The sequence below is a fragment of the Desmodus rotundus genome, chromosome 12, assembly GCF_022682495.2.
Source record: "Desmodus rotundus isolate HL8 chromosome 12, HLdesRot8A.1, whole genome shotgun sequence".
Lineage (NCBI taxonomy): Eukaryota > Metazoa > Chordata > Mammalia > Chiroptera > Phyllostomidae > Desmodus > Desmodus rotundus.
The window spans coordinates 23,686,570-24,263,285 of NC_071398.1; the positions used below are offsets into that span (position 1 = coordinate 23,686,570).

The 576,716-nt window shown below is 43.0% G+C and overlaps 1 protein-coding gene, 1 long non-coding RNA gene and 1 pseudogene across 4 annotated transcripts; 1 reads left to right on the forward strand and 2 right to left on the reverse strand.

Moving 5' to 3' along the window:
• Nucleotides 1-106,416: 106,416 nt before the first annotated feature.
• On the reverse strand, nucleotides 106,417-112,731 carry MAF (MAF bZIP transcription factor). 2 transcript variants are annotated; one of them, XM_053915459.2, is made up of 2 exons: nucleotides 110,787-112,731; nucleotides 106,417-106,672 (listed from the first exon to the last, which is right to left on the reverse strand). In XM_053915459.2, exons 1-2 carry the CDS (start codon nucleotides 111,905-111,907, stop codon nucleotides 106,579-106,581), a joined length of 1,215 nt encoding a protein of 404 aa, XP_053771434.1. In that variant the 5' UTR covers nucleotides 111,908-112,731; the 3' UTR covers nucleotides 106,417-106,578. The 2 variants fall into 2 exon arrangements, with proteins under 2 accessions (XP_053771434.1, XP_053771435.1); XM_053915460.2 differs by lacking the exon at nucleotides 106,417-106,672 and adding an exon at nucleotides 108,540-110,400 and having other exon boundaries at nucleotides 110,787-112,730.
• A 7,329-nt stretch (nucleotides 112,732-120,060) lies between these two features.
• LOC123479337 (uncharacterized) lies at nucleotides 120,061-123,703 on the forward strand. Of its 2 annotated transcripts, none has more exons than XR_006654926.2 (4): nucleotides 120,061-120,136; nucleotides 121,575-121,795; nucleotides 122,100-123,227; nucleotides 123,324-123,703. It is a non-coding gene; the product is annotated as an uncharacterized lncRNA (long non-coding RNA). The 2 variants fall into 2 exon arrangements; XR_006654925.2 differs by having other exon boundaries at nucleotides 122,100-122,281.
• A 253,466-nt stretch (nucleotides 123,704-377,169) lies between these two features.
• On the reverse strand, nucleotides 377,170-377,681 carry LOC112300558 (large ribosomal subunit protein eL8 pseudogene; annotated as a pseudogene).
• Nucleotides 377,682-576,716: the final 199,035 nt, after the last annotated feature.

Here is a 576,716-nt window from a genome sequence, read left to right on the forward strand (position 1 = left end):
TCAACTCCCATGCTCTCCTTCAAATTTCAGCTCCATTTCATCAGGGGCTCTCTCTGACTCCCTGATTAGGAAGACATCCCAATCAGAGCCTCTCAGCACTTTGATCATAATATCATCCTTACATTCGTACACCCCTCCAGGTAGAAGCTCCAAGCTGGCAGAAACATAGCTGCTTTCCTCTCCCTTACAAAAAAAGAGACAATATTGCATGTTTATTGCACACTAGGCCCTGTGCAGGATGCTTTAGAGGCATAGACTCTAAAGCATTATCTTTAATATTATCCCCATTATCCCCGGTTATTATCCCCATTTCATGGATGAGGAAGCTGAAGCAAAGAAAAGAGAAGTCACTTGCCTGAAGCCATACAGCTTGTCAGTGGGACCTGAACCAAGAGCTTAAGCCCTTAACTTTTAAGCCAGTGGATCTCAGAGTCCCTGGACCAGCAGCCTCAGCCTTTCCTGGGTTCTGTTAGAAATGCAGATTCCTGGGCCCACCCCAGATCTACCAGATCAGAAACTCTGGAGGTGGGGCCTGGGGGTCTGTGTCCTCATGGCCCTCCCAGGGACTGTGAGGCACACTCAGGTTTGCAAACCACTGCTCTGAGCCATATTTCTATCTTCTTAAGTCTCCACCTCATAGGCACTTAATACACATTTAAATATGGAAGGAAGACACAGAGGGAGGTAGGAAGGCAAGCAGGGAAACCTCCTCCTAAAGAACATTTTAAAGTAAGACGATGATGCTGAGGGTTGCTGTGGCTTGGCCATACTTTAATCTCCAAATTGCAAAAACATTAACATTATTGATTGATCAGACATCAATCCAACAGAAATTTAATTAAATTAGAATGTGTCACCGAGCAGACATGGCTGCATCACGCATAAATCTCAGGTAATAAGTTGACAAAGAGACAGTCTCTACTGATGCCTGGGTCTGGCTGAGCTTATCTTCTGCCATTTTCCTCCCCGGGCTGCATGGCAGAAACAGGTAAAATGGGGTGAGCTCCTGATTTACGATACCCACGGAGTCCCCAGCAGCCCTGGCATCCAAGGAATGCCTTCTCCTGTGTGATTTACTGCTGCCGTGGGCTGGCCAGACAGCTGGGGGGGATGCCCCTGCCTGCATCCAGCCCTCAGCTAAAATGCTGACCCACGCTCAGATCTCCTGGGTGAGAGGATTAACACTGGGGGTGTCCTCACAGCAAATGTGTCCTCTGGAGGAAGCTGAGTCCCCAGAGCGGGGGGAGAGCTGCTCTGGTTGGCCTGTCTGCCCTTGCCCTGAGAATGTATTTTGGTGTCAGTGATCGGCTGCACCTGCTGTCCCAGAAACAGGTCTGGAGCAGGCCCAGGGTGCTCCAGCCTCAAGGAAAAAGTATCCTTGCTTTGCACACCCCAGCTCACCCTGGGTAGGCAAGGGGCATTGGCACTGAGGTGTGGGCAGAGTGCACTGGGAGGTGCAGACAGTGGTAATGTGGCCTCCATGCCTGGAGAGGTCCAAATTCTTTGGGATAGGGGAAGGGGGTGACTGAGGACAAGATAATCCAGGGGACAGAAAAGAAACCAGAGAAGCAAGTGCTCTGGGGAGCATTACAAATCACACAGGCTATTCTAGTCCTTGGTCAGAAAGGCTACATGGAAGAGACCCTTCTAATGGAGATCTCTTATACTTAATCCTCCTACTTTCTTTGATTGCCTTCAATCAATCACAGGCTCACACCTTTTTAATAGCCATCTTCCATAGGAAGAGTGATGCCATAGGGACAAACAGATGTTCTGGAGAGGCTACAGGCTATCCTCACTTATTCCTGAATGCCTTTCACGATGTAACCCCAATACCCAGGTTCTGCTCTATGGCAGAGGTCAGAAAACTACCTCCCTGCAGGCCCACACTGGCCCACCACCTGTTTTTGTAAATAAAGTTTTATTGAAATACAGCCAATGCTCATTAGTTTACATATTGTCTATGGTTGCATCTATGCTACAAAGGCAGTGTTGGGTGGTTGCAACAAAGACCAGCTGAACCACAAAGCTAAAAATATTTATTATCTGTCCCTTTATAGAAAAGATTTGCTGACACTTATACTAATGAAATGGTGATTGGTTAAGAACAGAGCGCACAGAGCATTGGACATAACTCAGGATGCAGAAAGATCTGGGCTTGAAGACTGGCTCTCCCACCTATTTATTAGCTGTGAGGTCTTAGGTGAATAAAGTTACCTTTCTCAGATTCGATTTCCTTTCTGTATACGGGGATAATAAAGTTGTCTACTTTACTGAATGGTATGAAGATAAAAATAAGTTACAGCATAAAAAAGTGGTTGGAGTCAGGTGCTTTGAAATACAGGGTTTTATTTAAACTCACATATCCCCTCCTAATTGGAATTCATATTATTCCCATTACACAATACAGGTTAGCTTAGATTTCAAAGAGTGACTGATACAAATATAGCATCTCTACCCTGCTCACAAATGTGGAGTCTGCTCCTTCCTTCCCCACCCCATCCTCTCAGGCAACACCAGTAAATTTATAAAGAAAGACATCACATGACTGGCCAACTGGCAATTTTCTGGAACGTGCTTACATTTGGAACATGAAGGATGTCCCAATACATCATGTGAGCAAAGGAGATAGGAACACTGGTTCTAAGGAAGTAGGAACTTCCTTGCAATGTCCCTTTCCTTTGTTCTCTGAACCCCAACACTTGGCCTGGTTGGGATCTTGCCAACAGGGACGCCCATCCGCCCTTTCCTGGCAGAGCTGGCCAGTGGATATAGGGTGAGCCATGGTGCTGAGCCCGTAGGAGCTCAGAGGGACCTGGGGCCAGAACTGCAGCTGGGGGCATGGCAGCAAGGGCATCCCACTCCACTGGGGCTAGAGAAAGCGTGAGGGAAGCAGAGGGGTGACATCAGCCCTCACTGAGACTTCCCAGAGGGCAGAGTCCATGCCTTCCCATGCAACACAAATATTATTACTGACAGCAACAACAGCCAACATTTATTCATTCACTCTTGCCAGGGACTGTGTTAAGTAGATTTTATTTCTCACAACAATCCAATGGTATAAATATTATTATTCTCCCCATTTTCCAACTGAGGTTAGATGATTTGTTTAATGTATTACAGGATGGGGAGCCAGGATTTTATTGTCCAATATGGTGCCTGGCCCATAGAAGGCACTCAATACAGAGTGGGGCAAAAGTAAGTTTACAAGCCATTTGTATGGAAAATAATTAAAACACAATAATATTCACAACCCCAAACCACCCTGTATGTATTTTTTCAATGAATGAAGAGATGGATAGATGGATGGATGGATAGAGGGTAAATGAGTGATACGAGTTTGTCTGGCTCCAGAACTTATGCTCTTTGCCACTACACACCACGGTCTCTTATTTATCTTTGAACCCTGAGAAACCTACACAGCGAGAGGCACTCACACTGTTTAGCTTACTGAGAAAGGACAAGAGATTGGAAACACCACAGACCAGGGTTTTCCCCAGTCCGCCGTCAGCTGTGTGAGATGTGTCGTCTGTAATATGGAGATAATAAAATCTCTACCACATGGGGTTGCCATGAGGAATGGAGATGATAGCTAGATTAATAGGCAGATAAAAGAAACTGGGTGGGTGGAAGGATGGATGGATGGACGGGTAGACAAAGTACACCACTGAATGCCTGGAAGATAGTAGGTGGTCAGTAAATGGAAGCAACTGTCATGATTGTGTTTATTAATGTCATCCTTCTGGACCCTAATCATCACCATTCCTCTCCTAGGTGCTTGTTGAACAAATTGTCAGATAGGGGACACTTTATAGGTCCATATTTTGGTCTTCATTCCTGGCCTGCCTTCCTGCTAATCATTCTCATTCTGCTGAGGGAGATGGAGGTGACAAACTCAGGGTGGTGAGACAGAAGTGGCGGGTATCTTTCTATGTTGCACAACAGAGCTTCTCTGCCTATCAATCCACAAACTTTTTCTTTCTTCCCCCTTATTTCACAGACCCTCTAATATGCAAAGAAATCACAGAGAGCTTGACAGAATTCTCAGCTCCAAATGTTCAACATACCCTGGGTCACGAGCAGAGGGTTAAGAATGCTGAGCAAATATAAACAAGGACTTTCAGGCACTTTTACCCAGGCTGTCATGTGTAACCCTCACTCTAGACTTCAGAGGTCACCAGGGCATTTGTTATTTTTCCCACTAAACACATGCAAAACCTAAACATAAAGGCAGCTATGCATTCCTGCACGCCCCTCGTCACCCATGCCCCTCCTTCAGAGCATACACTACACTGTCACATCTTGGAGGGATAAAAACCTATGGAATGTCATTTCTTCTTTCTAACTTCCTTCTCAGGAGGGGCAAAGAGGCCTCATTTCTCTTTGCAGTCCCTGGATATCTACATGCCAACAAGATGAATGAATACAGGAGTAGTCCCAGGATGTGGAAATCCAAGGTGGGACACAGGGATGTTGAACGTGAAAATGACTGTTTGTGAACTTGGCTCCTCCCACCACCCAGGGGTAGCTCTGGAGACAGGGAGTCACAGCAGGCCTCTTAGGGCAGGAAGGACACAATCACATCCTCTCCTTGGCTCCTGCCCTGGTGCAAATGGCTAGTGGACATTTCCCTTCACAAGGGGTTGGGGAAACAGTAGAGAGGACCCATAGCCTTTTGCCCAACAATGTCAGACAAAATAACAAGCAGAGAGAAGGCATCAACAGGCCTTGTAAACCCCAGATGACTCAGGGCATACAGACCTGAGCCACTCTCCTGAGCTTGGGCTTGGGGAAAGGGCACGGGGTGAGCGTGTCGTTATGACATTATCGATCAGTTCTCCACCTGCAGTTAAAAACTATGCCCAGACAGACAATAAAAATAAGTACTTAACCATATCACAAGCTCTGTGGACTAAAATGGATTTTACACTTAAAGATATAGGTGATCCGGGCGAGAGTTTTAATGGCATTTTTGAGTTTTAAATTTTAAAAAATCAAATCTTTGAAAGAATTAAATGAGAAATCACCAGTGTTGCTCTTGCTGGGGTTCTACTCATAACATCTACAGACCCAGGGGAGCTAGGGTTATGGTTTATGAAACACTGGGCAGGAGGAAGCAACACAGAGAGTGTATTTAGTACAGATGAGTACTCCCATCCTATAAGGACTGGAGAATGAGTGAGAAAAAGGGAACAGGACAGAAGAAGCCAGAGAGAGTATCTCCTTGAAGGAGAGAGCAGGAAGAGAGGAGGAAATAGGAGAAAGGAGGACATAGGAGAAGAAGGAAGAAAGTAGGGGCAGGATGGGCTGGAATTGTCTGTGGTCCTTAGGTTAGAGATCAGTGGCTAGCCCCTCCTCCAAAGCATTGCAAGTAGTGAGGAAGAACAGAATCCTACTGGAAACCTTAATGCATTTTGTTATTTACTTCTTTGGGGGAATTACCCCTGCCTAGTTTATACTATTGGTATTTATAAAAATACCTGTTTGCCTTGATAAGGGCAGGAATTATATCCAATTAACCCATATGTGTCTACTACTCACATATTGGTGAAAGATGGTTGAGAGAGTGGCTGGCTGGACACACTATCAAGCAAAGGAAAGAGCTACATTCACAGGCAAAGGGAGGGACCAAGGCTTCTCAGGCACTTTCTGTGAAAAGTGCCATTGTATTTGCAGTTGATCCCCGTAAGGGCCCAATGAGGTTGAGCGGAGAGACACAGAGAGAGGTGCTCAGATGTGAAAATAAATTGGCTCAAATCACAAAGTCGCAGTTTGTCTATCTCATTCCATGTCTCTCTCTCTTTTTTTTTTTGCCACATGCCATGCTCTCTCTTATTATTTATTGTTTTGCCAGTGAGGGGAGAAAACCCTGAGCACAGTGATTACCCAGATGTACCTTTTGGAGGCAAGAAGGGCCCATCCACTATCAGGAAGTCAGGGGTAAGATTCCTCCCCACCTGCAGAGCTTGTTGCCATATGGGTAGAGCTCTGAAAGAGAAGGGGTGTGACGGACCATCATCTAAATCTAACATATGCCCTAGAGTTAGACATGTGTGGATTAATGCAAGGGGCATCAAAGTACTTGCCACGCTTCCCACACTCCATGCTGGTAGCACAGCTGATAGTGGTAACACACCTACGCCCAAGACCAGCAGTGCACAAGATGGCTTCACCAGGATCGTGACCAAAGCATTTCCAAGGTCTCCTCCCAAGGCCATGTGCAGCTCAGCTGAGTCCCTTCTCTTCGCCTTTGTGGCATCTCATGAAGAACTTGGACTCAAAATTAAAAGAATTGGAAGGAAGCTCACATTGCTCAATGGCCTACATACTGTTGGGTATGATATTAGGTATTTCTTATAACTATCAGCTTTTTTAAAATTCATATACGTAAGTGTGTCTGACTAGGCAGGAACTTTCCGGGGTGAGGGAGATATTCTAAGTTGTCATAGGGTGTGGGTTGTGCAGGGCTATATCCATTTGTCAAAATGGTAGAGGGAAGATTTGTGCATTTCAATGGATATGGTTTTTCTTAAGAAACTGTGAAAATGAATAATGATTAAGTGGGAGTGGGGAGTGAAACAAGAATGGCAGAATGTTAATTATTATTGAAGCTGAGTGGTGAGGATGTGAGGGCTATAACTGTAGGCAGCATTCTAAGGTGACCCCCAGTGACCCATGTCTTTGTATAAGCCCCTTCCACTGAATGGGGGTGGGACCTGTAAACACGGTGGATTGTCAGTCCTGTGATTATGTTACACTGTGTGGCAAAGGCAAAGGGGTTTTGCAGATGTAATTAAGGTCTCTAATCAGTTTGACTTTGAGTTCCTCGAGAGGGAGATGAGCCCAGAAGGGCCAGACCTAATCAGATATGCCCTTGGAAGTTGATTTAGTTTTGCCCTGAGTTCAGACTCAAAGCAGCAGAGCCTCCCTCTTGCTGGCCTTGACAAGAGAAAAAAAAAAAAAATCCTCCATGAGTTCTATAGCTGGAAAGAAATAAATCCCACCAACAACCACGTGAACTTGGCAAAGGACCGCCAACTTCAGACAAGACCCCCTTGAAGATAGTCTTGTGAGACCCTGAACACAGGACCCAGGTAAGCCACGCCCAGACTCCTGACCCATGGAAACTGAGATAGTAAACAGGAGTTGTTTCCAGCTGCTAAGTTTGTGGTGACAGAGCAATAGGCAACTAATGCAACACTATGTTCACTTTGTGTGTGTTGAATATTTTCCATAACAAAAAGCTACAAGCAAAAATGTGTGCATGGACATTCGAGATAGTGCAGAGCAGTGTTTAATAAGAGTATGGCCTTGGATTCGTGTCCCAACTCTACTCCCTCCTCACACTGCCTTAGCCACTTTACTTGTCCTCTCTGGCCCTCAGTTTTTTCATCTTCAAAACTCCCAGGATAGTTTTAGGGTAAAATAGGAGAATGTGGGGATTTGAAGTGCAAGACAGTATCAGGTGAGAGGAGGGACCCCACTGTGGTGAGAAGGATGACAAGATGACAGTGAGTGAGTAGATTTGGAGACACATGACAGAGAGCTCCTGTCACCGATTTCCTGTCTAACCTTAGGCAAGGAAGTATGTCATCTCTGTGCCTTGGTGTCTCCATGATTGGAATTTCAAAAAAATGTGATTCCTTATATGTGCTTGTATGTGAAGACCTGAGAAGAGCTGCCATAGAGATTCACATTACCGTCCACTGCCATCTTGAAGGCCTTTTCAGGGCTTGTTTCTCCAAAGGATCAAGTGCAGTTCACACCTGTCACAGGTGATCATCCCCACCTCAAGGATATCAAGCATTTCTGACAAGGCCAACAGAAGTTCCCAGAGCACTGCAGGGCAAGAAGAGAACAGGGACACTAGCAAAGGCTGAAAGAACTCAGAGATGGAGCTGCTGTAATTATTTTAATTTGAACTTGGCAATGACCACGGCTGTCAACGACACTCCTCTTCTTGGGAAAAAGGTGCCACAGTGTCATTTTAATGACCACAAGGGCCTCTGTTGTGCTATGTAGCTGAAAGATGCCACTTCTAGAGCCACAGGACCCAGGAGCATGGACTCAGGGTGGGCAAAGAAAAAAGTCAAATGTGATTTGCTGGACCTGGAACTCCCTGTGGTTGACCCATCACTGAGCAGGCCAGGACCAGTGTGATCGGGTTCAGACAGTAGAAATGTGTTCAGCTTCTGTGAGCCTGGCTCTCTTGGTTGGAAATATCATTTGCTATCTATCCTCTTCCAGCATAAGAAAACTTCCTTGAAACCCTTGTGTTTATACAGGGTGGGGGACCAAAGACATGTGAGTTCCTACTGTGTGCCAAGCATGGCCTGTCGAGCTACGTGCACTCAACTCCCTAAGATTCCTGCGACTGGACTTATCTTCTTATTCTATCTGAGTTGTCCCTTCACCTTGAATTCTTTATTTATTTGTATCCATTTGTTGTATGAATTTTAACGTGCTGTCTACAATTCATTGTGGAGGAAAATAATTTATTCAAAAAATGAACAAGTATTCAGAGCTAGTCATTATTAACCCCCTTTTATAGATAACAAGATTAAAGCTTATAGAATAACTTGCCTGAGGCTGCAGAATGGCTGAGTGATAAAGCTCAAATTTCAAAGGTTGTGCATCAAAACATCCAAGCTTTCTTCACCTCATTCTTGCACTACAGATCCTAATAGCCAATAATAATCACAGCTCATGCCAAATGAGGACTTACTATGTGTTTTTTACATATTATTCCAGTTGTATTTTACTGCAAGTCCACGAAGAAGGTGTTTTATTTCTCTATCTTACAGATGAGAGAATGAGCCAAAGCCTAGGAGGCTCAGGAACCTTCTCAGGATCACACAACCCAGACTGGTGGGACCAGACCTTGATACTGGGCAGTTTGTTCCCAAAGCCTGCACTGTATACAGCTACAGAGTTCTATAAGAGAAATAAATGCAAAGCCAGCACCCTCAACTACAGAAACAAGCAGTGGGGTGAGTTTCAGAAGTGCCAACAGTAGGGTGCTTTCCAGAATCCATTTAGCCTCTTTGTTTACAGAATCTTGCAGTGTACCATCCCACCATGACTCTGTACCATTCTGTGTACTGTCCCAGGGTACCCATGTGCCATCTCTGCATACCACATCCAGGAAACATCCATGTATACAGCCCAGCATGCCTATGTAACAGCCCAGTGTACCACACCAGCATACATGTGTACCATCCCTCACCATCCCAACTGTCCATCCTAGTGTACCTGTGTACCATCAAGCATACATGTGTACCACCCCTACGTACCAATGTTACATCTCAGTTTACCATCCAACTGTACCATCCCACTGTCCATATATCATATCACAGTATAACAGTGTACAATTTCAGTGTTCCCTCCCAGTATACCTGGGTACCCTCCTAGTTTACCATCACAGCATACCTGTGTTCTATCCAAACCTGCCAATCTATCTTCCCTATGAGTGCGCCATGAAACCAAGAACTGTAACTACGTATGGTTATATATGTGCTGGATAGGTATGTGTTGCAGGAACTAATGAATGGTTCATTTCAATGCTTGAATCAGCATTCATTTTAAGACCTACCTTGGCTCTCCAGTTCCTTTCTGTGGTGCCTACTTGAATGGAATTTGCCAGGGAGGGACCATCATTACAGATTTCAATAGCTGCACTTGCAAGGGATCAGCATCCTGCTGACAGTGGGAGTCCTCGGTCTCTCTGCACAGAGCCCAGCCAGCTTGCCTAAGGAGAGGGAGGCAAGCCAGTGGTGCAGACCATGGTACTGAGTGTTTGAGCACTCAGTCTACCGTACACTCTAGGAAGGATTTCCTACTTCCTTCACAGGAAAGAAAGGAAGGAAAAACACTACTCTATACTAAGGCCTGTGCTGGTCCTTTATATCAATGATTTCATTTTGTTGTCTCCTGGTAGTGCTGACCCAGTTTTAGAGATGAGAAAACTGATGGTCAAAGCAATTGTCAGTTGGCTGAAATCACAGGGCTAGTTATTGGCAGGGCTGGGATTTGAACCAGGTCTTTGTGGCTCATATGCCCACAGACCTACACTCCTTCCCACAGGTTTCTGATGGACAGAGTGATTAGGAGAGTGGCTGCTAGGGAGAATGGCCACTGGCACCCCAGCAATGGGAGGCTGCCATGGAAGCCCACACTAACTCTCTCCCTTGGGTCAAACTCCAGAGTGTAAGATTAATACAATCCTTGGCCTCTCCCCAAATACACCTTGACTGCATGCTTGGTCTGCCTGAGACACCAGCTCTGAGAAACTCTATTTCAGATGCGGTAAACTTGTGAATATCTACACGCTGGAGTGAGTATGTTGAAAACCCATGCCACACAGAAGGACTGCTCAAATTCCCCAATTAGTAACCTGTTGTCGGTTTCAATTCTTTTCCAGGTGAATGTGGGCAGGCACAATTCTCCACTGTGGTGAAAGACATTTTTTTCCCACTCTTTTACAAAATACGTTTTTAATTGGTTTGGATTAAAATTAAAAAAGCCAACTCCAAGCACAAACTGACATGACCCAGATTGGGACAAGCAGGGGAGAAAATAGCAAGGAAGGGGGAGAAGGTTCCTCCTGCAGGCCATAGGTCAAAAGTGTGGACATAATTATGCAGGAGAAAAAGGTGTCCAAAGTCAGGCAATGTGCTCTATTTTACCTGGCATCCCAGTGTTCTGTCAGATTTCACTATAGGGAGAGCACAGGAGGACTGGGGGAAAGCAGCTCTTTATAAAATGGCATCTCAGGAGCCAGGGACAGAGCTGGAATTGGATGGGGCTGGCTTGGAGTCTCAGTGTACCACGAAGGAAAGGCTGTGTCTCAGCCAAGACTGGACGTGGAAATCAGGTTTAACAGAAGCCACTAGGTGTTTACCAAATACATTTCCCTTTCTTTCTGGGAGAACAACTAGACTACATTTCCCATCATCCTTTGCAGTTAAGACAGGGTCATGCAACTTGATCTGACCAATAGAATGTGAATAAGGTAAAGGATGCTATTTCCATCCTGGTCCATAAACATTTAGCACTCGATGCATTTCCTTCTCTTTCTCCATCTGCCAGCTAAATATAGAGGAAAGTAGGGATCTAGGGAAATCATAGACTTATACTACTGAGTCCCTGAAATACCACTTGAAGGAGATCCACCCAACCAGGAACACCCTCTTTGAATTTGTGTCATAAAATGTTGAATGTTGTCTGCATAAGAACTATACGGGTTTTTTTTTTTCACTTTTCACAGCTACTTACCTACCTTAATCAATGTAAACAAGATAAGTAATGCCACATGCAAGGTATCATACTGAGAGCAAAAACTGACCTGGGGTGATTTGGGGTGTTGAACAAGATAAGGCAATATGAAGTGGTGAGGTTGTAGGGACAAACCATGTAAGAGCTCTGAAGACAGGCACAGAAGACAGAGTGCCCCTTCAGAGTGCCTGGGCACAGCCAGAGGCCCCACACACATACTCTTCTCCATGAGGACCTAGTCTGCTTCCCATTTCTCCCCCTCCCCTCCTCCTTCCCTTCTTCATCAGCATCAGGAATGTCTCTCCCTAACCCCAAGCACGTTCCATGATTTATCTCACTCATTCCTCACAGCTGCCCTCTGAAGGAGGCACTGCTACCAATCCCGTTGTGCAGAGGAGAAAGGCTGGCCTTAGATCACTCTAAATGATTTGCCCAAATTCTTCAGAACACAAACTCTGCCAGTCTGAATCTAGAGTCTGACTCTTGACCACCTTGATCTGTCCCAGTGTACCCACTGTGAATGCTGCCCCATCTCAGCACACACACCCAGGTCACTTTACATCTTCCTGCCCCTAACAATCCCATCCATTTATCCATCCATCCATCCATCCATCCATTTATTCATAAACATGCCCTGAGTTACTCCTGCATCCCAGAACCTGTGCCTGCCCTGGCACTTGAATGGTGAGCACTGGAATGAGCTCTTTGAGAAGAACCCATCTGGGCAGGAGGGACAGTCAATGAAGGTGCCACCATGGGAACAGGGTGTGACCTGCTCAGACTTTGGGGAAGTTATCCTGACACAAGACAGAAGGTTGGCCTGGAACCAGGAGAAACTGAAGACAAAGAAGGGACAGTGAAGGCAGAAACTGCTGGGTCATGGAATTGGGTCTGTGAAGGGCCATGGAAAGAAAAGGAGACATGAAAAGTGTTTAACTACAAACAGACAAGATTCTTATTAAAGGGACTCACTCGACTGGCTCCAGTTTTGAGGTGGACCCATCCTGGTTTCTAGGAGCTCCTCCTCTTAATAAGGGAAGACCACAGTCATTTGACAGTTTCATTTCCCTCAGGACATTCTTGGCACTTTCCTTCTTCTCTTTTTCCTCCTCTGTGTGGGGGGTTCATTTCCTTCTGCAGGGGAAGTGTGGAATGCAAAACATTGGCTCCTCTCCAACATTCCAGGAGGAGCCTCGTAGCAGCCTTCTGCCCCAAATCTCTGTGAGGTTGGAGAGACTGGAAAATCAGCAACCTGGGCTTTTACAAAACCCGAGCTGGCTGCTGGATGCCAAGTGATGCTATCAATTGATTAAAATACAGCCTGCCAGCTTCCTGCTTGCTAAGAGTAAGCACAGTCTGCTGGGGAAGTCTCCAGTCTATCTCCTGGGTCACCACTTGCTCCTTCCCATGCATCATCAGACTGCATGTGCTCACTTCCACACAGCAGCCAGTGCAGCAGTGAGCATACACACAGGGAAGCCCTTCCCCAGGACAGGGTGATGAGGAGGACATCCCCAGGCTGCCAGCACCCTGCTGGGCCAAGCTGCCTCTCACTGTGGACCAAGTGAGGGGTATAAGGAATGGGCTATAGACTTCTCATAGCACATGCCAGGCCCCACAGGGCACATATCATTCCTTCTTCCTGCCTCGATCAATAAACACACATCAGGATTTGTGTGTACAAACATTGTGGGTGATAACAGAGATACAAAGGGGCTGAGAAGGGGCAGGAAGGGAGAGAAGAGGAGGAGAGAGACAAATCTGTGGTCCCTGCTTTCACAGAGGAGCGTCCATCTGGTAGGGAAGCAACATTAAATTAATGTGAAGTTTTGAGAGGAAAAGGTGCATAGTGTTATGAAAGCATCTAATGGACAGGAGTGATCAGGACATGAAACTTTTCAGAGGAAGTGACAAGTGAGAACAAAAATAAGTGTTTTCTCTGTTCTAGCAAAGGTAACAGCAATGCAAAGGTCCTTCTAGAAGAGGGAGGTTATGGGTTCACTTAACTCAAAGAGGGACAGTCGGGCTGGGGCAGAGAGAAAGGGGCTGAGCCCAGCAGGAACTAGGACAGGAGAGCTGGAAGGGCTTGAGGGCAAGGAGGGAGGATCAGATCTCCATCCTAGCAGTCATGTTGTCAGACAAGCAGAGCGACATGGCTGTCATCCCCTTTTGTGCCCTCTCTTGACTGGCCCCCAGGTGGCAAGGCAGGAATGTGGTCTGGTGACCCTAGGGATGGGGGCAGGGGGTTGCTGTTGTGAAAAAAAGGCTCAGGAAAGAAACAGCAGCCCTCAGGAACCAGACATCCCCCTGGGTAGTTTCCTATCTCATCAAACCATCTGGCATCCATTTATAAGGCTTGTTGTTAACCCTCATTGTTCCACTGGGGGACACTGGGGGTTAAGGGGGATACTGAGGATTAAGGGTCCTGCCCATTGTCACATAACAAGCAAGCAACAGAACCAGGGTGAGACTCTAGGGCCCCTGAAAGCCAGGTGAATCCCTTCCTCATTAGGCAAGGGGTGGGGGGCAGGGAGTGTGTTTGTAATTCCTCTGAACTTGTGTCTCTGTTACCTACTTTCTCTGCCAAATGACCTCTCTCTTCTCCCTCTGCAGGAGCCAGAGCACTCAAGTGACCCAGGCCCACAGCGGCTGAGAAAGGAGAGAGCCGGCTGAGGATGACCTCAGAGGTGACTCAGCCCTTTTGGCCATAAACACGTCCACTGGGCATTCCCTGGGGCCAAGGCCTCACCAAGGGTCAGCCAGGTTCACTGTCTTTTCTCTCAGTCCCTGCTGTGGTAGGAAGTGAAGGGGCCACCTTCAACTTCAGGACAGAGTGCTGGACACACACTCCCATGGAAAATTCCCCATGGCACAGTCCCCAAGGCAGCCTGGGCCAGGCGTCTGCCATGAAGGAAAGCAGTGATGACATGCCCTGATGGCTGCAGCTCTGGGCTAAGTTCTGATACAGGGTGAGGCTACTACCATTGGCCCCTTTGTGAGGACATTCCATAGCCAGAGTAAATAGAGCAGCCAGTGGCTAGGGAAGAGGAGTGTGTGTGTGTGTGTGTGTGTGTGTGTGTTTATAAAAAAACTACTTAGCTAGAGAAAGAACCTATAGATTTGGCCTACCAGAGTCATGGTGCGACTGAAAAGAATCCAGAATCAGGCAGACCTGCTTTGGAACCTTGGCTCTGTAACCTATAAGCTCTATGATTCCGGGCAAGTTACTCAACTTTCCTGAGCCTCAATTTATTATCTATAAAAATGAATATATACTTGTTTGCCTCGAGAGCTTTTATGAAAATTAAACCAAATTATACATGAAAGAACTTAGTATGAACCTAGTATATGGTAAACACTCAGTAAAAGCCAGTGTCCTCCAGAACAGTGATCTTTTCTTCAAAGCCTATAAACGCCACTGACTAGCGGTGTGACCTTGGGCAAGTGCCTTAACCTCTCTGTGCCTCAGTCCCCTCAGACTTAAACAAAAATAATAAGAATATCTGCCTCCTAGGGTTGAGGAGTAAAAGAGTTAGTATAGTTAGAGTGCTAAGGACAGTGATAGGTACATAACAAGCATGGCCCTTTCCATCTGTACTGCCCATGTATTGTTATTTTGTGACAAGTTATTATTTTTTTGAATAGATGGGCTGCGTAGTCCTTCAGAACCAGGACCAACATTTATCTTCTGAGAATCCCTCTCAGAATCTAGCACACAAAAAAAGTGCTAGATATGTGTGTTGATATTGAATCTAGTTGAATATAGTCCATGCCACAAGCTGACTATCCAAGACAATAAGACTTTGTAAAAGCCAGGCTTATTTTTAATCTCTAGTGAAATTTTTTAGATAAATGATTCAAGAGCATCATTAAACTGGCCATGTGTCTCCTGGAAGCAGTGAGGCGTGTAGGTCCCTCCTGAACCTTCCCTCTCTCCAAAGGTCTTCATACAACAAAGAGCAGCACACAGACCTGGTCCGGCCAAACAGCCGTGAGCTGAAAACGGTCCATGATGCCCAGAGGCCGGCAGAGAGCATATGAATGAATGAATTAGCAAATTAGCAGAAACGACTGCTGCTGAAAAACTAATAAAATGCCATCTGAAAACGGGATAGATTCTTGACTGATGAAACTCGATGGATTCTTGCAGACAGAAAATCCAGACTTCTGTGGAGAAGAGGAGGAATTTTGGAAGCCCTTACTGATCGCTCCAACACACATCACAGAGAAAAGAAAAGGTCAAAAGAGATAATAAACCCTGATTACATAGTGTCTCGTATGACTCTCTGGTAACTACCACTTCCCTGCTCACCCATGACACTCCCTGGCCACCTCAGAGGCCTCTAGTTCCATTTTGGGATCATCTCTCTTAATTTTTAGAGAGAGCAGTGCAGTTATGAGAAAGAGAAGTATCGCTGGTCCCTTGCGATTCAAAATAATTAACTGCAGAATAAGAAAAGTGAAGTTTACATAAGACAAATAAAATAAACTCTTCCAAAATTAACATTTCCACCTCATGTCTTAAAGTTTTGAAGGTGATAGTATATTCACTTTGATAATTTAAATAATGTTTTAAAACCTCAGGACCATCTGAGAATAGACAGATGGAGGCCATATGTTTATCAGAATGAAAATGTAAACATAAAATTCTTCCACCCAAAGACTGATTTCCTTTCTGTGGGCTCTCAGTCCCTAAGTTATAGGAAACAGGGGCTCCGGGACATGCAGCAACATTCTCCACAATGGTGAGAGGGTTCTGTGGACAAAGCTGTTTAGTTAACGCTGATTCAACCGAGTTCAACAGCTATCCTTACAGCAGGACTCACCAGGGCCTTTAACATGCTAATTGCAGATGAGCACTACAAATCTCCAAGATGGAGGTAGAGCCAGAAATACTTCTTAAAATTAATTTGTCCACCAGATGTCCTCTACAGTATTTAGAAGAATCATCAACTATCCTAAAAGAAATAAATTCTTATTGCTACTCACCCTGGGTGGGCTAGAGCTGCTTCTGTGAGAAACAAGCTTTATCGCAAATCAATGCTTATAGCCGCTCCCGGGTCATCTAAGTCTTGGAGAGACCTCCACACCTTCCTACAAAGTAGATTTCGAATACACCAGGTACCATGTTTTAAGCAATCCCTTCTAAATATGTTTCCCCAATTTGGTGCAGATTAATACAGTGCTTTTCATTTGGGTGGGGGATGGGGGCGGAAGTCTTAAAGTTATTCTTCTTTTTGCAAAGGACATTTATTAAAATCTCCCACCACTGTTTCATATACGTCCATTAAGATCTTTTAACCAGGGACATTTGATCAAATGCGGTTGTGTATTTGGTGACAGAACACCCAGCTTTCAGTGCTAAGTACGCGTTTAATGAAGAGTTAGCACAAAAAAGTACATCCTGTGTGATTTTACGAAGTTCAAATCACACAAAACTGATCTGTGCTGATAGAAGTCAGAACAATGGTTACTTAGAAGAGGTATCAGCTGGGAAGGGACATTCCTGGGTACTTGACATAGTTTATATTTTGATCTGGGTGGTGGACACATGGGTGTACTCGAAGGTAAAAATTCATCAAGCTGTTGTGCATTTAAAATTGTACATTCACTGCATTGTAAACCTCAATAAAAAAATTAACGATGAAGAACTGAAATGACTGAAAGGAGGCATTCTTTCTTTTTGGGGAAACCCTGAAGTTATTTTAAATGAAGAAAAAGAAAAGTAGAAGCCCTTTTATCTATTTGAACTTACTCCAAATATATGATAATTCTCAATGCACCCTTTGGTGAAGGGGCGTTGGGAGGGGAATCCTTTTTTATTACCCAAGAGGCAAAATGTTAATGTGAAGGGAATGCAAAAAAGAACAAAAGGTAAAAAAAAAGAATCTGACTGTTTACATTGGACTAATATTTCTTAGATTCAGAAAACTTAATCAGCTGTGCCTGCTGTGGCTCAGTAGATTGAGCACCGGCCTGCTAACCAAAGAGTCACCAGTTCCATTCCCAGGCTAGGGCACATGCCTGGGTTATGGGCCAGGTCCCCACATGTGAGAGGCAACCACACGTTGATGTTTCTCTTCTTCTCTTTCTCCCTCCCTTCTCCTTTGTCTAAAAATAAGTAAATAAAATCTTTAAAAAGAAAGAAAAAGAAAACTTAATCATTGGAGAGAACTCTGGGGGGCTCCAGAGCACCCTTGGGTCACTGGGGAATCCTTGCTGGCTCCAAGAGCCCCGCTCCCTTGTTCCTGATGGTGAACAGCTCTGCTTTTGTCTTTGCACACGGAAGGAACTCTGCAGCCTGCATTTTAAATGAGGCCTTGCCATTCAGAGGACAAGGCCCTGTGTTCACCACACCCACTTGCTCACTCAGATTTAGAAGATGCAAGGAAATTCGAAAGCCTGTCAATCCACTTGCTGGAGAGGAAAGTGGTAACAAATCAGCAAGAGAATTATTTGCATTGAGAATCAAAAAGAAATCTCAGGACTTTAAAAGTCTGTCCCTGGAGACCCAGAGGGGCACCCTGGTGTGCCTGGCACTGCTACCATGGATCATTCACTCTCCCCATCCCCATTTGGAAGAGCAGGCAGAGAGAGAGCTGGGCTCCGACTCGGCTCTGACACTTCCCAGCCACCTGGGGGCCTCTTCTCAACCTGCTTCTTTTTCAGTTAGTGAAGAAAATTAAACTGGCTGTGAGGACTTTGGGAGACCAGCCTGAGAAAAACACCTTGCACAGGGTACCCAGAAATACTAGATCCTCCTACCTCCTCACTCCCTTTCCCTTTGGGTGCAGCTGAGACAGAAGGCCAGACTGCTTGGGGTTGAAGCCTGATCTTGCCGCCTGTACCCGAGTGATCTTGGGTAAGTGGCAGAGCCCCCAGAACTCTCCCTATAAATGGGAGGCTGTATGTTCCGTTGTACTAACTCCTAGGGTTACCCTGAGGGTGGCACTGACAATCTCTGGAACAGGCTGAACATATGTCTGGAACACAGGTTGTGCTCCTGAAACTGTAGACTTTTATTATTATTTTATTGTTAATGTTATCGTATTGTAGCGACTGAAAGAGACAGCCTTCAAGGGGAAAATTCATCTTGGCCATGTGTTAGTTAACTTGCACTTTGTGTCTGGCTGAGGTGTCTTTGAACTGATCCCAGAAGCCCCCACCTTTCACTTATCAGCCTCCCCTCAGCATTTGGGAGAATCAGTCTTCCCTCAAACACTGCAGAACAGGCTCCTGGTGTGGTGCCCGAGGAAAGGTGAAGACAAGATAGATTCTCCTTCCAGACCTGTTGGTCTTCCAGGGCAGAGGACATTGTGCTGTGAACCAAAGGGAGCGATGAGCTGTATCAAACTGCCCAGCTTCATCCCACTGATACCCAGAACCGGAGTAGTATTGGCAGCTCTTCAGACTCTCCCATCCTTCTTTCCATCCATCCATCCATCCATCCCATGCACACTGAACATGTGTTATGCATCAGTTCCTATAATAACAGCAAGGGCTACAAAGGTGTGTAAGGCAAGGTGTCCCCTTAGAGAATTTACATGGAGGGTGCATATGGATGTTTTCACTGCACGACATAAGGTCAACAGTTGAATGAGGGGCCATCCTATTGGAGAACAGAAGTACCTAATCTGATCTAGGTGATCAGAGGATGCTCCTTAGAGGAAGAAACCATGTTCTTAGACTTAGAGAAAGAGATGGAGAGAATGATCGAGAGAGGAGCCAGCATAGCCAGAGGGAAGGCAGTGAGAAGCCGAATGTTAAATACCTGTACAGAGAGAAGATGGGGGTGGGAAAAAGGCTCGGAGTCAGAGTATGGAAGGGGCCCTGTGCGTGTGCTTTACTTCACAGGAAGAGGAGAGCCAGATGGGAGCAGTCTGTGGGGGAATGTGGTCCCATGGGATCTTTTTCTAACAGTGACCCTGGGTTGGTTGGAGAGAGACAAGAGTGATCAGGGGCTCTGTAGTGACCGGAATCAGAAAAGTAATGATAGGCCTGGAGAGGAGGGCAGGTTCCTAGAAATGTTTGGGAGGTAGGGCATGAAGTAGGCAGAAGTCAACAAGGATGAAAGCCAATTTCCTGAGGGTCCAACTAGGTGGAAGTGCTGGAGAAGGAAGAGGAGCTTGAAGGAAAAACAAAACCAGTTTTGAACGTGCTGAGTCCATGTGTCTACTCCTGTGTGTGGCAAAGTAGACAGGCAAGTTATATTTCAAGTCCAAAGCAGATATGAAAGTCAAGAGAGTAAATGAGGTTATATAGAGTGAAAAGATAAAAGGGCCAAGGATGAACCATTGGGGAGCCCTAATGTCTACATGGCCATGATTCTACAGGTTATCTACCAGAACTGCTGCCCATCTTTCAAATATCTTGGACATCAGCATAGCTGGAAATTTCCCTTAGTTTTGATAGAATCACCAGCCATTCAAATGAGGCAGTAATAAAGACATCACCCCAGAGACTTGGATCCATCAAAACTTTCTGTACCCGAGGAAACCCAAGACCTGTGTGGGCTGGTTTAGCATCCCGCAGAGATGCTGTGGAGGGAATTCCTCTGTCTGAAAGCACTAGCTGGGTTTTAAGATTCTCTGGTTTTAATTGGATAAATAAATTATGGCATGCTCACACAGTACAACTCACTGTAGCCATTAAAAGCAATGAGACAGATCTCTATGGGCTGACATGGAAAGATATCTCAGATGGATGGTTAAATGAACACAGAAATACATAAACACATATACACATGTACACACACATACTATAGATTTGGAGGAACACATGCCAAACTGTTGGAGGTTGGAAGAGATCACAAACTAATTTCCCCTCCTTAGGTATGTTCATTAAGATATACACATAAATATGTCTTTGGTAATGAAAACAACACCCGATTTTGGGTATTTCTAACTGTCTGGGCCCAGCTCCTGGGCTGTCCTATCCCCCAGCAGTGGTCGGCACTCAGGGCTCTCTGACAAGGGGAGGAGGGGAAAGGAGCAGGCACAGCGATTTAGTGCAGGTGTTTGATTGCACTATCGGTAGGAGTCCAAATGGCGATAACGAGGGGAACTACCGGCACATTGGAGAAATTGTGTTAGGAATCAGAGAAAGTGGTAATGAGAGTCTACAAATGGGACATGCCACATGTAGTCCAAATTCAGACAGGAACAGAATATGAAGGTGAGGTGAGGAGGACTAGAAATTTAATTAGACTTAGGATGGGCTGGTCTGGGAGCCCACCAGCTTGACAGTATGTGGAACTGATATGTGCTTAGTGGGCAGGCCTGACAGTTTAAAGCACCCGGGAGGACCAGTCCTGTAGGCATAGCCCATACCACAAATGAGGCAGACCCCAAACTAGTCAGGTGGCTGGGGGAGCCCAGCCCAGTGACTGGGACACAGTAGCTGCCTCATGAAAAGAACCAGCATACAGATGTCAGCCAAACAAGCAAGCAAACAAAATCTTTCCCTGCAGGGTAATTACATTCTTAGGGCAGATTCCTCCTAGCAGGGATATAATGCAGTCCCAGCTTTATAGCTCCAGGTCCCAGTCAATTCTGAAATCACCTTTCCATGGCCCATCCCCCCCATCCCCAGTGGAATCCATCAACATCATTCCACTTAGAACCTCAGTTTCCAAGCCCAGCTCCCCTCTGCCTCCCAGCACAAGGTGGGCTGGATCTGCATGGACCACTGCTCTGCCCAGGACACCCAACCACTCGCACGTAGCAAAATAAAAAACATTCTGCTGCAGACGAGTAAATTAGGCCAATTAATGAATGATTTTGCTTCAGAAGATTGGCTTACCTAAACCCAATAAACCAAGCCTTGGAAAGTCTCATCCCATCAGGCTCTGGATATCTCCTTGTGTAAGACTTGGGCTACAGACAGCTAAGAGATAGGAGATGTGCTATTGAGAAGTTCTTCCTGTTAAAGAAATGGAGGAATGGGGAATTTCAGTGAGGAGCACTGGGGCCCAATGGGGCTGTGGGTGCAGCCCCTCCACCCAGCCAGACCTTTATAAACGGCAACCTTCCTCAACCCTTTAAAAAATTATTACTATTATTTTTTACATAGTCTAGAACAGAGAATGAGGGCCTAAGAGGCCAGCCGGGTCACACCGACACAATTAATTAACTAATTAACAACATGTCAAACTTGAAATAGTTCCCCCTAGGCCAACAACTCTCAAACCACATTGCACAGGACTTTGTGAATAACAAAGAGCCTACCTGAAAAGAAAAAATGATGCCCTCATGAGATGGTGTGGGCACAGGCATATGCTTTGAAAACCAGGTGTTCCATGTACTGTTGAAGCCAATATGGCCTCCATGGACCTTCTGGGACCAAACATGGAGACTGTAGACAGGAGGCATCTCTTACATTTCTTAGACCTGCTCAGGGCTGGAATCAGGGTGAGGAGAACGAGGCCTTCATGCAGTGTGTAAGATTTAAAGGAGCACCAAACATCAAAGTTAAGGTTAATACAAAAAATCAAAATGAATGCCCAATAATCTAGGATGAGGAATTATCAGAGTTTGGAATAGAATAAGATCTGACCCTGTATTTGCACAACTCACATCTTTCATGTTATCCAGAATGAATTCCTTATAATTAGCAGAATCCAAAAGGGTGCTTTTGACCCAGGAATTGCCTCATCTCTGGTATCCATACCCAAGAGAAGTGTGTTCATGTAAGAGAACTTCACAGCAGCACCACTCACAATAGACCCAGAGCAGAAAGAACTGAAATGTCCATCAATAGGAAAAAGGTAAGGTAAAGTATAGTCTGTTCATCCAATTACCATTCAGCAATGAGAATAAACCATTACTACATGAACAAGAAATGAATCTCACGTGGGTGTTTTCATGAAGTGTGCATACTATTGCACACTTTGCATACTAGTCATACTTCCATAAGATTACGTTAAAAAATTTAAAAGTGGGAAGCTAAGGACAGCCTACACACGCCTCTTACATTAATGTCCATTTCTCATGGCAAAGCGCTCCTTAGGTTAAAGAAGATATCAGGACTTCTGAGACAACAAGAGAAGACTTTCTTGTCCCGTTATCAGTATCAAGGCGCCGAGCCCAAGTCTCCAATCCTATGTAGATGGGTAGTAATAAAAACTGGAATGTGTTTTCCCTGAGGCCTACCATCTCTGGTCCTATCAGGATTTCCCTGAAAATGGGGCTTTTTCAAAAGGCCTAGGATTTATGGTCCTGGGGCCATTTGACAGCTAATGCTAGATGTCACCACTGCTATTTCCAAAGCCTCCGTCATGCTTAGCTTAGCCAGGTGCTCAGAGAGGTCAACCATAGTTGTATTTGCTTTCTATTGCTGCCATAACAAATGACCACACATGTAGCAGATGAAAACAACACAAATTTATTCCATTACAATTTTGGAGATCAGAAGTCCATTTGGGTCTCAGAGAACTAGAACTGAGGGGTCAGTAAGCTATGTTTGTTTCTGGGGGCTCTATGGGAGAGTCAGCTGTGCCCATTAGGGGTGTGGCAAAATTAAGTTTCAGGTGTTTTAGTCCTGTGGTCCCTCTTTCCCTGTGGGCTGTTATCAGGTGTGGCTCTCAGCTCCCAGAGGACTTTCTCCTCTGGGAGAAAAGATTCTTCTTCTTTTTTTTTTAATCCTCACCTGAGGATTCTTTTTTTTTCTTTTTTTTAAGATTTTATTTATTTATTTTTAGACAGAGGGCTAGGGAGGGAGAAAGAGAGGGAGGCAAACATCAGTGTGTAGTTGCCTCTCATGTGCCCCCTACTGGGGACCTGGCCTGCAACCCCAGGCATGTGCCCTGACTGGGAATCGAACCAGTGACTCTTTGGTTCGTAAGCCTGCGCTCAATTCACTGAGCTACACCAGCCGGGGCACTTTCTTTTAGGTCTTAAACATATCCCCCTACACCTCAGAACTGCCCATGGGTATTAAATCCTTCTGGAGCTTCCATTTGGGAACCTCCTTATGTCATCAGATCTCTCTCTCTGAGCCCACCTAGGAAAGCTTCTCCTTTTTAAAGAATTCAGGTGATGAGATGAGACCCCCCCATATAATCCAAAATAATCCCTTTATCACAAGGCCAATCACAGCTGCAAAATCCTTTTTTGCCATCCTCCTAGGTAACACATTTGCAGGTTCCAGAGATGAGAGCACAGACATCTTTGGAGAGACATTGTTCTTACCTTCACAACTGTTAAAATATACCTTTCCTCCTAAATAGCTTTTACACTATCTCAAACTTTTGAAGCTCAAAAAATCGCCAGGTTTATTTACCCTGAAGAAAAGATAAATAAGACACACAAAAAACTTCTTGGAGGGTGCTGGTGACACAAAAGCAGTCTTTCCATTAATTCATTCATTCCACAAATATCTGAATTCATTCATTCAGCAAATACCTGGCACCGTGAATGTAGTTAAGAACAAACCAGAAAAATATTTGCTCTTATCTAGTTTTATTTTAGTGGGATAGAGATGATGTACAAATAAATAAATAAATAAAATATGTGGTTTATTATGCAGCTTTGAAAATGGCTCCCAATGATTCCCACTGGATCCTCCCCTGTTTGAGTCTTGAAATAACCAGAGTCCTAGCCAACACCTTGGTTGCAGCCTTATAAGATACCATGAGCTAGAGGATCCAGCTAAGCCATACCCAGGTTTCTGATCCACAAGCAGTGTGCAGTAAGGTTGTTTTTTAAAGCCACTGAGTGTTGGGGTATTTGTTAGGCAGCATTAGCTAACTATTGGCAATACACAGTTGTATTGTCTGACATGTTATGTCAGATGGGGATAGGTCTTAGTAGAAAAAAATAAAACAAGGAAGGAGAATAGGGAATTCTAGATGAGAGTTCAACCACATGTGGAAAAGAGTTATCTGGGAAGATTTTATATGATGTCATAACAAATACTGGAATTCAAGAATGGGTTCTAGGTTGCTAATTTCTGGCTAGGGTGGGGTTCAGGCACTGACGGGTGCAGTGAGCAGGCTTAGAACTGTCATACAGAGTGAGTTTCAAAGACACAACCTGAATTCTTTCACGGAACTTGATTATTCTCCCTGTGTGACACTCCCTGGGCTCTGTTATCACAGCTGCTACTGGAAGTTACCAGAGTTTTATTAACAGAGCACTTTCTTACTGTGGTATTCTATAGCATACCTTGTATCTCTGCCTTCATCTATGTAGACTGAGGATTCCATATGGACTTAGTTTTCAATGGAGGGGATCACATGAGCAGGGTCTTCTCTTTGAAATGCAGAGGATAGTGTCTAGAGATGCCTTAAAGGCAGGGATACTTAATAAGCAACGGGGCTATGAAAATAAGCACTCCAGCGGAGAGAGAAGCAGGTCTTGCCTATGACATCCACAGTTGTTCTAATATATAAACCTCCACACATGCACGTTCATCCCTATAGCAATGTGTTTTGATTTTCTGGATCTGATTTTCCAATTATGATAAATTCCTCTGATTATTTCTTTTTCTTGAAAGTTACAATTTAAGGTTCTAGATGATAGCAGTGGGCCTGAGAATATTGGTAGATGTAATTCTTGGTCTTGGTTGAGGCAGAAACTTAAGTGTAATGATTCATATCATCAAATAAAAGCTACTGAATAATAATAATAATAATAATAATAATAAAATAATAATAAAGCATCTTTCCCAGGACTCCCAACTCTCTTAAGTCATTTAGTGCCTTCACCAAAACGCAATGCCAGTGACTATATTGAAAAAACCTAAATGGGGATATATAAATTCTCTTTCTCTTTTTCAAAGGAAGTTTCAGAAACAGGCAAAGAAAAATCGAACGCTCTGTCTCAGAATCCCCATGTTTAAAAGAAACAATAGTGGGGGTGGGGGCAGGGAAGGCCTATTGTATGGCTGTTTTCACTGCTGTAGCGACCCTCCGGGAGATGCCTGTTTGGGCCCACCCCAGGCTGAGTTGGATGCTGCCTTGTATGCTCTTCAACCTCCCCCAACCCCCAACTCCCACGTCTCCCCATCCCTGTTGGCTATCAGTGCCCCCAGCAGACTCGGAGCCATGTGCAGGTATGTCAGTTGGGCACTGCACAAGGTAAGGGCTTAGAAGGTGACTTGGGTTGATATCCAATCCTTGTGCTAAGCCATGCATTCTGTCCAGAAGAATGGGTATCTTTACCTAATTCACCCCAAGGCCCAGTATGGGTCTGCACTGGCCCAGACACAAGGAGTTTAGTGAGGTCTGGTCCAGAGGGTTCATTTTGTTCAGTGTTTGAACCTCAGCACCTGGCACAATGCTTGGGATATAATGAGTACTCAATAAATATGTGTTCATGAATTAGTGGATGGATTAATTCATTAACTGGAAGGGATAGCGAAGCAGAAAAGAGGAAGCCTCTGAATTTTCACAGTAAACCAGAGAAAGCTGACACTGACGTAAATATGTAACCCCTGAATCCTGTTATGTTTATCTGTTATGTTTGGTTCCTATGTACTCGTTTCCTGTTACCTAAGGCACAACATTCTGACAGTAATGAAGGATGTGCACAGATGACAAAAATCAAGGGAGAAGAGATGAAGAAGATGTGAATTTCCACTTCCTGTAGTCCCTGCTCTGGATGAAATCAACAGCACTGTTATCCTGTGGTCATTTTTGCAGAAATCATCCTCAGACTGGCCGACTGAAGCAGAGTCAGAGAGTGTGGTCAAGTGGAGAGGCAGTGTTGCCTGGCCTCTGAGCTCCAGGCCTTGGGCACATTTGCTAAGACAGTTGTAAGAGCTGAGATCAAGAGCCAAAGAACTTTATCAGTGAGGGACCAGATGGTAAATACTCTGGGGTTTGTGGGCCATGTGGCCTCTGTCGCAGCTACTTGCCTCTGCCACTGCAGCACAAAAACAGCCATAGACAGTATGTCAACAAGTGAACGGGGCTGTGTTCCAAAACCTTTACATTTGGACACTAAAATTTGAATTTCATATAACTTTCATGTGTCTTGAAATATTACCCTTTTAAGAAATTTGTTTTCAACAATTTAAGAGTGCAGAAGCCAATCTTAGCTGGCAGGCCATATAGCAACAGGCAGTGGGCCAGATTTGGCCCGTGGGCCAAAGTTTGCGGAGCCCTGGCTAAGACAGTGCTTACCTGGTGCCAGCCCCTCTTCCAAGTGCTTATTCATTCTCAACTCACACCAGCCCTGTGAGTTGGTGGCTATTCGTATTTCAGTTCTGCACATGGGGACAGAAACAGAGATGTTAAGGAACTAATTCAAGTTCCCATGCCTACTTAGTGGATGATTGGGATTCAAACCCAGGCAATCTAGTTGCAGGACCCTTGCAAGTAAGGGCTATGCACCCTAGCCCAGTGCAAAATTGCTTGTTATTCTTAGAGCCCTTAGAAGTTGTGGCTGCTCCTGTCATTCACTCATTTGTATTCTTATACATTTATACAGGTATACAGAGACACCTCAGCACTGTCCCTGACTCTCTAGACACACCAGCTAGATACATGTGTGGAGGTAAAGCATTATAGGAATATACTTGCAAGGCCCTCTATCTAGATTTTTAAAGTCTTTATAGAGGAAGGAAAGTAGGAAGCAGTCTCCAGATGGGTAACGTGTCAGGCATTTCAGGGGGATCATCACGCTCAAAGTCCTAAAATTATTAGAGTCTACTTACAACCAACATGCAGTCTCCATTGTATCACTCAGCTTTTGCTGCAGTAACAAGCAGCCCCTGGATCTATGTGGTGTACAATAAACATTTATTACTAGCTCCCTAGTTTTTGGCGGTGGCTCCCCGAAAACATGTGCCCATGATTCAATCCCCAGAATCCGTGAATGTTACTTTGTATGGAGAAAGGTGTGTTTAAGTTAACATATCTTGAGAAGAAGAATTTATCCTGGATTATCTAGGTTGACCCTAAATGTAATCTCACATATCCCTATGAGAGAGAGAGAGGAGTTTAAAGACAGGCACAGAGGAGAAAACAATATGAAGACAGAGAAGAGAGAGATGCAGCCCCAAGCCTAGGAATGTCAATAGTGGCCAGAAGTTGAAAAGAACAAGGCACAGATTCTTCTCTCGGGCCTCCAGAGGGAGTGTGGCCCTGCCAACCCCTGCATTTCAGACTTCTGGCTTTCTAAACTGCAGGAAAATAAATTACTGTTGTTTTAAGCCACCCAGTTTGTGGTATTTATTATAGTAGTCACTGGAAATTAATACAGAAGCTGAATCCTCTTAGAGAGGGGAATGGAGTGCTGAAGAGCTGTGAACAATAATCCCATCTGACACCAACACTAAACTTCTTCATGAAACAGTGTCATCTACTAGGTGGTATGTGCGCTGTGGGATTAGACCAACCTCCGTCTGCACAATAGGCTTCCAGGCTAGGGTAACCTAGAGGTGAGTCTCAGCAAGATCCCTCTCTGCAGAAGGGCAGACTTCATGTGTAATACCCCAGTGGTTGCTTGCCATGTGAGCTCCCCCTGCCCCCAGCAACTCCTTCTCACTTGGCTCTAAGCCACTGTCTCTTCTCACGAGGTTGGAGGTTATGAACCCAACAGGTCTCCTTGAGAAGCTGGTGGTTCCAGGCAAAAAAGAGACCCAGGGGCTCTTCATTCGAGCTCTCCTGTGCTCAGAGCATGCTTTCTGGGAAGCCATTCGGGGCTTGTCTTCTGGTAGAGGTGTACTGTGTCAGCATCACTACGGCTTTTTACTACAAGAGCAGAACAAGCATCAGCAGGAATGCAGATTGGCTTCCTGCTGGAAGCTTTAGGGTTCACTGAGGCTTCTGCTTCCCATTCACTGGAGGGGAGAAGTAGCTAGAACTTCTCAGAGGGTATCTGGAAGAATTTCAAATGCTGACTCAGAATACCACGAACCCAGTTTCTCCGCTAGAAAAAGTCACCTCCTAGATTCCTTTGTGCCTCAAGTTTGTGAACTGGTTCTCGTTGCTAGAAAGAGGGTTCGGACACAGCACCAGTGTATGGGTCAGTCATGGCAGCATAAAGGGCACACTTATAGGCTGGCTTAAAACAATAGAAATGCATTCTGTTGTCGTTCTGGAGGCCTGAAGTCCTAAGTTAAGGTGTCAGCAAGGCCACACTCCCACTGATGGTTAAGAAAAGATTCTTCCATGCCTCTTCCAGCTTCTTGTGTCTCCTGCAGTCCTTGGTGTTCCTTGGCTTCTATCTGCAACACTCCAAAATCTATATCCACCGTCACATCCCTGTCTTCTGTGTGTGTGTTCTCTCCTCTCTTAGAGAGACACCAGTTATTGGTTTTAGGGCCCACTGTTACCCAGTATTATTTCATTTTAATTAATTACATCCACAAAGACCTATTTCCTAATACTGTTACATTCTGAGGTTCTGAATGGACATGGATTTGGGGGATGCTAGTCAACCTGCTACAAATAGGAGACAGGTCTTTTCTGGTTTTCTACTGACAGTGAATCTAGTAGAAGACTGTATATTACCCCAAACTGCAGGTCATGTTACATTCAAACTCTAATTTAGATTTTCCTTATTGGTACATTCTCCCTGCATAAATCTCAAGGAGATACCCCAAACCCCTAATTTCAGTGTTGATGCTGAAGTTATGCTGAATGTCAAAATGACATCAAACAACTGCACTTATTTCCACCAGAAAAAAAATGGAGTATTGCACTTTGATTTACATGGCATTTCCCCCTTCTCCTATAAATGCTGACTTTGAAATCCCCTTCAGCACTGGACAATGAGAAGCAGGCTGTGTTTTCGATGGGAAAGAAAGCTTTCATTATATATGGTACTGTATGTTTTCTCTCCTTGATGTGAATGTTATAATTGGATTGGTGAGACATTTATTAGGGACTCTGTATTTTTCCCCCAAGTGCTTGAAGGGCATCTCTTAATTTGCTTCTCTCCTTGGATTTCTGAGAAGTAGCTATTAGGTATTATTCCCAACAACACACATTTCTTTCAAACAATTATTTAAGGGTATTATTTTCTTAATAATTCTGAGAATAATTCAGAATAATTTCCACCACCACTGCAATTTTTAACTTCAATGAAATGTATGTCACCCACTCTCTCTGCCAGTTCCTCTCCCAAGAGACCCCCAGCCGTAAGTGCCAGAATTGTTCAAGCAGGTCATGTGGTGGAAAGAGCACAAGAGGTGTGGGTGGCTCCATCAGCTTGACTGTTGGCTAGTCTGGGACAAGCCTGCCGGCCTCAGTTTCCCCATTGTTAAAATATGGACTTAATGAGTAGTGTCAAAACTTTTGAAATTCTGCTCCATCTAAGTCCTAACTTCAGAATAACAAGAAGGAATTAAGCAAAACAAATTAAAAACACAAACTCACAGACACAGACAACAGTATGGTACAAGGGGGAAAGGAGTGTGGGGGAGGTAGAAGAGGGTGTAAGACGGGATAAATGGTGATGGGAGAAGACTCAACTGGAGGTGGTGAACACACAATACAATATACAGATGATGTGTTACAGAACTGTACCCCTAAAACATACATAATTTTATTAGCCAGTGTCACCCCAATGAAGTCAATTAAAATAAATCATGAAAAACCCATCAGCTCAGTTACTGGTTGCCTGAGAAAAGGGGTGGAGGTGCTTAATTGTAAAGAGACCCAATGGAGTGCTGTTGGGTGTTAGAAATGTTCTGTACCTTCGCTGGGTGGTCAACCACCGCCTCAAAGGGGTACCCACTCAGCAAAACTCGTCAAGCCATCCACTTAAACTGCGCACATCGTATTATATATAATTATGCCTCAATAATGTTGATTAAAAACTGCCTGCTTTTATCAGAGGAATTGAGTCAAAACATGTGGAAACCAGTAAACGAATGTTTTTTAGTTCTAGCCCTGTAAAAATGTCTGAGCACTGAAATTCAAGGCATAAAGTCTTGGGGGAGGACGACTTTGTTTAATGACAGGACACTGTTCAGAAACCAATTACGCCTCGATTTGAAGAATTTCCACTGTTTTATTAAATTCATCCTCTGTTCTCTTTGCTCAACAGCCACCTTGTTCATGTTCTATTAATTCACTCAGCAAATTTTTATTGAGTGCCTACAATGTGCCAGAAAGTATACTAAGCAGCTAAAATTCCTCATTAAATCCCCACAACAAGGCTACAAGAATTTAGATGAGTTACACATTTTATTAAAAAGAGCCTACATTTTCCAAGAGCTTTTTAAAATTTGATAATAAAAATGTTTACTGTAAAATTAAGGTAAATCAAATTCTCAAAGACTGAGGAAGTAAGCCACTGGGATCCCCAGTTTAAACTCTCTTCTCTTTCATCTAGGACACTGTTCCCCACTGGACCGGAGTGGCCGGGGCTGCCTTGATTTGATCATTCTGCAGGCGTCGTTGTGGCTGGGCGCTCTGAAGCTACCTGGCAGAGTGTGAACTTTTCTCCATCTTTACCCTTAGAGAGACTGCTTTCTCTCCTCTTCTTGGACAAGGAAGGTCACATGACTGGTTCTGTTCCGCTTCCCATTGCACTTTGTTCACCAGGAAGCTCACGGCCAAAAATGTGTGGGCGAATCAGAGCAACCCTATTTGGTCTGCACTTCTGCCCTCCAAGTTACTCCCTACTGTTGACTTCCTTTCATAATATACTATTTGCATCACTCTCTTATTTTTATTTTTTGGTTATCTCTTAAGCATTATTTTGTTTATATATCCCATGAACTACTTATGCAATTAGGCCAAGTATTCATAAATAAATAAAATCACCAAATCTACAATTGCTATCTCTAACAGACATAGCATATTATACATACATGTTATGTATGTTACATACACACACAGTGCATAGCAAAGGCTCAGTCTGTATGTCCCTCAATTTTTCAGTCCTCGAAGTTTTCCAGAAAGGGTAAGTTCTTCCAGTTACATTATTTTAGATATTGTCTATGAGAATGTTTCCTAGAATTAGACACCCAGATGTGACTGCTTACCTCCTGTTTTAAACCACTGCGACTTGGCCATCTTGCTGTAACCTGAATTTAAATACTCCTCAGTCAAGACATTTGAAACCCTTTTCTGGTGGAGGCAGGGCTGAACCAATATGCCTCTTATCCGTCTTCCCCATCCCTTCCCCTCTTAACCCTTCCAGCTGGTGGCACCCACCTGACGCCCTCCGTCCCTCCCCACTTCCTGGGAAAACATGACGTGACAGAAGCTCCGGCTCTGCAGTGAGACAGTGAGGGGCTGGGTTTCAGTTCAGCCTCTTTCAGCTGTGGGACTTGCACAAGTTACTGACTTCTCTGAAACTTTCCTTCTTACCTAGGTGAAAATGACAGTGCCTTTCCTTGTGGGGCTATTGTGAGGATTAAGGGAGGGTCCCACATAACTCATGGAGCATAATGACTGGCCCAGAACAGTTACCCAATAAGTAGTTCAGTGAAGGGAAGAAGGGATGATGGATGGATGGATAGATGATGGATGGATTAATGCATGGATGGACAGATGGATGAGTGTAGCATAGAATATGCCCCTAGGCAGGTCCATGCCATATCTTAGGATGAGGAGTCTGTTTTCTGTAATTTTTTTGCCAGAGTTTGGAGGAGACAACACTGCCTCTTCTATCCCTCCCTCCCCTGGCCCCAGGCTGAGACAATGAGTATGCACACAGGGCAGTGTGGAGTTACTACTCTGTCTCCCAGGGGAGTGTTTAATTCTGTTTGGGGTTTCTATACTTGCCCTCCTGACTTACACTCAGGTGCAAGTGCATACAGCATTGTGTGCATCTCAGAAAAACAGAACCCAAAGGGTAGCTGAGGATGGCACTGTCTCCATCTACATTTTCAAACACACCTCTTTCCAAAATAAAAGGAAAGTTATTTTATCAACTCATCTTTAAACTAAAAATTCCAAGTAGAAGGAAAACAGGTGGCAGATCTCAACAGTTAGCAAAATTTCACCTTATAGCATTGACCTTTTTGTTTTTTGAATGACAACCCAAACCCCCCACAATTCTTAAGATAATCTGGAAATTCAGCTTATGCATTTTTTTTGTCCCCATGTTTCTCATTTCTCTACAGAGTGAGGGAGCAGTAAGATAATGAGTGCCACTGGGCAGGTGACAATCTGGAGGGCTGGATCTATTCTGTAGAACTAGTTTGTCCTGTCCCTTTGTCACGGGAGAGGAGGGAAGTTTGTCAAAGGAGGAAGATTAAAATTTATAAAAAGCCCACAGAAAAAGGGACCCGTTGTTCCTAGGGGAAGAGTCTTCTGATCACCAGTTGGTCCGGAAGCTCCTGCTTCCTGTCCAAAACCATAGTGCTGGGACAAACAGCCCCTCCCAGAGACCTGAGATGGAGGAGACAGATCTGAAGAGCTATACTGCTCGGGGGACCAGACCCTGCTGCAGGGCCCAAACCACCCACCAGGGCCAGTTAACTGTTCAAGGTAGTCAGCAAGACTGTGCAGAGAGAGCACTGGGGTCCATGCCTTGCATGTCCACAGCCCAGCTCTCTGTAGAGTGCTCAAAGGCACACGGTTTGCCCTTGGGGCCTGGGAACCAGAGGACAAATGCACTTGTGAGAAAAGCAGGGAGAGCTATTCAACCAGCCAGGGGACAAAGGCGGTTACTAAGATATAGGAGAACTCAGGATACGGCAGAAAAAAACTGCACACCCAACACAAGCAACAACTGATATAAGGAAAAGAGGGAAAGAAAGAAAGGACAGGGGAAGGAGGAAAGGAGGAGAGAGAGGAGGGAAAGGGGAAATGAGAGGAGGAGGAGAAGGTAGTAGAAGGAGCCATTTTTTCCTAGGCTACAGGGAAGGACTGGTCTCCTACTTAGCTGTGGAATTCATTCCCCTAAATGAAAAACACAAAGAGAAAGAGGGAGCTTGGCATTGGACTAATGACAGGAAAGGAGGTAAAGCACTGAAGGTTCCACTCTGTAACTAGGCACTGGACTATATCCTTTCTTTGCCTTTCATTTTCAGGCATCCCCTGAAATGGATACCCGCCTTAGACTCCTTTTAACATTAAGGAAGCCAAGTCTCAGAGAAGCCAAGACCTTTAGGTTGCTGGGCCCATGGCCTTTCATTACCTGGGGGAGAGATTTAGGGCACAAACCAAGAGCAGCCCAACCTAAGAGTCTGCACACATGACTAACATCTCACAGTGCCTTGGACAAGAAAAGCAGCAATTAAAGACCCCCAGCCAATTCCCATAAGGGATGAGGGTCTTCCACCAGGGACACTGGAATCATGTGGGGGAGGCCTGAAGCCAGCAAGGACCAAAAACAAAAAAGGAAGGTGGCGAAGCATGGTACTACGAAGAGGGGCCACAGATGTCCAGGACGAGGACTCAGAGGAAGCTTCAAAGGGCAGTTCCACTGTCCCTTCAAGGAGGGGCCAGCTAGGGCTTAGCCAAGGCAATACTCGTGCTGTCTGTGCAGAGAGGGTGGGCCTGAGGTTGCTCTTGGGGGGCTGGTCAGGAAAGGTCCAAAAAAGTGGCCAACCAGACTGCAGCTGACGGGGCAAGGGGAGAGGTGGATGAGATCCAAGATGCTGCCCTGTCGTCATGACGAGTCACTGAGATTTTATTCTTGGTGCACAGGAAGCAACTGGAGGGCTGAGAGACACGGTAGCGCCAAACTCGGTAGCGCCAAACTCGGCCTTGGATTGTGGGGGACACTTTGCACTTGGTACTCAATCTTCCTGCAATCTTAAAACTGCTCTAGTAAAGAAAGTGTATACAATTATCTATTTATCTATCTCTCTATCTATCCATCCATCCATGTTATTTATATGTATCATTAGTATTTTATTTAAAAATAAATATCATACTTTAGTATCTTCTCTGCATTTTGCCTTTCTACTTAACAGTATATTTTTGGAAATCTGTAAGTCAGCTGATAAACATAAGCCATTGCATTAAGAACTGCTAAAAACCTCATTTTATTTAGGATTCATAACCATTTTCTCTTCTCAAGGCTTGTATGTTTCCATTATGAATATGTGTGCAGTACCTAATTATCACGATCTAAAAATGTTAGAGCTGGGTTTTATCAAATCTCATTCTTTTTAAATGGGGGAAAGGGTTTCTACATTTCTAAAGTAACTAAACTAAAATCCATAATTGCTGCTGCCTTCACCTTCATATTTATGTCATGTTTCCCTCGGGGCTTTTAGTGCAGACACAAAGGTGGGTCACATCGCTGAAGTCATTTGGCTGTCCGCGGCCTTGGTGACACCATCTCTGAGGCTCAGCTCAGCAGCAGGACAGCAAACCCTGGGTGTTCTAAGCAGAATCAGAATAAAAATAGGACACGACTCTGCAAAGGGGAAACGGAGCCCTGAACCACACGGTCTCGTAGAAAGCCCTCGGGGCCTGTGGTTCTGAAGGACAGTGAGGGAGGAGGAGGCACTGAGGAAGGAAGTCCACTGGAAACAGGGTGCCTTTGGCTGCATCCAGGGCTGGGAGGAGAGCCTTTGTCCACCCCTCTCTGTCACTAGCTCTGCCAGAAGAGCCCGAATGTTTAAACAGCTTGGCTGGCAAGCGACTTGGCAATGGAGGTCCTTGCTGGGTGGAACTGGAGGCCCTGCTGGGGCTCGGAGACCAGCTCCAATGAGGCCTTCTCCTGTCTTCCCACCCGTCTTCCCAGGCCTGGCTTGATGCAGCCAGGCCTAGGCCAGCGCAGGGCAGGAAAGACCTGGGGATACTGGCCAAGGCCTCTGTTACCTTGGCTCAAGCCTGTGATTCACTCACAGCGGGGTCCTGGGGCCTGGCACGGTGGATGTCCAACCTTGATTTCTCTGGGGATGAGTGCTTTTTTAGGCTCTGCTTTTGAGATCGCTGCACTGTCTTCCACAAAGGGATGAGACTTATTTTGTTTCTTAGGTTCTGGAAGGTCTCTTTCTTTTCAGTGCCTTTTCTGTGTGTACTGGTGAGAATTCACTTGGCTGGAAGATCCCCATCCAGCTTTCATGGAACGGCACAACGGAGAGAGGATATCAGATGACCCCATGCAGGAGACGGAATGCTACAGGGGAGGGGAGTGCACGTGGAGCTGGGAGTAGGAACCGGGGCCCTGGCCCTCCATTGCATTGGAAAAGACAGAGCACTTACAAAGGAGGTTTCCAGAGTCAGCTTCATAAGGCAGTCCTGCCACTTGCCAGCTAGGTGATCTTTGGAAAGCTATTGAACTTGAAGGCACCTCAGTTTCTTTTTCTCTAAAATGGGTATGATAGCTGTGCTTACTTCCTGTGTTGGTTGTGAGTTAAATACATGCAAAGTGATAGGGGTGCAGTCGAGATTCACTATTACTAGAAGTAACTCTCCCCTCTCTCCGGGCCTCAGTGTCCACACTGGGTAATGAGGCTGTTAGAAGATTTTGAGGATCCCAGGACGTTAATACAGTCTCCTGATTGATCCCTGGAGGTGGGGCACCTCCCAACAGCTTGTTGATTGCCACTGGCCACCCTTTCAAAAAAGGTTTCTTTTCTGTCCACGTCTCTGGGATACGACCACACATTGGCCACCTGCCTTTTGGGCTCCAGAAGGGAAGTTTCTGTTGTACTTTCACCAATTCTTTGTAAAGCTACCTGGGCTGTATTTACTGTCACACCCACAAGGCTTGTGACCTAAAAAGGCAGCAGCTGGGGACAGCTTCTTGAGCGTGTGACCTCTACAGACCCCAGGACCCACACTTACAAGTTCCCTGTGCATTTCATGCTCTGCTGTCACTGTCCTGAATTGTTAACATGTTGTTGAACAAGGGATCCCACTGTTTTGTTTTGTTTTTTTTTTTTGCTCTGAGCCCTACACATTGTGAGGTGGTCATTCCTGCATTAGGTACTCTCCCCAAGGCCACCACTGTCCACACTGCTCCAAGTTTGTGTGTTTGCTCATATGCGGTGTGGTGTGATGTGTTACTGGGGCCAAGAGGAAATCTTCTGAATTTTAAGTTGTCACATGTAAAGAGATGCCTCTGTTAACATCCGTGACAGAAAAGAAACACAGCTAATTATGAGAGGTCTCTAAGCCAGGCCCAGCTTCACAGAGGGGATGGAGCCAACCCCGCAGCAGCAGCAGCTGGGAGCCCAGAAAGCAGGAAAGAGCTGACTCATGGAAATCGCCCAGTTCACAACGCAGGAGGGTGATTTTTCTCTGCCTGACTCCTATGTTGCTCCCAGATGATGTATGAATTGCCTTATTTACCTTTTTCCTCCAAACCTTCTCCTTTATTATTTTTATTAATATCATGCCAACCTGAAAAGGTGTTTCCTTTGCAAAAAGAAAAAAGGAAAGAAAATACCCCCCAATACCTCTCACCTCATTCATATAGCAGAGGAAACATTAAAAAAAATAGTAGAGTTTGTGTGTGTGTGTGAGAGACAGAATTAAAATGGGTTAGCAATATGATAGTCTAAAATCTGAATGTAAATAGTAATAAACCCAGGTCTTTATTTCAGAAAGGCCAGGCTACTCAGGAAAGTTTTACCATCTTTATTGACAATAAAAACATTGCTGCCTCAACCACATGTTAATTTCAAAAAGTAAGGGGAGACACAGAACGTATTTAGAGCCAGGAGAGTTGTGCGAGGGCAGCGATATAAAGTAAGAATGCTACTGGGTTCACAACAGCTCGGGCCTAGCACTTCCTGCCCTATAAGTGTGTGTCCCTGCCATCGCCATTTACTGAGTGCCAAGCACTTGGCGTTTAGTGGGCCACTGAATCTGCAAAACTCTCTATAAGATCGGTATGTTCCAATCTACAGAGGAAAAAGCTAAGGTTCAGACACTTTCCAAGTCACAGGGCTCACGCCAGAGCCAGTGCTGGAACCCAGATCCATCCAGCCTCAGGCTCACATGCAATAGTTCTCAATGTCCCCCTTGGCTTGTGTTTGTAAACATGACCCACTTTGATTAGCTGTGGCAGACATGATAGTCATGGGCTAGAGCATAAGCTTGAGAAGACGTCTGCTCAGTTATAAACTCAACGTCTCAGGGGAGAAATAGACTCGAGAAGTCATCTTTCTAATTTGTCACCCAATGCATGAATTCCTTCTCCAATATCTCCTATCAGAGATTTTTTTTTCCTTTTGATTATTCCCCATGATGGAGAATTCACTACCTGTTGAGGCAACCTTTACCCTAATCCCACATCTCTGTGAACAAAAACATCTGTCCTTACCTTAAAAAACAGATCTTTCTCCTACAGTCTGGAATTCAATCTAGAGTCATCAAGAACAAGCAAAGTCTCATCCCCAGGATGGACGCCCCCAGCCTCGTGGGTTCCTTCCATCTCAATCACTTTTCCCACAAGCCAGTTTCCATGCAGTTTTCAAACCAGTTCATGGTACTGATCTCTGGCTGATGAAAACAAAAGGTTTAAGCTCTGGACATTTGCACATGGACCTTTGAGGTTTGAGGGTCCATTCTTGGGCCAGCAGGGCAATGGGCTCTGCATTCCATGGAGAGGACATGATCTGGGGCTCTTGAGGTAGAAGACAGCTGAGGGTTATCACAAGGGGTCCTATTGGGGGATCAATGAGGGCGCCACCTGCATTCCCAGTTCACCATCCAAGCTGTCTGTCTCCTGAGAAGGAACCTCTCTCCACCTGGCAGTGGGAAAACTCTTCGAGGATGCTGGGTGGGTGAGGGTAGGCCGTTTATGAAAACAACTGTTTAACAACTCCCAGATCATCCATATTTGAATGTGAGGAAAATAATGGTGAAAACATCATAAAGGAACAGATGTGCCTGAGCCAGGTTGCACGGCAGAAAAAAGCATGGGCTTGCTGGTATCAATTTCATTCTTGCAGCTGATGAGAAAGAGAGTTTGGGTGTTCCTGGGATGGGTTGTGTGGAGCCCAGTGCACAGTTGCCCAGTGCTGAGGGCTCTCCAAACACACCATCCACCTTTACACCCACACACACCTGGGGTGGGGGAGGGGAAGGGGGATGTGAACTTCTAGCAGCTGGAGGTAGGGGCTGACTACTGCCCAAAGGCTGCCTTTCACCTTTTCCAAACATGCCTAAAGGGGCCTGTAAGGACGAGCAGCAGCACTGCATGCATGCATGTGCCCATGTGCTTGTGCCAGCTCACATGCTCACACCAGACCACGCCAGGGTAGAGGATGGACCAGGCCCCTACAGCTTCTGCAGTAGCTCCAGGTACTGACAGTTCCCCTCAGCCGCAGCTTAGAGGTAGCATGCAGATGATAGTGTTTTGGGCCATGGAGACATGAGTTTGAATCCTCCTCTGCAACTGACTAGCTATGTGGCCAAAGAAATGTCATAAAACTTCACTGAGTATTAAGTTCTCCAGTCAGAGCATAATAAAAGATAGTACCTCATGGCACTGTCACGAGGATATGAGATAATGGACCAGCTCCCCATGCTGTTCCTGGAATGTAGCAGAGGCTCAGTTAAACTCAGCTTTGCAGAAGTTACCTTGCCGGTAAGTGTGGATGTACAGGGGGCAATCAGCAAAGTGGTTCTGGGCAGTAGTTCTGAAATCAAGCAGCTTCAGTAGGATTCCCAGTGCTTCCTTTTACCAGTTGTGGGGTCCTGGGCAAGTTAATTAACCTCCCTGTACCTCCCTTTCCTCATCTGTGAAATGGGGACAATCATAGCACTTGCTTCATGAGAGTGCTGATGGGATTAAGTGAAATAAACTATGGAAAGTGCTTCACTTAGAACCTGGGGTAGAGGGCACACTCAATATATACTAGTTAATAAAATAAAATTTAAAAAAGCAGCATAACCTCTTTCCTCCATGGGGTGGGCTGCATCTCATGCATAATGTCCTGGATGTTAGAATCCCTGTCTTTTTCAGCACTAGATATCTCCCAGGCAAGTAAAAGCACAATAAATTCCCATCAAACAAAAGAATAGAATCAATAAAAAGAACACCTCCACCCCTCCTCCCTTCAACAAAAAAGTGGGCCATTTGATATTTGTTCTTAATATCTACTCTAAACTCCCTTCCCCTTTGTTTATGTAAGTTTAATTTCTGAAATGTTTAACGGTTGTTTTCAGATAAATCACTGTCGAGTTTTCTGTCCCAATTCGCAGAACTTCTCACTGAGTGGGGAAATGAGCTCTTCTGGCTTGCTGGAGAAAAGCATGCATCTTCATTGTCTGCTCTTGGGGGGTTGCTGGGAAGGGCCCAGAACGTGCCCACTCCCTACCACTCCCATTGTCAGACCTCTCATTACCTGTCATTCAAATGTAGAGTGGAATTCTATTTACAATGAATTGTTGTTCTACTTCTTCTTCTTCTTCTTCTTCTTCTTCTTCTTCTTCTTCTTTTTTTGTGAGGGAGGGGTTTACAGGTATGGTTCCAGGAATATTAGTTTTGCTAAGATGAGCTTCGTTTGCCTAAAAATATCATGAAAGCGTTCTCAGCATGGGCGTCAATATAACACATACACATGATTTCAAAGGAGGGCATCCCGAAGTGCTTGTCAGTTGAGAACTAAACCACATCATATCATAAACTTGCTACCCAGAGCTTTGATTTTTCCCAGCATGTCACTACATGGTACCAGCACTGCCATCTTCTTCCCAGAGAATGATTAAAGATTTGGGCTCAAGTGGCAGAAAACTCGGGGTTTGAGACTTCTCACTCCTCTGGGCATTCCCATCTCCACCCTTCTCTACCTCGGAGGCTGTCAGGAGTGGTCTACATCAACCAGGGAGTCCGCTGCTCTCAGGATGCTGGCTGGATTTGGCCTACGTGGGGCGCTGTGGGATGAAAGAGAGCATGTTTGGATGTTTATTTCCCCGGCTCCCTCCTCAGTGGACTGCATGTTTGCAGAAGCTATTTTCTTTGGTGGAAGCCCTCTCCTTCCCCAGGATTGTCTCTGGATTCTGACTTGATGGTCAGAACCCTTCATTAACTTGCCACCATGACTCTGCTTGAGTGAGCATGAAAGATGACTCATACTGGTTGTGTGACATTGTGTCAATGAATTCACCCCTGCAAGGGGTTTAGTTATCTCTGTCTGAACCTCTCATTGGTCAGCTCCCAAGGCTGTATGGGGAAGTGGTTAATAACCCAAGCTTTGAGCTTAGACAAACATATCTTGTATAACTATCATGGGGAACCCTAAAACCACCAGTAGGGCTTCTTACTCAATAGATGATGTGGAATAGTGGTTGGGAATAGGGGTTATACAGCCAGCTGGCCTGGATTTGATCCTGGCACCAACTCTTACCAGCCGTCTGACTTTGGGACAGTTACGTGGTCTCTCTATGCCTCAGTTTACTCATCTACAAAATGGTGATAATAGCATTTTACATAGTAAGGTTATTGTGATGATCAAATTAATTAATACATAGAATATTGAAAACAGGGCCTGGCACATAGTAGATGATTCATAAGTCTTAGTTGGTATTATTAACCCTATTATATACATGAGAACTATAAGCTCCTTCAGGTAAAAAAAAATCTGTGTTATACATCTGGGCACTCCTGGCACCTAGTATGTAGTGAATGTTCAATAATAGTCCACTGTTATTAATTTATTACTGCTACTATCACTAATACTAAAATCAGTTGTATTCTACTTTGCAAAATTCTGCATGCATATCACCTTGGTTGATCCTCATAACTTCCCTGTGGCAAAGCCACCAAGACCATCCCCTTTGTACACATAAGGCTAGGGGAGATCAGAGAGGGTCAGTGACTTGCCTAAGACCACACAGCACAGACTAGCATATCTGGACCTGTTACCCAGAACTCATGAAACCTAGAAACAGGAATGTGACCTCCTCAGGGGCAACCAAGGACACAGGAAACCTTGGAGATGGGGTACAAAATATCCCAGGCTCTGAAAATAGTCAGGGCATGCTATTAGAATTCCCAGAGCTGGTGAGCTCTGCCTATGGTGGAGATTGTAAGGGATCTGCGGCCTGCTTTGTCTAAACTGGATGTGACGGGGCCTTCACCCCAAAGTTTCTGAGGAGACATTCCCAAGGGCCCTCAGTTCCCACCTTCAAACCACTTGTGCCAGCTGGTTTCTCTGGCACCCTGGACAGTTGTCATCTGTGAAGCGGCGTGCTTTGGCTCCCTTGCCTCTCTCTCCCTTCTTATTGGCTGCAATACAAAACCAAGTTCCTTATCACTTGTCATCACTAACTATCCCTGGGCCCTTGGGGACCAGGAGGGCCTGTAACCCGGCAGCAGGCCAAGCCCCAAGCCAGGCGACGCAGCTCTCATATACCCATATATCCTGCCTGTGGTTTGCACTGCTGAAACTATGCTGGTTCTCACGTCCTGTCCTACCCCCCGGGCTAGTGTGACGGGTGTCCTCCAGGATGCTCTGGGTCACAGGGCAGGTAGGCAGTCATGTCTTATCACCTGTCAGCAGGTGGGAAAAGAAACTAGAGCCCCGGGCCCTTGTGACCACTCCCCCATCTTGACTTGGCCCTCCCAGCTGGTCGTATGTCCCCCATCCTGAAAATGAGCCTCTTCCAGTGCACTATCTTCTCCTACTGGATGGGGTCCCTGTCTGCACAGGGTGAGCAGGGCAGGAGATGACAGTGGAGCCTATGGAGAGACAAAACTGCTTTGAACAGGTACCCCAGGAGTACACATTCATACTTTGAGCCAAAATGATCATACACGTGTTGCAAAGTGGTGGGGTTTTTCTAGGTACTGTATGCACACAGATAAAACCTTCAGCAATTGCCTAACTGTCCTGACTTCTCCTCTTGCCAATCACTCATGCCTTCCAATTCTCTTCATCTAGCAGCCAGAGTAATCTTATAATATAATTGGGATCAAGTCACACCCCTCATTCAAGTCCTCCAATGGTCTTCAACCCTTCAACGAAGGGTTGAGAGACCCTTTGGTATCTGGCCCCTGCTTCCTGGCCATCCCTGGGAGCTGGCTGAGGCATGCAGAGGGCTCCGGCAGCCCCTCCCACTCTCCCCCATGCTCTTCTCTCCCTCTGTCTTTCAATCTCTTGCCTGCAGCATTCTGAAATCTGGCTAAGTACATGAAAATAAATACCTTCTCTTATTTACTGTCTAATTAGTGCCCCACAAAACAGTGGCTAATTTGAAAGAAAAACATTGTTTCTGGTGCTAATCGAGTAGAAAAGAGCCCTGGCTTTGGACCCAATCAGATCTGGTCTAAGTCCCAACTCTGTCACTTGGGTGGTCTTGGACCACATTCACCTACATGCTGGAAGTTGTCATTGCTATTAAGTAACAATGCTTAGCATTTGGAGAGTGTTAATCATGCACCTTGGATCCTGCTAAGCACTTCACCTGCTTATCTTATTTTTGTCTTTACAGACCCCAAGGAAGTAGGAGTTATCACAGTCTCCATATTCACGATGAACAAACTGAGGCTCAGAGAGTTTAAATGCTTTATCCAACATTGTTCAGTTAGTAAAGCTGGAGCCTGGATTCAGAGAATTCTCTCCTAACCAATGTATTATACTTTCCTACAGGATTCAACAAAATTGTGTATTACAGGCAAGAATATATAGGAGATGCTTAGACATTGTTCAGGGGGATCATGAACACAGACTGTTAAAGTGTACCCCTTGAACCCCAGAGACTGGGAGTTCTAAACTCAAGCTCCATGGAGGATACCATCCTTGTTTACTTTTAGTTAATAAAATTCACAAAATATCATTGGATCTTAATGGGACCCCGAGGGGGTTAATTACATGGTAGGGAATAGTCTGTGAGCTCACACACTGTTGGTTTAATAGATGGACCTTCAGAAAAAAGAAATACAGCACATTGATCTTTAAAAAGGAAAAGTAAAGATCTCCCAAATGCAGATGAGGGAAGGGAAAAGTCCTCGCTCAGCATTTAGACCCACCATTAATCCTCAGGACACATTTCCTACAGGATCTCCAGGTTCTTCCTGTCGTGGACTCCGGAATTCTAGGGCTCAAGGCCTCCAAACAGAATGTTTCCCGGTCACTCTGAACAAGCACCTCCCACTTCTCAGTCTAAGGCTCTGGGGGAGAAAAGCAACCCTCCCGTCCTCTGTGAGCACTCGCCATCACCAACACAGCCTGTACACCGGTCAGGCGTGTTTTCCCATAGAAAACACCCACACAGGTTCATGTCTCCGAGACTCAGTTCCCCCATCTAGAAGATGGGGGTAATACCACCAATTTCAGTAGGACTGCTCATTTTGGTTACTGAATAAGTGATTACAAAAGGTTTTCTATGCTTTCTATGCGAAAAAGACACTCTATTAAGCACTTTGGTAAATATATCTCTATCTTACAAACCTATGTGATAGATTAGTTGTATCATCTCCATTTTCCAGGACCAATGCTGGGCTCCAGGTAAACAAAAATGAATAAAATATAGTCACTGCCTCCAAAGAGCTCAACTTCTAGCTGGAGAAATAGCCATGGAGTATGTACGCACAAGGAAACTGGGTCTGTGTGAAGAGAAAGGTGTCTTAGCTCAGAGTGCCGCAAGCACATAGGCAGAGAATGAGACGTGTAGGGGGCCAGAGACAGTGTCCTGGGGCTTAGGAGATTCAGGGAGGTTAAGTATCTAGCTCAGGGACACGTAGCTAGTTTAAAGGAGAGCCTGGGTTGAAATCTAGGTGGTTTCAGCCTCAAAACCATGGACCCTCCACTGATCCAGGGTTATCTGAGCTCCTCAATTCCACTCTTGCCTTCTCTGGGGTACAGGTCACATTTCTCTTTTTGCACAAGTCTCCCTATGTAGGCAAGACAGTGCCTCAGTGACTTCATTACATGGGAGAGTAATAAGCTTGTAAACGGAGACCCATCTCCCTATATAGAGCTCCTAAAGAAGCTGCGTTGGTAGTTCCACCTCCAGTTACATGCACAAATGGAGGGAGTAATCACCAAAATGAATGAATGAATGAATGAATGAATGAATGAAAGAACTTACGCAGCTCCATAGTCATATAGTGACTATTCCTGTGCCTGGTGTAGGGTGGATATATCATGGCCACCTGAACTTTGTCCTTGCACTTTGGGAGTTTACAGCCAAGCCAGGGGGAAAAAGGCATGCACGATGCTCCTATCTGAAGGCAAAGCAGAATGAATGCTGTGAACAAGGTCTCCATAAAATGTTCTGGGCGTCTAGGGAAGCCCGTGATTAAATCAATGACACCTCTTGCGTTGGGATCAGTCCAATGATGGCTTGCTTGCTGGGGCTTTGGGCAAAACCCATTTAATGTCACTGAATGTTGTAAGGCTGAATTTGATTAAGACTCTAAATGCTTGTTGCTCCTTGGAGAGTGTTGCTTCATAAATACCATGCATTTGGAGAACTCAGAGTAGCACATTGTCCTGGGAGAATCATGTTTAGATTTCCAAATTCCAAAGAGGAAACACAATGTCTTCTGCCTCAAAATGTTGCCCAGCACAGGGAGAAAGACAGAATGATGGAAAAAGAATTTTGAGGGTTCTCTGCATGATTACAGCATTGAGTGATCATAAAAATGCCACTCCCAGGGGATTTCTCTCCTGGCATCCAACTGGTTTCCTTTTCTTCTCGTGCTTTTCCTGGTCCATTGGTCAACACTGTTTGATGGTCCATCACCATGAAATTGGAGCGCATGGCTTTCTATTGGGCAAAGCCAGAGTAGCATCTATGCCATTCAATTAACTGTTCTACATTCAGCCATTGTTGTTCTGGCCGGAAATCTGCCCCACAGCTGAGGGGAGAAGATGCTTCTGTGGCCACTCCCCAGGGTCAAGTAGCATGAATTCTTCCCCTATTGGGGCCAAGGAGACTAGAGGACATTTCTATGTCCTAGACCAAACTCCAGAATAGAAAATGAGGTTATGCTGAATCTCTAAAAGTCTTATACAGCTTTGACATACCTGGCATATCTCTATTCTCACAGTGATCTCTAAGTAACAATTCGTTATACACATATTTAACAGTGAACGCCCACCGTGGCCAGACATTGCTGAGTGATGGCACTGGACTGGTCAAAAAGAGACACTAGCTGCCTGGACAGTGGAGTGAAGCTTAACGAGGGGTAAACAAAGAATTACAACATAAGCGAAGCCAATTCTTGAGACAGTGGTGACAGAGGTGGGGAGCACTGAGCTCAACAAATGTCAGAAGGAAAACTTGTTCCTCTCATTGTACAGAAGGGAAAACTGAGGTACAGGGGGGTAAATTACTTATCTGATGTTACGTTGTGCTCAAGTAATAAGCCTTCAAAGGATGCATATCCTCATCCAGCAAGGCCTCTGGACTGACTCAGCCACATGGAAACGATTTCGTTAGACCAGTAACAGCCTAAATTAAATGACTGGGTTTTTCAACTTTGAGGGGACTTAGAAGCTTACTGTGGCTTCTATAATTTTTTCTCCATCCTGGGAGAATACAGTTGTGATGATCCTGTGATCATCAGCATGAAATGGCCCCAAGCCATGTCAGGTAAATACACATACACCTGTCCCAGAGAGACGTGGATTCCCCAGATATACTCAAGCCTACTCAGGCCCTGATGCTTTCAGGGAGCTTTTGAAAGGATGCCCTGGCATCCAACTGTGCCCATCAGCATCCCCAGTGGCTTTTTCTCCTTGATAAACCTTCTGATCCCTGTTCAGGTCAGTTTCAACGGGTGAACGGGAAGCCTGGAGAGTGATCTAAATGACTTAGCCCTTCTGCAGGGGGAGTTAATTTGCTGCATTAGCTGGGGGCCATGCAATTTCTCTTTGCTCCATTTCCCACTCCACTCTGACCCATCTCTCAGAAGGATTAGGCCTTCTGTGACTGGGATTTGAGGCCAGTTTTTCAGATGAGGATTTATTTGAGACAGGCAAACGAAACGCACCTGCCATTAGCCTGTTGCAATCATTCCTGTTTGGTCAGCTAAATGAGAACTCGGTTTGAGATCCCAAAGGTTAAAGTTGGCTATCCAACAATCGTCCAGAACTTGGGAACTTCCAGAAACAACAGTAGAACAGGAATATTTTATTTGTCATCTGTTCCCCTGTAACTGCACTTGGTTGTGTTGCAGGTTTCAGTCTGATGATGGGTTTCAGTGTTTTGTTTTTTTCTTTTAGTGCTGATTTCCTCGACAGTTAAATGTCGACAGATACTTTTTTGGAGAAACATTATTTTCCACTAACCTAACATAGAAATCATTCAGTTATCATCTGGCAAAAAAAAATATGTCATTACTTTCTTTCCCCCAAATGCTTTATCCCATTGGATATGGGTTTCAGATAAGATTAAGTTCTTAGGAAACATCAACTTACGGGGCGGACAGATCCTGTGCTGCTCGACTGTGTCAGGACAACATTTCTATCTGCTCAGATAGAAGACAATGTGGCCAAACATGCCCACAGAGATAGCTGCATGAGGTTTGCTTGAAGTAGAGCAGCATTAGGTTACTTTAAGGTGACAATTTCTAAATGAGAGCAAAACTGTGTAATAAGATTTAAAAAATTGGACCCATTCTTAGTTCACCAGCTCCCCAGCCAGTGACAAAATATGCCATTAGTGGCCACAGCACAATTCTGAAAATATACCTTCCTTACGATGTAACGCTTTTTTTTTTTTTTCGCTGTGAGCTAAAAATTACAAAGCCCCGGATTTCATCGCTCTTGCAATCTATTCTTTTCCTCTGACTTCCTGTTTTCATGAAATTTTAATCAGGCACTTAAAATAAATAGCTATGCAGAGCTTCTCTGCCTCCCGCAATACCCGGGATGGATGTTTTGGGTAAAGTGATAGTCCAGAGACCTTGAGAACAGTGAATCCCATTCTGACTTGGCAAGACAACAAAAATTAAAACATAGCTGTCCACGCCGTGCGCTCAGAGGGGACAGAGTGCTGACTCCTCCGACAAAGACTCAGTGTGTTGGATTTTCTTTTTCGTTCTTCCAAATATTGACAGTAATTAGATCAATTTAGAAAGGCAAGCAAGAGAAAGCATAACTAAATTATTCCAGGAGAGATTAAAAAAATAAAACATAGTAAACTTTCAAACCCCTTTAAAGCTGAAAAATTAATCATTCAATTTAGGTTGCTACTTTTCATTGTTAATGGGTTTTGATGATATATATTAGAGTCCTCTTCATTTAAACAAAAAAGATGCCTAATTTTTTAAGCAGTTAAGATTTTTGTTTTCTATTTTTTAATATAACGATAATATCTACAAATGACAGTACAGGAAAGTGTAATACATTTGTCACAAACCCATTATGTCCAGGAGTAAAAGTCTTTCCTAGCAGTAGCTGCAGGTTTCATGATGAGTGCTACGCATTAAGAAAAGGCCCAAAATGCCAGAGAAAGAATACTGTAACTAACCTCTATACCCTCTAAGTCTGAAACCCCTGGAAGCCCGGAAAGACGGTTCTTGGACACAGGCGAGGAAATCACCTTTTTTGCCTTAAGATGCCAACCTTCCATGTGACAGTAGGTAAATAGCGTGAAAGGCCCTTACTTCATTAGTAAAAATAAAATAAAATGACGTGAGAGTTAACATCATTCAGCCCCATAAATAACATTCTTCTTGTTGTCTCTTTCATCTCGGATGTGAGTAGATTCTTACTAACTGCAGGTTCTGATGGATGGCCGCCAACAACTTGCCTTAGCACACATCTCCTTGATTCTGGAGGTCCAGCTCCTGGTTTAAAGTACAGGGTGGGGCAAAAGTAGGTTTACAGTTGTGAGTGTGCAAAACACAGAGTTTATTCTTGTATTAGCACGTATTAATTATTGTATTTTTCCATACAAACAACTGTAAACCTCCTTTCGCCCCACTCTGTATTGAGAGATAGGTCACGTAGACTAGCAGTGGGAAGGAAAAAAGGAGAAACTTGACTTGCAGCATTTGCTCATTCTTTGATGTAGATACTCCCACCGTGACTAATTTTAAGCTACCATAACATCCCCGAATATGGAGTTGGGAAGGGATGCGCAATAGCACCTCACCATATAGTACAAGAGATGCAAATCAAAACAGGAGCATAGGTAATAGTATAACACAGTAAGATAATGAGGAAGTGAGAATTTTTGTGTAGATACTACGTTTTAAAATAGAATGTATTTGATTGTAAATTTACATGGTTTAATTTTTAATAACGGCTATGTCTAACAACTGACTCACAAAATCTCTGCAAATTTAACAATAGGCCCTTGTAAGCCACTACAAGCCAACTGCAACACACCAGTGCTGGAGGAGAAGCTGGCTCCACACGGAAGCTGGCTCCACACAGTTGGAAATGGCTGTGGGTCATTTGTGGTTCAGTAAACTTGCGTGTTTCCAGGGATAGACCATATTTTTGGATCTATACCAGAGAGACTCAGTTTGGTCTTGGTTCCCCCAAAACTCCCCCCAAATTCAATTGCCCACAAAATATTGGAACTGCCTGGTTTCCCTGATATAGGATTTCATTTGCTTCACTGTCTCCAAATATAACTCTAAGCTGGCCTTCCTACCTTGCTGAAGTGGAATCTAAATAACCCCAAGAAGAGGGAAATCAACTCCTCACACAAAAGAAGTCATTCAGCTTTGTGGCCTCTTACAATGGATGATCTTAAAAATACTTCCCCTACTGCAGGCCGAGAGGATAAGATTCCACTGGGGAAAAGAAAGGAGACCGAATGTCCACCCAACTCCCTTTCTAATGCCAGTATTTGGTGACCTCATGCCACAGGAGATCTGGGGTGCTATGACCCTGGAATGTCAGTGTTTTTACCCTGATGGGGGTCCCAGCATTTCTTCTCCCAATCACAAAGATCACTTCTCAGATGGATCATGTGAGGGCACTTGTAAGAATTCTCACAGCAGCATGAAGAAGAGAATATTATCAGATGATTTGGGGGAGCGTGCTGAGAAAGGTCTCTTAATAAGATGGTGCCAGCACATATTGGTTCAAGACCAAGAGAAAAAAGACAATCATTCCCAAAGAAGATAAAGGAGAAGGAGGAGGAGGAGGAGAATTATTTGAGGACTCAGTTGTCAGGGGTCTCATATTTCAATGATTTTTCTCTGCCCCCTTCAGTTCCTTGGCCATGTCCAAGTTCAAGGTGCCAGGACTTCTTTGCTCCTGCTTAGGGCAGTCCCAGCAGCAACGGTGTGATTTTCTGGAATCTCGTTCATGGAGAAGAAAGCCAAGCTCATGCGTTTGGATGCATCTAGCTTCTGTAAACCACCCACACCATCAACAGACACTGTCCCAGTGGCCAGGAAATCATCCTGCTCTTGGCAAAAACACTGCCAGTTGGGTAGGAACTGAGCAAAATCATCCAAGCCAAGCAAAACTGAGCAAAGCAGGGCTCTTCTCTGCACTGAAAGTCAGATTCAGCATGAAAGATCTTGGCAGAACTACAGCTGGGCTTGGCCCTGGTTAATGTCACAACCATATCTCAAATAACCCATTTTCTTAATAAAATACAGTTTGACTTAAAGCTTTGAGATATCAATTTGAAGGGAGAAAAGAGGCAAGAGAAAAGCCAGTGGGGAGCTTCCTACTATATTAGTGCTATTATTGAATACATATGCTTATGTACATTTCTGACAGAATAAGCCAAAACTCTGAAAATGAAATGGGCTGTCTTTGACTTCTTTATTTACCACCACTAACTACTCAGGGATTCTCGGAAATGCAGAGATGTCTCAGAGCTGGTTGCCTGCAATAATGTGCCTTCCCTTTTAGTCCCATGGAGGTGTTGGAGGGCCTGGTGCAGGATTTCCCTGCCTTTGCATATTAAAAGGTCTCCTCCAGCTTCAGGGAAGAGAGCTTGGTGCCAACAAAAGGAAATCAAGCTGTCAGGAGTTTCTATTTTTGTTCCTACCTATAGTCTCAGTAAACCCATCCAACCTCTTCCCCAACTGAGAAGAAAACCACCCTAGGACTCAACTGCGACATAGGTGGCTTGCTGAGGCAGATAATTGACTGAAACTCCCGGTTCCAGAATAAGAGATTCCAAACTCCATCCCCGCTCTTGTTAGTCAGTTGCACCTCCCTTGCGCCCAAAGCAGGAAAGGGTTTCACTTTAGATCCAAATGAATCCACGTTTAACCCTACTCTTCACCCTTCTCTAGCTGGGTGCCAACATAAAGATGAAAACATAAAGACAAAGAAAAATGGAAGGGTGAAAATAACAATCTCTCAGTCACACTCTCAAAATAAGGGGGAAAAAACCTGATTAATGCTTTAATCTTTTTCTTTGCATCTATTTTTTGAGGCATACATAAGTACATCTGTCCATTTATATTTGTGTAAATGCCTAGAAACATACTTTATAAAATTAATAATGTCCTTAAACATTTTATTCTGCTTTTCAATTTAGGAAAACTACCTAGGTATCCTAAGCCTTGGGAAGAAAGAAGGAAGGAAGGAAGGAAGGAAGGAAGGAAGGAAGGAAGGAAGGAAAGAAAGAAAGAAAGAAAGAAAGAAAGAAAGAAAGAAAGAAAGAAAGAAAGAAAGAAAGAAAGAAAGGGAGAAAGAAAGAAAGGGAGAAAGGGAGAAAGAGAGCAAGGAGGGATGAATACACCAATGTGAAAGTTGGATGAAGGGTACTCAAAACTTATGCACTATTTTAGCAACTTTCTGTGAGTCTCTAATTATTTAAAAATAAAAATCTTAAAGGAGTATAAATAAAAATAATGTTTCGGGGGAGAGTTTGGAAGCATTAAATAGAGCCCATAAGTGCCTAGCGTAGTGCCTGGCAGGTGGTCGGCACTTACCAAACCTTGGCTAAATGTGCATAGGGATGCATGAATACTCAGTATTCAGTAAGTGTTATTTTAGCTTAACTTCAAACAAGAGATGATGCATATTATGCTCATCAAGTGTCAGAAAAGAATTTCCCTCTCAAAGAGCTAGAACAAAATGGTTGGGCTTTGAAGTGGGACCCAAATAAGCAAGACAGTAATACTATGTATTTATGGAGTGCCCAACCTTGAAGACATCCCGAAACTTTTTCTTTGAAAGTTCTGTTTATCGTCCCATTTCATCTAGCTTAAGAAGGACACAGGGCACATTCCTACTTCTCATATGGGGAAACTGGTACTGTCCAATGGGTATGTTGGCCACTTGGGGGCACAAATAGTTGGCTGGCTTCCTAAGATCTCATGAGCAGTTCCAGCAGGCCAAGGGGTGGATGCTCACCTCTAACCACCCAGAGCTTTCCCATCTGGTTGTCCCATCACATAAGGGCCCTAGAGGGCCTATTTAAAATTCGGAGTTCCCTGAGGGCACCATAGGAAACAGATATGAATACTGGTGAGTGCACTTAAGCCCTATTTTCTCAAAGAACATTTAAATGCCTTTGGAAAATGTATTTGGAGTACGCTAAATGAAAAAATCAGGATAAAATATTTCTGGACATTTTGAATTTTATAAAATGTGTTTCCAGGCATTTACACAAGTATGAATGGACATGTGTGTTTTCTATATGCCTCAAAAAATAGATGCACACAAAAAGACCAAAATGTTAATAAGGGGTTTTTTTTTTAATTGTTGAGAGTATGACTGATTATTTTCATCTTCATGTTTTTTTTCTGAATTTTGTAAACTTTCTATAACGTACTACTTTTACAGATAAAAATAAATAATAAGAATACTAAATAATAAAAAGAAATTAATGACTAACTGTGATTTGTTGTCTCCTTTCAAAATTAGTTGTGGCTCCCCCTTACTCTCCAGGACCCAGACACATAGCAGACCTGGAGAAGGAAGAAATGGCAATTGCTTACCTTGAGCCATTTCCCTGTGGCCAGAAAGGACACAAAAGCCAGCCAAATGCTGTGTCTGTTAAGGAGAGGCACTAGGTGTGGATGGGCCTAGTGAAAGGGAAACCTGGAGGCTTGCTCAAGACTTGCCCTACTAGACTTTGGGTGAAGTCACAACTCCCAATTCTGTTTCCCTAAAATTCCTGCCTCACTCATTGTTTAGAGGGTCTAACAGGGTTAAAGCATGCACTTAAACACTCTAGATGAAAAGCAGGTACCTAGATGGGACATTTTAATTCTATTGCTATAGACATATTACAATCATATCCTGCCCTGAGCATTTGGGGCCCCCGATTGCAAAAATGTCAATACAAGGAAGGAAGTGGAGTTTGGGACAAGCAGCCCCAATCTGCTGCTTCCCTTTCCTCTAATTCAGTCCTGGAAGCCATTTCCTAAGCCAAGGAATCTTTAAGTTCTCTTAAGGATAAGAAAATAGACACCAGTGGGACCTAGGTGGTAGGGTGTCCTGTCCTATTTTCTAAGGGCTGTGTGCCCTGAAAGTCAGGGGTTTGGATGGGCTGGAGCCCATGTGAATGCCCCCAAGGGAGGTGCCCCAGAACAGGGTGCAAGTAAGGTACAGGAGGCCCAGTTCAATTTGAATTTCAAATAAACGATGGAAAATTATTAGTATAAGGAGGTCCCAATATTGCATGGAACCTATTTATACTAAAAGTACCTTTGTTATTTATCTGAAATTCAAATACAAGTGGATGCCTTATGATTTTGTTTGCTAGAGCTATTAAACCTACCCCAACAGCACAGAGAGAAGAATCTTGGCTTCCTTGTCTCTCTCGCTAGCCCTGATTCTCCCATTGCCTGGATGGAGCGTGGGGTAGAAAGAGGCCTGACTCTCATTTGACAGGAGGGAAGCAGGTTGTGGACAGACAGAAGCCTGGTGCCGTGGTCTGCAGGGTCACCTGCCACAGCACCACCCCAAGCCACAGTGAGACAAGTCTCCTGAGCAAATGAGAGAGTGGAGCCCGGAGAAGCAGCTTGGGTCAGAGTTTCAGTGAATAAAGGAAAGAAAAGCAAAATCAATGTGCAGCGGGACAGAAGCCTGTGCATTTTAGGTGCAGCTTAAATTTTAGCTCGAATCACTAAAGCCGATAGATTTTCAACTGCTCGGTAGCCAAATCCAGTGTACTCTATTTCGGAGAAAAGCAGAAAATTACCTGCCTCTATAAACTCAGACAAGATCTGAATAGTTAGAAGGAGTTGAAATAAAGTACCCTAATCAGATAATTAGGAGAAATGGGCCATCCCTCCTTCATGCTCTTTCAGGCTTCTAATAAAAGTTGAACGGTACTTATGTGAGAGTTTGGGACCTCCTTTCCACTGCTGAAATAGGCCTAAGATTGGTATGATCATAGGGAGCGCGTATAACGAACTCTTCGTGTGTGTGTGTGTGTGTGTGTGTGTGTGTGCGCGCGCGTGTTAGTGTCCAGGACTAGAAGATGGACAGAAATAACACAAAAGAATCACTTAAGGCCTCAGACGTCTTTGAAGAAGCACATGAATCTTTTCTCAGTGTCCCCAAGTGGCCAGCATATCCATGTGGTCCGTACCAGCTTTGCACAGTTAAAATAAAGAAAACAAATATCCAAATATCCAATATCATTGCTGGAAGCTGCCCTCTGGGTCTTTGCCGACATCTGAACTGCTTCACGTAACCTCCCGGACTCTAAAAATAGATATTCTGTGGTACATATAATTTTTATAAGATGACTAATGCAGGAATGCCCTTTGGGATAACTTAGTATCTTAGTTTCTTTCTTTTCTCTCTATATTTATCTTCTCTTCACTGGCCTCTTTGTATCAAAGTTAGACTGTAGCCATGGACCAAGAACTTTAGCCAAGAAATTATTTAGGTATTCCCCAAAGAGCTATCATTTTTATTAACACAAGAGAAGCTTATACTTTTAAAAAGGGATAGAGCAATGGCCTTAGACTTGTCTTTTGTTTCTCTGTCTCTCAATATCCATACAAAGGACCAGTCAGAAGGCATTTCCAGCTGTCCCACTGCTTCTCTGTGTCGCGGGCAACTGAATCAAAAGTGGAAGGTAAATGTATGGACTCCGAAAAAAATTCCTTATACTAAAACTGCTCTAAACCCCCATCACAAGGGCAATAGGGCCATTCACAGCGCTGAAATCTTAGTCTGAATTTTACTTGCCCTCTCTGAATTGGGGTGGGGGGGTGGAGAGAGAGAGCTGCACATCTGTTCAGATGCCCTCAGTGCTCATGTAGTGCATAATCTGATCTCTCGTCCGGAGGTGAGGAGTCCAGAAACAGAAGGAGAAGATCTGCTGGGGGAAAAAGTAACAGTGATCCATTCCTCACTTCCTGTCACCTTTATTTCAACAGGCGTGCAGCTCCAGTGACCTCTGCACGACCTCCCGGTGATTAACTCAGCTCCTGAGGATGTAGAGAGATGAATTTTCTTATCCAGCACTGTCCTCCCTTCGGAAATAGCATTCTCCCTCCTCCCTGGCCATCAGAACAATAACTGCTAAACTCGGAGCGCTGAACAAGGCCGCCAAGATCCCCCTGCGCCCTCCCTGGAGGAGAGCACAGCAGGAAGAGAGTGAGGGCGAGGAGACAAGACAGGGTGAGGCTGGGCCTCGGGAAACGCATGCCCTCAGCTTCCCGCACCCCCTTCCAGCTCACCTGGAGGTCTCACCGCCACCAGCCTGGAGAGCTAATCTTATGAGATTGCTTTGCCTTCAAGTTCTAGTTTCAATTACAATCTACTTGGGTAGGTGACTGGCCAAAAGTTGACTATTTAGAAGTACAGCTTGGGGACAGACAATGAGATTAAAGGAAAAAAACCTCATAGAACAGACAATAGTATGGTGATTCCTAAAGGAAAACAGGGGTGGGGGGACGTAGAAGAATGTACAGGGGGAATAAACAGTGATGGAAGAAGACTAGATTTGGTGGGGCCAACACACAAAGAGATTTTATTCTTAACCTTTGAAGCTGCATGTCTGTTTGTTCTACTTCTCTCAATGAAAACAGAATTCAAATGTATTTTTTTCTTTTAGTGTAAAAAACAGGTCAGGTGTTGTATACACTTCTGATTCCCCTTTCTCCTGGATTCGATGAGAGCACAGCACGTGGGTTTGCTCTGGTGAACAAGTCAGTCATGCCAGCTGGGCACCTGGACTTAAGAGACTACCACCCTGTAGAAATGCCAAAAAGCTGCCCTGGAATGCAGTGCCACAAAACTGACTAAATGCCCATATCCATGTGGGTTTTGAAACATTACATGCAATATCCTTTATCTCTAAGGCCTGTGGTTCACAGAACACTGCCAGTGGTACCCATCTTAAAGACTAGCATAGTGCCCAGCTGCCCCACCCTTTCAGGGTGCTGTCTACAAGGAGACGAGAAGAGAGCAAAGGGGATTTGAAAAGTAACATCCAACAGTCAAGCCCAGGTTGTCCCAGGGACAGTGGACTATCCTCTTAGTCTCTGCAGGCTTCAAATTTAATCTTCTCATTCACTGGCGATGATGACTATGACAATGACGAAAATACCACTTGCTTCACAAGCTTGCTGTGAGGATTAGATGGATTTCCACTCTTGCTTCAAAGAGAGTCTGCGACTCTAACAAAAACCCTGAAACCTCAGTGACTTTAACCATCAGAAGTTTGTTTCTCTTTTGCACTACATTTCCAATACAAACCTCCAGGGGCAAGTGTAACTGTTGCTTTTCACATCACACTTTTTCAACATGTGGCTTCCTGGCTTGCCACAGCATTAGACAGGAACTTAAGACAATCGTGTCTGAACTCATAAATACTTCTGCACAGAAATGATACTAGTCACTCCTGCTAACATTTTATTGTCACATCAAGTTACACGACCGTGCCTAACATCAAGAGGTGTGTGGAAATGTCCTTAGATCCAGGAAGAGAAAAAGAGCTGGAAACATTAGTGAGTATTAACAATGTTTCTCCCACATTTACATGTAAAAGGATTGGAGACAGCATCAAGCCCTGCTTCTTCAGTTCAGTTATAGCTCTGTGTGAGATCTCACTGGGGATCATTATGACTATAAGTGGAGGCAAGACTAAAATTATGTGTTTATGATCTGCTTATATGCCTCCCTCACCCAGTTGATTCTATTTCTAGAATCAAGACCATGTCCACTTCATCCTTGGTTCAACATGCCAGGCAGGCAATAGTTGCTCAATAAAGGCTTACAGATAGAAAAGAACAGAACAGAGACATAAAGAGACGCACCCTTTTAGGTTATGTGACATCATGATCCTAGCTCTGTACTCAACACTATGTAAGGCAGCTCTTCTCAATACTGCCTTGAGTAGGCAATGTATTTTTATAAAACTTTGGCCCAGGCAGTCCATGAAATTTTAGAGCATGGGAGGCACTGCCAATTTCTGCCACTCAAGAACAACAGTAACAAAAGCCACCTGTTTCATGATGGTGTTGGGGGGAGACCTTGCGGGCATCTGCACCAGGAGTGAGTATGTGTGTGTGTGTGGCTGGGTGTGCATGTGCCCAGAGACTCGCTGCCTCTGCACAGCCATAAGGTCCTGGGAAGAACGTGCTCTCAACCTGCCAAATCAGCACATCTTATTGAATCATGAAGTGGGTCATTTGGTGACTCTATTCTCACTTCAAATCTGCTTTGAAGCAGCACAGAGCCATACTCAGACATGCTGTTTCACCTTCGGCAGTGCCTGGTTTTCCACTGTGAGGCTGTATGAGCCGGTATAGCCAAATACACATTGACACCTGATAACATCAGTGTCCTATCAGCCTCTAAAACTCATTGAACACTTACTATGCTAAGCATTCTGATGAGTGCTTCACAATCAAACTCATGGTTACTTGTCAGGAGATTTCTAGAAGGAAGACACGACTGCAGTGTTGTTCTATAGACGGGACATCAGCATTTAGAACGGCTAAATAGCGCGTCCCAGGTCACACCAAGGTAAGTCAGTGGAGCTGGTCTACAAGCTCAGTCTGTCTGACTCCAAGGAGAGACTCATTGTCCTTACATTTCTGACCAAACTGACTGTGGAATGATGTTGCTCTGGCATGGATTTTGTTCTATAGGCTCAGAACCCCATCAGTTTATTTTTTCAATTAGAAACAGGTTGTTGTTTGTGGCACATGGACTTGAGAACAGATGGCCCCTAGAAATTCTTCAAATGCCAAGAGATGTGCCACCTTGAAATGTCAAAGCAGCAAAATTCAAACCCAGGGGCCCTGGGTGCCAAGGAGACAGCTGGCATCTTCTTTACCCTAGCAGATGAGGTCAGAGATGGAATGTGAAACCTCTGAACCTGAGAACGACAGTTACCATTTATTGAGCACCTTCTATATTTTAGGCCCTGAACTCCAAGCTTCATGCAGTTTCTCAGGGCATCCATCTGACTGAATGCTCTCCCACCCATTTCACAGATGAGTAAACTGAATGCCAGGGAGAGAAAACAACTTTGGCCTACAATTAGTAATCTGAAAGTCTGAATTTGAGTCCTTATCTGTCCTGCTACAAAGTTTGAATTCTAATCTATGTCTTTACTCAGAGGCAAAAAAAATAAATAGATAAAAGGCATTATTTTTCCTTTATTAATTTCAAAGAAATTTTCCAAAAAGAAGATTGCAAAGAGTATTAACTTTAGCCAATATTAAAATTTATCATAACTACAATAAATCAATGAAGTGAGACATCCTTGAAAAAAGATTTCTCCTTTTCTGTGTGGGTGTAAATTTAAAGCACAATGAAAGATGCATCAAAACCAATGGAATAATGGAGGCTATTTTGACAATTACTGTTAAAAATTTGTTATTTATGAAAAAAATCAAGTCAGCCTCTCATGTCAAATACCAAAATAAATTCTAGATAAATGAAATGAGATATCAGAATCATAAAAATGAAGAGAGTATGGATAACGAGTTAACTAATATAGATGGTGAAACTGTCTAAGCAAATAAGAAAGAAAATGTTAAGCTTGAATACAATATGTTGTATACGTAAAAACATAAATATGATTAAAAGTCAAGAGATAAACATGGAAACATTTTGCCACAAATATATATGTAGCTCTGAGAAGTGAACGAGGAAAATGGCATCAATCACTTCAAGTGGAAAAAATATGGGGAGGAAAAGAAAAGAACAGACACTGTATAGAGGAGGAATAAAACGGCTATAAACAAAAATAAAATATCCAAGAGAAAACAAAGATATAAGTACAAGATATTACATATTATATAGCAATATGTAAATATAATATAGTATGTATTATATGTAATATATTAAAACAATAAGATGTTTTGCTTCGCTGTCAAGGACAGTTTTATAGAATTCTCCAAAGGGACAGTTACAGCGAAACTGGCTGTCTCCTATAATGGCTGTAGTAGTACAAACCAGTTCAATCATTCTGCAAAGTAACTTTATTTGATTATTGAATTTTAAAATCGTAATTTAATGAATAATTCCACGTGTTACCATTTATGCTAAAGAAAGGATCAGAGATTCCAACAAAGGTTCGCGTGTAAAGATGTTCAGGATGGTGTTATCTCTCGTAGGAAAACTATGGTTTGATGAATACCAAAAAGTACGATATTGAGCAGACTTTTACAAACAACTTTTAGGCGAAGACAATCACACGGCGCCCAGCCCTGAGTGGGAAGCTATAGAATGCACACCTGTGTGATGCCTCATGACCACACTTCTGCAAACACTCTCAAACATGGATGCATAGAAAGTTGACTGCAACAACATTCGCCAAAGGACAGTGACTTTTCTCTGATGGGATTATGAGTGATTTTTAGTTTCTCGTCTTTCCTTTTTCCTAAGCATTAGACTGTAATGTTTCTGTAATAAGAAAACTTTTAAGCAAACATGACCACATTAGTCTCTCTGGGCGCCCACCGCTCTGTGTACATACACATCGTTGCACACCTCGCCCTACCCTGGAAGCTGCTGCCACACAGGGATGGTTACGAGAAGGGAAGGTGAGGTTTGGAGCGCTGAGAGGACAGGCCCACGTTCGCACAGGGGGCGACCGGTAGGGCCCGAATTCCGAAGTTGCACTACCAGGGCTCCTGCCTTCAGCTAAGCTACGAGGGTTCTTTGTGAATAAGAAAGACGCTCAGGTGCTGGCAGTAGCCAGCATCCTCATGGCATGAGATAGATTTTGGAATAAGAAGCTGAGCCCGTTCGCCCGGTGCTCCTGATGCCAAACACTGCAGTCTCTTGGTTTCAGTTTCCTCTGCGTACTCGTGAGCACTGGCGCCAGCTGACCCCGGGTCCAGGAAAGCCTGTGCAGAAACGCAGCTGAAGAGGGACAGCAAGTGGGCCCTTAGTAGTTGAGAAAGTGGAAAGGCCAGGCCAGCGCCGCAATCCTGGAGCCAGAGGCCAGGAATGCAAACAGGAAAGCAGGTTCCTGGGCCTTTGGGGGCCTCTTGCTAGCCGGGCCTGGTGTCCCCAAGGGCCCCCTAGTGTGTGTTATTTTTGGACCAGGCCACGTGATGAGTAAGTGCCTGTTGGATTAGATAGAGTCAAGGCCAGCATCCAGATCAGTGTGTCCCAAACAACTTGGGGCAGTGCTCTAAGGATGAGGCCTATGGCGAGGTTCCAAATCACACCACCCCCACCTACCCTCAGAGGTCTCCAAGGCCCCCAGATAACAAAGGGAAGCAGTGAGCAAAAGAGGGAACTGCTCTTCCTCCCCCTGCAACCCAAACTCCCCGCTGCACACACAGGGCCAGATCTGATGACGGCGGCAAAGCTGCCCTGCGCCTGGCTGATCTTGCAAGCTTGGACTTCCTGGGGCCTGCGCTGACGGGTCCGCTGCATTTCCTGGGTGGACAGGGATTGACTTCCTTCCCCTTCGGGCCTCACACCTCAAACCCATGGCAACTCACAGCACTGCCCCTGGCCTTGGTTAATCCTCAGTGACCATGACAAGGAGATCATGATAGACTCAAGGGAGGAATGTCAGGTGGTTGGTCTCCAAATAATTGGGATTCCAACTGGCCTGTATGTCATAAGCTGGCAGAACCTTTCCTCTAAGAGAAATAATCCCATCCTGTGACCTATCAGCACTGGGTGTGTTGTGTGTGCACTCGCACACACACAGGCGCACGTGGTTGTGTTTTCTCGCCATCTCTCTGTCACAACCACATATGCGATGAAGATCTATAAAATGTTGAGATGTTTTTAAAAAGCAGAACTGTTTCATGATGAATTTTTCGTTTCACTGGACAGAGTTTTTCAGGTGATAACATCGTGAACAGTGACAACAGTAATAAAAGCAGATTCTTCTCAGGCTTTAAAAGAACAAGAGACAAAGTGCCCACCTGTACTACCTCTGCCTGTCAATATCACACCCCAGTGTCCTGTAGACAGGCAAGGGTGGACACAGAATGTGCTTGGGAGCCTCAGAGAACTGGAGGCCAGGCCTGGCACTGCGACGCGCGAGCGACATCACCGTGGTCAAGTCTCATTCTCCATTCTCACTTCCCTCAAATATAAAACGCAGATGGTACTACACTGAAGCCTTGCTGCCGGACCACAGGAGCTGTGTACACAGTGTGTATATGTCTGACACGCAGTGGGTGCTCAACCAATATTTGGGTACACTCAGGTCAGCAGCCCTTCCCCCTTTTCCACAACTTCCTTGGGCTGGGAGTTATGGAAACAGCCTCTAAGCAGTGCTCCTGTTTAATGCCCCACCATCTGGGAATTCATGACATGGGACTCCTCAAGTCTGGCCAGGTTTTGATGCCACGAGTTTAGCTGAGGAATTTCTAGGCTCTCTCTTCTCATACCAACGTAAGGAGCCATGTGGTAAGAACCTCTCCATCTTAGAATCTTAGACTAAAGTACGGGGGAAATTTTGTAAAGATAGTTTTTAAAAGCCATATAATAGGCAGTGAGATGTGGCCAGCTATGGGAAAACAAACTTGGATAGAGAATAAAGGAGCATATACAAAAATAAGAGTAATAATTGTTTGGTGTTGTAGGCACTAGCTAACATGGCTATGTAACCTTAAGTTAACTAAAATTAACAATTTGGTTCCACTGCCACACTAGTCTTATTTCAAGTATTTAATAATCACACTCTAGCTGCGGCTACCACAGTGGACAGCACAGATACACAACATTTCCATAATTTGAGAAAATTCCATCAGAAAGTGCTGATTTAGACTGATTTCAAATCTTATTTTCCTAAATGATATTCCATCATTATTTTTTCTACAAAAAACTGAAATACCAACAAAGAAAAAATACTAAAATACTGTTTTGTTTAATGTAGTAACCAGTGTTGTACATTAGTAATATTCATATTTGAAAAATGATCAATATTATATATCACATTACCTAGAAATGGCCAAACCTGAAACTACAGAAAGAGGTGCTAACCTGATGACACCAAACCGGGGGAGACTGACCCTCCCGAGTGGTTTTCCTCTCTGGCGATGGCTGAAACGAGCCCCATCAGGCCTCAGGGATGTTCTGCATGAGCTCAAGAGCACACACCACCTTGGGTCAGGGCCCTCTGAGCTGGACGACGACGGCCTTGATCGCTTCCCAAGTGTTGTTCAACATACATTTCGGTCGTTCATTTGTTTTCCTTAACTCCTAGAATACTAAATAGGTAGTCTTTGAGTCTCTCCCTCCCTGGTTTTAAATTCCATCCTTAAAATGTGGTGGGAAAAAATAAGGCCAGTAGGAGAAAGGACTACAGGACAGGCACTACAAAGTACACCGGAATATTCGAAGCCATAAGGACCTTGAAGGCTAGCAAATCGAACTGGAGGAGATAAGTATGTATTTGGCTAAAGGTAGGGAATGCAGGACTGGACAGGCTGCATACGTTACAGGGCCTACTGCAAAATGAGAATTCAGTGGAAGGAGGCAGCAAAGCGTTGAACCAAGTGTGGGAGTCTTCTCAGCACAGAGCCCTGGGTGATAGCAGCCAGCACATGCCCGAGAAGCCGACCCCAGTGTAAAATTTTAATTTTTCACCAACCACTGGAGAGAAAGTGATTCCAGTAGAAAACAGTGGACTTCCAAAATCTACCAATCTACCATATACATGTCTCCAAATCTACCAGCTTGCTCGCTCTCTCTCTCTCTACACACACATACACACACACACACACACATTATATCAACCAATATCATCAAAGGGTTAAGGAGACTGGATGAACCCTAAAACTTGATCTCTGTGGGGAAAAGGCCAAAAAGTCCTAGCAGAGGACTATAATAAAATTTGAGATATCTTAGTTTAATTTTATTGCTCAGTAATACAGATGAAAATCAAAATCAACCAGATCATTATTTTTCCTTCTCAGAGTGGGATATTATTGACTTAATCCTAAAATACACCTAGAGTATAAGCTTTCCAGTCATATACCATGATTTTTACCAGTTTATATATGGAGTGGGGTGTCTTGGGCTGAGAGAAGAGCTGGAAAGTTTCGGTGTGTTTGAAAAATGCAGGAAGTGATTAACGCTTTTTAGGTTCCCAGCAGGGGAGTCCATCTTTATAGAAGCTTCAGAAAGTTAAAACTATTCCATTTCATGTAAGACCCTGAGGGTCTTAAGAGAGGCAGCTTGTTTTACATGAGGACGCATGAACTAATTTTTGTAAGTGTGGGAAGAAGTTGGCCCTGAACTCTATCTTCCCTAGTTTATTTCCGGATTCTACCAGAAATATCATGTGGCCAGGAGTAAGATAAGGAATTGGGAACTGGCTTTCGAGGTGACACCAACATGGTCGTATTTTTAGGAAATGGAATAAATATTGTTGAATGTGGGAAGGGGGGTAAGATCTTGGTAGGAACACACGTGGCTTTAATTCCTGCCTCTACCACTTGCTAGCCGTGGGACCGTGGGCAAGTGCTCTTTCTGCCTCGGCTTCCTTGTCTACAGAGGGGGGTGGGGATAAGAGCACCTGCCTCATGTGCACACATGTGGGCCAATGACCTTAACCTGGCAACCAACCAACTATTGCTATAACCGGAAGTCACAGTGGGGAGGATGGGCTTACATGACATATTCATGAACTGGAAACTAAAGAGGAATTAATTACATGCAGAGAATATCATTTTCTAAGCCCAGATATGGGGGCATACGATTTGACAGCAGCAAGTTTTCTTATGGGGGCAATGATGTAGAAATGTTTAATTCACGCGTATGCTGGGAAATGCAGGACTTGTGGCTGGGTAGGACATGCGTGCCAGTCTACAGTTTGTCTCTTTTTCCTTTGAAAAGCAACTTTCTACAATGAGACATGTCTAGCACTATGGCTGAAGGAATGAGATACATAGTGGAGAGGGGACAGGTGACTCCGAAGTGTCCTTCACTCCCAAACACGCACACAACTTGATCTTGAAAACATACTTAAAAATGCCTTTGTGGAAAATTCCTAAGAATGAAATGAATCTGAAAGCAAGTGAAATGTCATATCCTATATGTTGCTGTACAGAAGCAAAAAGCAGCTCCCTCTGGGATTGCAGAACCTGATCCCCTGTGAAAGAGTATTTCAGAACCATCAGGTCTGCCCTGGGTCCCAAGCCATTCAGTGGCCGATGTTCTAAAGGCCAGTGTTATGGGGCTGCTTTATATACCGGGTTGGCCAAAAAGTTCATCACATTTTTTCTGTCAAATAAAAGACACATTTTTAATTTCACCAATAACTTTATTGATTTGGATATTTTGAGCATGTCGGCTCTCTCCCACTATTGCTTCTAGTGGGTAGAGGCCAGGGGTGCTGCTAACCATCTTCCAATGCATGAGACAGACCCACGGCAAAGAATTATTTGGCCAAAATGTCAATTACCGATAAACTTTGCAAACCACTTCTGCCACATTTGATCAATCGGAGCACCTTCTCCATATACTGCACAAATCTTTTTATTATGTTTCAGTTGTGTTTTTGCCTTTCTTGAAATAATAAAGCATAAAGCACCAAAAATGTTGCATATCTTCTTCCATCTTCAATATTAAAATGGCTGCACAAAAATTCACCAATTTTGATAAGGTTTTTTTTTTTTAATGCAGGCTGATATGACAGCTGTGACAACACAATCTAACAAAATTGTTTCGAATGAAGTTAAAGACAGCTAAGCACTCCTAGAGCCATTGTATGGAAAAGATATAACGGATTTTTGGCCAACCCAATACAAGGTACCATACAACATAAATCCTAGAAACCATATAAAAGTCAGGCTAGTACTGGGTGTTTGTCTACAATTGATCCTTTTGCCTCTATCTCTTCTATCCCAGTATAGACTCACTGTTTTGGTTTATAAATTATATTTGTGTTATATACATACATACAATAGCATACATCACATAAGTAACTTGTTTCCTGAATTCATTCCTAATACATGGGCTCAGGAAAGAAACATGTTCACAAATAGCTGAGATCAGTTGCTTTAATAAACATATCATGGATTTGATATGGTGGTTGTTTTCTTTTTTGGACTTGATTTATCTGTCACTTTCTTTCCAAATTTGATTTATTGGTCAATTTCTTTTCAAGGTTTGATTTATTGGCCAATTTCTCTTCAAGATTTGATTAAAACACATTACATAAGTCTCTTCAGATCTATTTCTAAATATCATATATATTTCTAAGTATGGATGTTTAAAGTCTTTATTCATAAATGTTCTTGATTGATGCCTGTTTTTTCATTAATTTTCTTTTTTTTAACTCCAGGTAGTCATTTATTCTGCAATTGGAATCAGCATAAACAAACCATAAAGTCCAATTGTGTAATGAATGACTCGTACCTTGGATTCAAGAGACAAAAGAAGCTTAATATACAACAAGGTAAAAAGAGCTTGTGGGGGATGGGGCAGGTTGGTTGGTTGATTTTTAATCCCTGGATTTATGATTATATTATAAAACACTTCCACAAGAAAGGCTTCTATCCCAATATCTCCAGTGACCATCAAGTAGTATATGCCTACATGGATGGCCTTGGAGACAGAGTCTTGCATCGTTCTGGAAGACATTTTATTTTAATGTACTCGCGGTATTCTGTTCCTTCTCTCCTCTTTGGTGCTTCTCTACTGACTTCCTGATGAACCAGTACCTTGATGGCCTGCTCATCAGACTCATGGACTCAGGCCAAGAGAGTACAGCAGGACCCTAGGCCACTGGGTGCTCCAGGGAGGGTGGTCCACACCCCAAAATTTAGGCTGCAGCATGGCAGAATGGGAAAGTCTGGAGCTGGCAGTCTGAAAGCCCAGAGCCTCATGCCTACCTTCCTGCCCAGGCCCCTTAAAGTTCTTTGGATTAAAAAGGATGTTTGCTAACTAGTTACTAGTGTGTGCCTCTGGGTAGTGAGGTTTGGGCTGATTTGATTTGTCATCTACATTAGCAAGTAATATCGTTCAGGAAACAATATCCTCCTTCCAACACACTCATAGACAAAGTCTTTTAGCCTAGTTTTTTCATCTGTAAAATAAGGGTGGTGTTACCTTCTTTGGAAGGTGGCTGTGAGGATTAAGTGAACTAATGCACGCAAAGTTCCAAGCCCAGTGCTGGGAGATAGTAGCTGTTGTGATGTATTGCAAAGGATGATGATGATAACTAACAACCAGGACAACTGAGAGGGCATCAGGTGACATTTACAGAGCATAGTGCAGGTACCTGAGGATGCATCAGCATTGAGCAGAAAGACTCTCTAAGGACCACACTACAGAGAATCCCCCATTGACAGCTGGGGAAACTGAGACAAGGCCAGTTAGCACTGGCAGAACTGGACTCCACTCCAGGCCAGGAGACCACTCCTCAGTGCAGCCTTCTCCGCTGTATGAAAACCCATGCTACACTACCTTGGAAAGCACGTTGGAGCTCTGAGTGACTCTACAACTTCAGGCCATCATGTCAAATTCAAGGTGAGGAACTTGTGTGCTTTTAGCAAAGACTGAACTTGATTCTTTGTCTGGCCCTTGGCATGGCCAGTGAAGCCCGGCTTCAATTTCACCAGCCACTTCCCTGATGTGGAAAGCTTCCTTTCAGGTTGGTACTCCTCTGACAATGATCCCCTTTGGTTCCATTTTATCTGTCCGAAGCCTGACACTGACGTGGGTCATCTTGCAGCATCTGAGAAAAGTGCCAGGGAAGAGCCCTGGCAGGACAGGCAAGATAGCCACCTCCTCTGGGCAGCCCCGATTTCCACTCACCCAGAAGGGGAAAGCCCACTGCCCTCTACACTGAATCTAGGGCTGAAATGCCATTTCCATGGCAGCACCATATAAAGTTATGATTCAAAAAATCAAGGAGAACCCCAAAGCAGCTGGAAAGGAAGCAAGCTTATAGGTGGTTCCATGTCAGGAGCATAAGTGGCAATTAGCTGAGCTCCTTCACCAGGTACACTTTCTGGCATTGGTGGCAGCATAAACCAAGGCTGGAGAAGCTCTCCCGATCACCAATGCTGCACCTCCATCTCTCCAATGCCTCCACACCAACTTTTCCCCACAAACACACAGCTCCCCCAAACCCTGAAACCCCATGAAAACAGGGCTCAGAGTTCTGCTGCCCACCACTCTATCTGCAGAGCCCAGCCCTATGCCTGGTGATTGACAACTCTGCTGGACTGATGGATTGGGGACCATTAATCAAAGTTAACTCTAATGTGATGACCAAAGACATGGTGATTAGGGAGTGAAGGGAAGGAAGAGAAGTGATAATGAAGACTTTCTGAGGAGACAGAAAAGGGGATGGACAGAAGGGGGCAACAATTCCACCCCTGCATAAAGATTAGGGGAAAGGGGAGACAGGGCTGAGGAGAGAGAGATGGACATCAACTCTCTGTTTACCATGCTTTCCTGCTGGACTCCTGCTCCTCCTCAACACTGGGTCAGCTGATTAGCCATCAATCTCCGAGTCCTGTAATAAGTAAACTCTTCGAGATCTCACTCAGAGACAGCTCACCACAGGGCCCACATGGATACTCTCTGGGTCACAACAGCAGCTAGCAGAGTATCACCAAGGCTGTAAGTAGACAGCTTAAGTGGGGGCCACACCCGGACACAAGGTTACCGTCTTCCTGTAACGAGATATGGCCTTGCACAAACCCCCACTCAGACCTTCTCCTCACCACCCTTGCCCATCTCAATGGCTGTGATCACATTGGAACTCTCCCAGCCTGGGTGTGGTAAGATTCTGTACCCTCCAAGCTGTGGCCAGAGGAGGAGTCCCCTGCTGTTTAGTTTACTGACATTTTAGGCACATAGGAGATTCTTTCTACCTTCAGGTTCCCAACCAAATTATTAGAAAGGGAAGAGGAACCCAGAGGACCCTGGGAAAGTGGCAGAGATGGCTCAGGAAATACCTCTCCAGATTGAGGACCCTCCAGAACCACAACATATAGGGCCACCACAGGTTGTTTTCCCCATGGCGGGAGCCACAGCACATTTAGAAGATTGCTGTAGCCCCACAGACAGTGGGGCTAAGGGCACAAATGCCTGTTTGTGTACAGCTCCCCCTGTCCAGAACCCCCACACTGGGGAGCCACAGAGTGGCTTCAACCAGGGACTTCAACCAGGTCCCCTCTCTTGAGGGACCTCATGAGTCACAGAGTTGCCCAAGGAAGAGATGGCTTTACGATTCCTGGATCTGTAGCCAGAATTCGTTCCCACAGGAGTGCTCTCTGACTACAGGCAGAGTCAATGGTCCTTGGGTAGGTTCTTCCTTCTCACGATCAGAATGTCCAGCAGAGTAGCAAAGTATTTCTGATTGGAAACAGGTTAAACATGGCCAGTCCCTCATTCATAGTCCCTTACCCTTCTTCCTGTTGTCATGGTGGAAGTGCACACCCTAAGGTCACTTAAGAAAGCAATAAGGGCATAATCAAGCATTGGTCAGTCCTATCACCTTTTCTTGAAATTCTCAGTGTGGCCCTGATAATGCCAAGTGAGGAGAATGTAGACCTCGCTGTCTCTAGGATCTTTTGAAACAAAGGTCCCATCCCTCACTTCCTTGCTTGAAAATTCCTCCCTGTTTTGCAGCGCTGATCACCATAACCCTCTGTCATGGGCCACCTGGTGCCCCAGAGCAGGGATTGGCAAGCTATGGTCCAAATCCCCACTGCCGATTTCTGAACAGCCTAGTAGTTGAGAATGGTTTTCACATTTTAGACAGGTTTAAACAAAATAAAATAAAAGGAGTAATATTTTATGACACAGAAATTTTATGAAGGTCAAAATTCAAGGTCAGTAAATACAATTGATTTATCACACGCCCAGTTATTCAATAGCATCTACAGATGCTTTCTCACTCCAACAGCAGAGCTGGATCGCTGTGCCAAAGCAGCTGAAAATATTTGCTATCTGGCCTTTGCAGAAAAATTCTGTGGGCTCCTGGTCTTGAGGGCTGGGCCTTGCCCTACCTAATTCTGCCTCCTGCTTCAACCCAGCTTTGCCATGGTCTTTTTTTTTTTTTTTTTTTAATACTTTGTGATTCTAAAGAAGATACAGCTTCGAAATGCTGGTAGGATAAAATGTAGACTCCTCAATTTGGTAGAAAGACCTGAGACCTACCTGCCCTAAAACTGACTGGTTCCATCCACTTGGCCATTCTGCTGCACCTGGCTATCAGAACAAAGGGAAATGCTGGCTGCTCCCAGGAGAATGTCCTGCCCCTTGAGCTTCTGAGGCTTTGCACCTGTGTTCTCTCATCTGAAACCCCTTCTCCTCTGGCTGTTTGGAGAATTCTTCATCCTCCTGTAAAACTATTTCAAGCCTCACCTCTTTGGTAACACTTTCTCAACTCCCCAGTAATTTGACCCTCCCTCCTTCTCTCTGGCTCATCCCTATTCCCCATTTTGGACAGGATCTCAGCCCTTATCATTTGGCTTCATAAACCACAGACGGCCCTGCCAGGCAGCAGGTCCTATGCTGTTCCCATCTAGATCTGCTGCCATTGGACAGATTTCTGAGAGGGCATTTTTTTTCTTCATGTGTACTCAGCTCTAGAGTGGGTACAAATGTTGGTGCAGCCAGCGTTTCCCTTTGTTCTGATAGCCAGGTGCCCCAGAATGGCCAAGTGGACGGAACCAGTCAGTTTTAGGGCAGGTAGGTCTCAGTCCTTTCTACCAAGCTGAGGAGTCTGCATTTTATCCTACCAGCATTTTGAAGCTACATCTTTAGAATCACAAAGCATTAAAGAGAGATTGAGAGAGAGAGAGAGAGAGAGAGAGAGAGAGAGACCATGGCAAAGCTGGGTTGAAGTGGGAGGCAGAATTAGGTAGGGCAAGGCCCAGCCCTCAAGACCAGGAGGCCACAGAATTTTTCTGCAAAGGCCAGCACCATTTATCTGCCCAGTGAGAGCAGAACTGTGATTCCAATGCCCCTCCAACCTCAATCTACCAGATTGTGTTCTGCCACACCAATTAGATGCGGGGGCAGTAGAAGATGTGACTAGGGCCCCACACTTCCACGAGGCAAGGTTAAAGGAACATGGAGGCTTTGGATGTGGGCAACTTGAGGTCTGAATTTTCATTCCATGTCACCTTTGATCCTCAATTTCCCCATCTGTGAAATGGGTTATTAACACTCCCAACTTGGCAGATTGGGGAGGATTAACTGTCATGAGAAAACAATGTGCCTTGCACAGAGTAGGTGCTCAAAAATGCCAGCTGTCATGCTGTACCTCTGCCTTGGCAACAGATCTAGGTCTCTGTTGAGGGAGGCACTCATTCGTCAAGCCAAAGCATCTCCAGGGTCTGTGTTGACTTTCTCCAACTCTCTATAATGTAAGAGAAGCCTGCTTTGCCCAGCAGTGGGCTGAACAGCCTCCACTGGTCCCTCTGAGCCCCAGCCCAGAGCCTGAGACATAGAAGAGGCTGGGGCAAGCCCATCCTGATGCTCCTGGAACCTTCTGCCACCCCTGTTATAGAAGCCTCCTTTTAGGAGAGACTCCAGCAGACAGTTTGGAATCAGCTTGTGCTCAGAAAGCACCTTCGTCAAAGAGATGCCTCAGCATGTTGTCTCTGCTACACAGTCTGCCGTTTTCCACTAGCCTGAGGACTGGCACAGCTGGAGTCAGCCTGGTCAGAAAGCTGCCAGGTGCCAGCACTGCTCCCAGCAGCACCTGCACCTCCAAAGAAACCCAGGGGAAGGAGGAGAGTCCTCTGTGTTCTTTTCTCTGCCTTCTTGAAGGGCATCTGATAGGGCACACAGGAAAACACCATGGTTCTCTTTGATGAGTTCTCTCAGTGACCAGACCTCCACTTCTTAGCTCTCACCACTGCTAATAATAACAACCAAAACCACCCTAACAGCTATAGCACTGTTCAGTCACCTAATGGTCACAGTTCCTCTAATGTGACCCTCTCTACAACCACATGAGGTGGGGACCAGGACCTCCAATTTACCGATGAGGAAACTGAGGACCTGAAAAGAGAAAGCGACCAGGCAAAGTATCCCATATCTGTGTCCACTAGTCTATAGTGCCCCTCTTCTTGGTTACTCTGCTCCTCACTCCTTAGGAAGGTGGAAGAATGGGTGTCACACCAAAGGTGCCGAGACTCAGGGGAATCTGTGGGCAGGTGGGGAAAGCTGAAAAAGGTCAAATCGGATCACAATTCTAGAGGTCTGATAACATTTCAGAAAGAATACGTGTCAAGATGGAGGACAGGAAGACAACAAGGGTGGATGAGGATGCTTAAAAAAGATGAGGTCCCCTTCCTCTCTCCCAGTGTTCTTCTGGGTGTTGCCCATTGACCTCTCGATAGAAAGAGCAGTTCCTGAGCCCACTCCCAGTTGTAAAGACCCAGAATTATGAAGATGGGTCCTGGAACACTGACTGTGGGACCAGCTCCCCCAAGTAAGACTCTTGTATCCCAAAGCTTTAAAACTGTAATGGACACATCTCGTGTGCTCCCTCAGTTTTTCAGGGCCTTGTCTATCTACCAGCCCATCACCTTATATTTACTTCCATCCCCCATCTTTTCCTTCCCTGTAACATTACCCAGGCTGTCCTGAGGTTGCATATCCCAGTAAAAGATCAGTGCTCAATGTACACCTCAGACTCCACTTTTTCAGGAACCTGAGCTAAGACAAGAACAATATTTTATAGGTTACACTCTGAGGTCCCTGAAATGCATTCAATGCCCTTTGATAGCCGGCCCCTTCTTACCCTGAGCAGTGGTGTGCTGGTCAATGTTTAACAACCAGCTCTCCAGTGGGAGGAAAGCCCTGATTTACAGTGTTTGCCAATTTCTGTGGTGTAAATAGTCTCACTATGGCTGATTTTAAGCCACCAATGTGGCATGAGTAACTGCACTGTTGGGAAGAGATATACATTATCACATCACTATGCAGTTTTTCTACCAAACAGGTATAACAGATATAAATAACTCAAGGGCATAAATAGTAAAATGTAGTAAAATAATTAGGAAGTATAATTTTATTTACTTATTACCTTATTATAATTTCCTTATTATGATACAATACATTTAGCTATAATTTTATATAATCTAATTTTAAATAATGGCTGTTTAACAATCAGCTCACAAAATTCCTGAAAACTTGACAATCAGCTTATGCTTCAGCACATTATGGCTAAGCTTATCATGTCATAGGGTCAGTAATATCCAATGCATTTTACTTCCTCATGCCTCCATCTTAATGGGATGTCTTTCTCTTCCTTTTGGTAGCCAGTAAATTCCCACACCATCTTTACCACTGAGCTAAAGTGCCTTCTCAAAGTCTACCCTGAGTGTCTATAAGCTTTGCCATGATCTGATCCAGCATATTGATTTTAGATAGAGAGTTATCTGGGGTTCCTGTCTTCTATGGTCCCTGGCCGTTGCCACCTGAACCCCTAAGAAAAGCCTTTAAAGGAGATATAAAACTAACAAATCTCATTTGTGGGGAATTCAGCCTTCAAGAGATTGAAGCTTAGGAATTTATTGGTGATTTGTGACCAACTCAACAATAACATATAACAGAAATTATGGAGTGAGGATTGACTACGAAGAAGAGATACTCCTCCCTGTTAGTCTTCCTTGGAGAAGTGTCTGTTCAAGTCCTTTGCCCATTTTTTAATTGGGTTGTTTGTCTGCCTGGAGTGGAGTCATGTGAGTTCTTTATATATTTTGGAGATCAGGCCCTTGTCAGAGGTATCATTGGCAAATATGTTTTCCTATACTGTTGGTTCTCTTTGTATTTTAATGCTGTTTTCTTTAGCCCTGCAGAAGCTTTTTATTTTAATGAGGTTCCATTTGTTTATTCTTTCCTTTATGTCCCTTGCTTTAGGGGACGTGTCTGTGAGGATGTTGCTGCGTGGAATGTCTGAGATCTTCCTGCCAATGTTTTCCTCTAGGACTTTTATGGTGTTACGACTTATATTTAAGTCTTTTATCCATCTTGAATTTATTTTTGTGGATGGTGTAAGTTGGTGATCGAGTTTCATTTTTTTGCATGTAGCTGTCCAGATCTCCCAACACCATTTGTTGAAGAGGCTATTTTTGCTCCATTTTATGCTCCTGCCTCCTTTGTCAAATATTAATTGACCATAAAGACTTGGGTTTATTTCTGGGCTCTCTGTTCTGTTCCATTGGTCTATGTGCCTGACATACAGAGGGCCCAGAGACATATGAAAAGATGCTCAGCATCACTAGCCATCAGAGAGATGAAAATTAAAACCACAATGAGGTACCATCTCACACCAGTTAGAGTGGCCAACATAAACAAATCAACAAATAAATGTTGGTGAGGATGCGGAGAAATGGGAACCCTAGTGCACTGTTGGTGGGAGTGCAGACTTGTGCGGCCACTGTGGAAAACAGTATGGAATTTCCTCAGAAAACTAAAAATGGAGCTGCCCTTTGACCCAGCAATTCCGCTGCTGGGATTATGCCCTAAGAACCCTGAAACACCAACCCAAAAGAACCTATGCACCCCAGTGTTCATGACAGCACAATTTATAATAACCAAGTACTGGAAGCAACCTAAGTGCCCATCAGCAAATGAGTGGATCAAAAAACTATGGTACATTTACACAATGGAATTCTAAGCAGCAGAGAGAAAGAAGGAGCTTATACCCTTTGCAATGGCATGGATGGAACTGGAGAGCATTATGCTAAGTGAAATAAGCCAGGCGGTGAGGGACAAATACCATATGATCTCACCTTTAACTGGAACATAATCAACGAAAGAAAAAAGCAAACAAAATATAACCAGAGACATTGAAATTAAGAACATTGTAACAATAGCCACAGGGGAGTGGGGAGGGGATAGTGGGGAGAGGGGTCTATAGGAGCTACTATAAAGGACACAAGGACAAAATCAAGGGGGAGGGTAGAGGTGGGGGAGGGAGGTGGGACTGGCTGGGGTGGGGTGGAGGGAAGGGGAGAAAATGCAGACAATTGTAACTGAATAAAAATAAATCAATTAATTAAAAATAATAATAAAAAAGAAAATATCTCCCTGTTATTCTTAGTCTCAAGCACAATTGGCACCTTCACATATTAACTATGTGATCTCTATGCCACGATTTACACATCTGAACAATGGGGATGACTCGTCATAACCACCCTCTAGGGCTGCTGTAAGAACTTAATATATGTGAAGCGATTAGAACAGTGCTTGACAGAAGGAGAGCACTGGAATAGTGTCAGCTAGGCTGGTGATTTTCCACTATAGGTTCTCTGCCATGCTGTTTTTGTACACATGCAAGGTCTCTTTGGCCAACACTCCATTTGAACAACTTCAGCTAGTAAGATTTTTTTTAATTCAATTCCATTGCTAGTGCCAGCTCTATCAGTGCTTGGGCTGCTGGGGAAGAGCTTGGAAAGACTTTTCTGCCAAGGTAATTTCCCAAAGTTTCCCTTTTTGGAGGAGAAAATTAGACAATGGCCAAGGTCAGCAGTTTGAGGGTGGAGAAGAAACCTGGTTCTTCTCTTTGCCAACAATCTTGTCACAGCATTTTCTAGGTCCCCAGGTGCAGGCTGAGTGAGAACAACCCTGGCTGTGAGCAGAAGCACTAGATCTACTAGTAGAGTCAGTCCAAATGCAGAACTTAATGAAGTAAGACTGTTGGGTTCTGGGCACTGACTGTGCCTATAATATGTACCCTGGTCCCTCTGTATTTGGCCTTGGGCATGTTAGAGTTTCTATGACTCAGTTTCCTCATCTGCATAAGGGAGATCCTAATAGTGGCCAACTTGTAGAGTGTTGTAAAGATTAAGAGGGATACCTCAATTTGGTCATCCTTTAGTAATGCTAGTTATTATTACAAAGACTGGGCCATGTATAATTTCTCATGTATGCAACTAACACACATTAAATGCCTGGTATGGGTGAGGATACAGGAGGAGACACACATTCATCCTAATGAGCTGAAATGCACATGGGAAAGAGATAGGCAGGTGGTATGGGGCCATAAATCTGAGACTCAAAACCTAATTCAGTCAGTAAGAGAAGACTTCTGTGGGAAGTAACCTTGAAGCCAAGGCTGATGGGTGCATCAGGGAAGAGGGCAGTAAATGCCTCATGTTGTGATGGGACCAGCTCAAGGAAAGCTCAGTGTCCTCTCTCAGCCCCTCCCACATACCAGGATGTAAAACTGTCCCAGAACCAGATGACTGCACAGAGCAAGCCAGCCAAAGACCATCCAAGCCAACATACATTACAACAGGATCGATTTCGTCTGTGGGGGTTACTTTATTAGTATGAGTGTCATAAAAAGCTGGAAATGAAAGTGTGAAAGGGAAATGTGTCCATTTATGCTTGAACTAGACTTACTGAGTGAGTGCACTGGAAGCCTTAAACTAAAAAGAGAAAGAGAAAGGGAGGAAGGAAGAAAGGGAGGAAGGGAGGGAAGAAGGGAGAAAAAGAAAAGGAAGTAAGTTTGGTTCGAGCAACCCATCTCAAGGAAATGCGGTGGTTTAAAGTCAATGTAGCTTTCTCTCTGGCTAACCTAATTACTAAGACTTGTCATTTCAAGTGACCATAGTTCATTCCTTTACTTCTTTAGGTTAAAATTAGAAAGCATTATTGGAACTGACTTTATATTATCATTTACTTTCTCACTTAAGAGGAAAGGGAAGGCTGGGGTCAAACTTTGGGGAATCAGCTCCATTATACAAAGAGAGTGAAGCACGTGGTAGCTGAGCCCCTTGAAGAAGCACAGAATGGGGGATTTTCAGTAAAAGCTGGAATACAGTCCTAGGTCCTGAGATTATACCACTGAGCCAAATAGACATTCTCTGTCCTAAATCTCACCATCCAGTGGGGGTTCCGTTCATGAGTCTGGCAGCTCTCCGTGGACAAAACCAAACCAAACCACAATCTTCCCTGTAGTTCTAGGATTTGTAACCTGGTTCTCATGTTTGTAATTCAGGCTCCCTCCTGATCCTTAGGAGGCTTTTAAATTCTCAGAGATGATCACAGGGTAACCTTCACGCTTCCTTTCTCTGAAGTCAAGCAAATTATTTACAGAATTTGTTTATTCTTGGCTGCACACATGCACTTCTCTTCTGAACCAACAGAAACACCACAAAAACCCCTGCCCCGGGTGCGTCTCTGCAATCTCTCCTGGTGGCTGTGTGTTTGGGGGCTGTTTACTTTGATCTAATTGCCATTTCTGAAACCACACTACAACTTGTCAAACACAAGCACTACGTGCTGGAGGACACTGTCCATGGCTTGAGTGGGCTTCGCTATTAACCAAGCTTGCACCGCCAAGAAGAAAGCCCACAGAGGACACCCTTTGATTCCAGCTACTGATGGTTTGTGCATGCACATAACACTCTCATTAGGATAAACCACTGTTAAAAGCAGACAGGGGTTCGGTTTACCACTTGAATCACCCTGACCATCCTCATCGAAAAAACCCAAAGGCCCTGGTCATTCTTTCTCTACAATAATGTGTGTCTCTATGCAAATCCTAAGCTCATGACAGCTGGCAAAAATAAGGCTGGGCCTTTCAGAGGGGAAACTGGCAAGTGGCAGATTTCAAAAGGCACAGCATCCACCCTGGGCGGCACACGCTCTTTACCTATTTCCCTGCCTTCCATTCAGTAGTAAAACAGGAAATAAATAACAGGTGATTGAAAAGCTTGAGCCTTCCCATGTTTTACTGACTTGTCATTGCAGATAAATTGACTGCAATTTACTTCCAGAGTAAATTACTAGATGTTCATAAAAAAAAAAAAAACCCTGTTATACATTACTGTCCCTAATTAAGATGTTAAACATGGTTCAATTTTCAAGTTGGAGGATCCAACAGAAATGAAACATGCTGATAGCTCCACATTTCACACTAGTTTTTTCCTTCCTCTCTATCACACCAGTTTATGGTTTGGATATCTGATGGGCAGATGTGGTAAAGCAGATCATGGGTCCTTGAAAGTTTTCCTACCATATCATTGTTTTGGTTTATTTATTTTCGTTTAGTTTTGTTTGATGTGTTTCCCTTATGTCTATGTCACTAATTCTATCCTTTAGAGAAATTCTGTAAGTCACATATTGCTTTGGAGACCCAGTTGATTAAATCAGAGAAATCAAAAACATTTGAGATGAGAAAGCAGAGGAGAAAACCCTAAGCAATTCTCCATCTGGGCATTTCAAATTAAGTTGAACCAACGTAGTATTGAAAATTAAAGAAACAAAAACACAGGCTGTGCAGCGAAGAATAAAAAATAACCTGAACTATGTTGTGTGTTTCTCTCCAAACATGTGCGATTGTTTGCAATGTTGTAGAGAGAGGAACAGAAAATGCTCCCCAAAGCCAAAGAAATTGGGAACAATCATCCACACAATTCAGAATGGAACTCGATGGGCTGAGAACAGAGGAGGTGGTGTGTCTGGGCGCTTGACAAGAGCTGCCCCCAAAGCTAGAGCTTCCCAGGCTATTTGCCTACATTAATTTAGAAAATATTTGTTGAGCACCTGTGGTGTGCTGGGCACCAAGTTAGGCACAAAGGAGCCAAGGATGCACACCACAGTGTCTCTGGTCTTGAAGTGAGCCATTTGTCCCCAAGTTCACACTCACTGGCCAGCTCTCAGCTCCCTCCTGTCTGTGGCCTTCTGAGAGGTTCCTTGTTCTACCTGGGAAACATCCTCCCTTTCCTTCTTCATGGCGCTAACTTCTCAAGACATAATCCTTCTCAACCTTAATTATGCAACATAAATCTTACATCTTCTAATATCTAGACCAAGTGTGGTCACAGGCCTTGGTTCTCAGCCTTCATGGAACTTACCATGACGGTAGTGTGTTTGTTTAAAGCCCAGCTACACCAACAAATTGTAAAGCTGTAGATGGGCAGGGACAGGTTTCTTTTGTCCCCATCTATACTCTCAGCATCCCACGGCCTCACACAATACTTTCTGAATAGGTGATGTGTCAGGTGAATGAATAAATGAATGGAAGGATGAATGAATGACTAAGGGAGTGGACTTTCTCTTAAAGTTCCAGGATGCAGGAGTCAGAGGTACAACTCTCAGCTCTTAAGAAAAATCTATTTCAAAAGCTTAAAGGACCATTGTCTAACCAAAGTACACAACATTTGTCCACACTATCTACACCACGGATGCCAGTTAATACTGCAGAGTGTTTCTCGGCTTTGTTCGTAAGCATAGCCCTAATAAGGAAGGTTTTCCGACCTCTGCAGACCTGGGAGAGTTTCAAGCTTTCTCTAACCCTCATTCTTTTAAGCCTCCCTGCTTTGGAGAAGGCCCCACACTCACCAGAAAGCTGCTGTTTAGGGGCCTAACTCAGGACCTACTTCTCAGAAGAGGAAATGGGAGAGGAAGAGAAAAATACCATCCCATCCAGAGAGTGGCTCTGTAGAGGAGACCTCCAAACAAGCCCTCTGGATGCAGCCCCTCCCTGGTCCAGGAAATAGAGTAGGCCCCTCCCTCCTTCTTTAGACAATACCTTCCTTTCCTGCCCCCTCCCCCTCTAACTCCCTGTAAGCTCCCTTTTGAAATTCACATGTATCTACCTGGCAGGAAGTTCTTCATTTGTCCCTTGTCCTGTCCATCCATCCATTCAGCAAATATTTATTAAGTACAGGTTCTGTGCAGGTGCTGTGCGAGGTGTTTATACTACACGGACACCTGGAGCTTAGCCTCTGGGGGATCTAACACACAGTGTTCAGGCACTGGGCTTTCTAGATATGGGTCAAAGCTAAATGTCAAACTGGTAGTAATTGACTTTCAACCAGGTAACTCCCAAACTCTAGAGCTCAGTGCGCTACCCAATGATATGGCAGCTGGCTTCATGCGGCTTCTGAGCACTTGGAATGTGGCTGTCATGTCTTAGGAATTGAATTTTTGCTTATATTTGATTCTCACTGATTTACTTTTAAATTTAAAAAGTAAAGCAGTACAAAAAACTTTTTTTTTCTATTAAGCACACCTCTGACCTTTGTTCTGGCCAGACTCTAACTCACATTAACTGTTGAACATTTAGCATCCAAATTCAGATACATGTCAAATTTGAAACTTGGCACACACACAAATTGTAAAATATCTCATGAATATATTTTTATATTGATCACATGTTGTCGTAATCATGTTTTCATGTATTGGGTTTAAAATAATAATAAAATTCCTTTCACCTGTTTATTTCTACCTTTTTAAATGTGGCTGCTAGAAAATTGAAAATTTTTAAAGTGGCTCACATTACATTTCTATTAGACAGCAATGCTCTGGATGTTTTAGTAAATAAACAGCTGGAAAAAACAAATACACCCACATAAATGGGCTTGACTGCTCAAATGGTCTGGGGACATTATATCTGATGCCATCTCTGACTGTGATTCGGGGGTGCCCTGTCCGGCAATGATGGAAAGAAGGAAGGAGAAAGCCTTTTTCCTCCCTATCGAGTTTTCCACTTTCAAGAAGCATCATCCAGACTCCTCAGAGCAGAGTCGCTTGTGGCCATCTGGGGATGTTGGGAAAAGCAGCCCCACACTATTAGGTGGAGATTGAGCTTCTGAATCTAGTTCGCAGCTCCTGGTATTTCCAAGGCAGAAAGGGAGAACCTTCCAGGTGGGTGCATGTCAAATGCAGCAAACGCTGCTTTCACCAGATTCCTCTGCTCATCTCAGCTGCCACCCCCTCAGGCCTCCTGGGACTTCCCACTGAGAGGCTTTCACTGCATAATTAAATGAAAGTCCTTCGGGGCAGCCTCTCTCCTCTCCACCTCCGCAATATTTTGCTTTTTTGGAGAGAAGGGAGGAGTATTTCTTGGTCCTCAGAAGCATGCCTGCCTTGCTGGAATACTTCTTTCTTGTATCTGTCTCTAGAAAGTTCATTTTCTGGTTGCAGGGGAAGTGGAAGAAGGAATTTGGGGGAGGAAGAGCAAGAATTCAGTCCTGAGCTGTGTAAGGTCAGTGGTGACAGAGTGGAACCCTGAGACAGGTGAGGGGAAGAAGTTCTGAACTGGTCACGCTGGGAGTCTAGTAACATCTCACTGGAGGAAGACTTCACCTTGTCAGCACTCTGAGGGGAGAACTGGGAGAGGGGTGGGAGGGGCTCCGGGTGGTGGGGAGAGGTGGCGCAGGTCAGGGGCATGGGGCCACCCTACAAGGCCTCTCACCCTGCCTGCTGTCCAACCCTGCAAGCTGATGGCCAGCTGGGGAAGGTGATGCAGTTCTTCAGTGGGGAAGAAACCCTGGAAGACTCTTGCTGACCAAGCGTGTAAGGGGGAGAGTTGCGGGGGTGGGTGGTGGGGTTAGTTGATCCTGGTCTGGCACCCTGCTCCCCACTGCATCCCGGCTACCTCACCCTCTGGCCATGCCACGGTGTGTCCCCTGTTTTCCCAATTTTCCAGAGGAGAGAACTGAGTTCTAAGAGTGACATATAGTGCCCCACTAGTTAGCAGCGCCCTGAGCTGGGGTCCAGATTGCCTGCGTCCTTGGTCCTGGTGGGTCTGAAGGGCACTGGCTGGTCCCCCCCAGTCTCAGCTCTTGGGACCTCACAAGGCCCTGGAACCTGAGGTTTCATTTCCAAACTCTTTGGCTATTGGATTGTTTGAGCGTCTGATGAAGATAGGGACCCTCTTCCAAGAAAAATGGACTTGAACAGAACCTTGAATACCTTTTTAAAGACTTTTATAGAGTCCCTGAAGGTAATCCTTGGCCTGCCTGGGGATGGATAAACTGCATATAAAGAAAGACCACCTACCATTAAAATGTAAATATTAGCTAGAAGCGGGGCTCATTCAATCTGACTTTTGATTACTACCTTAGTATGAATTATATATATGTAAAATATAAATGAATATATATAATGTCCAATCAGTGGCAGCCAAGAAATGGGACTATATAAGCCATTGGCCAATGAGTGTTGTTTTGTTTTTTGCTTTCTCTTTCAAAAAATAAAAATAAAGAAGGAAAAGGAAATTGTCATTGATACTACAAACCTGATTTTGTTCATTTCTTTTGGGGGGCTTCTTGTCCTGCTACGCGTCCTGAGGACCACTCTACCTCCCTACAGCCCTGGGGAGCAGAGGGGAGAGCTCCCTTTGGACTGGTGGAGAAACCAGGCTTGCCCAGGGTCACACAGCCAGGAAGTGACAGGGCAGGCTAGACGAGGGTCTAACTGACGCCATCGTGGTGCTCCTGGCCGTCGCGCACTCCTGCAGGCCACAGCGCCTGCCTTCCATGAGCTTTCCCTGGGACCAGCCACCCCCTCTAACCTGCTCAGTCAAATGACATTAAGAAGATGGCCATTCAGCCAGATCAGGGCAAGTCATAGAGAGCACCATTCAAATTGACGATAAGATCCCACAGGACTGGGACAAGGTTTTCAGAATGTCACCTTCCTCCCCATCATTGCCTCCATGAATAGTCTGGTCTGCTGTACGCCTCATAAAGAAATCCCATCTGTAGGTCAACAGGCCTTCCTATGTCCAGGGAGGTGTGTGCAAAATGCTGTCTCACTCACGGAAAAGGAATCTTCTAGCTGCCAGCCAATGTCTGTTTGAGCCTCCCACTTATTTTGAAAAGGCTCTAAAGGTGATTTTTTTTTTCTCTGCATTGGAGAGCTGGAAGTTAAGCTTAATGTACAAACCTTTATTTTCCAAAGAGGCAGGTTGGCTTTCCTGTATCGACAGACTCCAGCGCTTAGATTTATTACAGAATGGTAATCAGGCAGAAGAATAAATACACTGCATCTTTAATTCATTAATCACCACCGAAAGCGAAATGAACTACAGTGAAGAAGACAATATGTTTTCGAATGCTGGGGGTGGGGAAGAGGGAGTAGGTTTCTCAATAAAACCCAGTTGCTAAAATCCGTTTTGCATGCAGATTAGAGAAAGGACATTCCACCTGTGAGGCTGTCGTTCAGATGGGAGCAGGAGCTCTCTGCCTAGAAAGACTGGCAGGACCCTTGTCTGTGGATGGCCCTTGGTGGTCCTTGGGGTCCCCTGCTGGGCTCCTTTGGTAACTCACATCAGGAGCCACTAGCTGGTTGAAACCCAAGCAGTGGAGTCAAACAGACCTGGGTTCAAGTTCCTGCTCCATCTGGAAAGTGGGGAGGGCTGAGGGGGTTGGGGAGCCACCCTATGTCACTCATTGCCTTGAACCTGTCTACCTATGAAATGTGGGCACCAAAAGTGTTTTGTCTTCTAAATATCTCAGGTCACCAAATTCTCATGACAGCAGACCTGCACGAAGGCTGGAAATGTGTAAGCAAAAATTAAACAGCAGGTTTTCTGAGCAGCCGCATGCAGCGGGGCGCTCTGGAGCACCATCTGGCCTGGGAGTCTTGGGATGCTAAGAGGTCGCCCTATTCCTGCTGCTGTTCCTGAGTCCTCACAACCTGGAAACCAGAAATTGGCCAACTTCCCACCTACACCACAGACCTGCAAAGTGAGAAGCGGTGAAGTCAGCATCTTGGACGCTCTAAGGGAGAGAATCGGGTCTGTGGAAGGATGTAATGGAAAACCAAATGATAGCTAATGATTACTGAGCACTTCTGGGGCTTACATGGATTATCTCACTTAATCTTTACATCCCCCCCTTCAGGAGTTTGGTCCTACTACTGTGCCCATTTCACAGACAAGAAACCAGGTCCGTGGAGGTCAAGTTCCTCAGTCAAGTTTACAGCACTGTAACTCACAGAGACTCTGCTGGGAGGTTAAGAACTACTGCTGTTCACTGAGCTCTTCCTGCCCCTAGCAGTTTATTTACAGGACCTCATTTAGTCTTAGCCACAGTCTAGAAAAACAGGTATGACTATTCCCACTTCATTTATGAAACCAAAAGAAACACGGAGACTTTATTCCAGGGTCTCTTAATCTCAGCACGATTCACATTTTGACCTGGACCATGGGACAGTGGATCTGTCCCATGCACTGCAGGATGCGTAGCAGCATCCCTACCCTTTACCCATCAGGTGCCAGGAGCACCCAGTCCCCAAGTCATGATGAGCGAAATTGTCTCCAGATGTTGCCAAATGTTCCCTGAGGAACAATATCACCCTGGTTAAGATCCACTGCTTTAAACAAATGGGGAGGTGAAGCAGGTGAGAACTTCAGAGCCAGGAATGGGACCTGTGTGCCTGACTCCTCCACCGGACTGTTTCCCAAATGCTGCTTCGGTTACCTTCGAGCAGTGGTTCTTCTATGTGGCTCTTTCCAGCCCCACCTGGGAACTCATTAGAAATATAGATGACCCGTGCCCACCCCCAGACGGCCTGAACTGGAACTTCTGGGGGGGGGGGGGGCTAGAAATCAGAGGTTTAATGAATCCTTCAGGTGAGCTAGTGCTCACTAAAGTTGGAGGGCTGTGTGCCTAAGCCTTGGCTGGGTGCTACAGTCTCCTGTACACCTTTGAGAACAGTGTGGATGCCAATGAGGTGTTCAGTGAGAACACCTCAGGATTCTGGTTTAATTGATCTGGGCTGGGGCTTAGGCAATCGGATTTGTAAAGCCTTCCAGGTGATTCTCATGGGTAGCTGAGGTTGAGAACCACTGACCATGAGGGACCTGACCCCAGTTCTCAGGGAGGCACCAGTCAAAGACCAAGTGCTCAAATGAAAAACCATTGAGGTTGGTCCCTGACCTGTCAGCCCAAATATTGGACAGAAGCAGCAAGAATGGTGCCGCGGCTCCCTTTGCTCTCAGCCTCAAACCACAGCCCCAGACAGCCCAGCTGCTCTCATTGTGCCTTTTTTGGATCCCTCTTCCATTGATTTACCTAAATTTCTAAACACTCTGGAAGCTGTTTAGTTGGACTCTGCACAAGATCAAGAGGTTAAGGAGGCCACTAAAACTGGCAGGTTAATGTTTTGTATTAAGTCGGACATATCTGCAAAGTGAAGGAATCATTGCTGCAGGTGGAAATGAAATTCAACTTTTAACATCACCTAAGCATCCTTCAAGGTCCTCCTCTATTCCATCCCTCCAGCCATCGCCTTCCACAGCTGTCCTGCTATTCACCTACCCACTCCTAGGCCCTGGGCAAGCCAAGCTCACCCCCCTTTGCAAATTCTCAAGTCATTGCCTTACTAACTCATCCTGACCTCCATAGCCTGGAAAAGCCTTTCACTTCTTCCTACATGCCCACAAGCTCTCTGTCCCCTAAGGTCCTCTTTGATGCCTTCAGCCCGTACCAAGCTCCCCTTCTCTGCTTCTCTTGTACTTACAGTCAGAGTAGCAATGCAAGCAGAGCATTCAATACACTTGATGCTGCTCTGTTCGATTCCCACATTTCCATCTGGGCATCTAATGTGGAGGTGGGCTGCTAAGTGTTTAACAGCCTGCTCTCTCATGGATGGGGTCGGGGGGAAAGGGCTCTGACTTTGTAGCATTTGCATTCTGTGCTGCACATATTCCTACCACGGCTTATGTCATGCTACCAAGGCAAAGTCCTGAATATAGGCCTGAGAAGAGATACACACAGCTGGCTTTTGCGAGCCTGTAGGAGTGGGCACGAGTACACCCCTGAGAGGCAACCCAGCAAACATCGACTGTGTGAATCCCTGTGCTAAATGGTGGCCAGGCAGCCCCTGGATCACAGTCTAGCATGGTGTACAGGAAAAACACAGGCACGTGACAGGCCGCAGTCAACTTTTGCCAGCTAGACTATATGAGTCCCTTGAATCCTGAGGAACGAAAGTCCTCAACATTTTTGAGCAAAAAAAAAGATACGGTTGTGGCTGGTCACTCCTGCTGCCACCTGAGTTATGAGAACAGCCTGCTGGCATTGCACTTAGCAGATGTTGCCCAGCTTGCTCATTTAACCCGTTTAGGAACCCAATGGGGCTGGTTCTATCACCCCCATCTCCAGAGGGATAGAAGGGAGGGGACTTTCCCAAAGTCACAAAGGTCTGACATTGACATGACATTGACATCTGCTCCACCCTGAGGAATCTCTAAGTGTGTCCAGTGAGAGATAGGGGTCTTCCGCTACCTCAAAGACCATCTGACCTGGCGTTTCCTTAGAGAACACTTCCCCAAAGTGTTCTGAAGGTGGCTGTAGAGGTCATGGGTTCCTAGGAGGTATAGGGAGAAGAGACAAGGACCTGGAAGGCCAGCTCTACCTTCAGCAGCTTCCTATTTTTCTTTTATACAGTGATCCCACTTTCATTTTACAGGCGGGTCCTCTGCTGAAACAAAACAAAATAAACCGAGTTTGAAAACCTCTGATTCGTGACAAATCCTTGAATGTATGGAGCTGGTAACTGAAGCCTGGGGAGCTTCTATCGATCATTCCACCAACCCATATTTCTTTCTCACCTGTTACAGCGTTATCACACTACAGGAATAAAATAAATAACCTCGAGGAAGTTTTCAGAAAATACACCTACCAAGCTCAATTACCTACCCCTAAACAGAAGAACCCCTGAGGAAAATTTTGATCATATCAGTAACCACAGACCCTGGACTGAAACAGTGGGTTGAAATCTCCCTACACTGTCCCCTCTTGGGTACATTTCACATGAGGCTACAGGATTTCCAGCCTTGGCATCGACAACTTGCCTCAACACCCCGTCACATCCAGATCCCCCTTGGAAATGCTTTTCAACCACATTGGACAAAATCTTTCACACAATTTCTTTGCAGGCAGCTTTGCCCCTGAGTCAGGACCTGCCCCCCAAACACAAAAAGTTTGAAGACCTGGAGCTGCAGAATCTACCCATCTCCTACCCACCCGGCACCCGACGCACTCTCGTTTTTCTTTGCCTATGTGATGCTGAAACGGCATTGCTGTATTTTAAAATATAACTCACAAATTAAAAACCGAAAGAAGAAACACATTGTTCTGTCAGTGGCTTAAGGGGATTCCACCTCTAAGCTGCTGCTAAAGCTCCTTTAGTCTTTTTTACATTTGTAGCATTTTGGAGCAATTTGCTAGAGTCAAAGAAAGCAGTGAAATTTCCACAACCGGCTTCAAAGGCCCCAAATCCTGTAGCAGTGGAGGGGAGCCTGGTAGCAACACCAGAGGGGACGTTTTTCAAAGAGGTGCGTGGAGGGACCTGAGAGCATCTCTGCCCTGCCTCTGCGATTGATGTGAATGGCAGACACGTGACCAAATCCCCCTGTAGTTCTTTGAAAAGTGCCCCTCCCTCGCTTCCCCCCAGTACTTTGACTTCGACACCGCAGGTGATACAGTGAAGGGCTGAGATAGAGAAACCGCTGCTATTGCTCAAAGAACAATGCAGGCCTTGATGCAATTAACACCCAGAGTCTTGTATCTGGTGGGGAGCGTGGAGCTAATTCAGACTGATCAAGAGGCACAAGGACAGCTGGGTGGCTTCACAGTTGCCAAAATAAACTCTAGCCTAGGCAGAAGTGCTTCAGGGGACGCAAAAACGCAAACTGTCAGGGCACCCGCCACCCTAGTTCATTCCTCTCTCTTGTCTTTTGTCTTGGGTTTCCTTGCCCCTCCCGTGGCCTGGCCTTTCAATTTCTTCTCCATTGGATCCCTGTTTGCCCATCTCTGTCCAATCCTGCCTTCCCCACCTCACACCCATGAGCACACTATTTATTCCGGCTCAACCTAGCCTGCTATATTGAATTAAAATCCCCAACACAAAATGAGTATAAAAGGGTATTTGATCTGTGAATATTCTGTACTATAACATGTTATTAAAATTAGCCCCCTAAGAGGTTGCCCAATTTAGGGACTCACAATAGTGCATGAGACTGCCCATCACCCCGCATTTCAGCCAGAAGGAAATACTATTTTCATCATTGTTATTATTTGCTTATGAGTGACAACAAACACTGTTTCATAAGATTTTTGGTTATTTGTCCATCTTTCTGTCCATTTTCCTATCAGGTTGTTTGGCATCTTTCTTATGGATTCTTAAGGGCCTTTCCAAATAAGGGAATTAGGTCTTTGACTATCTTGTGGTTTGTAATTTTTCCCACTATGCTGTTTGTCTTTTGATCTGGTTTATGGCAGTTTTGCTACGTGTAGTTCGCTTCTGTAGCCAAATGCACCGATCCGTTTCTGGGCAGCATCTGGGTGGTGCATCAGGCTAAGGAAGGCCTTCCTTGTCCCATGTTAAAAAAAACAAAACAAACAACAAAAAAAACCTAGGTTCCTTTGGTTACCTTTGTAGCTTTTGCTTCCGCTTATGGTGCTCACAAAATGACGAAAATGACTACCCTCTTGTTAACCGCACAAACCCCCGTCTTCTGGAAAGCATTTGTCAGACAGGACCAGTATTTACTTTTTTAACTGTCTGTCTGCATCAGTCATACACCTTAGGAGCACACAGTGTGTCCTATTTGTTACTGAATCCTCCTGAACCAAATCCATATCCTAGTATTTACAGGGTATACAATGAGCGTTCATCGAATTAAAGCTTAAAATGAAGCATAATAACTTTGACACTAGACCAGCCGGAGAAAAAGGGTCTATTTTCCAATAGCTCTCCAAAAGAGGACATTAAGAAATAGGTCTGGCGCAGACTATATTTAACAAGCTGTCCAGGAAAGGAAACTTCACTCACGGATGTGTCAAGGAAATGTCAGGATACGGGTCCTTTGAAACGCTGCGAGAGGATTAAGAGAACAACCTCTAATTTTGACAGATTGCAAAGCAAAGATGTCATCTTCATCCTTTAAGAAACTTTCACTAGGTCCTGATTACCCCTTTGTTTGTTTGTTTGTTTGTTCTTGCGCCTGATTGCTGATTCAGGAACACCCTGCCACTTTGCGGAGAGGATCCGAGGCACAGACGCCGTGTGCTGCTCACCGATACAGGGCTGTGTGCTGGACACAAAAATAAATGAGGCGTGAACTCCACGCTCACGGAGTTTAGAGCCCAAGAGGAGATGAGAAATTTAAAAGGTAATTGTCTTACAAGGTAGAGTGAAGAGCGCCTTCAGAGTGGGCCATTTCTGTGTGGCTCAGTGTTATGCTTTAGTGGGCGATCAATGTGTCTGACAGTGTGTGATCGAGCACCTTGGTTCACTCCAGCTGCACCATTTTCCGCTGTCCTGTTTCTGCTGTAACCCCGACCACACAGTAAATAAGTGCCCGCTGGTAACGACGACAAATAATGCAAGTATCTCGTCAGTATCTGCGAAAGTTTGTGCAAATAATTTGAAATACATCTATTCTTGTAACTCGATAACTAAATACATTATCCTCTTTTTCATGCAGGATTAGAAGAAAAATGCCATCACATGTTTAAAATTAGCCGTTTTGCTAGCTCAAAATCCTCATTATCTTCCCTGGCTCAGGGGCTGGACCTGAGGTAACCTGTCACTTAGCTGACTGCGTAGACTCACAGAAGGCTTCTGATTCTACCTCAAATGACCTGTTTCCCAAAAGAAAAAAAGTGAGACCCAGCAAGGTCATCAAGGGATGTGGCCTGCCCAGGGCACCTGGCTGCTTAGTGGCCAAGGCAGGTCTATGATAAAGGCTTCCGGACACCAACTCCAGTTCACTTTCTCTGCCTCCATTATCTGACTGCTTCGCCTTCCTTCTAAAGAATAGACTTGATTTTAATAGAGGGCCGGGAAGGCCAGGTGAAGCAGGAAAAACACAAAGCAATTGTTCATCCCTTTTAGTTTTAAACGGAACCTGAAAAACGCTGAGTTGTAAGACATAACAATAAAATATGAGAAATATACCGGTGGATTTTTCACTTTCTGGGTTTCCATAGATAACTGTGTGCCTGGATTCTCCTACTAGGAATTCTCAATCCTGATTGTGCATTAGAATTTCTGAGAACTGTTCCAGAAAAATACTGATGTTTGCACCCAGACAGCCCCTAGATGTTCTGGTTTAAGTGGTCTGGGGCAGGGCATCATTTGAAAAGCTTGCAGGTGTATCTAGGGTTGACAACCCAGGCTCTCGGTTCAGAGACTTCTTCATGCTGTAATTCTACTCATGCCTATTTCCTAAAGGACTTACATGAGTCTTGGGTACCAGGTTCCCTCCCCCACATTCCCAACTCCCCCCACCCCTCACCCCTGCTTGTACTTCATGCCCTAATAATAATCTAACAGAAACCTGAAGGCAGGGTTTTTATGTCCAAGGCTCTAGGAAATTAGCATATCCCTTACAGGACCTCTGATTTCCTTGGAAAGCTCATCTAATCACAAATGGCCAGGTTGAATTTGACAGTGACCTTGGATTTCTGTTGGAGCAGAGGATCCCAAACCGGGGTCCTGAAACCACACAGGGAGCCCATGAACTTAGTAACAGCACCCAGGAGCCATTCTTATCATTGTGAAGACCTGCGAGATAACCCCCTGGTAAGGTCTTCTAATGCCTTTGACTGAATAAACATCAAAGGAATCATACCATTTCTCTAGGTGACCAGAAGCCCTATAGCTATTAGAGAGGGCTCTGATTAATAAAACAAACACAGAATTACAAATGAATCTTTCAGAGCATGGGTTTCAAGGGGAAATTGGTAAAGGGGTTCTTTGCTACTAAAAGAAATAGCTCAGACTTCATGTTTCCACAGCCATTTTTCCTAACTGCCCAACGTAATGCTAGTTCCATGGGGTGGTTGATTAGAAGGCGGGTTCTGTGTTGAAGTACGTTTGGAAGATATTGTGCCTCCCTGTTGGTTCTTCTCTGCCAAGGGTTACCACGCTTGCTAGCACTAAAACCTCTGGGGTGAATAATAGCAAAATTAACATCTAATTTTCTCTAATCCATAAGTTCCCTAAATTATTTGACCGCAGAACTCCCCAAGCACACTTTTTAAAAAAAACACAACTTTTTTTCAGGGGTGGTAGTGTTTCTCAAGGGAGAGCAGATAATAGTTATAAACTCCTGTTCTAGGTTCTTCTCAATCTTCCAATTTTGACATTTATTTTAAAGCAGAGAGGAAGTCCAATGTCATAATCATAAAGTTAACAGACCAAGACTTGCAATGTGTCAAGGTGAAAGTTTTATTCTGTGTCATACTGATCCAGGCCAAGCATGGTGGGTGTTTATTCCGTGCCCAGCGCTTTACATACATTATCGTATTTAATCCTTTGCACGGGCCTTGGAGGAACTCGCCCTATTTTACAGATGCAGAAACTGTGTATTCTTTTTCATGTAACCACAGATTTTGCTGACAGCTCTTTATTAAATAGGGCTTTCAATGGAGTGATTTAACGCTGATTTATCTTCACTATCCAGCAATTTCCTGAGAGTCAGTTGTGCACCTGGTGCTTTACACGTTACAGAGTATACGGAAATGCACCATCTATTATTTTTTAAATGCTCTTGAAATGACCATCTTTATCTTCGTGTCTGGAAAGGCTGCCCCGTCACCTACCAACATCAAGCCACGGAATCATTTGTTTTTAGGGCTGAAGGGGTCCTTGGAGTTAAGACCATGAGGACAACGAGCGCTGGTCTTCTAGGTACTACTCAGCTTATAATGTATTTTCTCCTGGGCCTCACTCAGCCCCACTAAGAAAAAGATGACCAAGGAGAGAGGGCAACTGAGCTCCTACTGCATGTGCTAAGATTCGACACTGGACTTTTTTAACTGGGAAGGAGGGAATGAACTGCCTGGGGTGGGGGTGTCCTGGGGTCTGCCTACAGATACTGGCATGATTATGGTATAGGGTCAAATGAAATCTTAATGGCTTTGGCCTCAGTTTCCTTATCTGCATAAATGGCATTAAGGTATCTACCTCTCGACCTGTTGTAAAGATCAGAGGATGGCATAGGTCCTAGCCCCCAAGGGGACTCTCATCCACGGTGGCCATCGTCACCATCGCCTATCTCTGGATGACCTCCCAAGGGCAGGGCTGCGTGGACCCTCATGGTCTTCAACTCCACAAAAGTTTCCTCTAACTCCTGGCTACCTGGTGTGGTTCCAGAGTGACCAGAAGAAATGCTGAATATCAACTCTTCATTAAATATTTAAAAATCTGATTCTCAGTACTCTCTATAATGGCAGAGGTGTGGGGGAGTTGCGGGGGGGCATCGTCAGCTTAAAGTCTAGCTCATTTTGGACATCCCCGAGAAGGAGGATATGAAAATAAAATCTGGCCACATGTTGAATCAGTAACCAACACTATTTGTACCTGTGGTGAAATGATCAGATATTATGTGCAGAGCCTAAGAAACTGAAGCTCTATGCCCTGCTCTTTGTCTTTGGAGCTCTGTACACACTTGAATATGCATGCACGGGCTGCTTTTTCCTACATCTTTCCCTTCATCTTCTGTGATCTTTACGGGCACGGAGCTCCAGACTCCTGCTGGCTCAGTGTTCCCGACACCCTTGACACTGGTGGCATGTGCTGGCGGCGTTCTGGTTCCAAAGTTATGTCTCTGGTACCTTTGTGAAAATATTTTCCAACTTCAGAACATAAAACTCCACTTAAAAAAAAAGAAAAGGAAAAAAACCTAGCAAATATCAAGCAGAATATCTGCTCTGGAAAAAAATTGTATTTCGATGAATTTGATAATATGGCATTCATTTACAATGAACACTTACGTTACCACAATGCATAAATGTCATTCCTTCATCAAACATTTTATTGTAGGCCTATCATGTGCTATATTCATTGTATTTGTGATGTACGGAATACATTAATTTGTTATTTTAATGGAATATTGGGGGGGGTGTTGGCTCATGTTTGTCCCAAAGGACCACCTATTTCGCCTCAGTCATCCACACTGAGCTCTCCCCATTAGCAAGGAATCCCCAGTCGAACTGCCCAGGACACAGGTGGAGGCCAATATTTATATTGATACCTATCAATTGCATCTCCATTTTCACACAATGCATCATTTTTCAAACATAAAGGTTTTATTGTGTAGTGTGCCTGGTTTCCAGATAGCATTCTATAGCCCTCTTCATTTCTCATGTTAACGACTAATATTTAAGGTTGGAAACACAGACAAGGAACTCTATAATGAGAAAACTTCAGACTCCCCAGTAAATAACTCGTGTTGCCAATTTGACAAATGGGAGTCAGGATTTGACACCTGCAGCCTTTCAAAGAGTTCAACTCCAGGTTCAAACCCAACAGCCCTGAGAAATACATGACTAATTTTTGTTTTCTATTCATCACAAATTATATTTTCTTTTAAAAATTAATTAAAAACAGGAGATGGAATAAATATTTCAAGCGACCAGCAGCAAAATGGGAAAATACCATGTGTTTGGAGTTTTAGTGCCCTCTGAGTACAGAAATTTATTTGCAGCAAGCAGAAAATAGACAGCAAGCATAAAAATACAGCAGAGTCCCCCTAGTAAAATTATTTATCAAGCTAACAAGGGAGGGACCCTTCTAGTAACAACAAGCCAGTGAGGAAAAGACATGGCTTTATATTTTACCTCTGGGTTAGCAAACCAGTAAAAATGCCAACTGACAAGCACTTCACATAAAGATTTCTTTCTAAATGAGCTTCCTTGTTAGGAGGAAAGAAAAAAAGCTCTTCCCAGCTAAGGAGCACTAGAGCCTACAGACAGGGAATTCTAGCACGTATATGCTGACTCTTTAGTGCAAAAATAATATAACTGAAAAGTAAGTTCGTGTGAATTACGCATGGCATTTAAAAACCAAATTAGAAGTTCATTAAAGACAACGTGCTTACGTTGTTCTCAGGGTATCCTCATGCTTGGGGGCTTGCAGAAGTCACAGTTTGTACGATGCTTTTTCCAGGCTAGTATTAAGAGTCTCTGGGGAAAAAAATACTTACCTACACATTCATATACACAGGTCTGTCTGTTCTGACTTTGCCTCTTTTGTACAAGCCTTATTGCTCTACTTTTTCAAATATTTATTTTATGAGCATACCCCCAAAGCCGGTTTTTACAGTTTAGTTTAACGATACCAAACTTTGATTATAACTTATAAGTCACTTAATTACAGCTTGCAATAGTAAAATGGAAAAAGAAAACGGAAGAACGGAAGGACGGTAGGACGGATGGAAGAAAGAAAGGAGAAACTATCAAGCTGAAACCATGCAGTGGCCTGATCCCAATTACATTTTACAGAAGTAGTAAAAAGATGCATTCTCAGAATAACTGCATCCTCGAGAGCTCTGGAAATAACTCCTGACAAATGTACAATAAAATCACGTACCCAGGCCTCATCTTTCCTGAAATGAAAATTTGACCAGTGACCCGAGGCAAACATGGACAGGTGCCTCTTCTATTGTGGAAGGTGATGATGCTGGAGAGGACGGATAAAATGTTGGGTAGAGGCAGACAGAAACACTTTGCAGGAGCTGCACTCTCCGGCACCTACCCCCGCTCCCTCCCCCCGCCCCACATGCCACCAATGCCTTAAAAATTTCCCCAAAACAGGGATGGGAAGTTTTTTTTACTACCAATGTCAGCCAGATAAAATAAAACAGAGGGATAAAAACAAACCCTTCCTTACTTTTTTTTGCTTCTTCTCTGGGGTGGTGGCTTTCACCTCAACACTGCAAAAGCTCTGAGCTCTGGCTGGACAAATAAGCTTCCCAATCTCAGGCAGGAAAAAAGTTGGATTTTGTGCTTTACTTCCGGGGTCAAGGGCCAAACTCTCAAACTCAAATCCCACCAGCTGAGCTGGGGGGCTGGGCCTATTATCTGCCTGCAAATCTATAGAGAGGGTTAATAGCACCATTTTCTCACTCTATTTCTGCTATTTTGTGACCACTGATCTTTTTGCCTTTAGAGTAGGATCTGGTCAGGATGCTACTAAATAAGCAAAGATCAGAACAAACAGAGGTAACATTCTAAAAAATGAAGTTCCCGAAACTGCTAACAGCATATCGGAAGGTAATATGTCCAGGAAAAGAGCAAGATGCCAAGCAGCCTCCAGTGCCCAGTTAATCTCCAGAGGCTGTGGGGAGAAGGGCAGCTGGGAGCCTCAGCCCTGGGCAGCACAGCGTCCCGGAGGCTAACAGAAAGTCTGTCTTCCTCAAAAACTGTGTCCTTCCCTGGGAGTGGGGGTGGGGGGCCTAGGGGCCAACCTCCACACACACCCGTTAAAGCTCCAGCTAGCCCACGCACTTTGCACCTTTATTCTACTAGGCAGTGGCGAGAGAGTGCTTCGAGGCTTTAAGAGGAGAAAAAGGGAAGAAAAAGGAGACAAAAAGCCTGAGAAAACCCAATGACAACTAAACAAAACAAAACAGCCTTTGAACATCAGGACAGCACTTCAAATATGTGATACCCACTGGAGCAAAGAGTGAGAAAGCAATTCTTAGCTTGGATAGAAAGGTCGACACGAGTGAGGAATTTCTGATCTGCCCTGTGCACCCTCACTGCGGAGAGGAGAGAAGAGGCAGGCTTCCGTTCGGGCAGACCTGCGTGGCTTTCTGAAATGCAGTGCGCGATTCCAAACACCGTTCCAACATTGTCACACCGGCTGTGCGCACCTTAGGTGTTTTGAAAGGGTTCTAATTGCTCCATTAAAAAGAGAGAAAGAGAGCAGGAAAATAAGAAAGACAAGGAAAGTAAACAGAACCTTTTATTCTCCCATTCAAAATTTTCAGCCCAGTAAGAGACCCCTGTCTGCTTTTCCCCCATTTCCTGTACATCAGGAATGAACCTCATTTTAAAATATAAACAAGCAAGAGGCACACCACAGCAGCAGGGATTCAAGCCCTTTAATTAACTACCATAGATAACAAAAGATATCTATTTTGATTAACTTTGGGTGGGGCGGGGCGGGGCGGGGTAGGTGGGGGTCGACTCTGGCATCAGAGTCCCTTTAAATAATTACAAACCCTAACTCAAAAACTCTGCAGCTGGCAGAACCCAGCAAAGAAAAGAAACTTTGTCTGTAGAACCCAATTTAAAGGAGGCTGACCTCAAGGTCAATTTCAAATCAATTTAATTCTTACCTCCACCGCCTACCTTGTAACAAATGAACTATACTGTGCTTTTCAATAGACCAGAATGACTAAAAAGAAACCATCACTAGCTGCACATAAGTATAGAATGTTATTAGATCGTGTTATTGAGAGAAAGGTGAACAAAAACCCAACCAGCAGTCTCCCTTCCTCTCTTGTCATTCTCACCTCACCAGTGATTAAGCAGTAGGGTGGTCAATTAGGTGTTAATATCTTCCACTAGCTTATATCCAAGGTCACTGCTCTGTAGTTGTGTTGTCTCAGGTGACAATACCTGTAATTCCCACAGCTCGAGTGATCTTCCCACTCAACACATAAAGCTGCTTCTCCCTTTCTCCCAATGGGCATTACTTCCCATCTGAAATTATATGTGTTAATAACTTTATTATATTTTCTAGAGATGCTGGAAAGAATGGGACACCGAAATTTCCCACTGGCTTAGCCTTGCCGTGGCGTTTTCCAAATATTGTAAACAAACAAACAAACAAAAAAGCAAAACCAACCCTTCTGCTTAGCTCATTTATTGCTGATAATTTCATTTAAGCGCCAGGAAAAGGAAAAAAATGTAGACACTACACAACAACTCTGTAGTGATTTTTGGATGAAGGAAATAAAAGATGCAGCAAGCGGCAGGTGAAGAGTTTCAACACTGGCATCTGAACGGGAGCTGTAAATCTGAGATTTTGGCAGGTGACTGAACGTGTGCTTTTAAAACAAAAGCTCTTTACAGAGGCATCATTTAGTTTTAAGTAATGAGTGCTGTACTTTGGCAAAAATTTCTTCCTCCTATTTGTCTCCCTACACACGCGATGTTCCTTTCTTCAAGTCATCCCCTTCAATAGTAGCCTAGAGTTGACTGAAAATAATAGGAGTTCAAATGGCATCATTGGGCTAGTCACTCTGTACCTGCTCTGCTATAATTAATTGATTAAATCAGCTCAGTAGTGGGCCAGAGCCCACAGAAAGAAAAACAGCCTTGTATGGAAAGAAGGTGCGGTGGTGATTAGGGGGAGCACAATCTAAACAAACAAACAACAACAGCAAACAATTAGGGAAGTCCCATAATAAAACACTCTAAACAGAATGATCTCCTCGTATTTTCTCTGTGCCAGCAAATACCCTGATGTCATTTGCTTAAGACGTACTCATAGAAGTTGTGATGGACTGACTGGTCCTCTCTCCAAATGGGCATGCACTACAGCGCTCTACTCTTTGCTGCTCAGAGGAGGGGATTTACTCTAAAGACTATTCAGAAACTCCAAGGGGCCTATAGTGCAAACAGAGTCAAGACTGGCCACTGTTTTCCCTTCAGCTTTTCAAACAGAGGCACCAGAAATCAAAACTCACAGTCTGTTTTCACATGTCCTTTGCATCGAGAACACCCGATTCCCCATTTCTGTTAAAACATTTTGATGGGCTCTGCAAGGGAAGCGAGGCTGTATCCTTAATTTTGTGTTTGAATTAAATAGCTGGGCTAAGGCGTCCGCGTCAACACTGGGCACCAGGAAACCATGCTTGCCTTTGGGATCTGGATGATCATGGGCAATGTAGGAAGGCAAGTTCTTCAAAAGAGAAACAAGATTTCTAAGTACTGTTACTGTTTGGGATGTGGAATGTTTTGGTTTTCATCCCAGTTTGTAAAATAATAAAGCCTTCCTTACATTTGTTTGAATTCATATCAGGATAGATATAAGCAGGATGAGACATGTCCACTCTGCTAGTTGTCAGACTAGAGAAAAAAATTGATGGGTACTCAGAACCCAAGAAGTGCTGTTTATATAAGTTCCATCAGCTTCTCCTATAGACGACAGGAAAGCTACACACAGGCCTGTCCCCTATGTCTGCATCCCACCTGCCCTGCCCGAAGCAGCTCTGTAAGGCTCGGTTGCATCCGATGCGTCTTAGCCAATGTCAGGAACATCTGAAATGGGCAGAGCATAGACATGAGCAGGCTGAGGTCCTGGCATCACCACCTTCAGAATTAGTGTTTCAGCACACAGGACGGAAGAAGGGGTTTTAAAGGCCTACTTTCAAGTTTGGTACAAACCACTGTGTTACCTCCTTTTGACAATTCAAGCTAAGAGACAGGCTTTATGATGAATTCCAAAACCACCCTTGGTATTAGGGCCAAGCAACATCGTGACTCGTTCCCGTGGCAACGATGCTACCGGCACACCTCACCCAAAGACACTACCATGGAATAATTTCCATCGAATATCAGTGTGTGATTGTCTTTGTTGATCTTCATGTTAGGAGACCTTTCTTCAGGAGGCAAAACCTTGATAAATCATGCATTTTGATAGATTTGCATATGTTAAGTTGTAACATGTGCTAATGGAAAATATTAGTCAGAAACAAGGGATGCTACAAAATGGAAAATTTAATTTTTTTGTGATACTACTTTGGATAAATATTGTGTAATATACTCGAGAACCGTAATATAATCTAAACTGTGTTTCTGAGATTAAATGAAAGGTAATCAAATGGCTTCTCCAATGGCTTGTGATTTAATTTTCATACCTCAGCCTAGAAAATTGCCAGAAATAAGCCACAAAACTGTACAGAGTGGAAATTTCCCAGAGCGCAGAAAGCTAGTGGTTTCCCATTTTTGGCTTCCACTACTGAAATCCCTTAACCAAAGTGACTTTCTGAAAATTAAAATAAGTAACCCTCCCAAGAGTATCAAGTATTGAACTTTTCATATATAGGCTTATAATATCTAATATCACAGAGTAACTTTGAGGAATTGTCTTCCTCCTTCCCCAAATTCCCCATCTGGCCAAATGCCTTTCTCTTGCGTGCTCTCACCTGTCAATCATGTTCACAGCTGAAATTTGATTTCTCTCCCACCAGTAACCTTATATGAAATATTACCAGGCAGGTCAGGACTAGTGTGAACCTTGCCTTAAAAGTTCATTAATTCTTTGTTCAAAATAGATGTAATAAAACTGGCTGGTGGACATAGATCATCATATTTAATAGATGGCTTTCAAATTTCAACTATAAAGACAAGGATAAAAGGAACACACACAAAAGAACGGAGTGAAGTATTGGTACTGCATGCACACACGTGGACACAAACCAACCCCAAAGGTATACATTGAGTTAAAATCCGTATAGGAGAACTGTTAAAGAAAACGTTAATTTTGTATAAGGCTAGGAAAAAAATCATGTTAAATATGCACAATCCAGTAACTCGAAGACACTCATAATGGCAGCGTGCGGAAGTAAGTAATCGGATACGTTTTTTGCACAGTGGGAAAAAATGGGGTTTTGTTTTGCGACACTCTAAATGCACTGGATCCTGAAAGTGTCTCCTTTGCCAAGAGTTGCAATTTAACAGTGGGAAGTTTGTCTCCTTCTCAGTTTCTCTAGAAAACAAAAACTTTGTATTTCATGCAAATGTCTCAGCAAGCAAATTTTTTAATAAAAAAAATCAAACTTCTTTCCATTAGCCAATAAGAGGTAACCGGTATACATAACAGGATGACACTCAATAGTTATTGGCGTGAGGGTGTTGGTCTAGTTCTCCGAACAAAGAGGAATCGTAATTAAATTCACACTGGAATACTTGGCATTGAAAATCCATTTAAAAAGCTTAATTTCATTTTTTTTTTAGTAGATGAAAATCAGATTTCTGCCTCCTACCCGTCTCCTCCTCTCTCTGCCTATGACCAAAGCAGAGTAGCTCCAAAGTCACATTTGAATGCAGAAGGGGAGACATACCATGCTTTGAAATTACACTAACTTTTCCAAATGTGAATATGGAGTGAATTACAAGAGACAGAATTTGGAATGCTCATGAGGCCCAGGTATGGGCACTGGCTGTTCTGATCCAACCAAATTTTCTGACTTTCACATAGAGGGAAGAGCTAGCTCTTTTTGAGTGTCAGTAGACGGAAGCCGGTTAAGACTCCAGATCTGAGATTCACTCCAGCTGGGTGAGTTACTCTGTACATCACACCTATGAAATGAAATAAATGCAGAAATCCATGCATGCTGGTCACACATATTGCATCACTTCCCTTCACCTCGTATCACCCTTTATGTTACTTGTGAAACCCAAATACTGCAACTACTGAAACAGAGGTTTTCACACCCAAGGACCGATCAGCATTCCTCGACTGCTTGCTTTCCCCATCATGGAAAACTCCGTAAAACAAGCACATGCAAATCAGAAATCAAGATGTACCTCTTTGACTTCAGGCAACAGGCTTTTTCACATCACTGATGTAGAGGATTCCCTTGGGTACCTGATTTAGTAAATATATTAAAATAAACAAAGGGTAATTAATAACCACGCAGAGGGTTTCAGGGACAGTATGTTAAAGGCAGCCTAACTATCTATGTATGAAAAGGGCAGAATGAGACCCAAAGAAGAGTGATTCAGTTCCCCTTGCTTTGGCTTCCAGGCCTCAGCCCTGCCAGAGGAGGGGTTCCTATGGAAGGGAATGGCGTGGAATGCAAGGTCACTTCCTCCGACTATGGCTCCCACCCCAGGGAGGCTGAGATTATGATACCCACTGGCCTGGCAGCCTGGATCAGCTTTGAAGCTGTCCTTCCTTCAGAGAACTGAGTGATTCTGGGTTCATAATCGGGGAGGATTTGAACGGTCTGGGCGCTGATGGGTGTCTCTCAAGGGCTCGCAGACGGCCCATCCCTCGGAGAACCACACCGGTCCATCTTTCCCTGGCACTTCACTAGGGCATATCCTCTTCCATGTCCCCCCTCCTCCTTCGTTGCTCTGGTCTATCCTGCTGGTACCGCTGACCTTCACTGCAAATGTTCTCTTAAAAAATGGAACCGTTTAGATACCACCCTTTTATTTATTAACTTCCTCTGTTTAAATTAGTAGCAGGGAATGCTTAGAACAGTAATATGAAAATGAGGTTGCTTTCAAAAAACACCCTTTTTGCTTCACAGTGAATAACAAAGCACAGTAATTCAAAGTAGTTAGCTTTCTACGGTTCAAAAACCCTTATTGCTATTAGCTGTACTAATGTAAGTGGCAAAATAATTATCATTTACTGTGCGGAGTCCAATATTTTCCAGACAGCAGTTTAATAACAAAGCAGACCTGTCATTTCTCCCTACAGTTAGTCACACTGTACAAGTTCAGACTGTCAAAATATATTTAAAGTCTAATTTTAAAAATTCAACATGGTTACAGAAAATCTGTGTACAGTAATTGCGATAAACTAGGAAGTCAATCTAATTTTTTTCCAGCACGACATTCAGTGTTTTTCTTTAATCCTCCTCACTTCAATTTGGATTGCTCTACCATTGGTGGGAACAGATACGGTACACTCAGGTACCTGCTAAAATCTGTAGGCTGCATAGCTGAACGTAGAATTGTTCTTTACTTAAATGTTCACTCGGCACACCTCTATTTCAAATGCCCTTTGTCTAAGGGCTTTGAGCCTGCATCAAAACAGATAAACAGATTTGTACTCCTGTATCTGCCAGAGTTGCCCCATTCACATTTCACATTAAAAATGCTTTTAAAATCTTACGGTACACACTACTCTTCTTCATGTAACAGGATACATTAATCTTTTGCCAAATATATTATTTCTGTGCCAAAAAGAAAAGGAAATAAGAAGTATACTGAAACTATAAAACCTGGGAGGGTTATCAGTAACAGCAGTTGTCCCCCATTTGCAGTTCAAATGGGTAATCTAAAACAAAAATAAAAACAAACTTCCTGTACAAGTTTACTCTTTTTTTTTAATCTTTAGAAACAACAGATTCTTTTAGAAACGCAAGTGAATGCTTAAAAGCTTAAGAGATTGGGGAGAGAATATTTTTGTAATTCCTTTGGGGCATCGCAAGCATATGTTAAGCTTCTGCAAGGAATATTTACATGAGATCATATACTTGTGAAGCATTTTTCAATTTTAGAAAAATGTTACAAAGCCATCACTGAACATAGACTTTGCAAAATGCCCCTTTGCCTTCCTGACCATCTCATTGACAGTCTCTGTTATTTTTGGAGAAAAAGAATCAGGCCTCATTAAATGTGATCTTTGGCATCTGGCCTGAAATCTCATAAAGTAGATGTCCTTTTTAGATCATTGGTGTCATTTTGCTCCAGATAACCTCTATTCTCTGGCTACCTGGAGAACCCATCCTGTTCTCAAGGCATTCACTTTCAAAAAGGAGGGGAGAGAGATTCTGTTTGCACACCTGAATAGAGTCCAGAAGACTGTGGTTTCTCTGTTCTCATAGCCTGCACCCAGTCTAGTCACGGGGGAAGGATGGTGGGGCACAGGGGTCTCCCGTGAAAGCGAGAGCAATTCTGGAGCTGGACCACTATGGTGCAGTCCGAGGATCTAATAGTCAGTCCCAATCTAGTCACCTAATGATTATGTATAAGATTTTTAATAGCATAGGAATGTGCAGTGATTTTCCAAGGAAGATTTTAAAAGGTCTCAGTACTGTACAGTGCAGGGAAATAAAAAGGACAGAGCACCTTAAAATGCGTGTCCCCCGGCTTGCTGCCTGGAGTCAAGCCGACTGGGGTGAAGGTTTTCTGGGAAGATCATGCTAACACCGACAGTCCAGGCTAGGTTCTGCTCACGACCACCAAATGACACTGCTGTGAGGTTATTTTTATTTCATGGTGTGGGAACTGAAGATTTATGGTTTAATAGTTTCCCCCTCTACAATGTTACTTTAAAGTGTTCTAGAGATAGATAGATAGATAGATAGATAGATGATAGATAGATGAAAAACTATGTTGGATCACTCACTGCCTGAATATGGAAAGTGTCAAATATCATTTTTTAAAATGTATTGATCACAGAGGGTTGGGGGGGGACATCAGTTTATTCCACTTATTTATGCATTCAGGGGTTGGGTTGATTCTTGTATGTGCCCTGACAGGGGATTGAACCTGCAGCCTTGGAGTATCAGGGCGGTGCTCTAACCAACTGAGCTACCCAGCCAGGCCCAAAATATCATTTTTAACAGATTTAATCTTAGAGTGATTACCACAGGTTCTGACCCGCCCCCCCATTTCATCAACAAGGATGTTAGTATAATCTGATAGTATAAAAGTGTCTTAGATACTGAGATTATTAACTTTTAGTTTCAGTATATTTATCTGAACATTAATGAGTCCTTCCCTAAGAGAAAGAAAAAGAAACAGAAAAAGGAGAGATTTATTTTAAAATCCACAGTGATACTTGCCTAACTCCTCCATACTCAAAGATCTAAAAAACTGAACATTCCTATAAGCAAAAGCCCCTACAGGGAAGGGCTCCTCTCTGAAATTAGTCCTTTTAAAGATCGTCCTCTTCGGACGGTTTCTGTAGCGCCTGGGGCCCCACTGCAACTGTGAAATTTCGGAAGGCGCGCAAGCCCGTCCTGCCGGAGCTGTTGGCACAACTCCGATAAAAGTTTGCTGGACCTGAGCGTTCCTTTGTAATGAGCTTCAAACTACACCACAGAAAACCCCAGCTATATAAAGATTTTAAAACACGCTTTCTGGATTTCCTTCTTTCCTTTCTTTTCTTTTTCTTCTTTTTCTTCCCTCCCCCTCTTTACTCCTTTCCAACCAGATGGATCTAGAAAATGGGCCGGGGAATTAATAATAGAGTAAAAATCCAGTGATCTGGAGCCACGAGCTTATTTACGGAAGGTTCCTAGGGCAGCTGGCGGGTGGTGCTGCGGGGCTGGGGGCTGGGGGCGGGGTCCCAAGGTGAAGGGCAGAGCCAGTCGGGACTGAATACTGTTCCCTCTCCCTTGCGCCTACCTAGGAGCGCAGCAGAGTAGCTAGTTTTGATGTCCCTGGGCGCTCCGCTATAGCCGGGCAGTCCTCTTGGAAAACTAAAACCAAATTCCAATACGAATCCGGGTCCCATGCTGGGGCGCGGGCGCGGCATGGCGCGGGGCCATGGGTGCGCTCTGTAAGCTTCTGTTGACGCCCCCAGGCGCTGGGCTGTGTTTGGGCATCTGCGAAGGGCGTCGCGCTGCTAGCTTAGGAGCGCACCGGCCTCCCGAGCGCAGCTGCGGCTTCGGGACTGCGGGCTGGGCAGGCAGGGACAACCGCATGACCTCAGGAGGCCGCTGGGACCCACCCCTACAACCCTGCCTCCTGTCCTTCCCGTACTTTCGAGCCCTCCAGGGAACCCCCAGGGTGAGGAGCACACCTGGCCCTACTCAAACGCAGCCACTAGGGCCCCCTGGGGGCAGTGAGGACCAGAGCTAATGGTCCCAATAGAGCCAGTACCAGTATACTTTGGGAGGCTGGTGAGTGTGTGTGTGTGTGTTTTGGAGGGGAGGATGCATGGAAACAGGGAGAGAGAAGGCATTCTCCCTGCCCTCATATCCTTCATTCCAGGCTTCAAGATCCTTCCTTGGCACCAGAAGCTCCAGCCACTGTTAAACATTCCAGGTCACATGCCCTTTCTTCTCCAAGGGCTGCTCCCAGGCCCTTCTCCCCATCCTGGCCTTTGTCTACACTGAACCTGGAGCAGGAGTGACTTAATGGGTCCAAGTCCTCAGCTTAGGTGACTGCCTTCTAAGTCTCTCTGACAGCCCTGGGTGACAGGGCATGGGAGGAAGAAGTGCCAAAAATGATAGACAGGACACTAGGGTGGGACAGTGTTCAGGCAGTAAGGGGCCAAAGACTGGGTACTAAGGACATCACTACTGTTTTTAGGAATCTGGGGGTCAACAGATCCTTCCTGGTTAAATGCAGGAGCCCTGGGACTCGCCTAAAGGTGACCCCTGGCAAACGGGGCCCTAAACCAAGGTGGGCTTCTGTTACTAGTACTCCCAGACCCGGCACACCAGCCTCTCCCGGCTCTCTGCTCCTCTGGGCCTCCTTTGGGATTGCCTATCGCACTGGGATCCTCGGGCCTGCTTTCCTTCGGAGAACCCCCAAAGAGGCCAGAAACCCACTTGTACAGGCCCCCAGAAGTGCCCAGTAGATCCAGGGCAAGTTTGTGTTGCAAAGAGGATCTGCACTACTACCTGGGTTCCCAGTCCAGGGTTCCCTTCACAAGCATCCTTGCTGGGGAGTCCCTCAGGACACTGGTTTTCACTCCTCCCCGCCCCATTCTGTAGGGTTTCCTGGCCTCTCCTATTCCCCAACTGAAAGAACCATCCACAAGGAAAAGCAGCTCTTTGGAATTTTAGCTTGGAATCACTCAAGGTTGGTGATCAGATTATTTAGAATACAGCAACTCAACCGAAATCCCCAGCGTACAGCTCACATCCAGGCCTGGGCTGGGTGAGGCGAGGGGTGTGGAGACTGAATGCAGAGCTATTTCCTCTCCTCCTCCTCCTCTTCCCAAACCTCCACAGAAACCCCTCCCTCATCCTCCCTTCTTGAATTAAGGGCCCTTTCTAATCCAACTAAAGATCCAAGAATCTGTGAAGGGAGGGATGTGATTTTGCAATCCAAAATCCTAATTATAGAAATAAAAATTGTTATTTAACAAAAAGAATGAAAAAGAAAATGAGTTTTTTGAGCAAGGCGTGTGTGCTCCGTAGATGATTGTGATGTGGGGAAGGAGCAGCGCATTCCGATCCTAGCCTCCCGGTGGAAAACGTGTCTTGTGAGTTTCTTAAAATTGTCCAACTCTGCTGCGAGTTCATATAAAGATCTGAATTCTGTAGGCTGTTAATGCATTCTTTCTGTCTCAGCCTTGTTATACTGGGCACACTTATGGGAAACGCACAAAGGGCTTTCAAACCTAAACAATAAAAGCTGTCACGAGGCCATCAAACTTATCGTAGTGACCACATAAATATTGCCATAACATGGCCGACTGGCCCAAAACATCACCACCCTGAAGTCACAGGTGGCCATGTCTATAAATGCCCCCTAAGTTAAGACATTAACAATTTCCCCAGATTTGGGTGTAATCTCTAAAATGGTTTTCAAAAAGGAAGCATGTGCGAGTGTATTTGAAAGGCATAGACGGCTGAGTCTTATTCGCACCTGGCCTGTGAGCGTGTGGATCTGACTTCAGCTGGTGAGCCAGTGCAATTCAGGCTAGCCACGGGGGCTATTCCTGGGACTCTTGCCTTTGAGGTCCTCCTCTCCATTCTCTCTCGCTCGCCTCATTTCTCACCTCCTACAGATGGTGCAGGGGACAGGGAGCCTGGGGTTTTGCTCCGCCTTCGTGCACAGCAATTTGACTTGCTTTGTTTTTTGTTTTGTCCATCTCTAAAGGGTAAAGATGTTCCCACATTGTTGCAGGACTGTACTCCTTTATGTCCCAACAATCATGAGACAGCCTGGGAGACTGAAAGCCTCTCGCCCTGGCCCCTACCCCTGCTAGAGAGAAATTGCTAGACAGAGCTGGGTTTGTTCCGGAGCCTGGGCGGAGCAAGGCTTAGAGAGAATTCCCCTTTTCTGGGGCTGTTGGATGTCTAGATGTTGAAGATTTATATCGAAAGTGACAAAAGCAATGTTATCAGAAGGTGGGTTAAGGCCCCGCTCTGTTTTGAAACCAAATGTATAAACAAACAAACGCTGATGCGGATGGCTGGGCCCTGGACCACCTCTCTGATGGCTACTGTATGCCCTGTCTTGGATTTGGGACCTTGGACTTGAGACATCTTTTAAATTTAGGATGGGCCAAAAGTGGAAACAAACTTCAGGGCTTCTCTGATTTTTCCTCAAAACAACAAGGCATTCCCTTCCAAATTACTCATTCAGAGTCCTGAGGAATAATCAGGAGTGGTAAAAAAAAAAAAAATTATAACATCACTATAGATAAAGCTTCCCTAAAAAGATGATCTTTCTTCAAAGAAAGAGGCAAAATTATTATTTAAAAATAAGCCTATAGAATGAAAAAAATTGCCTTGCAAATCAGTGATCTCAAGCTGGTGAGTCTGGCTTGCTTTTCCCTCTTATCGCCTGTTTATTTGAGGAGTACGGCCCCAGAGCTTGGCTGTGTGTTTCACTGACACGGAAATCAGACGGCTGAAGGTTGTCACTCATGTATTTCAGTCTTCCGATCTATGTCAGTTAGTCTTTACCCACTGACAGGCAACAAATAGAGATACCTGTGTGGCAAGCAGACTTTTAAATTTATTGATTGGCCTAGAACACCGGAGGAGTACATTTTATGAAGCCAAGAGTGTGTGAATCCGGAAGTAAGTTGGCTTTTACAAAACCGACAGCGACGACAGAAGCCTCCCCGATACTGTATTTGAGAACCTCTGTGTATGTCAAGCCACTTCAGTTATTTAGTTGAGGGAAATGCTAGGAATGTAGCTACTGTGACAGCTGTGCCCCATGTTTGTGAGGGTGGCTACCATTTGCCCTCTGCTCACCGCGCTGAGCAGCGAGGCTGGTGGTTTGGCAAGCGGAGATCCTGTTTAAGGACAGAAGGATCTAGAATTGAGGTTACTAAATAAAAACTACTGGGGGAAAAGTATAAGGGCGAAAACATGAAGAGCGTTAGAATCTAGCATTCAGTAATAAATACAGAGTATTCCTCCCTGCAGCGGCCTGTGTTGAAAGGGGCCCAGGTGGTTACAGCTCTGAGACAGATAAATAAATATGATATTGAGACATCATTTCCTCACCAAGATCAGGAAGTGGAATCTCTGCCTATTTGATGTCAATCTATTAATGTGTCAGATACATTGTAAAAAATTATTACATGGTTTTGAAAAAGGAGACATGCAAGGAATGGCAAGGAGGGGATGGGAATTAAAAGGAAGTGATTTTGTGAATGTTTCAGAACAGAAAAGGGAGGGAAAGAAAGCACACAGGGAAGGTGTGTATTTAACTTAACTTTGTATTTTGCCACACATTGTTTTCATTTATGGCTGTGTCTGGTAAATGAACACATTTGACATCGCTCATAAATACAGTACTACCTAGAGCCTACGAGAAAGCCAGGGTGCTGAGCTCCACTAAAGCTTCTGCCCACGGCATCTGCTTGGGGTGGGGGGAGTCAAATATATATATTTTCTTCTTAGTAAAATTATCTGCCAGAGAAACAATGAAGCGTGAAGTAGTACTATTTAGAGTGTGCATCTCTACATACACTTTACAAATGCTAGCTGTTACCTTCTGGGATACTTTCTTTCTTATCAACGTCCATGAATCTATCTTTTAAATTTCACTGGCTTTTTAAAACTAACAGGACAGGAGGAAAACAATCGCACCTATTCAGTTTCGCGCATCTTGAGCCAGAAGCACCAGTGCACTCTGTTATGGGTCTGCACAGACGACTCTCAGACAGGAGGCATAGTTCATTGGTACGGAGGTTATGTATTTAACAGCCTTCTTTAATGCAAACACTTTCTTTAAAAAGGAGACTAGACAGAAGTCAGGGGCAAGTTGTATTCTACCACTGCAGATAATGCTACTACTACTAACAATGTATTTTTAACACACAGTTCTCACATAAATTTCATTTCATGAATACACTGGGAAGTACATGTTGCTGGGGCTTCCAAAATGTGGCGTATCCCACTGATGGCTCCAACTTGCGAGTGGGCTCAGTTCTGTAATTGGAATGAAAGGAATTTTAACACTATTTAGACAAAAACTCAAATGCAGTGTAAAGGGAAAGCTAGAGTTCCTTATATGATTTTTTTTTTTTTATTTAGAGACTTATTTGTAATAGGGGCACTCACACAGGATTTAGGGTTTCTTTGTTAAAAAAAGCATATAATTGTGTTCACAACTCTACTCCCCTTCAAAGTTTTTAGTAACGATTATTTCTAAAAATGCCTTTCACTGGGCGCTAGCGTAAAGCCAGACACCAAAACCCCATTTTTTGCCAGCACCCCTCTATTTTGCCACTAATCTTTGGGGCCAAAGCCTTCTTATTATATTGAACTGCCTTGTAGGGTTCTGTAAAAAAAGGCCTAATTGTTGCCCAAATGTATTTTTCTCCCAAGTTGCATTCTTTGCTGAGATACTTGCAGTAACTCCATCCTGAAAGTCACTCTTATTTTAAAATTTGTATTTGCCTAAAAATCTGTCACCTGATGCTGAGCTTTTTGCAGCAGTGACATCTTCATTTCTGTTTCTTCAGGGGGTGACCACCTATCTGCTACTTGCCATCAGCGGGAAGAAAACAGTATCTCTGAAGCAGGGAACAACTAACGTCCAGCACAAGAAGGGGGTTTACACTTAAGACTTTTGTTAAGCAAAATTAAATGTGGATTTGGGAGATTATCTATACTGGCACCGAAAGGAAGGTCAGAATGTGCAGGGTATGTGCTGTCTGTGAAAAGAAAAAAAAAAAAAAAAAAAAGGGAAGGAAGACAAGATGATAAACTGGCCAGAACTCATCAGCGCCAAGCACAACCTGTTTTCTTCAAAATAAGACCTTCGGTCAGAGTTGCAATATTATCTTAAAAAAAAAAAGGAACGGAAAATAAAATAAAACAAAAGTCATCGTGTTTGGCTCTATTTTCAAAACAGCCTTGGCTTTCTCTAACATTCTATTAGTGTTCTAGGGGAAGTTGACCAAGAGTTGCACGAATTTGTGTCATTTTAAAATAGGTCAGTGCTGTTCATGAAGGTAGCTCAAGACTTTCCAAATGATACACAGTGCATTTTAGGGGGTAGATACCAATAAATCAAAGCACAGCCTTTATTCCATTATTTTTTGGCGTGTATTTCATGAGCGAAGGTGATCTGAAATCATTACCAGCTTGTCTCAGTGGAGAAACCTCCGCTAAGTATTCACAGGGACATAGGATTTAATAACGGAGTTTAAACCCAGATATGTACTTGGAGTTCCGTAAGTGAGGGGTGGATTTTTCTTTTTCCTACTGAGGAAAAATGACCTTCAAAGTTAAAACACAAACAACTTTGATTTGTCCAAAGTGTTGATGTTAAATCTTGTCAGGCCTTGCTAACAAGAAAATCATGGATGGCAAGGGAAGAAGGGAAAATAATCAATTTTAACCTCTGAGCAAGAATTGTTGATCTTTACCATTATTAAACGCACAGGCGCCCAAGCCACCTCCACCAAGCCTAATTTTCCTGGCTAATTTCCCACTAGATGGGCACCAGGCTGGATCAGACGCTCAGGTCAATGCTGAGAAGGTCCTGCTTCATGGCTGGGACTTCTGTTTGTTTTCACCAGAGGGCAATGATAGCTCAACTCATTTCAAAACTGAAAACTTCGGTGGTGGGGGGGGTGGATCTGAGAGGTCATCATTTACATTTATATTAAATATTGCTAATTATTAAAAGGGACTGGCCTCCCGCCTCACAAAACGGCCTGTGTTTCACTCTGAATTATGGCCTCCCTACTCCTCCATTAATCCTTCCTCTGGAGAGAAGGATGCATTTTACACTTCTAATGCGGTGTTGGGCCCAGTTAAACTGTACACTAAGAAACTGAGTACAGAATCAAAAAAAAAATGCAGTTTATTATTGTAGATTATTCTTTCTCTTGATATAACCAGAATTGAAAATGAAAGAAAAGCACATAGGAACATCACGCGTGGTTAGTTAGTAACTCAAGGTATAAAACAATTTTGCACAGCAAAATATGTAAAAGAAAAGTAACTGACAAGATTTTTTTATATTTATTGTGGTAAGATTTACTTTTCATTTTTTTTTAAGACAGGATGTCAGTCCCTGAAAATAACATTTACTGATTATTGCCTTGAAAACTGTGGATTTTTTTAAGTTACAGAAAATCCAGTTCTGCACCACAATACAACTGTAAAAAAATCTGCATCATTTTAAAACTGTGCAGTAATGCCATTTTTATAACTGCATAAATTTTATTAGCGTTCTAAACAGTTTTGCAATTTTTTTTGTATTATATGCTTGCAGGTTATATCTTAGTGCAATTCAGTCCCAAATACTTTAATTTTGAAAAAAACATACATTTTGAATGTAAAATACCCCTACAGATATAAACAGGGGTGTTTCCCCTTTTAATACTTTGGTTTTCAATACAGTCAGTGGTATAGCAAAGACTACACATACCCAACTTATATTTAAGTTGCAAGCACATGCTGTATAAGCTACTTTTTAAACAGTCCCCTTGCAAACTCTACCCCCCTTAACATCACAACAGTAAACAATTTAGTGCATCAATCTTTTAAAAAATCTACAGCTAAACAGACCTAACTCTTTCAAATTTATCTATAACATTCCTTTATCTGTAGCATACATTTTAACTGGGCTAACAGATTATAAAAACTAGAATTAAATTATATACTAGAAACCCATAGCATTCCACATTTGACAATGACCAAAAGCCAAAAAGAAAAATTAAAAATTAAAAAAAAATAAAATTAAACAAACAAAAAAACACAACGGGGCAGATTTCTTTTTTCTTAAAAAATAAATTTTAGACTGCTTTCGGCAACAGCACAATTTGAGTCCCCAAAGTGAGGTGTCATCTTATTAAAAAGAAAACATTAAGAATTCTTTAATGTGTGCCATGTCCAATTTTCACCCCATTCTGGCATCTTTGATAAGGAATGCCTTCAGTGCATTGACAATGGGAAGCTGAAGTTCTGAGTAACTCAAAGCAGTTTTGGAGCAGATGCAAACTTTCATGGGAAGAAGGCTCTAGGGTTGCACTTTTTCGTTCTGAACTCAAAGAAGTCATGAGGCAATAAAACAAAAGTATGAATGCCATGCCATACGTCTTCGAACGTCCATTTCCAAGCCAAAAGGAAAAAACAAAAAAGAAAAAATAATTATACCGTACATGTCCAGCATGCAGGCTTCTTTTTTATTAATATAATGTCTCTTTTCCATAAAGTCTTTGAAACAGTTATAGTTCATTGTTGCTAAGAGAAAGTAGCAAGCATAATAATGCATGAGATGAGAATGAGTTTTTTAATGGCAGACTAAACTCTCAGATTTGGCATCATAAGGCCAAAACTCGCAAGTCACACCCAGAAGGTTGATGCAGGCTTGACTGTGGCAGGTTCATGAGGATTTTTCTCTATTTTAGCATAACAGTGCTAAAAAAAAAACCCCGATGGAACTCAGCACGCTGCAAGTCTCTAACATTTCACATTTTTTTTTTTCTTTTGCAAGCTCAATCTCACATGAAGAACTCAGGAGGAGAAAAAAAACTTAGCTTTTTTTTTTTCTTTTATCTCAGAGGAGATGGGTGGAGAGGGAATGAGAGTGGAGGTTTGGAAAAAAGGGCAACACAGCAAGCTCCAAAAAGTAAAATAAAAAAAAAAAAAGTCCAAACAAAATGAAAACACACACAGAAAATGGAACACCAGCTCATGAACTGAAGAAGAAAAAGAAAAAAAATATGTAAATGATGCAGGCTTCAAAGGTGAGCATGAAGAACTCTGCAGAGATCTTTGAACATTGTGCAAGTGGGGGGGGGCGAGTTAAAAAAAACAAGCTACCAAGTTATGGAGAATTTCAGATTGGCAATCCATGAGCCAGACATCCATTCCCTCCCCAATTTAAAAAACAGCCACCACCACCAACCACCTAAGGAGCAGGGTTGTGTGTGTACGTGTGGGGGGCTAGTGGGGGGGGGGACTCGGTAGGGGAATGGGCGAGGTGGTGGCGAGCTTGACTCTGGAACTAGCAAGCCCACACCCGAGTCGGACCCCCACGGAGCACTTATCAAGGTGGCTAGCTGGGATCGCGTGTCAGACTCACATGAAAAACTCGGGAGAGGACGGGTTGTCGCTGCTGGAGCCGTTTTCTCGGAAGCCGCTGCTCACCAACTTCTCGTATTTCTCCTTGTACGCGTCCCTCTCGCGCACCAGCCTGGAGATCTCCTGCTTGAGGTGGTCGACCTGCTGCAGCAGCTGGTTCTTCTCGGACTCCAGGACGTGTCTCTGCTGCACCCTCTTGAAGCGGCAGGACTGGGCATAGCCGCGGTTTTTCAGGGTCCGCCTCTTCTGCTTCAGCCGGATCACCTCCTCCTTGCTGACCCCGCGCAGCTGCCGGTTCAGCTCGCGCACCGACATGGTCACCAGCTGCTCGTCGGAGAAGCGGTCGTCGAAGTGCAGGCCGCCGGCGGTGTGGTGCGGGTGCAGGGTTCCCCCCGCCCCCGCCGCGCCCCCGCCGCCGCCGCCGCCGCCACCTCCGCCGCCGCCCCCGGCGCTGGCCGGGCCCCCGCCGCCCGTGCCGCCCGCGCCACCGGCCGAGGCGGACGCGCTGCCCGCGGCGCCGGGCGCGCCGGCCGTCGGGTGGTGGTGGTGGCCGGCGGCGTGGTGGTGGTGGTGGTGGTGGTAGTGCGGGCCCGCGCCGCTCTGCGCAGCGGCCGCGGCGATCACGGCGGACACCACGGCGGCGGCGGGGCCCATCTCTTCACCGCTGCTGCCCAGGGAAGCGCCGGCGCCGGCCCCGGCCGCAGAGGCCAGCTGCTGCGCCCCGCGCGCGTAGCCATCGAAGCCGCTCTGGAGCTGGTGGCTGTTGCTGATGAGCGCCTCGACCGCGTCCTCGGGGCTGAAGCCCAGCGCCTCGGGGTTCAGCTGCTGCGGGTAGCCGGTCATCCAGTAGTAGTCTTCCAGGTGCGCCTTCTGCTCGCTGCCCGAGCCCGGGCTGGGCGCCGAGAAGCTGGGGGAAGGCGGCACCGAGCTGCACGGTGTGCTCATGGGGGTGGAGGACAGCGAGCCCCCGGCGATGAGACGGCCGCACTGGCTGATGATGCGGTCGGTCTCCACCGGTTCCTTTTTCACTTCAAACTTCATCAGATCGAAGTCATTAACATATTCCATGGCCAGGGGACTGGTGGGCAGGTCGGAGTTGCTCATTGCCAGTTCTGATGCCATTCTCCTGCCGCCGCCGCCGCCGCTCCGCCAGATGGGCTGCAGGAGAGGGGCCAGCGGGCTGTGCTGGGTGGCCAGCGGGTGAGCCAGCTTGCCGGGCTGGGGCGCTTCTAGCTAGCGCGGCGGTGGCTGGCCCGAAACCTCCGAGCGCGCACACACCCCCCGCCCTGCCCGCGCCCCCCGCGTCCGCCCTCCCTCCCCCCTGCTCACGCCAATGTGCTCGCTCGCCCCGGCCCCTCCTCGCCTGCTCGCCTTCGTGCGCGCCGAACCAGCGGCTTCAGGCTCGGGAAGGTCCTCCGCGGGCTGCGGTGGCGGCGGCGGCGGCGGCGGCGAAGCCGGAGGAGCCCGGCCCGGTGCGCGGCGTCCCCAGCTCGCCACTCCGCTGCGCGCTTTGCATAAGGAGGACTCGCCTAGCCGGCCGGGCTGCAGGCGGGGCGCGCGCGGCGGCAGCTCTGGGCTGTCGGCGCTGCGGGCGGCTGTCCCGGCGGCGCGGGCCTTGGCACGGGGGAGTTAACACTTCATGCTTCTCGCCTCTTCGTCTGCCTGGCTCTTTTTATTTTTTTCCTTTCCTCTCTTTCTCCCTCGCGCGCTCTCTCCGTGCAAAGTGCAAGACAGAGGTGCAGCCGGCTGGAGGAAAGGGAGGGGGGAGTTTAGTTCTTTCTTGCCTTTAAAAAAAAAAAAAAAAGCAAAATTGCGAAGTCCTGGGGAAAGGCGAGGCAGAGAGCAAAAGGGGGGGAGGTTGAGCCGAGGAGCAGCCCGAGCTACAGCTCGAAGATGAAAAAAGATTTTAAAGCCTCTGATCCAGCAAGAAGAGTTTAAAGCAATTGCTGAGTTTTATAGCACTTGTGACGTCAGGCCCAGATGGGAAATTGACTGCTACTCGGGGCCAATGGGAAGCAGCGAGAGCGGCCTCGATTAGCATAATAGTATAGAAACAAGGAAACTTTTCGGAGCTGTCAATCAGGGCCCAATCAGCTGACTGTCAGCTGGGACGCACAGGCTTAACCCTTCCAATGCCGCCATCTCCCCGGGAAAGAGCAAAACCAGGCGCAAAGTTTGGTGCAAGAGGGTAAAGAGTTTTCCAGAGGGGCTGCGGGAACTCGGGAGGATCGAGAGAACGGTTTGCTTTACTTCGGAGTTCGACAGAGGCCTGCCTTCCGGAGCCCCAACCGGCTCGCCATTCACCCAGCCTGACGGCCCTCCCCTGCCTGCCTCCATGCCCAGGATTCTGAATTAGCCTGGCAGCCTTCCCTTCTCGCTCCACCTTCGGCACCCAGGTGTCTGCCTCGGGGACCTTCCTTTCCCCAGCTTGTCTGTGCCCGGAGCTCAAACTTGGCCCCAACTCTTTGTCCCTCTCCCGGTGCCCGCGCGCGGAGGTGCAGGCGTCCCGATTGCGCTCAGGACACCGCTCAGCTGCCCTGCTGCCGGGTTGGTGCGGGGTCCGCGGAGCAAGTCCGTTTTAATCACCCTCTTTTATAGGAGGTGAAATAAGTTGTTCAGGGGCCATTACGCTCAGGAACAGACTGCTCGCAGACGTCGTGTACCCTAGAGGGTAGCGAACGCCCACGAGAGTTAACTCCGGGAAAGCTCAGAGTCAGGTCAGTCCGGCTCAGCCCTCCGGCTTCCGACTCTGACTCGAGTTTGACCTTTGAGATTCATATTCATCTCTCTCTCCCTCTCCCTCTCCCTCTCCTTCTCTCTCTCTCTCTCTCTCTCTCTCTCTCGCCCCCCTCCCCCCCCGGCACTCACACACACATTCTTGCACACAAATTCATACACAGGCTCAACCACCCCTATGAAATCTGACCCCTGTTTATCAGGGTCCGCGCGCCCTTTGCACTTTTACGTTTCACTAATTATCTTATATTCGATCGTGGCGAGGAACTAGGGGAAAAACAACACCCCAGCCTTTGCAGCTCCTCGCGAAGGGTTAAATTTTAAACCGCGGTTTCTCGGACAAGCCCGGAAACCCAGAGTGGGGGTGGGGTGGGGAACTGCTTCTCCCCCTCCCCGTTGCAGATGCTAATAACTGTTCAATGTTCTAGATCGATTCTTTTAAAGCTTATGCAAAAAGAAAAAGGAAAGAGAAGAAAAAGAACTAACAACTCTGTTTCTAAGATTTTAAAGCGATAGGCAAGTCGGAGAGACCGAGATTTATTTGGGGGAAAGCAAGAGCGCGCGAGCGGACCCGGCGTTTGGACGACCAACCTGCCTGCTTGTTTGGATGTTGGGACTGTTGATTCCTCCAATTAATGAAATGCACTTGGTGTTAATAATGTACATATTTTTACTGTCTGGGTGGGGGAGTCGTTAGGAGGGTGCATTAGAAAAAATTCTGAAAAGCCTGCAAAAGGATCGAAGAGTGAAAACTATTGTTGGACCGAGTTGGTTTTTACCTCAACAGCGCCACCTTTCGGCAAAGGTCAGTTGAAATTGATCCATGTCCAGTTTTGTTGAAGTGAAAAGAAGCTGGTTTCCCAAAATGGGAGGAGGAAACAGGCACCGAAAGTTAGTAGGACTGCAGTGGGAGAACCCGACCTTGTAGGAAAGGGGCTGAAGGCAGTGCGGGCAGACGTGAGAGTCATTTTTCCCCCACTGTACCCCTTGATGGTCGATCAAGGGGCCAGGGGACATGGAAGCCTTCAGAGTGTAATTCTGGCTGAGAGACTATTAGCAAGTGGATCCCCTGTAACAGGGCCGCAAACCCTTTAAAAGTGTCAGGATGGATTTCCAGCGGGCTTTATGGCAATATCAATAGAATTAAAGTTACTTGTAATTCAGTGATAAATGAGATGCCTCTAGTAAGTAAGATTAAGTGCAGTGCTATAAAGTTGTTTATCTGAAAAGTAATTCTCAGAAAACCTGACTTCTGACACTTAGTCATATATTAAGCCCGCCTCTTGAACATTGCACTTCAGAACGCTCTCACCCACCCCACAGCATGCTTTACTATTTATAACGAGAACTTGGGTGTCACTCACTGGCTTCAGACACCAGATTAGACTTGTGTTAATTTCTCTGATGCTGGCAGCCTTCAGCTTCAGCAGGCCCCCGAGTGCCTAAGAGATACCCGCCCCCCAAAAGAGGTTTGTGGGCACATCATCATCCTAAAAAGCCAGTGCTGTTGGTATGTTCCAGAAAAGCACCTTTTCTTTTCATCATCACTGCAGCGAATCTGTTTATATGGGTAGTTTAGTTTTATGGGAATACTTTGTAGGGATGGAGTGAAGTATGTCTATTACCAGTTTGGGGAAGAAAGACTGATGCCTATGTCAATATTTAGGCAACCTAACAGAATTCCTTTGCTCCTCACCTCTTAAACAGTATTTCACTGACTAACGAAGTTAAGAGATTATAGCTTATTTATTCAGAGGAAAATCTTAAACTACATAAACATATTATGTCATGTAGCATTGTTCATAGCAACAGTTTTCTAGGCTCTTTAAAAATCATTAGCCACGAATGTCTGAAGTTTATAATTTTCATGTAAAACATGAATTTAAATGCAGTTAGGAAGAACTGATTCCTTTTTGTTTATGATAACTGTTTTTTATCCTTTTGTGTCAGAGTTGTGTTAAAAGCTGTAAGAGGTGTTATTTGCCTCTCATGAAAGTATCTTTGGCCAGGAGCACTGGAACTTCTGAATTCATAAACAACGTTTATAAACAGAGTTTGCTCCTGATGAAGACCACGCGATAGCGACTCATGGCCGTGCACCTAACTGTCGCAATTATATATCATTTCTAGAAATTAAATGCCCATGTTTGGGCCGTAAATGTATTATTATCTGCACATTTTTCAGGGTTTATTTTTGTACACTGCTGTCAAGCCATGGTATTTTTCTTCCTCTTATTGCAGAGTCTCTTACAGTCTCCCCATTTTTCTTGAAAAAAAAAAGGATCAGAATTATTTTTTAGATGTGTAGTAGGAGCGCTCTCGGGCTTATCACTTAATTCTCATTTTTGTCCTTTTTACTTTATTATTTAGTGATTCACAGGGGTGTCTAAACATTTACAGTTCTCTGTGAGTGGCATTTCTTTCCCAACAATCCAGCTCTCTCATTTTAATTAGCACTATTCAGGTTTTTGATTCTGTACAATTACAGCCGGCCACGTTCCCGTCGACTTCGTCGCTCACATTGTTTGTTTCACTTCTCCCCAAGCCCGGCTAATCCAAATATGACAGCAACCGTGTTTTCGTACTGCTTAATATCCCCTTGCTATATATATGCTAGTAATCTCCGTAGAACAATACGGAGTAATTTCGAAACCATGCATTTGTCATTATTGACCGATTCCAACCAGTGCATTAAAGTTTCTGAAAGCCGTGAATATTTATAGAAGAATTTTGGGAGGAAGGAGGGCATGAGTCGAATCATGTAGATGATTGCGAAACAGTCACATCCAAAACACAGTTGTAGATTCATGTCAGTCCACACACAACTATATGCAAAAAGAAGAAAAATCCTGTTCATATCCAAGTCACAATGACTGAAAGCTAAGAAACAATATGTGTTTTTCCTAACGGTGAGTTACAGCTCCTCAGGTTTGTCAAGCTGGAATCAGACATAGATAACCTAAAAAGAACAAAATGCATCAAGTGTAGTGGCTGTGCCCTTTGTGTCTGCAGAAGCTGCTTTGATGGTGCGGAGCTAGCCAGAGTCCACTGAATTTCACTGTGAAACCGACTAAAGGGATTTGAGGAAAGTAACTGAACTATAAGGCATAGACTGTTCTTAGGTCGGATGTTAGATACATCCTTTTAACAGTCTTTAGTTAGCAGGGTAAGTAAATCACAAATCACTGTTAGCAGATTCATGGAAGAAAATTAATAGAATCAGACGAGATAATCTGATAAGGGCAAACTTGCTGAGGAAACAGCCTCGCCTCATATTGCAGAATGTGAAACAACAGTCTGATTACTAGGAGTCGTTATGAATAGGTGAATTATGTGCTAAATAATCAGCAGAGTAATTCAGCATTTATTAATTATTTTCTCTTTAAGCGATTCACAGTTGTAAGTTAAAGCCGCTCTCCCTTTGAAGACACATCTTTTATACTTTTTATTGGAGGTAATTTATTATTTGCATTACCTGTATTTACTTCATCATTGAACATTTTGCATTCAAATTTATGTAATGCATTATGCTTGAGAATATATTTCTGCCTGATTAGCATAAATAGTCACTTACCTCATGAATTACTAACAAAGTTTATCTTAAAATATAGGTCTTTTTATTAAGTGGAACACAAACATATGTACAATAAATTCTGATTTTCCGGTGCTGTTAGAGAACAACTCACATTTGATTTCGGCAAAACGGGGCTGCCAGGGCGGGGGGTGAGCTGCAGAAGGAGGCAACATCAGACAAGTGAGGTTGGTAGGTTTCTTTCAAGGGGCTGTTATTCAGAGGGGGTGCAAGCCTGGGGCCAGCTGGGGGCAAAGTGCTGAGAAAGGGCCCAGGCTCTCTCTACGCTGTTTCGATTGCTTACTGGATGATCTCGACATGGACTGCGGGTTCTGAAAACGCCTGCAACTCATCACCTATACCTTTGTGAAGGACCATGATAGCAAGTACATCTCACAGACAGAGTGTAGATTTGCTTATTTTATGTTGACTTTGTTTGTTGGTTGGTTTGTGTCTCCCCAGAGTTCCACGGAGAACACAATACACATCGTTCGTTTGTTTTGCCCCAGAGATGTGAAAAACCCAGATGTTTTCTCAAGTGAGAATTCCTGGGCAGGTCTCCCAAAATGTGCTCAGTTCCCTTCCCGTTCTTCACCTGAAAAAGACACCCAATCTTTCCAGCAGACAGGAGGTGATTAATAGTTTTGTGTGAACATGAACATTTGCATGCAAGGACTTTTATTGGTTTTAGGGCAACAGACAGAAAAACAAAAGGACAAGCCTCTTTGCCCACTCCTGCCACTCCAAATTAGCAGGTCCCCATGCTGCCTTTTTTCTCCAGTTCCCTGTTTCAATGCATAGCCCTCCCTTCAGGGACTGCCTCAATTAGGGACTGCCTATGATTCACTCCTCCATTGTCATCCCTTTTGATCCTATTCACAGTTTACACCCGTGAGGGAATTTGTCTCAAAAGCATTCAACCCTTCACAGATTTTTCCTGGGATGAAATCAGAACTGATTTAAAAAAAAAAAAGGCACGAATAAATAAAGGGACCTGATATTGGGACAGTGTTTATTAGGCTGTGTCTTTTGTGCCTGGCAACTCAGACGATGGGCTGTCGGTGGTGCTAGCTCTGAACGGTCGGGTCACTCTCCTGCCCCTGGGGATGGGGTGACTCGCAGAACCTGTTCTGGAGGCATTTAGCAGCCACTCAGCCTGGGAACTGGAAGCTGGAGTTTTAGCAAACACAGACCAAACTTAACTGCTTGTGTGATTACCAGGAGGAGTGTGTTGATGCAGATGATTGCTGAATTGGTGTGCTTCGGAGTAAGGTTGGCCGGGGCCTGAGGGAAGGGACCCCTTGTGGCTCTGTTTCATATCTCAGTTCTTGGTTGCATAATGGGTTTTGCTGAGCTTTCTCACAGGCTGTTCTCTTCGTTGTCCAGGGACACTCTCCCAGCATCATTCCTCACGATGGTGCTCCCGATCGGACAGAGAACAGAGAATTGGGCTAAATGACCCTCCTCACATTGAAACTTAAAGTCACATCTATAGACTTTTTGCTGGTGTTTTTATTTAGTTATTTTAAAGCAGTGATAAATGCAATCTGTTAAATATACACATTTGAACAAGACAGAAATAGGGAGATATCAAACAAAAGAACTACTATGTCTCATCTGCACCCCAATCTAATCCTGGTCTCAGGTGTTACCATCTGCAATCATTGAGGCCTATGCGTATACTTTTTACAGAATGGAACCACAATATACATACTACATATTACTTTGGGTTTCCTACAATACGTGTATCTACCTTAACCTCAAAAAGTGGCGCGGAGCACCCCTCTCTTTGTTGGCAGAATTCATGTAATAGTCTCTCAGACTGGGGTGGGTGGGGAGTTTAGAGATCTGGCCTTCCAATCAATGATCAGAATCTTTTTACAATATTCTGGCACAGGAGTGACCAGCATTCAGGATCAATTTTACTAGGGCCCAGCAGACATGGTGCCTAGGACCCGTGAGACTGTTCCAACCCCAGGAAAACATTTAAGTTTCTTCTAAAATCAGAGGGAAAAAAATTAATACAATGTAGTATGGATTAAATCTGTCATTTTACCAACATAGTTATATAATTAAATTTTTATGAAGAAGGGGACCACAGAAACCAAAGTGCCTAGCACCCACAAAAGTCCAAATGTGGTCCCCACAGCATGTACTCGATTGCCTCCAGTGACAGGGTGCTCACTACCTATCAATTTACCTTATATCCTGTCCATCTATCTCTCCACAGTTCTTGAAGTTGTCAGGAAAGTTTTTGTTTGGTTGCCTGTCTAGTATGAAGTGATATCCCCTTCTTCTGCACATGAGTCCTAATTTCATACACTCATGAGGCCAGGTATAACGAGTCTGGATACCCTTCAGGTTCTCTGGGGAGTAGAAAGCAACCAATGTGATGATACCTTCTCCCTGCCTTTGGTATTCCATTGTAAACATAGTCAGTGCCTTTAGCATTCCACTTATGCCTGAATTTTAAGTACCCCTGCCTCCAGGCAGCTGACTCCCAGATGGGCCCACCTGGCTATTGTCCCCTTGGACAGTTCAGGTCCTAGAACTGAACCCAGATCGCCAGGTGTGAGCCCCTCATCACAGAGCAGCCGCCAGCCTCCACCCCCTGGAGCCACAGTCTGTCTGCTGCCCCTGCAGACGGTAATTGCACCAGCCTCTCAGCAGACACACAACACCGGTGACTCATCGTGTGCGGCCTCAGGTCTTTTCTTCTCACATTTCCCCATCTTCTCTTTGTGAGCCCATGTGTTTGAGCCCAAGCTCCGAAATGCACAACCATGCCCAGTAGGCTTCCTCTCATTAGGTTCAGCCTGTTCCCTGCTTGTCTGAATCTCTATGGATCTAGAATGTGCCATCGACTGGTTTTAATTGGCTTCCCAGCTTTGTGCCAGGTGCAAATGAAATTGATGTGTGTGGGGTTTTTTTTTTTTTTTAAGTGTCTTAACTTCTCTGAAGCAGGTCCCTCACTGCAAAAGTGGATATGATTGGGATCAGAAATTGTGCCTCTGATGTGAAGCCATGGAGGAGCTCCGTAAATGGTTGGTTGCTCTTTGAATTTCCTACCACCTCCCCGAGTTGTTGATGATAGCATTGGAAGGGACAAAGCCCCCTGGCCTCTCAGTAGAGACTGTCCTTCCCGACCCTAATCATTACACAAAACCACCTGCCCGATTATTCAAGTCTCCCAGTGGACATTTTAAATTAAATGGGCTTATAGCATCGCTAATCATCAGGGGAATGCAGAGCCAAGCCACAATAAGATATCACTTCACACCTGTTATCTTGGCTGTTATCAAAAAGACAAAAGATAAGCGTTGGTGAGCATGTGGCAAAAAGGGAAGCCTTATACACTGGTGGTGAGAATGTACGTTGGTGCAGCCATTATGGAAAACAATATGAAGGTTTCTCAAAAACTAAAAATAGAACTACCATGTGGTCCAGAAATCCCACTTCTGGGTGTCCATTCACAGGAAATGAAACCAGGACCTTGAAGAGCTAGCTGCACTGCCGTGTTCACGGCAGCATTATGCGTAATGCCCAGAGCCTAAGTGGCTCCCCACAGGGAGTGGATGAAGAAAATATGGTGTGATATAAACTATGGGATACATTTCAGCCTTAAAAAATAAGGAAGTCCTGGCGTTTGTGACTACCTGGAGGAACCTGAAGGATATTATGCTAAGTGAGATAAGCCAGACACAGAAAGACAAATACTGTACGATCTCACTTCTGTGTGGAATCTAAAACAAGTCACACTCATAGAAGCAGAGAGTGGAATTGTGGTTGCCAGGGGCTGGTGGGTGGGGGAAATGGGGAGATGCTGGTCAAAGGTCCAGACTTTCAGTTACACAGGGGGAGTAAGTCCTGGAGCCCTACTGTATAGTGCAGTGACTGCAGAATGCAGTTACCGCAGCACTGGGTACTTGGACTTTGCTAAGAGGATAGATCTTGTGTTCTTGCTACACACACACACACACACAGGAAATAGTAACTATATGAGGTAATGGATATTTTAAATAGTTTGAGGTAATCGGTTCACAATGTATACATATGGCAAAACATTACATTGTACACCTTAAATATATATAATTTCTAGTTGTCAATTATACCCCAATAAAGCTGAAAAAACTGAATTGGCCTATTTGGTAATTGGGGTAATTTGAAACTAAATTACCCCATCTGAATGTCCTCCACATATCCTTCTAATTAATTCTAAAATAACTTCACTTTCTTATGGTGTAGACAAAGCTCTCTGTCAAAGAGGGCAGATTAGTTAAGTGTCTGATATGTCACCCATCCTGATCTTTACAAAGCTTTGACCTGTCAAAAATGTGTAGGAGTTGTCCAACGTTGGGACCTCGGAGACTAATAAAAAATAGATGTAACCTAGAAAAACTACGCGGAAGAGCTCTGTTTATGTTAAAAGCGTCTTTGAGATCTGTTCTTTTATCCCTGGTTTTTGTTGTTGTTGTTGTGTAGATTGCCAGCTTCCCTGTCACTTCCTGATGCCAGTTTTGAAGCTGGGAGGCTCCGAGCTGTTTTCTTGAACAGAAAGAGTTCAGCGTTTCCAGTGTCCACCTTTGAACTGCAACCGGTTCCCCCTGGTCTCTCGAATGGCTTTTGCAGAACCTGCCTTCATGGCTCTCAGCTCGCCCCCTGTCAGAGGAGCCTGGGAGTGAGAGCAGAAAGGAGCCTGTGAGGTATTTATGACCTGCCAGCTCTGGTCAGGGTCCTGCCTAAGGCCTGGGTGCTGACTGGTTCTGCACACCCAGCCCTGGCTCATCGGGGCTCTGGAGGAATGACGGAGACTCTTCAGGCAAGTGTCACTGACTGTGGACTCCAGGCTTCGTGAGGAGCTGCTGGTCAGGGATGAATGATGTGGGTGCTGGCAGATTGGGGTGGGGGGGAGGAGGGCCCTCCTGGAGACAGGCTATTAATTCACCCTGTGACCTCAGCAAAGTGCTTCACTGTCTTCCTCCAACTCATTCTTATTTTTTTTTCCAGGCTGCAAAGGGACTAAACTGCATCAAGACGTTAAAAAAAAAAAAATCAAAACTCTGGACTGCTTGGAGGGAATGTTTTCAGCCCTTGAGGTTGAACAGAGGCAGGTCAACAGGGACCCGGCACCCATACACACAGACGAAGCTGATGTGCTGGCTGTTGTAGAGCACCGCTGGGTCAGCGTGGTAAAGTCGGGACACCTTCGGGGTCGGAATAGCAGGGCTACACCCTCCCGCACCTCCAAGCCACAGGGTGCTATGGTTTCAGAGCCTCTGGTGGCAGAACAGTGGGGGAGGAAACTTAGGAGGGTCATAGGCAGGCAAGGAGACATATTCAGGAGAAGCTGTACTTGGGCACCAGGCTGGCAAGTGTGTGAATGCTTCTCCATCCCAGGAGTGAAATGTGGGCTAGTCAGTTGACCAAGCTAGGCCTCAGTCTCCTCCTCGCTCAGAGGTCAAGAGGTTTTTTATGATCACAATGAGCATGTGCATCGGGTGCTTGGCACATGTCGCCCTGGTGGGTGCTCAAATGAAAGAAATCTATCAGCATGTGCCAAAGTCTATGTTGATATTCTCACACATTAATGGTCCTAGTGCATATGAGGGACTCAGGAAATATTTTCTTTTCCTCTGTGTTTTACGCTTCTGACTGATAGTTACTCTGAACCTTAAGTAGATCTTTTCCTCTCCTCTGAGTTTTGCAGAATTTGCTCACCTGGAACTCCACTCCTCCTCTTCTTTCCTGCTTTCTGTCCTATCTCCTGACTACTTTCTACTCTTCTTCAGGCCTTGGATTTTCTCTCAAAAGGCCTACCTGAGTGCTTGTGCCCACTGGCTCCCAACAAGGCTAGGGGTCCAGTCTCCACTCACTGCCATGAAGTCCTCATTGTACCCCATTAGTTCTCCACCGACCCTGAGCCGACACCTCTCATCTCTCCATCTCCTTTGCTCACTGCAGTGCTTGGCATACAGCAGGTACTCTATACATGTTCATTAAATGAAAGTGACTAAACACACACTTAGATTGCCACCTCGTTTTTGAAGAAATAACCCACACAGAATGTGCTGCCAAGTGTCCCAGAAAAGGTGACCTCGACAGGGACAGGGCGTCTGGTTGCCGTGCCACAAGAAGGTAATCTTATAGTCACCTCTCACTAGTCCAATGGGCCCATCCCTCAATTACCAGGATGCTTATCTTGTTCAGCTAATTAGCCTGTATCTTCCTCAGGTGGAGCTGGGTGGAAAACCTGGTTCAGATGTTTGGGACCAGGGACCAAAGTGGAAATCAATACCTCTTGCTGGGAAGAAATTTTGGATGAATGAAGGGATGCAGTGAAATATCTGCGTAAGGAAGGTGTGCTGTTCCTTTTCCAGCACCAGCTGCTGCTGCTGAAGACGGCCCTTTTCAGCCTTGAGTCACAGCTGCTTCAAGGCACACGGACACTATTTTGTAATCATCAAATAAGAATGCTGGCCCATCCCCATGTTCACATGTCCAAATCTTGCTCATTCTTCAAGGCGCAGCTCATGTGCAAGGCTGCACAAGAAGTGCAGTGCAGGGACTGGCATCTAATAAGCATTTAATAAAGGTTCATTGTTAATGCAATGCCACCGCCTCCCAAAAGCCTCTCTGGCTCCTGCCTTTCATTTGTGATCCCCACGGTTATAGCTTCTGGAACCTTCTCTAGCTTTGGGGAGCAGCAAAATATAGTAGTTCAGGCAGAGAAGGACTTAGGGTGGGGTTCTGTTACTTACTTGCTGTGCTGTGTCCGAGGAGTTCTTTATAGGCTCTTTGACTCTTAGTTGTGAGCAAAGAGTGGAATCCCAATGAGCCCTCTTTGAGTTGCAGGTGAAAACATTTTGGTCTAAACTGACTTAGCAGAAAGGGAAGGTATGTGCCCACATGACCAGAAGGTGCGGGGACAAAGCTGTTTCAGAGGTGACTGGGGGACTGGATGCCATTGATGTGCCTTTTTTTACCCATGGTCCCTGTACTTTACTGATTGGACTCCAGCAGGGCTTCCTATGGGAGACGATGGTTACAGCAGCTTCAGTTCTAAATCCCCCCAGGGTAGGTCCAATGAGAGTCAATCTGAGTCCCCAAAGGGCATATCAAAGTGATGGTTTGAGTCAACAAATTGGTCTGGGTCATTTTGCTATCCAACCACCCCTGAACCAATCTCTGTGGCAAAGGATGAAATATGCTGATTGGCTCAGACTTAGAGTCCACAGTGGAGTGGGCAGGGGCCAGAGGACTTCTCTGAGCCTCTCTGAATGTGATGGTGGAGCCATCCCCCACTTCAATACCATGGAGCCCTGCCCTTAAGTGATAACATTACTAACAGCTAACACATACATGCTACTCACCCAGGTCTTGTCCTCAGTGGTAACTCGATGATCTTGACAATGGTCCTCTGAGATATGTGTTGCTGTTATTTGCATTTGACTGAGGAGGAAGCTAAGGCACAGAGATGTTACAGGGTTTTTCCAAGGTCACTCAGCGGGTGAGTGGTACAAGGTATAAATTCAGGCATGGTTGCAAAGTCCCTGCTCCCAATCGTTTCCCTTTATTACCTATCATAAGAGGGAGACAGATAATAAAGTAATGGACAAATAGAGATATAGTGTTTCAGCCCTGGCCTGTGTGGCTCAGTTGGTTGGAGCATCGTACGGTTAACTGAAAGGCTGTGGGTTCAATCCTGGTCAGGGTACATGCCTAGGTTGCAGGTTCAGACCCTAGTCAGGGCATGTGTGAAAGGCAACCAATTGATATTTCTCTGTCTCTCTCCCTCCCCTTGTCTCTGAAATCAATAAGCACATCCTTGGGTAAGGATAAAAAAATAACAGAAAAATAAAAAGAGTCATATTTAAAAAAAAGATATACTATTCCAATGATAAAGTAATGTAATGCAGTTTAGTGTAGTATAATGTAATATAATATAAGATAATATAACATAGTATTGTATATCATGTCATATCATCCTGTACCACGTCACATGGCAGGCCTTGGTAAGGGCAGCCCATCTTTGTATCCGTCTCAAGGACATCTATCACCAGCATGGAGCATTAGAGACGTTGAGCGAGTGTGGGCCAGCTGACCAAAGGAATCATTTTATGTGTGTGGTGTGAAGCCTTTGATCTAAGAATCCTGTTTCTGCCATGGCAATGTCACCATTATTACAGTCCTATATTTGTCTCAGTCACACAAGAACAAATGATTAAGAGGAGAAGACTGAAGAAAGACCAGGTGAGCTGAACTTTCTAGACCTACAGCTCCCTGGCTTCCAGTGGTGGTGGGTGCCTATAGGTGTCGGGCTGAACCTGCTCCTCTTAGACTGAATCCTGACCCTCTGGTGGAAACCACCCAGGGAAGTCAGTTCTACAGGCGGGTGGAAAAGGAGTGAAGTGGCAAAGGCGACTGATACAGGGCTTTCCCAACTTCAACTTTTCCTTTTCTTTAAAAAAAGTCTTGTTTTGAAATTTCTGTGACTATCCCTAAATCGGTGTTGGCCACACACAGACACGCATGGGTCCGCTTGCAGGTTGGTTTTGCGTGTTGAAGTTCATGGGGCGCACTGAGAAGTGAAGTTTTTTGTCTCGTTTAACCACGAGTGCGTCCCCTCTGCTGACCTCCTCACAGAGTAGATGTGAAGGCCAATAAAAACCCTTGGGTTTCCTCACTCCATTCCTCCTCCCACCTTATAGCCCCGTGTTATGTGAGGCATTTAATCAAAGCACAAAACAACTCCAATAATGCCCCTGAAATTATGTTCACATCTGCAGTCAGAATTGCTAATATCTCACCTCTCTCTACCATCCTGGTGTCATCTGATTTCAGTTCCTTGTGGTGACTAAGAGTCTAGTCATTAATATAACACCCACCAACTTCATTGAAATTTACTGTCAGAAAGGTCTGTTTCCAGAAACTCCCTGAGCCAAATGTAGCTGCTGTGCTGGTCCCTCTTGGCCACTGCACAAGTCCGTGCGTTTTCTTTGTAGTGGAATCACTTCCCCAATGTGGGCACTGACATGAGATTGCAATCCATAGTCTACGTACCAGGGAGGTAAGGCTTGGCTTAAAGTTACCTGCTGGCAGAATTCAGCTTCTAGAAGCTTGCACTCTATTGCTCACATTCTTACCTTTTCAACACCACCAGCGTAATTTAGTAGTGATGTAATAATAATAATGACAACAACAACGACGGCGAGAATAATAAAGCTACCGGTGCACAGGGAATACTGGGGAGAGACAAATAATGCAAACCCCATGAAGAAGCAGTAATTCAACTCTGGAACATGGGAAATAATGTAAGACACATGTTCCAGTTTCTTCCACAATTAAATAACCTGGAAAAGACAGGGAGGGAGGGAGGACTATTGCAATGAAAGCAGACCATCTTTTAGGAGGTGGCTCAGAGCAGAGGGGCGGCAGCAGACCAGTGAGAGCGCTGGCTTGAGGGAGAAGCAGGGGCGCATGCTGCCCACACTGCATTTCCTTTCCCACGCCTCTCTTTTCACCCTGGCTGCCTCTTACCTGTGAGATCCCCTTCATAGGGAGGCCTTCTTTGACTGACTCTCCTAATCCAAGAGGGGTGATATATTTTCACCCTCTGCTCGAAGGGCCCCCCGGCATGAATTTTGAGACTGAACATTGCAATTACATATCTTTTTAATCTTAAAAAATGGAGGTAATTGTAAATCCACATGCAGTTAAAAGGAGTAATAGATTTGTTTGACCGCCACCAGCCACCACCACCGTGGAGACACAGAACATCTCCATCACAAAGATCCCTCCTGCGGGCCTTTGCAATGGCCTTTTTCTTATCTGTTTCCCTCCCGATTCCGGGAGTACCACGAGCCAGGGTCCTATGTTTAATCTCTGTGTCCTGGTTCATGCTAACTCCAACCGGCACATGGCTTTTAGGTGGTCCCACATGACTGTTATGGAATAGATTCAAGTTGTATGACGGTAAGAGAGTAGGGAATTAAGAATGCTATCTAGAAAGGCTTTGGGAAAGAGGGAGGGAAAACACCTGAAGTAGCAAAGTACTAAAGAGATACAATAGAGGATTGTGAAGATCTCAGGGGTAACTGCCTTCATATTGCCTTAAACAATCACCTGTTCAGGTGATAACGAAGAGAGACTTACACCAGGGGAGGGATGGATTTCTCTGTGAAATGAAGCATGGACACCAGACTTTTATTATCTGGGTCTAATTTGCTTCCTTTGGCATCATCTTTCCATGAATATGGGGGCTTTGAGTTTAATGCACTCGAAAATTATGGACTGGGGACATGTTAGGCCCGGTGGGCGAGCGAACTGAGCAGGGAATTGGAGGCACCTGGCAAGAGTCTCGGGATTTGTCTCCTCTAGACTCTCTCGTTACGGACTTGGCAGAGGGCAAGTTTTCTTTCACTGGGCTTAGCCCAACTCTTATATTTCATCCTACTAGTGACAGAATTTGCAGAAAATGTCTTGGAGTAGCAGGGATCCTTAAATGATCCCCAACTACCTAGTCATGTGCCTCACTGATGCAAGAAGACGCCTGTGAGACTTCTGACTTCCTAGGTTTTATTGAATGAACAAATGCCAAAGCATGCCAAGCCCAGGAGTTGAGAGGACAGTGACCAGTTGACCCATTATTGAGATCACTAAATGTCAGGTCTTCACATATGGAAAAAGCCTATTGTATGTCAGGCTTTGCACTAGTTGTGTAGGTAAAGGGATAAAAAAAAATCCTGTCACTCACCCATACATCATTCCATCTGCCTGCCTGTCCATCCTTCCACCCATCTATCCAATCATCCATTCATCCATCCATCCATTTTTAGGTCCAGAGTGCAGAACTTTTTTAGTAGACCCAGGGGACATGTGAAAGGCCATTGAGCCAACAGTAGTTTTTTGAATTGGTTTCCAATACCTTCTAGACACAAACATAGCTTTGCTTCTTAGACACAACAAGAACACTGACCCCTCAGAATATATGTGGAAGAGCTTTTCAGTGACAAAAAGAAGCAATGTTATTTTCCTCTTGCTTTACGTAGGAAATAAACTTGAGCATCTGAACAGAGAAGGAAAATAGTGTTGTGGATGTGTTTCCCCCCTCCCCAGCTCTTAATATAGTTTATGTTTTGGTTTCCCAGAAGTGAAAACCTCATGGAACATTTTTTTTTCCTCACTGGTATGGATTCATATCTCCAGGGGAATCTACTGCACGTGGAATGCACCACGATTATTCCGTTTCACCCAGGGAAGAATAAAAATCTCCTAACAACTTCAGCAAGCCTTCCCCAGGTGTCCCTATGATGGAACACACCTCACAGACAGAAGTCCACGTCAAGAGGCCCCTTCTTATTGGTCTCCCTATTGGAAGGCCAACTGATTTGGATGGAATTGAATATTCTCTTGAAGGTTTAAAGGGGTGTGACCTTGAACCCAGTTTATGGACCCAGGTGCTCACCTGAAACAACAGAAGGAACCATATGATGAAGGCTCCCATCATTCTGCACTGTGCTGATCTTCCCCAGCTATTAGAAATAAAATATAACTGGATGGTCACCTGATTTCTTCAAATACAGTGATATATTCTCATGGCAACTGCCCTTATTACAAATTCTCATCTATACAGATTTTGCACAAATCTTTACATTATGCAGCTGGAAGTTGGACAGAGAAAAGGCACAGTGAGCCAAGGAAAGGGAAGGGGAAAAGATAAAGGGAAAATAAAGCCAGGACTTAAAATTGTACCGTCACTGGTGTCTTACAGGAGCAGAGACGCTATGACGGGTGTGAGAAAGAGGGATGTAGCTGGATCAGGGCGCTGTGCTGTTTTGAAGTTCACTGGTATGAAGTTGTTACAGCCGTATATCTTCATATAACTTACGAGGTTAAGAGAATTACTACTGACAGCATATTCAGAGACAGGACTTTTCTCATTGCTCTAAGGGAGTCGACACTTACATCTTGTCTCAACAAACCCTGATGCATGGGCTGTTCAGGATCGTTTGGGAGAGTCATTTTGGCTCTCGAGGCTCTGTTTCTTCTCTCTAAAATGTGGGAGCCATGTCAAAGGACCACATAACTGCTATCCTCCAAGTCCACACATCTATACGTGTATCCCTATTTTTCAAAACTACTTCTGTTTCAAAGCACGTGGCTGTGTTGCCACACAGTGCCTGGCACATGACAGCCAGGAGGGACACCTGCTTTCCATCTTATTTCATCTTGGGAGTCCCTGGGAGGTGTCAGTATACCTGCTGGAGTATCATCTCTGTTGCAGAAACAGTTCGTTTCAATCGAATTTTCTACCAAGACATATTTTATCATTGCAGCTAATACTCTTTTGAACAGTGCTTTGGAATTTCCATGGGAAAGAAAAGTCTTACCCAAGTCACAGTGGGGAAGGGCAAGGCCAGGACCATATCTCTCTTGACTTCTGGCCACGAGACTGCATTGCCTCTCTTCTTCGTCCTCACTGAGATGTAGCTTACTTAGGTACAAGGTGGGCTCACCTTGCTCTGGGAGCCCAGCTCTGTGAAGCCTGGCACCTGCACTCAATCAATAGGGCTGCTGCTATTACTGATCATCAGCTTATGGAGAGAATTCATAGAAATGTGTGACTTGGCTTGTTTTTGTTTCTGAGAATCAGAGGTTAGTGCTTGTTCCTTGGAGGAAGTTCTGTGGCTCAGAAAAAGAGAAAGAAAGTCACATATACCAAAGTGACCTTTTCCCCCAACTGTTGTGCAGAGCACAAAGCTAATTAGCCAGGTTCTAATTGGGCTGGGGACTGAGAGCAATGGGAACGTCACTCTGTGAAGATGACACAGTCCACAGGGTTCCCTGCTTATTCTCTTGGTGACTCCTGCATTAAATTTGTTCAGTTTGCTGGTCACAAGCTGGTTTTTCAGACGGAATGGCTTGGCAGCTCCTTCCGGGCCTCTAAGCCAGCAGCCAGGAAGTTGGGAGGGGCCCTGGGATGGTGAGGGAGACCACAGCTTGGGTTCCCCCTTGATGCACCCACCCTGGCTTTGCCCAAGCAGGAAGAAAAAAAAATCACAGACCCACTGTCGGTCAACCATGATGGGCTGCCTGCCAAGGAGGTGGGGGCAGCAGGGCCTGGGAAAGGAGGACATGTGTGAGGCAGAAGCCTGGGCACTGGAGCCTCCCCAGGCGCCGAGTCACCGGGAGGGCTGTGGGGGAGTGTTGCGGGGTGAAGAGCCTGGGCTCAGACCAGCCTGCGGTGAACATCCTCCCACACCAAGGAGCCAAGATGACTGCACAGAGCGAGGGCGGGGGCGCAGAGTGTGGGGAGGAGGTGCAGGCTTGGGAAACAAAACCCGCCTCCTCTCTGTCTCCCCTGATGGGAAGCCGGGGCCAGCAGAGGGGGCTGGCGGAGGGCACGGAGCCACCAAAACCACTTGGCTTTTAGTTGATTGGACTTGAGGTCTAACCTAAGCCTTGAGACATCGCAAGAGAATAACCCCAGGTCCTTTAATACTAGTGCAGACTTCAGAGATGATGTTTGAATATAAGAAAAGGAAATAATGATCCAAGTCTCTTGTGTTACTTTCCAAAACCCCCAATGCATGGGTTTTGAGGTACCCAACAAAAGACCACTTGCATCTTAATAACCTGCCCACCTTATAATCTTCATAATGTGCCCACCTCCATGTCACCCAGTAAATACTTCTTTTACAGAGTTTATCATGGACTATTACCTGTCATTTTCTTCATGTACCTGTGAGCTTTTCGAGAGCAGGGACGGAATCTTATCCTCACATCTCCACATGAGTACAGTAGGAAATGGTTTATTACATGAATAAAGGGATGGATGGATGAAAAGTCAATAACTTTGGGAATCAGATATTGCTAAAAATATAAGAGAGGGTGTTTCTTGGGTGGCTCCTGGGACCAGAGGGCGTTTCCTTGTCTCAGGATCCCACGAGGAAACTCGACTTCTGCTCCAGACTTGTACACTCCTGTGAAGGCAAAAGCGTGCTCGTTATTTGTCACTACAATTAAAACCAGATTAAAACGCACCCACCAAAAAAAAATACGTAAGAGGAGGACTTGCTACCTAATGTTAATGAATTATGTGTTTGTGGGTCTTTTTTTGATTTTCCTTTTTTATCTACATTTCTCATCAGTACAAAAGACTGTTCTCTTTTTTTGTTTTTGACTTTACCAGAAGTCACACTTGCATGTACACAAAAAGCTAAGCTAAGTTTCTAAGTAAAGGAAGCCATACAGTTGTTCCCTTGTGCATTGACTACAACATTGGGAAGCCATCTGCATTAATATGCACCACATCCTTTCGATGAAAAACCTGATGCATTTTCAGTGCTTTGTTGGCCTGAGCCTGTGTCCCTCACCCCGACCCAGCATCCATGGGGTCAAAGGTCTTCTGGCAATGAAGAGTAAAAATGTCACCACGAAGTGGGTGTTTTGATTTCTCTCAAGAAGCAAATCTCCTTCCCCAAAGCATTCCCCCACCACTTTAGACTCCGATGAGAAGAAAGAGGTAGTATTTGAGAAAACCATCAGGTGGTTATTAAAGGGGTCAGCAGAAAGGAATTGCCACGAACCGCTGCAGCAACATCAGTTGAAATGCCACGCAGCCGGCCTCTATTGTCCTCCTTCCCTCCCTCACATGATGTCTGTCTCCAAAGTCTGTGGGTCCCATCTTGAGTCCACCCTCAGTCCATCCTCGCCCATTTTTGTGCATGCATCACCTTTTTGAAACAGCTTTATTGGGATACAATTCAGATGGTAAACAATTCAACCCAGTGGGCAATTCCATATCTTTAAATTACCATCACGGATTTGTGCAACAGTCACCGTTCTTTAATTCCAGCACATTTTCATCCCTTCCCCCCAGACTGTATCCCTTAGCAGTCACTCTTCATTTCCTTTCCCCTAGCCCCCAGTAACCAGCCACTCTAGTCTGTGGCTGTAGATTTGCCAATTCTGGCCATTGAGTATAAATGGAACCATGGAAAACGGGGGTCCTTTGTGAATGTCTTCTTTCACTTAGCATGATGTTTCTAAAGTTCATCCATGTGGTAGCATGAGTCAGTACTTTATTCCTTTTCCTGGCTGAGTAATATTCCGATGTATAGATGTACCGTGTTTGGTTTATTCATTTATCTGTCGATGAACATCTGTGTTACCTTCCCCTTTTGGTTATTATGAATGATGCTGCTATGAACCGCTGTGTACAAGCTGTTGTGTAGACATGTATTTTCATTTGTCTTGGGTATATACTTAGGAGCAGAATTGCTGGGGCATGTGATAACACAATGTTTAATTGTTTGAGGACCTGCTTGCTTTCTACCTCTTCAGTTTTTTCCCCAGTACTGCACAATAGCCTCCTGAGTGTTTTGTTTTGTTTTGTTTTTTGTCCCAAGAGTTAGTTTCCCTCTCCTTCCTGCCTGGCCTCCTTACCACAGCAGCAGGGAGCACAGTCTGTCATCTAACAGGCACCTTTAGAACTTGCATAGCGAATAACACGGACAAAGTACTGCAAACATAAAAAGCTGGGTCATGTTACTTGTTATGCATTGCTCGAAATAGTTCATTACACCTGGAATAAAAGCACAGCTCCTGAGTAAGGTCTAGGAGGTCTGGAAGGGTCTCCTCTGCTTCCACTTCGCCCTAACTCTTAGTGTTTTCCAGTCTGGCCTCCCTTGGATCCTTCCAGTGCTGGCTCTTTCCAGCACTGAGCCTTTGCATGTAGCCTCTATTCTGTTTCCTCTGCCTGAATTAGAACATGCCGTTCTTCACAAAGCTGGCCAAATGAATGAGCACATCCATAGAATTTGATGCATTCAATATATTAACAACTCAAGGCCACACAGCTGGTTGATGGCAGAGCGCTCCGCCCCCAGATTCTCATATCAATGAGCGTTTTGTTTGTTTTGAATCTCTCCTAGATGATCCCCTAATGCATGAACCTGTACTGAAGACCCTCTCCTGCCTCTCTGCCAGGATTTGTCGACCGCAGCATTATCAACATTTGGGATCATGCACTTCTTTGGGGTGGAAGCTGTCTTGTGAATTGAAGGACACCTTTATGCCCCCCTGGTCTCCACTCGCTGTGTGCCAACAGCAATCCCCCCACATCCTCAGTCGTGACGACCACAAATGTATTCAGACACTGTCAGAGTCCTAGGGGGTCGGGGGAGGAAATCGTCCAGCTGAGAACCCCTGCTCTACAACTGTTGTCTTTTCAAAGAATGTTGGTGCTGAACACAGCCAAGGGCATATCCAATCCCTACTCAGCAGAGAAAGATTTTTTCCCTGTTTCTCTTCAATATGGTGGGAAATAAGACCTGTATGAATTTAGAGGACATTTTATCAATAAAGTTGGAATCCAAAAGAATTTGTGATAGATATGCATTTAATGAGACTATTTGATTTACTGGATTCCTCACTCTTTCACAATTTTGGTCAATATCAGCGTAAGGGGATTCCCAACCACCCTGGGTCAGGCAGGTAGTATAACCTTGCCCTTTTGGGAGCCATTTCTATAGAGTATTGTTCTGGGTTCCTTGGCTCACTCTTTCTAAAAGATCAAAATTTAGAGTAGTCATGGGAACAGGAAGGGGGAACACATGGTCAGAGAAAAAGACCCTGGAGAAGGGGTTCATTTGTAAGTGCTTCATGTTAATTTGAACAGCTTGCGTCTTCCCTAGACTTAGTTGTAGGCTTGAGTCTGAGAAGCAGAAGTTAACACAATTGCTCTGAGACGTCCCAATTCAGGATGCTTCCCAGCTCCTGCAGGGCTGCTCAGACTTGGTGGGGTGCGATCTGAAGCCCCATTAGTAAACCCCCCTGAAAATACAAGTCATCTTAGCTGGAGATGTCCAAACATAAGATTCATCTTTTTCCCCTGGGCAGAATTAATAAATTTGCATGATGTATATCAAGGGTTTAATTAAAGCCCAATGCTAGATCATTTCCAGGAAGTTATAAAAACTCTTTGGAGGAGGTCTTGTAAGTTTATCAGGCATGCCTTCATCCATCAGACACCAGGTTCCATCGTCATTCTGTTTTTCTGCGGTACCTGGGTTGTCATGCAGGTATTAGAACTACTAATAATGATTCAGTAACACTCAGAGAACTATTAAGATGACAAACACTTGAGCCATTCGGGGCATGACCACCAAATTCCCTTCAGCCAGAACCCACACTAGCATCTGCCTCCTTGCCCCTCCCTGTGGCGGGAAGGCTGCTGGGGGCCTGGTGCAGAGTCTGGGCTGGAGGAACAGAAGGGTCCAGAGAGAATTTGGAGCTTAAGGGGAAAGTGCTTAGAGACAGAGTTTTGCTCCTTTGGCTCTAATTGCTAGTGAGACTTCCTGGGGCCTCGGAGCTGGATGTGTTCCGAGCAGAGCAGCCAGGCTCAGAAGACGCACCCCAGGTACTCTCACGCTGCGGGATGAAACCTTATTTAGCAGCTGTATTAATTGAATCCTCACTTCATGTGGATGGATGGAATTCATATCAGAACACCCCCTGGCTGGTGGAGATGCCCCTCGCCGATTGCCTCTGCCTCCCGAAACGGGGACGCTTACCTCCATTGCTGATTTTTCCCCATTCGTTCATTCATTCATGTATTTATTCTCTCACTAAGTTGTTCCACACGAGTCTACGTATCATGCCCTGCATTTGTCCCCAAAGTTGTCCTTGACGGATCATCTACTACTATGAGCCAGGCACTGTTCCGAGTGATTTACAGGCACCATCTTCAATTTCCCAAAGTCCTTTGAAAGCAGATGGTTTTCTCTAGCTGGAGGCAGAAGCAGAAGTCAGAAAGATTCAAAGCACAGGAAGGGCACGTTGCTGGCCTCAAGATGTAGGGGGCAGGTGACAAGAAATGCAGGTGTCCTCCAGGAGCTGAGAGTGCCACCCCCGCTGCCGACAGCCAGCAAGGAAATGGGGACTGCAATCCCACAGCTATAGAAAAAGTAATTCCACCAACGATCTGAATGAGCTGGAAGGCAGAGTTTCCCCCAGGGCCTCGGGTTAGGAGCTCAGCCCAGGTGGCAGCTAGATTTTGGCCCTGCATAGGCCCCTTCTCAGAGAATGCAGCTGAGCCCCCTCAGACTTCAGACCTGCAGACAGTAATATAATAGTAGCTATTGTTTTAAGCTGCCAAGTTTGTGGTATCTGTTGGGCAGTGATAGAAAACTATTGCAGCTCTCATCACGACTGTTGCTTATAGACTCATTTCATTCTCATGATAAGCCTGTAAGCTGCGTGTTACTCTCCTTTGGTTATAAGTCAAGAAACTGAAATTCAGAGAAAATACCTATTCCAGCCCACGCAGCTTGTGGGGGGCAGAGAAAGAAGCAAACCCAGCCCTTCTGACTCCAGTTCTGCTGCTTTTCTACCTGTCCACACGGCCTCAGTCTGGGGGGCCTCAGAAACCTCCGTGGGGAGTGCAGCTGCGTTCACTGTCTCCCTGTCGCTCTCTGGCGTTGTGAATGAGGGACACGTGATGTTGAAAAAAAGAGGGGACAGTGACTGTGCCCTATAGCACCCCAGTGTGAGTAGAAGCAGCCCTGGGCCCAAGAGACAGGTGAGCCTGCAGGCAACACAGCCTGGGGACCACAGGGAGGAGAGAGGGTGCAGAAATGGAGGTGCTGCTATCAAAGGAGAGAAAGTAGAAATGAGGATGATATTAATTTAAGGTCAGGATGTTGGGAGCCCCCACAGGTCCAAAGTGACAGCAGTGACTATAATGAGTCACATCCCCTGAGTCCTCCAGAGGTTCACCCACAGTCCATGCTGTCCTCTGAGAGCCATCTTTCAGTGTGGGTGCAGACCCCTGCCTGACTCACCCACCTGGCTCTCTTCTTCACTGTTCTGTCCTCGGGGTCACAGGCCACGCATGAGAGCGGCTTTTCTTGACTCTCCCTGGCCCTGCTGGCAGCTAGCGTCCCCTGTCTGGAGCAGATACAGCTGCATTGCAAAGAAAGATTATGCTAAAGAAAAATGACCAGAATTCTGAAGTTTGACTTGTTTAGCATTTTTGTACATCACATCTATCTCTTCTTTTTCTAATTATGATAGTATTTTTTGCTCATGACAGAAACTTTGGAGACTACAAATAGGAGAAAGAATAAAGTGAAGACATAGAAACAGTGGTTGTCAATAGTGTTTTCCTGTAAGTTATTTTTTGTAATAAATATATGAAATACACACACAAATATGCAAATGTATAACTAAAATATTTTAATGGAGTTGGGAGCAGATTGAACCTACTCTTTATGTCCAACTTTTTACTTCGTAATATACCATCAATACTCTTCCAGGTCACTGAGTACTCTCTGAGAGTGTGTCTTTATTGGCTACATACCCTTTAATCATGTGATTATAAAATAACTTATTTGATTATTTTGCCTATTTGAGGACATTAAAATCTTTTCCAATTTTTCCAGTAATGTACATACTGCTTTGATCCATATCCTTGTACAATTGCTGAATATTGATCATTTTTCTAAGATAAATATGAAAAATTGGGTTACTAGGTTGTAATGGTTAATTTTACTTGTCAACTTGAGCAGGCCTTGGGATGCCCAGATTAAACATTATTGAGGGTGATTCTGGATGAGGTTTGCATGTGACCCATGGGCTCAGTGTAGCAGACGCTCCTCCGAACGCGGTGGGCATCATCTGACCTGTGGAGGGCCTGCATAGAACAGAAGGCAGGGAGGGAGGGCTTTGCTCCCCCTTTTTTCTATCTCATTGTATGAACTAGACTATCTCATCTCATCTTGTACCCTCCTCAGACTGCGATTCACAGAGTCGGCTCCCTGGGTGCTCAAGTTTGTGGACTCCAGCTGAATTCCACCACCAGCTTTCCTGAGCCTCCAGGTTACAGACAGCAGACTGAGAAACCTCTCAGCCTCCATGATCAGGTGAGCTAGGCCCCTGCCTCCTACTAAAGGTACAAATACTTCAGGGCTTTGCTAGGACAAAATATTTTCTAGAAGAGTTGTATCTGCCCTTCCACACTCTTGCTAATGTAATGTGTGACATAGTTGCAAAATATCTGTCAATTTGAACTACAATATCTCCCCTTGTCCTGAATTTTTTCCGTTGACAATTCTTCCCCATTCTTGTTCCAAATAAGCCCACCCTCATATGCACTGGCCTTGGTCAAATGTCTCCAAGTAGCAAGAAAAAAGACTGATTAGATGACTCTTTCTCTACACATCTACATGTGTTTATCTACACAGCTATCTCTATGCATGTTCATGTGATCACACAGTACACACATCAAATGAAGATCAAATGCCAACTAATGTTTACCTCAAAAGAAAAAATAAAGGGCAAGATTTGAGAGCTCTAAATCTTTGTGTGTGTGTGTGTGTGTATGTGTGTGTGTATTTATAACATTTTTCAATTAAATGTTTGTGTACAATATCCTGGTGGACAGCCAAGAACAGCAGTATGATTTAGCTGAATCTCTCTGGTGAAGAGAGGAAAGAAAGAAAGCAAGACAACCGAGAATATACCACATGCCTCTGTATTAGGCTCCGCTGTGCATATTCTTTCTTTTAAGCTGCACAAGGTGTTCTTTTGTACGTTTCTGTGCCTAGAGAAATCGGTGTCAGTGTTCAGAAACCTGCCGAGGCTTGCATCCAGCACTGCAATGACAGAGAGCAGACCTGGACCCACCACGTCTGTCTGCTCCAGGTCCCACGTTCCCTGGTCACTGAATCTTAAAGCAGACCACTGCCCACGGCAGCCTCCCGGCCAGCACGCTCTCAGGCTGGCTTTTCCTCCTTGCTGGCTCAGAATCTCCACTCCCTCTCTTATGCTTCCTTCAGCTCTCCAAATGGAGATGTTAGGAGTCACCAAATGGAGACGTTTACCGAAAAGACCCCGCAGCTTCGGAACGATGGAATGACCCAGAGGAGCAGGGCACTGCCCAGCTGTGGGCTCGCACGTGTCCTTCCCCCGTGCTCAGGGTGTCCAGGGGCGATTGCAATGTGTCCCGCATCGCAAGACGTCTCCAGGGAGGGACACCTGCCCGCAGATCTCTCGTCTTCCTCACAGATGGGCCCACGCACAACCACGAGTGAGTCACAACTGAAAACAGGAGCCGTCTCCCCCGGCTGCCGGGCTCTGGGTCCTCAAACCACATTTATGTTTTTATGTATGTGTTGGGATGATTCAGCGGAAACTTCTGGTCAAACGGATCACCATAGCAACTTTCAATAGACATCCAGCATGCAAATTAGAGAGTGGAAAGCCACTTTCTCAATAGCCCCAAACCATCATCCTCTGAACCTCCATGGATTGAACGGTCGGTCGACACTTTGAAGGTGTAATGCAGAGTCTGCTTAAACGCACATTGGCACCTGGCCCGCTCTGCTGGTAGCTTCAGAGGCTCAAATGAGAAAAACAAGCTCCTCCGGGTGGTTTCCACATTCTGAATTCTTTGTCTCACAGGGAGACGTCTACCCTGGAGCTGGGAGACAGGGGCTCACGTTTTCTCTGTAGCATTTGGAAGCCCTAGGATGTTGGCCAAATTATGAAAACTCTGAGCTGCAGGATTTTCATCTGTAAAATGGAAGTAAAATGCTAGTTTTATAGAGATAGTCTATGTCTGAGATAGTGATGGGAAAATGCTTTGCCTGTATTAATCTCTCAATAAATGATAGTTCTGCTAATATCTTCTTTGGACCTTCTGAAGCTTGTTTTGTTTCTTCTGGCCTCAGTCTTTAATGGAATTCCAGTTACATGAAAAGCATTGTGTTGGTATCTAGGATTATAAATGCCAACGTGGTATCTGCTCTCAAGTAGCTGCAGGAGTTGCGGAGAAGAGGGTGAAATGAGGTTATGGGATTAGGCAGGGTTGGGGTCAGCTGGTTTTAAATTAATCCTGATGGAGGTTTCTTGCTTAAAAATAAAAGCCTACGGTACACAGATTTTAATTTACAAAGCAAAAAGGAAGTCAGAGAAAAGGAAGTTATTTTATTGACACATTATTCACTGTATCACACAGGGATGCCTTTGGCTGCAAACAACAGAGTAACCAATTAACAAAGAAATATATAATTAAAGAAGAGTGAGTGTTCTTCCCCCTCTCTCACACACATCCCCCATTCTGGAGGTAGCTGGTTGCTCACATTATATCAATGGCTTCATAATATCAAGGTCACTCTCTTTACAATCCTCATGTCTTTCCCTTCTTGCTGTCACCTCATTTTCCTAAGGTAGCTGCTCAAGTTCCAGCCATCACATCTGCATTCAGGAAAAGAAAAAGGAAAATTGATGGCACAATTGGAACACATATAACTTATTCATGAGAACTGAGTCACATGGCCATTCTTCACTATAAGAATACTTAAAGGGTGATTTAAAAAATAATAACCCTCTTTTTAGATTTATCAGCTTCTGTAGTAGACAAAGATAAGAACAAAAACATTTAAGCAGTAAACCTATCATAACTGCCACATTGTCCTCAGGTTTCTTTATTTTAGAACTATCTATTTAAATATCATTTGACTTTGTAGACTTGTGATATAATTTTGGATTTAGGCAAAGTAATTCTTCCTCTATGTTTAAGAGTATAAATGTGGTGGGCACCCTTTGCCTGCCTCTCTGAAGCCCCAGAAGACTGTCTTTTGCTTTCCTTTAAAAATCACAAGGCAAATAGTAACTGCTGATCAGCTATCATTTCATAAGCTCTCAGGTGCATAGCGCTGGGGTAGATCTCACAGAGGAATAGAAAATTATGCACAAGCTGCCATTCCTGACCCAAAGAACTCCTTCCTAGCTGGGGAGTCTACGACGACACTAACCAAATGCACTGGTTAACTGCATGACAAGTTGAAGTTAAATTTTCTTCTATACTCTTCCTATCCTTTGAGGGCCTCAATGAGAACTGGACTCAGGCTGTCACATCAACTTGCTGGATGGCCTTGAGAAAGCATGTATATGACCCAAAGTCACAGTGTAGCTCTGCCTTTTTGCACACCTCGGCTCTGATTCAGGGGTCCAGAGTTTTGACCCCTGAATTCACAATCTTCCATGTGGATCCCTGATTGTGTCTAAGGGGAGAAGTGGAGAATGACAAGGGAGACCCCACGTGGTCCTCCTCCAAGCACCACAGGAGAAGCACACCCATAGAGATTTATTTGGTCTACCCGGAGAGAACGTGAGGGGGGAGAGAGAGTTGAGTAGACAGTACAGTCTGACTCTAGCTGTAATCATCACTCAAGGGACTCAGCAGCCCACAGTGATCCCCCCGGGATAGAGGCAGCAGATAACACACCCGCCTCCCCCATGTCCAGTGTTACTCACAGACCTGACCCAAATGGATGTCGGAGAGCTTGGGGCGTCCATTCCCATGTCTGTGTAGATCGGGCCTCCAAGCATGGAGCTGAGTGAAGAAAGGTAGAGAAAGGATGTGCGGAGCGGGTGCCCAACAAAAGGACATCCAGCACAAAACTGCAGGAGGGAAAAGAGGCTGAAAATACACAGCCCTTCCTTCATGCTGGTGCAATTATCCCCACCAGCGAATGTTCTGGAAGCTTCCATGGGGCACTTGAAGACAAGACTCATGCATAAGACAAAGCCCCTTTGCTGCGGAGAGCTCCGCCTTTACCCACAGCGGCTGCCTGCCTGCCTGCCTATTTTCACAGTCCAGCCCGCGTTCCAATTTTCATGCCAGGTGATTAGAAATGCGCTCGATTGTGTTTCCTCCTAGATATGCTCCAGGGAGTGACACTTTGGGGAGGCATACTCAGTGCCAGTTTTGTCACTGTATCCTTTTCTTCTATAAATTATATGATTCAAGTACTAAGAATATGAGTTTCCTTAAGGGATTGGGGGGAATGAACAGGGGGAGGTGGTCATTTACACATTTTCCTTTAAATGGTAGTACAATTAAGAACTACATGATTTGCCGGCAGTCAGTAGATATTTAAAACAAATGGCTGGTGACAAAAGAGAGGGGGAAGTCATATACATATCAATTACATATAAATACATGTGTGTATATTCATTTAGTGACGTGTTTGCCCAGTTGACCAATCGACTCAGTCAAAATAAGGGCTACATACAGTAGCCACATCCATAGTTCATGTGCTCCTTTTGAGATAACAATGAAAAGTGATTCTAGAAGGTCCCGTGACGTTCTCCTGAGCTGCTCCTACCCTGAGGATGAGGTGTAGTTGTCTGGTGCTTAGGAAATGTGTATTGTGTTGGGAGTGGTTGGGCGTGGTCTGCATTTCAGAGAATCACCAAGGATTCCAACACCGAGTTTCAGGAGTGGCAAGAGGCACATAAAAATGTTCTCAAGGTGTAGTGATTAAAAGGAAAAATCCCGGCTTCAAGGATGATCAGCTTTGCCTCTCCCAACCTGCCCTCACAGATACAAAAAGGGTGGGTCATGGCCTGGGAGTCTTTGGGAGCAGGCGTTGTCCCTGGCAGGAGATGTGGGCCACCAGATAGGATCACAGGAGATATTAACATGGCGGCAGAGACCTCAACGGGGTGTGCACACGGGGCCCAACCGAAAAAGTGGAAACAGGTCAAATAATTTTGGCAAATCCAATTTCAATCCTCCTTTCCTCTTTGCCAGCACCAGAGAGAGACAGAGAAAGAGAGACAGACAGACAGACAGGCAGACAGGAAGACATAGGGAGAGATCCCAGTTCAGAGAACAGTCATTTTCAGGTTGGGACACACCAGCAAAGGAGAAACATGCATCATCCCAAGACATTCACTGAGCACTTTCTCTGGGTCAGCCCCGGGGCTCAGCACCAGAGCCTGTCCTGCAGGAGGTTTCACATGGTGAAGAGACAGACCAGCAGACCCTCCATTGCAAGGGTGGTAACGCCCTCCAGTAGAGATGGAAGCAGGGGGTGCCCAGGACCTGTGCCTACTTGCATCACCCAGGGCACAGGTTCAAGATACCAGCAAAGCAACTTTCCCCCCTCTACAATGGCATATTTCTGTTGACAGCAACTTAAAACACAAATCCAAGTCAAGATCGTGGGAAGGGCTGAATTTTCTAGACTTTGTTTACTTCTGTACCAGTCTAATATTGTTTCCACATTAAAATGCATGCAAAATTACCCTCATCTTCCAGTTCTTGGAGCCTCTAAAAGGTTGAATCCAGGCAGTTTGGGGGCACATCTCCCCAAACTTGGAGATTGAGGGGAGATTTCTGGGAGAAATGAGCTACTTGCACTCTAAAACAAACAAGAGCAGGGCCATGCCTAGTGGGAGGAATGGCAGGCGGAGGTGCCTAGCCGCTGGCCTCCTTGACAAACAGTCTTAGGGCTTTCAAGCCATCTCTTCCTGTTCCCCATCCAATTGCCAGTTGAGATGGGAGGTGACAGCTGAGGGCTGGGGGCCTGTTGCATCGGAGTTAGACACCGCCATGTAGCACCTAACACAAAGTCTGGCTTGGAGTGAAGGCTCCAGAAAGATTATGATCGTTGCTGCTTCTGGTGTTCATCTTCTATCTTATTATTAAAGATACTTATCTCTTGGAATGTAGACCATCAATGTTCCTGCTCCACATTCTAGGAGGAGGCAGCATGGTGCTGGCGGGATGCCTTAACTCACAGCAGTGCATTTACTGGGCACTTAGGAAACGCCTACTGCATGCACAGCACTGGGTCCCAGAGCTGAGATGGGCTGCAGGCCAAACCCAACCTTGGGCCTTCCACCTCCAGAGTCAGCCACTCAGACAGAACAGACTGGGGGTCACTTCTGACACTTCGGGGAAGACCTCAGAGAATAAAGACACTGAGGCATTTTACTGGAGACCCAGAGCTCACACAGTGAATGAATCCCATAGCTGTCCAGCTGCCCCCAGATGCAAGGGCCCTCCACAAAACTCTCCCAAGTGAACTTCACACTGAAGCCAGCACTGGGAAATGTGAGGGAGCCAGGGCATGAAAGCAACATTTATTGAATGTCCACTATGGGCCAAGTCCTGGGATTTTACACACAAGATCAACACTTGCCTTCTTGATGCTGCGCAATTGGTGGAATTACCTCCTCAAGTGATAGATACAAAAAATTATACCTAATGAGGTTAATTTTCTTCCTGGATATCACAGAGCAGATAAAAGCCTTGCTTGACTTTATCCAGGTCTTTTCTTCTCCTTGTGCTTAATGCAAAATTGGACCAGGAAAATTACCCTGGACTTTAGCCAATGGATCTCTAAGAAGCTGCTTAAGGGAATGAGACCCAGGCTGCCTCTATACTTGCTGCTTTCTGTGGGTTTCCAGTGCAGGCAGTGTTCCTATGGGGAGAATTCCAAGCATCCTTGTGACCAGATAGGTCTCAGACATCAATCTAATGGGCCTGGAGTTCATAGTAACTCCTGGGTCATGGGAGGTGCCTGCAATCACTAGGTGCATAAGAGCAGGACAGAGCAAAGCCAAGTTAAATATTTGCTAGTCCAAATGGTATCTCAGGACTATTTAGAAGGTTCCAGTGGTACTGGAGCAGTGAGATATAAGGCTAGAACCTCATTACCTATTTCTGGACACCACAGACCCAGCCAGCTAGCCTGAGAAAGAAACCAGCCTGTGTTCAGAGTAAATAGTTAACTCCTCTGGGCTGGAAGAAATGATTATTCAAAAGTTGGTCCCCACATACAAATGCAAATGGCATCTCTGAGACACATGAATGCTAATTTCTCCAACGAAGTCTGTAGACAAATGCTAGTCATTAGAAACATTTCCGTGCATTTATATTAGGCCGTCCTCTAAAAGACTTTTCAGACAAATATGTCATCAAGATATTCAAAACCATGTAATCTTATCCAAAGTTTCATCTATCAACAGTACAGTTTTCATCTCTTGCAGCTGTGTGTCAGAATGCTTGGGGAGATTACTCAGCTGATATGAGGAGTCAGGGAGGGGCTGAAGCAGTGTGGGGGTCCATGGAGCACCCCAACAGGAGGGTCAGGGTTTTCAGGGTGTGCTAGGTCTTTTAGCCATAGGTGAGAAATCTGAGGCAGGTGAGGGGTGGCCTCAAATAGGTTAGAGAAGAAGCCTTCAGGGGCAGCAGACCCTCACACTTAAGGGCAAGGCAAAACCTCAGACCTGAAGACTAGGGGTGAGGGAAGAAACTTAGGTGGAGTGACAGTATTTTTGAAAGGAAGGTGCCCCTTTAAGTTATTTATCTGAGAACCTAGTCATGTGTGCTCTTTCCTCTTCCCTTCTGTCCCCTCCCCTCTCCTTCCTTTACCTCTCCTTCCTTCTTCTTCCCTCTTCTTTCCTCCCTTCCCTTTCCTTTTCTTTCTGGGAAGGGTGTTTGGTAAAGAGTGCCCAGAGGAAGCCTTCATGCTATCCCTAGGGCTGCAAAAGTTACTATTATGTGATTGTTTTCTGAGGGACTATTTGTGTTTGGGTCACTTAATTTACATGTGAATGGTTGGTAGCTTCTGGCAGTGATGGAAAAACATTCTTCTTAATTAGCTAATAAAGTGATTCTATCAAATAACTTCTATACCTTTTAATCCACTCATTAATCAATAGGGATATTCATCTACCCATTTAACCATCCACCCATTTATCCATCCTCTACCTATTGATAGGAAGGTCTGAAGAACCTGATATCATGGCACATCTATTATCCTGGTTCTTCGGTTGGAGTAACTGAGGCATATAAAGGTTAAAAAATTGGACCACGATCACCCAGCTAATAAGAAATGGTTCTGAAACAGACTCATCTAATTCTCTGGTTCATTCCACTCAGTCTATGGATGGCCATTTCTTGAATGCCTGCGTTGTACCAGGTAACAAGCTCAGGTACAACAGGAAGGTAAAGATGTCTCTGGCCCCTGCCTTCAAGGAGCTTACATTCTTGAGTAACAGCCAAATGTCACAGGCTGACTGTGAGCTGTGTGGCCTGAAAAAGTCAGGCCCAAATGCTAATGACAGCTGTAAACTGGTGCAAAAACCCACCACCTGAGGGCCTGGAGTATAGCTGACGTTGTTAGGGGGTGACTGAGGGTCATAGGTCTCACCATCAGCCTCCTTGGGGACACTATCCAAAGGGTGCCTCTTGTTTATGGACATATAGGCTGTAAATCTCATTCTAATAGCTGCTGCTTTGAAGGGGACTCAAGAAAGAGTGGACTTGGGTAAGGCCCACTTCTGTGCAGATAGCTACACTGGGTCCTTCAGACAATGCTTCTTAGAGCTCAGGATGAAGTCTGTGCCTGCTGGCTCCTGCCAATCAAGGGCATGGATTTCTCTATGAGGAATTACTCAAGTGTAGAGGCCATTCTTAGTGGACAAAATAGCTTGTGCAAAGGCACATAGATGTGAAGAATGATGGAATAATAGTGCAAGGTGATTACACAGTTCAAGCACAAGTAACGTGTGATGGGATGAGCAGCGTGGGAGTGTCTAAACAGTTAGAATAAGGCCTCATAGTGAAGGGACTCCTATGCCAGCTGGAGAGTTTGGACCTTAAGAGAGCTACAGAGACATTTGGGCAAGGGAATTATACAGGGTCCAGCAGAAGGAACGCCACTGAGTGTGGTTGGTAAGGCACGTGAGTGTCTCGTATGAGAGGGACAGCAATTTGAACATTTCACTTAAAATGTCATAAATAAATATGCACATTTGTAATATTATACACATTTGTTTTTCTTTCTTTGTAAAATAATTACTAAATATTTTACATATTTATTAGGGGCGTTATTTGTGCCAGATCCTGTATACACAGGTCTGCACTTTAGAAGAAATACTTGGCTGTGGGTGGGCACGTCTGGACACAGGAGCACCAGCTAGTGGATTATTTCAATAGCTTAAATAAGGGCACATCTTAGACTCAAGGGGTAGGAAAATGACAGGTCACAGCAGATTCTCAAAATTTTTGAAAAGTAAAACTGAAAGGATGCATGACTGACTATAGTATCGAATGGAGGGGCAAGAAGAGCCAAGGCCCCCTCTCAGGTTTCTGGCCTGAAATCTGCATGGATAATTATTTTTCAAACCTGATTTGGGACCATGAGAGAAGAGGCCAGCTTTGAAGAGTCTGAGATGCCAGGCGGATATATCAGTGATGTCTAGTTTAAAATTTTGCTGTGGAGTTTGGAAGATTAAATATCGGCTAGCAATGGAAATTGGACAGTCATCAGCATATAGAAAGAGGATGGCAAATAGGTAGCAAACATACCACTAATCCTCACTTCTGCACCCAGAACAGGCATCACTAATCAATCATCGAGTCTTTTTCATTGAGACTGGCTGCTTAAGCACCACGATCCAGGCAGCCATTACCAACAGGTTGGAGCTGGCATAGCAATTGAAATATTCTTGGTGGCTCTCATAGAGGTGATGACTGGAGCTACAGAGGGGCTGGGGTGCCCAGTGTGGAGAGTGAGGAGTGAAATGCGTTGAACACTGGCACCTGGTAAAACACACAGCTGCGATGGAAAGAGTGTTAGCTTTGATGGAAGATGACTTGGATTCATATCCCACTGCCCCCTTTCAATGGCTGTGTTAACTTTGGAGATTTATCTCAAGTCCCTAGGTCTTAATTATTTATTTGTAAAACAAGGATGATGATAGTTCCTCATAACATTTTAGATAACATTACAGTCTTGTAAAGTGTTTAGAACCAGCTCACATATAGAAAATGCTCCATAAATGTTATTGGGGGAATTGAAAAGACCAAAGGGACCTGTAAAGATTAAGAAGGTTCCTCAGAGACTTCATAAGTCATAAGACATCATAATGTCCCTAATCACAGGAGACCAGCTGGTATTTGGGAAGAATTCTAAACTCTGCTTATTTCTTAGACTCAGTCCCCTATGTGGGATGGCACTCAGTTTCCATGGATACCTTGGTCCCTCCTTCAACTCAAATACAGTGTCAGGGTTGACTCTATGCACTGATTAGACTTTGCATCCTAATTTGTAACAGTTCCTCTGTGTGGAGTTTAGAAAAAGAGGGGGGTGCTTTGATTCAGCACAGCAGCCCCTGGGTCTGAACTTCCTGTGTGTGTTTCACCGAGAACAGCAGATGGACGGCTATTCAGCGGCAACCCAGGAGAAAAATGAATCGGAGTTCATTTGTTTCTGATCAAGAGGTCACTTTTTATTTTAGGTTGCCAAGTGTGTGTTACCTGAGAAAGGCCTTGTGGCCTGTTTAGAAAAGCCTGTTAAAAATAAATAAATACATATAATTTATTTATTTGCCTGGTTTGCTATTTCCCAATCATCATCCTCAATCTAAAGGCAATTACAGTCTTTTGGGTGTAGTACAGCATATAAAGTGTTTAACAAAGTGGCCTCAAATTTATGTAGCAAGGATCATATTTATCTGGGTAAATAAAAGATTATGTTTTCTGAACTGCGTCTCTGCCGGCTCTGCCAGCCTTTAATAATCTTTGCCAAGAGACTGGAACCACTTTATATGGGCTTCATAACCACAGAGTGGTTGTGTTGTTTTTATTTCATTTTATTTTTTTTTGGAGGGGGAGGAGGGAGTGGCCATTTAATGTTATTTTTCACTACAGATGTGACGGTAAAGTGAATTGCTCTGAATGCAAAGGCTCACACAATTTCCTGGCCTGCACACAGAACTTCTGGTGACCTTGTGGTGAGGGCAGCAAGGCTTCGAGTGGTGACAAATCAAGAGATGCCAAGAGGCTCAAAGGCTTGTTGATATTTTTGGTATATTCTGCGTCCCTGCAGTCTACTGTTGGGTTTGCTATGGTTCATTTTCTCAGAACGTTGAGTCAAAGACACGTTTTTGGTTTTTACTTCTGTGCGTTGGTGGGTCGTGTGTCTGCTCATGGGAGCATTAGTATGGTTGTGTGTCTGTGTGTGTGCGTGTTGGTGCCCATGAAAAGAGAGAGGAGGCCAGGGAGACAAAGCAGGGGAAGTAAGAGAGGGTAAGGAAAGGGTGGGCAAAAATCCCACGGGCCGCTTATGAAGGAGGTTATCCAGACTCCTCCATTCTTTCATTTACGGTCCAGGGTTTTGTTTCTGGTACTGTTCCAGGTTCTGGGAATATTACAGTCACCTAGAGGGACAAAGTCCCTGCTCTCATAGACTTTACCATTGAGGGAGGGACACAGATGACTTCAGAAAGTATTTCATGTAAACTGGCCAGTCCAGTTACAGACTCAGTTAGTGCCTTCTGTCTCAGCCGGGTTGACGGTCATACTCCAGGCATAGCTCTTATCTCTGCACAGCCCTGCCGGAGGGAGGCCAGCTCTGGAACACGTTTATTTCCCTCTGGACAGACAGGCTTCTCCTCTTACTTAGATCACTCATCCTATTTTAAGGCTGTTTTCTTAAATTCCCTGTATGCCAATTGGATCTCAACAGGGGTTGATTTTGTCCCCCAAGGAACACTCGGCATTGTCTGGAGGTATTTTTGGTTGTCACAATTGGAAGATGCTACTTGAACCTAGTAGAGGACGAAGACGCTGCTAAACATCCTTCAGTGCACCCGGCAGTGTTATCCAACAGAAAGAGCTCATCCCCCCGGCGCTAGGAGAGCCAGACACTGGACACAGAGATTGCAGAGGAGAAAGATTGGCTATTTTATTGTGAATGGCACCACCCAGAAGAATAGGAAGTTAGTGCTCAAAAGCCCAAACTTTTGATGGCATGTAAGTTACAGAGTATATAGGGCAAAATCACAAGACACCCTGGTTAGGCGTTAGGAGTTGTGCTGGGAGCTGGTTGGTCAAAGGTGCAGAAGGGTAATAAATCATTTCTTCAGGTCTTGAGGACAATTCTGTGGTCTATTCTGGTGTCCCTCTGTCTGCTTTCATGGGGAAGTAGACAGGGGATCATTGTACCCTAAGTGTCAGGAGATGAATCATAACTTAGGTCAAGATGTTATCTTTAGCCTGTCAGAAGTCTGAATCCATGACCTTTAGTCAGGTCCAGGCTACTGTCTTCTGCTGCCTCAGGGGCTGCTGATTATCCAGGGGAAAGGCTAGGTCTCCGAGGGATATATATACAGAGAGAGAGATACATGATTTCTAGAGCTAGAGTTTAAAGCTAACTTTAACCAAAGTCATAAGGACCCTCAGTTTCAGCAGGCCCACAGCAAAGGACGACCAAGTCCCAAATGTCAACAGTGCTGAGAAACTCTGGTTTACCTGTTTATTTCCTGTCTCCTCCACAGAGAGAAGGTCTGTCTGGTTCTCTCTTGTATCTGTAGTATTGACATCTTATAGGTGTTCAATAAAAATCTGCCAGCTGGCAGTGCCTATAATAATGCTCAATGCACAATAGGTGGTATAACATGTTTGTTGAGTGACTCCCCGATAAGCTCTGTGACTTAATAGCATGTCACTTTGGTGACCCATCCAACCTTTCTGAGTTTCAACAATTCCTCCAATCAAGAATGATCAGACCCAGATGTCAGTTTTGAGACTGAGAAGCCCTGACTTCAGTTGGTGGCTGAGGCACTCCTAGCACCAGGGTTTGTAGGTGTGTGTCTGTGTGTGCATGGGCGTGAGATTTGCCCAGAAGCCTGGTGCTGCCCCTTCTGGAAAAGCCCTCACCACAACCATTTGCCTTCTCCTGTGGGAAAACTGCTTCCCCACACAATGAATTTGGAACCTGCATAGCTTTTGCTGGGGGCTGCTAGCAAAGGCTTTCTGTAGAGTGGTTTGCAGAGCCGTGGGGATGGAAAACCCTCAAAATGCCAGCCTTGGAAACTTAGGGCTTGCCCTGGGGAAATGTGTCCCCAGAAAACCTTAGCCACCCTACCCCTTCCTATTCAGGAGCATTTGTTACCAACATGTTTCCTAACAACATACAGGATCAGAATGAAATGCATGTGCCTGCAAATTCCGCCCCGAAACCACTTCTTAATGGGAAAGCACTCACGAAGCCTTGGCGAACAGTACAGAGGCTCACTACCTGAACGAGTTTACCGCCACTACCGTCTGAGGCGAGAGTGTTTGGGGGAAGGAAAATAGAAATGAAATATCTGGGAAATCTGAGACATTGTTTTAAAACAACAGTATTTTAGGGTGTTTGATTTACTATTCAACTGTGCGCAGCTGCTGTTTGGAAAATAGGACGCGTGCCAAGCTGAGAGAGCTGGTGGAGAGGGTCGGGAGAGTGGGGACAAAGGAATGAACAGTGGTGTTTGCACACTTCCCGTGTTACCTCAACTCGCAAAAAATCCGTGCAGCTGACCTTCCTGAGAAGCCTGGCTTGAGTCCTTTCCAGTTGCCATTTATCTGCTGAGCTGCTGTTTCCCCCGCCTCACTCTTGCCCTCTTTGTCTTAATTAAAGAGATTTAGGAGACGGCTCTGCCCGAGTACACACTTTAAATCAGTGCTTCAACAATCACTGCCTCCTTTTGCTTCTGCTTTCTTCATTCTGGCATCAAGACACCCACACATTGACTTGGGAGGGTTTTTTCCCCCAAATTTAGGTGAAATTGACCTAACCTGCTAGTAACCATTAGAAAGTGGCATTTTGAACATTCGCAGTGTTGTGCAACCATCCTCTCTATCCAGTTCCAAAATACTTTCATCACCCCCGAAGGAAACCTGTTTCTATTCCTCATTTCACCCTCCCCTGAGCCCGTGACAACTATTAATCAGCTTCCTGTCCCTATGGATTTACCCACTCTGGATATTTCAAATGAATGGAATCATTCATGTGACCTTTTGTGTCTGGCCTCTTTCACTTAGCATCAAGTTTTCAAGGTGCAGCCACGTTGTAGCATGTAGCAGCATTCCCTTCTTTTTTATGGCTAAGTAATATTCCATCATATAAATCGACCACAGTTGCAGAATTTTGTTTATCCACTCATCTATTGATGGAGACTGGGGTTGTTTTCACCTCTTGGTTTTTACGAATAGTGCTCTATGAATATTCATGTACAAGTATTTATTTGAAGACCCGTTTTCACTTCTCTTGGGCATACATCTAGAAATGGAATTGCTCAGTTATATGGTAACTTTCTGTTTAACTTTTTGGGGAATCAAGAATTCTTTTAGGCCCTCACCTCACAACTATCCTTGGTGTCCAGTCAGCTAATATGTTTTCTACCTAAGAGGAGCCCAGAGCTAAACTTGGGGTCACCTCCTGAGACAGTGCAGGCTTTCTGCCCAGTGAGAAATCTGATGAGGCACCAGAAACCCTCAGGGAGCCCCTCTTTTTCTCCATCACCAGAAGAGTTAGCTCTGCACCCAGTAGGGCACTAGATTTTGGATCCCATGAACACCCTGGAGAGCAGGCATTATTCTCCTTATTTTTTTAAATGAAGAACAGGGACACAGATAGATTCATTGACTTCCCCAAGCTAAGAAGTATGGGCCATCTTAGCTCTAAAGACCTACTGAGTTATTTCACCAGATTTCAAAGACTGCTGGGTCCCTGCCTAAGGAAGGTAAACGTTTCAGAAAGAACTGACCCAGCTCAAGTAGAAAAATCCCTTCCATTTTCAGGGAAGTTTGACCCAAAGACAGACCAGAAGCAATAGATTTCCTTCAGCCTAGGTGACCCAGGAAGTAGGGATGAACTTTTTCCAAAAGCTTATTTGGTGACCTCTGTTATTAGGAATGAATCCTTCTCTAGTAATTACAAGATCCTTGCCTCTGTCTAGTCTCTGTCTTGAGTTTCCCCCAAGGAGGAAAGAGCTACCTTTATCCTTCCTTCCCAGAAAATAGTCTCATTTTTAGAGACGAAGAAAGAACAACAGAAGAAGCCAGCCATCTCTTTCTAAACATTTATGTTTCTTAGCATGCGCGAAGTTTTCACAGTACGCTGATACAATGACTCTCCGGACAGCTCTGTGAGCTTGGCGGGGCTGCTGTTTTCACTCTGGTGAGGAACCAGACACTCAGAGAGGTCAAGAATTTCATGCAAAATCTCCCAACCAATCGAAGGAGGAGCCAAGATTCAAACTAAGAGCTTTCTGAATCTAAAGTCTATGGAAGGTAGCACTCTACCAGGCCAACCATTGATCAATCACTTTCTATTATTGGGTGTCCTAGCACCCTTCACTAGGTGCTTTCATGCATGGTCTCATTTAATCTTTGTAAACATCTAGCTTGTAGAAAAGGAACTTAAGAGTTAGTAACATCACCTAACTTGCCTAAGCTCACACAGCCAATGTCAGTCAAAGACACTGTTGTGGAGCCACATGATTCCAAAGCCCCATCGAGTCTTCCACACTGCTCTATTATTTGTCCGACGTGGTGCTAAGCTCATCTCAAGACCAGGGGCCAGGAGGCACAGCTGCCAAGGAATCCCATGTGGTTGGATGGTAAATTTCTGACACTCTCCTCTAACTCTGATTCCAGTCACCCACTTGCCCTTGCAGTTAGCAGATTCCCACATTAGAGTGTTGCTCTTGGATGCAATGGTTTTCAGAGTTGCTAGTGGTAAATGATTTTTCCTAAGATGAATAAGAAAGAAAATTATTTCCAAGGGAGGTTAGTTTGACTCGATAAGAGCTGAGGTATAGCATCTCTGTGTTAGGATATGTGGCCAAGCAGATAAGAAGATGTGTATGTGTGTATATGCTCAGCATTTGTGTGCAGCCATACACACACAAATCATGCGAACACACACAAATTGTGTGCAGAAATATTTATTTGCAAGCACGGGTCTGTATACATTGGTGGAGGTGGACTCATCTGAGTGTTTGTGCACCGGGTTGAGCTGTTAAGGAAAGGCAGAGTGGAAGCCATCAGAAGACTCGCCATTATAACTGATTTCTAGGAGAATCATCTTAAGTTCTTTGTGGGGGTGGGGAGGAGTGATAAGGTTGAGCCTCTGTGTGTCCACAAGGATCTTCTGGATGGATAAAACAACAGGTCCTGCATGCTGGTGACCTAGTTTCTTGGGAAGGGTCTCCACGGGGCCTCAGTTACTCCAAGCCTTGCCTGTCACTTGCAACCTCCAGCCTCATCTTTGTGTAGAGTTTTGATCTGATCTTCCTAACAGCCCTAGAGTGAGGGTCTCCAGGTTCAAGTTGGTGGGGCTTGGCTGGGAGCTCACCTGGGAGTTCCTTAGCAGGCAGGGTCCCTGTCTCCACTTCATTCTCACTCTGAAGGTTTGATTGGGGTCTGAAATTCTGCATTTTAACAAGCTCTCTCGGTAATTCCAATGCAGGCGACACTGACCACACTTGGAGACTCTCTGGCTTAGAGAGCATTCAGGGATTGACTGACATGTGTCCATCCTGAGCACCTATTTTCAAGAGGATGTTTCAGAGTTGCTCTGTGTTAGTACTGAGGTACTCACTGCCTCCCTGCAATGTCCTGGCTCGAGTGTGATATTCACTCAACACTAAAATTAGGTTCCATTTCCTCTTTTCATGTTTGGAGCCACTCTGGACACATTCTAAAATTATCTACCTATTTTGTAATGAACCCTCACCTTCTAGTAAGGAGAACAGCAAATGGTCTCTCTGTGTGCCTCTTCTCTATAACCAATTACACACCAAAGAACAAAAAATTATGTTTTGCAGAGTATACTCAGCAAATCCCTTTTCCCTGAAGTCCATAGAATCTACTAAACTTAAGTATGTTTTCAAAGTTAAAATTCCCTCCTGCTAAACTCACAGTCTAGAATTCTGGAGGAAGAAGGAGTAAGAAACAGCCATGATGATGTCTTACTCATTGCAAGTAACTTTTCAACTTCCCATTTACAATCCTATCCTAGGGGGAAGGAGTTTTTGTCCCTCTTCACGTCTCTAAATAGGTGGAGGTAGGCAGGCTTGCAAGAACTATCCAGCAATCTATCCATTTCTTCATTCTCATCAGCCAATTCTGATTTCATATGACACTGGAATGCAGCCGACAGCCCCTAAAAAAGGTGTGTGTGGGAGGGGGATGCGATGGGAGACTTAATTTGACAGGGTTACAAGGAGACAAGCTGGAAACAAACATTTGACACTCCAGCCCTGGAATGCTGTAAAAATTTAATTAGGTGGATCCATTAGTCATGCCCACATGAAGGTTTCATACGGGACTTACAAAAATGCAGGCTACTGAGGGAAAGTTTCAGACCTTCCTGTAAGTGCCCTTTCCCTCATTATTGGGAAATGTGGTCTCGGTGGGCCCATTGAACCCAGCTTTTTGTTTATGAAATATGGTTAGGACAAGATTAACAACATGGACTGAGGGAGTTTTTGAATCTAAATAAGAGACAAGTCTTTATAGGGGAGTTTGCCCAGCCTGACTACCTCTGAGTCAACTGGGCTCAGAGACAATTTTGGTGCCCTGCCTTTTATCACTTCCTGATTTGAAGTTTTAGGTTGAAATGCACCTGGAACAATTATATATGGTAGATTTTGACAGGATGAGTGTGTCTCTCTTCAAGTTGAAAATAATAGACAGCCTCTCTAGTTCCAAAACAAGGCGTAGAGATGGGGTTGAATTCACAAATCAATCTTCCAGATTTCAGGGCCTGGGATACTTATAGCTTCATTTGCAACCAGGCATGTTCAATTTACAAACACTGCTATTTTGATTGTAAGTCTCTGATTAGTCACTGTGGTTGGGAGGTAGATGAGGAAGATATTTAATACAACTGTTTATATGGTGATATTTGAAAGACATTGAAAATTAATGCAAGACTCTTAGCTCTTAATCAGTTCAAATCCTGTGAGATTTCCCACAGAGACCATGGGCATTGTTTCTTCAGAAACGTTCCGTGTAATTCAGTCCAATATGGTGTTCAGCATTCAACTGAAAATGAAAGGGTTGGAATAGTACATGACTGTTCTAGAGCCACAGTCCCCTAGAGATTGGCTGTGGGCTGACTTTCCCGTTTTCATCTGTATGCATTCATCTATTTATTCATGTTATTGTTTCAACAAACACGTATGTCTGTATACTCTGGATTGGGACATAAAGTTTAACAAGACACAGTCCCTGCCCTGGGGGAGGTCACTGCGAATGGGAAAGACTGACTTATGAACAACTAACCATAGTGCACTGGGGTAATAATTACAATGTTACAATTTATTGTGTGCCTATGCACCAAGCAATTTACATACATTAGTTCATGTCTTTTTACAAGCAACCCAGCAAGATAGAATTCTAATAATTTCATAGATGAAGAAACTGAGACCCATACAGATTTAAGAGCTTTCTTTCTAGATGCACAGTTAAGAAATGACAGAGTTGAGATTTGAATCCTGTACATTTTAACTCCATTAAGCTGTGTTGCCTCAGAGTCTCAGGTCAGGGCAATGGCTGAGGTAATGGCAGTGCACAGAGAATTCTTTGGAGAAGAGTTGGCAAAGTTTTGGGGGCCCTTGAAGGATAAATAGGTCCCCACAAATTAGCAAGCAAAGTATTTGATAGCTCAAGAGGAAACCCTGCCACATTGTAACTAATATTTTCTGGTTATTGATACTTCTAAATAAACCTTAGTTTGAGATAAAGAACCATATTTTATGTAACTAAACATACTGTGTCTCTAAAGGTCTTTTGGCTTGGTAAATATTTAGAATTTTGTTTTTTTCCCCCCTAAAAAACATTGCACATGTAAAGATTTCGGGCAGCAGCCCATGGCCCTATTTAAATTGCTAACTGAATTTGGGAACCACTTAGATATATATCAGCAGAGAAAGTACATAACTTTGGGGAAACCAAACTCTAATGGGAGGAAATTAGTGGATACAGTGGAATGAGTAACTGGCACAAAGAGTGCCTGTGAGCGAGGACTGCAGGTAGTTGGAGAAATGCATATCCTGTTTATGCCTTGGATGGTCAGGGATCTGAAGAAGTTAGACACTGAGTCTTGCAAGGTGGTTCACCTCTTTGACCTCAGACATCTTCGGAGTGACATTAGTCGCCATCTTGATTGAAAACTCATTGTTTGTGGGAGGGAAGGAGAAACAGACTGCAACCTAGTCTACTCGAGTTCCACTTCTCTAAATTTCTGGGGGTATGTAAATTTAGATTTATCCTTTTTTTGTAGATTTTATTTATTTATTTTTAAATAGAGCAGAAGGGAGGGAGAAAGAGAGGGAGAGGAACATCAATGTGTGGTTGCCTCTTGGGCGCCCCCTACTGGGGACCTGGCCCTGCAACCCAGGCATGTGCCCTGACTGGGAATTGAACCGGTGTCCCTTTGGCTCTCAGGCTGGCGCTCAATCCACTGAGCCATGCCAGCCAGGGCTAGATTTATTCTTTAAGATCCCCATGCCTCATTCTGATCTCTGTCTGTCACCTAGATTCAGCCACATGGGACAACACTTGTTAAAGTCAATTGGTCAAAAATAAAGCAAGACTCACATTGTGGCCCTAACCCTCAAGATGACTGTCTTAAATTGAGCTCCTCCTCTGTGAAATTCCAAGCAGAGCATTCATATAGTAAAGAGAAGCTGGACCTTCTCAAAAGTCAGTTTTCATAATCCAAGACAAAATGTTCCCTTGGCCTCTATCATGGATGCCCATCTCTGGTGAACATCTAATAATTTGTGTCTGTCAACCACTTCCCTTTCCTCCAGAGATCCCACCCCACCCCCACTTGAAGTTTGCATGGGGCTGACCCCTTAGGCTCCTACCTCTAGAGGTGGCAACGCTCACTTGATAGAAATTCCACAAGGACTGGATTCTGCAGTGAGCAGCGCACTACCAATCCAAGCCAATAAGCCTCACATTTAGGACTTATTAGAAGTATTTGGAAGGAGAAGCTTATTCTACAGGGAGTGTTTTTGGTAAGGATGATTTAAGACTGCAGTTTCCATCGGCCATATTTCCTCTTCAAGGGGATCGAGGCAAGGAATGAAGGCAACACTGAAGGAAGGGAATTTGGGATCCACAGGAAGTTACTGGTGGCACTATTGACATCTCTGGATCCAGCCGTGCCAGAAGCCAGTGTCACCACTGGGTTTTTCAAAATGTGAGCCAATACATTACTTTGGTATATTCTTAAGCTAGGTTGAATTGAATCTCTTGTCACTCATAAGCAAGAGCCCTGATACCATCTCTGCTTAGGCTGCTTCCAGATAGCTTAAAGCATGTTATGAAATTCTCAAAATATATTTTAAAAACCTATAGCAAGTTCATTTTAATTTAAAACAGGAATATATGAGTGAGATGTGAATGCCATTAAATTGAAAAGATAGTTACAAGACAGAGCAACTGTTTAAAATTAGGATTTCCCTCATGGTGACCAACGCATGATTGAATGGAGCTTGGCTGCCCAGCGTGGGCTCAGAAGCCACGTGTGACAACAGAGTATTTAATAGCTGGCTGGTGTGGAAATGGAAGTGAGCTGTAAGTATAAAACACACATTAGCTTTAGAACACTTAGTACAAACACAAGAATGTAAACTACCTCATTAATGATTTTCTTTTGATTACATGTCAAAGTGAAAATATTTTGGAAATATTCAGTTAAATAAATATGATTCAGGGTAGAAGGGAGGTAGCAAAGGGTAAAGGAGATCAAATATATGGTGACAAAAAAAGATTTGGCCTTGGGTGGTGAACACACAATACAATATATAGATGATATATTAGAGAATTGTACACTTGAAACCTATATCATTTTGTTAATCAATGTCACCCAATAAATTTAATTAAAAATAATTATTCAAATGAATTTTACCTGTTTCTTTTTTTATTTTCTATTTTTTATATTATGGCTGCTAGATAATTTTAAAAATACACATGTAATTCACATTATATTTCTACTGGACAGTGCTGCTTTGGAGCCGTGGTTACTATAAGACCCCACTTTGAGTTGAGCCCAAACCTGTCTCTGACACTCCCACCCTGTCTTTCCTTGTGTTGAGCTACTGTGGTTGACTCTGGGGAACAAACACTGAATCAAATCCGTTATTCACAGTACAGCCCCTCAGCCATTTGAAGCAGCTCCAGATTCCTCCCATAACTGCTCTTTCCTCAGCCAAACACCCCACGTCCTCCAATCATGTTTCATATAATCTAGGTTCCTCATTTTCCTTTGGACACCTTTCAGTTTCCCAAGGATTCCCTTAAAGCAAGCTCAGCTTTCTTCCTGGCATGCCAGCTGTATTATGAGCACTGAGCTTCTCACCTTCTTGTACTAGACTCCATGTTTCTATTAGTTTGACCCCACTGCTGTGACTGATTTGGGAACAAAGGCTTCTGTCAGTGGTTCTCAAAAGTTAATCCCCAGACCAGCAGCGTCCACACCACCAGAGAAGTACTTTAAAAAGCAAATGCTCTGGCTCCACCCAAGACCTCAGGTTTCTTACGTGCAAATGAATGTGAGAGCAGCACTGGCTTATACCCAACGTCTTCTACAATCTCCTGCCTTTCAGACAGGTTTTCCCTGTTTTAATGGTTGGATTTTGTTTTTGAATCATAATGCAGGAGTTTGCATTTGTTTCTATTAGCGCGTCACAATTTTGGCCCAGAGTTCCAGCTTGTCTAAACTAAACCTTCTCAAATACAGATTCCACCATTTCTCCCTGCACTGTGTCAACTGCACACTGAATAAGGTTGATTTTCATCTTTATCCAGAGCTCTGATATGAATGTCAAATAACACAGATCCCAGATCAGGGTCACCCTTCCCTCCACTGTTCTCTCTGCCTCTGAGTTTTGTTTTCAAAGCCCATCTCCCTCTCGCCTGATTTAGCTCTTCCTGGCGAGCTCCACCAGGGCCTGTATCCCCACTTACATGTCACCTCTACCAAAAACAAAAAAAGAAAAGAAAAGAAAAATCGGGTTCAGGGTTGATCATCTGAGCCCCTTGTGCAGACAATAATCAGGGTTTTATTAACGACCCTCTCCTTTTCTGGAACATTGGTTCTCGATTGGGGCAATTTTGCCCACAGGGGACATTTGGTAATGTGTAATCAGATTTTTAGTTGCCACAACAGGGGGTTGCTACTGGCATCCAGTGGGTTGAGGCCAAGCCTCTAACCGCCCTTCAAATGCAGAGGGCAGGGTCCCCCGACAAAGGACGGTCTGGCTCTAAATGCCAACCATGCTGAGGTTGATGGACCTGCCCCCAATTTGAGTCCCTTGTCCCTTTTGGTCACGGATTTTATTTCTAGCCCCAGGAGAACTCATGGCTTACAGGAGGTAAGTGCCATCTTCCTTACTGGGAGGAAACATGAGAGAAAACAACCAAGATTATTTGTAGCTTTCTGTTTTAGGAAATAACTTACCTGGAGACTAATATGGTTGAGGACGTATGGAAACTGTTTTGAATGAAGAGCTACACTGGCTTTATAATGAGCATGCCCATTGTTAACTAGCACATGTGCTTCCAAAGAACTTGCAAACCACTGAAACGTCTGTGGGTCTCTAAGTTGTCTGAGCACTCTCCTTTTGCAATCTCATTGTCCTACTAATTGTTGAGTAATGTGGTATTTTTTAACTGTGTGAACTTGGGCTACTTAATCTCTTCAAGCCTCAGTTTCCTCAAAATGGGATAAAGATACCAGCTCTTCCTGGGATGCAGATGGTGCCAATGAAGTCAGATGATGTTCGTAAGGCACTCGTTGCCTCCCTGGGCCTGGAGTCCTCACCTGCTGCGGTAGCTGCTATTTCCTCATTTAAACCTCGCAAGGATCCTGTGGGGCCAGGAACACACGTCGTCTCAATCTCACAGACAGAGACTCTGAAGTCCATTCAGGCCGACGGGGTGAATTTTTATCCAGTTTATCATCAATAAAGATATCTTATTAGTGTTTAGGATTGATCTTGACTGATCCGAAGAAAGACATTTCTCCCATCGACAGAGCTTTTCTGGAAGCTTCTAAAATATTGAAAAGAATATTGTTTACCAAGCCATTGAGCACAAGGATCCACACTTTTGCATTCAAGGTTGGCCATTACTTTCAGAGATTTCCAGTGGAGTGGGCTCAAGGAGGGAGATAGACTTGTGTTTAAAGTGATGAAATTTGTTCTCTTGAAGGAAGTCAGCAAACAGGGGCAGGGGAATTCTGCATCAGGGCTGAGGCCTGAAGGCTCACCCACGGAACCTTCTTGGCATTTTTTCTATCTAAGCTCACGCTGCAGAGCCCAAGTTGACCTGGATGCAGACAGCAGCTGTTCCCCTGCTCTGTGAAGGACCCTGGCTGAGTGTCCTCCAGAGCAAGGCAAGGCCTGGGAGCCAGTGAGTCACTCTGTCTTGGCACAGACCCCCCAAGGCTCTCGGGGGAACAAGCAGACTTTGTTGAAAGGAAACCCTCCTGAGTATGAATGGCCCCCAGTCAACTCTTCTGTGGAGGCCTGTAACCTGCTCCTGCCCCTTCTTCCCCCTCTTGGCCTGGAGAAACCACAATGGCTTGGGGGTGGGGGTGGGTTTGGAGTACAGGCCTTTGTTGTCAGCCGGGAACAAAGGCCCAGACCCAGGCTGGACAGAAATTTCCTGGGGCCCAATCAGGGCTGCCGGCTTCTGACTCAAGTTTTAGCTGTCTCACCAGGGCTTGGGTAAACAAGAGCCAGACTGGACACCCAGTTCCTGTAATCTCACTTATTTGGCTGGATAGCTGTTGGGCTTCTCCCTAATACTGAAAGTCGTCTCACACTGGGAGTGCACTTTTGTGATGTTTATTCACCTTTGTTCAAGGAATTTCTCCCCTGAACACAGCTTTATTTATTAGGTAACATTATGGGGAAAGTTTTACTTTCTTAGTGGCTGTTGTGAGAATTGCTTATGGGCAAATACCCACTCTTAGGAGAGAAGAATACTCGGAAAGATCTTTTTGGACATGAGTGATGGGGACTATCTTCCGGGGCTGGAATGTGAGCAGGCCGGTGGGGACAGGGACAGGTTTGTGTGTTACTCTGGAGAAGGAAGGAGGAAGAGGATGGAGAAGTGAATGGGGCACTAAAGCCCATTGGCCACATGCCCTACAAGGTGCCCCTTCCTGTGGTCATTAACCTTCCTGTTAGACCACTACACTCAAAATGTTTCAGACAAGTGGACGGACTGATTTTGGAAATCCCTTTTAAATATGAGCTTCCAATTCAGCTTTCTGAGAATGGAATTTGAAGCCATATTCTGGTGCTCATGAGCTCAGAAGTTGGGGAATTCACAGCAATTGTGGGAACAACTCTGAATGTTTGAAAATCTGTGAAATTAGGGTTTGGACTCATTTAAAGTAAATCTCCTAGGAGTGGGAGCTGTGGATAGCATCTGAGTTACATTATTAACATCCCTCTGCTAGCATGCATTGATATCGCCATTTCTCTAACAAAGAGTAGGGGCTTGGGCTACGTCTGCCGCAGCAGGCTCTGACTGAGGGCATGAAATGGTCTCCAAGGAGGAGGCCATGCACCCACTATGAGGCGTGACCTTGTTTATTGGCTCTTTGGAGCAGGGCAAATGAACTGGGACAGTGTGGTAGGCACATGGTACGTCTTCCACTCATTAACCCAGATGGAGGTCACAGCTCCATCTTGGCTGCTGCCGGGAAACAGCAACTTGTCAAAACTTCAGGCGAAAGCACAAGGTTCCAGCTCATTGGAACCCAATTCCTAGATGAGTGCAGGCAGAAGAGGAAGCTGTGCTTGACTAGCCCCAGATAGGCCAAGCAGATGTTGTGCGGGACTCCTCTCTGCAAAGCTCAAGTGCTGGCTGGGCTCATCACGCAAACAGGGCCCTAGGGACAGCAGCTGATGAGGGCCCTGCAGCGCTGGGAGCCGCTGAGCGCTTGGCTCTGTGCCCCCCACCCCTCCCAGCCCGGGGTGGCCTGGCCCCCTGCCAGCTCAGTTTTGAAGGGAGGGCTAGGCAGAGAGCAGCACATGGGGAAACTCTTGCGAAAGACCCAGCAATGCTTTTGGATGATGTCCAGTTGTCACAGGCTGCAGAGACGTCAGTGGGGCTGGGTTGGTAGGGAGACGGAAGCTGGGTGCTCAGAGGACCCTAAAGAGCTTATTTTCTGGACTGCCCTTCCTCAGGGGGAGAGAGGTCGGTATGAGCTATGTCATCCCAAACAGGTCCCTGAGCAGCTGTGCCTGCTGTGGCTGGGAGAATGATCACAGTCTTGGAACTCAGACATATTCCAAAAAGAAATGAGACATCTCTGTGCACATGCTCAGGTGTGTCTGTGTTTAAATGGTATGAGTGTATGTTCATTATGGGTATATGTTTGGGTGTGGACATACTTAGTAAGTGTGAAGAAAGCGTGGTCAGGGTTCTGCATGCACTCACAGACAGCGAGTGTGAGCCTTCTTCATGGGTCTGTGTGCTTAGCACCTTGGGTATGTGTTGCCTGAGCAAGTGTTCCTGTATGTGTGCAGCCAATGAGTATACATATATTTGCATCCTCCCATGTATGCACTCGGATGCACCTGCATGTTTGGCCACATGTCCATGACACATTTGTTTGGGGTACATGTCCTCTATGTGTGTGTATGGACTATGAGCTTGTATGTACACAAGGTATAGGCCCAAAATGGATCTGTCACCCCAGTAAGTATATGGTATGTGTGTCCAGTGGGCATGCATGTCCCATGCATATGTGGATTTTACAAAACTACTGTATGTGTGTCTAATGTGCATGTCAGTTTTTGCAAATATATGAGAAAGAACATAGACTTGGAGACAATGTGTCCATGCGAACCATCCTGCTGACCGGCCTATCAATGGCCATCTGAAGGCATCAGAGCTCCTCAGCACAGCACACAGGACCTGCCCATTCTCAAGCCCTCCTTCCTCTCCTCCATTCCAATCCCACCACCTGACATGCTGTGGGCCACCCTCTGCTTCCTTTGCTCGGGTCCTACAAAACTGTCCACAGCTCCCTGAATAGGCCAGGCTGCTCCGTGTCCCTGAAACTTTGCTCATGCTGTTCTCTCCCCTGGAATGCCTCTCCCCTCCTCCCATTTCCCATCTCTGCTACACCTACTCATCGTTTCAGATCCAGTTTTAGTGTCGACACATCTGGGAAGGCTCCTTGATATAGCTGCTGGGACTGGCCATTTCCTACATTGTCTCCCAACTATGAATGTGACATTTCCCCCAAAGTACCTCTAACGTCTGAGGCACTTATTTGCCTGTGCATCTGTTCTCATGTCCAAGATGGCAACTGCTAGGGTGAGGAAGACAATCCTGGCCCCTACATCATTACATCCCAGGCCTCCTACTAAATATATTCTCATCCTCAATGCAGCCCCGCTAGATACGTGACTTTACCCTTACTTTAGAGATGGGGTTATGGAGGCTCCCTGAGAGAGTTATAGACCTCTTAAGTAGCTAGGCGGGAAATGAATCCTGTATCTGAGTCCAGGGCCCAGGCATTAATTTTTATACCATTCCTAGATTGGAACTTATTCTTCTGATTGATTGACTTACTGAAGAGATATTTATTGAGTGCTTGCAATACATATACCAGGTGCTATTCTAAGCACTCAGAATATATCCCAGAATTGTTTTGCTCACAGAACTTGAATTCTAGTTCTGGTCCACCCCATGAGGCTGGGATGGATGGACAGATGGATGGATGGATGGACAGATGGATGGATGGATGGATTGGTGGATGGTGTGTGTTTGTATGTGTGTGTGTATTAGCACATTCTATCTTTGAGCAGGAAAGTCCCAGGATCCAAGATTATCTCAGAAGGATGTCACCTGAAAGATTAGTTGTGCAGCTGCCAGTAGAGGAGATGAGGTACAGAGAATCAGAAGAGACACTGTGGTAGGCAAATAACGGCTCCAAGATGTCCGTGTCCTACTCTCCAGAACCTGTGAATATGTTAGGTTACACAGCACAGAGGAAATAAGGTTGCAGATGGAATGAGCTTTGCTAGTTAGCTGATTTTACCATGGGGAGATTATCCTGGATTATAAATGTGGGTCTAATGTAACCACGTATGCTCCTAAACGTACAAGGGGAGGCAAAAGAAGAAAGGGCCCGGGTGATGTGATGTGGGAAGGTTCTTGACTATCCATTTCTGGCTTTGAAAATGGAGGAAGGGGCCAGGAGCCAAAGCATGAGAGCTGCTTCGGGAAGCTGGAAAAGGCAAGATAATGGACTCTCCCCTAGCATCTCCAGAAGGAATGCAGCCATGCCAACACCTTGAGTAGACATGGAGAGGTCTGAACACCCTGTTGAGTTCTGACCTCCAGAACTGCAAAAGAATGAATGTGAGTTGCATCGAGGCATTAAATTTGAGGTAAATTTTTACAGCAGCCATGAGAAAAAGGAGCTAATGTTTCAGATTGGATGAGATCAGGCGTGTTCAGGGTGGTATTCAGGGTTCAGGGCTGTAGACTAGTATTTCAGTTTGGAAGAAACAGGTTCTTATATTAAAATAGAATCTTGAAAAGCATATTACGGGGTGAAAGATGTTGAATTAAGAAGACTGAATGAGCGAGTTCTGACTATACACCCTTAAGAGGTTGATGGTGTATAGTTACAAAACATGCACACTGAGCATCTAGTTGACCTTGACCCTTATGCAGTGATAGGTGCATTTCATGACAGCTATGTAAGTGAAGATCCCAGGCTATTATTCTTGCTGCCAATTTTCTATGCGGATGTGGGCCCCATAGAAGACTAATGGTATAGTTTCCCATGACAATGTGAACTTGACCCCAAATCAGAGTTCTGGTAATGGTGTGCCTCACATCCCATCTGAAAGAAGGTCATTCTGACTCCAGTACACTTGGACGGCATCCCCGCCATCTAGAATCCCGGGGCAGCAATAGCCACTCAACATCAGCTGCATCAATACCAATAAAATGAATAATTACATATTTCCCACTTTTGCTCATTATTGGGGGCTGAGAGGAAGATCCACAAATAGGACTGCAACTAAGGAAGCTTATGAGGAAACTGGACTGAGGCTGAGCAAGACTAGGCGTGGGTTCCATTACTGCAATTAGCACATTGAGTAAACAGCACTTAAGGGCTGCTGTGGGAGTGTGTGGTGATCCCTCTGAAATAGACAACTATTTTACGCAGGGAGGGATAAGAACTATTTCCACATCAATTTAATAATGTAGTCTGCAAACAATCCTCTTCCTCCTCCTTCACCTCTCCCCTATCTCCCCTCCTTGGCTCCGAGCCACGTGTCCCCTTTTCACAGTTTTCATCGAGATAACTTTATCAGAGACGCGGAATCAAATTGCAGATGATCCAGCGTGTGGTGATTGAAAAATCCCTTGAGTGGTAAACCAAGCACCCGGCAAACCTGGTGTGTGGAAATCTTTTGAGCATATCCCATAGTGGGGTTTTGCTGGATTTCTTTGTCCTCCCTCACAGACAGTGGGAGTACTGTTTGTCCTTGTCTCTGCTACTTTCTGTGTTGCAAATGCAAGGGGGGTGGAAGCCCTGTTTGCTATAGAGGGAAGGTGTTACAGCAAGGAGTTAAGAGGTCCTGGGAGATTCCCGCTCAGACCTTCCTGGTTTTTCTCGCCCTTCCAAGGGTCTGCCAGGTTGCATGTTTCTGTGCAGCTCCTGCATCTCTCTCTCTCTCTCTCTCTCTTTCTCTCTCTCTCCTTCCCCCACTCCCCCTGCCAGGAATCCTGGCTGAGGCTACCATTTTGTCATCCGACTGGACTCTGGGTAAAACAATTCTGCTCAGAGCTGGGGAAATTCCAATCATTAGGCTTTAGTGAACTATTCTTTTTTTGTTTTGTTTTGTTTTGGCTTTTTGAAAGGAAATAGCCAAAAATTTTCATGAAGACCTGTTAACCAGGTTAAAAAATATAATATTGCCAGCATGCATATACCGGGGGCCTGGTGTCCCCGCTCTCTCTCTCACTCTGTCTACGTGATTTTGGATTACACACATTTTCTTTATAAAGATTGTGAGATGTTGAAAGTGGATGCCCGAGTTTTTACTGATGGTTAGCAACTAAAAGGGTTTTTCTGTAGTCCCAAATGTCACATCATGGGTGGGAAAGATGGCATTTGTTGTGACAATCAGATTAGTGTCTGAACATGGCCGAATGTCTCCCATGGGGACCACTCTCTTCAATGAGTGCATTTTGACAGAAATTCTGTAAGTTCCAGAGGTGAAGTGTCCTGCCTGGACCACCCAGGTCGTAAGAGTCTGGGTTCAGACTCGGATGTCAGGCCCTTTCCATAGCTCTGCAGCTGCCCCATGGATTGTTTCAGAAAATTCCATACGGCCTGAAGCAGAGCGGCCCATCCTGGGGTCTGTCTAATGGACACAGCAAAGCAGAGCCTCCATTCTCAGCGTGCAGAGGGTTCCTAGATCTGGCTGCCAAAAGAACAACACAGTCTCTGTTATGAAGAAGCCCACAACTTGAAAAAAAAACAGGGACACGTCTGATTCATCAGGATGACTCACACCTGGGATCACTTCGCCTCTGCTCAGCTTCCCGTGGCCTGTCGAGGCTTGTGGAGGGCCACTGTGACTTGAAAAAAGAAAACTCCCTCCTGAATGCTGGTGTTAGATCCACCCGTCTGGGCACAGAGGAAGCCATCAAGATAACTTTATCAGAGACGCGGAATCAAACTGCAGATGATCCAGCGTGTGGTGATTGAAAGATCCTTGGAAGTTTCCAAACCTGTCCTGGCCAGCTCAAGGTGCCCCCGGACTTGGGAGCAGTGACCAGCAACAGTGTGCAGAGGAAGACGTTCAGTAATTGCTTAGCGAGACCTGTGCTGGGGGCTCGGGGTGAGGGCGGATAATGCATCTTCAGGTGGAGATACCAGCAGTAGTGATCCTGGCAAAGGCATCAAGCTGCAGGGTTCATCTCTTTACACATAAAACGTTGCCGCAGTGATTCATCAGGCTTCTGGGATGCCACGTGCAAGGACCTCTGTTATCTGTGGATAGGTTACTTTGTAATCGCACTCTCGTCATTTTCTTAGGACAAGAGGGTGTAATCTTCTTGCTTCATGGGTCTCACATTTCTTGGTGCACAGTTAATCCCCCATCTGGCTTGCTGAGTGACTGGGTTGACAGAGAGGCTGGTGAATTTCCACCAACCCCATTAGGGGTCTTTGTGCCCCTGGAGCAGACAGTTGCCCAAATCCCCCCATTAAAAAAAAAAAAGAATGGGCTAATTAAGCCTGCCAGCTTAATTTTGCACTTTCTAATTTTGCCCCTTAAATGCATCATAATTATCAGATGCAAAATACATTTTCAAATGCAGAACCACTGACGGGTATATTTTTAAATGTGCAGGGCTGGGACGGGAGTTAGCAAGGAAGCAGGCAATATTTTTAACTTGCGTCGGGGCAGGGGAAGGCCACTGCCTCACTGACTCCTGCCACTGCATTTGGGATGAAAACAGCATTTATTTGATGTGTTACTGAAATGATTGGCATTGTGTTGCTGTCCCTGGCAATTTTGCTGGGCAATACATCCTTTGGGGTGCACTGGCACAAGTAGGAGTGTGCCCTACAACAGTTGGGGGACTTTTGGATCCATGTTAAGTAAGGCACAGGGTACACAGCTCCTCGGAGGCTGCATGAAATCAGGGTGGATGTAGACATGAACTTGGAAGAGCTTTTGGTGACACGATGCAATCCCTTCCCTATTATTTTTAAGGTTTTTGTTGTGATTGACAAGACCATGTACCTAAAGCCTTAGTCCCTAGAGCTTTTGGAAAGTACTGTTTTTTCTTTCTTCCCAACCTGCCCTAAGAGACATTATATGATTCTATTCAAAGTGAAGGTTGAAAACAAACAAAGAAGTCATAAATGATTATATATCATATTTCATTTAAAAGACAGAGGTATTTTGTTCAGTGTATGGAATCCACATACACTCAACACCATAAATCAGTATAACAGAAGGCATTTCAGTGGGTCTAGCATAGAAATAACCATAATAGCACATTAGCTCTTAACCATAACAGCACATGAGACAGGGAACCGTGGAGTTGTTCCCTCTGCAAGTAGAAGCACTCCCGTTTCAGGAAGCCCTTCCCTTTAGAGAGGGAGAAACTGAGGCCCAGAGAGGGGAAGGGTGTGCTCAAGTCCCTCTGGCACATAGGTAGCAGCGACATGCTCCTGGATCTTCCCCAGGACCCCCGACAGGAGACGTCGCAGCCCCTCCAGATGCACCCACTGCTCCTCTAGTCCTGAGCGGTGTGTCCAGGGCGTCGGCATCTCACCGTGGGGACGTGGCCTGTGGCCCCAGCAATTCCCCATAGAGCTCTGCCTACTGGGTTCCGGAAGCTAGTAGATCCTTCTAACCAGGAACGATGACACCGGTTACACGGATGCCCACAGCAGCATTGCTTCCACTCACCAAACAGTGGAAACAACCCAGATGTCCATCAGCTGATGAGGGAAAAGACACGTTTGTGTGGTGTTCCCACGTCACCCAGCCACGACAAGGAATGGGGCACTGTCACACACTATAACATGAACAGACCTTGAAAACAGTGTGCTGAGTGAAGGAAGACCAACACAGAAAGTCCCGTTTTGTATAATTCCATTCAGATAAAATGTCCACAATCGGCACATCCTTAGAGAGAGGAAGATTCGTGATTCTAGGTGCCGGGGGCAGGGGGAATTGGGGAGTGACTGTTCACAGGTATGGAATTACTTTGGGGGGGGATGATGAAATTTTCTGAAATTAGTGGCGAGAGTTGCACAACCTTGTGGATATACTAAAAGCCACTGAATTATACATTTTAAAGGAAGAATTTTATGATATGTATGAATTATGTCTCTCTGAAAAGTATTGGATTACATTATAAAGTAAAAATAAAAGGTTATTTCTTCCTTCCTTCTGTATTTTCACACACAAAGGGAAGCCAAATATTACTTTCCATATTGATTTAGCAGTGTCTGCTGTCTCCTCTGAGCCCTTTTCGTGGGTGCGCAGTGCAGGGTGAGGGTCGCCCAGAGGTGAGAGCCCTGAAGGGCAGAGACGGTCATCTGAGGTCACAAAGGCCAACATCCACAAACCAACTGGAGCAGAAATGCATGACCCCTGAAGCCAGACGACCTGGATTCAAATCTGGACTCTGCCATTTTAGAGCTGTGTGACCCTAGGCACATTACTGAAAACCTCTGTGCTTGAATGCCCTCACCTGTGAACTGAAGGTCCTAATAGTACCTACCTTGAGGAATTCTTATGGGAATTAAGTAATGAGGTGTCAATTTGTAAAGGGCTAGAATGGGGTCCTAACCTGTGTAATTTTTTTTATTAAATAAAGTAATTTTGAAATTGTATTAATTTCCTTTTGCTACTGTAACTACTACATACCACACCTGTAGCAGCTTAAAATGACACACATTTATTACCTTGCAAACCTGGAGGTCAGAGGTTAGAAGGGGGAAGACGGGGCTAAAATGAAGGTGGTGGCAGGGCTGCTTTCTTTCGGAGGCTGCAGGGGAGAATCTGGTTCCTCTCTTCTCCAGTTTCTGGAGGCCGCCCGCATTTTTCAGCTTGTGCCCTGTGTCACTCTGTGCCTTCTTTGTCTGCCTCTGTGGGCTGCTTCTAACTCTCCTGCCTCCTTCTCAGAAGGACCCTTGTGATTACATGGACCCCCCCAGGCTAATCTCCCATTAAGATCCTTAATTTAACCACATCTGCTCAGTCCCTTTTGCCCTGTAAGATAACATATTCAAAGCTCCTGGGTTTAGAATGCGGACATCTTTGGGGAAGGGGCTCTATTCTATCTCCACAAGAAGGTATTACTTTACGGTACAGGTGGTTAGAGCTATATGCCGTTAGGCAGGGGGTTAGGAAATATGTGAGATGCCGAGACGTTATGGGTCAGGAGACCCACGGAAGCTGGGCTGGCAGCCTAAGCCTTCAATTCCAATCACTCTATCCCCCAGCCCCCTCAGTGGGCCCGTAGAGCCGTTGCTCCCAGTGCGGGCATCCTGCCACCAACAGTCTTGGAGTTCTCTGCCCCCTGTTCCTGAACACAGTTTTCTGCAGGCTTCCTTCTTCTGAAGGCTCAGATGTTACCTTCTCAGGGAGGCTGCCCTGGCCATCCTCTTTAAAATTGCAAACTACCCTCTGCCCCAGCTGTTCCCATGCTTGTCCTCTGCTGAAATGTTCTCCATGTTACCATCTAATGCTCTGTATCATGTATGCATTTATTCAGTTTATTGTCTCTTCCCCCCGTTAGAAGCCCCAGTCTTGTTCACAAGCACCTAAAGCAGAGCCCGGCACATCATTGGCACTCAATATCTGCCTGTTGACCACCTGACTGAATGAATGAACCTTGATTAGGCCTGTGTATACTGGAATATATTGTAGATGGAAACTCATCTGTCTCCCTGATTAGACTGCACACTCCTGGAGGGGAGAACAAAGCCCGAGTCCTCTCAAGAGCTCTTTGCATAGGGCTTGTCTCGCAGCCAGTGGTGTCTCAGAACAAATGGTCTATGAACAGCCATGGTAAAGGTCAGCCACGTGTCTAGGCTGGACATCTGGGAAGGCTGCACCACAGGTGGAGGTGATCAAGGTCTTACATGATACAAAGGAAGGTGGACCCTCCTACTCAAATGATTTATGACTTTTGACTTTAAATTGTTACTGTAATTATTATTTTTGCACAAGTGATTCCGCATAAAGGAGTTCATTCTCAGATGAATCCTTAGTTGGGATGATACTGTGTAGAATGCCTGTGTGCCCTGACTGGCAGCTTGCAGGCCAGTGCGGATGTGTTGTCTCACCAGGTGTAGCGTTGTGGAAGGAAGGCAGGTTTGAGGTGGCACATCCTGAACCCTTCCCCCCGCCCCCCTCCCCCAGTTACCTAATACCAGGCTGGCTTGATGAGTTCATGGGACCATCATGGCCTTGGAGGCATCAGCTTTTGTCAAACCTGGTAGAAGCTGAGACCACCCATCACTGCATCCTAGAATTGACTTTACAAGTATGTCATCAGGAAAAATGACAAACATTACTGCAATGACCCACCCCTCCTCTGTCATCATAGCAGATGAACACATGAATCCCAGCTGACTTATCCCATATCACAGAGGAGGTAGTGGTAGAGAGGCAATTGGCAGTTGATAATCTTGGCTTTCAAGCCAATACTCTTTTATTATTTCCACTGAAGAGGCAAGAGGTATTCTCACTCACTCACTCACTCATCCAATCGTTCATTCAATTGATCATGCCAGCGATCACCTTCCCTCGCCTTCCTCTCCAGCCCTGTCTGGCACTGTATTGCCCCAGCCCCCTCTCCCCTTGCCACACTAGTACTCTTTGAAGTCACAGCAGACACCATGGTTTCTTCTGCCACAGGCCCTTTGCACATGCCACTCTCTTTTCCTGGAACACTCTCCTTTTCCTCCTTGCCCAGTCGTTTCCTACCTACTCCTGTCTTTCCTCAGTGGAGCCTTCCCTAACCTGTCCCAGTCACATCACGATATTCTACACTCTCAGTGCATCATTACTGTCCTTTCATGGCACTTGTCACAGTTTCCAACTTTCCTTTCTTTCTACTTATTTATTTTAAAGGACAGATAGATGAATGTCTGCCTCACCACTTAAACTGTGAGTTAATGATGGCAAAACCTGAGGTGCTCAAAAATTTTCTTGAATGAGTGAGTTAATGATGATTAAACAAATAAATTCAAAATTGACAACAAGCAGGTGCTAGAAAGGCAAAGAATTAAAATGAGAACAAAATAAACTCTAGAATGAAGAAGTAAGGGAACAAGAGTTAGTATGTAAGTGTGAATAATTATAATTCAAAGTAGGAAGTGACGTTTGCCACAAGAGAAGCTGAGACCCACAAGGGGAGTCTCAGGCTAGAGGCTCACTTTCATGGAGGAGGGCAAGGGGTTGGTGTGGGGAGCTTCCCTGAGGAAGGCGGATTTTAATCCAGATTTGTTTTAGGAAACCTCATAATCTAGCAGACAGGTCAAGGCAAACACCAGAAGCTGGAGAAGTGCTATGAGGTCATGGAATCTAGGGCCTAGTGGGCTAGTATAGACAGTGCCCATATGGGTGTGTCGCCCAAACAACCTTTGGGGCCCTGGCCTATGGGAATTTTTAGGGACCTACCAAGCCTGTGTGGGATGAGACTTAAGGCAGCCAAACTAGCAGGTGAGGCAGTTCCCACCCCCTTATCTTATAAATGTAGAGGGGCCCAGGTTTTCCCACATGCCAGGGTCTAGAAGTTTTCTGGGGTGGGGTGGTTCCCTTCAGGGGGTGTTCCATCCTATGGCCATTTGGATGGAAAAGAACTTGGCACAGCCCTTTCCTCCACAGGGAGATCTGGCATCCAGAAAACTCACTGGGTTGACAAATTACTAAACTTGCTTTAACATAATGAAAGATATTAGTAGGACACTCTCTAACATGACATTAAGGTATCCGTATATTAAGGTATCCAGTTCAAAGAAAGGGTGGAGACTCATGACTTCCTGAAAGTGGAGTACATCCCCAATTTATCTAGCCAGTGCAAACTTTTCCATCCAATACATTTTGTTCAACATGGTCACTCAATGTCTGCTCGGAGACACCTAATGTACCCATATAAGAACTAACCGAGGATGACTGGGTTTTCTGTGTATTTCCCCTGGATAGCACACCGGGCCTTTGACATAGCTGCTGTGACTTGTGAAGGGTGGGGGAGGGGTGCTCCCAAAGCCATCTAGAGGGTGAATTGGAAAGTCTGCCCCCCCAGGGGTCTATTGGAGGTGTGCTTTTCTCACAGGAGCCCTTGAAGAGGCCCCAGAAGCAAGACAAAGAGGAAGCAAGGCAAAGGGGTTCTTTTCTGTCTAAATCTATGCAAATTGGTGGTTTACCTTCTAAACATGCATGTTTATCTCAGTTTCCTTTTTTGGCTAATTGAAGAATCAGAAGAAAGCAGAGAAGCTGTAACCCCTCAACACACAGACACACACACACACACAGTCCTTCTGAATGATTTTGCTCCTCCTAAACCTTGGAACCTTGAACCCCCTTTTTCCAATGGAGAAGCCCAAAGGTCTCAGTCTACTTGGCTCATTGCACAGTCCTGAAAATGCCCTCTCACCCTGTTTCCAGACTCCTATGTGTCTCTTAACCCAAATTGACCTCTGTTCACTGACTGGGACATTCTTGGAAGTCAAAAGCAGAAGCCACCCTCCTTATCCCCTCGTAAAATGAAGCACAGAGCTAACCATGTTGATATCCATCTGCTCAGAGTCAGGGCATTAACATCTGCTAGGGTTGGGTGAACACCAGGTCCAACTTTTCATGTTATGGACAAGAAACCAGAGAGAAGAAAGGATTTGCCTGAGATGCCTTAGTTCATCATTCCAAAGGTCTAGCTTGAGGGCTACAGACACATAAGGGTTGGGATTGCTTGGTACAAAGCTGAGAGGCTCACTCTACCAAGCCAGGATTGTACATTGGCTGCAATGCATTCTCACATTTGCATAACCTCATATATGTTATCTCCATCTTCGTGAAAAAGTCTAAGGTTGCAGTGGTTTCTTTTGTCTTTCTATTTTCTTATGAAGTCACTGACCTAGTTAAGAATCTGATGAAATCTAAAACTCTTTCCTTTATAAAAATACATATGAATCAAAAGTTACATTCAATTTTAAAGGGTCCTTAAGGATCAGTGGACTCCAGACTAGACCCTGCTTTAAGTTAAGTATCACTATTTTTCTCATAGGAAATGAACAAACTGAGGCTTAGAGAAGTTACGAGCATAGTGTGGCAACTCAGGCCCTTAAATATAGATTGGCCGAGCTTCAAACTCAAGTTGGTTCCTTCCTCCAGAATACGCTGAGATGGAATGCACTGACTCCAGAAAGCAGTCAATGTTTTTTTAAGCATCTACTAAGCACCTGGCATTGAAATAAGAGATGGCCTCTTAGGGCTTACAAATAGTTTTACATAGATGGTAGCTAGCTTTCCTCTCTCCAAGAGAGAGCCTTCAGCTGGGACCTCAAGGCCTACCTTTCCATGATGTATAAGAGACGATGTCCCCAGTGAAGAAGATGAGGTGGATACCCTGCTGAGAGCTCTACTGGCAGCTGAGGACCAAAATTAGCCATCTTAGTTGATATGCAATGTATCCAGACCCTACAGGGAGCATTTCCATCCTGGTATGTTTAAGATTTAAGAGTTTAAGTTTTGTCTCAGAGTACTGCTATGGCTAAATATGTCTTCTTCTCCTGCCTTCTTCAGAGGTGATGGGGCCACAGAACACATGTCACCTGGTTGACCCTCTTCACGAACCTCATGGGTATTCATGTGATGTCTGGTTAAAGTACAGAGTGGAGAGACAGCAGTGGGAATGGAGGTCACCAGGAGAGCCTGAATCCACTGAGTCAGAAAGGCTGTTTAGAACAGAGCCAGGGGCCCAGCCTGGTTTGTGTTTGTGATGTGTGGAAATAAGTGGATTGTTCTCTCCACTCCATTTTCTTTCTGACTCCGTGACCTCTCCACAGTCTCTATAGCAACTTGGGTTTCTCCTGGAATTTGGCCCCAGGATATTTTTCCTGATTTCTGGTAGAGGTGCTGAAACTCTTTTAGGGACTCTCCAAAAGCCTAAGGATGACCTGAAAACTAGACCTCCTATATCCAGATATCATGGATAATTTCAGTTCATTCCACCTCGCCTAGCTCTGTACTGGTCTTCATGGAGACAAAACTTGGGACATTATCCCCCTTGGTGAAGTACCATCAGAAGAGTTTGTGGAGGGGCACGGAGCAGAGCAGGGGTGGATAGAAGCACACAGCAGGCTGACTGAGGTCCTGTGGATGACTAACTGATAATAATCAAAGCAAGGGGAGCACAGGATTGAAGTAATTCTCAGCATTCCATTTGGAACTGGTCATTCGGTGAGGCTCCCAACCCTCCTGTATTTTAAGGTGTTTGAGTTCTAGCCCTGTCTCAGCCACCAAGTCTGTGTGATCTTGAACACTTCTCCTCTTGGGGACTCGGTTTCTCTACCCACACAGGCCTCTTTCTATCTGCCAAGTCCAGGATTTTCTTTGTTTGAGACTTAAGAAACAAAGCATTTGATATGATTTTCTTAAAGGGGGGTGTAATTTACATACAGTGAACTGCTCTTCAGTGTACTGTTGACTCAGTTTTGACAAACCCATGTACTTGTGTAACCTCACTACCCCCAACCAGGACATAGAATGTTTCCATCACCACAAAAAGTTCCCTTGTGCCATTTTCCAGTCAATTTTCTACCCCAGAAGCCACCACTGATCTGATTTGTATCACGGTAGGTTAGTTTTGCCTATTCTAAAATTTCATATAAGGGGAATTGTAGAGTATGTACTTTTGTGTCTGATTTCTTTCACTCAGCACATTATTTTTAAGATTCATCCATGTTGTTGTGTATATACAGTTTGTCCTGCTTTTTTTTTCCCTGAGTAATCAATGTATGAATATACCACAATTTATTTATTTTCCTATAGATGGGCATTTAGTCCTTTTCCAGTGTTTGGCTGTTATGAGTAATGCTGCTATCAACATTCTAGCCCTGGCTGGTGTGGCTCAGTGGATTGAGCACCGGCCTGTGAACTAAACGGTCACTGGTTCAATTCTCAGTCAGTGCACAAGCCTGGGTTGCGGGCCAGGTACCCAGTAGGGGGTGCACAAGAGGTAACCACACACTGATGTTTCTCTCCCTCCTTTCCCCTCTGTCTAAAAATAAATAAATAAATAATCTTTAATATTCTTACACAAGGCTTTTTATAGATTTATGTTTTCATTTTTCTTGGATAACCATCTCAGAGTAGGATTGTTGGTGATTAGGTATTTGTGTGCTTAACTTTTGAAAAATCTGTTAAACAGTTTTCCAAAGTGGTTTTTATCATTTTATACACCCACCAATAATGTATGGGAGTTCTGGTTGCCCCACATCCTCTCCAGCATTAAATGCTGCCACTGTTTTTCTCTTTAGCCATTTCTTTCTGAGCAGTTGTGGATGTGCTATGTGACAGCTCGTAATAAAGGTCTGTTTTCTGCTGCCAGACATCACAGGGGGCTCTCCCTTTGCAGAATTTGGACTAGCCTCTTAGGAGGAAGAGAAAAGCAAAGAATGAGAGATCACAAGCAGAGTTTAACAAAACTATTTGAGCTGATGCTGGATGAGGGGATGGCAGTGCAGATGAGCTGGTTAGAAGTTCAGACCACCTGTGTCAGAGATGCTCACATGGCCAGTTCTCATTCCTGAGAGCAAGTGGAAAAGGCCCCATGGACTGAAAATCTGAGGGCTCATGGTCTATAAAGAGAAGAGTCTTGAACCATAAAATCCTCAAAGTCCTGAGAAGCTGGAGACTGCTTCAGAAGAGAAGCCCATGCTGAAGAAGGCTTCTCTCCAGGCTAGACAGAAGTCAACCCTAGCAAGTCTGTAATGGGTAGGGACAGGTAAGCAAGCCCAAAGGAGAACGTTCTACACATATTATGAGTGACAAAGCAGAATCTCAATGCATGCAGGTTGAAAGTGACTGATTAAAAAGGAGGTATTTAGTGTAACCTGCCATACTGGGAAGATATCACCTATCCATAGATCATGGCATCTGGAAGCTGGAAAAAGCCAAGTAGCTCAGTAGGAGACAGTGGCTGTACAACCCTGTCCCCTGAGGATGGGGGTTGTGGTTTGGCTATAGAGCTGGACCATGAGCTACACATTCAATAGTCAGATCATCTCATTTGAACCAACCACAGTGGCTGAGAGAAAAGCCTTTATCTCAATGCATGAACTTCTGAACCTCATAGGAATCATGAGGAAGGAGGACTGCAGGGAGAAACAGTGAATTCCTTTTCCATGATTCCACTTCTTGCTGGGGTGGTCTTAGGACTATCACATGTCCCAACAGTCATGTGGCTAGAGTCACCTGAGATCTTCCTCTTTTTCTTCCTCCACCTCTAATCAATTAATCCCCAAGTTCTGCTGACTGACCTCATATATGCCCTATGAATTTACTCAATCTCAGTTATAAAGGCCACAGCTCAAGACCCCATCCTCTCTTGCCTGGACTATTCCAGCACTTCTTTAAGTAGACTTCCTGTCTCTAATCTTGGCTCCCTCCAGACTAATTTATGCTTTGGAGTCAGAGGGATTGTTTAAGAACTTGAATCATACTCAGCAACAACATTATTTAAACTTCCGTGGCTGAGGTCACAAAACCCTCCTTGATCTAACCTGGCCCACCTCTTCATTCTCCTTAACCATCGTTCCTTGTCTCCAAGTCGGCTCCACCACACCAGCTGTTGATCATTCCTCACACTCTCCTCACCTACTCCTTCTTGCCTTTGCAATTTTACTCATCTTAATTCCTCCCCCTGGAATGTGTTTCTACTCAAGCCAGGAAGAAACCACCTCCTCTGGGCTCCCAGGGCATCCTGGATCCACACCTTTTGTTTCACCTACCACACAGTCACACAATGATTTGTTTATCTATCCAACTTCTGTTACTTCTCGAGGGAGTACCACTGGGTTGAATTTGTCCTGTATCCTCATCATCTGTCCCAGTGGTAGCCACATGGTCCACAAGCAGTAAATAATCCTTGAATGAGCAAATGGCTTACACAGTTCATCCTTAGCCTAAGCCCATGTGGTAGCTGAAAGACGTTATAGACATGAGTTCAAATCTCTCCTGCATCACTTTCTAGCTGTGATCAGGGACAAGTTACTAAATCCTTCTCAGTCTCACTGTCCACATGTGTAAAATGGTGAAAACAATTGGATTATGACAATTATAAAAGAAAATAAAGCTCTCATCAGAGAGCTTCACATGTGCTCAGTAAATAGTCCAACTTTCATCATTATTATTATCATTATTACTATTAGCAGGACTTCTTTAGATTTACTACTAGGAGTTTTCACTCCTGTGCTTGACCTTGATTTTCTTGCTGACATTTATTCATCTTGATACCATGGGGTCATGGAAGGCAGATAAATTCACATGCAATACTTTCTTTCTTCTCATCAAATAATAGAAATGCATGCCTCCAAGAGATCCCATCTATGTCATCAACAAGTGTGGCTGATTGCAAGCACTTTGAGGGTGTGCATAGAAAACAGAGGAAAAAATTCAGAGAAAAAGTCTAGTGCACTCTAATAAATACAAATATTTATTATGCACCATGTGGTTTTTCTTTTGAATGTGTTAGATCTAAGCTAAAAGTCTGGCTTTGGTCTCTGGCCTCACACAGCTACTGAAAATGGCCTATGACCTCATTATCTAGTCTCCCAGTCTCAGTAAGAAACCTCATTCATCAACATAGTGGAATGCAAGAAGTGATTATGTTTAAGAATCTAGGGAGAATTTCATTCTATTCACACCTACTACCACTTCCAAAACAAACACAGCGAAACAAGGTGTCAACTTGTGTGGGGGTCCTTGGAAATCCACACATCACCACTGGCAGTTTCTATCAAGGCTGACTACTCTTAACTTGTCAGAAGAGGTTGAAAGATTTACCCAATTTAAATCCCTTCCATGGCCTTCTGGTCTACTGTTGTTCTCTAACCTACCACAGACCAAAACAATCATCCTGTTTGTCAAATTCATGGTTGGCCATTGTGCAAGAGCCCCACGTTACTCAGGAAAGATCTTCAGTAACGATTATGGCAAATCCCCTGTTATTGTTGGTTGCCTCTTGTTTTTGTTAACAATCTTTCTCAACCTTCTGTCCTATCATTCCTTTTCAGTTTCAACAATGTCTTGTTTGAAATAAGGTGAGCTCTTCTGGATTTATAAAATGGTATATGGGCTCATTGTCATTTCTTTTTTTTCAAAGAGTGAATAATTGTGAGATAATTATTCAACTTGTTGCCGGGGACTGTGCTAGATACTGTATTGTAGGGATCTCCTTATACCATCATGATAAGCTGAAAAAATGTTGTATCCATGAAGAAACTAAGGTTCAGAGCCATTATTTAACTTGTCGAAGGTCACACAAATAGTAAATGGTGGAGATGGAATTAACAGCCTTTTAGAGTTTAATCCAAATTCCACACATTGCATTACCCTGTCTCCTTTTTAAAACCTCTGAGATTTTCTGTCCTAGCCACAACTCTGAGCAAGTTTTTCCGTGGTGGGGAATACAGTCAGGGAAAAATCATAGTGGTAATCCTACAGGAAGAAGAAAGAGCCTCCTGTCTCTCCACAGGTTGAGAAGGCATATTGTTAGTCCAGAAATTAAATAATCTACTCCTCATCAAAACGTAGAGCTTATTGACAGAGATGTAGAAAAAGCAGCCTGCAGAGATTTCCTCTTGAGTTGTAAAAGGTAATATCTTACAAATAAAAAATCAGTTCAATTATGAAATAGAAGGTAAAATTTCTTTCCACGTACACCCAGAGACTATTGATTGCATCTCTGAAAGTGAAGAATTCTGCTAAAATAATCATGCCCTGTCATTCTGATAGATTCTGAGCTCCCAAAATATCTTGTTCACCACAGAGACAATTCCCAAGTCTTATGTGGAAAACTTGAAGAATTTCCCTCCAGTGTTTAAGTTTGCTGCTCCCAAATCTGGGTCCTTGTTCCCCAGAAGAAGCCGTTCCCAGGTAGGATCTGTGGGGATGCTTCTCCGCTAACAAGAATTGCTAAGAGATTTGTTAATTCCAAAATCTGGAATAGCTGAATATTAATTGCATTTAATTACAAAAGACTAGATCATCGAACATCATTTAGGGCCCTCGTGCATCATTTTAGGTACTGCTGGATAATTTGAAGTATAACTAAGGCAGATGTCCTTAATGAAGAACCTAACTGGTCCACTGTTCTACCTAATAGGACTCATCCTTTTGCTTCTGGTGAGATAGTTTTCTTGTCTGCACTGGAGTTATAGGTAGCCAAAGAATCATCCTTGACCCTGTAGACAGCATTTGTCCCTAAGCTATCCGTGAGTACAGCGGCGAATTCTAAAATGTTCAACATTTAATAGAGGTTAAGTAACATTTCTTCTTCACGTTGAATAGGAGACTAGACAACATAGATTTCTTTTTTTGTTTGTTTAGATTTAGTCCTGCTTTCTTCAAACTCATTTTGATGATTACTCTGTTCATAGTAGATGAGTGTTTAAGAACTAGCCCCTCCACCAACTAGGCTACAAGCCCAGTAAGACTTTGCTATGCAAAATCCCCTAATCTAGAAAGAGAAGGCATGAGATAAACAGGAAAACTAGAGGTTCTGTATCTCACTTGCCCACTATTTGCTGGGGGACTTTGGTAGACCCAGCATATCTCTAAGTCTCGTGTTGTTTTCCTATAAATAAGAGGACTGACCTATCTGATTTCTAAAACCCCTCTTTCTAGAGCTAATGTCAGAGTTATGGCAAAGTACAGGAGAACCTGAAGTTGTTCTGAATATATGAACATAAAGGGAATGGTGCAAAGGGGAATTAAGGCAAGAGGTTAGAGGTAAGGAAGAACCGCGTCTGACATCAGGGAGGCCTGGGTTCAAGTTCTGCCTCTTACAGATTGTGTGACCTCAAGTCACTCTACTTCTCTGGACTTTCAGGTCTTTCTTTGTAAAACAATATTTAAGACTATTGTATGCCTTGTGGGATAGAGGTGAAGCTTAACCATGATAAACATTAAGCACATGGTGCAGCTCTTAGGCAGAATGAGCTCTCATTAATTGCTGGCTCTAAGTAAAAACTTAAAAACAATAACTGACACCTGCCTGCCCCTCAGGTGTTTGCCTCCTGAGGCTTTCTACTTTGGTCTGTCCATCCTCATGTCCTCTTCTGGCTGGCTCTTCTTTAAGTCTCTCTCTTAAGCCTCTCAGGTCTCTGTGTAAAAAGCAGAGTGGGTATATTTGCTAATTGTTCAAAGTAGGGCTAAGTTATCTCCATAGTCCATGGAATTAAGAGCATGTCTTTCACGGGAAATGAACCAGGGCATGTGTTCATGGAGTACCTGTGCTGGCCTCGTGTTGGTCTCCCCATAGCTTGTGCACACACTCCTCAGTCTATTTGTACACTGTGGCCAGGTGATCATATCTGTCCAACACGCAGATCTCTTTAATAGCTCCTACTGATTTTATTGATAGAGTGAAAATTCCTAACAGAGTCCTGCTAATTTTAGACCTTGCCAGTTTCACCACACTCTGTTTGTATCTTGACTTTCTCCAACGATAAACTTTCTCTCAGTACCTTAAAAAAACAGCATGTTCCTTTAGCACACTCTGGTGTGCTAAACCACACATTCCCCCCCACATTCTTGGTTCCCAGCTCAAAAACCTTCTTCCTCCAGGAAGCACTCCTTGATATTTACTCTCATTCTATCAATCCAAGACAAGATCAGGACTTACTGGTAAACATATTCATGAAAATCCTATACTGTAAAACTCCTTAAAAAAAAACAACAAACCAGCAATCATCACAATAGAAATTTAACAATTATTGCTACAACCCATAATTTGAAATCTAATCTCTCCTGCTTCCCATGTAAGTTCCAGGTTTAGTCTGTGACTGTTCTTTCCATTACTTTGTTCACACTGCACAATCCAGTGCCTGGCACATAGTAGGTGTTCAATAATATCTAGTGAGTGAATGGCTATTTCAATGAAGACATACACACTAAAGGGAAGGTTCATCCTGCATTGCAAGATGTGGAGTTGGATGCTCATAAATTATTTAAAAAGCTAGACAGTTGACAGGAACAAAGTGATCCTGAGATCCTGAGAGGCTCCAGGATGTACAGTTGTTTAAATGTCACCCTTACGATGTGGGTATTGATTTATAGTTCGCATTCCTGAGTGCATAAGATTCTGTACTTGCAGGGAAAAAAATCCAATTCTGTGTCCCAGTGAAGGAGAAGGCTAAGTCAGGTTTGGTATCAGCTGTCGGAAGGTTGTGGGGGGGGTGTTGCGTGCACCCCCGCTTCAGGGTTTTACATTGACTGGAATTCTTGGAGGTAAGTCAAAAAAAGCTCCAGGACTTAACTGTTTCTTTCATCATAGATTAATTTTATGTCTTTCAATACTTCGATTGAATGGAATAACGCGGCAGTACTCTCGTATCTGGCTTCCGCTCAGCCTAATGTTTTTGAGATCATCGATGTGAGGTCATTGATGTGAGGTCATCGATGTTGTGAGGTCATCGATGCTGTGGAGTATATTGGTAGTTTGTTACTTTTCGTTCCTGTGTAGTACTCCATTGCATGAATAGATCACAAGTTGTTTGCCTATTTCATTTTGACGAACATCTGGTCTCTCTTTATAGTTATTTATATTATTAATAAAGTTTCCAGAAATTGCCTCGTATAAGCCGTCTTGAATCTCTAAGTTTTCATTTCTTTGGGGTAAACATCTAACAGTGATATTACTGCGACATGGGGTGGGTGGAAGTTTACCTTTATGATATCGCTATACTGATTTTCAAAGTGGTTCTACCGTTTGTCACTCTCACGAGGTCCACAGTGACATGTGGTGTTTGCACTCTCTTATCTTTTTTAGCCGTCTTGGTGAAGGCACAATACTATCGTGTGGTTTTAATTTGCATTTTCCTGATGACTAACATTGCACATTTTTCATGTGTTTACGGACCATTTGATATTTCTCTTCATTAAGTTCTGGAGTCATCCATTCATTTATTTTAAATTGTGTCATTTATCTTTTAAATATTGAGTTTTAGGGGGCTTATATGTTTATATATTTTGAATGTGAGTTCAAAGTTAGATTATATGTATTACCACTATTTTCTTCAAGTCTGTGACTTGTCTATTCACTTTTTCAAGGTGTTTTTTGAAGAGTATATGTGCTTAATTTTGATAAAGTATATTTTTAATCATTTTTTCCTTTATGGTTAGTACTTTTGTGTTCTAAGAAACCTTTGCTCACTTAAATGTTGTGAAGATATTCTCCTAATCTCCTTATAGAAGCTTTATAGTTTTAGCTTTTATATTGAGGCACATCAACCATCTCAAACTGATTTTTTCAAAGTTCATTTTTTTCCCGTGTTGATAAATTCCTTTCCCCACTGAAATGCTTTGCTCCCTTTGTTGAAAACTAATTGAACATTTCTAATCATTTTATATTTAATTATTCTCTTTATGGTAGAAATATTACATAATGATTTGTGACTATGTATCTCTTCCCAGCTCTGTGTTCTGTGGCACAAGGTTGGTAGCTTTGAAATCATCCAGGGGAATATTTACACCATGGAAACAGACAAATGCTACACATCAAGGTTTAGACTAAAGAATGAGTTGGAAGCAACGTTAATAAATATAGCATAACCTTAAGATTATAACCCAATTGCAACTATGACATTGTAAATAGCACAGAAATTTGAGGGAAGAATCTTCCAGTATTTGGAAGTTATTATCTGAAGTTATACACATCATCAGTGTCATCAATGAATAAGTAAATTCCAACATACTTATTTCACTTTCACCTTACTCATTGGTATACACAAAAATATCAACTAACATCCGTGTGGGAAGTGTTATGACTTGCCTATTGCAGCCAGAGGTGGGCAACAGTTATAAATGGCAACAGAAATCAAGAAAAGCGTTTTATGAGAATCAATGCACTATACGGAATGTACAAAAAAAGAGCATTGTGTATTTCATTATTATTTTCAAATGTCGTGCTTTCTATTCTTTATATCAGCAACATTTATAATAAATACAGGTATGTACAGACATGTACACATTATCTCCCTCCCCCAGCCTGAGAGCCGTTCATTGTTGAATGTTTACCACCAGCACACACCAACTCACAGGGTCGTGAGGACTAGACCCAGTGCCCCGAGAGTGCTTAGACATTACAAGCAGCTACATGAAAGAGAGAATTAGCATATGCCTCAGCCAATCTGGATGAAATTAAGGAAAAACTTACTGGGGGAGGAGCTCTGATGGCCTTGAAGGAGGAAGTGGAGGGCCACGTGTCCTACAACGACGGCTGAAGGCTCCACCTGAGGAAAAGCGCACGGGTGCAAGGCAATCTTGGAAGTGGTCCTCCAGGTTGGACAGAGTGACGGTGAGTCAAGGCTGGTGGTGAAAAAAAAAAAAAAAAAGACAGGGAATGTTGGATAAGGGGGATTTTGTGACTATCCCTGCATTCTAAATTGCAGAATTCATTTTTGCATTAGCAGGCAGTAGGAGCCATTGGAGATCTTTGTGCAAACCACTTAGCTGGCCAGGGCTGTCTCTGGTGGTGCAGGTAGGGGGGACTGGAGAAGAAAGACTGGAGCTAAGGAAGAGTAGTCAGAAGATGGTTGTAAGAACAGAGGTGAAGACAGATGACCACAGAGCACCAGCTCAGTTAAGAAAGGTTATGATAATGGAAGGAATATATCCAAGGTGGAAGTAATAGTCCATGGAAAACAGTTATATTTTTTTAATATTTTATGTTTAAATTTTATTTTAATGTATAATTTTTACTTTCTGTGGACATTTGAGGATAGGGGAGGTGTCAGCAAATCGAAAAGTGAGAAATAGGGAGGTTGAGAGCAAGCCCACTAGACTGTTTCCATCCAACCCCCATCTTTCTTGATTTGCAGGATTTAACGTATTTGAGGGTATTTTTACCCCAGAATATACTTACATATTTTCATTAATGTACATTTTAACACATATTTACTATTTCTTGTTTAGGTGATTGCTACTTAATGAAAGGAATAAAATAAGGGCTTGCTTTTTTTTTTAAAACAGAAATATTTAAAGAATGTTCTCTGTTTGCCTTCGGGTACATTCTGGCGAAGCAACTTTAGGCCATAAAGACGCGAGTGCTTGGGTCACGTCCTGTCACAGAACTTTCTGGCTTTGTCTTGTTTACTTGGAATACAGAGGAGACATTGTGGAGACCACTTAATTCTCAGGAGCCATCTGAAAGCAGCCAAGCATAATTCTGAAGAAAGTGATTTTAAAAGAAATTCTTTTAAAAGTGATTACTTTTTTTTTTGAAACTATAATATATTAGAATGTTTTAGAAGTTTGTTTAGGGTGAAAAAAAATCCCAGAGAGGATTGTGTCAGAGACAAGTGATTTACAACATCTCGTGACACACATTAACTAATTACTAAAATTCTGCAGCACCTCTAAAAATCTATTTTCTGTCAATCTGACAAAAAATAGGTATAATATTGGTTCGTTCACAGTTGACAGCTACTGTTGTGTTGGCTGTTGCCATTTTTAAATCTGACAACCTAAGGGAAAAGAGGTCAGTGCCCCTGACTAAATAGTCAGGTATCACACGTTTTAAAAATTCTTTTGGCACACCAGTGTGCCACACCGCCCGGCTGAAAATCGCTGTCACATGGACCATTGGCTCAGACAACTGGCAAATTGGTATCGCAGCGAAACTGGTCAAAGAGAAGGCAAATGTTTTCCTTCGCAAGTCAGATTCCATTTTTTTGAGGCCACTTTTTGTTTTGTAATTGCAAAAGATATGGCTTGATGCTGTCAAATGACTCAAACACCACCCAGGTAGGCCGCATAAGGCAGGGCGTCAGAGGGCTGCGTGTGGTGCCAGCAGACCTGGGCCTGCGTCTCTGCAGCTTTCTTGTTCTGCAGCCTCGGGCACGCAGCCTCAGGCACGCAGCCTCCGTAAGGCTGTTTCCCTACTGCAACATAGGCATAATAACAGAAATTAACGCATGGGGCTGCTGCGATAATTAAGCGAGAAGATATATGTAAAGCATTTAAAAACAGAACATGGCTGTATGAGAGTTAGTAATAATTTAGTAGCCATAATTGTTACTGTCATTATTTTCTTATAATAGCACCTTAATTAATTATAAAATGCTGACTAGAACCTGTCACATAATAAATGCTCAACAAACTAGCTATTATAATTAAGTATATAAGATAAAAATTCTCATGTTTCAACTTCCAGAGAGATTCACAATAAACATCATTGGGAATACATGTATATATGCATATATGTGTGTGTGTATAAATATATATGTATGCACATATATAGATACATGTATATAGGTAGATACTTATATATTTATGTTTTCAGAAAATGGGATTATACCACACATATTGTTTTGCAACTTGCTGTTTTCCTTAAACTTTAAAAACCATTTCCCCACACATATGCCTATCTGATTTTTGGCAAAGGTGAAAAAGCAATTCAACAAAGGAAAGATCCCAATGATGCATTGGTCTTTTCACCCGATGATGCTGGAGTAATTAGACGTCGATAGACAAACAATAATTCTTGACCTAATTTCACACTTTGTCCACCAACATAAAATGGGTCATTGTTGCAAATGGCAAACATAAAACTATAAAAGTTCTAGAAAAGTAATATGAGACTATCTTTAGTATCTAGGTCTAGTCAAAAAGATCTTGGACTTGATACCAAAAGGAAAAATTGATAAATGGAATCCCATCAAAGTTAAAACCTTTTGCTTTGTGAAAGATCCCATTAAGGAGATAGGAAAGCTACAGACTGAGAGAAAAGATTTTCACCACATGCTGGCAAAAGCTTAGTGTCTAGAACATATAGAAAACTCTCGAAACTCAACAGTAAAAAACCCCTATAAAACCAAAGAACAAGCCATCCAATAGAAAATGGACAAAAGAAATGAGTAGACATTTCACAGATGAGTGTTTACTGATGGGGAACAAACACATGAAAAGGAGTTCAGCATCATTAGTCATTAGGTAAGTGCAATTTGATACCACAATGAGTTATCACCACACACCTATCAGAATGGCTGGGATCAAAGACAGCGACGCCACCAAACGCTGGAGCAGATGCAGAAATGGATCGCTCAGACATTGCCAGTGGGAACTTCAGACAACCGGTTTGGCAACTTCAATACAACTAAACATGCGATTGTGCTATACAGCCAGCTTTACACGTCTGGACATCTATCCCAGAAAAAAATGAAAGTGTATGTTCACACAAAAACCTGTGCATGAATATTCAGAGCAGCTTCACTCATCACAGCCCCAAACTTGAAGTGTTACCAAAAGCCTGCCTCTACGAAAGCCAATACTTGAGAGGCAGGTGCTGATGTCAAGGAAAGTGGTTTATTTTCAGGTGCCGACCACCTGGAAGATGGGGGACTCATGTTGCAAAGCCCATCTCCACATCTCAGTGGAGGCAGAGGGTCTTATAAGGAGGGAGAGGGGAACAGAACAAAGAGATCAAGGGAGGGGTTTACAAAGTTCTCTACGTGCAGATGAGCACAGTCCATTCTGATCAGACAAGTGGTGGTCCAGTGTGCGTCATCATGCTTTAGTCATCCCGGCTTCATGCCATCCTGGCTCCGTGGATGAAGGTCAGCAAATCCCCTGGAGCTGGGATGCTTGACGGTCAGAGTCTGCATCTTTTGAGACTAGTTCCTAGGATTCTTATACAAACATGCTGTTCATCTATAAGCTACATATGAGTCAGAGTCGGTACTCACAGAACAATGTCAGAAGAATGGTGGGGTGGCTTACAATTTCCCATTACAATTTTCCAGTGTTACAGAGACAAACCAGGTGCCCTTCGGCAAGTGAACGGTTAAACAGACAGTGGCCTGTCCACCATCCATACCATGGAATACTCCTCAGTGGTAGAAAGGAATGAGCTACTGATTCATACATGAATCCAGATAATTACGCTAAAAGAAAAAGTCAATCCCCCAAAGGTCATGGACTATATGATTCCATTTATATAGCCTTCTGGAAGTGAGAAAATTATAGAAATGGAAGCTGGATTAATTGCTGCCAGGGACCAGGGACCAGGCCTCTCTGAGTTATGGGCGGCCTTTACCAGGAGAGTCAAGACTTGATCAACTCCCATCTAGTTGGGAAATTCAAGCCCATTATCTCTTACTGGGGAGGCAGTAATGACTGTCATGGAAGGAGACCTCAATTTGAGCAAACAGCTGTTTTTTCTCAACAACAGAAGGGTAAACAGGACTCAAGTCGGCCCTTAATGAAGTGATCCATGGAAAGGTAGTTTAAACAGATTCCCTCACTGAGCACAGTGAGGAAAACATTCAGCCTCCCTCCCTGTGCCAGCATAGGTAATGCACAGAGTCAAAGAACCCCGTTTCTCCGGGAGCCAGGCAAAACACAGGGGCCCCATCCCTTGTTGCCCTGGTTTCCTGCCCTCTCCCCAGGCTGTCTGTCCGGGATGTGCTCTCCTTTTAGGAAGGTTATTTGGAGCCCCAGGCTGGGAGGGTTTGTGGTTTGTCTAGAGGGAGTCCCTGTGCCCTGTTCTTATCCAATTATCTCATACTTAACTGGTGGGCCCTCTGGTCAATTTCCCTTGGCACATTGAGGTGATGTAGCATTAAAAATTTTCAGTTTTGCTCCTGGCCTTTGCAGTGGGGAGGACTCGGGTGCAGCATGGAGGGCTGTGCAAACCGGTGTGGTTGACAGTCAGCTGTGATTTTCCATCAGCTGCATCTCATTATCCTGTCAAGGCTCTCTCCTGCCTATGGCTGAGAAACAATGTATAATCACTTGCAACTGATTGCAAATCGTTCTGCACAGCTTGTGTGAGCCTTGGCCCATGACCATGTGGCCCAGATTGCCAAATGGTTCCTGGGCTCTGTGGCCCCATGCTGGCTTCATAGTGGGGGCTCCAGGAGCTTGGAACACAATGACCACCCTTTCTTCTTGGGGTGGAGTGGGAGAGGGGAATCCAGCTAAAGAGGGGCATTGGCTAATCATAAGCCCCACAGAACTAGAGAGTCAGGTTCAGAACAGCTATTTGGTGGAACTCATTTCAGAGACAGAAAATTGACCAAGCCTCTTTCCTTCACGGAGGACTAGATGGATTCTAGGACTCTAGAATCAGTAACTGGATGGGAGCATGGGCCACATTAATAACAACAAAAAGGAGACAGTACAGCATAGTGGTTGTAGAACTCAGGCATGGAAAGCATTCAAATCCAATTCAAGTCCTGATTCTGATAGTTAATACCCCCGTGACATTGGGCAAGTCAATTTCTCTGAGCCTCAGGTTTTTTTATCTATAAAATGGATATAAGAGTATCAAGCATTTGGAGATGTTTTAATGGTTAAATGAGGTAATAAATGCAAACTCTTGAAGAGTCACTGAATTTCAATTGTTGGTATTAATATAATTTGCTGTTGAAGGAGATTGAAAGAGTATTGAATGTCAGTACCCATACTGTGTCCTTTCTCCATCTCACACACACGCGCGCACACACACACAATAGAAAAAATCCCAAATTCCAAGTGTCTTTTCCTAAAAACTACACTTAGTCCTACCTGGGGCAGATAAAAATGTGGTCAGATATACATGGAAAAGGAGTTTATATGCCTCAGTGCACATTAACACACAAAAGTACGGAGGTCCATCATAGCTGCATGTTAGAATCACCTGAAGAACTTTCAAAACTACGTATGACCTTAGAGAACAGGTGGCAAATACAAGACTGGTGGACTGAATCTGGCCCTCCACCTTATTTTATCCGGCCTGGTACCTTGTTTCTACTCAGTGGCAGTGCCAGGCTCTCGATTAACTGTTTAGAAGTAGTTACATTCATACAGTCCTAAAATTATATTTGGGCCTTTGAAGGCAACTGAGAGGCTGATGTGGCCCCCAGTGAAAATGAGTTTGACACCCCTTCCTTAGACCAACTGAATCAGAAACTCTTGCAGTGAGGCCTTGGCGTGCCTATGTTTCATGCCCTGCTTCCCCTCCTTCCTTACCCCGGTCCTGCCAGGTCATCTGAACTTATGGCCAGGGTCACAGCTATGGTATGGAAGTTGAGAGATGCTACAATTATAAAAATGTGTCCAGTCTTGTTTAAAAGTAGCACTTTCTGCACTTCTTTGACAGAACAACAATCTCCTTTTCTTCTTCCTCCTCCTCCTTCTTCCTTTTGTCTCCTCCTCCTCCTGCTTTTGAAATACATGTTGGAAAACCATGCTGGAAGCCTTCTCCAGATCTTTCTCAGTAAAGGGGAGTCTGGGTGGAATGCTTTCTGGCTTTATCCTTCTCTGGTGCTAAAGAGCCCCCAAGAGTCAGGGCATTGCGGGAAGAGCCTATACTCACCCTGATTATTCTCAGCAAGAATGCCCAGAAAAGGCAGAATCGCGGACATGCCCAGGCCTTCCTGCAGGCATCCAGAAAGCTTGTAGGAACCCCGTGGGGCAAGAGCTTAGGAAGTGGCCAAGCATCCCGACAGCAAATGGCAGGGTTTTTCCTCCTTCACTGGAAATTGTCTTCAACAGTCCTAAAAAAGGAAGAAGGACATTCACTCTCTTGCATTAAAAAAAATTAAATGGTTGTCTATTGCCAGCTCCCCAAATACCACCACACAACTTATTGAAAAGGAAAAGCCAGGTTTATTGCTCACCTCGGTAAAAACGGGGCACCTCCTGGACAGAGCTCTGGCAGCATCTCAGAGAAAGGAGGCAAGATCAGAACTTACCGAGGATTGGAAGTTGGTTTAAGGCAGTTGCTTTAATGTGGGGCCTGATTAGAATTGGGTAAGGATCGCATATGACAGTCAAGGACTGGGGGAAACAGGAAGGACACAAAGACTCTGAGGTTACCAGTCCTCTGCTGAGGTCTTCCCTGAAGGACTTCGGTGGGTCTTTCGGGAAGCTCCTGCAATGCACAATCATTGCATGGGGAAAAGCCTCCCCGAATAGCAAAGGCATTAAATTAAGACAATGGAATAGTCATGTCATAATGCAATAGAGACAGTAAGTTCTGGGTGTGCTGGGGTAGTTTCAGTTCTCAGTGTCCAAGCTGCGTGTGGGGTAGATGACTTTGCTTCTCACTCTTTCTTTGTTTTAATTATTATGAAGAAGAATTCTCTTTCACATGGCAATCTCTTGAAATTGTTGTGCTTTCCCAGAAACACTCTTCAGGTTTGTCTTTTGGATGCTGCAAAGCTTGGGACTGATAAGGCTGCTCTCCCCGTCTTGGCCTCAGGGAAGTTCGGAGCCAAACCACCTTCAGTGAATATGTCATGACACTTCACAGCACACTCAGGGCCATGCTGTGTGTGCGGGTCGTGATCCCACTATATTTGTTTTGTGTTCATTGGTAGCAGCGGTGGGTGGAACACAGGCTGAGGTTCTGTGATGGCTCTTCATAGGTAGGCATCACTCCCCATGAAGAAAGAAACAGATGCCTGGGATGGGGGGTCACTTTTGTGACTCTGGGTTCCCCCAGTCAATGAGACTTGATACAAATGGCTTGAAATGTAAGAGGAGAAAATTCCAGAAGATATCAGGCAGTCAAAAAGAAAAACTACTTTTCCATTTAGTGGTTCCCTCCTTGGGAATTGTTTATTTCCCAGACCTTTATTTCTTTCCAGTCCATCTTTCATTTGGCATATGGGAAAAATGGGGTTTTATTCCTTTAATTACAGTTGTAATAGAGATTTCTCACATGCTTGAAAATACACTTATTTACCAATTGTGAAATATCAAAAGTATATAGAAAAAAATAGAGAATAATATAACTTAGCCAATGTAGTCATCAACTTTGTTAAATCTTAACTTTTTATTTGACCATATTGACTTTCATTTTTTTCCCTTAAATAATGCATCCTTAGAAAGACAGTTGAAATCCACAGTGCCTGCCCCATTCCATTCCTCTCCCTCTGTTGCCAGAGGGACTTATTTCCCTGAATTTGATGATTATTATTCTGCCGCATGGTTTTATGCTTTCACTAAATATATAAATACCCATAAGCAACATAACAGTATTATATTTATATTTTAAGTTTTATGTAACCAGTAATCTTCTGCAACTTTCTTTTTATTGAATATCATGTTGGGGAGATTAATTCATTTCAATGCATGCATTTCCAGTTGATTTATTTTATCTTCTGTGGAACATCTCACGGTGTGAATACACCACCAGTCATTTATCCATCCTCTGCTGGGGGACAGCTGGACTGCCTCCCGCTTTGGCTGTTATAAACACTCTAGTGGATGGCAGTGAACATTCCGGTACCTGCACATCCCGTGCCAACCCACAAAGGTCTTCCCAGGGCATGTTCCTAGAAGTCCAACTTCTGGGTCTCAGTTATGCTCACTCTTAATTTCAAAAGATCTCGCAAAACTAATTTTCAGAGTGATTGTGAACATTTTAATTCCCATCAGAAGAGTATGAGAACTTACTTTGCTTTGCATTTTTTGGTCAACACTTGGTGGCATTAAACTTTTCAATTCTAGACTTTCATGGCTGTGAAATGGTATCTTAGTGACAATTTTGTTTGCATTTCCTTTATTACTAGTGAGATTTTTTGTCCTGTATCGCTTGTCTATTCATATATTTTATTCATTTTTATCATTGGCTTCTTTGCCCTTTTCTCATTGATCTTAGGGTACTCTGGATACCAACCCTTTGGTGGTTATTTTGCATAACTAACTTCTCTGTGGTCTTGTGTCTTCATTGTACATAATTTACAAATTTTAATGATGCCAAACTCACCAGTAATTTCCTTTACGCATTATGTTTTTTGAGTCATAGTTAAGAAATATTTTCCTACAACAAGGCATAAAGATACTTTCCAATATATTCTGCTAAATTTCTAAAATTTTGCTGTTCATGTTTAGGTCTTAATTCATCTAGATTTGTGTGTGTGTGTGTGTGTATGGAATGAGGAAAGATTCAAATTTGTTTTTCTTATTTAGAAAATCAGTTGTACTAGTATTATTGATTATGTAGCTCTCTCCCACCCTGCCAATTTCTATGCTTATCATATTCTATGTCAAATTACCATAAGTGCTTGCTCCATTTTGGAACTTTCTATTCAATTCCATTGCCTGTTTTTCTCTCTTTACAACAATGTTGCAATCGCTGTAGATTTAGAATAAACCTCAATACCTGCGAAGTCCCTTACTTTGTTCTACTTCATCAAAGTGGTCTCGACTATTCTTTCCCCTTTCACCTCCCATATGAAATTTTGGCATAATGTTCCCAATGTTCTTGTTGGGGTTGTTGACTGGAATTACTCTGAATTTAAATCTTGATTAACCGGGGAGACTTGCAATTTGTAATCTGCTCACTATGACCACAGTCTGTCTCTTCATATACTGAAATTTTCTTTTAAGACTGAAGATAATATTCTCTATTTTTTTATCAAGTTGTATATGTTTATGTTAAATTTTTCCCTTAAGTATTTAATTGTCATTGTAAATCACACAAATTTAATAATACATTTTGTAATTACATTTTGTAATAATGTGCAATAATAACACAATTGATTTATGTGGATTGGGCTTGAATCTAGCAACTTTGGAGGACTCTCCTACTAGTTTTAATAGTTTGTTTCTGAAATGCTTCTAAACATATGAGCAGGGGAAGAGTCTGCCAAAATGACAAGCTTGTTACTCCTAGATGAAGTGGTTATGGGTGATTTCTTTTTCTGCTTCTTTATACTTTTCAATACTTTAAATTTTTGTATGATACATATCATCTTCTTAATAATTGAACTGAAAATTAAATAACAATAGTACCAATGACAACCACCATTTGATTAATCCCTGTACTTGTCAAGGATTTGCTAAGGGCTTCATGTACATAACTTAATTTTAATCTTGACACAACCTTGCACAAAAAGTATTGCTTGTCAAACGGCCAATCCCAGAGCAACTTGCTACATAGTCACCTACCCACTAAATAGTTGAGCTGGGTTGCACAGTACTACTCTATTTTCTAGGCCAGCTCAGAAGGACACTTTCTTGTAGTGAATTTTGCTTTACTAAATTCAATCTGTAGAGGGTTCGATGGGCCATTTTGTCACTGACATAGCCGTTTGCCCGGACCTCTGAGCAGAGCCTCAGGGATCGCAGAGAAGGAAGCTTTAGAAAGCCTTCCTTGTGGGGCTCCAGGTTCTGGGTTGGTGGTGGTTAAGAGGAAGACAGGCATGGAAGCCAGCCACCTGGACCCCAGGCCCTGAAAATGAAAGCAGAATTTTAAAGGAGGAATGATACACTGGAAGGTCTGACTTTCCTAAATCCTTCAACTAGCAAGAGCTCCTTATTTAGGAACACAGAAATGAAATCCAGCAATGACAATATTGGAAAAAGAATGTCTATCCCTCGAAGGTAAAGATTGGTCTTTGTCTTTAAGTCCCCTAAAGTTTAATAATCATAACTATGACTTGAAGGTTTTAAGTAATCTAAACCCACAAATGTGTGACAATGGAGATAGGAAAGGAAACATGGGAGGACTTACAGTAACTTATTGCCTTTGCAAATCTTTGTTATAAACCAAGCTCTCTAAGGAGATGATGCAAGAAGCTACCTCGGGAAGAATCTCTAATGACCGCTATCTGCATGTCCAAGATCTCATGACTGTGTCACATATACCTCTATCTCTGCCTTTGTCCTTGTCTCCTTGTCCCTCCTCCTTAGGACTGTGTTATGGCTTTGGTAGGCCCTAGAAATGTTTGCCTTCACAGGCCCCTTCTGCCATAAAAAATTAAATATTATATTTTACAACTACATTGGTATAATTATGAGTATAATCTAGGCAAGATTCAATATGGCATATCCATTATGATTGCACTTATTTGTTCTGATTTTGAAAAAAAATAAAATTAAAACATTTCTGTGGACCCCTAAAAGTATTATGGGTCCTAGTCATTAGGTGTCCTGTGCCTGATGGACAAATCAGTCTAATTGTTCTTTCACATTTGATGCTTCCCTCCTTCCTAATTCTCTTCCTCCCTCCTTCCTTTTCCTCCTCATTTCTTTATTTCTCTGTCTGTTTCTTGTTTTCTCTCTTGCTTTCTACTTTTTCTCCTTTTCTGCTCAGACTTGGCATACTAAGAAAAACAAGTTTTCAGTTTCACCTATATCTTGCTTGCAATCATTTCTGTTCTAGGAAACAAATAAGACATTTCCTCCATTTTCCTTTAAAAAAATTGAAATCTCACTGTGAATCTATTTTTTCCCTCTGGAATCTAACAGGGTTTATTTACATCCTATCATAAGAAGTTTATGTTATCTATATTTTTCTTTTCTTCATCTCCACATCTACACTGAAAAAATTTCTGAGGAGCCCATAAGAGATTCTTTAGCAATTATTTGTAGCCCTGGGTCAACCTCTGGGTACATTCAGCTTTTTTCTCAGAGTTTAGATATTAACAGTTTCTGCTGGTATAGTGGACGATGTAGGAATACAAGAAGTGAGAAAGGCATGCTCTGTCTCGTCATTGAAAAACAAAAGTAGCTTAGCTGGTTGGAGAATTGCACCAAGGTTGCAGGTTCCATCCCTGGTCAGGGCACATACAAGAAGCAACCAATGAATGCATAAGTAAGTGGAACAACAAGTCCTTTCTCTTCCTCTCTCTCTCAAAAAATAAAAATAAAAAACAAAAACAAAAGCAAAAGTGACTCTGAGATGCTGAGCTGCCTGGAGACCACATGGAGCCCGAGCAGGCAGGCCCTGTGCACTCCTTCCTCTTGCAGCAGCAGCCAGAGTGCCACAGCTGTTTCCCGTTGCTGTTGAAGCAACCTCCATGCCTTCAGACATGGCCCTTAGGAGTCAAGGGTCCCTCTTCTTATTTGCTTTTCTAAAACATAACTTTCCCAATATAGCCTTGGAGTCAAAAGGAGAAATTCACAGCCCCAAACTCAGCCCATGTGACCATGTGACAGTCTTATGAATTGCAGGACTATGAATCTTTGGGGCTGGCACAGGGGCTGAGGAGGGTCAAGCTTGGCTGTTTGTGGCCACAGGCTGGTGACTGATAACCTCAGGATGTGCTCCCGGTTTGAGTGAATGGACAGTTTAATATTGAATCTGCAACAGGCCTTCCATAGGGCACCTTCTTTCAGCCTTGTGATGAAGGGACAATGAGCTCCCCACAGGAAGTTGCTGATGGAGCAGATGTAGGATACACCTGGTGCTAGACACAGGTACTTGTAGAACAGGAGCTGAAACAAAGGGTGGACAGAGATGTCAGAGCTTCCATTATTTAAAGAACTCAAAGCTTCCCTATGTTTCCCATCATGAAGGGGGTGCTAGGTAAGGAAAATCTTACCTAGCACAGGCATACCTTGTTTTATTGTATTTCACTGTACTGTGCTCCACAGGGTTTTTTTTAACAACTCGTAGACAAGACCCTCTACCAGCAGATATCTTCTAACTAACTTTATTACAATACTCAGTTTATCACAGTGGTCTGGAACCAAACTTGCGATATCTTTGAAGTAGGCCTATAGTGATTTGTTTCAGGGCTATTGGATAGGACTGCTCAGTGAATAATTTTGGTAAAATCGACACCAGTTTCCTTGATGCATTCTTCCTCCTTTGGTCCTTGTATAATAGACCATTTAGTGAGTGATTATTAAGAGCCAGCCAGTGTGCTAAGTCAGGGCTACGCAGACATTGTGCAGGAGAGACCTGGCAGCAACATTAAGAAGGAGATAGCATCGTCTTCAGTTCGCTGTGAAGAGACTGAGTCTCAGAGAAGAGGAATGAGAGAGAGAGTGAGAGAGAGAGCGAGCACTCTAGTCGTTTCTTAATCTGTGGGATTGTCTGATTTCTAAATGGAATGTTTATGGATGAAAAAATTAAACGTATCTTCACTTTCTGAGGGGACTTGAGTAATCCTCTTCTATTTTCCTAGGAAAAAATCTTCTTCTAGTGAACACCTAAAAAGTATATGTCTCCTTTGACTCAATGCAAAGCCCACTGACCTTGAAGTTGGGATATCAGAGCTGGAGTCCTGAATCTGTTCATCACAGCTTATTGGAGGTCAGGAGTATAATGACAGAACTCCCCTGTGCTTCCCAGGATTGTGCAAGGCTGTTTTGTCCTCCCAGATACCCTGGAAGGTGGGGAGCAGTATTGTGTACTTAACCAGTGAAGATTTTTTTATTTAAAAGGACCCAGTAATTTCCCCAAGTTCACAAAGATCATGAGAAAGAGGGCAAGATTTGAAAAAAAGCCAACTTGTCCATTTCCAAAGCTTGTGCACCCTCTCATCTTCTACTTTGTTGGTATAAGTCACTTTTCTGAGCTTTTCTCTCTTCGTCCATGATGTAGGAATGATGGTATCTTCTTTGTGCTCTTGTGACTGTTAAATACAATACTATACACAATGATGTCTAATACAGTGCTTGATGCATGATCCGAAAGTGATAAATGCCAATGAATGAATGAATGAATGAACCAACCAAATGAATCCTGCTGTGTTCCCACTCTAGTATTTTCCACTAAGCTCCATTCACATTCCTCTCCTGGTCTTTCTTCCGGAATTTCCCCTCACACTAATGCAGGTGTTGACAAACTATGGCCCATAGGCCAGATCCAGAGTGATGCCTAACACCTAAAAAACTGTGAGGGCCAGGAGTTAATCATTTTTTCACATTTTTAAATAATTGAACTTTAAAAAAAAAGTATTGTATGGCAGTTAAAGATTCCACAAAATTTCAAGTTCAGAGTCTACAAATAAAGTTTTGTTGACACACGGACATGCCCATGTTTACAGAATGCCTGTGTGTTTCTTGCCACAATGGTAGAGTTGAGCAGTTGTGACAGTGACAGCATGGACCACAGAGACTAAATAATTTACTCCCTGGCTCTTTAGAGTAAAAGTTTGTCAACCTCTGATCTCAAGCTTGAGAACTGTGGAAGGTAGAATCAGAAGCAGAGAGCTTTGTTCGCCTGCCTGCCTGGGTGGTCAAGCCTGGGAGCTTCAGGGAGTAGAAGGACTCGCCTGCCTGGAAAGCACCTGGAGAAGGCATGGTCAGCACAGACAGCCGGGTGAACAGAGGCAGCATTGTTGTGGGTGAACTGACACCTTCCAGTGGCAGTTTGGACAGTGATATCAACGAATGGTCATGTAGATGGCCAAGGGAGTAGATTTAAGGTCACACACAGCATGTCCTGAAGCCTCTCGGAAATGACTGGGGCAGATTCTAGAAGGATCCAAGGGCCTGTAAGAAACCAATAGGGGTGAGTCAGCATAAATTTGTATCAATATTAACATGACTCAGTTTGCACTAATGATTTGCTGAGGACTGGGGGAAGTCCCCTCTGCGCCAAACTGCTGTGACATCCTGCCAGGCGGCCACAGACTCAGCAGCTCCGAAACGCGGCCCACGTCTACCTGCCCGAGATGAATCCGAAAGAAGAGCAGTCTTCAGAAATTGGAAGTCTAAGAAAATGTGCTTTGCTTTGTCCAATATAGTCACCTAAATAAATCCAAGATAATGTCTATTCTTGTGCACTTTCTTGGTATTTTCCGTTTTCTCTGTATTTGTTCTGTGCTTATTGAAGTAATGTGCAGTCATTGTGGGAAATGCAGAACATTATAGCAAAATATAAATGATTATAATCTCACCACATAGAAGGAATGACTTTTAAACTTCTGGGCTATTTCTTTTCAGTCCTTTTTATTTTCTTATTTTCTTCTTTCCCTCCCGTCCTTGTCTCTTGCTTCCCCCCCATCTTTTCCTTCTTCTCCTTCTATGATTGTTCTGTATAGATAAAATCATACTGCCTAATTTTGACTTTCCTGGCTTTCTTGCCTGTTATAGCCTATGTAGTTTCTAAGGTTGTGGAAAATTTACTGTGGACCAATACCTCTCATTGTGGGGAGGGGGCAATTTTGTCCCCCAGGAAACATTTGACAATGTGTAAAGACATTTTCGTTGTCTTAGTTCGAGGGGGGATCGCTCCTAAACATCCTGCAATGCACAGGGCCCTTCCCCACACCAAGCACGAACCTAGTTCCCAATGCCAGCAAAGCGTCGCTGTGCACAAACCCTGCTGTAGATACAATTTTCGATGGTTGCATATTGTTCTACTGTTTGAAAGCTATTTATTTATTTAAACACCAGTCCTCTGTTGTTGGATATTTATTTTGATTTTTTTACCTAATACAAATAATATTGAAATATTCTCATATGTTTTGAATTAACACAAAACATAAGTATTCCTCTGTTTTCCTATAAATACTGAACCAAATTTCAGCAGTGGATATGGTCAATGTCAAAGATCATGGCTCAGCTGTTGTGCAAACTCCTCTACAGTAGGGCCTGTATGATTCTTCATGTTCTCAGGGCCTGGCAGACATCCTGGAATATTATAGACACCCAATGAAAACAATGACCATACAATAGCTGATAATGTTAATAAATGCTTGTTGGTGATGAAGAATGTCTAGGTTTTTCTACACGTTACTTTAGGGCCTTATCACGAACTTCGTTGGCTTTCAAGCCTGGTAGTTAGAAAGCTGATGTAAAGCCATTTTGCTGTATTTGTGGTGTTCTGCCAACATCATGGGGGTTTCAGGCATATTGGTGACAGTGTATTAACACAATTGTTATGTTAGATCAGCCACCACGGAGCAGAGCAAAGCATCTGTGCCCACACAAAGACTGAGACCTCATTTTACAGAGGAGAATGCTGAGGCCCAGAAGGGAAATGAGTCCACTAAGTTTTTATATCCCCTGACCTGTTACCCACACAGCTAATAAGAGAGGGCCGTTGCCTCTTTGGCCACTGCGGCATCCCTTTGATAGGCTGGGGAGAAACCCTGCAGAGGCCTCGTGGGCCTTCCTCCATGAGAGCTGGCAGAGCTCTGGGCCTCTGAGCCACGAACTGCACCCTGGACTTCTGAAAAGAAGCCTGCAGACCTAGCTCCTGGCTGCTGCAGCCCGTGGTGGAGTCAGCCCCACCTTCCCTGAGCTGGAGAGACCAAAGTCTCCCAAAGTGTGGTCTGGGACACCTGCGTCAGGACCCCTAGGATTCTTACCAACCTTCAGACTCCTGGGCCCCACCCCAAAAGGACTGATGGTTTTCTGTCAGTTCCCTGGCAATTTCATGCTGAAATTGAAGCAGGGTTAGGCTAGACCAGGAGTCAACAATTTTTTTTTCTCTAAAGGGCCAGATAGTAAACATTCTAGACTTTACAGCCACAACGTCTCTGTTGCTGTGACTCCAATGAGCACTGCAAACTGAAAGTAGCCATAGACAAAACAGAAATGGCCACGACTGGCCCTGACTGGCTGGGTACCCCAGCTGGTTACAGCGATGCTCCAGTACGCCAAGGTTGTGGGTTCGATCGTCAATCAGGACACATACAACAATCAACCAATGAATGCATAAATAAGTGGAACCACAAACTGATGTTTCTCCCCCCATCCCCCATCTGTCAATTCAATTTTTTTTAAAAAAAATGCTCTGGGCAGTGCAGCTCAGTTGATTGGAGCATTGTTTCATAACCGAAAGGTTGCAGGTTTGATTCCTGGTCAGGGTACATACCTAGGCTGTGGGTTTGATCCCTGGTCTGGGTATGTACGGGAGGCAACCAATTGATGTTTCTCTCTTATGTGAATGTTTTTCTCTCTCCCTTCCTCTCTTCCTTCCTCTCTCTCTAAAATCAATGAAAAAAATGTCTTTGGATGAGGGAAAATAAAATGAAATGAGGGTAAATATAAAGAAAGGGCCATGGCTGGATTTGGCCTGTAAGCCATAGTTTACTGACTTCTGGATTCGACCATTCAGCAAACCCAAAGAACTTGAAGTCTGAACTCTTGAGTGAGTTGGTCTCTTTTATTCTCATGGGACAGAAGGACACTCCATGAAAGACCAGGCTACATGTTGGGAGATCTGAGTCTGACTGTATGTTCTGCTGGTATCTCGCTGTGTGGCTTCAGCAAGTCCCTTCCTTCACTAGGACTCAGTTTCCCCATCTTGTAGCAGTTAATCTCCCTCTGTCCTCAGTGTACCTCATTTGGCTTGCTTCTTTACTTTCTCCTCTATCTGATGGTATATAGGGCCCCAGCAGGGTTCTCCTGCTGCTTGTCCCAGCCTCTATGTGAAGAAGGTAGGGTGGAGGGATCCCTGGCCTGGCCCAGGCCTCGCTTCCCAGCCACTTCCCATAGCAGCTCCAGGTTTCTCAGCACAGGCTGGGGCTCCAAGGGCCAAGAGTGAGTCACAGGGCGGGGGTGCCAGGACTTGCTCTGTTCACTCCCTTTCTCCAGGCGCTGCCCTCCACGCCACTGGGCTGGAGGCCCTGGCAGCATATAAGGGAGGGGCAGCCCTCCTCCTGGCCCCACCCTTGTGCCACCCTGATGCTCTTGATATGATAGGCAGGGTCAACTGGGCTCCACCCACAGACTTGGGACCTCTTCTCCATTCTCATCTGCCTGTCCTGGTTCACATGCCCAGAGGCAGATGCCCTTGTGGAGCACAAGGGTCTCAGTTCCTTTCCCACACCCTTACCTCTGCTGGAATGTCTCATAGTCTACTTTATCCAACTGGTAGATTCCTGCTTTTTTCTCATGTGCCACCACTTCTGAGAAGCCTTCCCTGCATCCCTGAGGAGGCTTACTCCAATTCTCCTTGATACCCTGGCAATTCTTGCACAAACCATCTTTGGACCACTTCTCAGCATGTAGACTTCTGTTGATGTTGTTGTTGTGACTTGGTTGCAAGAGGCGATGAGAGCTTTAAGGGCAAGGAATGTATTTTCCTAATTGTTATAGCCCCTGGCCTCCATGTAAGTCTTTGTCCATACTAGGATCTCAATCAGTGCATGTCAGACAAATTTCATAAGGGCAGATTTCATTTTGGGCTTGAAAGAAAATAAAATAGGGCTTTTTCTACCTGCTAGCAAACTTATCGTTACCTCCAAGAAGTAGAAAGAGCAAAACTATGGGTTTCTTGTAGGAAAATCGAGATGCTTGGATGCTGAGAGAATCCTGATGGATTGTGGGAATTTCACTCACTTTTGTTTCCGCTTCATTCTCTCAGTTGCACACACCTTGTCTCCCAATGGTGGTCATTGTCCAGATTTTGATCTTGAGTTCTTTTCTTTTATTTCTGTTTTTAGAGTTGTGGTCCCCAAACTTGAGAATGCCTTAGAATCTTTTACACAGCTTGGCAAACATTCAGACTTTAGGGTCCATGCTGGGAGAGTGGGGATTACAGGGCAGGGGAAGGTCCAGGGGACTGCATTTCTAACAAGCTCCTGAAGGGACCTGCATGCAGGTGGCCCACACTACAGCAGTGCTGTTCTACGCTTTTCATCCTGGGTAACTGACCTCTTCTAAGATCTTCAGCTGGAACCACCATACAAATCTCTCCCAGCTACTTATTTAGCAAGTATTTTCTGAGCACTGACTCTAGGCCAGATACAGAGGTAGGCATTGAATGTGGAGCGAGAACTAAGTAATGTTCCTTCCCTCATGGAGGACACGTAGCATAACAATTAAACACTACCATTAGCTCCTCCCCCAGCCCCCATGACGTTTGCACTATTTTTGCACCAAACACTTTTCCATGACATCATTTGAGATTTCGATGGTTAGCCAGTCTGGAAATTCAAACTCAGTGTATCTAAAACATCCTTTCTTCACTCTTCTCCTGCCAACTGCCTCATCCCCTGACTTTCCTGTTTCCATTATGACAGTGGCATTCTCAGTTCAGTCACCCGGTTTCTGGGTTGTCTGTGAATTCCCTACTCCATCCATGCAGGCATCGTGTCTTCTTGATTCTTCATCAGTATCATTTGTGTCTTTCCATGTCTGTGGTCATCACCAGCAAGACGCTTAGAGGTTCATGCTACAAGTCTGCAGAAGGCTCTTCATTGGCCAATATGTCTGCAGTCTCACCTTATTTTAATTCATTTAAAATGATTTTCTAGTGCACTGTTTCTCCTGCTACAACATGCATCAGGATTACCTGGAAATTCTGTGAAAAGGAGACTCAGGACTGTCATGCTGGAGGATGGCCTGAGATTCTTCAGTCTGACATCTTCCCCGGTGATGCTGAGGTTCTGCTCCGTGGATGTAATTTTGAGAAACAAGGGCCTTGAGCACACTGCTTTCTCTTTGTAATTTTCTTGTCTTTGTTGACTGTAACGCACCCATTTAAATCCCTAAATTTAGACTGGCATTCAGGATCTAAACCTGTCAATGACATTCTTACTCATATTTTATCTCCCAATTCATAAATTACTTCTTTTGCCCCACAGATCTCCTGCCTGCCCTAGTCCCCGTCTTTGTTTATGCATCTTTCATACCAGGAGTGCACCATCTTTCTCTCCATTCTTATAATCCTCACTTATCCTTCAAGTTAAACTGACGTTCCATCTCCTCTACTTTCCTGGTTCACAGAGCCCAGCCAGTCTTTAAACTCCCAGGATATTCACACTTTTATACATCTCTGACACCTCCCTCTAGCTGGCAATTTAATGGTGATGCCTTACCTGCCCACATAACTTGATTTTAGGTACCTTATGGGCAGAACTGCATAGTTTTACCTCATGTGATTTGCATATCACTGTATATTTCTCTTTTGTAGTGCAAATCCCATCGGAAATTATTGTAATTTTACTATTGTTCCCAATTGTTTGTTCCCCTCCCTGTAGGAGGATCATGTATCTTTGCTTATTATCACATGAGCTGCTGTTCCTTCCTGTGGGAGGAGCGCCTTTCCTCACCCCATTTGTGTTGAGCCTGGCCACGTGACTTGCTTTAGCCAAAGGATGTGAGAGGAAGTGATACATGTCATATCCCAGCAGAGCTTTAAAAAGAACTACTGTGTAATTTAACTACTGTCCTCTTTTCCTCTGTAACAAACAAGCATATCCTAGATAGGTTCTGCTCTTTCAATGTGGATATAAAAATGGAGAATAATGAAATAGAACCTACCCAACCCATAGATGACATGCAACGTGAAGGAATCAATAAAACTTTATTATTTTAAGCCACTGAGACTTTGGTGGTGGTTGTTCCTACAGCATAGCCTGGCAAATGCTGACTGATACAAGGTCTGTTTAGCCTGCCTATCTACCAGCTGTGTAAGGTCAGAGCAAAGTTTACTGTGTCTTCCAGTGACTCTCCATGACCTTCAAATGTGCTTGTAATGACCTACAAATGTAACTACAGTCCCTCAGTAGATACTTGTCTGATTGAAATATTCCTTGGATGAGCTTGTCTATAATGTTATCTCTATAATAAATCAAACCTTCATGGAATGCCTACTATACACCGGACTACTGTCCTGTAGGGGAACATAGACATGAATCATATGCTCAGTCTTTCCCATTAAAAATATTCACTTTGTAAATAAGTAAAATATGTCAATATTTTTTAAATAAAGAAAAGCCAATCATACCAGAAATCCATGTTTTTGCAGACTATATCGATGGTTCTGATTCTTTACCATTATCTGTGTCATGTGACTTCTCAGCTGCACCCCCTAAAGAAGTGGAGTACATTTTCCTGCCCTTGACTTTCTGTTCAACCCTGTGCCTTCCTTTGGCCAATAGAATGACAGTGCACCAACCTCAAGCCCAGGACTTAAGATGTCTTGTGTGTTTCCTTTTTGCTCTTTTATCCTTCTGCCATTGCCATGAGAAGACCATGACCAGACTAGCCCATTGTTCCCAGGAGAAGAACAAGAGACACTTAGAGCACAATCCAGCTGACACTGCAGCTGATCACTAGCTGTGTGGACGAGCCCAGTCAAGATCAGCAGAGTCACTCTCCACACCCAGCCGGGATCAGCCTGTTCTAGCCAACCCACACTTTCTGTGAGCCAAACAAATGTTACTTTTTTATAGTAAAAATTGAGATTTTGTGTTTGTTTATTATGTAACTATAGCTAACCAATAGAGGTATATATATATGTGTCTGTGTATGTATAACTAGTTTAAATATGTATATATTTATATATGTATAATTAGTTTAAATATATGTATATTTAAACTACTAATTTTGAGCAATATTTGTGGTGGGCACTATGCTAAGGAGTTCACATACTGCAGCATATAATCATCTCATTACAATGCTGTGAGGTAGATATTGATCTTATTCCAATAATACACATGAAGATTCAAAATAATTAAGTGAGTTGAATTGTTTGAGTAGGTACTTCTCACTCTGAGAAGTATTTTCTTTTATCCTGTCCTCTGAGAATATATTTGTTTGAATGTGCAAGAAAATATTTGGGTTTCATTAGGGCAAGAGTGGGCTTGGATATTTTAGCGGCATGTAGGAAGAATCAAGTCATCTTTATAGCCAACTCTATTTCCTCCTTAATCTCCTCAATCTACAATTTTTAGGAACCACATCCTAAGAAGTCAGTTGTGGTCATGGGAGTATTTTTAGTGTATCGCTGTCATTGATGTTGCCTGTCTGGTTCTGAGGACTTGAACCCAGACTGTGGTGGGTTGAACTCACATATCTAGGAGCTCTGTTAATGCTCCTCAACTGGGAGGCAGCCAGAACCTCTATGTTCTTCAACTATTTTTTTTAAAGATTTTGTTTATTATTTTTTTAGAGAGAGGGAAAGGGAAGGAGAAGTAGAGGGAGAGAAACATCAATGTGTGGTTGCTGTTCACATGCCCCCCACTGGGGACTTGGCCTGCAACCCAGGCATGTGCCCTGACTGGGAATTGAACAAGCGACCCTTTGGTTCACAGGCCCCATGCTCAATCCACTGATCTATACCAACCAGGACTCAACTATTTTTGTCTTTGGGTTTACAATAGCAGTGCAATGAAAATACGATAATATCCCTTCGATGCTTTATTTTGAGCCTATCAAGTCAAAGTACTGTCTCTTTCCTCTGAGTCACTCTCAGGGAAGTGAGCTGTCACTTCATATACTGCCCTATGGAGAGGCCCACACATCAAGAAACTGAGGGAATGTCCCCCTCCACACCCCCAACCAATAGCCAGCAAAGCACTGGGACCCTCAGTACAAAAGCCAGCAAAGAACCAAGTGGTGCCAACCACCATGTGATTGAACTTGAAACATCTCCCTTCACTCGAACCTTCAGATGAGACTGCAGCCCTGGCCAACATTTTGATTGCAGCCTTATGAGAGACCTAAGGCAAAGGCACCCAGTTAAGCCACTTGGGTCCCAGCCCACAGAAACTGAGAGATGGTAGACACTTATTAGTTCAAACCACTAGATTTGGGGGGCAATTTGTTACTCTGTGATAGATAACTAATACAGTGTGTTAAGCTAGTGTTCCAACCTGTTTTTAAATTGCAGTATAAAATTAACCTGTCATATAAACACTAAGTCCTCAGTCCTACAGATTTAGTTTTGGCCTATATTTAGCTATTTATGAATCTACACATAAATATTCAAATTCTCTTAACATCAAGTAGAGACCTACTGTGTGCTGAGCTATGAACTGTGGATACCTGGAAATGCAGACTTTGTCACATTAATCTCTGCCTCTTGGGACCTACCACAAGGCTTAGTCCATAATTAGCTATTCAATAACTATGTTAAATTAAAATGTCTCACTACTGGTTAGCTATTATGACCCACATTTTACTGAGAGAGTTTAAATGATTTAGAGAGGGTCTTATAAGTAAAATTATGTCTTTTACTCAAATTCTAAGACTGCCATTTATACTCCCCCAAAATTCCTTAGTGGGTACCATACCCTGCTACAATCTAAAATGGCAATGTTATTTTTCCTGCCTAACGTACTAGCTCAAAATAAGCAGGTGGCTTAAAAAATGTTTTTATTAAAGGATTTCATCCAAAAGCCTTGTTATCTTTTTTTTCCCTCCCCTTAAATGCAGTGAAATGGCCTTTACTGTATTTTAAACGGATTCCTGGGCTATAGTTCTTCAATGATAACATGTTAGAAGTAACAATTAGGTTATTTTAGTCCTCACTAATAATGTCCATGAGGCAATTGGTACTTTTTTCTAAGTTAATAAGAAACACTTGCAGCAAAAGCATGAGACGCTGCAGATAAAGCAATTGGCAAGAAGCGGTTTGTTTAAATACCAGAAAACAGCCCATATCCAAACAGGTGTGCGGTAAAACAGTATAAATAAACTGCCCTGTGTGCAGTTTAGCCCTAACAAAATCGTGTAAGAAACTTTGCTCCCACTCCGGGGGTGGGGGGTGGAAACAGACCTCTTGTATCCTCCTCAGACTACACAGCTGGAAAAACAGTCCTTATTCAGAAAGCCGAAAGTAAAAGTTGTTTTACATTTTTTTTTTACTGGCCGAATAAACAAAACCTTGCTAGGGGAATGATTATGCTTTTGCAAATGTGGCCTTGAGCTAGAATCCTGTGAAAGACTCACCTCTTTTCAACCTTTCAGAACTATGTCTGCCTCTTTGAATTAGCAATGGTCACTTCCATGTTGTGTTCTGATATTTTAAAAAAATGTTTTTGTTGGTTCAGTTCTCTTAACCACGTGGACACTTGACTGAGGGCGTTAAGAATATAGGTGCCCAAGAGAATGTTTGGTTCCCATTAAGCCCTGCTAAGTGCACAGGAAACATGGTTTAGAGCTGAAAGAGGTTATAAAAACTGTCCTTCGTCTCATGCCATTTCTCTCTGGCAAGGAACAAAGGTGGGGCCAGAAAGTCTAGAACAAGTCTGTGGGTTAAATGTTTCCCACTGGGCTATTTTGGTGTTTGGGGTCATTTGTTCTTTGCCATCCTGTGTCTAGTTGGCTGGGGGCGAGGGGGAAGAGGGGATGGCAAAAACAATGCAGACATAACCTGAGGTCCCTGGTCTCTGATACTTGAGGCGCCTCAGTGGTGAGGAGGTATCGTGGTGTAATGGAAAGCCAATGGCCCTGTGACTTTGTTAGTTCAAACCCCACTCAGCTTCTGGATAGTGTGGAATTTTCTCCTTCTGAGTTTCAGTTTTCCATCTGTAAAGTTGGCCTTGTATGGTAAGATTTCACTCTTTTTTATTGCTGAGTAATATGCCACTGTATACATGTATTACATCTTCATCCCCTTGTCTGTCGATGGACACTTTGGTTGCTTTTGTATCTTGGCTACTGTAAATAACGCTAGAGTGAACACAGGGAAGCAGGGGTTTGTGGGGCTGAGGGGAAAATGAAGGGATTAAAAAGTATCAATTGACCTTTACAGAATAAGCACAGGGATGTAAAGCACAGCACAGGGAATATAGTCGATAATATTGTGATAACTGCCCTGGCCGGTGTGACTCACTTGGTCAGAGTGTCGTTCCGTAAACTGAAAGGTCATGAGCACATCCCGTCAGAGTGCGTGCCTGTGGGTTCACGCCCCAGCTGGGGTGCTTATGAGAGAGGTCCCTGGTCAGAGGGAGCATACAGACAGGCAACTGAGCGATGTTTCTTTCTGACAGCGATGCTTCTATCCCTCTCTCTCCTTCCCTTCCCCTCTCTCTAAAATCAGTAAGCATGTCCTCGGTGAGGATGATAATAATAACTATAATAATAATACTTTAATAACTCTGCGTGGTGTCAGGTGGATACCAGACTCATTGGGGGATCACTCTGTAAGTTATACAAATGTCTAGCCACTATGCTACACACCTGAAATGAATGCACTGTTGAATGTAAACTGTAATTGAAAAGTAAAAAAAAATCTAAATGGACTTGTATGCATGGCAGCTATGGCAATGACAGGCGAAAATCAGGGTCTGTCACAGAGCAGATGTTTGATTTATGGCAGTCTTTATTTTAACTATTGCTACTGCTCTTCTCAAGACACTTCTCCTTGGAGTACACCCTCCTCTCAACACACACATCCCCAGATCCCTCTCCCATCTCTTGGAATAGCTGTCCATACGCAGCGTGTGCAGAGTGGAGACAGGCCACGTGGAATAGGTATGAAATCAGTTGCATAGAAGTCATCTGGCCTGGCTGTTAAAGACTGTGAATTGTGAACTTAGACCCCCTCAAATTTGGGCCCATTTTCTTTCCAGCCAAATAAATTCTTTGAGCCTTAATTTCCTTTCTGTAAAATGGGAATAATAGCAGTATAATCCTGACATGCTCTCTTCAAGTGCAGAGCACCGAGGCTGAGAGGCACTCAAGCACTTTCTTTGTGCATCTGTGTAACCATGTGCACTTCCAATGGTGTCTTCAGCTGGATTCTGCCCTGTTCTCATTTCTCACCCTATGAACTGTCCCAGGTAGTTCCAGCCTGAACATACCCGCTGAGCCAGAAGTCACTGGCTATTATTTCAAACCCTATGAACAAACATTTTGACCTATGCTGAACTCTGTGGCTCAGACCTATAGTCCCCCAGTTCTGTCTGTAGCTAGAATGAGATGGAAAGCCAGCATTCCTCCTTGGAATGGAATTTTCTCTAAGAAACTATCGGTGAACAGACAAGCAGGATGAAAGTTCTCCTTTCCATCATTAATGAGGGACAGAGCAAGAAGGTCGGCATTATGGCTCATGGTGCCTGAAATACATTTGGTGTGATTTTTTGTGTGCAGTGTGTTCTCCCCCACCCCCTTTCTCTCTCTCTCCCCCTCTTGTTCTTGTTTTTACTCTCCCCTCTTCCCCTGTGGCAAGGATTATAAATAGGCCTCCTTCTTATCTGATTCTCCCCTAAATGTTTTTCATTTGAAAACCACACTTAATTTTAGATAATTGTCTGAGATAATCTCAAACCTGTGTGTAATACAGGCCCTAGTTCTAAGAAAAACACATTTCTAGAAGACCTGGTTTTGGTCCCTCTTCCTCCGTTCGTACTTCAGCCAACATCTCTGACTGGCCGCGCTTGTGCAGACACAGGTTGTATCATAGGCCCGCTGGCTTCCTTTTCCAGAAGCAGAGAAACTGTCTCCTCTTGGAAGGATCCTGACTAACCCAAAGGCTGTCCGGGTGTGACTTTAAAGCTGGACAGGGAGCTCAGGGGACCGAGGAGTGAGCCCACCGACATGGCCTCCAAGGCCAACTTCATAATGGCAGAGTGGTCTCAACCCTCTGGCTCTCACCAGGCCAGCCATCTCTTGATGCCCACACAGATAACTGCAGGTGTAAACAGTGTGCAAAGGCTGCTGTGCAACTCTTCTGAAGAACAGGCTGTTTTTCCAGGCCTGGGCCACATTTGTCCTGGCCCAAGTTAAGAGGTAAAGAACATTCCGAATGTGAGCTTGGATGGAAAAACTATATTTGAAGTTTTCTGCTAACAAGGTATGCAGAGGATTCAAGTTCCAGTAAGAGAAGGTTAAAGACGGGCTGGTTTGCAGAAATACAGTCGTTTCCCTCCCCCCCAACCCCCCGCCTCTTTAATTTTTCCATAAAGTGCCATAAAAAGCCACTACACTAACAAACATTTTGGGAAGGGAACAGGCTCCAGGCCAAGAAGCCACAAGCTTAAATGAGGGAAATCTGAGCCTTGAGGCATGGTTTCCTGAGCAGAGTCATTACTCAAGAAAGGATCAGGCATTAACAGCACTGCCCAAACCAAACTGACCGCCAGCCCGGGCTCCCCGGGGCATGGAGGTCAAGAGAGAGCCACTGTCCACCACTGGAGTAGCATCTTCATCTTGACTCAAAAGTGCAATGAGAGTGCTTCTCTCGAAGAGGCAGGTTCTGTACCTGAGACACGTACACGTCCTGCTTTGTTTAAAGAATGGAAAGCGGACCCAATGTAATCGCAATCAAAACGCCAGCTGCATTTATTTATTTCTCGTAAATTTATTGTTGTGAAACACTGAAATATTATGCTCAAATGAATACAGAAGAGTGAAGTTCCCCAGAGAGCTAGGTCAACCATGAAAAAGAAGAATATGGGGGAGGGGCTGACCCTACAAAATATTGACATCCTACCCAACCATAATAATAAAATCAGTATGGTACTGGCTCAAGAACAGAGAACAAGGAACAGAACAGGCCTATTTATAAATGAGGACTTGAAATATGATTAACACAGCTTATCCATCATTGCGAATGGTTAGATTATTTAGTGGATGGTATGGGGAAACTCACCATATGGAGAACAATAAAATCTATATTCCTATATTACACAAAGGTGGACTCCAGATGAACACGAGGTTAAATGAGAGGCAAAATTATAAGGTTAACAGAATGAGATTTAGAGGAATATTTTTATGACTTGGAGGTGGAACAATCTTTTTAATCAAGACCTAAACTCACAAACCCTAAAGGGGAAAAATTGATGGTTTTCATTATTCCAAAATCGAGGAGTTCTTTTTAATTAAGGACAGCAAAGATGAAGCTAAAAAATAAGAAACTAAAGCACAGTATTTCCAATGTTCAAAGCTGACTTAGAATCAATTTAAGATTATGTGAGGGACGCTTGTAAATTAACAAGAAAAGGATGATAAAATATAGTAGTAATGAGGGCAAAGGCTATGACAGACTGCTCACAGAGGTAGAAATCCACATGGCTAATGCAAGATGAAGAGGTGCTTAAACTCATTAGTCATCAGGGACATGCAAGTTCAATCTAGTGAGATTCAGCTTTCCACGCATCAGATGGGCAAAAATGAGAAAACTAAGTGGTGCCAAGTATTGGCCCGAGACATGGGAACGCACAATTCCCCATGTACTGCTCTTGGGAGTATCGATTAGTGACAGCATCCTAAAGAATAATCTCATAAAACTGAGTATCTACCCCCATTAGAAGCAAGTTTCGCTTCTGGGATATCCCAAAGAATCCTCACTTGGGTCCCAAGACAGACTCCCAGAGGATGTCATAGAGTCGAGACTGGCGGTTATTGGACCACGGAAGCAACTGTGGGTCCATAATTGAGGAAACGGGGAAGCACAATGTGGGCCCCATTATAGAATACTATGCATGTACCAGTTAGAAGAAATTAGAAGGAATTATCAATTAGTAATGTGTGAAGTTTTGAAAAATGCAGCTCTGGGTGAAAAATATGGACATAACCAGTCAGGATTGTTGGGAGGGTCAAATGGCAATAAAACAATATGACGGCTGCTCTATAAAAGGGGTTCTGTTCTATCAGCAGGTCCATGGGAAACCAGAAGAGTCAGTCCATCCTGATAAATGATTCAGAATTGTAAGGGAGGAAGTAGCACCTGAGACTATTCAAATTGCAATTTAGGGACTGTTTGCCAGCTAATTTTCTTTCCTATGTCTTTTCTCTCTCATTTGGAAGCTGAATTGGGTCTTCCACAAGGAGGAAAAGCCTGCACAGGAAGCACTACATTATTGGCAGTCTACCTGTCCTGATGTTAGTGGAAAGGTTCCAGTGTGGCCCCAGCCAGGTGCTAGGCTTGCCAAAGTTAATTCTTAGCTATTTGTTTATGTGAATTGGTAATTCATCACTGCCTCTCTTGACCTTCCATGTACAGCCTATCATGGTCGTGGGTAGAAATTCTGCTGGAAGGGTTTTTCCCTGTGGTATGTCTCACAGGTTATGAGTAAATAGACTGCACAGGAGGCAATTTTGATTGGATGCAATGAGATTCTTCTCTCTCTTCCTTTACTATGCAAACATTTTTGGAGGCAAAACTATCCTATTAACACACACTACTGAAATATTAGTGATTGACAGCCATAGAAGTGAAGAAGGGAAATGAACGAGCTTGTGTGACATTCTTGCTCTGGGAAGCCTAAGAGAAGTGATTCCATTCTGCAAGCAGAAAGCCAGGGGGTCTTCTCTTAGTGCAGGAGACAGCAGGTTATTTACACTATATTTGTTATCAGGGGTCACAGAGAGGGGCAAGGGACTGAATTCCAAGAATGGAACAGAATCCAACTCTCTCTGAAGGAAATCCAGGGTTTGGAAAACTCCCAAGGAGCAATAATTCAACTGAACTAACCTGATGAACTGTTTTTAAATGAGTTTGGAGAAAGATAGTCAAACATTGAACAGCTTCCTAGAACTGAAGCAACTGGGCAAAGGTAACCTTTTATTAGAGCTTAGCAGTACACGCTGAGAACTGGTCAGAGGATAGAGCTCATTTTTCTCTAGAAGAGGGAGAGGAAGACATGGTTTTATCCCCCCACTGAGAGGGTTTCTAGAGCAAGACCTAAGTTTTCCACTTTCTGATAATTATTTCTTTGGAGCTAAAATAGTGGGCAAACAACTCACTGTTTTGAATGCTTACTGTGTCTGTATTGATCTCCTAGAGCTTTTCCCTATCATATCTCATGTAATTCTCTCACAATCCTGATTAGGAAGAGATGATCATTCTTCACTTTTCAGAAAAGGAAAGGGTCTCTGGGAGGTTAGAGAAATTCTAAAGGTCACATGGCTTTTAAAAAGTAGATGTTGATTCAACCCCCGACAGGTGATTCCAAATAGAAACTTTCTTCAACCCCTGGAGCCATGACCAGATACATGCTTCTAAGGGATGACAGGCAGCCTAGAGGATCCCATGATATCATGGTGAAGGGTGCATTGTCCTGTCCCCAATCATTGTCGAGCAACGGTGTGGCAGAATTGGCTGTCTAGTGAAATGGAGCTGGGGCAGAAGTAATAATAGTGATAGTGAGCTTTTGTTGAGTGCTTATTATGTGCCAAGCATTGTGATAAATGGCCTGCATGAATCACAATCCTATGAATTCATTATAATATTATCTCAATTTTTCCATTTGGAGACACTGAGTTTCAAAGTTAACTGTCCAACTCCAACATCTAGTGCTTCATGGACTAGATCCTACTTGATCCGAATCTCAAACCAGTGTTTTAAAAATTGCTGTCTTAGGATATGGCAGCAATAAAAGCTATAGTGGTTGTTATGGTAGCAGTAGCAGTGGTAATGTGGTTCTTAGTGGTGGTGATGATGAAGGTGGTGGTAATGGAGGTGGCAAAAGTGATGGTGGTGGTAGGGGTGTGATGATGTTAATGGTGGTGGTAGTGTAGGTGAGGGTGGGATAATAGTGATAATGGTGGTAGTGATGGTTGTAGTGATGCTGGTCATGTTAGTAGTATTGGCTATACCAGTAGTGACACTTATGGTGACAGTGGTGGTAGTTATGGTGGTGATGGTAGTAGTGGTAATGGTGATGGTGGTACTGATGTTGAAGGTGATGGGGTGGTGATCCTGTTGGTAGTGGTAGAAGTGATGGCGGTGATGGTGGACTGATGATAGTGATGATAGTGCTGATGATGAAGGTGGTGGTAATCTCGGTGGTGGTGATAGAGGCGATGGTGGTGATGGTCGGAGTGATGATAGCACTGACGATGGAGGTAGTGGTGGTCTTGTTTGGTGGTGATGGTGGTAATAGGGGCTGTGGCAGCAGCAGAGGGTGGGGTGGTGGGTATAGAATTGGTGGCGGTGGTGGTGGCTGTGACAGTGGCGGCAGCATGAGGCTCTTAGTGGTGGTTGTTAATACACCCTCCTCAGGACTACTTCTGAGACCTCCTCTGGAGAGTTTCTAAGAAAGAGTCTTTTCTTTTCTCTGTGCCCGGAAGGGTTGATTAGCTTTCTCTCCATAGGTTGGCCTTTAACTCCCTGCCTCTATTCATTTCCATGCTGTTGACAAGAGCTGTAGCAGTGCAGACCAGCCAGGGAGAGACAGACCCCGTGACTATTTCCCCAAAGGCGGCCTTTGGCCACTGTGCACTGGAACACATGGCCCCCTGCCTCACCCTGGCACATTAACCAGGTGACTGCCTCTGAGGGCCCAGGCCCATCCAAAGGGATTTGGGATTCAATGTCCCAAACAAGGCACTGATTAGCTGGTAATCAGGCAGCGATTAGCAGGTCGGGTCACCTGCAGTTCAGTGCCCATTGTTCCCTGCGAAGCCCTGGGATGTTTGCCACACAGCCAGAGCCAGAATGTCTGAGGATCGAGATGCCTGCAGCCCTGTTGTGTACAGCTGTGATTTAAAAAAAATTCCTCTGTTACTCTGACCCCATCCCTGCGGAGGAGGCAGTGCCGTGACTTCCCTCTCTCTATTCACACACAAAAGCTTTGGGGAAAGAATGGCCTGCTAAGAGCCCAGCAGTGACCGGGGTGGGCGGTGAGGCCCTGAGGATACACTGAAGAAGCAGAAGCAAATTAGCACATCCCTGCTCATGTATGATGTTGAGAGGCTGAGCAGGGGCATCTGACAGACCTGGGTCCGGATTGGGATTCTGCGATGGTCTTGATATATGACCTTGGATATGATATGTAACCTCAGAGCCTTCTTTACCTTAGTTTTTAAGAAGATTACTAATAGTACTCATGTCTTAGGGTGGTTCGAGGTTTAAATTTAAAAAAATGAATATAAAGCAGTTAATAGAGTCTCTAGAATAAAGTGCCCAGTAAGTGCTATCTTATTATGATCATCAGTCATAGTAGAAATATCATCATTATTTGAAATACTTTATTTAAAAAAAACACTAATTAACCATCACTTCTAACATGAGAGTAGCCCCTGTTTTGTAGGCCACTGTAAGAATGAGGTGAGATAATTCTTAGAAAGCATTCAACACATGGCCTAGAACATAATTAGCACTCAGTAAATGATAGTAATAATGATAATAATTGTCATTATTTTCTCAAAAAATGGATGTGAAAATATTTCCCACAGCATATTTCCCTACCTTGGAATACATAATCATAAAAATTTAAACAGAGCATGATTTTGAACTAAAACGGGTTTAACGAAATGATGCATGGTGCGTTCTGGCCACCGAGTCCTGTACGACTTGATAATCCATATGTCCTCAGTCACTTGGGTGTCTTGTTAAATTGCAGGTTCTGATTTGGTGAACCTGAGGTGAGGCCCGAGATTCTGCATTTCTAATTAATACCAGGTGACTCTAGATCCATGTTTGATAAGCCCCACTTTGAGTACACAGGATACACACTTTTGTAATTAAAAAGTATGTGTATATTTTTTCTATACAAGTATATAAAAAAACTCCTAGACTATACTCAAGAACAGTCATTTCTAATTGAAGGACCATGAGTGTTTTTCCCTCCTCCACTAAAATGTTCTATCTTTTGCAAAAATTTAATAATGAACATGTAAAGAAAACTTTTTTAAAATGCAATAAATATTAGAAATATCAAAAGGTCTTCCTTTCTCTTAAATCTTGTCATACGTCCAGGTTTTGCAGCACATTCCTTACCAGGTCTGCATGCCTGACGCCCTGATTTTCTCTGATAGACACAGCAGGCCTTTTCTGGGTCTCAACCACAAAGAAATCACATTAATTCATGCTCATTCTGCAGGCTTCAGCTCTCTGAGTGGCAGGTAGACCCCAGCTCAGGTACAGCAGCTGGTAGGAGTTCAGGACCTGGAGGGATGCAAACCAGCCAGGTGCAAGATGGACAGCTGGTAACTTGGAGGAGCCCAGAGAGTTCTGAAGTCCAACTCTGGCTGCATGTGGAGTGTGCATTCTAGCTGATGCTGTAGAGTGTTCTCTGGAGAAGGAAAGAGCTCAAGAAAGTCCATTCTACAAAGACATGACTCCACTGGCCCTTCCTCCAAGGGGTGGGATGAGAGGAGGACCCTGGGATCTAAAGGTAGGTAAACATAGGATCTTTTGTTCCTTTTGGGAAAACTCAGAGAGAATTGGATACTTGAGTCCAGTATCTCATCCTTCTAGACTATTCTTCTCACTGAGAGGTTGACAGAAGTTTGAACAAGCATAGTGAGAGTGAGTTGGACAGAACCAGGGTTGAACTCTGACCTTGTCAATTAATAGGTAACCTGCCTTAGACTTAAGCAGAGGCTCTGTTTGCTCCCATGGAAAATGGGAAAAACGATGCAATGGTACATTTAGGATTAGGAATTTTGGAGCCAAAGATCTAATTTCTGGTCAGGCACAAAACGGGTTTGAAATGTTAATACTAATTATTATGATTTTATTCAGTGTTCACTGTCCTTTTCACCTTAGTGTATACCTTGTACCTGTCCAGAGCCCTCACACCCATCTTGAAGTCCCTTATAGTGACCCCATCCCTCCATGCTGAGTCAGAGATGAGAGAGAAGCAGATGCATACTCCAGCTGGGTAATGGGAGAGTTTATTAAAGGGACTTTCAGAGAGGTGAGAACAGGGTTTAGGAAACCTAAGGGACAGCACAAGTTCCCAGGGCTAGTGACAGTGGTGGGGATGGGGGTTGAGAATATGCATCACCCTGAGCTGGAAGAGCCAAAGGGAAGAAGAAGCAATGCAAGAACCAGAGAGGGAAGCTGTATGGAGAGGGCTGCCTGACAATGGCTTTCATAGTTATTAGAGGGAGCAGACAAATCACCAAGAAGTGGGTGACCAGGGAATAAAGGGCAAGACCCCTCCTTCCTACCCTCCTATAATCAGCTCATGCCTTTGTGAAGATCTTGGCTTGACTTCTCCTCTGACTGATTTCACCTCAATACTTTCTGATCTTGTTAGGTAGCTAGCTTATGTACACTGTTACACGCCCAAGAGATGAAAGCTGCATTTCCAAGGGGACACCAACAGCTACACCAATGAATGATATACAACACAGACACTAAACATATTAGAAATGATACCCATGCAAATTCTTGTGAAACTGCTCTCACAAGTACCACTGTAGGACCCTGCATCCTGAACCTCCAGGCCCACAGGTGCTCTGGCCACAAAACTCATTGGAAGGTTTCCAGAAAGATAGAACTTTTAAGAGGTAGAAAACTTCTCCCCAAGACTCTATGGAACAAGATGGCACCATTTGGCATATCAGGAAGCTCAGGGGCTCATTGAAGGCCACAGGCATCGTGATCTTGGACAGCTCCTGGGGGGCCAGCAGGGGTGTCACAGGCAGCCTTCCCAGAAAGCACCATCCACACTGCCTTCCCCCCACCCTGCTCTAATCATCTAACGGGCACTTCTGGTCTGCAGACACCTGTGGGATGGGATTTGCTGTCGCCCTGGGCGCTCCACCCCGCCACGCCCCCAAAGGGAACCCAAAGGGAAGCAAAATCATAAGAGAAGGCATAGCTGTCATCTGTAAAGGTCATATCCAGGGGGCAAGAGCAGGGGGCAGAAGGAGGACAGTGAATCTGGAGCAGCAGTAAAACATTGCACCAACCCTGCCTGTCCAGTTCTACCCTGACTTCATGAAACCTTCTAGACAACCCACTTTGACAGATCCCTCCCTCCTTGAAGCTCATGCACACCTTTCTTTTAGCCTCTGACACTCACAACCTGGTACAAATTCTTTATAGGAATGAATCATTTCCTGAGTAGATCACCCAATCCTTGAGGGCAGGAAGGTGGTATATGACGGTGGAAAACATCCTGTGTTTTAAAATGCTTATGAATATTTAGAAAAATAATGTATGCAACATCTTTAGCATTTCGTGACACAGAAAATAATGAACAAATATGTTTATGATTATTTTTATTCTACTATTCTTTATAGCCTTCATCATACTGAAGACCCACCCCCATCACACACACTCCTTCAGAGGAAATGACATTTCTGTGCACGTTCTTTGGGCCTTTTACCCTGTAGAATTTCACGTTCATTATTAGAATGTTACTCCAACTTAGTTATGCACAGAATCCATTTAAAGTACAGGAAAAAAACTGACACATTTTTAAAGTATAATGTTATTTCAATATTTAGCAAATAAAATTCTGTTTAATCTCCTAGTGCTTATTGCTCCTATGCAACGATAAAACATTAATAATTTAAATGCCAACAAAGCTACAACATATTTAAAATTCAGGCTAACAATTCTAATTACGTGTGACAGATGGTATGGTTTTTATAAAGCTCATTTAAAACGTGCTACATGAAAGTGGTACCGAATGCTTCAGTACAGGCACACTTTGGCTCACCTGCCCACCAGGGGCAACGACCCCACACCCCACCTCGGTTCCCCACTTATAATGCCCTCTGCGAAGCTACTTGGCATTCATTTAACAGTAATGCATGATTTTGAATTCATTTCACCTTTATCCTTTTCTCATTAGTACAGTCAAATTATACAACACCAGCTTGTTTGCAATCACTGACACTAAGATGCAGTGGTAGTTATTAACTCTGAGGGGCCATCCAGATAATCCAGAATAGGCTTTCTCAATGTTACTTTAGATTATGTTTGAAATGAAAACACAATATTAAAAAATTCTGTTAGAGAAGGCGGTGTGCTTGCCCCATTCCTGGAATATGGCACACAGCATAGGCACCTTTAATGTCAACAGCATGGGTGAAGTGGGTGCTGTTATTTCTGTTTTCTATATGAGGACATTGAGGTTAAGGGGGCTTCAGTTACTTACTCAGATTCATCCACCTACTAAGGGATGCAGCAAGACTCAGACCCAAGGCCATGTGTCTCTACATCTAGTCTTTTGATTAGACCAGACTAATCTTTGAGCAGTATTGAGTGGCTAATGCTATATGATACATATTAGTGATGATGGATGAGGGGTTGAGGGGTTGCAGGTGGAGGACAAGATAGAAAGCAAAAAGCAACAAGATTTGCTTGGCCAGAGAGGGTGAACCAAACCCAGCCTACCCAGATCTGGGGTGTAGTGGTGGCTAGATGAGAAGCAGTGGCGAATTTAGAGCCATGTGGAAGCTGGGTAACCATGCAGATGAGGAGCACTCCAAGCACACTTCCCAGGTGGGGTCACTCTTGGCATCTCCACATGTGGCTTAGCAGTAATTAATCCACAAAAAATTGAAATGCATGAGTTGCTCTCTTAGTTCTGGGGATTTGCTGTTTCCTGCTTTAAGTCTAAAGCTGGATGTTCTTTCCCAGAACCCTTTGTGTCAATCCTTTTGGGTTTTCAAAGAGTTATGGGACTGGTGACCTCAGTTCACATCCTCATTCCTTTGGGAAAGCACAAAGCGGGGGCCCACTCTGCCTGCAGGAATGCAAAGCAGCCATGGGAGAAGTGTTGTCAACCAGTGTTCTTGTTGTGGAAAGCCATGGGAAGGTGCCGCACCTGCCCCCAACTCCAGGTGTTGAGAATTTAGGAAACTAATAAACTTTGGTAAAACTAATAGGCAGATGCGATCCACTCTCACTCACTGTGATCCAACAGGCTGATAATACCCAATACAACTTCTGCATAGCTTGCATTTCCTGAAATATTAATTTATCTGCTACTGAAATCCCACTTGCTCTGTAGTGAAGTTAACTCTCTGTTGTTTTAGAATGGCACACCGGGTCCTGTGAAGTCTCAGAAGCTGCACACACATGTGTGCACACCTACTCATCAGGTGAAGCCATAACAAAAGTTCTTTATTGCCTCTCATACATTTTGAGGACAATGAAACCATTCAGTCAGTGCCCAGAATGATTTTTATCTTTTTGGACACATGACTTCATATTCCCAATCTATTAAGCACACAAAATCTGAAAATGAGTGGTATTAGCAGTTCTATTGAAATACACACAAGGGAACTGCAACACAGTAAAGTCTGATTTAGTTCTGTAATCCCCACAGGAACACGTGCTAAGTGAATGGGTGACTTAGGACACTTAGAAAAGAAAAAGGAACACAGGAAAATAAAGTAGTGGGTGCACGTGCCTTCTAACTGACTAGGTGCCTGATCGTCACTGGTTTGGGTCACAATAATTTGGCGTGAAGGTGTGGGTGAGGGTTGACTCAGGTGTGGGTAGGTGGGTAACAATTGTGAGGGCCTAAGACCGAGTTCCACGTAAAATGGTTGGTTCATGACTGCCCTTCAGTGACTTGTGTGTGTGTGTGTGTGTGTGTGTGTGTGTGTGTGTGTGTGTGTGTGAGGATCCTAGATAACCATTAGCAGCCTGCTACTGGAGCTAATCCTAATCCATGGGAGGGTTAGATTCCAGTAGTCTTACCTTCATTCTGGGGACAATCTCATTCAGTTTGGAGACCCTTGTTTTTCCCTAGAGGCATGGGTACAAGTCGCACCGAGTCAGGGCATGTTAGAAGGTGTGTGACCCTGCCGTGTTGCCCTCACAGACTTTCGTCACAGATACAGACCCATGGATGATCCAGGAGAAACTGCAGGCACCTGGCCTCTTTCCCATTTAGGTCAGCTTCCTGCCTTTGTGGCATGCTGTCTGTACAGAAAAGGATCCATACTACCTGCTCTTAATCTGTCTTACTTTCTGTGTCCTGGACCCCACCATCAGTGCTTCCAAAGCTGTTGCTATTATTTCTATAAGACAGTCTAGCAGTGGGTTCTCAGGCAAATGGAAACCTTGGGCAGGCCCCAGCAGCGCTAAGGTGGGAATGCTGACCAAGTGTCTCCGGTGCCCCTCCTTTTCTCTTTCTGTTGCCCCCAACTGCAGCCTCCTGAGCACCAACATTTAAAATGCTTCAGAGCATGAAACCTGGTTGATGGATTAATCAATCAACCAACAAGTGTTTATTGAGAGCACCTAATTTTTGCTCAGTAAATGCTGACTGGAGCGGATGGTGCAGTCACGAGTAATGGAAGACTCCAAAGTCGGATACTCAACGTTCATTCAACAGACAGCAATTGAATGCCAGCGCATGAACTGTGCAGCATTCTGAGAAATGGGGATAAAGAAGACAAGTTAAGCTTTTGGCCCATGGAATTTACAGTCTATCAGGGTCACAATTTTTTAAAAGTACTTAAAAAAAGGTAATGTGTACTATGATTGCAAACAGGCTACTGAGGCAGCTCATGGTGATGAAAGAAGTAAAAGACTTTAAAGTTCTTTCAGGTTTTTGAGACCTGGGAGGATATAAGCAAGCAGCATTTGGGAATCTGATTTTGGTGGTGTTAGACAAGATGGATTGAAAAATGTACTGGCTTGAAAAATGTTCCTGCCAAATTCATGTTTACCTACAACTTCAGAGTGTGGCCTTATTTGAAAATAGGGTCTTTGTAGATGTAAATAGTTATGATGAGGTCATCCTAGATTAACGTGGTCCCTAAATTCAATGACTGGGATCCTTATAAGTAGACCTTGTGAAGATATAGACACACAGAGGAAGAAAGGCATGTGAAGATGGAGGCAGAGACTGGAGTGATGCCGCCAAACATCAAGAAACACCTAGGATTACCTGCCATCTCCAAAAGCTAGAGAGAAGTGTGGAGCGGAGTCTCCACTAGAGCCTTCAAAGGGAGCATGGCCTTGCCGACCATTGATTTCAGACTTGCAGCCAAGAAACTAGTGAAAGAGATGATGGACTGGAATCAAGGAGGTCGCCAGGCTAAACAATGTATAAGTCCTGACTGAGGGGCTGGAGGTCTCAGGTGACAAAGAAAGGCAGGTTTAATTTTGCATGGTTGCATGCAAGATTATGGTGGAAGACCCTAGTAGAATAAACAGAAATTATCTTTCAAAGCTTGTTTTTTTAAATCTTCGCCTAAGGATATGTTTATTGATTTTAGAGAGAGAAGAAGGTAGAGTTAGTGAGTTAGTGAATGATAGAATGTGTGTGCATGTGTGAGGGGCGGGGAGAGAGAGATTGGTTGCCTCCCGTACATGCCCCGACTAGGGATCAAACCTGCAACCTAGGTATATGGGAATTGAACACATACCCTTTTGTGGTACAGGACAATGCTCCAACCAAGCCACCTGGCCAGGGCTCAAAGCTTGTTTTATGATCAACAAGCAAGCTCAGCCATCATGAATAGATAATAATTGGGTTTCTAAATGCATAACTCCATTTATAGACCAGATTAAGAAAGAACAAGCAAGCAAAAGAGTAAAGAAATTACTTAAACTATTTTATTTAACTCAATAGAATAGATTGAGATAGACTCAAGAAATTTAGTGAGACTTGGCCATTTCACATTCCTGAGAAACACACAGTGAGAGCTGTGTGCAAAACAAGGGGATATGGGCAAAGGTTGAAGGAATGTAGACAGCACAGAGAAAAATAAATAATTGTCCCTGTTGAAGGGTGGTCAGTGTGTCTTCATATAATAGAAGGCAACATCTGAACATGGGTTAAGAGAATTGATCAGGGTGGACTGTAGATGAGGGTAAAAGAGAGAGGAAAGAACTAGAATCCACTGTTGCATCTGAACACTCCTTGAGAAGTCACAGCTACTTCCAGCCCCTCACACAGCACACAAAGGTACAGAGAAACTGTTGAAAGAGTGAACAAATGCATCAAATAATGTAATGACCCAGATGCCAAGGGAGGACAGCATTTTGGCTAGGAAGAGAGGAAAATGCATATTGTCAGAAGCCAGGGAGAGGCCGAGGAAGACAAGGATGACTATGAAGTAATGAGCAGATCAAAGAATCTTGGATGGACATGAACTTGGAAAGTTAGAAGGTGGCTTCTAGGGGCTAAGATGCAAAGAGTGAATAGTGGGAAATGAAGACTTCTAATGAAGGTTCGGGTTACTTACCAGACAAAAATATTGGTGAAAGGTCAGTGAAGAGTAAGGGGAAGGCTCCATATGAAGGTATGGAAGAAGGAAATCGGTAGATGCTGGACACACACTGCCTCAGGAGCCAGGGATGGATGGATAAATGAATCAACCAATATTTATTGAGCACCCACTACTATGTGGCAGACACTGTACTAGTCACTTCAAATACATTTTCTCCTCAGCTGAAATCTAGACTTCACTTGACGTGTTACCTACAGAAAGAAGAACTGAGTTTCCATCTAATGATGAGGGGCACGGGGTAGATGGATGAACCTTACAAGGAAACAGTTGAAGAAGGTCTTCCCTCATTCACCAAATATCCACGGAGCACCTCCTCTGTGTTGGACACTCTGCTAAGGCCCTCAGACACATTACCTAATGGGGATCTTAAAGCAATTCTAGAATGTTCCATCATGATCCTCATCTTGGAGATGAGAACACTGAAGTTCTGTAAAACCTTTGCCAAAGTATTTTAACATGCAGGTAGTTACTCATGAAGCCAGGATTCAGAGCTGAGTGTGTCCACACAAACAACTACTGTATTTTTTGGACTATAAGATGCACCCCCCAAATTTGGGAGGGAAATGGGGGTGCGTCTTATAGTCCGGATGTAGCTTACCTGGCTCGCTGGGGCCAGGGGTGGGGGCCAGGTGGCAGTGGAGCGGGGTCATAGGAGGCAAGAGCAGGACCACATTTTTTGCTTCAAAATTTTTTTTCCTAATTTCCTCCTCTAAAACCTAGGTGTGTCTTATGGTCCAGTGCGTCATATAATCTGAAAAATATGGTAAATATTTCTTGGCCTCAGTTTCTTCATCTGGGGTTAATGGTAGGTTGAATCATGGAGAAAGTGCTCAAGAAATGGAGGCTCTTGTTTCCACTCCTACTTTCCCCCTTTGGGATGAGGTCACCAGGTCCTCACTAGACCCTCCTTCCTCTGCCAACATTCCCCATCACTCTTTGGAGCTGGAGACTTCCTGGAGCCCAAAAATAGGTGCCAGAAACATTAGGAAATCAAATCCATCCACTTCTTGGGGTCCTTGCTCCTAAAAAAGAAGGCGTGTTTGGGATGAGAACTAAATACAGAACATGACTGAAAAGCAAAAGGTGTCTCCAAAAGAGATAATGCAAACTGAGACAATAGTTTCACAGATCAATAGGAAACCTTTAAAGGCCACTGATGAGCTAGACTGCAGGGACGCTCCTGTTCTGTAAAAGGAAAATAAAATGGATCAATAAGAGACGAAAACTGATATTAAATGGCTGAGATTTACTCCCTGCTCCTAGGCACTCTTTGCCAAGATGGTTCTCTGGTCAGACTTGTTCATTTCCTTCCTTTCCTCTGTGATGGGATCCTAAGGTCCTGGAATAAGAGAGACAAGCCTAAGCCTGCAAAGCGCCCCTTGAAAGATGGCAGCAGAAAAGCCGTCGATCATCTCACTCCTCTGGGTAACTGGTTCTCATCACAAGGGGCGATGTGCCTGAATACCACAAACTAGGGACCAGGGGGACAAATGTGTTTCTTAAATCCAACTAATTGTCCCCTACCCTCCCATCTCCAGCAGGGGGGTACATTTTAAAGAGTTTTCTGGTGCATTTTAAGAATTCATCTACCAACTGTTAACCTTAGGCAAATTATTTAAAGTTTCTGAGTCTTGGTTTCTTTATGTGTAAATATGTCATGGTTGTCGAGATGAAATTCCATAAGTGATCACTTCATCGTCCTCATCACCACCACTAGCACCACTACCCCCAGCCCAACAATGAGTGTTGATATGGCTGAATGCCAGTGTGGCTTTGTGGAGGGAGGTTTAAAGGCAGACACACCATCACTGATTAGCTGGGTGGTCTTGAGCAAGTTGGAAATCTTCTCTAATCATCCTATAATTCATCACGGACCCAGGACAACAACATCTTTTCTGGTTACCGGGAGGACAGGAGGAGACAGTAAAGCACTTAGCACAGCGCCAGGCATGTAAGGAGTTCTCAGTAGGGACCCTTCCCTTCCCCCTGACTCCCATCGGTGATCAGACTGGATCTGCAGGCTAAAATCTTGGTGAGCCCAGATAGACAACTGAGAGCCCAGGGCAAGAGAAAGACAGACAAAAGGACCTATTTGGGAGAGTAAGAGGGTGGAAAGGTGCTTCGTCTGGTGGGGCATAGGACAGAAGGGGGTCCAGGCAGGCTCGGAGCCCTTTCAGGGAACACTTCCAACCACTGCTGTCCACTCCTCACTTCTCTGCCTCCTGCCTATAGCACAGAGCCCATACCAGTACTCTAAGCTGCTTGGGTGCCAGTGGGCTGTGCAAATGGGTAAATGGCTTCTTCTCTCGGGGCCCTAAGCATCACCTTCTCAAACACATCACTGGAGTACTTCATGGCTTTCTGTCTCCCCACCCAGCACCCTGCTCCCCCCATTTCTGCTAGGACCTGGGCCATTCATGGTCCAGGATAGCAGGTTCCATGGGATCAAGATGACCATTCTTCTGTCATAGGTATGGACCCACTCAATACTCGCTGAGCCCCTACTATTACACCAGGCACTGTGCTGGGCAGCACGGATCACAAGATAAACAAAACACACCCTTGAGGCCTTCCTTATAAATATCAGAAGCACTCCTCCCTAACACTATTCTTTTGCCTCAAAGATAAACCTCATGAGAATTCATATTCCACATTTTTGGAACAGATTTATTTGTTTGTTTGTTTATTTATTTATTGAGAGGGGAAGGGAGGGAGAGAGGGAGAGAAACATCATTGTGTGTTTACCTCTCATGTGCCCCCTGTTGGGGACCTGGCCTGCAACCCAGGCATGTACCCTGACTGGGAATCGAACCAATGACCTTTTGGTTCACATGCCAGCACTCAATCCACTGAGCTACACCAGCCAGGGCTGAACAGCTTCTTGACACTTCTTCTTGCATAATCCATCAACTCCAAGAGCCACCCTGAATCCTTTACCCGCTTCATCTTTTCCTTTACCACACCCAGTCTTTTTTTCTTTTTACCTCTCCCTCTTCCCTCCTGGCTTCTTGTTCTACAATACCCTTTTTCCTTGATACACTTGGATACATCCCCCTCATCTTGTCTCTGCTCTTTGTTGGCCAATTGTTCCCAGTGGAGGGTGTGGACATTCTCTTTATATGTCTCAATTTGTCTCTACTCTGGATAAGTAAATATGTAAGAGTCTCAGTATCCAGCTCATGCCCACCCCCAATCCCAGAAGGGCTGCTTATTAGCCCGGGAGCACTTGTGTGTGTGGCCTCCAGTGTGTCTGGGTGAGGCACATGCAGATTATCCAAAAATATTTTTAAATTGGCAAGCCAACTCTTTCCTCTTACTATCTAACAAGATATTCTTCCACTACAGAATATTTTTCCACCGTGCTGCTGTTCTTATCACATACATTACCTGGTTCTTCAGAGTTCTCTTGCATCGCTTTGGAATCTTCGGCAACTGTATCTTTATCTTTAGTAAGAGCTTCCTTTTTGAACACAAAGAAAACCCTGCAGACCACTTAGTTTCTGACTCCTTCACCTTCCTTTTTGCATACCCAGGTTCCTTGGAAGGAGGAAAGGGACTGACAGTGTGGTGTTGGTCTGGGGTGGTTTCTTCCAGTCACCACTGGGCCCTGGAGTGACTCGGGGAGAGCCCGATACAGACATGAATAATCTTCCTGTCATCGCCATCGTCCTTGAAGGGGCCATGCCTGCAGGCCCACTCACCAAGAATTGGGGGGGACCACCTGGAAAAGGGGTGGGGTGGACTCCAACCGATTACTCAAGCCAGACCACCGTTTGGTGGGAACTGAGAATAGGAGAGTCCTTGGCTGTCCCCTGGAATGCCTCTACATGCTAGAGGTTATAAAATACATGGCTCTAGCTCATGTAGAAGTGATTAGCCTCTTTGTAACAGTAAAGACACTGAGGATCAGAAAGCTTAAGCCATGTGTTGCAGATCACACATAATTACATGAAAGGTCTCCAAAACTCTGTGCCATCTGTCCTTTGAAATACCCACACATTGCTGACATATGTGGACATATGCGAAGCCAGTCAGTCAGTTGGGTCTGTGTGATGTTCATTATAGAAAATGTTAGTTTGATTATCTCTCATTCCTGACTCTCGCTAAGGAGCTCTGTGCAGGCTTTAGAGTTACTGTCTTCTAAATGGTTTTATATTCAAAGTTATACAATGAAAAGGAGCACGTTCGGGCAAATGTAGGGCAGGGGGAACAACCAGAACACCCAAGTTCAAATCCCAGCTCTTCCTATCCAGATGACCTCAGGCTATGGTACGAGGATAAGAGAAGCACCTTCCTCATGGGGGTCACTATGAGTCTTTCACCTCCCAACTGTCTCCTCCCCATGATTTGAGAAGAGAATCACATGGTCACTATGCATAACCATGTGGACTGTTGGTGGCCACATGTAGTGCTGTGCCAATGTACACAGATGATTTTGTTATCTGAGATCCAGTGGGACCTGCCACTTGTTAGCTGTGAGACTCTTGAATAAATCTCCTGACATCACTAAACTTCATTTTCCTGTTAATCAAAGAGAGGTAATACCCTGCTCATTGAAATGTTGCTATGAGCTTCTGATGAGATAAACCATGTGAAGCTGCTAACTCAGGCACTTGGTTGTAGCAGGTGTTTTCTTGCTCAATACGTGCCAGTTTCCTTTCCCTTTGTTTGAAACCACTCAGAGCACTATGTATACTTTAGGACCAATGGAAGAAATCAGAAGAAAGTAACAAACTTTGGGGCTGGATTTGGCTTCATCAGGACAGACAAAGACTCTCCTATTCTCAGTTTCCGCCAAGGGGTGGTCTGGCCTGCGTAATCAGTTGGAGTTCACCTCACCCCCTTTCCAGTTGGTAAGTGGCCCTACAGACATGGCCTCTTCAAGGGCGATGGCAATGACATGAAAGATTACTCATGTCTGCATTGGGCTCACCCTGAGTCACTCCAGAGCCCAGTGGTGACTGGAAGAAAACTTCCCTGGTCAATACCATATTTCCAGATTTCATTAGCGTTTTTAATAGCTCGGTGCTCTTTTGGAAGGCAGCATCAGGCATACATAACATTTTGGAGACAAATAGAACTGTTAAGAGGCCACCCTTTGAGTTTGGACATGAGGACACCCTAGATCACTGGAGAAATGTTTCTTCTTCCAGAAGTTGCAAGGATCCCTATTATTGTCTTGACATAAGACATTTCCCCTTGCCCTGCCTGGAGGCTGAGCGTCTCCCTGTTCTTCTGTGTCGTTGGCTTGGGTCTCGGTGTCTTTCCCCAAACTCTATGCTTCTCACCGTCACAATCACTAAGCTGTGATGGTAGTATCACTCAAATATCTACCTTTCTCTGATTTTCACTACCACTCTAGTCCAAGCCAACTCCGCAGAGAGATACCAAGTAGAGCAAGCACCAGGCCCCCCAGCAGCCAGAGTGTGCTTTTCAAAATGTCCTGTGCTCTGCCTCCCTGCCTCCTGGACATCTGACTTGGTTTCTCAATGCCCTTTGACCTGTCCTACAAGGCCGAGCATGAGTAGGTCCCTGCTCATCTGATGAAAGCCATCTTGCTTGTCACCTCCCACTGTCACTCTAATTCAGCTTTCCAGGCCTCTTTTGTTGTTCCTGTGTTTTGTTTCCAAAACATGGCAAGATTTTGTGTACTCACGGTCTTCATCTCTGACATTCCCACAGCTGGGACAACTCGGCCCCAATCCCTTAGAGTTGTTTTTTTCTCATATTGTCCACATATTGTCGTCCATGTCTCCTTCCCAGAGGCCTCCCCGGGCAAGCCTGTCTCAGGACACTGCTATTCCACCTGCCATTATTTTCTCATATTTCACATGATTTCTTTTTGTAACTAGAGATTATAAATAAATTTGCTTATTCATTTGTTTTAGTCTCTCTTCTCTGTGTGATGGAAAGCTCCCTGATAACTTGGATTTGCCTATCTTATTAACCACTGGATATCTCATCTGAATATGGTGCCTGGCACAAATTAGGCCCACAATAAGTGTATGTTGGAATAAATGAATGAATGAGTCCTACAAAGTGAATCGTCTGGCTGTTTTTTCTCTACCTTGTTTGTATGGGGGTTTCAATGGGTATGTACAGCAATGTATATGTGTATATGAATGGAGAAAGCATCTTCCAGAGCTTGGGCTGCTCCCTGCTAAGACCCTTCAGTGGCTCCCCATTGCCCCGTAGACAAGGTTCTAACTCAGCTTAGTTTTTGAGAGCCTTCATGAATCGACTCTGCTTTCCCTGTACAGTCTTTTCTCTCATTGCACTTCCCTGCTCCCTTCTCTGAAGAATGTGTAATGTAATGCGTGTGCATGCCCACTAGGCTTGGCCCTTGTGATTCTGAATTCTGTTTCTCCTTTTCCCTACCTTGCTGACCTGGGGATCATTCCTGGTGACACTCCCTCCAGAGAGCCTTTTCTGAACTTCCATTTCATCTCTATGGTGAATTGGGTGCCCTGTCTTTCTGCTCCCTGTTCTTTCACCTAAACCAGTTTCCAAAGTGAGGGTAACTGGGGAAAAATATTAACACATTTCTTTTTAATTCCTGCCTTTGTATGTCTTATAATGTGCATAAAATATTAGCATACCATTATACATATATTCTTTTTAAAAAGGAAATATAAATGTATACAGAAAGCATGGTCAAGAAATTTATAAGGGTACATGGTCAAAATAACTTGGAAATCATGATAACATAGTACCCTTCACATTGAATTGTATCTGCCTATTCTTGGTCTATCTCTTTCAAGACCTTCTTTAAATAAACTCCTGAGGGAAGGGATACCACGCAGAGTGGTGTTACCCAAAAGTGGTAGAGGAGCTGGTTTGAGATGGTACACCAAAGAATGACACTTGAAAACACTGACTTCTGTTGAGAACTTATTGCCCTTTGCAAGTCTCATTCACTCTTTCTCATTCATGTAGGCTGGAGTTTAAGCTGGGTGTCAGTACATTTCTCACATCTCTGGGTGACACTTGGTTTCCTTTTTTAACGGAGAGATCAAGCCTCTGAAAAGGGCCCCTTATCCAGCTAGACTCCAACAACTGGGCTTTATTTCCATTACTCCTTTCTGTTGGTGGCCAGTCATGTTGGTTTTCCTCAGCCAACTACACAAAATCTCTTAAAAGAAATTTATTTAAAAACTGAGAAAAATATAACTAAATTACAATACATGTGAAACTCAGATATGGCAACTCATTTACATTTGGGAAGCACTAGAGGGCCATGATCAACATGATCTTTGAAATATGAAGACTTTGCTAGATTTCTGGCTCTGGTAATGACTAAACATGTGACCACTGGCACGTTACTTTCTGAGTCTGACTGTAAAATGGGGATAAAGATGCTTGCTCTGCAGGGTTTTTTGAATATTAGAAATGTATTTAAAGACCTTTCCCAATGCCTACACTTGCTGGGTAAAAGATATGTGTTTGTGCAGTGAATGAAGGGCAAGTATGAATGGGCTAAGTGTGAACCAAAGAATCAACAAACCTGGATCTTCCTTGAAAGTCCCATCCTTCTCATCTGGGATGAATAAAGCTCTGGAGGGTCCCATTCTCTGTTTCACTAGGGTCCCATTTCACACCCAATTGGCATTTACCCAGGAGGCTTGGGAAGGTTAATGAGCTATGCCTAGTCCCTTAACTCTCTCCTTTGGAGTGATTACTGTGACAGCAGAACGGAACGTGGATGAGACCTAGGCTCATCTTGTGGCTCTGCTGGAATCCTGTTAGGACACTGACTACAGACCTCGAAACACCTCTAAAGATAACATCTGCCTTGGCAGTTGATCGGTTCTCCTACAAAGAAGTGTTCGAGACCACCTGACCCAGTCCTTACTCATCTTTTCTCTAAGAAACATCACGTTCATCTTCCTTAAAACAAAGAAGCATTTTGAGGGCATCATGGGTCAGGTCTTGAAAGTGTTTCTGGCATCTATGTATAGACAGATCTGACTTTACAAGCCAACATTCAGTCATATTCCTGCCTAACACTCACAAACACAATCGTTCCACTTTTATTTCAAAATGAAAGCTATGTTTTAAGAAGTCAAACCAACCATGACCTTTTAAAAACAAATGAACCTATCCTCCCCACATAGTTCTTCATTTTTGAGTTGTCTCCCCCAATCTTCTTTCCACAATGGTTGGGTTCCAAAAGGGTGGAAGTGGGAGTGTCCAGACTTTTTAAGGCACAGTGTCACTTCTGTTGGTCCATACAGGTCAGAAGGACAGCTGAGATTCAAGACCCTTTTTGATAGAAGTAGTGGCACGTGTATGTAGGAATGGGAGATATTGTTGGTTCCTACCTGTACAGACGATCTAACACACACACAGACACAATCCAATTCGTGAAGTGTAGGGCTCCCTTGTGCTAAAACAAGGCTCAGGAAGAGCATCACTCATCCCTGATTTCTGCCATGGGATATCTGTAGAATCTCCATTGGATCCCCAAAGATGAAGACCTCAGGTCCTTCTCTTTCACTTTCACTTTCATTTCCACTGGAGCAAAACGTAATAGAAAGGGCTAGAGGTCAAATATATGGATAGTTGTTTGTGGGACCAAAAGGAAGACCTTTGTGTGTCTGTGTGTGTATATGGGCCCACGCATGTCTGTGCACACATGGATGTGTATCTATCTGTCAGGGAGGCAAAGGTTATTGTAGACTTTAAATTTATATCTTGAGCTGTCTTGGGATGCCCTGGGCTCAGTCCATCTTTTCCTAACACTGAACCTTTGCCCAGACTACCCCTTATGCATGACTGTCCTCCCTTCTGCACAAGACCATGTTTTATTTCTCTTCCAATTAGCAGGTCAAGGTCCACTCAATTCATGCTCTTCAAAATGATTCTTCTAATGGAAACAAGTCTAATAGTTCTGATTCTTTTTTATTCTGTGAGATGTTAAAGCATGTGTATGAGATGGCTAGATGATAGGGCAGACCATGAAAGGAGAGGAAACAGACCATGCTAAGTTTCATCTCTGGAAAAGAGAATGTGTGCATAGTTACCTGGCGAGATCTCTTTTTCTAGTTTCATCTCACCCAGAGAGACTTCCGTGGGGCTGTGGAGTGTCAGGAGATGGGCCTTCTAAGGAAAATGATGTGCATGCATGCTCTCCATGTGCAGAGGGCCAGTGTTGAGAAAGCATTGGAGATTACAGGAAGTATTTACATTTGGATATTTATATTTGGTTTAAGTTGGTTTTGACAGAGATGATAAGCACTCAAATGATTATAATGAATTTTGGTTTTCTTGGCAATAATTTTTCCTTGCTACCATTCCATGGCCGTATCGTTCAGAATATAACCAACTCTAAGCCAAAGGGAGAGGATTTTCTGGACAAGTTAATACATGCATAAATTTGCTCATCAAATACAAAGAGAACTATCACTTATTTTCTTTAGAAAGTAGCAGTTTTATATTAAAATATCTCATACATGTCATAATTGTACATAATTGTGTTTTGAATTGAATTTATTGGAGTGACATTGGTTTACAAAACCATTCAAGTGTCCAGCATACAACTCAACAACACATTGTCTGCACATTGCATCATGTCCTCATTGCCCAAAGCAAAGTCTCTTTCCATCCCCATTTATCCCCTCCTTTGCCCAGCTCCACCTACCTACACGCCCTTTCCTTCCGGCTATCACCACACTGTCGTCTGTCTATGTGATTGATATATATATATATATATATATATATATATATATATCCATTACCAGGCTCTGAGGGTGCCCCACCCCACTCACCCAGCACACCAGTCCCAAGCACACTCCCTCCTGGCAATATCTTATGGCAAACACTCCCAGCTCCTTGTCCAAGGATTCTCTCTTCTCCAGAAGAGCCACAGAGTAACACCCCCCACCAAGCAGCCCACAAGAGGCCATGAATGAGAGCTAGTGAATAAGCAACCCACTTCCTCCCCGCCATTGGAAGTCCCAGGGGACTGAGCCCCAGGCGCCTGTGTGGTAGTCAGTCAGGTCAATAACATCACCTTTATTGAAATCTTTCCCTTCCTTTCTCACTTTCCCACTCCCCTCCCCTGGACTCCTAGAATCGCCTTTCAAGCCAGGGGTGTCAAACTCATTTTCACCAGGGGCCACATCAGCCTCATGGTTGCCTTTAAAGTGCTGAATGTAATTTTAGGACTGTATAAACGTAACTTACTCAACAGTTAAGTGAAAGCTCGGCACTGCTGCCAGGTAGAAACAAGGTGCCGGGCTGGATAAAACAAGGTGGAGAGCCGGATTTGGCCTGTGGCTTTGTGTTTGCCACCTGTGAAATAAATGTTTGCACTCAAACCCTCATCTCAGAGCTTTCTTCTGGGGAAATCCAACCCAAGATAAGGCTTTCAATGAAGTAACCATCACCTATCTGTCTAACTCCATCTCCTACCACGTGCCTCCTAGCTAACTCTGTTACACTCCTCACTGAATTTTCCCTTCACAGCACACCAAGTTTATTTCTACCTCAAGCCCTTTGCTCTGCCACTTGACTCTTTCTGCCGAGAACCATCTGTCCCTACTTCGTGCCTTAGTGGCTTTTTCTTATGTGGCCATAGCTCAAATGCCCCTCCCTAAGAGAGGTCTTCTTTGAATTCTACCTAAAATAAATCCCAATGCCCCATTCTACACCCAAGCACACACACATTTCATCACTTCAAAGCATTTTTACATAGGAGTAGGTGCTGGAAGGTTTGAGTTCGCTCCTCTAGGTCCAGTCTCCGTCCTTCCCCATGCTCTTCTGTGCTCAGGGAGGTCGATCTTTATGGACTGCAGCAGTGAGTCCCCTGGAGCTCAGGCTACAGGCTGGATTTAGCAATGGGAGGTTCGCAGAGGCAGTCAGAGGCATGAGGAGATAGAGGCAGAATATTGATTTCCCCAGTGTCCTCCCTGCTGAACTCCTTAGTTCACTCTGAACCTGCCCACACCTTTGTACATAGCCCTCTATGAAATTCTCCTTAATTATTCCGTTTGTGCCATCTGTTTTGTGGAGTGTGTGTATTTGTGTGTGTGTGTCCTATTATACACTCTCTAAAATTATTTTAAGGATCTAGGTTTTTGCAAACTCTCCCTATAGGCATGTAAACTTCACAAGGGAAGGCATCCTGACTGACTTTTTTACGACTATCCCCTCAGTGCCCCAAACCATGCTCAGTTTGGGAGAGGTGCTTACAAATACTTTCGAATGTATGAATTCTGTTCATTTGAAAAATTTTTACCGGGGAAGCCAATGTATTGCTCATGGATCATGTCACCTACATCTCTTAAGGGGACTCTCTTTATCTGACTTATTTCAACTCCCAGGCAACAGTTTTCTGAGCTCATGCTTGTTTCCCTTAACCCCTTTGCTCTGGAAGCTGCAACGTTGTGTTACAAATGAGTTATTCTCTGGAATTAATTTAGTTGTAAAATCCTTCTGTTACCGGTTAATAAAATCTAGGAAATTGCCTCCAAACAGCCAGAAATATATTGTGGGAAAATGAGAAGACAGTTGAGAAATAAGGATTTGAGTTTTCAACATTTATGTTTGCTTTCACTCCTAATAAATATTTAAGTTAAATTGAATTTAAGTTAACTTGATGACTATTTAAGTTTAATAGTCATCTGTTTATAGCAGTACTTTCCACACATTTTTAGTTAAGAATCTTTGGCTCTTAACCAAATGCATTAAACATACAAATACACACACACACACACACCTTTCTTCTTCTATAAATTTATAGCTCCACATTCATTTATGTAATTGTTGTAGGAATTCAATTTCACTTGTTTTTCTTTCATGGAAAAACAGATGGGAAAGGATTCATTTGCATTTGGAATTTACTTGATGAATTTTACAGAATAAATTAGAAATTGCAGTGGGCAGGATAATGACCCTCCAAAGATGTCCATATCTTAATGCCTGGAACCTGTGATTATATTATCTCATGTGGGAAATGGGAATCAGTATTACAGATAGTAGCTAATCAGCAGAGCTTAAAACAGAGAGACTATCTTGGATTTTCTGGGTAGGCCCAATGTAATCACAAGGGACTTTAAAAGTTGAAGGGGGATGCAGAAGAGGGCATTAGAGTGATATGACATGAGAAGAACTCAACCCACCTTTGCTGGTGTTGAAGACGGAGGAAGGGGCCACAAGCCAAGGGGTGCTGGTAGCCTCTAGCAGCTGGACAATGCAGGAAAATGGATTTGAACTGAGAGCTCCCAAAGGAGTGCAACCCTGACTCTGATATTATCCCAGTGAGACCGTCAAAATTCTGATCTACAGAACTGTAAGATGAATCTGTTATTTTAAGCCACCAATTTTGTTATAGCAGCAATAGAAAACTAATGAAGAAACATGACTACATCCCCTCTTCTAGACAGCCTAATTGTCTGTCTTCTCCACCATGTACTTTTATTTTTGTGTGAACTTGTAATTGTGCAACAGGAGTACAAGAGTCACTTGGGTACATTTTTGGGTTTTCATGAAGGCATTTTTTTAAAAAACAAGATACATATTGAATTCTAAATATTTCTATCAAAATGGGAGGTGCCCATAAATTAAATTTAATTCAATCTTTCAATTCCCAGCTCTTTTGCAAGAAGCAAAGGATACAAAAATATTCATGTACCTAAAAATCTGTTAAACATCAAAATAATATAGATGGGTCCCTCTTCTTTTCCCAACCAGCACAGCTGGTGAGCTGCAGTGCAAGGGGTTAATACCCATGAATAAGATTAGAGCTAAATTGTGAGGGAAATAGTTAATCCCTGGAGCACTGCATTATTTTCAAATTACATTTTCCTGCTCCTTGCTTTCCTGCTTCCATGGTGTGAAGGGAACTTACGCTTCTTGACATGTTCCAGCTAGCTTAGACGCTTCGAGAGAGCCAAATGACTCAGTCCCTGGACTACTACCAATGTTTTCAGAATTGAATCTTGCTCTTATTTTCTAAGGAACAATGTTTAACTGGCCTTGGTGGCACTGTGTCAACTGACATCACCCTTTAATTGCAGATATGTCACGTTAGACTACCACTAATATTGAGGGAAGTTAAATAATATGATGGGGACTGTTGTTTGTTTTCCATGTCCCTGGCCAAGGGCAAGGTCCACATCATGAGGATATATGTACATTTGGATCCCTCTCCATCTGACCTCAAAAATGTTAAAATAGGTTAAATTACATTAATCAACCAGCTATAGAGCAAGACAGTACAACGATCTCCCTGAAAAGTACATCATCCTACAGCCATCTATTTTAAGTAACCCCCATGAATCAGATAGTTCCTTGAAACATACCACATGAGGTTCACACCAGAAGTAATTTTTTCCCCCATGATTATTAATGCATATGTAATGAATTATGGAACTCAAAATAAGTATTCTCATACTATTGCTTAGGGATATTGAAAGTTCATATCTGTGTGGAGGATGATGAAGTCATCAGCCCAGTGGCCTCTGAATTAGCAAGATTTCTGTGAACTAGATGTTGCCCAAACTTGTTTTCAGTACCAGGAAAGCAAGCATGGATATGGGTCTTTTGTAGAACTTTCCATCCAGATTGGAACTCACAAAGTCATTGGTTGGCCTCAAATAAGACCCTCAAATCCTTTACATGAAGAACAGTGGCTTCCTTTGTCAACTGAAAAAGGTGAAAGCCTATGATCTCTTTCATACCAATGAGAACTGAGACTGAGGACCCTCATGAAGGTTTCATGAGCCTCTCTGATTCCTGGGGAATGAAGCTAATTGGCCTCCAGGGGCCTTGCTGAGGATGTGGAGAAGAAAGCACAATGGAAAATCTTTCACAATGCTATAGACTTCTTTGGATTTTAATGAAAAGAGAATGCAGTTTTCTGGGGGATGCATACAAATCTTTCCCATTTATGGGTACATATGCAGAAGAATATGGGGCTGCATCCATCTCTAAGTGGAAAACCAAGATGGGGAAACCAAGAAAGTTTATGAAAAATACATCGAATAGGGGCTGTGACCGGAATCAGAGAGCAAGATGGCAGACCAGGAACTGTCAACTTAATGAGGGTTCTTGAAGATGTGTACAATATCTATTGAATTAATTTTATGCAGGCTGTATGTTGCGGGGTGTTTTTTTTTTTCAGTCTTATTCTGATGCCTATGTGTGAGCCCTTTAAGGGTGCTCTGGACTGAATGTTTGTGTTCCCCTAAAATTTATATGTGGAAACCTAATCCCCAATGTGATGTACTAGGGGATAGGGGCTTTGGGAGGGAGAGGGCTTATGAAAGAGATTAGTGCTCTTGTAAAAGAGACCCCAGAGAGCTGTCTTGCCTTTTCTGCAATATGAGGACATAGTGAGAAGGCAGCTGGCTGTATACGAACCAGGAAGTAGATCTTCACCAGACACCAAATCTTCCGGCTCCTTGATTTTGGACTTCCCGCCCCAGAACTATGAGAAATAAATGTATTGTTTAAGCCATCCCATTTATGGTGTTTTGGTTGTAGCATCCCAAAGACCATAAGACCAAGGGCATAATTTTCTGCTCCTGGTATCTGACAGGACAGCTCTGATTGACCGGGTGGCCTGCTCCAGTCAGGCATAGCTCTGTCAATGAAAAAAGAAGGTGGCCAGAAATACCATAAGCATGAGATGACAGGGACAACTGTATGAATAACAATTGCAAAGGAATGAAAAGTAGCTCAGGGATCACACATAGCATTTGCAAAGGCAACTTTAAAAGAGATTAAGTTGGCTTTGTCGATGCACCTTGTTTTCAGGCCTCTCCTTCTGGCTCGCCACTTGGTTTTCCTCACAGTTAAGACATTCACTAAGTTGCTTGGATAACACGTGGTGGGGAGCTTGTCATCTTGTCTCCAACAGGCCAGTCATGGTCCTTTCATTACTACAATACTTGGTTCAGTTCTAGGCACTTCCCATGTGTTATTTCATTACTTTTCTGATACGGTCTTTAATAGAAGCCCAGCAAATGTCCCAGCAACTTGGCCAGCACTGGTCTGGATGACCTGACTTGGTCTGCAAAGGTACTGGATAAGACGAATGTACATATTGTTTAAGCTAAAGCTGAATTTGAAAAAGACCTGGACAGTGTACTGCTGTGTTCAATATTTGTGCCACTTCAGATGACTTCAGATTCTTGGGCCAAAATGAGGTATCCAGTCAGACAGAATGATCTCTGTATAGTTCAAGTAAATTGGTAAAAAAGAAAAATAATAATAATCCTCCCCAGTTTAGTGACATTTAGTTTTAGATTATCTTTTTTTTTCTTTTTTTAAAATATATTTATTGATTATGCTATTACAGTTGTCCCATTCCCCCCCCCCCAACTCCACTCCATCCTGCCCACCCTCTCCCTCCCACATTCCCCCCCTATAGTTCATGTCCATGGGTCATGTATATAAGTTGTTTGGCTTCTACATTTCCTGTACTATTCTTACCCTCCCCCTGTCTATTTTCTACCTACCATTTATGCTACTTATTCTCTGTACCTTTCCCCCCTCTCCCCCTCCCACTCCCCTATTGACAACCCTCCATGTGATCTCCATTTCTGTGGTTCTGTTTCTGTTCTAGTTGTTTGCTTAGTTTTCTTTTGTTTTAGTTTTAGGTGTGGTCGTTAATAACTGAGTTTGCTGTCATTTTTACTGTTCCCATTTTTTATCTTCTTTTTCTTAGGTAAGTCCCTTTAACATTTCATATATTAAGGGATTGGTGATGATGAACTTCTTTAACTTGACCTTATCTGAGAAGCACTTTATCTTCCCTTCCATTCTAAATGATAGCTTTGCTGGGTACAGTAATCTTGGATGTAGGTCCTTGCGTTTAATCTTGGGTAATGTAATTATGATGTGTCTTGGTGTGTTCCTCCTTGGGTCTAGCTTCTTTGGGACTCTCTGAGCTTCCTGGACTTCCTGGAAGTCTGTTTCCTTTGCCAGATTAGGGAAGTTCTCCTTCATTATTTGTTCAAATAAGTTTTCAATTTTTTGTTCTTCCTCTTCTCCTGGCACCCCTATAATTCAGATGTTGGAATGTTTCAAGATGTCCTGGAGGTTCCTAAGCCTCTCCTCATTTTTCCGAATTCTTGGTTCTTCATTCTTTTCTGGTTGGATGTTTGTTTCTTCCTTCTGGTCCTCACCATTGATTTGAGTCCCAGTTTCCTTCGCATCACTATTGGTTCCCTGTACATTTTCCTTTGTTTCTCTTAGCACAGGCTTCATTTTTTCATCTAGTTTTCAAACAAATTCAATCAATTCTGTGAGCATATTGATAACCAGTGCTTTGAACTGTGCATCCGATAGGTTAGCTATCTCTTCCTCGCTTAGTTGTATTTTTTCTGGAGCTTTGAAGTGTTGTCATTTGGGCCATTTTTTTTTCTTTTTTTTTTTGTCTTGGCGCAGCTGTTACTTTAAGGGGCGGAGCCTTAGGTGTTCACTGGGGCGGGGTAACACTGGTTGCTGTGCTGTGACGCTGTACGTGGGGGAGGGGCCCAGAGGGAGCAATGGCGCCGGCTTCACTCTCCTCCAGATTTCAATCTTTCACTCTGATACCCACAATCAAACTGGGCCCCTCTGGTGCTGGTTCCTGAGTGGGTGGGCTTGTGCACACTCTAGGCCCCTGTAGGTCTCTCCAACGACCTCTCCCGTGAGGCTGGGAGTCTCTCCTGCTGACACCCCAACCCCCAAGGGCGTTTTCAATCAAAGGTTTGAGGCTTTATTTCCCCGAGCTGTAGCCCTGGGTTGCGCAGTCTGCTTCTCTCCCCGCCGTTCGTCCGGTTTATCTATGTTCGAATGTGGTGCCGCGGGGTGCTACCCGCACTCTGCCTGCCCCAGTCTCCGCCACTCTGAGTCCGGCCCTCTCGGTTTATCTGTGAGAATGTGGCCGCAGGGTCTGCTAGTGCTCGGACTGCCTGCCCCGGTCGTCCCACACTCCGCCAGTCTCGGTCCTGCCACAGCTACGAGAGTCCTCTCCACCCCGGTGCCCGTCTCCGCCCCTCCTACCGGTCTAGATGAATGTTTATTTTTTATTTCCTTGGTGTCGGTCCCCCTTGCCGTTCGATTCTCTGTCAGTTCTGGTTGTGCGAGGAGGCGCAGTGTGTCTACCTACGCCGCCGTCTTGGTTCTCTCAAGTAGATTATCTTTCTTAAGCTTAAGCAAGTTCTAGAAGGGTTCAAAGTGAGGTCCCCGTAGATCCTAACAGGTCAAGGCCTTTGGGAGTGAGACTCCAATCTAACCCTTTGGCAACATGTCTGGGAACACCCACTCACAGGAAAGTTTTTAAACCACTGTTCAGGTAGGATAACATCTCAAACTCTGGTACCAAGGGCTCCTCCCTTCTTTCTCCTTCTCCCTCTCCTATTCTCTTCCCGTCCTGTGTGCTTCATTTCTTTTGTGATTTCATCTCCTCTTATTTTCTCCCATGTTTTTCTGCCAAAGTTTACTTTTGAGCACATGTCAGTGAGAATCAAGATAAGGGCAATTAAATTGAATCCAGTTAGGTTAGTTGGGTTTAATTACATTTAAAAAAAAAGTATTCATCAGACTTTCATGAAGAACAGGGTACTTATTTAGAAAACGTCCTTGGCAGTTACTTGGGATATAAGCTGAGGCCTTCAGGGGCCTTGATACCAATAGCAAGGCTCGGCAGGAGCCAGGGAAGGGAATGTGTTTATTTCTGCTCAGCAAAAGAGGGGAGATAGGGGGGCATGAGGGGCACAAAGTAGGGATACAACCAATAAGATCAGGGGAGGGGGGGGCTTACAAACTACACTATGGCCATTCCCAGTACTTTCCCAAAATTGAAATCAAGTATACCAAAATCTTCACATAATTAGTGACTGGAGTTTTTGAGTCATTCAATGAAAGCTGAATTCTGTATCTAGTTTGATGCCAGGGAAAAGCAGAGGCTCCAGGAATCCACAGAGAAGCATGAGGGAGTAAACCCCAGGAGCCCAGAGATTTCTGGGAAATTTTGGAAATGGCTTATGATTGCTTGTCAGAAGCCATGGATTTGGGGTCTGAACCATGTTTAAAGATCTCTCAGGGACAGGGCAACTGTATTATTTATCAGAAGACCAGGACACTTTTGAGAGTTAAAGGGAACATTTGAAATATGCAAGGGCAACAGGCAGAGCCTGGGGAAAATCATCATTCTACATAGAAAGGCCTTTGATATCTTGATTTTATAGGAAAGAGAGGACATATTGTGGAGGGGGTTCAGAAGGTGTTCCCTAAACTAGGCACAGGTTATTAGGGGACAGAAGCTCAGGAAGTGAATCATACATGCCTTCATTTTCATGAGAAGATCAATTTTTATGTTCTTAGGTAAAAGATAATAGATTCCATTTTTAAAGAAGTTAGAGATGGTCAGATAAATCATGAATGCTGGTAGAAGAAAGTTTTAAAAGGAATAAAGAAAGGAAAAAGGATAAAAGAAAGGAAGGAAAGAAGGAAGAGAAGGGGAAGAGAAGAAAAAGAGAGGGAGAGAAGGGAGGAAGTGAGTGAGGGAGAGAGGGAGGGAGGGAGGAAGAGAGGGAGGGAGAAAAGGAGTTAGTGTATGATAGTTAGCCGATGATAGTTCTTGGCAGCCTTCCTCAATGAACTTACAGTAGAATTCAAAACTCTGCCTTAGAATTTCCTTGGAATGGCTTGACTTCTCATGTAAGTTATACGGCACATATAGATTTGAATGGGGTTGCAGTGGTTCCCACGAAGTAGACAGTTATCCCCAAAGTAGCTGAAACTGAAGATCAAGGGAAAGTCTTGATGACCTATTTATTGTTGGGAGAGATGCTGTAGGTATCGGTGATGCTGTAAACTGAAGGAAAAAAGCAACAACATCAAAAAGTCCGATGGAGTCAAGTATGACAGCCATATCAGATGTCACAAGAGATAATGTTCTGTCTAGAGAGGCTGATTTGCGATTGCTGCTCACACCAGCAATTAGATGTTCTAGAGGAACATTGATCTGGAGCAACAGTGATAAGACAACTGGTCTAAGTGAATTCTCGATTGCAGAGGCCTTCCTTGCCCTGTGTGTGCATGTGGGTGGGAGTTGGGGAGATGAAATGAGTGGTGCAAGCTATTGGAGGGAGAGCATATGGCCATGGAGCCTCACTTCAGAGCAAGGCCAGCATGTGCTGGAGAAGTGGCCAAACATGAATAATAATAGTGTCATACATGTCAGAACTAAAGCCTTGCCTTTGAAATCCTTTTTAGGTTTTGTCAAAGCTAGAAAATATATCATTTAAAATCTGTTAGCATTTTTTGTGTGTGTGGTAAAGACATGGCTACCCCATTGGGTACTATTATCTTGTCTGAGAAAAATTACCTGGAGGGACCCTTCAGTGGAAGATAAATAAAACAAGTGCCACCAGTGTTCTTAAGGAAATTCTGTGATGAACTGGGAAGCTGACAGGAGATTTAGAACAAAAAGTTTGGTAACTTAAAATGGACTATTTGGTGGAGCCATAGTTCTGCTTTTATTTTTAGTATTTTTGTGAAGAACCAGGAAGGTGACCCCAGATTTAAAATAAAAAGTTTGGTAACTTAAAATGTAATGCTTAGTTGAACCATAACTCTGCTTCTATTTTTAGTATTTTTGTTAGGGAGCAGGGGCTGCAATACTTCTTTTTTCCCCTAGATTCGGGCTGAACTGTGCCTATGAACTGTGGCTTGTTCTTGTGGATATAAATATATTTTTGCCAAAAGGCATGAAACAGATGAGGACTGCTGGAAGCATGGTGGTCTCATCTCGAATGAGCCACTGAAAAACAGAAAGTAGACCATCCTGGGCAAAGACCACCCTAGACCATTATGTTAATAACCTGTGGGAAGTTCTTGAATACTCGATGGCTCAGGCTTGGAGAATTATCTGGGTGTCTGACAACTGCTTTGTGATCACTTATTTGGGGTTATGTGTGGGTGTGGGTGGGAGGATGGGATAGAGATGTATGCAGTAGAAGTGAATTAAACTTGTCCACCACCCTGGGACGAGGTCAACACTAGGAAAGAGATGGAAGGTTAGTCTTGGTCCCCTAGTGTCCCCAAATGGACACTGGGAGTGAAACACACTTGCAGTTATTTGCTAGAGGGGAATGTTAAGACACCTCTGTGGAGGCCTCATGAGGAACGGTCTGAGCCTTTGGCTGTTAATAGCGTCACATTCTTTTTTTCTTTTAATTAAACATTTTTTTATTGCTGTTCAATTACAGTTGTCTGCATTTTCTCCCCCACCCCTCCACCCTACCCCAGCCAAACCCATTCTGTTTCTTTTTTTTCACTGTCTTTATTTGTTTTGTTTTTATTTTTAAATTTTTATTTTATTTTATTTTATTTTTATTCAGTTACAATTGTCTGCATTTTCTCCCCATCCCTCCACCCCACCCCAGCCAGTCCCACTTCTCTCCCTCACCTCTGCCCTCCCCCTTGATTTTGTCCTTGTGTCCTTTATAGTAGCTCCTATAGAACCCTCTCCCCACTATCTCCTCCCCACTCCCCTCTGGCTACTGTTACATTGTTCTTAATTTCAATGTCTCTGGTTATATTTTGTTTGCTTTTTTCTTTTGTTGATTATGTTCCAGTTAAAGAAAATAGCATTAAAATAAAAAGAGAACCAACAGTATGGGAAAACATATTTGCCAAGGATACCTCAGACAAGGGCATGATCTCCAAAATATATAAAGAACTCACATGACTCCACTCCAGGAAGACAAACAACCCAATTAAAAAATGGGCAAAGGACTTGAGCAGACACTTCTCCAAGGAAGATGTACAGAGGGCCCAGAGACATATGAAAAGATGCTCAGCATCACTAGCCATCAGAGAGATGCAAATCAAAACCACAGTGAGGTACCATCTCACACCAGTCAGAGTGGCCAACATAAACAAATCAACAAACAAATGTTGGAGAGGATGCGGAGAAAAGGGAACCCTAGTACATTGTTGGTGGGAATGCAGACTGGTCCTCCCATTCTGTTTCCATTGATAGATTCTTGTTTCTTTTCATTTAAAGCCAAAACTACAGTCAGATCTTCCCCAAAACAGAACAAAGCAAAAATAAGCAACAGGAATAGGAGACTCCAAAGGAAGGGAGGGTAGCACCACTGAACATGACTCAGAGGCCAGCCTGGTACATGGTATCAGCATCTGCCTCAGGAGAATGGACTGAGGTCTTGGGGAAGCGCAGAAAAGGAAGGTGAAGCAGTGGCTTAGGCAGATGCTGAAGACTAAGGTACCAGCACTGCTGATATGCAGCCAGCAGGAGAGGCCTCACTCACGTCCACTCCCTGACCTCACTCAGACTTCTAAGGTGGTGGAGCTAAGGCAACCTACAGATGACAACAACGATGATGGTGATATCAAACAACAATATGATAGTAGTGATACAATGACTAGTCTCTTTAAAAGGCAAACACCAGAAAGGACATGGTTGTCCTAATATCTTGAACAATTATAAAAGGCTTCTCCCACTCCTTCTGTCTCATCTTTCAGACTCTTGACTATTCCCTCCAAATGAGTCATTCCAATGGGAATGTTAATGCATTTGACATGTGTCAACATTACTCTGGGGAAAAAAAAAAGATGTTGGATTGTTTTACTGGCGTGCACAGCACAAAGAACACTGACAAAGCACGTGTTTGTCTGGGCCTGAGACTTACAAGACATAGTCAAACCTAATGTCTCATGGAACCCTTACATCAGTCTTGCAAAGGAGTCTGCCTGCCACCTAGTCTCCAGCCACCCTTCCTTGTAGTTCAAAATGTGCTCTTGATAGACCTGGGCTTCTTTCTTGAATCAAAACCATCCATGGAGACTTTACTACATGCACTAGGTATTAACAGTATGAAAATAAAGTGTCTACGATAACATGAAATTGGGAGTAGAGATGACACACAGTAATATATGTGAGCCTATAGGTGTTTGCACCAAAATAATTGTAGCTGTCTGAATTTTTAGTTTGTGACAGAAGATCTTAGCCATTGCCAATCTCATGTTTGCTTCCTCCTATCCCACTTGCCTTCATCAACACTTTCTTGATATAATGCTCCATATTAAATTTTTGCCATTGCATTCCCTGGCTTTGACTCTTCTTTCTGACTAGGGTGTGACCGATCCAGAACATTCTGAAGGGTAACAGGAATGTGGGGCTGTTATCTGACTTGTAGACCCAAAGAACATTCTGGAAATTACATGGGTTCTTAGATACTGTTCCACTTAAGCTTTCAGGGTATGACTTGTCTAATAATATTTTTGTATATAATTATCCTTGATATGAACAGAAAATAAATAAGACCCTGAGGGATTTACAGTCTGGAGGTTGGGAGGTAGCTGAAGAAAAGTTTCCAAGGTGATTCTGAACTTGGGTGGGCAGAATTTCATTTAAACCAAAAAAAAAAAGGATAGCAAATCTTGGTAAACTAATTAGTTCCTCTCTCAGATTGTCCCATGCGCTCCATCCAGCTGGGGTATTCACATCTCCTTTCTCAAGACTGGCTCTGTGTTGCTTCCAATTCATATGGGAGCTTGGCAAAGGTACTCGGATTAGGTGTTCCCTTGTTCAGTAGACTTGTTATGTTCGAGAGAGAATTGGGTCCCAGCCTGGAGGACTTGGCTAAGGGGAAGGTAAGGTCTGGCTTTTCTGGAACTGCAAGACAAGTTGTACCAAGGAGAAATGGCACCGTGGCTGAGATGACAAGAGGTTGCAGACACAGTGTGCTCAGGCCCCGTGCACTGACGAGAGAGAATGGCCTACAGCTCTGGGAGATCTGGTCGAGCTGGACCAAATGATGTCTCCACAGTGAAAACTTGAGCTTCTCGGGTGACCACAGGAGTGGATACACAATGAGGCCCACTAAAACTTGGCCAAGAAAGTTATCAATGGGCGTACTTCGTAAAACATTGAGGTTCAGGCTCATTTCAGTGAAGCCTCTCAGAGCCTCAGGTGCTTGTCCAAAGTTTACCTGAGACTGAACTCTTGGAACGAATTGAGTTTGCTGAGACCTGCAAGAACTTGCTTCCTGTGGGAAGTCTGGCAATGAGAACTGCCGTCCCCCCATCTCCATCTCCACTTCAGCCTAAAAATACCCAGTCTGAAGAAAAGTAGGTTCCAAACATTTCTAAACTATGGAAATTTTGGATTTCAGGGAGTGAGATCTCAAAAGTATCTTTCTGTCCCAGGATAAGATATCAAATAATACAGAACTATAATTTCTCCATTATACAGTTCATGAAGGGCATCGCACAAAATGTGGTTTTCTCTTTCCTATTCTGGGTTGAAAATTGTGGATTGAATTAGATTTGGGGGTCAGGACAGGTCACATAGAGTTGGCTTCCTCTCACATCTTACAGTCATTAAAAGCCTTTATCTAATATACCTAATAACAATGATAATGACAATAATAACTGACATTAATGGAACCCTTATTCTATACCAGCACTGTGCTAAGCATTTTATAAGTGATTATCTCATTTCATCCTTATGGCCACACTATGGACTGGGTACTGTGATTATATCTACATTGTACAGGCAAGAGAAACAGGCTGTGAGAGGTTCCATTACTAGTCTGAATTCACTGTTATCAAGTGGCAGGAATTGAATTCGGGTCCCTCCAGTTACATAGCCCATCCTTCTAAGTGTTTTGCTGAATGAGTCCCTGCTGAGACAGTTTTCACAAGAAGGAACAAAGCTCTCATCTAAATAAATGAATCCAGTTCCATTAAAAATATAATGGGCATGAAAAATACTTTGACAGCTGCAAAGCCTCAGAGAAAGGTTAAGAATTAATTATTACAAAGAAAGAAATTCTATAGCGTGAGAGGAACAGCAGAAAAGGGAAAGTGGGAAAGATAGTGATGATGAAATTAAAAGAACTGTATCTTGGAAACATATCCACGTAATGATTACTAATTTGTAAAATTTAAGTATTCAAGGACTGGAAGGGAGAAATATGGGGAAATAGGGAAAAAGACTAATTTGTGGGGAGGTGTGAAATTAGGGGCAGATATTTTCTTTCTATGATTTAGATTTCCATTAGATCATCTGTGTAAATTAAAAAGGCACGTGAAAGAATCCACTTTGAGAAGTGAGCATTCAGGACTATTGCACGGTCAACCACAGCCCTCCAAGACACAGTCTTGGCATGTCAAGGCTTTGCCACTGACAGTATTTGGAGGTAGCTCAGATAGTAGATGGCAAATGTCTGTAATTCTTCCACAAGGCCACTCTTCGACATCACCCTAGTCAAAGAAAACATCCTAGATTAGAAGAGGAGGAAGAAGGCAAAGTTTGCACCTTGACTTTAGAAAGGGTACAGGCTCCTCTACTTGTGTTTAGGGATGCTGGTTGCAGTGGATCTGAAATTTAAGTGTGAATAAGAATCACCTGGAGACCCTTTGTAGCATCTCAAATTCATCCTGAGACATTGTGACTCAGAAGTCCAATGGGACCAGGGACCCTGTATTGTTAATCTACCCATTTTAACAGCCTTCTATGGCTTGCTAATGGCGGGGGGTGGGTTATATATTCAGTGAATATATATTGAATTCTGTCTAAGGCCATTTGTTAGGTAGGGGAGGGGAGCAGGTTTTGGCACTAAACCCAACCCAGTCCCTGCCCTCGGGAAGCTTATATTCTAGAAGATGGAGCAACAGTGACATGCAGCAAATAAACAACTGAATCCATAGGCTCAGACAGTGAACGTTGGTGTGAAGAATAAAGAGGACAGAGTAACTAACCTGTGTATTAGTTATACATATATGGACATATTAATGTGCAGCTACTTTTGAAACCATTGCATACTATGAAAAGAATATAAAATATCATCCATACTCCTATTACACAGAGATAACCTCTGTTCTAACAATCTGTTCTGTTTTCTTTTGGACTTTTCTTTTCTCTAGATTGAATTGAGATCAGCTTCTACCCACTTTCTTAGTGTAACCTGCATTTATTTATTTATTTTTTTGCTCAACATGCCATAATCATTCTCCCATGTCATCAACATGATTTTATACTTGCAGGTTTGCTAAGTGCCACTGGAGGAATGCACAATTGATTTAGCTATTTCCTCTGTCCTGGTCATTTAGATTATTTTTCATTTTTTACCAATATAAATGTGACACTGATGTTCCTTCTTACCTATAAATCTTTGTGTAGATATCACACTGTTTTTTCAGAATAAATCTGTGTTTTTGAATCTTTTTTCTTAAATAATGTAGCTAAATTGCTCCTGAAGCAGGATGAGGCTCAGCCATCTTGTCACACACACTAAGGTGTAGCAAGTCCTTTGTTAAGCTCTCTAAAGAGTTCTCTTCTGGGCTTGCATTTCATTTGCCCTAATCTTGAGAGTCCAGTTCTCCCAGGTCCGAAAACATGTACGTGCCACTCCCCAGAGCAACATTCTAAAAGGACCCTTCCTGTCTGCATGGTGGAGTAGAACTTCTCTGACCCCATGGACACCTTCCCCACAATCTGAAGGAGTGATCTTCGTCCCTTCCCCCAACCTTTGCTTAAGTGAGTTTTAATCTATTCCTGGCCTCTTAGGACCCCAACCCCCACCCCCGGCCCCAGGATGCTGTAATCACCGCACTAACCTGTGTTCACATTTCCCATTATCGAGCAGAAATCCCCCGTGCATCAACAGAGCTCGGCTGCTTCCTAATGGCCCCAGCTCCCAACTTCTAATGGCCCTGTCCTCATTTCTCCCAAGAGCCAGGTTTTTCTGCTTGTGTTTTAAGATTCCTGGTCCAGACAAAATTTCCCCCATGATGTCCATCTGGCCAAATTGAAGGTGATGCAGGCAGTGAGACAGAGAGACGGGTGTGTCTGAGTCAATAGGACAGAGGAACCTCTCAGGGCTATCCATCTTCTGTCTCCTCCAGTGACATCTAACTGCCCCCCTCCTTGTCTGCGATTAGGGGATGAGAGATGACATCCCTATTTGCTAGTGCCATGCCACAAAGCTGGGGTGGATGCTGGTACTCTGAGCACAGCCCTCCCTTCTAGCCCTTACAATAACCTCCTGGCGATGCTGCTTCTTTCTTTGTGGGTAAAACCCATTCCAATGTGGACATTCTGTTTTTCGATTCATCATGTGGGAAATTTAACCTTTGAGGGAAATGTAAACAAGGACAAAGAGGGCTCTTCTGAAGTTGATCCCTTTCAGGGCTTGAGCTGTCTGTGCCATGTCTCAAGAAGGACGCCCTCACCCACTCTTTACCTCAACAGCAACTTCCTCAAAATGGATAAAAGGTTGTGCTGATGTAGAAAATGATGAGCAGAAGTGATTACCTAGCATGTTGTAAGCACAAACATAATGATTGTTTTAAAAAAGGAAAATATTATAAGCACTGGACAATGCCAGCATCTCCATTTTTTTTCAGTTTCTATAAAGCCACCTGGGGATCAAGTTTTCCATTTCTCCGTTCTTTGCTCAAAGTGAGAGATTATTGCGTGCTTCCATAGCCAATTGCTAAGTATGTGGGTTTTATGCTTGGCACCTATTTCTGGGAAGAGAAAGGGGTGGGTGGTTAGGGAGTAAAGGAAAAACAAAGCTCTTCAGTTGCAAATTCAAGAAGTTATCTCTGAACTTGGATTTAATTGTTAATCAGTAACTAAATTATTAACACGAAGAGGAGTCCTCTGTCCAAATCCCCAAAGGATTTCTAATGAGGAGACTGGAGCCCCTTTCAGTGACAATAATATAAGCCAGCAGGTGGACATTCCCAATAGGTACAGGTGGGTCCAATGGTCTCCTGTAACTCCTACTCACTTTCTCTCAGGTGCTTCTAGCAATCCTGCCTCACTCAGGTTTGAGGACTAAGTCATTCATTAGCTCAACCAATATGACAAGGCTTGGCTCCAGGAATTCTTCTGGTGCCAGGGGTTCAAAGGTGAGCAAACTAGAGCAAGTTCCTCCCCTCACAGAGCTTTCATTCTAGTGGAATAAAGGCAGATCACCAACTGGTAAAAAAGAAAAACAACAACAATAATTTCAGGGCATGAGTAGTGCTTACAGGAAATTAATAGAGAAGGTGATTAAATGTTAGCAGTATTAGCAACTGACTGAGACAATATCCTCTTCCCCATTTCCCTTTCTATTCACAGGAGCCAGAGGGAATATGCCGTCATGCATAATCATGGGGACTTGACATTTCATTATTGGTCCTTCAAACATTGTCTTCTCCCCCACAATACACTGTAAATGTCATGAAAGCAGGGACAGAACTGCTTTGTTAACTTCATCCTCCCAGTGTTCATATAGTATGGCCTCAGTAAATAGTCATTGAATAGATGGGTGGATAGGTGGGTGGATGGATGGATGGATGGATGGATGGACGGACTAAGAAAGACTATTTGGGGAAGCCACTGCGATTGATACTTAGAATAGGTGTAAGCTAGTGGGTGTTGCTCAGGGAAGCACCCAAATATAGGGGCAACAAGAGTATAGGATGCCTGTGGAGTTGGAAAGCTGACTCCAGATGCTCTGAAAAATGGCACCTTCATGTCCCTTCACTACCAACACAGGCACTAAAGCCTATAAAGGTGAACCTGAGAGCCTCATTTTGATAGTGTCAAGTCTAGAAGGGTTTCCAAAGGAAGACCACTGAGTAGAATGGATGATTCCATACCCTAGTTCAGGCTCCTATGAACACAGTGGAGTCTGTAGGCAGCAGTGAGAGCACATCCCTCAAGGGCTTTTGGACACTTAGATTATGATTTTCATTATGAAGTTATTCTGGGTTCTTCCTTTATGTACAGAATTGGTATCATCTCTAAGTAATGAGCTTTGTTGTTAGTACACCTGATTCTGTTTATGCCTACTGCCCTTGTTCAAACATTGAATCAGTATCTTTCCTAACATGGTAATGTTTTCTGTTTGGGCCAATTGGGAGTCTTGAAGGCAAAAGTTTTTTTGAATACTCAAAGATTGGAAAGTCAACCTGGCTTCATCAAAAAGGCAGTGAGTTGACTATTAGGGGAGAGACTTAAGTTGAGGATAGATATATCAGGGTGTTCCAGATCAAATGCTCTGTAAGAATTGAAAAAGATAGTTGCTCTGAAATCCTGTCCAAACTTGATCTTTTGTGAGCCTGTGGCAAAACACTCATTCTGCGCCCTGTCAAAGAATATGTTATCCTATTCTGCATTGATGACCCACACTTGGGACCCAAGGTTTTCCTGTGCCTTGGTTTTCTCATCTGCAGGAAGGGGTTGAAAAGTTCTGTCTCCCAGAGCTGTCATAAGGGTTCCCAGGGGATCCCCTTAAAAATACTTATACTTAAAAATAGCAGGCTTCTACTCAGCACTTAATAAATCTTGGTAGCACTTGAATCTGAACTCTTTCAGTTCAGGGGCACTAAAAGTTGAACAATTCTTAATAATATAAGCTACACTGGGTAAAGGCAGAAATCGGTAGAGCTCCAATGTTCCCACTCCCTGATTATGGAAGCAATGAAAAATGTGTTGATTTTATCCCTTTAGTGAACTGCACACCCACCTAGCAAAACCAGCCTAAACATGTGGTCCCAATTTCTTGTCTTAGGGGTGAGACTAAGGTTTTTAGAGAAGCTAATTTTTACCAGTCTGAATAAAAAGTAATTTCTCTTCTATGGAAGGTAGATTGAACTACAACAGGCTCTGCTAATTGTACTCAGTGGACACGTGGATGTCAGAACCAATAGAGGACATTTGCCCATGCTGCTTCTTCTTATGACCCACTCTCATCCCCATGTCCCTCCATGAAACTTCAGCTCACACATCACTTCCTCCATGAAGACTGTGATTGTTCTAAATGACTTTAAGTCCCTTTAGCATGTTCTGGGATTGTGCCATGTATGCATGTTACCTTTATAACATGGATAACAGTAAGTTTAAATGTCTGATGGGGCTTGGGTAATAGTGTTTTTCCCACTTGACTATAACATGAGAGTGGGAATCCTCAGTGTCTGGCACAGAAAAGCACACTCCTAGGAAATTATTGTGGAAGAGAGAAAGGACATTTGTAGGGCTCTTGGCTAAAAAGAATACTGAAAGCAGGAAAGACAAAGCATTGTGCAAGTAGGTAGGTGTTTCACTGACTGGACAAAGCTTGGGAGGGAGCAGAGGTTGCAACAGAGGGGTTTAGGTTAATGTTCAGGAAGAAAGCTACTTGGCAAACTTTCTTTAAAAGTCAGGGCTGCCTAAAAAGTTATAGTGGACAATGGGGACAATAGCCAGTTATTATATCAGCCTCTAACAATACAATAATCTGATTTGCTCCAATCCCAATTTTTATTTTCCATAGGTTTTAAAGAAAAGTTTTATAAAATAAACTTTGTAGTGAAAGATTATAAACAGGGTTTCAGCTAGGCTTTTTAAGCTAGGGGGATTTAAGGAAGGAGACAGTACTATCTTTGTGGGATAGAGGGAGTCTCTGGGGATGGGTGGAGCTAGAAAGGCTCTCACCAGCTGGGTAATGCTGGGCATGAAGTTCAAAGGCATCTCCTTTAAGTCATCAGAAAAGAGACATCCCTTAGGCTCCTTCTTTGTTATGAAAGATGTGTGCCCAGGTCCTCTCCCCCTGGAAAGAGAAAAGGGAAGGCTAGTTGGGGCCTTTCTGCTGAGCCTGTTAGGCAACAGCAGACTGAGTACAGACACGCTTCCCTCTGATGCCAGGTTCAGAACAAGGGCTAGGATGGTAGGTAGCCGTCTGCCAAGTAGAAACCAGCCTTGCCAGTAGATGCTCCTCCACCAGTCAACCCTTCTCCCAGCTTAGAGGCCACTTCTCAGGCAGTCTCCAAACAAAAAGTAGAATAAATTTACTTTCTCACTGACTTCTTGCTTTTGCTTCTGCATTTCCAAACCCTACATTTTGTTGTTGTTGTTTTAAATATATCATTTAAAGGCAATAGGCACTCTTGGAGAGCAGAAAGGCTAGCTAAGGAGGAGGAAGAGGAGGGAATATCTATGTTCCACTTGGGTCTGCCACTCTGTCATTGTGTGACCTTGGGTCAGATGTACTCCCTCTCTGTGCCTCATTGTTCTTACCTGTAAATAGGGTTAATTTTGCCTGCCATATTGACCACCCAGTGGTGAAGCCATACAAGATGAGTTGGAAGGAAGCACCTTGAAGAAGATCCACATAACATGCAAGTGTTAAAACTAGCAATGGGAGGAGAGGCCTGGAGTCATAAACACGCTCATTGGGAGCATTGCTGGCTGCACATGGGACAGAGTGGGGCCCAGTGTTGGACATGGACTGAACTGAGACACATGCCTAGGGTAGAGACCTAAAACCCCCCACACATGGGTGGGCTATCTTAGACTTGCGCAACAACACAGGAACACGGGGAGAACCAATGGTTCTGGAGCCAGAGACATACTCAGAGTCAAGTCCCACTTCCCCATGTAGACCTGGAGCAAGCGTGTCACTGCAATGTGCCTCAGTTTACCCATCTAGAGCTAACTGCAATGAGGATGAAGCATGGCAATTGCTTAGCACAGTGTCTGATACAAGAAATGAGTTACTATTAATATGACTGTGTTCACGATATTTTTGATTAATCCACAGCACTCAGTGCAGCGTGCATCTCACTTCTCTGTCTCCCGGAAACTTTCCCTTCTGGGCAATTTCCTTAATTTAACCTGAGGCCCCGCTTTGAAGCCAGAAAATTGTGCTCCTCAATGCACATGCTCCAGACCCTGCGCGCGCGCGCGCGCGCGCGCGCGCGCGCGCGTGTTGGGGTGTGTAGTTGGGGTTCGGAAGTGACTCAGCGGCTAATTGACAGGGGCGCGAAGAACAGAGGCCAGAGAAGCAGCGGGTGCTCTCGCTCAAGTTCACTGAGTTGATAGAGTTATTAAAACATAAAAACACACACATGTACCAGGAAGGAAAAAAAGTAAAATAAAACAATCCGCACGTCCCGCCCTATACCTTCGGGCTGTGCAAAGCCAGGAGGGCCAGTGGAGCCTGGAGAGGAGGAACTAGTCTGACAGGTGAACTTTCCCAGAGGCCCAGCCTCCCGGGCGAGGTGCAGGGAGGTGTCCGGCCCCGCCCTGGCTGCGCCCCCAACTCTGTCCCAGTCCCTCCTTATTAAAAAAAAAAAAAAAAGATGATGAAGAAGAAACAGGAAAAGTCAAGGCGGGCAGGGGGTGCGGGGCGGGAGGCGCCCTGCAACCACGTCCTGGGTTTTCGCGTCAGACCCAAAGAAGGGGAGGAGCCCGGTGCCCCTCGTGGGCCATTGGTCCAGCCGCGTAGCAACAGCCGCGGGCGGGCCAATGGGAGCCGCTGAGCCGCGGGCCCTGCTCCAGAACCCTGACTGCCAAAAGTTCCCTATCCCTGCCAAGAAAGCAAACCCGGGAACTCTTCAAACTCCCCGCTAACTTTCCTTTCTTTCTTTCTCTCCCCTCCCGCTTTTCCCCTTGCAATTTGTCTTCACTCACAACTGATGCTCACTTTATTCCCCGTACTCCAACGCTAAGGGAGGGCCTTTTCCAAAGGTCATCTCTTCCCACCCAAGGGAGAAGCCTCAGTGGAGGTACGTAAATGAGAGGACATTGAAAAAGGTTATGTTAAGCTTTGAAATCCCACTCACCCTAATCACCAATGACCACTTGCAAACCTCACTTACTAGGGCTTCACTTTTCATATCCAGTGTTTGTTTGAACAGATATGCAAATCTGTGCCCATAGGAAGGGCAGTGTGAACATGTATTGCATGCCAGGGTTTGTCCCAGAGATTTACATGTTTTATTGCATTTAATGCTACTTGTAATTCCGGGAAGTGGGTCGCCCTGTCACCATTTAATAGATGGGAAGTTGATGTTCAAAATGACCAATGGAAGTGTCCAAGGTGACTCTATTAGTATAGTATGCGGTCTAGCAGGATTCAAACCAGGTCAGCCTGATTCCATAGACCACTTGGATTCCCTGATGCCGCCCACCTCCATAGCACATTTCAGCGTGATGCATCATATGTGCTGCGAGACTCGGATCCAGACTCACTGTTTGTTTCCTAGCCACCTGGAGGGCGACCTGCACAATCGCCTTGCTCCAAGAACATCTCACACTAGGTTTCATGTTCTGCTGTTGCAGTTTCGAAATTTTTAATACGTTTTGAAGAAGGGTACCTGCATTTTTATGTTGCAATGGGCCTGCAAATTGTGTAGCTAGCCCTGCATCCTAGGATGAGGCTTCTAGGACAGTTATGTGAGGACAGCTTATTAAAAGTCCCAGAAGAATTGCATATTTGGGGAACTTAAGACCTCGAGTAAAAAAAGCTTTTATCTCTCGCTCTCTCTCTCTCTCTCACACACACACACACACACACACACACACTTCTGCATACACCCTGCGGATTAGTCAGTTTTATGACACTATAACTGCAATTTGACTCCCAAGTCTATTAAATGGGAGTGTATATATTTATGGCTGTGTTTATGTGTGTGTGCGTGCGCCTGCGTGTGCTAGCCAGGAGAGGGAATAGGGGATTGGGGAATTTATGACACATAGACACAGCCCTGATTATTGACTCTATTCCTTCCCTTTGGAGACATTACAGGGGATTTGAACCAGGTCCTGGTTTTATGAAATACATGCTTGGGAGGTTTGGAGTGGCCATAAACGCTGGTCTGTGTGAGAGTGAGGTGGGGGCGGTGCTGGGTCCTCTGGGAGGAGACAAGCCTTGAGTGCACTATCCACTGGGCCTGGTAGAGGAAAAAACCCCAAAACATAAAAACATATATTCTTTCATCTGTTTGACCTGCAAATCTGAGTCCTCTTTTCTGGCAAAAAGAGGCCTTGTTTTTATTCTCTGAATTGTGTTGATTTTACTCTCTGAGTTGAGATTATCAGTGCATCACCAATGGTGTGAAAGTCTGGAATAAATGAGGAGAAAGTCTGGAAGTTTCCCCAACACTTATTCTTCCAACCAAGGTGTAAATTCAGTATTGTAGGGGTTGTAATGGACTTGGAGATGGTCTATAACTTTGGAGCACTTCATTTTGTCTTTAAGGAAACTGAGGCCCAGAAAAGAAAGCCAAGTTAAGCAGCTGGGTGGTAGTAAAGTTCGGGTTAGAATCTGCTTATTCTGACTCCATTCCAGGCCTCTTTCTTGCTTTCATTTCTGTATGAACAGAAAAATGCTATGAAGCATTACATAATCAGTTCATGTGGGAAGAGGTTGTGGCTTTAATGAATAGCAGTATGAGGTTAAAGGGGAAGGTTATCAACATTTATTATGCTTAGTATATGCCCCTGCTTTGCCTACATGGTCTCATTTAATTGAATCTTCAGGACAACACTGAGAGAATGTAGATAATGTTATTTTTATTTAAAATATGGGAAAAGTGAAGCAGAGAGTCCTAGTTAACTTACCTAGGGTTTCTCAATTTGTAAATGGATTAGACAGGATATGAATTATGAAGTGAGTTCTTCTTAATCCCTGCTTAGCAGATTAAATTCCCTGTTTAGCAGATTAAATTATTCAAATTATTACAGCTCCATGGCTGCTCATTTTAATGACTCAGTGGAATGCAAAACCCACAACTTGAAAACAACACAAGATGTGTGACCTAGTAAACAAACATACACTGGGAGTGTGGTAGGTCCCCCATCCTCAGAACCCATGAAAGTGACTTTATTGGGAAAAGGGTCCTTGCAGGTATAAGTAAGTTAAGGACCTCAAGATGAGATGATCCTGGATTGGAGGTAGATCCTAAATCCCACAATAAGTGTCCTTATAAGTAGAGGAGAGGCTATGGATGGCAGAGATTGGAGTTGCATTTACAAACTAAGGGACACCAAGGGTTGCTGACAGCCACCAGAAGGTGGGAGAGAAGCATTGAATTCCTCAGGAGCCTCCAAAAGCAACCAAAACTGCCCACACCTTGACTTCAGACTACTGTCTCCAGAACTGTGAGAGAAGAAATGTCTATTCTGTGAGGCCAACTGGGTTGTCTACTGTGGCAGCCCTAAGAAACCAATATAAATGCCGAACTTTATTACTGTACTTTAAAAAGTAAAGAAACACAAGCATTAAAACAGTATTAAAAGTATTCCAAGCATAAACTGCCTGCCGAGAAATGTATTAAAAGAAATCATCAAAAATGAGATTCATGTGTCTACATATCAACAAATAATTCATGAGGATCAATCAATACTTACGTATATAATTCAGAAAGATTTAGTTTAATTTCATTACCTGGCCAATGACCGGCTGGATATTGAAGCAACCTGTTGATCTGATCTATATTTTGTATGTGTCTTAGAGAGGAGAGTTATTGCTGGAAGCTTAAAACCTTGGTGTAGAGAGGGGGCTCCACTTCCTCCTTGGGTATGGAAAGCTGGACTAACTAACTAACTTTTCATGAATCCCCAAGAGAGTTGAAGCTGCAGGGCAAAGAAGCCCAATTTCCAAGTGAACACAGGCCTCTCCAAGGGGAGTTGGGTTGGGAGCACAGGTTTTCCGTATGGCAGGTCATGGAAAGAAGCAACTCCAGGAGCCATCTTAAAATTTTTAGTGACTTGTTCAGGACTGAGTGTACGCTAGCATGAGAGTATGGAACCACTGGGAACCATAGCCACAATGGGAGCTCTCACACACTCGCAGGATTTTTAACACGGATTTCCACAGGATGCTCACAAGGAAGACTGCGGGCAAGCAATAGACCATCATGAGCTGCCTTCAGGAATGCAGGCCAGGAAGAGGGGAGCAGCTGCCATCATGGGAAGTCAGGAAGCCTGTCTGACCCCTTTTCCCTGCAGAACAAGATTCTTCAGCTGCTTTGAGAGGGGCAGCGAACTGTAGCCTCGAGGGCACAGATGAAGACCCATTAAGGCTGGGGAAGGATAACAGACAAATTCCCTCTAAGTCTTGTCAATGAAAGAGCTCTGGGACCTGTATCTTATATCAATACTCATAGAGATCTGCTCAGAAAGGGGCAGGATGCTGCTCTCATACAAGACCCACCGTGGATGCAAGGCAAAGTGTGGCTGCCTTGGGAAGGAGGGACAGGAACATCCAGAAAACCCACCCTTGAGGCCCAGGCACACAGGCCTAGCTTAGAGAAGAATTGGAAGTTTATTTTTCTAAGTTTCTTTTACTACACACGTGGGGTTAAATGTTATTTGTAGGTTGACTGCAATAATTTAAAGATGTATGCAGTAAACCCTAGGGCAGCTACTAAAAATAGCTCAAGAAAGAGGTATAAATAATGAGTCCATAGTGAAGATGGTCTTTCCAACAAACAGTAATTGGGCATCCATGTGCAAATAAATGAACATTGGTTCGTATCTTGAACTATATACAAAAATTAATTCAAAATGGATCATAGATCTAAATGTAAAACTTCTGAAGAAAAGATAGCAAAAAACAAAACAAACAAACAAACCCTGGGGCTAGGAGAAAACCTTGGGTTGGCCAACTTGTGTTATTTACTTGATATGATACAAGTACAATTCATTTAAAAAAATTATAAGTTAGACCCATCAAAATTAAAAAGGTCTACACTTCAGAATTACTATTAAAGTGAATAAGTCAGCCACAAGCTGTGAGAAAATATTTTCAAAATAAACATCTGATGAAGGATTTTTATTGAGAATCTAAAGAACCCTCAAAACTGAGTAACAAGAAAACAGCCTACTAAAAGAACGGGAAATTTGAATAGATACTTCACCAAGAAAGACAGAGATGATAAAGAAGTGCGTGAAAAGATGCTTAACATCATCAGTCATTAGGGGAATTCAACTTAAAATCACAGTGAGACACCACTACCTATCTATTGGAATGGCTGAAAAAAAAATTAAACAAAATCAAATTGGCAATACCAAGTGCTGACAAAAATGGGAACAATTGGAACTCTTACATATTGCTGATGGGAATGCAAAATTGTAGTCCTTTTGGAAAATAGTTGGTACTTTCTTGTACATTTAAACATGTATGTATTATGACCCTGTGATCCATCCATATGGTTTACCAAAGAGGAATGAGGATACTTTCTCACAAAAACCTGAAACTAATGTTGATAGAGGATTTATTCATCATGGCCCCCAAACAGAAAACACTCAACTGTCATTCAATTAGTGGTTGGGTAAACAAATCATGTATATCTATACAATGAACTACAACTCCACAATAAAAAGACACAGACTTCTGAGACTTCTGATATGTACATTAATATGGATGAATGTTCAGAGAAGGAAGCCAGGCTCAAGAGTAAACATACTGTGTGATTCCAGTGATATGACATTCTGGAAAGGAAAAAATACAAAATAACTACAAGCACAGAGAATGTATCAGTGGTTTGTCTAAAGCTGAGGATGGAAAGAGGACATGGAATTTGGGGGGTGATGCGAGTATTCTATATTTTCAATATGATGGTGGCTACATGAATATACACACTTTCAAAATTCATATACCAAACACAAAAGGCCAATTCTATTGTTTATAAATTATAGCTCAAGAAACCTGATTTTAAAGGAAAAATAAGCTTGGTAATTAGGAAAAGAGGATCCTGTGGGAAGAATGGTGAATGTGTCTCTTTACAATTACTTCTGAATTGGTATGCTCTAATGAAGGTTAGTGCTTTTTAAGTATGTGTACATCTTTTCTTTCCTTTTTTTTTTTCAAACCCAGATCCTTAGTTCATGATGTGGGGTGAGAAGATTTCCCAGTAGAGGTACTAGAGCTTTGTTCAACTTGGCCATCATCAACCACATCTTCTTTGCAGAACCCCTGCAAGTTATCCCTCAGGCCCACCAAGCTCCATGAGGCACAGTTTGAAAATGACAGGCCTAGGGGACTGAGTGTGTTCTGTAGAACACCAGGCCCGTGAACTGTTCCATGAGTAAGAGGGTTCTGCAACTGTAAGTGACATGGGGCAACTCTACCTGTCACATCCCTGTTTGGAAGATTCACAAGGCTTACTAGCATTTAAGTGCTCTGGAAAGGACCGCAGAAAAGTAACTTGTTTTGACTTCCTTTAATTCTGTTCTCTTCACTTTTTTGACTTTGTTATTGAATACATAAAACATTAAGTTGTAGGTTAACCTCTGGGGAAAGGTATTTATGTTTCAGTTTGTAGAAAGGAATAGAGAGTATCATCTTTGGAATATCTACTATAAACTCAGGCCTGTGTTAGCTACTTTTTAGTTATTATCCCATTTTGCACCTCCCCTCCCCCAATGTGATGAGGTGTAAACACCTATTTTTAGAAGAAATTGAGACTTGAAGACATCATACAGCATGTTACTTGATGTCTCCAAGTCTACAGAGCTAGTGGGCTTGTCTGTCTCCATTATCTAAGCTTTGAGGCTTAGTGGATGATCTAATAAGACTTAGGAAAAGAAGGCCTCGAACTGTTCCAGGTGAGCACATGAATTCCTGCATCATACAGTTTTTCCTGGTCCCTGCATTTTCAAATGGAGCCTGTCATTGGTAGATTTTATTTATGATGGAATTGCTGTTTTAGGTATCTCTTAGTTACTTGAAAGAAAACTCACTTGATCTAGGAAATGTAAAGAAATATATAGAAACACATAAAACATAGTGTAAAGAATTAAGGACTATCTTATGCATTTGTGTACAGGACAGGTATCAGGCCTCACGAACTCGGAACCGGAAAGGGAGAGAGCTTTCAGGATCTAAGGATAGCTTTCTTCCATTCTCTCCTTCTCCTTCCCTCTCTATTTCTTCTCATGACTTCTCTTCCCTCAGTGGGTCTGCACTAGATTTTCATCCGTCTCCCAGATTCACCATGCAATGGCAAAACGTGACCGTCCCAAAACTACTTTACATGTTTTTACACAGGACACCATCAGCAACCAAGAGACACTCCTTCCAGTATACCAGGTGAGAGAATGTGATTGATCCAACTTGATTAGATGTTTGCCATTGGATCATTAAACCCTACAGGGGCGTGAGAGTAACTGACCATTCTCAAGAAAAATGGACCCACCTGTCAGAGACAGTGCTTGATCTGGCCCCTATACTGTATAGCCCAGTGTTTCCAAAATCTCTCCATGATGGTAAGAATCACCTGATGTACTTGCATTTACTCTCCAAGGCCCCGAGGCAGACCTGCTGGATCACAATCTCCACAGTGGTCCTTGGCTGCACCCAGGGAGTTTTAAAGCTACTGGTGCCTGGATCCCACACTGTGAGCTTCTCATAGAATTGGTCTGAAGACAACTTGGTCAACAGCGATGTTAAAAGCTCCCCAGTTGAATCTAATGTGCAACTGAGGTAGAGACCCACAGGGAGGAATAGGGAAGCAATGTTTAGTAAGCATCGCAGGTGATTCCTGTGATCAGAGGAGTTTGAAAACACTTCTGCAAGTTATGTACTCTGTAGGGAGAAGAGAGCAAACACTCTGACAGGTTTTTTAAGAAGGGCATGTTGGAGGAACGAGTCTGAGCTTAGAGGTCACCTAAAATGTCACCATGCTCAAATGTAATTTTAGCATTTTCTAGGAAATGGAATTTTGAATGGTGGGTTGAAGAGAGAAAACGCCAGAGGCTTGGAAGCACTTACAGTGAATTCTATCATTCCTTCATCCTCCTATTCCGTACTTGTTGGTCATCTATGATAGACCAGAAACCACTAGTCTGGGATGATGGACCCAGTGGCGAATAATAATACAGACACCTTGGGATCCTATAATGTTTAAATGGCCTTTTGCAGTCTTAGATGACTGAGGAAAATCTTTACTGAATTAAAAAATATATAGTATATTTGCATCCTGGCCCTTTTCATCATACTTATTCTTTCTCAGAGAAAGCTTATGTATAATGGCAGCAAAACCCATTGAAATCCTGATTTAGAAACACTTAGCTACCCTTGTCAACAACGAGTCCCATGATATTTTTAGCATCTTAAAAAGATTCAAACAAACAAACAAACAAGCAAAATCTCTACACAATGGGGCAATCATCCAGAGGGAAAATTATAGCTTTCTGACCAAATTTTATGGATGGATTTCTAACCGTTAACTAACCGTTGGCTGCAGGAATACACAAATTCCAGTGTCACCTCTGGGCAAAAAGGAGTTGACTGGAGCTGGAAGCCTGCATCGCATCCCAGTTCCTGGAATGAGTAGCATTTTCCTTCCTGCTTCCCTTCCTCCCTTCTACCACCCTCTTCCTCTTTCCTGTTCACACTCCATTTCTCCCAACACTAAGTCATGTTGAATTTTGGCATGCCCAGCACTCTGATCCTTTTTCATGGTGCTTTTCTACTGGAAAGATGTAAAAACAAAGGATAACTTTTCTAAATCAAGCTTCCCTTTGGCAGATCATTCCTGAGCTCCTGGTTTTACTTCATATGCATGCGATTTCATTTTCTCCCTCGCCATCATCCAAGTCCAAACATTCATAACTTCATAAGCTGCCAAACCATGCTTGATCAGAAGAGTGTTTCTGGATCTGGTGTGTGCAGACTAGAAAGAACAGAAGGGAGGGAAGCTCACTGTCTGGGGCACCCTAAGTCCTGAGTTTCTTGCGCCCTTGTACCTGTCCATCTCTTTAAACCTCCCAGTGCCCCGTGAGCTCACATTTTGCCCCATTTTATAAATGTGGAAATTGAACCTTACGGGATTTCGATCTCAGGACTTGGGAAAGCATTGGATGACAGAAGGTGGCTAACCTAAGAAATCATTTTCACTTGCATTTATGAGAGGATTATTGTGGGGCCTCACTTTCATGTTGGTGTGATTTGATGTGGGAGCAGGAGGACAAACCAGCATCTGAGTGTTTTATTGAGTATAAACTAAATCAAAGCTCCCATCTGACCCTTCCACCTCTGCTGTCTGGAATAGCTTGGGGTGGGGCACATTAAAGACTCATTCCACAGCAGAGTTTTCCTTTCTTTTTTCGTAAATGTCTTATAGGAACAGATCTGCCTGCTCTGTGTTTTGGAATGATAAGCAGGTGGGAACAAGTCTGGAGCTCCAGGCCATAGCTAGGTGTGCTCAACTGAATGACACTGAACATCCCCAGCACACTTGGGCGGTTTTACAATGCTCTGTTCACAAGGGCCTGGGGCACTCTTTGGGGGTGTCGAAGCCATGGAGAATTGCCCCAGTTCCCAAAAGGGCATTCTGTTTCTAGGAAGAAACTGAAAATGTCATTCAGGTTCAGAGGGAGAGGGTTACTACCATTTTTGTCTGTTGGAGTGAGCATTTCAAACTCAGGGGCTATATTTTAGTGAGTGAGTGAGTGAGTGTGTGTGTGTGTGTATGTGTGTATGAACAGGGAGATATGGAAACCACACAACATCACATTCAACCATATCATTAGAAACTGTCTCATTCCTCACTGACCACCTTCTCCCTTCCCCTTGCTCTTCCCCTTCCCAGAAAAGTTGTTCTAGCAGTTTTTGAAGGGATTAAGAAAAAAAGAAAAAAGAAACCTCATGGACACAGACAACAACGTGGTGATGATCAGAGGGGCCAAGGGAGATAGAAGAGGGTAAAGGGGGGGTAAGTGCCGATGGGAGGAGGCAACTTGACTTGGGGTGGGGGCCATACAGTGCAATATACAGATGATGCACTATAGAATTGTACGCCTGAAACCTACATTAATCTGACATTAACCAATGTCGCCCCCAATACATTTAATAAAAAGGAAACCATTTTATGATTATAAATGTAGGGTATGGAGGATATATTCTAAAATTTCTGCTAAATTGTGGTTTTCAAAATTCCTATCATGAACACTGATTATATATATGTATATATGGCATACACATAATTCAATGAATTCAGTCTTTGTCTTCATACCTGAAATTAAGCCAGAAAAGTTATAATTTGCAAAATAATATTTGTAAGTTTAGCACTCTGTGGTCCTTGCAAATATCTTTCATTGTCCCCATTTCTCTGTTCCCCTCTCATTCCCCTTCATTTGTCTTTCACCAGTTCCCCATGCCCTCTGCCAGCCCTCTCTTGCCTCTCTGCCCACACCAACTGGAAGAACCAGTTTCTCTCCTTGCCTTTATTCCAACGCCATAAACTTAAAACAAAACACATGGCCCAGGACAGGGTGCTGTCTTCAGTTTTTGATTGCTTTCTTCTGATACTTTCTTGTTGATTTTGGATTCTGTCCTTCAAAACCCCAAGAGTACACTTTCTAGGTATGGAGCAAAATAAGTTTGTTTTTTTTTTAATTCCTCCACTCAGCAGAATCTTGCTGAGTGTGTGGGATGCACCAACTCAGTGGTGCAAGATTTGATTGGAAGCAGCTGACAAGCTGCAGCCATCTGGTAAGTGCACTCACCAAAGAGGCTGTCCCTTGTGGTTGCTTAAGAAAAACATGTGTAGTCTCTGGGTCACAACTGCTTATCCTTTGTTCTCCTAAATGCTGGATTGAGGCTTGCTTTTCCGCATAGGCCTGGGATGAGGCAAAAAGAACCGTGGGCTCATGGGAGAGACCCCAGGTCCGTGTACCACCGAGACCCCATGTGTGAACACCATCCGTCTATTCCCTTCCCTTGGATCTTATGCAGTCTTGTATCTCCCTCCTCTCCTTCACCACTTACTCTCTTGATCCCTGTTACAGATCAAAACTTCGGTGTTATCTTGTAGTGGGACAAGCTCCCTGACATCTCCAGGTGATGGCAAGCTTCCTGAAGGCAGGCACTTTCTCCAAACATAGATCATGGCACAGAGGAACCACTTAACTCTTTTTATAATACTTCAGTGCATTAATAAGTGTGGCCTCTTTCCTCAGCCTCTCCAACCCAGTTCTGGAATGGGGAGGCATGGCTGAAGGACACAGCCTTAGAGAGGGGGCTGACTCTTGAAGCCATGGATTCACCAAGTTCCTGACTTATAAGGAGGATCCATCCCTCAGGAAGGGCTCAGATCCTCTCTAAGGACCCTAAAGTTAAGGACATTCCTGCTGGCCAAATGTGCTCCAGGATAGAACATGGACAGACCCAGGGAATGAACACACAGAAGACCACGGTCTTGAACACTCAGTGTATTTTGCTGACTGTGGCTGCCCCTGATCAGGGCAAGCTAGTGAGAGCTGGGCATGGAGTCAGTAAGGCATGCCTCTCTTGATTATATGCATTTAAAATTTATTTTAAATTGATTTTGATAACCTTTATTAATAGGCTCTAAGAACAGTTGTAGATTTATAAAATGAGCGAATAGGACAGAGTTTCCAATTATTCTTCCCCCTCCTCCTGCATCCAGTTTCCCATATTGTTTACATCGCACATTAGTACGACACATTTGTTGAGATCAAGGAACCAGTATCTGTACATCATTATTAACTAAAGTCTACAATTTAATCCGATTTCCTTGGTTGTTACCTTGTGTCCCTTTTCAGTCTCAGGATCCCATCAAGAATCCCACCCTACATTTGGTCATCATGTCTTCTTGGGCTCCTCTTGGCTGTGACGGTCTCTCAGACTTGCCTTCGGGGATCTGTCTGATATTTTTCTCATGGCTAGACTGGTGGTGTGGATTTGGTGGAGGATGACCCTAGACATAACGTGCCATTCTCATCACATCATGCCATATCAGACACAGTGCATACTATCAACATGATTGTCACTGCTGATGTTGGCCTTGATACCCCGGCTGAAGCAGTGTTTGTCAGGTTTCTCTACCGTGCATGTCACCACACAGGTCAGCCTTGCTCCTTCCTTTCCATACTAGACTCATTGGAAGAGAGTCGCCATTGCATAGGTACTTCATTGCAGTGAAGACAATGATGGACTTCCTCAAGGGCATGTACTGCAATAGTTTTGTGGCCTATGTGTCTGTATCTCCATATACAGAGAGTGGATTCTCCATATAACTTTGATACTCTGTAGATTTTATAAAACACAAAGAACTGTGAGAAAGATTACTTGTGTGTGTGCGTGTGCATGTGTATGTGTGTGTGTTGGGAGGTCAGAATTCCATTCAAGAAAACAATATATTTATTTCAGTAACATTTAAAACAATGTAGTCACCATGTGGAGACCTATTTCTTTTAGAACTAGAGAGTATTTAGCTAAGGAAAAGTTGGCATGGGCAAGATAGTAATAGCTACCACTAACATTCATCGGGCATTTGGTAGGACCAGTGTTATACTAAGGATTTTACATCCATTTTATTTGATTTCATATCAACCTTTGAGAGAGCAGTGCGGCCTTGGTTCACTTACTTAACCTCTATATTCCTCTATTTCCTCATCCATTATATGGAGAAATGCCTATGTCATCAAATAGTGTGTGGGAAAAAATGAGATCATATGTGTGGGGGTTATCATAGAGCTTAGTAACTTGCCCACGGTCACTCAGATAATAAATGACAGATCCATGACTGAATCCACGTGCAAATCATACCAAATCCATGTTTGCACCCACTACACGCAGCGCTGCATGTCCTCCCAGGTAAGGTGTCATCTGGTTTGAATAATTCTAGAAGACAGAGTAGCAGAAGATGGGCTTGCCAGCCCAGAGGTGCAGTTTCCCATTTTTCCCTATCACCACCTAATTTTCAGGTAGGATTAGCTAGAGCATTAGAAGCCTGTATTGAATAGGTTTTTCATGAGCTTTCCTTTTTGTCTCTTCCCAGAGGAACATTCTAGAGCATTCCAAGACCCTGGGGATAAAGTTGCTTTATTTTCATCCCACCTAAAAGCTGAGTTGATGGAGCTGTGTTAGAGGAAAGTCACTCCTCTCTTTCTTGTTTTGCTTGATGAGATGTCGGTCAGTCCTCCAAAAGCCCACCATCCCTGCGTGTATGGCGTACTTCTGTCTCTACTTTGTTTTTGGGGATCACAACCACTGAGCATGAACCTAAGTAGATGTATTCTGAAATCAAAATTATCAAGAAAACATCCAAACTACTACAACCACCCCTGCCTGGTGTGTGGAATTACCATGCTGATTTACTTTAATTTTACCAAACTTTCGAGAAACAAAATCACTCTTTACCTTCTGCTGCTCAAAACTGTGCCAAAGACTTTGGAAGCCAAAGTTAAAAAAAATGTCTTGAGCAGTTGGCTGATAGGAGGAAAAATGCAAATGTTAAAGCTTTGGGCTGAAAAGCAAGAAGAGTGATTATTAGAGAAGGCTCTGGGAACAAAGTCCCCCTCAGAAGCCCTAATAAGTAGGAGTCCCTTCTCTCTTTTGGATGATCTCAAGGTGGCTTGAGTTGTAATGATAAACTGCTTTTAACTGGCCTCCTGAGTGGCCTGGCAACCAAAGCCCAGAGCTGGTCAAAGATTTTTATTTCCCTCAACCAGAGGGAGGAAAACGAAGGCACGGTGACTAGGTGCTTAATCAGCAGGCAAAGTCGAGTCTTTTATTCATTGTATACCACACTCAACAGAAAGTTATTGCTTAATTAACCCCTCTGAATGAATACCTGATAATTAATAAACCCGTGAAGTATACCCCAAGGCTTTAAGTTGAAGAAGGCTCCTCTCTTCAAGTGGAAAAGAGAAAAAAAAATCATGCTGAACTAATGGGAAAAAATTCCGGTAGAAGGCAAAGCAATTAGGATTAGTGAATTCCATTTCATTTAAAGTTCCAAGATGTAGAAGCCATTTATCTAACAAATTAATAATAGGAGTGACTTGCCTAATATAGTAACGAGTCCTTATATTTTATTAGTGGAAATCCAAACTGAGCAATTCAATGACAGATAAGCTTCCACATATATAATTTTTTGTTACACTTTTAAAAATAATACCACTGCACACAGTTTTAGATTTATGCATCTTTTCTAAATTAGTCCCCACTTTAGTTTGGAATGGTACATTTCATAGTACAGCTCTAGAAAATCAATATTTCTTAGTGTTTTCTTTCATTTTAAAGAGTTTTATCATTTGGCTAATTGTGTCACCATAAGAAAAGGGCAGAGGTGATAAGTGACTCTTGTTTCACAGGAATTATTAAAGTTGCCACAGACTATACATGGGACCACTGCGTGGGCTGCCAAATGGGTCCTGCGGGAGCTGGAAGGTACAGAAGAAGGGGAGGCATTAACTTAGGGCCACAAAACTAATCTTTCTCCCTAAATTAAGAAACAATAAGAGATATGCCCTCAAAAGTATTTGTTAGTGATATCACGACAAGGATCCATGGACTCAAGCTTCTCATGGAGTCTCTGGGACTTTGCTTGGGGCCCAGGACAAGTGAGCGGGCCCTGAGAATACTGTTCCTCCAACCTTCTCTCTGGCTGAGGGATTCATCTACCCATGCAATAGCCACTACTGAGTCCCTGCTATATGCCAGGTGTTTGATACCAGCTCTAACCATTTCCTCAAACTGGGGAGCAACTAGAAGAGACCTTCTATGATCCTCCACTGTCTGAGTTCTCTCTTGCATTAATTCCTGGAGAGCAATTTGATCCAAAGTGGCAAAGGGCAATAGCAACAAGCTAAGGTGACATGCAGTCTGAAAAAAATCAAACACTTCAGAGGAAAGCAGAATGGCACCCACATCCCAACAGCCACAACTTTGTATAGCTCTGAGCCTTAGTTTCCATAACTCGAAAAATAGGAGTATAAATATTTTCTACAGGCTAGTTTTCTATAGGCTAGTTTTTGTGTTGTAGAAAAACTTCTGGCATGCAGTGAGCATCTAGGTTCGCTAATAATTGTTGTCCATTTTCTGCCAGTATGAAAAATCTTAGAGGGATCCCAGGGTATCTAAATGCTAATAATAATATTAATGCTACTACTACTAATAATAATAGTTACAGCAACACTAAGAGTAAAATACCATGCCAGGCACCCTGCATTGGTTTTTTCCAAATTATTTGCAACAATCCTAAGAGAATATTACTTAGCCCATTTTACAGAGGCAGCTGGTTCTGTGGGCATAACTAGTCCTCTACTGCTAAACTTCTAGGTGAAAACATTTGAGCAGACACATTTTATCTCTGCCTGATAAACAAGCCTTCTTGTGTAGAATGTCTCTGATATTTGTACAAAGGAATCAAATGCATATATCTAAACATGAACACTCAAAGATCAATTGTATTCAGTGATATAGCAGGTGTGTTTTTCATCTTTAAAATTCCTGCAAGAGTAGTTTTTCTTTGCAGATCGAATTAGCAAAGTAGGAACAGATGAAGTCAATTGTCAATTGTTCAAATGCAGGTTCATATTATAGAGACATATCACAACCTTGGGGGCTGCTAATGTGGAAAGATAAATCCTTTCTCATAAAATGAGTATTAGTAGCAATCTACACCAATGCATTTAATTTCTCATATCCTTGTAAATCTCCAGAGCTCACATGAGGTGCTTGCTTCCTATTACCTCACTCAGATCAGAAAGTTCAGGATCATCCTAAAAATCCCCCTTTATTTTCCCAACCTGCTTTGCTTCATTCTAAAGAACTGTAGTATCAACATTAAACAGAACTAGTTAACAGGGGCTTTAAGAAAATTAAAGGCGCAGCCAAGTCTAGACATCCCAAAATAAGTGGATGGGGGGGTACATGCCTTTGGTCCGGTTATTCTGGCCACCTTCTTAATGGACAATTTGGATCGCTGCACAGTCAATCCGCTTAATTGCCTCTGTGTTGGCCATTAAAACAAATTGAATGCGCTATGGCCAATTTGGTCATGTCATAAAGAAATGACCTATAGGGCCCATCGAGAAGCAGAATTTCAGCCATTATTCGATTATATCTGATCAATGGAGACAGCCCATATGGGAAATCCAGGAGCCAGAGTGGATCATACAGGAGCCCCCAGCCTACTTTGCTGACCACATTATCAGGATCAACTGTCAACAGCAATGAAATTAGCCAGGTGGTTGACAAAGCATCACCTTACTCCGTCCTGGGGAAAGGAAAGTCAGTACCTCATGACTTTGCCTAAAATATCCAGTCAGCAAACCAACAGGTCATCTTTTCCACTTTGAGTTCTGAGTAATTTGAGAAGGAGAAAAAAAATTCAAAATCTCCACTAGCTTTGACCTCTAATGTTGGTATAAAAATAGACTTCATGAGGCATTCATTGTGATTAATGCTGGGTAAAGGTAATTTAAGTGAGGCCTAATTTTCTTATTTTTCTAGATCTCATCTTCATGTACTGTACCTTTTCCTGTACCTCCTGAGATCTGAGAGGTCTCAGGATTTTTGTCTGGGGCCTCTACTACTCTGTCTTTCATCTCAAGTCACCTTGGCCTTCAGCATGTTTGTGAAGTTGGACAAGAGGAATGACTTTTAATAAACGTATTGCTGGATTATACTTTATATTTTTAAGCCAAGGAGAAATAACTACGGGCACTATTTACTGAACATTTGTTATATGCTAGATGCAAACCTCAACATTTTAAATATATTGTTTCATTTAATCTTCAACTGATCCTGAGAAGTAGGCTCTGGAATCTCAACTGTATGGATGAGGCAATTGATATTTAGAGTTTAATAACCTGTCAAGGTCAAGGTCATCCAGTAGTTTCAGAGTCAGGATGTCACTCCTGGCCTCCCTGACTTCAGAGCTTGTACTCTAAAATATCACATTGTCCTAAGTTCTACTGGCTGCTCCCTCAGCCTATGAAGGGAAGTTTTCTCAGCCAGGGATCCCATGTTCATGGGGAGCTTAGCAATGTAATAGGAACCACAAAGAGATCACTATCTGCAGCAGCAAAGAGTGTTTGTCACCATTCTAGTTGGCTAGAGACCCTATGGGAATGTCCATTGCTTAAGCTGGACCCTGGCAGTCACCATGCAAGTGGCCCATACCAACATACCCGTCAGTTTTGGGTCATGGTGAATTGTGAGAAACCATAAGAGGGTAACTAGAGTACTCCTCCCACACCAGCTTCCTCCCAGGAGCCAGTGGCCTTGACATGGATAGATTAGAAAAGAGCCATAGTGATTCTAAAAGAAGAAAGATACAAGAAGACACAGTGGTTTATGGCCATGAGTAGTGTTGGGTTCAGTGAGGGAGGCGGAATGGCCTGGGGTTGGAGAAATCAATGTGAGAAGGGGAATAGGGAGAAAGGAAGATGGCAAGGTAGACTTACATCAGGTGGGTAGACATACGGAAACACTAAGAGAAAAATGATGGTTGGAGTTTGAATGGATTATAGATGCCAATGGGAGAGTGGAAAATGAATCAAGGACAGTGACTGAGACTGTCTTAGTTCCGAGTATATCATAGTAACAACCTTTACTGTTGACTACCACCATCACCACCACCGTCACCACCAGTACAACAAAAGAAACAACAAGGGCATCTAAATTATTGGATGCTTTCTGTGGGCCAGGGAGAGTGCTAAGTGTGTATTTATTCAATCCTCACAGAAACCTTATGCTTTCTTTAAAGATAAGAAAAAGGAGACTTAGAGAGTTCCAGAAAATTTTTGAAGGAAACACAGTAAAGTGTAGAGTTATGCTTTTAATCATTATTTGTGGTTATTACAGAAAAGACAAAGCTATGACAAAGACAGAAACTTGGGCAGAGCTACAGAATGAAATAGAACTCAAGCCTTCTCCATGGTGGGGCCATCTTTAGCAGATCTGATCAGTATTTGGATGTCCATCCAGCAATCTTGACTGAAGCAAACTCTTCATGTGTTTTGCCCACTGCTCACTCCCTGGTGGCAAGTATCCCACATGTGGGAAGTCAGCTGTCATTGTGGCCACTTTGTAAACCAACACCTTCCTGGGCAGGTGTGGTCTTGTCTGCCTTCGGGAAGACCACTCGTTCCTCCTCCCACAGCCTCCAACTGGAGTCAGGGGGAGGGAAGCTGTAGAAAGGGGATGACCTTTTTTAATAGCTGCTATTTCCATGGAGTCTTTCCTTCGCTCTGAGTGTAGTCTTTAAGTGCTCAGTGAGGACTCCAGTGAGTGAATCACATACAGCGTGATGTACTGGTCTGTATAAAAGACATTTCATAACCCAGGTGGCTTTAGTAATTTGTTTATTGTTATTTCTCTTTCAAAGTTATAATTCATCATTTTTGTGTGTGGAAGAGGCACTCTTCTCATCATTTCTAGCTTCATGCTAGTCTATATATCCACAAACTGTCTTAGGGATGGGCTTGGGAGACAAGAGATGCTTGACTATCAGAAAGAGAAGCTAATGAAAAGAATATTTACCCCAGCTTTTTAGATCACAAAACTGAGACCCAAAGATTTGGACTGCATATCCTATATGGGGATGAATCCTTTTAAAGAGCTATATGTTAAACACATAATAGAGATTTAGAAGCTTTATATCTCTTAATACTGGGGGATTGATAAACCTTAAATCAGAGGTGCTTCTGAGGAGGGAAAGAAAAAAGAAATAACCAACAGCTTTAACAGATGGAAGGACACAACTTTCCTATAATTCTGGTTAAAAAAAAAACACAATGTGTAAATGGACAAATTACAAGAGGACTAATTATTTTACAAACCAAGATACTGTGGAACTACTTTCAATAGAAGTTCTGCTAGTAAATTTTAAATCACATCAGATTTACTAGTAATTAATTACATTCAATTTTTCACCAGAGCAATTACTATGTCGTGCAGGAGATACAGGTACCCTCACTACCTGAAACACATGGTGAGGGTGTTTACCTGGCACATTTTCTTAGGTCAAAGGGTTAAAGGATTGGCAACCTTGATTTCACACTGTTTCTGGCCCTTTCAAAGGGTAAGGGTGTTGTTACAGACCCAGTGTTGTGTGTTTGGGGGTGGCAATTGCTAGGATTCAAAGGAGCAAGGTATTTCAAGAGGGGTTTCCCACCCCCCTGTAAGCCAATAAATAGATCGTGGGCTTGTTCTTTTGCGGTCTAGAAAATAAAATAAAGGACATTATGCAACTTTTAATCTTTTGGAAAGGTAACATAGCAGGTCAAAATACAGGGGTTGGAATCAAGAGACAAGTATTTGCAGCCTGTAATCTGTCACTTGGTAGCTGGTTAACTTTGTTCAAGGACCTTAACTTCTCTGAGCCTTAATGCCCTCACCTGTAAAATAGAGATCATCACTCCTGATGCCGTTAGGATTAAATGAGAAAATGTACAAATGTTCAGAAAGATGTAAGAGTCTAACATAGTGCCTGACATAAAACAGATACCAGTAAAGTGACATAGAATAATGGACAGTTAATAGGCATACTGAAAAACATAGCAATTTATGTCTGTACCAATTGGTGCAAGCCTGAAACCCAGGAAGAAATCAGAACTGCAATGTGTGGTGAAGGATAAACTTTATTGCTAAGTGACTGTTAAGGCTTTGAAGAGCCCCAAAGAAATTTCCATGTGAATAAAATAGTTCTTCAGTCCTTAAACCTACTACTCACCCTCTGCCCCAGCTGAGGTGGGGTTTCTTTCTGGTAGGACTTTTCTTGCCAAATGAGATGATGGGGCCCATTATCGAGAGGACCTGTACCAGTGATTAGATGATGTCATGTCCCTTGAGAGAAGAACAAATGCCTATATCAAGGCCTGGGAGGCCATGGGTTTGGCTAAATGATGGGAGATCCCCAGCAACTGAAGCGACTGGACCAGTTCCAGAAAAATGAAATAATCTCAAAAGCCACTGTATAAAAACAAGTCTGGACACAGCAATTGGCCCCTCAAGCTCTTCTCTTGCTAGATTAGTTATTCAGAACCAGCTCAGGCATTTAGCCTGTCTGTCCTCTCTACAAAACCCATAGCAGGCTCCCAAGCCCCACAGAACTACCCACCCTGCCATCTGAGGCCTTCCTGGGAGGAAGGCCCAAGAGTTCCCCTTCTTGACAACACAAGGCTTCTGTGCCAGTTAGTCTTTCTCCTCGGTGTCCCCTGACCTCCCCAAGGTGGACATCACTGCCAGTGGTCCTTAGTTAAAGTTATGCTTCAATTGCCACTTCCTTGTGTTGTCTGATCTAACCCTAGGTAGCCATCAAGTGCTGCTTTAGACATCTCCTATCCCAAGGACATGTCTCCAGTGCCAGCCTGTGCTGGAGTTTGGCTTCTAAGCACCTCCAATCTCCTTTGCCATTCCATCTCCATTCCTAGGGACCACATTCATACATTGTGGGTAATGTTGTCAACATCATTGGATCATTGCTCTCCAAGGCAGGACCATGGCTGACTCTTCTCTGAATTGTTGGCCCTGGGTGGTATGCATGGCCTGAAGAAAGCATTGAACACATGAGTCCTAAGTGGAGACCAGGAGGGACTCCCCCAGTCCCTCGGTTCCCCATTGTGTTTGCCATTTGTCTCTGGAATTCCTTGAAGTGTGTTGGAATTCCAAGTGAGAGTGCTTCTCACTTTGCGTGAAGGATAGCCAGCCATTTAAAGTATCCAAATCTGTTAACCCTTTGTATTAGTTTCCAAAGTCTTCCATGAAAAATTATCACAAACTAAGTGGCTTAAAATAACAGAAATCAATTCTTTCACAATTCTGGAGGCTAGAAGTCTGAAATGAAGGTGTTGGCAGGGCCCTGCTCTTGCTAAAGACCTCAGGGAGCATCTGTTCCATGTCTTGGCTTCTACTCTTGCCAGCAAGACAATTTTTAGATTTTTTTGACTGGTGGGTGCATCACTCCAATCTCTGCCTCCATTGTCATGTGGCCTTCACCCCATGCATCCTTATGTCATCACCTTTCTGTGCATATCTGTGTCTTCACACAGCATCTGCCTCTGTTTCTCTTCTCCTTTTCTTATATGGAACACCAGTCATATCAGACTAAGGGCCCACCCTACCCCAGTATGACTTTATCTTAACTTGCATCTTAATTATCTCTGAAGAGACCCTATTTCCAAATAAGATCACACTCACAGACACCAGGGGTTGGGACTTCAACATCTGTTTGGGGGATACAATTCAACCCCCAATAACCTTGGACCAGTTACTTCCCCACTCTAAGCCTCAATTCCTGCATCTGTAAAAGGAGAATAGTTATGCCCAACTCACTGAGGTCCAGAAGGGGATTAAATGAGACAATGGGCTTCACACTTCAGAAGCCTTCACCTATGATCTGCCTTTCTCTTCCTGCCCAGTCCTCTTCTCAGCTGTTTGCAATATAATATATGGACAGTAAAGGAAGTTCCAGAGGTAGGAGTTTGTTCCACAGAGACCAAAGAGAAGTTCAAGAGGCTACCCCTTCTCACAGAGCTTGCTTCCCCGCAACCCAAGACTTCTGTTTGTGGTGAGATCCTCTGCTTAACTTAATCTTTCTCTTTGTGGGACACATGACCAGGATTTGGTCAACTGACTCTAATAAAAGTTTCGGGTGATTCTAGGACAGCAGGCCGAGATGTGTGTCTTTGGCTGGTTACCCCTGTCATGAGTGGTTATTTTTTCATGGTCAAAACAAATAAATACATAAAATGCCTAAAACTTATAGGGAATCAAGTTTCCAAACCGTGTTCTTGCGGCTGACTTCTGAATCATAGTTCAGTAATTAAAAGAAGAAAACACCAAGTTGCACTTGGCAATGAAACATAAATTGTACCTTTGTAAAGGTCAAATACTAGTTGTGATTAACCAGACGAGTCACACTTTCTCCTGGTTAAAACAATACTGAATGTGAAGACTATTTATAGGATTCTATACTCCCCTGCCTGTCCCCCTTCCTTGCAGAAGTTCATGGCTGGAATCTGATTTGAAATGGGGTTTTACTTTTTTTTCTTTCAATTTGTGAGATGATTTCCATATACTGTGGTTTGGCAGTCTGCACTTGAGCGGTACTATAGCATTATCAGGGTGCCGACAGCTGCTCTAGAATAAACAAGCAGTGATGCATTGAGCTGGCAAGTCCATATGGTTTGGAAAATAAAATGAAATAAAATTAAAACATTTGTTATCATTTTTGGAGTTTTTGAACACAACCAGCTTCAGCACCACTCTAATGCCTCGCATGACTTTTCTTTAAAAAAATCATTATAAACGAGAACATTTTGTTTTGCTAGGAAGAGTGGTTAGCTGTGTGGACAGGGCCTGATGTCTCGATGTCCAGCAGCTGTTGCTCGTCTCTGGTGCAGGCAGGGGTTTCGTGATGGCTCTGATTTGGCTAAGGCCTGAAGACTGGATCAGGGAAGCCAATGGAATCTTCTTCTGCTTATCATCTCAGACACTGCAGAGCGCTGGCACTCACTGAAAATCCTGGCTCCCCAACCCCTCTCTCCATTCCCCTCACCCACCTCCCCGAGAGACTAGACAGGAAGATGGGAGAACAAATTAACATGGGTTCTTTCTCCTAGAAAGGGAAGTCTTCGATTGTGTTTGATGTTACAAGGTCCTATGCTTTTATTTTTAAATAAAATAACACTAACAACTAATAATTATGGCAGTTAGCACAGGCATTGGTAAAGCACTGTCCTATTTACAAAGCGCCTGAGACTAAGCAGTACCATTTGGGGGGCTGTGGTATCAGTCTCTGTCCTTATTCCACTTCCTGAAGGACCAACCTTGCCTCTGCCGGTCACCTCTTCAGAGAGCTCATATATAAAGTAGGAACAGGGATTCCTACTCCAGGGGTTCATCTCTGATGCTCTTGATCATCAGTAATATGAATGGAAATCAAACATGCAATATGACATCTCCTCCCCCAGCACCATATAAAAAGTCTTTACTTTTGGTGAGAGGACATTAGTTCAAAGTGACCACATTGATTCTATCCAACTGATCCAAAGCTCTGATGGGCAGTTTTACAGGCCTTTAAGTCCCTTTATAAAAATGGAAAGTGAATGAGTAATTACATAACACATGCACATTGAAGTGAGGAAGGAATGTAAACTCCCAGAGGGCAGGGACTTCTCTGTCATCTCCCCCACATCCCTGGCACCCGGCACAGGGCTGCCACTGAGTGTTTCTGAACAAGTCAGCTCACTTCTCTGAACTCCAGCTTTCACAGAAATGAAATGGGACTGGTTTCCTCCTCCACAGTGCTGGAACACACTAAGGGTTCAATAAATACAGGTTGAATGAATGAATAATAGATATGCAGTCTGGGGATAGAGAATGGGTAACAGTATGGCTATGAGGCATCTGTGTGCTGGCAAATTCACTCTGCAAACAACTGAAGTCCTGAGTTATAGACACTAACAGTTTTCCTGGTGTAAATATTTCCACCACAGTCGGTCTTACACTCCTGCTAAGGGGTTACTGAACGCCGAGTGGGAAGACGTGTGCCCTCCAGCTCCAGCGTACCTTTGTCTTAGGGGGTGAAACGGTTGCAAATCAGAGTTTCGTCTCCTGTTGGTTTTCACGAAGCTTCTCCCCCCTGGCAGAAAGGTTTGGGGACTTCCACTTTGCTGGAGTTAACAAAACTCTAATTCTCTAGCCAACATAAAAACTTTTCCCCTTATTTTGCCAGAAGTGAGAGAAGGATATGAGTTGCCAGGTAGTGGGTGTGGACGGAAGACCTAATGGGCCCTTTGGTTGACCATGGGTTGTGACCATCCTGTGGGAATGTGAGTTTTTTTACTCTTCACTGCTGTCATAGTCCTGGGAACCCCTCTTTTTCCCCTGCCCTGATGCCTGTAGTGATTAACCCAGGCACTTTTCAGTGGGCCTTTCCCAGTGGCATCTTTGTAATCCTTCATATTTTCTAAGCTTTACCAAGCCTCCCGGTTTTTGTTTTCCTCCCAAGATTCATTTTCTACCAAGTAGATCTCCTATTTCCCATCCTCTCTCACAAAATTGCGAGGAGTGGCATCAGCACATCTCTGTACAGTAGGCGAATATATTTGAAATGCTTATTTCCAAGAGCTGTTGAAGATGACTAAAAATTTTACACCTCACAGAAGGACTGACAATAAATTTAGGAGTGGCGAATGGAAGCACTGTTCTCTTTCTCTCTTGGTAAATAAATAACTGCAGAGCCTGTACTCCAATACCAGAGCGTCAAATCCATGGTGCCCCATTGATTAACAAAGAAAAGCGACACATTTAGAAGAATCCTAGGGCTCGCACCAGAAGCTGACGCTGAAAGTTTATTTTAATGTAGCACAAATCAGAGCGAATGATGTAAAAAGAGTTCTGTTTGTCGTAGAAGATGCCCCTTGTTTCTCCTCCCAGGAAATGTCTCCCAAACTCTTTCCTGAATCTGCAAGCTGAACCGGTTCCACTGTGGCTGCATAGCCCCTAGAAGACCGCCGGGTCTACCAGGAGCCCACAGAGGGCTGGAGCCTGGTCAGGGTCTGGACCAGAAATCGTGTCCTTGAGTGATTTGCAATATAATGAGGTTTCCCCAGGGCCTTGTATTTTCCTTCACACCACTGAACACTGACATTTATGTTGGGGCATATTTAGATGGAAATTTGGAAGGAAAGCACACAGCACTCATGTGAATCCTGGGCCCATTCTCTAGCCCAGGGATTATCCCTATTTATGATATTTATCTGTATTTAACAACAACAGCAAATAGATTACTATATAATAACCACATTAGAAGAAAAAGAAGAAAATCAGTAGGAGATGGAGGAGTGGAGGGGAGAGGAAGAAGAGAAAGAAGAAAGATTGAAGTTAGAAAGTTTTGCTGTCCTTTGTAAAAGTATGTCAGTTAGTACATGCTGTTCCCTTGTCTCATAATGCCCCTCCTCTCTCTCCTCACCTGGCAGACTCTGCCTCAATCTTTGGACCTAAATGTTATTTCTTCAAGGTAGCCTTCCATAAACCCGAAGACTGGGCCAGTTCCCCATATTAACTGGGCTGACAAAACCTTCTTCTTTTCTTTGTAGACTACATCATAACTGTAATGATGGTAATTATATTTCTGTGTATGTGTTTATTTGTTATGGGCCTGTCTCCCCCACAGTCCAACAGTTCTGAACTAGTGAGATTCCAAGAGCCTGTGGCCACACTTGTTCTGAAAAGGGACCTGAAGACACCCATTGATGTCTGACGAATGGATAGATATCGGTGATAAAAATATATTTTATGATCTGAGACTTGCTGGTTTTACATAGTCCTGTCCACATGCAGGCACCTCAAGCTAGCCTTGTGAGAGAAACAGGAAAGAGGGTCAATCCCCCCAATTTCCAGTGCCGTCTCTCAGGTTGTAAGGTTCACGGGCTTGTCAAGGAGGGTGGCTAACAGATATGACACAGAACTTGGGCAGGATCCAGTCTCCCAACACTAGAACTCAGAAGACAGGCCTCTCTGTAGAAGGGGAAGGGGAGGGTTGAGAGTCTGGGGAAAGGGCAGTGGGAAAAGCAATCACGACAGAAAAGATTTACTCTGGCTTCCCTCTCCTTTCTTCTTGCATTAAGGACAAGTGTGGCCTGAACACATAAGCACAAATGGGAACATGATGAGGCATCACTTTTTCCAGGTCTGTGACTAAGTCCTCAGGGGAGCTGGAGAAGCTGTCCCTCTGAGTTAGCCCTTGAAGATTTCCTCAAATCTCTGGCTGCAGGGAAGCCTGTCAATCAACCCTGGGCTTCCATGGTGAGCTGTATTCATTCATTCATTCATTCCACATATATTTGTCAAGAGTCTACCACGCGCCAGGCTTTGTGTTAGGAATGGCATGTGTGGATCGGAGTGAGGCTTGTAGGGTGACCAGCTGTCCCAGGTCCCCCAGGATGAGGAGCTCTCTGTGCACAAACCGAGACAGTTGGTCACCAAACTGGATATGAGCTTAGGATGTGGGTAACTTCCTGTTCAGAGTGTAGTTCCCAAGAAGCATTTACAGCAAAGTCACCTGGAAATGTTTGCTAAAATGCAAATTCCCAGGCTCCACTCCACACCAGTGATTCAAACCTCTCTGGGGGCAGGCCCAGAAATTTACATTTACTGAACCCCCCAAGTTTTTATTGTGCATATTTAAGTTAAAAAACAGCTTCAGTTTCCTTATTTATAAAATGGGTCTGATAATACTATCTTCATAGTGTTCTTGAATAGATTAAATTTTAAAATGGATTAAAGTCTGAGTACAATACCTGGAATAGAATTAACTGTACATTGTATTATTATCAGGACTGGGATGGTGGTCCTGGTACCTAGAGTCACAGGTTTCTAATCCCAGATTTGAGATTGTTCTCTCCTTTTCATGCAATCAGCAAAAGCTGGACTTCATTAGCCTCATTATAGAGATGTATTGGCTTTACCTCTTCCTTTCTACCATTTTTCCAAGTACACCGAGAGCTTCTTCCTGCTCCCAGAAGAGGTCATGGCCTTTCACACACTGGGGTCCTCCCATATGCTATACTTTGTGTCTGAAATCTTGTTTTCTCCTTATCCCAATGAACTGTTATTTATTCTTCAAAAACCCAGCTAACATATTTGCTCTTTTGGGAAACTCACTTCTTGCCACTGCTTGACTTCTCTTTTCCCTGTTTAACCCATTTAGGCACACAACAAACAATGACACAAAAATATGTCTTCTCCAATTACTATGAGCTCTATCGCTCATCTATAGAGATTGCAAAGTATGGCCCATGGCTAAATGCAGTTTGCTATGTGTATTTATAAAGAAAGTTTTATTGGAACATAGTCATTCCCGTTTGTTTATGTATCACCTATGACTGTTTTCACACTATAAGGGCAGAATTGAGTAGTTAGGAGGGAGATCATATGGCCCACAAAGTCTAAAATATTTAATCTCTGGACCTTTACAGAAAATGTGTGTGGATCACAGGTCTGTATGATGGCCTCATAGCCTAGTATGACATACACCACAGAAGAGGCTAAATAAATATTTTGAATAAAGAGATCAGCACATTAGTGGACAGATTATGAATTAACGACTCTGACACTGACAGTACAGGTTGTCTTCTCTAAATGCATTACTCTCTAGATCAAAGAGAGTTCTAATCACATCTGCCTGTAGTCCCTTATCTCCAATCCACAAAACAGCAGAGAAAATATTCAGGCAAAAGGGATGTTATGAAGGCCTACCTTTTACCTGCTTTCTTTTCACCATTTCATTTTCTCAGCAAATGTCTAGAGATATAAAGCACCCAAGAAATCTTTCTGGGGCTTACCCACCCAGCTCCTGGCTTCCAGATGGGCCCATCCTGGGAATGTGGTGAACTGGGCTGCAAGAACAACCACAGTGACTCCTTTCTGACTCCACCCTCACAGTCCAGCCTCTCTCCTGTTAGATCACTTTGCTGATTCTAGAATGCCCAGGACAATTCAGAGCAGACCATCTATCAACTCCTAATGACTGAGGAGCAGCAGGTCCTCAGAAGACTGGGAAAGGGTAGGCTACAAGTCATTTTCAACCAAAAATAAAATATAAAGTCATTCAAGAGATGAGGCAATATGTGGCACTTGGAAGAAGAATCATTTTTCTGCCATCACAATGCATTTAAGTGGACCCAGAAATGAATCGGAAGCCTGGGCCCGAGCTCAGACTGGAGGACCAGGAGCAGCAGTCCATCCTGGTTCTGCCTCTTGTTAAGGTCTGTGTAAGGGTCAGAGAGAAGAAGGGTTGGATGGGGGAGATGATTACAGAGTCCTGGAGTTGTCTTAAACATCAAGAAAGTCAATATCCTACTAAAACGCAAGATTGTTCATCAAAGTGATTATGAATTTTGTTGGATCCTGAGATTCCTGCAGGGAAGAGAAAAGCAAAGACTGAGGGAGAGACTCACATGAAAGAAGGCCTGTGGCTAGTAGGGCCTGACAGAATTTGGAGCTAGTTTTCATTCTGAGACAATCAGATTGCTTCCTGCTCTTGGAATAACAGCCCTGGGAGGGTGAAGAGCAACAGCAAGGAGGTAGGATCTGGGCCGGAATTTAGGAATCCTCTTGTCTAAGGTCCTGGTTTTCGCCTGAGGGCATGAAGACTCAGAGACTTGGGAGAATTTGCATCACACCTTAGTGACAGCCCCAGGCAGGGAGCCCAGATGGTTTGTCCCAAACACATTGTATCTGCTGGTTTACTTGTTTGCTTGCTTTTTTTTTTTTTTTTTTAACTACTGTGGTGTTACTCACACACACTTTCAAGGGCTCATCCCAAATTAAATAATGTTCTGCAAAATGTAAATTTTGTGTCAGGCCTGTTTTGAAGGTAGGAGGTATATCTGTTGGAGGTGGTGGACAAGAAAAAAGGCAGGGGGGCTTTTGAGTAGCATAAATAAAATGTTTTATAGGTAAGGACAACCTTACTTGTCTTACACAGTCAATAAAAGTTTATTAAAGACTTAGAGTGGGTCTTCTGTGTAAGCTGCAACAGGGTCACCCCAGATCATGATGTGCAGGTATTTGCCTCCACAAATTTCAGAGCATGGGCATCAGAGACACATGGACCTGCACTCAAGAGCTGACACTGCCACTAGTTAGTTCCAGAACCATGGGCAAGTTCCACCACATCATTGAGCCTCAGCTTCCCCCTCTGCAAAGCAGTGATAACAAAAGCACCCACCCCATGTACCCATCATGAGGATTCAGTAAGATCATCGGAGCCACTGAGAGCAAGGTGTACCCAGTTCCTCCTCTTATTATTTCAACACTTCTCCTCCTCGCTGAGTAACCAGTGCCCATTTAGTCCTCTCTTTAAGCTCATCACAACCCCCTCAGTGACTCCTACTTCATGCTCCCACACTGTCATGGGTTGAATACTGACTGTGCACTGAAAATTTATCTCTATCGAAAACCACAGAATGTGACCTTATTTGGAAAGAGGGTCTTTGCAGATGTAATTCATTTAGGGTCTTGAGATGAGCTCACACTTGATAACAGTGGGCCTTACATCCAATGAGTGTCCTAGGACAAGAAGGGAGGACACAGAGAAACACTCACAGGGAAGAAGGCCGTGTGAAGATGGAGACAGAGCTTGGAGTTATGCTGCCACAAGCTGAAGAGTGCCAGGAGCCCTAGAACCTAGGAAGAGGCAAGGGGGGATTCTCCCCTAGGGCCCTCAGAGAGAGCAAGGCCTGCTGACACTTTGATTTCATCTCTTGTTTTAAAGCACTAAATAGGTGGTGATTTGTCATGGCAGACCTAGGAAACTAAGAGTCAAGTCAAGCACTAACTTTGTCACCCAGTACCCCAACCATACACTCTTGTGGATTCTGAGCAGGTGGTGAGTGCTCATTTTTTCAGGCTTGAATGCCCAGGCACCGTGTGATGTAAGTAATGGAAAGGCCTGCCTATCCTTGAAAAACTTGTCAGCCCAGATGGTGGCAAAGATTTGTTAAAAGAAAAAAAAAAACACAACTAAATTAGAAATGCAAAAAAAAAAAAAAAAATGAAGCAACCAAACTGCATAGCTGTTTCTACCTTTCCCGGAAGGTATGCCCAGCATTTCATACACAGCCCAGTGACACTTTGTGGCAATGTTTTACAAGTTTGTTTTGGCGACAATTGAGTCCTTCCCTTTCTTATGTGGCTGTTAGGCTATAGGCCTGCTCTATGCTCTTGTTTCTCCATCTAGCACAAGCCCCAGCCCCTCAGTCTGCTCTCCTTTCTTTTCCAGGGCTGCCACCACCATCACATCTTGGTATCCCTCTTCTCCCCACTCTGGCTGCCCCCTTCTTACTACCCTAGAATAAAAGAATTAAGTTTCATTGTTTGAAAGGTTTCAATGCACATTACTATGTGAAGACCAGAGAATAACAAAAATAATAAAGAGTTCTAATAGCCAACATTTATCAAATGCTTATAACAGGCCCAGGATACCTATTGTTTCATGTTATCCATGTGAGAGTCACACAAGCAGATGTTGCTGTCATTATCATATTATCTTCATGTTAAACCTCAAGATGATGAGGTTGTAGGAATCTAAGAAAGTTGCCTAAGTTCACACCACTGCTTACAAGGGAAGAGGGACTTTGTCCTTATTACAGTGACTCCAGAGTTCAGGTCAGTAACTAAGGTCCTGTTTAGGACTTTATTAAGGTCCTGAGTGGACTCCTACTGTAAGTTGTTAATTTTTTAATTTAAATTGGTAAACCATGTTATTTGATAACTAGTCCTGAGTAATGCAATCACCTGTTGATCTTCCGAGACATCACACCAACAAACTGCGAGCGCAAGCAAGGCCGTGTCAAATACAGCTCACATTTTCTTAACTTTGCAGTCTACATAAAAACTTAGATTCCCATAGTACATTTAGAGAGCCCCTCAAAGCTACCATAAATTTCCAGTCTTGACAGCCTCCACTTAGTGCCCTAGCTACTTCCAAGATATTAACTCAGGTGGTGTTATAGACTGAATGTGTGTATCCCCCTAAAATTCACATGTGAAATCTGAATCTCCAATATGAGGAGGTGGGGCCCTTGGGAGGTCATGAGTCATGAGTGTGAGACCTCAGGAATGGGATTAGTGTCCCTTCAAAAGAGACCCCAGGGAGTTCCCTCGCTCCTTTGGCCATGTGAGGATACATCCAGTGTGCCCTCACCAGACATGAATCTCCAGCAACAACCTTGTCGCTGGACTTCCCAGACTCCAGAGGTGTGAGAAGTATTTGTTGTTTAAGCCACCCAGTCTGGGGTATTTTGGTATAGCAGCCCAAGTGGACTAAGTCAATTGACAATGACAAAAAAATCCAGAATGTCTCTTATACTTTTGAAGGTGATCTTCCTCCAGCCTCTCAGCTCCTTCTCTGAAAATCTAATCAGTGTGAAATAATTACCACCAGTGAGAATCTATTCAGCAGGACTTTTGCTTGGGAGACATCTCTGAGGACTTCCAGACTGAGTAGAGAATGGAAGCTGTTCCATTGGCCAATCATTTCCTAGAAGGCACTCCAGGTGTTGTACTAGATGTTCCTTGAAAAAACATTTTCCATGAGCAAATACTTTTCAGGAAACCCCGAAATGGAGGTTTCACGACTACTGGGCTTTAGAACATTTTGTTTACTATTGTACTTCAGGGACCTCTAGGACGGAGCATTCATATGCACCCATTATTTGCTCATAGCACCATCTTTCCATGGAAGGTATCAGACCTGGGCTTCCACAGGACACACTTTGGGAAATACTGCCTTAAATCCATCCCTTACATTAATCATTTTCTTCTCTGCGACTTAGGGAAGCATGCCCACTTCACATTTCCTGGGAGTTCATTATTTTTGAAGCCTGATCTATATAAATATCAAGTCACTTACAAGACATGGCAGGCCTTTCTGGTGAGAAAATCTGCAATGACTTCATCTTTTCCAAAATCATCCAAATGAGTCCTGAAATGTGGGCCTTTGGCTGCTGCAGAGATAGGAAACAGAGTCAGCCCTATCTCGAATTATATGTGACAGCTTTCTCTCAGTTTCAGTGACAAGAAATGTGTTGAGCTAAAAATAATCTAAGCAGATGTAAATCTGGGAGATGTGGCTGCAACACGCCCATGCTTGCCGTTTATTCTACTCCAAGTGTCTCCCACTGTATAGTTGCCACAACCCCAGGCAGCCAGTTCTCCATACAAGTGATTTGTGTGTGTGAGTGCACTTCTTAGTCACCTGGAAAAGGTCCAGTGGAGAACGCCGTGCATCAGCCAGGCACGATGGCGCTTGGCCGTCCCTAAGTGGTCAGGCAGAAATTCCATCACAAGAGAGGTGTCAGTTTCTCTCAAGCAAATGCTTGTGCATTGGTCTCTTTTTTCCAATATTCCATACTATTTTCACGGACTTGATTCTATCCTGTGATTGGAAGACAAACTAACCCCAAGATTCTGTGGGACAAGAGGGCTTCAACTTGGTCCAGGAGAACCAGTAACCCATAGGCAATATGACATCTCCCCTTCATGCAAAACTGGCTTGTGGGACTCTCTTGGGGGTTAGAGTTTTGTTTGGAAGCCGAACCCTTGTAAGATTCCTTCAGCTCATACATGGGGGATGAGAACTTATGCCCATCTTTTACAGAATGACAGTAAAAAATTACTATATAGTTCATTGACTATATTCTATTTGCTGAGCTTGATGACCAATAGTAGCTACATTTATTTATTGGCCTCTGTCATCCAGCCCCAGTTGGGATGTGCATTTGCATTTTGTAGAGCCAGTATAAGTTTTCACTTCTTTTCATTTTAGGATCTTGGAGGAATGAAAGTATGTGTGAGATTTAACCTGAAAAAGTTGAGTTATTCAGACTGCAAGTTTCCCTGAAGATTTTTCTTCATGTGGTCATCTTCTTCAGAAAAAGCAAGGAGCTCCCACAAACATATGATCCTTCCCAAGTGGATGTGATATTTGGTTTGGGGATTGAGAGTTGGCAAATGGAATTGGGATAACTGGCCTGATCCAGACACAGGTTCTTTGAGGAGAACACTCTGATCATTCTTAAGGACATCCTGAGTTCTGAGCCATGACATAGTCCACTGAAATCCAGACTCTCATGTAGTCTGCCAGATTCCACTGGGGAAGCCCAGACTTGGGAGGCAGGCATGACAGAATTTGATTTTGGGCTCTGTCACCATAACCCTCCCTTTCATGCCTTGGAAATGGGGATGATTGTGCCTAGACAGAGTAGGTGTGAGGTCATGGTGACACAATACATGTAATGGGTGCAGAACAAATGACAGCTTCCACTGCTGTTGACAATGGTGTGACTTGCAGGGGAAGTTATCAACCTGTCTTACATGCTCTCGCCGAGTTCATGGCCCTTGTTGTCTCTGAGTGTTAAAGGCTTTGCCAGGAAGAGTGGCAACATCTCAGACTAAGCCAAAACAGAGACTCAGCCACACTGTGTTCCCTGAGCTGGGCCTGGACCTGTGAGTCACACAGCCTTTTCCATGTGGACGCCAGAGCAAATCACTTTTCCCATTAGGAACAACCAGACACGCTCCAGTATGGTGACGGAAAGTAATTATGAACATAAATGATCTAACCAGACACGGATTCCACCAGGTTTAACCCCTGGTTTTGGTTTTTTTTTTTTCCCCACAGTCATCCCACACTGTCCTGTGGGGATGCACTGAGTGGGAACCATTACAGAGAATTATGTGATTTGTCTACCCAGTGAGCCACAGGCTGGGGTGCAGGCTGAGGCCTAGCACATCTGGCTTCACTTTGGGTCTGGTGACACCAGGAACGTGGATCTAAGTCCTGCCCTAAGCACGGGGTGTTCCAGATCTAGGAGCCAATATCTTATAGGCTGTGTCCTCTTTTTTCCAAGCCAGACTTGGAGATTTCCATCCTGATGTGCTATGGCCACCCTGTCATTAGCTCTCCCCACTCTCACAGCCCTCTTCCTATGACGCCTTCAGCTCAAAACCCAGCCGTCTATGCTGTGGTCTGGATAGGCCAGTGTGACTCCAGTTATGCTCTTATGCCCTTTACAATCGCTCTTCCTACTGTTACAACCACTGCTTCTGATACTATTAATACTACAAGTCACCCTTTTCTGTGCCAAGTGCCAGGCTAACCACTTTCACATACATTTTCTCATGTAATCCCTCTGAGGTCAGTCTGATGTTACTCCCCCTTCCTAGATAAACAGACTGAGATTTAAAGAGGTTAAGATAACATGTCCAAGGTCACACAGCTGGTACACAGCAAAGCTGGACTGTGAATCCTATTCCCATGGCTCCTGAGTTCAAATTTCCTACCACTCTGTAGTAACTGTCCTCTGAGCTGAGGTACCATGTTACAAGCATCAGAGTAGATGAACTGACTTTATTAATACAACACCCAGGAAACTACCCAAAGCTAGTTGTTGATATTTTAAAAGAAATAATAAGAAAAAGAGAAATGAGAAGAAGAGTGTACCAGTGAATAAAGAAGTCATGGGGTCTTGGTACAATTATTGAATCCTGACATTTGTTGCCATTGCATTTTTTAAGCAAGGAATACTATACCTACAGTAATATATGTAAAGGGCACTTGTCTTACATATACAGCTTGATGATGTAGGTTACCTAGGTGCCCCACGCTGAGAACAAGTTCTAAGACACTGCCGAGAGCCCCCTGTGCTCCTTCTCTTCCTTCTCAGCCTAGTCTCCTTCCCCTCATCCACTAGTCAAACTTCCATTATCATTGATTAGTTCTGCCTGTTTTTCAAGTTTCTCTGTGTGAAGTTATACTGTATGCACTCTTTTGTGCCTGTCTTTCACTCAACAAAATATCTGTGAGATTCTTCCAGACTAACACGAAATGGACAGCACTGGTGTGCCAGTAGTTCTTTGTCACTGCTGTGTAGCACAGGGTCCGGCACAAACAACACCCTGTTTTTATTACAAAACCTTTTATTACAAAATCATAAGCATGTAATTCTATAACATAACAATGTCACACTCAAGCACACCATATGACGTTTTAGGTGAACACGAAAATGCTGGACCCTGTATCTCCTTGAATGGAGAAACCATATTTATCTTTTGACTAAGATGAATCAGCCCTCTAGAAACATTCTTGTCTATGTCTTTTTTGGACACATGGACCCATTTGTAGTGGGTGATATTCCCAGGGATTGAGTTCCTGAGTGATAAGGTAGGTGTGTGCTTACTTTTAGCAGAAACTGCACACAAATTTCCAAAGTAGCTCTACTGTTTTACATTCTCACCACCAACATATGAGCATTCCATTCACATCCTTGCCAACACTTGGTAAATGCCCTGGTGTTTGTTTCTGTGAAGCCTGAATTCTGTGTGTGAAATGAATCATACACCATTTCATGTTGGGGTGTTTTTTTTTTCTTTGGCGGGGGGGGTGGTTTTGAGAAAAACTTACAGAAAAAAATGCTGGTATTTATAAGTCTGGACTTAAGGAGGGGTGAGGTAGGGAGGTGGGGAATGAAGAAAACAGACTTTAAAGAAAAAAACTTTTAAGTCAGGATGGAACTTAGATGTATGGAGTCATTACGGAGAGCCTGCAACCAAGGTTTTATTTCATGCATGCATAATGCTGGGTTTATTACAGCTCCCAAATCATAGTTTATAAAGAGACAACTTCAATGACTGATTTTTTGCCACATATTTAATGAGCTGATGCATATACCCTAATTTACCCAAGTCATCAGATGGCAAATGTTTTATTTAGCCAGAAATATTAAATATTCATTGAGCCACTCCATGGGTTGCTCATTTATTCATTCCTTCATTCATTCACAAAACAAACATTTTTTAAGAATGCGGAGTGTGCCAGGCACTGTGTTCAGCCTGTGGACATGATACTAAGTAAAACCAGCATACATGGAAAGATATTCTATTAAATCAGCAAATATAATGCCTCCTGCTATATTAAATGATAGGGAAGGCAGTGCTGTGTTATTCACTCATTTATTAAGTACCTAATGAATGATGGCTGCGCAGAGACATCATTTGTGTTTTGTGTGTCAAGTGTGAGAAAGAGGCAAAGGTGCTTTAGCTGCTCTTCCAAGCTTGTAGACAGCAGGGGAGGGGTCGGGGGTGCGGAGGTCTAACCGCTGTGATCTGAGGTGGCTGCAGTATGGCATCAAGACTTACAGAGTGGGGAGAAAACAGACATCAGGGTAGGCCCTCATTCCAAGAGACCCTTTATCAATGACAACTAGGTGACATGGGCTGCCCCTGGAGTTCCTCCGTGTACACTCAAAGGCTTGTCAAGCCCAAGACCTGATTATGAGTTCATGACAAGGCTGGGCATGGGGACACTACTGTGCTAACTACTGTGTGCTAAGAATCAGACTCGTTATATACATAGGTGGCCCCATTTATTTTAAACTCTACCTGATCCCAGGCATTATAATGGACTCAGTCAGTTTCAGCACACACACGCTGATGGGTCTGAGTGTAGAAAATACAGCCTTTCAACACTGGCCACTTTTTAGGACCACGGCTAGGATGATTGCACTTTTGACTGTGCGTGGATTTTCACATTTGGGTCACCACAGCACTAATAGGGCACCCAGTCAAAATATTTAGAAAATTTTTCCTAATTATGATAATAGTGGTACAATCAGACTGAATATAATATCACTTACTTTATGCTGGGAATTGTACAAACACTGACAATAATCCATTCCTACCCCATTTTACAGATGAGCAAACTGAGGTTCAAAGCAGGTCACATGCAAAGTCATCTTACAGGTAACAAGTAGGAAGCGCAAAATTGGAGCTCAGACATTTGGACACCAGAACCCCCTGTTCTAAGAGACAGGTTAATTTAAGATGGACAAATGCATAATTCACATCAAATGTTTCATGTATAGCAGGGTGATGAAATCATTTACCATAATCTCATTGGTACTTGAGAACCCACGGGCTTCATTCAGATTTAGGTAAGGTACAAAGGCCCATTTCAACTCTGGTCTCCCTTAAGCTCCTCACATTCCAGAATAACAAGGTTGCCTCTATTTTGTGTGATGTTAGGATTTCCCTGCTGGGCTGTGTCCACTCTGATGAGGTCCCTTTGTCCTGGGAATCACATGACTTGGTTTCTTTTGACAGGCTGGGCAGGGAGCCCTGGCTCTCACGTGGCCACTGGACATGCTGTTAGAGAGCCAGGGGACCCCAACTCCATACTCATTTCTGCTGTGGGAGGAGTTCTGTACTGCAGACACTCTGTGAAATGGGGAATAAATACCTTGCTGAACCCTGGCATGAAATGTGCCCTTTCTTAAAGTGATCGCTGTTGTCGATTTTTTTTTTCATCTGACTGTGTATCTAACTTGTACCACCCTGTAAAGAATGCTGCTGACTTGGTACCTTCAGCAGAGGATGGCGACTTCTCTCAAATATTGAACTTTGTTTTTTTCAGGCGTGACATGAGATTATTAAAAATAAACATCTGCTTAGAAAGGCTATGAACTTTCAGGTGCTAAAACACACCTTTCTTTCCTTACTATTCCTTTTTTTGTTTTGTTTTGCTGTTCTTGTTTCTCCTCACTAATCATTTGAGAACCTCCTCTCCAAGATTAGAAATTGACTCTTTTCAGGCTTTTTGAGTGTCCCGTGATCTAAGTTCTAATAGGCAGGGGGCCACCTGGAGTGAACGAGTCCCAGTGTACAGGACAGGCTCCCTGATGACTCCCTGCCCTTCCAATTCCTCAAGTTTGTGATGTGCCTGGGAGAACTGGCTTCTGGGAGCTGCAACACCGAGAGACAAAATGCAAACCACACAAATAATCCATTTCCAAGGTTTGCTTACAGAGAGAGAGATCTATTTATGAAACATATATTGTTCAGTTTCAGGGGAAAATCATGTAATCATTGCAAAGGGAAAAGCATGAAAAGTGCTTTATTTTGCATAAAAATCTCCTTGCTCTATGATTTATGTGGCTGAGATTTTCAGGCTGGGGGAGCCACGGGTCTTAGTGTCCCACCAAAGGAAGGTGGGATGTAAAATGCAGAGAGAATCGCAGGTCACGACACAACATTGGTGTTTATTAACCTGGTGTGGGGCAATCATGGACAAAATAGAACAATAAAAATGCATTTGGCTTGGAGGGGGGGCGGATATGAGAGAATAAAGATTGATTGACCCAAAGCTCTAGGCAGCATTACCACCTAGAGCAGACAAATCATTTCCTGTAATTAATATCTGAGCACTCCACTAGGTTCTGCGGAACTTTCAGTAGGATATTTGGTTATCAGCATTGACTTAATTTACGGGTTACCTAGGTGCTGAACAGGAGCTGCCTTTTCCCGCTCTCCTTCGATGAGAATGCTTTAGTGCAGTCAGCACATGTTTATGAATTGCCCCCTGGGCATAGCTACCACTTCAAAGGTACAATCTCCTAAGATATCAGGGCTGGGAAGAAACTAACAAGTCTTTTAGTCCAAACATCTTTACAGTGTTTAAATTCTCACCGTCACATCCTAGAAAAGAAGTCAATCAGCTTCTGCTCCAACACTTTCAGAAACGGGGAGATAAAAACCTCCTGAGCAGCCCCTTCTATTGTCAGATAACTGTGGTTGCCATCTCTTATATTGAGACAGAAATTGGATCCCTTCTAACCTCTAGTTTTGCTTCTTCTGAACAAAGATTTCACATTAGATTTAACCCCTCTGTGTATCAGAGCGATTAAGTGCATGCGATTTGGAGCCAGCTTGTCAGAATTCACATCACATCTGCATCACTGACTGGATGTAGGATTTTAGGCAAATTCCTTTCTTGTTTGAAATGTGAAGACACTGATTACTGTCTGTATCAGTCAGGGTGAACTTTGTTTTGCTGAAGTAACAAAAAGCTCCTAAGCCTCCATAGCTTTAAATAACTAAGGTTTTATTTTCGCTCCTGTTCATTGCTTTCTGGCTAGGGCTATGCTCTGACCTATGTTGTCTTCACTTAGTGACCTCACTGATGGGTCTCTCTGCTTCCTCCCCCAAATTATATATATCATTGGAACTCACAATCATTGGCCAAAGAGAGTTACATGGCTATGGCTGATTTTAAAATGCAATCCCACTATGTTCCTACAGTGTGCAGAGTCAGAACAATATGGTGAACATAGTGAGCCTATATCCCCTTACAGGCTTGCTCTGCAGACTTAAAGATTTACTGCATGTGATGTCTGTTTTGCAGAATGCCTGGCGCCTGCCAAGTATTATTGTCTAGAACTGGCAAATTATTGAAGGTACTCTCTGGGTTAGACATTCTAAATCATACCAAGTGTTCCTATTAGTGTGTGATCCACCAGAAACAAACACAATATTCCAGCTGAGTAAATAGCTCAGAAGGAGAACAGAACAATCTCTTCCCTTCCAGAGAGTGCATCCTAAAGTCTTACGTTCTTTTTTCCCTTTTGGCGATCACAGTGCGCTGATGAATTTATTGACAATTAAACACCCTCCATCTCTTCTATGTATTTCCCTATGAAGCTGTTCCTTTCTGGTCCCATACTTGTGTCATTAGCTTTTGAGTCACAAAGAACTTTCACACTGTTCCCTATTAAATAGCATCTGTTTAATTTGGCCCATTCTTCAGACCCAGTTATAATTACTTCAGATAAAGCGCTTTCTCCTCCAGCTTTCAGAAGATACTGTGAAATAGGAGAGGTATAAAAACATCTGTCCCAACTAGACATTCCGAGGGATGGTCACACCTTAAAAATGATTGCCTCACCATTTTGGAGGGCATATTTTTACTTAAACAGCTTTCTTGAGATGAATTAATATGCAATAAACTGCATACATTTAAAGCATACCATTTGATGGGTTGACATTTGTATACACCTATGAAACTGTGACCACAATTAAAACAATAAGCATACCCATTCCCCCCAAATTTCCTTGTTCCCCTTTCTAATCATCTCTTCCTGCCTAGAATCCATCTTTTCACAGAGCCACTCATGCTATTCTATTGATATCTGTAGACCCTAGCATGGTGCTGAGCACAAACAGATGAGCCATACATATTTGTGGGAGTACCGATGAGGTGTCCAGAACACCTAAATGCTTGTCATGCCTGTACAGAAATTGCTTGAGATTGTTGTTTGTGCAAAAGTTGCCATTTGACGCCATGTGTCCCACTCATCAGGCCACAGATGATTAGACAAGCAAAATGTCCCACCTCCCAAGGCGGCCAAGCTATGGATGAGCCATGGGCCTGTGGGAAGCCTGGTGTCAGGGCTCTGCTCAGGTAAGACAACAGAGCCAGATCGAACAGTCCAGTCCTCTCTGGAAGACACGTGATCAGAATCAGCACATGCAGAAGTGGGGACACACATGTTATCAATTGATAGGGCTCTCATCCAATCCCAAATATATACGTAGGTCATTCAACAAGTATGTGCTGAGTGTTTACTGTGCATCACACATTATTCTGGGCACTTGGCAGTTAGCAGTGAAAAAATCTAATGAGGGCCTCGGAGAATATCTATTAATATAGATTATGAGTAACATGATGTAGAGATAAACTGGGAAGGAGGGGGGTGAAGAGATGAAAAGTAAGGGACAGAAAAGTCCTGATCATTTGAGGGAACTCTAGACGTGCCTTACAAAGACAACTCTGTATTATCTTGGTGAATTTTTGATTTGCATTTGTTTGGGCAAAGAGAATGTTATCTAATATCCTCTTTTCCACATGAACTTTTCCTGCCCATGCAACAATTAGGGCACATTCTAGCAATGTGTCTGGGAAACAAAGTCTCATCAATTAATTACTAACTCTGGTCTGGAGCTCTGGGGTGGTGTCCTGGATACAAGGGCATAATCCTGAAATGTGGAGGCATCACTGTGTCCCCTTATCAAGCAAGGTCACTGAGCTTGGCTGCAGTCACAGTGGGACTAACCTCCCAGAGAGACTGTCTTCTGAGTAAGTGAGCAAAGGGAATATGATTTGGAGAAATCCAAATGCTATTGACTCGCGCTGCGTGGGCCCTGCATTATTCAGCTCCCAGAACTAATGTATGATGCATGCTATTATCATCAAACTTGTGTTGCACATAATTCATGCTTGGAACTTTTAAAAGGTATATTATTAACGTTATCACTGGCAGAAATGGACTGGGTAAATCCTTGGAATTTGATGGAAATGATCACTCCAGTGTTCAAGGTCCTCTTTAAGTGTCTAAGCATTTGAATACTTATAAGGGGAGACAACACAATAAGGTAAAAACTGGCTTCTTTATCTAACACCAAATATGCCTTATTTTTCCTCCAATTTCAATGAAAAGCATTTCAAAAACTTCTGAATCACCATTTGAAATAGGCTGCAATACTATTTACAAATAATACTTTGATAAAGCCAGAGGGTTGAAATCAGAAACAATTTGTTAGCCTCCTTGTTGGGAACATTGGGCAAATATGTGTTATAGATAGTCAATTATATAACTTATCAAAGATATTTTTGTTGAGTCACCACATGCTTCAAAAGATTCACCAGCCCCGGAACACTCTGTTCGTGGAACCCTAATATTAACTTGATGAATGGGATGGTGTCTACTGAGACGACACTGCTTAATTTCCTGTAGCTATTGTAAACTCTAAGTTCATTAGAGCTTTCAGCTCAGCAGTAAGCATTCTTCCACGGAAGGCACAAGTGGCAATGATAAATCAACCTTGTAAAATGATCACAATGATACCAAGGATAGGACTATATTTACTTTTCACTTCTTGATGACTAACTAAGAAAATACCCCAATTAACGGGAGGGTTTGCAGGTGACCTTTGCTCTAGTGCCCTGTTCATTTAGCAAAGGCAAAGCTGGCTTGCTTATTTCCATTGACTTGTAGTTTTCTTCTCAAGGAATAGATCTGATTTGCTCCTACCTCTGTTTTCCAGCAGACTGCTGGAGTATAAAGCCTTTAGCAAATGCCATCTATTACAGATGCTCTTCTGGAAAAGAATGTCTGTAAGATGCTCTTGTAATGTATCTATCTGTCTTGGTGCTCCTCAAAGGCCCCTGGAAGGTCTTCTCTAGACAAGAGACCCTGACAAGATATTGCAAAGCAGATGATTCGTTTTGAAGTAAAGTATAAACAAAAGCCAAATGCAGCCATTCTGCTGCTGCTCATAAAACAGTGACTAGTGCTTAATAACTATAAGACATGCCTGTGATAGCAGCTATCACTTTTAGAAAACATTTTGTGTCTTATCAGGAATATTTCTTGAAGGGAGTAAAAATACTCCTTGTAGAAACATTTGTTGAGTCCCTACTGTATTTCAGATACAGTGCCAAGGAATCAAAGATTGATAATATAACATCCTCGTTCTTGAGAAAGACCCCTACAGGCTACTGGGGATGTAAGAGTCATCAACCATTGCTACACAATTGTAAGGAGCCTCCCTGCGAGTAGGCAAGTTGGAGGAAAATGGAACCGACCGGCAGTTCTATATATGAGCTCTGCAATCATGCTAGGGTTCATCGGGTAAGGAAAAGTGGAAAGGGCATGGAGCAAAGAGAGCAGCAGGTACCAAGGTACGAGAGAATGCAAGAATGTGGCAAATGCAGGAAACAGAGGACTCAGCATGGAAGGGCAGAGAGTATGAGGTCTACCTGGTGAGCCATGGGGAAGCATGACAGGGTGTGTGCAGGGGAATTATGCTATCCTTTTTGTGATTTAAGACCATCAACATGGCAGAGGGTGGGAGCTGTGTGCAGGGCAGTAGCCTAGGGGAGGGGCTGTGGGAGGCTGCTTGAAAGAGAGGGGAATGGTGAGGGCTGAGGAAACTAGTGAACAGGGCAGAGAAGGGGAGGGGACCCGGAAGATGACAAAGCGGTAGTCACTCATTTTTCCAGTTAACACGCTTTTCTTTGGTTCCAGATCTCTTCCTGGGCTCTAGAGACACAAGACAAATGTGACAAAGTCTCTTCACTATTTAACTACCCTCAGCTTGCACACTGTCTGTGGGGTTCACCCTGACTTGCGGCATATGCTAGAGCCCTCCCAAGCGGCTCCACAGCACATTATCACCCATGTGCCTTTCTCTTTCTTGTTACGCTTTATGACCATCACATATCTAATTGAATGTCTTCCCTTCCCACATACAGTACTCATCAGGACAGGGACTGCTGTGTTTGTCTCGTGGACCATTGTGTTCACCAAGTACATTGTAGGTGCTCAATAGATACTGGTTGAATGCATACATGAGCCAAAGAGCTCACCAAACCTTGGGAAGCAGCTTACAAACTCAGAGTAAGTGTGACAGTCTCCTAAGTGCACTGAGAGGACTGCATACAGGCATGGCGAGAACAAGCAAAGCAATTCTTCTTTAGGCTAAAAGGTCAGCAGAGGCTTTATAACTGAGAGGCTCTCAAGCTGAGTCATGAGTCCATTCACTTGGTGAATCCATTCCTGGCAACAGAATGTTCCTGAAACAGGGCATGTTCCTTCTCAGTCTGGAGAGAATTATGGTTCCCGCCCACACGGAAGCCTTAAAGAAGCTTCCCTAATCAAGGACGTCACAAAAGCATCCCCAGGAGGGAGCTTTGTGTAAGAAATCTGGGCTGTCTCCCACCTGGGCTGTCAGCAAGGAGAACATTCTTGGGTAACAGTCTGCTAGAATGTGCAGGCCAGGAAGGCCGAGGTGGGAAATGGGGAGTGAACAAAATGGAAACACATTTTGCTGGCAGTCAGAAATGCCCTGAGCTACCCACAGAGGCGTCTCTGCAAACCCTGAGGGCAGTCTGAGGGGCCTGTGTTTCCTTTCTCTCCTCTTCTGCCCCTAGCATGTGGTAAGGCTCAAGAACAATGGATAATTGGGATGTTTGTTCAAGCCAGAAATACTAAACTTAAGAGACTCACAAATTGTTAGAACCTGCAGGAAATTTTAAAATCTTATGTTTAGTTGTTTACCTTTTAAAAAAAATAAAGTTATATATACAGGGGTGGGCAAACACAGATTTACAGTTGCATTGTGGCATTCTTGTGAGTTAATAAAGCTACTGTAACAATCACACCCTGCATTTTTTTTTTATACGAACAAATGTAAACCTCCTTTGCCCACCCCTGCTTGTTCCCTGAACATCATGTGAAGAGGGAGGAGGTATCTTGGGGTGAGTGGGTGAGTAGGGGTGCAACTCAGACCCACCAATGTTTATTCCTTTCCATCTTTCGAGTTTCAGCTTAGTCTTTCCTCCCAAAAGTCTCTCTTGATTCCCCCAAAGCTGATCCGGAGACCATCCCAGAGGATTTGACACTTCAATGAATTATTATAATAGCTGCCTACTCTCCATGTCCACCGTCACCCCCAACAAGAATATAGTCCCCATGAAGATAACACTGCATCCCTTCATTAATTTAATAAGCATTCTAAAATGCTCCAGCCATTCAGTGAGCCAAGCACTATGGGTATTGTGATGGTCAAGAATGATGTGATTCTTTCCCTTGAATTTATATGCTAGAAGTTCTACCATGTCCATAATTTTATACTTAAGTTAAGCACTCATAATCAGGGCCCTCTACATATCTGTTGAATGAATGAATCAAACAGCAATAAAAGGAGTCTGGGATTAATATTGTTATTTATTGCTCCACAAATACATTTTCTAAAATTGGACAACAGCCGTATTGAGAATAGCCCATACTAATTTTCAGAGTTCAGATAAATAATTCAATCTGTCTCTGCTCAGAGGATTTATCAATGAGAAGAAAAGCTTTGCAAACATTTGCGCTGGGGAGATGTGGCTAGCCCTTTAAATAGAGGTGCTGGCAGCCGAAAGCGTCTGCTTAGTTTAACACCAGTAAAGAGGGTGCAGTCACTGCAGTTTTTACGGCCTCTATAGGACTGATCAAAAAGCACTGCTTGCATTTGTGAAGAATAGCAGTTCAAAACATCAGCCTGATATGGCATGCTAACTGTGGCCTTCCCTTCCTCGCTAACAGACCCTGAGTTTGCCTGGGGCAGTGGTGTACCCCGTTCTGTGCAAAATGTTGTCTATCCCAGGTCCTGTATAGGGTCACAGTTCTGCAGAGTCATATGAAACTGACAGTCTTCTCAGAGTTGTGGGAAGCCATTTCTTTTCCTGATAAATAGAAAAGACACAACTATGGTTGCTGCACTTTTTACCCATCTTCCTGCCTCACATAAGGATACGGTTCAGCAGCCCATTTGAGGCCATGAGGCAATGGCCAAGAGGAATGCAAAGAGATGGACCTTGCGATACAACACCCACATTTTTCAACCTCAGCACCATGCACGTTTGGAGCCAGATAATTCTTCATTGTGGGTCACTGTCCTCTTCTTTCGTTGTGGAACTATTAGCAGCATCCTTGGCCTTTACCTAGTAGATGCCAGCAGCATTTAGTGACAATGAAAATGCAATGTGTGTGCCAGTTGTCACAACCAAAATTATATCCAGACATTGCCAAATGCCCCCTGGGAGGCAAAAATCATCCCTGGTTGAGAACCACTGTATTAGACTAAGGCCGGAAACTTGCTACCACTGGATTTCATGCAATAGGAGAAAACTAAACCCTTATTTGTGTAAGCCTCTGGAGTCAGGTGTTCTGTTACTGGCAGACAGAAGCATTTCTCACAATGTGTGCACTGATTCACTCTGACCAACCACAACAGGGTACTGAATGCTGCTGTGCTCCCCACTGCCCATCCAGGCTCTTACCTCTCTTCAAAGGCTACTTCCAACATCACTCAGCTCCCCTCTCCACCTCCTTAGCACTTGTGTGTTCTGTTCTTACCTGTGTGAAAGCTTAGGACAGTGACTGGTTCTCAGTACTATTAGCTGAGGGGCTTAAAGTAGTCAGTGGCTAAAAGTACTGATCTGGAGTTACAGTACTTATGTTCAAATTCTGACTCTTAGAAGCTGAAAGTACCTTAGATTCTCTTAGTCTCATTTCTTGCATATGTAAAATTGGTATAATTACAGTATCTGCCTCCAACTCTGCTAAAAGAATACATAGGTTCAAACAGTGCATACATTTTAAGAAGTGAGATGATACATAGATAGGGAAAGAGTAGAGTTGAGTTCCTCATATAGTATAAACCAAGAAAGAAGAATGGACTGAAGATCTGGAAGTAGTGAACTGGTAATGAACTAGATTTCTCCTTTTCCATGGAAAAGGGTATTGACATTAGAGGAATTGGTACTCTCAGTTTTGTGCCACAGACATCACACTACAGCTTTACACTTTTTATTTAATTTAAAAAATATTTTGGCTTTGTCACGTAGCTACAACCCAGAAAAACTGGTAAATGCTTCTGAAAATCATCAGCTACATCCTTCAGCCTCCCAGGAGAACATTCTACTATAGCACGTGACCATCCGCCAGGTGGATAAAGACATTCCCAAAGCTGAGATGCTCATAGACAACCCCCTCATTGATTTCTGCCTTGTGCTCTGAGGATGCTCTTCCTCCCATGGAACTCACATTTCTCATGGTGCCCTGGATGACTGTGTTCACTTGAACCATCTTCGCAGAAAACAAATCACAGCCCAAGAGAGTGGAGTGTCTCAACATCACATTTAGGACGTTAGATGTATTTGGATCCTCAGAAAACAATTTGTCGTGTTTGTGAGTTTCAGATTCTCCTCTCAGCCCTGTGTCTCCATCTTCATTAACGGAGACCCAGTACACACTCTTTCGAGCTATGATACAGCCCTCAGTGACAGATTCCTGCAGGAAAATACAAACCATTGGTCATGTTGCCAGGAAGCGCCATCCCTTAAGAGAAGCAGAGTGGCTTTTCTCATCTTTCTCTTTTCTTGGCTACACGAACAGAGTGGAAACTCTAATGGCTGAAGTTTGTAATAATTACAGCTTGGGCCATGCCATCATCTTGGTATGGTGTGAGCGTTAAAAATGGGATTTCTTAATTTGAATTATTGATCAGTAGGTTCTCTCAGGCAGCTATTCTCCCCTTCAAATAGGCAGTAAATCTCAGCTGACAAGGACGCACATTTTAAAAAATATTAACAAAGTCTGGTGCTTCAAATACAGTCATGGACTTTCTCTCTCACACTGTGAGCTGTCTTCCCTAAGACATTCTTCACAGAGTGTAAGTAATGCCTGTATTTCAAAGACACCAGCATGGCAGTAGGTGATCCCCAAGGTAATAGGTGTTGCTGCGATGGTCTTCTGGGACTGCACTTCACAAATGTAACATGCACAGAAATCACCTGGGGGTTTTGTAGAAATGCAGACTCAGGATTCAGTAGGTCTGGGGTGGGGCCTGAGATTCTGCATTTCTAGCAACCCTCAATTGATGTTGATAGTGCTGGGCTATGGTCGACTCTTTGAGTAAGGTTCTAGCACATGGGATGTTTTCAAGAGGCCAACTATAGGCCCAACTCTGCCACTGAGCAGATTACTTCCCTCCAAATCCAACAAACTCTCCATTTCCTAGGTGGTAAGTTGGGACAACTGCCTTCTCTGCTTGAATGTTCTTAAGTAGTGTGATCCAGGGAGAAGGTTATCTCAGGGGAAGCTGCCAGTGCCAAGTGCATAAACTTGGCCCAACTGTTCCAAGAGATCCACTAAAGCATGACTTCTGTGGAGTGACACCTCAAAGCAAACCTCCAAGGGCTCAGGGAATAAATGATAAAACAGTAGGAGCAGATGCGAAATAATATGGCCAAACTCAGGAAAGCTACAAGAGTAGGTTACAAAACTATCATGGATATCAAGACCTTTGGAAGACACTTTAAAAGTTGACAAATAATTAGGGACACCAAGGCGGTCTTGAGAGTAATGATTAAAATTAAATTTTGTAAAAGGCAATAGTTAAATTCAGATAAAATGATAGCGATGGAATACAGTAAGAAAAGGTAGATTAGAAATAACTGAGTTATGTTAGGTATATACATAACTGATATTATACCTAAACTAAACAAAAGCAATGAGAAAAACATTTAAAAGATAAAGAAAAGACATATTAAATGATGTCATTCGAGAATGTTTTTCTGAAATAAAATAATATGTGAATCTACAGTTTTAAAGAGTTAAAAGAGATTAGAACTAGAAATAATGGCGGTGGGGAAAAAAGAGATTAAACATAACACCATTATTACATCTAAAAGAAGGTTGCAACAACATAAACAGAATAGAAAAAAAAATTGAAGATAGGATTGAGCACTGGCCTATGAACCAAATGGTTCGTGGTTCCATTCCCAATCAGGGCACATGCCTGGGTTGCAGGCCACGTCAGGTCCCCAGTGTGGGGTGCATGAGAGGCAACCACACGTTGATATTTCTTTTCCTCTCTGCCTTCCTCCCTTCCCCTCTGTCTAAAGTAAATAAATTTAAAAAAATTTTTTAAAGATATGATTTAAGAGAGACCATCATTCACCCCAGGGAAAACTAATAGAAATTCATCTATTCTGAGACATGTCCTTGTGTAGTTCTCAAGTTGCAAAGAAAAAGTGGGAACCTCATCATAACCCAGTTAAGTTAAACATAAGGAGAAAAAGAAATCAGACTGATTTCAGACCTCATGTCAGTAATAACTCAATACTAGAATACAGTGGGACAATGTATAAAACACCATCAAGGAAAGAAAACGTAACCCCTAAAATTTATAGTCACTCAAATTGTTATTTAAGTATAAGGACAATGGACAGTTCTATCATGCAAGAATTTAAGAAATGTAATTCTCCATTGGATTTGGAAGGGTTTCTTGATTTGGATACTGGTACAGAGATAATCTGGTTGTTTCATATAATTGTTAGCATACGTATGACTGGTTCTACCACACAGAGGTGAAACTTCCATCAAGGATGGCTATCTCGGTCAAGATGAACAAGGGACCAAAACATATAGATGTGGCTGCAGTTGTGATCACTGGGAGCCACGTGCCGTGGGTGCTGCTGTGTCCTTTTCTTGGCATTGGTTTAGTTTCGTGGGTTGATGAATTGCTAATCACTGAGTCTCTACTTCTTGCTGCTGAGATTGGCAGCTGGCCATAGCTGGCTGAGCAACAAAAGGCTATGTTACAAGCCCACCCTTAACACCCATCTTTTTACTCAGTCTCATCAAAACCCACCCCTCACTTTCAAGCCAAGCATCCTGAATGCACCCCACATTCATTTGGCAGATACTTGTTTGTGCAGATTGTGGGCCAGGTATTGTTATGCAGGAATAAAAACAGAATGTGCCAGTAGAAAAGAGAGGCATTGCCCTGACATTATAAAGATTCAGCTTAGAGAGGGAGTGAGGGAGGTTAATTAAGTAACTGCATACTTATTAAGTAACTAACATGCGATGATAAGTGAGGTGAAAGAAAAGTCAGGGTGTTATGGAAATACACAGAGGATGCCATCAGGCATTCAGAAGGGGCAGGGGAATTTCCCAGGAGGAAGTGGGGCTGGTGCTGAGGCTAGAAGGTTGTATAAGATGGATAGGAGTTGGTCCACTGAAGAACACATGGAGTATTGTTCAGGAACAAAGGTTGCATGTGTGATGGTCTTGAGTTGGGCGGGAGTGTTTGTAGCCAACAACTAAAAAAATCAGTGGCCTAAAGTGTCATTAGTGAGGGTGAGGGAAGGCACAGGAAGATGCTAAAGAGGAGGTGATGTCAGATGGTGCATGGCCTCTAATGTCTTAATGAAGAGTCGACACCAGGGACTTGGGCAAAATCACACCATTCTTCATGATAGGAAAACAAGTCTGAGACTGCTCAAAGCTATTATTGCAATAGCCTTCTGCCTGGCCTCTCTGCCTCCTCCATCCTGTCTCCCGACATTCCAACCCAATAAACAATTCTTAACAAAATATACTGCTCTTCAGAATGGGTCAGAGGCTCCATGTTCAAGAGTCTAGACCCCATCCTCTGGTAACTGAGATCTTCCTGACCTAGCCGACCTTTTCCAGTACTCATGGTTCGCTCCAGCCAGACATATGTCTGTATCCAGCATGGTCTTGGTTTGTTCATAATTGCCTTTGCTGAGTGGCCAGAAAGCTTTTTCTTTCCTCAAATTTTCAGAAACTCTAGCATGTGACAAGGCAATTATATCTGTAGAAAGATCATGGGCTTTGGTATTGTGCAGAAATTAATTCAAATTCTGTGTTGCTACTTACTAACCTTGTAACCTTTGGCAAGACCCTTAACCTCACTGTACTTTTATTTCACCATTATGAAAAGAGGAGAAATAATAGTTGTTGTAACTGTATTATAGATTTTGTGAGAGTTAAATAAGATTTTTCTCTCTGTTTCTCCAGACGCGCACACATATACATATCACATATCTCAGGCCTGTTACTTACTGGAGATTTAAATAATAGTAGTTACTATGTGTTTTAATATTACTGCTGGTGGTGTTGCAGCTATTAATTACTATTACTACCCCCATTACCTCCACAACTGCTACTATTGGTGTTTCTTAAGTCCTACATTGTCAGTGTTAAACCTTCTTCGGTCATGAATTTCATCAGAAATCTGCTCTATCTGAAGGTGTTATTGTTTAAACTACTCACTGAACATCAGTCACATATTATCATTTCTATTGTTAGATCCATATACTATAAAAGAATGTAAGCAACTGTTGCATTTAGCAGGGCATTGTGACTGCGATAACAACACCCTAAGTTGTAAGCTGAAGTTAAACACCTAATGGTAGGTGGGCGCATCCACCCACCAGTCTATGGAAGCTTTTTACTTAGTTATATTAGTAAGACAAGAATTTCAAGCCAACCTCCTCACTTAATTTCCTGTGTGTGTTTTGACTTTGAGGAAGGTGCTAAAGCATGATGAGTTCCTATATCTTCATCTCCTATCTGTGCCGTAACTAATGGCCTTTGATTCATCCCCTCCCACTCACCTGTGTTCTTAATTGGGTGAATGTTGGTACTAGCATCTTACTCCTTCTACTCAGTGTCACATCACCCTGGTGCCAAGGCTATTCCTCGTTTCCCCTTTCTTTTTCCAACTTAATCATTGTTCTATGATCTTTGTCCACACTTCCCTCCATTTATCCACAACTACTGAATGAGGCTCTTTTATATGCCAGGCCCTGGGTTATGTACCAGCGATACAGAAATAAATTAAACCAGTACCATTCTTGCTTTCATGGAGCATATAGAGCTTACAGTGTGGTGGGAGACCCTTCCATGACCTTCATCGATCATGATTTCATGGGTTTCTTTCTGTTGAAAAGATCAATAGCATTGTCCATGGTGTACCTTCTTAGTGATTGAATGCCCAATATCCTGGGCTGGCTTTTGGGTTCACACCACTTCTGCTTTCCTTTCTTAGCACTCTTCCAATGTCATTAATTGCTTAAAATTTATTTCCCCATGGCCATGTTCCAGAGGTCAGGAAACTAGTGTGACTTGCCCAGCACTCAATGCCACAACACCTTAAACAACATCAGGCATATAGTAGGTGCACAATAAATACTTGCTCAATGATGTCATAATGCTACAAGCATAGTTGTCCTCTTTGTCCAAAAGGAGAGCCCTTGATCCCTTCACACAGTGTACATTAGTGTAAGGATCAACCCAGACTCACACCACAGGTTGAATGCCACCTTCACTACTTGTGAGATAAGCGAGCATGGGAAAGCTACTTAACTTCCCCAAAGCCCTGTTTGATTATACGCAAGTGAGGGTAATGAGGGTATCAAGCTCACGGTGTGGTTGTGAAGATATATACACATATAATTAATAATATAAAATATATATGTTATATAATGTAACATATAATATATTACATTATAATATTATATTAATATATGATAATATATATTAGAATTATATTGTATAATGCTATGTATAATACATATAATATATTATATAATATTATATGTAATAATTAATATATTATATATTAAGTATATATGACATAATATATTGTTTATATATAAATTATTAATTATATGTGTAAACAATCAATAAAGAATGCCTAGCAACCATTTAGCACAGTCCCTGGCTCATAGTAAACAACATATGTTGTCTTACTCTTATTGACCCTCTTTTTCCTGACACTTGCAATAGGGTATCTGGGCAGGGCTGGAATTGCATACTCTCATGTAAGAAAGAGGTAGCTACTTGGTTATGTCTCTCTTCCTCCTCCTGACACCCCGGTGATGGCTGAGGGAGATGCTCACATTTGCCATGTGGGCCACTGGGGTCCGTGTCTCCCCAGGCATTTTTGAAACACTTCTCCCCTAAAGGAGGGAAATTGCTACGCATGTTGTGCTGTGCCATGTATGTGTTTCTTGGTGAGCCACTCATTCCATTGAGATGAATCATCGATGACTTCAAGCACCCCAGAATATCCTTCGTGTGTGACATGCAGCTGTGAAGGACTGTGTTGGGGAAGCATACAGGCAGGCACACATGGAAAACACAGACTGACACATGGCCCAGGATTGTGGGTAGGGACCCTGATGGATTGCCAGAACTTTCCGTGATATGGGCTCTTTCCAGACTCCAGAGTAAATCTTAACTTCATTTGGGGTGATAGAGATCTATTACCAATCCCTTTGAAAATCTGATATAACATTTCCATAGCTAACCAATCAGATCTGACTAATCAGAATGAACATGTGCTATAAATAATTGGTACAAGGATATCCACTCATGCCAACTAAATAGCAATATAGCACTTAACAATTTTATAAAATTCATGGACCCCTGTTCCTCACATATGACTTCCAATGGTAAGCATTACTTCTGAAGAACATACTCTCTGTCTGGCCCCAGCAATGCCCTGGGGTTACAGCAATGAATACTCTCCACTTGGTCCCTCAAACTTACACTGTGGTTGAGGAGACACATGTGAAGCCAATAATCACATCAATTCCTACATAATGAGAATTGTGCTAAGTGCTATGTTGAGTAGGAGAAGGGGCCGTAAGCACAAATAACAGAGAGGCCTTACCTAGATTGGAAACTAAAAGCAAAGGTGGAACACATGATGAAAACCTTAGTTAAAGGGGCTACATTGACACTCATCCCAAAAGTGTGAGTAGGAGTCAGACAGGTGAACACTGGAGAAAAATATGCCTAAAAGAATGTAGGCAAGGAGACCTTGATTATGTAGAGGAGCAAATATAACACAGATGTGTCTGGAGCACAGAGAAAAAGACAGCCAGTGGTGAGAAATAATGCCAGAGAAGAAGGCAGAGCAGATTTGCCATAGCTGAGCAGACCACATGGAGAAGAACAGAGAACTTAACAGAGATAAAGTACATTTAGCAACTAAAAAAGGTCTGGACTTGTTGGGCACCACCCTGCCTGGTTTCAGAGACTGTAACCCCCCATGGCTAAGGCTGAGTGACAGACCTTGAGGCCCTTAGCCACTAAGGAGACAAAGCTTATCTCCCTGGCAGGAGCACCACCTCTGCTCACTTTACTTCATCCTGCCTGGACCTCAGTGCATGACCGGTTAGCCAATTATGGGTAAGATTCCTCAAGGGAGGGACGACCTAAGACAGGCACGGTCATGAGGGGGCCCTTAGGGAATGACTTGGGAGGCTTTGGAGAAAGGGAGTGATGGACATGGCCTGAGTCCTCATTCTGTCTGCAAGAAGTCTCATAATCTCTTGGCTGCCTTACTTCCCCTGCTGGACCTAAGCCTGAAACAATGCTGGTGGTGGGTGCAACCCTGTGCTGGAAAGGGCGGGTTCCCTGGGATGATCAGGCCTAAGAAAGAATGCATAAAATCCTATGAAACCTGCTTTGCTAATACCCTCAATTTGAATGATAAGGGTCCAAGAATGAAATGAGTTTGTTTCCCCAAACTTTTATGGTCCTTTAGCTATCTGACCCTGACTCAAAATAAGCCCTCAGAGTTCTTTGAATGTTATCTATTTGAGTATTACTGCCTTACAATGATTGATGAGCTTTCCATATACGCCCTGTATTCCTATGCAAATTAAGCCAATAAAAGCCTGTCAAGACAAGGGTCAATGTACTCTCCCCTTGAGAGAGTGGCTGTGCCATCCCTTTTCCTCCACAGGACTCAGTAGTCCATGTGAATTTGTCTCGTCTCAGCCACAATGCCACGGACACTCCTTGCTGGTGACTGCTTCATGGACTCCTAATCAATTCATTGTCACTACTGATTTTATGGGCCAATTTCAGATGCTGGATCTCACAACCAACCACCAAATATATTCTAGGTAGCTGAGGTCAGAAACCCACCTTTCCAGTCCCAAGATATCCATCACATCCACCCAACCATACATCTACCCACCCACCCACCCACCCACCCATCCATCCATCCATCTATGCATGCATTCAAGTGTCATCAATTCTCTAGGAGAAGCATTGCACTGGTTGCCATGGTGAAAAGGATGCCACCCCTGCCTTGAAAAACCCTTCCAGTCAAATAAGAGAGACAATTCAGTAGGAAAAGATAATGTAGGGAAGGTGGGGCTGAGATGGGGTAAGCATTAAGATGGGCCTTCCTAGAAGAAGTGGTCTAAACTAGGACATGAAGTTTGAAGGGGGTGTGGGACAACCATGTGACAGGAAGTACAGAGGTGAAAAGGGGAAGAAGATGGAGATGAGATGTTTGATAAGCATTGATTCATTTCAATATGATTGGATAAGAGAATAGGATGGGGTGAAATGGTGAGTGATAGGATTGAAGAGGAAGTAGGGGTCAGGTCATGGACTTTAAATAAAAGTTAATAGATGGCCACTAAACTGGAAAAGTGGGGTCGACAGGAAGAGGCTGTTGGTGAGGCCAGCTTGTGAGGTGCAGAGCTCGGGTGTGGACCTGGGGCTGTCTGATGATGCCGCCTTTCCATTACACCAAGATACCACTCCATTTCTCCCCAAACTGATCATTTCCAATTGTGTGGACTAGTGATTTCCAAGACTGGCTTGAGGACACCCTCAATTATACAATTATCCCAAGCAAGGATGTACAGTTGCCGAACTTCCTCTCAAAGCAAGTTAGTCTGAAATAGTTCAAATAAAAAAATCTTACATGTAAATTATCTAAAAGGTATTAAATGTTTATTATATATCAAGCAGTGTGCTAAATGCTTTAGCTCCCTTGTAAGATGGGTACCATTGTGATCCCATTTAACGCAAGGAGAAATGAAGTCCTAGAAAAAGCATCTTGCCCACTTGTACTCAGCATATCAGGGAGCTGGGATTCAAACCTAGATAGTCTGACCCTAGAAGCTCCACTTTTAACCATGTGACAGCATCCCATATACACAGATCTTATCAGCACAACAGACAAGGCCCACTTCCACCCACGGGAACACTTAGGAGGAAAGTGGAGGTTATTTATAACATCAGTCAGTTCACAGAGAACCTCCAAGAGTGGGGGGCCAACTGTACACACATGCTCAGTGCACTCCAGAAAATAGCCATGGCAAAGAACCTCGAAGCACAGCAGTACCAGTGGTTGCTGACCTTCAGGCTTTAGCTGCAACTCTCTCGCTGTCTTTACTGAGGACAGAACTTTGCTTTCTGTTATGATGATTTTCCTTTAATCTCTTCTGCAAAAGAAAGCCCTGAACCAGCTCTATGGGGTTTACTTCAATTTGTTGTGAATTTTCTGTGAGCATAAGGAGTTCCAGTGTTATGCCAAGCAACAGATCTGCCTTCTTTTCTTCCCCCTTTCTTCTTTCCTTTTTCTCTTTTCCCCCTGTGTGCTGTTTATGTAGAACATCTGGTTTTAAAAGTGTCGCAATTTTTAAACATATTAGAATGCTCATGGGATCAGAGTATCAACAGCTGTCTATTGCGGTGAACCACACGTCTGGAAAACATTCCTTGAAACTGAGTTCTTAAATAAACATAAAGCATCTATAACACAAGATGCCAAGCAACATCCATTTGTAAACTGAATATTTAGACCAGATGAGGTGCAAAGGGTGGTTTTCTTGGTCTGACTGTCAGAATGGGAAGGGAATATTAATTTTTTTAGCCCTGAATTTCTCTGGAGATCCTGGGCCTTTGAGCTAAGTCAAGCATCTAGGGGGTCTTTACTACAATACCTGCCTTTCTCTGCTTCCTCTCCTACTTCTTCCAGGGGCTGCTGATTTTGACTTTATTCTCTTACCATTCTCTTACCACTGACCCAGAGTTTATGAATTACTTTCCCCATTTTTTCTATATCAGAATCTCCAGAAGAGTAGATGATACTCAATGTTAGTTTACATCTACTGCTTTCTCTCTCTTTCCTCTGGCTCCTTAAGTCTTCAGAAGAGAGTTCTATATCTACATGTGTGTGTGTGAATTTCCAACATTTATTGAGCACTGATTTGTCTCAGGCACCATTCTAAAGTCTTCCCGTGCATTAAATGAATTCATCCACCAAATAACTCAGGGTGCAAGTACTATTATTAGCAGCTGCTTACAGGTGGACAAACTGGGGAACAGTGAGGCTAAGTAACTTGAACAAAATCACCACACAGTTTGCGCCTTGTGGCAAATTAAGTATCATATATAATTAAAAATAGGAACCATTTTCCCCTGGTATGATCAGGGTTCTATTTGGGAGTATAGGAGAGGTAGATTATCAAATTTTTGGTAAACCAACTCTAAATACATAATTTTACAAGTACAGGAATCCTTATAGGCTCAGTGGGGCAGGACATTAAAGGGCTCTTGTTGAAATTAGGTACTTTCTTTACTGGATAATTTCTGTGGCACAAAGAACTCCAGGTCAATGTCAGTTGGGAGTATTGTCTTATGAACAGCTGAGCAGAAAAAGAACTGTGTAAGTTATCTAAATGTGAGTATGGCTACTTAATTCCGTCCCCTCTTTAATGGCCTATCTCTAAAATGGGGCAGAAGAGAGAGGGCAAGTCATAAATTTCATCAACTTCCTTTAAAAGAGACTTCATAGATGTCTACCACAGTTCAGCTAAAAAATGTGTATGTGGGGTGGGGGATAGATTCAAAGTCTGTAATGGTCTATACATGACTAAGCTTCATTTACAGTATACATATTTTTATTCCATTTCTTCATAGTAGACGTGGACTCCTAACAATGAGAAGAGATGAGAACAGCTCTTAAATATGCCCTTTTAACCACATTTATCATTCATTCCAAAAGGTCATGAGCAGAGCGCCGTGGCATTGGGTCAGTGCCTACACTAGTGTCTGTGCCACCCTTTAGCATTTGATTCCCTTGACCTCAATAAGGATATAGAGCCGACTTGGGCACTGTTTTTCCCTGTGGGGTACGAGGTGACTAGGAAATAAATGGCTCAGAATATTCGAACTGGACTGCACAGCCCTACTTAGGGAAACATAATAGCATCTATCTCAAGCCCATGTTTTCACCTTGATGTTAATTCTGCAGCAGAAAGGCTCTCACCTCCCTCCCCAGTGTAAAGGCGAAATCTACATTTAAATGGAGACATTGCAGGCAACACAGTCCAGGAAAGCTAGTAAACACAACCCTGCTGCGATTCAACTGGAAATAAGCCCTGATAAGTTAAAGGGGAAAAAAAGGAACAAGGGCAAGAAATGACACGTGAACTGGTCCGTGAATTTCTGTTGGAAAAGGTGGAAAACCAAACTCAACAGAAACAAAAGACGACTAATTTGGAAAAATTCCAATGAACAGAATGTTTTCTACTATAGGGTGTTTAACTGTAAAAAGGGCATATTCAAGGCACAAATGTGATGGGCTTATCTTTGTATTAAAACAACAACAGAAAGAGAACAAGGGCAGATATGAGGGTGGTTTTTTTAATACTCATATTTTCAAACCTCATAAAATATTAGTAGCTGCATCAGCTATAAAAATTAATGGCTTCAGGATTCTATTGTGTTATCCTCTCCAATTTCATTTTATCACCATTCTTTTTTTTCTTCCTCTCTTTTAGTTTTTGTCTTTCTATCTCCCTAAGTTGTTTGGGGTCCCAGTGTTTATGAGCTTTATAAGCCTGATAAGCCTTGTAGGGCAGAATTTCTAACAAAAAGGGTCGAACAAAAGCTAGCCTGATTCCTTACATTAGCGTTTCTATGGTACAGTTAGATTGTGATAACAGAGTGTGAGACAACATTGTCAAAAAAGAAAGAAAAAAAAATCCTGCTCTTCATTATTGAGTTTGTAGCAAACTCACTTTTTCTTTCTTCCATTCTTTTTTTTTTTCTTTTTTAATAGCAAAGACTGAAACTTTCAATTTCCTCAGGCCTAACCTGGCCTTTTCAAATGTTTTCAGGCCACTGTGAACACCAAGCTCAATTCTGAATTTGCATTTACATAATATAATTTTTACCATCAATTAATCGATCATGTTTAAGTTCCTAAAAGTACTCAGTGAGTAATAACTACCCCTCAGGTGCTGTAAAAAGTTAATTTTCAAACACAAAGGCCACTCTGACTTTCAAAAAGCTGAGTTGAGTTTCCCGTTGAGCCAACTCCCCCTGCCACAAAAAAAAAGTCTGTGTTTTTTTTGTGACCATTTGAAGATTATTCCAGAAAGTATTTCCTTTAAAGAATAAAGGAAAACATCAAGATTGTGAGACCAGGAAGATGAATGTGGAGTAGACCACAGAAAGCTAGTGCTAGAAGATTCTAAACGACTTCCCTAGTTTTGTTATAAATGTTACTGTCAGGACACTCCTTTCTTGGGTGTAGAATGGTCAGTCACCTACAGCCATAAAATGCCTGACTCGGTGACCTAGATGGCCAGGCACTTAGATATTGCGGTTAGGCTATCCAATCATACCGTGGAATCCAAAGCTGAATGTAAAATGTGTGCAATAAATAACTAGGGTAGCATGATGAGCCAGGCAGGACAGATTTCAGGATGAGAAGAACTGGGTTAGAGACCTTGTTCTACCACTAACTAGCTGGGTGGCCTTGGGCAAGTCACCTAAATTCTCCCTAAATGATATTGCCTCTCTTCAAAGGTTGTTGCCAAGACCTGATTCAATTTTGGATATGAAAGTGCTTTGTGAAGCTTGGGCACATGGAGGGGTTGTCACTATTGGGATAAACGCAGCTGCATTAAGGAAATGCTTTCTGTCCTTTGTCAGCTTTGTTTGACATGAGTGTGCCCAGTAGACAAATGCTACCTCTTCTATTCATCACCCTGAATTTAGTCATGGAAGCATCCAGCTGGTTGTTGCAGCCTTAGTTGTAGATAAATAGTAAATTACAACTCAGCTACTGACTCTCAAGCAGTACAATCTGGTATGTGTAACAACCAAAGTAACTAAGCTAGAAAATGAAATAATTTGGGATCTGTAATAGGTGATGGTTTGGGTTTTTCACATACCCCACATTATCATTGTACATTTACATGTCTGTCTCCCTGATGAAACTCAAGGACAGAGACAAGGGCTTATTCATCCTTGGAGTTCTCCTTTTCCTTCCCCCAAGTACCTAGCACAGAGCCTGGCTATAGTTGGTACTCAATAAATGTTTGGTGAATGAATGGACCAACGATGGGAGAAACATAAAGCCAATGAGGTGGAATCTAATTCCACAGCCTGAAAATCAAAATAATCACACTGCAAATGGAGGTCATTTTCTCAGGGATATATCTTGGCGTCACGTGCAGTTAATCAGAACACAGTAATTTTTAAAAAAAATAAGCACAGGACAGATTATATATATTTTCACATGACCCCTAAAAAACATCCTCTTCAACTAATTTCAAAGCCAAATGGGCTGCTTGAAACACCAAATCGAATGTTGATGCAGGTTGGCGTGTGGATAATTCACAGAGGCTGAATCTTCACAGCCATGACAAAATCAGGCATGTCCAAAAGAGTTAGTGGGATTGATGGGGTGTCCTTGTGGCTATAAAACTGCCCCAAATTTTTCAGCAAATTGCTCTAGCCAGGGTGTCTTGAACTCGACAGCCCCAAACATAGTTCTGCTCCATGAGAACCCAACTTGAGACTATCACTTAGGTGGCAGAATGCACAGCAGAACATGAATGAAAAGTCAGTCTAGTTGTCAGTTTCATAACCCAATCCATTTAATCTGAGCACAGTCCAATGCAGGCCTGTGAATAGCCGTGGCTTCCCTATAATTCTTTGGTCCTGAGTCAAATGCAGTGGTAGTGTTCTTTGTGCATTAGCAGTTACTAAGTTGACATAGCCTCTAAGATTGTCCCATTTGGATGGCTTTGGGGAGGCAAAGTCCAGGGGATAATTTCTGGTCCCAGCATACCTACCTGGCAAACACTCTACCTCCTACCTAGCTATGTGACCTTGAGCAAATGACTTAGCATCTTAGTGCATCAGTATAGCACCTATCAAATGGAGATGATATTAATAGCACCTATCTCAAAGGATTGCTATAAGTATTATACGAATTGATGTTAAAGAAGCATCTAAACTTTCCCTAACAAATAGTAAACACATATAAGTGTTTGCTCTTGTATATTAAGACTATATCAACTACTATACATTAAGAATACATTAAGAGCCATATTTGTATAAAAAACTATTGAACTTACATTTGCTTTTTGGGGAAAAATACTTCTTCCACTCAGTTGCTTTTAAATCTAAAACAGAGACCTAAATGCTTTTGCATATCTGGTGCAAAGTTGCTTCCTGAAATGACAAATGCTACTATTTCCCAAGGATGTAGGCTGTTGTTTCACAGGGGACACAAAGCCACACACATACCATGTGTGTTTTCCCACAGGCACAAACAATCTAAAAAGTATCTGTGCATCTCCTTGGAGCTGAAATTTTTCTGGACACTTGAAGGAAACTAAATAAATGAAAAACTGAACCTATTTTTGTATTAAAACAAAAGTGGTGATAATGTAGAAGGAAGAGAAAAGTCCGTAAATTTTCAGGTTACAGGGGTCCTTAGAGAAAGTGTACATTTGGATTTCTGCTTCAGGCTCATCCCTCCTCTGCCCCCCAACATCTTGGCCCAACAGAGATGTCCCAGAAGCAGGGGCCAGAGGTACCAGGACAGTAACCTGGGAAAGAGTCACTAGGTTAGTGCTTCTCAGACTCCACATGAAAAACAGTTTTTTTAAAAAATAATTTATATTCATTTTACTTATTTCCAACTACTAGTTTTATGAAAGACAACCAAAATAAATTCTTAGAAAAAGGAAAGTGTATAAAGGAACAGGACATATGAAACCCAAGCCCCATGTTTTAAACTATTAGGTTGAGCAGACAAAATTACTGGGTGAAATTGCTATAAAATTTCCTAAATGCAGCCCCTCCACCTCTATACTTATCTGGTTTGCACTGCTAAGGAACTGTCTGATGCCCAGACCGCCCTTGCGTAGCTGCCCCATGTGACATGAGGGGGGGAATTCTGAGCCTTGCTGAGTGAGAAATGGGGCCCTCCATGCCGCAGAGTTCTGGCTTCTCAGTGATTAGTTTCACCATTGTGCAAAGTACTGAATCACGTGAAAGTCCAGCAATGAGCTTCTCTAACTCCCGGTTGGTGGCTCAGACAGAGCGGGGCTTGGCCCACCTCCTGAGTGGGGTGCACAGAGTCCTTAGCATGCCTAAGGTCCTGGCCTCAGTTCCACAAATGACTATAGCTGAGACACAGCTTGCTAATATAACCCTGTTGGAGATGAGAAGCCATCAGAAAATGAGCAGTGAAGTGAGGAGGTTAATTTTGTGATTTGAGGAGTTTATCTCAGTACAGTGGATCTCGACCTTTCTGAGGATCCATTGCAAGCCAAAGCCCTTCCCACTAGAAAAGTCCAATGTCCCAGGCTCACATACATGACATATACAAATAAAGGGGTTCAGTGAGCACCTGAAATCCATCCAGATGTCCCAGTGTGCAAACCCCAACTTTAGGTTCCATAGTGTAGACTATTAACTAAACTGAACACCTGTAAACAGCCCTGCCAAGAGATATTCCCACCTTCTCTTGATACTTTTATTTCTATATTCACTGCAACCCTTTGTTACTTCTCACGCCCTCTGGCCAGCCTGACTTTAATTCCTGTCCCTGAGGCTCCAGAGGTCAAGGGCCTGGAAGGGGCACAATGTGATCATCTGCCTTTTCATTGATTCTGGAAGCAAACCAGGCTGCCCAGGACAACTTCTCCATGGTGGTGCAGCCTCTGAGAGATGGGCAGACAGGTGGGTCCTGGCCCACCAGGTATGAGGTAGTGTCTCTTGGAGCTGATAACTCTGCCCAGACTCAGAAGTTTAATGATGGGCTTCAGGTGGGGCTTAGGGGAAAGATAGTATTATGCAGAGAAGGGCTCAGAGCTACAATTTCCAAATGCTTGGGGAGGTACTCTGAAAGCCATGAACCGTTTCAGAAACCCAGTGGTTTTTGCACCTTACCCACCTGGCCAGGATGCTAGGCTGATCCCAAGAAGTCAGGAAACCAACTTGATCGATGGAGAAAGTATAGCGGATGCTGCCAGTTGTCTACCTAATATCTGCTGCCCTATTTGTCTTTCCTAACTGGAACCCGACTTTGTTCAGGTACTTCACAATATGGTAATAGCTAACAGTTTTGCTTTCCATGAGCCATTACTGCCAAAGTGGCTGACAGTTTTTATTAACTCATTCTAGCCTTTTAACAATCCCATGAAAAGGACACAATATTATCTCTATCATACAGATTATGAAACTGAGGCACAGAGAAATCAATAACTTGCCTGAATTCATACAGCTACTAAGCAGCACAGGCATGACTTAAGCCCAGTTTTCTGGCTGGGAGTCCAAGCTGTTAATCAGCATGTTGTACTGCCTTCATCCCAATTTCAGCTCAGGGGTGGGTCTTGATTTGTTTAAGCCAATCAGAACATGGCATTTTCCTCTTGACTGTTATTGGTCCTGGCAAGACACATGACCTGAAATGGACCAATCAGATGGAAGGAAGGGCTGCAGCCTGCAACTGGGAACAGGAAGTAGTGCTCCCTATTGTTACATCCTATAGGTACCCCATGCCAGTGTTGGTAATAGCAGAGAAGGAAAACGGGAAAAAAGTCCAAATTCTTGTTGACCTCATTGACCACTGAATCAACTAGTCCTGGAATCTGCCCTACTTCTGTTAATATAGACACCATGTGCTATACAAAATAATGCATTTTCCTATTGCTGAAGCCAGCTTATATGTTGTACTTGTTTCTAAAAGCATTCAAACCTGATATAGATGGGTCTGTCAGAGTTGGCATTGACTGAAGGCCAAGACAAACACTTTGAGGAGTTACAGAATACCAGATTAAGTATTTGAGACTAACTCTTAAGTCTTTGAGGAGAGGTTATCTATGTGTCAGTTTCCCAAGCCACCAGTTGCTCCTTTTCCTTTTTATTATTATCTGGTGAGTGTGTGCCTGTGTGTGTGTGTACACATGTGTGTAAATGTGTACACATGCATGTACATGATGGTGCTCTTAAAAAGAGATGGGGCAAAGAAAAAATGGTGGGTGGGGGATCTATCTCTTGGATACATTGGGATCCTATTAGCAGTTCTAGTCAAGGTTGAGTAACTTACCCAGAATCCTACAACAAGTAAATTTCATAGCCAATATAACAAATGCAGAGTAGGGGACTTCAGAGACCATAAATTAGCCACTATACTTCCTTCTTAGGTCAAGTTCCCCAGAAACAGAGCCTGAAACAGGGCTGAAGTGCCTAATTTGTTGAGGGTGGAAAAGAATGAGGAAATAAAACAGGGCAGAGGAAAGAGATGTGCAAAGATGTGCAAGACGCCCCTGTGCCAATGGGTTCATCAATGGTCTGCCACTGAGTGGGAAGGATAGTAGGGAAGATGGCATGCCATCTCGGCAAGATGGCTCCAGTTGGCTGAAAAGGGGACAGATCTGAGCCCTTAGCAGTCAGCACAGCAGCAAGGGTACAGAGCAGCAGCCTGGTGAAGAGGATCTTGATAGATTGCTAACAAAACTTACTACAGCTTCTATAAATATATGCTATGACCTTTGTCTGGAAACCTCTTCCCCAACTTTTCCATCCACATGCAAAAACACATCTCCTCCATGACCCTTTGTCTCCCACTGTCCCTCGAGGATATGGCCTGTATCTTATTTCTCTTAACATCAGCATCCCAGAACTGCACACACACCCCATGCCCCTCCCCTGGCCCGGCACCCAGCAGATGCCTGGCACAGAGCAGAGGCTTCTATAAATGTTTGTGGGATGCATGAATGGAGAAATGAATGGATTTCATGAATCCACACGCTGCTAATTTGGAATTTGTGATACGTTGGAGACAGGATATTTATTGAGTAAAAGTTTGGAAAAAATACTCTAACTTGGGCTTTTACTGCTTATGTAGTTCATTACTAAGGAATGCAAGTCTTTAGTCCTCCTGCCTCCCACCCCATTACTTTCCACGTGTTATAATATGTAGAATAATTACAACTCAAGAAACTGCTTTTCCTTTAAAGAAACAGCCAGCCTCTGTTATAATTAGACCTCTTAGTTAATTTGGAAGAATTTTCTTCACCCCTAGACCTCCCTCCGGTCCTCTACTCCTTAATCCAACAAAAGTTTCACAAGACTAGGTTAATGAGAACTTCACTTTCAGTTCAACTTAGATAAAATACTTGAGGATGAATTATGGAACACAGTTGATTCTAAAGTAAGTTGGTTCTCTCAGCAAAGTGCAAAAGAAAAATAATGACAAAACTTGGTCATTGATTTAACTTGTTGTCCATTTGAAAAAGCAAAGGTCTTCTATTTAATATCCAGCATTGAGAAAAGGGGTAGATTGTGCAGCAGTGAGGATTTTTGCCCCTGCTCTCTCATGGAAAGGGCTCCAGGGGCATGACCAAAGAGGAAGTACACAAAGGGGCAGTGTTTCTCAAAGTGGGCCCCGGACAGCAGCATCAGCATCACCAGCCCACTTATTGGAAATGCACATTCACAGGCCCCACTCCAGACCTCCTGAAGCAGGAATTCTGGAATGGGGTCCAGTCACCTGCACGCTAAAAAGCCTTTCAGATCTTCTGATGCTGAAATTTCAGAACCACTGATCTTAACATCAAGAATCAGGCAGACCTTGTTTAGATTCTCCTCTGCCGCTTTGAGCCTATGAAGAATCTCCTGAACACCCCTATTTGTAAGGTGTGTATAAAATGGCATTGCTGTGTGAATTAATGAGTCTATATACACATCAAAGTCTCCACACAGTGCTGGGCACAAATCGCCCTCTCTGTCACTCCTATATCAATGGTTGGAAGGAATAGAAATGTGGAGAACAGGGTAAGTTCTCACATTTCCTTTTTGAGTGCCTTGGAGGTCAGAACTGGGAGCAGAGGAAGCCTTGGGGTGACAGGGAAACATAGTATCTATGATCCAGGAGAGAGGGAGAAGGGTGAGATTCCTGGCCAGTCCTGAGGATACAACCAGTGTGCATTGAGGCTTATTCTGGGTCCTGCAACAGTTTGGGACTGGAAATCAGAGGTAGACAAGATGAGCATAGGTCCCCAGCTCTTGGAGGGACATCTAGTCTAAGCAGACAGGGTGGGTATTGTGTTTGCTGGAAGCTAACATCTCATAGAGGGTTATCATGGGGGCCAAGGGGAACCTAAGCCCTTTCTTTTCGGGGGGTAGATCTACAGATTCTGATGAACTGATATCCCAGCCAGAAGACTTCTGTGGGTGATGGGAGGGAACATGCAGTGTTCTGGAGGCACTCATCACCTTTGCCTACTGGAGTCTGTAGGGGGACTGTTAGAAAAATGCTTCTTCTCTCTTGCTAGAGGCACTGCGTGCTCCTCTCCCTTAGTCCCCAGTACTTCCTTCCCAGCCTCTCCCCACAAGCCCTTGACTCGGAGTTCCTTCCAAAATATCACAGATAGGTTGAAATTCAGGATAGCAGAGGAGATGGAACATTGAGAATAATGGTGAGGATAACAAGTGTCAATTTTGTGGGCCAGATGTGGGCTGTGATTTTTTTAATGTGCTGTCTATTACCATATTTTGCTGTGTATATTGTGCCCTTTTTTTGCCCAAATTTTTGTGGGAAAAATAAGGATGAGCATCATACATGGGCAGCACTAAAACGTGGGTGCCCGTTATACAAGGCAAAATTCGGGTACTTCATTCTTATCGCAACTCCTGGAAGTGAAGAGGATTATTTTCTTTGCCACTTTACAGACCAGAAAACAGAGGCTTCAAGAGATTAAACAACTTGCCCACAGTGCAGAGAGGGTGACGGACCCTCCACGCAAGCCCAATCTTACACCAGGGGAAACGGGGGTCCGGGAAACCCAGGGCAGGAGCCTCTTTTCCAGGATTCACAGCTGCCTAAGACCCTAGTGGAGGCTGAAGCCGCCCTAACATATGTACTTTCGTTTATGGCAAACCACAATGCAATAATAGTTTTGTGGCAGATGGTAAAAACCCTTGCAAAAAGAAAAGAAAAGAAAAGAAAAGGAGATTATTAAAGCTACTGGTAACATTGGCCGAGAAGTCCTGGAATTTCAGATTTGTCTTAGCCGATTTGCACAATCACCTCAGCCAGGTTTATATAGAAAACGTATGGCACCAGCTTTGATTGCCATGAGGAATAAATACACACAGCCCTCCCTCTTCCCTGCAACAAAAATCCTTTTCTTCCCAGCTATTTAATATGCAAGGCAGATTGGAACATTAGCAGTGCAAAAGGGTAAATAATCTGGTAATTGATCTGGGATTTGTGGATTTTTACCTCAAATTTCTGTTTATGGTTAAAGGTCGTAAGCTATACAAACCTCTATTGATCAGAGTCCTTTGTTTAAACAGAACCTACTGTATTTATTTGTGCTGCTTCCCCAAAGTCAAACAAAAGGGCAGCCATCTAGCTAAACCTCGGCAGGGCACAGTGGACATGTGGCCCGTGCACTCTGCGGACAGCTGTTTTCAATCTGCACAGTTTGTCTTTCAGATCCACACGAGATGAAGCAGCCTTCACTCGGCCTGGGAGACATGCCAGCGGGAGAAGATATGCACTTAACCCTTCCCACACAACCTTCCCGCTCACTGAGAAGGGATGCTTAGGAAGCAGGACACTTCCCTAGAGTTGCAACCGGGCACCGGTGTCCCTGTCTGCAATCACTGGATGTACCTAGGGAACAAGGACACCTGTCCCCTTCACTCCCATCTCCACTCTCTAGCCCTGACACCCCACCCCTGAGAGTTCCTCCAAGCCATGTGGCCCTTGAGAGAGACCTGGGAAGGAGACTGGTTTTTCTGCTGTCTCTGGGTCTCTCGAAACATCCTGCCTAGAGGGTGGCTCGGGATATGCTGAAAGTCAGGCTGGCTCAATCCTGGGCTGGTAGAACGCAAGCAGGTTGCTACCAACAGGGGCCCTTTTCTACAGTGGACTCAACTCTGTCCTGTTTCTCTTCTTTGAACACCAGGCTTAGCCTAAGCTTTCGCAATCTTGGCAAGCTTGACATTTGGGGCTGAAAAGTTCTTTCTTGGCAGTGAGGTTTATTCTATGCATTGTGGGTTGTTTGGCAGCACCCCTAGACTCTACCCCAGATGTCAGTAGCTGCCCCTACCCCCAGCTGTGACAACCAAAAATGTCTCCAGGCATTTCTTAAAGTCCCTGGAGGGTATAGTCTCCCCCAGTTGAGAAGCCTTGCCTTGGACAGATAGTGTGCTAGGTTGTTAGTGGTGGGAGCCTTGGCGCAGGCAGGAGCTTTTAACTTCCCCGGCCTCCTGAGAGCTGTTCGACCTTGGCCAAGTGTCTTCTCCTCTCTGGTCCCAGTTTTCTCATTAGTGAGGTGACCTATGCTGTGGACCCAGTGCAATTTGGTGTGGTCAGCATCTCACCCCAGGCCTGGACTGAAGGACACTGATATATGGACCTTACCATGTCACCCAGAGACATGGTGCTCAGAGAACTCCAGAGCAAAGGCAGCTGATGAGAGATCTACTCCAATCAAGCACCATCAGGTTTTTAATGTCCTTTGCCAATAGTAACAGTTCTTGATTTTTGCAGGGAGCTCTGTGGCTTGGCAAGCAGAACCAGAAAGGATTTGCTATTTTCTTCCATCCCTGGCTTCGTTGAAGTACAGACATTTGCAGTGCTGGGGCCAAAGGCAGGCAGCTCACAAATGCTTAGTAATTAATTGCTCTGAGTAGGTGAATGTATTAAATAAATTGAAATCCTTTGTAAAATAGAGTAACTCTCAGCTTGGCTGTTACATTCTCCTGGTTGTTAAATCTTTGGAAAATAACATGTCAGTACCTGGATATAGTACATGTGTCTTCAACACCAGACTAGTGAAGGTTCAAATCCCAGCCCAGCTCCTTTCTAACTGTGAGTGTTCCCGGGTGAGTTGCTTTACCTTGGAGAACAACCGTCAGCCCCCACTGGTAAGAGGGTAATGGTACTAACCTCAAAATATTGCCCTGAAAATAAATAGGTGTCTTATGTGAGTCCATCAGTGTGTGTGTGACACATTCTTGACATTACCAAACTATAGCCATCACCATCATCATCATCATCTTCATTATATCATCATCAAAGCGTCCTTTACTGGGTATCTAATTCATACACAAATTCAAAATAACATCAAGCCCATAATCCAGACCTAAGTGTTTTTAAAGATATTCAATAACAGATTTTAATGATATCCAGGTAATTTTCATTTCACTGTTTATTATATTTTGTGTTACAGGTTCAGTCATAACATTTTGGGGGAAATTATTTCTACCATTTTCAACTCTAACTTCCCAAACTGAAAAGTCTTAAATAGGGCAAAGTGCAACCTGTGTGAAATGACAAGTAGGGTGAACAAGTTGGGGCAAGGTCCTTCTAGTCAGAGCAAGCCAGCTATGGTCCTGGGTCTCCTGTTAGTTTCAAAGATCTTTATAGAGGCAGCTTATATAATTTATTTCCATGTCCCCCATTGTTGGAAAGCATGGAAACTTCGAGCAGGTCATATTTTTAGAGTGGAAATAGGACCCTGGGGTTTGGACTCTGAGCTCGGTTCCCTGTCCCGCCTGTGTATTTGTAGCATGAGAATGGATGAGCCTTGCATCCCACGGGGGGAGGGTGGGGGGCGGTTCTGGTGCTCTCTCTTGTCCATACGTCCTTGGAAACTATTTTAGAGGGTGTAAGAAGAGGAGATAGTCAGCAACTGAGAGTGTCTCATGGAGAAAGGAGAGAGAAAATCAACAACCAGACATTTATTCTCACAGCTTCCTGTTTTATCTTTTTCTCCACTTCCCTCTTCTTCCCAAGTTCTCCCTGGGTGCCCCATTCTTCCCCCAAACACATTTCTTGCATTTTTTGAAGTTCCTGTTTATCTACTTTCAGTGAATGAAACAGTTTGCCTTTGGGCTATTTGTGCTATTTGTGCTAGGAAGCTTCTCTCCTAAAATATGCATTAAAATATTTTATTTATTGATTTTAGAGAGAAAGGGAAAGGGAGGTGGAGAGAGAGAGAAAAAAGAGAGAGAGTTTTGTTGTTCCACTTATTTATGTATTCACTATTTGATTCTTGTATGTGCCCTGAGCAGGGATCAAACCCACAACCCTAGCATATTGGGATGACACTCTAACCAACTGAGCTACATGGCCAGGGCTGTCTGTGTAAGTTATGAAACTGAATATCAAATGCCTGTAAAACAATGTTCTAAGAACTGTAAACCAATGTTGGTGAATCTTCATTCCCAAGGCTCTTTCTTTCCATTGTCAAGTAATTGTTATTCTGAATGTTATGTTTACCATTACAAACACTTATGACACTTTTCTTTAAAGCTGTGCTCCTTATGCAGGTGTGCCTCAACTATACATAGTGTGTGTATCTTGTTTCTCAGCTTTGTAGAAATGTCACTATAGTCTACATTATCTTACTTGTTTATTCCTCTCCTCATTATGCTTCTTAAATTCATCCATGTGGGTGCCTGTACCTATAAGTAGTTCATTTCTCTTCCCTACTATATACTATTCTGTTCCATTTATTTATTCATCTGTGAATGGATACTGGGGTCATTTCCAGTTACCTGATTTTTGTGTAGTGGTTTTACTTTTAGAAATATGACTCCTGACGTTCTTGTACATAGTCATTTGGTGCATGTGAACATGAGTTTTTCCAATTCCCAGTTGAATTGAGGAGGAGTTAGGGGTCTGTAGATTTACTCCCACAGTGGACTTTGTGATTAGTAAAAGATCCTCATTTGTCTGCTCCAAAGAAGCCACCTTGTTTCTTTCTGCAGAATTTATTTTCCAAAAGTGAATCTCTGCTTCATTACTTCCTGTAAAATGGCTACTCAGCCAAGGTTCCTCTCTCTCGCTTTTGCACAGGGGACAGTTTTAGAAGAGAGCCCTTGGTTTGAATCCTGGCTCTTCCACTTACTAATGAAGAAAAGGCCTAAGTGCCTCCTCTGCTCCTGTTGTCTGCCCCGACCCCCTGCACCTTCCCATGTCATCCTGCGGGATAAGCTTTAGTCCCTGGGACCTGTGGGTATAATGAACTTTGTTTTCCTGAGCTTCTCTGTGTCTTCTTGTAGCTGCACCTAGTAACCACCACATAAAAGAATACAGAACTCTTGTGATTTAGAATTAATCAGGACTCTTGCCCTTGTGTTATCAATGAGCAAATTGGTGTTGGTTGTGTGATACCATAGCATCTTGAATCTTGAGCCCCCTTTGCCTTTATAATGGGTTGACTGTTTACACCTGTTTTAAAATGCCTTAGAAAGTGACCACTTTTCTCCATCCAAGAAAGAAATATGAACTCATCCTAAAGGCATGAGAAGATGGTCTTATAGTCCAAGGTGATTCTTTGCTTTAGGACATGCTAAGCCTTCCTCTGAGGCCTCAGGACTTTTGAGGTAGGTCCTGCTCCTCGTAAGGGGAAGGAATTGGCTAGTTTATGTCTTGAGTCTCCCTATTTAGTATTTTTTTCTATAACCCAAAGCCTTAGCACCTTCACCTGTCAAAGGGACATTTAATAGCAGGTAACTATTAAAAAACACAACAATCATTACAACTAATTACAATGTTTACAGCTGCTTCAGAGATTCAAGATGAAAGACACTTCATAAAGGCAAATATTGTGACAGGTGAGCAACACAATTAATTAAACAATCTCATGCATAATCACACATAGAGAGTTCTTCAGCTGCCTCGAGGCTGGGTCATGGTAGCTCCCAGGCCACTCCCAGATGCTGAGGTTCAGGGGTACCTTTCATCTCTTCTCATTCACCTCATCACACCTATGGCTCCCTGAGCTCACCCCTACACAGTGAAATGAGGAGAACTCCAGCACCCAGCTCATAGGCCTTTTATCCACACAAAAGTATCATGAGTTAATTAGCAGGCTCAGGAAAAAGTCTTTTAAAGGCTTTGTTTTGAATGTTGGCTCTTAATTAGTTCTTACTTCTGAGCAAATTGCTTCATCTCTCCTAGTCTCATTTCCTTCATCTATAAAATGGGATAATAATAGTACTAAGCCATGGAGACTGTATTATTGATAAAATAAGATATTAGCACACTGCCTGGCATACGGTCAGTTTCCACTACATAGAAGCTATTATCAAAATACTGCAAGTAACCATCACTTCCTTGGAAAACAGTTAAGCAACTTGCCCAGGGTTGTCTAGCACAGCCCTTTTTCTAGGCTGGAAATATATGAGGTCTCTCCGGAAAAAGTCCAGCCATTGTTAGTATAGTGAGAACAGTTTGTGCTGATATTGATGTAACCTGGCAGCCAAGGAGAGTGGACTGGAATGTGCATGTGTGAACAATGACGACTTCACTGTACTAGTCAATGGGGGTGGTAGATGCCATCAAGTGAGCATGTGTACTGCGTGACTATAGCATTCAAAATGACTGAGTAGAACAACAAATCTGCATCAAATTTTGCATTAAGTTTGAACATTCCTCTGTGGAAACTATTCAGATGATTCAGAAGGCCACAGCTATGGGCAACTGGTGATTGGCAGCTTTATCACAACACGCCCGCTCATGCATCAGGTCTTGTGTAGAGTTTTTTGGAGAAACATCAAATCACCCAGGTGACTCAGCCCCCTACAGCCAAGATTTGGCATCCTGTGACTTCTGGCTTTTTCCAAAACTAAAATCACGTTTGAAAGGGAAGAGATTTCAGACTATTGATGAAATTAAGGAAAATACAGCAGGGCAGCTGATGGCAATTGGAAGAACTGTATGAGGTCCCGAGTTCCCCACCTCTGGAACTTGACTCATCAAGAAAGTCTGCTTTGGTGAAAAGCACCCAGCCCCGCACACACACGGGCCAGGTATACAGCAGCTTGAATGCATGTAGGCAGACGGTGGCCTTTTTCTTCATATCAGGACTTAGAAAAATTTCAGAGGCACTGCCAAGGAAGGGAAGGACCCAAGGAGCAAAGGCGACCAGATGAGTGCCATCCTGTCCATTCACCCCATACACCCGGAGTCAGTAGGCACCTCTGGAGCAGACTCCAGGCATCATTCTCTGCTGAGGCCAGGCAGCATCACCATTTGGACTTTGTGTCCCAGTGGGAGAAGGGGCAGCATGAACAAGTGCAGGTCAACCCTTCCAGGTGTCCTTGGAGATGTGGGGAGCCACTCTCTCAATAGTCCTGCGGGTCCAATCTCTGGAACACAAGGTGAGCACTGATGTTCTGCACCACCTGCACAATCGCCCCAGTGCCACTGGCACATTGGAAGTCATCCTCCGCCACCGCCACTGCCAAATCACCTCCTTCATGGCTCTGGAGGAAAGGGGCATACCAGAAGCTGACAGGGGCACCCAACAAGAGGCTTGAATGTCAGCGGGACTGAACCAGATCACAGAAACAATCTATTTCCACACCCATCCCTCGAAGGGTACAGAAAGGACATTAAAAAGGATTAAGGAGAAAGCTGGAAAAGAGAAGGGGCTCTCAGCAAGGGGCTCTCACTAGTGTCTGTACAACGGACTCTGTGGGTCTGAACTTCACAAAGTCAAGTTCCATGTTCTCTGTAGGCACAGGATGAAGATAGTACAGTTGAGAGTGTAGAGGGGACTGAGGCATCACCATCCTATGTATGATGTTTCTTGTATCTTCTTCAATAAATGTCTCTATTGTTCATATTACATGGCTGAATACCTTCTGGAGAAACCTTGTATATTTGTATACATAAAATTAGCCCCTTTTTGTGTAAATAAAATTGAGTGGATGGATGTTCACCAAACTTGGAGGATATGTTTAGATCTGGCTTAAAATAAAAGCTAGGTGGTACATAGGAATTCCATGTGGGTTGTTAAAAGAATAGGCAAGTATCATCCAGAATAGCTCAAACTGAGATAATAATGTGTGGTCCATGTGGCTCATTAATGAGGAAAGTAGTTCATGACATATAAAGATGAGAGAGACAGAGATAAAGAGAGAGAATAAACCAGGATAGCTCTGTCTATAGGGGCAGGTGTAGTATAAGAAGGTATATTTCTTACTTGGGCAACTTGGTATAGCAGGGGAAGCAGCCACAGGACTTATTTCATAATAATTAATGATTATTCTTAGCAGTTAGTTTAAAATAAACCCATAGGGAGGATCTCTATGTAGCCAGATTCCTCAATTTGGATACTGGGTTACTTATGGTAAAAACTCGGGGAGAAGAGATTTTGTGGAATTGACCCAGTGACAGTCCCACCCCTCCCCCATGGGGAGTGGAAGGAAGTCAGGACAGACAGACAACCCTGAAGAAGAAGGAGGTCACTGAGAGATGTTCCCCCATTAGAGAACATGCACTGCAAGTGTTCCATCACTCGCAGGTGCCCAGCTGGTGCCCTCTTGGCTTTACTCTCTCGCTTGATTCTCTAAGCAGCAACATAAGGCAGGCAGTGCTAATGCTACCTTAGTCTCCCCACTGCACAAACATGAAACCTGAGGCTCCAGGAGGCTGAGAGCCTGTCCTGAGGTTGTGCAAGGGAGCCTCAGAGGATGTGACATTTTAAGAACTGGGCAGATGAACCTAAGGAACTTGGAAGTGGAATAGTAAAGGGACCCAGAAAGAGGGGTTTGGTGGGGATGAGTGATGTGGGGAGTGAGCAGGGACTGAAGTCCTCTGTTCTTTGCAAGAGAGACAGATGGATGAAATTACCTTTGGCCTCCCTTGACCTTACAAACAGCCATAGTGCTCAAACCCAAGTTCTACCCTTGAATTTGGGCTGAGGTTTGGAGTGAGTTTCTAAGGCCAGGCCCCAGGAGCAGAGAAACAGGCGGGGGTCCCAGTGCCTAGGCTATGTGCACCTTACAGGACCCCAGAGACCACAAAATCAGCAAAGCAGGGAGACCTCCGATCTCCTCAGCTGCAATTGGTGCCCAGGTAGGTGGGGGCAGCCCCAAACAGGAATCAGGCAACAAGATCAGAGGCAGAAGGCCCTTTCTGTGTCTTGCTTTGTATCAGCGCTGAGGGGCTCTGCAGTTCAAAAGTTTCTGCATAAATTTTGGTTTTTTCCACAGCTGTCAAATCAAATTGATTTCCAGTCATTTTAACCTGGGTAGGTTCAGCAAACCAGGTCCCCCAGGTAGAAACTTAGTTTATCAAAGGAGCCATTTATCCAATTCGTCTGTGACAGGACAGAATTTTTGAGTAGCTTTGGTAAACAAATCACCATTTCCAAAGGCTGCTGGTAACAGTAATCATAATTACCTTTTATGAAGCACCTACTACCTGTCTTTACTTCAGATCTTTTTATACTTCTCCAACAGTCCTTTGACAAAAGTAGATAATAGCTCAATTGATGAGTACTTACTGCTCATGCATTGCTCATTAAACCCTAACTCTCCTATTCAGTGCGTGTTATTATACCAATTATTTAGCCAATGAAACTGAAGCTCAAACAATGGCAGGTAACTTGCCCAGTCACACAAGCAATGGCAGAGCTGGGGCTCTGACTCAGTGCGGGGGTGTTGCCAACACAAACTCTCTCAGCCGGTGCCTCTTGCACCAAGTCCTTTCTCCCTTGATCATCTATCGTGGTTGCCTTCAGATTTTGACTCACCTGGAACAGCAGGTACTAGCAGGTGCTCAGTTTTGAAACGGGGACATTGTAAGGGAACCGAGAACTGAATCCCTCAGGGAATGGTGAGGTCTGTGTCAGCCATGGTTGACACCAACTCTGCCACCTGTGTCCATGGCAGCCGAGGCTGGATCCCTGGTGAGCTCAGCTTCTGCCTCTGTGTGACAGGATTCTGCACAGATAGAAGTAGACTTCCAAGTCCTCTGACAAACATTAAGTAGAACAATGTATGTTAAAGGGTTAGCATCGACCCTGGGATGCACGTGGACCTCAGTAAGCACCTACTCTAGCATCAAGTTAACCAGACAATAATTTTCTGTCTCTTTTTTGCCAAGGAGAAAATCACCCTGCCATTTGGCAGGAGGGTCAGACTTCAGCCCTCTCAAACTGGCGGCTTTCCTGGGATAGGTGGATCGCAGATTGAGTTTGAAAAGTCACTTTTCTTCCTATTTCTGCCACAGGCTTCCCTGAGTCAGGTTAGGTCTGAGTTGCCTGTCTAGGGTGGACAGATTTAGTCAATACGAACATGGAAAGCCCAGTTAAATTTGAATTTCAGACAAACAGTATGTATTCTTTCAGTTTAAGTGTGCCCCCACGCCTGTCTTCTCTGTGCCCTGGTTGTGTGTCCCTGAAGTTAGCTGTTCTAGGCAGAGGGGAAGCCCCTACAAGGCTCCAACCCTGGACACACCTGGCACCATCCACTCTGGATACTTGGACGTAGCCAAGAAACACAGGCAGCCCCAGGTGGATACCACGTTGGTCGTCTTCCCTTGGTAGGGACACATGGGGGAATTGGTGACTGCCCACACTGTGACAGGTGATGACAAACCGGTATTTCCTGGGGGAAAGGCTTAACGTGATGGATGGTGCTACCACATTGGGCCTTTCTGCAAAAAGCTGCTCCTAAGCTGTGTTTCTCAGTCTGCCCTTTAGGGCCCAGTTAGAGGGAGGTCCCTAGCCAGACAAAGCCATGGCACGGGCTCCCGAGGCCATGCCTGCACTGGAGGCACATTCTTTTCTCTCTCCTCTGCCTACTTCTGCTGGCTTCTTTCCCTTTTCTCCTCAGCTGTCCTTCTTCTCTCCCCTCCTTCCTGTTTTGTAGTGAAGGCAGCTCATGGTCCTCAAGTGGCCCAAGTTTGTCCCCAGGAGACAGTTGACAATGTCTGGAAACAATTTTGGTTGTCACAACTAGGGAGGAAGTGTTTTTGGCATGTAGCAGGTGGAGGCCAGGGATGCTGCTCAGTGTCCCGCAGTGCACAGATGCCCCACCACAAAGGATCGGCCAGCCCCAAAGAGCAACAGGGCCAAGGCTGAGAAACCCTGTGACAAGGTGATTGAAAGCGGTACCTTCCCGTGATGCAGTCCATGACCTCAGGAAAATTCCCTAGCCACTTGGCCTTCACTTTCTCACCTTTTCGAGCTGAGGTCTGAGGTCTGAACTAGATGATCCCAAGGACCCATGCAAGGGCACCACTCCCTTCAGCTGAGAAGCCTCCTGTGACCACCCCAGAGGCTATAAGCACCTGACCAGAGCCCATCCCCCCAAGTATCTTTTGCCTTCCTGGCCGTGCAGGCTCAGGTGGCCCCACCCATCCCCACCCTTCTGGGACATTACCTCTGGCCTAGCGCCTGCACGCCCTCACCCCAGGCCCTCCCGGCACACCTCTCCTCCATTGCCGGGCTGGCAGAAGATCAAAGAGCTGTGGTTGAAATAACATTTGGCAGCGGGAGGTAGATTAGCAAAATGGTCCTGGGTTAGGTGCAGCAGAAGCTCAGCCTCCCAGAGTGTGGGGCCTGCAGCCCCTGCAGCTTCTCTGTGAGCTGGAGCTGGGCCTCCTCTATCCCTTCTCCTGGGACATTAGCACTCCCTTTCCTGCTTCTGCCTCCCCCACTCACATCCTTGGATCCCAGAGCAGCAGGAACCTCTGTGAGTCTCCGGCACCATGAGTGCACAGCCTGGACCAGGTGCACCCAGCTTCCCCACCTCCTGGCCTGAAATAAAACATCAGCAACAGCATCTACCATTTGCTGCAGCACTTGGGTGTCTGCTCAGAGCTGTGGGCTTCACATCATGGTCGTGTCTCAGTCTCCTCACAACCCTCTAAGGTGGATTCTAGTATAACTCCCGTTTTATAGGCATTTTAATAACTATGTCTTGGGCCATCACTTAAGCACTTCATTTCACATGACTTTCTATTAGCTCATTTAATCTTTTTTTTAATTTATTTTTTATTGTTATTCAATTAGTTATATGCCTTTTCTCCCGTTCCCTCCCCCCACCCCAGCTGAACCCACCTCCCTCCCCCACCCCCACCATCCCCCCCGATTTTGTCCATGTGTCCTTTACATTAGTTCCTGTCCCCACCCCACTCCCCCCTGGCTTAATCTTCACAGCATCACGATGAGGTAGGTATTAGCCTTAGTCCCATTTTACAGCTGGGAAAACTCAGGCACTGAGATGAGTGAGTAGTGGACCTTGGATTCAGACCCAGATAATCTGATTTTGGAGTCAAAGCCCTTAACCACTTTGTATACTGTCTTCCAAAATGAGCAAAAGCAGGTTCAGAGAGGTTGATTAATTTGGTTAAGGTCACAAAGCTAAGGCATGTTACAGTAAATCACAGGACGGGGTCTGCTGATTCAGAGCACTGTTATTATTCATTATGCCATAGTGTTTCCATACTGTGTAGCACTAGTAAACAAATAAATAAAAACAAACAAATGAAAGATACGTACGTGTTATATTTTACTTTTGAGATAGAGGGTATTTAAAACACACATGTATGTACCTATGATAATTTAATTAATAGTAAATATATTTAAAATAAATCGGCATTAACAATCCATGATTGACTTTATAATATGCAGAATCTTATGAGAACTGGAAAATTACTTTAGTCATTGTCCCCAACAGGCTTAATAAGAGAAACTAGCCACACGAACATACTCTTTCAGTTCTAATCTCAGAAACTCTTCAAAGCAGGTGAGGTTTCCATTCCGATAAATGGAATACAGCTCAGAAAGCTCACCCACCAAGGACCTGAGCCCAAGATGGGTCCTAACCCAGTCCTGTCTGAGCCCAGAGGCTGTTCTTTACCATTGGCCTGTCCTGCCTCCTCCACGGGTCCCCACACTGGGCAGGCCATGGGCATGGGCACAGAGCAGGTGGGAGCAGGTGGCCAAAGCAGCAGAAAGGAACTGTGACAGTCACCTCTCAGGCGGCCTCAGAGCCCTGCCCTGTAGAATGTCTTACAGGGTCCAGGCTTTCGCAGTGGCATGTTCCTCAATGAGGTTCACAGGACTCAATTCAACTGGAAACTACTGTAATCCCGCCCCACAGCATTTTATCATTCTGCTCAGCAGCTTTGGGCTTGGAAAACAGTGCATCGGCATGTGTGGAAGCCGAGCCCAGCAGCTCTGTGCCTGCATCATACTAAGCAGTACCAGGCCTGCCGTCAACTTGGAGGCAGGTGCAGGCTGGCCACCATCCCAGAATCTAGAAACCTCCTTTTGTGCCCCAGGAGTGGCCGTGGAAGGGCTAGAGCTAGACTGTGCCTTGCAGGGTGCTTGCTTCTTAAGAACCTGCTGGTCCATAATTACTGATGAGCTCCCAAAAAGGAAGCCATACATCGGACATGGAGTGGGCTCAGTGGGCAGGGGCAGGGGGTCCCTCATGCAGAGCCCTGTAAGGAGAGGATAGAGGGCAGACCTTTCTGCAGCTGCCCCCTTCTGTCCCGTCTGCCCTGCCCTCCCCTGGATGAACCCAGTTCCCCTTCTCCTGGTGGCCTGGTAGGTGCCTGCTGTTCACACGGTTAAGCTGACCCAGACCTGCCTGTGTAGGCCCCACCTTGCCACTCCCACCTGTCTGCTCCCAAGACAGAAATTGTGCAAGAAGCCCTGCACACGAGCTGCCATTGGGGAGACACCTAAAGAGGCTCCCTAAATGGAAGGGCGGTGAGGGGAGACCAGCAAGCAGCTGTGTCCCTGGAGCAGGGTGATGTGGGCATGAAGCCTGAGTGCTGGACTGATCAGATGACAGAAAGCACCAGGTGAGAAGACACCAGGTGAGAAGAGGCTTCCAGGGGAAGTGATGCTGGCTACTGGCACTAATTGCCATGGTAAAGGCCTTCTGGGCACCAAGAAGAGGAGGTGTCTGCGTACCCTGAACATAGTGTCACCCACTGGAGCAGCACCTCACCCATACCACGGTCCCCTGAGGCTAGTCTCGCCTCTTCTCCACATGCCAAAGGAAAAGTCACCTGCTCGCTAAAGACGTGCAAGATGTAGATTTTACTGAAGTGTTCCAGGAAATGGAACAAGGGAGTCCATCGAGCCCCAGAGGATTCCTGAAACCCTCTCACAGCATCGCTGCTCCAGACTTCCACAGGAGCTGCCCTCTCTTTGGCCCGCCCAAGATTGTCACCCACCCGTCTCTCCTCTACCTGGTTTGCATCCCTCCCAACTGCCCCTCAAACTCCCTTTGGCCTTTGTATCTTGCTCTGCAAAACAAAAGGGGTAACTCAGCCACACAGAAGTCTCGTTAGCAAATCACAGATCATTAGCTAGCCCTGGAAGCTTTATTTCCCCTAATAATACGCCCATTATATTTTACTTTATTAATTAAAAACTTATTTTATATTTAAGTTAGACAGAAAGTAACAGACACCCAGGCCTGCACCTAATCCACCTGGTGTTACTATCCCCCATACCTTTCCTCACTTTCTCAATATCTTACCCCCATCTCTGTCTCTCTCCTCTCTTCTCTCTCTCCTCTCTTCTCTCTCTCTCTCTCTCTCTCTCTCTCTCTCTCTGCCACACACACACACTCACTGTACCAAAGGTAAAGACCTACAGCCCATTTCTAATCTCTGCCTCTCTGAAAACATCCCCACACGTGTCTGGTGAGCGTCTTTTGGTCTGAATCCAGCAGAGCGCTGTGCTTACGAATGCAGACCTGGAGGTCAGACAGCCTGGCTATGAGCTCCAACTGTGCCCCAAGTTGCTGGATAACCTGGGGCAAGTACTTCAATTTTCCAAGCCTCAGTCAAGTAAGGAAGATAGTAAATCAATCCTGGGCACAATAGTCACATGCTAGTACCTTTAATGTCCCTGGAGCAGAGCCTGGAATAAATAAACACTTAATAATATTAGCTATAATTATGACCCATAAACAATGAATAGGATAGTTTCTCTGTGCTTTTAAAACTTGCCTAAATGGTGTCATAGCATCATACGCACATGCACACGCACACTCACACACACACACACACACACTCCTTTCGTAATTGCTCTTTTCACCCACTTCCATTATGTTCGGACTTCTCCACTTTGGTACCTATAACACATTCATTTTACTTACTATAGAGTGGCATATCATTGTTGTTTAATTTCCCTGATCACTTATCCTAAAATTTACTTGGGAAAGTAAAGAGCCAAAGCAATTTTCAAGATAAGGAGTGATGAAAGGGGACTTGCCCTATTATAATGATACTAAGACTTATGAGTTTTAGTAGTACTGACCAATAGAACTTTCTGTAATCATGGAAATATTCCAAAACTGTGCCGTTCAATATGGTAGTTCCTGGACACATATGGCTGTTGAGCACTTGAAATGTAGCTAGTATGGCCAAGAAACTGAATGTTTACTTTACTTTAAACTTAAGCAGCTACGTGTAACATTGCCTACCCTATTAGCACAGGTTTAGAGCATCACAACATTGTGATAAAGTGGCAGAGACCTCGGTATCTGGTGGACCAGTACCCCAGAGAAACAGAAGTGGCAAGTCTAGAGACGGACACCAGTGTTGGGCATGGGCCACAGTGGGGAAGTCATTCCCAAACTTGATTCTAGGCAGAGGCTGATGACATGGTGGGGCTACCACTTCCGAATTTCCTCCTTAGAATGCCAGGTTGTAAGGCACATAAAGTCGGCGTCTGTAATTTACAGTCACGTCACTTCAGACCTCAACTAGGATTACCAAACTTAATCAACCACCTTGGTTTCCAGAATCCGCCAAGTGTCCTTGAATCGTTTCCAGAACAGATTCCTCTGTCTGCAGCCAGCAGCGATGTGTGTATTGGTCAGAGGAGCTCAGCAGACCATTTTCTCCCTGGCCCTTGTCTCCAGCACAGAGCTGGGCACCGCATCAGAACACAGGCTCAGAGCCAGATCCCAGGAGCACCAAGCCCGCCTCTACTTTCCAGGGTTAGAGCCGAAGCACCAAGCTACCATCTACTCATCTGCACAGTGGGAATAAGTACCCGCCTCAGAACTTTTTTGTGAGGACGACATGATATAATAAATATATTGGCTCCGCTCAATACGGTAATAAGTTCCTGTAATGAGCCGGTGCTCCAAAAACATAAGCTAAGTCATTAAAAATATACTACCTGTACAGCACAGGGTTTCAAGTTACATGAGAGGGGTAGATTGTGTTAAAAATCAACAAATATTTCTTCTCCTCTCTGACCTGTCATCCTGCTTGGGGATTGATCTTGCATCCTGTTTGGCCAATGGAACATGATCAGATGTGATCAGACGTGTGTCATTCAGGCTGAGGCTGTAAGAGGCTCTGCGTGTTTCTGCTCACCTTTTTGAGCTCCTGCCCTCCGTGATAGCAAGAACATTCCCCAGGTGTTGCCTCTGCAGCCTGGGTCCTAAAATGAGAGGCACGTGGAGTCACTGGCCAAGGCCAGCTAAGCCACAGCCAATATGCAGATCCGCCAGCCAGGGAAAAAAATGCTTGTGGTTCTAAGCCACTCAGATTTAGGAGGTTGTTCATGATATTGCTGCAGCCAAACGCAAGGCAGCGGCCCACGCTTAAAATCATCAGTCTTTTACAGGTGTACTTTGAAGGGTGCAATACACATTTAGGTGAGCAGGTTGTGATGTTATTTGCAAATTAACCAGTAATAGGGCCTAATATGTTCTCTCTTATGTGGTCGTAGCACACTTTCTCCTTTGGCCAACAGTTGCAGATAAATCTTGTCACCTCTCTGGAAGTCGGGTGGTTTATCTTCTAAGGGGGAAGAAGACAGGTTGAGCTCAAACTACTAAGTGTCTTGAATTTTTGTTTAGGGGAAAATATCAGGGACTTACCTCAGAATAGGAGGCTTTCTCACATCAGAGTGAAACATTCACAATGAGTTAAAAGTTCTACCCTCTAAAGGGCAATTACAACAAGAAAGAAAGAAGTCCAAAGAAACCCTTTTAATGCCTATAATTTTCCTAGTACTTACATGTCCCATTAAAAAGAAAAATGACATTAAAATAATTTTAAAGGTTTTGGCTTAAGCCCATTGAAATAAGGAAATTCCCAGTCTTAGAATCAAGTTCTCATTATCTTGGCGCAGCCTGCATTAAGGATGGACTCCTGCAGAGATGCGATCGGGTGATTGGGTTCCAGCTGGGAACAGCCATGCCGAAATTAATATGGCGCCAACCTCCCCGTAATGGGTCCTCCGTGGCGGCTCCTTGCCTGTGCGTCTCTTAAGGGGCGTCCAGATGGAAACCTGCCAAATTTTTTCCTGTAGCCTTTCAACTTGGGGTTTGTCCCTGTGTGTTTTCCTGATGTCAGGTCTGGCTTTTTAGGAGTTGTTTGGTCTTTTTAAAAAATATATAAGCATGTAGATGTTCAGCTCAGCTATAAGCAGCGGATCAACATGAGGTTCTGCAGTAACTTTTTTCCCTTTATTTCTCTTGTGTCTCATTTTTTTTTGTCCCAATTTTAATCAGATTTCGCCACTGTCAAAAGGTGGGTATTGGAATGCAAGCAGTATTAGTGTCTGTGGATGGATAAGTGGATAAAGAAAATGTGGTATATACATAACAGTGGAATATTATTCAGCCACAAAAATGAATAAAATCTTGCCGTTTGCAACAACATGGAAGGACCTTGAGGGCATTATGCTGAATGAAATAAATCAGGCAGAGAAACACAAATACTGTATAATCTCATGTATATGTGGAAAGTAAAAAACCTAAACAAAGATTCAAAGATACAGAGAACAAGTTAGTGGGTTGCCAGAGGTGGGGAGGGGGTGGGAGGGGGCAAAATGGATGAAGGGAGTCAAAAGGTACAAACTTCCAGTTATAAAATAAGTCAGTCATGGGGATGATGACCACAGTAATAATAATGTATTATGTGTTTGAAATTTACTAATAGAGTAGATCTGAAAATTCTCATTACAAGAAAAAACATTTTGTAGCTATGTGCAGGGACGGATGTTAACTCGACTTATCGTGGTGATCATTTTGCAATATATACAAATATTAAATCATTACATTGTACACCTGAAACTAATATAATGTTATATGTCAATCATACCTCAATTAAAAAAATCATAATTTGGATACAAATAAATAACTGTTGTGTGTATACCAAGACAACAAAAGAAAAAAAAAAAAAAGGTAGGTACTGGAATCTTTTGGTCAGCCATTACCTACCAAATTGATAGAAGTGTTTAACCTGGTAAGTGACAAACTGTTGAGAAAGAAACCAGGTGGGTCAGCTCCTGTGTTTTCATTTACCCCACAGTACCCTCCTGCCATGTTGTCACTCCTCTCAGAAGAAGCTGCAGGAATAGGTGCCAACAAGTCCCGGCCACCATCAGGCTCCTGTCAGCTGGCAATGATTTCCATTCACTGCCAGGCAGGTTCTAGATTTGAACCAGTGATCTGGGAAGAAAGCCTCCATAGCCCATTAACAAGCTCTTCCCTGAGCCTCTCACTTCCCAGGCTAACACCACTTCCAATAAAACTCCACTTTGTCATTGAATCTGTCAACATGCCCACAAACCCCCGAAGGGTGAAATTAATTTGAACTACAGAGTTAGACAAACAAGCTCAAAAGTGCATTCTTCAGGAATAGAAGCCGATATTTCAGACATTGATCCATTTGAAGTAATAGTCTCGGTTTCCCTCTTAGAGCTTGGGCAGGGTGGGCAATATATAGTTATCAACGCAAACCTTAACTGTTTCAAATTCTCAGTTTTTTATGGTTTCAAGTAGAAGAACCCTGCGTATGGGTGACTATAATTTTTAGAGATTGAAAACGGAATCTCTCTGGAGAATCCTTCTTTCTCTGACCAGGTTACCTGAGAGATTGAGTTGGATCGCATTAAGAAAACACAGTTTCATAGCATGTCAAACCCTACTTCTTATGTATGTATATATGTATGTGTGTATGTATGTATGTATGTATGTATTTAACTCTCCTGTCTACCATGAACCCACTGTGAGTAGCAGAAGCTTCCTGTGGTAGGAAATATATTATCTTGTACTTTCTATCTCACTGACATCTGCATAGTTCAAACCTTGTTGGGAGCCCAACATATTTTCTTAAACTGTGAAATAGTTGCTATGAACCAGCCCAGAATATGACTAGATAGTGCATGGAGCTAAGTTGAGCTCATCCTTTGAACTCAAAGGCAGGAAGGTGTGGTGGGGAACGAGGGGAACCGTTGGTTCCTGCCATGAGCTCAGTGATAGGGTGTCAGCGCCCCTGCGCCTGTCCCAGATTCCCAGTGTCAGTTTTCTGTGGTCTTATATATATGCACAGGGGATACAGACACATTCGTCCAGGACGAAACAGGATCCACATTTTATTACAGAACACATGTCAGCTGTGTGGGGAGGTGAGAGGGGCAGGTGAGGGGTAGGTTTCAGAAAACAGTCAAGACAGGTACAAGTCAACGAAAATACTACCTTGAAGTACTAAAAGTTAAAAATAACTGTATATATTCAATTCACCCATTAAACGAATCTGCATATGCTACTTCTCTGTGAAGAGAACAAGTTCTACGGTCCAAGACCTGGGCTTAAGAGTTCAGATTTCCTTTGCCAACTCTATGGTCTTAGGGCAGGAAGTGAAGCTCCCTGACTCTCCCCCTCCACAAGTGTGAAATGTGAATCCTAATGCCTTAGACATGGGTTGCTGTGTGGATTAAATAAGACACATAGTGGACCTACCACAGTAACTACCACATGCTAGGCACTCCAGAGATGGCTACTGCTGCATTACCAGTGCATCATTGTCATTATCACGTACAAATGTGCCCATGACACAGCCTTATGGGTTGTAGAAAACTCTGTAAGGGGTCAGTCAAGATGCACGGCTTTTAGCTGTAAGTATCCCTGACTCCCTGCTCGAGGGCCTTCTTAGGATACTTCAGGGCAGGTCACAAATGCCAGGGGCTTAACACCCCAGGAACAGCCATGACAGACAGGAGTTGGGGGATAAATACCCCTCAGCTTCCTTACCCCTGGGTGGGGTGACTGAGGTGTGTCCTACGTGGTCTCAGGGCAGTCCCCAGTGGACGGAGCCCCAGCTGCCCACACCAGTAGCCTACACACATATACAACCTGCTTTGGTCTTCTTGCCTCTCTGACAAAGTTGACCATTTTCCTACCAGTGTATCTGAGACCACTTCCCAAATAAGCTGCTCACACGAAATCCTTGTCTACTCTTGGGGGAACCCAACCTAAAACACTTTCATTAAGTACCAACCTCATTTTCAAGCTGTTGACCTGGAGTTGTCATATGAGCAATCAGCGAGATCCCAAATCAGCTCTGACAGTCAGTGCCTGACCTTGTGACTTCAGGTGTGGGCTTCTATTTGAAAAGTGCTTTGTTTTCTTTGCTCAATGAATCTAATGCACATGGCTTGTCTTTCCAGGTCCCAGAGTGCTCTTCTTGTTCAACTATGCTGGAGGGTATGTGACTATCTTTAGGAGGGGCACATGTCTTTGACACCCAAAGATCTATTTAATATATATATGTAACATGTTGTATACTTTAAGTCAGATCATCCCAGACATACCCTCTAAACTCAGTGAAAACCCATCCAGCCATTTCACATAATATAATAGCAGACACTTAATTTTAATAATAGAAATATAAACTATCCAATTGAAAATTGATTTTCCTTTCTCCATAGAGCGGGTACAGAATACAAATGACTTTCCAGATATTTTTTCTTAAACCTAGGCAGAAGAAACAAAATAATGACCCAGAAAAAGCAAATGAATAAAGTTAATCAGGTTTATAATGTAATATGAGTGAATTTAATGGTGTATGAGTTCGAAATATTTGCCACATCAAAATTGACACTTTATGTAATGCCATTGCTAAGAAGATGTATTTCAATGACCTCATTGTTTTGTTTTAAAATAATTACTGCTCTTTGCATGTATAATTGTCATCTGGGCAATTAGAACATTAAAAAAAGTCTCTTCATTGGTCCCTCTCTGTAGTCTGGGTAGCGAAACCAGACTTAGGCAACAGTCTTAGCTTGAGTGATTCCCAGTTATGACATGTCGAGGTAGCATCTTGATTTTAGTTCAGGTCTGAATTTGTGATCTAGATCTCAGGTAGTGCACTGGCTCTGAACCTGGACAAGCCACATAATCTCGGCTGCTGAGCTCCCGTCTCTGGCAAGAGGCGGGAAGTCTGACTTTATAGGACAGTCGTGAGTTTCAATGAGATAAAGTGGATACAATCACTTGGTCAACTATGTACACACTAGTTAGTCAGTGAGTGTTTTTATTATCTCAGGTGATCTTCACAATTGCTCTACGAGCCAGGGAGGGCAGGTTAGTGTTTCCTTTGCACGGGAGAGGAACTGGGAGTCACAAAGGTTAACTCGCTGTGGCTGCTGCATATCAGAGGTCAGGCTAGCAGCCCTGCTCCGCTTCCAGTTCTGAGATGACGCCCTTTTGTCTCCACAGTAATTCTAGAGTTTTCCTGAGCACTGGAAGCCAGCCGGCGGAGCTTGTTAAAAGTGCAGGTTCCTATTCTTTCCTGTCGACCCTCCTCCCACCCCATAGATACTGTCGGAGTGGGTCTGAAATTGGTTTCAGGAACCTTCATTTTTAATTACCCTTTCAGCTCATTCTGCTGCAGGAAGTCAGGAGCCACACTCAGCTGCTACAACACACTGTCTACCAGAATAAATGAAGTTCAATACATACAGTCCTTTGGAATTAAAAAAAGTTTCTATTTGCTGGGGTAAGGGAATTTGGGTAATTATTATTAAAGATAATAATAATCATTACTATTAATTGAGTCTTTAATAAGTGCCAACCACTGTGCTAAATACAGGATGGGGCAAAGGGAGGTTTACAATTGTTTTTACTGAAAACGATACAGTAATTAATAAATGGTAATACAAGAATAAACAGTGTTTCGTGTACTCACAACTGTAAACCTACTTTCGCATGTATTTTATGTACATTGTCTCCATGGGTCCTTACAAAGCCCTTGTGCCCCTGCATCGTGCAAGTCTGCGCAGTAAGTACTCCTTCCCTCCATCCACTTTATGGTAGAACATCTGATCTCAGAGACAGCAAATAAATCTCCAGCAGTTTCCTATATACTAAAGAGCAGTGAAATGGCCTGAACCCAGATTTGTTCAACTTCAAACCCATGCAATTAGTCTTTTCATTCTAGAGGAAACAAATAAATGAGGAAGGGGAAAGAATCCTGTACAGATTGAGTCTCTAATTCTGGCAAAGTCACACTGTGGTTGAACAAATTCCAAAAAGCCTATGGCTGACTCCGGGTACATCTGTAATCTAGTTTATTCCAGTCATCATTAGGGGCCTAGTTCTGTGGTTTCAGATCTCAGGTTTGGGGGGTATATTATCTATTGCTGAATAACAAGTTACCCCAAAGAGGCAGTTTAAAACAACGAGCCTGGATGTCTCGTGCAGTTTCTGAGGGTAAGGAACTGGAGAGCAGCCTGGCTCAGAATCTCTCAGAAGGTTGCAGTCAGGCTGTGGGCTGGGGCTGCCCTCATCCAGGGGCTTGACAAGGGCTGGAGAATGTGTTTCTGGGACAGCTCACTCAGGTGGCAGTTGGCGGGACACCTCAGTTCCTCACCAGGAGGACTACTTCCCAGGGCCACTTGAGTGTCCTCACGATATGGGAGCTGGCTTGTCTAGAGCAAATTGTCCCATGGATCAAGACAGAAGCCACAGTGCCCTTGTATGACCCAGCCTCACCTCTGCTTCTTCCTGGTCATTAACAGTGAATCACCAGGTCCAGTCCACAGGCAGGGGAGAAGATCCAGGCTCTGCTGCTGAAACAGAGTATCCAAGAATTTGTGAACCAATCACAGGGTTGGTTCCCTGGACAATCTGGGGCAGTGAGTCACCTCATTAACATAACAAGAGACACCTTTATTTCTGCACTTAGGAAATTCCAAGGGTTTAGAAGCTCTACTAGAAATGGGGAGAAGACCAAATATACCTATTTCTTATTACAAATCACAGTTTCATAATTATCTATTCCTTAACTGGCCACAGTTTATTTTTTTTTTGCACCTCAATATTTCTTATTCCAAAATTGATTATAAGCTGAAACAAAAAAGTCCATATGCTACATTTTTACAGGAAGGCAATGTAATGCATTACCAAAGACACAAGTCTGGGATTCCAATTCTGCCACATAATCACCCATTTTTACATTGAACAAAGTCTTGTTCAGCCTGACTAGGTGATGGCCTGATCTGGGTGCTGGGGATCATTTATTTATCTTTAGGCCAGACACATGTTAGGTTCTGGCAATGTGAGCTCCATCATTAAATGAATCTTAGAACCTAGGTGGTCCCTGAAATGTATCGAATAATTACCCAAGTAAGTTTATGATTATGGATGAAGCACTGAAGAAGGAAGGGAACCAGATGTCATGAGAGTGTCCAACCAGGAGATTGACTAGGTCTGTGTGGGAGAGGGAGGCACATGCAAACGCCGGGAGCATGAGGGGCATGGCCGGTCTGGGGAACCACTGTAGCTGGGGCACAGAGTGGGGGAAAGGGCCCCAAGCTCTGCCAGAGATGTAGGCAGGGCTGACACCCGCAGGCTACCTCAGACCAAACGTATACTTTAGGCCTTCCTCCTAAAAAGTAATTACAGATTGTAGAGCACTGGACTTGCAGTGTAGCACATACGACAGAAACTTAAGCCATTGGGTGACGGCAAAGTATGTTGTCATGGCTACAAGAGGGCATAGCCAGGGTCCACACTAGCTAATCTCTGCGGTGTCCTCCTGGGCAATGTCACCGACCTCTTGCACTTTCATGAAGGTCTTGAAATGTCTACGACCTCATTTGAGTGCCTTGGGCTGCCACCTTTCCACAGCCATTGGAAACAGATGTTCATGGTTTCCAGGATGATTTTGTCCTTACCTGGAGCTTTCGACTTTCTTAGGTTGCACCTCTCATCTCTAGACTCAGCTATGCCTCTGAGGTTCTGGTGATGCACTTCCAACTCTGTTAAAATAATGAAGGACCCAGGGCTGAGTGTCGGACTTTCAGTGGGTGCAGACACTCAAAAAGATGCCTATTTATTTAGATGTTCTTGGTTTGAGTGGCATCTCAGCTAGAAACCCTATTAACCTCTGGAAATCTGACCAAAAAACCTATTTATTTACACAGAAGCTGATTCTCTTCTTTCTTTTTCTTTGGGAGGAGGGTATGTGCACATGTGTGTCTGCACTGTACTGTGCTAACCCTCCAAGCAGCAACTGCGAGTCAGGAAGATTTGGAGCTTATAAAGTTGAATTCTTTAACAGCAAAATAATAACAAAAGCAATAATAATGAAGAACTGTGTCCCCTCCCCCCACGGCAGGGTTGTCTGCTCGATTATGAGTGGTTCCATTTTGATTTTCCAAGCTTGCTGCAAATGGGCCTGAATCAGACTTGATTTCCCATCATAATTGCTTTCTGCGTGAAGAAGTCTTTTCCAGAGCCCTCTGCTGCTGTTTTAATGGGGGAGCCTGTCTATTTGTATGTTAATAGTTTCCTCTGGGTTATTGGGCTTGTCGATGGAAGAGCCCAAATCAGATGCTTCGCTATTTGCAAGGTTTTACTATTAATCTCTGATTTTTTGTGCCAACACGAAGCCATTTCAGCCTCCTCTGCTCTAAATCCTCTTAATGAAAGCATGAGGAGTGACGACATGCTTTCTTTCATGAAGCACGGTTGTGTCAATATACCTGCAACTTGCTGGCTCAGTGGAACCCTGGTGCTTAGGTAGTTCCACAGGTGAGTTTGCTTGAGAAGGAGCAGTCCGGGCTCATTCATGTCTGCTGGTTTTGCTGAGTATGATCACTGTGCCAGGTGAGTGATCTCTGCAGCAATGGCCAGGTAGCTCTGTTGGTTAGAGTGTCGTCCCATACACCGAAAGGTTGAGGGTTCGATTTCCAGTCAAGGCATGTATGGGAGGCAAGTGATCGATGTTTCTCTTTCTCTCCTGTCCTCTCTCTCTCAAATCAATAAACATACCCTTGGGTGAAGATTTAAGAAAACAACTCAGTGCTAGAAATGGAACAGGCCAGCCTTTAAATCCAGACTCTCCACTGAATTCATGCAGCCAATAATATGCATGTATGTAATGAGCAGCCAGTCTCACACCCTCTGGTTTTCAGTACCATCATTGTTAAAAAAGAAACAAATGAAAGCAACTGTTTTGGTATTATTTACCTCTTATTTATTGTGATGTTTAATACTACAGTCTCCCTGAAGATATCTAACGACTGGCAAACAGTAGCCTTCTGATACACGATTGTTGAAACTCAGAAACCAGAAACTCAGAATCTGATCGTCGTAATGCATTCACCCATTGCTTGCTTGGTCCATTCAGTGTAGGGATTTTCATCTCCTCTGGTCTGCATTGCTCCAAACAATGGCGTGCCCGCAGTAGGTGCTTAAGAAGTAGTTACAGAGAGAATGACTGACTGGATTCAGTCGCCACATGTTCATTGAGCATCTGGGGTGTCCCAGTACTTAGGTGAAACACCAGGACCTTAGGAATGAAAACACATTGTTCTTATTCCTGAGGGCTCTTAACCTTTGAGCAGCAGGGAGGTGGAGTTCATAGAGACAGAGATATAAATAAATAATCACAATAATGAACAGTTTCTTAAAAGCAAGACCTCAGAATTTCCTGGAGCATGTGTTAAAAATGCAGATCCTTGGGCCCCAGGGTAGGCTTATGAAATCACAAATGTCTGGGGGATGGGCCCTGGGAATCTTGTGTTTTACCAGAATCCCAGATAACTCTAATTTGCCTTCCTGTTTGGAAACCCCAGCAGACATGCATGCTGAGGGCCGCATTTGACTTATTGCAAAGTGCTGGGACAGTGACAGACGGGGCCTAGGGGACTCAGGGAAGGCCTCTTAGGGAAGTGCTGTTGGAACTAAGGTTTGAGGGATGAGGAAGCGAGTGTTGGTGAAGAAAGGCTTAAGGGAAGGCAGACACCAGACAGTTCCAGACAGTTCTGGTGAACAGAGGGGGACTGAACGAGGAGAGAGAAGGAGTCCGTATGAAAAAGTCAGAATTTATAAAGCCTATTTTGTAAGCAGATTACACAAACAGATTTTACAAAATTGAGGCATAACTGCTCTTTAACATATTTGTTTCAGGTGGACAGCATAATGATTTGCTACTTGTACACATTTCAAAATGAATAATAGCCACAGTAAGTCCACTGAACATCTGTCACCATACATACTTACAATTTTTTTCTTGTGATGAAAACTTTTAGATCTACTTTCTTAGCCACTTTAAAATGAGCAATACAGTGTCATTTAGATTTCCTTTTTTAAATAAAGAGCAATGATGTGGATTAATTCAAATATAGTTAGGACACTGCACTGACAGAGTTGCAAATGGCTGTAAGATTAAGTATGATTTGGCCGATAGATCCAAGGAGCATGGTAAGGGGGTCCCCTACCAGCTTTCCATTCTTTCTGCACACAATCTAGGGCACAATGTCTGTCAAGTGGGTGTTTAGGTGGCGTGGGCCTGAGAGAGGCAGGGTTGGGGGAGGTCCAGGGACTGAGCGCCCAGGATTTGTCAGGCATAGCCCTGTGACTTGGCCCACATTTTAGAACTTAGATTTATCATGTACTAATAACATAAATATTAGGTGTGGATAATAATAAACATCTCCCAGGGCTATTTTAAGAGCTGGCTGATATAAAGTATATAAAGAGCTTGGCATGCAGTGGGTGTTTAGTGAAGGATAGGTAAATAATGGGAAATGGTATCAGTGATAAATGTCATTAAAAATATAATTTCATTATTCCCCAGGAGCTGAGCCTGGAAAATTCCTAATCACGTTTTTACTTAGAAGAATTTTGACCTGTAAACAACCAAAACTGGGGGGGCGGTCCCCAAAGCTGTGGACTAGTGTGAAACAGCAAAGCCTTGTCACTCTAGGGGCCTGGCTTACAACAATGCCACAGAGTGACCATTGGGAAATGGGTGCGGCAGGCAGCCTCTCTCCTACACCTGGGCTGGCTGTCTCGACTGCTGTCCCTTGCCCCCCGGGAGGCGCCCCTCTCCTACCAGGAAGGTGTCAGCAGGGGTGGGGCCTGACCCTCGCAGGCCCTTCCCTGAGCGGCAGCCCTGAGCCAGTCAACCCACCTGACTCACAGCACGGGGCGGGGCACACCAGGGAGGCACAGGTATTCCGGGGAATGGTGAGCTTGTCGTGACAGAGCCCCCAGACTCAGTGCTGAGTCATGCCCAGCCCCCTCTTCCCTTCCCAGCCTCCCTCTGGACCTGACCATGCCCATTTCTGGGAAGGTATTGGGCAATGCTTGTTCAGACCCACTGTTGCAGCCGCAGCCCAGAAAGAGTTAAATCATTGGCCCCGGAGTCACACAGGGAGAGTCCCAGGTCTCTGAGACCCCTCAGTCCTTAGCAAACAGGGGAGTTGGTCCCTAGAAGGACAGGGTGCTAGAGAAGACAGGTAAGTGTCCCCAGAGTGGCTAACGGGCGAGGACGTGCTGATTCCTCACATTTGGTTGAGTGCTTACTGTGTGCCTGGCTCTACTACCTAGTCCCTTATTTAATCCTCACAGCAATCCCACAAGGTAGGTACCATGATGACCCCCATTTTACCAATGAGTAAATTGAGTCACAGAGCAAGTGAGCAACTCTGTGAAGTCACGGGGGTGGGGAGTGCCATGGTCAGTGTGAGGATCTCAGCAGTCTGGGTCCAGGCTCAGTCCAGTCTGAATTGACTGCCTGGATCACACACACATGCACACATGATTCCCATGTGGCACAATGTTGCAGGAAATCTCGTTTCAATGAAGCCCAAGCCAGCAGTCAAGAATAACTAAAATGAAAGAAATTGGGATCTTTTCTTTTGTCTCCTGAAGGCCCAAGAGAGCCCGGCTCATACTTTTTCTCGCTGTTCCTTGCACCCTGATCCACGGTTACTCCAGGACCTTTACTTTCTAAACTTGCAAAGCTTCCTTTCCCATCTATTCCTCTTCCTTTCTTATTCTCCTTTTTGCTTCAAAAACATTGACTTCCTTCCCCCCATTCCACAGCCCCTCTAGGACAAGTCCTGCCTGGGGCTGCCCTAACTGGTAGCAAAGTGACCCTCCCCCTCCATCTGGCATCCTTTTCCAGGCCCCCCTCCTTGCTCCCTCCCCAGCTCCCATGTCTTGCAGGCAAAGACAGAACTTTCCTACTTTCTTTAGAAGTCAGAGGAAAGGAGAGGCTGAGCAGCCAGGACAGGATTCCTTTGAGTACTTGGTGAGAAGTGGGAAGACTGGGACCCTTGCCCATTGAATCTCTTTCCTAACCTTTGGTCAGCTACCTCCCCACCTGTGGCTGAGCCACAGACTCCACCACCAGCCCCTGCCAGGGCCCTGGAGCCTAGACAATGCCCCAGACCCCACATCGGCACCTCTGTTCCAAACCCAGTTGCTTACCCCAGGGGTCTGTGCTGTTATTCCAGGTATCTGACTTTCTGCAGAATCCTTCAAAGGAATCTTTGGTTCATTTTGTCTACTTGATGCTGGATTCCAGCTTCTTCCTGGGCCAGTGTTCTGAGCCCTGAGTGTGCACTAGAACCAACAATTGGGGATTGATTGCATTACTCTGCTGCCCACATTTCCTGTCACACCAGTTGACTTAGTCTCCCTGGTGGTTCTGATGCACAGCTATGACTGTGGGTCCTGCTACACTCAAGCCATGGACCTTGTCCAGGACCCCTGATACCACTCATGGGGAAATAAATTCAGTAATGCCCAAGCCTTGTTGATATGTGTAGCCATAACAATGAGAGCAAATGCACAGAATGAGGGCGGGGTCCCTGGGCACACATTCACTGAGTGCCTCCTGCATGCCACACACCATTCCAGGTGCTGGAGTTACTACATTTTATAGAACATCGTTTCAACCCTTCCATACAAGCAATAGCAAGAACAGAACATTAGAATTTAGTATGATGTTGGTCACTGTGGCTCATGAATCACAGGACCATGGGAGGGGGGTGCTGGGAGAAGTCGGGGAACACTGTGTGGATGCAGAGGACCAGCAGGATGCATCAGGAATGACAGAGCCACGAGTCCCACCCACAGAGAAGGAAGGGTACTGGTGCTTCAACCAACACATTCCATTGTAGTTTTTCTGGGCCAGCACTATGCTAGGTGCACACCTACAAGCAGAGTGTGAGACACACAGGACCCTGCTCGCTGCAGACGAGGTGAGACGTGGAAGATGAAATTGCACCTGCGATCATTATCATCGCCATGAAGGCCAGGATGTCAGGGAATCATTAAACAGGAGGGCTGGTGGACGGATGCTGGGGGATCTCAGAGGGCCTTGCTGAGGAAGTGACATTTAGGTTGGAACCTAACAGCTGAGCAGGAGTCATTCAGATGGAGAACAGACATGGTATAACGGCTCCCAAGCAGAGGGAGCCAAGTTAAAGAAACAGATGTGAATAAGTATGTCACACCAGGCAGAGGGGCATGGCATGGGCATGTGAAGGAGGGAGGCAGATGGAAAGGTAGACTGGGGCTGGTGACATAGAGACCAGGAGTTGGGTTGAATTTCCTATAGGTAACAGAGAATTAAAGACAATAGATGCCATGCTTACTATTCCCGGAGAGTCAACAAAAATGCAAACTTTTAATTATCAGTCTTTTAGGACAGCTTTTTAAACATTTGTACAAAAGCACGAATTCCCTAGGCAGTAAAGATGATCATTTTTTATTAAATCTTTATTAAATACCCATTATGAACCAAGTTCTGGGCCAAACCCAGGTATCAGGACAGGAGGTTGTGGAGATGCAGCCCTGTCCTAGGAGCCTCCATCCTCACTGGGAGGCAAGTCTATTTACATTTCATTATCTCATTGAAGTGACGGTGGGTATCCTGGAAAGTGGGCTGCGAATAGAGGGGACTGTGAGGGTGTTTAACAGGGAAGGTCTAAGGGATGGAAGGACCCAGGAGAATGGCTTTGAAGTAGTAGCAGTTCAGCTCGAATCTGAACATTGAGAAGACGTGGGCCACAGGACGGGGTGCCGTAGGAGTGTTGTTGGCAAACGTGCGTGATGGCCAGGGGCAGAGCATGGAAGGTTCAAGGATGTGCGGGATGTCCCGGAGCTCTCCTGTCTTCCCCTCCCTCTCCCTCTCTCTTTTCAAAGCTTGTTGTTTTGAGAAAGCTGTAAATCCACATTCAGTTGTAAGAAATAGTACAGAGATTCCATAAACATTTCACCTACTTGCCATCATAACAACTTGCATAGTTCCAGTGCAATATCACAACCAGGAAATTGACTTTGATACGATTCTCCCACTTTATTTAAGGAAAATAAAATCACACACACAAATTATAAAACAACCACTTCATTATCAAGAAGCCCCAGCATCAAGGGTAACTCATAAGTTTCCTTCACATGTATCTTTATGTCTTTCTGGGAAAAGTTTGTATGGGCACATATACCTATGTATACATACACATATGTGTATAAGTATATGGACATATATTATTTTTAAAACATATTAAATATATAACTCAAGTTTGGAATTTTAAAATTATTAACAGAAGATGACCCTTTCTATCTTTAAGGAAAAAGCCTAAGTCTAACTTTAAATAGAATATTTGAAATAGGACATTAAGTTACAAGCATTTAGGATGGCGATCTTGTAATTATTATGTTGAACGGCTCTCTTGGTTTGGAGGAGAAGGCAGGTAGGTATATTTTTTCCTTTTTATTAAATTCCAGTTTGGCCCTGGAACAGTCATCATTTTACAACAATTCCATGTCAGCCCTCCACCATCATTCTATTAGCGTCTCGCTTCCCTCAGGATTTTGAAATAGATTTCAAGGAAGAGGAAGTCAATGCTGCCTTTTCTTACACACCAATATATTTTGCTTCTTGCTGCAGGTTCAGATTCCAAGAAAAGATTCTGTCCTGTGGTACAGTTATGCCCACTTTCTGTCAGGAGGGAAAGATCAAAAGAGGAAGCAAAATGGAAATGTGAACCGATACACAGGAAAGCTACAGGGATGTTTATAAGAATCAAAGTAACAGTGGCTTTTAATAATGCATAAGCCATGCATACAATCTAACAATGGCTATGGCCACTGAGGGCTTACGAAGTGGTAGTCACCAGGCTAAGCCCTTTAAAAATATCTCGACATAAGATAAATATGAGACACATGTACAACAAAAATACAAGTTATGCACTATCATGTCCATTTTCCAGGTGGGAAAACTGAGTCTCAGAGGAATCATGTAATTGGCCTAAAAGTCACACAGGGTAAGTCTGACTAGGAAGTCAGACTTAGGTCAGTCCAACTCAAAACCCAATGATCTTTCCATTGCATTGCAATACTGGTTTCAGTTGATTTTTAGACAATGCATTGCTGAGGACAAAAAGAATATGTCACTTGGTAAGCTGAGATAAAACCTACAGCCTCCAAGTTTATGTTAAAGTCAATAGAGAATGAGAGTGACTGACCCAGAACAGGGACCTTTTGGTAACTTTTGATCCTTATATGATAATTGTGGATTTTTGTCCTGTCTTGGGTGGTCAAAGCCCCATGGATTTTGAGATAAAAATCCTGATTATGGATTCCCCTGGGCTGTCTTGAATGGTAAAATGTGGGCACACAACCAGCCTTCAGGAGAACAGCACTCCAAAACACTGTGTTTTACTCTGAAGGACGTTAATCTTGAAGGTTGGCATCGCCCTTGCCCCGGTTTATTCCAGGGTCCCAGCCAGGGCCCTGACCCACGCTTTACCTACCTTTATCAATACTCAGTCATGCCTCATAACAACCTTGGATGTAAATTCCCAGATGGACCCATTTACAGATGAAAATGACTCAGGGTCAGTAGAGTAAGAAGTGGCACAGCTGGGACTGAAATCCAGGTTATTCTCTGGCAAAAGGAGGTGGTAAAAAAAGGACTTTGAAGCTAATCATGGCAGAAGCTGCCCTCTAACTTCTACTCTTCTAGATCAAATTCCCCAGACCAGGCCTTCTTCATCTTCTCTGGTCCAAGGGAAGGCAGTCCAGCAGCTTCCTATCCAGCCCCCTCAAAGAATGGACAGCTTAGATTACATTTCCTGTTTACCCCAACGACACATGCAGTGATTTCCCCAAAGACACGGAATCCGCCCTCATTATTCACAGATTCTGTACTTGCGAATTTGCCTACTCACTAAAATTTATTTGTAACTCCAAAATTAAGCACAGAGCAGCAAACAAACTGGAGTTGCCCGACGCACACGTTCCCAGTTGAGGTTGAACAATGCTCTGCCTTCCTGTTTCAACTCTGATACTGTAAACAATGTCCTTGTCACAGTCTGTTTAGTGCCATGACTTGTACATTTTTGTCCTTTTACTTGGCGATTTTGCTGTTTAAACTGGCCCCCAGGTACTGAGCTGAAAAGCCTGTCTTGCGTTCCTCAGTGCAAGAAGACTGATGTGTCGGACAGAGAAAAGGGTGTATTAGACAAGCTTCCTTCAGGAATGAGTTATAGTGCCACTGACCACCAGTTCAATGTCAATGAGCCACGAGTATATATTAAATAGTGTCTTTAACTAGAATATTCAATCCCCAGGTCCTGCAGCAGGGGGTGCAGCCTAGGATGTGCTCAATGAACATTTGTTGAATAAATGGTTAAATAAATGAAATGAATTTTTTGAGTATATCATGCATTGTGTTTAAATAAAGGGTTCTACAGCTGTAAGACAAACAACTTTTAAAAAAACAAACAAAAAGCCTGAGACTTAATTATCAAAGTCAGTCAGTGCAAGCTGTGTATGAAATATTTAAAAGATGTGAAACAAAAACAATACAAATAATGACATAAAAAGATTTTAAAAGTATGAAATAAAAACATGTAAAAAATATAGGTGGAGTTAATTTTACCAATATATTTTCTTTCACCCAACACATTCAAATTGCTATCACTCAATATGTGATCAATATTATAATTATATATTAATATGTTATATTATATATTAATATATATTATGATGATTATAATTATTATTATTTTTACCCTCACCAAAAGACATTTTCTTTATTACTTTTTAGAGAGAGTAGAAGGAAGAGAGGAAGGGAGAGCAAGAAACATTGATATGAGAGAGAAACATCAATCGATTGCCTTTGATATGCTCCCTGACAGGGGTGGCCTGCAACCTGGGCATGTGCCCTGACTAGGTATCAAACCTGCAACCTTTTGGTTACAGGACAATGCTCCAACCAACTGAGCTATACCATCCAGGTCAAGACTTACTTTTTTAAAGGATCCTGTGTGTGTTTGACACTTAAGCAATCTCTATTCCAACTAGCCACCTACAAATTGCTTGACTGCCACCCATAGCGATGGCTCCTGTGTTGGAAAGAGAGCACGTTCTAGGCAAATCTTTTCAGTTTAGACATTGGGACTCTGAGCCGAAGAGGGTCCGAGACTGCCCATGGGCCCGTTATTAGGGGTCTACTCTAAGCAGAGACCGCAGCCCTGAATTTCTGAGCTCTCATTCCTCAAATTGTGTATTTTTCACACATTCAGGGGTCCCACGGAGTGGTGTCTGCCAGCACAGTCTCCTCAACACTGAGCAGTCTGTGTTCTAGTGTCAGCAAGACCCCTTTTGTAGCTATGTGACCTGAGGCAAGTTGTTTACTCAGCCTGGAGCTCAGTTTCTCACATGTTAAAGAGGGTTCTTCCTAAGGAACCAGAATCAAGTTATTCTAAGAACTATAGTTAAATAAGATCGACCCATGTCATGGGGTAAATTGTGTCTGCTCTAAAAGATATGTTGAAACCCTAACCCCTAGTGTCTCAGAATGTGATTTTATTCAAAAATAGCACCATTGCAGGTATAATCATTTAAGGAGTAGGGTGTGCCCTTCATCCAATATGACTGGTATCCTTATAAGAAGACAGAAGGCAGAGATTGGAGTGATACACTTATAAGCCAATGACAGCTGGCCACCACCAGAAGCAAGGAAAAGGCAGGATTCATCCAGAGTCTCAGAGGGGCACAGCCCTGCCAACATCTTGATTCAGACATCTAGCCTCCAGAACTGTAAGGGAAGAAGCTTTTATTGTTTTAAGCCACCCAATTGGTGGTAATATGTTAAAGAATACTTAAGAAACTAATATATCCATAAATAGTTTTGCCAGATAAAATACAAGGATGCCCAGTTGGATTCAAATATCAGATAAAAATGAACAATTGTTTAGCATAAGTATGCCCCTTGTGGGATTTGAGATATACTTATTATACTCAGTTGACATCCTGTATTTATCTTTGTCAAATCTGACAGCCTTAACTATACACCACTTTGCACAAAAAGAACCCTCCTTAACTTATGAGAAACTGAGTCCTAGAGAGTCAGCCACAGCTTTCAAAAACTTTAACTGTTGTTATGCTATCACGATGGCTTGATTAGGAATATATATATATATATATATATATGTGTATATATATATATATATATATACACACACACACATATATGTATATTCGATATATGTATGTATGCTGTGTATGAGTAAAAATATATACCCTATTGACATTCTAATTTTTAGGTATTCACAAATGGATGCAGTAATTTGTGTTTTAGTATAGACTGAAATCAGAACACTGCCAGCATGTGACAAATAATTATGAAATCAAATCACTCCATGACAACAGGCCCATGGAGCAGTTTTCTCAGTCCTTAGGGCACAAGGTCCAATTTTGTCACAAGTGGCTGCTCCACTTGCATGCCTGAACATGGCGTGGGGAGCTGCGGCCTTGAAAAGCCACTCTGTCCCCATGGCCCCTTCCCTCTGTAACTGCTTGTGCATGCCGTTCCCAAATGCTCCAATTCCCTCCTCCTGCTGGAGCCACAGATTGACTGTGACAAACTCTGTCAATTTCATTAGCCCAACAGATGTTATCAATATCTGGGAGATGCACCCATCAGTCTTTCAGTGGCATGACCGGGGAGCTGCTTCCTTTTCCGCCCCCTCCTCTCCATCCCTTCCCGCCCCCAGCTGTGGGCTTCCTGCCATTCATCCAGGAGATAGCAGCTCTTCCCGCAAGACTGTGTGGGGGCCTTTAGGCTAACATGATTCTACCAGGCAGAGATAAACTGGGCTGAATATTTATGAGTTTGTCTTTTGGGAAGAGCAGTTTCTGGGTGTGCTAAGTTCAGGAAGTTGATGAAAAGAAGGGGAAAATCAAGAAACAGATGTTTTTGGGAGTGTGTGTGTGTGCGCATGCATGTTAAAAATATTCAACTTTCTATATTGAAGATTCTTACCAGGACTTGATAGATCCTAGTGTTAATTGGTAATTAATAAACTCCACCAATATTTACTGAGCAAGAAAAAATTAACCCTCACGGAGTTAACCTACCAATAAGCGGAGACAGATAATAAAGAAGTGAACGGTTAAACACTTTAAAACAGTTTCTAATAATTACTGAAAAGGAGCTAGCCAGGATGCACAGACTCCTGGGAACAGGGCCATCTGTGTTATGGAGGGATCTCTGAAAAGGTGGCATTAAGAGGAGACCCAAAGAATGACAAAAAATAGCCACGGGAAGTCAGTGGTAAGCAGCTGAAGACTTATCAGAAAGAAATGAGCTGGTATCAAGCAGTGCCTCAGGAAATTACTCTAGAAGCTTTTGGGAGAGTTGGGATTTTGCAAGAGAATGTGCTCTAAGCCATCCATTGCATGTGTTGAATGGGCTTACCCTTTCTGCACCTAGAAGGGTTCTAGCTATTAAATGGACTTCTCTGCATCTAGAATGGTTCTAGTCATGCACCATCTTTGAAAGAGTTGGAAAAATAGTCACTCAAGCCATTTGCTGTGTTCGGTGGGTACAGATGAGGAACACACTTGAGAAAGGCTCTGAAATTTAGAGTTTCTGACTAGAAGTCCAGAGAATGAGGAGCCAAGACTGTGGTCAGAAGAGAAAAGAAGCTGAAATGGAAATGTACCGAGCATACGCTATCCACTTCTGCCTCAGCTTCGGTTACTGTCAACGGGTATTCTGACACCTTCCCAGGGAGATTTCCACGAGGTTGAACAGAAACAACACAACACACACGAAGTTGCTCAGCTTAGTGCCTGACAACCGGCAGCACACAAAAAGTTTGAGTTTCTCATCCCTTCCTTGCTCCTTTCTTCCTAAATAACCCAAACAAGAACGAGTCACATCAACCGAGCAACGAACGGCTGTTAAAGAAAAACTGATATTCCTAAGTTTTTCAGAGGACTTAGAACTTCTGTGAGTCCCCAAAAGTCGTTTGAGAACCAGACAAGGAAATACACACACAACACCTGATTCCTTGACAAACCACAATCCTCCTCCCAATAGCAAATGCCATTTTCTCTGTTCTGGACACAAAATCCACAGTCCTCACTGATTTAGCTGTTGAGGGGATGGGAGTGGAGTTTCCACGTCCAGATGTGTGGTTTGGGGTTTTGGGCAAGCCTCTGCATCTTGCCACCAGCACACAATGACGGCTCTAGCTTCGTCATAAAGGGTTCCAATGGCCACAATTTCCCTCAGCCATTGGGCAAACTTCTGTTATTTCCCAAACACACACCATCTTGCATCGTTTACACATTCTCACATGCACTCAGGTGTTCACACTAGTAAACTCACTCACAACTGAGTGCTTTACACTTTTATCACGCTGAATCCTAGTTGCCCGATTCATTCTCTTGCCTCTGTCTTGACTGTAAGCCCCCAGAGGACTGAGTCTTGTTGATTTTTCTCTGCTTCATGTTGCTATCTGGCAACAGCAATTTGTTCAATAAATAAATAAAGCTAAAAAGACAAACTTAAAACCACATATGCAGAGCCAATATATGAACTCACAAATAAACCCCCAGCTCATGGGTGTTCAGGGTCATCCTCAAATGTGCACTCACACAAAGGCTACACATGTGTTACATGCATGCATAGTTCACGTTTACACTTTGCATCTCTCAAGTTGCTCCATTCATTCTTCAGCATCCCTACATCTCTCTCTAGGTAGATAATTGTAGATAATCCCAGGCACCAGACTAGCTTCAGATGGGAGCAGATAGATGAGACTACACTAGGGGTTGAGAGCCCTCTGATCTTCAAAGCCCACTGCATGCACCCAAGACCAGGGAGCCAGCACGGTCCAATGCCGTTCCTCCGTGCCTGATTCTGAGGCTCCTCTTTTATGAGCCAGGACTTGACATCAGCCATCGGAAGAGTCGTAATCTACTTAATATACTCACCACTCTGGGGTCCCAGATGGCGAAGAGGCCAAAACAAAGATGTCAAACCATGCATGGTCTTTAAATAGCCCTTTATGTTTGTCACAAGAGCTGAGCCTGTGGCCTGGACCCATTCCAGTTGGTAATTGATAATTCCAAATGGTAATTACGTGCTGCAGGTGGTTTCGGTTGGCATTCCGCATATCCCGTCCTTAGATGGCAAGAGGTGTTCCCAGGTTTCATGCCAGAGGCGGCTCCATTTCAAGCCCCATAAAGTTTCTAAATACCTTTGGAATGCTGCAGGATGAAAGATGCTATCCTCGCTAAACACACGAGTTTCTCAAAAGAAAACCCATTACTTTCTGTGAACGACCATTTTTCCTGGTCCTTGTGTTCCTTGTTGATGGAAAATGTCAGTTAATAAAGAATACACACATAAACCATCCCAGGAATTAACTAATTATGTCAACACATGTCCTAGGTGGCTAAACAAGTCATCTGCTTGATAACTATTATGTTCTCAGAATATACAGAGATGTTCTAGGTTGTCTCAATATACGTCTTTTCTTTTTCTTTTTCACTTTTTGATGAAAAAGAAATGACTAAACACCCTTGGATTGAGGGCTGCTCACTTGCCTCCCATAGAATATACCTCCACTTAGTCCTTGTTAGAACAGTAGCATCAGGAATAAAATTGGAGTCTTCCTTTTCCTGTTCTCTCACAGGAATTTCAAAACCAAATTAAGTTATAAACATAAGATGTTGATCCTGGAGGTGAGCAGTTTCAAGACCCAGGATATGTGCAAGGGCCTTAGGCTGGAGTGGCCTTGCCCCACAGATTTCCTTGTTTGCTAAGAAAGTACTCAGGGCTGGAATGAACACATACTCAAGCCACTCCCATTGTGCTTACTTCTCTATTTCCATGTAACAAACTACCCCCAAATGCAGTGCTTTGAAATAACAGCGTTTTATCATTTCTCACTTTGCGGGTTGACTGGTGGGCTCAGCTGGGGGGTCCTTATGCTGGTTTCACTGAGGGTCTCTCAGGCTGTGACAGTCAAATGGCAGCTGGGTCTGGACTCATCTGAAGATGCAGACCTGAGATGACTGTCTCCTTCCTGTTGCAATATTAGGGTTATTCCTTGCATGTGGTCTTTCTCCAAGTGGTCTCTCCAGCTGAGTAGCAGATCTTCTTACATGGTGGTTCAGGTGCCCCAAGAGTAAATATTTCAAGAAGTAAGAAGCAGAAGTTGCCTACCTCCATAAGGCTGGGCTGGAACCAACACTGTATTAGTTCCTTCGTGTTCTATAGTTTAACACTAGTGTGGAGCAGTGCAGATTCAGTGTGGAAGGGACCACACAAGCCAGTGAGAGATGGGGGGAGCAGTTCACTGGGGGCCACCTTTGGAGAATAGCAGACAAACTAGTATTGCTTTTTGTCAACCTCCACCTACTGGTCTCACACTTGACCACAGATGCCTCATCTCCTGCTCACCTCCCTCAGACTGGGTATTGCCCCTTCTCTGGCCTGTCTCCTTTCTATTTTGCTTTACTGTTTGGGTTTTGATTTTCTGCTTTCCCTTCACAGTACCAGCCTTGACCATCCCCCCCAGGTTTCAACTTCACTAAAAGCTCATAATGACTTCCTCTCTCCACTTGGAATCTGATAGGCATTCCATCCAACTTCAATTCAAGTATTGTTAAGCAAATAAAACAAATTGAGAAATGATATATGTAGAATGATTCTCTTTATTTAAAAATGCATAAATAGCCAATTGTATCTGCTTATATAAATTTGTGTATATACGGAAAATATATGGATAGATATGCACTAAAAAATTCTTCAACAAAGATTTTCTCTAGGGAATATTTGGGCCACTGAGAAAGAGGTAACATTTTATATTCCTCTGGACGTTAAAAATTTGTAATTATTTTGTATTCCTTTTAAAATAAAAATTAATTTAAAAGCTCAACCCAATTTTAGGAAACATTTGCTGAACTTCTTACATGAATAAGGTTTCATTCTTGGGACTAGGGATTTTAAAAGCAGTAAGACATAGTCTTTTTTTTTCCAACATATATAAACACACACATATACAGCCTGCATAGACCACACGCCCATCACTAAACATCATTAAGTAGCAGAGTTCAACACACATCAAACAGTGGCCAAAACCTACATAATATTTACAGAATCCAAACTGGTGCTGAGAAGTTAATATTTTCAATTTAAAAATCAAAATAGCATGACCAAGTTCTGCTTCACCCTTCCTTCCCTGAACTCAATTCTGAGAATCTCACTTTGGCATACTGACGCCACAGTTTGGCTCACTTAGCCAGGCGTGCACTGAGAGCAGCCCAGGTAGGAACCACCCTCAGCACTCAGGTGTGTCTCCTGTCCATCGATTGCCAATCTCCCAGAATGCCTCGCTCTCCAAGTGGGCCAGATGCAGCCCAGGGGTCATTCCCAGATCACACGTGTATCTGAGAACATGCTCTTTCTTGACGTGGTGATGCAATGCAAGAGTTTCAGGGCTGATCAATGGCAGCAAGGGCTCTGTCAGGATGTACGGTAATTTGACTCAGCTCAATAAATTGAACTCCTGGGGCAGGAAAAAGACCCCAGGTTCTAAAAAATGCTTGTACAAAGAACCCTACGAGCTTCCACTTCCTCTGCCCCAGCCTGCTCTGCTAAAGCACCCCATCTCACTATTACTATGACTCACACAAGTGGGATGGATCTTGGTGGGAATGTATCAGGCATATTGAAAAGCCCATTGATCTATAGCCTTTGCTGAGCCTAATGTTCTGTCTGACGAGAGCTCTGAGTACTTCGGAGCATGTGCCCTCTGTCTCTCTGCTAGGGGCAGGATGATCCATCACGAGCCTTGCTCCAGTCCAGGGGGCTGGGGGTATTACAGAACATCTACCCAGTGGTTCCAAGTCAGCCCCAAGTGCTGCTTCCCTGGGATGAAAATCTATGCCCAGAGCAGTGGGTGAGAGCTAGGGCTCCCCAAACAGGAGGGAGCTGGTAGGGCACGATAGAATCAAGGCACCCCTGAGCACTTTGTATGAGCTAATGTTTTACACACATCATGTCGTCTCTTCCTTGCCACAACACCGTGAGGTCAGTCCTATGTTTCAGAAGAGGAAACTAAAGCTCTGAGACAGTCAGAGACTTTAAATAAAGACAGTAGGAGATTTTTCATAAAGTCCGAGAGTTTATGCCGAAACAGCCAGAAAACTCCACTTTGATCCACTCCCACATGGAATTTCGTTTGAATACAAGATTCTTCAGTCAACATCAGAAGTGTTTTGAAACCTCTGACCTATCCTTATCCATTTTTCTATTTTAAAATGAAGGGCCTGAAGCTTAGAGTAATAAGTTGACATGGCCACTAGGAGGTAGGGAGAGAAATAGGAGTTAGAACACTTACAAGTAATAATCATATTGTAAATCTGTTGTATATTGAAGGTATATTATGTGTCAGGTACCCTGTGTGATCTGATCTAATCCTCAAGCACACAGGAGATAACGTAGCACCTCTCTTGTGGGATTATGGTGAGTCTTACATAAGATAAGGCATTTCTTATTAACTGGCATGTTTCTAAATGTGTGTGTTTCTTACTATAAGCCAGGACCATAGGACTTGCTACACACACAAACTCACACGTGTTAAATCTATTCTCATCTGGCATCTAGAAGTACATGGTCACCTGGTATATACATTTAACTTTGCACTCAGTGTGTGTGGAAATGTACAATTAGTAGCTGCATACGTATAGCAAAGTGGGTGACTTTATTTTTCCTTCAACAATGTCAACATTTTGGTGAAAACTTTAATAGAGATTAAAGAACTAATGATCAGCTTTTACCACATTGTTGCCCCTTTTGGCATTTGTCTTAGCAATCTTCTGCATCTGAAATGGTACATACAGACTGTAGGATCCATTTCTTTGGCTATTCATGGGAAAATTCTACCCACACTTCAGACATGTCTAGGGTGAAGGGGATGGGGCAGGAATGGGGTAACTGCAGCTCGCTGCCTCGGCCCTATCTGCATCATCCACTTAAGTCCCTCCAAGATGTCACTTAGGAAATAGCAGCAGGAGAGCCTATTGTCTTCAGCTACAGCACTCCATCTGCCCTTCCATAGCTCACGGCTGGCCTGAGAAACAGAGGAGGTTGGGAAGTGACATGGTCCCATTCCAATGACTTAGGTAAAACCAGCTTCGACAGCTTCTACCTTTGATATCTGGGTAAGTGATTCAGCTTCACAGATTTGCTGAACTCTTTCTTATCTGTAAAATCAGAACAATATTAGACCCTTCCCCAGGGCTCAGGTTTGTGTTAAACATTATGTGAGCCACATATGTGTTGGCAACTCTCCCTTAGCTCAGATGGGTGCTTCTCAAAGTGTGCTTCCCAGACCAGCTGCTTTAGGAGCACCTGGGAACTTGTTAGAAATGCAGCTTCTCAGGCCCCACCCCAGGTCCATTGACTCCAAAATTCCTGGGTGGGTCTGGCAATCTGAGTTTTAACTCCCCCTCCAGGGGATTTGGATACAGGTTGAAATGTGAGAATCAGTGCTTCTGATTTGTGCCACCTTGCAGCTCACAAGCCAAGTTCTACATGTAAGAAACTTCTTCCTGTGCCTCTGAGTCTTATGCCTGCTCTTCTCATGGGGCATTATTCTACGTCCCCCACCCTCCCTTCTCTTCGCTGGAGACTCCTACTCAGCTGTCAGGTCTTTCCTTAGAAGACCCTTCCTCCTGGAAGCATTGTATGGACCGCCCTGGCTGATTTTAATGTCCCTGAGCCCTTTTTATTTATTTCTCTTTGTCATATACTGAATTGTCTAAGGGTTTACATGACCTATTTCCCTAACCAAACCATAAGGTTCCTACAGGCAGGGCTCACATCAATGTTGCTGCCCCCAGTGATGAGTAGATGGTTAATAAAGGGACAATTTCTAACATCACACCCCAGGGGGCCATCCTTTACCTTGCCCTCAAGCCCACCTCCCTCCCTGCCACCTCCCAGACATCTTAGTACACACACTCCTGCTTTTCTCTAGGACTTAGGACCTGACTGAGGGAAGCTGTCTCCAGGTCAGACTGACAAACCACCTCTACCTGGTCAGGGCAGCTTCTGTCATTCGAAGGCTGTGGTCCAGCCAAGTCATGAACATCGGCAGAGCTGGAACCGTTTTCAAAACCTGTTTTCCTAGATTCCCCAGCATTTCCCTATTAGCTCAGAGTAGACACTTGGTAGATAGATGCTGATCTGGGGAAAACTGTGATGAGACAACATAGTGTCTAAAAGTCCAGCAAACCCAGTAATTTATTAATCATTGACATTCTCACGTGGGAAAGGAAAATACATTTTAAGGAAAGAGACACTTACATTATGCCTCTTTAAATTGGGGGAAGATGGTCAATGATGAGAACTCACATTGTCCTGAAGGAGAGGATGACTTAAATTGGGGGAAGAATAGGAAAAATTCACATCCCCCTTTATCGTATAACCATAGAAGAGAGGGGAATAAAATAAAGGATAAAAATAAGAAAATGTGATATTGGGGAAATTCTTCAAATTAATGCAAAACATATTTACTGAATTCATATTAGAGGAATATTGTGAAAGACATACCATGTGCAAGCCATTAACATCTGGAGCCTGACCTGGAGGGTAGCATAGCTTAGATAAACATGCACATAGAACAAATCATTTCAGTAAGAGCTCACAGGATAGTCTGAGCTGGTGGAATGGACAAAGAAGCCTGGGAAGGCTTCCTGGAAGAGGAAGGATATTCTCTGCAGAGTTAACAGTGAGGGCAAAGGTGGGAAGATTTGAAACATCAGGTGAGAGAGCTGTGCTCTGAGGGAAGGTCCCCGACCATGAGCAGTTCTGTGACTTCGTGAGATTGACGTGGACCACAGTAGGAGGCCTTTGCTCTAGACAGCAGAGGGAAGGCCCCCCTCACCCCTACCTTAAGCTACTCTCACTCCTGCCTTGAGCTATGCAGAGGGCTCCTGCGTGGGCCTGAGCAGAGCTTCTCCAACGTTAATGTCTATCAGAATCTTCTGGAGGGCATGTTAAAGCCCACGTTTCTGGGTCCCACCCCTAGAGTTTCTGATTCAGCGGGTCTGGGGGTGAGGACTGAGAATTTGTATCAAGCCCCAGCTGAGAATGCTGGGATTATAAAATGAGCCCACTGGTCCCCAAATCCTTGGCACAGACCTCAGGAACACTCTGAAAGCCAGGTCGCTCCCCGGTCTGACTCTGACGTATCAAGGTCAGGTGTCCAATGGCGAGGCCAAGGGGGACCCACACCCTGCACTTTGCAGAGTTTGCCAGCCCCAAGAACTCACAACTGGTGGAAGAGATGGCTGGGGCCTTTGCAAAGTATATCTAGATACTTGAGACTTGGCGCCCATTGAAACGAACTGTGGTTGTGTTAATTACTCCAGCCAGTGAGGGACTCGGAGGAATGGGGATGGCTAATTACCAGCCTCCTGGCCAGCAACCAGATTCCAGACCGGGCAGCTCTGGGTTCTAATAGTGCCATTCACTCCTATTAGACATGTGCGGCCCTTTATTAGGGCTACTGTTAACATCTTGATCTGAGTTTCTTCCTCTTTGAAGTGGGGGTGAGGTTGCTTTATTGTTTCAGGTATGGGTGCCCAGTTGCTCCTTATTCAATGCTAATTAGTACATGATGAGTGTAATCAGAGGGTCAGAGCTGACTGCTAAAACCCTCCCAGCAGCTTAGCCTCTGGAGCAGAACCAGCTCCGCAGCTCAAAGGAGAATAATTGGGAAGCCCAGGGAGTCTGGAAGAGCTTGTTAGTTACCAAGGCCAAGTTCCAGTTGTTATTTTATGCCTCTTTACATTTTACACTCATCTTATTTCTTCCCAAAGGTAAAAACAGGGGCACCTCTCAGGTAGCTCCTGCACCTGCTGTAAGAAGTGGGAGCCCTGACTAGTGAAGCGAATGGCTGCTCATTCTGCCTTTGTTGGTTCGGGATTGCTAATGAGAAGTCCTAAGGAGGCTGGTGGCAGGAGTGTGCCGACGGCCAATCAGTGATCTGCAATCAATGACCCCAGTTCGGAGGCTCTGCGATGCTCTCTGTCTTTTCCTCATGAACACAGTAAGGCTTCTGCCTTTATTTTTTTGGATTTCACATATGAATGAGGTCATACAGTGTTTGTCTTTCTGTGTCTGGCTTATTTCACTTAGCATAATGTCCTCCAGGTTCATTCATACTGTCTAAATGGCAGGATTTCCCCTTTTTTGACTGAATAATATTGCATTGTGTGAGCGTATAATTTTCTTTATCCATTCATCCATCCCACAAATTTTCAGTTACAAGACACCTTAGTTCTGGGGCTCGAATACACATCATGGTGACTATAGTTAATAATACGCTATCAGATACTTGAAATTTGCTAAGGGTAGATCTCCAGTGTTCTCACCACACACACGCAAAGGTAACTATGTGAGGTAATAAATGTGTTCATTAGCTTGATTGTGATCATTGTCTTACAGTGTATATGTATATCAAATCCTCACGTTGTATACCTTAAATATATGCAATTTTTATTTGTCTGTTATACCTTAATAAAAGTCGGGGGGGAAGAAAAATTAAAAGAAAAGGCTTTGGCTACTCCAGGCTTAACAAGTCATTCAAGGCAGGAGGAGAAGGGGTATGTGAGCCTGTCCCTTTTCTCCCCCAGAAAAGTGAATGTGTGCCTAAAAGGGCACCCCCTCTCCCAGTGGGCTTTCCCTTACACCTGCCAGGTCTGTCCTCTGACTACCCCCCACCCTCTGCCGCTGCAAGGGCTTCTGGGAGAGCAAGCATTTCTGAGTGGGCACGTTGCTGTTCTGGATGAAAATAGGCTCCTGAGCAACGAAAAATTGGAGGATGGGTTTGGGGTACGCAACTCCCCAGATCTGTCAGTGGCTGAGTTTGGGGGCATGCCACAGGTTGGAAATCCCTTCTCTGCTACTTACTATATGCTCAGCTTGGGCAATCTCTAATTTTCCGGCTTCCTTATTTGTATAATTGAGGTAATAATCCCCCCCAACCCTGCCCTGGAGGTGCTTGTGAGGGTTAAATGATGTCACATATGAAATCACCCAGCGCAGTCTCCGGTACCCAGTATGTGTTTTATGAAGAGAAGCCATTAGAATTCGTAACAGGAGTGACCGTATTCCTCCTTCTTGCCCCGGACCCCGGCTCGGCCCCTAAGCGTGGTGCTTTGCAATTTCCCAGAGCCCTCCTGGAAAACTAGGAAGAGCACCTGAAGTCCCTGTTGTCCCTTGAGCACATGACCCCCCGGTTCCTTCCCGCAGCTGGACTTCGCTCGTCCCCATGGACGGCACGTCCGGAAGGCGTCTGGACATTGTAACCACAACTCCGTTTGACCTTTAAGCTCTAGGAGCATAAAACCTCCTAGCGTCTTGTTTTTCACGGTTAGAGTCCACACTGCCAGCGCCCCCTCCCATGGGCTGGCTCTGGGCCAATCTGCTCTCCCAGAACTAGGAAGGGCAGAGACTAATGACCCCAAATTGATAAGTAACTTGCCCTAATATTGACCCTAGCTCTGTGGTTAGTGATTCCCATTCCAGGGTAAATGATTGGACTGTTTTGGCTTTTACCCCATTTGACTTTTGCACCATCCCCACCGCTGTTTTGAAGAACGAAAACAGGAATTGCAATGAAGTGTATGATACAATTAAAAGTGCTGCTATTACTCTTTGGTGGGTAGGGCAGCCAACTTGGTGACTGTCCTTCATTAAATATGCTAAAAATATCAGCCCCCTGCTGGAAATATATCTATGTTAAACTATCCAAGTAAAAAACAGTAATTTAAAAAAATTTATTAAATGCTCAAGAAGTGCCTGGTGTGCTGAATGTGTTAGACTAGATGCAGCTATTCATCCCTCAGTTACTAAATTCCTAACATCTGCCCTATGTGGGGATTCAGGCCACGCTTAGGTCTAGTGTCATCAGGCCTATGAGGGAGGCATACTGGTTATTATTAGTAGGAATACCATTGCAGTCGACAGGTCTTAACTGAATGCTTACTCCCTGGTTGGCGTTTAGGGCACACTATATTTTAAGCTATCGTGACTATTATTACCTCTTAATGTAGGTTCCCTTTGTAATCCCATGTTTTAGATGAGGCAACTAAACTTCAGAGAAGGTTAGATAACCTGTGCAAGGTCACACAAGTTAGTGAGAATGGGGGTGGGATTGGAATCCCATTCTAGCCGGGTACAGAGACCTGGCTTTTAACACCAGAGCTGGGCTGCATATGGTTGAATCCTGGCTCTGCCTCTTGCCAGCTTTGCAAACTTGGGCAAGTTACCTAAGTTCAATGAACTCAGTCTCCTCATCTGTAAAATGGGCCTATAGTATCATTACTCACTTCATGGGGTGGTGGTAAGGAGTAAATGAGTCAGTATATGTGAAATGCTGGGGACAGTTGACATATGCAACAACCAGGACCTTCTGTGCCCTACCTAGCAATCAGTGAGGACAGACCTCTAATGGAACTGGAGAAGTTGCAGTTTGGAGGGTGATTAAGAATTACCCTGGTGGGGAAGGGAACACAGCCTCACAAGCAGAGAACATGTTTTTTGCAAAGACATCAAAGTCTGGAAGGCATGAAGTTTAGTGGGATTCAGTTAGAGTTTAGGATAACAAAGGCGATTGTGTGTAAGGAGGTGGGTGGAGCAGAGAAGCAGCAAGAAGCAGGATTCTGGAGGGCTCTGCAGAGGAGTCCGAGCCCTTTCTAAGGGCAGTGGGGAGATGTTAAAGAGGGTGAAGGAAGAAAATGACTTATGCTCCTCCAAAGAAGAAAAGCTTCTAGAATCCAACTCCAGGACCCTAAGTTCTATTATAGCCCATGCTGGAGAGAAGAAGACCTTCTTCTTATGGACCAAAGAAATGCCATTTCCTCCCAGTCCTCCACTACATCTGGCCTTAGCAGGCACGCTGGGCCCACAGCCACCACTTTCCAACCCTCTCCTAGCTTGTCTTCCAAATGGGTCCCCAGCCCTGTGCAGAGACCAAGGTGGGGCTTCAGGGAGGGGAGTCAGGTTTCTCATTACCTTGCAATCTATGGGCGAGGGCTGCCTCCTTCATGGGCATAGTTCACAGTGGGGGCACCCTGGCCATCAAATGATACCTGGTTTTTAAATACCCGGGTCTCTGAGATCTGTCTGAGATGGGGAGCTCCTCCTTACAAAACACAGAGCCATGGGTTCACAAATCTCCCCAGGGTAACACAGGGCCTGCACCCCCCAGAACCCAGATCCTCAGAGGATGGGTTTGCATTTGAAAAGGCCAGTCAGCTGCTTGGCCCAGGGGGACCTCTCAGGAGAGTATCCCAGAGGTGGAGGATGGAAAATGGAACCCTGGTGGAGAAGAGGGCTGGCCTCCACATTTTCCCAGATCCAAGTGGGCAGCTACAAAGGAGCTTTTGAGGATAAACAAATACAGAATTGAGAAAATAAGGAAGGAGCTGGCATCTGAAGAATGTGAATATTTAGAAAATGCTGGGGAGTGAAGACAGAGCAGGCTGTTCTGTTGTAGGTTAGATGTCTAATGGCCTGGGACAGGGAAATGGCAAAAAAGAAAAAAAAAAAAAAGAAGTAGAAAAAAATCTTGGTGGAGACAAGGTTCCTGAAACGTGGATGGTTTCCCACAGACAAAAATGAAGGCCGTGAAAGCTAATGATTTTGAGGCTAGCTTCATCATTTCAGTAACTATTATACCACCATCCACTGTTCTTGAAGTGTTACAGTTTTATTGTTATTATTATTATTTCTTGACATAGAGATTCAAGGTGGGGGGGTTAATCCATCAGTTTCTGAAGAGAATCAGCATGGTAGCACACAGAATGATGGTTAAACTTGCCAAGAATGGATGAATAGGGAAATTCAGGGGAGAAATCTAGGAATGACCCGGTTACCATATTCTTTCAGCTATTGCAGAGATGGGCAAACGGCAAGGAACTAATTGTTTACACACTCGACCTTAGGTTTGTAAGTATTTTGATTCTTCATTAAACATATCCTAGATCCTTTTTCTTGCTTCTTGCCTCAAACACCTCTGTTCATTCATCCATCCATTCATCTATTCAACTAACATTTTTGCACATTGAACAAGCACTAAAACTTCCAATGTTAACCAGGCTCTCTTCCATGAAACTTTCATGGGCTATTTTGTTGATTCTTTGCAGCTGTACTGTAAGGTATGTGCTGCTATGGCCCCATTGTAAAGATGATGAAAACAAGGCTTAGACCGTATATTAGTTTCCTAACACTGCTATAGTTAACTGCCATGGACTCAGTGGTTTAGAATAGCATGGGTTTATTATCTTACAGTTCTGGAGGGTGGAAGTCCAACATGGGTGTCACTGGGCTAAAATCAAGGGGGAAGACAGGGCTGTATCCCCTGTGCTGCCCCAGGGGAAAATCTGTTTCTTGATTGTTCCAGCCTCTGGAGGTTGCCTGCATTTTTCACTTGTGACTCCTCCATCTTTAAAACCTGCAACATTGAGTCAAGTCTCTTTCATATAGTATCACTTTGACACTGTGTCATGTCTCTTGCCTCCAATTTTAAGGTCTCTTGTGATTACACTAGACCCACCTAGATGATCCAAGATAAACACCCTATTTTAAGGTAAGTTTAGTATTCTCCGTTCAATCTGAAACCTGAATCCCCTCTTGCTAATTAAGGTCACTTAGTCATAGGCTCCAGGGATTACTATGTGGCCATCTTTGGGGATCACTACTGCAAATAATTTAAGTGGCTCCTCCATGGCCACATGGTCAGTGGGTGGCAGGTCTTGCATTCTAGCTTAATAATTTGGCTCAGCCTGCTTTTTATCTCCTCTTACACACCATGTGCCAAGGACTCAGCCAGGGGCCGGGGACACAAAGTATAAAATACTCTGTTTCTGACCTCATGCTTTTAAATTCCATTGGTGTTCCTGGAGCAGGGTCTCATGTACTCTGGACAGGAAGACTTTGTGACACTAAACCATGGACATAAGATTTGAGCTGCAGACAATGCAGAAAAAAAGTCATACTTAGATGAGCAAATTGAGTGAACATTCAGGGATGTACGAGAGGGGGAGAGGTGGTAGGCAGTAAAGGTAACTTGGGACAGTACTTATGGACAAAATTAGACACAGTCAAGCACTAAGGACTGCCTGGGGCCAGTCCCTTTGCTAACACTTTGATTATGCATTGAGCTGGGCAAAGTTTGAGAGCCGGCATTCCTGTTTTTATGTACTTTGTACATGCCAGCATGCACGCACTTGTGTTTGCACTGCCCTGGGCCATGTGGCATTGCAGGCAGATATGTAAGTTCACATAGACCTGGGAATATCAGGCCTGAGTGGCTGCCCAACCAACCACTTAACTGTTGCTAGCTGGGGGCATTTCTCATGGGTCATCTGGAGGCCCAGCTATAACACTGGTCACAGGCAAAAGGAGAAAGAAATGCAGCTGGTTTTCCAAACCAGAGTCACACTTTTCCCAATGCTCCTGACCAGGCTTTTATCACTTCTCCATCCTTTTGGAGGGAGAGAGCCTGAATTGGAGGACGATCTCTGCCAGGTGTTGACTGATGGATGTCACCTCCCTGAGCCTCAGGTTCCACATATGTAAAAGCAGGGACAGTAATAATATATGCCTCCAAGGAGATGTTTCAAAGATTAAGATGAACATGGATGTGCTTTCTGACTGTAAGGCACATGTGAGCAAGTCATATTATTATAATAATGCACCCTGATGTAATGTCTTTCTCAGGTACCTGTGATAGATCCAGCTAAATAAACTACAGAGAATGGGACCCTAGGAACCAGAGGAACTACTTCATAACAAATCACTCAGGGATTACTTATTTAAATGAAATCTGTCTCCTTGAGACACTGAACACATATTTGAGCATAGTCGAAATGCTTTCATTTAATTTGCCTTTTGAACCTATGATATAAACATTTGAATGTCTTCAGTGAAGGCAAATATCCGTCTTTGAAAGCAGACTTAATTTGTTTCTAAAGCCAAAAGACATGTACTGCCAAGTCTTATTAATAAGGAGAAGGTAATGGTTTGGGGTCACGTGTCAAACTTTTCCTGACTGGCACAAACTGGCCAAGGGAGATGTTCCCAAGGAATAGTTTTCAGGTCATTTGTGAATAGATGGCATTGTTGGGACCACAGGAAGTGTCTCAAGGGAAAATGCTTCATGAAGTACTTAATGAAGTCAATGAACTTCTTACTTCATTTTACTCATTTACTTACCCAGTGGTTCTCAACTGGGGGTAATTTGGCCCCTCAGGGGACATCTGACAATGCTTGGGGACATTACTGGTTTTTATACTGGGGTGGGAGTGGGGTGCTAGTGGCATCCAGTGGGTCAAGGTGAGGGATGCTTCCAGACCTCCTACAGTGCACAAGACAGCTCCCCACAACAAAGAATTACCTGGCCCCAATGCCCATAGTGTTGAAGCTGAAAGGTCTTATACTATATAGAAATAACAATCCTATCAATCTCCCAGGGCTGCTGTGAAGACTGAATAAGGTAACCTGTGAAAAGTATTTACCATGGTACCTGGTATGTGTTGGGATACAATCAATGTTAATTCTATTAATAAATATCAGTGGTATATTGATCATCATATTCAACCTGCTGGTATACCAACCACCCTCCTCCCTTCTTTGCACCCTCACCCCTATTCTGAAAATCATTACTTTGATAGCCCCACCTGGAACGCACTTTCACAGAGGACTTTGGAGACAGAAAAGTAGTCATCCATGCAGGTTAGTGGACGAATGGATTCCCTATGTCCTTGGAAACTTTCATGCCCAGTCCCACCACTCTCACACTCTCCATCCTGGGATGAAGACTGAATGCCAGTATGAATATTACTACCTCAATGAACATAGTTGTCACTGTGTATCTGGATCTTTATATACATTATTTTAATGCAATATTTCCTATAACCCAGAAATGGTGTTACTATTGCCCAGATGGCCGAGGCTCAGAAAATATTAAGTAGCTAGAAAGAGGCAGTAGCCAGATTTAATCCCACTTTTATTTGACCCATATCATACATACACTCTGTAACTCCCTGAAGTTGGGTAGAGACACAGTGAAGAATTTGCGGCAGTTTGGTCATAGAGCCGGCCTATGAACTGAATGCCTGTTCCTTTTGTGAAGAATTTCTGTGCTTCTCTCCAGCTCTCTAGCACTAAGGAGAGCTGTTAACCGTCTAATTAAACATATTTGTTTAAAGCATGAAAATGGCCTTAAAGAGTTAAAACCTCTAAGTATTTGTAATGTCTTGCAATTGGTATTAAAATTTCATTTTCTAGAACACTGAAAGATCTCCAATCCCCCTCCCCCCACCCAAGCAACAGAATCTATGTTTTCACAATCCATAATTCAAACCCAATCCTGGAAGAAATGTTAAAATGATAAACATGTTACTTGTGATATGTGGCTGTTTAATGATGATGCTATTGAGTGAGGAAATTAGACACACGTCAGATGTGGTTTTGATGGAGATACCTGCAGGAGGGAGGGACTTTCAAAGACATTTTTCTTCCTGGGAAGAACATGTGGCTTATTACCTCTGTTCCCGAAGTTTCTTAAAAACACATTGGCCTTTTTGCTTCCTCTCGGACTCATGTTTCAAAAGTGTGTTGACCTATTTGTTTAAAGATTTCTCTTGCTAAATGCAATCATAATTGATTATTCCTTGAATTTAAGCTTTTGTTATTGTTGTTGTTAACTTTTCATTGTGGTTATAATGAAAGTATCGGCAGGGCGGGGGAGGTAACATCTTATTTCTGAACATACTTTCTGATTTCCTCATCTTCTAAAAGGCAATGTAAATGGGATATCTTAGTGTCAAAAAAAGAAATAGATAAGGGGCTTAAATTTCTCCTTGTGTCGACAAAAATGAATTCATGGACCTACGTCTAAGAAAAATCCATACCCCAACAACCAGGCCTCCTATGTTTCTCCTTTAGTATTTTATTTTTTGCCTTTTCTCCTGATCATATAGCCTTGCTACTTTTTGGCATGGTTAACAGACCAACATCATCACCACCTCCTGGGAGCTTCTCAGAAATGCAGTATCTATGCTTCACCCCAGAACCTCTGAATCCAGATCTGCACCACTGCAGAGAGTGCCGGGCGGGCCATGTGCACACTGAGATTGGAAGAGCACTGATTACAGAGTCCCTTGTTCAAGGATCTATTACCAGGTACAGTATCAGCCCTGGACTTCCTGCTGATGAAAGAGGGCATGAGATGTCAGGCTCCTTTCAGTTAAGTCCTGACGTTAGTGACTTACTAACTAACCACTGAGCAGTTTCTCTGCACCAGGTCCCATACAAGGTATTGAGGGCATCCTTTAAACACGGTCCCTATCCCTGTGTGCTTTTCCATGCACAGGAAACAGATGATAGAGCAGCACTTTTGAATAGAATATTCTGCAATGTTCTCTATCTATATATGGGAGCCAGTAGCCATATCTGGATATTGAGCATTTGAAATGTGGCTGGTACAACAGAGATGCTGCACTTTTAATTTTATCTCATTTTCATTAATTTAAATTTAAACAGCCACATGTGCCTAATGACCACCATGCTGTATAGGGCAGCTATAAGAGATACCAGTGTGGTAATGACAGCACAAACAGAACCTGGGAGGGCAGTAAGGAGAAGGAGGTTTCCCAGCCTAGGACGGTGAAAGGCTACTTGGAGGCACTGGCCAATGCCAGGCATCCGTGTGTCCCGGTCGATCCTGGGCAGGCACTCAATTTGGGATAACATCCCTCTAATAGTTTCCAGGTCCATTACATTCCCTTTTCTTGCCTTATCTCTCGCTTCCACCCCTACCCCGATTCAAACCTGGAATCACCCTTGCTTGACCCCCGCGTACAGGCTTCCCAACATGTCTCTTTATCTTCTCCTACCTAACCAATCCCTTTTCATTCTTTAAGATCAAATTCAAAGCCTATCTTGCTATTCCTGGTCAATGTCACTTCCCTTTGGCTCCCTTCTCTCATTGTGCCTTATTTGTCTCTACTGGGGTAGGAGGTAAGAGAGCCAAGAGGTGTGTGGTTGGTGAATGGAGGAGCAGGACCAGGAGTCTAGAGATCTGGGTTTGAATCCCAGTCTAGGTTTGTAACCTTGAGCAAGTTTTCTAACCTCTATGCTTCAGCTTCCACATTGGTCCAAGGGAGGCAAAAAAATTCAAATGCTCACAAGGTGATTGTGATTTCAATGACTGTCTACAACTAACTCTCTTTGCTAGTGCCTAGTATGTTATGAGCACTCAAATGGTTATTTATACTATGTTTATTTCTATCAGTATTCCTTGATATTCCTATATTATTGATGCCTAATGACAAAACTGTGATATGACAGAGCCCCAAAATCTTTTCATGACTCCGTCCTTCACAGTTAAAGGCCTGGTACAAAGTAAGCATTTAATGAATGTTTACTGAATGCATGAATAAATTAATAAGTGAATGCATATGTGGATGGGTGAATAGTTAGATGGATAAATGCTTGATTAGCCATGGAGATATACAATAAAAACAGCAATTTCTCTCAGGTCCAATAGCATTTGAAAGTGACCATCAAATGGACAGGTGGACCATGCCTAATTCTAAAGCCCTACAGTAAATGCTCCACTTCATCCATTACCTGATGAAAAAAAACAAAAACAAAAACACTGATCACAGGAATAAATGCTTTTTCTTATAGAGAATTAAAAAACATGTCAGGGAGAAATGATAGAAAAAATTTAGGAACATAATCTCATCATGCACACAAAGCTGCTGACTTTAAAACATGTTGAAGTATTTCCTTCCAGGCTTTTTTGGGTATATATATATTTTTTGACAAATCTGTAATTATATTATAGAGTGGTTCTGACACACTGCACTGAGCTGGCTACTACTGGGAGCAACAGCAGCTCTCATGCGCTGCTAGAAGAAATAAAATTAGTAAAAGCGTATGGAAGACGGGTGGTCTCTGCGAAAGCTGAACACATGCCTATGCGATGACCCAGCTATTTGACTTCTAGGTATGTGCCCAGCAGAAATGTGTTCACAGGATCACCAAAGTAACCTATTCAAGAACAACCACACAAGCACTCTGCATAATGAACAGAACTGGAACCAACCCAAGTGTTCATCAACAGTAGAATGAATGATTTTAGTATATTCATTAACACAGTGAAATGGGATGAGGACACTGTGCAATTCAACACAACCACATGAATGCATCTTACAAGCTGAAAGAGGCCAGGGGAAAAAAGAATATATAAGATATGACTCCATTTGCCACGTTCAAAAACAGGCAAAACTGACCATAGTGTTAGAAGCGGTTACCTTAGGGGGAAGTAATAACTGAACAGGGCCCGAGGAGGGCTCCTGGGCACTGGGAGTTCGTGCCTTTGTCCCTCCAGCTTCCCATTATATGGATGTACTCATTTCATCGAGCTATATGCTTGTGATTTACACACATTTCTGTTTGTTATACTTTAACAAAACCTACTTTAAAAATCTGCCATAATATTTTGTAAACTCCTTTTGTAAACTCACGTGAAATATTCCATCTGGTTGTTATACTATGATTGACCTAACTTCTTTCCTATCGTTCAACAGATACCTTTTTCTTTCAGTTTTTTTCACCCTTTTCAATAACTCTTGGATGGCTATCCTTGCATGTGTTTGGAGATGTGGAGAAAGGCTTCTTTCCTTAGGATTAGCCCCAATGAGTGAAATTAAAGGGCTTTGGGGCACTTGATACCATTCCAAATGGCACCTAAAAGACTGCTTTCGTTGTCATTCTTGTTGCTGGCTTATTTGTTTGCCCAAAATAGGCTCACACCACCAGGGTTCTGAGCAATTTGGACTTTCAGAAATGTTGGATGAGCATGAACATTTGCTCATACCCCCACCAACGGTGGGCTCTCTCAAGAGGAAAAAAAAAAAATTTTTTTTTTCGAGGAGAAATGTTCTAAGTGAGAATTCACGGCTCTCACTTTGAATTCTGTTTCCTCAGGGATGGCTTTTCCAGCATCAGGCAAGAAGGCACCTATTCTCTGGGACCCAATTTCCCAGCCCAAGGAGAAGCCCAGCGCTGCCTGCTAAGTGCAGAGCGTGCTGAGAAGTATAGATTCCCACGCAGAACACAGGCAATTTCATGCACAAAATGGATATTTTGCTCCGTTTGCTGAGCTGAAATCAAGGTGCACGCTGGAGGCCTGACAGCTCTTTAGCTGTAGCAGCACAAACGTGCTGTTACAAGACTTGAAAACTGTTTTTGAAAGATTTGCTTAGTTTTCCAAAAAGAATTGTCAGTTCCCAGCTAGCGCGAGGCCAGCTGCCGAAGTAGGGAAGGAACCAAGGAGATAAATAAGCTTACGAATCCAAATATATTCTTAATGTTAATGCCAGAAGGCTTTGGGGAGTGAGGAGCCAGACTTATTACTGATGCTGAGACACCCCGAGAGCCACGTGCAGTTTGACAGGTCGAGGCTTAAAACCAGAAATAGCAGGAATTGATTCAAGACACTCACTCTCACATCCAGTTCACCCTAAGAAGAGCTTGGGAGCCTAATGATCAGGACTGGAGGATGGAGACAAATGTTCCCGTCATTGTTCTTTGGAGGGAGAGAGGGGAAGTAGAACAAAAAATCTTTGGGATACTCCAGGCAACTAATTTTTATTTTTGGTTTTACTGAGGAGACAAAGATTATTTTCTGAGCACTCCTTCAGTTTTGCAAGAGGCGACAGAGGGGATAATTCGGTCCTGTAGATGTCACTCTGACTAGGGTGGCCTCACTAAATAATGTGGTTAAAGTCTGCCTTGAATCACACAGCCACTACCATGGATGCCTGGCTGGGACACCAATAGCAAAAGAAGGAGGCAGTGAATCACACAGATATTTTTTGTTATAAATCAGTTTTTACTGTGAATAAGATAGATCAAGTCAAAAGAGCTGGTTCTAAGAAACAGACTCATAGATACAGAGAACATTTTGATGGCTGCCAGATGGGAAGGTTGTTGGGAGGGGATGGGTGAGAAAGGTGAAGGGATTAAGAAGTACAAATTGGTCAGTGAAGAGTAGTCATGGGGATGTAAAGCACAGCATAAAGAATATAGTCAATCATATTGGCATGACTATATATGATGTCAGATAGGGAGGAGCTTTATGGGGTAATCACCTAGTAAGTTATATAATGTCTAATCACTGGGTTTTACACCTGAAACTGATATAATATTGTATCACCTGAAAGTATAATATTGTGTGTCAACTGTAATTAAAAAATAAAAAAATATTTTAAATCAAATAATATATATGTTATAAGGTATAAAATTGCATAAAATAAGAAGTATTTTTCAGGAGAATAAAAAATAACTGGTTCTAAAAGTAGAGCAAATGATCTATTGCCTTGGTGGTCTAGCTAGATAAAGGCAGGGGTCTGAGGGTGGCCCTTTGGGGTGGGGTTGGGGAGGGGAAGGAGTTGAGGATCTCAGAGGGAGCAGTGCAGAGGTCCTACCTCTGGGGGCGATCTTCAGGATCTGGAGACTCTCTACCCCCTCCTCGGGTATGGAAATCATATATCTACCCAAATCATTCTATTGTTATTCCCATAAATCAAATTAAAAGTTGGTGGTTTATTTCATTAAATCAACTTACAAAAAGCAATTGTACAAGAATACACATATGAATCTAATATACATGCTTCTTGCATCTGTTATAACTACAGGGAGGAGGAAACAAGCTACATGTCCATCAATAGGGAGTGAAAAAACTAAGTGACAGCACCTCTGCGTAATAGGGTTGCTGTGGCTCTTAGAGAGAATGAGGTGGACCTGCACACACTGACTTGAGAGCATGTCCATGATATGTTCCTGAGTGAGACAGGCAATACAGAGAGTTGTGTGTTCACTAAGCATCTCTCCTGCAAAGAAAGGCAGGAACTTTCACTTTTATTGGACACACTTCTATGATCTTTTCATTGCTTTTTAAATCAAGTAAAAAATATTTTTCTAGTGGAAGGAAAAGATATATATATAGTGAAAGTAAATTCCTGGATTATTGTTAGGGCATTTTTTGTTTGGGTTTTGGTTTAGGTTGGTTTCTTTATTATTCCCACATAAAAGTAGATCTTTCGGTGAGAAATTTAAAGTGGACAAGCTATGGCCCTAACTCTGGAGGATGATTCCTCTTTAGAAACAGGGTTTTGTTTGGTTTTCGGTGTTTCTTCCAATGTACGGACCTCATTCCAGTTACAGTTTTCCTTTCCCACATTCTCTCAGGTGTTCTTTGCAGGTTTGCCTGGAACGAAGATGTGATCAGGCCCAGAGGTGTGTTGCCCAAGATCACTTTGCTGGAAGCAGCAGAACCAATCCTCCAGCTAATACTGTCTGACCCTAAATCCCCAAATCTGTAATTACCCAGAGCTACTCCTGATCATTTATATCTCTAAAGTGGAGGTCATAGAACCTTAGCCTTTGATTTGTTGGACAAATTTGTAGCCGTTCATTCTGTTGTAAGAGTGCAAGCTCAAAAGTCATGATCTCTGATTTCAAATTGCTCCCTAGCTGTTCAACTTTGGAAAAGTTTCTTAACATCTCTGTGCTTTAGTTTTCTCAACTATAAAATAGGGATAATGATTATGCTTACTGTTCAACTTTGGAAAAGTTGTGTAACATGCCTGTACTTCAGTTTTCTCATCTATAAATTGGGATAACTATTGTGCTTACCCCTCAGGATTACTGTGAAATTAAATGAACTAGTATTTGTTAAGCAGTAGAGATACAGTAAGAACCTAATAAATGCTAGCTGTAATTATTAACATTAAACTCATTTTGTAACCTTTGGCATATCTGATGTTTGGTTTCCTCATTTATAAAATGAGGGCAGTAACACCAATTTCTCAGGGGGGTTATGATGATTGAATGAGATAATGTATTAAAAGTGCCTGGCATCAGGCAGAAACTTATGTGACTTGAGACTTACTGGATGGCCCTCATCGATGGCGTAGTAATGATATTTCTGTGGACTGGTTGTTGGCATATGTGAGGAGAAGATGTTCATGTTGGTCAAGGGTGACCTGGAGAATTATTTATGAGTCAGATAAACAGAGTGGCAAAGAAAGAGGCCCAACGTTCCAGAGCCAACTTTCCTAGGCCCTGAAGCATAAAGGAAGAGATGGAATAGGGAGAACATTCTGAGAGAGAGCGTTCTGGAAGCCCCCGGGAACCATGAGGGCAGAGTGATAGAGAAAACCAGTTAGCATTTCAACAGCCTGAGGGAAAGCCTCCCAGATCTGGTGGAAGAAAGTTTGCTAATTCAATGTATACCCACATGGAAACTCCAGGCCTGCCATTTACGGGGAACAATGAGCAGGCTCCTTTGCCACTAGAGCAGCCTTGCTGGGTAAGAAATGCATTAGGGAGAATCAAAAGTCCTTAACCATAGCTGTGTACAAATGAGAGCTTCCGGCATGGAGTTGTCTACATGCTTTAAGTCTTAGGAAAGGAAATAATACAATACGTGCCAATGGGTAAAAATTCACCTGATTCCCAAGCAAAAACAAAATCGTGGCCATTGCTTCCCATTTCAACCATATTTGCATTGATTGAAGTCAGTGATAACTGTGATATTTTGATATTTCTAGAATTCTTGATTTCATTGTTCTCTGATGTTTAGCTTTTCTTCCCCCTACATCCTTCTGGTATTTTTTGACCTAGCATATAAAACCATTTTAGAGATAACATATTTACCCATGATGAACTGTATTTCTCTTTTTTCTTTTTCCCAAAGGAAAATTTTTATTACTTTTATATACAGAAACCACAGTGCATACTCAGCCCAGCTTGGTGGCCAGTTCCTTAGCCTTGACCTTTTCTAGCTTGGTGATGCGAGCTGCCAACTTGGGACCCAGAACGTTGCCTCCCCAGTGGTGGCGGATCTTACCGTATGTGTTGTTGTGATTGGTCGGGAAGGCTTCCACAAGCTTAGCCAGAGCTCCTTTGTCTTCCGAGTTAACCTGTGTGAAGGCGATGGCAGTGCAGGTCTTCCTGTGGACCAGGTGCCCCAGCCTGGCCTTCCCCTTGATGATGATGCAGTAGGGACCCCTATCTTCCGGCACAGGGCGGGCAGGAAGACCACCAGCTCAATGGGATCCATGTCATGTGCCATCGCTACCAGCTGGGCCTTTTTGTTCTCCACCAGGGTGGTGACCTTGCTCAAAGGACAGGTGGACTCTCGGTGGGGACACCCCCTTTGCTGGCAGCTTTTCTCCTCAGCCTGGGCCAGCAATCTCTGTCTCTTCTCTTGTTTTATCTCTGGTAGGTACTTATGGGCCAGCTTAAGCATAAAGGTCTATTCTCTATAAGCATCTGAAAGTTCCTCCTGCCATTAACCCATTCACCCAGGCCTAGGACCACCAAACAGCTACGCAGCTGAACTGTATTTTTCCTACTGAAAAAGCGATATAGCATCACAGTTAAGAGTGTGGAGCTAGAGTTGCACTTACTGGATTTGATTCCTGGCTTTGTCATGTACTAGCTGTGTGACCCTGGAAAGGTTACCTACCATCTCTGTGTTTTTGTTCCCTCATCTGTAAAATGGATATAATAATAGCACTTCCCACCTGCATTTGTTGTGAGGATCAAATAGGTTAAAGTCTGAAAAGTGCTCAGCAAAGCACTTATCTGATGCACTGTAAATGCTCAGTGTATGATAACTATTTTTATCATTGTGATTTTATCATTATTATATGACCTTAACAATCCTCTTGTAAGTGGGGAGGTACCTTCCCTACAATATCAGCTTTGCAATTCCTTTGCTGTATGGGTTTGGGTTTTCATGAGATTTTGTTGCTCTTCTAGTTTCTCCATCTGTGGAATGGAGATAATAATACCTTGCAAGAATGTCAAGAGGATTAAATGAGGTAATGTCTGTGGAATGCCTGGCCCAGAGTAAGTACTTAGCAAATGATAGTGTCATTATTTCCTTCTTTCTAAATTACTCAGCATTTTACTCCTAGGTAAGAACATCCAATTTAGAAGTACTTTTATTTTAGTTTTTATTTACTTTTATAACTAGTGAATTCAAAAAACTTGATTACTTCAATACTACAAGGAGCCTGTTGGGTAATCAAGATAAATTCTAAAGCAAATGTATATTTTGGTGCTGTAATTAGTAATGCTTGCCTACAAAAAGTTGCAGTTGTTATTATTTTTTAAATCTTATTTACTTCATTTTACTTATAAGCTCATGTTTTTCTCCACTAGAGCTACTTGGAAGTAAGAAAAGAAATGCACACACACACAAGCAAACTTAATTGTGCTCTGTATACATTAGGTGTTCAATAAAAATTTGTGGAATAAATAAAATAACCTGTGAAATTCACTTTTGCTATGTCAAACTCTCTCCCCATTTTTTGGCCCTTATAGGTCTCTGTTATTGAGGAGTCATATAGTTCCTGCTTATGTCTAGGCCAGGGGTGCAGGTATAGCAGACAAGTGTGTTTTAACTTTGACAAGGGCTTGGGGCTGACAGTCCAGAATTGGAGGATCTAGTCATAGTACTGCTGTGTGACCTTGGGCAAGTTGCTTTCCCTCTCTGAATCGATGTTTCCTCTTCTGAAAAATGAGGGGCTAGATTAGATTACTTCTTTGTACCTGCTTCTTTATCTTCTGATGGAGAACATGTAACCTGAAATGACAGGGATCCAGGGGTAGCCTTCCTTTTGGATGTGGGAGAGGGAAGGTAGAACAGATCTCTGTGTGAAATCCATGTTTGCAATTGCCAGCTCTGCAAACAAGGACAAACTCCCTGACTTCTTCAAACCTCAGTCATCCTCATCTGTAGAACAGGAATAAGCAGACTGCCTTCAAAGAATTGTTGCAAGGATGAAATGAGATATTGAACCTCAGGAACTTAACGTGGGGCCTGGCGTGAGTAGAACATTTGCTAAATGGTGCCCATCAATATGTGCATCTCTGCTTCTTTCTTTGCCAGATCCTTCTGCATCGAAGGTAACAGTCACCATTCTTTTCTTCAATCCTCTCCTGGGCTAATTAAGAGCAACCTCTAGAAGGGACAATGCTGATGAAGCCAATAATATGAGTTCGGTGTTTTTGGAACTGCACACTGGCCCTTCTCCACGTGCTCTAAAGATACAGCATTTGATACCTGCCCAGAGATCTGTTCCTTCCTCTCTCAAAGCTGGTTTTATTGATCTCCTCATTCTAATGGGGGCAGGGGAGGAAGGAGAAATGGGGAAATGTTAGCAAAGGAGGAGGTCAGGGCCACATGAGTTTTGTCTTCACCCACAGAAGCGATGGCTGTAGACAGAATGGGAACGAATCCAGAATTACCTTGATCTCCTGGTGTTTTGTCCCCATCTTTTCCAATCAGTTACCAGCAGGTAGCCATTTTTAGTCTCTATTTATCTTACTTGACCAGGGTCATGTCTGTTTGCAGGGCAAAGATTAGAGAAGTGGCAAATAAGTGGCTGATATTGCTGGTAATATATGAGAATGAGCTTTAGGCCTGGTGTAATTAAAAATGCATAAACTCTCATTTTATCCCCCCTTAAAAGTTTACAGTCATTCTTCGAAATCCTTCTTCAATGTACTTTTGAGTCACCTTTCCTGATAAGAAAAGGGGAGGAAGCTGATAATCCGATAGAAGACACCCCCTTCCGTGAAGAATCAAACTGGTATCAGGGAGGGCGGGACTGAAGCTTTTCCATGGCGTCTGTGGGGCCAAGGGGGGGAGGAAGATGTCACCAGTCAACTTCGTATCTACCTTCGCAGTTTTCAAGCTGTGAGTCAGGCAGGGTCCTACTCACTCCAATGTTGCACAACAAGCCAAGGTCAACTTCAAGCAGGGGCTTCTCAGAGCCTGGGCCTGGCTGCCATCAGCACAGTAGACCCAGCATTTGCTCCAGTGCCAGAGAAGTTCAGCTCAGCTTGGGACTTTCAGTCCATTTGTCCGCAAATGCCACCACTGTGTGCTCTTTGGGATCTGGACTGTGTCACACTGTGTGTGACCACATTTTCCTCAGTCCAAAGTGCTGGTAGAATCCAAGCCACAGGAAATCTTTTAGTTTAGGGGTAGGGCTGGAGTGGTGGAAAGAAGCAGAATCAACCGAGCCCCAGGCTATGTCTTAGCTACTCTGAAAGCATCGTTCTACTCAGTCTTGGCAACTGTGCTGTGAATGGGAGTATTTCCTCCATTTTACAGATGAGGAAACTGAGGGTCCTGGAATGACTGGCTCCAGGCCTTGCTCATAAGAGGAGGGGTCCTGCTCTGGCGTCTGCTTAGCCTCCAAACCCTCTCTCCTTGCAGCAGCCACACTGGGGCGAGTGGCCTGGGCCTGCTGCTGGTTTTGTGTCTGAGCAATCTGAACAAGTCCCCAAGGGTTAACTCCTCCTCGCTTGCAGAGTTTCTAGAGTTGATGACAGTCCCGGGCAGTGTGGCTCTGGCCCCACAAGGAAATTCCATGCCTCCTCTTCCCCAAAAAAATTATATTGGAAGAGTGATAAAGTCACTTCTTTCTGCTGGTAAAAGAGCCCGGCACTGAAGTGGTTACCAACCATTTTGTTCAACCAGACTATTTACAAGTAGTAACAGGGTATCTGCTTCCTGTCATCTCCATCATATATCTTAAGGCAGAGAGATTGGAAGCCCATTATGGTCTGATATCTAATCAATACACACCGTATTCCTACAGCAGGAAGTAAAAGAATAGGCCCTTGGGAACCAGAGTTCAAATTACTCTACTGTCGATTCCAGATAGTGGCTAATGATAGGCTGCACTGGGGGTGGGGGTTGGGCCGGGGAAGGGGAAGAAGTGACCATAGTTTAATGGGATAGTTAATTCAAAGACCAGATATGTATTCACATTTGTCTCATTTTAAAACTAAGTGCCGCCCCTCAGAAGAGGAAAAGACAGGCATGTCCATGTCATGTGCTCCCCTCTGGATTTAAAAGCATTTGCTTTGCTTTGTGCAGTGATCAAATGCATTTTAGACTTACACTGGCATTACACATCATTTTTAAATGTTTGGGTATCAATTATACCTGGATATATTTTCATATAGTACTAAAAGAAGGCTAAAGGAAGTTAAACATATTCATTTGTTTTTTTCAATAAATATATACTGAATGTGTGTGTGTACATCTATATATATACTGTGCCAGTTACCTGGGTACAGCTTCCAGCAAAGTTCTGTGCAGAATGACCTCATGGAACTTACACACATTCATGGGGAAGATGTAATTTCTCCATTGGTGTTTATGTCAGGTTAGTATGACCAAGGAGGGTGTAGAGAGAGTTTTTAATCAGTAAAGAAAGAATAATGTTGGAGTCACTAAGTTCTGTTTGTCTCCTGCCTCTCCCACCTTCTTGCTTTGTATTCTTTGAGGTTCTAATATTCTACTTGTGAAACAGAAATAATGTTCACCCCTTGGGTATTGTAAGGATAAAATCAAGTAAGAAACATGAATGTTTCCATCTCGGCACAAAGCCTATAGTCATTCCTCAAAATAATCCAGTGACCATTCATTTCCATGCAGCTAGGGAGCATCCCCACCCTGTGCTAGCCTTTGTGAAATCCTGGGAAGGAATGTGGTTGTGAAGCTTTCCATATCTCACTCCCAGAGTCCCTGACTCTCCCTCTGCTCTGTAAGGTTGGGGCTCCACACCCCTGCAGTGGGTTCCACATTGGGCTCTGTCTATAGGCGGCACAAGAGGCAGACTGCAAGGCAATGGAGGGAGAAGGGATTTGCTGTCTTCTCGTGGCTTCTGTTCCTCTCAGCCTCTCTTCACCTTTGCAATGGTACCTCATCCTCCTGCAGCCAATGACTCCAGTCTCCAGCCTTGGGAGAACTCCCAGAAGCAACCTTATTGTGCTGCCTCAGAGTTAGGTATGCCAACACGCAGTACCGCTTCCCCAGACTTCTGAGTCTTAGCTTGGAGGGTTCCTCCCCCAAGCCACAAGTTGGGAATCAGCTACTCCTCAGAAACCTCTGCTCCACCAGGCTTCTCCTCCAAGCTCCTGGATTCTGAAATCCCTAATAACTACCCTTTGTTCCCCGGTCCTAAGTGTGGTAGCCCCATACAGTTATTATTGCTGTGACCTCAGTGTTCCTGCTTTTGCCTTTTAAGTCTTCCTGTGCCTGTGTATTCAAGTTCTTTTATTGAATTCTTTAGCTAAAACACCCAGTGTGGTTTGTGTTTTCCTGACTAGACCCTGGCTGATACAAGGGTCAAGGTCGTCACTGCTTTTCAAAGGAAGTTCACAGTTTTTATTATGCTATCCCAAGGCAGCTTGCTTCTTCCCAGAGGACTCAAACACAAAAGCAATAACAACTCGCGTGCGCGCGCACACACACACACGGACAGCATGTATATTTCAGGCCCTCCATTCGTAGCCTCTCAAATTCAGGTTTATATAAGAGCCAGGTTATAAACTTCATCCCTCCTGCTGTCTTCTTAGTCCTTTCAACAAACCCAAACTCCTCTTTGGAATAGTGAACAAAAATAAAATTTCTATGCTAAATTGCTGTCTCTGAGTCAGGGAACTTTCTAGTAGAAATTCTGAGTCTTACACCTACTGGCCAAAAATGCCTTGTATCAACATGTTGTAAAACTTATGAAGAATATGTATAGAAGAAAAGTACCTCCTGTATGTGAAATTGTGCATTGTCTTTACAATGGAACAAAACACTTTAATACATAGGGCAGAATCTGGTACATAGCATCTATTAAAATACAGGGTCTGGCAGAAGTAAGGCCTGCTTGAGTGTGGTTCGTAAGGTAATAATATGGGTGCAATAATTTATAGTTTTAATTTGAACATTTCACCTAAAATGTCATATGGTGTGCTTGAGTATAATATTGTTATGTTACAGAATTACATGCTTATGATTTTGTAAAGAAGATACTTTATTACCAAAAAGGGGTGTTTTTTGTGCCTGACCCTGAATAAAACTTTATTCAGTCCTATTAAAACCTCAAGGTGGTGGGCATTGAATGTCTTTTCTTTAATTCTTTTATTTAGCCAAGATAGGAGAAGTGTACTGTCAGTGCTTTCTCCACCACGACTTTCAGGACTAATGGTGTGCCCTGAACAGAATAATCTCCCGTTTCAGCATTGGTGTGTTTATTTCCCATATCCATCTTCTCCCCACTAGTCGCACTCGACACCTAGCCTTCTAGGCCATTTGCAGTGCTGGGATCTTCCTCCGTGCCTCACTCTGAGTTGTACATTTCCGTTACAATGCCTTTCCTCCCCTGCGCCTACCTATACTCTTCCGCCCATTAAGAACGACAGATCAGCCTTCAGCTGGAATCTAGCAGGCTTTTGACTTTAAGGTCAATCATACACTGTCTTGTTTTAGTCTGAAACTATCCCAGGTTTATGTTTGTGTCCTCCCTCTTCTCCAGGAGCCCAGTTCCATTCAGGAAAACGTCTACACCTGGAATTCTCTTTTGTCCTCAAAAAGCTGAGCACAATGTTTCTATCTGTTGAATGTTTCTTTGATAAATATTCTTTTAGAAGTCAGAACTGGCAAAAATAAAATTGAAAAAAGTTTTCTCTAGATGAAATAACCTCTGGTTTATCTCTGAGAGCTCCAAATACCACTATTTCCCTCTTTGTTTTGGCTGCCAGTAAGCTCACAGATAAGTTTTGTTCAATATCCAAGGCTTCCCTTAGTCTAGTTTTCTGCTAAAATTACATTGCTTCCTTTTCATGCTCCCTCACTATGCTCCATTCAACCCATATCCTCGCCACCCATTTCATTTCCTGTATCTTGGACTTCTACCTCCATCTTGATAATCTTATTATTTTATGTAATCTATGTTTATTATATTTTGGAAATAAATATAAGGAGAGAGTGCTAAGCCCAGGGTCAGGTACATAAAAAGATAACCTGCATGTGCATGTTAATTCATGTACATATAATTCTTTTGTAGATGAGACTTCTCTACTTCATGATTATTTTTTAGCATTTAATTATTTCATTTGTAATTGAATTTATTGATATGACATTGGTTAATAAAATTATATAGGTTTGGGGGGTACAATTCTATAACACATCATCTGTATATTGTATTATGTGTTCATCACCCCAAGTCAAATCTCCTTCCACCACCCTTTATCCCCCCCTCCTTTATCCTCTTCTATGTCCCCCCACCCCCATTTCCCTATGGTAGTCATCATACTGTTTTCTGTCTATGAGATAAAGGTTACCTCATGGACAACAGAAAAGCAATTTCTGAATTCCCATTATAAAATATTAGGAAAAAAATTTTAAAGTACAAAGGATGAAACATATCTTACATAGTCTTAGTGTCTAAAAACAACCACAGTTAAGGCCCATAGTATCTTTTCATACAATGTTTTTGTACAACTGGCATAATAACAGTAATGTGCACATGCACATATATATCTTGTTTTTCACTATTAAATTACACATTTCACTATTAAATTATATATTTTTGCAAAATCTTCACAATTTCTGATGAAAAATATTAGTTGTCGGAAAGACACTGGCATAAGGAATAACTCCAGAATAACTCCTTTTCATTTCTAATTAATGTGAAATCACAAGATTTATCCTCTCACCTTAAACAACTGACTCCAGGCAGAACACGAAGGGCAAAAGAAAGAACAGAGGAGAATTAAATATAAAACAAATAAAAGGATGATAGATTAAAACTCAACCATATCAATAATTACATTAAATGTAAAGTGTCTAAACACTCCGATTAAAAGTCAGAGATTGTCATATGTAAAAAAGCAAGACCTAATGTGTCAGGCAGGTTCTGCAGAGAAACAGAGCCAACAGGATGTATGTACAGAGAGATCAACTTTAAGGAGCTGGCTCATGTGGTTGTGAGGGCTGGCAAGTCCAAAATCTGTAGGGCAGGCATACAGGCTATGGCCACAGGGAAGAAACGATGTTCCAATTCTGAATCTGAAAGAAATCTAGAGGCAGAATTACTATTTTCTTAGGGGACCTTAGTCTTCTAAGGCCTTCAACTGATTGGATGTGGTTCTTCTACATTAGGTAGGGTAATCTGCTTTGCTCAAAGTCTATTAATAAAAATGTTAATCTCATCTAAAAATTACCTTCACAACTACATCTAGACTGCTATTCGGCCAAACAACTTGTACCATAGCCTAGCCAAGCTGACCTAAAATTAACTTTCACACTCAATTATCTGCTTCTATAAAAAGCCAACTCTAAACATAAAAACACAGAGAGGTTAAAAAGATGGCAAAAGGTATACCAAACAAACATGAATCATAAGAATGCTGGAGAGACTAAATTAATACCATAAAAAGTAGACTTCAGAAGAAGGAATATTACCAAGGATAAAGAAGGATATTTCAGATGGTCAAGGAGTCCATTCATCAAGAGGACATAATAATCCTAAATGCATGTGTACCTAAAAGAGAGCTTCAAATTACATGAAGCAAAATTGAAATGAGGAATTGACAAATCCAGAATTATATTTGGAGACATCAAGTCTCCTCTCTCAGTAAATGACAGAGTGAGTTGACAGAAAATCAGTAAGAATGTAGAAGACTCAAACAACACTATCAACCAGTTTGATCTACTTGACATTTATAGAACACTCCATCCATTAACAGTATAATACACATTCTTTTTCAGTGCCCATGAAATATTCACCAAGACAAATTATCTTCTAGGCCATAAAACAGAATTCAATTAATTTAACACAGTTGTAATCATGTATAATATGTTCTTTGAATACAATGGAATTAAACTAGTAATAACAGAAGAATACGTGGAAAACCCTCAGACATTTGAAAATTAAACTAAAAACTATTAAATAATTCATTGACCAAAGAAGAAATCATAAGAGGAATTAGATAATATTTTGAAATGAATATACAAGATATCAAAATCTATAAGATATAGCCTCAGCACTACATAGAGGAAAAATTATACCTTTATATGCTTATATAAAAAATAGAAAGGTCTCAAATCAGTGATCTTAGCTGATCTGCCTTAATAAGTTAGAAGAAAGGCAAATTTTGAAAAAAGGAAGCTGAAGCAAAAATAATAATAATAATAAAGATAAGAGCATTCATCAATGAAAACAGAACAACAAAGAAAATCAATGAAACAAGAAGCAGGTTCTTAGAAAAGATCTATACAATTGGAAACCTTTAGCCAGACTGCAGACTCATACATGTGCACAGGCCAGAGAGAGAGAGAAGATGGAAATTACTAACATCAAGTATCAAAAAGGAGATCACAATGTATCTTGCAGACATTCCCAGAACAAGGGGATATTATGAATAATTTCATTTCAATACATTCAATAACAGAGAAAATTGACAAATCACTTGAAAGATGTAAATAACTCAAGTTCCTTCAAGAAGAAATAGCCAAGTACTCTAACCCTAAACCTATTAAAGAAATTTTACTTATACTTAAGAACACCAAAATCATGAAGTATAAAAGTAGTAAAACATTAAATTTTATCAAAGTTAAATTTTTTGCTATTTAGAGAAAAAAAAACTAAGACTGGGATAAAACACTTATAAAACAAATTTCTGATAAAAGAATTATAACCAGAATATCAAAATGCAGGTCTTACAACTTAACAATAAGAAAACAACAACTTTATTTAAAAATGGCAAAATATTTGAAAGAACATTTCCCCAAAGAAGAAAGATACAAATGACAAATATGCACCTGAGAATATACTCAACATTATTTGTGACTAGGGAAATGCAAATTAAAGCCACAAGAGATACAACTATGCATTCAGTAGAATGGCTGAAATTTAAAAGTAAAATAATGCCAAATATTGCTGGGAATGTGGGGTAACTGGAACCCTAGTATAGCTACTTTGGAAAACCATTTGGTGGTTTTTTTAAAATAAAATTAAATACACGCTTTCCATACAACCCAGGAATCCTATTATTCCTAGATTTCTACCAAAATTAAATGAAAACTTTGTTTCCACAGATAGTACTATAATGCTCATAACAGCTTTATTTAATATAGCCTATAATGAGAAATAACTCAAATAACTATCTACTGCTGAATAGATTGTGATATATTCATACAAAGGAATATTACTCAGCAATGGAAAAGAACTCAACTCGTATTACTGATGCCTTTAACAACATGGCTCATGCTAAGTGTAGGCCATAAAGCTGAAAGACTACGTACAGTAGGATTCTATTTACATAAAATTCTAGAGGCAGCAAAAGTTAAGTTATAGAAAGTAAATCAGTGGATTTCAGGGGCCGGACAGGAGGAGGGAGGTGGTTGGAAGGCGCATGCAGGACTGGTTTGGGATGTCCTATGTGTTGATTGTAGAAATGATTATGCAACTGAATACATTTATCAAACACGTTTATATTCTCAAAATTAGTGAATTTTATGTAAGTTTTATATCAATTATGCTAATTCTAAAAGTATTAGTTGTCTTTGACACAGAAATATGTACAAAAAATAAATCCTACTACCCATCAATCATTATAGAAAATGTACAATGTACAATTAATGTCTGTATCCCATGCCCAATTCTAATTTTCTAGCAAAATAGCATATTTTGCATACAAAATGTGCATTTGAGTGACATATAGTCACTCACATATACCTAAAGTACTTTAATTATTTAATATTTCATCATATTTATGGGACAAATGTTAACCATTTCCTAGTTATTGGAAATTTGTTTACCATAATTCTTTATCATAAAGATGTGATAAACATATTTTCACATAAAAAGATATTTTTCAATGTTTCAGAGCTTCAATTTTATTTGAACATTAAAAAAGTGGTCTCTATAGAGCTTTTGATAAAATAAACATTTTGTTTTTTCCTAGGAAGATCCAAGATATGCAGTTGCCCGAGACACAAAATAATCAGTCGTTGATTACAGAGCAACCAAGCCTTCTCTCTGTTGCGGACACCTGTTGCCTATGTGAAAGTATTACTAACACTTAGGAAGTACTTCTATACATCAGAAATATTTCCAATCAAATCTTCACGTTAACTTGCCCAGTCTTTATATCAGCACCTATGAGGTGGCTACTATCATTTTCTCTACTTTTTCATAGGTGAGGCAACTGAGACACAGAAAGGTTAATGACTTGCTCCAGGTAACACAGCTAGTGAGTGACAGAACTGCAGTTGGACCCACTCCTGCTTCCACCCAGTTGCCTCTTCAATGTGTTAGCAATTCCACTGGGATAACTTTCACATGGAGGAATTTTTTAGAGGAAAACGATCCTCCCACCAACTTTTTCCTTCTCATTTTTCTTTCCTTTTTCCTGAGCACTACAAAAAGTTACCACTTTACCCAGAAGACTTCTCGGCAACAAGTTAAAATATAACAAGAGCTTAAATAATCAAAAGAATAACGTGTTACAGTCAAAATTCCGCGAAAAAGTGATCAAGCACCAGAGCCTTATAAATCCCCTGTCTGTACTGGATTTCAAAAACGGGCAGCATTAAAGTGCTGACATAAATCCTTTGTGGGTTGAACGCCAACATTTTCCTGCATCGTGATGCACAGGGGACAAATAGTGTAAATCCTCTTTTTGGAACCGGTGCCCTGTTTTGTGTGCACAGCTTACTTCCCGAGTCCCACCCTGTGATACACAAACCTGTCTCAGAGACCTGTTCCCCAAACAAAACCTCTACCTGCCTGCAGTACCTTGAAATGACCAGAGATGTTTCCAAGTAGCTCTTTCCTCCACAAACTTTTCCATCTACTCTTCCCCTTGGTAATCTCTTCCACTCCTGGGATTCTGCATAGTTGCATTATCTCCAAACAAAATGGCCAGCCCAAGCTCTTCCTGGGACTTCCAGACCTCTTCATCTTCTGTTTTCTCACTGTCTCCATTAGAAGTCTATAATCATCTTCAATTTTATATAGTCAAGGAGTGCTCCTCATTTCTTTGAGCCACCTCTAACATGGTTCTCTCGTGTCTTCTCTATTTCCTTAAACAGCACCACCCTTCTATACTGTTGCTCAGGCAAAAAAAGAAAAAGGTAATTGGACGTGCCATTTTCCTTTCCTCACATCCAATCAAACATGCACCCCATTGATTAACCCCCAACTTCCATTTCAATCTGACGATGCATGTCCATCTTCTTTAATCTTAATCACCCTCCTCTCACTTATATCTCTGCAGGAGCCAATTGGCTGGTATGCCATGGCCATTGTTGGCTCCCCTACAGATCCATTCTCCCCTGACAGCCTGAGTGGTCTTTTTGAAGACCACTCAATGGCTGAAACCCATCTGTGGATCCCCATCCTTCAGAAAGTAAAGTGGAAGTCCACAGGGCCTACTGGAGCCTGTTTGCGCTGGCTTCTGACTTCATCTGCAGCCTCATCTCACTCTCTCCTCTACCACCACACGAACCCATCTCTGCTCCTGTGGACACAGAGGATTCCTCTTCTTCCCAGGGGACACTCCTTCCTTGCCTCCTCATTTGGCCAATTCATATTCACCCTTTAGTTGTCAGTTTAAATGCCATTTCTTCAAAGGAATGTTCCCCATACCACTAGCTCTCCCTCCCCTGCCCACATCCAGGCTGAGTGTATTCATCCCCTTATGCGTCCCTGTACATGGTGGCACCTGTCATATTTGCAAGTATGAAGTCATTTTCATACCTTGGTATTGATGGCCAGACTCTGTTAGTAGACTTTAAGTTTCATGGGTCAGGACCTATATCTTACTTGTTAATTACTATGTCTCCAGAGCTAACACAGAGGCTGTCCACACAGACTGGTGTTCGATAAATGCACATGGAAGCTACAGAATCAAAAAGGCCTTTCTCTACACAGACAGAAGTTAGACACAGTCCAAACGCTGCGGACAGTTTCCATGTTGGTACAGAAGTCGGCATGGCCTTGTGAAATCCGTGCCAGGACAGAACATCGGCTTACTCTTCTCTGGAGGGCCACCTCCAAAGACACTTTCTGCCTGCTGGTGACATGTTCTCCAGAGCTACAAATCCCTGAGGTGACATGTCTCAGATGCTTCTGGGCAAGAGTCCTTGGTCCCAGCCCTCATGGAAAAAAGTAATCCAGAAAGAAAAGAAAAGAAAGAGAAACCAGGACTAGAAGGCTGTCTTTATTACAGCAAAACTGTTGGCTTAACTTCCTAAAATACCATTGCATTTTCTTTCTGCATACAGCTGTGTTTATAGAAGGCAATATCATGTATGTAAATAAATTCAGATGCCGCTCGAGTTATTTTAAAACAATCAGTCTAACACTAATCAGCTTACTCAGAGACATAATCCTACCCTAAAAAAGTGACAAATCAGAACCCAGTGTGCAGAGTGCAACGCATGGCGGGTAAGTGGGATGTAAATGTGAGGATGCTGCCTGGGTCACAGTGTGGGGTTGGCCCTTCCAGATGCATCATGGGAACGTCCGAAGCTGCTGCTTCTGCACCACACCCCAGCTTCCTACAGGTAGAAGGTGGACATTGTAACAACTAATTACTTCATTATTAATACATTGGTTCTCAATTCTCTGTGGAAGACACACCCTTTCTCATCACCGTGCATATGCTGTTTTCTTTGCCAGGAATCTCTGGGGCCTCCTAGCCTTCCAGAAACAGCCCCTGCTTCTAGGCCCACCTCAAATAGTCTCTCTTCTGCCAATTATATTGTCTTGCCCCTTATTCCTTCTTAAGCCACTTATATAATATAGACAATAACTAATGCTAATTCCTAAAAGTTATTGAGCATTAACTATGTGTCAGACACTCCCAAGTACAGGAGATGTGTATTCACTCAGTGACTCCTCACCTTATGAGGTACTACCATCATCACCTTGTTGTACAGGTGAGGAAACTGAGGCAATGAGTGGTTAAGAGCCTGCCAAAGTCACCCAGCCAGTAAATGGCTGAGCCAGTGATCCAGCTCCTTCCTGTCTGCTACTTTTCAATGGCCAGGTCCCCAGTCGTGCATTGCTCTTAACTTGTTTCCAAGCATCTAAATTTGAAGAGAGAAATTTGGTTGTTTTAGGATGTAGAAACTGGCTCAGAGAAGCAATGCAATTTGCTATTCTTTTATTTCTCAGATAATGACAGGAAGGACTAAATCTAAACTCACCTCTGTCTCTCCTCCATGTCTGATTTCTTTGAGTTAAACACATGTCAGAACACTTTTTCAGTTTTGCTCTGACTCTTTGTACAAATAGTTCTGTCTGGAGAGCAATTGCCAGCACATGAGAGTTGAACAACAAAATATTTTTGCAGTTGTTGTTTCCTTTTCTTTTCTTTTTTTTAATGGGCACCATGTGTGATGCAAAGAAAACCCTCTGGTTTCTCTTGAGGAGTTTGCAGTCTAGACAGGACAAACTAATGCCCATGAGTGAGTAAGAGAACAAATGACCACTAAGACTTCCATGCTCACTAGCCCAGTGAGGCCTTCAGAAGAGGGAGATGTGAGGGTTAGAGGTGTTGGCCAAGTTCCTGGTGAGGTGGACAGAACTGAATTGCAATCCTGGTTTTCCTTGTACCGGTGCACGACCTTGACCAAGTTCCTACACACCCCTGAGCCTTTGCTTCTTCATTTGTAACATGAGCCTCTTCCTTCTTGCTGTTCTGCATAGGAGTAAATGGGACAAGTGTTGTGTGGCCAGTCTCTCCCTTTTCTCCTTTCATTAAGCTTTTCACTGCTGCCAAGGGTCATGAATGAAACAGCATTCATAATGACTCATGTGTGTTCCCTCGTGTGTCCTTCAGAAAACCCATTGCTCCCTTGTGGCAGACTCCAGAATCATCTAGAACCTCTTGAAAGTGACTTTATTTTTAATAGGGTAGGTTCATCTATTCTTGGGGACTCCAAACATGTCAGGGACTCTTCAAAACTAGCGGGCATACAGTGCTCACTACTCAGTCAGTCCTAGTGATCCTGGGAGCATGGACCCAAGAGGGTCAGAAGAATGTTTATCAAAACTATTCTTGCTACTACTGTTACTATTTTTGTTGCTATTGTAATTATTGTTAATACTAGCTTCAGATACTATTACGATTTCTGAAGCTATTACTATTTCTATTTCCACCACTACTAATACTATAATTACTACCACCCCCACGATCATATCTATAAATCCTTCTGCACCTGTTACCACTACATCTACCACCACTGCCACTCCATTAAATCTCTGTCTTCTTCTTCTCCTAGCACAATGACCACCATCAACACCACCCTATTACAATTCTTCTTTCTCTTACTACTACTACTATTACAGCTGCTACCATCACCCTATTATACTTTCTCCTCCTTCTCCTCCTCCTATTTTTTACAACTACCACCACCGTGCTGTTAGGAACACTGCTACTAGAAGCTGTTCATTCTTTTGTCATGCTTACTAGGTACCAAGCATTGTGCTAAACAATGTACATGTATTTGCATTTAACCATCATAAAAGTTCTGTGCTATAGGTATTTGTATTGTTCTCATCGGATGGGTGAACAAACCAAAGCTCAGAGATTCAATGAGTCCCAAGCTTCTGCCTTGGTGAATGTCAGGGCTGAGATTTACACCATTTCTCTCAGGTCCCCAGGCCCATGACCTTTCTAAATCTCCATGCTGCTTACAGCCATCTCAGCTGGGACAAAGTATTTTTGATATTTCCCTTTTCCATGTTCTTGTGCAGGGAGATGGGAAAGATGGGAAGTCCACCCAGTGAGGAAGGACAATGACTGGACACAGAGCTTTAGGGTAAACAGGAAGCTCACACAAAGCAGCCAGCCAGCCGGGGCAGCTTGTCTGCTGACCTTGGCCTTGGTCATCCTCCTCACATCCCCTTGAATGAGCAATTCCACACCTGAGATAATCTATGCAACGACACTTCCAGGTAGGTTTTTGCTGCCACTTGGATAACAAGCAAGAAAACAATAGACTGGACTACACATATACACAGATCAAAGATGATGGATAATAAACATCTTTTATTCACACAAAGTCTTTGTTGCTTTAATCCTCTTTGCCCATCTTTCTGCCCATGCACCCTACAGTTGAGCAGACATGTCCTGTACACCCATGAACGAAATGGCCATTACTGCCCCTCCCCAATTCTGTGGCACTTTATTCTGCATACAAAGGGCATGGCTACTGGAGGATGCATCAGCTCATGCATTCAGTTAAACAATCACTCCTTCAATAAATATGAAGAAAGGGCACAATTCGTGCCAGGGCCATCATGTTGAACAAGATGCAGTCTTTTTCACTCTTGAAGCTAACCTTACACTCATAGAGATGACCATCTACTGGGGAGGTGATTAAAACCAAACAAGTAAAAAACAAAACTAGGTAACCATAAACTGTGGTAAAATCTCAGAAGGAAATAAAAGAGGATCAAAGAAAAACAATCAGGGAGGGCAGGTGGGACCAAGCACAGACAAGGGGGTAGGAAAGGCCTCTCAGGATTCACCATTTAAGATGAACTTTTCACTGTACCAGCACTCCAACTAAAGCACATTTCCAGGACACTATCAGGTACAGCAGGTGCAAAGCCTTCAAACTGGGAAAGGGTTAAGTTTCAGAAAATGAGAAAATCCAGAGTTGTCAGAGCATAGGGAATGAGTGGAAAGTGCTACAAGATGAGACTGGAAGGTGATACATGTTTGTATGCTGATGGGCATGGTCTAGTAGAGAAAGAAAATATAATGATATGTAGGGAAGAGAGAGAGAGAAAGGATAAATCTAATGATACAGGAGAGGGAGGATATCTTGATGAAGGTGAGCATGGTGACTTTCTGGCCTGTCTCTAATATTTGTCTCCTCTTTTGGATGTTGCTTCTCATGCCCCATAAGCTTTGGGTGAGAAAAACTGAAGAGAGCATGGACAAAAATAGGACTTTTCTGATTTGGAAGTTGACAATGCTGATGGGCTCCCTAAAGACCTTGTGTTAAAGTTGGCCATCAGACAAGTACATGATGGGTAAGGTTCTGACTTTTCATTTTGCCTATGATCAAGCTCAGGCTTTGATGTAGAAAAATCCAGTGGATCTCCTGACACACAACAGATACATAATTGTTATGTATAAGTAAATATTGAATAAATAAATGAATTAATTAATCTAGCCCTATCTGGTACAGGAAGACATAGAAGGAGTGTCATCATTCTAGCTGACAAGATGTTGAACTAGCAAAGTTCAGGATGGGCCCAGTAGATCTGGTGGGTTTGAGACCACATCCTAATGGTGAGCTAAGTCAGGATGGGTCAAATGGGTATCAGGTCCCATACAGAAGTTCAGGAACATTGCATTAGGAGATCACTAAAGTGTCACTGTTGCTTTCATAATCTAAGCTTTTCTAATCTGTCCTGTCCATTATGAGCACATGAGGACTTGAAGTAAGAAGAGAGTCAGAGTTGGCTTGAGGTAGAGAAAGAGAGCCATTTCCATCCTTGTTTGCACCAGACCTGTTGCCCTAGGCCAAACCAAAACCTGCAAAGAGCCTTCTCACTGGTAAGGCCTGTCTTCACCCTCATCACGAGTCAGTACCACAGACCCTTGAAACATGCTGTGGCAGAAACCCTGGGCTTACAAACTCATTCTCCCACATTCTATTAACATACCCTCATTTACCAGCTGGTTCTTTTTCAAAGTGCTTAGGAATAAGATGATCTTTCTCTTTTTATCTATAGCTACTGCATATTCTAGTTGAAGGGCAAGAAAAAAATCAACACATTTGGAACCTTTAATTTTAAAGAAAACTCTATAAATTATTTTGGATTATGGTAAAAAAATGGTGTTGATGTTAGATAAACTCAGTGAGGGCTGGGAGAGAGTTGGGAAAAGTAGTTTCCCAAGATCCAAAGTCTGACAACCCTGACAACCTGTCCTCATCTTCTTTCTTATTCTGAAGACATGTGGGTATGAAGAACCGGATGCTAATGTCTAAGAGAGATGGGAGTGGGTTCTGGCCACAGTATGCAAATGCAGGCCTCTGGGTACGGAATGTATTTGGGAATAGGCCATGGAGTTTTCCAGGAAAAAAAAAACAAAAAACATGGTGCATTGTCACTACAGACAATAGGCAACTCTCAACCATTGAGACAGCCTATCCTGTGATTCTCCCTTTAAGTCATAAAAGATGTCTGTCAGTGTTTTAGTAAAAGACATTTTTACCAAACACAAGCTAATAACCAAAGAATGGGAGTTGGCCTAATTACTTCCCTCCCTCGTCTCTCCTTCCTGTCTTTACTCCCTCTCTTTTTTCCTTTCTTCCTTTCTTTTGATTGAGATTGACAATTGTTGGGATATTGAACAACATGTACTCAATTCCTGAAATTCCAAGATGGAGTTTTTGTCCTTTAAATTAGAAGAGTCATAGAGAATGCAGACTCACTCTGAGGGAATATGGCTTAAGAATTGGGAGCATCTTAGTTCACTTTGTTCATTAGATTCCACATATGAGTGAAATCATGTTGTATTTGGCTTTCTCTGACTGGCTTATTTCACTTAGCATAATGTTCTCCAGGTCCATCCATACTGTCACAAGTGGTAAAATTTCCTTCTTTTTTATAGCTGAGTAGAATTCCATCATGTAACTGTCCCATAGTTGTTTTATTGATGGGCACTTGGGCTGCTTCCCTATCTTGGCAACTATAAATAATGCTGCAGTAAGCACAGGGGTGCTTATGTTCTTTCAAATTAGTGTTTTGGGTTCCTTTGGATATATTCCCAGCTGGTGGTGTGGGGGAGCTGGGGATGGAGGGAGTTGAGCAAAACTGAGCGAAAAAGAAAAAGGACTTATGGATAGGGACAACAGTGTGATGACTGGTGGAGGGAGGATGGTATAAGGAGACTAAATGGTAATTTTAAAAATATACTAAAGATTAAAAAAATTCAAGACCCACCTCAGACACAGTGTTGAATAAGAAAAGAAAAAAGAAAAGAATTAGTAGCATCACTATCAGTCTACAGCCAAGTTCAAATCCTGGCTCTATATCCTTGGGTCAGTGAATCAACCTCTTTAGTCACAGTCTCAATCCAGAGCATGGCAAAAATGCTTCCATCTATTTTTCAAGGTTGTGAGATGGATCAAATAACATAACCCCAAGTAGTACCAGAATACTGTCAGGGTCGCCTCATTGAAGCTAACAGAGCTTAAGCTTTGAGGCATTTTTCTTGCAAAGGCTCTTTCCAAGAATCCAAAGTATTGAATGTTTATAATATTTGAAAACTTGTTAAATTTGTAATTTGTAATCTTCTCATTCAAAATAAATATTGTATCCCTAATACTACATTATTTTTCTTAGAGAGAGTCCCCAAATTTCATAAATTCAGGCCCCACAAAACTGTGCAGGGTTCAGCTCAGTACTGTCATGAAGACAGCACTCGCTAAATGGTAGGCGACAGCAACTCCGTTTCATTTCCTCAGAGTTTTTCAAAATTTTTCATATTAATTAGCTAGACATCATCATGGCAATGAAGATAAAAGTATACATATTCTGATTATTATTATTACTAGTGACAGTATTTAAAAATATGATCACCACATCTGCAGGAAGCTACATGATGGGCAAAGCTTTTGTTAGCTGTTCTGGTGCCCTGTGGCTGGCATCACAGAATTTCTTTAAAGTCTCTAAAATAAAGGTAGATAAACAATGAACAGAGGAGGGGGAGAGAGAGAAAGGATTCCTACTCATCAACATCTGGTTTGTTATTTTTCCACAGATCACTCTATCTGGACTTTTTCGTCGGTAGTCTGTGCCCTTGTGCCCACAGTTACTGAGGGGCCCAGGAGCACCTCTCGCCCACTGGGAGTGTACTCAGCTATTTCTGCGCCTCTCCATTGTTTTTCACAATTGGAGTCTGAGAGGTTGTCACGTGCCCCACTCTCCTCCATACTGTGGTCTCATTTTCTACAGAGTTGAACTCTGGAGAAAACATTGGTAAAAAATGTGAATACTTCAGTGCACATTAGAACGCTCTTTGTTTAAATTCACTCCCACCCCATTTCTGTGCAAGGAGCCTGGTGAGGAGGAAGGAAGGCGTGAGCAAAGGGACATGGCCAAGTTGCATATTTAAAATTCCATCCGTTCGATTTCTTTAATGCGATATGGTCATTTTTAATCTTGCTCTGTTTGATAAATACTTGCATTTCAGGTAATTGTTAAGATTGTGTCTGTTTTTATTAGAACGTATTTGTCATTATTTGACAGTCACTTCTAATCACATTTGTCATGTGTTCGGTTTCCTTCATGAATACTGATAGCTCCTGGAACAGAAGTTTATGAAGCCCCATTCATTCCTTGAACACACACAGTATGCCCACCACCCAGGAGACCATTTTTCTCATCATTCAAAAATGAGAAAATGAATAACAAAAGTGAGGGGGAGGTTTATCTTTAGACACAGAAACTAGAATTGTTTGGAAGTTTTTGGAATTTTGATGACAGATTTTTGTGTAGTCAATTCAATCAATTGTGTAGTTGGGGAGTTTAGATATTCGGGCAGTTGGAACACACACATTGACAAGTTTAGATTCAAAGTTGTCCACTGTATCAGTTCGGCCTAAATTCCTAGCACTGTGGGAAACTTCACACAGCCAAGTCATGTCATTCACCAAATAGCCCTCCGTGTGTTCATTCAGCAAATATTTAGTTATTTAGAGTTTCCATTCATTGGGCAGATATTTATTCATTCAATAGATGTTTATTCATCCATTTATTTAACAAATAATTTTGTGTTTCAATAGACATTTGTGAAATTTCTACTCTAAGTACGACACAGAATGGACCATCTTGGCAGCTGCACTGCTCTCACCACGAGCCTGTAATTTCAGGGATGTCATCCTGCGTCTCATGTCACCATCAAGGAAAGGCCACAAACTTGGCCTTGATTATTCCACATGGTCTCACAGCCTTTGTGCAGTGGAAGAACAGGAGGCGGCAAATGGTCTAGACCACAGTGGGTCTCTCCATTACATTTTTGTCTTCCAGTGAACATGCGTCGGGGTCTGCTCCATATACAAACTTGATACTAGGAGATCAGAATAAAAAGACAAGATAGACAACGCTTCTGCAGTACCTCATAGTCCAGTGGTATCTAGCATACTCTGGGAACCTAACATTGAATGTGGGAGGGAGGTAGGGATAGAGGTGAAAGAATGAATGAGGCTATATTTTGGGACTAAACCTCTGCCTGCTCCAGAATGTAAGTCAGGCAGAAAAGACTTCCGAGAACAAGCAGAATCTCACCAAGCAGCTCACTCTGGCTGCAGGACTCTGGTGACAGACATTGAATCTCCCACCAATGCAGGGCTTAATGATCATAAGAAGTGAGATGAGCATATTCCAAACCATCCTGTAAGTAGTTTGGGCTGTTTTGACCCTTAGCAGTTCTCACCTCTCATTACTACAGGGCCTGCCTGGCTGGATATCAGCCCCTGGGTCTGGGGGATTATATGCATCCAATGCTGGAGCATCTAAAACAAGGAGAGATGACTGGTGGGTTGGGGTGTGCATTTCTCAAGCATCAATTATAATCTCAGACCCCTCTAAACACTTTCTCTCTCCCAAGCAGCTTATAATTAGGGAAGGATAATCATAAGCTTAGCAATGCCCAAAGGAGCACCTTTGCAAACTGCACATGCTCAGCAAGGTCTGTTAACCCTTTTGGATGAAGGATCAGCATGTGATCTGCTCTAGCTTGCTGCTTTTAAGGTAGACCGTATCAGAGCCAGGTGATAGACCTAAATGCCATGACTTAGTTGTTCATACTATGTGAGTGACACTGGGCCATCATGGGAAGTATGTGGGGGTTTCATTTAGAGAATAAAGACCAGATTCTCAATCTCAGGTCTGCCATTGATAACTCACCGATAAGCCTGAGCAATTTCCCCAAGATCTTTGACTCTCAGTTTCTTCATCTGTCAAATGGGAAGAAAATTAAATCTACATGGTGAGGTTATTAGAAAGTTAGTAAAATTCCTTTAATAACATCCGGGGTAGGGACTATACATAGCAGATAATAAATGCAATTTTTGCTTATATTAATAAAGCATACTAGCATTTAAGAAAAAAATAGACATAGATTCCAAAGTCTATATTTGTGCAAAATGAGCATGGCTCCTACAATTATCCAGGTTTTTTTTATAAAACCTCTTATTTCATTCTAAGGGGTTTTTTTACACTAAAGGACATAGGAGCTTCCTTTTGAAAGAAAGCTCTTCATTAAGATAATTTAGCATTTCAAAAGAACATAAAATCATTTTCCAGTTTGATTTGGAGTTTAGCATCAGTTAATTTCTCTTTGTTCTTCTTTTCTGGTTGTGCTAATGTCCCCTTTGTGTGTGTACATTTGTCCAATGCAATCTAAAAAACAATCACCTTAATTGATCGGGTGTTAACCTCTAACAGTTTAAGACATAGGCTTTTTATCTGTTGCTCAATCCTCGCTGCAGATGGAATTCCCTGTAGTGCTTACATCTCTGTCACCATCACCAGTGGTTCCTTCTCAGGAAAGCATGTCAGTAAATAAATGCTGTTGCAAACAAAACAGAACATTTACCAGAGAGGCCCCACCATTGCAGAAAAGCCTAGTTATGGTCTTACACTTGCCCTGGTGGTGTACACGATGATAAATCTCACACAAGTGCCATCTTTTTCAAGACCCGGCAAGGACTGATGGTTTACAGTAGGCTGATCCATCATCCAGGCAGGTGGCACCCTATTGGAATTTCAGAAATCTGTTTCCAATCACATTCACTGTTGGGTGATTCAGTAACGACCCTATTTGCAGTGCGTTACTGAAAATCAATGTGCCACATTCAAGGTCAATGTACTGTTGGAAAACTCTTTAGGCACTGATGGATAGGTTGTGCTCATTCAGAATAAACGTGAGAAAAAAAGTGACAGCTGAGCATCCAACACTCATGCCAACTTCCTTCTTTAGTGGGCAGTAGGATTCCCTGAGGGGTGACATCACACATTCCCTCTTGTTTTCTGTTTTGGGAGATGTAGCTACATTGGTTAGTGTGCCTTTCCTCACACAATTAAAGCATCAACATCCAGAATCCCTGTGAATATTTTATTAACCCAATGCTTTCAAATCCCTACATTTGGAATCAAAGGACTTAGTATGAGCAAAATCAAGGCTAAGCACAATATGGACTATATAAAACATATATAAGGTCTGTCTGGAAAAAGCCCAACCATTGTTAATATAACAAGAATAGTTTTAATGACATTGATGTAACCTGGCAGCCAAGGGAAGTGGACTGGAATGTGTGTGCATGAACAATGACGACTTCACTGTACTAGTCAGTGGGGGAGGTAGACGCTGTTGCTTGAGCACATGTACTGTATGGCTGTCGCATTCAAAATGACTGAGTGAATAGAGTAATGAATCTGTATAGAATTTTGCATTAAGCTTGAACATCCCTCTGTGGACACTATTCAGATGATTCAGAAGGCTGCAGCTATGGGCTGCAGCTATGGGCTGGTGATTGGCTGATTCATCATGACAACATACCCACTCACGCATCACATCTCATGCAGAGTTTTTTGGTGAAACAGTATATCACCCAGGTGACTCAGGTCCCCTATAGCCCAGATTTGGTGCCCTGCAACTTTTAGCTTATCCAAAACCTAAAATCACCTTTGAAAGGGAAGAGATTTCAGACTGCCAATGAGATTCGGGAAAATAAGACAATGCAGCTGATAGTGATTGGGAGAAACTGTGCAAAGTCCTAAGGTGCCTACTTTGAAGGAGACTGAGGCATCATTGTCCTATGTACAATGTTTCTTGTATCTTCTTCAATAAATGTCTCTGTTTTTCATATTACATGGCCAGATAATTCCTGGACAGACCATGGCATTATAGCAAAGAAATAATTTGGAAATTAGCCAAAGAAAAGACACTCATTTATTCAGTTTATTCCACAAACATAATATCTTCAAATTGTGCCATACAATGACCCTGAGGTCAGGGTTTTAAAGATGAACAGGCATGCTCTCTCCACTCCACAAGTATATAATCAAAGAAGAGAGATGGATGCACAACCAAGTTACTAAATGTGATGAGATGTATGCCCTGTGTGTAGTTGTATGGGAAGAGAGGTGAGTGCATAGTGATGTTTACCAGCAAAGAGCACACAGGAGGAAGTTGCCCATTCTCCCAGGGACCATTACCTATTAGAGTGGTTGTGATTAACACTTAGGAAAGTGGAAAAGCAAGTAAGCTGGGGTTTGTTCAGTAAATTCTGGTTCCTGGTATATTTAAAGAGGTTTTTTATATATATAAAAAGAGGTCCCCAAAGTGGCAAAGTATCATTTGACAGTAATAGACACTAAGGTTACAAAACAGATCCCACTTTATCACCATATTATTTTCCTCCGTAAGGCCTACTTACCAACCAAGCAGAAGTAGTAATTGCCCAAGCTCCTCAATGGTCTCAACGTCTCCCAGTGGCAAGTCAGCAGGCTTTCTGTGGGAAATTAGAAAATATATATTCTGTCTCCTTGGATAGAGACTAACTTTCACTTAGTTTCCCCTTTTTTTTTTCCTTTCTGGTTATTGTAATCACTTGACTTCAAGAGAAAAATAATGATTTCTTGCCTCCTGAATACATAAAGGCAAAAATTTGACAGCTAGTAAAATTATCCAAGTATTCTGTGTACACAAAATGGTGTTCAGATAAACCAAAGATATCAAGAATAGATGCAGTGGTGCTGATATTTCCTGTTTTTCAATAATCAAGTTGGATCAACCTCATGATACGTTTGTAGGTTTTTCTTCTGTTTACAGGCAGTAACTGAGTTATCTGTGATCTCCAGCACCTAGCACAGAATATAGTAGCATATACATCTAAACTTAATTACCTCCCAAGGACCCACCTCCAAATACATCACATGGCATATAGTAGCTGTTCAATCAAAAGCTATGAATGAGTGAATGAATGAATCAATTAGCTATGAGAGAGACAACTACATTTTTCAGTTGTATGAAAAAATACAGTTTTTTACACTCATCTTCTCAGAAGGTATTTTGTGTGTGTGTGTGTGTGTGTGCGCTCAAAGTTTTCTTTATCTAACACTACAACCTTCATCAACAATTATTCTGCCTGGTTACACCATTTCTCTGGAATGCTCCAGAAATCCCATCTCCTTGTTGGGTTGATCGTAGAAGAGTTCATAGTTTTGCTGTTCCTACAGATTGCAGGTCTCCACATGTCTGTATTTGATGATTTAGTTATACAAGTATTCCAAATCAAATTTATTCCAGAATTCATTCATGCACCTATTATGGAAGCCTTTGTGAGCACATACGGTGTATGAGGAACTATACTAGGCCCTTGGGAGTTTAAAAAGTCTAAGATGAGGTAAAATCCCTGCATTGAGGCTACTCACAGTCTATGGCTTATAGGGGTTGAGAGGTGACAGATCAGACATGTAAATGTCTCATTTTAAATACAACGTAAGAAGAAATAGAGCGAAGAAACTGAACAACACAAGAGGTGGAATATGGGCATGGGGAGAGCAACTGGGGATGATTTCCTGATAAATATAACATTACAGCTGAGACTGGACATCCAATGAGAAGGGACACTCCAGGTTGGGAAGAGAAATGGATTATTTCAGGCAAGAAACCCACATTTATGGAATTAAGGAGATGGAAAACGGTATAGTGTGCTTGACAAATGGAGGCTAGTTCAGTTGGGTAAATATTGGCAGGTAGGGGAAGGAAAAAAGGCTGAAAGGGTAGATTAGAACTTGATCATGGTTTTAATCTTCAATCACAAGGCTTTAGGATTAAACTTGCAGATAATAGGAGGCCATAGACCAATTATCTTTTCACAATACTATGCAACATATATATTAAAAAATGCAGAGATATGAGTACATCATGTTACAATTCTGAGATTAAAGAGAACAAGACCAGCACCCAGAAGCCCCACATGCCCATTTCTAGTTACTTCCTCATTGAGGGTGACCCCTTACCATATTTCTAAGAGCATAGCTTAGCTTTCTCAGTATTACACTTCATATAAATGTAGTGATGTGATGTCTTTTTATTCAACATTATGTTGACTAGACTCATCACAGTGCTTTGTATAGTCATAGGTTATTTCCTGTCATTGCTTCATACTGTAAATCACATAAATATACTACTTTTTAATACATTCTACTATTGACCAACATCTCTGTCTTATTTGCATTTTGGATCTATGACAAATAGCACTGCTATGAACATTCTATTACACATCTTTTGGTGAATAAATGTACACAATTTGGTTGCATCCCCTAGAATGTTCAGTTTTAGTAGATAATGCCATATTGGTTTCCTACGTATGACTGTTCTAACATATTCTTCAATCAGCCATGCAAGAAGAGACTTCTGGTTGTGCACCACAACTTCAACAAAACAACTATGATTTTTTCTGTTATTCAATTAATGCTTACCTTTTAAACTAGATGTAAATTTCATGAGGATAGGAACCACATGCACCTTTTTAACCATTGCATCTCTGGTAGCTAGTACAATGCTTACCACGTGGTAGGAGACACACACTCACACATATGCACACAAATACATGCACATATATACAGGGTGGGGCAAAACAAAAGTAGGTTCATAACTGTGAGTATGCCAAACACAGAGTGTATTCTTGTATTACTTATTAATTACAACATTATTTTCCATATAAATAAGTGTAAACTTACTTTTGCCCCACCCTGTATACCACCTGCCTGAACAAATGTACAAATATCTACTTTCTAGAAGCTTTCTCAGTTTACAATATTTGTCTCATTTTTTTTTGTTTAGACAGAATCAGTACAATATCCTATATTCTTAATTGCTAAATCTATAATTATGGATGAAAATGGAGAGTTACAAGTGAGATAATAAGTTAATTTCCATGCCATGCCAAAATACGCAGTGAATTTGGTAATTCAATCCAAAACATGACTAATATAAAAAATTTTAATTCAAGTAAGTTGTAAGTATCAATTTTCTGTGTTTACTTCATTTAGAGATGTTGCTCTATTGTCTTATATAGAACCTATGTCTGTTTTGGTGAATTAGTGGTAAAAAGTGTCAGAGAAAAAATGGAACAGTAACGCAACTATGGGCTTCATTAAGACCTCATCCCAAGTCCACATTCACGGTCATCAATTAAAGAGCTGCCTCTCTTTCCACTGATTAATTTTCTACTTGGCTATTGTTAATAATGAGGTTAGAGAAATGTGTGTACATAGGGTGAAATGAAAGGCACGACATACATACATAAGTCATCATTAAAGAGTATCAGAGGTGAGAGGGTAGCTGTATTAAGTCTAAGACCCTGCTTCCTCCCTGAACCCTGCTTGCACTTGGAGAAACATTTACTTGGATTATACTAGTTGTAATGAGTGATTATGATGCAAGCACAAACTCAGATTTAGAAGTGGCTTAGTGATATATCAGTTTACACCTTCATAGTTTAAATCTGATCTGTTATCTAGTGCTATGGAACAAATCACCACAGAATTTAGTGACTTAAAAAATCACCATACTCATGGATTACCTCTCATGGTTTCTGTGGGTCAGGAATTCAGAGCTAGAGTTCTGACCCAGTGTAGCTCACGAGCTACTGGTCAAATGGGGTTGGTTTGGGGGTCACCCAGAAGGTGGCTTCCTGTCCAGTGCTGGGCTGGGAAGACTTGACCAAAGGGAGCCGGACATCTTTCTTCATCTCGATGTGGACTCTCCATGCAGGCTCTCCAGCATGAACTTCTTACATGTTGGCTCAGGGCTCCCACGGTATGTGTCCCATGAAAAAGCACCAGAAAAAGGCTATCTTATCTTTTATTACCCATCTTTGGAAGCCATGCAGCAGCACATCTAGGCTCACTCAGAATCAAAGGAAAGGAACACAGACCACTTCTGGATGAAGGGTGTCGGCATTACACTGTAAGAAGAGCATATGGGATTTACGTGGTGATCTTTGTAAGATGCTGTCTGCCACAAACTCATTGCTGCACTGTCGGGAGTATACCTTGTGCCTCATCTTGGCCAGACCCAGGACAGTAGGGCAAAATCTAGATAGGAATTAGAAAAAGGTGGGCACTCAATCAACACATTCATGTGCTGACTACCTGGGGCAGCCACTCTCATATTTCTCTGAGCCCATATTGCTTCCTCGTCCAGAATCAAATCTGCCCCCCTCTGGCTTCTTACCTATTGATTCAATTCTAGCACCTTATTATGGATTGAATGTGTTCCCTCCAAATTCACAGGTTGAAGCCCTAACCCCCAATGTGATGTATTTGGAGGTAGGTCCTTAGGAAGTAATTAAGTTTAGATGTTATGAGTGTGGGACCTTCATGATGGCATTAGTGTTCCTATTAAAAGAGGAAGAGAGTGAGAAAGGCCATGTAAGCACATAGTGAGAAGGAAGCTATCTATAAACCAAGAAAAGAGCCCTCACCAAGACCTGAATGTGCTGGTACCTTAATCTTGGACTTCCAGCTTCAGAACTGGGAGAAATAAATGCCTGCCCTTTAATCCACTCAATCTATGATATTTTGTTATAGTTGCCCAAACTAAGACACCTCTATATTGTGCCTTTTCTCTGTAGGCTTATATAAATATAGGCCTATGTAAATGTTGCATATGTGAATTGATCAATTAATTAATTCTGTCTGTATGAGTCAGCTTAGCCTGCCATAAAACCAAATACCACAGACTGGATGGCTTAAATAACTGAAATTTATTCTCACAGTCCTGGAGGTTGGATGTGCAAGAATAAGGTGCCGGCAGGGGGTTGACTCTGAGGTCTCTCTCCTGGTCTCATAGATGGCTGCTGCCCTCTTGCTACCTCTGCACCTGGTCATCCTCCTGGTGTGTCTTCTTCTTACAAATATACCAGTTATCCTGGATTAGGGCCCACACCAATGGCCTCATTTGAATGTAATCACCTCTTTACAGACTTTATCTCCAAATACAGTCACATTCTGAGGTCCTGAGGACTTGTGACTTCAACACATGAATTTGTAAGACACACAATTTAGCTTGTAGCACTAAGGTTATAAAGTAGTAGTGCTTTTTTGGTCACGTGTTTAAAAGATTTGAAGATAGTGACCACATTGCCCAGCCTCATCCCCTCTTCTCAAATCACAAATCCATGCCCTCAGCACCACTGACATCCTGTAGCGTTGGAGCACCCACTGTTTTGCCCAGAAGTAATGGCCAGACTTTGGCAGAATAAATCAAGGCTATCATTGCCTTTGAAAATCCTCTTGTTATAAAGTGTCTCATTAACTGTCATGAAATCTTTATTGTCCTTAAATTCACCAGTGTTTTTCTTATTATATTTTTAATCTTTACAACCATTATGTGAATTCAATATCGGTATACCCATTATACAGATATAGATACTGAGAATAAGAGGTCAGTGGACATATAGGCATGATGATAATGCCTGAATACACATCTAAAATCACATTATATGCAGCACTTTTCATTCGTCTCGTGTAACTTCCCAGGTCTACGTGAGAACACTGTTATAACCCTCCCCCGAGCAGGCGCATGAGGTCAGAGGGGCCTGTTAATGTTTCCTGATTGCATTTCCTTACCTTTTCCTTGCACCATTTAAACACATTTATGTGCACATTTGTTATAAAAATTCTGATCGTAAAAGTAATGCATGCCTGTTTTCCACAATTTGGAAGGTGTAAAAAAAGTTAAAATTTGAAAATGAAAACCACCCATTATCTCACCAACCTAAAATTATAGCTCAGAGATTTCTATTTTTCTTCCAGATATATATTCACATACACACACACACATTTTATATACCTAACATATACCTATATTTCAATATCATAAAACACTCCTCATAAACTTGATTTTTAATGGCTGCTAAATAATTCTATTGTGTATGTGTAGCCAAAGTTATGCAATAATTAACCTCCTTTTTTAAAGGACAGAATATTGTAATATAATTCTCATGATTCCATTAATTACATTTTCTTATTAAAACACTGATTCCATTTCTTGGTAAAAAACCAACTAATTTCTTCAGCTTGGAATATGATCTCTTGGCCTAATGAGGCTATATATATTCTACTCATAAGCCATAAGATATTGTAGCTGGAAGTGCACATGGAAATCATGAACCCCAACCCCTTGATTACATATGTGGAGAAGTAAGGCCCAGAGAAGGGAGGGGGCTTGCCAAGGTCAACGGCAAAATCTGAGACTTCTCGAGTAAAGATCATTGCTACAATCTTTATAAAATGAGGTGTCTTTCCCATTCCTTAACTCATTCAACAAAATATTTGTTGCAGGTCTTGTAGGCACTAGGCAATAAATTCGTATAAAGCAGAGAATGAAAGAGACCTGCTTCCTGACCCTTGCAAGTGATAGTCACCATACCCCTCCTTTTACTCCAGAGGTCTCCACAGGATTTTCTGAACATGTGCCCTCCATCCTTCTGCCCGAGGCCATTTTCAAGGTTCAGAAATGTGCTGAACCCTCTTTTTAAACAGACTAACATGTCAGAGAATTAACATTCCAGAAGTGACCTTCAACCAAGGATGGCTAGAATTGGTGGATAGATGCCCCAACTCTCATGCATCCCCTTACTGGCATGGGGGCACATGTGAGGCATATTCCACACAGTCCCCAAAGGGGTCCCCAGTGGGATAGAGTCTCAGTGGCCCTCAGAGGACCCATCCTTGGTTTGCTCATAGTGTCCTTTGGGATCACCTCCCTAGATAATGAAAAAAACAAGGAAAATGCAGCTACAAACCACTCTACCCTTTGATTATTATCACAGATTTGCACTGAAATATTTATTGGGCAGAGAAAAGGAAAGATATACTTAATCTAGAAAATACTATCTTTTTATTTGACCTAGGAGCTACCTGCAAGAAAATCCTTGTCTCAGGTTCTGCTTCTGAGGGAAATTCAAGCCAGGACAAACTCGTGTCAATGTGTACCATGTACATTCCATAAAGGAAAAATTACAGAATACTATCAAATGCCATGAATGGAAAATCTCCCAGTTATCTGTTGCTACATAACAAACAAAACTTAGTGTCTAACAATAATAGCTTATCATTATATCTAATGAATCCGAGGTGGACAGACTCGGCTGAGTGGTTCCCATATAGGGTCCCTTCCACGGAAAAAGTTGGATGGTAGCTGAAATTGGAGTCATCTGAAGACTTCTTCATTCATCTCCCTGGCATGTGAACTGATCGGGCATCTGTCTCTAAACAGAGCTTCTCCATGTGGCTATCTTGGGCTTCTGCGCAGCATGGAGGTTTCTGGGTCGTCAGACTTTTTACATGGTGCATGCATTCTCCTAGCAGCTAATCCAAGAGACATCAAATGCAAGTGCTGAATGTGAAAAGATAAGCCTGGAAACTGGTAGAGTACCCCATCCATCATTTTCTCCTGGACAAGCTGTCCCAGAGCCTGCACCAGTTCAAAGGGGTTGGAATAGGCCCCACCTGTTAATGGCAGTAGTGTCAAACAATTTTATTAGCAGTGGTAGTGGAAGCAGAATAAGGCAGCACCTTTCTTTGTAAGAGACACTCAAGATGAGACCTTAAGGTGATTATAAATCACCTAAAGAACACAGGAGAAAGCCAGGCTGAGAGGTGGAGAAAAAATTCCAGAAGGAGAAGGGTTTGTGGGCAGACACCCAGCATTCTGAAGACTTGAAAGAAAGTCACTGTGGCTCATAGGACATACTGGGAGGGTGGGCAATATTCTGACCCACCTGGGCCATATAGGGGATGGTAACTACTTTAGTTTGTATTTTAATAGAAATCAGAATCAGTGATTTTGTGATCTGATTTATATACATTTTTAAAACCACTCTATTTTAGTTCAACTAAAAATGTGAGCCTCAGATCAGTTCTGGGGTGCAAAGTTTATACCAAACCTTGACAAGTACAGAAATGGATCATAAGCATTTAGAAATTTTCATAGTGTTTTGACAGCTGCAACTTCGAAGTACATTTTTATTATATTTTTTCGTGTTTTACAAGAATGTTGGTCCATGAATGGGGAAAAGACATCTAGTCTTTTTAACATTGCTTGTAAGACGCGTTTCTGACTATTGTGCAGAATTGGAGAAGGAGGAGGTTGGAAGAAGGGAGATTAATTGGGAAACTATTGTTGGTGATAGTGACATGGGTTAGGGTAGTAGTTGTGCAGGTGGAGGGAAGGAACAGGTTTAAAGGAAGTTAAAAAGATATACTAGGCAGGACCTGGGGATGAGTTGGTGGTAAGGAAGAAAGAGGGGTGGGTTTCCAGATGGCTCCTCTGTCTCTGGTTTGAGAAACAGGTTTGATGGAGATACAGTGTAAAGAGATGCGAGTGGCTGGAAGAAGGAAAGAGCATTCAGCTCTGAATTGCTCTGCATTTGCCACCCTGACTTTTGTACTGAAACTTCTAATGGTCATTGAACTATGTATTGAAGGCAAAGAAAGACATGTTATCTTTTTATTTTAATTACAAGTCACCTACGCTACAAAAACCAGTCAACATAATTCATGTTTTTAATCAGAGAGAATTCCTTGAGAGCAGAAGAGATGTAGCATCCAAATAAATGAGTTGTAATTTTCTTAATGAACTAAGTCATCATGAATCACTATGTGGAATCACCCCTGTGCTATGGAGCCTGTGACATTTCCAACAATGCAACACTATTTGGTAAATATTAAAGACTGCTAGAGAAAGAGGATAAGAAATGACCTTTCAATCTATAAGGAGAATGTTAATTACGAAAAAGGCGGTGATCAGTTGTAAAGAATTGTTCTTCTGTCGTCACCACTGAAGCATGCGCCCGCCTTTTCCTTATGAATTATCCTTACAAGAAATATGGACGTGTGACATTTACATTTGCAATGTCATTTAGCATAAGTATGCATTCTTATTATGGTCTTTGGGCCCTACACAGTCTCAAGTATGTGTATGTTTTTAAGCTCAAGTGTATTTCAGGTTTTATCCTGGAAACCACCAAGGAGTCAGTATAACATAGCAGGAAGAGAACCAGAGTGGAGTCATATGTTCCTTGTCTTGAATCATGAACTGCTACTTGTTACCAGTGTGACCTAACTGAATTTTATTTAACCAGAATGTCTCACACTTATTTGACCACAGAAGGCTTGCAATTGCATAAAAACCTCTTGATAGTCCCCAGTTTTGTGCAATTCACAGGGATGCAGTGGCTTACAGAATGGGAACTTGGAACACTGAAGCTGGGTCAGTGTCCTAGCTCCCCCATCTACCAGACGTGGATATGGAACCTCTGTGACCATGACTTCCTTTCTTTGTTAAGTGCAAAGGGAATGCTTTATCTAGTAGGATTGAAGCTGAAAAGAATAAATGAAATAAAGAAAGGCAGTAAAAATGGTTGGCAAAGAACTATGCACACAGTACAGCTTAATACACGGCAGCCATGTTTTAGTTTTCTATAGCCCCAGTGTGGCACATAATATATGATCATAGTCCATCAGATTCCTTCTGGGAAGACAGTGTGGGAGTTAAGAACCCAGGGCTGGGGGCAACTGGCATAGCTGAGACAAGAACCTGAGTCTCCTAGGGTCCATCTCTGAACCCCTGACATTCTAGAGCACAGCTTGCCATGGTGGAAGAGGCTTGTGTAGTTTACAGAAGAGGAGAGGAAAGATGAGAGAATTGAATAAAATTAAGATTATTGCCAAAAAGGTAATAAAGAAAGAAAGAGGGGAAGGAAAGGAGGAATTGGTGATAGAAAGAGAGATAGAAAGAGAGTGAGAGAGAAGGGAGGAAGGGGAAGGAGAGAGAGAGAGAGAAGGAAGGAAGGAAGAAAGGGAGGAAGGAAGGAAATGGTCCACTGTAGATAGGAATTAAATATCCAGATGAAAACCCAAGACATAGAAGACTGCCGCTAGACTCACGACAACTAAAGCCTAATCTAGCAGATTAGAGATTTTCACTCCAGAATTAGATTGGTTCAGTCCTGACTCTAGCCCTTACATACAGGGTGACCACAAATGGGTTCATCTAGTCTTGGGGAATAAATAACCCTCAATTTCCTTATCTTTAAAACAGGGGAAATCATGTTCTCCTTACAGGGTTGTTATGATGAAGAAATAAACTGGAATATGTAAAACACTTAGCCAAGTGCTTCCTGGCCGATGCTAACATTTATTCACTACTAGCCAGTACATGATTTTCATAGCGAGGTTGTAACTGTGACACTTTCAGAACTGAAAATCTCAGGGTCAGGTCAGTACCAAGAAATGGGACTGAGCAAAGAGGGAAGGGTGTATGGGTGAATTAAATGCTTGTGGATTAGGATTCAGTTCATGAATGGGAAGGCTCCCAGAAATGAACACTTAAATGAGAGACTTCATAAGGGTGAGGTAGATCCCTGGTATGCAGTAAAAAAGGTAGTATGAGGTGTTTTTCCCAGTAGCAAATTGTATAAAGATAAGAAGGAAAAAAATAAATATGATATATTATTAAAACAATTATTTATTAAGACCAGGTATGTAGGGTAGAAGATGGTATAATTAAATAGACCAACTAGCAGTCTGAAATATATGTTCATTAAAAAAAAAACAGCTTGGAAAAATTAGAGGGTTTGACATATAGAGGAAGAGAGGCCCCCTTTATTAATCAATTCAATTAATTAATTTCTCAAGATCTCAATGTGTCAGAAATGAGAAAATTCCTGTTTTTGAACTTAGGACATTCCAGAAATAGGAGTGATCAAAAAAGAAACTCTGCTTGCCTTTTGAATTTTCAGAAGTATTTAGACAGGCTAAAAATGTGTGGAAAACTTTTCATAGGTGGGTCTCAGGATGGCACATGGGATGAAAGAACTAAAGGCTGAAAAGAGACACAAGAACTATCTTGAAATACTGTTGTGTGGACAGTAAGCTGCAGAATTAAAACCAAAGGTGGCAATGTTGGTGAAAAGATGCAAGGTGCAATAGTCCAGCAATTATTCTCTCAATGAAATGAGCCTGCCTTCAGAGCCAGCGAGCTCGGCATCACTTGAGACAGCACACTGGCTGTGGATGATGATCTATCAGAATGTTGAAGAGTGAAAGACTTCACTGAACAGAGGCAGTGGGTTAAATCACCATCCCCCACAGTGCTTGTCAAAATATTGTTACAGGATACTAATAGTTATTACAGAAAAAATAAAGAGAAGATAATTGGCTGGTCAGGTAAATTTGGGAAACATTAAATTAAATTCAGGTAAGCATGTCATAGAATCTTTGGCACTGAGACTCTCCGAGGGAAGATATTAGTATGCATTACTTCTGATAGAACAAGGGGAACTTTTTGCAAGAGGAATATGATGCTGGAGGCAGGGGAAGAAGAGACGTGTGATGAAATAATCTTTAGTGGTATACATAATCTCCAAATTATTTTCTACTTGAAGATTTCATGAGCCCATATAAGAAAAATGTCCCTAGCTGTGATCAAATTTAATGAAAGACATAGAAAAACTAAGAGTACAGAAATCATAGCAAACTAGGGACCCTTAAATTAGAGGAGATAAAAAACAGAATGAGGAAACTAAAGATATTGATTTATAGAGACACCTCACATAAATGAGGAGTGAACACGAGCGGTCATGAGAAACAGTATAACAGACAACCAACATGCTGCTAGTAGAAAAAAAATCTGGACAATGAGAGAATTACACAACAAAATGAGAGCCAGAAAGAATGGGAAGGACATGAAGTAGCGGTGGATGTGGGTGTATCTTTTATTTTTAAGTATGAGATGTACCTGGCTTGAGGCCAGACCAATGTGGACATACTCAACTTCCTTCCCGATGGGAAGAGCTTCTCAGGAAATCCATCCAGAAGGCTTCACAGGAAATGTGGACCCAGACAGGACTGGCTCTTCATGACAGAGACTGTCCCCACACATACTGACCTGATGAAGTTACAGTCCTCTTCCCTCCTGGGGTGTGGCTGTTCGATGTACTGAAATCAGTGCCCATCTGCTTGTGACTAATGACCCACAAAGAGCATCGTTGGTCTCATATTTCATTGTCCCAGCCTTGGGGATGGTCATAAGACTTTGCTGATGTCAAGCACCACTTCCCGATGTCCTCCTGGCTGGTTATGAATTGTTCTCGGTAGGATTTGTCTTTTTATTGCATTTTCAAAGTCCACTCAATATTGCACAGAATTTGAGCTGCTGCAGAACTTTCCCAGTCAAGTCTTCATCAGATCATTCCTTCTTTTCATCCAAGCTTTGATCTCTCAAGGCAGAATTCCAGCTAACCTCTGATGCACAGAAAGCTCTACTCCTTCTCATTGTTTTATGAGCCACTAAGCTGATTCTGAAGGAGAATAAAAGAGAGACGTCCCTCTTTTAAATGAGACGTGCCTATCCCTTCCTGTTACAGCTCTGGGACCTCTCAACAGCCCTCACTGAGAAGACCCTCATATTTCTCACCAAATCTATAGCTTAAGAAGTCACATTATAGCCCTTCAGTACATCTGGAAAGATTAGAGCCTTAAAAAAAAGCCTTTGGCATAAGCAATTTAAAGCTCAAAGCTCTAATCTGGAATTGGTATATTTATCCTGGTCTTTAATTATTAATGTTGCTTTATTGATCTGATACCTAAAAAGCAAACAACAAAAACTGTTCAAACTAATTATCATGGGCTTTCTACCTTTTGGGGCTGTCCTACCAGTCCTCAAATCTAAACCTTTTCTTCCACTAATCAATAGGGTTTAATTCATTAACAAGTTCTAGAGCCTTGTTTCCACTGCAGGGCAATTTCCCTCTGGATCAACAGGAAGGGCACTAAATCTTGCCCCTGGCAATAGCTGTATGGCCCATTTAAATGTGTTTTCCTTGGAACTTTAAAACAAACCACTTTTTGGTATTCTGTGCTCAGTGGCTACTCAATCCTTCATTAAATATATATATATATATATACATATGTGTATATATATATACATAAAACATTGCACATTTCTTTATCTTACCACAAAGACATTACATTACTAATGAATCTTATATACTGGGGCAGGACAGGGTAGTCATGTAGACATGAGGTCACCTTGACACCTGCTGCTCATGCCTTTTCATTGGGTTTGTCACCAATGTCACTTTTGTATTTATGGATGGGAAGTCCGATGAGTTAAAGCAGGTTGCTGCTCGTGAGGGATATTTCCTGTTGGATCCATTCACCTGATTTCTGATTCACAAGCATGGCTCCAATCCACACCTCAGGCAACTAGCTACTTGCCATCTGTGCTATTGACTGTAAAGGTAGGACAAGATTAAAGCACATCAAAGTCTTCACCACCACTAGAAAAACAACTCGAATTCCTTTCAATGGATTATAGGATATAGAAATGTTAATTAAGCATTTACTTAGAGCATTGCTAGACACCATAAATATTTGTAAAAAGGATAAATGGATATCATTTGTCAGATTCTTTGCCATCAAGGAACTTGCAACCTAGTAGGGATTCAAACAAAGATACCACTGACCCATCTTCCCTGTCACTTATGTGGACCCTAAGGACTATATATGACTTTCTCTGGCTTCCATTCATTCCTCCACATCCTTTTGAATATAATTATGTGTTCTGTTTGTATCACCTCTTGGGGTAATGAGGACCATATGTTGAAATTTTCAGTGGAAAGTAGGAAGACTACATTTATTTTGTTGGTTAAATTATCTGTGTGCCCTCAGGAAATCATTACGTTTAATATACTCAAGGTGCTACAAGAAGGTTCATACCCACAGGGAAGAGACAGGTCTCTCTTTGCTTTGAGGAACTTTCAAAGAAAACAGAAAAACAGGTCAAGCTGATATGAACCAGATGAAAAATATGATATGTCTTTTAATTTTTCATAACCCTATTCTTTGGACATAGTACATACTAATCCATAGTTGTAACTGCACACATTTCTAATGATACTATTCACACTATCACTTGAATGATTTTCAAAAAAATATTCTATATCTCTGGTCAATTGTATTGCCTTTTTTTTTTCAAGACAACTTAACTTGAGTTTGAAGAGTGAAGCTGTGGTCATAAAGTGCCAAAACGCTGGAAGAGAACTAAAAATTTCAGCTGCATTCCTAAGTATATATACCAAGTGAACCCCAGGAAGACTGATGCATATTTTCAGAGGTCTGGCATGTTGAGTTAAAGGCAAAAGTTGACAACACTATATGTAGGTCTGATGTTGTACTTGGATACAAATCTTAGAAAGTTTCCACAACATTAAAATCTTCTAAAATGACACAATGAAACATGATTCAAATAGATTACATCAGTTTTAATTACAAAAAGTTAATATCTTAAAGTTTGCATATTTATTTGAAAGAAATAATATTCTCTAAATATTGTTCTATAATTATTTTGGTATTACAAATTCACAGTGATGTTTCAGAGGATATATTTCCTTTGTTGTGCCTGGCAAACTAAACAGAATTTTACATAGTTATGTAGAAAATGGCTAAGTCTTTTATTTGAGATATATGATGGCCATAAAGAATCCCAGGAGCAGAGATGATGTCATATAGAAGACTAATTAGCACTGCTACAGGATAATGTATGTTATATGGTCTTTAAATTTTTATTAAGGTCACAGTGAAGTATGGCTTAAAACTAGTGATGGTAAAGACTTTGAGTGCAAACACCACCTGTGGGAGTGAGGAATAGCAGGGGAGTGGTTATGTGAAAGTGATGGGATCTTCTTTATCTATTTGTCACAAAAATTTATCATTTCTCAAAGAGAGCCCTCAAAGGGACCGAGACTTCAAGGAGTCATAGGAGATTGTCAAGCGGACCAATAGAGAGACAACATCCAGTTAGGGTGATCGTGGCAAAGGCATAGATGTGTAATATCTCATGATATGCCTCAAAATTAGTATTTCAAAAAAAGTATGTCAAAACAGAAGGTGGAAATGGTGGGAAATAAGAGGGCAGGGAAATTGCAAGGTAAAAGGCATAGTACTGTAGAGATTTTGTTTTGATTCTGACAGTAAAGAAGAGTGTGGCAGAGAAAGTGGTGATCACTTCTCGTTCGATTCACTCCCCCTCCTTTCTGCATTCTTGCATTTAGGGGCAGCCTTGTTACCAGCTTTGGTCAATAAGGCTACAGACAGATGCGATGGCTGGCACTCCCAGGATGAAATTAACAATAGGTGTCCCTGAATCCCCTCTTTTCCTCTCCCTGTATCTCTCCCTCACTTGCACTCCCTACTGAAGACTCACAAAGCCTCCAGATGAAAGAGCAAAGCCACGAGCACTGAGTAACCACATGGAGAAAAGTTATTTTAAAGAGTTGCCAAGATTCAAAATGGACTTTGTATGAGCAATAAATAAATCCCTGTTAGGTTAGGCTACCAGGATTTGGGTACATTCTGACTTACTATCTCCTGACTAACATAGAGAGACTCTTCAGCATTATAAGATGAAATTAACATGGTTAAATAGGCTTATTAGGAAGATGCTGTGGCATTCTCAAAACAACTGAACTATGCTGAAGAACTATAAACCTAACATTTATCAGCATTGGCCAGCCCTTTATGTATGGATAGATTTTCTCATTTGATCCCCATAACCCTTTGAGGTGGGTATTACCATTCTTATTCCCATATATTGTACAAAGTCAAGGGATCGCGATGGCACCAGGATTCAAACTCAGTCTGACTTGAGAACCAAAACCTTAGCACTTCGATATAACCCTAATCCTTCATTTTCTGCCATAGAATGCCTTGGAGTCAAGTCTGGTACAGTGAGAACATAGGTTTTCTTTTCATCGGCACAGTCCTTGACAAAGGATACATCACACACACACACACACACACACACACACACACACACAATTTCCAAGTGTTTTTATCTGGAGTGATTGTCTTGTCAAATCCTTCCACATCCCCAAACTACTTAAGCCAAAGCTGCTCAAAATAGATCTGAGGACTTCAGAAGAACTCTTGGGGGGCAGGGGGAGGCGAGATCTTAACCACATTATTAATTACCATTAATTACCCTTACAAACCATCAGTAGATTTTGTCTCTAGAGGCTCCCGTTCATACTGAGGTAGGGTCATAAATAAGATGTTTTCCTTTCCCACTTCTCTGACTCTGTTCTAGAAAAATGGCTTCTCTTAAGATGTCAATGACCACTTGGTATTCAGAAATTCTCATTGAAATCAGTAGGTTCTTTAGCTATTGTCCAGTCCATAAGGTTTTCTTACAATCCCCATTTTTAGCATTCTCTTTTGGTGCATTAATAACTTTTGAGCTTTTCCATTGAAAAGGGTTCAGCAATCTTTCTTTCTTCTCTTTCTCCCCAACTCCATCACTGACATTGTCCTTTAAGGACCTCCCTCCATGAAATAGCATCATGTTGGCCTGGCACACCCACCTGCCCAATCCACAGGTTTGGTTAGCCCCTTGTACCCCCAAGTTGAGGTCATCACATGTCAGTAGGTTAGCAGCTCTGGTTGGGGCTGTAGGAAGGATTCCATGGGCTTGGGAATGCTGTGTGACTATGAAGGAGTATAAGTAGATTCTTGGAAACTAAGAAAAACCTTCATTTTCTGCACTAGTGATCAGAGAAAACACTGTGTGGGAGGAGGATTTTGGCCACAGCACCAGGTAGAGAATTGGTGCCAGGAAGATACTTAGGAGTCCACACTAGGCCTCTTGCCCAAATGGCCAATGGATCTGATACTGCGTGCGTAAAGCAAGCTTTGGCACAAGATTTGAGGTGATGAGTGTGCATGATGCTTCAGCTTGTGCAAAGGAGGGAGGCCGATGGGAAGTTTCAAGTCATAGAGCTAGGCGATGTCTGGGTAAGTGTCATGGAGCCAGAGAGTGTCCCGGCCAAGGGCTGCAGTGGTTTTGTTGCAGAGAGTAAATAAACATGCTGCCAGCACTGTACTGAGAGAGACCAATATGAAAGAAAAGCACTTAGGAACATCTTACATTTAGCTAGACCAACGTTCTAGGGCTTAGGAGGGTTGATGAGTTGCAGGTAGCGCTGATACTCAGTGAGTGGAAGACTTACTTTGGTCCATCTTGCATCATCTGTAGAGGCAGATTAGGATGTCAGAGATGGGAAGTGGGGAAGAGAAATATCTTAGGTGGATACAAGTCACTGTGTAAGATTCCTTACCTCAATTGTCAAAATGTATTTTTGTAACAGATTTATCACGTAATGGTATTAGGCAGATTACGGCCAGGGCTAGTGTGAGTCAGTGAGGCACATGCTCCAGGTGCGAAATCTAAGGGGGCACCCTACATTTGAGCAACTCAGACTCTCGCCTCACCCTAATCCTGATCCTGTCAGATTGCACCTTTATTTAAACTTTTGATTGTTTTCATTGTGGATATTTTGCATTAACTTGGAATTTTAGTAACTACTGCATTACAATATTTTTTAAAATCTTGATTACAGAGTTATTTGGTGCCCCCTTAAATTGTGCACTTGAAGCAAATGCTTCACTCACCTCACCCTAATTCTAGCCCTAAGCCCATTTTGCAAATCAGGAAAGAAGGCTCAGATAGAGTTTGTACTTTGCCTAAAGCCACATATCTAGTGCACACAAGAGATTACAAACTCAGAAAAGCCTGACTCTGAAGCCCCACTCATTCCAACCTATCTGTTGTCTGCCAAATAAGCTCATCTTTTACTTCTTGGGCAATTGGGAACACCAGGAAACATGATGGAATTCCAAGGAATACCCCTAAAGGACAATGTTAGTGATGGAATTGAGGGAAAATAGGAGCTAGATTGCTAAACCCTTTTTAACGGTTATAATATAGCAATAAGCGATGTTAAAAAAAATGAATGGAAATAAGACCTTTTGCATTGGCAAGGCAGCTGAGGAACCTGTGGAGTTAAATAAGAATGTCTGAATACCAAGCGACCACTGACATCTTCAAAGAAGCCATTTTTCTAGAACTCAAGGAAGGAGGGAAGGAAAACATTTTACTTAGGTCTGTATCATGGTATTCATGAGAACTTTCAGAGACACCATCTAACAAAGTACATGTTATGGTGATTAATGAGAATTAGGCATGTGGTTAAAATAAATTCAGAGAACAATGAGCTCCTGCAAATGACATTATTTATTTTTATGGAGTATGACCATTCACTGCCTTTGTGGGGAAGAGAGTAATATTAAGGGGCCGGACTTTACCATCTACAGATGAAATGCTCCAAAGAGCATTAGGTTATCAAATATCTATTGTGCTGGGTTAAATTATTTCGTTTTAGAGTTTCTGTCTCCTTGTTGGCCATAAACTCAATGAGGGCAGGTGTTATGTTAGCTTTGCATACCCTTTCATCTTTCACACATAGTAAATGCTTAATAAATATTTTTGAATGAATGACCAATTTGAAAATGTATTTTTCAGAGATAGGAAATCCCCTGAGATGTGTCTGTCAGAGGCTAGGCTGTATTTTAGACTTGACCCCCTCAATAAGCACATTTACACCATGCTGGCTTATATTTGGTCCTTGAAGAAGCCACAGTTACTGCTGTCTCATATCATTGATGCAGACTGTAATTCCTGTGTGGGGTGTCTAAGCCTTGATTTTCCTGTGTCTGGCTTGTTCCACCACTGGACTCAGCTTTAAGGTCACTTCCTGAGAAAAGCCTTTCTCTGACCAGCCAGTTTGGGTGGGTTTTTTTCAGCCTCACTCTCTATAATCTTATTCTATCTCTTCACATTTCTTCCTGTCTGAAAAGATCCTTCTACTTGCATTCTTATTTACTTTCTGACTTTCCCACTAGACTCTTATCTCCTCGTAGGTAGAACATCACTGGTGTTATTCAGAGCTAAAAAGGCATGATGGCTTTGGAAGCACTTGGTAAATATTTGTTGAATGATTAAACAAGTTGATGAATTAATGAAAACCATGCAGCCTCACTGTTGAGTCTTATAAAAGAATTGGGGAGACCTGACTGAATGAGCATGGAGAAATTTCCAAGACATGTTAGACAAATAAAAAGGTGAAAAAGATTCATAGAATAATCCAACTTATTTTTAAGTTGGATACTATAAGTGTATATTTAGACAAGTCATACTCCTGAGTTGATCTGAGGAAGGGTATACAGAAAGCAGCACGGAACTGATAATTATGCCTAATGGAAACATACATATTAACTTGGCTCAGTGACTCTTTCCAAACTGTGGAAGGGAATAGACTATAACCCTTTCAGTCACAACAAAATGCAGACCATAGTGGAGAACCTAGAGATAGATTTAACTTCTCCATTTAGCAAGTCTAGCACAGTGCTAGGCACACAGCAAGCACTCAGCATTTATTTGCTGGATGAGCAAAAATAAGCTAATCTCAAGTGGTGAGGCATCATACGCATCACATTGGAAAGAAGCATTGCCTTTGAGAAATCACATCATGGGGCCTGTATGTAATGTGAAATTTGGGCATTTGCACATGCGAAGAACAGAAATTTTGACAAACAGTAATAAAAGGTCAGTGGGAAGAGGGTTCTGAGATAAGGATTTACATGCAGAAAATTTACAGGGAGCTCTCAGGATCAATACATTCCTGGGAGTGAAGGAAGCAGGACTGGGCAGAAGAAGATGGGCTGAGATTCGCTAGTAACTAAGACTTTAACCAACCCCTCAGGGATCTGGTATTGTTCAGAGTTGTCCTAAGCTGGGACAAGTGTTTCAGCACTTCACTGCATCTACAAGTCATTGGCTATGAGCTGCCTTTAGGAAGCAGTCATGACCTTGGACAAGGCACTCTCATCAGCCAAGGGCAATTCCCAAAGAGGCAATGCTCCCAGCAGGTGGCTCTAATGACTGCCTGTGTGCTTCATATCTGAAGGTGGGTTTGATGAGTTAACTATCATCAGTTAACTATCCTCAGTTTGATGAGTCCACTGAGTTAACTATCCCACTAATCCCGATGCAGAAAAAAACTGTATAATTACCGTAATAATATGGATGTTAACAGGTGGAAATTATTTTATCTAGCTCTCAGGTTAGTGCATGAATTTAAAGACTCTGAACTAAGAAGTATTATAGTGCTATCACAGAGCTCCAACTTAAAGGATAATAGTAACAACAATAATAATAATATTTACTAAGCCATTTGATATTTATTGAGTATTAAGTGCTAGTCATGGTTCTAGGTGCTGTGGATACAGCATTTAGGAAAAAACATGAAAATCTCTGTCCTATTTAAATTTAGAGGAAAGAGGCACACAAGATAGATATAGCTAGCTAATGGAATAGATGAATGTCTAGATAGTAAGATGAATGGAAGGAAGGATGGATGGGTGAGTGGGTGGCTTGGTGGATGCATAGATTAAAGGATGATTGGATGGATGGATGGATGGATGGATGGATGGATGGATGGATGGATGGATGGATGGATAGATAGATAGATAGATAGATAGATAGATAGATAGATAGATAGATAGATAATAGACAGATAGATGAATTAGTCTGAAACTGTGAAAAGCACCATAGAGAAAAATAAGAGGAAAGAATGCAGTAGCACTGGGGCAGGGGTGAAGTTGAGTGTTTCAAAAGAGATCATGGAAGACCTCACTCAAAAAAGTAGTTTCTGAGCAAAGCCCTGAAGGACACAATGAAGCCAGGTATATACCTGGGGGAAGATGTTCTCAACCCAGAAAACAATGGCGATAGCATTTACTGAGAGCTTACCATGTAAGAGAGACCTTGCTAGGTGTTTTACAAACTATTCCTTGTTTAATCCTCCAACAGGTAATATTAGCTCTCTTTGAGAAAACTGAGACCAAGAGACATTTAGAGATTTTTTTTTCTGAAGGTCACCAGAGATTAAGAGATTTTTTTTTCCTCCTCAAGGTCACCCAGCAAGTAAATGCAGGAGCCAGGATTCAAACCAAGTGTGGAAGCCTCCTTCAGAGGAAGGAGAGCAAAAGGGAAACTGGACTACACTTTATAATAAAAATATCCCGTCACTGGCTCCTTGAAGATGGGTGTCCCTGGGCACCTAGTAGTGGAGGTGCAAAAATGTTGACCCCATCAGCCTGATTCCAAAGTCTGAGTGGCTAACCCTTGGGCTACTTTGCCTTCCAGAGAGCCCAGGCTGGGTGTGTGCCAACTGGTTGGTCTGGCTAAGATTTTAATGCCCAGTCAGGTAGGCCAGGTGAAAAGAAACCCTTCACAGAGTGCTGCCTTAACCAGGTTTCCTGTGTCCAATCAATTAACAAACAGAAAATGGGAAGATCCCAGGGCTTGGTGAGGAGAGGGAGCAGAGCAAGCCTGGCTGGTGATGATGGAATGCCCGCCCTTGTTCAGAGGGAGGCCTGATGTTGGCTCTGTGCCCTCAGGCTCCATTGTATGTCCTCAGCCCTCTGACAGAATTATTGGCCTCTTTGGCACCTGTCCCCTCAAGCATCCTCCCCAGTCCCCAGGCCACCTTACCCACAGGATGCAGCCCTAGTGAAGAGGAACAGATGGATTTGACTGTGGACGATTTGGACCTCACCCAATGCCTCACGCTTGGTTTTTCCCACACAAATCAAGCTAATGCTGCATTAGAATGCCCATCACTTATCAGCAGACCCTGAAGTGAGAGAGTGAAAAAAGATGCTAAGAACTACTGCTAGTTCACCAAAGTTAGTTCTCACCATGGTCTTACTTCTCACCAAGTCTTACCAGGTACATATGCAAATTCCATTTCATGGAAGAAAAGTGAAGGATAAGAGAAGGCAACAGCAGGTTAGGGCTATTCCCCTTTTGTGTTCATTCTATCAAGGTCCATATTACAGTATTTCCTGAGCTGTGTGCAAGGCTCACCAAAGGATAGATACTCAGTTCAAGTCCTGGAATTATGAGGCTTTAGATGAGAAATAGAGGCTCTGTTCTCAAGGAGTTAAGATTTAAAAGGGAGTTCTCAGTCCTGGATGAATTTTACTTTCACCTACAACATACTCCATCACCTCCAATAAAACAGGACCAACTCTCGGAGATGCTGACCCAGAAACACGCTAACGTCTAAGAATGCACTGAAACCTGTCCTCACTGGATCCTTCCTCTGACAGGTTCAGAGTGGAAAAGTCTGCTGTCTCAACTCTCCTTTTCTATTCTGACTGTAAACTCTCATCTGGGTCAGTTTCACTCTTGTGCGTTTACTCCCAGGGCTCCGCTGGTGTTGGGGTTGTTTTCACCTAATGGTTGACATTCTGGACTCCTCTGCCCCCAAGCTTGGGCAAAATTCTCATTTGAAACTTTCAAAAGATACAAGCTACCGCAATATTTCTGTTTGTACACATTTAAAACCTCTTTATTGTCTTCTTGGATTCCTTCATTATATCATTTCTCCCCCACCCCAACCCTTGTCCCCCCTAAATGACTGCATGAGACCTAATGCAGCCTTTTTTCAGGGTTGGGGGGGAAGAGTAGAGTAGGAAGTAGGGGGAAGTACAGTCAGGAATGAATCGAATCAGTGGGAAATGCAAACCTTCCCAGGTGGGGGTTCTGGCTCCCGACTTATTAAATTGCCTCTGATGCCTTCCTGATATCTTGCTGCTCCCCATGTATTTGCAGGCATTGAGATCGCCTCATCGCTAATCTCCATTTTGCTTCTCTGACTTTGAATTGTTTAATCCTTTTTAAAAGTCTTTTATCTGACTCAACAATTTTTAAAATATTTTGAAGATGTTTTCTTTCCTACTGAAGAGTAGCCATCAAGTATGACCACAGGGCCTGATGTTAATTAAGCATCTAATCTGCCATCTCCCAAGTGGGCCCTGATAACAGTGCTGCAGAAAAACTAAGTTTGAGATATCTCTTCCAGAAGACTTTGGTTGGCTTCTTTCTTTGGCCTTTCCCTGGAAATGGATTCTCTTGAGTCTTCTATCTTGGCATTTATAATTTACTTGATGCAAACTTTGTCCAAATAAAATTAAAAAATAAGAACTATTTGCAAAAAATTGGGGGAGGGGGCGGGTGGGAGAACTCAGGTTATTAGATATTTTTCTTTTGTTTTTCAATTATATCTCCTCTCCCAAAAGTTGTAATTTCTTCATATTCTTGGATCCCACCCTACTATCATCACAGATGTGCCTATGTTCAAATTTCATCCGTTTCCTGACTAAGCCAGATGTTTCCTGGCCAAAACTATGACACTCACCCAATGACTTTCGGTGCATCCTTTGGCCAGGACGAAAGCTATTTCCAGTCCCCATTTCTCACATGGAATGAGTACCTTCCAATGTGGCCTTCCTCAACCTTCCTTTCCTTTCTCACCATGACTGCCAAGAGGGGTTCTGAGAAGCCTCCACCCATTCCAAACTAGGAACATGTTCAACAGGGAGCCCCCCAGAGCCCAGCCAGGTCAGCCACATCCATGAAAGAGTCTCACCTACTGTCCTCGCTCTTTCAATGTCTTTCTCCCTTTGGGTGCTGGCCATCAATACTGACATTTTCCCCAAATGTTATTGATGCAGAGCATCGGTAAAGCATCCTGTAGGATCTCTCTGATTTACCTTGAAATGCATCACTCATGGGGCTTCTATGATATCACAAACTATGTTTATTTCTCTTTTTTGATATATTTATTGATTATGCTATTACAGTTGTCCCATTTCCACCCCTTCACTCAACTCCATCCTGCCACCCCCTCCCTCCCACATTCTGCCCCTATAGTTCATGTCCATGGGTCATACTTATAAGTTCTTTGACTTCTACATTTCCTACACTATTCTTACCCTCCCCCTGTCTATTTTACACCCATCATTTATGCTATTTATTCTCTGTACCTTTCCCCCCCTCTCTCCCCCTCCAAATCCCCTATTGATAACCCTCCATGTGATCTCCATTTCTGTGGTTCTGTTTCTGTTCTAGTTGTTTGCTTAGTTAGGTAAGTCCCTTTAACATTTCATATAATAATGGCTTGGTGATGATGAACTTCTTTAACTTGACCTTATCTGAGAAGCACTTGATCTGATCTTCCCTTTCATTCTAAATGATAGCTTTGCTGGATACAGTAATCTTGGATGTAGGCCCTTGCCTTTCACGACTTGCAATACTTCTTTCCAGCCCCTTCTTGCCTGTAAGGTCTCTCTTGAGAAATCAGCTGACATTCGTATGGGAACTACTTTGTAGGTAACTGTGTCCTTTTCTCTTGCTGCTTCTAAGATTCTCTCCTTCTCTTTAATCTTGGCTAATGTAATGATGATGTGCCTTGGTGTGTTCCTCCTTGGGTCCAGCTTCTTTGGGACTCTCTGAGCTTCCTGGACTTCCTGGAAGTCTATTTCCTTTGCCAGACTGGGGAAGTTCTCCTTCATTATTTGTTCAAATAAGTTTTCAACTTTTTGTTCTTCCTCTTCTCCTTCTGGCACCCCTATAATTCGGATGTTGGAACGTTTCAAGATGTCCTGGAGGTTCCTAAGCCTCTCCTCACTTTTTTGAATTCTTGTTTCTTCATTCTTTTCTGGTTGGATGTTTGTTTCTTCCTTCTGGTCCACACCATTGATTTGACTCCCAGTTTCCTTTGCATCACTATTGGTTCCCTGTACATTTTCCTTTGTCTCTCTTAGCATAGCCTTCATTTTTTCATCTAGTTTTCGAACAAATTCAACCAATTCTGTGAGCGTCTTAATAACCAGTGTTTTGAACTGTGCATCTGATAGGTTGGCTATCTCTTCCTCGCTTAGTTGTATTTTTTCTGGAGCTTTGAAGTGTTCTGTCATTTGGGCCTTTTTTTTTTTTTTTTTTTTTTTTTTTTTTTTTTTTTTTTTTTTTTTGTCTTGGCCCGTCTGTTACTTAAAGGGGCAGAGCCTTAGGTGTTCCCGGGGCGGGGCGGGGTAACGATGGTTGCTGCGCTTTGACTCTGTATGTGGGGGAGGGGCCGAGAGGGAGCAATGGCGCCCGCTCCACTCTCCACCAAATTTGAGTCACTCTCTGTGCTACCCACAATCAAATTGGGCCCCTCTGGTGCTGGTTCCCGAGTGGGTGGGCTTGTGCACACTCCAGGCCCCTGTGGGTCTCTCCAACGACCTCTCCTGTGAGGCTGGGAGTCTCTCCTGCTGCCACCCCAACCCCCACGGGCGTTTTCAATCAGAGGTTTGAGGCTTTATTTCCCGGCACTGGAGCCCTGGGTTATGCTGTCTGCTTCGCTCCCCACCATTCGTCCCAGTTTATCTGTGTGCGAATGTGGGACTGCGGGGTGCTACCTGCTGCTCTGCCTTCCCCGTTCTCCGCCACTCTGAGTCTGGCCCTCTCAGTTTATTTGTGCGAGAATGTGGGACCACAGGATCTGCTAGTGGTCAGACTGCCTGCCCATTCATCCCATACTCCACCAGTCTCTGTCCCGCCACGGCCACGTGAGTCCTCTCCGCCCCGGTGCCTGTCTCTGCCCCTCCTACAGGTCTGGATGTATGTTTCTTTTTTATCTACTTGGTGTCAGACTTCCTTGCTGTTTGATTTTCTGTCAGTTCTGGTTGTGCGAGGAGGCGCAGTGTGTCTACCTACGTTGCCATCTTGGTTGTCCTCGATTTACTTTCTACAAGGTATTAATGTATCCTACTTGGTAATCCATGTAAGATATATGAACAAACCATTAAAAGTGGCGTTGTTTATCCTACACAAAATTGAAGAAGAGACAGCAGCAAAGTGTCACTGGTAGACTCACCCCTTCTTGGGTATGAATATTCCCATATTCTAACACAAAGAGCTAAACCCCTGAAGAGTCAGTAATCACATTTACATAATTTATTTGAGTCATATTGATGGTATTGACTAGAGGCCAGTATTTCTATTAATTTTGTCAGAAAAAAAGTCTCCTTCCCTACCATGATTATTTGTGTATTCACATCACTCATATGGGTGTACCATAGCCCATAATATGAAGCATAACAAACACCCTGTAGAATAAAGCAAGACACTGAAAATTTTAGTATTTCATGTATTTCCTAATAATCGGTTTTAAAGAAAGAATAACAAATATTAGCCAGCAGAAGGAACTATAAATGCTATCAAGCAAAGTACAGATTTCACTGAAATTGTTATTGGAGAGGGATGAATACGAAACACTCAAAATCACAAACTCCTGAAGCAAACTCAATGGGCTGGAGAGAGAAGGTTGAACTATCTGTGAGTGTTGCTCTGATTGTCTATTTTGCCAATAAAGTGAAATACCAATCAAGAATTTTGTAGGGAATTATCGCCAACTTTCTATGTTGTTGTAGACCAGGGGTCCACAACCTTCGGGCCATGGACTGCTACCAGTGGGGGCCTGTTAGGAACCAGGCTGCACAGTAGGAGGTAAGCTTGAATGAAATGCGCTTGAATCATCCCGAAACCATTGCCTCCACCCTGGTCTGTGGAAAAGTTGTCTTTCACAATATCGGTCCCTGGTGCCAAAAAGGTTGGGGACTGCAGTTTTAGACCACTTCCTAAATTATTATGTGGCAAGAGGAAAAGAAACCACTTGATTTTCTTTGGGTATCAGATTCCAGCCACCTTTTAAGGCTCTTCACAATTCTACCATCTTTGGGAAAATTTTCCTTGTTCCCCAGAGTTCACATTTCACCTTTGTTTCCATCAACTCCAGTTGAATATCTTGCCAGAATATATGGCTTGAGACAGACTAGTCCAAATCACTACTGTTATTGAACTAGGTTACAGAGGTGTCCACAGGGCATCCTGTGTCCTTCCCTGCCCCTCCCTGATCTTTCTCCCTACACCATGTAGCTGGTGTGAGCCTTTTGAAACATGAGTGTGTTCATATTGCTTCCTTTCCTTTAAACCCTTCATTTGTTTTTAATAAATTAAACAGGACCCAGATATCTTCCAAAGCTCACCATACCCATGTAAAATCTCCTGAACAGCTCCCCATCTTCATCCCCTTGTCCTCTTAGCTCCAGTGCCTTGAAACACCTTTCAGTCCCATCAATAAGCCAAGCTCTTTCTTGCTTTAGAACCTCTCATGTGCTATTCCAAATGCAGGAAAACTCCCCCACCACCTCACTGACATTTTAAATCATTTCTCCAGGTGATTTTTTTCTGAGCACTAATGTTTCAGAACAAAGGGCAGTAAGCTTGTTCTGCAATGGGCCAAATAGTAAATATTTTTGGTTTTGTGGGCCAGTGTCCTTCAGGACTGCTCAGATCTGCCTATTGTAGCTTGAATGCAGCCACAGGCAATACATGAATAAGTAGGCATGGCTATGGGCCCATTAAACTTTATTTCCAAAAACAGATTTGAAAAAAAAAAGAAACCAGATTTGGCCTTCAGGCCCCAGTTTGCTAATCCATTGATATAAAGAAATTCTTAAGTGGAATATGCTTCAGGACCCCTTCAGAACCATTTTTCAAAGAACAGATATCTGGACTCTTAAATGTAGGCATAACTGCATTTTTTTGTAAAATCCCATAGACATTTTTGATGGGCACTGCAGGGTCAAAAAAGTTAGAAGGAATTATGTATGGATGGATTAAGATGAGGAAGAACTTTAAAATATTTCTGCCATTCTCCAGGAAATTGGGTTGCCTGGCAAAAGGAGCTTCCTGTTCCTCATATATTGGAACAGAAAATTAGTTAGCCTCTGACAGAAATTGTGCTTAAGAATTCCTACTGAAGCTCAATGAATAAAATAATTTCATTGCCTCCAGAACAATCTATGGTGTGTTAGAAAGAACTTGAACTTTAGTATTAAATATAACTGAGTTCACCATTTCAGTGTTTAATCCTGAGAAAGTTCCTTAATTTCTCTCAGATTTGGTTTGCTCATCTTTAGCATGAAGAGACTAATTAATATTCATTGGCATGGTACCAGTTTAGGTGCATGATCAATAGATAAAGTAGCTAGCACAAACCCTGATCCCATAATAGGTTCTCAATAAACTGTATGCATTTTTAGTATGTGTTAGTATTTATTTTGTCTCATGTCTCACTACTTTGACCCAATATTGTAAGTTCCAAGTTGTAACCTAGGATGTCCAAAAGTGTGTCCTCACTTTTCCCCATCTAGTCCTCTCATAGTCTTGGGGCAATCTGAGACCTGCGTCAAATACCATGATCACCCGTTAATCTCCATTCTCTTTAACCTCACCTTTGTGGGACCCCACTCAGCCATGCAAAGGACCCTTGCCTAGTCAACTCATGAAATGCTTGTGTTGAAATGCTCGTGTGGGCCATCGAAGCCATCCTTGAAAATGAGTCTGGGTAGAGCCCTCCGGTCTCGATGAGCACCCCAGAAACTTTCTCAGGCAATGAGACCTTTAGCCAGTTACCTGTGCTTAATGTACACATTTTGTTCTCTTTTTGTGCTAAAGCTGTGAGCCCACCTTCCCTGAAATTCCACCAATGACTGGGACCATGTGAATCTCTGGTTTAAGAGGTCATGTTTTCTGATTCTGGGACATGCTGTCCCTGCACATTCTCAGTCCAGGCCAACAATCCAGCAACTGTCCACAAAATATTTTGCAGTACTGGCCTAAGTACAAGAACTTATCAAGATGAGCTTCCAACATATCCACCCAGTACTTCTCAAAATTCACCTCTGAAGGAAACACAGGCCCAGATCATTCATTTCCAGAGCCACAGATGGTACAGATAAATCTCCAATCAATATGTGCGCTGATAAGTTCTTATCAGTGGGAATGGATCGCAGGAAGAGTTCTCCAGCTGATGCTATCGCACTCAGTAAGCACTAACTACCCTGCCTTGTGTGTCATTCTGCATCCCGGAGGAGACTCAGTCCTACACCTTCACACCCTCATGGGGCCCGAGTGCTGAAAATTGCACACAAGCCTGTGTTGAACGGCAGTGAGAGATAAGTATGTCTGGTTTTGGATTCTACTTTCCTGGCCCCATTGTATACTATAAACCTTTGTCATAGAGAAAGCTGTGAGAGAGTAGCAACTGAGATGAGGTTTCACCTCATCTCTATGAAAAGTGGAAATCTCTATGCCTGTGGGTGGGAGGGTGGGGGTGCAGCGTGGCACAGCAGCGAGGGAAGTGCTGAATCAGCAGTTTGCTGATTCATGGGGACAGCTAGGGAGCCACCATGTCAATGAGCCAGCTCTCTCCAAATCACATCCCCCAAGTTAATTAAGCCAATTTTCACATTCCTTTCTTAAAAGAAATAAACTTTAGGTCAATTTAATATCAGGAAAATCCACTCTCAAACCTTGGGTTTTGAAAGGAGTCATGATATTGGCTCATGTCCCGTATATTAGATGGAATACCAGTCCCTTACATGGATGCCACCTTTCCCATACAGAGAATCAATGGTCCCTGGGGCTAGGCTTTTTCACTTTTATTTCAAAAGATTCTAACTATATCCACATGTACAGCTAAAATATAGAGCATGGACTATGGTAGAATTAACTGGTGCAAAGTGAGTGCCACTTAGTAGGATTTCACATGTAGTGAATGTTGTAGCTTACACACACATGTATGCCCATCAGACAAGGAAGAGAACATGACCTTCACTCAACAGTCAGAAGAGAGCTGATTTCTTCAGTCCAGCAGCCCTTAAGGAATGGAATGCTGCCAACAGCCAGCAAAGAAGCTTCAAATGAGATTGTTTCCTAGTCAAGCATTCAGATGAGACACCAAGAAGCAGAGAACGCAGCTAAGTCACACCCAAATTCCTATTCCAAAGAAAGTTTCAGACAATATGTGCTTTTAAGATAAGATTTTTGGAGCAATTATTTAGGCAGTAACAATAATTAATACAATGAGCTGACAGAGGTTTCACTGAAGAAATTATGATCAAAATATGATGCAATGCAAGTTGTATGAATGTGAGAATGTATACATCCTTATCTGAAGAACATGACAGTAGTTGGAATTTCAGGAGTTAGCCAGATTATTTATGCTGAGGCCCAGGAGCAGAGGAGAAATTATTGGTTTCCCATATGGGAGAGAATGCCAGAATCAGGGCAGCTGAGTTTCTGTTCAAGTTTCAGAAATCAAGGAACTTGCCTAGATTCTAAAACCTTATTAGATTTAGAACACATCTAAATGTCCTCAACACTGTATCCCTGGTGTTGGCACTTAGTAGTCACAACAAACACCGAATGAATGAATGAAATCCAGAATTAATCCAGGTCAAATGAACATACTAGGAGAACCAAGAGGGAGGCATAGGTAGACACACTGCGCCTCCTCGCACAACCAGAACTGACAGAAAATCAAACAGCAAGGAAGTCCAACACGAAGGAAATAAAAAATAAACATTCATCCAGACCGGTAGGAGGGGCAGAGACAGGCACCGGGGCGGAGAGGACTCACGTGGCCATGGTGGGACAGAGACTGGTGGAGTATGGGATGAATGGGCAGGCAGTCTGACCATTAGCAGACCCTGCGGCCCTACATTCACACACAGATAAACTGAGAGGGCCAGACTCAGAGTGGCGGAGAACGGGGAAGGCAGAGCAGCAGGTAGCACCCCGCAGTCCCACATTCGCACACAGATAAACTGGGACGAATGGTGGGGAGCGAAGCAGACAGCATAACCCAGGGCTCCAGTGCCGGGAAATAAAGCCTCAAACCTCTGATTGAAAACGCCCGTGGGGGTTGGGGTGGCAGCAGGAGAGACTCCCAGCCTCACAGGAGAGGTCGTTGGAGAGACCCACAGGGGCCTGGAGTGTGCACAAGCCCACCCACTCGGGAACCAGCACCAGAGGGGCCCAATTTGATTGTGGGTAGCACAGAGAGTGACTCAAATTTGGTGGAGAGTGGAGCGGGCGCCATTGCTCCCTCTCGGCCCCTCCCCCACATACAGAGTCAAAGCGCAGCAACCATCGTTACCCCGCCCCGCCCCGGGAACACCTAAGGCTCTGCCCCTTTAAGTAACAGACGGGCCAAGACAAAAAAAAAAAAAAAAAAAAAAAAAAAAAAAAAAAAAAAAAAAGGCCCAAATGACAGAACACTTCAAAGCTCCAGAAAAAATACAACTAAGCGAGGAAGAGATAGCCAACCTATCAGATGCACAGTTCAAAACACTGGTTATTAAGACGCTCACAGAATTGGTTGAATTTGTTCGAAAACTAGATGAAAAAATGAAGGCTATGCTAAGAGAGACAAAGGAAAATGTACAGGGAACCAATAGTGATGCAAAGGAAACTGGGAGTCAAATCAATGGTGTGGACCAGAAGGAAGAAACAAACATCCAACCAGAAAAGAATGAAGAAACAAGAATTCAAAAAAGTGAGGAGAGGCTTAGGAACCTCCAGGACATCTTGAAACGTTCCAACATCCGAATTATAGGGGTGCCAGAAGGAGAAGAGGAAGAACAAAAAGTTGAAAACTTATTTGAACAAATAATGAAGGAGAACTTCCCCAGTCTGGCAAAGGAAATAGACTTCCAGGAAGTCCAGGAAGCTCAGAGAGTCCCAAAGAAGCTGGACCCAAGGAGGAACACACCAAGGCACATCATCATTACATTAGCCAAGATTAAAGAGAAGGAGAGAATCTTAGAAGCAGCAAGAGAAAAGGACACAGTTACCTACAAAGTAGTTCCCATACGAATGTCAGCTGATTTCTCAAGAGAGACCTTACAGGCAAGAAGGGGCTGGAAAGAAGTATTGCAAGTCGTGAAAGGCAAGGGCCTACATCCAAGATTACTGTATCCAGCAAAGCTATCATTTAGAATGAAAGGGAAGATCAGATCAAGTGCTTCTCAGATAAGGTCAAGTTAAAGAAGTTCATCATCACCAAGCCATTATTATATGAAATGTTAAAGGGACTTACCTAACTAAGCAAACAACTAGAACAGAAACAGAACCACAGAAATGGAGATCACATGGAGGGTTATCAATAGGGGATTTGGAGGGGGAGAGAGGGGGGGAAAGGTACAGAGAATAAATAGCATAAATGATGGGTGTAAAATAGACAGGGGGAGGGTAAGAATAGTGTAGGAAATGTAGAAGTCAAAGAACTTATAAGTATGACCCATGGACATGAACTATAGGGGCAGAATGTGGGAGGGAGGGGGTGGCAGGATGGAGTTGAGTGAAGGGGTGGAAATGGGACAACTGTAATAGCATAATCAATAAATATATATATTTTTTTAATGAACATACTAACATATTTAGGCCAAGTGGAGATTTCAGAAGCATTTTCCAGTGTTTGGAGACATCCACTGTACCTGGGGCTGGTGAGGAGTCTGGAACACTGAGGTCTTAAGCAGGACGAGTGATATCACAAGTTAGTGATGTCCCCACCTAACTCCTGTGTTCAGAGTGACTGACTCAGCATTTTAAATTAGGAGTGACTGTTGTGAACAGGAATGAGGCTGGGATAAAGAGAGTTCACAGCTGACCAGGTCACTTGACAGTAAGCGAATCTGGTGCCAGGTCTTTCCTGCTGACATGGAATTCTGCCTCCACAAAAGGCCCTGAATGGGGATATGTTGCTGTGGCATGACCCACGTGCTTCTGGAATCTCCAGTGTCTCCCTCTCCCCAGCAACTCTGGATATGCAGAGTGAAAACCACCCCACCACTCAGTTCCAAACTCAAAAGTTGTGGACCCCAAAGGACCAGCATTACCTGTTGGAAATGCAAACTCAAGCCCCACTCCAGACCCGCCAGATCAGAAAACAGGAAGAAAGAGGCAGGCAGCAACTGATGTTTTCACACTTCCACGGGGGATTCTGATGCATACTCATGATAGGTTTATGATGAGGGGTGCCTAGTGTGCAGGTTTCTGTGATGCTCTAGTGAGAGATAATGAAGACATAACTGGTGGAGGTAGCCATGCAAATGAGATACAAAGGCAAAACTAAGATATATTTCTAAAAGTTAGAATTTTTGGATTTGGTGATTTAGCAAGTGCCAAAAAAAGTGCAAAAAAACATAGATGTGAGGGATGATGCCAAGATGGTCAAGGATTCTAGCGTGGGTGTTTGATTGGATGGGCTCACTTAGGCAAAATAACCTTGCTTGTTTTAAATATCCTAATGTGAAGCCTGCAACAGAGGTATACAGGTATGTAGGACTTTAACTGCTGAAACCAAAAACATTCTGGGTAAACCCTGACAATCACCAAGCAATAGACTTTTGGAAACTGAGGATAATGATGGTGATGATGGCTATGGACTGTATTGTGTGCCCCCTAAATTCACATGTTAAAGTCCTAATCCCCAGTTTGACTGTATCTGGAGATCGGGTCGGTAGGAGGTAGTTAAAGTTAAATGAGCTCTTAAAGGTTGGATTTCAATTCTATGGGACTGTGGCCTTTGGAGAAGAAGGAGGGAGAGAGATTTCTACCACATGAGGACATAGCAAGAAGGAGCCAGTCTGAATGCCAGGAAGAGAATCCTCACCTGAACCCAAACCTGACCTTGGACTTCCAGCCTCTAGAACTGTGAGAAAATAAATGTCTGTTGTTTAAGCAATCCAGTTTTTGGTATTTTGTTATGACAGCCTGAGTCAACTAAGATGATGATAGCTCTATTTTTTTGAGTGTTTATTATGTACTAAACACTGTGAAGTACTTTGCATGAATTGTCTCATATAATCCTTACAACACTCTCTAAAACAGGCATGATGATGATCTCTAATTTACAGATTAGTGGACTGGGGCTCAGACAGGTTAAACCACTCACTGAGATTACACAGCAAATAAACAGCAGGGTTAAGGCACAGATTCTCCATTTTGACTGTATGTTGGAATCCCTTGGGAGTTAAAAAAAAAAAAAACTGGTGCTTGGGTCCCACTAGTATTTTAATACTAAAAATAATAACTGATGTGGGTACAGGCTTCACATTGGAATATTTAAAAGAGGCACGGTTAAGATCCATTGCATTTTAATCAGCTAGGAAATGTAAAGAAACACATCCTGCCTCGCTCTGTAGTAATTAAATTAACAGTTCAGGTGGTCCTAATAGTCAACCAGTTGTAAACACCCAGGTGACAGTTGTAACCCTTGGCCGCCTGCTTCTAGATGCCTGAAAAGCTGCTTCTTAAGATTCATTCATTTTAAATGCTTGAATAATACACAAGAGGTGTTGTTGAGGGCATATATTATAATATCCAGACCTATATGATGGGCTGATGATGGGACTAAAAATAAAGCCGTAAAGTGTTCAACAGGATAATTGAAATCACGATTCCATAAGAATGAACCCAGGTAATAAATGTACAAATGGAGAATTCCAAAGAACACGACTGACTTTTGGAAGTTGAAATATTTTGCCTCTCTGTGGAAAAATAGAGCATTTGGATATTATCTTAGTTAGGACCTTCCCAAAGCTAGAAGATCAATCCTTGGCCTTCCTTGGCACACACAGCCCAATAAGGCCAGAGACTCCACATCAAAGCTCAATCCATCAACAAATAAGGAATGAGGCCAGGCTTAGGACATGCTGCTTGGCACTTACTATTCTCCATAACATGCTTGAGAGGTTGGATGGACCTTGTGATTTAACATCTTTGATTCAAAAGAGTCAAGCCAATTAAGAAGCATGATGTGGATATGATATCAGGGAGGGAATCTCTAGGCTAAAGTAAAAGAGGGAAAAAAAGTTCTGTTTTTATTATCAGTGAACCTACTGAAAACAAATTTATCTCCATGTCATGAGAATAACAAGGGAAAGCAGAAGAGTTAGACATTTATTTTTATATTGTTTTATTTAATTTCACTTAATTTTCTATTATTCTAGCATCTAGGTTGAGAATTATTTTTAGCAGTGAAATATCACGTCCATTTCTATATTCCTAAGGCCCATTTCAGTTCTTAGAGCATTGTAAATGCTTGATAAATGTTTGTTGGATGAATTACCTTTCTAACCTAAAGGATCACAGGATTTGTGAGCTGATGAAATCACTCAAATTGATCAAAATTAATCAAGGAAGTCATTCAGAGGCAATATTATGGCCCAGTTTTAGAAAGAATCTGAGGAGCCGAATCTAACCACAACTTAATTCTTCCTGATGTATTGGGTTGGCCAGAAAGTTCATTTGTTTTTTTCCATAAGATGGCTCTAGCAGCAACTTCATTCAAAACAATTTTGTTAGATTTTTTGTGACAATTGTCACATCAGCATGCATTAAAAAAACTTACCAAAATTGGTGACTTTTTGTGTAGCCATTTTAATATTGTAGATGGAAGAAAATAAGCAACATTTTCAGCATTTTATGCTTTATTATTTCAAGAAAGGTAAAAACGCAACTGAAACACACACACACACACACAAAAGATTTATGCAGTGGATGGTGAAGGTGCTGTGACTGATCAAATGTGTCAGAATTGGTTTGTGAGGTTCCATGCTGGAGATTTCTTGCTGGATGATGCTCCATGGTCGGGAAGACCAATTGAAGCTGATAGCAATCAAATTGAGATATTTAGAACAATGTTATACCATGTAGGGGATAACTGACATATTCAAAATATCCAAATCGATAAAATTATTGGTGAATATGACATATCTGTCTACTATTTTATGGAAAAAACTAAATGGACTTTTGGCCAACCCAGTATTTATAACCTTGTAGGAGGAAACATGTTGCTTGCTCATTCATTTGCAGCTAGGAGATATGATAACATTCAAGAAAGATGGACCTTAAAAGGAAGTAGCTTGTTGATGATGGAAAAAGTACAGAAGAGAGGGAGGAAGAGAACTTTTAGACAAAGTTCATTTTATTTCTCATGCCAAGAATCATAGATCCAAAAATGTGATGTTTTCTCTCAATTCTCTTTCATCTACCTACTAATTTATCAATTGTCTATTGCTTTCTAACAATGAGAGATTACACTCTGTATCCTCTTTCATAAATTTTCAAGATGTAAAACATTACAACCAAATTCCTTAGAAAAATCTTCTTGAGAGAACTGGATTCAGGTGATAAATTCAAACTGCTTGAAAAATAGTTTTCATGTAGTAATTATCTAGATAAAAATGACTATTTTCTTCATGCACATAGTCAAGTTTTGTTAAATGTCTAAAATTTCTTTTCCATCAAAATCAATAAACTGGCAAGAAAGTTCCACAAACCTGCCAGGTCTCAGGGGGCTTTTCTCAGACTGGTAAAAGAATTAAATTGAAGGAACCACTTATTTGATAAAATTGGAAGCTCCACCAATACATAAATCAATTTCCAAATTGCAGGGCAAATATTACTATTTATTTATTTAAATTAAATGTTAGGGGGTGACATGGTTTAATAAAATTACATAGGTTTTCAGTGTCCATTTCTATGATACATGATCTGTATATTGCATTGTGTGGTCACAAAACTAGCCTCAAGAAATTTAAAAAGATTGAAATCATACCAAGCATATTCTCTGACTACAGGGCTTTGAAATTAAAAATGAACTGCAAAAAGGAAGTAAAAAAACATATTACTTTTTAAATGCCTCTAATTGTTATTCATTATTCTAGGGCTGTGATGCTTCACCAGAGCAGTTTATTGATGAGGCAGCCTGCAAAGTACATTATTCAGGCAGGCACAGCGATGCCCAGAACCACCCAAAATAATGCATGTTGTTTGCTTTGGGCTAATTCAAAAAATAGAAAATTTTTGTATTTGCACGGTTTTATTTCTTGAGTTTTTTTCTTCTTTTTTTTCTTTTTTTAACTAGAAAGCAAAAGAGAATTATGGAGGAAAACTAAGGCTGTTGGAAAGAACACTGACATCAAGTCTGGCTCGGTAAGCCACTCCGTGTATTTTGGAACTCGAAACAGGGACCTCAGGTCTGATAACTACAACAGGATTTCTCAGAACCTGGCCTGCTAGGCAAGGAAAGTACCAGGACTCCCTGGAAAGTACTCTCACAGATCCACCTGGATTAGCCAGGAAACACCTGGAAATAGCCCCAGTCCTGAAGGGAAAATTTATGGTTGTTTTGCATGAGGGCATTAGAGCAATGAACTATGTCTTTGATAAGCTAATGCCAAACAGTTCTTTATGAGGAGCCCACAAGGCTGGAGCATTGTTTGTGTGGTGTACACAACTCCAAGCAATTAGCTTTGGCCTTTAGCTAAGGCTTCAACAGTTGGCTCATTCATTCATTCATGGCTCATCTTAAATACAATGATAAAAGACCTTCCAAAATGCCCTTCAGCTGGAGCCCAATTTCTTTGCCCCCTTTATCATTAAAACTCATCTAGCCCTGGCCAGGTTGCTCAGTGGCTTCGAGTATTTTCCCAAACACCAGGCCAGGGCTACAAAATGCTTTTTAACCCATGAGAAAAACTTTGCACTTTCTCCTGAGGTCATTTGGGAGAGGGAAGCTGATGCCTGGTTTGATTTGCCTATTATGAAAATTCATTTGGCTAAAGTGTGGATGCAGAAGGTGGGGTGGGGGGCAGTGGTGATAGGTGGGCAAGACTTGAGGCCCTGGAGACCAGCTACAAAAGACAATAATCCAGGAGATAGACATGTGATATTATTTTTAAATACCAAAAGGAGAGAATCATACACCATGCCCATCTATCTGACAGGTTATTCTGTGTAATTAATTCTTGAAAATTGAATTAGCTGCTTGATGATTCCTTAGAGTGTCAGGCAAGGGCTCTGTGGCTGAGTGGGTCATATGAGCTTAGGTTGCCTGTTGTCCTGCTCTGCAAAGCCTTCTGTTTCCCCTGCCATTGTGTCAGCATCCTTTAGGTGGTAAATGAGAAAATCCCAAATGCAAACGAGTGTAAGCAAAGAGGGAAGTTTATGATTTCATATAATCAAACTCGGGGAAAGGCAAGGGACACGGCTTCAGAGCTCTCTCCCCACTGCCTTATGGCACTGCAGATGTGCTTCCTAGTTATGACACTTCCTGCCTCATGTTTGGTCACCACCCCTATCTCTGCATTTTATACTCCAGCTGCCCATACTGCCAGGGAGTTCATAGGCATGGCAAGGGCACCCATGTCTTCTTGCCTTTGGACATCCTAGGCCTGGTGCCAATAATGTTTCCCTTCTTCTCTGCCGGATTCATTCCCATTAGAACTTCTTGCTCTGGGTAACCATTACCTTGCTCAAAGGAATACGATGCATATTCCTGCTCGCTTTCTGACTGGATCGGGCCTTCCTCTGTGTTCCCTGTCACCTGGTGAAGCCCTGTCACGTTTTATTGAACTTTCTGACAAGTTTGCCTGCTTCTTGCATGTGTCTGTGACCTCCCTTAATCTTTTGATGTCTCTTTATACCCAACACCAGAGATTGGGTTTGGCAAACACTGGGTACTTAGCAAGGTCACTCTAACCCTGTGGATTTCTGCTCTAGGTAACACGAGGCCTGGCTTGGGAGGAAGATGTGAGCCAGGTAACACTGTCATCATATTTGCTACTCATAATAGCTCCAATGATTAGATGATAGTATATGTACTTCATGTTCATGACTTCTGTCATCAAACCTATCAGACGGTATAGTTATTTACCCATTTTAGAGACAAGTGAAGCTCAGAGAGTTTAAGCCACTCTTCCATGGGCACACATACAGAGGATGGAAGCAGAATTCAGACTTAGGTACATCGGTCAGCCAAAGTGCAGAGGGACAGTTCTCCTCTCACTGACTTGACCCTACCCCCACCACTCAAGCTCACCTCCTTCCACTCTCCCTATCAGAGAGCGTGCTGCAGCTCATCCACCTTCTCTCCATCCCTTGAATGGCCAAGCTCAGATCCTTCTCAGAGAAGGATCCTTCACTTCCCCTAATGCTCTCTCCAGCAACTTGCCCACACAGGATGCTTCTCATCCCTGGGGGCCAGTTCAAAGACACCTCCTCTAGGAGGCCACCAGGGCTCCACATGGAACAGGCAATTCCTGCCATCGTTCTCACCTGCTCCTGCACTTTCTCTCAGAACACCCGCAGCCATGCGTCCTCAGGGGCTTTCTCTTTTCTAACGGAATGTTTACTGCATGAGGGCAGGGAAATAACATGGGGAAATTATAAGCTGATTTTCAATATGCCCAATTATAGTTCAGTAACTAGTAAGGCTATTAAAGGTCTTTGTTTAAAGAAGACAGACTTTTAGAATTTTGGTAATGTTTGGGTGTTTTCTTGGAAAAAGTCTCCTTTGCAAACCTGCTACCTGTAAGAAAGATATAAATGTAATGACCAGTGAGATTTTTCTTACTTTCGGAAGTCCACAGCCTTTTAACTTCTTGACCTTCAGCTAAAAATAGGATAGGATAAGAAATTGAGGTCTATTCCATTCTCCTTATCTTGAATGAGAATGTGAATAAGAGGAAAAGGAGACAAATGAGTAATTATGGAGAGAAAAATAAAATGGCAATTTTTATACCTTATCAAAATGATCATTTGGTTAGAGGCCCACTTTAATAAGAAGTAGTATCAAGTGAATATAACCCAACATTTTGATTTGCATATTTACATTCAGAATTCCAGCTTGTCCCTAACATTGGCCAATGAGAGTTAGTTGTTCCGTAACATTTTGTGACGGGAAAAAAGTCATTTTAACATCTGATTTTTTTCAAAATGGAAATACTTTTTTATTTTTTAAATGTAACTCTTCTTTTTAAAAAGATTTTATTTCTTTTTAGAGAAAGGGGAAGGGAGGGTGGAAGAGAGAGAAAGAAACATCAATGTGTGCTTCCCTCTCTCGCACCCCCACCTGGGGACCTGGCCTGCAACCCAGGCATGTGCCCTGACCAGGAATTTAACCTACAACCCTTTGGTTTGCAGGCTGGCACTCAATCCACAGAGCCATACCAGCCAGGGCTGGAAGTAATTTTTAAATCAGAAGATAATAAATCAAATCAATGACATTATTTACAGAGAGAGCCCTTGGCATTCAGATGGCCGGGCAGACGAATGTCTGTTGAATGAATAAGTGTGTGCTAGTTGTCTCTAGAAGAACGATCCACTCTCCCTCAGAATTCAGGTGTAGAGACTGGGAAGACCCAACAACCATTCTCACCCGAGGAGATCTTGGAGACAAGGTGGAGGGAAGCCAGGCAGAGGTGGCCATTTTTCATGTACAGGAGTGAGCTGAGAGTGGACCAGTGTGCACCTCTACATCTCTTTAATATCCATTCTAGTTCAGAGGAGCAGATCGTGGAAGTGCCTCCGAGGATCTGTGGCAGATCAGGTCCACACTCATGCCCAGGGCCTGGCAGGGAACTGGAAAGGAGTCTCTCTTTCTTTTTTCCATTTCTTCTCCAAGTTTCTGAGCAATCTAAACAGAACTAATGCTAACGTGCCAGTTTTCACTGCCCGCCAAACAAAAGCAGCATTGGAGCTGGGTGATGTGGTGACAACACCCCACGCCACCTCGGCTGGGGTCTGTGCCGGGGCTGCCACCATCAATAGCCTCCTTGTTGCCCATCTCAGCCCCCATGGGGTGACCAGGGGACTCTCTCCTCTCAATAGGCTCCCTCTCTGCCATTGTCTTCTCATATCAGTCTACAGTCTCGAGGATATAGACTGCATTACAATTAGTCATCATGTCCAGCAGTCCCTGGAACTTATTTGACACACAGAGTTTATTGGCCTTTGTGGTGGGGACAAAGGGAGGCTTGTTGGAAGTTGGACACAAAAGGCAAACACAATGTATGGATTTCTGAATAATACAAAAGCCGGGGAATAATAGCAGCTACACAAATGGCCATGTTATGGAGCAGATAGAGGGCTCTTCCCCAACTATTTCCAGATTTTCAATGAATGTGTTTGACCTGGTTCTTCAGGATTTTTCCAGCAGGAAGGACACAACCTGAACTAGGCTGGCAGCCTGACAGCCAGAGAGGCTCACTTTAGCTGAGAGGAACTTATCTGTGACCGATGAGTGTTGTATATTTGTGCATATGTCTTATAAGTTCTGTGTGAACAGTAAGATAATGTCTGAGGTTTGAGAATAAGTGGCACGTTCAGATGAATATATGTTCAAGTGTATGTGTGTATCTGGTGTGAGTGTGAGTATGAAAGTGTGGGTGATTACATGTGTGACTGTGTCTGTGTATATGTTGTCGTGCATCTCAGTGAGTGCAGACATGAGTATCTGTGTGTGAATACATGTGAGGGTGTGTGTACTATGAGCATGCATGAGAGTGTACACATGTATTTGTATTTGTTACTGTGAGTATATGTGAACATGGGTGAGTGTGTGAATGTATGAGTGTGCACATGTGAGGATGTATATGTGTGACTGTGTGAATGTGTGTATATGCATGAGGGTGGATGGGGGTGCTAACATGTAAGTGTGAGTGTATATTATGAGTATTTGTGTGTATATATGTGTTGTGAGAATTCATGGGAAAGTATGCATGTGAGGGTGTATTTACTTGAGTTTTATGTGTGTGTAAGTACATAAATGTGAGAATGTGTCAAAATATTCTCTGAGACTACTGTATATGTGAGTTTGTATTTATGTGTTAATATGTGAAAGTATGCAGGAGTGTATGAGTATGTATGTGATAATATGAGTGTGTTTGAGTGTATGTGTGTAAGGGTATGTGGGAGCATGAATGTGTGTGAGTGTGAGGGAGCATGTGAGAGCATGGTGGGACTATGTCAATAAGTTAGTGTGTGATGTGCATGTGATCACGTGTGAATGTATGTGCACACACTTTGCCTGAGAGGTCAGTGTCAGTCCTGTCACAAGTTGGTTAAACCTCCCTACAGGAGACACGCCACTCAAAGACACCTTCGCCTGCTCGGGGTCCTTCCCTCTTTGATCCCAATGGGCCACAGAAATCCTGGCAGGATCGCAGGGTGAGCACAGAACTGGCCTGCTAAGCAACAGCAACATGGGTGACTACAAGGAACTCTGATCCAGGATATGACCGAGTTCATTCCCTTTCACACATGACTGCCGTTTCACCTTCCAACAGCATTCCATCAGCCTCCTCGGCAGGTTATCCAGGCCCTTCCAGCTCCAGAGTAAGTTCTACACAAATCTTATAAGTATGCCCTTGTTGACAAGGATAGAACAATGAAGAATCTCAGAAACTAGAAATTTCTCTGGTTACTTCCATATTTTTATTGGTACACCTACCCACCAGCCCAAATCAACAATTCTTTCTCCATTACTCCTTTCCTTCTTTCTTTCCTTCCTTCCATCTTTCCTTCCTTCCTTCCTTCCTTTTTTGTCCCTCTTTCCTCTCTGAATGCTCGGCTCAGACACATCTGTCTGCAGACAGCTTTATTAAGTCTCCCTCCTTTGCCACACCAACAAAGCACACCTGTAACCCTGTAGTAATCCTAACAGCAAATATTTATGAAGTGCTTCCTATATGAGTCGCTTTGCTTAAAATACATTAAGAAACCATGATGTGGTTTAGAAAACACTGTTGCTGTGTCTTGATTGTGGGCATTAGTACTTGGCTTTGCAGATCACATTTGTCTGTGAGATTAGAGACTGGGTTTTATAAATTGTGTACTATTTTCACAGAGCTTACTATAAATCCAGAGATGCTCTTCTCCCTCTTCATTCATTTCTGTCAGTAATTCCTCACATCCCTGTTTAAGTTTCTTAGCAGGAGTCGAGGCTTCTTGGTGAGATGTGGACATGTAGCCTGGTACCTGCTCACTGTGTCACAGTGTGTAAGGTCACTCACTCATCCATTTATTCATGCCTTCACTCATTTAGTTATCTCATAACTATTGTAAGTATGGACCTATATACCAGGCACTGTTCTAAAATCTGAGAATGTAGCAGCAAGTCAAAAGAAAACCCTTTTTCCATGAAACACATATTCTAAAGGGGAGAGGTGGTGGTAAATAAGAAAGTGAATCCATGCAAGCTAATCTCAGAATGCTAGGTTATGTAACCTCTATGTGCCTTGGCTTCCTATCTGCAAAAGTGGGATTAAAGTACTATCTGCCTCTCTGCATATGGCCATTGTAGAATGATACACGGATGCTCTTAGCATAGGCCCTGACAAAAAGGAGATGTCCAAGCATGATGATTATCATTACTTTTATAGAAGGTATTCCTTGCATTTGTATGGCCTTGCCAGTTAAATGTCTATAGAATGAAAACCCATCTGTCATTAAATTACTAATTTTCAAAGCTTGTAGGTTGGTTTGTGCTTTTAAAAATTTAGATTCTTTTTGAAATTTTTATCTATTGACTTGAGAAAGAGACAAGAAGAGAGAGAGGGAGGAAGGGAGAGAGAAAAAGAGAGACAGAGGTTGATTTATTGTTCAACTTATTTATGCATTCATTCATTGATTCTTATATGTGCGCTGACCAGGGATCAAACCTGCAACATTGGCATATAAGGACAAAGCTCTAACCAATGAAGCTACCCAGCCAGGGCCTAAATTTAGAGTCTTAATGCTGACTCCTGGACCTCACACTTAGCAGCTGTATAGGATTGAAATTTCCTCTTAATTTCTGCTTTTCCCAATTACACTGGATAATAAATGAGATATAATATAAAAAACACTGACCCTAGGGCCAAGTCAAGAATGGTTAAAACCCCCACATGATGAAGTTGAATAAGAATGGGCCTTGGGAGCCCACAAGCCTGGATTCAGCTCCTAGCCTTATTGTTAGCCTATATGGTTCTCAGGTAAGTTAATTTACCCATTCTCTATCAGGTGTCTCCTCCTTAAAGCAGTAATAATGTTTACCTTTTATGAAGATGAGATATAAAAATAACATATTTGTTAGATGATTGATCTAATGTTAATTCTCTCTCTTCACTTGCCAGTTATCAGGTAGCGTGAATGAATGACAGAATGAATGAATACATGAATTAATTAATTAATTAAAACTGGAGTAGTACACATTCTTAATTTCAGGGAGAAAAATTCCAGCTGAATTTATCTTCCATTTTTCTTACATCCCTCATAATTTCTACATCTTTGTCTGATTCAGTTAGAGTTAAAAAAAATCACTCAGTTCCATCTTCTAAAGTCAAAGGTCAACAAACTATGACCACAGGCCCACCTGGCCCACCACCCATTTTTGTACAACTCATGAGCTAACGATGATTCTAGCATTTGAAATGGTTAGAAATAATGGAAAGAATATTTTATGACCTGTGAAATCACATGAAATTGAGATTTCAGAGTTCACAAACAAAACCTGATTGGAACACAGCTGCGTTTGCTCGTTTACATGTCGTTGTCTGTGGCTGCTGTCAAGACCTGCGGGCAGGGCTGAGAAGTGGTGACACAGACTTCGTGGCCCACGGAACCAAAAATATCCACTATCCAGCTCTTTAAGAAAAAGTTTTCCAACACCTGCTCTAGTTTGCTAATTTGACCTTTAATTGTGTTATTTCTGCCAGTCATTCTCTTAATGAACTGCAAATTTCATTTCCAAGAACTCAAAATTTGAACAAGAGGTGTCCATGTATTAATGTTATAATGTCCTACTGAATCAGCCAAGGGATGTTAGATAAAGTTAAACTTATCTACTTCCTCTAAGTCTATTTCCTTGTATATTACCTCCTCTGTTTGAATTTTGTTTGTCCTTTCCAAGGGCCAGTCCCCTTAAATGACATTTCTTGATTGTCTAAGTCTATGTGTAGCGAGACAGTTGGGAGGCAAGACTAAACCAGCGTTTCCCACAGACCGAATGAGAACCCCTGGCCATCTGTTGATGAATGCATGACCAGAATACGAGCTTCCTCTCTCTGGTGTATAGAGAAAGGGCTGGGCTGAGTATGCAATTAACTTATCTTCCTACAGGGGAAGAGGGAGCTCATTGCTCAGGGATCATAAGTCACCTGGGATCATCTGCTTCTCCATTTCCTGAACCCAGCCTGCAATCTCCTTTGTCTAGCTCTCTAGACCATGGGTCCTTTACTGAAGGCACATTGATAGTCAACACAGGGCTTCATGAAATTTCTTGCAACCCATGCAAAATATGTTCAATATTCTGAAAGCAATTGCCTGGCCTATATTGGCTTCTTAAATGAATCTATATCTGCCCCAAATTTTTAAAAAAATGTTAAGAATCACTGTATTTACTGTGGAAATACAAAGTGAACATGAATTCAGAGTATCTCCTTCAGCTGCAGGTGGTGAGTGGCTTGGGGGTCAAGAATAATGAACACCCTCCTTGAGAGCTGGACTAGTGACCTCAAAGGGAAGTGAACCAACAGACATGAGGAGCTGGCATATTATTATTGAAAGTCAGCCAAATACCCAAAATGGCTCCATGTCCCCCAGAACTTGGTCTCAGTTACTCCATATTAAGCCACTGTGAGAATGGTGACATTCAAATGCTACTGAGGCTCAAGACAGTGGATGTATGTCCCATTCCCGTCGGACAAGCTTGAGTCAAATCAGATAGGAAGCCTCCAACAGCGGGGCTTATTTATTCAATGGCACTTCAAGCACTTATAACTGCTTTATTTCCCCTGGTTTAAAAACCAGGGGAAATTGAACCCAGAGGAATTGAGCATCCTGCCGTTGTCCAGGCTGCAGCAGCGAGAGCCAATCAGACCCTGATGCTCTGGTCCTGGACCTACATTTTAATCCCCATACACTACTTCTTCCCCGTAATGAGAGTCACCTTCCCTTTAATTAAAATTCCCTTACAAATGTAGACATTCCACTTTTACTAATAATTACTTGCAGAAGATTTTTAGCAATCAGCACTACATAAATATCCATGCCTCCTCGAAGACCATAAGAATTGCAGTCTCTCCCTTCCTCTAATTTATTATTTATATACTGCCGCAGATAGACATAGCTCTTTGTGGCAATTAAGATGGGCCTTCCAGTCTCCTCTTGGAATGAGGCTGGAGACGAGCATTACCGCTTCGATCACAATTACTATTAATTGGAGAGCTCTCCCTTCTCTATAAAATATGTACCACTCGAAAGTGCGATAAACCACCCAAGGAATATGAACTACATGTGCAGAGATGTATTGTGAGGGCTCCGGATTTAACAAGTCATTTACCCTATAATTACTGGGGGTGGGAGAGTCCTCTCAATGGGGCAAAGCGTGACACGCTCCCATCAGTGGGAACTCAGACTCCAACGTGGAGTGACTGTCCCATGAGAAAATAAACCATGTGCCAACAGCAAAGGACACAATGCGTCACACGAGTGTTATTTTTTACACAGTCAGAGAGCTAGCAGGGGATCCTTTGTCCCTGAAATCCCTAGGTCTAGCACAGAAGAACCAAATTGCCCATCAATTCAGAATTTATTCATTTTTTTAAGACATGTGCCCGCTATATGCGAGGCATTGTTCTTGAATCCAGACCCTGGAATCCCAAATGAGTGTGACATAATCCCAGCCCTGGAGAAGCTGACCCTCTTGTGGGATTGATGCTGAGTACACTGACCTGTGGGTTACAGTGCAAAGGGCCATTTCAGAGAGAGCTGTTGGCTGTGGGAGCAAAACAAAAGAACCACCATCGGTCTGCAGGTGTTAAAGCTTAAACTCCTTAGAAGGCCTTGTAGCCGACAGACTGAGGTTCAAGTTTTAACTTCACTGCTCACTCACCATATGGACTTAGACAAGACTCTTCATGTCCCCAAGACTTTTTCCATATAGGAACAATGGAGAGCATGCTAACTATCTCTTCATCACTTTGCAAAGATGGAATTGCAAAGAAAGTTGTAGGAATTGTTGGAAGAATCCATGAGGGGATGGCATTTTCAAAGGCTGGAGCATCAGAGCATATTTAGAAATGTCATTTGGGTAAAGAGGGGTGATTGGTTTGTGTGCAGAAGGTGTGACACTGTAGGTTGGTCCTTGAACAACCCTAACCAGGAGGACTTCCCTTCTCTCTGATTCTTATTGACTAGAATCACCTCTATTCTGTGGCTCCATGCAATTAACAGACTGGCTTCTTAAATGTGAGGGAACTTAACCATCCTCTCTATGACCGGTATCAATGGATTCCTGGGTTGAAAAATTTGTAACAAAATGTTTCTTCCTAGAAATTCATGAGGTGGTTTACCATCCAAGACAGCAATGCAATTCAGATGTTTAGGACCAGAATTGTGCCTAAGCAGTCCTAAGAGGACTCAGCAGAACAATGGGACTGTCCTGTCCTTAGAAGGCCTTGTAGCCGACAGACTGAGGTTCAAGTTTTAACTTCACTGCTCACTCACCATATGGACTTAGACAAGACTCTTCATGTCTCCAAGACTGTTTCCATATAGGAACAATGGAGAGCATGCTAATTATCTCTTCATCACTTTGCAAAGATGGAATTGCCCTGAAAAACTCTAGAAGCCTTGCTGCCAACTGCACCCCTGACATGGTAGGAATTGTTATTAGGTTTCTTTGATCAAGTTTTGTCCAACAAAGAGTTTCTCAACTTGGTTGCCCATTGCAATCACTTCAAAGTCACTGTAATCACTTCAGGAAAAAACGTGTGTCCAGGCCCCACACCAGAAATTGTGGTTTATTAGTTCTGGATACAGGGAACAGGTCACAGTCAAGGGTGAAAAGCACAGCATCTTAAATACAGATGCCAATTATTTAAACTGAAATCTTACTCTTCTACCTTAGGACACCTTCCCCTGCCCCTACTTTTTTATTAAGAGCAGTTTCATTTAAAAACATACTAGATTTTTTTTGGCATTACCTTAAAAATGCAATCCAAGGTATATTCCCAAGTCCCTAAATATATAGCAAATCCAGCCTACACTAGCTGAAAAGTGAAACATGGAAACCCATAATCCACAGGTAATGTTTATTCTGTCCATTTTGAGAGAGAGAGATCTAACCCCAAAGGAACTTCATGGGTTTGTCTGTATCTGTCGTTGTGCACACATAAATAGATTCTGAATCACAAGCTCACTCTGACCACCAAAGTCATTAGACTTCTTAATAAAGTGAAGAAGTGCAGCAATCAGAGTGACTCAGTGCCAGGCACTGAGCTGGATGTTTTATCAGTGGATGGATGCTACCAATGAGGATTCCATATCTCAATCAATTTACACCTCTCAACAGTTCTTGAGATAGCTGCAATTATCCCATTTTGCACATGAGCAAACTGCGTCTAAATGTATAGGGAACTGGTCCAGGGCCATATCCTAGTATATATTATAATCCAGGGCTCCTTACTCCTGATTCCAAGCCTGGAGCTACTGTATTTCACTTAATTACATTTTCTCCACCTGAAAGGACATTAATGGAAAGAGGATATGGGCCTGAGTGTGAACTTCTTTTAAAAGGTGTGCCTGCTACGTCAATGATGCTGTATTCTCAGGTCCCTAACCATCCCCTTTATTTATTTTTTTGAAGATTTTATTTACATATTTATTTTTAGAAAGAGGGAAAGGGAGGGAGAAAGAGAGGGAGACAAACATTGATGTGAGAGACAAATGTTAATCAGTTGTCTCTCATATGCTCCCTGACTGGGGACAAACCTGCAACCCAGGTATGTGCCCTGACTGGGAATTGAACCTGTGACCTTTCGTTTTATAGAACGACGCCCAACCAATTGAGCCACACCTGTCAGGGCCTTAAACATCCCCTTTAAATTACCCTGGTAAGCTAATAGGATAGGAAAGGAGAGAACTTTCTGAAATCCCCAACTAAGCACAATAACTCAGCATAAGAGAAGTCAAGTTTATTTCTCACGCACAAAACGTTTGATGGGCATTAGCTGGCTCCCTCCATCTGGTACCTATGCTATGCAGAATATGTGGCCTTCAAGGTCACTGTGGCAGCAAAAGAGAAATTGTGATAGAGATTTTGAAGGCCTGGGAACAGGCCATTGCCATTAACCCTCAGAAAGCCCAGGAAGTCCCCTGGATGCCCAGGAGGAGGGACAGGCAGAGCACTCACACAGCTGAATGCCTCAAAAGGAGCTGTACTCATGCACTTTGGTGGCTGAGTCCTAGACATCCTCTTGCCCCATGGATCTCAGACTTAAATTCATACTCAGTGATAACCAATATGGCTTAAAATCTGTTCTATCAAAATCTAAAACAAATAAAACCAACAAAACAGTACCCAGTGCTCACACGTGGACAGAAACAAGGGTTCCACTGTAATTGTGCCCTACCGCTAGAAGAAAGTACCACAAATGCAGAGCTTAAAACAACAGAAATGCATTCTCCACAGCTCTGGGGGCTTAAAGCCCAGAATCAAGGTGTTCGCAGAACCATGTTCCCCCTGAGGCTCTGTGTGGAATCCTGCCTTGATTTTTCAGCTTCTGCTGTGGCCCCTGATCCTTGGTGTTCCTTGGCTTGTACCTGCCTCACTATATTCTTTGCTTCCATCACCACACAATTGTCTTTGCGTGGTGTTCACTCTGTGTGCCTCTGTTCAAATTTCCCCTTCTTATAAGGACACCAGTCATACTGGATCAGTGCCCACCCTAATGACCTCATCTTAACTTGATTAAACCTACAGTGACCCTATTTCCAAGCAAGGCCATAGTCTAAGGTACTAGGGGTTAGGGCTTCAACGTATCTTCCCATGGGGGGACATGTCTTAACCCAGAACACCAATTTTTCTTAAGATTAAGACAATTATCATCTGTGGGTTTTAAGGTATATTGATTGTCATTGGGTGTGAATTTACAACCCTGAAAGTCATAGATGGTGTTGGGGAAACACATTTTTGTGTGCATCTTAGTACTTAGGACAAATATTCCATATCTCACTGCCACCGAGTCAGCTGAGACCTCAGCCTTCCTCCAACTCCAGTGCCAATATTCTTACATGACAAAAAAAAAAAAAAGAAAAAGACACTAAGGAAATCTGGAGATCTATATGATGTAAATATAAATATTTTTCAAGTCTCTTCTTTATACATACTGGCCGTTTTTACCTCCAGATTCTCTATAATGAGAAAGCACTGTTTCAGAATTTCAAACACCAGTGACTATTTTTTGTCTTTACCACACTATTTCTCATACCTGATACTCTTTTGATTTATGAAGACTCATGTCTTGTTTCTGACCCTCTACTTTCTTAATTGATCCTCCATCAGGGACAGTCATTTCATATTACCTGGTGGTCCGCCACAGTTTACACGTTGAAAATTCATGGGTGTTTTTGCCTATCACATTTGGGTTCTCAGCTCTCCTTCAGTTTCTTACTGAGTAGCCTCAGGCACATCACTGGACCCTGAGTTCAGTGTCTTTCTGGGTAAAACAAAAAGGCTTTTCATCCTCTGGACCCACGGCAAACATTCAAAAACTACTTTTGCATGGCTTGATGCCATAAGAGAGGTTGTGTGCTTTTAATTCAGAAAGGGACTTTTGAGAAACATGAAGCCTTTATAATAGACTCAAAGAAGTTGACCAGTAATCAGGGACAGAATCAAAGATATATAGCATATTATCTACTCACTGGTAGCATTGAGGGCATGCGAATTATCACTCACCTAAAAGTCTGAAGAAAATAAAATGATATGAAACAAAAACAGAGCAAAATAAGCCCACATAGTAAGTAGCTTACTTTCCAACAATGAAAGAAAAAATGAACCCAGCCAGGTTTTCTGTGCCCTAAGTCAGGCACTTGGAGCAGAGACGGGAACTTGGGGGAAGTCTGCTTCTCTCTTTGAACTGTCAACTGTTTGTCTTTACGAGACAAACAACAGCTTCTCTACCTTGTCAGCTGCCTTCAGTGCACCCTCACCTTTAATAGGATTGAACAAGCCACTCAGCAGTCCCACTTCCTACCTGGAAAATTCCTGTCTCGGGGGACACCCTCATGGCCCAGAACACAAAATGCCTCTTGGCACTGTCCTCGGACTGCATCTGAGTTACCCCTGACAGTAAAATTTGCATACGTCCCCAGGCTGCCACATCCACACCCATACACGCCTCTGGGCCCTGGAGTCTGCCATGGGCTCCTGCAGCCTGGGCATTGTCACCTGGCTGGAAGCAGGCCTTATAATAGAGTCTGTTCCCTGGGAGGTGCTTGTGCCAAGTGTCTGAGATTAAAAATGACAGGGTGCATTTAAATGTAAATTTGCCATTGAAGAGCAAGTCTTCACTGGTGGAAGTTTACCTCCCCAATAATCTACAGCATTCTGTGCAGTGCTGTTTGAGGGGAAGCCAGAATCCCCATCTAGCCCAATTCAGACTCTATGTTCCAAAGTGGGCACAGAGGGAAGAAACCAAGGGTGGGGCACCTGCCACTTGGAGGAACATTTCATTCTGTTAATAATGGCCCTATTCGGACCCTGATGCTGATGCTTTTTCTGAGCTGAGGGAAATATGCATACACAGCACACATATACACAGACAGAATCAGATACACCTAGCACACATCTACCTAATTTGCACACGAGCACATATAACACACCACACTCTTGGCACTTATCTACACACAGTGCATATAAACACAAAAGTGCTCATGCACACACTCGCCGCAGTAGGAGGCAGTGCTGAGGAGGACACATGGACTGCTGGGCTCCAGTGCTGGCTTCCTGAAGGCGTGTGATCGCGGGCGAGTCACTCCCTGCCATTAAATGAGAATAACGTCCTTCAGGGCCATGTTATGCTAAGCAAAATAAGCTAAGCACAGAAAGACCAATTCTGTACTGCCTTCTTTGTATGTGGAATCTAAAAGAGTTAAACTCATGGAAACAGAGAATGATGGTTGCCAAGGGCTTGGGGGAAGAGTATTATGTAAGTATTATGTAAGATAAATAATTTCTGAAGATCCACTCCACAGCAGTTACTAGCTATAGTGCCTACAGCTAGTAAGTAACACTGTATTATATACTTGACATTTTCTAAGAAGGTAGATTTTATGTTGTGTTCAAATAATATCAATGATAATAATAATAATAATAACAACAATGGGAGTGGGAGGAAATTTTGGGAGTGTATGTTTATGGCCTTGACAGTGTTCATGGGACCCCAGGTAAACACATATTTGTGAACTCATTGAGTTGTATACATTAAATATGCAAAGTTTTTAACATGTTAATCATGCCTTAAGAAAGTGTTTTTAAAGAAGAAAAATGAGAGTAATGATCACGTCTACCCTCTTTTTTTAATCCTCACCTGAGGATATGTTTATTGATTTTTTAGAGAGAGAAGAAGGGGGAGAAAGAAAGAGAAACATTGATGTGAGAGAGAAATATCCACTGGTTACCTCCCATATGCACCACAGCTACAGCACGAATCACAACCTAGATATGTGCCCTGACCGGGAATCAAACCTGCAACCTTTTGTTGTGTGGGATGATGCTCCAGCCAGCTGAGCCACCTGGCCTTTACCATCTGTTTTTCTTTTGTGGTGTAAACAAGAAAAGAAATGGAAAGTTCTTGGCACTCCAGAAACACTGATTCAAGTGATCAACATCATCACCATCATCATCATCATCATCATCATCATCATCATCATCCCTCCATTTTCATCTAAGGACAACAACGAGTGAGCCAGTCCCCAAGATATTTGTTCCTCTGCCCCTTCCTGCCTGGAAAGCTCTCCAATAGAAACTGCAGATCACCTCCGACAGACTGACAAACTGCCCAGACAGGTGCAATCCCTGAAGAATCAGAGCCAAGGTTCTGTCTGCACCTCCAGCTCAAATATACACTAACAACAACACAATCACAACTGCAAGAACAAAGGACTCTGCCTGTATCTGCAAGTGAACATACTGATTCCAAAGCTTTTTTACAACCACCCAGAGTCTGGGAGAAAGACTCTATTACTCAGACATTACAAAGCCACCGTACGTGCTGAACACGAAAGATACAGAAGTGGAGACCTGGCCTCGCCCTCCTGCAAGGCACACTCTAGTGAGCAGGTCTGCAAACAGACCAGGAGAGTCGCTGGGGTAAGTGCTGGCAGGAATTAAACACAGAAGTTGTTAGAACTTAAGAAACAGGGCATGTTAACTAATGAGGGTCAGGAGTTGGGGAGGGGCCCTGAGGAGGGATTTACAGAAGCAAGGACGGGCTAGCTAGGTTTGATGAATTGGATGGTGACACTGAGTGAGGTGGGAAGGTGTCCCTGGCATGCTTGGGTGTGGCCGCAGCTCGAGGGCTTGCAGGCAGGAGTGGCTCAACACGAAACTGGAAGGCAGGCAAGGGAAAGTCTTGTCTTTTCACTGTTGGAGCCTGGTTAATCAGGTGCTACGTGCAAGACACCGAAGCAGAAAGTAGCTTTCAAAAGCATCCTTGGTGTCCACCACAGCCACAGCCACAGCCACACTATCTTCAACACTTACCTCTTCCAAGCTTTCCCTGATTCCCCACTATGGTGACCTTTCTGCAAACTCAGATGTCCATGTGTCTTCACCCAACTGTGAAACGTGTGACTGAGAGCCCCAAATCATCCTGAGATCACTCACTGTTCAAGCTCAAGGAATATGCACCAAATGGAAAGAAGTAGGTCATTCTCAAATGGACAACTGCTGTGTTTGGGGAGGTACCAACTAATTTGCTCAGTGCTTCTTTAATTGAAAACATCCCAGAGTGCAGGTCCACACAGTTACACAGCGCTGTCGTGGTGTGAGGAGTAACCTAGCCCTTTTCTCCTGTGTGGCAGTGGTGGGCCTCATCTGGCAGGTCACAGCCTGCTCCTAGGGCACCTGGTTGGGAGCATGGGGACCCTCCTTTCCTCCTACCACCCAGAAGGAGGGCAATTCTCTGACAATTGTGGCCTTCACAATTGTGAATTCAAATAACCCACTTACATAACATGGCATTTGTGATGGCCCATTGTTCTGGCCAGCCCTTTCTGCTTTTGTTCCCTATGGGCCCCAGACCCTGAATGCACACCCATGCAGGACCACGTGGCACTCTGCATTCTTCTTTTTCCTCTCAGCTGAAATGGATCTTTGCATCCGCCAGTTATTTACAAATATTTCAGTTTCCTCCTCCACAGAGTGCCACAATGTTTTCTAACTTGCTAAAACTAGAGAACAGGAACACAGAGGAGGAAGGGTAGAATGAGGCACTTGCCTGAGGGGCTCTGCAAGTAACAGAGAATGAAGGGGGAGCTCACAAGGGAGACTCTAGTTACTGCCCGGTGCGGATGGAACTCTCTCTCTTACCCTGTATAGCTGATTTTAACGCCACCTTACACCCAGCTCTAACTAAAAGATCCAACTGTCACTGTGTGTCAGCTGGCTATTTTACCTTAAATATCTTTGGGGGTTTTTTTCAGTGACAAATGGTTTTAAAATACATGTTCCTCTGAAAAAGCCCTGTGGAATTAAAATAACAGGCCATAAACACATTGCCCCAAGTTACATGCCCTTTAGAATAAAAAATTTTAAAAAGGAAGTAATACACACTCCACATAGGAACATATTTGTAGATTTCCACCTTTGGCTCCTTGGCAAGGCTTGAAATGAGCAGATGCTGGGAACAAGTCTTCGGTTAAGTCTGGCTTTGTCTACCTGGCACTGCTCATCTCAACCATTTTTTAATGAATGGACAGTCCTATTATTCAATGGACCCTCCGTGAGCAGCCTACTCCCTGAGTTAGCAGTCTGGGTGACCAAAGTGGCACTGGTTTCGATGCCTGCAGAAGTGTCCCAGGTGAGCTTTGAGGCACTCCTGATTTCCAAGCAGGGTCTCCAGTTGGGCTATCCAACCATTTCCTTAGGATCTGACCCTGCATCCCCGGGTCTACCGTGGGCACCATTTACAGGTTCACAGATCTGGGACAATGTGTTTATTTGACCTAGTACAAAACAGGGCCTGAGTTGCAAAACCTGAGAGCTGGGTGAGTGCTATGATGTCTTATCTCCTTTTCACTGGAGTTTATTTGCTCGTTAATCCACCCAGGCAAAGATCTCATGTACAGATAACACTTAACCAGTGAGCACTGTGTGTTGGATAGTAAATCAAGTGCTTTCTGAGTATTCTGTCAATTAATTCTCCCAACGTCCTTATTATCCCAATTTTATAGATGAAGATAGTGAGGCCTGGAGAAATTGATGAAACACTCAAGGTCAAACAACTATTAAAGGGAGAAGTTGGACATTGAACCTGGGGAGACTGATGCCAAGGGTCTGTAGTCAAAAAGGGAAAAATTTCTGCCCCATCTGGTCTTTCCTTCAGAAAACATATCTTCATCACTTTCATGTTTACTTGTTTGAGAGAAAAGTAAAACAATGTCCTTTGATTTCACAGAACAAAAACCCAGCAGTGTGTTGTGCTAGGATGTGTCCATGAATGGAGATTCTATTAGTCTTCTATTGCTGTGTAATACATTGCCACAAACTCAGTGGCTTAAAATGGCACCCACTCTTTACCTGACAGTTTCCATAACTCAGAATTCCAGGTGGACTTAGCTGGGCTCTCTGCTTAGGGTCTCACAAGTCCAAAGCCAAGGTATCAGCCAGGCAGGGATTTACCCTCAGACTCCAGGGGGACATCTGCTTCCAGACTCATTCAGGTCGTGGGCAGAATCCAGTCTTTTACCATTGTAAGACTGAGACTCAGTGGTAAGACCGTAAGACTGTATGCGGGGCCACTCACAGTTTCTGCAGGCCCCTCTGGGGTCTTTGCCATGTGGCTTCTTCCTTCTTCAAAGGCAGCAATGACACATCAAGTCCTCCTTGTGCTTTAAATTTCTCTGACTCCCCCTCTGCCACCAGCCAGAGAAAACTCTCTGCTTTTAAGGGCTCACCTGATGGAGTCAGACCCCACTGAATAATCCCAGCATGTTAAAGTGACTTGGGACTTTAATCACATCTGCAAAATGCCTTCATAGCAGCACCTAGAGCAGCATTTTATTAAATAGTGGGGATGGGGATCTTGGGGGAAAATCTCTGGGAATTTTGCATGTTGGTCCAGTTAGTGGGAGACTTCCTGTTAACTTCTCAGTCCACTTTTAGTTGATCCATTCATCATTCTGAGTGAAGCCCAGTACCAAGAATGGTGCCAGCATTGGGGGTGAGCAGGAATTGGAGTTGAAGTCTCTGGGTATCATCTAGGTTTTTAGAGGTGGAGGTCTGGCTGAGACCATCATCACACCCTGAACATCAAGGAAAACAATGAAGGCCAAGAACATCAGCTTCAATGGCTGAGCCACACTGGACGCATAATTCTTCCCTTCACCTACCACTTTTCTCTACTTGTCTTCTCAGTTTCCGAAACTACCTAGAATTTCTTCTGGGAAGCTGATTGTGGCTTTAGCACCACATCCCAGGTAAGAAATAAATATTAATAACACATATCATTGACTGTCCAAGTCCGTTACAAACTCTGGTATGTCCCTTTATCTTGTATCCTTTCAGAGAAATGACAGATTATTCAATCCTGCTGAAATATCTGGTAGGCATCTTAATTTCTCTTATTTTTATATCTCTTTTGAAAGCTTTTCCCCCTCCTCTGGTGATTTTTTTTTTAATTCCCTGGATTTCCCAAAGAACAGGAGAAAACAAGAGAAGAAATTCCCCTTCCCAGAAAAAAATGTCTAAAGTTTCCACCAACACAGATGGTCTGACTTAAGAAAAGTTTTTATAGCCGTCTCCTTAAGAAAAATATGTATTTAAGTTTTCCCCATGTGGAACAAAAATAAAGAGGAAAATAGCTCAAAACATAGGCTGAGATATCAAGTAAGAAGGCTGTTCAAGCACAAAAAAATATTTAAATGATCCTGGTTCACATGGATTTGGGGAGGAAGCCCTTGGCGTTAGGGAGGATAAAGTGAGAAGCAACTGGGTGACCCCCAGGTGACTGATACACACACTCCTATTCTCCAAGAGTGAGCACCCAGTTAAAACGGTGGTGATTGGCAGATGGAGTGCTAGCCATCTTCCCAGCCCCAGCCCCCTCCCCTTGCCCTGGTCACGAACATGGTGTTCTGTGGCTTTGGTTTGGGCTTGACTGAAATGTCCCCACCTCTGACTGCATTTGCTTCCACCTCTGGCAACCAGAGGACCTTTCCCCATCCCCACTGCACTCGTTTGGGCCCTTTCATGATTCCTAACTAGTGGTTATTTAGTCATAATTGAGGCAAGAATCAGATTTTTGCCTTATAATCAGAGCTGGCCAGTTATCATGGGGCTCAGTGAGTTGAGTCAGTGCCACAGGGGAAAATATATCATTCTGGGGTTTGGTTTAGACATTTGTCTTCCAAACTCTGCAGGGCTCTGAGGCAAAGTAGACCTACATTTGAACCCAGTATCTACCAGTATTAGACAGGAGAAACTTGGGCAAGTTTCCTTGTGAGTATCTACCTGGAAAAGTACAATTTTTTTTTCTCTGAACATACACAGTTCATCAATTAATTGTATGTAGGTGTTTTTGTTGCTGCTGGGTTTTTTGTTTGATTTTTTTTGTAGTTATTTTTGGAAAGAGTGAGAAATAGCCCAAATTCAGTGGGCTTCATCTATCCACAAAAATGTGTCAGTTGGGGCTCACATCAGACACGTTCAAACTGGAGGGCTTGAGACCAGAAACTAAGTAGACTTTTCACACTTCAGAGATGATGACTGTGGCCGGGCTGAATCAGTTTGGATGTGGCCCAGGAAGATGCTGCTCCCAGCCTCCTGACACATGGCTGGCCCCTCAGCCTGTGTCCCAACACATGTGGCTTTGTTAATTTCCTCAGATCATCATGCTCACCTCCTGCCTCAGGGTCATTGCATGTGACATTTATTTTCGCTTAGACTCCTCTTCCTTCACTCAGTAAATATTTATTCAGTGCCCACTAAGCATCAGGCACTTTCTAAAGGGTTACGTTGGTGAGCAAGACTGTGACCTCTTGGGGCTTACGTTTCATGGGTGTGAAGGTAGGGGTAGTTGTGGGAAGACCGAAGCAAATAATCTAATAAAGGGACAATTTTGGGGTGATAATTACTATGAAAATAATTTTAAATGGTCATGGGAAAGAAAGTTACTGGATACAAAGGTCAATGAAATCCTCTTTGAGGAGGAGATACTTTGAAATAAGGAGGTATTTTGAACTTAGATCTAAATAGTGCAGGTCATGTAAATATTTCGGGAGGTTCAATCCGGGTAGAATGAAGCCACATGTAATAAACTTGCTTCCAAGATGGCTGCCAATGCATTCCACCCTCCCAGTATGTCCACGTCTTCCTGCCACTGAGAAGGATAATTTAACAGTATTTCCCCCTTGTTCTTGAATCTGGGCTGGTTTTGGAAACTCAGTTCTTATAATGGGACAGAAGGGACATTCTGGGATTGACGAGACTAGGTCATAAAATGTGCTATGGCTTTTACCTGGGCTTCGTGGAACACACTCATGGGAGGCTCCCCCTCAGACCCTGGCTGCCATGCTGTGAGAAGCCCAAGCTTCATAGAACGGTCACATGTAGATGCTGCATTTGACAGGCCCAGCTAAGCTCCTCGCCCACCACCAAACCCCTCTGCTGCTCATGTGAAGGAGCCATCTTGAATGTCCAGTCCAGCCTAGTCCCAGTCAACAGCTGACTGCAACTGCAGCAAAAATCGCCCCGCTGAGCCCAGCCAACCACAGAAGTAGGAGCGGGCATCAAAGTATTGTTAAAAGCCACTAACTTTCGGGGGTGATTTGATATGCAGATATGTTAATCATATGAGATGACCTATTATGATAATTAGCACACCCTATGACTCTTCTCCCTCTACCTTCAGCCCACTTGGCCTTGGGAATGCCTTTTATTCTTCCCCCCAAACACCACTCCTTCAGGGAGACCTTCCCAACAACCCTCACCGTACATCCTCAGGCACCTTCCTGTATGCTGTCATAGGAACTAGTACTTTTCCATCATAGCACAATGATAATTGGTAATTAGTATTTATGATGGCCACCCTCACTAGAGTTTATGCTCAGTGATAGCAAATTCTCGTGTGTTCTGCTCACCACAATATCCCAAGCCCTTAGCATAGAGCCTGGCACAAAGTAGCTACTCAATAAATACTTGTTGAATAAAGTAATAAAGGAATAATGGAATGAATAGGGTTAGCTTCAGAGTAGAGATCTCATTGCTAATATTAGTAGATTTTGATAACAGACATTGTCTCCAGATGCTAATTCCCTAGTGGCCATATGTGACTAGAGCTTTTATCAAAGAGAGCTTATAAGGTAAAATACCAAATGTCCAGGACATGTGGATCCCAGACAACGTGGTTTAAAATGGTTCTGTGATGTCCCAAAGTAGAAGGAGTCCCTAACTGGACATACACCCTAATGGAATATGAGCTGGATCCTTTGGTCCTTCTGGTTCTCAAGCTACTCCCAGGAGAACTGGTAACTTGAGGCCCCTTTAGATACTCCTACTATCCAACAACAAAGCCATAAGCAGCACACACACAAAAATGCCTTCATGGCTTCTAAAACATAGCCCAGAAAATTTCTCCTGGCTTACTTTTCTCCCAGTTTAGATGCCTGTGTTTCTTCTTGCCTTTATATATAATAAAATATCTTTATGTCTTGGTACCAAGCATTATGAGCTTGTTATTTATCAGGTACAATGTCAGGTGCTTTACACTCACTTTCTCATCTAATCCTCTCAGAAGCCCAAGAGCAGCTCCCAATTACAGATAAGTAAATTAAGGCACAAAGAGGTTAAGAAATTTGCCCAAAGCCATGGAGCTAACAAGAAGCAAAGTTGGGTATTAAAAACAAAACAAACAACAAAGAGCCATGCAAATAAGTAAAAAAGATCTAAATGTCTCCAAAATATAGATTCTTACCCATTCTGTTTCAATGCCTCATAAAAAAGAACATGCCCTCCTTCTTATTTTGCCCCATCCTATCTTAGAAATCTAGCTCTGAACTATTTAATGTGCCCTGAGCTGAACACTCCATAGGAGATGGCTCATGGTGACTACTCACCAAGTTTTATTTTTTTTTAAAATTACAGTTAACATTCAATATTATATTAGTTTTAGGTGTACAGCATAGTAGTTAGACACTTATACAACTTACAAAGTAATCCCTTTGATGAGTGTAGTAACCACCTGTCACCATAGGTAGTAATCAACATTATTGCCCATTCTCCCTATGCTGTACTTTACAGCCCTATGACCATTTTGTAACTGCCAACTGGTACTTCTTGGCCCACAGAGTTTTAAGACTGGGAAATCTCCAGCACTGGAGGCAGACTCTTCCCCTTCAGTGTCCACCCAAGCCCATCTGGATGGGCGTTGCATGCACAGAGGAGTTCTGGAAGTACCTAATCACAGGCTGGCAGAGCGGGTCACCCCAAATGATGCTTTAGGACTCAGGTGTTGAGCACCTATCAAGCTGACAGCTAGGAAGGAGCGCGGATCTCAGGAGAACCCCCCAAAACACAGCCAACGTGACACGTCAGGTGCACTAGGGCTTTATTCTGGGTGGGCCCATTTGGAAACTCAAAACTGATAAACATGTCTGGGAATCTGAAAGACTGACTCAGAAACCCCCAGGCCTTTGGCTGTACCATTATGTTAAGGCTGTGGATCCCACAAGAGAGCTTGCTATAATCTTCTTTGTGCTTCTCTGACTCTAGCCCCCCTCCTCATCCCCGCCCTGCATGATAGCTGCCTCATCAAGTGTGAATCATGAAACCACATAAACTGCAACAAGGCCATCCTCCTGCTGACTTCTGGGAACATAAACAATAGTAACGTAAATACGACTTACTAAAGGCTTAAGCAAAGTGCTTAAAGGAAATCTATATTTTTTATGTAAACAGTCTTCTGTATACTGATGTGGTGCAATTGTTCTGCTCAACTCCAGAAAATCTGAAACCAGCTTGGCTTGAAAGCGAAGGGTCCAACCCATGGCCAGGAGATTGAAAAGGAGGGAGAATGCAGAAGTCTTATGTTAAAATGCCCCTTCCTCCTTCTGCAGTGGTGGAAGGCAGTAATTGGCTGGTGATACTTTTCTTAGGTGATTAGACATCAACATTTTCCTTTGCATTGCTCTGAAAGAACCTGTTGGAAGGCAAAAGGTATGGGGTGTGTGTGTGTGTGTGTGTGTGTGAGAGAGAGAGAGAGAGAGAGAGAGACTGAAAGTGTTAAGAGAAGGGGTTTAAACTCAGACATTGCACAAACCAAAGAAAAATTTCCCACCATCCTCCTGTCTCCTTTTGTCTCCAAGCTGAACATTGATCCTAGGTGGTGATCTACATGGATAGAAGATGTCAGGCAACTTAAAAATTCCTTATTGTTGCTAACCACAAATATTTGGAGTTTGTGTTATCTAGGTTATAATAAGAACCTGCCAGGGAAAAATTCAGACATACAAATCTTTGTGTAAACTACCTTAAGAGCCTTAAGCTGACAAAAGCCAGAGCAAAGTCTGAAATTTTGTCCTCAGAGTACCCATAATTGAGGCTCTGGCTCTTCATATATTGTTAACAGGATACCCGCAGAGCTTGGGTTTTCCACATATGCCATTCTATGTTCGAGCCAGAAAAGTCTTACTTTGTTCTGTGGCTCCCTGATCTGATGCAGGCACTTTTTCAGTGCTTCTAAACATCTGGGGACAGTAAGGGTGATGGGGGAAGATAGTTTTTAAAGCTTCTGTGCAAATATGGGGGAGGGATGAGAACAGTGTTAATATCGCCCCCTTTTTCATCACCATTGTCCTTATCTGTCCAGGGTCCATTCCTCTTCTCCAGCTGAGAGCTTAGGCCAATCACATTTTCACTTTCAGAAATTTAAACCTTGAGTAGTATGGCAGCTAAATCCTTTCCAATGTCTTTGTGCTAAAAAGACTGGTTGTGAATTCCTGGCCACTGTCCTTTCCAAGTCTCGGTGGTCCAACCATTCCCTATAATCTGTGAGCTACCAAGTGCCTTTCAGCACATCCCCTATTTCATCCAAGCCAGTTTCTTTCACTTACAATCAGAGAACCCTGACTAAATCCTCCTCTTCTTCCAGACATTGAACTAGCAGCTGGGGTTTCAATGGTGAAAAGAAACTTCTCTCTGGATTCTTTGAACAAAACCAAAGCCTAGCCATTCATTTTTAAAAACATTTTATATAGGTTTTCTACTACATGTGTGTTGTGAATATCCAGTTGACACAGCAGCCTCTTTCCTTACAGATCTTAATTGTCTATTGGGGAGAAAAGACACATCGCCAGCCATAACTATATAGCATGGAAGTTCTATGAGATGGAAAGCTCAGAGAGTAATCAGAGCCCATCTAAAGAGGACTAAACGATCTCATCTCAGGACCTGGAAAGACCCTGCCCTCTATGGGCTTGAATGGTCTAAAGTACAGTCAATAAACAGCTGTCTACTTCATCGAAGCCAATGAAATAAATGGTAAGATAGCAGTGCCTATAAGAACATAATGCCTTTACATAATGTAAATCACCCCTTCCTCCAATCCTGGAAAGCCCACCCCCTGGATGCGGCAGCAGAGTCTCTACCTTTATAGCTCACAAGCACAAGTCTTATTCATGGTGGTAGAAGATGCACAGAAAACTTTACCATTTTAATCGTTTTTAACTATACAATTAGTGGCATAAAGTATATTTGCAATGTTATGCAACCATCACTACTATCCATTTCTAAAACTTTGTCCTCACCCCAAGTGGAAGTTCTGTGCCCATTAAACAATAAATCCCATTCCCTCTTCCCCTAGCCCTTGGCAACTTCCAACCTATTTTCTGTTTGTGTGAATTTATCCCATAGAAGTAGAATCATACAGTTGTCCTTTGGTGTCTGGATTATTTCATTTAGCATAATTCTCAAGGTTTATCTATATTGTAGCATGTATCAATTTCAATGCCCTTTAAGGCTGAATTATATGCCATTGTGTGGATATGTCACATTTTATTTATCCATTTATCTGTTGATGTGTATTTGTGTTGTTTATACTTATTTGCTATTGTGAAAATGCTGCTATAAATATTGGTATAGAAAGTATCTATTTGAGTCCCAGATTTCAATTTTCGAGGGTATATACCTAGGAGTAGAATTGCTGGATCCTATGGGAATTCAACTAAGGAAATGTCAGACTGTTTTCCACAAGCTTTCAACAGACCAAATGAATGGGGCCTGCCTGACAGTAAACCCATATTCAGGTCCCATATGGGTTTGTGAGTCCTAATTCTAAAAGACAGATTAAGCAAATAACAACAAAAGAAGGAGAATCACTAACTTTTATAACTTTTATTACTAACTTTTATTACTAACACCTAGTATATGCTAATCAGGTAGTAATTTTTTTTCACATCATCTCTTCTAATTCTTACAATAACCATATGAAGCAAATGCTTTAAAAAATTTTTATAACCCTTTCTCATTATTTTTAGCAGATAAAGCAGAATTTGAGAGTTTAGGAAAATTTTCAAGGTTCAGACAACAATATCTGTTGGACTCCACGCCCTTGGTTATTCCACTATATCACCACTACTCTCAGTTAATCAGAAAACATACATATCTGGAGTAAATGATCCTAAGCAGGGAAATCATGCAACCGCCCAGCTAGAAACCTAATCTGTCCCTCTAGGTGAAGTTCCAAATTTTGAAGCAAAGCATGGGTTAGTCCCCAGAAGGCTCTGCTTCTAGCCCTGGGTCATCCCTGCCTGATAGTAAGAAAGAAATAAAGAAAAAAAGAAAAGGAAGGAGGGAGGGATGAAGGGAGAAAGGGTAGGAGAGAGAGCAAGAGGGAGAAAGAAAGAAGAAAAGGAAAGAAAGAAAAGAAGCAAAGAAAATAACGGGGCCATCTGGTCCACAGTGGGCCCGGAGCCTCCAGGCAGTCAGGCACTGTGCTGGCTAGCATTTTGCACAAGGCTGTCCCTGTTGAGGTTACATCCCTCCTCACTGTGGCCTCAAGGAACCCAAGAAACACACTCATTGCCCCTTCGGTTATTTTATAAACAGTGCTTGGAAACCACGAGTCATTATCAATCTTCTGGCCAGCCAGTCAGACTTTCCATGCCTTTGTGTGAGATGCCCTTAATCTTCCCAAAGCCAGCAGCCTTATTCCCCTAAACCAAGAGGATTGTTTGCTTTGGCCATAACAGGGCAGAGTTTCAGTATCACCCTGTCCTCTTTCAGTGTCTAACAGGTTTTAGGGCTATAATTCAAACGGGCACCCCATCATCCATTCTTTTATTCACAAATTCAACCACTTACCCCTAGAGATCCATCCAAGTTTTGTCCAGGCAGCTATACACCCATATATTAACCCATCTGTTCATCTATTTATCCATTCACCTATTCATTCATTTACTGATGCCCATGGGCATCCACCTATGTACTCACTTTTAATTGTTTATCTACTTATCAATTCCTCCATTTTTCCATCCATTTACCCAATAACCAATTCAGTAATTTATCCATGCATTCATGCATAGATGAATTCACATTCATCATCTACTCAATCACCCTCCACTTCTTCACTAAGTCACCCAATCACCAAATCACTTACTTTTTTTTTTTTCTCATGACTTGAGTGGACTTTATTTTGCAGACAAGAATGCAACAGACCATGTAAGATAATCATTAAACTGAGCTCTCAGTGGTGAGGTGACTCCCGTCCAGAAGAGGGATGAGGCAACCTCTTATTCAATCACTTAACCACCTATTTACTCAATCTATAGTCACCTATTATGAACCAAGCATTATTGTTGCTGTTGGGGGAACAAGGATAAACAATATGGTTACCCATCCCCCACCCACCCACCATGGATTAGCACCTACTCATTTATGTATCCTGAGAAATCCACTCCTGTGGGCACTAAATTGGTTAATGGGTGGATCCTAGGGAGATTCAAAGACAGAAATAGAGATGAACCCTGATTCCATGCACAGAGCGCAGCCAAAATGATTATCGGGAAGGACTTGGCTAAGACACAAAAACTAGCAAGAAACAAGAGTCCAGAACTCCAATTATCAAGAAAAAAGAAAAAAAAATTACAATAAGAGTATATCAATATGGAGATTCATTCTGATACTAAAGTTAGTCATAGAGACATTAATAAATGATTCTGAGTCTTCCTGTGGGTCAGAGGAAGTTTAAAAAGGTGAAGGGATTAAGGAAAAAACAAACCTCAAAGACAAAGACAACAGTATGGTGATTACCAGAGGGGAAGGGCAGTGGGGCTAGATAGAAAAGGATAAAGAGGGGATGAATGGTTATAGAAGGAGATTAACTTCAGGTAGTGAACATACAATACAATGATATACTATAGAATTAATTGTACACCTGAAACCTATATAAATCTATTAACCAATACATTCAATAAAAATTAAAAGACATTAACTAAAAAAATATACCTAGCTGATTAAGAAACTTCCATTTATCCATTTATCCATCCTGCCATCAATTCATCATCCACCCACCTATGCACACATCCATATACTTATCCACCCACCCATCTACAATTTATTGTTCAACAGTTACAGCAGGAGCTCTTGACCAGGGTCTCATGAAAAAGAACAATCATCTAAACTTGATTCATCTTTGCATTCCTAGCATCTTCCACTGCTACTGACACATAGCACGTGCAAATTAAATATTTGCTACATAAATTAATGAGTGCTCTCAGTTATGACTAGATAAACCCAAACCAGAAAAGTGGCACCTTGATCAGATAATTTGCTGGCTCTAGGGCTGATATGAATAAGTTTACCTTTCATATGCTTGCGTAACAGTAATGTTCAGGATTCATTTACATATGCAAAATGAATATGCCCAGATGAGGCCATGACTAGTTTAGGCATGTCTAAAAGACCTGGCTTTAGCTGTTTGACAAAGTGAATCCATCTCCTTCATATTCTAACACACAACTGGAAAGGGCTAAAGGCCAGTTTCCTGCATTAGAAGCTAATCAGCCAGATCTCAGCAATCAGTGGATCCAATTATTTTTCTTTAACACCACTTCACGAGGTCACCACAGAGACCCTTAATCAAGCTAAGATTGGGATAACTACATTTATGTAAACAGAACTCTGACTTCGAGCAGATCGCTCTGTGAGTCTGGTCAATACAGTCAATCTATCTGGACAACTCAGATAGCACCCTTGTCTTTTATTTCTAAAACAACAGCAACAAAAACAACAAAACAAGAGAGTCTTTTCCATTCACAGCTGGAAGCTACACAGCATGTCACTAGTGGCACGGGGGACATGGCGGATAAAGCCAGAGAGAGGCAGACTTTTGTCCAGCATCACTTACCAGACCTGCAATCTTGGGCAAGTTACACTGAATGTCTCAAATCCTCAGTTTCTCCATCTGTAAATGTAAAAAATAGTTTTACTTAGCCAGATTCTAATTGATGACCTATAGAAAGAGTCTAGCCCAGTGCCTAATAGAAAGAAGGCAGCCAATAAACACTAACTCCTAATTTCTCAATTCTCTGCCTAGTATACTTTTCTGGAGGACGTTTGCTTAAAATTTTTTTAAAATCTTCCTTTCATGTGTTTGGAACTTTAGATTCTGCAAAGGGCTTCCATGTTTTTTGTCCCATTTGAGCTTCATTGTCATTATTATCAAAATTATAGCCATTCCCATTCTACAGATAAGAACACTGAGACTCAAGTTGAACAAAAATAACTTCCCCACTTTGTGTCAGAACCAGATCTTGAACACATCATCTTTCGACTCTGAGTCCAGTTCTTTTTTGTACCAACATAATTTTAAATAGCAGACTCAACAAAGCAAAGAGGATGGAAGAGGCAAAGGTCCCCGCATTCCGTGAGACCCCCACCAGAGAGGACTCGCTTAGGTAACAAGAGCGGGACTTGCTGAGAAGGCTCAGAAGGATGCTGTGCACTTGTAGGTCTGGTTTTCGCCATGAGTAAACAGCCCCGGTAAGTCCTCCTGTGACCTTTCAATTGGCCTCCAACATATAAGATGATACTGTAGCTGAAAAGCTGTCCTATTTGCCCAGATTCCTACAAAAAGTCCATGTTTTATTTCACTATTTTCCTGGGTGTGCTTGTATTTTCTTATTTATTTATTTGAACCACTAAATTATCTAATTAGTGACATATATCCTTGACACATAGGCCACTATGAATATTTACTGCGTACTTGTTCACACATTTATCTAAATAGGTGGCATGCCAGAGCTATGTAATAAGGAATAATGATTCTTTAGAAGAGTTACAGGAAATTATAGAAGGGGGAAAAAGTTTTGCACAGTGGGTTGCAGCTTCCAACCACATCTATCAATTCTTCCTGAGATAGAGCAATTGCATAGTAATGACAAAAAATTTATAGTAATGAATAAATCAATACTCAGCCCTGCAGCAGTTTCAGATGTTACTTTTATAGGCCTTCCCGTGTCTATTATACATCCCTTAGCGCTGGAGCCGAGAGAGTGCCATGAATGCCAACAGCTACAAGGAGAGAAGGAACGGCCGGGGGCTCCTGAGACCATGGTGATCCATCACAATCCCCTCACAGGGAAATCCTTTTATAGCTCTGGGCCCTAACACCGAGCAGCTTACAGTGATCAGCTATGCAGCTGGCAAGTGTTTGTTGTAAGAATGGAGCTGTCACTTCATATTGAGCAAAGTGGAAATGCAATATCAAACAAACAAACAAACAATTAATTATTGGGGGAGAAAGAAATGTAGCAAGAGGGCTTCAGCCCAAAGTGGTGGCTTCCAGAGCTTTATTCATTCAGCAAATATTTACTGAGTGCCTACTATGTACCAAACGTAGATCTAGGCAGGGGTCAGTGAAGTTTTTCTGTAAAAAGCCAGGTATTAAATAGTTTAAGTTTTGCAAGCCCAAGGGTCTCTGTTACTACTATGTAACTGTCTTTGTGTTCCAAAAGCAGCTGTACACAACATGTAAATGAATGGGTGGGACTCTGTTCCAATAAAACTTTATTTACAAAATAGGTGACAGGTTCGATTTGTCCCATGGGGCACACAGTTTGACCACCCAGGGTATGGTGCCACATTTCCCAAAAGATGAGTAGGCTTCAGGACGATTTGGTAGGTACACAGAAATGGTGTAGATAACTTAGAACCACGCAGATTTTATTCCAATTGCAAACCTCTTATCCTCTGATTACATCAAGGAGAGAGTCTCTGTAGGGTGCTAGCCTTTACTATCTCTCTAAAGTTTTGCTAATCTCTTTTTCAACAAGAGAGATCCCAAGGCTCATAGCCTTGGCAACCAGCAGTTTCTAGAGAAATTCTTCAGCAATTTGGTTTTTGTGGAATTTCTATTTACTGCAAGTGATACTTTTTTCTGTTTGTCATTTAGAAAAGCAGACAGAGGGTTTTTAAATCTTGACACTGTTGACATTTGGGTTGGATAATTCTTTGTTTGAGCGGGGGTGGGTGCTATCCTGTGGATTGTAGGATGTTTAACAGCATCCCTGTTCTCTACCCACTCAGTGCCGGTAACACCAACTCCGCCTCTGCCACTTACGTCTTTGGTGTCATTGAGAAACCAATTGATTGCCCATGCTTCATTTTCCTCATCTGTAAAGTGAGGATGACCATAGCAGTGGCTCCAACCTCACAGAGTTATTGTGAGGATTAAATTAACCTGTGCAAAGGAATCAGGAGCAAGCTCACCTGGAGAAAGCAAGCAATAATTATTAATGTTCTTTGTCTTGGCAACAAAATGTGTGTGCTTTAAATACATTTATTTGTTTAGTTACTTACTCAAGTGAGCCAATTTAAAGAATATATTATTAAATATGCAATAGTTTAGATAGTATGAAAATATGCCAACATTTATTAAGATGTTCTATGTGTTGAGGTGGTGAAATTAATATATTTAAGAGTGAGATTTGGGCATGTTTTAATCTAAGCACTATTACTCATTAAAAATGTGACCTTTGGATGAGGTACTGAATGTTTTTGACCTCTAGTTTTCTCACTAGGAAGAAGATGATGCCTCTTTGGAGAGGTGTTATCAGGCAAAATCCAGATAATGTTCTCAGGAGTTACTCAACACAAAGTAGGCACTCTATAAATGTTACCTTTCTCCCTCCCTTTGTCTTAGTTGTTAATAACTCTACTGGTTGCATCAACCATCTATTGTTGTGTAACAAATAACCCTAAAACTTAATGGTGTAAAACAACAGTCACTCATTAGCTCATGATTCCAGGGGTTGGCAGTTTGAGCTGAGCTCAGCAGGATGGTTCTTCTGCTGGCCTTAATCAGGGTCATTTACATGGCAGCAGTCACTAGTGACTTCACAGGGGCTGCATGATCCAAGATGGCCTCATGCACCTGTTCGGCTGTCAGTGCTGGCTGTGGGGCCACTCCACACAGCTCTCCTCCACATAGCCTGGACCTTCTCATGGAGGCAGTCCTATTTCAGAAAAGCAAGAGCAGAAGCCTCAAGACTTCTTCAGGCCAAGAATTAGAAGTCATACTTTGTCATTTCTACAACATTTTGTCAGTTTTAAACAAGTTACAAGGTCAGCCCAGATCAAAGCATGAGGAATTAAACTCCACTTCTAGAGGAAAGGAATAGCAAAGTCTCATTGCAAAGGAGTATGTGTACAGGGGGTGTGATTCACTGGGGCCCTTTCTGTAACAAGCTACCACATTGTCTGCCTAGGGCTGCAGTCCCCAACATCTGCCTCCCTTATTTTTCCATACAGACCACATATTGGATGTCATTCATATGACTAACATACACTGATGGGGGTGTCCAGATGTCCAAGAAATACCCCAAATTACATGGGAAGTACAAAATACCACAAAAATTCACTATCACCACAAGTATTAATGGCAGATAAGTTCAAGGTCACTCACTGCAGTTTTCGTTATTGCCAGGAAAGGCTGTGGAATCTGTAGGCTCTCCTACCCTCTTCTAAACCTGTCTCTTCTCTCACATTCAAGAAGTAATGGGCAATGTGAGCCAAACAGTCTGAGATTATTATAAAGATTAACCCTCAGCCTGTTTTCTTTTAAATAAGTCATTTATCTCAAATGTTAACACTTCATCATTTGTAACAGATAGCTTTAGCAGACCTCAAAACTGCTCAGAAGAGAGGTGATGCTTTTGGGTGAGATTCACTGGTCCATACAACTTCAAGTTTGAAATTCATCTCCACCCCCTTTTTTTTTCAGTAGCCACAGTCTAAAAATAATGTCAATACTTCCTTGCTATGTTTTCTTCCCCTTGGACAGTCACCTTCTAGTGATTTTCTTGCAACACACATCAGCTATCCTCTTCCAAAGATATACCTTAGACCTTTTTACTATCCACAGCCACACCCATAGCTAGGTTTCAAACGTCAGAATTTCTGGGCACGGTCAGATTCCTTCTCCTACTCTACACATGCTAACAAGCAGTGCTTACACCCCATCAGAGACTCCAGTCTCAGCGGCACATGCTATCACCCATCTTTCTCCAGTTTGGACTCCATGGTTCACCCTTGTAATAATGGTTCTCTCCTTCTCACTTGTCAACTCTCCTCTGCCACTGCTATGGTAAACCTCATCCTGTTCAAACTCATCTCTCTTCTTGTTTGATGCCTGGATCTGAAAAGCATAATGTGGCTAGAGAATTAGTGAACAAAATAGAAACAGAGGTATAGATACAAGGAACAGAGGGGAGAGGGAATTGGGGAGTAGAAGAAAGAAGGTGAAGGGATTAGCCAAAGAACATATATACATGACCCATGGACACAGACAATGGTGTAATGATAGCTTGAGGGGAGGGGGTGGGGACTGGGTAGAAGTAGGCAAAAGGAGAAAAAGTGAGGAAAACTATAATAGTGTGAATAAAAAATAAAGAAAAAAATTTAAAAATTCGCAATGATGCTTAGTGGCCTCACTTCAGATATTTGACCACGTATTATGTCCAGCACCAACTAAAAAGCCAAACACATTCCCCAGTACCTCTTCTCACTTTTCAGATCACTCCTCATACAGCCAAAATTCACTCTCAATAGGTGACCTTGACTTTTATTTTATGGAGAAAGTAAAAGCAATCTGAAGAGCATTTTCTCTTTTCTGCCTGCATCTCTTCACCTAGATTCAGCCTTCTCTACTCTTATATTATCATGACTTCACTCAAACATCCCTATTGCTCTCTACACCCACCCTCCCTCATCCAGTCAAACACTTCACCACTGCAGTTACTGCTCCATCCCCTGCATCATCAATCTACTGAATCATTCCCATCAGCCTACAGCATCACAAAAGATCTCCCATCTACAAATAAAGACACTTTCCCTTGACCTCACAATTTTTTCTAGTAACTCAACTAATTTTTTTGCCATCCTTTCAGCATATTTCAAAGCTTTCCTCCCTATTATGCTACTAAAACAGCTTTTGTTAAACTCTCTGGTGATCTCCTTCGTTCCAGTTCCCACATTTTAAACTGCACTGTCCTTGAATTCTCAATGTCATTCCTTCTTGAAACCCTTTCTTATCTTAGCATTTTGGTCACCATAGTTTCCTGGATTTCCTTCCTTATCACTGATCAATCCAATTCTTTGGTCTTTAATGTTGTTTCACCCTAGGATGTGACCCTAGTCCTCTTCCCTTTCGTATCTACAACTCATTTTCTAGGTGACCTCATATGGTCTCTTGACTTTAAAGACTATCTCTCTGCAGATGACTTCCAAATTTATGTCTTGATATATCAAGCTCAGATGTCTCTCTGGAACTCCAGATTCATATATCCATCTGTATACTTGATATCTCCACTTGAAGGCCTAGTAAGCATCTCAGTGTTAGAAATGCAAAAAAAGAGTTCATGATTTGCCTCCTTTGCAAACTCATTCCTTCCCCTTTCAGTAAATGACACTACCTTATACTCAACTGCTCAATCCAAAACTAAAAGGTTCTCCTTTTCTCCTTGCTTTCTTCCCCCGCCCCATCATCCTCACATCCAATCCATCAGCAAGTCCTGTTGTCTTTATCTTTATAATATATTAAAAGTTGACTCTCCTCACCACCTCTATGGCCACCATGATTTCTAGGTTATATATGTGCTAACTGGTCTCCCTGCTTCCAACTTTGCCCCACAGTCAAACTCACAGAATGAGTTTGGTCAAGATACATATAAGTTGGATTGTGTCACTTTCCTTTTCATGAAATTCCAGTGATGTTGTGTCACTCTGATCTCACTTTTACCTCCTCTCTGGACTCACTTCCCATACTATTCCTCACTTACCCTGCTCCACCTCATTGGTCTCCATGATTATAGACATGCCAGATTCATTCCCACATCAGAACCCTTGTGCTTGTGGTTCTATCTACCTGCAACTCCCTCCCTCAAAACCTTTCAATGACTCACTCATCCCTTTGTTTATTTCTTGGCCCAAATATTGCCTCTTCAGAGAAGCAGCTCTGACTACCCTCCCTAAAGCCAATCTGTCATTCATCATCCCTATTCTTTGCTTTGTCTTTAAAAGAGTCTTATTACCTGAAATTCCATTACACATACATGTTTCCTCACTCACAGTCTATGTCTCTACTAGAGTATACTTTCCATGAGATCAAGGACTTGGTCCATCTCATTAACTGTTCAATGTGCAGCACATTGTAGACACCAAATAAACATTTGCTGAATAAATTGACATTACTAGTAGAAATAATAATTATAAATTGTTTTAGCACTTCTTCTTTGCATTCATATTAAACATGTACACTCACCTTAAATAAGAAAGGAAACAAAAGAACACAGCAGCTTGTGTTGACATACAAATTTTATGTAAATTATTTGTCCACTACCTCCATCTCCTCCAGATTTAGGTGGAGTTTTACTAAATGGAGGGGCGGAACTATGTAATGTTGCAATAGATACTAAGTCAGTAGCTTCTCTTCTTATTTCCTCCTAGTGTTGCCTATAAATGCTGTCTATCCTCACCTCAGATCATCGGAATTTGTAAAGACTCATTGAATGTGTAAACAGATTTATTTGATGTGAACATTAAATGTCATCAGTTCATAGTGTGTGCCTCATCCCAGAGACTGGCATCTTTCAAAAGCAAGATTTCAGAATGTTTATTTGGCTTACCTAACTCAAAATGGTATTCTTGATGGTATTTTGGCATGTCCCTCCATAAAATTACCATTGGCTTTCATATAGAAGGGTTTTTTCTTACTATAATGGGCAAATTTTATGATCAACATTTCAAGTAGAGCTACTATCTGGGCCTAGTCATACTTGGGGTGCAAGACCATGGGAAGAGGTGTCTTGGCAATAATAGAGACATGCTGGAAATCAAACTCCCCTTGTTTATTGGATTCTAGTTACTTGTTACAAAAGTAGTACTCTGCGGAGCAATTGCACTGAGATGTGCCCTCATGATTTCTTTGGTTGTTAGTTTGCTTGGTTCAGCTTCTTGTCCTTGAATCAGCTATGTGTTTGGCAGAGCCATGCCTAATGACTGAAGGATAAGCCCACATTTTTCCACAATACTTTGAACAGTTTATATTTCCCCACTCTCTTCTAAGAAGGCTGTGGCCACATGACTTGGTTTGGCCAGTGAAACGTGAGCATAGGAGATGTGTGTCACTCCTGGTGGAAGCTTTAAGAGCCAGTGCACAATTCAACATGCTCCCTCCTAATGTCAAAATGATGGTAGAACCATATGCCAGGAGGAAGCCTCCTTCAGCCAGGTGTCTTGTGTGACTCTGATGAGCAGAACTCTCCTGCTGAACCTTGCTTTCGATGTAGCATGAGAGAGACAGTGAAGCAAGGGATAGAAGGAGGGAGGGAGGGGGAGAGAGAGAGCCAAAGACAGACTTTGACTATTAAGCCACTGAGAGTTGTGGTGTGTGTGTTGGTGCTGGGGGGAGGGGGGTTGGTTTCCCAGCATGACTTTGCCTATCTTAACTGCTATCACCCTCTGAGGGCTCAGGATCTGGGGCAGGGCCGACAGCTCTGCATGCTTTAACATTAACAATTCAGTCATGGGAGACTTCTTGACAAAACAGGGTCTGCGATAAGGTGGGGGAACAGGTGCTGAGGCAGTCATTACCAGAAACCCCTGCAGAGACTGAGTCATCGCTGAAATACTTCCAGGCTCCTGCCTGGCCTCCACCCTCCTCAGAAGCCAGGTCAGGTCTCCGGCAGAATGTCTGTGTCTTGCCCTCCAGCTCCTTGCAGTTCCCGCCAAGCACAGGACTGAGACGCCCATAATCAGGTTAACTTCAGAGCACAGAAAAGATGATTTGTTGAGTAGAAAAGGCCCAGTGGGCCCACATGAGCCACAGGGCTCTCAGTGGCCCACAGACTCTCATGCAGCCTCTCATACAGTGCTCCTTCATCTCAATCATACAGTCAGACTTGTCACCAAACAGACCGAGTCCTGGCTCTTCTGGTTTTGTGACTTCAGGCAATTTACACTGAACATCAATTATTTCTTCAGCTGTAAGGAATGAGGACCTTAATAATATACCCTTCCATTAGGTGATGTGAGATTTTGTTAGGTAATAATATCAAGAGCCCCATACTATCCCTGCAACATGTTACTTTAACCATATGAAACTGCCATTCTTATAGAGCAAAAGGGGTCAATGCTCAGCAGTTTCATGGGATTGCATTTGAAAACATCAGTTAATAGGAACTGATTTCCCTCTTGAAAAAATTCTCATAATTCAGTAAGAGATATGCATGGCTGTCATTTGCTGTGTCTCAGGCTTCACCAATCAGAGCATGTTCAGGTTCTTCCTCTACAGCTGAGTTCTCCACTCAGTGCACTGAAGTCCTTCATGACCCTTATCCAAGCTCTATGACTGAATCTGTGAACCACCGGGCCATAGGCAGCTGACTGTGGCCAATAGTCTTCTCTCAAGACCAAACCAGCACATGCCCATGGTTTTGCTTCCCTTCTCTCTGCCTGTGGCATAAATATGTCCCAGACAGACTGAAATGAAGAGTCATCTCTGAAAGTTTTTCTCTAAGAACACTAAAATTCATTTTCTTCCCTGTGTGAGATACAGAAAAATTACCTGGAAGAATAATAAAAAGAGAAGGTTCTAGTTTTTCTCCACTGACTACTGGATATGCTACTGACATGGCCCTCTCTATTTTTATGTCTCCTCACTTCCAGCCTCCAAGGTTACAATGGGGTAATAATGACCTTGGTGTAGTTGCTGAAAGCATTGTGCTACTTCTTGCCTCCCTATGTTTGCTCCTGCTGTTCCCTCTACCTGGAATGCCTTTCTTTTCCACTACTTCCCTCTTTCCAATCTCAAGTCATGCTTTATGGTCATCAATACTATATGCTTTGTGAGAGAAGGCATCCTATCTATCTTGTCCACTGCTATACTCCTAAAGAGAAACCTGCTTTCAGTAGATATGACTTTTGGTTGAAGTAATGACTAAATAAATGGGTGAATGAAAAGACCTAGTTTAGAATCAAGTGCTTCAGAGAGGTTGGCCTGACCACATGCCTCGCCAGTGGGGATCCCCTCCCAAGTCCTCCTATGGCACTTCTGTACATGTCTCAGTCTTTGTATTTACAATTTTAAAAAAATGTGTGATGATATTCTATTACTCAAACTCAGAGACTGTTTTTCATATTTGAGATTCCCTGAGTGAGGCCTTGGTGCCTGGCTTGTAGGGTGTTCTAAAAAGGTATTCCCGACTCTTCCTTTCCTTTCTCCTTTGGCTCTTTGGAAAGAGCCTTGACACTTTTAACCCCTTGGTGGAGAACAGGACTCTCAGGCTTGAGAACATTTCCTACCAGAAAAATGAGATCAGCTCAGAGAGCTGTCCTGGCCGGGGACAGGGGGTCAGGGTGGGAAGGGACTTGTGCCTTCCACAGTCCATGCAGAAGGCTAAATTCTTCACATCTGAGCAAAATGGCTAAAGGGAAATATAGGTCTTCAAACAAGTGATTTATTCTGTATCAGAAACGCATTTACCTGGCCTATTTTGCTGAACAGAAAAACCTCAGGTTCACTTAGTAAAACTCAATCTGAATATTACTATCCTTTATTTCCATACAGATTAGCTTCCTATGGCCTCGAGTATAAACACCACAGATTGGCTCGCGGGTTCTATGGGGGAAAGAGGCAGCGTGGAAGGGAGATCATTGCTATTTTAAGTTTCTTCATGGTTCAGCAGGCGGCTGCTAAGAGTTCTAAAGGAGCCAACAAAATAAGAAAAGTTTATTGATTAGTTTACAAATAACTGTTGTATAAGAAAAGATACTGAATGGCAGGCTGGCTTACCGATGCCTTACTTCTTGCGGCACCTTTCATTCCGTGGCCTCGGGAGCTGGGCTCAAGGGGAAAATAAAAGAAGCAAAGCAAATGTGTCTTCTGGGTAAGTAAGTGTTTGCACTGGGATAAAAATAAAGAAAGAAATGGGACCCTTTATTTGCTGCTATTTTGGAAATAGACCAATGAATGCCTACTCTTCTTCATCTCTTTGTGAAAAAAAAAATCTTTCTAAAGTTTTTTGCTCCTCTGGTCAACACAATAAAGCTTGACATACCTGACTCCACAGCTCAGGTAACAAGCTTTCCTATGGCCCCTTCCAGTCGCCAGTTTTAGAAAAGGAGTGTAAGTGTCAAATCCATGCTTGTTCCTGGGCTTATATCTGAAGGGTCCTGACCCAGGGAGGAAAAAGTCATTTTGCGGGGGGCTTCAGACCTGGGAAAATAAATGCAGGAACACCACCAGGATTTCAGTGCAGGCTCTGCCCCACCTCATCTTTTGGAGACCTTGGCACATTATTGGCTTGCTGGGAGGATTGCCTGCAATGCCATGCACAACCCTAAAACGAGGTGAGCTCTTGAGCAATGCCTCAGTCATTAGCTATGAAAAGATTTCAGCTACATGGAAGTTCTAGCAAAATATGGATAGCAGCAAGAGTGGTGGTAAAGATGAGCCAGGCAGATAGTGAGGGACCTTCCAGACCTTCCAAGGAGCTTTGTCTCCTGACCACTGACAAGGATATCTCAAAGGTAGAGGGAATCAAATGTGTTGGATTCTCATGGTACAGTGACCAAGCACCAACCCTGGATCCCAAAGAGACAGTGTTATTGCCCTTTAAACCCCTTTAAACCTTCTGCTTAGGTATCAAGAAAGTCTGACCTTGACTCTTGCTGATCAAAATTTCTTAAGCATTTGCTAATTTCTCTTTTTAACAGAGTTATAAGACCCCCAGTCACTGGTTGAGGCAGTTAGTAGCCACTGCTATAATACAAATTCACCTTTGGCTAATATCACATTTATTTTCCAGATCACCTTCTTTTTCTAGACATTGTTTTCTTTAATCATTTTAATGATAAATACATTTATTTTTAAGGAAGTCTTTACAAGATTTTAAAAAATAAACTGCCTTAGGTAATCCCATACATTGCTGGTAGGAATATGAATTGGTACAACCAATTAGACAATATTTAATAAAATAATGCATGCATTTAGCATTCAATCAGCAATGTCACTTCAAGGACCTTGCCCTGAAGGTATATCTCCAACAGTAAGAAAATGCATGTGCACAAGTCTATTTGTTGCAGCATCATTTACAATTTGCAAACACTGGAAACAATGTAAATGCCCATGTACAGAAGATTGAGTCAACTCTGGTACATCCATTCACAGCAGAGTCCAATATCACAGTAAAAAATAATGAGGATGAGTTATATTCACCAATAGAGAATGATTTCCAGGTATTAGTAAATGAAAAAAATTAAAGTACAAGAAATATTTATAACATGCTACCTTTTGTATAAGCAAAAAAGGGAAACAAGAAAATACATATATATTTCTCTACACAAAAAAAATACAAGAAAGGTAAATCAGAAACTAATGAGGTTGGTTATCTTGGGGATGGTGGAAAAGGGCTGGAAAGAGCACTGAATGCTGGCAGGGTGGGATCCAGGATGGAGGAGGGCCACTTCTCCAAGGATGACTTTTTATAGAGTTGTGACATTTGGAAGCATGTTAATGTTTTACGTTAAAAACATTGACAAGAAGGAAAACCCTAAAATGGAATACAAACAGTAACATATGAACTAACTCTATTTCAAATGAATAACATGAACACATCAAAAGAAAAATGAAGAATGAGCCAAAATAAGAAGCACAGTATTCAAATGATATCCCTCGGACCAAAGACAAGAATAGCTGTATGCAAATATTGAAATTTAGTTAGTAGGTTTGTCCTTCACAGTGATATGGATTAGCAACTCTGAAACCACTCTCTTGTTTATTACAGGGTTGATGAAATAAGTAAATATACTGTGGATAATGAGACCACAGTTTCTCATACTCATGGAAGGAAGAAATAAACCTGGAAAGGGGCCAGATCAGTATGCACCTTGTAGGTGGCATTGGAATTCAAGGTACTAGTGTGCATTCATGATTCATTAAACAGGTAGATAGAGAGAGAGAGAATTAGATATAGATGTGTTTGGGTATATGAGTGTGTATACACATGTATACATATAAATATGTATCATACATATATTTTGTAGCTGTGTCCACTGGGATGGCCTAAAAGCAATGACAACCCCATAACAATGAGCTACTTGTCATCCGGATCTTGGTTTTCAAACTCTAAAAGAATCCAGGACTCCTTAAAGAAATTGCTGACTCCAGAGCTGAGACTGAGAAAGTCTAATATGAGCCTGGACTATTTCATCCTAATTTTGATTCTTCATCCTAATTTTGATGATTGTATTCTGTTTTGTGAGAATGTCTTTCATTTTAATAAATGCATATTCATGCCTACAATGTATTTTCCAACTGCTCAGAAAAAAATTATATATATACATATGTGTGTTTGTATATCTACACATACATATATAGAAAAAATTCAGAAAAGAAATTATATATCAAAAACTTCCTTTAATTTATATATGAAAAAGATAATAAAATAAATTTAATAAAATGTTAACACTGCTTGAAATATATATGAGAATCCCTAGAACTTTTTGGTAACTGTTTCAAAATAACAAGTTTTTTAAAAGTGAGCTAATTAAGTAGAACAAATGTATGAGAGAAGCAAAAACATAACCAAAGTTTGGGAAAGACTATGGTGAATGATGAAGACCCAATAAAGGGCTCATGGTCCTCAGAGACAGTAAGGCTGCAAAATGATGTATCACACCCCCACCCCCAACTCTCTACTCCAACCCATAATCAAAGAACTTAGTACAGGTCAAAGAGTCACCTGGACATCAGGAAAAAGCAGCAGGAGTCCAGATCTCTGGTCAGAAGGCTGGCCTCATGCTCCCCAGGTGGGAGGGGAGAGGATGGAAAGGTAGCATTCTAAGTCCCCCATTAGGCAGTAGGTATAAGGGAAAATTCCAGCATGAAAACAGCTCTGCCTCCCAGACACTGGAAAGCTTTAAGTCATTTAGAACCATGCAACAGCCAGGAAGAGGGCACACTGAGCAGATGACTCTGATACATGGGAGAAGGTGTTTTCACAGACGCAATGATTTGTCCTACACAGTTTAGCAGAGGAAAGCTGTAATGTTTGAATGAAGGACTCATAATGCAGTGGGACTTCAGGTAGTCCTGATTTCTAAACCCAGTTCTATGTACTGGGTTTTCCCTCCTTCCCAAACCTCTTTGTATTCACCTGTAAAATGGTGATTAAAAAAAAAAATCCTGCTTCACAGAGTTGCTTTGAAGATTTAAGGTCATTAATTTAGTCAATAAATAATTATTGAGTACTTATTATGTGCCAGACACCATTCTGGGGAATATGATGTCACCCTGTATACTCTAGGGCTATGTTCAAAGACTCAGTGTGAGAGAGACAAAAGGTTGGGAGGCTGGAGCCCAGTGAGTAAATGGAGAGTCGGTGATAGGCAAGGGCTTCAGACTTGAAGAGTGAGGTAGGAGCTGGATTTTTTTTTCTAGAAGCTACTGGAAGTCTCTAAGCAAGGGAAAATCATGCTCTGATCAGCATTCTGACTGCTGTGTGCAGAAAAAGTGTGGGGAGGGGACAGAGCAGAACAGGGCTGCCAATGAGGAGTAAGTGCTAGTGCAACAGGAAATAAGAGCTTGGGTGGGGGTGGCAATGATGAAAATCTTCAGGAAATGCTTCCGTAAGGACCCACAGAGTTAATGTTTTAGGCAAAAGTGAGGCCAAAAGGCAGACTAAAGACTAAGAGGTGCATATTTATGTAAGCATTTAAAACCACTGTGTTAAAAATAAATAAATAAAATATACTCTTAGCTCAAGAGCGATAAAACAAAAACCAGGCAGCTGGCAGGATTTGGGCCAAGGGCTCCAGTTTGCCAAGTCCTGGTTAGAAGACAGCAGAAATGAGGAGACCCCTTGTAAAACAGATATGGCATTGCTTGCAGGGTGGATCAGGGATTGGAAAAGAACTTTACACCTCAAGACTAGTGGCAAGTGTGTTTCACAGTCCCTACTCCTTGACGCAATCAGAATATTAACCAGGTTGATGTATTGGGATATAGGAATCTGTGCAGCTCATGTTCTTCTGTTTATATCATGGGTTTTTGGAGATTGCATGGGTGTGGGGAACTCTCTCTTTTACATTTTGGGCCTAAGACCTCAGTCTTACTGACTTCAGGTGGATTTTGACTTCCACAACTCTCTGCATTGGGGATGTGAGTCAACTTGCCACTTGCCCATGGTATAGATATGCTACAGCCCAGAAAAAAACCCTATCCATTGACATTTGTTGAAGGGGTGAGAGAAAAGATGAAAGGGAATGGGTACCAATTCGGGTGCCACCTGATTTACCTATTGTGAAATTGAAAGACCTGTAACTAACTACAAGTCAAAGCTGGTTCGTGGCTCAGGCAACAATAGGGAGGTGAATTGGGAGTTCTCTACACAGAACTATTTAATCCAGAGGGATTAGTACAGTGCGTAATCCACACTCATACAGCTTTCTTCTCAAGTTCACTGGACTCAAGTTATAAATCAGCTAATTTCTGTTTGCTGGTCACCATACACACATAAATACAGAAGGGAATATGATGCAGAACAAGACTTGAATGAATATAAAGCACTAGATACAGAGTCCCCTCCTTCAAGTTTAATTTTATAGTTTGCTGCATATTATATCATATCGGTTTATAAGATACAGGTTACATATACTATGTATTACTTTTCTATTATATATTCAGGTTATATACAAACACGTTCACTAATTTATAATATACTAATTGATATTTATTTATGTTATAGAAACAATGTTAATTACAGAAAGTTTTGAAAATTTACCCAGGAGGGAAAAATGTCCACTGAATCCTGGTAACTACAGTAACTTCTTAACGTTTCATTCTAGTCTTTCACACTTGGATTTTTTTCAGAGTGGCGCAAACTGCTGTTGTTGCTATTAATGTACCTCTGACTCTCCGGCTTATAAAACAAATCTTGTTTATGGTTTGTTATTTTACCCAGTGTTTTAACAACAGCATTTTCTGTGGTGTTGAGGACTTTTCAAAACCTGTGGCCTGCAGGCTTAAGGGTGCTTTTAACATTCCCATATTATAGGTAATAATTTAATAAATATTTTCTCCTCATAAATAGCTTTGTTGTTTCAGATTGTGTCTTAAGCAGAAAACTAGAGTCACATATCACAAACCTTCCTAGGGCCAACTTGCCACCAAAGATCTTCTAGTGATTTTCCAACTGCGTGTGGGGAGTGTGGGGGTTCATCCCTCTCTACCTCCACCATTCATATGTCGAAGGAAGAAGTTTGTTAACTTACTGACTTTAGAGCTTTATAACCTTGTTTGCTAAATAAATGTATGTGTTCCATTGAGTTGCTTTTTAATCTAACTCCTCTTTTTTTTTTCTTTTTTTACATAGATTTAAAGAAAGAGTTATTGTTTTTCTATATCCCCATCTTTTGGGGTGCTAATTAATCTCTCTCTCTTTAAAGTACATTATCTTCACCTTTTCTCCTGTCCTAAGAAGTAATTATTCTGTCAGTTTCAAATTATAACCACATCAATAGTAATGATGATGACAATGATGATACAATCCTTGGGCACACATGAAAAAGGGAAACTATGACAAGTGGGCCAAATTGTTTCGGAGATTCCAGGAAGTGTCTCTGGGCAAGTCGTCCCCTGCCACCCCCTTTCCCTGTCTGTGGGGACAGATCTGGGCTTGTGTGGCATTTGAATGCTCTTGATCTGCTTTTATGTAATAAGTATGACTCATGTGCAGTATGAGTCACCCAATCCCTTGCCTGGGGCACCTCCGCTAGGCCTGCAGAGCTTCCCACCTGCCTTGATCCCTGTCTGAATAGAGATAGCATGACTCAGCGCCAGGGAAGGGTGGTTCTCTCTGTCTGGCTGATGTCCTCAACTCCAGGAAGCTTCAGCCTTGTGGTGTGGCAGCTAAGAGGAAAGCCACACTACCCACGTCAGCAGTGCCCCTCGGAAGGACGCCCGCACAGGAAGGGACAGCCGGCGTCCACCACCCAGCTACCAGGTGTGAGGAGGAAACACAAGGGCACGGTGTCTATTTAGGTCGTCAGTGAGTTATTCTTCTATTCCTTGTGGCCTTATGCGAAGTCATGGTGACGTGGGAAATAATGATAACCACTAATAATGTTGAGCACTTAGCATTTGCCAGGCATCGAGCAAGGCAGTTTACATGTGTTCACACATGTGAGCCTCACAATAAGACCACAGGGTGACGGGTACTATTATGCCCATCTGTGGCAACTCAGGCCCAGTGAGGGTAAGTGATTTACTCAAGTCCCTACAGCTGAGTAAGAGACAAATCTAGAATCTGAACCCAGTCTCCAGGGGTTTCTCTCCTTACCACAAACCAGTCTTCTTAACCTGTAAAATGCAAATGAATTGCCCAGGGATCCTGTTAAAATGAAGATTCTGATTCAGCAGGAGCTTTGGGAATAGGGAAGTAAGAGTGGGAGATTAGGCTGAACCGGCAGGTGGGGTCAGGAACGGAGCAAAGATTCACAGGCTTACCCAGACTGCACTTGAGGCCTCTCCAGGAAAGCACCTAATGCACCCAGCACTGCAAGTCTGAGAAGTGCTAAAAAGAGTTTATCATCACCCTGACTCATAGCCAGCAACCATCTGATGTGTTGCTGCAAGGTGAAGCTGGCCACGTGTTACTGACAACAGGAAGGACTCGGGATGCATTCTGGGTCAAGGGTCAGGGCCAGTCCCCTTCTGGCCCCATGGCAGTTACCAGAGGAGACCCACGCCAGGAGTGAGAGCACCCAAAGCCATGGGTCATTTGTCCACCCTCAGTGCTGCAGGGTCCCTGTCTCCCCCAAACCCAGAAGGAACCACCAAGATGGTCTTGCATATCTGAGGGCAACAAATAATATTACTGCGTCCCAATAGTAATAGCTAGTCCAGAGTTTCCCCAAGTGTGGTCCCCAAACAAGCAGCCTTAGCATCACTTGGGAACTTACTGAAGTGCAAATTCTTGGGCCTCACCCCCAGTCTACTGAATCAGAAACTCTGAGGGTGAGGCTTAGCAATATGTGTTTTAAGTAGCCCTCCAGGCACAAGCTCAAGTTTGAAAGCCATTGTTCTGTTAATCAAGTATCAAGCCCTGGTGTCAGACACCTAAGGTTTTAAATTCTGATTCAGCTGGTTGGTAGATGTTACCTTGTTTCTAGAGACTTAGGTTTTCTAAACCTCAGTTTCCTCACCTGTACAAAGGAATAATACATAATATCAATCACAGGATTGCTGGGGGATTAACTGAAGTAACCCAGGTAAAGCATCTAGCATGATGCTGTGCACACAGCAATCAGTGAAGGTTAGTGCTGATTTTAATGGCAGTGGTTTTATAATATAGTAAAGGGTTTGGAGGGGGGTGGTATTTATTTGTGCCTTTATGAAATGTGGTAGTTTGGAAACTCCCTAGAGAGCTCTGGTGTGCCTCCAATAGCTTATAAAGTCTCCTTCAAACTCTTTTCAATTCATTGATTAATAATAAATACAGTGGGTGCTGAATTGTTTTTTAAGGGTTTTAAGAAAGGAATGACAATATGCAAATATACCCGCATTTGGAAGGGATTAGGAGCATGGCGTGACTGGAGAGGAATAAGGGTATAGGTGGATCTTTGTATAATAGCCTAGAAGTTGTGATTTTTAGAGGATGGGTTTTTTTTTTTCATGTTTATGACTTTCTTTACATGGCTAATTTATTTTATTATGGAACTATCCAAGAATTCTGACATAGAATAGTATGATGGCCCATCCAGTATCTACCACCCAGCCTTAATATATATCAACATGTGACACATTTTCTCTCACTAAAATGGAAATTTAAAAGCAAATTTTAGGTACTTATCATTTAGTCTATACATATTTTAAGATGGATCTTTAATCAATAAGGATATTATATTTCCAAATATAACCACATACTACTGCCAATACTTTTAGTGTAATACTGATATTCTGGCCCCATAGGCTAAGGTCCTTTTCTGGAAGCCAGAGACTTGAGGCTGAGAGACTGGCAGACAGTAATGTGGTAAGAACCTGAGACAAGTGGCTGCAGAGATGGATGCGGAGGAAGTTTCCCTAAGCACTGTCTGTGGTCATTTCACCCCAGTAGGTCTTCCCACATTCGTGGATGCAGAGTCCAGAGGAGCTCCAGGAAGGCTCTGTTTGTAGCAATCGCAGACTAACCTTCAGTGAACAGCCCTCTCACCAAGAATGATGAGACAACCTGAATACCATTAAAGAGCTATGAAGGCAGCCGAATCAACAAGGCCAAGGTCTGAAAAGCACAACAATCTATCCATCATTTGCCTGTGGGGGAATTTACCAATCTGTAAAGATCCTGGACGAGAGAGTGAGAAGCCAAGTCATGACAGATTAGAAGGTAAACGTAGCTTTTTACAGTCTTTTGGATTAAAGGAGCGAGAAACTGAACATTGGGCCTCTAAAGTAGCCAAGAATTGTGGGTCCAAAACCTTGCAAAGAGAACCAGAGAGAACGAAGTCTAAAAGTCTGAGCCATTTATCCCCAGGAGACATTTACCAATTAATAAGCTGTGCAGACAAAGAAGGGCCAAGAAGAAAGAGCAGGCAATAGCCTGAAGAGACCAACAGCTTTCAGGCATCTTGTGGCCCCGGGGAGATAACATTTGGAGTTCAGTTTCCAATAAAGAGGCTGAGCTGAGGTAGACTCACCAGGTTTCCCATTAGGACTCTGAGAAAACTGCACTTTCTATGGAGAACAAAGAGGAAACAGACCAGCTCTTTCCAAGGCTGAATCCCAGGCTTGAAACACCACAATCCTACTTTACCTTCCTGCCAGAAGCTGAATTCTCATCTAAACTTTCAATAATTTTACAGATATTTCAATGTAATGTCTATGTTCAGTGATCAATAAGAAATTATCAGGGTTAACAAACGATAGGACTAAAAAGCAAATAAGACAAAAAAGGGATAGAATAAAAATGAAGCAAACACTGAAGTTGTCAGAGATTTTAAAATGATCATAACAGATAGAAAATTTCACCAGAGAACAAAAATTTATAAAAATGATAAAATGGAAATTCTAGAACTAAAAAATACAATTGCTATAATTAAGAACTCAGTATATGAGTTTATCAGTAGTTTAAACACAGAAGAGGGTAAGTTGTAGAAAATAGAAGTTAACAGAAACTAGACTGATATATAGAGAGGATAAAAAAATGAAAAGTACATATAAGAATGTAAGAGACTTATGAGATATGGGAAATAGGTCTAATATATGTATAATTGGAGATCAAAAGGGAAGGGAGACAGAGAAAGATGCAGAAGAAATACATAAGGGAACAATAGCTAAGAATTTTCTAAACATAATCAAAGACTTCAAGCCACCAAAAAAAAAAAATTATACACCCAACGAAGAGAAACACAAAGGAATAGACAGCTAGGCATATCATAATACAACTACTAAAACTCCAAAGGTAAAGAGATCCCAAAATACTAGCAAATTATATCCAGCAACATAGTAAGAGGATTATATACCATGACCAAGAGGGAGTTATCCCACAAATGCAAGGGGCTGACATCATCGTTAAACTGAAAGACTAAAAGCTTCTTCACCAAGATCAGAAATGAGACCAGGATATCTGTTCTCAGACCTACTATTCAACACCATACTAAAAGTTGTGACCAGGGCCAATAGGCAAGGAAAACAAATATCACCCAGATGAAAATGCAAGAAGTAGAACCATCTCTAGTTGCAGATGACATTATCCCATATATAGAAAATCTTAAAGATACATATACATACACAATTAGAACTAATAAAGTCAGCAAAGTTGCAAGATATAAAATCAACATAAATAATCAGGTGTACTCTTAAACACTAGCAATGAACAATCTGAAAATAAAATTAAGAAAACAATCCCACTTACAATATCACCAAAGATAAAGACAAAATCTGAAAAGCCTGTAGAGCAAAAAGCCACATTATCTTCAAAGAGCAGCAGAAACTATGCTGGCTGACTGAAAAGATGGAATTCAAAAGACCATGTAATGACGTGATTAAAAAATAGCAAGAAAATAATGGCAAAACTTAAATTATACTCCCAAGCATATTTTTAAAATGTGAAAGAAAAATAGATATTTCCATTACATATAAACTGAGAAAATTGCCCCCAGGGGAACCACACTAAAGGAAGCACTACAAGAAATGCTTCCAGTACAAGAAACATTATCCTAGATGGAAGATCAGAAATGTATAAAGGGATGAAAAATGGAGGAAAGAGAAACTACATGGATGATTCTAAAACAATATTAACTATATAAAATAATTTTATCTTGTGTCAATTAACAAACATTAAAACAATAACACTATGTGTGAGAAAATAAAGTGCCCTAAGTTTTTCATACTTTCTGGAAGTTGGAAAAAATACTGATTTATATTGAACTCTAATCAGTTAATGATGCATGGTTTGATTTCTTATGTAAACACTAAAGCAAAAATAAAGAAATATATAACTAACAAGCCTGTGGGAATGAATAATGAAGAAATGCTTGACTAATCCAAACGAAAGAAAAAAGAGAGAGAGGGAAAGAGGGAAAGAGGGAAGGAAAGAGGGAAAGAGAGAAAGAAAGAGAGAAAGAAAGAAGGAAGGAAGGAAGGAAGGAAGGAAGGAAGGAAGGAAGGAAGGAAGGAAGGAAGGAATAGGTGGGAAAAATAGAAAACCAATAATAGCAGGAGAGCAAATTAAAACTCAAGTATATGTACAATGTAATTATATTAAATATAAATTGAATAAGTATTCAAACACCCAAATTAAAATCCAAAGATTGTCAAACAGGTAAAACCTCTTATGCTGCTTGCGAGAGATACGTCTATACTATGAATCATTGAATACTGAAAGTAAAAGGATGGAAAAATACTAAAATACTAATTTTCCCCAAATTAAACTATAAATTCAATGCAATCCCAATCAAAATCCCAACAGGTGGTTTATGTAAATTGACTAGTTGACTGTAATTTATATGGATATACAAAGGGCTAGAAATAGAACAATTCTAAAGAAGAGCAAAGGTGGAGGAGTTACTCTGCAAGAAGATACCAAGACTTATCTTAAATGTATAACTAAACAGTGTAGTGATTGATACAAAAATAAACAACTGAATAAATGAAACATATTAGAGGGTCCCAAAATAGATCTACATATATATAGTGTATGTGTATGTGTGTGTGTATGTTATATGTAGGTTTATATAACATTATATAACTATATATGTAGGTTTATAACATTATAGGAAACCTACATATATAGTTATATAAATATTATGTTATATGTATAGATAGCAATTCAGTGGGAAAACTATGGTCTGTTTAATAAATGGTAGTGGATGAATTAATTTAAAAAGTTGAATATTGACTCCTCCTTCACACCATACACAAACGTAGTTTCCAGATCGATTGTCAACCTAAACATAAAATTTAAAACAGTCACATTTTCAGAATGTAACCAAGAGCCATCTCCATGACCTTAATATAAGAAAATAGTAAGCCAGACACAAATATCATCAATATTTGAGAAAATAATTGATAAACTACTTTCTTTAAAATAAAGAATTTCTATTCACCCAAAGAAATCTTTCACTTAGTAAAAGAATAATACACAGAATGAAATAATAGCATATAGATAGGTAAATAGAGAGATGAAACAAAAGATAGATGAAGATAGATATAGATAAATATCCACTAAAGACCTCTTATCTAGAATATACAATTATATAAATCAAAAAGACCGAATCCTTTGTACAACGAAGTCTCAACATCTTGACAAGATCAAATGAAATATCAACAAGGTATGGGAGCCTCAGGCTCCCAGACAGCTCAGCACAATACTGATTCTGTCTTCATCGGAAGCTTTGATACTTTGGTCATTATGGATCTTCTTGCATTCTTTTTTAAAATATTGCATTAAATATTACTCATCTTAAAATATCTATGCACACAATGGAATATTATTCAACCACAAAGAGAAGGAAGCACTGACACATTCTACAACATGGATGAACCTTGAAGACGTGATGCTATGTGAGAGAAGCCAGACACAAAGGACCGCACACGTGTCAGAGGAGTCTATGTGTATGAAATGTCCAGAACAAGCAAATCCAAAGAGACAAAAAAAAATAGATTAACAGCTGCTGGGGGCAGGGGGCAGGATGGGGCTGACTGCCAATAGGTATGAGGTTTCTGTTTGGGGTGATGAAAATGTTTTGGAACTGAACAGGTGCTGCCCATCGGCTGTCCATGCTGTCATGTATGGGTCAGCAGAGTGCCTGAGTCTAGACAGGTCCACCATTGTCAAGAGTCCTGGAGTATCATACGTTTAGCCTGCTCTTCTGCTAAGGGACTCATGCATTTTCTTCCTTACTTCTCACAGACCCATTCTGAGGCAGTGTTACCACGTCTACATGGATGAAAAAATGGAGACATGCTTGAGAAACCCTCGTTCACATCATGTGATCACCCCTTTGCTAGCTGAAGTGAGAGGACTGAAAATAACTGGACTTAGTTGTAGATGTGTTAATGGAGTGTGCCAGTTATGGTAGGATTTCTAGGGAAGGAAGGACGTTGGTACTGCTCCCGAGCAAGGTTCCTCAGCCTCAACACTGTTGACTCCTGGGGCCAGATCACACTTTGTTGTGGGGCTGATCTGTGTGTTATAACAATGTTTAGCAGCATGAGTGACTACTACACTGGGTACTTTTAAAAGTAATCTCATTTAAACTCCCAATTGCACTACAAGAAAGATATTATAGTCATTATACAAAAGAAGAAGCTGAGGACCCAGAGAGATTAGGAAATACTCCAGCATCAGTTAGCTAGTAAGTGGCAGAACTGGGACTTAAAACCAGGCTCTGAGTAGGATTATCTCCACTTTTCTACATGCAAAATGATTGTAACTTAAAATCAGAAGATTGGAGGCATCTGCCACTCATTGCAGGGGATCTGAACCCTGGCAAACTACTTGCTCCTTTTGTGGACCCCAGTTTCCTCATCTGTAAAATCAGGACCCTCCCTGCCCTGCCTATTAGACTGGATTAGGTTGAAGAACAAACAGGAGAATTCATGAGGAAGTGTCTTCATTTACTGGTCATCCTTAACATTTGTCTAGGTTTTGTAGTTTGCAGTAATTTCATGTAGGTCAGTTTTGTTTTCAATGTGCCAGGAGGTGAACAAAATCTGGAAAAGTTTTCCATCTCTTGGGAAGTGCTTCTACTTTTACTTAGTTTTTGAAAGTCTTTTGTGACAGAAAGTATAGTGATTCACTGGGCAAGCTCTAAGGTACACCGAGAAGCTTCCAGTTCAGACACAAAGACATCAATTCAGACCAAGTATGTGGTACATCTCAGGTGATGACTGAAAGTGACAGAAGAGGTGAAGAAACCTGGGCTTTACACTTTGCGGTTGGAGCCCATGACAGCTTCCAGCTTAGGAAAAGAAGGCAGGTTCGCTCGAGGAAGAGTTAGTGGCTCTCGGTGCATGCAAACCCCATACAGTCTCACCAGCTGCAGTCAGTGACTCACCTGTTCAGCCACCCAAACATTGGTGAGAACCTGGTCTAGGAAAGGATGTGGTTTATCTGGCTGCTTAATCAGGGAAAACAGAAATATGTCCCAGCACAAGCGCAGCTGAGACTAGTCACGTTCACCTGAAGAGTGTCTTTTCTCATAGTGATAACCATTTTTCTTAGCTTCATTGAGTAGTTATCATGGCTGAGGACAAAAAGAGGGGAGGAAATGGCTTTTCAATAATCCAGCCAAGAGATTCAGGTAGAACTAGTAGCCAAAGCATGCCATATTAGCCAGAGGGGAGGATTTAGACCAGTTATTTTCAAACCTTAGTAGATACAGTATTATTGTGGAGCTTGTTCGAATGAAACTTTCTCAGCCCCAGCCCTTGAGTTCTTGATTCACTAAGTAATTCTTCATCAGATCATTGCAAAATCCCACTTGGAGAAACACTCCTTGAAAGTATTCCCTAGTCATAACCTACTTACAGAGTTTGTTTCTGCTTCAAAGTCTACTGTAGTTGCACAAAGCTACTGCCTCAAACAGCAGCCATCTCTGCTAGGATCCCCTTCTATTAGGGAACGTGTTTCCTGGTCTGTCACATGTGGCCACTGGGACAGGGACTGCATACACCAGAAAGTCCATCTGTTTCAGGTATGGCTCCGTTGCCAGACCTGCAGAGATTCTTTGGACCTGGGTCTCTGAAAGAGTTCTTGCACTACAGAAACAAATTAACCCTGGGATTTTAGTAACAAAACTTCACAAAGATTCCCACTGCAGGTCAATGGGCAGCTCTGCTCCACATTGCCACTCAGAGATCCAGGCTAACAGAAACTTCACCATCCTGTAGCTGAACCATCTGAAAGGCAGAGCTCACAAGGCCATCTCAGCAGGGAAAGAGAGTAATGAGAGGTACATACTGGCTTTCACCTGCCTTGTTTCAGAAGTGACACATTTGCAGTTACCTATATCCAGCTCTCTTCTTCTTCGGCACTGAAGATTACTTTTCAGGCCCTTGCTGTTAAGTCAGCACCATGTGACCTGGTCTAGCCAATCAGTTGTGAGCAATACAAATCTCTCCAAGCAGCCAGTCTTGATCAATTGGCACATCTCATAGAATGAACGTTGTACAATTTGCTAAGATTTAACATAAGTATTAATACATCCAGCTTGTTAAAATCACCTTGAGGGCTTTAATTTAAAAGTCTCCAGCATTTTACTGTTATGGTTGACATTTGATGTTGATTTTTTGATGGACAATCTTTATCAAGATAAGAAAAGTTCTTGCATTTCTACATTTTGAGACGAACATGTAGTAGCTTTGTTAATAAAAACTAAGCAGCTTACAAATCAAAGATACAAAAACATTTCAATGATACAATACCCAGAAAAGTACAGTGCAGCTCAACTAGCGGTTACCAAAGCATTCACACCAATTTGTTGGTGAAGGATTTTGCCAGGCGTGGCTAGAGACGTGCCTGTTCTGATTCAGTCGGGATCTTCTCCCTTTCGTCATTGAGTTTCTGTGTTATGTAAGGATCTCTTTCTAGTGCTCACATGGATCCACTGTAGAATGGCTTGCCTAGTCCTGGTGTCAGAGGTAATATTATAATAGCAAGAATGACCAGCTTTGTCTCCACTGCTATTCAGTCTTTAAAGAGTAGACAATGTCTGCCTCGACCATTCTACATTTTTTTTCTAACACTCTAGCATTTGTGCCCCTACTTGCTCCTTCCTTCATGCAATGCCAAAGGAAAGGATTAAGGTGTAACTTATTCCTACTCTCAGCTGTGGATCCCTTCTACAAAATGCCTACTACAGTTGCAATGAGAAGACATTTCCTCCATTTCTTTTGGAAGATCCCAGCATTTCTCAGGTCAGGTTCTGCCTGGAATGTTCTCCCTGAAGTCCCTTTCTTTATCTCCCTATTTCACCTGCTTCTCCAGCTATAGGAACTGGGGTAGAAAGCTCAGGGTTTGCAACAGACACCATGGCACTGGGTGTAAACCAGGCAGCTACATGCAAACCAGAGCTGCTATTTCTGTAGTTTCCCATGCTCTGCCTACCAGTGCCCTAACCTGCCTTCACCTTGGAGCTGGGCTCTCAGGTGCCATGCTTGGCCCTGGCACAAGTGGGAACCTGGGTGAGTGAAGCCAAAGGAGAAAGGCAGGCTCCCTGGTGTAGTGGGAAGAACACCAGATTCAAATGCGGGCCATGCATCTACTAGCTGTATGATATGCAATAAGTGAATTAACCTTTCTGCTTTCTGGGGCTCTACTCCTTATGTGTAAACTGAAGACTAAAAAGACTAAAACTTTCCTGCGAGAATTAAATGCGATATTGTGCAAAAGTCCTAGGCCAGTGCCTGGTTCATCCAAAGACCTCAAAAATGTGTGTTTCCTTAAAAGGGACTAATTGTTTCATCTGGTTTACTGAAAAAGCTTCCCAGGCCTATCAGCCACAGTGAAGGACTTAAAGCAAGCAAAGATGCAGTCTGTCTAATGACCGAATGATGAACCAATAAAGGGCAGGAAAAAGTAAAGCTAGGACTTCGCTAAGGAAGAGAAAATAGACATGATGACATACATGCACCTTTTCTGATAAGCATCCCCCACTTTCCAAATCAGCCAGAAGCCTTTTTATTTGCTAATGGATCAACTCCAAAGCTTGTGCCCTGGGAGATCGTGATGTGCCTAATCATTTTAGCAATAATCCCCAAAAAATTGGCCATTACTGGAAGTGACTGACCATTTGGTTATAACTGCCCAAAGCAAGATTATTAACAGCAAACGTGAAGATGATTATTTTAGCAAATTGCCACTGATTGGTAAATTCAGAACACAAAGGACTCGTGCCTGGCTAGAGTCTCTAGGAAATCATTTTATGGCCATAATAAATGTCTGCTGCTTGAGATATAAAAGCCATTTAAGTCCATTTTCTCTCTGTTTGGGGCAGGAAGGCACCATCATGGGCAGGGATGGGTAGAAATTCATGGGTGATCTGAGGCGAAGGGTTTTGGGGAGAGTTGCCATTACTACCCTGTAATTTTGGGAGCCCAATTTTCCTATTTGCTGAGCCAAAGGAAAGTCCGGTAGATTATAAGGCTCAATATGGGCACAGCATGGTAGCCCCTCTAAGCAAAGTTACTATATCCATAAATTAGATATTTTTTGTTTGCAAGAGATAGGAGGCCCAAACAAACCAATTCATACAAAAAAAGGTATAATTGGGCTCATTTAAATGAAAGGCCTTGAAATCTGATTACCTTCAGGGCTGGCTTGATCAAGGGGATCACACAGTGACTCACAGACTTAATTCTTCTTGGTTAATTTCCTTACTTTCCCTCTTCTATGTCAGTTGCACATAGGGCAAGTTGAGGCAGCAGGTCCAGAATGGCCCCTCTCCAGCTTCACATCTCTTTCCCAGGAGACCCAGCAATGGCCCTCTTTTCTGTCATTTGGATCTTGTTCTCATCACCAAACCCATCACAGTGACTAAGGAATGCACAGCTAATTGGCCAGAACCATAGCACAGAACCATTGCTGGAGCCAAAGCACATGTACAGAGACAGGGGAGACACTGGATGTCCTGAAAGATATCGAGGTACTCAAACCAAAAGAAGGGGCCGGGAAGGAGGACAGGCCTCCCCAAAGAGAGATGTCCACCAAAGAGTAAGCATTAACCCTTTACAAAAATACCCTATACTCCAAGAAGGACTAAAATCTTGGGGTCACAAACTGATGACAGGCTGGCTAGGAAGGCATTTTCAGCAAAAACTGTGGCAGTGGCTCTTAATACCTTCATCACTAAAAAGAGGCAATAAAGGGAAAAACAACTTGTCTAAAGAGTTACTTTTCATCAACATTAGTACTCAGAGTTTCTGAGTTGAAGTCCAACTCTATATTCTCACCTTTGAGACTGTTTTCTCAGAGAGCTCACAGGGTGGCCACATGCTTGTGCATGGCCTTATTTTTCTTTCGGCCAGCTTGCACACAGAAACAGCCTTCTATAAACACGCAGAGAAGGAGCAAGGGCCAGGGAGCGAATGTCACATGCTCGGCCCTCTTCCCTCACTCACCCACACAGACACCACCACACTCCCACATGTGCAATCCTATCGGTTTGGCTATGGACCCAAACTCATCCTCCAAGGAGTTTCCAAGGGGCTCCACCATACCTGACACCTGAAACAAAACCCATTTTTTATCTGGTGGGTTGCACTGTCCCACTTTTATCTTGTCCCAGTGGAATCCTTCATGTGCCATGTCCACAGCATGGCTCAAGGTTAAGTCTATAGATCTCAGAGTCAGATAGGTCTGTGCTCAAGTGCCAGAGGCAGAGTCTGAGGCGAGGATGTAGTTTATTGGGGGGTAAGCCCTGGAAACACTAGTGGGAGAGCAGGGAGGCAAGACAGGGAAGGAAAGGCCACACATTTTTTTAAAATTACAATCAATATCAAGAGAATGACCACTGTATGTACCTGGAGCTCACGCCCCTGGGATTCTGGGAGCTTGTGTAGAACAGAATGTAGTCCTGGAGATCCTCCATGCTAGGAGTGGGAGGTAGAAATGGGCAGAGTGAGTTCTGTGGGCCAGAGAAAGCTCCTGGGCAAAGGAAAGCAGGTGGAGTAGTTGAAGGTCAAGCTAGCGCACATTTGAATGTATAGGGGCAGGGCCCTTGAGGCTTCTGTCATTCACCACCATTCACCAGGTTTGTGAAACCCGGGATGTGCCCTATTTTTCTGAGCTTCCTTATTCCCACTTACCAGACCAGGACACCAACACCTCTCTCATAGGACCACACTGCAGCTCAACTGGATAATGGTTACTGAGCCTCCAGTGCGTGGGGGAAGTGTAGACTGTTCGTTACCTTCCCCTTGCCTTGTGCTTTGGCAACTACAGAGGAGAAGGTGGATTTACTGGACCTCTAGCAGGAGGCAGGAGGTATCCTCCAACCCAGGACGGAACCAATTTATAGTAAAATGGTATCCAGTGTATTCCTCACTTCAAACACAAACACAAATGGATGAGGTGCTTGTCGCCAAAGTGGGTACAAGGTGCTTCATTTACTTAATTGGATTTAATCTTCATTCTGTGTAGTGAATGCTGGAAGAAAACAATTAAGCAAAATGGTGAAACCATTTATCAAACTAAAAAAAGAGCCCAGCTCAGGGCTGGAGCCAGATTCCAGAAGAAGGGTGAAGGGGAAAGATGGGAGCAAGGGAAGAAGAATGATCACGTTCGTTGCCCCAGGTCACTGAGAACTGCCAGCATGGCTCTGTGGTCTCTCCATCATCTGTTTAAACTCAGGCCTGCATCTGTGTAGATTCTCACACCTCCATAACCTTGCTCTTCCCTCTGGCTAGCAAGCATGCCTTCATTCTGCTTTCCTAAGGGCCAAACTTCAACTGATCCTTCAAGACTCTGACTTGTCTTCTCTGCCTGTAGCAACCGTCCAAGTCTCCCAGGCTGCTGGAACCACAGTAACCTCTGCGTAGCACTGTGAAAAAGATGTCAACCGATGATGGCAGTGTAGTGCAGTGCAGTGTAGTGGCCTTGGCCTTCTCCCTCATACCTGCCATTAAAAGAAACAGATTCAAGGGTGGCACTGGTCAGTGAATAAAAGACACTGACTGAGGGCCACCAATAGTACCAGCTCCAGGAGCAGGGAGGGGCTGGTGTCTCTGCTGGGTTTCATGTTGCAAGGGACATTTCTGGGAGAAGATGGAATTGGGTGGGGGACTTGAGAGGTCCCCTGTATTTAGACAGGCTGATGACAGAAGGGAGAGTGAGTTTAGTGCCAGAGGTGGGAGCTAAGAGGTATGTTTGGGGAGCAGTTCCAAAGCAGGGCAGGGGTGTGCAATGGGAAGTTGATGGGGAAAAGAGGGTACAGCCAGTTGACGCAGGAACTTTCAAGGTTTTTGTTTTTTTCATATAGGCAGTGGTGAGCTGCCAAGGTTATGGAGTGATGTGAAAATGGGATTTTGGAGATATTAGCCTGGCTAGGGTGTGCCAGGGTGATTGTATCAAGACAAATGTGTTCGGGCACCATTGCAGCAAACCACAGGTATGATGTGATGTGAAAGGCATTCTCATGTAGCACAAACACCTGGGTGCTAAGACATCAAGCAGCTCGTGTGGATTAGAGATGTTCTCTGTGACAGGCACAATTCCATGTTCTTTTCCTCTATTAATTCATTTAATCCTCAGAACAGACCTATAAGAAAAGCACTAGTTTCATTCCCAGTATTTTTACAGATGGGGAAACTGAGGGGTTGAGAGGTGAAGTCCCTCAAGGTTGCATAGTTACTACATGGCAAAGTCAGAATTCAAAAGCAGGCAGTCTGTCCCCAAAACCCATGCCTTCACCACAACACTGAGCCAGAAGGACCTGCATTCAAACCCCAGTACTCTGGTGTACCCATGTCGGGTGTCCGGAGTCTGGGGACTGACTTCTGGATCTCAGCTTCCTTATCTGTCCAGTAAAGATAATGGGACCTGCCTCATGCCTGTGGCATCTAAATGACATAAATGCTGAGCTTAGAGCTAAGCACCTGAAGGCTCTGATCAATGTTAATTTCCCTTCTGTTTCAATTGGTCACATCATCTTTTAATGCAAACATGTCATTAAGAAAGCAGAAGTCCTCTTACCCCTCAGGTGGAGAGGGAGGGAGGAAGCTATCCTGTTGGGACAGAGCAGCCCTTCCCCTGGTCCCCCTTGCAGCTCCTCCCTTCAAGTCCACCCACTTCCCAGATAGGGCTGCTTTCTATCCTTAATGTAGTTCATTTAAGGTCTCTACCCCACAGAAGCAATATGGGGATCTGTGGCAGTGAACTCAGCAACATTTGTTCCCCAGCCCAAGAATAAACGGAGAAAGCGAGCTCTCCGCATCTTCAGAAGTGCATTTACTCTACTCCAAACAGATGAATTCTCTCTGTTTGCATTAATCGCATGACTATTTGGTCCAATTATTCTTCCCACTTCAGCAATCATGGTATGCTTGTTCAAGAAGAAAGAAATAACAACAGCTTATCTTGTTGAGAGCAAAGAACAAACAGTGAAAAATCAGGGTCCGCTCCTAAATGCTACACTTGCTGTCATTGTGCTAAAGAGATGATTCATGTTCTCATAGCAACTCGGGGGAAAGAAGAAAAAAGCAAGGGTTCTGAAAAGGATTCAGTTGCAATGGTTAAAAACCTTTTCAAAATCAGTTCAAATGCAGATAAAACTCTCTATTTTTATCATGCAACTCAACCCTGCCTGCCCCCACCCCAAGCACATCTTCTCCCTCTGACCAGTTTTCATAGGCTTACATAATTCTCTCAAATAATAACACGTTTCATTAGGATAGGGGAATGGACAAAGGACTAAATGCTGCTTAATCCCCTCTTGAAAGAACCCTTAAGGACGGCTGATGTTTTCAGAGAACAAACAGGTTTGTGCTGGAAAAAAACACAGAAAAGAAACTGCCAGGCACCTTGGGGTGAAAGAGAGAAATAGTGGAAATGCTGCCCTTCCCATCACTCCAGGCAGAGGTGCCCGTTCCACGAAAGTTACTCCCGCCCTGTGCCTTTTCTCCATACAACCTCTCCCACAATAAGGTCCAGCAACCAATCAGAACCTAAGGGAAATGTATCTTTGGTTAATAAACTTGGTCTTGAACCAACATGCACTCCACTTCCGGACCTGTTAGTGGAATCCTTGGCTCTTGACTTCCTGCCTCACCTCCGAGTGAACCCCTGGATAAGACAGTGGGTGTGTGTTTTGGTACCAACCCTTGGTCCTCTCCTCAGCTGTGTCAGCTACTGCCATGTTATGTAACGTGAAGCCGGATCCAGCCTGATTGCTAAGAGAGTGCGTACCAGGCAGCAGAGTTGGGCTGTGGCCCTGTGAACAGGAAACTAAGGCAAGGGCTTCAGTCTCAGTGAACCATCCCTACCTGAGGGGACCACATCTGGAGAACAAAGGCATTGACATATTCCTATCAGGACAGGAGGGTCTTGATCTCTTCCAACCAGTCAAGTCGTAAAATAGCCTGGCTGGGTGTTTTACTTGTGAGCAGTAACAGAGTGACAAATACAGGCATTTAAAACCATAGAGAAGAAGAAATCAGGAGATAGTTGGTAAGCAGCGTGGACAAAACTAGAAAAACTACTAAGCATTACCAAAAGGATTATTCTACCATTAGTGAGAGCTCTAGTAACTTCAGGGGCTTAACAAGTAGAGCTATTTTTTATTAAGATATAATTGACATGGCATTGTGTTGGTTTCAGATATGCAATATAATGATTTGATATTGTATGGACAGAGTTGGGTGAAGCAGGTTTCAGTTCATATGGAAAATAACACAATAATTAATAAACAAGAATACAAGAATAAACTCTTTTGCATACTCAGAACTGCAAACCTACTTTTGCCCCACCCTGTACTGTGAAACGGTCTCCACAATAACTATAGTTAACATCCATCACCAAAGGTAGAGCTATCCTTTATGGAACTGTAGTGTTTTACAGATGCAAGCAGTCTCTGTTCAGCAAAAGATTCAGTTCAACAAAATAATAAGCATTTTTTATGTACCCCCAACTAATCTTTGTAACTAGAAGCATGATAAGACAGTTTTTTCTTCTCACCTTTGGTGTGTAGTTTAAAAGTGAAGGATAAATATGAAATTACAAAACAATAACAAAAACAGCAACACACTTAGACACAAAGAACGGGCATGACATGCAGACTGGTACGGCGCTACTGGGCCAGAAGTGACATCCCAAGAAGACATCCCACAGGAGATAATGCTTAAGAAATATTTTGAAGGATGAATAGGAGTTTGCCAAATGTACAAGGGGAGTAGAAGTATATTCCAGGTAGAGAAAGCCAAATCTTTAAGGGAAAAAATATCTGTAAACATACACAAATGAGATGGCAGTCTGGGGTGTTTTTAAGAAACTCAGCATTACTGCATTGTGCACAGAAAAGACAGATGTGAAAAGTAAAACTGTGGATGTAAAGATTGCTCCGGGAAGATGTTTTATGCCGTGTTGTGTCCCTCAGAAGGGCAGGACCCATTGGTATGTATTAAGGCAGCATGCAACATGGTGAATTTTGCAACATAAAAATGTGGAAATGGTGGAGCAGTTAGAAAATTAATCAAGAAGTTTTTATTGAATTACTGTTATGTCTCTAAGATTTTGCTAAACACTTCAGGATATATAAATAAGGCCTAAGAAATTAAATTCATTTTTCAAGGATAAACACAATTATTGAATAATAACATCATCATCATGAACAACATTTTTAAGGGGTTGCTAAGTGCCCGAGACTGTTCGATGCCCTTTGCAGGAATTATCTCACTTAAACAATCGGCTTGGATGAAATTATTATCCCCACATTACAGGTAAGGAAACTGAGGCATGGTGAGCTTCAGGAAGTTTCCCAGTGTAAAAACCTAATAAGGAGCATAAATGTATATTATAAAAAGAAAACCTAATCATGGATATGCAGTGTTACAGCTTTGAGAGATACTGGTAATTGCTGACTAAAGAGTCATTTCTTCTTTTCTACTCTAGCAGAACCTCTGATTTTTTTAAGCACCAATGTATCCAATCTCAAGAGATGAATAATGATCTACCCAAGCCAAGAATACAATTATATTACCCTTCATCAGAAGCTAGCTTACTCTTGAAACTCAGGGTAATCATGTGCTTAAATTCTTGCCAGTGGGATAGAAGTCTGCTGGGAGTTTTGGGGGACTTTTATATTCCTGATAAGAGCAGTATTTTTTCTTACCTTTTTTTTTTTGCCTTTGAATGCAGATTGAGGATGTGATGCCCAGAGATATGGCAGCCCTCTTGTGACCATGAAGCAAACACTTGAGAAGGAAAAGCCAACAGCATTTGGCTGACAAAGCAGAGACTTGAAAGAAGCCTGAATCTTTGATTACATCATAGAGTCACCTAACCAGCCTACCCCCAATCTTCTCACTTGCAGTTGAATACATCCTACTGATACAGTAGTCTGCCCTTATTTTCCATAGTGCCTGTTTTCTTTATGTAAACTATAAACTTTCTTAAAGATCATTTAGGACTGTTCAGCTTGACCCTAATTTATAGCCTATTTCCATGCACTGGTTGACTATTTCCAGACCTAGGCTATTGCTAGCTGTATGGTTCCCCTCACCTCTCGCAGCTAACTTAATATCATCCATCCTTCAAAGTCCATCTCAAATGCCACCTGTTCTCTGAAGCTTTCTTTGGCTACACCATCCAAATAAAGAGCCATGCTTCCCCAACTCCCTTAACAATGCTTTCTTTTTAAATTTTTATTTATTACTTTTAATCCTCACCTGAGGATATGTTTATTGATCTGAGAGGGAGAAGAAGGAAGAAAAAGCACATGGACACATATCAAAAAGGGTTTCTACCCAAGCACTTGGAAGGCTCAAACTCATGGGGAGAACTTAACACGGGGCGCGTGTGAGGATTTATGGCAGGTGCAGGGCAGGATCGCTGAATAGCTGCTCTTCCTGGACTCCACGCTGTCAGAGCGGGGCTCAGCCACTGTGGCCGTCAGATGTTAATTTTTCCAGATCTCCCCCTAGACTGCAAGGACTTTAAGAAAACACCTGAAATTTCCCAGGATAAAGAAAGAGAAAAGGAGGGATGGGGAGAAAGAGATTGAAATGGGCTGAGACAGAGATGGAGAGAAGGAGAGAGAAACACATGGACAGTGAGATGGGGAAAGAGAGAAGATGGGGAGGGAGGGTGAGGGAGAAAAAGAGAAAGAGGGAGAGAGAATGTCAGGGAGAAAGAGGCAGACAGATGCAGGAACAGAGAGAGGGGAATATAATTTTTAAAATAGAAAAAAATGAGGGTGAGAAAGAGAAAAGGAAAGGTAAAAAGTAAAAAGAAGCAAGCAGAAAAAGAAAAGAAAGATGTACAGAGAAGGGAAGAGGAAAAATGGGGAAAAGAAAAAGAGTTTGGCTTGCAAGGGACCTGAGCAGAGAGAAAGAGCCCTGGTGGGGATGCAGGAGCCTCTGCTGCTCCCTCTGCATCCCACCCAGGGTCCCCCTCACCCAGGCATCTCAGGGAGCCCAGAGGGCCCAAGGTCACAGTCTCAGGGAGAGGTCTCCCTGCCTTCTGGAGCCAGCCGTGGATGGAGGCCAGATCACCCTCTCACAAACAAGTCGCAGGCAGCAAGCTGGGGCCGACCAAGAGGCTCACAGCTTCCTTGCCTGTGTCACTCTGGTGTCAAACAAGTCATTCCTGGGACTTCGGGTAGTGTGTGCTGTTTCGTGTCCCTGGCACACACCCATAGGCTCTGAATCCAGGCGCAGTCTTATGACAGCGCTGCCTGAGCAGGACTGCCCCTGGCCTTGGGCACACTGATGCTTGGCAGCAAAGGGAGGAAGCCTGGAAAAGACCATGGAAATTACTTACCCCACGATCAAAACCTGTGCTGAGCTGGCAGAGGGCTGTGGGTGAGGCTGGAGGCTCGAGAAATGTCTGCATGTAAGGCCTTACTCTGGCATTTGCTAGCTGCCCAAGTCAGCTGATGTCCCATACCTCAGTTTCCCCATCTGACAAATGGGGATACTTACAGCACCAACTCAGTTGGGATTCTTTTGAGGAATGAGTGACACTGGTCATTCATTTAACAAATATTTATTATCTAGTATGCCCTCAGGATATTCCTCCTGGAGCTTACTCAGGGGAAGATTACAATAAAAGTAATAAAAACTGCCACACACACATTGTTAAGCTCAGTGCCTGGTGCATAATAACCTGCGAACTGTTAGCTGGGATTAATTGGGGATCTACAACATAACAGACACTGTCACAGAACTTCAACCTCACCGTCACTTTGAAGCAAGGTTGTACTCTTTCTTACAAATGAGGAACTGGCCTCAGAAGGTCAAAGTGGGCTTGTCTCAGGTAATACAATGAGCAAATAGGGGAACCAAGTTTGGACACAGACCCAACGGACTAACACCCATGCTTTCAATAATATGTTGCTGTGTCTACCTAACTACAATCGTGGATGATTCTGGCTCAGGTGGAACAAGGGGCGACCTAATGTGCAGTCTTGTTTCACCTGCCTGAGTTTCTGAGAGAGTCACTGGCCAGAATTTTAGTTCCCTTTTTCCCTCCTGACTCCCAAGGCATCCTTTGTGGAGCTGAAGAACATTTCTCTTTTGTGATCTGGAAATGTGGGCTGAGACCTACAGGAGGGAGAGGGAGGGAGGGAGGGAGAAAGAAAAACCCAGACCCTGACTGCCTGAATCTCCATTCTAGGTATTCAACGTGCCCTTCGCAGACGAGTAAAGAGACAGTCCAGTGGAGAGTGAGCGAGCCTGGAGGTCGGTGTGCATATGATGGTGACGTGTGCCCAAGCCCACCGTGGGGGCGAATGTGAGCCACTCCTGGGTCAAGCCCCTGCAGGGCAAGCACGTTGGAGTCCTTAGACGGGTGTGGTGCCAGTGGAGGAGACAAAGGCACGAGATAGCAAGCAACACGCCAATTGGCTTCTTGGTCAGTGGCCGAAATCCCAAATCAGTTAATGTGAAATCTTGGCATAAACAACTCTAAGCAAAGTTGTTATCACTAAATTAGCATTTATCACAAGCCTCTAATTATTATTCTTACTCTCAGTATGTGTGTGTGTGTGTGCGCACGCGTGCGCCCCCTCAAAGCCCTGTTTATAAGCATCCTCCTAATTTATTTTTGATTAGACCGAACAGGGCCAAGCCACTTCAGCTAATATTGACATTGGCTGGGTGTCAGATGTCTGGGATTTGGAGAAACTGGAAGGGCTTGCTTTTTTTTTTTTTTAACTTAACTATTTTAAATCACCCACAATTAAAACCTGACTTTTAAACCCAACCCCACCCCATTTCTCCTTTCTCTCAACCCTAATTACCTCGTTCATTTGAAGCTGCTTATTTTCTCAAGTGACTTCACTGACAACAAATTTGCTCCTAGACTAGCCTGGAAGTTCCTCTCAACAGAAACCAAACTTTCTTCCTCCTGCCCTTATTTCCTGGTTACTGGTAGATATGAGATGTTTAAAAAAAAAGGAGAAAACACAAAACAATAAAACAAATGAAGGAACTGGGTAAAATGAGAAAATAAGAGGAGAAAAACGCTAAGCTCGGGGTAATGCTAGCACACAAACAGCATGCTCTACGACCCCGTGCAATCTCCAGCAGTGAGGTGCAGGGGCAACCGAGTTATCCCGCTCTCAGAGCAAGCCCACAACCTCAGCAGCAGAGTGTGTGCTGCTCCCGAGACACACCAATTAGGAAAGGCAGAGTGCTTCCTGGTGCTAGACTAGAGAGAGATCTCTACCATGGCTCTGCATGAAAAGAGACTGCGATAGACTCAAAATCATCTTCCACGATATCACGTTGGTCAAGACAAGTTTCCACGTGATGATCTCCAGCCAGCCTCCAACTAAGTCCTCAGCTGTGACCCAGGACAGTGCTGTAGCAGTGGGCCTTGTCAGATGGTTTGCATGAGGACTGGGCTCCTTGGTCCCAGCCCTAGCCCTCCATCCCTTCAACCTCGTCAGAAACCTGCTTGTGCTCCTAGGATATGTCTCTTGCCATTTACTAAGGCACCTGGACACTGACTTCTCCTTGTACATTTTCTTCCAAGTTGATGTCTAGACTGGAAGGTCCGGGAAGCAGGGACGTGCACCCTTACACATGTGCTGTCTCCAGGGCTTCCCATGGCCCCCAACACCTAGGAGAGCAATTGCTCAATAAATAGCATGATAAGTGAGTGGAGGAAGAAACAAACAGAAGAATCAACATATCTGTGTTAATGACTACCTTTCACTCAGCAAATATTTGTACAGTGAGGGTTATGCATCAAGCACAGAGCTGGGCGCTATCACTACTTCTGCTTTGTCCCTCTCATCCTACTCTGGGACATCCTGGTCCTTCCCAGCATTCCTCTCCACCCACTGACTGCTCAAGCTCCTTTCAGAATCTCCTTTCATCTATATTTTCCCATGAAATAGAAACATGGGTGGATTTTCACCATTATGGCCCCATCCTAGTTTACCAAGAGGTATTTGCCATCTTGAAGAGAATATTTGTTTTTCTGTATACATTTCACATGAAAATATCAGATTAAATATTTTAGAGAGCAGAGCTCTGGCCAAGAATTGTTGAAGTAACTTCAGCTGGCAAAATGGCTTCCTTCAAAGCTGCCAAGGGTCCAGGGGCGGCTCTGTGCTGGACATAAATTGGGAGAAGGAACTCAGTCTGCATTTCTGTCCTCACTCCCAAGCCACCAGCCTTTTTAATGAGAAGCGAGGCCAGTGTCAGACCAGGAAGAGGAGAAGGAGACATTCTGAAACTGAGAAGAGAGAGCTATAAACCAGCAGCCTGACCACATTATCTAAACTGCTGTTTTATAGCCATATTATGCACTCAATTAAAAAAATGTTGAATGTAAAAAATGTATAAAGATAAGGCACTGGCAAGGGGTATAACTTTGGGGAGGCTTTTCTTTCCCCTTCCTATTAGATACTTTCCTTGATTCTAACACTGAAAACGCTACAGTCAGCATCAACTTAATTCCACATTGCAATTAGGGGTATGCATTAAACCAGGCCTCTGAATGCGACTCCCCTAAAGGAACTCAGAGACTAAATGAAAACCAGACGTGTGGCCGGAGCAGTTGGCACCAGCCAGGATCCCAATATATAGTAACAGTATAGATTTAAGATGAAAATTAAAAGCAGTCATTACAGCTAAATTGATGTCATATTTGCCAGCTGTTTATTCAAAAGGAAAAGCAGCGGAGTGATGTGGGAACTCTGGAGGCTGCTTCCACTACTGTCTGTGCTTTAAAGAAATGTGAGCTATGCATTCAGCGGAGAGAAGACTTGACAGTGTACCTTTTACTTCTCTCTAAAGTGGGTGCTTTTCAAAGTCTAGATAAGACTATCTCAATCTAAGGGTTGCATCAGAGTCACCCCAAGTTTTACCATCAATGTGAAGTTGCTCATACCCCACCCTGCAGGTTCTGATGAACCAAGTTGGAGGTGGGACTGGGAATCTAGATTTTTACAATTCTCTGCTGGTTTTTCTAAAATCGTCTCAGGTTGAAGGCAACTGAGGTCTTAACTTTGGTCTCCCAGTAGCTGACCCAATTCATGAGATCAGGGGTCTCTCCTGCTACAGTCCCTGTCCCCACAACTTCCCCTCAGCAACCTCCTTGGCCAGGGCCAGGCCATGGAAGTCAACTAGTACTGACTAACACTTTTAGTCCTAAACTCAAAGAAAGGAAGGATCTAATAGGACAGAAATAAAGGTTCTCCAAAATTTCAGCCCCTTGCCAGAAAGCCTTTGGTTTATACATTTTTTACCATCAACATTTTGAGTACCCCATGGAAACCGCACCCCCCCCAGTGTCTCTGTACCCCATTCCCACTTGATTTCTTTCGTGGCAGAGATCCCTGCCTGACATGACTGTGTGGTTCTTCCCAGTCCCACCTAGAGCAGCAACTAACCCACTGGGACATAAATGCCTAAGAAGGCCAGGCCCCCCCCTGCCACTGTCAGACTACATCCGCAGCCGTCAGCGCTCTGCATGAATTCCAGAACGAGTGCCTGGGCAGTGTGATCTGCTCTGCTTGTCAAGAAAGGGGAGACACGCCCTGGGCAGCCAGTGCTCAGCTTCAGGGTACTCAGACAATTCTTAGGCAGAAAAAAACTTCTAGGCTACGTGATCCCACTGTTCACAAATGTAGTCACCCTGGGGAAAGGTGAAAATTTACCCACATCAGAGCCCCACTCTCAGGAACTGTTTAGTTTAATTGATCTAGGTAGGTCTCTGGAATCAGTACTACTCGGAAGCCCCCAGGGAGGTTTGCCTGTATAACAAGGGTGAGAATCAGTCCTTTCCCTTTGTATAAAGTGCTATGATTGAGGCAGTCTGGGGGAATCAGGAGACAAACATCTTGGAGCTCAGACCCTCAGACCAATAGAACAGGCACTACCTGGGAGCTCCAGAGCAATGCAAACGTTCAGCCCCTCCCAGGCCTCAAAATGAAATCTGCATTGTGACAAAGTCCCAGGGGAGAGGTGATGTGAAAGGTAAACAAGCTAATATGCTCTCCTATCTGTCATCCCCTGAGGCCCAGACATAGGATATCTTGAGTTTGGTGTGCCACAGTGAGTAAAATAATAAAACACATGTGTTTATACAGCTATTTCTTCTATCTGGCTAAAGCAAACTTCATCTTCAGAGTTATCAGCCTTCTAGCTGCATCTGGGTCCCCTTTCTCGGCCTGAGACTCCCTGCTCTCTCGCATCAGTCACTCCTGTGAGCCTTCTTTCACACTAACTTGTGGCTGCCAAAAGCACAGGGAATTTCCAGTTGGGGCAATGAGGGTTTACGCCTTGGCCCTGCTACTTACTAGCTATAAAACCTTGAGCAAGCCACTGAAGCCCTACCTGATCCTCAGGTTCCTCATCCATAAAGGAGGAACAGTAGTCCCTGCACAGCCCATCCTGCAGGGCTACTGTGAGGATCAAATCAGATAAGTTACATGAACAAGGAAGGTGTAATTATCGTCACTGAGCTTGTATGACTCACAGTGTCCTAAGGCCAGAAAAGCCTTGTTTAGGGAGAATGGAGAGGCGCAGGAGGTGCAACTTCAGGATCGCACCAGGAAATGGCCCTTTGAGAATTCGGAGCCACAAGAAAGCTTTTCTTTTCAGTTACAATTGTCTGCATTTTCTCCCCATCCCTCCACCCCATCCCACCTGCCTCTCTGACCTCTTTCCTTCCCCTTGATTTTGTTCTTGTGTCCTTTATAGTAGCTCCTGTAAACCCCTCTCCCCACTGTCCCCTCCCCGCTCCCCTCTGGCTATTGTTACATTGTTCTTAACTTCAATGTCTCTGGTTATATTTTGTTTGCTTTTTTCTTTCGTTGATTATGTTCCAGTTAAAGGTGAGATCATATGGTATTTGTCCCTCACCGCCTGGCTTATTTCACTTAGCATAATGCTCTCCAGTTCTATCCATGCTGTCGCAAAGGGTATAAGCTCCTTCTTTCTCTCTGCTGCATAGAATTCCATTGTGTAAATGTTTCCAAAAGAACCTGTGCACCCCAATGTTCATAGCAGCATAATTTACAATAGCCAAGTACTGGAAGCAACCTAAGCGCCCAACAGCAAATGAGTGGATCGAAAGCTTTTCTTTTGAAATAAACTTGTGTGACTACTCTATTGTTCAAAAAAACTAATACAATCCAAATATGTGTTCTCTTTTTGCCTTGGCTACCAGGGAGCCTAGAATTAATTTACATGGTTCATTGCGATCACTAGGTCTTCTCTGTGTTTCTGTAGCAAACCATCTCAAATATTTTTTCCCAAAGTAGGCTGAGTATAAATCAATGACAATAATATTAATACCTGCAACCACAAGTTGCAACTCAAAACTCACAGTCACACCCCATTTTGGTCAGCGTTCATCTGTTCAGACCAGTGCTGTCCAAATAAAGCTATAATGGAGATTTCTGTATAACTTTAACTGTTCTCATCACAATAAAAAGTCAAAAGAAACAAGTAGAATTTATTATTATATATTTAAGCCAGTATAGCCAAAACATAATCACTTCAAAATGTAATCAATGTAAAACATTATTGATGTATTTTACATTCTTTTGCACACTTAGTCTTCATAAACAGGTGTGCATTTTGTATTTGCAGCCCTTTCAGCTGGGACTGGGCATGTTATAAGCGCTCTGTAGTCACGTGTGGCAGTGGCCACCATAGTGGAACATGAAGGCTTAGACACAGATCTTCAGGAGAGAAAGTTGTAATGTTTATCACAGGTGCATTTTGAACTTTAGGAACATTGGTAATTATCTAAAGAACGCTCGAGTTAGGGACCCCCCATCTCTCATTTGCAGGTGAGTAAATAGTTGGTCAGTGAAGTGAGATGATTTGTCCAAAATTGAAAAACAGAGCCAGAATCCACACTGAGTTCCAAAACCAGGAGTCCCAGTCACCATTCTGCAGTGTCTTCAGATGCACTGATTTGAGAGCGTCACAGGGGTCAGAAGCCTCAATGGGCAGCTCCCGGGGACTCTGGCTCCCTGCCTGGCCTCAGATCTATCTCCAGCCATAATTCCAGGGACTCTCGGGAAGGTGGGAGTGAGCCGCCACCCACCGCGACAGGAGGCATCTCTCCATCAAACCAGCGACTTCAACCTGTACAGTTCAGATGAGAAGTTTGGAAGAAGCAATTATGATTTTATTGCACCCACTGTGCTGACGATTAATGCTGAGTGCGGGTGGAAAATGCACCCTCTCATTTGCTAACACGCACTATAATTATGCATGCCTCTCCAGGTACTATAATTTAGGACTTAAAAAAGGCCCATTCCGAACAAGTAGTGCTGCACTTGTAAAACATTACAGATGTGTTATCATATAAATGAGATAGCTGTGACATGATAGCACGATAATAAATCCCCAACTTAGATTTGGAGACAAGATATGTCAAAAGCAAATCCACACTGCCACTTAATCTTCTACATAAACTGTTTATTTTTTCTGAGTCCTACAATAATACATGTCAGACGGCTTTGATAGTTTCCAGATTAATGTGTTTTTTCCCTTCAGGTCATCAGAAGACTACTCATTTCATTAAATTAACTCTGCCAGTTGCAAGGTAGAAACGTGCTACAAGACATAACTGTTTGCACCAAATTGGGAGCTGGCAAGACGGAATAAATAAATAAAGCTGATATCCCCCCATTTCCGGGAAGGTTGGAAATGCCATCTTAAATTGCATCTTGATTTCCTGAGCTCCCACCGGAAACTACGAGCCCCACAGTTATGTACGTGCGGGCTGTAAGATGCTCTCACCCAAAACCATTTGTTCAATGTCTTCCCATGATGCCTCTGGGGTGGAGGTGGGATTCAGCAGCCCAAACCCTAATTTAAAAGAATGGCACCTGAGAAAGAAAAAGCCTCTGCATTGAAGCTTCCCTCTGGTCTCCTCCCTAAGGTGAAAGCCACTGCAGCAGGCAGAGCGAGTTCTTTCACACCTATGTGAGCTGCAGCAGCTTCGGGCAACATATCCACCCGACTCCATGCCCCACCCACAGCTTGTTTTTCAATTTGGAAAATGCTCAACATTATCCCATCCCTCCCAATAATTTTAAAAGTAGCTACATGAGGCTGTGTCAGTCCAGGAAATCTATTTGACAGCGTGGGAAAGTGTTACTCCAAGCCTCCCGTTCCCCAACTCTGGACACCAGAGGCCACAGACTTTGTTTGGAAAAGGTGACACATTAAACACTTCCAACTTCGTGGGCTGGACCTGCCTCCCTCTCAACCTGTCAGTGCCACCATTGCAACGCAAAAGCGACCTCAGGCAATGTGGAAACAAGTGAGCTGGCTGCAGTCTGCTAAAACTTATTTATGGACATTGAAAGGTGAATTTTACATAATTTTTGTACTCTGTGGGTATAAATATTTTTCATGTCACTAAGTTTTCTTCCTTTGATTTTTTGTCTGTCATTTAAAAATGTAAACCTAATTTTTAGCTTGTGAGCTGTATGAGATGGTGGGTCAGATTTGGCACACAGGCAACAGTTTGCTGACTCCTGGGATAGAGGGCATTGGGCTGAGTGGCTTTGGATGCCTCTTCCAACGCCAATATCCAAGGGTCCTCTATTGAATCCAGAACTGCTGTGTGAGGCGGCTAGTAGGCGTCAGGTGTCACTTCTGTCCTGTGTACCCTCCTCCTGACACAGTGACCCCCTAAAAGGCCCCTGGGGCATTCCCACAGGAGCCAGGGGCTCCTGACCTGAATCCTGAAGGGGCCAGAGAGAATCTGAAGACCCCTGAGTGCATTTTTACTCTGCAGGAAGAGGAAGTTTGTGGGGTCAGAAAGAAGTCTCACAAAAATGGCAGGAGGGCATCGATCGACCAGAACAGGGCTGGCGATATGTAGCAATGCTAAGCGATTAATGAGCTGGCACTTCCACCCACTGTGTTACAACAAAGCCTCAGAATCTCTCTCAGCCCAATGAGGTATGCAGACGTTAGTAGCAGCATGATGCAAGCACGCAATGCGCAGCCAGGAGGCCATCACATACATCTTTTTTCTCCTCTAATATGGGAACATAGGACACTTGGCTGGAGGCACCTGGCTAGCTGTGATGCAGGTGTGTGTTCTGTGAGGCATCTGTGGTTAAGGGGTTCAGAGTGGTCAATGAAAACCAAGAACGTGAGAAGAGATTTTTTTTTCCTGTTTTTATTCTCCAGATCTTCCTCTCAGTGGAGAAATTATTATGGCCACTTTTCAATCTGAAGAAATGTCAGAGACAAACAAGGAAGAAATCAGTTTTTAAAAATATTTCATCAACTATCAAGATTGCTACTGAGCCAGCTGTGTGGATCCTGGGCCCCTCCCCTCTCCACAAGGAGACGAGGACATAATCCTAGCCCTCCTCTCTTGTGGCCACCTGGAAGCTGTAAACCGGACCACTGATTATAAAAACACTCTTCCCCCAGAGTGGGGGCTGGGAATGTCTGGTAGGAGAACCTCTGAAATCTTGACCCTTGTTTACATTAACTGTATTGGTCATCATAGACCAGGCTAACTTCTGTAACAAAGAGTAATTATCTCAGTGGCTTACCCAGGTAAGTATTTATTTTTCTTTTGCACAGAATCCAGTGCAGGTGATGCTGTTCAGCTGGCTCTCCTGAGTAGCTGTCCTACAAATGGTGACTCAGGGATTTAAACTCCTCCCATCTGGAGGAGTTCTAGATGGAATATTGGACTTCTCGAATTGTAGTGTGCAAAGTAATCACTTGGAAAGTGACCCACTACCAGAGAGGCTGGTTCAGTAGGTGTGAGGTGGGGCCAGCAGTTTGCATTTTGAACGAGTTGCCAGGTGATGCTGACGGTGCTGGTCCATGTCTTTGAGCAGCATCTTTCGACATGGATGCATGCATCCAGCTGGGAGGCAGGGAAGAAAGCTCTGAGGGGTTGCATAAGATGTGCCCATCACACCCTCATCTTCAGCCTCCTCATTTAATGTAATGAGTCACCAAGCTCTGTCACCTTTATCCTTGAATTAGGTCCTGAGTCTCTCCCTTTATTCTTCCACTGCCTTGTATTTAGTAACCCCATCTGCAAGGTGTGGCCAAAGGCATCTTGTTGAAATGCAAACTTCACCCTGAACCTTTAGGATTTTCCTTAATGTCCAGTTAGATGATGTCTTCGTCGACAATGGGATGAAAGGCAGATTCCTTAGTGCGGTCCAGAACCCTGCACCTCTGGTTTCCACACACCAGCCAGCCTTATCCACAGCCCTCTCTCTTTGAACCCAGTACTTCATCCACAACTCATTCCTGAGCTGCAGACCTCTGATAGCACCTGCTACTTTCACCCTCATTGCTTTCTCTTCCCTGGTCAATATACCTGCCTGCTAGAGCCTTAATCATCTTCTAAAACCAAACCCAAAGGAATATAACTGGCTGGTGTACATCTAAAATAATGCTCAGAGGAAGATCAATTAAAACACGATACCTATATGTCCTGTTGGAAAATTATTCAATGTTTTCACACATCAGATGGTGGCAGAACAAAATTGATATCATGTGTGTAGCAGGGATGTGGAAAAACTGGCATTTCTATACCCAACTGGTGGAGGGCCATGTGAGTATAGAGCTCCTTGGGACATGTCGGGAGGGGGACAATTGTTGAAGACTTAATGACTCAGCAAATGTCTATTTCGATATCTCTCCCATTGAATATGCATATTTATTTACAAGAAGACAGGAGCAGGATGTTTGGTATGATACTATTTATAATAGGAAAAGTCAAAACTTATACAAATGCCCATCAACAGAATAGCTCTACAAATTATGAACCCACTGTCCATGAACTACTCGGTAGGTGGTTAGAAGAGCAGGTGATTCTCATTGGTCATCACATATTTTAAGGGTCACTGAGTGGTGCTAATAGGCAATGTGTTAAGTCTTTCTTACCTAGGGGTCATTCTCATGTTGTCCTCCTCATGTTGACCCACTCTACAGAAGGCTGAGGCCCCAGATGCTTGTGTGGACCGAGATGCTTTAGGACAGAGCCTCAACTCAATCCTAGTTCTGTCCAAACATAGAGCTCCTATCTTTAGCACAAGGTCTGCTGCCATTGGACGAAATGCTCTGGGGACCAGCTGGACTGGAACCACAGGTGTATCATGGAAGGCCTGAAGGCCAGCCCTGCAGGAAAAACACCACTCAACAGGTCACCTTCACATCCCCAGCCTGAGCCACATGCTCTCTTCCAAACAGGCTTTGAGCCCAGCCTGGCCCGCTGCACCCCATGAGGCCCTGCACTTTCTGCAGAGCTTGTTCCTTCCCTTTCCTAGGGTTCGCCGAGTCCCCATGTGCACGGGGGGCTGTGGACTGAACGGTTCATTGCACCAAGTTAAACAAAAACCTCTCTAGGATTGTGCAAGAGCCCTTGGAGTACTGAATGACTGAATGAAATGCCACATCTGCCCGCTCCAGGGACTTGAAAGTTCAGGTGCTCTCCTTTCCTGCTGTTCCATTTACACAACGTGGGAATGAAAAGGAACTAGATAAATGTTATTTATCCACAAGACACTTTAATCGAATTCTCCAAACAGAAAAAAAAATTATTAATAGTCAGCATCCCAGAAATGACAAGTGACATCTGTAATTGAAGCTAAATGCTTCAGGCTCCTGGGTGTGCTAAAGGAGGCAGCAGGGAGGTGACAGGCATTGGTTATGACAATGCAGGGCCCGGCTGGGATAGCAGACTTCCGCTTTTGTAGCAACCCAGACAGGAGGAGCCTCAGCTCCCCTTAATCACAAATCAAGCTGAGTGACATCTGAAATGCTAATAATTTCCCCACGAACTACAGCTGCCCCTCTGTGGTTCAGTTCTCATTCCCAATCAGGGCGCCTTTACCCACTACAGGCAGCAGCTGAACTTAATGCAAAAACCATCAGCAACAGGGCTGCAATTAATCCAGGAGGGAAATGAGTATTTCTCTGTTGAAGAATGTATTTGCAAAAAACAGCATGGAGGAGAGGTTTTTTTAAATTAAGATATTTTTTCTGAATCCTTATAGAAATGCATTTGTATGTTCTTCTGCCAGATAATCCTGAATTGGGGAAGGCAGAGTGTGTCTCTCTCAACCAACCTGCAACCTGGCCCCTCAATTTGCCTTGGGGTGCTATGTTCCACTGTAGCTTGTTACAAATAATCAATACCTGTGCCCCACCTTAGACCCTTTGAATGGAAGAGAAGAGAGGACACTGATGTTCATTCATTCATTCACTCATTCATTCATTCATGTCTCTCTAGGTGGCTCTAATGCCAATGCACCAAAAACAAAAATCTCATCCATAGCCTGCCAACTCCAGTATCGCATTCAGCAGCAGTAAAAGTGAGTCTCCATTGGTGTGGGGAGCATCTTTGCAACAGTACCTGGCTTCATGAACTCTCAACTTGGACCTCAGCAATGTGAGGCCTACTGGAAGAACTTCCTCCTCCTTTAATTAGTGTTCGATAGCTTATGTTCCTGTGTTAGAACATTGTTCTGGAAATGTATAATGCTATTTGCTGGTTTTGTCTTGTTTTTCGCCATTTCCAGATGCAAATTGCTTATTTAGAGATTAAACCTAAAGTGGCTTATAGCCACTCAGGCTCTGAAAGAGAGGATGAGAATGACAGGAATAGAGAAGGACAAGGAGACAGTAAAGTGTCACAGGACTGAGAAGGAGAAAGGAGAAAATAATTCACCTGGTGCCAGAAGTATTGATAGAGAAGGAAAAAAATGTGAAAGTGTCTGTGTCCATTGAGTGATGTGTACAAAATGCCTACTGCACACCTTCTACTCAAGGTGTGATCCCAGGACCAGCAGCAGCAGGTGGCAGCTCCTTAGCAATGCAGAGTCTCAGGCCCCACTGAGCCCTGTGGAATGAATCTGCACTTGAGTAAGATCTTCAGGTGATGAGTGTGTATGGAGAAGCCTGAGAAATGCCACAAGTACTCAGTAACAGGTAGGGAGAACATGACTTGGGATTGGGGTTAACACCTTGGCCCTTCATTCTTCTTCCTTTTCCCGACAGCTGGTCACAAACACACAACTGGACCCTTTTAGTCACTCAGTGGCTTCTGACTCCTTATAAATGGGCAGAGAGAGGCTGCTTGATTTGCTTACATTTGGGATGCTATTAGGGTATAAATGTGTAATTTATGAAAATAGCCATTTCAGAAGAAAAAAGAATATCTGTCTCTTCTCAAAACTATTTCCTAAGATCCACTGGAGCTGTCCATTGGGTTTTACTTTTTCTCATCAAGTATTTGTTGAGCTTATAAGGAGACACAGCTATCATAGTAGACTGGATGAGTTTTGTCTCAGAAGCTGAAGTCAGGCCTCTTAAAGGGGTTATGGTTATATATTACTCATTGATGACCATAATTAAAATTTCATGAAAACCCATCTCCTGGGGTGTAAGAATTGTGAAAAGAACTAGTATGTAGTAGTACCTTCTGTGTCCCAAATGAGGCACTTACATACATTTTTCCAAACCTTCAAAATAACGATGGACATAGATTCAATTATCCCCATTTTACAAATGAGGAAATGGAGGCTCAGAGGGGCTGGGTGAGCTTGCCAAGGTCGAACAGAGAGTGAGTGGCAGGCTGGGGTCTGAATCAGGTGACCTACCGTCCTGCCAGTGCCCTTTCTGCCACATCCATCAACCTCCTGTCATTTAAAAATGAAAATCAGCCTTCCGAATACACAAGGCAGTGTTATTTCAGTGGTACAGAAAGCATGTGAATGCTAATAAGACCTTTATCCTCTTTGTTAATAGATTATTAAACAAGGTTAATATTACTGTGATAGAGGGGTGGGGGGAAAGCATCCATCAAAATGCCCCAACAGGCCACGTGCACACAATGCCAAAATACCAGGATGGAAGGGAGAATGGTGCTCAGCACCCAACTGTTTTGTGATGCCAAACACATGGACAGAGTGATGGGTGTGCAAACTGTCCCTGAGACTGTGTATAAGGAGGTTTGCAGGGAGAATGTTGGGTTCCCATTCATTTGTGGGTCTTGAACACAATAACTTGTGATCATATTCGAATTCTCTTTTGTGTGCCTCACTGGGTGTCATGGGGGGGGGGCTATAAAGCTGAGCAGTCATCTGGGAATGTAACAAAGAAAAATAGAAGAAAGGATTAAAGAGCTGGCCCTGGGGGGAAGGGTGTTAGAGAGTGCCCAGCTTCTATCTTGTATGAAGAACCTGGAACTGGAATCGGAGGTCCCAGCTAACATCTCATTTGACCACTTACTCCCTCTGTGATCCTGGCAAGTGATGCACTTCTGTGAGCAGCAGACTACTCTGCCAGCCTGCAGGCAAGAGGTGTTTATGTTTTCATTAGTTTTGTCTGCTTTCTTTGGTGGTAGGAGTGACTGATGGAATCACTTCTTTAATCCCTAGTTGCTACATCTATAAAATGGGGATAATATTACCAGCCTCTGAATGGTCTTTCTTGTGAGTACTGATGATGAGAAAAGTGATTAACATGGAATGAGATGCAAAATATGGGATCCAGAATAGGTAACTGTCGGTAGTATGGTTCCATTTTTAAAGATGACAATGACAATACTACTTAGTCCTAAGTGTAGAGAAGAATTTGTAATTTAGAGAACATCAACAGCCACAGTGGAAAGTATTAGCAATAACTCTTTAATGAGAGATGCAGGAATGAAAGATTGTTCTTGTTGCCAACTGGTAGTTCCCCCCATCAGATTAGCCAAGAGCCTACTATTTCTTGTCTTGTGTACCTGTGAAGCCATCAGTCTGTGAAGGCATCAGTTAGAAGCTAAGCTAGAGTCTCCAGGTCAGGGTTTGAGAGCGGGAACCACAGACACCAGAGTAACTGGAGTGTTTGGTAAAATGCAGATTCACAGGCTCTAATGAGTCACCGTCAGACAGGAATCCAGAAATCTAAAATTTGAAGAAGCCATCTAGGAGGTTCCATGCACACTAAAGTTTGAGAAATACTAATTTAAAGCAGGGTCTCCAAAAACACACACACATAGTGATCCTACGGAGTATACAAAGAGAATACGAATGTTTCCAATTTAAAGTTATGGTTGTCTCTTCTATTTTTAAATTCAATTGTCACATGTTTTATATTGAGTAATGGTCACAGTAAAACACTGAATCTATTATTTATTTAAAACTGTGTATGTATACAATGTCTATGTACACACACACGTTTGAAACAATTTGGAGATGACTAGTATGGAATACGGAACCCGTGGAAAGTACATCCCTTAGTCTACCTGACTGGAATTTATCTCAGCTGAAGTTTGGGCAATAAAACATGTAAGTCCCTTGGAGGGCTGGGGGTAGGGGAGTCCAGCAAAGGCTTACAGTCCAGGTTTTCTGTGTAGTTGCTGAAAGGCAGCCACATGCTAGAGGTGCCAGGTATATGTGGACCAGTGGAAAGCTGCTATCAATTTCATTTTCAAGGCTAATGTACGTTCTTGTTCATACAGCCACCCAGAGGCCCTCAGTCTAAAGATGGGCTTTGTCAAATGAGGGCTCAAACTTTTCTCAAGGGGGTGTCAAGGCCATAGCTGCCAGCCACCAATAAGCCACCAATCTACACTGCAGCAGGTCGGAATTTTCAGGGAGCATTTTTCAAGACGTTATTGATAGAATATCCTAGTTTCACCAGGTTTACACAAATGATAGGCAAGATTGAAGGAAGAATAATTATGTCAAGAACCATACCCACAGTCATAATAAAAACAGCAGCAACAATGACCACAAAAATCGGCAGCTTCCAAAGTAACAGATCTGTAAATGAAAACAACGCATCATACTACAGGCTACCTGTCTCAGCTGTGAGTAGATTTCACATAACCATTACAATGTAAGCATCAAATATTGAGCTTGGTAAGGTTACAAAATAAACATATTGGGACGATGGAGCCCAGGAAGCATGAACGTACTCGGAGGGGCCTGGAGGTTGGACAGGGTGAAGCTGTTGCTATGAATAAAAGCTCTACTCTCGTCATTCATAGCTGGAAGAAAATGGGAAACAGATAACGCTTGAAACTGAACATGTGGTGCCCAGAACTAAACTTCCTAAGTGACTTGGCCATGGAACCAAGCCCCCTCTGTTCGGAACGCAGTCATTAAAGCAGGCATTCGTCAAAATGGGTAAATGTTGAATCGCTGTTTTAGTTGAGTATCCCTCTACCCCATGCTTATATATGGATTGCTACTTCCCAATTGAGCTGTGTTAAAAAGCAAAAACTTAAGACTGTGACACGTCTAGTGAGAAGCTCAAAGACACTGGGACAAGGTCATATTTTAGCAAAGAAAATTGAGTTCCCCAGTTAGCTTCCCACTATCCATGCCCCCATCACTGCCGCCACCCCCCAAAAAAGAGAAAGCAGCTTGCAGAACAACCCGTTTGTAGCTTAAAAACGCATGGTCTGATCACAAATGCTTTCATGTAGTGCAAGCAGTAACATTAGCCAGGCCTATCTTTTAATTACATGGTTTGACCATGCAAATATTCAAGACATTTTTAGTGAGGCAATGAATGGACTTTTATTTAAATGTGTAATATAAAGAATCCACTACATCTGCTGATCGGTGCTTCTTTCTTATTTATTGCCTTCCTTTCTCTCGTGCTTCGGCCTGCCCCCACAATAAAATCCCACTTAGCACTTGCTTTTTCCAAAAAAACATCATTTTTCACCATTTTAGGAGTGAAGAAAAGAGGAAATAGAAGGAGATTCCTTCTTTTTTCATCCAGAGACTAACACTCTTCTTTTCTCCCAAATATTTAATCATAATTATATTAAGAAACATTTATAAAAAATTAAGTAATAAAATTAAATAGGTTGGAGAAAAACAGAGAAGCAGACAGCAAGGATTAAGTGCAGTAATATAAAAAATAGATTATATTTAATGAAAATTTCCTCCGTGTTCAACATTTTTATTATACTTAATAGCGCTGGGCTTCATTTTTGTCTCCAGTAATTGTGTGTCCATAATGAATGGCCATTCTTATTCCCCCATTGAGCCCTGACAGAAATTAATAAACCTAATTCTGTAGGTTTAAGTTTAATTTTGTTGAAATATATAAAGTAGTTACATATTCACTTAGCAGCCAACTGAAATGCACTGGCCTTAAGCTTCTCAGCAACTTTATAACAAGTACATTGTTTTCTGGATCTTTCTCCCCCTTTCTTGTGCCTTCCCATTCTGATTTCAGCCTGGAGCCTGGTCTGTGATGCCTCCAGCTACAGAGGACACACATGGCCCCAGAGGTGGAACAGTGGCCAGGGTGAACGTTGTAAAATGTGCAATTATGTGATCTAGTCCTTTTCCAAGAACAGCTGTTAATGATTGCTAAGCATTCTCTGGTTGGCTTACAGTTTGATCAAGAAAGTATGTAATAAAAGAATGGGGGTGGGCATTGCACATGCCAGTAGTCCTCCTGCAATAAATAACGTGCACGGTCTGGTTGCCAGAGCTCAGAGAGTATGGGATCTCTCCTTTGGACTTCGAGCACCAGAGGGGGCTTCCATGAGGAGTTGGCCTTCCATGAGGAGGGGGTCAGAGGTATGGATAGGAGCCTTACTGACTGAGGGCCACATCTGACTGGTTGACTCACTAGTAATTGACTATAAATGTCTTCTCCAAGAAACATCAGCACATCTGGAGATCACCCCACCCACCTTTTCTCTATCCCTCCCTCAATTCGTCTCTCCTTCTGTCCTTTCATTCATTCATTCATCCATTCAACAAATGTTTGACATTTTCAGATATGCTCAGTGTAGGCATAAAATGGACGGCATAAAACAACATGAACCCAAACCTCATGAAGTTTAGCATTATGTTCCTTTAAAAGAAGATAACTCACAGGTACACATCAAAGTATGATGAGAAGTGTTGTGTGGAAGAGGAGACACATAACAGACCAGCCCCTGACACCCATGCAAAGATCACTAATTGCTTTCCTGAAGCAATTACAACAGGGATGAGATCAGCACCAGGAAGCATGGATGGGGAGGGATGGATAGGAGATAAGCTTTCCTGATTAGGGGACCCACAGACCAGTCTGGGGAGTTGGGCTTTATCAAAAAACAATGGGGACTATCCAAGGGGACTGTCATAGGCCCTAAGGAGGCTAGAGACTTGCTCAGAGCTGCTGTATGGAAATAAGAAGCACTGGATAGAAAAGGGCTTTAGGAAAACTTGTTGACAGCATCCTCGTTCAAAAGTTGACCAGAAAGTTTCATCAATAAGTGAGCACAAACCAAACATTCTGGCTTCAGTGGTCTTTCCCCACACCTTATCAGACTCATTCCCTGGAAACCCTACCAACCCTATTGATCAGCCGAGATATTGACAGTTCAAATAACCATGCTCATGAATTCCCTCCTGGAGTTAAGGGTCACTGCATTTAACTTATACCTACTGAAAGTTTTCTAGTACTATCTTCAAAAGTATTCTACTAATAGGCCAGAAGAGTGAAGCAATGAGAAGTGTTCCAGACACAGCACACCATAGTGGTACCATTTTACCTGTTAGCTATTTAAAGGTAGATGTCAGGATTTATATCCTCATATCCTCTACCTCACTTTCCTATGTTATTTCCCCTGGAAATTGTGCATATATGATAATGAAATTGGACTGCAGAGGGGACTCGGTGTGTATCAAGAGCAATCAAACTGGGCTTAAAGGAATTAGTTGTAATCCCAGATCTTTCCTCAACTAATCATGGGCAAGACTTTTACTCTCACTGGGCCTCAGTCTCCAGTGAGGTCTGATGAGCTTTGGAGTTTGAGAATGAGGGGCTGACCCAGTATGGAGGCCCTGGTTCCTGCTCCACAGTGAGGTGCTTCCCTGCTGACCCTTAGGACCTCAATGGGCCATGCTCCACCAACCTAAGCCAGCAGTTTCACCCACTGGTTTCAGTTCCAGGCACTGTGTGACCTTATATAAATTTTTTATCTTTCCTGGCCCAAGTGTGTTGATTAAATGTAAGGCAACAAATCTGCAATTTCGGATTTCTGTGTATGTTACAGAAAATGTACAAAAACACGTGGCTTAGTTCCTGACTTAAGCAAATGCACAATAAGCATTATATACCACTGTGTCTTTCTTCTTTCCACACATCCTTTCAAATAGCTCTTCTCCCCTTCCTCCTTTCTTTGACCCTGTCTTTCCTTCCTTTAGGGGATAATTGTAGTAGTTCTTGACACTGGTCACCTGCATACCCTCCTTTACTCTAGAATCTGTTATTCTAAGACATGAATTTCCTTTCTTTGGCCAAATACTAATGGGAGCTTCATATTGCAGGTATGATTTTAATCCCTGGTGCAGTTGAGAGCTTTCTCAGTCTTTAATACATCCATGGGTCTGCACTGACCTGATACTACTTGAGGACTTCTACAGTTGCAGTGGGGTGGGTATAAAAGAGCCCCCAACTGACATCTGCCAGGAGGAAGGGTGTGACAGAGGAGACAGGGCCCCAGGAAGGAGACAGCCTGGTCTCTGAACCGACTCACCCTGGGTTGATCTCTGCTCCAGCCTTCTCAAGAACCAAAACCAGTACCAGAATCTGCTTCTCCTGGGGCCCAACACACTGAAGCTGCTATTTTGCTTCCCAAGGTTATAAGTTCAAGTACATTAAGTATGTGTGTTGGGGAAACATGCTGTTGATAAGAACAGGAGATTATCTAGAGAGTATTCAACTGGCCCTACCCACCCCTCCTCATTTCTCTCCGAACCCTGATCTCTCCTCTGGGACCCTATCACTGCCAAGCCACAGCCTCTAGCTGGCATTGCTTTGCCTTTTGAACCACTGCAATGAAAGACCATCTTCTGATAAGCAGAGCAATTAGCTGCCTGGTTATCAGTGGTTATCAGTCCCCCTCCTTCCCTTCAACACCAAAAAAAAAAAAAGAGTCTAATATTCCAGAAATCATAAGCAGTCCCTTTTCCTGAGTGGAGGGCAGATTGTGGTAATGAGTGATAGAATTTGGCATCTATTCCTGCCAGAGGGATTTTGTTTTTTTCATTTCTGGAAGCTTGTGAAGAAGGCTGTAAAGAAGAAACATTAAGAAATGTTTCTGTTTGTTTGTAGGGTTGAGTTGGACAGTGGCCCTTATAGGCCTGGGCAGGGCCAGCCTCAGTTATTGCTTCTGCCTATCTCAGAATGGTGGTAAAAGCCAATAAATCGATAGTAAGCAAGACGGTGTCCCTAAAACTACCAGTGTGTACCTGTGTGAGATTGAATGTTATAATGAAAATACTTAAGCTAATTATCAAGTGATCCATCCAGTTCACACATTAGTCCATCCTTCCATCCATCCATTCCCCCACCCTCCCTCCACCCACCAATCAGTCCATGAATCAATCCTCTCATTCATTCTTCCAACCATCTGTTCATCAATTAACAGATACCTATTGAGTACTCTAACATTTTAGGGTCTCTGCTGGCACCTTGGGATTCCACAGTGAACCATGTAGAACCATTTCTGCCATATCAAGTCCTTAGTTGGGGAGAGATATGACAAATCAGGCAATCTAAAGAACAACGTGATGAGTCTTGTAATAGGAGTTCAAGATGCAAGAGAATATCCAACAGATACAGTTCAAGCGTGGAGTCACTAGTCACAGCCTGGCTGAGGAAACTCTTCCTAGGCAGAGCTCCTTCCTGTTAGAGAACCGTGTCTAGCGAGGTGGACTGAGGAAGCAGTAGGAAGTGAAAAGGGCTCTATTATTTATTGGTACCTGCTGCATACCAGACACTGGACATGGCTTGTTACGGATATTTCTACAATTAGTTTTCACTGTAGCCAGAGAAAACAAAGGCTCTAGGTTAGTCTTCCCAAGTGTTTAAAGTAAATGGCTTCATAAATGACCTGGTTTTCTCTTGTCTCCATGCACTTACTATTCAGCTTCTTCCATGAGTGTCCCTCCCCCATACCTCTCTTTGGGATTATGAGGGAGTTGTAGAACAAGAAGCATTTGACACATTCTACAGCCAAGGTCGATTAAGAGTATGTGCTCTGGATCAAAGGAACCTAGATTTAAATTCTTCTCTGACACCTACTAGTAGTTGTGACTTTGGGCAATTTACTTAACCTCAGTAAGCCTCATATTCTCATCTACAAAATGGGGATAATAATAGTATCTACCCCAGAGTCTTATAAGAAATTAAATATGCAAAGCACCAAGTTCAATATATTATATGTTACATAATAGTATATAGTTATTTTATACAGAAACATACAGAAGTAGTCTCTATGGCAGTAGCCTTGAGTTGTTGCAAGGGAAACAATGAGATGCAGAGGAAACAGTTCTCAATGCTTCGGTCTGGGCTAAACAAAGGGCCTCTGTGTGTTCCTGTCCTTTAGCTTGGGGGATGTGTCAGGGAGGGAACTCAGAATGGATCCCAATCTCATATGACAAACAGATCTCCCATACTGTCCAGACCTGGTCTCCCCTGGCTCCAGCATCTGAGACTCTAGGCAGCCTCTTTGGGTAGCCCTAGGTCCTAATCCTCTCCCAGCCCCATGGAGCCCTCAAACCAAGGAACTGGTACCTGAGAGGCTCCCCAATCTTCCAGTCTTGAGGGTCAAAGTCTCTGGGGCTCAAAGCCACCCGGTCTTGCCTTAGCTCCCCCAAGCCCCCCCTCTGGAATGTGTTCAGAGTGGGGCACAGGTGCAGGGGAGGCCACTTCAGGCAGGCCCGGAGGGATCCTGAAGGCCAGGGCCTCACCCAGGGCCCCTCTGGGGCTTTCCCTGAGGCTGTCCCCACTCTGGGCCTCCCTTCCCACTATTTTTACTCATGTAAATGTGCTTCTCAGATTCCTGCCAACACACTTGGTTTTGTAATGTTGTTTAATAACTTGAGCCACCTTAATGAAATATTCATTCTCCTTTCTCTGTCGGAGCTGTCACCCAGGTTCTCAGAAATCTACCTATCTATCTCTCTCTCTTTCTTTCTCCCTCTCTCTCTCTTTCTCCCTCTCTCTCTCTCTCTCTCTCTCTCTCTCTCCCTCATTTTCTAAGACAGCCTCACATGCAGAGAATCCTCCCTGAGTGAGGCCTGGGGACCCTCCACTGAGACCAGCGGAGGGGCTGTGGGCACATTCCTCCATAGAGGGGAGGCATGGGGGTCACCAGCCCCAGGCTCCTCCTGGGGATGCTGGGAGCTCTAAGTAGAATGGGCAGGGGCAGAATGTTTGAGATGAGACCCCAGCATAAAACCCCCATTCTGGGAAATGGAGAGACTTTCCCCAGGAGATTAGCATTCTGGCTAAGGCGGCAGGCTGGGTAAACGTGCCCACAGCACAGGAGAGGGCTGAGGCTGAGGGAAGACTGCCACCTGTTGAATGCTCACCATAGCGTGATTCTTCAGCCTCAGGACCTCATGCTTCAGATGCAGTATGTCCTCTACCCATTCAGGCTCAGGACTGGAGAAAGCCAGGTAGTGCTGACTGCATGGACCTTCGGCACTGAATTACTCATCTGGAAGATGAGGCTGTTGTCCTGAGCAACCTCCTACTGCTCAGAGAGGGGAGTTGACTGGCTCCAGCTGCAAAGCCAGTCCCGAGCCCCCTGCCTCATTCTGACACTCACCAGGAGCACTTTCTACCCTCCCACTCTCTTTAGATGCTGTTCACATTTTTTACTAAAGTATTTTCAATACAAATAAAATACACAAAATTCCTAAGTGTAGAGGTTGAGGAAACATCACAGAATGAACACACCTGTGGAATCAGCATTCAGATTAAGATTCAGAACACAACCAGTTCTCCTTCCCCATCACCATCCCTTCTAAGGGTGACCAGGATCCTACCTGCTAATTCCATAGCTCAGTTTCACCTGTTTGCGAGCTGCATACAAACTGAAGCATACCTGTGGCATCGCTTTGCTCACTGTGCTGCATTTGTGTGATATATCCTGCCTCTGTGTTATGCAGAACTGTATCTTCCTAAGGTGAGAGGCATAATTATATCTGAGAATTGAAGAGACTTCAGAAATTGTTAGATTGAGCCTTGTCATATTTTAGAGAGAAGGAGGCTCACAGGGGGGAAGGATTTGCCCAAGGTCACACAGCTTGCTCAGAAGTCTCTCCCCTAGATGATAAGGCTCCTGCACTAACAGCCACAGAGAACAGTCTTGGCACCCAGGCCAGTACTGAGGACACTGGTCTCCCCCAACAAACCTCAGAGCTTGGGAGCTCTTTAATGGGTTCCACCTAACACTGCATTGTGCTCACTGTACTCATGCAACAAACACTCAAGTATTTCTTGAGTGAATGAATGGATCTCAGTGCCTCGCTGCCCTCATTCAGAAAATGGAGATCCTGTAAACCCCTCTCCCTACTATCCCCTCCTCACTCCCCTCTGGCTATTGTTAGATTGTTCTTAACTTCAATGTCTCTGGTTATACTTTGTTTGCTTTTTTTCTTTTATTGATTATGTCCCAGTTAAAGGTGAGATTATATGCAGACAACTGTAATTGAATAATAAAAATTTTTTAAAAATAAAAAAATAAACTTTTCCTTCTTCCAAAAAATAGTCACTGTTGCCATTTCAAAAAGAAAAAAGAAAATGGAGATTATAGCATGGGTACTGCTTCTCTCACCAGGTGTGAGGAGAGTAGGTGAGACAGAAGTGGGGAAGTGCAATGACCTTGGTCACAAATGTGAGTGTCCACTGCTCACACCCACAGACTTTGGAGTGATGCTGGCCTTGGTTCCATTTAGAACCACGGCACTTCTACATTGTGTTAGGTGACCTTTTAAGCCTCAGTTTTCCAGTGTGTAAAAACAGCAATGCTTCTGTGAGCATTAATGAGACCAGGCAGCTAAGTGCTTAGCAAGCACACAGCAATTTGGTAGCTATTATAATCCTTTTTATGATTATAAACATATTTCCAACCTGGCGACCAGCTCAGTTAACACACTTCCTACTAAGAAACATTGACATGTCAACATGGCGCCAGTGGGTGACAGATCTTCAACAATGAGGCAGAAACTTCTCATTAAGGAGCTAGAAAAGACAAGAGGTTTGGAGTTAATTTTCTTTCCTCCTATCCATCCAAGGCTTCATATCCACTGAGACCCAGCTTGAATCCCGCAGCCTGGAAGCCATCTTCTCCATCAACTGCTCACTCTGATCTCCCCCACTAAGAACCTCTGTAGCCCTCACCGGGGACAGTTAGGCTTTATTATCACTGCCTGCAGTTGGGGATATTGTTCCACTCACATGCTCACGTGCCCACCAAGCCTAACCTTTCACCTCTGTTGTGAGCTCAGTGTCCTGGTCGGGGGCGGGGGGTTGGGGGATGTAACAAACCAGGCAGGTCTGGGGATGCTGTGATCTGTGAGGTGACTACCTGGTCTCTCCACTGGGCATCGGCACCCCCCTTTCTCCTGATCGAAATAAATACAAAAGTGAAAATAAAATTATCCCTGACCCCTCCACCTACAGATGATGACTTTAACCTTTCAGAATATTGCCTTCTAATCCTTTAGCTAAGCACATTTTATAATAGAGCTGAGATTCTTTTTTATAGTCACTTTTACTTCTAGACTTTGTTCACTTGATGCTATATTGTTCGCATTTTCCAAAACTACTTAATACTGTTTTTTAATAATGGTCTTAATAGTTTTCTTAAAGACATGTCAAGTTTATTCCACAATTCTTCTTTATTTGGATTTTTTCTAATGTTTTGACACAAATTCTGCTTACGAGGATAGACTCCCTGAGTTGGGATCAACTAAACAATGAGTTTTTTATTATTATGATTTTAATTGAGGAATAATTGACACACAATGTTATATTAGTTTCAGACATAGGCCATAATGATTTGATATATTGCAAAATGATCACCACCTTAAGTCTAGTTAATATCCATCACTGTACATAGCTACAAAATTTTTTCTTGTGATGAGATCCACTCCCTTAGCAACTTTCAAATATGCAATACAGTATTATTAACTATTGTTAATTATTTTAATTTACATTTCTATAAAAAAATAAAAGAAAAGCTATGTTCCTATTGCAAACAGGCTCAACCCAAAACTTTGCGGCTGAAAAAGGGAGCACCTTCTGAAGGTGACCTTGCCTCTCACCTTTCCACTTTTGTCCCTGGACACACACCCCCATGCTGAAATATCTGCAGTCATCTCTACATGCATGGATACCCATGCCAAGGCTTCTGAAGATGCATCTTTGACCAGAGGGACACACTATCCCTCTGCTGAGCTTGGCCACCTTCTCATCTTTTCCATAATCTAATATCACCTTCTGTCTGTGAAGTTTTTTCACTGAGCTTCCAAGTAAAATGAGCTCTCCCCACAAGCCCCCCAACACACACTCCTAGATGTTCCCATTGCAACCTGCCTGTTAAATAATAATTATATTGATCATAATAGTAATCAAGATGTATCAAACCCTTATCATGTGCTCACACAGTATTCTAGGCACTTTTCATGGATTATCCCAGCATTCACTGCTTTGTGGCTTAAAGATCAATTAGTACATACATCTGCTCCCCTGTCCCAGACCATGAGTGATCTTCATCTTAGATGAAGACCATGCCCATCTTCATCTGAGCCCTCCCGGTAGCCAGCACGATGCCTGGCACAGCAAATATCTCAGAAATGAATATCTGGACCCACCCTCTCTGTATAACTCAGCCAATTCCGGCCTGTATTAAAAATGACTAGGGAGTTGGGGCAAGATCAGCTGGAGGCAGGTCCCATGGCACACTTCCCACACCCCCAGAGGAAGAGAGCAAGGTTAAGACCTCCAAGAAGTCTTGAAGGTCATCACAGTGCCAGCAGCCCCTCCCTTCTGTACAGAGCCCTGCTGCTCAAAGAAGGTAGGGTTAAAAAGAGAGAACACACACAGGTACAGGGATAGAGAGAGAGGGAGGGAGGGAAGGAGGGAGGAAGAAAGAAAATTTAATCTAAGCCACTGCTTATTTAAAAATTGATAGGAACCAACTGAGCCACCCGGAACTAATTAAATTAATAAAATTTTTATTGAACTTTAAAACAAAAATCAACTTTAAAAAAATTTCCTTCTTTCATTGAATCCAAAAACAATGAAATTCTTTTTTTTTTTTTAATTAAATTGGATGGTGGTCATCTCACTCCTTTGGAACTCAAAATATTAGTTCTAAATCAAGATTTTTCTCTGGCTTCAAGTACATTAGTGTTTCCCTATTTAAAATAAAAACAACATCTTGATATGTAATATAAATACTTTCTTTGCCATTTAATGACACTGTTGAATGCTTTGTTTCATTATCTGCCTGTCTGTCTGGTGGCGTGATAGTATATGTTGAGGAACCATACTTGGTGGGGGAAGGGGTTCATACCGACTTGCGTCTACTGACAATTTCTGTGACATAAATACTCCCATAATGTCTCATGGTTTCAAACTACTAAGAGAACCGATGACAATGAAGATGGAGTTGGGAGGAAAGGTGCACAATCTGCTCTCATGAGCCAGGGTGAGGTGGCCCTGGCGCACCACTGAATCCTCCTTTATGACTGTGATTCTGCCCACACTGTCCAGTTAGAGTATCACCAACGAGGCGGCAACAACAGGACTTCATGCATGCACACGGGAATACATAGCAAGTGTTTCTTTGGGGATGGGGGCAATCAGCAGGGTGTGTATTTATTTATATTTTTCAATTATAGTTTATATTCAATATTACTTTGTATTAGTCTCAGGTGTACAGTATACTGGTTAGACAATCATGTACTTTCCACAGTGGTCATCCCAAGATTCCGAGCCCATCCGGCACTGCACTGCTTATTACAAAATCACCGGCCCTGTCCCCCAGACTGTGCTTTGACAAGGGCTTCTTCGCATTGGTGGTGGTCACTGCTGCATGACCCAGACAATATACTTAGGTGTACAATGTTATCAGGTCAAAAGCAATTTTTTTTTTAAAGGGAGAGAGAAAAACAAAACAAAAACCCTCAAGTTCTGGTTTATCAGTGGCCCACTAAAAACTCTTTTTTGGCTTTATGTGGAATCAATCTGTTCATTTTCCCTTGATGTTTTTCTTTTGTTTTCAAAATCAAGTGAGTGCTTACTATTGCTACAATTCAAAGAAAATGTTGAGTTCCTCTTCCCTCATTCCACTACCCTCCCCATGCACAATTACTAAATAACTCAAAACAAAATACACCCAAGTTTAATTCCATGAAAAAGTGTTGAAACATCAAAGAGTCATCTTTTGTAAAATTTATGCTTCATTTCTAGATAAAATCCCCAGAGGTCTTGGCCAATCATATTATGTCTCTGTTATGCAGGCCAGGGAATGGAAGAGAAAGGGTGGGTATAGGCAGTGCAGAGAGAGGAAGGTACTTACCAATTTCAGATCACGTATTACAACTGTAACTGTACTGGGGGTGTATGTTCTTTTATTCTATCTTTTAAATGGCCTTTGTTGGCTATTATTACTTTGTTTTTAATGGACAGGATGAGGTGCAATTTTACTACATGTCTACAGCCATACAACTAGTGAGTGGTGGAACAGTATCCAAATCCACTCTTCTTTGTCTACCAAGTCTATAACTTTTCCATGATTCCACCCTCTCCTTTAAAAGTAGTCTAAAAATATATTGCATCCAAGTTGATGAGTCTTCCCCTAGAAATTCCATCTTTAGGGCTTGTCTCTTCTCATCTTGTAACCGGCTTCTCTCCCTTGCTTTCTCTGCATTGCCCAGCAGGACGGAAAGCAGGTGCAGGCTCCCTTCACTTATCTCATCCCAAGACATTCCAGCTTCAGTACAAGAATTAGGAAATCTCTGCAAACCAAGACAGAAAACCCTCCTCTACCACAGAATCAAGACGCATTCCAACATCTTCTGCCTCCACGTAGTATCTCTAGGAAGTCTGGGTCTTTACCCAGGAAGCCAGCACCCTAGCCTGAGAAAACAGGTCTCTTCTACCCCCTTCCCTGGCACACACAGATGCCTGTGTGCAGCAAACTGCTGAGGCACATAGGTAAATCTGCCCAGAACTTCTAGGTTAGCCCAGGTTTGTCAGTTAGATATGACCATGCCAAAATCTAGAGGAACCTAGCATTTGATGACCCTCTATAATACGCTGAGCACTGGACATCCATACCGCTGCAGCCATATGTGCAATTACCTCCTTATTTTAGTCCTAAGGCAAAAATCATACCTATGGTATCAAAGCTCATAGAAAAATATAAGGTAAAAATATCTTTGGCCAGGTCATGTCACTCCTCTATTCAAAACCCTATGATTGAACAGAAAAACCAAAGATCTTACCATGTCCTATGGGGCAGGTTTTATTTTCTAAGGTGGCCACAATAACATCTGTCCCACGTGCTCTTCTAGAATATTGCTACACCCCTATAAAGAGGTAGAGTCTATGTCCCTGCCTATTGAAACTAGGCGGCACTTTGTGACTCTCTGGATCAACAGAGTATTGGAGAAAGCGACACTATGTGACTTCTGAGGCTTGGTCATAAAAACACTATGCACTTCTATCTTGTACTCTTGGGACCCAGCCACCACTATGAGATCGTCCAAGCAGCCCTAAGGGAGGAGCGCAGCAAATGCTGAGTTTCCAGCCAACACCCAACACCAACCTCTCAGCCATGTATAAGAATCATCATGAAATTCTCCAGCTCCCCCCCTCCCCTGACCAACAGCTCCAGCTGATGCAACATGGAGCAGCAATGAACCGTCCTGGCTGAGCCCTACCCAAACTACAGATTTGCAAGCAATTAAATGTTGTTTTAAGCCCCAAGTTTGGGGTGGTTTGTTATACAGCATTAGGTAAATAGAACAGCCTGCAGGTTTCTGTATGAACTGGCCTCCTGTTAACTCTGAAATTGCTCTTCAGCCAGTCTGTATACTCTGTACCCTCTGTCCTCTATACTTCAACAAGCATGGAAAGCATGTCCACACTTAATTTCTCTCAATGATGTTTTATAGTTTTGTGAGCAAAGTTCTTGCACATATTTTGTTAGATTTTTTTTCCTAAGTACTTAATGTGTGTGATGTTATTGCTAATGAATCCTATTATCCTAATTTCATTTTCTAATTATTCGTTGCTGGGATATAGAAATACAACTGATTTTTGCATATTGACTTTATATTTAGCAACCTTGCTAAATTCACTTATTAGTTCTTCCAGTTTATTTATAGAGCCTTTTAGATTTCTACTTTCCAATAATGTTCCCTGCTAATGACAGTTGTTTTTCTTCCTTTCTTATCCTTAAATTTTAAATTTTCCTTTCCTTCCCTTACTGAATTTGCTGGGACATGCAATGTGACATTAAAAAGCAGTGGAGATAGTGGCATTCTTCTTTGGTCCCCAGTCTCAAGGAGAAGCTTTAAATATTTCACCACTAATTGTGATATTCAGTGTAGTTTTTTGTTTGTTTGTTTGTTTTGTAGATACTCTTTATCCGAATAAGGAAGGCTTTTCCTCAGGCCAACTCAGCAAGTGTTTGCAGGTCACTCATTGTGTCCTATACACTATCCTAGGCAAGGGAATTTACAAATGAACGAAAATTCTATTCCTACTCTGGGAAATCCACCAGGTAGGGTGTAAAATAGATAAATAACAACACAGCATGGCCGGAGGGGATCGGAAAACAACTCACTCTGTCCAGGGGAGCTCGTGAAGGCTCTCAAAGCATAGAGCATTATAGGAGCGGCTACACGAAGGCAATAAATGATGTTCTAGTTAAAAAGAATGACATGTAAGGGCTACTCCCTTAAAAGCTCTCTTCTGGGCATATACATCGATACATGTGGACTTCGTTTTATAGAGCCAGAAGATTACCCTAAATTTCTGTCTGCACACCTCACATTTGGATAAATCTAATATTCTGAAGTATTCTTCAAGGAAGTTGTAATTGAAGGAAAATAGAATCCCATGATAAATATTTTTAGTGGCAATTCCTGAGTTCTATGTACTCAGGTTTTCTAAGAATGCTATATGAGCCAAAATGCTGAGAAGGAGATTATGCTTTTACCCCCCAAACCCATTGTTAGTTCTCTTTGCACTTCTTTGTGGGCTGTATTTGCAAATAATACCACAGGCAAAGAGGAAAAGCTGACTTAGAGCAAGTAACACAATGTGTGGTTTAGAAGTATTTACCTTGTGTAATCATGATATGTATTAAGTGTTAAATAAATTCTTGTTGATTTGGTTTGGCCTGGCTGCATGTGTAGCCTACCAAAGAATATAGTCTGGTCAGAATTCTACTACCTTGGGCCAAAGAATGAAAGGCATACAAAGACCAAGTGGAACCTTTTGGTTTTAAAGTTTAAAGTCTTTTTTAAAAAAAGGTATTTGAGAGTAAAAATAGGTAACATTTCAGAGTTTATTTCATAAGAGGAGTCATCAAGCTAATATATCATGGGGCTATTTTACTGGGAGCATCTCAAATAACTGAAGCTTTGCAAGTACACTGAAAGGTTATATACAGTCGGCCAGTGATTTACCTTCTGCAGAAGAAGAATAAGGTGCATCCTCGTCAAGTTCTTGTCCAAACATCCAGATTTGTTCTGAAAGAAGAGAATAAAAGAAAGGTGGATTCAGAGCCGAAACCATGAAAACTGAGGTCTTTTGGCTTGAGGAAGTCTGGAGGTACAGCTGGTGTCCCATCCACATCCCATGTTCCTTTGCAACACCTGCCAGTCAGACTTCCCAGGTCTGCATTTGTCTCTCTTTGCTCCAGAGCTTTCTTTGTAAATTGGAGTCCATTCTGTCCCACATGCTAAAGAGTTAACACCCCAGGTAAGCCCTGACCAAGGACTGTTAGAAGTTCCTGTCTCTCCCACAAGTGGGAACTCTGAGCAGAGTTCTTCTACATTAGTCCTCACATTTCCCCTGTAGGATAAACTCTGTACACGCAGCGGTAATTTGATGTCTTATTTTCCCATCCTTCTACTAGTGTTTCCTAGAATCCCTTCCAGGATAAACTATTTCATTTGGATTCTTGTCTCAGGGTCAGCTTCTTGGGGAACCTGAACTGACATAGCTTATATTGGACTTAAAGGACATCAGTATTCATCCCCCACTTTTTTTGTAAGAGGATGGTAGCAATGTCCTACACACACAAAAAAAAATCCCTCACTGTCTAAAGGAGCTCATGCATTCTGCAGGAGGGTCATCAAGCACTTGCAGCAATTATCTGGACAAGTCAAGTCAAAGCCACTGTCAACTAAAATTGTGGCTCATTGGAGCACCAGCATCATTTTTTGCTTGACTTAATTGCCTAATTGTCTAAGTTCTCATCTTAGTGTGCACAGACCTGTAGAAGAACAATTAATGAGCTAACGTGAGGGGAACCCATTGCTGCGGCTTACAGCTAAAAGGGAGACATATCCATGGCAAAGACAGCTATCTGGGGACAGTTTCCCAGGGGGAGAATTTTCCCTTTCAATTATGACCACCTAAAAACCACGCTAAAAATTGCTTTCTATGAAAGAAAGCCATGGAAATTAAACTTTGGGGAAAATAGTTAAATTTTAGCCTTGGAGCCCTCTGTCTGCTACATTGGAGATTTCCAGAGCATGTCAGGCATAGCTACAGGATGCCATCGGAGTCTTCCTTTTGATGTTTCAGGAAATTCAGTGAACAATTCTCTGTGTGTGAGCAAGCCATGCAGCTTTTAGAAGAGAACTGCATTTAAATTTCATGTTCATTCCTGTTACAGAGAAATCACTGTAATAAATGAGAATCTAGTTTTAAGCTTTTTAAGTTCAAATGAGAATGTTACGCAGAAAAGTTCCCAAATAATTAGTGAGTATGTGTCAGGACAGTCCCTTAATCCAGGAACAGAGTGGCTTGCCCCTAACAGTGAGATTCAATGATGTCACATGAAGGATAAAAGATCAACAACACTGCTAAGTAGGAAACCGCCACTCAGTTTGGTTCTTGTTTAAATTAATTGCGAGATCTCTTTAAGTTAAAGAGTGAATTTAACTCTCTTATTTTCTTTACTTCTAAGCATATCTCATTGGGCTTACAGAAAAAATAAATAACACCTTTCCACATTAGTCACCATTATTTCATTTAAATATGATTAAGATCAATCAATATAACATTGATGAGTGTGCTTTAACTCTAATGACTCCAATATTATTTCTAGTGTATTTTCTTTATTTAAAAAAAATAGCCCTGGCTGGTGTGGCTCAGTGGATTGAGCATGGGCCTGCAAACCAAAGGGTTGCTGGTTCAATTCCCAGTTAGGGCACACACCTGTTTTGTGAGCCAGGTCCCCAGTAAGGGGCATGTGAGAGGCAACCACACATTGATGTTTCTGTCTCTCTCTTTCTCCTTCCCCTCTCTCTAAAAAAAATAGATAATCTTTTTTTAAAAAGTAGGCAAAAAATAATTTCCCTTATAAGGAGAACCTGATGGTATTAGATATTTAGCACCAGGAATTTCTGTTTTGTTGTTTTGCTTTTTAAGTATGACCTCAAACAATGAATTAGTGCCTTCTTTCTACGTGTGAAACGCTTTTGCTCAAACAAATGCATGTGGCTCAAAATCTCTAGCTAAGGGTTTGGCTTGGGGATGACCAGGAAGGTGTTACACCACAATGAGGTCAGATTCAGAAAGTGTTCAAATGGCAATCCATATTGAGTTTTTTAGAGCTTCTTAATCACTTCATGCCCTTACTTGCCTTGGGGTTTTCTTTCTCTCTATTCTTTGCCTGTTATACTGCCTAGCCCACAATCTCCCCACCTACCCCCACATATTCATATTTCAGGTCTTTGCTTAAATTGAGTTTTCTTGAGGTAGACAATGTTTGTGTGCTTTTTGCACTGTTGCTGTCCAAATCTTCACCCCACATCTACTTCTTGGTTGGGTTTCTGCCTCTATCAGTTCACAGCTTAGCTCCCCGTTCCTGCCCAGGTGCTCTTTGATGAACCACCTCTCCAACCTGTGGTCTTGTTGCTCCAAATGGGCCTTGGAATATTCTCTCCTAAGCTACTCAAGGCCAACTTCATAGTCCACAGCCAGCTATTTGGAGACCCCTGTCTTCTAGGGTAAAGAAGAGTCTCTCCCCTGCCATAACTGCTATGTTCCCTCTGCACCTTAGGAGAAATTTATACCTGCTGGGATTTCTCGATATCATCATCACCCCTCCTTTAGGTCTGGCTGACCTTCAAGGCATCCCAGTTTAATCTCAGCTTTAACAATGCCTCTGAAAAACCGAACCACAAATCAAAATGAGTTTTCTTTAGATGAGTCAGATGGGGCAAGAGTGGAAACCCCATGGATAGAAAACCAGTCTAGCTTGTTCTGTGGTTAGTGGTGACTTGGGCCCTACACATGTTTGCTCCTGGAAAGAGAAACAGCGTCTCCCTGGAGTGAAGGAGGATCCCGGCCCTTGTGCCTGAGAGAAAGGACCTCTTCAACAGAGGCTGAGAGAGGAGCAGAGTTTAAACAGTCCAGGGACCGTCCAGCCAAAAGAAAGAAGGCCAGGCTGGTGACCAAGTTAAAATCAGGCAGAGAAAGAAAACCTTCAAGGCTGGGCATTTCATCCAGGCACAAGTGTCTATAAATTAATTTTTAAAAAGGTGGGTTGGAAGAGGGTTCTGTGATCAAATACATTTGGGAGGAAAAATGGGTTGAAGACAATTAGGTTTTCCAACTGTAGAATTTTCTAGACTTTTAAATACATATTGGGCATTTAGAATCTCCAGTGATGGGATAGAGCAGGACACAGCAAACTTTTTCTGGAAAGGGCTAGACAGTAAATATTTTAGGCTTTATAGACTAATGGTCTCTGTGGCAACTACTCAACTCTGCCTTTGTAGCAGCAGAGAAGCCGCAGACAACACATAAGTGAATGGTGGGGCTGAGCTCCAATGCAACTTTATTTACATGAACAAGCGGAGGGCAGGACTGGCCTTCAGGCTTCAGTCTGCCAACCTCTGGGATGGTATTAACAAAATTTATTGGACCACACAACCCTTCATTCTTTTGTTCATGTGTTATTTTTATGGGACAAAAATTAAAAGACTTACAGGCAGGACACATTGTGATTCGCTGTGGTTTCCCTGATGTCTCTAAGGGAACTTGTAACACAGAAAACTCTCAACCCGGACTTGTTGAATAGGAAATATTCAATTAAATAGTCAAATAAAGCAATCCTGGCAGAAGGAAGAGGATGCTAAAGAAACACAGGTGATGATCATTGAATGGTTTAAAGTAGTATTTCAGAGTAACAAAAAGCAACTGTGTTTTGAAAGAAAAGAAAGGATAAAGGAGAGGGTGTAGAGGGCTCAGGAAGAAGAGGAGATGTAACAAGAAAAAAATAAATTATAAGAAGAAGGCAAAAGAGAGGAAAAGGAAGAGGTGGGGGATCAAAAGATGTGTTTCCACCACAAGAAAATGGCTTCCTGTGCCTCTGGCTGTGCACAGGAGCCTCAGTGTCCTGAAAGCGAAAGCCTTTAATGAGGTGCCGGAAACCCTCTTTGGCATTAATTAATAAGATCACTAGGCTGTCATAATTACAGGGAGAAAGATAAATCATCAAGAAATATTTCCTAACAGAAATGCAGGTCATTACAAAATATTATTTAAAGTCACATTTACATATAAAAAAGGATCAAATGGATGTTGTCCCACTTGGCAGCCTCCTTCCCTCCCCTCTCCCTTGTTCTTGATGTTATGCAAAGGCATCCATACACGGTGCTGGGTAATCCAGAGCCTTTGGAATCTTTGCAATTATCTTCCCAGAGGGGCCAGGTGGAGGCAGAGTTGTGAGAACTGAAGGCAACATTTGCAGGTGAAATCTCAGGGCTGAAACACCACATGCCCACCTGATTAATTGCCACTTATGCTACTAAATGCCTGACTCCCTCACTCACCTGGGGTCTACATGAGACCAATGACCTTACCTGGGTTTCCCATCCCCATTATGTTCTCAACACCCCCCCATACAAGGACAATCAATAGATACATATGAAAAGCATGAATCCATTCTTGAAGACTCCACTAAAGAGCTTTCTCTTTCAAGAAGCTTTCCCATGTGTTGGAACCTGAGATGAAGGCTCTCTCCTCTGAGACACCACAGCATCCCATGCTCCCTTGGGCGGTGGTGTTTAGAGAAGTAAACTGCCATTGAAAAAATGACAAAAAGGGCCAAACCCCCACCCCTTCCCAATTAGACACAGAGCTACTAGAGGCTGGACCCTGTTGCATTAGTTTCCATATCTTTATCTTTAACACAGACCTAGGTATGTAGTACGTGGTCTGGACAAGTGCTCTTTGAATGGATATTGATAAAACTACTGTGGAAGTGACAGCTATTCTAGCTCTTGGGCAAACTCTGGGGTCGTTGCCAGTGGGAGCCGAGTCATGATCTGGAAAGACAGACCAAGAAGAGATGGGCCCGGTTACTCATCATGTCACTACTGTAGTAGCCTAAGAAAGGAGTTCCTCCAAGCAGAATGCCCCAAAATGTGTTACAAGTAACAGACATTTCTTTGGTTGTAAATGGACATTACATAAAAAGGGGACCCCCCGGGAAGGTACAGGTAATTCTGAAGTCATTATATATGTATACTGGGGTTGAACAAATAACTAAAGGGAGGGGTGGAAGATGATGAGAACCCGGTTTCTCACTATTGGAATGGAAGGGAGGTTATAGATAAGGAAGGGAGGTTATAGATAAGCAAGGGGGTGGGGAAGCCAGAATGGTCCAAGTGGTAATGGAGCCAAGTGGTAATTAGAGTTAGAGACATCAGTATGGACTTATATTTACCTTAATGTAGATTAGGTAGGTAGATAGATAGACAGACAGACAGACAGATGCTAGATATGCATAGATTAGATAGAGATAGATATGTATGTATTCATGGATAAGTTAATGTACGCACATGTATTTCTTAGCTTTGGGAGGACCTAGAAGCAATGATACCCCAGTAGTTATGAGCACATGCAACACCCAGATCTTGGCTTCTAAATGCCTTTCTCCAATAAAAGAAACCCAGGTTCCTTGGAAAAATGTCTGATCCTAGGACTGGGATAGAAAATACATAGGATGAGTCTGGAGCATCTTCTAGTGACAGCAAATAAGGAAGTGGGTGTGTCAGAGGGACACAGGAGCCAAAAGAAAGAGTTCCCAATGACTTATGACTACAGCTGGAATGATCTGGGCAAGAAAAATATATAACATAGTATTGGATTACAATTCAAAGCATAACATAAATATCCATAAGTTCATACGGACATAATAAATGACTGCATAAGTAAACAAATGAGGGAAAATATACAAATCTCCCACAAATAGGATTTCCAAATAGTTTATGGAGATATTCTAGGCTCAAGTTTGTGGAGCACATCCCCCACCCCCTAAGATTGGACTGCACATGGTGACTTTCTTCCAAAGAGTATGGTATGGGAAGGGAGGGAAAGGCTATCTTTACCGTGGCGGAGTCTGACAAACTTATGTTGGGTGATCAAGGTCAACATCAACAGTGACAAGTCATTTTGATAGCATATACTTTGATGCACGTCATGAAAACAGCACTTTACCTCTAGATTCTTTCTCCTCAAAACCCACAATCCCAGTCTAATCATGAGAATAACATTAGCCAAGTTCCAATTGATGGTCATTCTGCAAAATACCTGAACAGTACACCTCAAAACTATCAAGGTCATCAAAAACAAAGACAGTCTGTGAAATTGTCACAGCCCAGAGGAGCCTAAGGAGACAGAGTGACTAAATGTATAGTTGACCCCTTATCGGCAGGGTATTGATTGCAGGGCCCACTGTGGGTACCCAAATCTGCAGATGCTAAGATCCCTATATAAAATGGTGTAGAATTTGCATATAACCTTTATTTGCATATAGGTTACAGCAGGGAATGCCTACACATCCCTTTATTTGCATGGATTCCACACAGTGTGCTGTTTTCAGTTCTGCTCTTTGGAAGTTTGGGGGATTTTATTTTCCAAATATTTTTGATCCATGGTTGGTTGAATCTACTGATGCTATCCTGGATGGGAAAATGACATTAAGTTTTAAACTATGGAAATTTGAGTAAAGTATGGAGTTAGTGACCAAGAATATATCAATATTAATTCATTAATTGTGACAAGTGACTATATACATGTAAGATGTTAATGTAGGGGAAATAGGGTGTCAGGTGTTTGGAGACTCTCTGTACTATCCTTGCAACTTTTCCATAAATGCAAAAACTATTCTAAAATAAAAAGTTTAAAAAAAGGAAACAAAGCTACAGAAAATATCAATAATAAAGAAAACCTCATGACCATCATTGCCATTGTTTACAATAGCAAAGGTGCCCCTTGTTAGGCCCCCTCATGCTGTACCTCCCCCACCTCTTTAGCTCTATGCTGGCTGTGTATGGGGACCCTGGGTGTGTCCCACACCAATATTTTCTGGGTTACTTATCTCTACCATTGGCACTAGCATTTCTTTTAGGTCATCTGTTACTGCCTGCTGCTTTCGGTGCATGCCTGTCACCTGGCAAGCTCCAGACTAACCTTTCAAAAGTGCTTAAGGATCATCTGGAGAAGAGGGTTAAAATGCAGGTTTCTGGGCTCCATCCAAGAGAGTCTGATTTGCTCTGTGTGACGTGAGCCCAATTAATCTGCATTTTTAATAAACCTCTGAGGTTTTTCTGGTTCACACATTCTGATCAACCCTGAACTAATGGGAAGAGACTGAGCATCCTTTTTGACTAAGTGTCATTCATTCGATTCTGGTTCCACATCTGGCACCATGATGCTTCCTAGGTACTATGAGCTTGGCAGGTAGTTGACACTCAATAAATATTTGATAAAAGAGTGAATGAATACATGAACTGTCAAGATCGACATTTTTTTTTTTTTACTGGTTAAGAACTTTGACACTGGGTGTCATGCCCGGGGACCCATCACTGTAAGGCAATCACAAGCTACGAGAAATTAGATTAAAAAAAAAAAAAACATCCACCAACATTCAAGGTCATTTGTTGTGCAGATCCTGAATGAAGTCCAACACGGCGCACAAGATTTTCCTCCTCAAACGTGAGAAGGAGTCTTGTTATTTGTTGTTCTGAAGCTAATATCCTTTTTAAAGGTTTTGGGGGTTTTTTTTTCAGGCTCAATGAAATAGGCCTGCCTTCTGAATCAGCAGCTCAATAATTAGTTTGGTTGCATTTGCAGGTAGAAAATGGGAGACACTTTTTTCCCCACAGGCAGAAAGGTGCATGGGCAATTAACTAAGTGCAGGCTGATCCTGTCTGGTGTTTGCTAGAAATGCACTTAGACACACACCTGGATGTCCAAACACAGTCTCTACCTGGGAGTGGGGGCATGTGGGAGAGAGAAAGAAAGAATGATACGCTCTGAAGAGGGGTGGTGTTTGGGCAGAGAAAGTGTCCCCTTTCCATGGGGGCTCCTGAAGAGGTCAGTCCTGCGGTGTCCCCAGGAGCAGAAGGCCACATGGGAAGCTGAAATGATCCCTGTTCCCAGAATTCTCTTAGAATGGCTGTCATTGTTTAAGTTAGAATATTGCCGGTTAATTGTTGGCTCTGAAAGAAAAATGATGAGCAGGGGAATGGTTCTGCATGGATTTAGTGTATTTGAATAATTTAGACCCCCGCCGTTAATTTGACAGGATTGTTTTTCTCTCCCAGTAGCCTGCTGGTATAAGAATTAAAACTGTCGGGAGTAGCTGGGGTTGTGCTAGAGCTTAGTAATGAGGTTTATCAGTCAATAAATGATTTTATACAGCAAATTAAACTGTAAATTTCATTTGGGTGGTAAATATTTAGAGAATAAAGATATCTGGTTAATGAGGAGGGCTGGATGTTTAGAAAAAGGAGAGAGAAGGAAAAAGGAAATGTCAGCCTTTTAAATCTTGAATGTGGTTGGTGTTGGATGACAATTTGCTCACATGTCTCTGTCTCTTTCTCTCTGTAAATAACAGAGGATAATTTCATTGTGTATTTAAGGATGCAATGAAAAACCCTCCCATCTTTGACTTGTGCCTACCACCAGATTGAGGTACCACTTCCCTCACAGCATCCTTAGGAACACATGAGGAAAAATAATTATGTAAATTGCTCATACAGAATCTGGTACAAGGTTCATCTTTTCCACTATGATTTACTTTTAAATGCAGATACCCCAGTGCTGTGCTGTGCAACATGGTAGCCACTCACCACATGTGGCTATTCAAATGTGAACTTCTATTAATTAAATTGACTTAACAAAAAATTCAGTTCACAGTTGCATTTGCCACAGTTCAGGTGCTCACTAGCTACATGAGGCTGGTGGCCACAGTTCTGGGTAGTACAGTCATAGACATCTCCATCATCCCATGGAGTTCTTCCTGACAGCACTATTTCAAAATTTCACGTTACCTGAGCTGGGGCAGCCATAGGTCAGATGGTACCTGGTGTGGTTTAACTGGCACTATTTTTTTAATTTTATTATCATTATTATGTATCTCGTTGTATGTGTAATAGGAAAATCAGAAAGGAACATTTTATGGTTTCACACATATCAGTGCTCAAGGCAGTTAAAGTAATATAAAGTTAAAAAACAAGCAAATCAGTTTAAGAAAATATTAAATAAATCAATATTGGTTATAACTATTTGGCAAAAACCTTGAAGGCATATATAAAAGAATAACTGATATTTAGAAAATATTGAACCAATAGACCCCAAGGATTGGGAAACTTAAGAAGAGGTGAAAGAAGGGGAAAAAAATAGCAGAGTTGAGAGGCAGAGAGGTAAGAATGTCCAAATCAAACTTCTCCAACCTCCCAGTTTTGCTCTGGGAGGAAGGAGGCCACATCACTTGGCCACCCACCTGTGTCATAAATAGCCACCACATGCTTCTCAACTCCAAAAGCTCAGCCTTGGTAACATCGCCCGGGATCTCCCTCAACATGCACTCCCTGGACACATGGGCTCTTTGGAACAGGGCTCTAGAAACTCTGTGTGGCTCCCTAATGATCTCAATTATGAGTGTGATTTGCAGACAGACTTTGTAGGTCACACATTGACAGTGACGATAAAGACATTCTGAACTGTGCTTGCTGGCTTTCCATCTTGTTAGTCCAAAATCAAGTCAGCATCAGCTGGGAGGGTCCACCTCCCCCACCCCCACATGTGGCTCATGCCTTGAGCCAACTCCCTTCACCTTTCTGTCTCTAGCCCACCAGTCACATCTCTACTCTCTGATCATTGGACATCCACCGTATCAGAACCTGGTATCTGTGACTTGATAACCTTTTCCCATTACCTGGTCAAAGTAAAGCCATGGGGGTCTGGAAGTTCCATTGTATCATGGTTCTTAAAGAAAAAAGATGCCACAGTCAACTTGAATCGTTAGAAGAGTGTTTAATAATTCTTTTTTAAAAAGACTATTGATAAAGGTATGGGCAGGGTATAGTACACCAAAGGATTTAGAGTTTTGGGGATGGTAGCAAGGGGGCACCATGACTATGGTCAGACTTGAATGAGCAAGGGGGAGTGGCATCTGGGTGGAGAGGACCCCCTAACATGAGCTGGGAGCTTCAGTCCAGCTCATGATGACCTGAGGGGAAGGAGCCAGAAGAATAAATAGCCCAAAGGCGCACTCCTCCCTTTTTCTCACCTCTCGCTGGTGCTCCCCACTTGCTGAGAGCCAGGCAGCAAGAATTTTATTGACAAATCCTACCCGTGAGGGCAGGGGCAAGGGTGTAGAAGGATGGAGAGTGTCTCAAAGGGGTGAAGGGAAGCTCCAGGCACAATCATTCTCCCTGTTCCCATTGATTAAGCCTCATCTTCTCTTCCTGGTGTTGTGGGAGAGGTGCTACCTGCCAGCAGGCCCATGCTATGTATTTGCCCACCCCCCCCCTTTCAGGAGCTTGTCCTCACAGGTGGGCTCCCAGCTCGAGGCAGCACCGACAGTTCACCCTTCTGGAAACACTTCTATCCCATCTCTGAGAGGCTGAATCCATGCTGCCTTCCCAGTTCCTTCAGAGCTCAGTCACAATACTGAGACACCCCAGGTTTTCTCTTCCTCATTCTGGTCCAAGCATACACACCTTGGGGCACCCACCTCCCTAAGCTCTCAGGAAACAAGGCTTCAAGGCTATGTGCAAGTTTAAATTCTCTCAATAGTAGCTAAGAGAAAATACTGTCTCAAACTTGCTTGAACAGTGAGGATTGGGGTGCAGAGGTTCTTTGAACATCATGTTCTGACCCTCTCCTCACTCTGCCCCCGCCCTGTGTCAGGTTCACCCACAGCAATTCTCAGCCTCTCTCTGCAAACTGCATTGTCCAGAAGAAAGGGAGTCACTTTAAAATAGCTCTGTTTAGTAGAAATAGAATGCAAACCACCTATCTAATTTTAAATAGACTAATACTTATGGTAAAAAAAAAAAAAGTAAAAAGAAACAGGTAAAATTAAATTTACCAAACTATATTTTATTTAACCCAGTATATGCAGAATGCCAGCATTTCAACATGAAATCAGTAGTAAAAAATATTAATAAGAGGTTTTCCATTCTTTTTTTTTACTAAGCCTTTGACACATGATATCTGTTTGGACTCACCACATGCCAAGTGCTCGGTAGCCACATGTGGTTATCAGCTACCTCATTGTACAGTGCAACTCCAGAAAGTTCTCCCAGAAGAGTGAAGGAGCAGCTAGAAAACTGTGTCTTGTATCCCATTGTCCCAATGGGGTCCTAAGCCCCTTGCAAAACCATCACTGGCGAGAGAGACAATTTTCTTGGGATTAACCTGACCCACCTTTGATGTTGTGAGCGGAGTCATTTCCCCCACAGCACATGAACTACTTACAGAAGATGAGAAACGTAAAACATGCATTAAAGTCCTAATAAAAAGAGTTTTCTGTTGGGGGGGGTTGTGTATTGGATACTAAGTAATTCATAGACAATGTCCACACAGACTGGCCCCTCTGCTGGGGGTCTTCACTGCCCCTTGATATAAATGCTTTTCATCTGAGACGACTGATCTCTGAGAGTTCAGATGGGGGCAGGTTCCCCACTCCATGGATCCAAGAAAGCTAACAATGATGCAACAGACCCTGCCATCCAACTCCACAGAGAGTGATTTAAGAGGCATTTGCCTCATTGGGCCTTTGGGGGTAAAAAACTGCTTTGTTAGATAAACTCTATCTGCTGTTTGAGCAACGTATGTCCCCTTAGTATCCAAAGGAACAAGAATGGAAATGCAGGTGCTTTCTTTTGGGGGGAAGAGGGGAGACAGGCTAAACTGTGTCAAGATTCTGAGCATGAGGTCACAGTATGATGGTCACCTTAAACACACACTAAGTACCCTGTGTGCATCACCTCGTTTAACTTTCTAGAGAGAGTATGAGTAAAAAATGCAAATGGGCTTATGTTCTTTATTAGATAAAGATAAGTCACTAAGTTGCATTTTCTCATGTCCATTTCTATGAGACAGATATTCAGGGAGTCACAGCAACAGGTCACAGAATCCGGGATGGTTCTCTGAGCATCACTGTGGCGAGGACTTGCTGCCCATTGAACAGGAATTAGGTGCAGCCTCTCTGAGTCTGGACCTAGGGCAACACTGAGTTTAAGCAAGGGTCATGAACCCCAAAGTATGCGATTCCTAGGGTAGCGACCGTCTCTCTGTGTCCTCTGTGTCTAGCCACGTTGAGGGCAAGGGAAGGGCAGGCACAGAGAAAATGTGTGTTGAGTGGAACTGAAGCTCAGGGCCCCATCCTGGCTAGTTTGAGAGCACAAACTCTGCTTCCAGCAAACCTGGGCTCCATGGAGTCATCTGTCACTTTCTGGTCATGTGACCTTGGGCAAATGACACAGTGTCTCTAGGCCTCAGAGTTCTCATCTGTAAAACAGGGATAACGGCCACCTCATGGTGTTAGGGTTGGGAGTAAATGAGATGATGTAGGTCAAACAGTTACCACTGAGTCTGCCACATGTGACAGGAGTCCAATCAATATGAGCAATCACCAACACTAATCTTCACCACTATCACAAGAACAACGAAAACGAAGCCATGTCCATTGTACTGTATACAAATTACTCATCATGCTTTTTGATGATAGACTAAGTTTCATTCATCTTTGCAAGCACCAAAAAGAAAAAAAGAAGAGTGATATACAGGGAGGGGGAAGGGGAACTCAAATCTTTGTTGAAGGGTAAGTGAATGGATTGAAGGATGAAATAATAGGGAAGGCGGTGTTGTTTGCATGGAGGAAAGGTCTTCCTGACAGAGGTTTTTAAATGTTTTCTGTAAAGGACCAGACAGTAAATATTTCAGGCTTTGTGGGCCATATAGTCACAACTCCTCAGTTCGCTATCATAATGCAAAAGCAGCCATAGACATCACATAAACAATGGTATGCCCATGTTCCCTCCCACTTGTTTCTTCAGTGCGTCTGCCGTGCCAACTAGGAATCTGCATTTTTCCAGCTTTATTGAGGCACACTTTACAAATAAATGCTGTACATGTTTAAGATGTACAGTGTAATGATTTTATATATTTATACATTGTGAAATGATTACCACAATCAAGCTAATCAACACACTCATCACAACACCTCACATAGTCACCTTTCCTCTTTTTGTGTGTGTGATGAGAACATGTAAGATCTACTCTATTAGAAAATTTTAACTATGCAATACAGTATTACTAACTATAGTCAGCATGCTGTATGTTGGATCCCCAGGAGTTACTCATCTTACAACTGCAAGCTTGTGGCCTTTGATCCCCACCCCCTCCTCCCCCCACCCCTGGCAATAACCACCCTTCTCTATGATTCTATGAGTTGCTCATACAGTGTTTGTCTTTTTGTGTCTGGCTTACTTCACTTAGTGTAATGTCCCAAGGTTTATCCATGTTGTCACAAGTGGCAGCGTTTCCTTCATTTTTATGGTTGAATAATACTCCATTGCATTCCACTAATTACAAAAATTAGAGTGGTGGGTCAAGTTTGGCCCATGGACCTTGATTTGGCCAACCTCTATCCTAAACCAACCCTGCTCAGGCCTTTTCCTGCGTTCAGCTATCACGATCACTGTGCAACCTTTAACACAGCCTTCACAGCCTTCATTCATGCATTGCTGGACAGAGTTCCTACTAACTTGTCCTCTGGTGCCACTTGACATTTTTCCCACCTGCTGCATTTATCTTTGACTTTAGATCAGAAGTCAGGAACTTCAAAGTGGGCTAAGATCTGGACCATGGATGTTCTGTCTCTTTGGAGGCAATGGAAGCTAAAAGGAAACCACCACTTGTGTTGAACAAGTACCCATAAAGTGTTCAGGAAGAAAGGCACCCTGTCCCTAGAGGATGCCATACTGGGCACACACAAACCTAAACCAGGGCTGGCTACATGACTCTTAGCGGTCATAAGGGCCCCCGTTCCCAGCCCAGCTCAGCCCAGACTTTTCTCCAAAACCAGCACATTCTCCATGAACCACTCCTTTGTTTAACATGGCATCTGTTAAACAGCTTTGAATGTATATATATTTTTAAATCTTATTTTGTCTCAGAACATCTGTGCCCATCTGGATACTCTCCTTCCTAGCATTTCACTTTTAAGTTTGTTGTAACTATCAGATGTTCTTGCACAGATTCTGGAACAGATCTGGGTATTATTGAACAGACATCAATTATACTGATGTCATGAGACATGTCAGTCTCAGCAGGGAAAGTGACAGCTTCCTTATCATCAAACCGGCAAGCTTCCTGATTCATTTGTGGTATTGTCAATAACAGTTCACGGCAGAGTTGGATATGAGCATATGTTCTCCACCTCATTTTTCCCTGTTGATTCTCTTCTTCCTAAAAAGGACTTGAATCACCACTTTCTATGGTAATTTCCCACACTGCAGGTGTTATTTGTTCTATTAATAAATGGCCCTAATAGAAAGATAAATTCCTTATTTAAGCATGATTTTTGTAGTAGGCAGAATGTCTTTTTCCTTGAGCTTGTACCATTTTATTTTATTTTTATTTTTTTCATTCAGGAAGCATCCAGCTCAGAATGTCTCCCCTTTATAGCAGGTCCTGGGAACCTAATTTAAAGATGACTTGCAATTTACATGAATATTCAGACCAGGCCTCCTACAGGTAGTTGACTAGTAGTCACCTAAGTTAATACTTGCTTCCTGGGTAGCTGTTAATCTAATTTTCTGATCATTTGAAGTAATTTGGTTACAGCTTTTTGAAATAGTCCTGAGCTTCTGGGTTGGTGAACACATGGAGATTTGGGGAGAATGGCATGTTGAGAGAGGTCATGGAGTATCTGTGCCCTTTCCCCACACCTTGCCCTATGCATCTCTTCCATCTGGCTGTTTCTGAGTTACATCCTTTTATAATAAACCTGTACCCTAAAAAGAAAAAAATAGTCCTATTTTGTCTGTGCTTCAGTGAGTTCCCTATATCTTCTTTTTTTTTTTTTTAAATATTCAAGATTCACATAAATCCCCAATCAGGATACGAGAGGATTTTACAGAATTAGAACATCGGTATTGTTTTGTTTTGTTGTTTTTTTCCAACAGAGACTATTGAGGTTTCTCACAGAAGCCTTGACAGTCATTTGACAGACTGAAGTGAACTGCATAGTGGGCTCTGTCATACTTTTCTATGGAGTAAAACTTTAAAAGCCGCCCTGTGACACATGACTGCTTAAGCTTAAGAATGACTCTTGGGGCTCCTGGTCATCCTCCTATTTCATCCTAACAAAATCCTCCTTTGCCAGCAACTTCAGGTCTATTAATCACCCATTCAAAATTATTAATCACCTATTAGAAAAACAATCATTTTTTTAGTGACTTCTATCCTTATGAATTTCTGGTTATGAAACTGGAGGTCAGTGACATTCCCTGAAGGAGTTTGAGGGAGTGCCTTGTCTTTCATGTTACGTACTAAGCATGTCATTGATGTGTAACCCTAAAGGAAATAGGCTGAGGTCTGTGTCATAATGATGGTACCCTCTGTGATTAAAAAACAAAAACAAAAAAGAAAAAGAAAAAAAAAAGGCTGGTATTTGAAAATAATAACTATATCATGTAGAAGCCAAGCTGAAGTAGATACTCACTGGTGGCCTATTCACACAATCTCTGTTTTAAATATAAGAGGTGACAAAGAGTCTGTTTCTTCAAAAATAAAACCTTTGGAACTCCATTTTCTTGTCTATAAAATAGGAACTACGAGGCTTAGTAAGCATTTTTGGATCTCTTCCCATCCTCCCACAACCCTGTATCTGAGAACATCTCCCCCACAACATGGAAAGTAGCCTCCAAAACCACATGGTGACAGGCAAAGTCCTCATTCCCAACCATAGTGGTCATGTCCTTTTGAACCAAAAGTGGCCACTTGTCCCAGAAAGAAATTTTTGGTGGCTGGCTGGAACAATCAGATTCTCCTTTTGGGGAATATGGAGTCAGGACGTAGAAATACTGAGTCCTAAGTTGTCGCCATGAAGAATGTCAAGTTTTTCATGGGATGGCCATGTTTGGACCACATGCAATGAGGTGAGGAAACCTGGTTTGCCATGAATGAGAGAACGAGAGAGAAGAGAAACCTATGTAGAATTAGACACAAAAACTGATGTGACTCTGGGAAGTGGGGAGTTCCTTGCTTCCACTGACGATATTCTGGTCCCAGTTGTCATCCCTGGTGAGGCTTACTTCCCCTTCCTCTCCTTGGCTTCCATAAGATCCCTCTATGTCTTTCTTCTTAAACCACCCTTTTGCTTTTGCTAAAACTGTTCTTTGCCACTAAATATTGTAAGATATAAAGATAAAAGGAGAAAAGCATCTAACCTGCCTAGAAGAATGAATGACTCACATTTAACCAATAGTTTAGCTTCCCTTTGTATGTACAGGTTGACATGTAACATGTATATAATAAACAGCGTTTGTATTCTAGAAAATGCTCTAGCAGTCTAAATTTGAGTGAGGTGATATTAACAATAGGTTTCTAGGTAGTTAGTGTAGTTTAGACATGACCAAAAAAAGCCTTCAAAAGTAGGGTCTGATTCAGCTTCTGTCATTTTAACTTCTCTGTGTAAGTCTGTGCTTATGTGTTTATGTGTGTACATGTTGGAAAAATAGTTTCAGAATCCTTAAGTCCTATTTCATCTGACAATTGGTTCAAAGTATCAGGCCATCCCTCTTGCCCTAAATTCATGGAAATTATTCTTCCTCCACCTCCTTTTTTTCTCTTCCCCTCCTAACCTCCTCCTCCCTTCCATGCTCCTATAACAGGTCAGGGGAGGAAATAACTCATTCTGGTTCTGCTAGAAACAGACAGTAAGGGTCACTAGAACTGGACAGTCCAGAATAACTAGGTGATCACATGGGGTGAGTGAAGATGAGAAAATTCAAGAGAATGAGACATAATTTCATATATTGGAAGGGCATTGCGGCTTGTCACCGGGCAAGCTAGAGCTAGATTGTGGGAGTACTTGATAGTTACACTAAAGAGCATAGATTTCAACTCAAAAGCAAAAAGGTCACTTCTGAACCAGTTAAATAGAAAATCCTTCTACACAAGTCAAGTGTTCTAATCCCAATTGGTGAGCAGTCCTGTGACAGCCAGACTCTAAAGAGAGCCTCCAATGAAACGCGCCTGCCAGCATTCATGGCCTGTGAGGCCATCCTCCATGCTGACTCCCCCTTCACCTATCGAGTGTGGCAGAAGTAACTCTGTACTTCGTATCTCTCACTTCTGGGCTTTGGCAATCTCTAAGGTGCCATGTGTAAGATCAGGATACGAGAGGACTTTGTGAATTGAAGTATGGTTAACATGTGATATAGTTGGTACTGTGAACCACCACATTAAAATCACAGTACTTCTTGGGTCATGAGATGGGTAGAGACACATGGGCCTGGACAGCTGCCCCTCCACTCTGCAGAGAGAGATGGTGACATAAAGATGGCTTGCTACCTGATTGCTTGAGACTGCCTAGGGAATGATGGTGATTGGGATTCTAAGATGTGGTTGGCCGAATGTTAAAGTGCTAAGATGGTTTGGCAATGTCTGCCACAGGCCTGGAGTTGGAAATTAGGCACATATGTGATTTGCCATCTCAGAAAGGACGTTACTGCCCTTAAGCCTAGTGGGCTTGAGAAGGTCAAATTCTACAGACTCAGGGTGGGGAGAAGAATTCTGGTAACTAGTTGACTCTCCCTCAGCAGAGCAAAGAGCTAAGTGGGAAGAAGAGGGAGCAGCCATTCTGAGAGAGAAAGCCTCCATCTAAAACAAGGAATGCTCCCTTGATGTCAACATGGGCAAGCTCGAGCCTCCAGCCACAGTCAGGCTCCTGTCCAACAGGTGTGAGAGAGAGTCACTCGTATGTCTCTCCCAAACAGCTCTGCCAAGTGTAATTCTGAAGGGTTGATACTGAGCCAGCCTGGGAACTCAGAAACTCATCAGCTCCTGTGGCTCAGAAAGCTCCCCTGGCTGCCTTGGCCCCTTTGGAGACACGAGCCTCGGCAGCTAACAAGCTCTGACATAAAGCAGCCAGCTCAGCCGTTCACAGCAACGGCTCCTTCCCGGGGCTCCCTGGCTTCGCCTGTTGCCTTGTTTGCTTTCCAAGTCAGAGATGAAAAAGCACGCACATAACTCCAGGTGAGGAGCTCAAAGCTCTCTCCACTATGCGTGCTAAACACACTCAGACCAAACACACGCGGTCCGAGTGTGTCTGTTGTTTGGGTTGCTTTTGTTGGTTTACATTTCCTTCACCAAACCTTCAACAAGGTGTAAAACAAGACATTTGTGAAACAACCGAACCCAAGTGGCATGGGGATCTTCATTGTTTCAACTCTGAGATTGAGAGCTAAAGACAAAATACTTCAATAAAATAAAAGTATTGTCAGCAAAAAAGGGGTATCATGACATACCGAGAATGCAGCACTATGATAAACTAGTAAAAAAAAAAATTGACGAAAAGCAGAAACACATAAGACTGCAATTTAATCTTTTTATTTGAAATATAAATATTGTTACTATCAAGCTTGACAGTATAGAAAATGTGTGCCCTGCAGCCTTCTGACAAAACAAAATTTATATTTAAAACTTCCTGAAATAATACCTTTCATCCATAGGGTTTTGTCACATTGCAATGGCTCTGAGCCTACTGTATGGCCCTGCACCTTTAATTATTTTATGCCTAGAAGACACATTTTAAATAGAAGAGGCGGGTTACAAGAGTTTTGACAGCTGAAGCTGATTAAAATACTGACAACATGCACTCTATAGAATTCCCTAAGGTTTTTGTCAAAGACCCATAGGAAAGTTAAAGATGAGAATCCAAAAAAATAAATAAATAAAGTATTTTTACCCACTAGCATGAAACCTTCAGTCCAGGCTAGTGTCATTTGCTGCCCAGCCCTCATCAGAGAAACTTTTTAACAAAAATTCCCTTTTTCAAATGTTGGAAGGCCACAGACTGAAAAACCGGTCAGCCGATTGAATTTACTAATCTGTTTCCAGTTAACAAAGCGCAGGGCCTCTTTCCAAGGCCAGCTGTTTCATCTCATTTGCTGAAGAGAAGAAAAGCTGGATGGCTCGCTTATTTATTTATCAGTCTCTTTTACAAGGGTGTTACCAACTGGGCTGGTTTCCTGGATCAAGTCCCCATATTGTTTCTCATTAGGGAGTGTGGCTTTTACAGCCCCCAGTGAAAATCTAGTCTCTACCAGTCCAATCACTCCAGCTGCCCATTGCCCAGGGCAGGGAGCCAGAAGCCAGTGCAGTAAAGGAGCCATCAATCCAGAGATGATTTCTAGAAGCAAAAGGTCTCTCGATACCTGAGGCCTGAATTTCAGGGTGGGATCATCATGAGTTGGTTGAGTGTCATGTGCATTCATTCATTCGTTCACGCATTCATTCATTCATTCGTTGCATCAATGTAAATGGAGAACCTATTCTGGGCATAGTTTTCAGGATCCTTGCCTTTGAGGAGGGCACCCATCTATAAACCATGACCAAATAATGCTATACCTGGCAGGACTATTCTCCCAAAATGATGGAGGAATAAAAGACATTCCCAGGCACATAAAAGCTAAGGGAGTTCATCACTACAAGATCTGCCTTACAAGAAACGCTAAAGGGAGTTCTTCAAGTTGAAATAAAAGGATGTAAAGTAACAACATGAAAACATATAATACTCACTGGTAAAGATAAACATATACTCAAATTCAGACTGTAAAGGTGGTGTATAAATGACTTTTATCCTTAGCTAGTATAAGTTTAAAAAACAATGATATTTAGAATAAATGTAACTCAATAATTTATTAGTGGATATACAATACAAAAAGATGTAAAGTTTCACATCAGTAGAATAAATTATGAAGGAATGAGAAATAAAAGTGTAGAGTTTTGGCATGCAATTAAAGGTAAGTTAATAGACTAGTATCTGTAAGATATTTTATGTAAGACTCATGGTAACCACAAAGCAAAACCAATAGTAAATAGAAAAGTTTAAAGAAAAAAATAATTAAAATATACCTGTACAAAAATAAATCACAGAGGAAGAGGGGAACAGAGGAATTAAAAATAACAGTCAGGAGATAATTAACAATATGTCAATAGTATGGCCTATTAATAGTTGCTCTAAACCTAAATGAACTAGATTATCAAAAAAAAGACAGAGAACCCAACAATATGCTGCCTACAAGAGAATCACCTTAGCTCTAACAACACACGTGGTTTGAAAGTGACGGGATGGAAAAACAGTTCATGCAAATGGTAACCAAAAGAGAACAGAGGCGGCTAACCTTACATCTTATAAAATAGAATTTCAGTCAAAATCAGCCACAAGCAACAAGAACAAAAAATCATTATATAGTGGTAAAGCAACCAATTCATCAAGAGGACATAACAATTGTAAATATAATGCATCCTACTGGGAGAATGTAAATATTAAAGCAAATATTAATAGAAATGAAAAGAGAAGTAGCAATACAGTAATAATAGGGGATGTCAACACTGCACTTTCAACATTGGACAGGTAACCCAGACAGAAATTAATATGGAAACAGCAGACCTGAGTAACACCCTAAGCCAAGTGGGCCTACACACACACTGAACATTCCATCCAACAGCACCAGAATATACAGTGTTTTCAAGCACGCAAGGCATATTCCCCAGTGTACATCACATGTTAAGCCACAAAGCAAGCCTTAACACATTTAAGAAGATTGAATTAACATCCAGTATCTTTTCTAACTACAATGCATAAAACTAGAAATCCTTAACAGGAGGAAAATGGAAAACTTCACAAATATGTGAAAATAAAACAACACACTGCTGAACAACCAACGGGCTGAAATCAAAAGGGAAACCACAAAGTACCTGGAGATAAACAAAAATGAAACCACAGCCTACAGAAACTATAGGATGCAGAGAGAACAGTTGTAAGAAAAATATGTATAGAAATAAACACCTACACTAAGAGGAAAGAAAGATCCCAAGTAAACAACCTAACTTTATAACTTAAGGAATTGGGAACAAAACAATTTAAGCCTAAACTTAGCAGAAGGATAGAAATAATAAAGGTTAGAGCAAACATATATGGCATAAAGACTAGAAAGTCAATGAAAAAAATGAATAAATCAAAGAGTTGAGTTTTTTAAAAACATAAACAAAAGTGACAGACCTCTAGCTAAACTAAGAAAAAAGAGAACTCAAATAAACAAAATTATAAATGAAAGAGGAGACAATACATCTGACACCACACAAATACAAAGGATCATAAGAGACTAGTATTAAATACAACAAATTGAATAATCTAGAGGAAATGGGTAAATTTCTAGAAACATACAACCTACCAAGACTGAATAATGAATAGAAACCTGAACAGACCAATAATGACTAAAGAGTTTGAAGCAATAATCAAAACCTCTGAACAGAGAAAAGCCAAATCTTTTTTTCCTGATGAATTCTGCCAAATGTTGAGGAAGAATTAATGCCAATCTTCCAAAGAGAACACTACCAAACTCATTTTATGAGGCCAGGATTACCCTGATACTAAAGTCATTTATAAATTCAAGATGATCTTTATCAAAATTCTAATGGTATTTTTCACAGAAATAGAAAAAAAAGTTGTAAAATTTGTATGGAACCACAAAGACCCAGAATAACCAAAGCAATCTTGAGAAAGAAGAACAAAGTTGGAGGCATCACCACACTTGTTGATTTCAAACCACACTACAAAGCTTCAGTAACCAAAACAGTATGGCATAAAAGCAGCCACATAGATCAATGGAACAGAATTGAGAGCCCAGAAATAAATGCATATACAGTAAACTAATAGTTGATGAGGGAGCCAAAAATTTACAGTGAGGAAAGGATAGTCTTTTCAATAAATGGTGCTGGGACAACTGGATATTCACATGCAAAAAAACCCAAAAAACAAAAACAAAATCAGACCCCTGTTTTACACCCCTCACAAAAAGTGACTTCAAGTAGATTAAAGACTTTAAAGTAAGACCTAAAACTGTAAAACTCCTAAAAGAAAACACAGGGAAAAAGCTCCTTGACATTGGTCCTAGCAATAATTTTTTAGATATGGCACCAAAAACAGAAGTAATGGAAGGAAAAGTATACCAGCTGGACAACAATAAACAAAAGCTTCTGTATAGTCAAAGAAACAATCAACAAAATGAAGAGGCAATCTAGAGAATGGCAGAAAATATTTATAAGCCATATATCAGGCAAGAAGTTAATATGCAAAATATATAAAGAACTTGTATAAATCAGATTATTTGTTTTACAATAAAATACTAATCTGATTCAAGAATGGGCAAAAGACCTCACTAGACATTTTTCCAAAGAAAACATATGAATGGACAACAGGCACATGAAAAGATGCCCAACATCACTACTCAGCATAGAAACTCACTTCAAAGCCACAGTGAGATATCAAGTTACATCTGTTGGAATGGCTATTACCAAAAAGACAAGAGATAACAAGTGTTGGACGCGGAGACAAGGAAACCCTGTGCACTGTTGGTGGGAATACAACTTGGTACAGCCACAATGGAAAAGAGTACGTAGATTCCTCAAAATGTTCAAAATACAACTATCATATGATCTAGCAACCCCACGTCTGAGTACATAGTCAAAGGAAATGAAAGCAGAATCTCAAAAACTTCACTGATTCATTGCAGCATTAGTCATAATAACACACACACATATATATAATATCATATATATATATGTATAGCCAAGATATATAAATGGACATAGATCTGTATATAGATATATTATATACAGATCTGTATATGTCTGTATATGTCTGTATATATCTGTGTGTGTATGTGTGTGTATATATATGGAAACAACCTAAGTGTCCATTGAAGAATGAAGGGATAAAGAACATGTGATGTACATACACATCATGGAATGTTATTAGACATAAAAAAGAAGGTAATTCTGCCATTTACAATAACATGGATGGACCTTGAGGGAATTATGCTAAGTGAAATAAGCCAGACAGAGAAAGACAAATACCACATGACCTCACTTACATGTGGAATCTAAAAATGTCAAACTCGTAGAAACAGAAAGGGGCTGGCGAAAGAAAGTTAAAGGGGACAAATTGCCAGCGATAAGAGGAGTAACTTCTGGGCATCTAATGTTCAGCATAGTGACTACAGTAAACAGCATCGCGTTATATATTTTAAAGTTGCTGAAACAGCACGTCATACACATTGCTACCACACGCACACACGTTGTAGTGATGTGAGGTGATGGGTGGTAACTAATGTCACAGTGGTCATCGTTCTGAAATACAGATGGGTATAAACCATCCTGTAGTACACCTTTAACTTACACGACACTGTGTGTCAATTATATCTCAACAAAGCTGGGAAACTGAATATGTTTTTGAAAGAAATCCATAGTGGAAAGGGGTACTGGGTGGAAAGGACCATTCCAGGGGAAAACAGGAGGCAGGGAGCAAACCCTCTTTGAAATGACGCCTGGAGGGAAGATGAGCATGGGAAGGGGTCAGTAAACATTTTCTGTAAAGAGCCATAGGGTACTTTAGAGTTGTGAGCCATACTGTCTCTGTCACACTACTCTTTTTGTTGCTATTGAAGTGCAAAAACAGCCATAGGCAATATGTAAACAAATAGACACTGCTGGGTTCCAATAAAACTTTATTTACAAAAACAGGCAGAGGTCAGTTTGCCAATGCCTGATCTAGGAAAGGAAAAAAAAGGCAACAAAACATGTTGGGTTTGAAATGGCTTAATAAGGCATGTGTTCTATAAGCACTAGGGAGCCACTGAAGATATGAAAGAGATGGATTTTCATTTGAACTTTTGAGGAAATAGCAAGAAGTGGGATGTTTTCATTACATGCTGTTCCTTTCTTTTAAAAGCTAGTGAAAGCGATCAACAATATTTATCAAGTGGTTACTTTGTTCTAGGGCTGTCTTTGCATCCCTTCATTTAATTCAGCAGCCCCAGAGCAAGACACAGTGTTTCCCCTCCATTATGTTCCCCAAGGGCTTGGAGTGGAACAATCAAGTCTCCATCACTTCATCTACAAGCGGAGTTGGCTTCCGCAGGTCACCCAATTGACCAAGGGCTCAGAAGGCAGTGTGCTTCTTGATATTCACAAACCGTCTGGGTGGATACAAGGAGCCCCCGATGAGCAGACTAGGAATACAGCAACTGAGAGAGGGCTTGGCAGCCTTCAGTTTGTAGTCAGCTAAAATGAGCAAGTACAGCAGAGGAAAGACAAGGAGCGCATACTGAGCACCAAGCACTCGCCTGAGATCTCCAGCGGCACGTTCTACTGTTGACGGCACTTGTGTAGTTTTCGGATTTGGGCTATTACAAAAATTGCCCCTGGGAGCCCTGCACCACATGTCGTTCAGCGAACATACACAAGCAGTTCTGTTGGGTGTATATTCCTAGACTTGTTTTATAGCAGAAAGTTAACCTGTCCATGCCAGATGTTTGCCTATTTATTAATAAAACAGATGTGTTGTGTATCATCTAACTATATCCTTCCCTAAACAGAACTCTTGAAGGCAAAATAGTGAATCATGGATCCAAATCTCAAAGAGGCAGAAGGAGAGATGTTCAGAGAGGCACTGCATTACAAATTAACAAGGAGGTGGGCAAGTCTCAGGGAAAATTTACCTCCAACCTGGGTCAGAAAATCCAGCTCATCATTACTTTATTGTCCTTTGATTAAAGCTTACTATCATTCTGAATCACTCCCATTAAGCTATTCTTCTATGTTCCCCCTACATAATGCCTTAAATGGAAATAAATTGCAACATCAGTGAACAGCATTACATCATGGGCATTTTAAACACCAAACTTGGGGACAATAAAGCTTTATTAGGAGTGTAGTTACAAATCTGCATTAGCCAAAGCTGCAGGTATTTTTGGAAATCATTGGCTATTTGAACTACTAAAAGAAAATCTTCTTCTTTGAATTCTCCTAACACTGTGGTGGCTTTCACTGAGTCCACTGGCAGTATTTCAGGGCCTTGTCTATGACACAAAGGAAGGGTATTGTGGAACTTGGCTCTTGAAGTTGGGAGGTGAAGAGGTGATGGTGTGTGTAGGGTGTGGTTTTGGAGCTTGATTAAGTTGCATTTAAAGTGAACTACACACAGACAGCAGTATGGTGATTGCCAGAGGAAAGTGGGGCTGGGGGGTGCTAGAAGAGGGCAAAGGGGAGATAAATGGGGATGGAATGAGACCTTACTTTGGGTGATGGGTGCAGGATGCAGTGTGCAGATGTTTTGTTAAGTTGTGCAGTTGAAACCTGTATGGTTTTGTTAACCAATGTCACCCCAATAAGCTCAATAAAAAGGGGAAAACAGCATGCAAAAAATAAAGACGTTCTCAATCAGAGGTCATCTGAGCTGAACTTGGAAAAAAGAGCTATGTGCATTTTGTTACATCCAATCTTTGAAAGCTTTGAAGTCTGGATCACTGAATATTCTCGGTAAGGACAGCATGAGTTTTATTCATTTACCAGTAAGTAGTTTGTTAAAAGAGCAGGGACGTAAGCTTCAGAGTCAGTTAAATCTCTATTTCTTTTTTTTTAAATCCTCACCTGAGATATGTTTATTGATTTTTTAGAGAGAGAGAGAGAGACATCAATGAGAGAAACATTGCTCAGTTGCCTCCTGTACACACAACTGGGGATTAAACCCACAACCAGGTGTGTGCCCTGACCAGGAATCAAACCCACAACCTTTTGGTTCCTGGGATGACACTCCAACCTACCAAGCAACCTGACCAAGGCAAACCTCTCTAACTTGTGAGCTTGGGCACGTTCCTTGACCTTTTTGAGCAGGGCCAACATGTACACTTAGTTGTACAGGTTGCTAACTGCAAAAAGTTCTCAGCTGAGGGGGGAACAAGAAGGCTGAAATTCCACATGAGCCCCACCAGCCAAGTCATGAAGCTGTTCCTCCCAGATGTCTTATCTGCACAAAGTCAAATATAAGCTTATAGTGGCCCAGACACCAAGCCTCAGTTTACCCACCTTTAAAATAGAAATAAAATCATGAACTTCACAGAATTGCAGTATCTTTAAAAGATCACACAAGTAAAGTGTGTAGCACACTGTCTGACAACCTAAACAAATTTTTCCCCACAATTTTTGCCTTTCCCAATGAGGTATATAACCCAGCCCTTGTCCTGGGTTCTAGGAAGACAAGAGAAGGAAGGCATATCTTTTTGGGGGTATTGAATATGTAGGAAGTTTCTCTGCTTACAGAAACCAAAAGTGTCCTCTCTTTGGGTTCTTTTTTTTTTTTCTTATAAAACCAATATAGTAACTATCACAGGAATTTGAGGAACTAGGAAAAAATCAGTGATAATTGCATATCTCATCATGATTTCTGTGGATATGGTGCTGTTACATGACAGTGTTTATCAAAGGAAATGCATATAAACCAGGACACAAATCACAGCGTGATCATGGAGAAAGATAATGCTTACAAATAAGAACTGAGTCTGGCTCTAACCAAAAGACCAAACTGACTGTTTTAGGTCAATTTCTATAAATCGGACCCCTTTACAATCACTGAACCATCACGACCACTGATGATGAAATAACCACATCAGCTCAACTATTCAAGCTCCTAATCTATTTTTTGCCACTTGACAATTGAACTAACTAATGTGATTAAAATATGGTTGAGTTAGTGGCAGCAGAGAGATAGCATCGATGAATGAGCAAAATGCAAAAACCATCCGGCATGAGGATAAGACAGGAAAAAGGTGGACTATGCCTGAGGCTTGAGTCTGGACCCAGGCTTTGCTTTATATTAGCAGATGATCAGTCCATGGGGGTAATTTGCTGAACAACAGGGGGCAAGGGTGTCCCAAACAGGTGCCATTGCTGGCTCAGTTTGTAATGATCCCAAACTAAAACAAGAGAGACAACCAGAACCTGAAAAATGGAGCTCAGGTTTAAACCCCAAAACATGTACCTGGGCTGGTATGGCTCAGATGGAGTGTCATCCCATGGACTAAAATGTCGTGCGTTCGATCCCCAGTCGGGGTGTGTACAAGAAGGCAATCAATCAATGCTTCTCTCTCAAACGGATGTCTCCCTCTCTCTCTCTCTCTCTCTCTCTCTCTCTCTCAGCAATGAAAAAAATATCCTTGAGTGAAGATAAAAATATAAAATAAGATTTAAAAATTAAAAAAAATAAAACCAGAAACATAGGAACTCAGTGAATTTAGTGGAAGACACTCGGTCAAAGATGGCATGGCAAATATACAAGACACAAAGACCAAGGGAAAGAAGGCACAGGGACCAGCAGAACAGGAGTCATTTGTTTCTGTTGTAATTTTGCATCTGTTGAGTGTCTGTTCATAACAGCTGCCTTAAGATTGATTTTGTGATGGTCCATGATTGATGGGGGAGATTTTAGATGGGAAGACTTAAAAGGAATGAAGTCAGTCTTACAAAATGAATAGCATCACATAACAATGACAGAGTTGTGAGTGAGTGTGGTACGTGGTGATAAACACTTTTTTGAATAAGCTCAATGAATGTAGACACACGTCTGTGTCACACAGTGTCATAACAGCATTGTTAACACCTACTGTGCACCCATCTTTTTCAGGTGTTTAAATGCTTGGGATGTTTTTTCTTGTTTAATTTCACTTACTTTATAACTAAAATGTTGAACTTTGAGATAAAATGCCAAATATTAGAAATGACTGCTCCTTTGGAAGAACATATGTGACCTGATAAGAGAGGTTACCCCAAGGAGGAGAGTGAAATAGGCAGTTTTAGTCAAGGGGGCTAGGAGCTCTATGTGCATCCTATTATTGTTTTTGCAATGACAATTATTTAGCAAACACTATTTTAATAAACAAATAAATATTAAAAAACAATTGCTGTACTTACCTTTTAATTTTTTAGCTTCACATATAGGGAAAAAAATTTTTGCCTATAGTTCTATAAATGTTAACACATGCATAGATTCATATAACAACTACCACAATCAAGATGCAGAACATGTCCATCACTACCCAAACATGCCTCCTGCTGTTCCTTTGTAGCCACCCCTCCCATCCCTACACCTGGCAACCACTGACCTAGTCTCTGTCATTATTGGTGTAACTATTTGAGAACATCACATGAATGGAATATAACATAACCGTTTGAAACTGGCTGATTTTACTCAGTAGAATGTCTTTGAGATTCATCTAAATTGCTGTATCTATTAACAGTTCATTCCCGTTTATTGCTGAGAATATTCTATTGGATCGATATACCACATTTGGTTAATCCATTCATCCACTAAAGGACATTTGGGCTGTTTCCCATTTTCAGCAGTTATGAGTAGAGATTTTACAAATATTTATGTGCAGGATTTTGTGTGAACGTAAGTTTTCACTTCTCTATGCTAGATGACCAGGGGTGGGATTGTTGTAACCTATGATAAGTGTGTGTTTAACTTTATGAGAAACTACCAAATTATTTTCCAGAGAGGTTATGCCATTTTATACTCCAACCAAAAACATAGGAGAGTTCCAGTTGCTCCACAACCTCATCATTATTGATTTACAAGCACGGAGTTCCCAGGGTGAAATCTGAAACTTGTACAGGGAGAGCAAGGAGAGAGCCAAGAATCTAGATTGGTATGTGGCAGGTTTAATAAACAAGGGAACTTACATACGAGGCTTGTCTTAGGTGGCCACAGATGAATGGGTTTCCACACCCACCTACCAGAATCTTAAAAGTTTATATAGAGGCCTAACTGGGTTCAGCCACATGTACTGTCCAGATGGGTCTCAACAATACCTTGCTCTTTTAAGGCTGTGTCCTTGAAAATGGCTCCCACTCTGGGAATGGTGGGCAGAACATATGATTCCAAGGACAGGGCAAGGGGCGAGGAGCCTCTGATTGCCCGAATCCAGCCCAACCAGCAGTCATGTCACTCAATGACCTCCTCCAACAGCCATTGCTTGGGATTGTATTTATTTCTTTGCCATTCTAATAAGTGTATAGAGGCATCTTGTTAGGGTTTGAATCTGCTTTTAATTAACTGCTAATAATTGACTATCTTTTCATGTGCTAATTTGCCTTCTCTTTGGTGAAGTATCCACTCAAGTCTCTTGCCCTTTTTAAAAAATTAGGTTATTTGCTTTCTTACTATTGAGTTATGGGAGTTCTTTATATATACCGGATATAAGCCTCTGGATATAATTTCCCCAATACTTTTCACTTTCCTGGGGCTCCTTTCTGGTCCCTGCTCCGGAAAGCTGGGGCTATTGTTACCCTGCTCTGCTGCAGTGTTCCCATAATTACACCTGCACCCAAAGCCAGGTGGTGGGAAGCCAGGTGAGGAAACAAGCAATGGATATGCCACAGACCACTGGGACCAATTAGAGAGGAAGGTTCACCTCCCTCAATTTCAGTAGCTTGAAGAGCCCTGTTTCCATCATTGATGCTGTGCGTCACCACCATGCCATGATTACCTGGTCACTGGAACTCAGGGAAGTAAAGGTACCATCTCTCTAAGCTTTGGGAGTCCCCTTTCCTGCTTCTCTGGCCAGGTCCAGATGACTTCTTTTGGAGCCCTCTTTGTGTGTGCTGACAGCCACTTTGTCTTGTGAGCTGCCTTGTGCCCAGGCTTGGGCTAAAGGAGGATAAAAGGTAGTAAGCCCAGTATGGGTTCAGGGACACTTTGAATTCTGCCCTTCATCTCTGAGCTGCCTGCTACTGTTGCTTTTGGAGTCTTCTTATGGCTTCTCCAGGCATCTTTGGAGCTTGTATAGCTCCGTTTAGTGTTAAGAGACACAGGATGGAGTGTGTGTATATCACTTACCTGGAACTGAAACTGGCTGCACCTATGTCCTCAGGTTTTTCCTTGAAGATGTATGTTATTATGGGCAGAACTTGGGGATTGAAGTCAGATCTGAGAATTTTCTCTGACACTTACTGGCAGCATGAACCTAGACATGCTGTAGGCTTCTATAAGTCTCACTTCTCCACCTTGCTGAGTGGAAGACTAATGCATGTCACTGAGTGTGTTATTGTCCAGGTCAAACAGGTGATGTTCACAGTGCCTGACTCAAAGCAGGTGCTCAGTTACTCTTCCTTAATTACCTCCCTTTCCCAATCTGCCTCCCAAGGCTGCTGTCCTGGAGCAACAATGGATGTGACATTTCCAGTGTAAACAGCTATGTTTAATCTGATTTCCCAACTTCTTGTGACTGGGAAGTGGTAGGAAGGGGAAGGAAAAGGGTTCATGGCTGCAAAACTTTAGGTCCCTTTAAACATGAGGACCCCATGGTTCTACACAAAGAGGGTACAAAGAGCTTTAAAAACAGCACAAAACCATTGAGGGAGCAAGGCTGGGATGCTTCTGTTCTGTTTAATATATCATTAGCAAGATTCCTATTAATACACTCCCACAGCTATTGACATTTCATTATAAATGCTCAACATATGACAGTAAGAAATTACAATATACATATTTAAAAGCCCAGCCTTATAATTTTTAGTCCTGGAAATAAAGTGGAATATAGTAGGAACTGATCAATCATTTAGTTGACTTTAAAAGGCAACCATTAATTTTGGGAGAAGGCACAGGGTGTGGCACATAATAATACACAAAAATGCTATGAAAATATTCACTTGGAGTGCCTCAGTCCTGATAGAAGGTACTGCAGGGTTCAGAGGGAGTGCTGCCCATCAGCATTACCCCCTCTGTTAAGAACCATTCAGGAAGCAGCACTCCGGACTCTTAGTTGTTCTCACTGTTGAGACAACATTCAGTATTTTGCACATGGTCTTCATTTTGGGAACCACAAGGGGATTTGCTCTCTGGTTTTAGTAACAGCAATGGCTGGACATCTCCAGAGTGACCATTCTATTTTCCTTTTATAACTTTTGTGAGTCATACACCCTTTTTTGAGTTGGCTGCCGGAAGAATAAGAACCACATTTGTGGTCCTCCTCTATCCAGGAGACTAGAACATTTGATGTGTGTTTATGTGCTCTGTGTGCTGACTTCGGCACTGTTTTGTTTGTTTGTGTGGCTGTCATAAGCATGCATGTCACTTACCCTATTGAGAAGGAAAGACTTTGGAAAGAACTGATCTCCTGATCTCCAGTTTCACCCTGTGCAATCGTCTGTCCTCACAGCTGCCAAGATGATTGCTCTACAAAAATCTGTCTGAGGCTGTCATGCTTCCACATAGGAAGTCTTCATTATCCCCTGCTGTTCGGGACACAGGGAGACAGGCAGTGTAGCAGCTTGGAGGGTGGGAGCTGCCTGAGTCAAGCTCCAAGTTCCAGATCCAGCATTGTGTGCTGCAGGAAAGTGATTAGACCTTTCTGTGCCTCAGTTTCCTCATCATTCTGCAAGCAAGAGCTAGTACTCTTATCCCTCTAGCATCTTCTTCCACCTGCACTTGTAGCTCGGTCTCCCTGTGATATTTCCTCCATCCCAACCTGAGTACCCCTATCCCCTTATGACATCTTTTCTTCCTCAGATTTACTCAAGCCATTTCTCCCACCAGAAACACCCTCTCCCACCCTACTAAAACAATTCACACCATTCTTCCAGTGTTAACTCACATAGTATCTGTCTGAAATTCTCTCCTTCCCACCCTTCCTGTAGAATGTTGTCTCTGCTATTCTTCCACTAACACATTTATCTCACTTATTTGATAAATAGTTATTTAGCATCTATTAACTATGCAAGGTATTGGGTAAATCTTTGGGGAAATATAAAAAAGGAAGGAAAAAACATTATCTTTCTCCTCATAGAGCTTACAGTCAACGAGGGGAAAGACATCAAAAAATATTTAAGATTTGGAGACCGTGAGAGAATCTGAATGCCATAATGAAATATTTAGTAATATTTAGGAGTTTAGGGTGGACAGGTGTTTTAACCTGTCCTATACACAAGTTGACATTCTTAATTTTCTTTTTAACTGTGTGTTTCCCATTCCATTTGGGGACGATGAAAAAATGATAACGATGGCGCATTTATGGCACATTACTTTGCACTAGGCACTGTGCTAAATGCTTTATAGCAGGTATTCTCAGTCTTGGCTGCATAGTGGAAACTCCTGGGGGCCTTGAAACATCCCAATCTGAACCCCAGTCATTAAAACACAATCTCCTGAGTGGGACCCAGATATCTGTATTTTTCAAAGGTCCCCAAGTAACCGCAATATGCAACCAAGGCTGAGAACCAGTGCTTTCCATGTATTCTATCAATGTTTTCCAGATTTTCCTGATGACAACCATCACCTGGAGTACTGTATAAAACTTACAACAATAACAACAACAAAACATGGTCTTGATCCCCAAAGCCACTGCCTCCAAATTTCCAAGGTCGGGGCCTAGAAAGCTGTATTTTTAACAAGTACACCAGGTGATGCTTATCATTAACTTGAAAAAAAAAAGCTGCATTGGGTCATTTTAATGATACAAAAGTTCTTTTATTTATGTGCTGTTACACACTATTAATCTCACAGTTGAATGCCTGAGGACACAGAGGGGCAGAAAAGTCAAGGCACTAGCCCAGCGTCACGTGGCACCTGGATTTAAATCCGACAGTCTTATTTCACAGCCCTCAACCTTAACCACTACTGAGTTGGGTTGAGACACACTGAGGCTGGAGGATGCAGATGTCCAAGTGGAAACCGGTGACAACTTTGAGGGCAGGGACCATGTCTTTTTCATCCCTGCAGCCCCCTTCCCTAACAGAGGACTTGAGACCTACTGGGCATTTAACAGTTGTTGAATAAAGTAAAAAAGTACTTGAGGTACTATGACCCAGCAAACCTTCCCTGGAAAAACTGACCTAAGCTGGAGGTCAAGTCACTTAACTTTTAGATGGAAGGACATGGGACATGGCGCCTCCCTTTGGGCCTCTCAAGCTTTCATCATCTCCCTGTGGGACATAAGGCCTACGTTTAGCTTGCCTCAGCCCCAGATCTATAAAAGCAGAGAAATGCCACTCATCCACTTCCTCAGATAACATTTTGGAAATCTCAAGTTGTATAGAGACATCAAACAATGATAGAAATGTGTGCCAAAGGCAGGCTAGGCTGTGCTGCAGACTCCCCCACACATGTGCACCACTCATCATTAAATTGCTCATTAGGACCATTGTTGCAAAACCAGTGCCGCTCACCCACCCTATGATTTCCGCAAGTTCTAGAGAACATCTTGTAACTGATCATCGACTTTCATCCCCTATCTGGACTGAATGGGGAGGCTTTCTGGGAGGAGGTGCAGATGAGCAGAGCTTTGAAATGTGCTGGAAAGAGAAGGTCCAGAGATTTGGGTTCAATCCCAGAGGGTTAAGCCTGGGTAGGCACTTCACCTTGTAGATCTCAGCATGTTCATCTGTAAAACTCGATGATGTTTGTAAATCACTGAACAGTGCCTGACACCTAGTAAGAAGTGAAATAATGGTCACCATTATCATGCATCATCACCATCATTTCATTCTTGGTGAGAAAAAAAAATGTGATCATCTGGATTTTGCTAAGGGCAATGAATGTTTTCCCAGTGTTGATGGAAGAGGATAGTCGTCGCCAACCCCAGACTGACCATCACCATATAATCTCACACGTACTTGCCACAAAAGAACAAGATTTTACAACTTCTGTATATGTAGGATGATGTCTGTGTTGGGTGGTTGTCAGCAGTATCATAATTCAAGAATGAAATACAAGGAAGGGAAACTGTTTCTACCTTTCATATTCAACCCCCTTTGAGGGTATTCCATTGTACTAAGAGTAAAATCTGAATTAAAGGTGCCTAACTTTCCTCCCCTTTGCTCATTAAGTTTGAAGCATGTGGGAATCTTCACGTTCTTAAACCCAGATACTCATTTCCACCACAAGCCTTTGTTCTTGCTCCTCTCTCTTCCTGGAACATTCTATCCATGATCTCTAATGATTGACTTTTTCTCCTCTTTCAGGTCTATGCTGATATTCCAAATTTTCAGAAAAGTTGGTATTTTACCATCCCAAAGATGCATCTTATCCCACTCCTAGTTCAACCAAATACTGTCATATGGCTACATTCTTCAAAACACCTATTACTATGTACTATTACCTTCCGTGCTTGAGTGTACTTATTTGCTCCTCTTACTAGAATAGGACCATCAAGAGCATTCGAACTGTGCATGGCTTACTTACTGTACTATCTTCAGAACCTATTGGACTTTCCAGATCATAATATACAGGTGGTCAAGAATAATTTCTGAATGAATCAGTGGTGAATGCTAATTCCTCTGGCATATGTGACATATGCTGCCCCAGTCCACACTTTTTGGAAAATAGATATTTGCCTTCATATGGGCACAATTTTAAAGAAAACAATAGCCCTGGTTCATTATTTGTTTATCACATATTCACTGAGCATCCACCACCTCCCAATCTTTACAGAGTCCTGGGAGCACGATGAAGACACCAGCCCTCCCCTCGGAAGCTCATAGGGTAGAGGAGGGGGCAGATGTGAGTCCATTCAATGAGCCCTGACTATTTAGCAGGTACCACCCTGAATGGTTTACATATATTAATTCTGTAAAATACTTTAAATAGCCTATGAGAAGAATGCTATGATTATCTTCATTTTACTGAGGGGAACACAAAAGCTCAAAGACATTAAATAACTTGATCAAGATTTGACAATGAGCAAGTGGGAGAGCCAGGCTTAGAATCCAGAAATCCAACTTTAAATCTTTGCTCTTAAGCTCTCCCCACTCTACTGCTGTTCTATGTGAGGGAGGCACAGGTTCCTGGAAGACCAAGGATGATTCTTCACATGAACCAGTAAACCTTCAGAGAGAGTTGCTGCTGGGCACGCAGTTGTCTGCAAATGTGGCCACCAAGGACTCATGCCTTCCTCGTGAGTTGAAGCGTGCTTCTTCTTCCCTGGAATCGGGGCTGGCCTGTGTCTTTCTATGACCAGTGCAGTGTGGCAGAGTGATGTGTGAATTCTGGAACCTAGTCTTTAAGAGCCCTAGAAATTTCCATGTTCATTTTCTTAGGGCCCAGAGACCACATAAAAAAGCCCAGACTAGCTTCCTAAATGTCTTGCAGATGAGTAGACCACACGACAGCAACATCACCTGGAACAGAGACAAGCTGCCTCCACCCAACTGCAGTAATGTGAATCAATGCATGGGTGTTGCTTTTAAGTCACCAAATTTTAGGATGGGTTATTGCACAGTGGTAGATAACTAAAGCTTTGAGAATATTTATGCTGTGGACAAATCTCATTAAGCAGAGGCCCCATACTTTGAACTAAGTGCTGGTGATACAAGGATGAGATGTAACATTTGGTTCCTACATTTCCCTGAAGATTGTCTTAGAGATAGATGTTACCTTAGAGGCAAGTGTAGCCTGTAGCAGGTTTAACTTTTTAAGTGCCTTTCTCTTCCTCCCTCCCAACACACATCGCATAGAAGAGATTGCGCTGTGGGACATGGCCGCACTGCATCATGGAAACTGAATGGCATCCATGACAGATTAGTTATGTCCATTGTCAAGGCAGTGGTTGGCTGGACCAACAAAGATGAGGAAGAGGCTTTTAAAGGGAAAGCATACTCTTCATTTCTCTTGGATTTTGAAACTCTCAGCTCAAATTCTGATCATTCTCCAGGCGAGGGAAAACGGCTGATGTCCCACTTACACAAGCACTGATACTGGTTACTCAGTCTATACGGCACAATAGAGTGGACACTACAGAATTCTCATTCCAGTAAGGACTGTGGGGCACACTAGAGTTCCCAACCAGAAGTAGAGTCCCTACTGGTTATAAGGCTTTACAAGTCAGCCCTAACGGCTGCCTCGCCTGGCCTTCCTATAAAAGCCGAATGGTTCAGAAATTGTGCTAAGTTATCCTTATTGGTTAAACTAGTTCAGAATCATAAACCAGGCCTTGGAAATCTTTGGTGTGTGGGCCTGTCCAGTTCATATCAAGTTCAGTGTCTCCATCATATAAAGGGGCCAGTGGGCAAACGTGGATTTACATTTAATTCACACATAATATTATGTAGTTGTGAAACATTTTTGCCTTACTAAAGGTCTAATTAAGAGAGATATTTGTGAGCCAAGGAAAGGACTATACTGCTATTACGACTAAGAGAACAAGATGCAGTGAAAAGAAACATCAGCTTTGAAAGCTGAGTCCACGTGTCCCCATTCTTTCATTGACTAGTAAGAGATATGAACTTGTACGAATCATTAAACATTTCTGAGTGTATCAGGCACTACAGGTTGGCTGAGCTGACCCCTTTCCACAGCCCCGCCTCTCTGACCACCTCTCAGCTAGGGGGTGGCCAAGTAAAAGCTCTGATCAATGAAATGAAAGTGGCAAAGTCTGCAGAACGCTTCTGGGGAAGCTTTGATTTGGGTGATACACAAGGACACACTCGTCAGCTGTAGCTGTCCAGCCCTTTGCCCTTCCCCTTTTCTCATGATAGAAAGCCTGCAGGATGAAAGTAGGGAGAGAGAGAGGGTCTAGGTATTTGTTGGCAGAGTCTCTTCTTAAAGGCTTGCCTCCAGACTTCTGGTTACCTCTACTTCACCACTTTAAAGATAGATGTCTAGTCCTTGCCCCTGAAGGGATTTTTTTAATGATATATGAGTTTCCTGGATTCCTTAACCCAGCAGTCCCCAACCTTTTGGGCACCAGGGACTGGTTCCATGGAAGACAATTTTTCCACGAGCTGGGGTGGGGGTTATGTCTTCAGGGTGATTAAAGTGCATTACATTCAAGCTCACGGCCTGCCGTGTGGCCCGGTTCCTAACAGGCCAGGTCGGGTACCAGTCCATGGCCTGGAGGTTGGGGACCCCTGCCCTAACCTGTAAAGTGGGGACAGAGACTCCTGCTCTGCAGGGCTCTTTGTGAGAAGTGAATGGGGTGACAGCAAGGAAAAAATAAATAGCCGTACATATGCAGGCTGATAGCATTATTCTCCTAGATAAGATATGGGGGAGCATTTTTATCTTCATGTTTTACTTCAGTAACCTGTTATTCTGATTATCTTTCCCAATACTTGGAATACTTATTCCATCTTATTTGAAGGAAAGAATGTGGAGAATGGATTTCGATGAGGAGAGGAAGGGTTTTCTATTGATATTTTACAGCTAATATGGCCTCTGATTTTTCCAATATTTTAATACTTAGCTTTTCTTGTTGAGATATGTACGTATAATTATATACATGTATATATAATTATATATGTGTATATATATGACAAGGCCTATCCAGGAAGTATCCAGCCATGTGCTATGAAAAATAGAGACATTTATTGAAGAAGATACAAGATACAAGAAACATTGTATATAGGACAATGATGCCTCAGTTGTCTTCAAATTATGACCTTCTTGAGGAAATCTGGTTCATTGGTAGCAATTTGAATCAAGTCATTAGCAACTGCAGCACAATGTTCCTTCTGCTCTGGTAGCAGAAGCCATGGAATGAATTTTTCCACAATACATTTCATGCCAAGATCCTGCATCAAATCTCAGACACAGTAGTTTTTGGAATCCCCAGATCAGCATCTAGTTGGTCTGTCAGTCACTAATCTTTGTTGATTGCAGCCTGTACACGTTGAACATTCTCAGGTGTTCCGCTTGTTGCAGGCTTTCCAGAATGTGGATCACTTTCAACAGATTCTCGTCCATCTTTGAAGTTCGTGCCTCACTTTCATTTGTGCTGCACTCATTGCATCATCCCAGAAAGCCTTCTCTATCATCCAAATAGTTTCCACAGAGGAATGTTCACGCTTAACCCAAATATTTGATGCAGATTTATTGCTCTACTTGCTCCATCAGTTTGAATGCAACAGCTACACAGTGCACATGCTCACTCATTGGCATCTACCACCCCCACTGACTAGTTTATCTAAGTCGTCATTGTTCACACATGCATATTCCAGTCCACTCTCCTTGGCTGCCAGGTTCCATCAAGGTGGTACGAACCATTCTCGTTATATTAATAATGGCTGGACTTTTTCTGGACAGGCCTCATTTACACAAATACATATATGTTGATATGTTAATATGCTTCTTGAAATAAATAAACACATGTGTTCATATATGTGTATATAATTTTATTTATACACACACACTGTGAAGACACAGTAAGTATGGTGTAGCTAGTCACCAGTAACAACTCCAAATACATGCTTTATAAAGCTTCTTTGGGAGAGTGTGGAAGTCTGTTGTCAAATCCTAATTCTCTGGTTAATTCTTTAAAGGTTGGAATAATCTTTAGTTCTAAAATCTTGGAACTGACTCATTTAAGACCTACACTGTTGCTACCTAAAGCGCAGGTAAACAATATAAGGACTGAGTGAAGAGCTGACTGAATAGGACATTTGTTTGTTTTATTTTTAACAGCAACTGGGAAATCAGCTTATGCCATAAACTTGGCTTTAGGGAGATTATTTCATTAGATTTCAGGGTAATGTTAGCAGGCAGAAAATTCCTTTTGGCTTCTGAACACTCTTAATCCAACTCTGGGACTATAATACATTCCTAAGGTATTTTTCATTGTTCTCAATACACTGAAAACATTGACTTTAACTTGTAAAAGCATAAAATATTTGCAGTTATTTTCAAGTAACAATACCAGAAAGCCTGCATCATGCTGGGTTAATTCTTGTTTTATTTTATTTGGTTTCATTTTATTTTTCCCAGAAAGTGGAGTCTGAGATAAACCCCAGATCCAGCTCCAGAAAATAAAACACAACGTGCCCTCATATTTATTTAGTGGTGTGCGTGGAAGATTCAAGGGAGACATTTTGAGAAAATGAGCCGCATACCCTTCAAGGACCCAGTAGACCTGACAGTGTGATCTGAGAGCCATCTGCCTCCCTGGAGACCGACAGCCTCGCTACGTCCAAGGGAAACCAAGAACTCAGTGTTACTTGGACAAGTTCCCTATCCCTGAATTCAATTACTGCCCTGGCCAACCAGGAAGCCAATTATTGGTCAAATTTTGTATTCCCAGAGCTCAAGGCATTTTGATAACTCTCAAAGGAAAAAAATTAAATGATTTATTTCCAAAATGCAAATATCCTTCATGGAATTGCTGAGACCAAGGGTATTTCAGGTCACAATGTCAAAATGCCCTTTGAACCCACTGCTATCATTTTCTCTTGGTTTCCTGTTCCTGGAAGCCTGCTCTCTAGATTGTTTTGATTAAGCCCAGTTTGGGGAGCCAGATTCTCAGTGCACTCTCCGCCATATTTTATGATAAATCTCATTCAATTTCCCATGTAGGGTGGCAAGCCTTATTGCTTAACAAACATTGCATCTACTTGGCCATAATTTATATCTGAATGGGTTTATTATAGGCGTTGCATTTCATTCATTGTGCAGCTAATTCCATAACATGCTGCCTGCTTTCTCTATGGCTGTTTGGCCATTATCAGCTTCCAAGACAATTGAATCTTTCCCTTGCAGTTTCACAAAATGGTTTATGAATATGTAATACAAACTGTGTTAACAAGGCAAATATACTTCATTTCTTTTATGGCTATTTCCAGGCTATGGCTGGGAAGAAGAGGCATAACAATGTGTCTCACTTAGAGTGCGTTGCGCCCTTAATAGAGAAATGCACTCCCCTTAGTGGTTCTCTGTGAAGGCCTGTATTGTCTTGGAGCGAGCCATGTGCTGTTGTGCGGGTTCTGTGTGAAATGAGCCCCAATCGACCTCCCATGGATTCAATTATCTTCTCTACACGGATGGCACACTCTTCCCCTTGCCTCCCCCAAGCTCACTCTCCTAGTGTGGTCCTACGTGGTATTCTGACTACAAAATAGCTCCATTTGGGCACCCTGCCGTCATGGCGGGAACAGAATTGCTCATTTTCTACATATGGCTCTTTCTCCATACCTTTCCCCATGACCTTCATGCCCAAGGGCAGCTCCAGAGTAAAGGGCTTGTCCAGATGATGGGAGATACTCTGATCAGACTCCACTCTGAAGAGAGATTGCTCACCTGGTCAACAGGTATTTATGCTTACAGAGTATTACACCTGGATCTTAATATCCAAAAGATAATGTTTTAATTGCAGTGTAATTGACATAAAAATTATATTAGTTTCCAGTATAAACAATGATTTGGTATTTGTATATATTGCAAAATGATCTCCACAATAAATCTGGTTAATTTCCATCGGCAGACATAGTTACAAAATTTTTTGTTCTCATGATGAAAACTTTTTACTCTCCTAGCAACTTTCAAATATGCAAGACAGTATGGCTAACTACAGTCACCATGATGTACATCACATCCCCATGACTTATGGTATAACTGGAAGTCTGTACCTTTTGACTCCCTCTACCCATTTTGCCCATCCCCCACCCTCAGCCTCAGCCTCCGGAAACCACCAATCTGTTCTCTGTGTCTATGAGCTTTTTTGGAGAGCGATGTTATTTGTTTGTTTTCAAAACACCATTTTAAGTTGAAGTATGAGATACACCCTTTGCTGAACAGGTATCACGTCAACAATTTTACACTATGACATCCCTTTTGAATTAGGTATTATTCCCACTCACCTGTGGGGAAACTGAAGCTCCAAGAACTTAGGCAACTCATGTTAGGTAATGTTGCTAATGATGGGACAAAGTGAGGCAGAAATTTCCCAATATCTGAATACCAAAACCCATGGTTGCCTCCTGCAGAGATTTCAAGTCTACCTGCCTCTATATCTATTTCCACTGCTACAACCTTAGGTTGAACTACCATCACATCCCACCTGGAATACTGGGAAGTTTCTTTTTACCTGTTTGCCCACATCCATCCTTATCTCCCCCTAGTTCCCAGCCTTTGGGCTGTTTCTTCTACGCTGGTGCTGTCCAATAGGATTGTCTTTAACGCTGGCAATGTTCTCTATCTATATCTGTTCTGTGTTCTATACCTCTCCTGCATGGCAGCTACTGGTTCCATGTGGCTATTAAGCACTAAAAATGTGGCTTCTGTGACTAGGAATTTTTTTAATTATTTAATTTTATTCTTTTAAATTTACATAGCCACACAGCTAGTGGCTACTGAACTGAACAGCACTGATCTGAGGTGTAAATCCAACCAAATCTCTCTGTGGCTTACCCCCATTCCAACTATTCCCATTTCTCTTAGGTTGAGAACCCAAATCCCTAACCCAGCTTACAAAGGCCCTGCATGATCGTGCTCCTATAGACCATTCTCAGGCTGGGCTTGTGTCATTTCCTCCTCACACTCTGTGCACCAGGCCCTCTGGCCCTCCTTTCTTCCTCCCTCCCTGCTCAGGGCCTCACACAGAGAATATACTGTGTGTGGACTGGCCTCCCTGCCTGCCACTCCCCCAAGGTGCCCATGTCCTTCCCCACTCAATAGCCTTCAGGACTCAGACTGGACTTTCTTACATCACTGTTCTCCTTCTTATCATTTCTCACATTGCACACTTCCCTATTCAGTTCTCTGATTTCCTGCTTACAGTGTTAGTTTCCTCCTGCCGCTTAACAGGTTAACGAGTTTGCTTAACACACTTAGAGGCTTAAAACCACACACTTTTATGCTTTGGCAGTTCTGGAGGTCTGAAGCTCAAAGTTAATCTCACTGGGTTAAAGTCAACATGTCAGCAGGGCTGCATCCCCTTGTGGAGGGTCAAAGGGAAAATGTTTGTTTGCTTTTTGAGCTTCTAGAGGCTGCCGGCATTATTGGCCGCTTCCTCCACTCTTAGAGCCTCCTGACTCTTCTGCCTCCCTCCTGCATGTTAAAGACCCATGTGATTATATTGGGCTCACCTGGGTAATCCAGGATAATGTTCTCATCTCAAGTCCCTTTACATCCTCCAAGTCCATTTTGCCACACAGGTTCCAGGGATTAGGATGTGGGCATTGTTGGGGGCCAGTTTTCTGCCTACCACACCCCTCAACTAGATGGTAAGCTCCACCACAGCAAGGACTACTCATCATTTCCAACTACAGTATCCAGTGCCTTTCTGAAGTGTGTGCATGTGTATGTGTATGTGTGTGTTTGCATGAATGAACAAGGTCATTTCTCTATCAGAAAGAAACCACTATGCAGAGAAAACACAAACGGCTTACTAAGCATCTATGTAGTCTATATATTAATGGAAACTACAATTGCCACTCATGTTACAACAAGTAGACACTGAGATGGAACTGATACAGTAACCTGCCGCCATCCTTCTTTGTTGGGTATTGCCAACCTGCCTGTCTTGAGTCTGGCCTGACTTCGTTTCCCATTCCACCGGGCTTGTTCAGCATCACCTCCTGTCCCTCATGACTATTAACTTTTCATGAATTAGAGAATAGATGCCTCTTGAACAGAAATCCAGGTAAATCAAGACAAACATGTTGACAGTATTCACAGTACTTGATCTGATTCCAGAGCAGCATCAACAAGTCATTTATTTTTTCCCTGAGGATGTTGAGTAGGGAAAGCACTTCCATCGTTCATGTCATGGGCTCATAGGCATGTAAACGCATACACACACACATACCCATTGCTGAATAATCTATTTTTAAGGCATAGAACAAAAATCTCATGCTGACCGCTATTGTCTCAATAACTGAATTTCAAAATCTATGGGTGTTTTTTCATAAATTGTGCAGAGTTCCAGAATATTTTTGAAGGTGGATGGGCATTGAAATCACCAAATCAACGGCCAAACATCTCTAGCCCTTCATTTCAAATGAGGAAACTGAGGCCCAGAGCAGGGACTGATTTGTCCCAGCCCCACCTAAGTACCTAAGTGCTGGTGGAACAATGGATACCTTTATGCCCAGTTCAGGACCTTTTCAACAATCACATTTCTTTTTTTCTTTTTTAAAAAATATTTTAGTTATTTATTTTTTAGAGAGAGGGAAAAGGAGAGAGAAAGAGAGGGAGAGAAACATCAATGTGTGGTTGCCTCTCACGCACCCCAAACTGGAGACCTAGCCTGCAACCCAGGCATGTGCCCTGACTGGGAATTGAATCGGCAACCTTTTGGCTCACAGGCTTGCACACAATCCACTGAGCCACACCAGCCAGGGCTAGAGATATTTCTTATAATTTTGTTCCTTAAGTTTCTCATAGCCTGACCTTGCTAGGAATTGGGATTCGGTGTCAAAGAAATCTAGATTGAAATCCTGGCTCTATCCATTTACTGTGCATCTGACACTGGCCCAGTTAATGCCTCTGACCACTTTTTCTTCATGTGTAAGAGAGAGGGGAAGAGGGAGAGAGTATCAGCTTTCTCACATGCTTGGTGTCAGAATCAAATGAGACAATACTTATAAAACCACTTTTCATGGTATTTGCCATCATGGTGACTGAGCAGTCTGTTTCCATCCTCTCTTTTCTCCCCTTTGTGTCTACTTTTATGAATATGTGTTCTTCTCTCAACAACTTAAACATTGATCAATTCACTCAACCAATATTTATCAAGCACAGCCATGAGCCAGACACACTGCCAGGACCTGGGAGAGAAGGCTGAAGAAGACATTGTCCAGGGCCTACTGATGCTTAGAGTCTGGATACATGGCCTGAGAGGTGAGCAGGTGATGGGTGCTGGCTGGTCAGGGTGATTTGGGAGAAGCAGGGGACCAGAGAGAGAAAGCCACCACAGGCCTTGGCTCAAGAAAGACAACTAGGAGAAAAAGTGATGTCCAAGGGGACACCTAAGGAAGGTGTAGGGGTTAGCGATGGAGAAGAGGACAGAAGTCCCCAGCAGAGGAAGAAGCATGAGTGAAAGCCCAGAGGTGAGCAGCATGGCATGTGGGGGAGCTGACAGAGGTTAACTGCGGCTGGATCTCAGGTGGGGTCATGGCCGGAGGGGGAGCAGAGGTGAGTAAGATGGCCAGGCATGGAGAAGGGCAGGTTGTCCTCTGAGGCCGGTTCATTCATACACCTTGATCTGGGCTGGGCCTTTCACACACAGCAAGAAACAGAGAGACTGTTCCCTGCTTCCACAGCCTTACATTCTGAGGGGAGCACAGCAGGATGCATGGGCTAGTACTGTGGGTATGAGAAGCTCTGAGCAGATAGGCACTAGCAGACAATAAAGCGTGAGGCTTTGTACTTCAGAGCTCTCGGAGATGGGGATTTTCAGTTTAGTCCAGCCCACCGGGCCACCCTGGGGCTTTACTAGGGTCCTCAAGATTCTGCCTCACTGGCCCTTACATCAGTGCTCACAGAGTCAGGAATGTGGGCTTTTCAATAAAAGTGCAGGCAATGGGCCCAGAGGGAGCCCTGGCTCAAATGAGCTTTTATATTT

What these genes read in the sequence shown, in the direction of transcription:
- MAF (XM_053915459.2), bottom strand. Translation starts at nt 111,907, where the DNA reads ATGGCATCAGAACTGGCAATGAGCAACTCCGACCTGCCCACCAGTCCC. An exon ending in TCCTCTCCCGAGTTTTTCAT is followed by an intron (nt 106,673 to 110,786) that starts GTGAGTCTGACA and finishes TTCCAATTACAG; the next exon opens with AACTGAGCCCACTCGCAAGT.